Source organism: Leptinotarsa decemlineata, unplaced genomic scaffold (genome assembly GCF_025532065.1).
Source record: "Leptinotarsa decemlineata unplaced genomic scaffold, Ldec_3_MD MMD2_tig00001719_RagTag_RagTag, whole genome shotgun sequence".
Lineage (NCBI taxonomy): Eukaryota > Metazoa > Arthropoda > Insecta > Coleoptera > Chrysomelidae > Leptinotarsa > Leptinotarsa decemlineata.
In genome coordinates, this window is record NW_027412569.1 from 8984892 (window position 1) to 9472478 (window position 487587).

The window sequence follows — 487587 nt, forward strand, 5'->3', positions numbered from 1 at the left end:
GTCCTGTCCTTTTATGCTATGTCATGCCATTAACTCGCCATGTCCCTATCAAGTCTCCGACATGTCCCTGTCATGACCCAGTCATATCCCTATCATGTCCGTCAAGTCTCTGTCCTGTACTTGCCATGTATGTATATCTCATGTCTTGTCAGTTATGTCCCTGTCGTGTCATGTTCTGTCAAGTCCTTTCATGTCCTGTAATATCATGTCATGGCCTGTCATGTCCTGTCAAGTCTGTTCATCTCCTGTCATATCCCTATCATATTCCAGTCATGTACCCATCGTGTCCCGTCATATCCTTGTCCTGTACTTGTCATGTATATCTCATGTCCTTGTCATGTCTTGTTGAGCCCTTTCATTTCCTGTCATGTCCCGTCATGTCGCTGGTATGTACCTGTCATGTCATAGCATGTGCCTGTTGACCGTCATGTCACATCTCTTCCTCTAAGGAGGTAGTAACAGGGCGTATATGCCGTTTTGTAGTGTTCCTATAAATGGTATCCCTTTCATTTTCATGAGGAATGTTTTTAGCACAAATTGAATGGGAAAAAGTAAATCGAAAAGTAGTAAGCCTGAAAAGCTCGATTGAATGCTTCTACCCATTTCGGCAAATATCCGGCTCGAACGACCAAAAGCTCGCCCCCTCAAAACACATGAATTCTCGGTCCTTATAATGCGATAACTCTTTACGGAGCAGTTACCGGCCCGCGAAACGCACAAAACCTCATTCGCGTTTATGCTCCTCATCGAAAGAAGGTCCCATTAAAACGTCCACGACGATTCGGGAGAAAAATGAAAAAAGGCCATTTATCAGTGACATTTCCGCGAATAATAAAGTCATCTGAATGAGAGTAAAACCTGCGTCGGCCGAGCAGGGGATCTAATTTCCACAATATATCTTGAATACCTATAAAGTCGCCCCAACGTGCATTGTCCCTGCATTTCGAGCGGAACCGAACGGGACGGAGGGTTTAGTCGGAATGATCCGTGAGCTTGAGGGAATATGCAATCGACTGGAAGAATATTTTCGTACCCACCAGTTTTTTCGATATACCAACTGTCATGTCATGTTCTGTCATGTCGCTGTTATGTCCCAGTCATATCATATCATAGCATGTCCTATCCTGTCCATGCCATACCCTGTCATGTCCTGTTATGCCTTTTCATGTCTGTTATGTTCCAGTCATGTCATAGCATGTCCTGTCATTCAATTATCCCGTCATATCCTATCATGTCCATGTCATGCTCTGTCATTTCCTGTTAAGTATTTCATTCCTGGCATATCTTGTCATGTCAATGTTATGACCCAGTCATTACACAGCATGTCCTGCCATGTCTCGTCATGTCTTATTATGTCCTTGTCATGCCTTGTCATATTCCGACATGTCCTGTCAAGTCCTTTTATCTCCTGTTATGTCATGTCACTGTTATGTCCCTGTCATGCCATGTCCCGTCATGTCCTATCATGTCTTTGTCATGCCCTGTCATATTCCGACATGTCCTGTCAAGTCCTTTCATGTCGTGTTATATCATGTCACTGTTATGCCCCAGTCATGTCATATCATGCCCTGCCATGTCCTATCCGGTCCATGCCATACCCTTGTGACAAAACACATCTATTTGATTTATTTCCATTTTAACTTGTATCGTTTCGCCATTTGGTCAATTTTCTCGGTAACTTATCCGCCGCTGTGGAGGCCGATTCCTGTTGTTTACAGTTTTCTAGCGCCCTTAATCATAAGTAGCAACGGCTCTCATGCCCTTCGGGACAGGCAACCAATATTTCACTTTGACGGGTTTTTTTGCATTTACAAAGTATTTCTAGTGTCGGGCTTTTTATGAACGACTGTCAAGATTCTTTTTCGTCTCTAAAGACCTGAGTGAAAACGTGCGTCATATTTGCTCGATTGTTGGAAGATTTTTCTTGCTTGCTTTTTAAAGTGAACTTCGTTCTAAATTACCTTACTGTGGTCCTCAAGGACAAGATTCACCGTCGAGCCCCGTGCCTGTAATTATTTTAGGTGGGTAATGATTTGTATTACTATAAATGATGTAACACGTGTGTGAAGTTTTTATTAACTACTTTTAACAATTTTATTGAAACATTTGTAATTATTTTAGAACTAAGTCAACAACCAAATAAGTACTCTGTCTCCCCCTCGAACCGAAAATAGACTGTTGGATCAGCAGCAACCCCTTTTAAAAAACCCTGAGATTGAGCCATAGCATCCTGTCATGTTCTGACGTGTCATGTTCTGACGTGTCCTGTTATGTCCTTTCATGTCCTGTCATGTCACTGTTATGTTCCAGTCATATCATAGCATGTCCTGTTATTCCACGTCCCGTCATATCCTATCATGTCCATGTCATGCTCTGTCATTTCCTGTTATGTATTTCATTTCTGTCAATGTTATGACCCAGTCATGACAGTATATCCTGCCGTGTCTCGTCATGTCTTATCATGTCCTCATCAAGTCCTTTCATCTCCTGTTATGTCATGTCACGTATGTCCCAGTCATGTCATAGCATATCATGTCATGCCATGTCCCATCATGTCCTATCACGTCCTTGTCACGCCCAGACATATTCCGACATGTCCTGTCACGTCCTTTCATGTCCTATTATATCATGCCACTGTTATATCCCAGTCATGGCATAGCATGTCCTGTCATGTCATGTCTCGTCATGTCCTATAATGTCTATGACATGTTCTGACATGTCCTGTCAATTATTTCATGTCCTCGCATGTTCTGTCATGTCAATGTCATGTCCCAGTCAAGACAGCATGTCATGCCATGTCCCGTCATGTCCTATCATGTCTTTGTCATGCCCGACATGTCCTGTCAAGTCCTTTCAGGTCCTGTTATATAATGTCACTGTTATGTCCCGGTCATGTCATAGCATGTCCTATCATATCTATGTCATGTTCTGACATATCCTGTCAAGTATTCCTTGTCCTCGCATGTCCTGTCATGTCGATGATGATGAGACAGCACGTCCTGCCATGTCTCATCATGTCCTATCATGTCCTTGTCATGAACTGTCATATTCCGACATGTCCTGCCAAGTCCTTTCATGTCCTGTTAAGTCGTCACTGTTGTGTCCCAGTCATGTCATAGCATGTCTTGTCATGCCATGTCCCGACATGTCCTATCATGTCCATGTTATGCTCTGTCGTGCCCTTGTCATGCTCTGTCATGTTCTGTCAAGTCCTTTTATATCCTGCCATGCCACTTTTATGTCCCTGTCATGTTATAGCATGGCTTGTCATGTCATGCTTCTCATTCAATTAAATTTTTTCGTAGCAAATGATGAAGTAAGTTTTTATCAAGTCAAAAGAGTAGATACTATGCACATAGGAGTAGCTTCAACTGCAAGGATGGATAATATAAGGTAGAGCAAGTACGTGGTTTGGTTTGCTAAGTTACCACACCAGAACAAAAATACCTTCTCTGGACGCAAGTTTCGCTAACCTAGTTAGCGTCATAATGAGATGACAAAATAAATAATATTTTGTTAAAACTTTCTTGCACCCTTATTCTTGATCTTTAGTGTTAATCAAAATTTTAATTTGACAATTTACTTTGTCGGAAACGTTAGTTTTGTCTTAACTTGCATGAAGCACTACTTAACTTGTATGAAGCACTACTTAACTTTGCTTGAAGCACTACTAGCAGTTATCAGTTATATCACCTTATTTTTCAGTATATGCTTTAAACCTAAAATTTTCGTAGCAACTAGGCTTTTGACCAGACCAGGACAAGACAAGAGACCAGGAGGATGACTTCCATTCTCCTGGTCTCTTGTCTGTCACTGAATCAGTTCTTTAATGAATTTTTGTAATTGTGTAATTCTAGTAGGTATCAAATGAACCAAAACATGTTAACTAATATTTTTGAAGCATCAAGTATCAAATATTAGAAATAACAAATTTGTTCAACCGAATTATAATTTATTTGAATCAATAATTGTTAAATTCTGTGCAATTTTCTGAATCGCCACTCTGGCCCACTGACTATTTAGCGAAAAGGGTCGACCCCGAAAGGGTGTAATTTATACGGCGGGTAGAGTTTCCCCCGACCGCCACCATCAATCATTGTGGCGCTGCACCGGTCCTCCCACAGGAGGGTGTTCAACACCCCTAGTTTGCTGCAAGTGCAATATATGACGGGTCGTATGCTTCCCCTTTGTGCTCACATTCATTATCAATTTTTGTTTACCTGGGGTCATGTTTTTGTAGTCGATATTGTTTGGAAAGAGGGTCGGAATTTCCGTCTTGGAGGGTATCGAATTTCAAAATTTCGCTGCTTCTTAAATCTAACTCTGAAGTACATACCATTAGAATTTTTTCTCGAATTGAACCTCAAACATTTTGAAAAAGTACAAAAGAATATCTGTCAATTTTTATCTGTCTGTCTTCACAGTCATTTTTGAAAATTCAATTTTCTTTCGAGATGAAAAATTCTGGGTATTGCTTCCTGACGCATGAACCATTTTTCTAAGAACTAACGGATAACATTGGTTTTTATCATTTAAACATTTTGACAGGTACTAACTAACAGTACAAGTGTTAATATTGGTGTTATTTGAAGCACAAACCAACGCCAAAGTCCGATTTCATTTGAGTCTGACTAAAATTTGAGACTGATCAAAATTAGGCAGCTTCACCTGCTTGTTACAACTCACAAATTTATCTCTCAGAGGAAACCTAACTATTTATTTGAAAGATACGTAACATCTGAAACACAGAGTCACTCTAAAACCAGAAATTGTGGTAAATTTATCATCCCCAAACACTCCACCGCTTGTTTCACTCGAAGTTTCATATATAGGGTATTTTTTATAGAGGTATAGAACTTTTAAATGCAATAAAACAAAAATTAATTTTCAAATTGGCATGGAATTTACTTTATTCGAAAGATTATCTTCTGGTATTACAATTTAAATATGCCTTCTGGCATATGACAGCCACGGCTAATCTGGAGATCCAAATTTCGACTACTTTTTCCTACATTTGTGGCAGTATATCGGCAATAACGCGGCGAATGTTGTCCTTCAAGTGGTCAATCGTTTTGGGCTTATCGGCGAGACTAGCGACTCCACATACCCCCACAGAAAATAGTCTAGTGGCGTTAAATCGTACGATCTTGGGGGCCAATTCACGGCTCTGAAACGTGAAACAAACGTTTCCTTCAATAAATCAATTGTGGCACGAGCTGGGCGACATGTTGCGCCATTTTGTTGAAACCACAGCTCCTGCACATCAAATTTGTTCAACTGATGAACGAAAAAGCCAGTAATCATGGCTCTATAGCGGTTACCATTGACTGTAACGTTTTGACCAGCATCGTTTTTAAAGAAGTACGGACCACCAGCCCATAAAGCATACCAAACAGTCAGTTTTTCTGGATGTAACGGTGTCTCAACGTACACTTGAGGATTAACGTAACTACAAATACGGCAGTTTTGTTTATTGACGTATCCATTCAAACAAAAGTGAGCCTCATTGCTGAACAAAATTCGCCACCACAGAACTATGATTTTCAAAATAAAGTTGCACAATTTGGAAACGTTGTTCAGGTGTCAGTCTATTCATGTTGAAATGCCAAACTAAACTAAACATGAATTACTTTACAGCTGACAGCTGGATTCAGTTACAGCTGACAAAATGGCCGCCAGATAAAAAAGTGTTGCTAAAAGTTCTATATCTTTATAAAAGACACCCTTTATAATTCAGTTGTCCTCTATAATGCACTTCCCAGCTCAGTTGGATACCGTTAACGCCCTCTTTTGTGATACTACTATTTTAATTTTTTAAATTCCTGTTTAACTTTCGAATACTCTTTAATGAGTCAACTTTTTGAATGTCTTTGTATATCGGTAGGACGGTAGCTGGATGAGTTGACGTGGGTGGTTTGCTCTACTCATTCGATCGACCGCTGTACGAACCGGTGGTTCGAACCGCAAAGCCGGACGATCGATTTTAACTTCCTATGGTTCAACCCGTGTTAGAAATCACACGTTAAAATGTAAGACCTCGTTAGTCCTTAGCTCGCACAAGTTTCGACTTCTGAGGGTTGTTCGTAGGGGAGCGACAGCTTGGTAACGGAAACACAGATTTTAATAGATTATTTTAAACAGATTTGTGTCCTTTTAACTAGGTTGAGTTGATTTTTGCCTTTCATAATGAAATTGATGCATGAATACTTTATTTTGAAGTAAAATTGACAGATTGAACTTTCAAGATGGCGACTGGGCGCCATCTGGGGTTAAAAATTAAATGGAAAGGGGGGGTCTTGTGGCACAACTTTTTGAAGCTCCTGACAAATGCTTCACTACCCTAGAATATAATGTCAATACCTTCAACTACTAGAAAATGGCGGAACTTTCAATAATAGCCTGAATACACTGTCATTTAACTGCATAATATGAGTTAATAAGCTTGAGGTCAGTTCAGTCGCCATCTTGAAAGTTTCATCTGTCAATGTCACTCCAAAATAAAGTATTCATGCAATAATTTCATTTTTTTGAGTTGTCCCGTTCAAAAATAAAAGAGGGAAACATTAAAGAAATGCACTGTATGTTACCTACTTTAGTAGTATCACTGTGTGTCTGTACTTGGTAACAAAAGAACTCGTACGTGAACCGTCGAAAAAAAAACTAAAAAACGACGTCATTCGAAATGTATGTGCCCTTATTCTAATGAACACCTCTGTAAAGAAAGGCGCACGAGATCAGAGAGAGGGTGCACCATCTGGTTCCGGTTTTATACGCATTATCATACTGTCGTCGTCTCTCAAGTCGTCCGTCTCCTGGAACTCATCGTAACAGGACGCAGAACGGCAGGTGATTCTGAAACAACACCGGTTTTATGCGAGGAATACGATCAAAAGACGGGGCATTCTATTGGTAGCTAACAGGGTTCACGCGAGAGATTGATAATAATGAGATTCCCTATCGAGTTTTGTTTTCTATAACGAAAGACATACTTTGAAAAATAGCTCCCCTTAAAAAATAACGGGTCTCAATTTCATTGTGGGGAAAATATGTTTGAAAAAATATTTTTAAATCTCGTTGTTCAATCCACGAGTAGCGTACCCTTGGAATTTTAAATGGAAAGGGAACTCACCGTATATTTTCCTATAATGAATGACAAATGAATCAAAATGTGAATCTCTATCAAACTCTACAATCGTTACCTTCAAACCCACATCTTTATGCTGCCAACTTTTCCAAACACCAATCGACAATCATCAAATTACCGAATCTCTTGGAAATATTGGATAGAATGTCATGTCCACGACATGTCCTGATCTGTCATGTCATGTCCTATCAGTCATGCCCCGTCATGCTCATGTCATGTCTTGTCAACCATGTCCCAGACATGCGCCTATCATGTTCTGTTCCTGTCATGCCCATTTCATGTGTATGTCATGCCCTACCTGCCATGTCTTTGTTATGTCTTTGTCATGTCCTTGACATGTCCCTATCATGGTCCTAAATGAACTGTCACGTTCATTTCCTGTCATGCCTCTGTCATGTCTCTGTTATATCCCTGCCATGTCCTGCATCCTGTTTTGGTAATGTCATTTCCCTGTTTTGTCTTCGTCATGCCCATTCCATGTCCTTGTTATGTCCCATCATGTCCCTGCCACGTTCTATCACGTCTCTTCCATATCATGTCTTGTCCTACCATGACCTGCCAAGTCCCTATTATGCTCAGTCATGTCCTTTGTCGTGCCCAGGACATATCCCTGTCATGTATACGTTATGTTTCTGCCATGTTCTGTCCTAGTCATGTTCCTGCCATGCCCTGTCCCAGTCAAGTCTCTGCCATGGCCTTATCACGCCCCTGTCATGTCCTGTCCGTGTCATACTCCTGTAATGTCCTAGCATGTCCCTGCCATGCCATGTTCTATCATTATTCCTGTCATATCGCTGTCATGTCATGTCATGCCCTGTTATATCTCTGTCATATCCTTGTCATGTTCCTGACGACTCTTTCATGTCCTCGCCATGTCACTGACATGTTCCTGTTATATAATGTAAGGTACTGTCATGTCCTGCCATGACCCATCATGTCCCTGTCATGGCAGGTCCTTGTTATGTTTCTGTCATGAAGTTATCATGTTCAAGTCTTGTCATGTCCCTGCCATGTCCTGTTTTAGTAATGTCCGTGTTATGACTTTATTATGTCCGTGTTATGACTTTATTATGTCCCTGTCATGTCCCTGTTATGTCTCTGTCATGCTCCTGATATGTTCCTTCCATGTCCAGTCATGTTCTTATCATGTCTCTGTCATGACCCTATCATGGCCCTATCATGTCCCTGTCGTGTCCCTGTCATGTCATGTCCCTGACGTGTCATCTCATGTCCCTGACGTGTCATGCCACATTCCTGTCATGTCATTTCCTGATATATAATGTTCCTATCATATCCCTGTCATGTCTTATCATGCCCCAGTCATGTTCTTGTCATGTCATACCTCTGTCATGTTCCTGTTATGCTCTTGTCATGTCCTGTCATACCCTGGTTATGTCCCTGGCATGTCGTTGTCAATGCCATTACCCTGTCATGTCATGTCCTGCCATTCTTCATAATAATTTTATTCACTTCCTCAATATTTTCATCGGTTGTTGATGTGTCGAGGATGAGCGTTGTCATTTACATCTTCTCGACCTTCTGTAAAAAACTTGTACCACTTATAAACATTATCAATTCTGATATTGTCTTGCTTATTATTAGTCATACTTTTATAAAAGTGGCTTCCCTTCAACCAAAAAACTGTATTATTTCATCATTATCCTTTCATTTTTTATATCGTGACCCAGTCAATCATCTAAATCGTTCCAGCAATCTAAAGCGGATGAGGGTCAGCAGAATCAAAGCGAAACCTCTATAATTTGCGGAAATTTTCTAAAACACACCACGGTCTTTCAAACTATCACGGCTACGGGACCAAAACAAAGGAAGGGGCAGTCGAATTTAATTGCATACAATCTCGTCTTTTGTTACATATATTTCTAAGCCTACCTGGTGATTACAGTGGTAAACGTTGGTATTATGTTCGTTCGAAACTGTTATTTTTGCAATATCATGTGGAAATTTCTGAAGGGGCGGGGTATGTATAACTGTTCGGGGAACTCTTAAGTAATGTGTTTAGGAATTTGATGAGATGTTCCGCGAGGATTCTTCATGCCCCGGGTTCTTCTAATTGGAAGAGTATTCATTTATTATTGGCTAGATAGATGTCGAAGAGTTATTTGGTGGTTTCATGTCAAAACTATATCTTTTGTTGAGCATTTATGAACTTCTATGCCTATGAAATTGAAAATGGAGGCATGGGTGAAATAATTTTCGAGGAAAATCCAGTAATTTGTAATCATGTCAAATTTTTTGTGACCTAAAGAAAGCACAGCCTCATGGGCTTGTTGTGTTTTCCCCCGAGCTTTCCATCATACTCATTCCAGCAGGATTTTGAACTATCTCAAGAGGCATACCTCCTGATGATACTATTACTCTAGTAGAAGAATTATTAGATAAAAATAGAGTGTACCCAGTTATAAAGTTATGTCTCAAACAAAATTATTTTCAATTTAACAGCAATATTTATTCTTCTTCAAAAGGTTTGATTATGGGAAATCCTTTAGGCCCCCTACTTTCGAAAATTTTCATGGATAATCTAGAGAACTCGATTTTCAGACATACTTTGATTAAGAATTTGTTGTATTGGCATAGATATGTGGATTAGGTTTTGGTATGTTTTACAGCTACTAAGAGGGAATCAGATACTGTTCATAGGAATATTAACAAAATTCATGTAAACACTGAATTCACTATTGAAGTAGAAGTAGACAAGTAGACAACTCAATCAATTTCTTGGACTTAACAATCAGTAAGATGAACAACAAACATGATTTTTCAATTTATCACAAACCATCTTATACATTATGATTCTACCCATCCATATCAACACAAAGTAGCAGCTTATAATAGCATGATTCACAGATTAGTCAATGTTCCTCTTTCAATAGATAATTTTAATGAAGAACTCAATATCATCAAGCAATGCAGTAAACAATGGGTTTAAAGCCGAGTTCATAAACAAAATATTTTCCAAAGATGTTTTTTCTATTGATAAGTTCGATAATCAAAATAAAAATTATAGAGCTTTACCGTATTTTGGACAAACAACAGAAAAAGTGGCTTCATTTTTGAGGAAACGAGACATTAAAATTGCATATAGAACAAGTAATACGTTGGAAAAGTTAGTTAAAATAATAAAGACAAAACATCCAAATTCAAAAAATAAGTAGTATATAAATTAAAGTGTGGAACGTGTCCTAAGATATATATTGGTCAAACTGGCAGAACATTTAGGAATCGAATCCAGGAACATCATATGAGCTATGTAAAAAGGAAACAAGTTCAACATATTCAAATCATCTTTTAGAAGAAAATGATATCTTTAACGAAGACTTCGAAATTTCACACATAGAAAATGAAAGTTTGAAACTGAATTATTTGGAAGCAATGGAAATTAATAAACTTAAAAATTCACACATTCTAATGAATGACCAACTGGATTTGAATAGATCACCATTGTTGAACTTTGTTTTCTTAAAAAATCGAGAAAATATTATTATTTATGTAGAAGTGAGGTAATATTCTTTAGGTAATCATAATTGAAAAGGTACCTCAGGTGTATAAGTATTGTAGAGGTAATTTGATGGAGGTAATCCCAATTGAAATTTCCTGTGGTATATAAATATTAGCGTAAGAAGCAACTTGTAGTATTCAAATCACTGTTGAAGATGCTACTGTTTTGCGAAACATGTCATGATATATTTCTCAAATGGAATTCGTGAAGAAGTAGTTTATGAAATGATAGAACATAGTATGTTGCATATAGAAGCCTCAGTTCCAACCATTATCTAGCTACCCCCAAGGATCCAATCTTGGCTGCCTTTTTGTTTCTTAAATTATCTCTTCTACTGCACTCCGATTATCTTCTATTTGCAAATGTTCTGTTGCTCCAGATATTGTCCCGAACTCAATATATTCAAATGTGACGCAATGTCATTCACTCGAACACATAACCCAATAAGGTTGAGTGCCTTGAGATATAATCTTCCCCACACTGTTTCTGTGTGCAGTCCATCCCACTCACTTCCAAATGGTCCTCAACCTGCTGCTTGGCACTTCAGCTTGATTGAAATCTGACCTCTTAGTCTAATCAACGAGTTCAAAAACATGAAAAATAAAGATAAAGGTCCTAAAAATATGAGCGATAGCTCATTCGATTCGGAATCACCTCTAGAAAAATGTTTTTGAAGGATTTTGGTGCAGGTAAAAAATTGCAATTGTTATTAACAAAATAATATTAAAAAAATAGTATTTAGTTTTTCGTTAATAACTCAAAAAACAATAATATTTAAGCAATTTTGAAAAAAGCTCGTTGAAGAGGAGGAAATTTCCGATTAAAAAGTCCCGACTCACGAAACTTTATCTCCATTATTTATAATTTTAATTTGACGTTGAAAATAGGGTTCCGCGCGGCTGTTACGGCATGCCCGCGCTGCCGCTAAAGAGAGTTTATCAAAAGAAATAATTTTTTCATAACATAAAATGTCATTTTGAAATATATATATATATATATATATATATATATATATATATATATATATATATATATATATATATATATATATATAATATATATCAAATTTATTAATTTGTTAATTATGATTTTTTTATAACTATTGCAAAATGAAATATATAAAAATTGTTGATAAATTTTTGTTTCCAATTGATATTTAGCTATGTCTGTTTTCACATTAAACAATGGCAGTTATTAACATAGGATATGGATTTTTTATGTAATTTGTTTATCAAATAGTTTTAAACAAATAGAAAAATTCAATATTTTTGAAAAATTTTTTTTGCTATTTTGTTGTCTAGAGATAATTATGATTTTCAAAATGAAAATTTTTTTTCCTAATTTTAATTTTTAATTGTTTAAAATCTTTCTTGTATTTCAATTGTTTAAATAATTAGTTAGGAAATAATTTCGATTTTTAAAATCACTTTTAAATAGTTTGACAATTTTTTTTATTTATCATTTAATTGTTATTAGTTTAATCATTTTTTATAAACAAATATTGACCAACGTTATATTTTTTTCTGGAGAAGAAAAAATTGTAAAAATAGCTATGTATAAAAAAAGGCCATCATTTTTTTAAATGTATTATAATTTTATAATTCAAATAATTATATAATTTTTTCATGGCACTTTTTCATATATAGCTGTTTTTTATATAATTATTAGAATTATAAAATTATAATAAATGAAAAAAAAATGTATGGCACTTTTTTGTAAATTATGATTTTCAAAAGCAAAATTATTTCTTAACTAGTTATTTCAACAATCAAAATATAAATATATATATATATATATATATATATATATATATATATATATATATATATATATATATATATATATATATATATATATATATATGTCAAAAGGGATCCATAAAGTTTAAAATTTATAGGCCAATTATTTATACCTTTTATCCCATTATTTATGCCAACGGAGATTGGGAAAAAATTTGTTAGTTAATAATTGAATAACTTTTTGAAAAATGGTGATAAAACTTTTTTTGCTACGGGACTCGATGCATTCAAGTGTTAAGAAGATACTAGATTTTTCAAATTTTTAAAATGACATTTTATGTTATACAAAAATTATTTCTTTCGATAAACTCTCTTTAGCGGCAGCGCGCGCATGCCGTAACAGCCGCGCGGAACCCTATTTTCAACGTAAAATTATAAATAATGGAGGTAGAGTTTCGGGAATCGGGATTTTTTTATCGGAAATTTCCTTCTCTTTAACGAGCTTTTTTCAAAATTGCTTAAATATTAATATTTTTTGAGTTATCAACGAAAAACTAAATACCATTTTTTTAAATCTTATTTTGTTAATAACAATTGCAATTTTTTACCTGCACCAAAATCCTTCAAAAACATTTCTCTAGAGGTGATTCCGAATCGAATGAGCTACCGCTCATATTTTCAGGACCTTCATCTCTATTTTTCATGTTTTTGAACTTGTTGATTAGACTATCTTTTGGTTGGAGTTCTGCCTCTAGTGCTTTTACTTCATTATCTGATTATTTGGCAAACCTGACTACTGTCTGTAGTGTGCGCATAGTGGTCCCCCGAATCTAGGTGGATAAGAGTGTTTTCGGCATGGTTCCTCATGAGTGCATCCACGTACTGGGTGCTAAGATCCAGGTTTCGATAGATTAATCGGTTGGGTAAGTAATGTATCTGAGAGCTTTTATGGCCGCCCGCAAGCAGGGGTCCATGAACGTTTGGATTTGGCATTTGTATGTTTCTGCACACAGGCCCCAGACAGTGGAAGCATACAGGAGGATGGGGAGACTCCCAGGTATCTTGTCCACGAAACCTCCTATCTGTTGAAGATAACGCGGCCTTCTGGATGTACCTCCCTCCAGGTGAATATTATCGTCTTACTCTTGTCAGGGTTAATACTAATTTTCCAAAGGTTGACCTATTCCTAAAGTCTGTCCGCTTGTTGTTGAAGGTACTCTGTAACTAAAGCGTGGTTGGTGGATACATATGCATTGCAGGACTCAACGGGTTGCTATTTTCAATTATGGTAAACATTTCGAAAAACAAACACCAGAAACTTATTCACCGATATTGAGCGTAAAAAAGCTAACCTACATCAATATGTTAACCCAAATCCTATGTCGATCAGTACGATCAATTTCTCTGTCTCAAAGTAATCAAGGAGGCGGTGCAAGTTGCAACAGGTTCGTTAAACTCCGCCCCAGTCGTTGGACTCTGTACACCTTGAAACAACGCGAAGTTGGAGAATCCTCAAAGAGAGTGCACTTGTAGAAATTATGAATTTACATTTCTGGAAAGGCTTAATTTCCTCGAGATGATTGCTGCTCTCGACAATATTGGAGAGTACACATTTCCAGAATGAAATTACGAAATGGATTACGTACCGAACTAGACAGAAATAAATGGAGAAATAATATGGAGAGAAAATGCAAAAGTGACTCGATAGTCAATTCCGATTCAAGACTACTGAAGCTCATAGTGGAAATTGATCTATATGGAAAACTGTTTCGATGTTCTGGTTCTTACTGGTTTTCAAGCCTAACGGCTCGTCTACAACAGCGGTAGACTATATCAAACGGACGAGACTCCGGACAAGGTGCTCTAGTGGTCCTCTACATCGTTCGGGCTTGAGTGGATATTCATGGATATAATACAAGAAATAAACATTCCATGTATATTCCATTTGCGAAAGTGAATACTGCATATTTTGCTCCCAGAAATAATTGAACAGCATAAAAATGTGAGACATTTCAAGAAAGACTTGAAAAATTTTTATTGGAGAAATGTTTTTATTCGCTTTCCGAATTTTCAATTAAAAATTAATGTATATGACTACCTCATCTTGAAGTCATATTTTATTTTTTAAATACTTTTAATAACCTTAGAATTAGGCTTGAGAATTCCCATACATGTAACTGTCAACGGGAAATAATTTTTTTTCCACCGTAGTGTGCGCTGGTCAGGCCCTATCCCCCGAAGCCCCGATACATTCGGGAGGGCGCGCCAGCATAATCAACCAATGACCACTCCCCACACCGTGGGGTAAGTGATCATTGGGTCCGAGAATCATGTGCCCTGAGCAAACGCAGTGAGCCAAAAATGACAGCCTTCTGCATCTGTGCGGCTAAGATTTCTGCCTTAGTGCGGCAAGCCGGTATGATTTTGACATTCGAGAGTAGAGAAGACATCATTCCACCAAGGACTCCAATAATCAGAACGACCATCTTGACAGAGTGATCTGGATAGAGTCTGCGGAGTTCGAAGAGAAAATCTCGATATTTTATCCGTTTTTCCTCATCTTTTCTGACGATATTCGTCTCGCCAGGTGCTGAAAACTCCACGACAAATATCGTTTTGGTTTGGTGGTCGAGAAGGACTACATCAGGCTTATTAGCTTGTATGAGCCTGAGGGTGGGGAACGAATAGTTCCACTAAATTCGGCACTTCTCGTTCCCCACAACGGATTCAATATCCCCCGGAGCATAGGGCAACACCGGTGTCTCGTCAATACCGTAAGAGTGCCGTAGATGGTAATATAGCACTCTTAGGGCCGCGATATGTCGATGGATATAGGCCGAGACCGCATATGCTGGACATGCTGATAGCAAGTGCATTAGGGTCTCGGGCGCCTTGCGGCAGGCCCTGCACCTTGTGTGCAGGGCCTCTATACCCATCACGCGACTGCGGTAGACTAAGGTGTTGAAGACACCATCCTGGCAAGCCCACTCGACCTGAGAAAAGCGAAGGTCAGGCGCTTTGATAAGCCAAGGTCTCCAATGTTATTGAAGAAGACCCCATGTATTGGCTTATCCTTGTGTCTCCGCAGAAGTAAGGTGATCTCTGCGGCTTTTATCTGAGCTTTTTGCTGAACGGGTTCCAACTCGGTGACAGAATTATAGTCATCTCGTTCAGAGTCGAAAACTATACCGAGTTCATCAGCTGCTCGAGCAGCTGCCCTAAAGAGAAATGCTCCGATTCCTGCTCTCTCATGGTCACGGACCATGCAGAGAAGGGGATCCGAACTCCTGAAGACTTTACAGGCTGTATCCAGTACCATTCTGTCATGTAGACACTCCAAACTCAAAAGTCCACGGCCTCCCTGTTGTCGGAGGAAGTACAATCGTGGAACGGACGATTTGGGATGCAAACTCCTATAGAGATGCATCATTTTTCGGGTCTTTACGTCGAGGTGATACAGCTCCTCCCGAGTCCACTTCACTACTCCAAACGAGTAGAGTAAGATTGGAACGGCAAGCATATTTGTTGCAGCAACTTTGTTCTTTCCCGACAGTTCCGATGACCAGATCTGTCGAAGTTTGTGCTGATACTTGCCGCGGAGAGAGTTTTTCACTGCAGTTACCTCTTGTGAGTGGCGTTGTTCCACCCCGAGGTAAGTATACGTCTCTCCGGCATCCAGATGGTGTAGGATGCTCCCATCTACGAGCTGCACATCCTCTCCATAGTCCTCGCATCGTCCTCTTTTGAGATGAACCATTGCACATTTGTCTATCCCGAATTTCACACAGATAGCATGCGTGTACTCTTCCACCACCCTCAAGGACTGATGGAGATCCTTCTCTCCAGAGGCATAAAGTTTAAGATCATCCATATAAAACAGATGGGTGACCTTGTGTCTCCGGTTTCCGGGGGTGCCACAGTTATACCCTCGAGTATTTCTGAGCGCAACGGATAATGGCAATAGTGAGATGCAGAATAGAAGGGGACTGAAGGAATCACCCTGAAATACACCCCTTCTGAAAGTGACCCAGCCTGTTTGGACTCTTGCTTGACCAGATGTTATTGTGAAGCGAGTTCGCCGAAGTGGTATCAGTTGTTCAATGCATCTCACTATGTTATCGGGTACCGCAAGGCATCTGAGCAAATGCAAGATGAGCACATGCGAAATTGTATCAAATGCCTTACGGTATTCGATCCAGGCCATAGAGAGGTTACGCTTATATTGTATCGAGTCCTGCGTTACACATCTATCGATGAGCAGGTTCTCTTTACATCCAGCGACTCCTCTCTTCGACCCTCTCTGCTTATATATCCGTTCGAACACTCGATCAACTGCGGTGAGTATTCGTGTGTATAAGATGCTTGTAAACAACTTATAACACGAATTCAAGCATGTTATCGGTCTGTAATTCTTAGGAATCGACAAATCTCCGCTTTTGGGGATGAGAACGGTCCGCCCCTCGACAAACCAATCCGGAATCGGCTGCTCTCCGTCCAGCCATGAGTTGAAAACTCTGGCCAGATGGCGGTGGGTACTTGGTAGTTTTTTCCACCAATAAGTGTTCAGCCCATCTGGGCCTGGAGCAGCAAAGTTCTTGGAACCAACAAGGGCTCTTTGAACGTCATCCGGGGTTATCGGGTTGCGCAGTTCATTGAGCTCAGGCTGTCGAAGCTCTCTGTTGAAAGCTTCGAACTGCGCTAGGACTGGAGTGTCTAAGTTGACTGGCTGCGGGTGTTCATAGATATCCTTCCAGAAGGATTCCACCTGATCAGCGGTCGGCGGATTATCCACAACACGTGGAGGCTCTTGGAATAAGCGAGAAGGTTTCTTGCGGAACCTTAGGTCTTCCGCGATACTTCTCGCTCGCCTCACTAGTGACTTCTTAGCAGCCACTTGACCTCCAGAGGTCAGAGCAGTGACTTTTTAGCAGCTTCTTATTATTATTATTGAGTCTCTAGTTTATTCCCACTAGTGGTGGATGTTCCCATTGGTTGAAATTATAATTATAATATTATAATAATGATCATAATCTTAATCTTAATGAAAAAATTCAAATAAGCATATCATAGAAACATAATACTGAATAATGGGGAATGTTCCTCCTGACGAAAATCAAGTAGTTTTCATGAAAGAGCTCTAAAACAACGCATTTTAAACTTATCATTTCAACCTTTTTCTTTAAAAAAACATTTAAATACTTAAAAAAGAGGAATGGAATAATGCATTCAACATTTAAAGGGATTCGTTTCTATTTCACCATTTGGCAACATCGGTTATAGCTAATAAAGGACCTGCTGTATGAGACAAACAAAGATGACATATTTCAGAGGCGTGCTGTTCTGTATACTTATGTTCCGAGTTCCGAGACATTCTGTGACATATGACACTTTGTGCACCTAACCTATCTTCCTCTATATAAATAAATAACAAAACAACTGTTGTTGATGTGGCTTGTGGAGGTGGTATTGAACTATAACTTATATTTTGCCTCAATTGTTGATTTATAAAAATAATTTTCCTTTTTTTAAAGTAGAATATCTAGGTATTGGCGCTGTTGCCAATATGTGAATTAGAAACAAATCCCTTTGAAAATTAAAACCCAACTTTTGAAAAATCAATTCAAATACTTTTCGAAGTGAATTTGAAAAACTCATGAATTAAACTCAACTTTATTTCATTCAAACTTGTATTTGCCGTAATAACCCAAACTGAGGAACATTCCCCATTGTAACAGAGAACAAGGCATTACCCAATAACAGAAACACCTACAGAATATATAAAGATTCAATAATTGACATACAGAAGGTAGAGGAGAAAGAAAAATATATAAATACATGTATCATAGGTTTCCTTGTAAATATTTTATGGAATTCAGGTTATCAAAACGAGTATACCTCGTGGTATAAAAGATATTGCACATTTTGTAATTGGTGACCTGATAAGTACATTAGTGCGACTGGTTGGATTATATATTATCGTTTGTTGATGTGAGACTCACCTAGTCAAGCTGTCGATTCCATACATGGAGTTTTCTTAACTTAAGCTTATCCTTCAAAACCGTTTAATATATGGTAGTATGGAAACCACATACAAATCAGCAGAATTCTCCACCACCAATATATAGGTATTTAGAAAAAGGAAAATCATCTCTAACACCGCATCACAGAAGGCCCCTTCTTCTGTATAGACTACTTAAGATTCAGAAGAAGGATATTCTGCCTAGACCGATCATTAGTTCCAGATGTTTATCCTCCTCACGTGTTCTACTGTTACAAGGAAATGCCTCCTCTTTTGTGAAGAATTCAAGTCACTTTGTTGAGTTACAAGTTCATCCAGAACGGGATTGCTATTTCCAACTAAGAAATGCATTAGTCACGCAAAATGATGGACAGCTAGTGGAATCGCTTGCATATAAATAGAATGGTTGGAAACTTTGGTAATTGTCTGAGCTTGATTGAGATACGTTGATGATACCTCATTATATGGAAGTATGGAGACTTAGAAATTGCCCACTTTCTGTAGCACCTCAACAGCGTGGAACCTTCCATGAAATTCACAACAGAGAAATAATCTGAAAAGGAACCCTGATTGGTTGTGAATTCATTAATGAAGTTTCGTTAAGCAACTGGAAAGATCTGCAACAGAATGGTTAGTCCACAAATTTGGCAGTACAGACATGATTAGAAGAAAGCAGTCACAACCAGTATTGTATCTTCTTTACCTCGGATGATTGTTAGATAAGATAAGAAAAATTGGGTCTTAGCAAACGTTACAAACGTTTGCAAATTCTGATTATTGTCCTGGTATCTATTATGAAGTTACAGAAGAAGCTGTTCAATTAATAAGACTTTTCATGAGTACTATGGTGAGTATTTTGTTCTGTGGTATTTGATTGAGCCAATAGGTATTTCACAGAAAAACATTTTCCTCAAGTATTCTCAATTTGACTACATTTTTTTAATCTTCCCTGATTTGTATAAAAAATATAGTGAAACGTGAATTTGTGATATGTATAGAAGAAAAAGAACTGTGAAACAAAACATAAAATTATGTCTACAACTTGTACATTGAAACTACAATTGAGTCCAATATTTTAGTATTTTTTGTTCTTGTTTTCCTCACATCTGATCCCTGAATGGAATATTCTCGAAAGAAATTATTTATTTCATCATTTCTGCATACGTGTCGAAATTACCAAAATAAATGTCACAAAAAATTTGTGCAAACTGTTCAATTTGCAAGTAAAATCTGTTTTTTGTCTTTGAGATTTATTAGATACTATTTCTGTCATTCTGGAATCTTCCACATTGAAAGCAATTATGTTCCGTATAATAATTAAATAAATTCACAGATGACAGTTATATTTTCCCCGAACCGTTAGTATAATTTTCCGAATTCTTTATCCGCTGTATTCCCGGAATTCGGGATTTTCTTAAACCGACCGATATTCTCTATGTATAAGTTTTTCTTCTTCTACCCTTTCGCTCCATAATATAAATCTAACTTTGTCGGTCTTATGGGGTTGTTACATAAAATTTATTTCTGTTTAATACGTTGCAGGGTGGAAAAGGGCGTCTCTCTCTCTCGCTATTTCCAACCCTATTTCCATTTTGCATAGTCCGGGAAACGTTATTCCAACTTTCCTGGATGCATGACCAGCCAACGTGAGGAAATGTAGGAAATTTCTTATTGTGAGTTGATAACAAATTAAAAAAACAGCATTTTTAGCCTATATCTGTTGAAAATTTCTCACTCAACACACTAGAACTGCAAACTTGTTTTGCGATGCATCTTACAGCAACGTAGTTGGTGTAATCAGAAAGTAACTTCCCAGAATATTCCTATCGGCTTCCGAAGACTTCCATTGACATATATAAGCACTACCAACAGGCAGAGGACGCTAGTCTAGTTGAAAGTGCGGTACGAATTGAGCTATTGAGGTGATAGAAATTTGAAAATTAGTCTGAAGTTCAGTTAAAGTTTGTAAGTTGTTTTGGCAGCGTAGTAAAGAAATAAAGTTGAGTTTAATTGTATAATATGTACAATGTATTAAATTAGCTGAATACTTTGCGACAAAAAAGAGGAGGAGAACGAAGGCATTCATAACTAGACGGGAATTTCAGCCTACTTTTTTCTACTATTTGGGAATGAATGAATGGTGTATTGAGTAGGAAATGTTTCGAATATACAATGAAAAACTTATTGACATCATAATTCATCAGTTAACATGTGTAAGAAATTCCATACATGAATTGCATACTTGATATAACTTTACAAAAAGTATAGGACTATTCATCCAGATCTAATATGATCATAACTTTGGTTCTGAATTCATCTAGTGTATTGGATTGTTCAATAAATGTTGGTAGTTTGTTGTAATCATTCAAATCTTTATGGTACCTGACTTATTGACCTTAGTAGAAATGATTACTAGTGGCCCAAGAATGAATACCTACGCGATTTGAAAACAATGGAGTAATCAAATTATTCGGGTGTTAAGTTATTCAGAACTTTATTATGAATACGAGTCGATTTTCTGAGGCAAATCAGTTCAGATCGTAGATCAGTTCGGAGTTCAAATGAGCGACAATGTTATAAGCGACAGAGAACAAGTGACATAAGTGTGATAATTATAAAATGTAAATTGAGTAAGATGAGTTGAATTGTGATTTGCGCTATTAAGTTAAGTTTGAATTGAAAAGAACCTATTTAGATGTCACAAATCCTGTATGTAACTGATTGTCTAATCAACTGCTTACTCTAATTGAATCGTATCGTAACAGAAAACAATTCGTCGAATATGACTCTTTCAAATCGACTCAGTACGTAGTTATATCTGGGGTACTACAAGGTTCTAATCTTGGACCTCATTCATTTTTAATTTTTATTAATGACTTGACAACCTCTTTGAATATACCTAGCCTACTATTTGCAGACGACCTGAAACTATATCATAAAATCGACGACAATACTGACTACCAACGTGTACAACATGAATTAGATGTAATCAAACTTTGGTGTAATGATAATCGTCTACAATTGAAAGTATCTAAATGTATAATAATATCATTTACAACAAAAAAACGAACTTTAATGTACGATTATTCAATCAACAATACTACAATCAACTGTGTACATGAGAAAAAAGATCTTGGTATTACATACGATAGTAAATTAACATTTACAACACATATAGGGAATATGACCTCCTGTTGGAAATAAATCGTTTTTTTTTTGATAGTCGAAATTGGAGAAAGCTCTTAGGGAAGATACTTTTCCAACAGAGAATTAGGGATGTTAAGATCCTTTTATTGGTTTTGTCTAAAAATCCAGATTGGTTGGTTAACAAAATTAAGCATTGCGGTAAATTTCTCTTAGTTCAGTTCGGATGAAACAACAAGAAACGTTGAGTTCGACATTTTACAGGATTGTATTGGTTATTATTTTCAATTCTTTTATTTTTACCGCGAAATGGTTTCATTTGGTTTTTTGTATCAACTTATTTCTCACTATAACATCGTCCTCGCTATTTGTCTGATAATTATTGAAAATACCTCGCTGCACTAGCGGACTTTTTTTATATAATTAAATCATGCTGCAACTGACATTGAAATATCTAGCCACAAGGAGATTGTTTCGAATTTTGTCGCCCAAGGTCAACGGAATATATGACGAGGCCATTTTTTTTCTTGGGGACTGGGATATTATCTTGGTGCACATTTCTAGGAAAACTATGAGTGTCAAGTTTGAAATAATCGCAGCTAGATACTAACGATTAGATTCGCGAGTTTTCACATATATATGCATCATACTTCATTCTCGTGTGTATCTGAATAGTTTTTGAATTGATTAATAACATACTTCTTACATATAAGAAGTACAGGGTCTTTCATTAAGCGCTTAAAATCTTTAAACTTAAATGAAACAAAGTGTGTGAGTGAGGTATCATCGGAATTTTGTATTCGTTTGAAAGACCCATTGCTGTCATTATGTGTGGAATATAACATCGTTCAAATGTCTGCCACGGCTTCTCTGGATGAAGCGCATCCGAAACGTCCAATTTTAATGACTTTGGCGCATAAATAAGGCTGAATTTGATCGATGGCATGGGTTATGTTGTCTTCGAGGTCAGCTTTGGTTTGTGGCTTATACACCGACGACTTACGAAACCCCCACAAGAAAAAGTCTAGTGGGTTCAAATCGCACCATCTCGGTGGCCAGTTCACACCACCTCCACATGCCCTCATGTCGTTGGTATCCAGATCATTCAATTCAGGCCAAAAGAAGTTGGTAATCAATGATCTATAGTGCCGTTGACAGTGATGGACTGGCCAACGTCGTTCTCAAAGAAATATGAACCGATGTAGACTCATGTGGTATTGTCATATCGATAATAATTATATATGAATAAATAGACGTAGTCATTAGTTTTAACAGGTATAGAAAACTCCATATAGAGATACAGATGCACGCCACTGCAGGTAGCAAACGATCCGAACGCTCATAAAACGTTTTGTTCGCGACCCGTTTGCAATACAAAAATGGGGCGGACCCGGTAAAGTACTATAAACCCACCTATACTAGCTGGGATAAATCATAACGATTTATTAGATTTTGTTTGAGAACTCTATTAGCTTTTTGCATTTGTAATAAGCCTTTTTTACTTTTTACTATCAGAAAACAGGGTATTATAAATAGTATTATTTCAAAAAGGGGGTTTTATTTATAATTTGAAAGTTCTATTCGAATAACTCATTTTAAGAAGTATTTCATTTTAAAAACGGTGTCTTTCTAGAATCAAGCATCAGCATCTCATTAACTTTGGAATTCCTTTTTTCTGCTATATTTAATATCAGCACGGGCCAAGAAAAAAAAAAGCGAATAATTTCCAACAGGAGTACCCAGTTACTGGAAATGCTATTATTACGGAGTATATATGGAATGAAATATTTAAAAAATGGAATATAGAAATGTATAAAAGTAAATGCTAAAACAAAGTATATATAAAATATTCGTATAAGTAGAATTTCAAAAGAGGAATGAAAAATTGAGTATATAATCATGCAATTTAACAGTACTGACACAAAAATTGTTTATAGTATTATTAAAAGTGATTGTGGATACAATATACCAACAGAGAGTCGAAATGAATATCGTAGTGTTCACAGATTTTATTGAAGCTACTGCACATAAAATGCAATGGTGATCGTAGCATAACTTTGTGCGTAATGCTTCGCAATAGAATTACACATTGTGTCGACCTTCACTGCTTGGAACTAAGCAATTGATCTCGGGTAAAAGAACCGTACTGTCAATATTGTTGTTCAGTAATTTATGCAGGAATTTTATACCAAGGATAACTCTCTTATTTTCCAAAGAAGTCATATCAAATCGTGTAAACAAAATGTTATGATCGATGCCTCTCGTGGAGTATTGACCATCAACTTTTAGACATAAGTATTTTAGGAACTTCCTTTGCACGCTCTCAATTGATGTGTTTTGGTAGTGTTAAACTAGATTCCATAACACAGAGCCATACTCTAACTTAGATCTGGCATACGTAAATAATAGCAATTTTAACGTGGAAATATTTTTGAAGATTTTGCCATTTCTGTAAATGAATCCAAGCATCCTATTTGCATCAGCAGTCATATTCCTTATACCTATGTGTTGTAAATGTTAATTTACTGTCGTATGTTATACCAAGATCTTTTATCTTGTTTACGCGGTTGATTGTAGTTTTGTTGATTGGATAATCGTACATTAAAGTTCGCTTTTTTGTTGTAAATGATATTATTTTACATTTGGATATGTTCAGTTGTAGACGATTATTATTATACCAAAGTTTGATAACATCTAATTCATGTTGTGCACCTCGGCAGTCAGTAATGTCTTCGATTTTATAATATAATTTCAGGTCGCCTGCAAATAGTAGGCTAGGAATATTCAAAGAGGTTTCCAAGTCATTAATAAAAATTAAAAATAAAAGAGGTCCAAGATTAAAACCTTGTGGTACCTCCTACGTACTGGGCCGATTTGAAATATTCATATTCGACGAATTGTTTTCTGTTAACTAGATATGATTCAATTAGAGTAAGCAGATGTTTAGAGAGTCCCAATTTTGTCAATTTGCTGAGAAGAACGTAATGGACTATTTGATCGAAGGCTTTTTGAAAGTCTAAATAAACAACATCGACTTGTTTTTGCTTGTCCAGGTACGTACAGAGATATTGATTTAAAAATGTAAGATTTGTCATACATGATCTTTGTTGTACGAAACCATGCTGAGTAGGGGAAATAACTTTTTGAAAATGGGAGTACATAACATTTTGCACACATATCTCGAAGAGTTTAGAAAAGTTACATAAAATTGAAATTGCCCTGTTGTTTGTAATATCGCTAGAGTCGCTTTTTTTTAATAACGGACAAATTCGTGCCGTTTTCCACTGCTCAGGAAAGGCGCAAATTGTTAAAATTAAGTTGAATATGCCTCGTGGAACACCAAAATGTACTAAATACTTGAACCTCAATTTTGAAACGAAAACAACTATTTTGAACAATCCCCAAAAAGGAAGTAACTATTTCTGTCATCTCTTTCCCGGACTAACCTCCATCCTTTCTTTCTCCTCTCCGTCTCTCCCCGTCCTTTTTCCTCGGTTTTTCGCACGGGCTCTCTCTCGCTCCCGTTATTAAAGGGGATATGTCCTTTCGCCCCGAAATGTGGATGTTCCCGTTCGAGGATGGCTCCGGACGCCGTATGTTAATATCGGCATTTCCCACTTTTTCAGGCCGTTTTTCAGCAGTAAAAGTGTTGTTTTGATTTTGTTTTTTATTGTGTCACCGTACGTCATTTGTTCGTTCCATGCTACGCGGGGTTTCTCAATGGAAAGTGGAAAGGTCGGTTCAGGTTTCGGGCGGGTTTGGAACTGACGTGGCGGAAGTGGGAGGAGGGGTCGGGTGGTTTTGGGGATGCAGTGGAGACTTATATGAGCAAAGTCTGATGGGGGGGTCCATGTTGGAAAGTGACCGAAAAGAATATAGACGCGATGAAGGAAATGTTCGCCTTGGATCCTGAAAACATGCAATTTTGAATTTTAATTAGTTTCACTTCAAACAATCATATGATTGAACTTGTTAATATGACAGAAATTTTACTCTAAAGTTGAATTTGATTCAAATTTACAATTTCAATTCTATGCTTTCAGTTATTTACTTTCGATTTTATACTAAACAGGGTGTAACATACCTAAGTACTTTAAAATATTCGAGTGACGTATTCCTCTGACATTTGTAAGAAAACAAGTCTTTATAAATTTGTGTCTGGAAATTCTTCGTTTCTGAGATACAGAGTGTTGAAATGGATTTTTTATTCGTTTTTTAAAAAGAGCTTTTGTGAAAAATAATGTATCTGCACGAAATTTGGTACCTGGGGATTTCTTGACGTGGAAAATCATAATTTCGTATTCATTTTCACGTAACATCTAAGGGGCGTTGCGTACGCTGCCATCATTTATTTCAGAATGCCCCAACTTTCTTGACAGTGAACTTTTGGTAGTTTTCACGAAAAAACCTAACTCCCTCACCTTTTCCAAGTAAAAAAGGTATACTTCCTCAACAACGCTGGAGGTGATAGTTTTCGAGATTTTTACAGTTTTCTTTATCGATGCCGTATTACTTAGCTCGTAGGGCGAAGTGAAGTTGCTGAGAACATTACAAAAACTATAGTCCGTTCAAAATTTGTTGATAGCTCACTGCAAGTTTGACCCTCATTAGAGAACTGAAATACAGAGAGGACAGCTAATATGATATAATAACAAAAACCAAACTAAAACTGGCAGTTTAAGATGTTTTCGACTAACCCACCTTGTATCTGAAGAAATACAATACAGCTATAAAACTTTTAATCCGATTATGTAGGTATTTTGAGTGGAAATGAGTGACCAGTGTCGTAGAGTATATGATTAAAACATTAGTTACTTTAAATAAATAAATATATTAATATTCTTAAACTGTAGGTACTGTAAACTGTATTTTTATTTTAAAAAAATTTCTTTATTTTATTCAAAAATAATAAGTTACTTGCAATTTGTAAAAGATACATTTATTTAATTAATACCTATTTTTGAATGATAAACTACGATTACTTACAAAACTATTCAAATTCAAAATAAACAGGATCATCTTCGGAATCCGAATCGTCTTGCAGGTTAATAATTAGCGGTTGTGTCTCTACAGTCGCATCAATTATATTGTCAAGATCCCACATTTTTTGTTCTTCTTCTATTGCATGTCTTACTGCATCTCGCCAATTTTGTTCTGTAATATGTTGTAAAGACTCATATAACAATTCACGTACAGCTTGTATTTTATATGACGTATTTTTTCTAGCAACATAGCTTTTCATTTGTGCCCAAATGAGTTCAATTGGATTTAATTCGCAGTGGTAGGGTGGAAGTCTAAGGACTGTGATGTTTCGTCTTTCCGCCATTTTGTCAACTACGTATTTCTTGAACTTAGATTTGTGTTGCCGGGCAATTTTTAAAAGTTCTGCTTTAACCATTCCATCTTCGTAAGGCAGGGACTTATTCCGCAGCCAGTCAATGATATCCTGTTTCTTCCACGCAGTCGTTGGAAGTCTTTCAACTAGTCGTGAATGATAAGGTGCATTATCTAATACTATAATTGAGTTTGGTGGTATATGTTCAATCATCTGCTCAAAATACTCTTCGAAAACATCAGCTGTCATCTCCTCGTGATAGTCTTTTGTGCTTTTGGATTCAAATTCCAACAAACCATGCTTAGCAAATCCTTTTTCACTGCCAATGTGAGAAACTATTAATCTACTGCCTTTACCAGAGGGTGGAGAAATACCAGTAGACCAACCTTCCATAAAGGCTTGCCTGGAGCTTGATATATTTTTATCTGTCCAAATTTTTGTGAGAGTATGACCTGCGTTTACCCACGTTTCGTCCTGATAGTAAATTGGCCTTCCTTCAGCCCGAAATTTTTGTATAGATCTTAGATACTTTCTTCTCCAACATATTATCTCTTCCCGGTCAATCAAAAGTGATTTTCGGTCTGATTTCTCCCACCGGAAATTTAATTCTTTTAAAACTTGCCACAATTTGGTTCGTCGGACATGAGGCAAATCCGGGTCGTCTCTAACTTCTTGTAAAATTTGAAATTTAAAGTTGGGTATTTCTTTTTTGTAAAAAAAATCGTGAATATTCCTTCGAATACCATTTTTGGCAAATTCATCAATTTCAATAGGTTTTCTCCCCCTCTTTAAGTATTCGTTTGTATTTGGGTTAGCTATACCTTTTTTTTTTCTTTCTGATAGGAACATATATATTGTTGACTCCCCTACGCCCGTCATGTTGGCACAACTCTTGATTATGTTCTGAACAGTGTTTGTGGGATTCTGAGAAACCAGAGCATCGTAAACGTTCAAAACAATAGTCTTCTCTCTTGGTGAATAGACAGACTTACTGACTGTACGCAACAGTACCGGTGTAAAACTTGATGATGTTGATGATGATGACGAAGCCATCGCAAGCAATCAAACAAAACAAGCAGGAACGAAAGGTACGTATATGTTTGTAGGAATATGAAAAAAGTTACTCACGCACTGCACAAAATTCGCAAAATAAATATTAGAGACGTTAAATACTGCCGTAGACGCCGAAACACCAACGAGCCGTAAATTAAATGCGATTAAAAAATGTACTAAACCAAAAATTATTTTCGTTCGTAACAACTTCACCCTTTCAAGGCAAGTTTCGAATATAAACTGAAGCTTTATATTTAATGAATAAACACCTCAGGAACCTCCGCCTATGATTTTACGAGTTTTACGACCGTTTTATGACTTGGGCCCTCATTTTGTGCTATCGACAAATTATGAACGGACTATAAGTATGTGGTGGATCTCGTGGAAATGAACAGCTTTTTTCTATGAAATGTTTGATGAAAATAACTAAAATTACAAAGAACTTATGACAAATAACAACCATGTCTTGAAAAATTTCAACAAAATTTGTAACACGTATGTGGTGGATCTCGCCAAAAAGAACAACTTTTTCCTATAAAATGTTTGATGAAAATAACAAAAATTACAAAGAACTTATAACAAAAACCAACCATGTTTTGAAAAATTTCGACAATTTGTATCTCGAAAACGAATAATATTTTGATCGGGAATCGCTGAGGTCGACGAAGGTCGTTTTTGTCTGATCCTGATTGGCGGTGAGATACTTGAAATACATGAAAAAATAGTAGTCGATTGGCGATAGGTCGAGAGTATGGTGGATGAAGCAGAATTTCGAAGCTCAATTCGTTTAATTTTTGGAGGGTGATTTGTGCGGACGGACGTTGTCTTGGAGAAGGATCGGACCTCTTCTATTGACCAGTGACGGCTGCTGCTGACGCAGTTTCCGGTACATTCCGTCACGATAGGACTCTACTGTGTTGGTTTGGCCCCTTTGCAGAAAGCAGTTAACCACCATACAGTAACCATGGTCTTTTTTTGGTGTGTTTTGTTTTTGGGAAGTGCTTGGGTGGCTCAACCACTGTCCTGGACGTCTCCTGTTGCCGTAAACGATCCACTTTTCATCACACGTGACGATCCGAACCAAAAAAAGGATCGTTCAAATCGTAGGGCAGTCACTTTTCGAGCTTTTGAACTGAGCTGAACCATCAAATACCGCTTGGGAGCTGACTTCCAGTTTTTTCGCCATACCACGCACTGTTTAGATCAGTCTCCACTAGGGACCTCGAATCCTCGTCCTGGATTAGGTTAGGTCCAAAGTGAGTGGGTCTATTCGACCCTCCACCGCAACCCGCAAGGGTTTATTGTGGCTCACACCTATTCACACTCAGCCAAATAAACCCAGCTTCTTAACGAAGCCGATTAGTTTGTATGGTGAGTGGTCTTTCAGCTCAAATGGTAAGAGTATGGCTTTGCCGAACTCTATGAACCTGATTTGATCACCAGCGGAGCAGGCACAAAGTATATGCTCTACTGTTTCATCGTTAATGAGGTAGTCCGATAGGCAAGGTACAAGATTTCCACCTTGATACCCGCGACAACCTTCCCATAAGAGAGTTTTTGCTAGTCAGCTATACCTGATGATGCCTTAGATTCAACCGAAAACATTGCCCACAGACATGGTGAGTAATAAGCTAAAAAGAGGCAGAAAATGAAAACTTGGAAAGAAATCAATAGCAACAGTGTATAGAATACAGAATTCTCCATTGATCAGTATATACGAAGACACCGTAGAACAAATATTAATTGAGATATGAAGCTACAAAAACACATGACATTGAAACGGACAAAACTTTTGAATCAAGCTAATAATTTCTTGAAATCATATCTCCATCGTTCATTGTCACGTTTTCACATGAAAAACTAGTGAAACTCATTTTTCGCTTTCTAATTCAATCGAACAAAACAATCCATCATGCAATTTGAGTTGATTAAAACCACAGCCATGCGGGAAGAACCGTTTCGGGAAATGCCGTTCCGCATGTGCCCCCAGAAACATGAAAACGAGAGGCATAAATAACAGCCCCGGGCAAGGGTTGGTCTTTTCAAACATCCTGGCGGTGTCGTTTGCCGTTCTATTCTGAGAAAACTTGGAGGGAAATATGAGGTTCCGAAATTTTCTGGATTTCTAGCAGAGACGTTTATGTAGCATACATTTCACTTGGTTCTTCAACTATGCGAAACCAGGAAATGTCCAAATTATCACATTCTGGAATATTTTGAATACACGTTATTAATTAGGGACTATTCATGATGATAAATATACAAATTTTCCACCAAATTTTACTATTTTATTTAAAACGCGTTTTGCAACACGGAAGCTTCATCAGCTCCATTAAACTCTTAATGTTAACTCCTCGTTCCTTCCTAGTTTAGTTAAATTTTTTCTTCTTTTAGGTTGAGCATTTAATTATTATATATTATGTTACTTCATTTTCAAAACCCATTACTCGGTCATTCAACAGAAATATTTGAGATTCTCTATGAAATTATTTGTCCCTCACTTTTTGTATGTCAGTTGTCACCGAGAAGCTCGTTCTAGCAATAACTCCAAGTCGTATCGCAATCTCGAAAACCCGAGAAACGTGACACGGAAAAGTGACTTTTTTTCGATAAGTCCATACCAAGAATACAGTCCATTTTGTGAGGTGAGGTGAGTTGACTTTCCTTTCTTCGGCTGGCAGAACCCTAACTCTCTCAAACATCAACACTTAAGTTAAACTCTTAAAGTTGGCGGCACTCTCAAAGGCCAAAAAAAACAATACATAGAAATGAACCGGCTGAGAACTAGTCCACGTGGACAGTAGACTTGGCGATTCGTATTGGATAATTTTTAATAACCGAATTTTATGATTGCCTGAAGAGTCATAAAATTAAATTAAAAGTCATGTAACGGTGACGAATAGAAATCGGGAATGCGGAGAAGGTTATCGCCGTCGGGTTCAGTTCAGGAACTGAATGGATGTTTCGAGTAGGATGTTTCGAGTAGGTACTCATTGTTAACACTTTTATGGGTTGAGACAAGGGCTCAAGTGGTTGATCCTTCTTGACTATATTCATGACTCGACTATTGTCACTGAGAAAGTTACTTCGAACACGTTTCTAAGCCAAGGCATTTTGTTCAGGGATTTCGGCCGGAAACTAATCCTAATTCTGTTTCTCCTCGCCACGAGGTTGAACTGTCATTTTCGTTTGTCGTTTTTGTTGGTGTTATTAATAAAATTTATTCCTGTGTCCATCTGATTAATAATTCACCTATCACCAGTCTCGATAGCTGATATCTTCCTGCTGTTTTTCTTGATACAGTCATTTCTGGAGATCCGGTAGCAAATGCATCCACTGTACTTGTGTGTACACACAATGAGCAAATTGCTTTGTTTATCTCTTAGTTTCTCTTCCTCGATCTCACACTGTCGACCACCTGCCGTTGCATACATGAATAGCAATCTTATTGTTGTTCTGAGAAAAATATTACCGAGATTTCTATAAATAAAATTGTTTGAATGCAAATCTGCTTACCGTGGAACATACGTATTTTCATGGTAATTGCCCTACAAGAGATTTATTTATTTGCTGTACCAGCATCGCGTTCCGGTTATTCTGAAGAAATCTAGTTTTTGATTGAACTTGTTTTGTATATTTCCTCATCTACCGGGGTAATTGACGTTTCCTACCTCTTCTTTTATCGATTTCATCCCAAAATTCTGATATTCCATAAGTCACCACAATTTGTGGTTAACCATTATACTCTACAAATATTAATAAATGAGATTTTTAATTTTTCTCGAAAGCTTTTTCTTCCACTTATTCCATCATTTGCCCTGGAGCCAAGCTGTGTATACAGGGTGTAACTAAATAAGTGTAAAACATTCAAGGAGGTGATTCCTCATAGAAAAAAAGATAGGATCTTTCATATAAAGAAATTTCATTGGAGCATCCCTTGTTAAGATACCCCTTAAAGGGGTACATGAAATTTGCATGAAATTTGCAAATTTATTTGGTTTACCCCATGGTTGTAAGGGGTGGAAAACTCAACCCCTAAAATTTATTTCCAATGTAACTTTTTATCTTATTATTTGTTTACCGTTTAAAAATCTATTTTCGATAGCCTGTCTCTTAGTTTTTTTGCCCAAAATAAACCAGTTCGCAGCAAAAAATTATTTTACGAACAACTACAGAGATACATCGTCATAAATGCGAAAATACGAAACTAATCTATCTAGTAGGTCGCTATTAGCGATTGTGACAATTAAATTGGTATGACGCTGTCAGTTTGTGAATTTTCGAAATTGAATTAATACTAATTGTGTGTTGTTGTTCTGTTCTTAATTTGTTACTTTAATAATTCACTTGTTATTAAAATGGCATACACACATGAGGAAATGACTGATATACATTACGTTTACGGTCTGTCGCAGGGGAATGGGTTAATAATAGTAATAATAATAATATCGTCTTTATTATCTTCTAATACATTCAAATCAAATGACTCATGTACAGTTAATTTATTATAAGAAGAAAAAAGGCGAAGTTCAATTTACATGATGAAAAGTCATCATTCAAGAAGCTTCTAGGAGATATGCTGAAATGTATACTCAACGGCGGCTTCCTTCACTTAGAATATTTGCTCGACTTCATCAACGATTACAAGAATATGGTTCATTCGACAAAAGAACGCAGGATTGTGGTCGCCATCGAGAAGTACGAACACCACAGCTTGAGGAAGCAGTACTTAATTTGATTGAAGTACCAGTACTAGAAAGATTGCTTTCCAGCTAAATGTTGATCATATGACGGTATTTCGAATTTTAAAGGAACAACTGTTATACCCTTACCATCTGCAACGAGTACAGGCACTGTTACCGCGAGACTTTCCGAACCATCTTGAATTTTGCAATTGGATGCTGGAAATGATTAGAAGAAATTGTGACTTTCTGAAGACGATAGAATTCACAGACAAATGTAGTATTTCTCGGGACAAGATTATTAATTTTCATAATTACCACATATGGACTGATGAAAACTTTCACGCTATTGTCGAAACTAACCATCAAGAACAGTTTTCTGTTAACGTATGGCTCGGAGTTATTGGGGATGATTTAATTGGGTCTCATTTTCTTCCTCCTCGATTAAATGGTGAGGCATACGTTCAATTTTTGAGAGAAGTGCATCCAGTACTGCTGGAGGGAGTTCTTTTGGTCGTCAGAAGGGATATGTTTTTTATGCATCATGAGGCTCCCGCATATTTCAGTCAAGTAGCACTGAAACATATGCAAATCAGTGGATAGGTCGAGGAGGACTACAGAACTGGCTCGCTCGATCCCCGGATCTCAATGCTCTCGATTTCTCTATTTGGGGCCATTTACAGCATTGGGTTTATCGTACTCCTGTTCGCGATGTAGAGGACTTAAGAAACCGCATCATCGATGCGTGCAGGGTAATCAGAGATACTCCAGGAATATTTGAGCGAATACGTAGCTAAATGCGCCGACGTCCAGACGCATGCGTAATGTCTGAAGGTAGACTTATTGAACATTTACTATGATTTCTACATTTTGTGCGATTTGTTATTAATGAATTAGTTTTGTTTATTACCCTTCAATCGTTTAATGCAGGTATTAACTACAAAATAACAATAATTCCAATTCGCATTTATGACGATCTCTGTAGTAAAATAATTTTTTGCTGCGAACTGTTTTTTTTTGGGCAAAAAACCCAAAATACATTTTTTGTTTAGAATGAAACATGCTATCGAAAATAAATTTTCAAATGGTAAACATATAATAAGACAAAAAGTTACATTGGAAATAAATTTTAGGGGTTGCGTTTTCCAGCCCTTACAACCATAGGTTTAACCAAATGAATTACTGGATAAGCGTCTTTTTGGTAGTACAAAACGTCAGGTTAATTTCAATATTGTAACTTTTTCAGGGCTTGTGAAAAAATTGTTATACAAATTTTATGTACCCCCTTTAAGGGGCTGTATCTTAACAAGGGATGCTCCAATGAAGTTTCTTTATATGAAAAATGCTATCTTTTTTTCGATGAGGAACCACCTCCTTAAACGTTTTACACTTATTCAGTTACACTCTGTATATCTCATTATTAATTTTGTAAACCTCACATTGGCAGAATTATCCATAAATCACCACAATTTGTGGTCAACTATTAAACTCTACAAATATTAGTAAATGAGCTTTTCCATTTACCTAGAAAGCTATTCCTTCCACTTGTCCAATCATTTGCTCTGGAGCCAAACTCAATTTCTTCCAATATACTACTTATCGTTTTCCTGGAACCTTTCCTGAAATGTTACTTCTGTAGTAATCATGTTTATTCTTCTACAATTACTACAGTCATTTAGAGCTTTCTTTTAGAACTTCATTGCAAATTCTTATATTTCCATTTCTTCTTAATAATTTTCGTAAGAAATTGGTCCATTTCCTTGTATGTCTTTCTCTTTCCATCATTCTTGAAAATTGTTCTTTTTTAGTTACATTTTTTTTGATACCAGGGTAGGTCTAGACCAACTGTTAGTTTTCCATTAAACTTTTTGATTTATTGAAACTTATCAATAATGTATTCTGTGAAGTTTAGACAATAGTTCTTTCAACATACCCGAATATTATTACAAATGTCTAAAGTTGTAAAAAACGTAGTGTGTTTCTGTTAAGAATAGAGATACATTCATTGGCTAATAGCTATACCCTCGTATAGTAAATTGTTACAATTTCGCGGAGCTGTATTGTAGTTTTCCAATTAAGCATAGCCTCGTGAAAAATTGACCCGTAGAATTCACGGCAGATGCTAGTATTGTTTTGAAATGGGAGTATTTCGAGATTCAGTTTCATCAGACGTGTTTACAACATTGTTATCTTTGTAGACCAGATGTAGCAATTAACAACAATATTTTAATTGAGAAATTGAAACAGCATCGTTTTCAGATGCACACGCATTGTTTGAATTATTATAAATAATGAGTTTGTGCAACGAGATGAGGACATTCAACTGGATTGTTGACCTTTTTAACTGGGCGAGAGAAAAATCAGGTCAGTCTATTTTCACACCAGTTCAAATTGAATTATTTATATTCATTTATTTCCTCAGGTCACCATATCACAGTATACAGTAAATCATAACTTATGACCTCTTCCAGAATGAAAAAGCTTCATCTTTTAAAGAAGATTAATAACGATGACGGACCTATACCATACTATATAGCTTGTTAAAATAAAATAATGTTGTTGGCTTTACTGATTACTACATAAGGACATATTGCAAAAATTAATTTACAATATAGGTTTTATATAAACATATATTGTAAAATAATAGATAAGGCAATAGATAAGGTTGGTATACCTATATGGGTGGTACGCCTGGATGGTTTACCTGTATGGGATACCTATTAGCATAAATAGGGTTAGCTCGCATTAGTTTCTAGTTTTAACCTTCTTCTTTGAAGATGATCACTTGGTGATCGAAACACGTGTCGAGGTGTTAAAAATAACGATTTGGTGTTGGGAAAAAACTCCAGTAATATTCATTACTACACCAAAGGTTCCAAACAGTGCATCATAAGAATCTTTTTATTATTATAGTATATTCTTATTCTTATTATTATTCTTTCTTTCAACTTTCTTCATATAAAATCATATCTTCAAAAGCCATGCTGAAAGTGTCCATCACAAGTAAACATAGTTTGAAGGTTCATAAAGAAAACAAGTTCTGTGTCACTTCTAATTCAACTTCTTTGTCAAACTTTGATCATTTTCCGTTGTCAAAATCAACCGTAACATTTCCCCACGTCAGATACGCGGATTCCAGCGCTGACCTGACTGACCAACACTTCCGAAATCCCGCCTCTTTTATAAATAACAAGCAAAAAGACCGATAAGGCCCTCATGAAGTATATCTCCGTAGCCGGAATATATATAGCACCATACGAGGGTGGGGGCGCGGATTTGCCACCCCCGACAGTACTCCGGACGGCATGATAAGACTCCGGGGGCTACGATCGACCGGATAAATATTGCTCGTCTTTCTGTGCTCCGAAGGAATTAGGCTTTCTGACGAAATCAGACATGTATATCGAAATAAAATATGGGTCTTCCAAATTCCTGTCGAAACATATGCAAGAATTTCCTCTTAGAGGAAACTTGAACAGGTGTATGTCGGACATAATTCAATGTCGTAGTATTAGACGGGGAAGTAGTAGTTATTTTCCGTCAGGCATTTGTCAGATCTGACTGTGGGAAAAGTTAATGTTTCGAATGTTTCTTTCTTTACGTACACTCGAACTCAAAAGTCCCGGGCTTGAGAAAGAAAACGCTTTTTCTTTGTTCAAAATTGGCTCTGTTCAAATGGGGCCTTTTTTCCATGAGTTAGTCCTTCAAACCATACCATAACATTATGTAATTAGTGGTGGTTTTTCCCTTCTCAAGATAGTCGTTGCCTCATACCATGCGCATCCCAAAAATACTGATATCATAACATTTCCAGCCGATTGTTGTACTCCTCCGGAGCGGTCCTCAACTCACTGTGGGCACTTCAGCAAGATTGACATCTGACCTCTTTTAGTCGAAAGTGATCCTTTAGGTGCTTTTACTTCTTAATCTAATGTTTGCTTTAATCGTGGCTTTCCTAACTGAATTTTTGCAAGGGGTTCCTAAAAACTAACCGGAGACAATTGTCTTTTGTCGCGAGCTAGTGTTGTTTCTCAGTGAATCTGGAGCCGCCTGATAGTGACTCTTGGTGGTGGTCTCTGATTCTGCTTCACTGGCCTCCTGTATTTGTCCCTCTCTCGGAATCTGAGGTCATCCCAGTTTAGTGCATTGTGTAGATCGCTTAACGCTGGATAGTCGTGCGCTCGAATTATGTCAAATGTGTCCTCTGCGTGTTGCCTCATATATGCGTCTACGTAGTGTTCAGGTCTAGATCCCGGAATATGTACCTGTTCGGTACATATCTTGGAGTGTTTACGGCTTCTGTATGACGCTACGCACTGGCCCCAGGCAGAGCAGGCATACAGGATTATAGCTAATATTACGGTCTTCATCATCAGCAGCTTCACTTTCAGTCCCATGTTGCTTCTTCGACCTATTATTGGTAATAGGTTTTGTCGATGAAATTTCGCCATTTCTAACGTTAATTTTTTTTGTCTAGGTTGACTCCCAGGTATCTAGCTTCGTGCGCTTGGCTTGTTGATCTCGCCAGCAGAGCTGTGTCGTCCGCGTAGAGCGCCAAATTGTTAAAGTTGTTCTTCGGCTTAGACACGTCTGCTGTGTATACCAAGAAGAGGTGTGGTGCAAGGACTGCACCTTGTGGGTCTCCTGCTTCGAGTAATAGCATAGTTAAGAGTTCTTATTCCTCTCTGCAGCGGCATCGCCTGTCAGCTAGAAAAGACTCGATTAATCTTACCATTGGTTTCGTGGTGCCAAAGTTGCTCATTTTGGCCGTCACGCCAAACTCTGTCGAACGCCTTGGAGACGTCTAAGAAAATCGTTCCGGTGTTGTATCCTTTGCCGAGGTTGAAGCCTTCCGTCGCAAAGTCTGCTACCCTCAGGACTTGCAGATCTGTAGATTGTTCTGATCTGAAACCGAACTGTTCATCTGGTAGGATTCCTAGTTCGCTGGTTTGGTTCTCTAATCTTTTCAGGATGACACGTTCTGCCACTTTGCTCAAGGAAGGGGTTAAGCTGATTGGCCTGTGGTTATCTGGGAATAACACTTTTCAAGCCACTGCTTCGCTTAGACGGTATTTTTCCTTTCAAGAAGCAGTGTGAAATGTAAATAAGAAATTTTTTTTGATACATTGTTTCCAGAATAACAAAAGTAGTGTCACTCTTAGTACAATAACTCACAAAAGTAGCATGAAATTTCAACAGCTTACTTTTGAAGGTTAGTACTTATTAAAAAAGCAGTTAATGCAATGAAACTAGCGCTATCTATGTGTTAGACCCAAAACTTATCAGCCAATGTAGTATAAACCTCACCTCGATACAGTCATCAGACTTATTTGATTTATGAAATTGAAGTAAGTTGGTATATTAAACCGTTCTGAAATAACTTTTCGGTTGTTTCGACTCCTTGACATAAACAAAATTGTCCCTAGTATTTTTTTTTTCATTTTGCATCATTACTGCCTAAAATTGCAATGAGCTTCTTTTGGAGCTCACATAGAAGTTTATATTGTAACGAATCCCTGATCCATACGCCAGCCGATTCATCGAATAAATACATGACTCACCGCGAAAGAATGCAGTCTGAAATCGCCGGGAAAATTCTAGGGTACCGAACAGACTACAGAATTATAAAATGGATATCTACCGATATATAAGGCCGGTTCTCGTCCAGAGAGGGCAGTTGAATTCAGAAAGTGAATCGAGCGTTTAAACAAGGAATTCAAATAGTGGAAATAAATTAGGCGTTAGTTGCTAAGCGTTGAATATAAATTAGTTCGTGATAGTGAAATATTGTTAGAAATAAATTTGTTTGAGACAGTTAATTTTTTAATTTGTTACAGTATGAACATTTTCGAAAATTCGCGCTTGTTTCACTATTCCAAGGACATAATTGAAAACAAAATATATTTTTGTGAAGCAGAGTACCTACATCATCGTATGTTTTCAATGTGTGTTCACTTACTCCTATGTACTTTTTTGTATTTGTATTTTTTGTTTTGTGTAATTGTATTTGTTCGCGTTTTCCTTTTTTTATCTTCCTTAATTTTGTTTTTTATGTTTTGAGTTTTTTGTATTTTGAGAGGGTTTTTTGTGAATCTGCTTTCAGCTCTCCTATTATTTTATGTTTTCTGAGTTTTTGTGTAGTGTATGCGCATTGTAAGTTTTATAAATTAAAAAAAATTTTTTTTTTCGTTTCTAAATTTCAGGTGTGATTAATATACTGCAATAATAATATATAATAATGAATTCTTCAAGAGTTCCAACACTACTGTCTTCCAAACATTTATTGATTTCGTATAAATTACCGTTCAAATTATCGACATAAATTACCTACTGTCGTTTATGTCGATAATTTCAAAATAAATGTTATGAATACTTGAAACACTCGGTTGAGGTATCCCAATTTCATATAGGTTTTCCACCGAATGATAATGTTGAATTTTTAGGAATTATTGTTGAGAGCATTTGGAATACAGAAGCCATAGTCAATATGTTTTCAACTGAATACGTGCGGCAGAAAGTAAATATTGTTTTAGACGTGCAATTTTACATTTTCCTCCGCTATGCGCAAATAGAAACATGTCTGTTTGTCAACATGTTCAAAAAAGCTATACGGACAATTTCAATTGTATCTGGTATTCATTCTCGTGTGGATTTTTAATTTTGATTTGTAAAATTAAATATTTAGGTCAAATCATCTAAAGGAACAATTCTTTCAGGCCAGTCTCCACTCCCTACGCTGTAGATTAGTGGACTGACACCTATCAGAAAACAACTACTCCCCTGGCTAATACCACGAAGGGCGTTGGATTATATACGAACAGGTGTCAGTGGAGGATTCTTCACAAAAGCCCTTCCTGCATATGCTGTGGCGATACAACTGCCGCAATAGATTTTCAATTATGGACCAGTTTCGGGCTGTTTGGCCACTCGTCAGTGCAAGGTAGTGTCAATCATCAACATAAAGTCGATGAGGTTTCTCTCTACAAGCCTAACGTAGCTGGACTATTCACATTTCCTTCCGTACTAGCAGATTTCTTGGGCCGCTGGTATCTTAAAGCGATAGACCGTGACGGGATTAAATTTCCTTTGCTGGGATGCAGTGGATTCGATTTTAATTTTACTTTGTTCCAGTTTATGTCCTACCTATGAGGAAATGCTTTTCTTAGGCCCATGAGGAATTATCCTCTGAATATCGGATAGCAGCAACACAAAACCGGATTTTGTTTTTCATTATTAAATGATGAAATGAGTTTTTGATATAGTTATTCTGAAACTGGCTTGGGGATGAGAACACTACAGTATTTTATGTTTCAAGCATGTTCAAACATGTTTTTTGATGGTTCGAAAACAGAAAACGGAACTGCCGTAGCTTTTACCACTACGTCTGGATATAACTAGTGCCACAAGCTCGCTAAGGCCTGAATCACCCACCACACTCCCCAGATTTCTCGCCAGCCGACTACCATATTGAATTGAATACGTATTCACTGAGCTATTGCAGTTTGAAGTGGATTCATAAATACGGACAATTTTTTTGAAACAATCGATATTTCCTGCTAATTTTTCATATTTTTTTCCGGGAGGAAGGTATTTATGTGTAAAGTTTTCAAGTCTATACCCTGTATTTTATGTACCTAACTCAAGTTTTAAATTATTCGGGTAGTACCTTGAAAAACAAGCAAATGCATGTATTTCTGTCCAACAACAATATACTTCATTTATAACCAATTTTCTCCTACTCATTAGAAAACTCCCATACCAACAAAGAGTCGGTCCATCAGAAGGCCATGAATTAATTTAGACTAAGCACCAACTGCTATTCATTCCTCGATTTAACCCCGGTTTACGATTCTAACCTCTTAAGCATCCATTTACACAACGGACATGTACATACATTCGAATTCATCTTTTAAAATAGATCGTATTAACAATGAACTCTTTTGAACCGATTCCATTAGATGAAAGAAGCCAGTGGTGTGACGTGCAACTTGAATTGTGGTCTGTTCTTTTTAATTTCTAACGCTAACAGTACGTCACAGCATCCTTAGAACTCTCGTTAACGCCAGTCTAGCGGTGTTAACTACTAAATTAGCCATGAGATAGGCTTTGTACGCATGGTTTTAGATGGATTGTTTCTTCATTTCCACGACTGCATATCAGGATAATGGCTATATACGGTGTTCAAATGAAGACTTTAGGTTAAGGTACATATTTTAACAAAATCCCGAAAAACCTATAATTTAAATTATAATTTGATATACTTCAAGGGAAAAATGATACACCTGCCTTCAACCCGCGTTGAATGACAGGTACAACCCCCAATTTTTTAAATGGGAAGTATATAATATAGTAATATAGGCTTGTGATATATCGTTTGAAAGATACCTTAATTCTCTTTTCAAAAATGTTATCGCGACTGTCTCTTTTGTAATTCCACAAACAAGTATGTTTGATACTTCTGTGGATATTATTATGTTTATTCATTTTTATACACAACTCTTATATTATTGTATGGATTTTATTTTATCACGAATAAACGTCATTATTATTATTATATTATTACAAATATATTGCAACAATTAAGATGAAATAAATTAAAATCATGTGGTTACCTAAATTCGATAAAATACACTGAAAACTTATTTCAATATACTAAAAACTTATTTCACATTGAGGTATTGATAATAGGACAGTAAGCAAAAACCATAGCAATGTTGTTTTCAGATCGTATCATTTAAAGAACTGTAAATAATTTCCGTGTAAATAATTTCTGTTAGTTCAAAATGCCTTGCCAACTTGTTTTGTATGTTACAACATTAGTTTTCAGTATTTTAATTTAGGTTTAAAGTACGTTAACTTCAAGTCTGACAAATGGTTAGATTAACGAAAATGCATAAAATAACAGTTTTACAAATGATTGGTTACAGAGAAAAAAACCCTAACACAACAGGAAGTAGCTTGCCTATTTCATGAGAAATTTTTTGATTTACCCTCCATATGTCATGGAACAATAAGCAAAATAGAGAAACTGTTTCGCGAACATAGTCATGTGGGGCAGATAAAAAAATAGCTGCCAATGCAATGAGTGATGAACTCAAATTAGATGTGATGCTTGAGTTTGAGGAAAACCCACATACATCGATTAGATAGGCATCCACTACATTCAATGTTAGCCATTCATCGATAGTAAACATATTGAAAGAAATTATACTTGAGTATAAAATTTATACTTAAAGTATAAATCACTTGAGAAAGCTACTGTGCTAGCGAAACATGTTGTGATATATTTTTCAAAATAAAGTTTGTGAAGATCAAATCGTGAGGTGTAGTTTTTGAAATTACTATGGATCTTCATCAAAAACGGCCGAATCAATCAGAATATGAAAATAAGTTAAAATGCATCCCTATAAAATGATACCTACTCAGGAGCTCATGGAAGATGATTTTGATAGAAGAGCTTATTTATGTGAGCAAATGATGGACATGTTGGATAACAATATCATCCAATTAGAAGACGTTATGTTTTCTGATGCGTGTACTTTGTATCTTAACAGTCATGGTAATCGGCAAAACTACTACTACTGGTCAACGGAAAATCCTCACTGAATGAGAGAAGAACACATGCAATATCCTCAAAAGGTTAGTGTTTGGACAGGGATTGTAGAAAACCATATCATTGGTCCCTTTTTCATTGAGGTCAACTTGAATGGCGATAATTATTTGGCACTACTTCAAAATTATGTTATTTCAAGTTTAACAAATGTATATCCTGATCCAGGAAACCCTCAAGTTCTAGTGAATACGATATGGTTGCATCAAGATGGAGCACCACCACATTACCAAGTGGCACTACCTCGATACAACATTTCCCAATCGGTGGATAGCGAGGCGAGGATCGATTGAATGGCCAGCGCGTTCACCCGATCTTTCATCATTAGATTTTTTTCATGGGGATATGAAAGAGCAATGTGTACAAAACTAAACCTTCAGATTTGAATGACTCAATGCGTTCCCATCCATAAAGAGGGAAATCGGGACGTAATTTGTATCTATAGGCCGATAACCATACCAACCATATTTTCAAAAATTTTTGAATACTCATTTTTAGATCGTTCTTGGTGCTAATGGAATAATCTCGGGAAATCAGCATGCGTCAGACCTGGACATCTGCAGTACACAACTTCTATAGCGAAATAACGGGCCTTATTGATACTGGCGAGTACCCTGTTGGGATATTTTGGGGTCTCAGCAGGGTATTCGACTGTGTGAATCATGATACTTTGATAAAGAGGTTATACCATTATGGTGTAAAAAATAATGCACTAACATGGCTTACAAGCTTTCTACAAAATCGCAAAGGGTATGCATGTTTGAGAAATGAACAATGCAATGAGTTGAGGGTTACAAATTCTACATTAGTTGATACCAAAATAGGTGTTCCACAGGGTTTTTCTTTGGGTCCTTTGTTATTCCTGCTATATACTGATAATATTGAGAAACTATGTGAAATAGTTCATTTTACAATGTATGCAGATGATATATCTGTACTTGTGTCAGACTTTTTTGATAAAATGCTTGGAATACGTCGTAATGAGCTAATCCGATCTTCAGCAACGCAGACATATAACAACTCACTATTTTTCAATGTGGATAAGATATAATAGCTTCGGTTTCACAACAAAAATTGTACAAAACCCGATCTCATCGTAAATGATATACCAGTTTGCAAATCTGCCACCCATGTCAAATTTTTGGGAATGTGCATTGATGAAAGAACCTTGTTCGAGTCTGATATCAGCGCTCCATTCACAATGCTATCGTTTAAAAAATTTGAGACCGGTAGTTTGAAGGTGATTGACAATGTTTCGTGATGAATTTCACTAGTTCGGACTTCCATTGTCTATTATATAAAATGATTTGAAATCCCTGAAACAAGTTAAAAAGAATAATTAAAAAAGAAGAATAGTTGAAAATAACAATTATATTAAGCAACAATAAACCTGAAATGAAATGATAGTAAAATAGCCTACAAGTAAAAATATAATAATTGAATAAATAAAAATTAAAGGAATGCAAAAAGAAAATAATAAAAATAAAAAAGTGTAGAGATTCCAAGTCACGTTAGTTCACGACGTTTCGATTGTTGGTATCTACAATCGTCTTCGGGTGATGACTGGACTGATTCCTCCGAGAGGAATGGTTGTGACGGCTTCTCTTCCTTGCGAGGCTCTTGCTGTCACCAGTGCTTGCACTTCCCTACATCAGAGGATTATCGGAGAGGATAAGAAGAATTGGTTCCAAGTACAACATTAGAACCTGTTTTAGATCCGGTAACACTATCCGTAGCAACCTCACGAAAACCAGGCCCCCAAACGCGGACTGCGATTCCAAGAATTGCATTTACCGGATACCCTGTGAGTGCGGAAAATCCTATATTGGTGAAACTAAGAGGCCATTGAATATTCGCATTGCCGAGCACAAGAAGCACACACAGCGAGGAGAAACCAGCAAATCAGGAATAGCAGACCATGTTTGGACCCATCAACACAACATCGAGTGGTCCCAAGCTGAGATCTTGCACAGCGAGGAACATTGGTTCAGGAGAAAATTTAAGGAAGCCGCATACATGTTGTCCAACAACGTATTCAGCCAGGCCAGCGTAGATATACGAAACATATGGAAACCCATCATCAAACGAGAAATGACCAACTCCCGCCAAATCGGTCATCTCTCACGAAATCAGTGAGGCGGAAAATGGAAAGTAGAGAAAGTGAAAGTATTTCAACGACCTATAAAATAGTCATCTCTCGGAGGAATCAGTCCAGTCATCACCCGAAGACGATTGTAGATACCAACAATCGAAACGTCGTGAACTAACGTGACTTGGAATCTCTACACTTTTTTATTTTTATTATTTTCTTTTTGCATTCCTTTAATTTGTATTTATTCAATTATTATATTTTTACTTGTAGGCTATTTTACTATCATTTCATTTCAGGTTTATTGTTGCTTAATATAATTGTTATTTTCAACTATTCTTCTTTTTTAATTATTCTTTTTAACTTGTTTCAGGGATTTCAAATCATTTTATATAATAGACAATGGAAGTCCGAACTAGTGAAATTCATCACGAAACATTGTCAATCACCTTCAAATATATTTCAGAATATATTTCAATGCCCTTCGTGGTATCAGCCGGTTGAGACTGGCCGAACGAATTGTTCCTTTGGATGATTTGATTTATAGCCAGTCTTCAAGTTTGCCCACTGACTATATGTGAAAAATATAACATTTCTAACATGTTTCATGATTTTTAACGGCGAGTCTTTGTATTCCAAAGCTCTGAATTTGAAATTGTTAAATCTACATTGTAAGCTTATTTTTTGTCTTTTGGAAAATACCTACTAATAAATTCAAGTTCCCGGGATACTGAAGTTTGAAATTTAATTACCTACAATTTTGGTTCCCATCAATTTTTTTCTAGAATCGATATTTTTCGATTCATACCCGAAAAGGGGGGATGAATTTTTTCATCGAACAACTCGATTATTTTTAATTTTAAGAAACAAATTGTCATTAAATACGGGTATATTGGTATGTGTACAGGGTGTTCCTTAAACACATGGTAATATTCAAGGAGGTTATTCTTAGACCCATTTTAAGGAAAAAACGTCCTATGGACGTATGCCCAAAACGCCTTAACTTTTGAGATACAGGGTGGCAAAGTTTTCAAAAATAATCAGTTTTTTAATAATAACTGAGATAATTTTTTAGACATCTTTGGCATATTTGGTACATATGTTCCATGCCTCAAGGCGCATTTTCTGATGTACAACTTTCTTAATTTTCTCGGCCAGTGGCGTACGTACGAGTTTTGAAATGTATATTTTTGGCGAAAAAAATACTACGCCACTGCTTCATCTTGAATTAAAAATTATTTTTAAAATCTCCATACATTTTTGAGCACATTTGATTTGCTGGGTTTTCTTTGTCCGACGCATGGTTTTCGCTCAAAAAATTAAAAATCGCTTTATTTAAGGATAAATTCCCTAAAAATCTGATGCGGTATCGTGCATCGACTGAAAGCAAACTAAGAGATCAGATTTGTTGCAAAATAATTGAGGATCTAAAAGGTATTTGTTTGTTGTCAGGTGCACTGTTCTCAATTAAAATTACGTCATAACGCAGCACCGCTTAATAATTTTTGAAAACATAAATTTAGTTATCCTGGAATAAATGACGTTTTGCAGAATTCATTTACTGCACCTCTTGGAAATATGGAGTTTATCGATATGTGATTTCTTTTAAAGATTAAAAGCAGAAAAAACAGCGTACCCACCATAGCAATAAAAAACGAATTCTCTGTATGTACAAACGTCAGTAGCTAATATTGATGTTGGTTTAAAGTAAGGTGTTGGTATTTAAAACTGTCACAGCGCGTTTTGATTGATTTTGAAGTGTTATTGAAGTTATTTTGGTGTTCCGCTGTTTTTCTGAATATCAGTAAATATGGTAAATTATACGAATGCGGAAATGGCGCAAATGCATTACGTATATGGCTTTGCCGATGGTAATGCAACAGAAGCCAGGCGCATTTATCAGGAAAGATATCCTAATCGTGCCTTACCAGATAGCCGAACCTTTTCAAATATTCATTGTCAACTTGGGGAAACTGGTAGTTTCAAGAAAGGGACTCCGGAAGGTAGACCTCGTGTAGTAAGAACTCCTGAAATTGAGGAAGCGGTGCTGCAAGAAATTGAGAAACATCCTGAGACGAGTACGAGGAAGATCGCTAGAACTCTGGATATTTGTCATCAAATTGTTTGGCGTATTTTGGTTGATTTTTTGTTATACCCATACCATATTTCAAGAGTGCAGGCATTACTCCACAGAGATTTTCCACAGCGTGTGAACTTCAGTCAGTGGTATCTACAAAGTATTGCACTAAATCCGCAGTTTGAGACACAAATTTTGTTCACAGACGAAGCAATCATAACAATCATGCAATAACCGAAACCCATTTCCAACACCAATTTTCGGTTAATGTATGGGCAGGAATTATAGGCGATCATCTAATTGGCCCATTTTTTCTACCATGACGCCTTGATGGTCGTTCTAATTTACACTTTTTCGAAGAAGACTTACCTGGGTTATTGGAAGATGTGCCACTTGCGTTAAGGAATCGAATATGGTACATGCACGATGGCGCCCCTGCTCATTTCAGTGTAATTGTCCGAAACCATTTAATTACAGTTTATCCTAATCTTTGGATAGGTCGCGGAGGACCTCAGCAATGGCCAGCAAGATTCCCTGATCTCAACAGTTTAGATTTTTTTTATGGGGTCACCTTAAAACTCTTGTGTATAAAACTCCCGTTAATACTTTAGAAGATTTAAGAGAGCGAATAGTTGCCTTGTGTGGAACTATACGAAATACGTCGGGAATATTTGAAAGGGTGCGTAATTCCATGCATAGAAGGGCGAAAGCATGCATACTATGTGCAGGTGGCCACTTCCAACAATTTTTATAATCAGTTTTGGTATTATTACTAATTAACAAATTTGTGCTATTCGTTTAGACTTACTGTCACAAAATAAAATAAAACTCGTTTTTGTGAAAAATTTATTTTTTTGCAGATTATGTTTTCAAATATTATTAGGGAATTGGTACTGCGTTATGAAGCAATTTTCAGATTCTCATTCATTTTAGAATTGATCTAATTTCTTAATTTGCTTTCTGACAAAGAAATACCAAGAGATTAAATTTTCTCAAAAATAAATGAGGATTTTAAAAATGATTTTATTTTGAAAAGAAAGCATTGGCGTAGTACTTTTTCCCCAAAAATATTCAATGCGAAACCCGTAGGGATGCCACTGTTTGAAAAAATACAAATTTGTGTACATCAGAAAATGCGCCTTGAGGCATGGAACATATGTACCAAATATGCCAAAGATGTCTACAAAATTATCTCAGTTATTATTAAAAAACTGATTATTTTTAAAAATTTTGCCACCCTGTATCTCAAAAGTTAACGCGTTTAGGACATACGTCCATAGGAAGTTTTTTTCTTAAAATGGGTCTAAGAATTACCTCCTTAAATATTAGCATGTGTTCAAGGGACATCCTGTATACGTATTTACTGTGATTACTGTGTGAATCGACATCCGTAGAAATATTCCAGAAATTAGTTGTTTAAGATGACCTCTTTCGAATGTTATGAATTTTTTTTTCTCAAATTTCAAGGGGATTGCATCTCTAAGAGAATGCCTTCTTAGAGATTTACTTTTTATCGACATAAATAATTTTGAACAATAAAATAATTTTAATTTAACAGAGCTGAGCATTTCCGAAGCGAAACTTTGAATACGCCATCATATTTGGACTCCCACATTGAAGATATTGAATAATTTAAATTTTAAATCTAAAAATGTATGTAAATTGAATGATTAATGAGTGCAGTTGGTAGGTTATATATGTAGGGGTGACGTCAATACATAATAGGGGCACATTATCAAATTCACAGTGAATTGCAATACATTAACGAGGTCAAAAACCTTCAGTTACAGAGGATATGGAAATACTGTGCATTCCATTTGAAACGAGCCCTGAATAACTTTTGGTCACCATTTTGAGCAGATTTCAACAAAGTATAAAACATATGGTCTGAAGCTTATGGTTCGGGAGCTACAAATTATTTGAGTTGAAAACGAGAACCCTGAATAACTTTTGAAACAATGATTTGCAGGAAAAAAAAAACAGGTCAACAATTATACTGAAGATCACATTTTGGAATATTCGTTCTAGAGGCAAATATGGAAGTAATAAATCGGGAAAAGAGATTTTTTATTAAGTCTTGAATTGAAATCTGATGACTGGACAAAGAGAAGAAAAAAAGTCCTATGGTGAATGTTCAAAAAAGTTTCCACCAACTTCCATGCAATGGTACAAACGAGCTTCCATTGCCGCTCTCACATGTTTGAGAATCTCGCGAGTTATTTATCTGTAATGCCCCTTGATATTCTCTCTAAAATCTTCTAATGTTGTTGATTCTATCTCATACACTTCAGACTTCGAATGACCCCATAGAAATAAATCTACAGGAGTGAGATCCGGAGACCTGGGTGGCCATTCTGTAGGACCTCTTCTGCCAGTCCAGCGACCAGAAAAATAATCACTCAAAGCTGCATAATGAGGAGCTGCACCATCCTGCTGAAAAACTATTTCGTTTTCGAATAAATTTATATCCTCCTCAATTGCCCTATTGATGCACGGTATTATTCGATTCTCCAACAGATCCAAATATTTTTCACTAGTCAAGTCAAGAGCGCGTAAAGATGTTTAACTTCAAAAAAGTTGTGGTCCGCTGCTGCACTCTCTAAAAAATTTAAACAAAAACACCAAAATCGCAGCAGTTTCTGAGTATTTCCAAGGAAAAAAATTTCGACGATACTACATTCCAAACCAACCAGCAGCACCGCCGTTTCGTAGAAAATTGTAATTTCTTCGAGAAATCCAGCCTCAGCCTTCATTGTGCTCCAGTTCCGAAGCAGCCCCCTGAGCGGGCGGCAGAGAAAGAGCCCGTAGCGTTCGGAGGGCCCAGTGACAAGTGCGGCCTCTCCCGCCCCCCGGCTGCGCCCCGATCCCGGCGCCGCCCGCCTCCACCCGACGGACAACTTTTTATGTTGTGTATACTAAAGGGGATGGAGCGGAGCGCAGCTCGCTTTAAGGGATAGCTCGGAACGGGGTGCGAGGTCTGGCGGAGTTGGTTTAAGTAAACAATATGGAACTAGAAAACCTTGGTCCTTCGAGCCGGATGTCATCTATTGCCAATGACCTAACTGAGCAAGTAAAATATGGAGATGCCCTTCCATTCTTTTTCATGTATAGTCTGTTCAGAAATGAGAGAAACTACTACACATACTTTACATGAAAACAAGAATGTAAGAGCGGGAAATTCAAAATTCAAATGTGTGTCTAAAAATTTATAATTTTCACAAAATAGACAACCGGCAGAGGATGTTAATCAATTTCAAATGAAAATAATAGGATATTTGTTAAATAAAATTGGAAGAGACATCATAAAATTGTTTTAAATATTTAGAAATAATGAAAAGTTTGAAAATTATTGTTGTAAATCGTTTTCCTAGTTACGGATATTAAATGATGCTAACGAAAAATTCATATGTTTAGACATAAGTGAGGTTAAATATGTATTTACACAAATATTAAGGAAAGATGTATCTAAATTTAGAAATGAGTAGCAAACTTGTAGAGGAAATAGTTTTTAAGATATCAAAATTAAAAATTTGAAGTTACAGAAATTTATGGTTAGTAACTAGGGAAAGTAGATGATTCTTCTCAAGGCTACTAAACTAGACGCCACGCCAAATCTTTTGCTCCCAGAATTTAATTAAAATTAATAGAAAAGTTAGTAGATATTGAATAATTATATTGAAAAATAATACTTGCGGAAGAAGTTTTAAATAATACTAACCTGAGTAAGCCAATTCCAACCAAAGAACTTATCAAGAAATGTATTACTTGGAGAATTTCCAGCAAACGAGAGGAGAATCCAGTGGAGATACGATTTTCACTGCACAAAACACACAGAAGGAAAACCAGGTATTTACCTCTTTCCATAACGAATATAAAAAAAAATATGCATATATTAATTTGTCCAAGAGGAAACATTGGACAATTGAACATAGATTAAAATTCATGAATTTCCATCGAGCATAAAACCACAAAGTGTCCAGGATAGATTAACTGACATTTCATAAACTGATAGTGCGTTCCAAAATTCATATTACATAGTTCGGTTTAGCATAGAACACTATCTAGCGTAATTTGCTGTCCACACTCGTTAATTTATATTTAGAATTTAGATTTTACATTTTATTAAACTGTTTCATTTTTCTATTGTCGTCTTTCCATGTTATTCAGATTGTTTTTTGGTAAGTAATATTTGTGTTTGAGCTTGAATCCACCTGAGGTGTTGAGAAAAATCTTTATACATTGAGTTATAGGGATTTCAACTCAACAAAAGGGTCTCAACAAAAGGGTCTATATATATATATATATATATATATATATATATATATATATATATATATATATATATATATATATATATATATATATTCTTGAATAATCTCCTTCGTAACAAACAAAATAACACATCAACTATAATCTGTTCAGAGATGACAGAGACTACAGCAGTATATCTATATATATTTTAGTGCCATAGGCGTACTGCGTTCAAATTATTTACTCTCAACGAATTGAATAAATTAATTCATACGACGAAGATACAATATTTATTCTTGAAAAACATCATTCTTAACAAACAAAATAACAAATCTACTATGACAAATGTTAAAATATTTCCATCAGTAACCAAAACATTCTCCAACAAATAGGTATTTAGTTGGTAGGGATAGAAAAAACATTGTTTTTTTGAAGGCGGTATAAATAGATATTCCTTTGAATTACACTGTCAACAGACACCTCGCACCCATCAATAAGACCGACTTGGCTTTTTAGCGGGGTTATTCGTGATATTCTTCAGTTTACTTCGAGAGTGCGTTGAATAAACAGCTATACAACATGGAAGCTAGTTGTTCGGGAATCGTGAAGCGTCCGAAATTGTCATCATTAAATTTAAATGAAAAAACAATTATTACGAATGTATATAATTCTTTAAGAATACAATATCCGCCCGAAATAAAAAGTAAGGAGGAAGTAGTGTAAAAATGCACGAGTATGACCGGTGTCAATAGATAGACAATTTTTAGAATTCTTAAGGAACTCAAGGAAAACAACAACTTTTTCGAGCCGAAAGTATCCACTGATAGAAAGTGTTTGGTTAGCGATGCAATATGATAAACAGCGTCGGCCGCCTCTTTTGAAGTTGTTTGTTGGAAGTCACTATTTTAATGGCTCCTTAGCGGCGTCCTCAAGAGGCATAGCGGGTAGAAATATCTCAGTGACTTTGTGGATGAATTGCAATGCCACTTGCTCAAAACGACTGTTTCTTTCTTTGATGTACTGTCATTCTTGAAATTCTTTCACATCGAATGGACTAGAGCCAAAATATCAGCGAAAAGTTATCATCTTATTCTGTATAGCTTGTCAAAGTAGGAATAGCTTTTTAAATTTCAATATAGCCCCGCCCACTTGATGCGCTTTCTAAGAAGATGGTGAAAGCGAGAGAGAGATACAGAGAGATAGAGAGAGAATTATCAGGTTGCTTCCTAGATTTGACAATTTTTTAAGTTTTTGCCATGATTTTAGGACAAATTGACTGATGTTTCAAAAAGTTAAAAAGCTGAGGATTTTCTGAAGTCAAGAATTCATTTGATGTTAGTTCCTTGTGTGTTTGCATATTAACTACCGATGTTTGTAGCGATATCAAAAGCGATATTATCTTTTTAATATAAAATATAGCAACGATGTCGCAGGCTTTACAAACATTTTGAAGCCCCTCCCACCTCTCTTCGGCATTTGCAGAGAGAAACGTTCGACAGATAACAGAACAAACATATTTTATAAGCAGCGGCAACTTCAAAGGGTACCATCTATCCAAATGGGGACCCCGTATTCTCAGTCAACGGTAGGCATACAAGCAATAAGATCGAGAATCGAAATGAAGGTTCCTTTGGTTCAAAATCCGTATCGTAAACAGTTGACCTTTTCTGGAATTTACGCCATAAACTTAATATTGTAGTGGTGCTGGAAGGTATTTTATATTGGGAAAGAAAATTTTTGGCTTTCAACTACTCCATCTTGATACAAAAAAAGGGATGAGGGAATCTTCCAAACAAAGGAAGAAAGTAATCAATTTGAAAATAAGTAAATCTATACATGGATGTGTAGATCATGCAAAGAAGTAACTTTCAGACACAAACTGAAAGAAAGTCCTCCTTAAACAGCTACTTTCATATAAACATTGAATTACACGAAAGAAAAAAATTCTTTCGAAACAAATACTTCTATATTGAACACTGAATTATACAGAAGATACTTTTCTCTACTCAGTTTGTATTTTAAACATTCGTTGTGGAATAAAAATCAGATATCATCCACATGAGTTTTACTTTGAATGAATGGTAATAAATTGCACTTACATGGAACACTGTCACCCTCACTGGTATACACCGATATTTCTCCTTAAGACACTTGCCTCAAGGCTCTTCTCTACCAAATTGGATAACATTATAGAAAATACACACAATTCATTCACGAATTACAATTTTTTAATGTCACGGAATAAGCTTGATCTGCTTATGTCATCGATGACATCGTAATGACATTCATTCATTTATTTGATTTAATCCCAGCCAAGAGGAATCTTATTTGAATTGAAGGGGTTATATTTTTAGGAGTGATTAATTTTTGGAAAAGTTTTTGGCTTTCTACTACTCCATGTTGATAGAAAAAAAAAGGATGAGGGAATCTTCTAAAGAAAGGAAGAAAGTAATCAATTTGGAAATAAGTAACTTTATACATTGATGTGTAGATCATGCAAAGAAGTAACTTTCAGACACAAACTGAAAGAAAGTCCTCCTGAAACAGCTACTTTCCTGTCCTCCTGAAAGAAGAAAATCCCGAAGAAAATCCCACCCCTTTTATTTTACTTTCATTCAATTTAGATATTTCAATGGCAACCCCCCGATTTCCAGTAATATTGAATATTATCATTGTCATTAATGCTCAAAATACAAAGTTTTATTCACGAAACTTACGCAAATGAATTCAAAAGCAATACTGATGTATTAAAAGAAACCATTCAAAACATTGCATACACACCCTATTCTGCAAAAAATATTCAATTTGTTTATATTATGATCAAAATGTTGAAAATAATGTATTTTGAATTCCGATGAAATTACCTTCAACATTGCCAAAAATTATCACGTGACCTTTATGACGCCATATGTTCCTAAACGTTGGTAATCTGAAACGATATACAGTGCATTTCTTTAATGCCCCCCCTTTTATTTTTTGAACAGGTCAACTCAAAAAATTGAAATTTGGGATAATGAAATCAATGCATGAATACTTTATTTTGAAGTGAAATTGACAGATGAATTTCAGTTTTTTGAGTTGACTTGTTCGAAAAATAAAAAGAGGGGGGACATTAAAGAAATGCACTGTATGAACTTCTTTAGGAATGTTTTCGATGAAAAATCAGTTACAGTTTTATAGACGTTTTGTGGTATCTGAGTGTGCAGATATAATACACGTACGTAAATCTGGCCCATTACAGTCCTCTCCAAATTATTAATGGAAAAAGGAGAGCCAAAACCAAGGAAAATCAAATTGATCGAGAGCCAAGTTTTGAATATAGATCAGCTTTGGCCTGCTAGATCTTCAGATTTGTCTACTTTATATTTTTCTTTTATGATTATCTGAAATAAAAGTATGTTGTTATCGCGTATTTTATCGTTGACGCATGTGTATTCTTTCGTCGTCCTAACTTTATGTGAAATTGCTGCATTGGGAATTAGTTTAAGTTGCCTGCAAACATTTTTTTTCTCTACGTTGTGAAGGCAATGACAAAATTCACTGATATTCCAACTGTCGAGCTTCTCTGTTACTTTTTCAAAAAAATCAATTCACTCTTAAGCTTGAACTTAGCGATAGGCTTCACGAGAAAATTTCTGGGTCCGCCGATGTACGTGAAAGCCGAAACATTTTCCATTTCTTTCAAAATAAGTCGGCAAAGGTGAACATTGGAAACGTAAGTGATACAGCCACAATAGTTGGAACATAATATTTTACTTTATGCTGAGAGCATTCTTAATTAAAATATCGTGTAACAGCCGACAGGTTTTCATTTCTATGTTTTAGGCGTTCCATTGTGTTTCATATCTAAGTGCTCTAAGGGACCTAATGGTTTCATTTGCCATTTTGTTCGCACTTTTTCTTTTTGCTAAAAACGTAGTTGAGACGAATGTACGAACAGGCGTAGTCATTCGGTTTTTAAAGAATTAGTAGCTTTTCTGTATTCATGTTAAACATATAACAGAATTGACCGATACTTGATGAAAATCCATTATGAGGTATTCAAAAAGCGCTTTACAAAACAGCGACAAATGTTTCGCTATGACGCTGTGTATTGTGACGCCTGAAGATGCGTCACAATACACTTTCAATACTGTGTATTGTGATGCCCGAAGGTGCGTGACAATACTGAGTATTGTGATGCCCGAAGATGCGTCACATTACTGTGCATTGTGATGTCGGAAGATGCATCACAATACTGTGTAGTTTGACACTCGAAGATTTGTCACAATACTGTGCACTTTTATGTCAGAAAATGCGTCAGAATACTGAGTAGTATGATGCCCGAAGATGCAGGAGAATACTGAGTATTGTGAAGCCCCAATATGCATCACAATACTATGTGTTGTGATGCCCGAAGATGCGTCACAATACTGTCTATTGTTATGCCCAAAGATGCGTCAGAATACTGTCCATTGTGATGTCCGAAGATGCATCACAATATCGTGTATTTTGACGCCCGAAGATGCGTCACGATACCGTGTATTGTGATGCCCGTAGATACGTCAAAATACTGTGTATTGTGATGCCCGGAGATGCGTCACAATACTGAGTATTGTGATGTCCGAAGATGCGTCACAATACTGTGCATTGTGATGCCCAAAGATTGTCACAATACTGTGCACTGTGATGCCCAAAGATTGTCACAATACTGTCCATTGTGATGCCCAAAGATATGTCAGAATACTGTTCATTATGATGTCCGAAGATGCATCACAATACTGTGTATTTTATCGCCTGAAGATGCGTCACAATACCGTGTATTGTGATGCCCGTAGATGCGTCAAAATACTGCGTATTGTGGTGCCCGAAGATGCGTCACAATACTGAGTATTGTGATGTCCGAAGATGCGTCACAATACTGTTAATTTTGTCGCCTGAAGATGCGTCAAAATACTGTGCATTGTGATGTCAGAATACTGTGTATTGTAACGTCCGAAGATGCCACTGTATAGCGAAACACGTGTCGTGGTTTTGTAAATGGAAATTTCATATTGAAGTGTGTTTTCTAAATAGGTTCGTGGTAAACGTTCGGTTCGGTTCACTGAAAACGAAACAAGGCTTTTAAGAAAATAACACTCAGTACATTTGATCTGAGAAAAAACCTTCTACGCATTTTTCCAATACTCTAGAAAATTTTTGAATTTGATGCTTGTAATAAAGAAATAATCACAGTTGTTGCTGTCTTCTGTTGAAATTAAATGTGATTACTAGAACCTCATACTCTCCTCGGAGCACGTTTCATCAACCCAGTATGCGTCTTCGGCAGATGAAGAAAAACTGTTTTCTTCAGATCCTGGTGATTGCGAAAAGTGCTTGTTTGAGATTCATTCTACACTACAGATTCCAGTTGTACCTTTTAATGCCCACTAAGCCTTGTTAAGCTTCATTATGAAAACGGTAGTTACGCTGATATTACAGCACAGTTATCAAATAACCAAAATCTGGATGTTCATATTAACCAGAAAAACGATATTGAACTGAATTGCTACGAAACTGTCGGTAAAGTATATGGATCTAACAATCAAGGTATCGGGTTAAAAATTGTGTGCTCGAGATTCGATGGAGTCACTGAAGGCCGTTTTTGCCTGGTCTTGATTGGCGAAGGTTCTACTGGTGACACAGTTATCGAAGCTCCTGAATCACCTCAGTGTCGAAAACTACAACGAGTTCATCAGCTGCTTGGGCAGCTGCCCTAAAGAGAACTGCTTCAATTCCTGATCTTTCATGGTCATGGATCATGCAGAAAAGGGGATCTGAACCCCTGAAGACTTTACATGCTACATCCAGTACCATTCTGTCATGTAGACACTCCAAACTCAAAATTCCTTGGCCTCCCTGTTATTATTATTATTTTTTTTTCACTGTAGTATGATCACTTACCCCACGCCGTGGGGTAAGTGATCATTGGGTCCGAGAATCATGTGCCCTGAGCAAGCGCAGTGAGCCAAGAATGACAGCCTTCTGCATCTGTGCGGATAAGATTTCTGCCTTAGTGCGGCACGCCGGTATCATTTTAAAATTCGAGAGTAGAGAGGACATCACTCCACCAAGGACTCCAATAATCAGAACAACCATCTTGGCAGAGTGATCTGGATAGAGCCTGCGGAGTTTGAAGAGAAAATCTTGATATTTTATCCGTTTTTCCTACTCTTTTCTGACGATATTCGTCCCGCCAGGAGCTGAAAACTCCACCCTCCCACCCTCCCATCATCCACGAATAGTTCCAATAAATTCAGCACTTTTCGTACCCACAACGGATTCAATATCCCCTGGAGCGTAGGGCAACACCGGTGTCTCGTCAATACCGTACGAGTGCTTTAGATGGTAATATAGATCTTTCCAGGCCGCGTTTTGTCGATGGATATAGGCCGAGACCGCATATGCTGGACATGCTGATAGCAAGTGCATTAGGGTCTCGGGCGCCTCGCGGCAGGCTCTGCACCTTATGTCAGGAACTTCTATACCCATCACGCGACTGCGGTAGACTAAGGTATTTAAGGCACCATCCTGGCAAGTCATGATGAACACCTCAGTTTCCGACTTCAACCCACTCGACCTGAGAAAATCGAAGGTAAGGCGCTTTGATAAGCCAAGGTCTCCAATGTTATTGAAGAAGACCCCATGGCTTATCCTTGTGTTTCCGCAGAAGTGAGGTAATCTCTGCGGCTTTCATCTGAGCTTTTTGCTGAATAGGTTCCAACTCGGTGACAGAGTTATGGTCACCTTGTTCAGTGTCAAAAACTATACTGAGTTTATCAGCTGCTCGGGCAGCTGCCCTAAAGAGAAATGCTCCTTCTCTGCATGATCACGGACCATGCAGAGAAGGGGATCTGAACTCCTGACGACTTTACAGGCTGTATCTAGCACCATTCTGTCATGTAGACACTCCAAACTCAAAAGTCCACGGCCTCCCTGTTGTCGGGGGAAGTACAAGCGTGGAACGGACGATTTGGGATGCAAACTCCTACAGAGATGCATCATTTTTCGGGTCTTTACGTCGAGTTGATACAGCTGCTCCCGATTCTACTTCACTACTCCAAACGAGTAGAGTAAGATTGGAACGGCAAGCATATTTGTTGCAGCAACTTTGTTCTTCCCCGACAGTTCCGATGACCAGATCTGTCGAAGTTTTTCACTACTGTTACCTCTTGTGAGTGGCGTTGTTTCACCCGAGGTAAGAATACGTCTCTCCGGCATCCAGATGGTGTAAGATGCTTCCATCTACTATTCCATCCATTATTATTATTATAATTATAATTATAATTATTATTATTCATTAAAGAAGTCTGAGTATTTTTGTCGAATGTCAGCTATGAGAAATCAGCCTCATTCTGTTTTGAGCCATTCCGTGAAAAATAACGAGAAAGAAAGAAATTCCTGTTATTTATTAAAATACACAAAATATGGAAATAGAAAGCATGTCATTATGATTGCGTGTGCGAGTCCCCTTTCCTTTTACCCTCACCTGCTTTACCTGTTTTTGCCCCTTCATAAAAAGACCCTACAGCGATAGTTCGTGCTTTGTCATGAATATTTTTTTCTAAGAAATAGAAGTATGGCTTTATTGCCCGCTCGCTATAAAAACTTTTAAGGGATTACGCCTGGTCAGTTCGTATTCAACTTTGGAGAAGTTAACAATGACTCAGTCGTTGCTGAGACTTCGAGATATATCCTTCGTCCTCGCAGTCAAGACACATACCACTGATGATGTATTCCGCTGTAGTGGACGAAACGTTTCGTACATCTGGTGCCATTCTAGCACGGCCTACTAACCCGGAATTCGTGAAAGCCTATGTTCTTGTATCAAAGTATATTGTTCTTCTTTTATAGGTCTACAAAAAAGAGAGCGATAGCATATGTCTATCTTTTAAGGATGGTTTACTCTTCACATTTCAATGTTTGAAATAATGGTCACATATAATGTGGCAATGGTAAAGCTATAGTATATTTCCTTACGCTACGGAGTGAAAAATAATTTTCAGAAACCTATTGTATGAATACTGAGTCAGGTAAACGTGAGAAATATAATATTTATTTCAACCATTCAATGTTATTGTATTATTTCTATATAACGAATCTCAAAAGTTGTTTCATAGTTGTATGTTTACGGTAAATAACAAATTGATAGTATTTTTTTAATCTAGCACCCAAAATTGATATAGCAATTTTAAGGTGGCAAAACTTTTGAAATTTTTGCCATTTCTGTAAATGAATCCAAACATCCTATTTGAATCAGCATTCATATTCCTTATATGTGTTGTAAATGTTAATTTACTGTCGTATGTTATACCAAGATCTTTTATCTCATGTACGCGGTTGATTGTAGTTTTTTTTATTGAATAATCCTACATTAAAGTTCACTTTTTTGTTGTAAATGATATTATTTCACATTTCCATACGTTCAGTTGTAGACGATTATTATTACACCAAAGTTTGATTACATCTAATTCATGTTGTACACGTGGCAGTCAGTAATGTCGTCGATTTTATAATATAGTTTCAGGTCGTCTGCAAATTGTAGGCTAGGAATATTCGAAGAGGTTGCCAAGTCTTTAATAAAAATTAAAAATAAAAGAGGTCCAAAATTAGAACCTTGTGGTACCCCAGATGTAACTACGTACTGAGCCGATTTGAAAGATTCTTATTCGACGAATCGTTTCTGTTAACTAGAAGAAAAACTGTACCTGTTGATGAAAACTATAAACAAACTTGCAATTAGAAGAACGGTGCAATCATATTATTTCAAGAGAAAAAAATACCGAATAATGAGAGCCTTTGAAGAAAACCAAAGACCAAATTTTTGATAACCTTCGAAGGAATATAATTTCAGGACACATGGAAAACAGACACGTTATATCTCTGTATTCCAAAAATCAGACGTAGACATGAATTTTGAACTTTCTGAATTTTGTTTTTATATTGTACAGTTAAATTAGGTCCTTACAGAGCATCCGCGTAATTAAATAATGACAAAACTCTGTGAAACACTGGGATAGTTATCAGTATTTCTTGTTTTTTTTTTTGTATATATTTATTTGAAAATAATAAAGACGATTATTATTATCATTATTAGAGTTCCAATGTGAAAATAGGAAGATTTATTATCTGGACGAAAAGTGGCTTTATGAATCATATACTGTTGAAATGATGTAGCAAGACAAAAAAATACCATCTGAAGTAAGTATTTATGAAGGAAAACGACTGAATTAGTCGTAAATACAAGTTGAAATCAATAAATAGTAATTATTCTAGGGGGATTGAGAATGATTATCTAGCACGAACAAATTCAGCAAATCAATGTTATCAGAGTTGCCCGATTTATAAAAAATCCTATATTGTCTTGAAGATCAGCCTCTTATAAGTCGATAAAATTGCAATTGTCAAATGTTAACTTTCCACAAATATATCAGTCATTCCATAAATAATCTATTTGATTTGCGGTCCTAAATAAAATTATTCACATGAAGCAACTGATAATCTAACCTCATTTAAATAATAGAAGCAATAATAGAAGCACTACCATGCATTATTATTGTTTTAGTAATTACGTAATGACTGATTATATAACGAACATATCGAATGTTGACATTGTGGTTGATTTCTCGCAAACCTTGTCATTTTTATGATATATAGGTATTATATGTAGATTACAATAGAATGAAGAAAAATAATTATTATACAGGGTGATCAACGACATTTTGAGTTTTAAATTGAGATTAATGAGTTTTTTTTTAGTTATTGCCCTCTTACAAACGACAACTCTGAGAAGTAAAACTTATGCGGGGTAGGGAGTAAAGGGGTCTTACCTTTTATCGTGCGATTCCTAGAACAATTCGAACGATACGCAATGAACATCGATTGATTTACTGTTGGAAACGAACCAACTTTCACATAGCGATTGACTGAATGAGTAGAACTAACCATTCACGTTATTCAACAGACGCTACTGGCTGGCTAAAAGATAATAACCCTAATTGAGCATGAAATTGTAAGTAACAGAAACCTACGTACTGCAGTGAGCAGTGAAGTTGAATAAATAGAAAAGAGTTTTCCATTACTAAAAAAATTAAACTTTAAAAATCAGTGAAAAAACATTGTCTTTATTCAGCGGGAGAATATACTAATTTCACAATTCGCTAGTCAATTGCTTCTAACAACAACAAAAATACAATAACCCATGTTTCGGCACATTTTTATATTGAATATTCATTTTTACAAAGAAGTTCTTACTGTTATTTACAGTTTGTAACCGTTCCTGAACTGGTCTGCTCCAAGTGTACTTTGTTTTTAATGTAGTCAATAAATTTCTTTTAATTCAATCTTCTCTTCAATCATCCACTCCCTTCCTTCCTCTCCTCGCCCCTGACTCTCATCCCATTTTTTCACCTCTACACCCTCCAAATCTCTCATCCCTTCTTCTACACTACCTTTCTCCTAATCTCTTCCAATATAAACAAAACCAAATCAATGATCATAACCACTCAATATAAATATAATCTAATCGACAAAAAATCCATAAACATAAAAATATATAGTGAAACAATTGAATTGGTTGAGGAATTCAAATACCTCGGATTTATGATAGACAACACTCTGAGCCTAAAAAAACATTTTAATTACATTCCTATTTTTCCATGATATTTATTTTCAAAATTATTACTGGAAAATTTCCTACCTATTTCAACCAGTTCATAACTTATCAAAATGAAATCCATGATTACCCTACACGAGGGAATAAGAACTTATATGTTACCCGAACAAAATATACCATGACAATGAATTCTCTTTTCCACAAGGGTCTCTTGGACTACAATAAACTTCCCAATGATATTAAATGTAGTGACTCCATTTTAATTTTTAAAAACCGTCTAACTAAATATCTGAAAGAAAAATTCCACATTTATATCAGCTTTTCATTTCATTGGTCTATCGGGAGTTGTACACTCCAACCTCTATTTATTTTTATTATTCTTGTTACACTTTTGCTTTTATTTTCAAAATGTGATCGTTATAACAGTATTATATATATTAGGATTCCTATATTAATAAATGCTCTCTCTCTCTCTCACTACCTTTCTCCTAATCTCTTCCATCTTCTGCTTCACTCTCCTCCAATCTATAATCTACTCAACTTGACTTCCACTCCCTTCTTTTCAACTCCACACTGCTCCACTCTACTCCCCTCCCCTCCTCTCTACTCCACTGTACTCAAGTTTACTAAATTCTACTTTAGTCCTCTCCATTTTTTTCCGCTCTGCTCCACTCAACTCTAATCCAACACTCAACACTCCAACCCACTATACTTTACTCCTCTTCTCTCCCTACTCTACTATATTCTATTCTACTCTACAGCGCTCCACTCTACTCAACTTTACTCCACTCCACCTTACTGAACTCCACTCAACTCTATTCCGCTTCATTATACTCTCCTCCACTTTACACTACTATACTCCACCCACTCATCTTCTCTTTCTACTCGAATTTATTCTATTCCATTCTACAGTACTCCACTTTACACCACTCCACTCTGCTGTATTCCACTCAACTATATTCCGCTTCATTATACTTTCCTCCACTTTACAATACTATACTCCACCCACTCATCTTCTCTTCCTACTCGAATTTATTCTGTTCCATTCTACAGTACTCCACTCTACTCAACTTTACACCACTCCACTCTGCTGTATTCCACTCAACTCTATTCCGCTTCATTATACTCTCATCTATACTACACTCTTCTTCCCTTTCTACTCCACTCCACTATTGATAATTTTCCCTACTCATCCAACTTGAAATGATCACCATTAGAAACTTTTTTCAATAGTCATAGACAAATAAAGCTTTTCTATGACAGTAGGAAGAATAGGGGGACTAAGGACTCAAATTCTGGGGTTTTTGGTATACAAATTGTGGAGTTCTGAACCAAGAGCAACTTTCGAGGCGCTAGGTAAATATTTTGGCATCGTAGCTCGTTATCGGAGAATTCTTCATGTCGAATGGTGTATGTGTGTGTGAGAGATAGAACTGTTTCCTCGCCATAATATTGTGTTTATACAGGGTGTGCCATCGAAAACTTGACATGAAGGTTTTGGGTACTAATCTTGAAAATCCGAAAAAACGCTCAGACAGGTCGATTTTTATTGGGAGGGGGACATGTTTTTCCCATTTACAGCGTCGTCACTTCAACCTCGGAGCAGAGGGGTGAACAACCATTGGAATTTAAATAGGGAATAGGGGGTGAGTCGCACATCGTTTGAAAGATCTTGGATTTCTCTAAACAATTGTGTACATTTTTTAAAATTTGGACGTATTCAAAAGAGTTCTTTCCATTAATTAACTTTTTCAATATTGTTGATAGCAACAAATTGTTGTACGCCACTGCTCAGTTGGAGTGTATTTGGAACTCTTTTTTTTGTTTCTTACGCTACTTTTCTGTTGATTTTTTAATTCTTCTCTGATAAGAGGACTATTACAATTGAGAAATGGTTAAAAATGCTGTTTCTATTTCTCATTTTGATGTTAAAAGTGATATTTACATTATTACTAGTAGTGAGTGCCGTAAAGTGTTGCTGAAGAAACAATGGTTTATACAACTGCAGAGAGGGTTGAGTTGATTGAACTGTACTATGGAAATAGACGTTGTGCTGCGAGAGCCGCTGAACTGTTCAATCAACAACATGGAAAGAATGTATCGCGACAGTATGTTTTCGATTTAATTGCAAAATTTCGCGCAACTGGATCTGTAGCGAATAAAAACGGCAAATCGAACCACCATTAACAAATGAGGCGACACAAGTGGCAATTCTGGGCCATGTTGAGCTTGACCATACTTTGAGCACAAGAAAGTTAGCATTTGTTTCCGGGGTGTCACGAACTAGCATTTGGCGTATTTTAAAAATCCACAAAATACATCCTTACAAGATTAAATTAACGCAAGAACTGAATGAAGATGATTTCGATCGACGCTTGCAATTTTGCGAGTTGATTAGTGAAGGAGCGATGGAAAGTCCACATTTTGTTTCAACATTTGCTTCAGTGATGAATGTTCCTTTTTTCTAAATGGCAGAGTTAATCTCCATAATTTTCGCTATTGGTCTGATTCAAATCCTCACATTTTTCATGAAGTGCATACTCAACGTCCACAAAAATTAAATGTATGGGATGGAATTTTTGGTGACCATATTGTTGGCCCATTGCTTTTAGAAGGCAATTTAACCGGACACATGTATCTGGAGCTTCTGGAAGATACTATTAATCCTCTTCTCACTGATATTATTGAAAATGACCACAATTATCTAGGGGATCTGTTAATATTTCAACAAGATGGGGCTCATCCGCACTATGTTCTGCCTGTTTAGCAGTATTTAGATCAGACTCTTCCGGATCACTTGATTGGGAGGCGGGGCGCTATCGAATGGCCACCACGATCACCAGACCTTTCGCCGTTAGATTTATTTCTGTGGGGTCATTTGAAAAGCATCACTCGAAGATTTACGGCAACGAATCACAAATGAATGTGGGCAAATCACTCCAGAAATGCTCCACAATGTTCGAGAACTTTTCCAGCAGAATCTCTATTATTGCATGGAAGCTGGAGGTGCCCATTTTGAGCATATGCTAACATGAGAATAAAGTAAGTAACTTCAACTCGAAATTTAATATGGTTCGTTGTTTAGAGAATGCCAAGATCTTTTAAACGATGTGCGACTCGCCTCCAGTTCCCTATTAAAATTCCAAGGGTTGTTCGCCCCTCTGCTCCGGGGTTGAAGTGACGACGCTGTAAATGGGAAGAAAAAACTGCACCCCTCCCAATAAAAAACGACCTGTCTGAGCGTTTTTTAGGATTTGCAAGATTAGTACCCAAAACCTCCAAGTCAAGTTTTCGATGGCCCACCATGTATATTGTTTTGAATGCAGAATGCAGGGGATGAAGACATTTGGTGAAATACCACTAAACAGGCAATTGATAGTAATTGAAAAAAAACATCCTTTATTTCACCGTTTCCTGTTGATTAAGTAGGAAACTCCATAACTCACACATTACTCGCTGGAATGATCCACGGAAAACTTCATTCTCACCTGTAATGGACACATTTCTTGCTTGTTGAATAATATATTACTTTTTCCCTTCAATTATTCAATCACCCTCGCCCTTGAATTCTTACTAACCCTGTACGCCTCGAGCGGACCGTCAAAAAAACTCCGTAGTTATTTTAATCATAAGCGACAAACTGTGTTTCGTGTTCCTTCCCCGTTTTAATCAAAACCTGATTGGAGAAGTCCCTAGGCGCTTCCACATTATTTTTGAGAAAAACTAGAACTGCTGCAGCGTGATTCGAATACGGAAAAGGTATTGTGTTGTTATGGAAACAGGACGAAGAATACGGCTCGAGTATCGTGGAGTTATCCTGGTGGAGACGGTCTCCAGAGAGAAGCAGACGTATTCGGAGACGGTTGTAAATAAACACAAAATATGTTTTTAACGAGACCTCTCAGGATTCAACAGAGACTTTGGTAAAAGCAAAATCAGTACGAATATACGAGGTATTTTTGGACAGCAGTGATGCAATTGAACCCAGGTTTGTGTTTAATAAACGTCTACCGCAGTTGTAGACGAAAAGTCGGGCATAAAAACTTACAGACCACGGCCTGAAAACCCGGCAATACCATTCACACAGCTATCTCCGGCCGTGAAAGGTTACATTCTTCTATCGACCTGAAGACATGTTAGAGATAGTGCCAAAAGACCTGAATTTTTGCAACCCGTTTCATGCATTGAAGACCGTCTTAAATGGTACGAACAAATAACGAAATATAGACAAGAACAACAGCAAATATTCTATTTGGACGAAACTTGGTATGACACTCACGACAAAGTTACGAAAGGGTGGACTGATGGTTCGAGAATGTGTACGCCAAACATGCCTGCAAACAAAGAATCGCGACTGATCATTGTGCATTGCGGAGGAAGTAAAGGATGGGTTCCGAATTATTTGAAATTATGTGGAAAAAACTTGAGGACTGTAATGTTGACTATCATAATAACATGGATGCAGTCAAGCTGCTGGAAAATAATTCCATGAATATCAAAAGATAAATATATAAGTACTTTCTGATAATTCCCATATTGATTTCAATCTAAGAGCGCCACCGGTAGATAGCTGTTTCAGCCTATTGGGCATCGTCAGTACCAGGCAGCTGGTCCTCGATTGAAGACAAAATGTGAAAAACCAGAAAATTACTTAATAATAATACTATAACCTAGTACCTATTCGTCTACCTAAGTACTAAAACTACCTGAAAAATACCTGCAAAAGTTAGGTATCAATACATTTTTCGAAAGTCTACCTGTAAATATACCTAATTATTTTTACCTGCGAATGAACAGATTCATGACTTCCCCATTTTGTGTATTTTAGAACTTGGATTCTAAATCATATCAATGTATGACCATCAGTTCCCTCACACCTCCATACCACTGAGAGGAATGATATTTGAACTGGCTAACCCAATAACCATTGAAGGTTATCCGGATATATATCCAGGAGGGTCCAATGACTAATGGACCATTGGGATATGCATCCAGTGGGGTCCAATGACTAATGGACCATTGGCATATACATCCAGAGGGGTCCAATGACTAATGGACCATTGGGATATACATCCAGTGGGTCCAATGACTAATGGACCATTGGGATATACATCCAGTGGGGTCCAATGACTAATGGACCCCCCTGGATGTGTATCCGGATAACCTTCAATGGTTATTGGGTTAGCCAGTTCAAATATCATTCCTCTCAGTCGTATGGGGGTGTGAGGAAACTGATGGTAATACATTTGGAAAAATAAGAACGCCATGATGATTCCCAGTAGTGTTTGTCCATGTTCAAACATAACAAATCGGAATTTTGTATCAATATGTGACAATGGATTAAACATGAAATCATCACTTCACTCCGGAATCAAAACGGTCGTCATCCGAGTGGAAAGCAACTGGTATCACAAGTCAATCAAAATAATGGCAATAATGGCAAAACTACGTGAATTGAACTTCAAATTGCTCTCACAGCTACCGAATTCGCCAGATTTAGCTCCCAGTGATTACTGACTTCACAGGCTTCAAAAAAACAGCTAACCGGTAAGAAATTTCGCTCAAGTGGTATTCAAATGTAACAACAAAAAACGCGTTTTCTTTCTTCGGGTCAGGACTTTCCAGCCCATGTATTACAACTTGTAGCTCAGTGACATTCCCCGCAACCGCCCATTCTGCAGATCCCTTCTTCGTCGCGACCAACAAGTGAGTTCTGGAAGTTCCTGCGTACAGAAACTGCAGGAATATTCCAAGTTTCGCAGTCGACCGCATAATTTTCCGCTTTCCATTAGCGAGGCTCTCCCATCAACAAAATGAATGGTCTAATAGACGCGGGTAGAGCTCTGTAGTAATTTCGTTATATTGATGGCACTAGATTAATATTAATGGTAGCTGAAATGAAATTCCCTCGTCAAGTGTACGTCGCGATTCGCAATATGGCGCGGTTAGGAAGGGTTTGCGATTGTTGGGCCGATAGACGAGGAATCGCTGTCAAAATTTTGGGGAGTGGGTAGTCGAGGAAAGTTTCCAAATATACACCATCACGCTGAAAGGTTAGACCTTCACATTCTTTCAGTTCGTAGAAGTTTTCCGGATTGTATATAGTCTTGCAGCTAAAATAAGTGAATAAACGACATACGGTACGATCGATTTTTTCACAAACGTTATTAATTTGGGATAATTTGAATATAACAATCTTTGTCTCAATTTTAGTTTCTGCCGTAGTCTTATCAAATTTTTAACTGAGCACAATTGAAATACTGAAGATTGTTGATAATAATTTGCAGCCATTCAAACGTTGGTGTCAATTATTTTCATTCTCGTATTTTATGAATTTGTTTTTTTATTACTTTCATGCATGTATGTGTGGAAGAACAGTTTAGCAGTTATTTGTATAGCTGCGAAAATTGAACGTAGCCTTTTACTATGTAACTGTAGTTAGAACTTAATATTGTGAGTTTTCTGTGGTTGTAGTAATAAAGACGTTTATTATTATTATTATATATGTGTGTGCGTGTATATGTATGTGTATATATCCATTCATTTAAAATGTTGTATATTGAAACAAGTATGTACTTATCAATCGAGTATCTCATTATTTATTTTTACTTATAATTTGTACTTATATTTTGTGTTTGGATATTTGACTTACAACAAATAGCAGCGTACGCTTTTGTTGATAATAATTTGCAGCCATTTCAAAAAATTGATTCTTCTTCTTGAATGTTATTTCCATTATCGTATTCCATGAATTTGTTTTTATTACTTTCATGCATGTATGTGTATATACAGTGTGGTCCAACGAAAACTTAACACCTCGATTTTCCGGCGTTAACATGAAAATGTGGAAAATCGCTCGAACCCGTCAATTGCTGATTCGAGGGGGAACAACTTTTCCGCTGTTTTCATCCCCGTGACTTCAACCCCCTAACGGGGGTGAGCACAACCCCTTGATTTTGAATAGGGATGAGGGGTGTTGAGATACCTCATTTTGAAGATCTTATCGTGTACTATCTGCCCGTAAAATTTCACTTCAAAATATCCATCGATAATGAAATAACAGCGAAAATAGTGAAAGAGGCAATATGGAATTTATCTCGAGAATATTATTCGTATCCGACGCATTTCAAAGGTATTGAGTGGTTAATTTTTTGTCCAAAAAAGTAGACGGACCTTGTTTTTGTACCTTAGTCTATCGTGAATTGTTAAGAACGGTACAAGTGTGTACAAGCGATTGTAAATTTGTAGTGGAATTAAAATGGTGTATTCCGTAGAAGAAAGGGTGGAAATGATAAAATTATTTTTCCGAAATAACGACTCTGCACGCACAACAGCGGCTTTATTTAACGAACGACATCCTGGAAAAAATGTATCCGCTGCTTACGTTGTGCAACTGGTTGCCAAATTTGACGCTACTGGGTCAGTTGGAAACAAAAAGAGGGTGCATGAAAGAGACGAAGCGAGGGACGTGGCTGTCTTAGGTCATATAGCAATGGATCCGACCGTTAGTACTAGGAAATTGTCCGAGGTATCTGGTGTTTCACGCACAACAATCATGAGAATCCTGAAACAACATAAATTCCATCCGTATAAGATACGATTGGTTCAGGAACTGAATGAGGATGATCCCGATCGCCGACTCCAGTTCTGTGAAGTGATCAGTGAAATAATTAACTGCAATCAAAACTACATGTTCGATATCTGTTTTTCGGACGAGTGTTCATTTTACCTTAACGGCATTGTAAACCGGCATAACTGTCGGTATTGGTCAGATGAAAATCCACGATTATTTCGTGAGGTGTATACACAGCGCCCCCAAAAATTAAATGTTTGGGCGGGTATTTATGGAAATCACATAATCGGCCCTTTTTTTCTACCCGGTAATCTCACAGGCCAACTTTATCTCGATCTATTGGAGAACGCTATTTATCCAGCCCTCGTGCAAGTATTGGAGAATGCAGAAGACCATCAAACGATCATTTTCCAACAAGATGGCGCACCACCTCACTTTGTTCAACCGGTGCGTCAGTTTTTAGATGACAATTTTCCTCACGCCTGGATTGGAAGAAGGGGACATATTGAGTGGCCACCCAGATCACCGGATCTGGCTCCACTGGACTTTTTTCTATGGGGTCACCTGAAATCCAAGATTTACGCTACCCAGCCTGAGTCACTGGATGATTTGCGAACTCGGATCATTAATGAATGCCGTCAAATTACACCAGACATCTTGAGTAATGTACGTGAACGTTTTCAGCAAAACTTATATTACTGCATGGAAGTGGATGGTGCCCATTTCGAACATTTAATAAAGTAATCACAAAAGTACGTACTCTTCCACTCTTTTACCTGTCATGTCGTTATCGATGGATATTTTGGAGCGAAATTTTACGGTCAGATAGTACACGATAAGATCTTCAAAATGAGGTATCTCAACACCCCTCATCCCTATTCAAAATCAAGGGGTTGTGCTCACCCCCGTTAGGGGGTTGAAGTCACGGGGATGAAAACAGTGGAACAGTTGTTCCCCCTCGAATCAGAAATTGACGGGTTCGAGCGATTTTCCACATTTTCATGTTAACGCCGGAAACTCGAGGTGTTAAGTTTTCGTTGGACCACACTGTATGTGAATGTGTATGTATATATTGGTATGCATGTGTATGTGTGTATATGTATATAACCACTCATTTCAAATATTGTATCATGAAACAAGTAGTTACTTACCTATCGAGTATCTCGTTATTCATTTTCAATTACAATTTGTACTTTTATTTTATATTTAGACATTTGACTTACAACAAACAGCAGCGTAAGCTTTTGTTGATAATAATTTGCAGCCATTTCAAAAAGTTGATTCTTCTTCGTGAATGTTATTTCCATTATCGTATTCCATGAATTTGTATTTTGTTACTTTCATGCATATATGTGTATATATGTAAATGTGTATGTATATATTCGTATGCATGTGTATGTGTATATATGTGAATGTGTATGTATATATTCCTATATACAGGGTGTTCATTTGAAAACTTCCCACCACGGATTTATCGAAAACTACTGATTGAAAGAAAAAACGCCGAGACACGTCAGAAGATACATCAAAGGGGACAACTTTTTAACCAATAACTACTTCACCCCCTTTCACCCTCTGCACCCCAGGATCATTTCCTTGAAAATTTTAAATGACAAGGGGTATCGAGTGATAGCTTGTTTGAAAAGTCTTCCGAAGTCCTTCATTATGACGTTTATTTTTTTCAAATCGGTCGATTCGTTTTCCAGAAAATTAGAAAAATATTATTGATCCTAATTTGGGAATTTTCGAAACAATACATACAAAAATATTACATTTTATTTCAATAATTGTTCAAAATGTTGCCCGTTGGTGGCCAAACAATGATATAGGCGATGTTCAAATTCCTGACGGACATTTTCAAATACATGTTGTTGGATATCATGGCAGCTGTCGATAATGCGTTGACGAAGTTCATTCAAATTTGCAGGTTGGGGAGTGAACACAATGGACTTCAAATGGCCCCATAGAAAAAAGTCTAATGGCGTCAAATCCGGGGACCTAGCAGGCCATTCTATAGGCCCTCTTCGCCCTATCCATTTATCGGGAAACTCGTTGTCTAGCCATTGTCGAACCGGAAGAACATAGTGAGGAGGAGCACCGTCTTGCTGGAAATATATCTGAGCCTCATCAAGTGTAGGGTTTCCATCCTCTTCGATTTGGTTTTCAATGGTTTCAGTGATAAGCGGATTGATAGTAGTTTCCAACATATCCAAATAAATGTCTCCATTTAAATTTCTATCAATGAACAATGGCCCAAGCACTTTGTTTCCTAAAATGCCTGCCCATACATTAATTTTTTGAGGGTACTGGGTGTGCCCTTCCACAAAAGCATGCGGATTTTCATTGCTCCAATACCTACAGTTATGCTTATTAACAAATCCATTTAGATAAAATGTGCATTCATCAGTGAAGCAGACATTCTTCACACGAATGGTATTATCATTAATCGCTGCAGTCATTATTTCACAAAACTCCACTCGCCTATCAAAATCATCTTCGGTTAACTCTTGCAATATTTTCATTTTGAATGGATGAAATTTATGGAGTTTAGTAACTGTGTGTACAGAGCCTAATGAAATATGAGTCGCAGCAACAATTTTGCGTAACGAAGTATTAGGATTTATTCCAAAATGACCTAAAACTTCAATTTGAGCGGCTTCATCCAAAACTCTTCTATTATCACGTTTTTTATTTGCAACCGATCCAGTTTGAGTAAATTTAGTAACTAGGTCCAAAACATACCTATGCGAAGTTAACTTATCTGGATGTCTGGCATTAAACGTGACGGCAGTTTGCCGAGCACATTGATTTTGGGCACCATAAATCAGAATAATTTCCACTCTTTTTCGAAATAGATTCTGAATCAATGATTTACTTTTCACGATCTGAAAACTGTGACAGAGGTAACTGACAGGAAATTCAATTCCTTCTTTCACCTAGCAACTGAGAATAACTACACATGTAAACAATAAAAACAGTTCGCCTAGGATATCTGTGTTGATGAAAAAATCGCGGAAAAAATTGGGATTGGTATTTGGTTATTGCCACGTCTAGTCATTCGAACTGCTGTTTATGTTGGTAGTTTTCGTTTTGAATTATAAACGAATTGTGGATTTGGCAAACCTTAAATGTAATAGAAATGAAAAGTGATATTTTCGTGTGTTTTTGTTTTCTATCGGAACAAATAAAAATTAATGCAGATTTTTCTAATTTTCTGGAAAACGAATCGACCGATTTGAAAAAAATAAACGTCAAAATGAAGGACTTCGGAAGACTTTTTAAACAAGCTATCACTCGATACCCCTTGTCATTTAAAATTTTCAAGGAAATGATCCTGGGGTGCAGAGGGTGAAAGGGGGTGAAGTAGTTATTGGTTTAAAAGTTGTCCCCTTTGATGTATCTTCTGACGTGTCTCGGCGTTTTTTCTTTCAATCAGTAGTTTTCGATAAATCCGTGATGGGAAGTTTTCAAATGAACACCCTGTATGTGTATGTATATACCCACTCATTTCAAATATTGTATCATGAAACAAGTAGTTACTTACCTATCGAGTGGCTCGTTATTCATTTTCACTTACAATTTGTATTTTATTTTGTATTTGGACATTTGACTTACAGCAAATAGCAGCGTTGTTGATAATAATTTGCAGCCATTTCAAAAAGTTGATTATTCTTCGTGAATATTATTTCCATTATGGTATTCCATGAATTTGTTTTTATTACTTTCATGCATGTATGCATGTGAATGTATATGTATATATGTGTATGCGTGTGTATGTGTATATAACCACTCATTTCAAATTTTGTATCATGAAATAAATGTTTACTTACCTATCGATTATCTTGTACTTGGACATTTGACTTACAACAAACAGCTTCAAGATTTTGTTGATATTTGTTGCACCCATATCAAAAAGTTGATTCTTCTTCGTAAATCTTATTTTCATTATCGTATTTTACGAATTTGTGTTTTAATTACTTTCATGCATGTATATGTATAATATGTGAATGTATATGTATATATGCGTGTGTATGTGTATATAACCATTCCTTTCAAATATTGTATCATTAAACAAGTATTTACTTACCCATTGAATATCTCGTTGTTCATTTTTCATAATTTGTACTTTCATTTTGCTTTTGTTGATAATAATTTACGCATATGAATTTGTTTTCTTATTACTTTTAGGCATCTATGTGTATATATGTGTATAGGTGTGTATGTGTATTTACTCATTCTGTTTTAAAATTCATTTCAAATCCTGCATTATAAAACAAGTATTCACTTACCTATCGAGTATCTCATTATTATTTGTACTCTTATTTTGTAATTGAACATTTTAATGAATAATATAATTATTATTAGAATTATTCCTAAACCATTTATGGAATTGAAATTAATATTAGATGATTTCAGACCGGTTCTGCACATTGTATATACATTAGAAATTATTTAAAGTTATACACTACACTAAAATATATAGTGTATGTTTCAGAAGGTTGGAACCTTATGGAAAACTATTTTATTAATAATTTTGTAAAAAAAGCTATTTTTTTTTTAAATCTGCAACCATCAGAAATCAAATTGTTTTAGTCGAACACGATAATGAAAAAATATGGATTTTACTCAAGAGGAAAGCACTTGATATACATAAATCCTTTCGAATACAAAAAAGCATACATGATCTTGAAAAAATTCAAAAATAACGTGAAAAATTATACTTGTTGTCCAAAAAAGAGTCTACATACATCACTCTAATGTTGGTATATGAAACGAAAAAAAAATTATAATAGCATAACTACCTTAATTTATTTATTTATTTATTTCATACACTTGCCTTCATGTAACATTTTATTTCCGATTTCATTCGTATGTTTTGACTTGTTAATGAATGACCAAAACTTATTGGGGTTATGGATAAGCTCGCTCTCAGTTTTCTGAATGAATTTTTTATAAGCTATTCTAATGGCTGCTTTGATTTCTGCCCGAAGACGTTTGAATTCGCGAAAAGCGTGAATGTCGCCGTTTATTTTGTATTTACACCAAAATTTTGTTTTAGTTCGAATTTTCTTTATCAATGCACCATCAAAGTAGGCTGGATAATTATTTTTAGATTTTATCGAGAATTTTGGCACGCAGCGATCAAATACACTGTATAATTTTTCATAAAAGTTAAGACAAGCATCATCTGCATTGCGGAATGCGTTTAGAAACGTCCAATCGAGATTGAGGATCAGCTCATACATGAGCGGAAAGTTAGATTTTTTAAAATTGAATTTATCAAGTTATCACATGCGAAATGAAACCAATCGTTATAAAATAACTCCAGTTTATTTACCATATCAAATTACACTCACAATATACATACAGACAACCATTTTGATAACAAGAAAAGATTTATACAAAATTTACGAAATATTATAATTCTCTATAAATGCATTTGATGCGTTACAAAAAACGTTACATACGCCCTTTTAGCAGTCTTATCGATGGTAAAAATTACCATCTACGTTTTAATGACGCTTCAAAATGAATCCGGTGAACAGCTTTTGGTTCCGTAGGCAGTGGGCTATTAGGAATTTTTCAATAATTCGTTTAAAATTGTAAAAGGATAACAGTGGCATAAGATCTATACTCCAGTCTTGAAGAAATACAACGGAGTAACAATAGATTTATTCGTTAGTTTCTTTCTTCAATGGTGCTATTGTTGAAGAAATTCTTCAAGAATGGAGTATAAACCAATAGTAGTGTATAAAGTCTCTACACACTAAATTACTTGAAAATAATTCAGAAAAAACAGTTCCTACTTTACTCGTGAACAAAATAGATAATAAATTCTTCGACATATTTACAAATTATCTTTCTATATCTCAAATTACAATCTGGCATAATTTTTGAATACTTACAATAAAGTGAAAAATTTATATAAAAATCGCCCCCTACAACACAACTAATATAATATCAAATTATATTACACTTAACAACGACGGAAGAATAACTTCCTAGTTGATTTTCCCAATTTGATTTACGATTAATATACAGTGGTGAGGTATTTGTGGATGGTATATGTAGGATTATTTCAATTGATACCAAATTAAGTGGATTATTTAAAACTTTCTTCGTGATGAGCGAAATATATCGCTTTTCATGTTGGAAACTGAAAATGATGCACTCCAATTGATATAAACGATGTACGAGTTTTATAGAAAGTGAAGAAACCTGATTTGCAGACACAGAATTACAGAAAATATTTTGGAAAAAGTATTCATTTCATATTTAGTTTATCGTAAATATTATCGTACTTTCAAATGTTTTCATGGATGAACTTAAAAATAATAAAATCCATTGAAACAAACGTGTCTCAGTCCACTTAGGTGGACTGAGACACGTTTGCTACTTAATTGAACTATTATATAAAGAAATACACTGATATATTTGTAATTCGACGAGATTACTTAATTTTATAAACCTTTCATTATTTTCTTTAATTTTCCACCAGCAATCAGTGTTTTTTTTTAGTCAAAATAACCAACACGTAGGTATTTAAAATGTGATTTTTCGTATCAACCCCCTTTGTTCTTGTCACAAAATCACAACCGTGTCTTCTTAAGAAATTTTAAGACTGATCAATTTATACAGCATAATATTAATTTCAAGACTTGTGACTAGTGACATCTGACATACAGTGTTACCAATCGGAACGGTATAATTTGCACATAATTTCAGCAGAAATGACTTTTTGCATAATAATAAAAAACTCTACTACCATGAAAATCACATTCATCAAAAATCACAGCTATCAAAAATCGACCGACTTGAATCAACCTAACAAACAGTATTTGTAGAAGAATCTGTAGACATTTGTACTAGGTATTGATATTGTCTTACTAGTCTCAGACTTTCAAGGTCACAATTTGAGAACAAAGACTAAGACAAAGACCCGTTATGTAAATGCTTTCATAGAAACATACACATCGTACTTTTTTCTTGAGACTAGTGTTAACACAGAGATAACGACTAAGATGTCTATCTTTCATGGAACAATACAAATGGGAGACCAGCAGAAAATACTTATATTCAACAGGTAAATGTAAGAGAGAAGGGACAATTTCGTCACCAGAATGTCATCGACAACATATGAAACATTCAACAATAGATTGTACTATTATTTAGCAGTGAATAACTTGCCTTGGATATTGCTAAAGTGTGCCAAACGAGAATTATATTGAAATTTGATGTGAATTATTTTACAAAAAAGTATATGAGTTAGCAAATAGTTCAATTAGGTTTCGAATATGATTCGAAAACAAATAAAATGTTAATCTAGGTGTTAATGTTATTCTGAAATCATGTGCATTCAAAATGGTTCATCTTAACCAATCCACCCGTGTACGAACAAAATTCACAATTACAGGTATTCTTTTCTTTTGAAAGTTCAATGATTTCTATGAAACTCTTGAAAAAGTTTTTCGTTTCGGACAACAGTCTTTTTTCATTCGAACAAAATCAATGCTAAACTCATCGACGTTCGTGAATTCCCGGCCGTTCAAAATATTCGAAGATATATTGTTCAACAACCAACTCAACAACAATTAATACCCTGTGAATCAGCTTCAAAACATTCCTTTCCGTGTATTGCACGAATTGAGGGAAATTCTTCGAATAAACTTCATTTCAAAGCCATTAAGAATGTTGAAGGTAACAATTGAAAACTAAATTCTTTTCAGGTATAGGATACGATTGAACCCCCAGTGAAATTTGGGTCTACATCTCTTATACCTGGCTACCTGTTCGTCAATTGAAATAATTCACGAAAACCGAGTTGGTATAAACAGAATCCAAAACATTTTCACTACTAGAATTTAACAGTTTCCTTAGTGACGGCAGGTTCCTTCAGAATCTCAGATGATTTTGTTAATATCATTAGGACCTTCAGTAAACAGTGTATTTAATCAAAAACTTCCATTACCTTCTGAAACAAACTCGAAATTCACCAAACAGACAAAAACTAGTCAGAGAGTCGCGCGTTTTGTTGTCAACTGTTTCTATGTACACGAACAGCAATTAAATTGTTGCATTCTTCAACTGTCCGTTACTTTTTTTCGCTCATGTTCTACAAAGGAAAATCAAATCTCATTCTTGTTTGAAATTAACAACAAATCAATAAAAACAGCCTGCTTAGTGGCGATAATCAAAATTTATACCAACCACAGATTAAGTAACACTTTGAATAAAGTAATAATGTCGCCGAAACACAGACAAAACACCGAAACCTTTTGATCATTCCGTCTGCTAACGGGACATTTCATTGTTGACATCTTCAAGAGGAAGTTCAAAATTCCTCTTGAAGATGATCACTTGGTGACCGAAACACGTGTCGAGGTGTTAAAAATAACGATTTGGTGTTGGGATCAAACTACAGTAGTATTCATTACTTCACCAAAGGTTCCAAACAATGCATCACAAAAACAAGTGTTTGTTTTGCGACATAGAAACAGTTGCTGTTTTGTTGTGGTTTTCTATTTCCTCCATTTTGTTTTAGCCTATGCCCTATCAACAGTCCTACAAAAACGAGCACAAAAATGACACGGTTTAAAAGACTAAGAGTATGAATTAAGTATGCCTAGGAAGTTGGCCAAAACTCAACTGAGAGCTTAGGTTTGTTAATATGGAATTGCCTCCAGTAATATTTAAATATCAAATGAAGAATAATTGTGGTTATGTTAACATGTGCATAAACTGGACACTTTTCTCAAGTATAGTCTTAGTTACTAGTTTATTAGCTTCGGTTCTCAAGTAATGCTGCATAAATCCCCCATAAATGTAGTGACACAAAATGGAAAAGTCGATTATAAAACACAAAATGTTACAAAAAGTTTAATATTGGTAAATTTTCGTTTTGAGGACACCCGGCGATTTTGAAAAAATGTTTGCGTGTACTTACGTATTTTGATGCGTAGATTACGAATCCGAAAGAAAAAAGCGGCGCTCTCCCTTATTTACAAAGTCACGGCCCTTCAAAGTTCTGAAAAAGGCAACTTTTCAACTTTCTTTTTCACAAAATAAACTATTTAAAAACACAAGGATCTATTCACTAGTTCACCTTTACACCTTATTCCTCCTTCTTTGACACTTTTCACTTCAATAATGAACATTTGTCTTATAAAAAACTTAATTTAAAAACTAATGCTTCTCCTGGCGACATTATTCTATTTTTAGGTTAGTTACTAGTAACACTTCAGAAAAAAGCGGTTGGTATTTGCCGTCGCCTACTATTTCAAATTCGTAATATATCACCAAAAACCAATTTACGATCTAAAGAATGAAGGTAAAAAACATTTGAATTACTTTAGGCATATGGACTGCATCAGTCGTATCAACCATGCCATTAACCTTAAAAACGTAAAATACAGAGATATGTAACCAAAAAGCAGCTCCGTACATTTTTTAACATTTTTATTGGAAAAACGTTGATTATTGAAGTGAAAAGTGTCAAAGAAGGAGGAATAAGGTGTAAAGGTGACCTAGTAAATGAATGCTTGTGTTTTTAAATAGTTTATTTTGTGAAAAAGAAGGCTGAAAAAGTTGCCCTTTTCAGAACTTTGAAGGGCCGTAACTTTGTAAATAAGGGAGAGAACCGCTTTTTTCTTTCGGATTCGTAATCTACGCATCAAAATACGTAAGTACGAGCAAAATTTTAATCAAAATCGCCGGGTGTCCTTAAAACGAAAATTTACCATCAAATTTAACACATCCATTTCATTCGGTATAGTGCATCAATATTCCTACAAATCCCCCACATACCTCCACGTCTCCATCGAATAAATTTGTACAAACGAAATAAATTACAAAAAGTCATCACCATACGCATACCTGACGTCACAGAGTCATTGCCCTCCTTCTCAGTCACTGACATCACCGATGCACGCCACTGGTTTTCGGGATATTCATCTGGCATCCATGCTGGACTCCGATTGGGACCCGTGGTCGGAAGAACTACTGCTGGATATCGCCTCGGACGACTTGATTTTCGGTTTGTACTCTGTTATCACTACGGTGACACTGTTCACGGTGACTTCCCTGGTCTGGGCACTGCTTCTATCGACGTTTTTCAGCCGAGGAGGATGCCGCCGCTTTTTCATCGATTTCTTATCCTTTTTCTCCTTTTTTTGGTTGCTGGTGGCCGGTAAGAACTGGCTAGCTACCTGCTGGGCCACTAACTGGGGGTTTATGCGAGGTTTCCTGGTGGAAGTGCCTTTACGAACGTCACACATCAGGCATTTGAACGCTTCCGCCGTGTTTCTGAACGTGCACACACTGCAATCCCAGAAATTGTCCTCCAACACTTTGGCAGCACGCTTGGCCCTCCGAATCGGACTCTTTTTGTTGTCCATTTTGGTCGCGGACACCGTTTTAAGGATTATTTTGACTCGGACTGACAACTGCTGGCCAACTGCGACGCCATGTTTACTTTCATAGCTAGCCCGAGGCAGTGTTGCCAGCTCGAATGCGAGAATTTCTTTGGTAAGGAGGAAATTTCATGAATTTTGTTTTTCTCTTTCACTTTTAATTGACACTCCAAAGCCAGCGTTCATAAATAAGTGTACAACGATGGGGTCATAAAATAAATAATTTAAATGCGAGTCGCTATAAAAAAGAACATATAAATTCGTTCTCCAGTCTTACTGAAAAAGGTAGAGCGACATTTTTTGCAATGCATCTCCTATTCACATGTTTTCCAATTTGAATCAGTTTTGTTCTAATCACCTACAAAGGAAGCACATAGGTATGTTGATTTCTTTCTTCACATATCCAAATTAACGTGTCTCCAGTTATCTACTTATTAGTAGCTAGAAAGATACAACAAGAAAGTCTGTTGTAGAATGGATCAGATGAAATTGTTTTCCCTAAAGAGTGAAACTTTGAAAACTATTGCTTGAAATTTATATCAGTTGTAGGCAGTAGCCAGTTTTCTTGTGTCATTTGGCAACTATGTGGATGCCACTGTCGCTCTTGTGTGTTCGTGACTAAGTGAGATGGCAGCACCGTGATTTTCTGTGACTACTGGCTCATAGCCGTACTAACTTTATTCTTAAAGGGATATCCAGTACCTTATTGATTTGAGTTTCGTTTAAAATTAAGACAGAGAGAGATAGATACTGTTGGTTTTGAAGAGGCTCAACATATAATAATAATAATAGTATCGCTTTTATTATTTCATAACCAAAACAAAAAACACAACATAATTTGTATATTCAACTTACAATTGAAATAAAGGGCGAAGTTCTTCGTCCGTTATGAAATACATCACGGAAAACGTTCTTCCACTTAACCCTGAAAAGGGAACAAATAAAAAGAAAAAGGAAAGAAAAACAAAAATGAAACTGTGATTGTTATATATAATGATATTATAATATAAATATGAATAAACACCTCACAAGATAACAATAATTTGATTTAATTTCAGTCTAACAAATAGTCTTTACTTTTCAATTTTGTGAAATTTAATTTTTGAGGGGGTCGAGGACAGAATTATACTTTGGTACCTGAAAGTCCGCCTCAACACTTCTGTTTTGAATTTTGGCTTTGCATTTTATATCGAATATTCAGGTTATTGATGTCCGTACGATATATGATTTTCCTATAAACATTTGAAGGTTTTTTAGTTACAATTATTTTATGGAAAAAACAGACAGCGTGAAGACACTTTCTTTTCTCCATGTTCAGAATAACTATAATCGATGTATCAATCAGCTGGCGTAGCTGAACTTTTGATAGCTTTGTTAGTTGTCATATGAATGTCAACAACCATAATATATTATATATTATAGATAATGAATATTCTGTTGGTGTCAAGCAAAAGGTAGTTATAGTAAAATGAGTTGACAAGGAATATTGTCAACTTTTCTTCTCCCAACGAACTTTTTAAAGTATTATTCGATATGTGTCAAAAATCATACTGGAAATACTCGAAAACATATCAACTGAGAAAGCAAATATTCAAATGTTGAGCAAATATATCATTCAACACTGAGATAATGTATTATGACTGTGAATTATTTAATTTAAGATGGAAGTGATCAGACAAATGTCAATAATTGTATCCAAAGAATACAAGAAAAGAATTTGACATGCAGCATTTTCGAATGTGGAGTAAACTAATTCAAAGTAATAGTCGAATTTGGGACAATACCAATTCACATGAAATCCGAAAGCGCCCAATGCATCCCGAAAAAGTTACTGTTTGGTGTGGATTTTGGACTGGCGGCGTCATCGGTCATTTACATGTCGCTCATGGAAAATATCGAGGGTTTCATAAATCAACCCACCGTGACGGCGGGGTTGATTGTTATAAACCCTAATTGCTGTGATACTACTAGTCAGCGGACTTTTCGGAAGGAACCACTTGTTGAAGTGTTTGTAAAGCAAGCCTTCGGATCAAATCCGTAATCGGCTCGACCTTCGCTATGTCTCGTAAACGCTTCAATGAAATCTATCGATCATTATCAGCCACGATAGCACCCTTAATGAAAGACCCTGTATTACTTCAGTTTGGAGATTATTACTGTGAATATTGACAAGTGGGGATGGATGGCCAAAGTGAATATACCAAGAGATGGATCAGTTGGTCAGTTTGTCAAAATATTATTCATTTCCAGTAGCATAGCTAACCCGGCGTGTGCAAGCTCTCCAAAAAGAAAACAACAACAAAAAACCGACCTGCTGATATCGTGAAGCAATCGGGCAACATTGTCTGGCTCCAGCGTCGGTCGGCCAAATAAGCAAAGCTGGCTCTGTTCTTGCTGCATTGCGTGCAGAACACGTTTGTACCGAACGAACTGGCGGCGTCTTTCTTATTTCGAATCGGAGCCGACTATGCAACTGCACGCTCTGACAGACACGAGAAAAATTTGAATAACGCTACCTACATAGAAACTCTCGCTCGAATGGAGTAGATGTGGGGCAGCGTTATGCGATTACAGAGTTCAGCCTGGAGCTAAGTGGCTTTTTTGCGCCTATAAAAAAATGGAAGGGTTTACCAGTATTCTGTGGCGTATACAGGGAGAAGGTGCACGGACCTGAGCTCATAGAAATGTATAGCGTAGCTATAGGGTCTTCCAACAGAGACTTTCGAACTTTGGTGGTGAAGAGGACCGACACTAAATGGGGAACATATGTATACCGAAAACCCACTCATACGGGACAGTATCTGAATCAGGACTCCGTCCATAATCAATCAACTAAGAGAGGAATCATGAAGACTCTGGTAGACCGTGCTTTCAGGCTCTGTAATACAAAGGAAGGTATGCAAAAGAAACTAGGCATCATTACAAAGGACCTTCAATGGAATGGTTACTCCAAAGTGAAGGTGGAACAGACTTTGGCTAGAAGACAGCAAGAGCCTCACAGGGAAGAGAAGCCACTACAACCAGTACTTGTACTTCCCTACATCAGAGGATTGTCGGAAAGGATAAGAGAATTGGGTCCAAGTATAACATCAGAACCTGCTTCAGTTCTGGGAACACTATCCGTAGCAGCCTCACGAAAACCAGGCCACCGAACGCGGACTATGATACCAAGAATTGCATTTACCGGATACCCTGCTAGTGCAGATAATCATACATCGGTGAAACTAAGAAGCCATTGAAAGTTGGCCTTGCCGAGCATCAGAAACACACACAGCGAGGAGAAATCAGCAAATCAGGAATAGCAGAGCATGTTTGGACTAATCAACATAACATCAAGTGGTCTGAAGCTGAATTCATCCACATTGAGGAACACTGGTTCAGGAGAAAATTCAAAGAAGCCGCATATACGTTGTCCAACAACGTATTTAGCCAAGCTAGCATAGAGATACGTAACATATGGAAACCTATAATCGAGCGGAACACGACCAACTTCCGCCAAACGGTCAGTTTCCGCTAAAACCGATAAAAAAAACGATTTATTTCCAACAGGAGTACCCAGTTACAAAAAATGTTATTATTACGGGGTATATATGAAATAAATATTAAAGATAATGGAATGTAGAAATGTATAAAAGTAAATGCTAAAACAAAGTATATGTAAAATATTCGTCTAAGTAGAATTTCAAAAGAGGAATGAAAAATTGAGTAATTAACACAAAAAGTTACAAATCATGCAATGGAGCAGTACTAACACAAATTTTATTTATAGTATTATTAAAAGTGATTGTGGATACATGATACCAAGGCGTTCAGAGAGTCGAAATGAATATCGCAGTTAACACAGATTTTATTGAAGGTACTGCACATGAAATTCAATGGTGATCGTAGCATAAACATTTGTGCGTGATGCTTCCCAATAAAGTTTCAGATTGTGTCGACATTCACTTCTTGGTACTAATAAATTGATCTCGGGTAAAAGAACGGTACTGTCAATATTGTTGTTTAGTAATTTATGCAGGGATCTTATACCAAGAATAACACTCCTATTTTCCAAGGATGTCATATCAAATTGTGTCAACAAAATGTTATGATCGATGCCTCTCGTGGAGTATTGACCATCAACTTTTAGACATAAGTATTTTAGGAACTTCCTTTGCACGCTCTCAATTGATGTTATTTGGTAGTCGTAAACTGGATTCCATAACACAGAGCCGTACTCTTAGATCTGACATACGCAAAATATAGCAAGTTTAAAGTGGCAATACTTTTGAAGTTTTTGCCATTTCTGTAAATGAATCCAAGCATCCTATTTGCATCAGCAGTCATATTCCTCATATGTGTTGTAAATGTTAATTTACTGCCGTATATTATACCAAGATCTTGAATCTCATGTACGCGGTTGATTGTAGTTTTGTTGATTGAATAATCGTACATTAAAGTTTGCTTTTTTGTTGTAAATGATATTATTTTACATTTGGATACGTTCAGTTGTAGACGATTATTATTACACCAAAGTTTGATTACATCTAATTCATGTTGTATACGTTGGCAGTCAGTAATGTCCTCGATTTTCTAATATAGTCTCAGGTCGTCTGCAAATAGTAGGCTAGGAATATTCGAAGAGGTTGTCAAGTTATTAACAAAAATAAAAAATTAAAGAGGCCCAAGATTAGAACCTTGTGGTACCCCAGATGTAACTACGTACTGAGTCGATTTGAAAGATTCATATTCGACAAATTGTTTTCTGTTAACTAGATATGATTCAATTAGAGTAAGCAGTTGGTTAGAGAGTCCCAATTTTGTCAATTTGCTGAGAAGAACGTAATGGTCTATTTGAACGAAGGCTTTTTGAAAGTCTAAATAAACAACATCGACTTGTTTTTACTTGTTCAAGATTTGTCATACATGATCTTTGTTGTACCATGCTGAGTAGGAGAAATAACTTTTTGAATATGGGAGTACATAACATTTTGCACACATATCTCGAAGAGTTTAGAAGCGGAAAGAGGGAAGAGGGGATAGGTGAAAGCACTCAAATGACCTATAAATAGTCAGATTTCGGAGGAACAAGTCCAGTTATCACCTGAAGACGATTGTGGATACTAACAATCGAAACGTCGTAAAGTAACTTGGTTTGAAATCTTTTGATTTTATATTTTTAATTTTCATTTCTTGTTAATAATTTTTAAATTTTTCAGCTCGTGTTAATAGTTCAATTTTTTTGTTTTTTTTGTTGTTGCTTGTATGTTATTTCATTGTAATTTCAGGAATGCTACGAGGAATGATGAATTAAAAACTGTTCATTCTAAAAAAAAAAACGAAGCACTACGAAGCATTACAAAATGCTTGGAGAATATTTAATATTCCACAGATATTTATTTTAGAGACAAACTTGGCTACAGAGTCCAACTGAAACAACAACGTCTTTTTCGCCGCTCGGTAGTCATCTGACCTGTATATTTTTTCAAGTCTCCGGAAAGCACTGCAGCCACACGTTCATATTCCGTTTTTTCGATCATCTTTTCATGACACCAAACGCAACATTTCCAGGACAATCCTCGTCCGTCCTGTGCTAATTCGGAGCCGTCTAACTTGTCCATTTATTCAATCATTTATTCAAACTCAGCAAAACGCGCGTCAAAAAACAGTATTTTTGTTCTGGTATGAGAAAACGTGTTTTCAATGGATCAATTTTGGGCCAGAGGTTCCAAATGCTGCACTCATAGTCCTATTGTATTTTCCTCCCATTCCAACAATCTCGTACCTTGAACTATTTGTCATACTCTTTTGGTTATATTTTGGGCTATCTATAGTGCCTTGATGTGGCTTTGATGTGCCTTGTTGTGGCTCTGTACTTCGGTCTAGAAGTATATGCCATTGCATATCGCCACTTCGAAGTTTTGTAGGTTGTAGCCTCTCTATTTCAAAATAATTCGATTTTTCCAGGTTTAGAAATGAAGATGGCCCCAATTTTGTTTCTTAGACTATGAGTTTCTGCGTGGGAGAAATACCAAACTCCTCCATAATCTTGCGTAGGTGTAGGCTAGATTGTAATTCTCTACCTACGAATCAGAAGAATTGCTCATAGAGTTTTTCCTTGGACTTGTGCCGGCTGCTGCTGAGGCAATTTTCTGTACCATTTCACACAGTAGGACTCTGCTGTGATGGTTTGGTCCAGTTGCAGAAGGTTATAATGGCCACCATACAGTGACCATGGTCTTTTTTGTTGGGTTTTTGCCTTTGGGAAGGGTCTGGGCGGCTCACCGATGTCCAACCACTGTTCCAAACGTCTCCTGTTGAAGTAAAGGATCCACTTTTCATCACACGTGAAGGATCATTTTGGTAGCGCAAATGCAAAGAACAGACATCGAAACATGACAAATTTTGTCGATCGTTCAAATCGTGGAGCAGTTACTTTTTGAGCTTTCTGACCTTTCCAATACGTTTTACGCCATCAACAACCGCTTGGGGGCCGACATCCAGTTCCAGTTCCTCAAATCCTTGTCCTGGTTTACTATAGACCGAGACCCTGAGGTGGGTTAAAGGGCACGACAGCAGTAAAGTTGATTGGCACCTACGGCCACTGGGTCCTAAATGTTACACCCATGCTCAATCCCTAAACAGATGGGATAGAATCAAAGGATGCGGTCTTGCCAGGATCACCTTGGGCGACCCTGGGAAGCTGGCGCTGAAGAAATATCTGGCGATGACCAGGAAAAATCCACACTTAACAGTAGGATTTCTGACTGGCCACTGTCAACTGAGGAAACACCTCCATAATATGGGGCTAGTGGACACATCTGTATGCAGAATGTGTGAACAGGAAGATGAAACTGTCAGGCATGTCCTATGCGAGTGCCCGGAATTTTCGTGTGTGTTCGGCGAGTCTTGGCCTACACCTGCCGATATAAAGGAGATGTTTCCCAGTGACCTGTCCACCTTCCTGGAAAAGACAGGATGCAGACTGACCTAGGAGGACAACTCCTCGGGAGGGTGTACAATGGGTCACATCTGGCGTAAGTGCTGTGGGCTTACTCTCACCCTCCCTACTTTATAGATACAGGGGCTCATCTTCGAGGCTAAACTCTCCGGAACTATCTTTTGCAAACCAACGACGAACAGTGCGTTAATCAACATCATCATTGCCAAGTGCCTGGTTAACTTTTGGAGCAAAACTTTAGAAACAGCCATACCAGAATTTTCTTGTCCTAGTTATGCAAATATCAATTTCGCTTTCCTACTCATAATTTTCAAGTTGGTTCAATTGTTGGTTCAATTTTTTCTATTTCGCTTCCTAGAAACTAACTGTCACATACGATAACAAGTTTCAGGGAAGTCCCCCGTATCAATAATGTCTACAATTATCGGTAATTATTCCAATTAGCGTAATTGCCGCTGTGAGTGTGGCGATTGCTGAAGAAATTATTCTAAGTACTTTATTTTTAATGGGGAAAAGAACTACTGCTCGATATTTCATATGAAGTATTCAATTATCCGACCAATTAATTTATAACCTAAAAGTTGGAGCCTGGTAATTAACGGGGCTTCCTATATAGGCCACTGAATAATTGATCGCCCGACTGGCAGTATATAAGTTTTCCTGTCTCGATAAAAGCTGTTTTTTAATTAATCAAAGACTCACAAGTAATATCAAAGATTGTCATATACATGAAAGTAGTGGAGATGGTTAGTAGATATCTTGATCTCATCAAATATTTTGCAGCAGGTGTAAAACATTATTAAAAAATCGCCGGGTTTCTAATGATACAATCCATGTTTTTCAACTTTCGAAGTCACCTATCTGTGTTGATTCTAAAAATTCATCAACAATATTAAAGTTGTAGGTTCTCAGCTTTACGTCAATGTTTTTAGTCTAATCAACAAGTTCAAAAACATGAAAAATAGAGATAAAGGTCCTAAAAATATGAGCGACAGCTCATTCGATTCGGAATCACCTCTAGAAAAAATGTTTTTGAAGGATTTTGGTGCAGGTGAAAAATTTTAATTGTTATAAGAATAAAAAAATGGTATTTAGTTTTTCGTTAATAACTCAAAAAATCTTAATATTCAACAATTGAAAAAAAAGCTCGTTAAAGAGAAGGACATTTCCGATAAAAAAGTCCCGACTCCGAAACTCTATCTCCATTATTTATAATTTTAATTTGACGTTGAAAATAGGGTTCCGCGCGGCTGTTACGGCATGCGCGCGCTGCCGCTAAATAGAGTTTATCAAAAGACATAATTTTTTTATAATATAAAATGTCATTTTAAGAATTTGAAAAAATCTAGTATCTTCTTGAGACTTGAATGCATCGAGTCCCGTAGAAAAAAAAGTTTTATCACAATTTTTCAAAAAGTTATTCAATTATTAACTAACAAATGTTTTCCCAATCTCCGTTGGCATAAATAATGGGATAAAAGATATAAATAATTGGCCTATGAATTTTAAACTTTGTGGAGCTCTTTTGATATATATACTTCATAGGATCCTGCGATAAAAGTTCATAAAAATTTATTAATTATGATTTTTTATAACAATTGCAAAATGAAATATCTAAAAAATGTTGATAAACATTTTTTTTCAATTGATATTTAGCTATGTCTGTTTTCACATTAAACAATGGCAGTTATTAACATAGGATATGATTTTTTTACCTAATTTGTTTATTAAATTGTTTAAAACAAATAGAGAAATTCAATATTTTTGAAAAAAAATTATTTGCTATTTTGTTGTCTAGAGATAATTATGATTTTCAAAACAAATTTTTTTCCCAATTTTAATTTCTAATTGTTTAAAATCGATTTTTTTATATTTCGATTGTTTAAATAATTAGTTAAGAAATAATTTTTAAAAATCATAATTTACACTTTTAAATAGTTCGTCAAAACATTTTTTTTATTTATTATTTAATTGTTTATTAGTTTAACATACGACTTCGTATGTTCTAATAATTATTCTGCGGCATTCAGTCCAGCCGTTTTCAAGATATAAATGTTGTAACTAACACGATTTTGCGACTTTGTTTCAAAAATGAGAAAAAAAATTTGACAGGAGCGCTACATTGGTTTTTCTTACAAATAGATTAGATAATTCATGATTTAACCCAGTGTATTTCTGATATTCAAATAACCTCAAATTGAGTATCACGAGGATGAAAAGAAACAATAAAAATAAAAAGAACTAGTTCAAAACGGCTGGTCATTTCAAGTTACGCACAAATGAATCACTGTTCCCTCATTTCCTATATAACCCCAAACCGGTACTCGAACCCCACACCTACGCACCTGCTCCAAGCTACCAAACCGCCACGACAGAAACAGGCGTAAAACGCCGGCCGCTGCGCCTTTGTTCTCGCCACGTCAGTGGCCATCCGAACAGCAGCGTTTCACGGCAGCCGCACAACGTTTGCCGTCATTCAAAAACTGCGACGTAAACGCGTTGTGAATCATGGAAACGACCAGAGTTATCAACCCGGCTTTGCTGATCGAGGAAGTGAAGAAGTACCCGATCCTGTACGATATAAGGAACTCGCATTCGTCGTCGAATTTGGAACAGAAAAGGAGATCTTGGGAAATGGTCGCTGCAACTCTGTGCGGATCACGCTGGCACGGCTACGACGACATGGAGAAGGAGAGCATAGGTAAGAGCGTTCAGGTTCGGTTGCCTCCGGATACGATCGGATTCGCGGGAAGTTTGAATTTATTAAAGGAGGTTGAATTTATGAAATTATTATTGAAAATTGTTTGATGTATTGTTCGGCATAGCAACTGTGAATGTGAATGATTTTGGTTTTGCATTATCTGTTTATAGCAAACAAAAAGCAGAATAAGTAATCAATATTTATCTCGGAAACCGTCGCTTATAACAAAAACTAACAACTTTCAGGTATTTTGGTGATAAGCATCTTGATTGGAAAGTCCATTGAGCTGGAATTGTCTTAAAGTTGGATCATTTTTTGTTTTGGATCTAAATGCCTACGTAGTTCATGATAAGATAAGGCAGAGTAAGATATGCATAACAGTTAGGCTGAAAGTTGGTAGGCTAAGATAGAAAAAAATGTTCGATAAAATATCTTTTTATTGCTCAATATAGTTGCTTTCCAGGGCGGCACAACTATTATAGCGGTCATATAATTTTTCGATGCCGTTTTTTCAGTCTTTAGCCTCAAAATAGGTCATAGGTTCGAGAATTACCTCTTTATCAGCGCAAATTTTCTTTCCAGCAACGTTCTCTTAAGGTTTGAGAATAGGCATAAGTCAATGTGGGCCAGATCTGGAGAATTTGGTGGACCCCAAACAATTCGAAGCCCAATTTATGCAATTTTATCATCGTTTTCATTGATTTGTGACACTGTGCATTGTTTGATGGAACAGAACTTTATTTTTCTGCAAATGGGACAGTTTTTTCGTGATTTTGTCATTCAAATGCTTCAATAACGCTATGTAATATGAACAAATTTTAAAAAATGGGTAATCAAATATACGAGGAATGTACGAGACGTATATCTTTTAGTTGCGAACGAATTATCAAATATCGACACATCAATCAAAACTTTCATGAATGTTGTATTTTTTCTGAGGACAATATTGTCTCAAGCCTAAGACTGAAATGTATACGTAAAAATAATACTTGATAACAATTTTTTTGTTGCAGCTAAAGAAATTCAATTGAAATGGAAAAACCTCCGAGACAATTTCACCAGGATCCTGAGGAAGGAAAAAGAAGATGAACTATCGGGATCGACGGTCAAGAGAAAGAAGTATGTTTACTACGATCAGCTGACGTTTCTGACTCCTTTTACCTCTTTCAGAAAGTAAGTAGGTGGTTCAGATCTATGCAATATATCCTGTTTAGTATTTTGTTAAACTATTTCGAAATATTTGAGTTTCAGAATGGCTCCAACGACAACTGAAGAAATAAAAATCATCAAGGAAGAGTGTGATCTAAGCGAAGGAAAGTAAGTTAATGATAGATAGTGGGGGGTCGAATTATGGAACCAATTAATTATTTTGGGTCACATTTTTTATATTTTCATTTTGAAATGTAACATGTTTGCAGGACAAAATGTCTTTGAACATAATCACCATACCAATTCCTCAACATCTAATGATACTTTTCCGAAACTCTCTCTCCCTCTCAATATAACGCTATTTCTTGCTTCAACAAGATATGGGATGTCAGAAGTGACACAAATTTCATAACAATTTATGCGGTGAAATTAGACAAAAAAATTAGGAGTAGTTACAAAAATTCGCACCCGCCTTAAACTTGGTAGGATTGTTCAAAGCGCCATCATAAATGAAATCTAAAAAATCCTCATCGATCCGATACCTGAAAAAAAATTTACTCGGAGTCAAATGTCACAAAAAAGAGTTTTTCATGATTTTCAGCAAAACGGTCAGTTTAATCATGAAATTAGTTCAAACAAAAATTGTAGATCAGACAATTATCTATAAAAAATGTCCGAATATTTTTTTTCTAAGAGCCACCGTTTCCGAGATATAATGATGCAAAACGATGGAAGAGTTGTAATCGTCATAATATGCACACGTTTGCACATCTTTGAGGTAGTGTAGTTGTTTTTTTTTTAAACCTTGTTTTATCCGGTAGGCCTATTCCACGGATCTGTTGTGATTCTGTTTAATTTGTAATAATAGGGAATGTTCCTCCTGACGAAAAGTAGTTTTCATAAAAGAGTTCTAAAACAACGCATTTTAAACTTATCATTTCAACCTTTTTCTTTAAAAATTTATTGAAATACTTAAAAAAGAAGAATGAAATAATGCATTCAACATTTAAAGGGATTCGTTTCTATTTCACCATTTGGCAACATCGGTTATAGCTAATAAAGGACAATGAATCTTTTACCTGTATGAGACAAGCAAAGATGACATATTTCAGAGGCGTGCTGTTCTGTTTACTTATGTTCCGAGTTCCGAGACATTCTGTGACATATGACATTTTGTGCACCTAACCTATCTTCCTCTATATAAATAAATAACAAAACAACTGTTATTTATGTGACTTGTGGAGGTGGTATTGAACTATAATTTATATTTTGCCTTAATTGTTGATTTATAAAGATAATTTTCTTTTTTTAAAGTAGAATATCTAGGTACGTATAAATTATTTCAACTTGATATAGGCGCTATTGCCAATATGTGAATTAGAAACAAGTCCCTTTAAAAATTAAAACCCAACATTTGAAACATCAATTTGAATACTTTTCGAAGTGAATTTGAAAAACTCATGGATTAAACTCAACTTTATTTTGTTCAAAGTTGGATTTGCTGTAATCTCCCAAATTGAGGAACATTCCCCATTGAACAATGAAAGATACTGGCAAGGGTGTGATTCATAATAATAATAATAATAATAACCAAATACTATATAAATAATAAATACCATTTTCTTACACATGTTGAAGGAAACATAACTAATTGAATAGAACTGGCCGATACTTGATGAAAATCCATGTTAAAAAACTAATCAATACAGTTTATTGAATGATTTTCACTATAAAAGGGTTTTACAAAAACCGCGACATGTGTTTCGCTATACATGTATTGATTGGTTTTTTTTCTATGTTTTTTACCACTTTTAATTTCTTTGTTTTCTACCACTTTTAATTAAAAGTGGTAAAAACATAGAAATTTTCATTTCTCTTTTCATTATGATCTCCTACCACGTAGTAACGGTTAAATCCATCAATTTATTGATTACTTTTTTCTTTAAATATAGGTAGTTTAGATCAACTGATCATTCGTACATTCAATACTACACAAATATAATACAGACAGTACAGAGAACAAAACTGATATACAGTTACCTGATTCTATTTGAACAGATCCAGCCTAGCATTCTATTAATGAGAGATTTTTTTGCTGGTATCTTTTTGGCAACACCTTTTTTGACAGATCACGCGTGAATCGTGTCTTTTGTCATTTTGTCAAACTTGTTCAATTTGGTCTATAATTTACCCATGAATCGACTTACGAATGAACGACGCTTGCAAATTATTGAATTTCATTATCAAAATTCATTCTCGGTGAAGAAAGTGCATTGTGCACTTCTTCCAATTTATGGGCAGTTTCGTCGGTCTACTGAGGAAGCTATTCGGAAACATGTGACTAAATTTCGAACCCAGTTTACATTATTGGACATTAAACCACCAACACGCATACGTAGAGTGAGGACCGAAGAAAATATTGCGGCGGTATCCGCCAGTATTCGTGATGACCGTGAAATGTCGATTCGCCGCCGTTCGCAGCAATTGGGCCTGTTACTCCACTACGTGGAAAATTTTGCGAAAGAATTTGGGTGGGAAACCTTATAACGTCTAACAGTTAGTGAATGGACGCTGGCAAAGTTGGGGAAGATCCACATTTTTATCGAAAAATGGTGTCCAGCGACAAGGCTCATTTCTGGTTGAATGGATACGTTATCAAGCAAAATTGCCGCATCTGGAGTGAAGAGCAGCCACAAGCATTGCAAGAACCGATACATCCCGAAAAAGTCACTGTTTGGTGTGGATTATGGGTCGATGGCATCATCGGGCCGCACTTCTTCAAAGACGACAATGGTCGGAACGTTACTGTGAATGGCGAGCGCTACCGTGTGATGATTGACGATTTTTTGTTGCCCAAAATAGAAGAATTGGACATGCCTGATATGTGGCTTCAACAAGACGGTGCCACATGTCACACGGCACGCGAAACAATGGCCCAATTAACAGCCGCCTTCGGTGAACAGTTCATCTCACGTTTGGGACCCGTCAATTGGCCGCCTAGATCGAGTGATTTAACGCCTTTGGATTATTTCTTGTGGGGTCATGTTAAGGCTCATGTCTAAAGGGATAAACCAGTAACGACTGACGTTCTGGAAACCAATATTGAAGCATTTATACGTGAAATACGTCGATATGTTAGAGAGAGTGTGCCAAAATTGGACCTTGCGTGCATGAAATCATCTTCAAATATTAAATTATATTGATCGTTCTATCGATTCCAATAAAGATTTCATCAATGTTCTCAAATTTTTTGTGTTGTTTTGGAAATCAAATCTTATAAATCTTAAAAAATCACCCAGTAAGCACACAAATATAAGGAAAATATTGAATCTTAATGAATTTGATGAATTGTTAGAAACTTTGGCGAATTGAAGTAATTATCTTGATGGAAATCTTGATGAATGTCAATAATACCACAATGATTTTTTTCTAGTTTGTCCTTTGTTAATGTTGTCTTTTTTCTACCAAATTTTGAGTATATAAATGTTTCAGTTCATTGAAAGGTAAATATCTTTTCAGTACCCGAAATCTGTAGAGGATGTTTGAAGCTTTTTTATTATGTATCTCATGTGGTGACCCCATTTTAGGTTTTTGTCAATATTTCGATTGTTTAACAGATTGAATTGTTAATGTATGGTTTTGTGTAGTCACAATATTGAGGTTGTCATAAGGACAGGCATTATCTGTATTGCCGCTGAAAATTAGAAATTTTGTTTTCTCCACACTTACTTGGATGAGTCTGTTATCAAGCCTCAATTTCAATAATTGATAACCTGCCTTTGCCTTTTCTTTCAATTCGTGCCAACTATCCGTGGTATCATCTGCATATCCTATTTTGGTGCCTTCACTATTTATTTCAAATATATTATTTATATATAGGTTGAATAATGAGGGACCTAACACTGTGCCCTGAGGAATTCCACATTTAATTTTCAACTCCTCACTGCTATTCTAACTATATGTTTTCTGTTTTGTAGATAGTTTTCAAACATATTTTTCTGACTCCTCTATCCTCTAATACTTCTGCTTCGTCTTCTTCTTGTTCATCTACTTCTCCTTGTTCTTTTTCTTAATCCTGGGTGCAAGTCAATTGCCTCAATAGTGACACATCGCATGTCTCCTAGTTGGTATCAAACGAATCCTCAACTGTTGTTGTTTCAACATTGGAGCACGACCGGCCTTGATAATTTGTAAAGTTCAAGTAAACGATATAGTGTAACCTACCTTCCAAAGAATTCGGAAGCCATCCTTTACTTCATCCGCAATGCACAATGATTAGTAGCGATCCTTTGTTTGCCGGCATGTTAGGCGTACGCAAACCGGAGTTTACTGGAGTTCGGACCGATCATCAGCTCCAGAGATTCGGCTACTCAAAACTTGTCTAGATTTTTACTTCTCTTAATACAACCATTACAAGGAAAAACATCGTCTTTTGTGAAGAATTCAAGGCATTTTGGCATCATACAGAGAAAGCTATCCGAAGACGATAACCTGAAAGAGAGAACGAACCTACCTATAGAAGTAATTATGGAATTACTAGGATGCTGTGTACGAAACTGTTATTTCCAACTGAAAGACGAATTCTTTACACAAGATGAGGGACTGCCAATGGGATCGTCACTTTCACCAGTTACAGCCAACGTATATATGGAGTGGTTTGAAACTCTGGCCATTGAAGAAGCCCACAGGAAACCTCGAGTCTGGTTGAGATATGTTGACGACATCTTCATAATATGAACCATGGGAATTCTGAACTAGATGCCTTCCTGAAACACATCAACAGCGTGAGACCTTCCATCACTTTCACAATGGAGAAGGAAATCCACAACGAATTGTCATTCTTAGACGTTTTGGTGAAGAGGACCGACACTAAGTGGGAAACATCTGTATACCGAAAACCCACTCATACGGGACAGTATCTGAACCACGAATCCAACCACCATCAATCGACTGGAAGAGGAATCATCAAGACTCTATTAGACCGTGCTTTTGGGCTCTGTAATACGAAGGAAGGTCTCGAGAAGGAACTAGACATCATCAAAAATGATCTTCAACGGAATGGCTACTCCAAAGCGATGGTAGAAAAGACTTTGGCTAAAAGACAGGAGGAGCCTCGCAAGGAAGAGAAGCCGTCACAACCAGTGCTTGCACTTTTCTACATCGGAGGATTATCGGAGAGGATAAGAAGAATTGGTTCCAAGTACAACATCAGATCCGGTAACACAAGAAGCAGCCTCACGAAAACCAGGCCACCAAACGCGGACTGCGATTCCAAGAATTGCATTTACCGGATACCCTGTGAGTGCGGAAAATCCTATATTGGTGAAACTAAGAGGCTATTGAATGTTCGCATTGCCGAGCACAAGAAACATACAGCGAGGGGACCCATCAACACAACATCGAGTGGCCCCAAGCTGAGATCTTGCACAGAGAGGAACATTGGTTTAGGAGAAAATTCAAGGAAGGCGCATACATGTTGTCCAACAACGTATTCAGATAAGCTAGCGTAGAAATACGCAACATATGGAAACCGATCATCAAGCAAAAAATGGCCAACTCCCGCCAAACGGTCATCTCCCACGGAACCAGTGAAGCGGAAAATGGAAAGCGGGGATAAGAGAAAGTACTCGAACGACCTATAAATAGTCATTTCTCGGAGGAATCAATCCAGTCATCACCCGAAGACGATTGTAGATACTAACAATCGAAACGTCGTGAACTAACTTGACTTGGAATCTCTCCACTTTTTATTTTTATATTTTTTTTCAGTTCTTTATTTTTATTTATTCAATTGTTCTATTTTTACTTGTATTTTATTTCACTATTATTTCATTTCAGGTTTATTTTGCTTAATATACTTGTTATTTTCAGCTATTCATTTTTAATTCTTCTTTTTTAGTTGTTTCAGGGATTTCAAATCATTTTATATAGGAGACAATGGAAGTCCGAACTAGTGAAATTCATCATGAAACATTGTCAATCACCTTCAAACAAACATTGCTTGTAATAGTTTGTTTCCCTCGAAACCAAATTTGAGATGTAGATTCTTATATACATTGAAACATACTCTCTGTGTTTCAATATTCAAATGCATCCGAATCTTACTCACTAGTATCTCTTTTTCGCATTGTTCACCATCACTATTGGAAAAAGTGTGCGTTGTTATCACACTCGTTATTACTATTAGCACTTGTCCAAGGACACCACATTTTGAACAGATAACAAGAATTTTAAGTAATCATAACTGCACCAATATCGAATTTCAACATTCAAATCGCGATCAGTTCCTGAACTGAACATTGATGACACAACGGCGATACTCATCCCCACATTATATTCGTCACCGTAACATGACTTCAAATTTAATTTTATGACTCTTCAGCCAATCATAAAACTCGGTTAGTAAAAAGGATCCAATACGAACCGACAATTCTTCAGTTCACGTGGACTGTATTGGTTTTTTTGGCCTTTGAGATGCCGATAGCTTTAACTATTCACAATACAGGTTCCTTTGACTATACATGCTAAAGAACAAAACAGTCCAACTTTTTGCTACTACATTTCGCAGTATATCCCTTTGCACAGTTGCAAAAATTGTATGTAGCAGCTTTTCCGACGCAGGTGGGAGTAAAGTTTGAACTGGTTCTTTTGTATTGTCGACCAATCTTCAACCCCAGTCTTTTGGGTCTACCTGATAACCAAGCCATATTTGGACTTGGTGATGTACCCGTAAAAGATGTTGATGGGCAGCAGAAGGCAAGCTAATTTCATTTCGAGTTTTTTTAAACGAAACATGCATATCAAAACTTATCTAAACATGTAGTTTTTTCAGGAGCTCCACATACATAGAGAGAAGAGAGCGAATTTCTCTGGTGATATCTTCTTCAGGAGTTGAATAATTACTCTTTTTGAAAACTTCACCTCACTGAACTAAATCTTGTGCATATTACGACTACAACTTTTCCAACTTTTTCAGTTATTTATTGAATATTACATAATTATTCTTTCTCCAGAAATGCTGCCAATATTATCTACATCAACGAAACTCGAGACGAAGAATCAGAGGAAGAAACCGGCTACCAGCTGACAACAACCACCCCCACCGGGACCAGCGCAACATCTATCCCAACCCCCACCCTCACCCCCATCAGCAACGTTCCCTTCCAGCTGATCCAAATCCAACCTAGCACCAGCGGTCCCTCCAACTCCAATGCCGCTTCTGAAGACCTCGGCTTTGCTTCCGGAGGAAGGACCGCCAAGGTTCTGGAGCAGTTGTTGAAGGAGCAGCAGGAAGAGAGAAAGGACGATTCCATGGGCAACAGGAAGTTCCTGCTGTCACTACAGCCGTTCCTGCAGAAGCTGCCTGATGACTTGAATTTGGAGGTTAGGTTGCAAATCATGAGCGTTTTACAGAATTATTCCGGGAGGAGTTGAATTTAATGTTAATATTTATTGAGTTTTAATTATTACTGTTTTATATTTTTGAGAGGCTGCGTCTTCAAAACATTGACTGAATTAAACAAAATGTTGAAATAGTTGGTATATTTTATTTCATACAGCCCTACTTATCGATATATATATATATATATATATATATATATATATTGAGACGCTCTGACCGTATAAAGAGGCAGACGACAGGATGACAAGTTCAGTTTGAGGAGTGCCTAGAAGATGACAGTACTACCAACTGTCGAAAGCGCTCGCAGATAATTAATAGAAGATATAAAGCTTCAAATCCTTTTTGTAAAATTTGATATTGGAATATATATATATATATATATATATATATATATATATATATATATATATATATATATATATATATATATATATATATATATATATATTAGTGTACTGCATTCAAAATATTTACTCTCAACGAATTGAATAAATGAATGTATACGACGAAAATACAATATTTATTCCTAAAAAATATCATTCATAACAAACAAAATAACAAATCTATCACGACAAATGTTAAAAGATGTCCACTAGTAACCAAGACATTCTCCAACAAATAGGTATTTAGTTGAAGGGGACTGAAAAACATTGTTTTTTTGAAGGCGGAATCAATAGATATTCCTTTGAATTATACTGTCAACAGACACATCGCACTCATCAATAAAACCGATTAGGCTTTTTAGTGGGGTTATTCGTGATATTCTTCAGTTTACTTCGAGAGCGCGTTGAATAAACAGCTACACAACATGGAAGCTAGTTGTTCGGGAATCGTGAAGCGTCCGAAATTGTCACCATTAATTATAAATGAAAAAACAATTGTTATTAATGTATATGATGTAAGAATACAATATCCGCCCGAAATAAAAAGTAAGAAGGAAGTAGTGCAAAAATGTGCGAGTATGACCGATGTCAATAGATCGACAATTTTTAGAATTCTCAAGAAACTCAAGGAAAATAACTTTTCGAGCCGAAAGTATCCACTGGTAGAAAGAAGTCAAGAATTCTATTAGGAGAACAGTACACTCATTACATAAATAACGAAATACCTACATCAAATGAAGTTTTGTCAGTTATTCGTGATGACAGTTTTTTCCTGATATAAGAAGAACTCGATTATGGAAGATATTACATGAGTTGAATTTCACTTTTGGAAAGCAAGATAGAAAGAGCATGTTAATAGAAAAATCAGAGACTATATAATGGAGAAGAAACTATTTCAGAGAAATAAAGAAAGCCAGACCACTAGGTAAATCTATTTTTTATTTGGATGAAACATGGGTCAATGAGGGTCATACCGTCTCGAAGGTTTGGCAATATACCAACTGATCAGTTGGTAATCTATTACTGACATCACCCTGTATCACCGACATAATTCCCGATAAAAATTACTTTCTAACGCTTTGTTCATTGAATCAAGCTCCGGCGATCGACGCCGACATGAAAAAATAATAGTATGCAAACCTTGAGAATATTCATTCGCTAGTTTCGAAAATATTTTCCCAACATTGTTGCGTGGCGGCATTCTGTTATTTTCTAGGCATACTCGAGACGAGTTCTCGCTGTTCGTTCATTATGCGGGATTTTTTCGATGCCTGAATATTCAAAAACGTTCGGAATTATTCCAGACATGAGATGCGTAACCGACATTCCATAGCGAAGAAGGACACGAAAGAACAGTTATAGAGTGGCTTAAATATATCTGGATTTGGGAAACTAAATACACTTATTGTAATTAATGAATAGAAGAATTTCGTATAAAAGTGTATAATTGTAAAATCTTATTGTAAAGCGGTTTCGATTTTCTTCATCATCAGTGCTCACCTGGAAGTAAATACTCTCATTGAAAAGAAAGTTTTGTGGAAATCTCAATTTGAATTTTGAGGTTATGAAATTTGGAAATTGTTACTCGCCAGGCAACATACTTCTATACTTCTTGTTGCCTGACGAGTAAGTATTCATTGTGTGATGTTCCACGAGGATCAGTTTTAGGACCCATCTTATTCTTATTATATGTCAATGACATTGCAAATTTGAGCATTTCTGGAAATTTCACTCTTTTCTCTGATGATACGACGATATTGTGGAACAACAAAAACTCAAATGATTTACACAATGCAATATCTACTGATATGAAAAAAATCAAAGAGTGGTGTGATGCTGATTTGCTATCTTTCAATATCACTAAAACAAACTTTTTATCATTCAGATGTGCTCTTGATGACCTGTCATTTGGGGATAACTTACGGCCGATTTCATAATCAATGTCTAAAGTTCACTTTACCGAAAGGCGACTTTACACTAAAGTCCCCTTTATAGTAGCTGTTGCCGTCATTTGGTTTCATAATTAATATTAATGTGCCCTTTCCATAAAGTATCTTTTAAGTAATTTTTAAGATGTTGGTTAACCTGGATTTCATGAATTTTGACAAGATTTGTCATATTTGGCGAGTATTTAAGTTCCGTGTTTAAATAAATATGGTTAAGAGTTGTGGCTTGTTGTAGTGTTTGGTGTTTTTCTTATTTGTGAGGACGATTTATTTGGACAGAAATGGAAATGTTGAAAAATAATAAGAAAGTTCGCTCGTCAAATTTTTCTCGAGAGGAAGAAATGAATTTAATACAAGAAATTGAAAAATTCAAGCATATTTCAGAATGCAAAACTACTAATAACCAACCAAAATAAACACAGTATATAATGCAAAAGAAGAATATTATAAAAAGAAAAAGGAGCTTCTTGAAATAACGGTAGAAGCAGAGGAGAAGGAGAGATCAAGGAGAAGAGAGAGAGAAGAAGAACATTAAAAAAAAATGATTTTATTGGATTTAGAAATAAAATTACAAGAAAAACAATTGAATGAATTAAATGTTTCATAAAACTGTGATTTTTAATTATTATTTGTATTTACAATCTAGCAAAATGTTCATTAATTATCAAATTCTTTATGTTTTCTGCAATATTTGGATTATTTTCCATCGAGGTAATACATTCTCATTGCCTTCCTCTATCTTCTTCAGTAAAGTTATTATTCATATCAATGGCAATGTTATGCAGAACTGCAGTTGCTACTATTACTGCCATTGTGGTTTCTAGTTTTAGTCTCATACCAAACCTCAAAACGGGAAATCGTCTTTTCCATAAACCGTATTGACGCTCTACTACATTTCAAGTCCTTATTATAGACTCATTGTATAAATTTTCAGCAGGTGTCCTAGTTTGTTGTAACTTAGTCATAAGATATGGCTTTAGAGAATATCCACTGTCACCAATTAGCATATACCTACTGACCAAATACACCATTTTAAAATTTTTGCTTTAAACTGCTATTATTAAAAATTGTTAGGTCATGCACCGATCCTGACTATCTCACAACAATATATCTTATTTTCAATTTAGCATCGCTTACTGTCTGAACATTTAATGCAAAATGAGATTTTATATTTGGGAAAGAACGATTTTGGCTTTCTACTACTCCATCTTGATACAAAAAAAAGAGATGTGGGAATCTTCCAAAAAAAGGAAGGGAGTAATCAATTTTAAAATAAGTAACTCTATACATGGATGTGTAAATCATCCAAAGAAGTAACTTTCAGACACAAACTGGAAAAAAGTCCTCCTGAAGAAGATACTTTTCTCTACTCAGTTTGTAGTCCAAACATTCGTTATGGAATAAAATCAGATATCATTCACATGAGTTCTACTTTAAATGAATGGTAACAGATTGCACTTACATGGAACACTGTCATCCTCACTGGTATACATCGATGTTTTGCCGTAAGACACTTGCCTCAAGGCTCTTCAGTACCAAAATTGGATAACATTATAGAAAATACACAGAATTCATTCATGATCCAATGGTCTTGGAAAATGAAGCTATTTCATAAAATTTTTCAACTGCTTCTTCCATTTCTCGATTATTTTCATACATGCGAATATGTTATCGGGCTAGTGAGGCAATAGCAATAGACACCTTTTTGATAATCCTGCTAGCTGAACTTCTAGACATTCCCATAAAATCTGAAACTATTATTTGCATATTTCCTGATGCGTAGAATCTTAAAGTCAAAAATAACTGTTGTAATGCTGTAATGCACCTACCTCTAAAAATTATATGAGAGTTTTTGATAATTTTATTATTAATAAAAATTTTACAACTTACTTATTAGTAGGTAATTCAATTTGCTCTTTTATTTCATCTAGTAGATACAAGATAGTTTGTTCTTTTAAGCGAAAACGTTGGTAAAAGTCAAGCTCATTATCATTTTCAAAACAGTCTGTTCTTTTCCTATACACTTTTGGTCTTCTAGTATAAGTAAATTCTTCATCAGATGAACTTGAGCGCTAGACGTTTTAAAATTATTCATATCATTGTAATCAATGCTAAACGAACACAAAACTAGCAAACGCAGCGAGTAGAACAATAAATTACAATTATAAAAATTGAGGTTATGTTGTAGTTAAATGACACTTTATCGAGTTAAAGTAGAGAAATCGACACTTTAACCTTGAAGGACGTTTTTGGCTTAAAGAATACTTTAACTTGGTTATGAAATCAAAAATGTTTATTAAAGTATCCTTTAAAGTTAAAGTAACCTTTATGTTTCTTTATGAAATCGGCCGTTAGTTATCAAGAATGAGATTCAATCTAAATTTCTAGGTATTCACATTGACAATAAGCTCAAATTTATTGCACATATCGAAAAACTTAAAAGTAAAATTTGTTTTGGATGTTATGCAGTAAGAGTAACTTCAATAAATTTGGGAATCAAAACTGCCAGAACGGTGTATTACGCCCTCGTTGAATCCCACCTACGTTATGGAATATCGTTTTGGGGAGTATGCAATTCATCAGCCCTTCTGTCTGTATTAGTACTGCAGAAACGGGCTATCAGGTATAAGTGTAACATTAAACCTCGTGATTCGTGCAGACACAAATTCGTTGAGCAAAATATTTTAACAGTGATTGCTTTGTTCATTTTGGAATCGGTTTGCCTCATTTACAAGAATATGTCCCTATTTGAGGCTTTATACAATTCTTATGGAACCCGTTCCACCGCGTTGAAATTGCCAATTCCTTTAATCAATTTGGTCAGGAATTCTAATAATTACAATGAGGTCAAGATGTTTAATCACTTGCCCTCAGATATAAGACAGGCAAATTTGACCAACAAAATGTTTAGAATAAGAGTAAAAACATTTCTGGCTGATAGACCCCTGTTATAATTTGCAAGAGGTAAGAGTTCTATAATGATAAATTTACGTGACAAAATGTGCATATTTGAATTTAGGTTATATAAGATTTTTGTTTATATTCTTGTTTGAATATAAACGTTTGATTGTCTGGTGTAATGGATGTGTGTATTTATGTAATATCATATCATCATCTAATATATAATTAAATAACTTGCTTCGGAAATAAACTTTTTAAAAAAAATTTATTTCGTGACAATACAGTTTGGTACATTCACTAGTTTAAAAACCAAGATGAATAATGAACATTGAGGCGTTGCAGTGTCAAGTATTTATAGTGCTAATCTAAATCGATTCTTGATGGTTAGTAAATATTTTGGAAAGTTCGAAAGTCTATTTAGGAGATAATCAACCATAATGGCATATTTGTGCGATATAAAGGTCGTTAACTGCGTGACATAACTATATAAAAATGTATGTTCGTTGGTTGGTTGGTTGGTAAGTGATAAAATTCCACATCGCTCAACCGATCCTGATGAAACTTGACATGTATAAGTGATTTTTCATAGAGAAGGTTTTTAGGCCATCAATTTTTCTATAACTCGCCACTAGATGGCGCTTTAGAACAATTTTTTAAAAGCACTGTTCTATAACGCTGCGTTGATTCTGATTCTGTCAAAATATTGGAACAGCAGGGATACAGCAGAATAGTACTAGTTATATGTAAGTATATATGTTAATATATACAGAACGACGGCAGTGACTCATCACAGGATACAAAGGAGAATATTACATTGAAATTTTACTAAAAATCGTTAATTGTTTCAAAATTATGGATTACCGGTAAAAGCCATGAGGTTGAAGAACAAACAGAGAGACACAAAACAATTGAGACTGTCAGCTGTCATGTAATTCAGTTTAAAAAGGTGTGTTTCTTTGTAGATGATAAGCCATGGAACAAAAGAGAACTAATTATAGTGCAAGTGTGATCAGAGACATCTGCTGTTCTGTGGGTAACTCAAGGAGAAAACCCAAAAATCAAATATGTTAATTGATTGAACAACATCCTCATTAGTCTTTAGGAGAAAACAAGTGAAGAGGAGTTGTTAAATGAAAATAAAACCGTGCCTTAGGGAGTGTTGAAGTAAATCTGCACACAACCATGTCGATACAAAATTTCGACTATACTATGAACTATAGTGTATGTTCTAACTTTATTTTATTGTAGGTGTTTTTATTTTTACATTTTATATTTCCATACTTGAATTTATATTTATTTTTCACAAGCTTTCTCCACAAGATTTATTCTTAATGACAATAAAGTATATTATTATTATCAACAATTTCCAAATTTCATAACCTCAAAATTCAAATTTAAATTTTCCCAAAACTTTCTTTTCAATTACATAACTTACTTCCAGGTGAGCACTGATGTTGACGAAAGTCGAAAAAGCTTTGTAATAAGATTTTACAATCATACACTTCTATACAAAATTCTTCGATTCATTTAAAATATGTCCGTTTTTGTGAAAAAAATTCTTCCCGTGATTATTTTATTAGATATACTGTAGTTAATTAAAAAATTTTTACAAGTTTAAAATTTACATAAGTAGTGTAACAAAGAGACTTCTGGCGCAAAATCCCATGTATTTTCTTATGGAGCTAAACTTTCTGCAATTTTTGGTTCAAACAGGAGTGGGGGAAACGTGTGACGTCATCGACGCAGGATGGAACGAGTTTCGTAGCGATTCAAGCATTCACGGCCCCCTTAGTACTCCACATCACCGCTCATGCCCTCTTGCGACTCTTCCTCACCCCTCGGCCCCCTTGGTACTCCACCTAACCTATCAGCTCCCTCGGCCCCTTCAGTCACGTGATTTTAAATAAAAAAAGTTTATAGTTATGAGATTCGAACCTGGGTCGTCCGCGCCGTAGACATTGTCCTTAGCCTCTACACCATCGTAAGATATTGAAGTTAACTGCGAATGTTGGGTATTTATAGCGTTAGTTTTGTCAGGACCGAAATTGACTCATTCATTATACTTGACAGCATTATTTTTGATTTCCGTAGAATGTAATCGTCATTATCATATTGAAGATAGGAAAATATACTTAGATTTGGGAAAATAATTAATATTTCATGTAAAGATGTGTATGTGTGTGTAAGAGCGAGAGGCGCGTGTGACGTAATCGATGCAAAGAGAGATGGAGATTGAGGTTTTACCGGTTGCTAGTGCAAGCAGGTGTTGCCAGTTGTACAATAAATCAATGTTTATGGAGTAATGTAGCGTTGCCGGTTTGAAAATTAAGTTATAGAATACACAGAGTCATCTATGAGTCACTAGCTGAACTATCTATTGGTTGAAGAAGGACACTGTAAACACTAGACTCATAGGACTGCATCTGTCAAATGTGAATACATGCCAGCATGGCAGGTTCGGCGTTGCCAGTTGTACAATAAATCAATGTTTATGGAGTAATGTAGCGTTGCCGGTTTTGGAATTAATCGTGAACTACTCGACGAAAATTGGAAGCGCGAAAGTGATATATTTTTTAATAATGAATCAGATTTAAGGAAAAATATGACAACCTGCGATCTGTCATTGTATACGGGGTATCTCAAAATACATCATTGGAAACAAACATGACGTTTATGTGTACAGGGTGCGTCAAAATATACCATTTAAAAAAAAACATGTCGGTTCAACAGAAGTCCAGCATTCCAACATGCCAAAAGGGCACTACGTCTCGTATCTTTGTTAACCAAGTTAGCATCGTTAGGAGAAAGAGGAGATTCAAAAGTGTCGAGAGGTTAAGCGTTGTGGACTTAACGTGAGGACAATGGGAGAGCGAAGTATTCGACAATGACATTTTATTACTAATGTTTGTTTACCAACGACGTACGAAACATCGTTTCGTACGTCGTTGGTAAACAAACATTAGTAATAAAATGGCATTCAGAGAATACAGACGTAAAGTAGAGGAATTTGAGAGACGTGTCCAACAAATAAGTAAAGATATTCAATTATATGAGGAAAAGAAAATGGTTCTCAAGCAGTTGAATAATTTACGCATTCAAGACAAAGTGTTCCAGCCTCAGAGTGTAGAATATGTCGTCAACGATGCTGAAAAACAAATTTTGTACTTCCGACTACAATAATTTCTGTTCAATATGTAAACGAATGTGGGTGAAATTCCAAGGAAATATGCGTGAAGGCTAGTGTAAATAATGGAAATCGGTTCGTTCGACCAGTCAATGAGGGTATTTGCGCAGGCGCAATTCCAAAGAATACACCATTCAAATGTGAATTGAAAAAGATATTTCAAGATCTTCGTCATTTAAAAAAAAACTGTTGAATTTGTTCTAGAATACGCAACAAGATTAGAGTTGTACAACAATTATGAAATTTAATAAAGAAAATGAATATTTTTATTGAGTAAATGTTGTTTCATTTCAAGTTGGTAAAAATATATAATATAGGTGTGCAGAATTATCGCTATCACTTATCGATAAAGCCAGGCACGTGGCTCAAAGTGACGAAACAAAGTCTCTTTGTTTGATTGCATAATATGTCATCACCTATTTTCCTATTCGTATCCAAGGTGACATTGATCACTGTCAATGCCGAATCTGCACCCAGAGATATGCAGTTCTCAAAGCGACGGAACAAAGGCTCTTTGTTTGATTTTGAAATATGTCATCACTTATTTTCCTATAAATACCTCCTGCGAGGTGAAGTGATGAGTTAGTTGTATCAGTGATACTAGTGACAAGTGTAACGATTTTATCTGAAAGTAAGTGTTTTTCATGTTCACTTTATGAATTTTTATTGCAAGATTTTTTAAACGTCTTTGACTGTTTCACAAAAAAAAATTATTAAAATTTAATGTAATTCAAAGGTGGTGAGAGTTGTTGTTGAATTATCATCAATTTGCCAAAATTTTTCTCAGATTAATATACTTGAGTGTTTTTCTAAACATACTTTTTGACGGTTAACGTTTTTTTCAATTATTTTGTAATACAAAACGGTTCAGCGGTATTTACGTATTCCTTAAGCCAACCCTGGGCAACTATTTTTATCCTACATACATCAGAAGATAAGGAATAACAAATACTGATATTTCTCAATCTTTAATAATGAATAAAAGATAAGAACCGGTAATTGCTGACATTCATTTTTCTCGAATACTATCTCTTACAGTAATTATTGTACCGCACAATTTGTTTTGATGTTAGATGGCAGCCTCATAACCGGGAAACGTGATTATGAATTTTACTCGAGAATCATCCAAGCTGAATAAGAGTTTTTCTCGTATTTTATCTATTTGCCTTTGACAATGCCATATCTTGTCTATATACACATTTATTATGTAGTAAACAGAAGCTCATTTTGTGAGCAGCTTTCTAGTTGAATAAAACGCATAGTGAGTTACGAATAACTTTCATTCATGTTGTCGTTTATTGAGAGAGTGTTCGTATAATTTGAAACATTGTTTTTTTATTTTTGGTTTCTCGCAGGTGGATTTCCTAAAATTCAAATTAAGTCGTGAAGAGGGAACCAATTAACAACAACAACAATTTGTTACCACACCGAGTGACGGAGGAGTATCACCCCCATTTAGAAGAATTTTTATCAGGAAAATACGCTGTCGTGTTGTTTCATTTGAAATTGTACGAAATTAAGGTTAGTACTGTTTTTTTTCTCTGTTCAATATATGTATAGAGTTTGTGGTTGTATACTATATTTTTTATTCGACTCAATTTTTTTTTCATTCATAGATATGATCCGCATAAAGAAGTGTTTTCAATATTTTTTATGTGTTTAGTACTTGCAGAATATGTGTTTTAAATTCGTTGTTTTGAATGACAGTTGATTTTTTCAATTATAACTGTAGCTCGTTCATTTTTCACAATCACTCCATGAAACACATTACCCCCACTCTTGAATTTTATTTTTCTCTGGTGTATATTTGCATTGAAAATCAAATTTATTTCAGAACACTACATCAACGTGTGCAGTATAACTTCAGAGTCATCTCAACAACCACATCCAAATCCAACTTAGCAAAATTTCCAGAACCATCTCAACAGTGTCCACAGAACGAAATTCAATTATCTGCAGCTTCCAAAACCGACTCATAACACCTAGAATTTCATTTGTGAACAAAATATCGGTGAGTCATGTCAATAAATAAAATCCAAATGGTCGATTTTCCAAAAATCAAGTCGGTAATTGATAAATACATTTTACACATCAGAGATGATTATTCGGATCATATTGTCAAACAAGCTATACAATTTATTAATAAACATATAAGGAAATGCATTTTAGCTATGAAAAAAATTAAATTTTCGGTTGGGGAAAAAAAGAAAATAATTACACAAGTTGGGGAATTGAAACGCTTCAAAGTGATTATAAAAATGATGAATAATAAACATACAGGCTCGGGTTTGAAGCGACGAAGCTCCAGGGTAAAGTGGCAAAATGTTAACAATGTTTTCAATAGTAGAGTAACAACGGGGGTAATCATCAATTTAACTCATAAAGATCCTAAAAAGTTTCTAGACGATGCTTTTCCATTATTCAAACGTGAGATTTCCAAAATTTTGAAACAAATGTCATGCCTCAAAGTTAATTTTACTTTATCAGGGGATTTTATTAAAAAATCAAATGATGGGGAAATTGTTGATCGCAAATATTTCAGTACGCCAAATAAAGTTATCGATTCAAGTACGGACTTGGCTTCTTGGTACAATGAGAACGCTGTGGATGTTATATTGAATAAATTAGGCGAATTTGAAGAACAACAGTCGGGGTGGGCTTTGAGTAAAATTCTTTTGTTGGAGGTAGCAGTTAATGAATATGTGATTGGTAATGGTTCTTCTTTCATTCCACTGCCGCAAGAAATCGCAAGGAAGAAGGCATGCATTAATGTACAAAACAATGACGAAATGTGCTTCTTTTGGAGTATTATTAGCGCCTTGTATCCTGTAGCAAAAGATCCACAAAGGGTGTCAAAATATCCACACTATTCTACAGTTTTGAATACTACAGGGCTAAATACTCCAATGGATTTACATCAAATTTCCAAATTTGAAAAACTTAATAATATTTCTATTAATGTTTACACTTTGGAATTGAATCAAGCAAAGGAAAAATCATTCTTTGTAGTAGTACCTGCCAGACTCACGACAACAAAACGAGACAGACATGTTAATTTGTTATTGATTCAAGACAAATATTTTCCAAAATTGAACGATTATGAGGCTCCACCCATTAATGACGATGACGAGACTGAAATTAAATTCCATTATTGTTGGATCAAAGACATGTCTAGACTATTTTCAAAACAAATGAGTAATCATAGAGGTCAAAAGTTTTTTTGTGATAGATGCCTGAATTATTTTTCAAGTCAGCAAAAATTAAATGATCATACTGTTTTGTGCGAAAAAGTGAATGATTGTAAAATTTCCTTTCCTACATACGATTATGTGGAATTTCGAAATTATGTTTATAAACAAAAATGCCCATTTATAATTTTTGCTGATTTCGAGTCACTGTTGGAAAAATGTAACGAAAGCATATCTAACAAAACTACAAAATACCAAAAACATATACCTTTCAGTGCAGGCTACTACTTCAAGTGTTCCTATGACGACAGTCTCTCTCATTTCAAAAGCTATCGAGGTGAAGACTGTATGAAATGGTTTGCCAATGAGTTGTCTGATATTGCAAAATTTGTTGAATCTAAAATTAAGAATATTGAGCCGATGACAGTGCCTTTAAATAATATCGGTGCTGCAACGACTTGTCATATTTGCGAAAAACCGTTCGCCCCCAAAGATGTTATTGTGTACGATCACAATCATTATACGGGGGCGTTCCGCGGTTTTGCCCACCAAGCCCCCTGTAATGTCAACTTTCGAAAATTATTCGTGGTACCCATTACTTTTCATAATCTTTCAGGATACGACAGTCACTTCATTATCAGAGATATCGCAAAAAAAGGCTGTGTGAGCATACTTCCCTCAAATAAAGAAAAATACATTTCCTTTACACAGAAGGATGCTGAAACTAAAATTAAATTTCGATTTATAGATTCTTTTCGATTCATGGGAACATCGTTGGATGAATTAGTATCCACATTGGATCAAAATGATTTGGAAATTTTAAAAAAAGAATTTAGTCATTTAGATGAGGAGAAATTCGCTCTTCTCACCAGGAAGGGAGTATTTCCGTATGATTATATAGATAGCATGGAAAAATTGAACATCACCGAGTTACCATCACGAGAAGAATTCTATAATAAATTAAATGATGAACACATAACAGAAGAGAAATATGTTCACGCACAAAATGTTTGGGAATCATTCGAAATTACAAATTTGGGATCGTATGCGGACCTATATTTGAAAACAGATATTTTATTACTGGCAGACGTTTTTGAAAATTTTCGTCAAAAAAGCATGGCAACTTATGGGTTGGACCCCGCATGGTATTATACTATGCCTGGGTACACGTGGGATGCCATGTTGAAGTATACAAAGTGTAAATTACAAATTTTAAAAGACATTGACATGATTATGTTTGTAGAAAAGGGGATAAGGGGCGGAATATCGGTTTGTTCAAATAGATATTCTGAAGCAAATAATAAATATATGGAAGCATACAATCCCGAAAAACCTTCAAAATATCTTTTATATTTAGACGTCAATAATTTATATGGGTGGGCAATGTCAGAATTTTTACCTTACGACGGTTTTCAGTGGGTGGAAAATTTTGACAAAGATATAACTGAAATTCCTGACAATGCTTCAGAAGGCTACATATTGGAAGTTGATTTGGAATACCCTGAGAGATTACATGATTCACATAAAGATTTTCCGTTTTGTCCAGAGCATCAAGCACCACCAAATTCCAAACAAAAAAAATTAATGGGTACCCTGTATCATAAAGACAAATATATTTTGCATTATCGCAACTTGAAACAAGCATTGAAAAACGGTTTGATTCTAACCAAAATTCATCGGGTTGTGAAATTCAAACAATCTGCATGGCTGCGTCCCTACATCGAGTTGAATACTCGTCTAAGGGCTGCAGCCACCAGTTCTTTTGGCAAAAATCTATATAAACTAATGGTAAATGCTATTTTTGGGAAAACGATGGAAAACATTCGATTACACAGGGTGGTCAAACTTGTGAATTCCTGGAACGGTCGTTATGGCGCCAAAAATTTAATTGCGAGCCCTCGATTTCAGAGTCGAACCGTTTTCGATACAGACTTGGTGGCTATTGAATTGAAAAAGACTGAACTTGTTTTCAATAAACCTCTGTACATCGGAATGGCAATTTTAGATATTTCAAAAACATGCATGTTTGATTTCCATTACGATTTCATGGTGCCCACTCTAGGTATAGAAAATTGCAAGTTAATGTATACAGATACAGATAGCTTCATCTACGAAATAACGTGTGAAGATGTCTATTCAGAACTCATCAAAAATAACCTATCAAAATTTGATACTTCCGATTATTCGCCCGATAATAAATTTCAAATTCCACTTGTGAATAAAAAAATTCCTGGGTTAATGAAAGATGAAGCAAATGGTAAAATCATCACGCACTTTGCAGGGTTACGTTCCAAAATGTACACCTACAAAGTGCAGGGTGGAAAAGTTATCAAAAAATCAAAGGGAATTCGATATAATGTAGTCAGAAATAAAATTGATTTCAAAGATTATATGGATTGTCTCAGAAATTTTAAAGAAAAAATATGTGAGCAGTTCACTATTCGATCATACGCTCACAGCGTTTTCAGTATCAAGCAGGTGAAAATAGGCTTGAGTCCACACGACGATAAACGAAAATTAATCCCCAAATCATCTGACACTTTACCTTGGGGGCACTATAGCTTGAAATGAGGTTATCATTTGGATTTTATTTCTATTGATGTGATTGATTGATATATTTTGTCCTTGTTTGAATATGACGAATAGGTGTGTGTTACTCTGAGAATTTTCAACAGCGGTAGGAGACCACCAACTTTTCAAGAATTGACTGCAAACAGAAATATGTTTGAGTATTTCAGTTTTTGCATACTATTTATTATTGTACATGTACACGTTGATATAATTTGAATGAAATATATTGAAATTTTGCATACTATTTATTATTGTACATGTACACGTTGATATAATTTGAATGAAATATATTGAAATTTTGTATACTTATTTATTGTTGTACACACACGTTGATAAAATTTGAATAAAATATATATTGAAATTTTGGTGTTTTTTTTTTCCATCAAATAACTTTTTAAAGCTGTTGTTTTCACCTTATACATTAAATGAAACAAATGTTACAACGTTTTCTCATTTATTACATAAATCATACACTATTTTTTGTTTATAATAAAATAAATATTCACGTAAAGCATTAGCATACAGACTATCTAGAGCTGAGGCTTGACAAAAACCTTCTATGATTTCTTCCAAAGTTAAATTAGTTTTATTCTCACGTAACCATGATTTTATTATATTGAAAACACCTCGATAATAATCACAAAAGTTCAAAGCATCCAGCATAGCGATACGGTCAGAGAGCACACCAAGGTGAGTATTCAGGATATCGTTTACATCTCGTTGAAACAGCTCCATGTTCGTGGTGTCCTTGGAAATGGAAACTTGTTTGGTATTACTTTCGATGTACTGTGTGACGTAAATGTAATCCCCGCAACGTGTTGTAATTGGATCATATTCGTCTAGATATCCATCGATTTGTGATTCGAAGAAATTTTCCTTTATTTGTTGCAGGATGTCAATGAGGGTCGCCCATTCATAACTTGTTAAATTGATGGAACGAATGGAGAACTGCTGCTTCAAAATTATGCATGGGCTGAAGTCTCTGCATGGACTTAGGCCACATCGAATTTCATAAGATGACATGGGGAATGCCATCAACAGCAATTGATGTTCGTTTCGAGCAGCCATTTCGTATTGCTCCAACGCTCTGTCTATTGCATTTAGAGTTCCATTATAATCTTCACCATCACTGTCGAATATTACTTCAACTTCACTACCGTAACCACTATCGAGAGACATTTTCAAACTGAATGTCCATCTGTGTTTGCTTGCGCTCTTATAGCTTCAGATCACGTGGTCCGTTTCAGATATTGTGCGTTTGTTAAACACACAAATATTTCTTCACAAAAGGCCCTCCCAATACATTGTCAGTGTGCTTGTTTTCCATAAGATTCTATACAAAATCGACATTTTCGATCCAACTGTTGTGTTTGTTATCCAAACCCAGCCATTTTACGTACATTTTTTTATCTTTCTTCCTCAAGACTTTTTCAACGAGATATATATCAGGATTTGCAGTTTTTTGTAATTCTTCTCCATAAAAAGCACCCCTAATAGGTGCACCCTGCATATCTTCTAGCATGAAGGTGGCGGGGTTGGTAATATTGACTTTGACAATTTTGAATAATTCCGTAGTCCAATTGGGCGTATAGCCTTTTTCAAAAACGTGTTTCGCCTTACTGATTCGTACAACATCACCGACTTTGAATTTTCTCGGTCCAGCTATTTTCACATGGGTGTATGTTGATTTGAGAATTTGTTTTTCGTTAGTTTTGGTAATTTTCGAAGGTTGTATGCCCGTCTTCGAGTGTCGCGTATCATTGTAGGATTTTGTGATTTCAGGCAAGACATTCAACCATTTGTAGGTGCCATTCAGACTAAAATATTTGAAAAGTCTTTCTTTTAACGTTCTAATGATACGTTCAGCCATAGAAGCCTTCGTGATACTGTACGTATTGTAGTGATTTATTCCATGTTTTTTCATCAAAGTTTGAAACTTATTGTTGTAAAATTCTTTACCTTGATCGGTTTGTAAATTTTTTGGACAACGTTTCGTATGTGTCAAGATATCTGCAAACGTTTTCGTAATTTCCTCTCCCGTTTTTGATTTCAGTGGTCGAGTCCACACAAATTTCGAAAAACAATCTATGACGACTAGAATCAGTTTGAAATTTCGATTTTGGTGAGCGAACGATCTCATCTCAGCCAAGTCCATCTGCCATAAGTCATCTATTCCTTTGATAACTGTACGGCGTCGAGGATAATTTTTTCTAATTGGTTTATGTAGTTCGTTGACAAGTTGAATCTTGTCTTTGGAAGTCATGACGACTGATGGAGAAGATGTGTGAACCCCGCTCTTTTATTATGGTTTTGCTTGAACTTTATTTTGTATCTTTTTGATTTCCTTGATAGTAGAATTTATTTCGGTAATTTGTTTGGAGATGTCACCTTGAAATTTGGTTAGTTTTTCATTTACTTGGATCATTTGTTTTTCGTGTTTCTTAGCTAGTTGATATATAAATGAAGCAAGTTCATTATCGGTTCCATCCACATACTTTTTATTAGCAACATCGTAATCAGTGGTGGGGCTCTTCACATGACACAATTTCACATCACCACAATGAATATTACCATCTGAGGTATAATGCAACAAACATCCTCCAGAGGGCGTTGGCAATTTTCGCTTTCTGTTGCTGTCGCTACGTCCAAACTTATCGATAACCATTTTGAAAATGATAATGTATTGGGGAACGTAGTGTATCTTATAGAATTATTTTTGCCTCTTTGAGTTCATTCAAAATGGCAATGATTTCATTGTTGTGCGAAGTATTTCCTGCATCTCGAGAGGCTAGCAATAATTTGAGACGTTCGCATAGCTCGTTGGGATCGTCCCAATAAATGTATTCAATGGGTTTCGTATTGAATGTCATTGCAAGAGGTGACGTTTTGGGTAGACATGATGTCATCGCAGTAGTAGTAGTGAGAGGTGTTTTAGGTTGAAAAAACCCAGTACCAGTTTTACGACGATTTCCTGCTGTAGGAAACAACGGTTTGATTATGTTGGTGTACTTGTATCTCTGTGTGCCTTTTAGATGCCCAGCCGAATTCTTGTGAGCGCTCGATAAATTCAAAATCTTTTTGTATACATTCAAATCCTCAGTGTTATAATTTTCAGGCATGTCGAGAAATAACAGTTCATATATACCGGGTGTTCCTTTCCAGTGATACCCAGCCAATTTTATGTTTCCGCTACGCTTGTCAAAATCGATTTCCTTTTGGCCTAGGAACCATTTTGAAGATACCCCATCATATATGGGACCGTATACTTTGTCGATTTCCTTGTCATTTCCCCAATGTTTTTTAATGTACGGTTGAGACATTATCGGATATTGATCGATATATTCTTCTAAAACTTGTTCATTTATGCCTGACGCAACGTTGTCGTCTTGTTCGTCTTCTGCATACCCACTAAAGACGTTTTCATCATCATCATCGTCATCCTCATCTGTACCTGCAACATGTACGAGGGATTGGAATGGAGTCGTTTCAGGCTCTTCCACTGTCTCTTGTTTGACTTCGGTTTTTGCCTCAGTTTTCAATGGGGTACTAGCTGACTGTGTTGCTGTTTTATTAGCTATTTTCCTCAATGGAATAGACAGAGGTTTGAAAAATCTTTGCAATGACTCATCTTCTTCGGATTTGCCCAATTTCAGAGCCAAATATTTTTTTCGAATGATGCGTGCAATTTCGTTGATCTTATTCTTTCGAATAACATCAACTTCTTTGCTCAACGGTTTCATGATGGTGAATGATACTACATCACGCACTGTGTATACTTATATATTTGTCGAATCCTTGACGATAACGTCCACCATTCTTATCGAAATCTTTCATTATTACAACGGTTCCATATCGATGTTGCCAACATTCGGCACACATTCTCTTGAATTCATCGAAAGACATGTCGGGAGAGACGTGTTCATCGAATACATGTTTCAAATTCATTTCATCCTGTTTGAAAAGTACAATCATATTGCTATTGTCTCGTATCAATTGTTTGGGGATTTTTGAATATGTCTGACAAAGATAGGCGGCGTCAATGTTCTTATGCCTACATACAGAATAATATTCGCGAATTTTCTGTTGGCCATCACATGCGACATCGTCGAAAATGAATATGGAATTTGATTTGGCTTCGTGAGGGCTTATGATATCCTCATTTTCCCTGAACGGATAATATCCCAACCCCTTGACTTTACTGAAAATTTCTTGAATCACTTGATATTTAGGTTGATACAATGATTTTGAATATACGTAGATATTTTCAAATTTGGCGCCATTCTGGTGGAATAGCAATGTTAAGATAGCGTTTGTCTTTCCACAACCACTCGGCCCACAAATTATTGCACGAAACGAATTGGGTAATAATATACCATGCTTCCCAACTACACTACTATTGTTGGCTTCATTCAAAAAGTCTAAATTTTCAATAGGTAATGTCTTGTCTTGTTGAACGACTTTCATGATGTGATGCTGGATAATGAGTGCGCTACGCTTATAAATAAAAACATCACAGTCATCACCCAATCATTCTCAATGTTGACTTACTCCGGTGCAGGTGTCGTCAATTCGATTATCAATAAGCTCCCGTTCGAATTACATCTACCTGGTTATCAGTTTTGCGGACCAGGCACCAAATTGAAAAAGAGATTGGAACGCGGTGACACCGGTGTAAATCCTTTGGACGAATATTGTAAAGATCACGATATCGCGTACTCTCAAAGCGACTCATTAGAAGACCGTCATAAAGCAGATCAAGTGTTGGAAAATAGAGCTTGGGAACGCGTTAAATCGAAAGACGCTAGATTTGGTGAAAAAGCTGCAGCTTGGCTCGTTACTACAACAATGAAAGCGAAACGTAAGTTCGGCATGGGGTTGTCCTTTCGACGTAATATGCTTCAAAAAATTACTAAAAATTGGAAGCCACATCCTACCAATATTAAGAAATCTAGTGCTTCGGCTTTGCGAGCTGCTAAAATGGCATTGAGTCAAGCTGGAGGACGTAAAAACATACGGATACCTAGGATAATACCATTTGAAGCAAAATCTGGAGGAATTCTTCCCCTCATCCCTATATTCGCTGCCCTTTCAGCTTTGGGTTCGTTGGCAGGTGGAGCAGGCGCTATCGCAAAAACCGTAATAGATGCTAAAAATGCCAAAAAGAAACTTGAAGAAGATCAACGTCACAATAAAGCTATGGAACATTTAGGTTCCGGTTTGTACCTACGCAAAACACCTCGAGGATTTGGTCTGTTCCTAAAGAAACAACAGCAACGCAAAGGGCGAGGTCTTTACTTGAAAAAGCAAAAAAACTCCTACTGAAGCTACCCCATAGAGCATTATACGATTCGGAAATTCAAAAATGTGCCCGTCAAATGAGAATTCCACATTTTCGTGGAGTCTTTATGCGCGACACGTTGCCAACTCGTGGTCCTCGACTGCGAGAATGTGCTGTATTGAACTTGGATTCTCGATTGAATAAAGGCACTCATTGGGTAGCTTACATTAAAAACGGCAATGCTGTACAATACTTTGATAGTTTCGGTAATCTCAAACCTCCAATGGAATTGGTCAGATATTTTGGAGGGGGTATAACGATTACATATAACAATGATCAGTATCAAAATTTTGACCAGAGTAATTGCGGACATCTGTGCCTACAGTTTCTGCTCCATAATGTCTGCAAAAATGGTTGGAGATAAATCTTTGCGAGATTTAACCGATGCTGAATTGAAAACTTTATCGATCGACTATTTGATTGAGAATGCTCAACCTTGGGAATTATTGGATGTTTGGCATAGATTACCAAAGGACTACCAACATCGATTCGCTTTGCAGATTCGTTTACCATGTTTCATCCATTACCGACATGAGGTACCACCACCTACATCAGCTGCGTCATCGCTACAAAAAGCAATGTATTATGGTCCTGTGAGTTCGCAAATAGAATGTTATTATTGTAGAAATAAATGATTTTTATGCAAAATGTTGTTGTTATTGTTTCAATCATTATTTAAGGAGATGTCATACTGACATTATATCAGTCATGTCTATGATATTAACGCTAACGAGTCGTTCTTCGACGCTCTCCATCGATTTCAATCCACCCATTCGATTAGATTCTGATTCTGAATATACTTTGGCTTTGCTCAGTTTCCATTCGTACAACAGTATACCCAACATTGAAGAAGGTACGAAATTCTACTACTATGAAAACGCTGACAAAACTAAACAGAAAAGCATCGATATACCTCTTGGATCTTACGAAATTGGTGACATTGAAGAATTAATAAACAAATACATCACGCCTAAAACGTTCAAGGAAAACCCTGAGGATTTTTTCTATCTGAAACCGAATAATAATACCCTGAAAAGTGAAATATTCTGTCTGAAGCACTCGATTGATTTCCGACCTGCAAATAGCTTGGCTCACATACTGGGGTTTTCATCTACTGTTCTCAAACCAAACTTACATCACGAATCCGATCTACCTGTGGATATCATTAAAGTACGCACCATACACATAGATAGCAACATTACGTTTGGAGCCTTCTACAACGACACACCGACTCATACGATATACGAATTTGCTGTTGGTGTTGATCCGGGGTATGCAATTGACGAAATACCTAATCACCCCATTTACCTACCTATTGCACATAGAGACGAAATAAACAATATCACGCTGCGAGTGCTCGACCAACATTCTAGGCTCATTGATTTCCGAAACGAAGAAATAATAATTCGTTTGGAATTGAAGCGGAAGTATGGTGCTGACTATCTATAAAAATAATACACCTCCATACCCCAAATCAGTCTTCACCAAGACCTTCACTAGTCGACAACTATTGACAACGGAAAATAAATTGTTTCTGGAATCTCTTGGTTATCATGTTGTCCAATCAAGTGTTCAACATTTTCCGAAAACCGCAAATCGATGAGTCCATACAAAAGATAGAATGGCGGACCTACTATCCATATGTCAAATCTTTTCGCAACAACGATGTTATTGAAATTAACATCAATCAATCTGATGCCTACGATGCTTTGTACGATAGTCTGCTGTTCATTAGTGGAAAAGTTGAGAAAACTAAAGGGGACGGTAAGGTGTCATTCGTAAACAATGCTGGTGCTTTCATGTTTCAATCTGCTAGTTATGAGCAGAGTGGTAAGGAATTGGAAGCAGTTCGTGAACTTGGAATTGTTAGTACTGTTAGAGGCTTTCTCATCTACACCGACGAAGATATCAAACACTTGGCCACCTCCGGTTGGACTTTTCCCAACAATACAGGCGCCATCAACACAACTCATCTAACATTCAACATGCTCATACCCATCAAGCATTTTTTGAATATCTTCAACGATTATCAGTGTGTTTCCTACGGTAAACATACCATTCGATTAGTACGAGCTGGAGATGATAGCAACTGTTTCAAAATAGAAGAGACTCCTGCTGCACTAACACCGAAAACGGAAGTTAAATTGGAAATTGAAAATATCGAACTGAAAGTTAAACGACTCTTTCCGCATGATCAAATTAAATTGCAACTTTTGAAAGCTATCCAAGCAGACACTCCTATTCTCATACCGTTCAGAAAATGGGAACTTCATATGCTGCCAGCTCTCACACAAGGTGCAAAAAATGAAATATGGGCCGTCAAGACTTCTTCGTTCCTCGAAAGCCCTCGCTATGTAATTGTATGTTTCCAAAAAAATCGTGACTACACTAAAGTCAACAATGATCCAACAATATTCAATCATTTGAATATTACCAATATAACGCTCACTCTTAACGGTGAGAATTACCCCAAGGAAAATATGCATTTGAATTTTGCAAAGGGGAATTTTTCGCAAGCTTATTTCAACTACTCACAATTTGGTCTCAGCTACAAAATAACCAATCAACATAATCCTCTTCTTACTTCCACCGTCTTCACGGACAAAGCTCTCTTTGTCATCGATTGTTCCAGAAGGGATGAGAGCATCAAAAGTTCCAGTGTTGATGTAAAACTTGAAATCGAAGCATCCGAGGGATTTCCTCAAAATACTAGAGCCTATTGCATAATTGTGCACGACACTGTCATAGAACACCTCCCACTCAGCGAAATTATTAAAAAATGGAACTGAACATGTTATTTTGCTTCAGTATCAATCGAAGAGTCAACATGAGAATAGCTGTTGTAGATATTCAAGGCTTCACCGTCGAGCAAAAATTCCATCCTAAAGAAATAGCCATTAGGATTGGAATTCAGTGTAGTAACTTTTTACTGCTGCCAAACACACCATTTTCCAGTTTGAGTAAAGAAGATCGTCGTACCGCCTGTTACTTGGAGCGAAACATTCACGGATTGAGGTATTCCTCTGGCTTTGTGGAATATAATCAATTGGATGCCATCCTCATGGAGAATCTACAAGGTGTCGATGTCATTTATGTGCGAGGACATCAAAAATATGACTTTCTAACTGAAAAATTTCACGAGTTGAATATACCGACACGCGTTGTGAATTTGGAGGGCTATGACAATACAACATGGTTGGTTCCCACATTCGACAACAACGAAGGTACCTCACCCTGTATGCATCACATTCGCAAGCGAACCAACTACAATTGCAGTCTCCGAAACGTAGATATTTTATACAAATGGCTTTGTGATATATTACCAAAATAAAAATGTATAATAAATTTCCAAATCATTTATCTAACCTCACCGCCTTATGATACCCTCAACAAAAAATAGAAAACGTATGCAAAACGTTCGAAAGCGCACGAAAAACGATCGAAAGCGCACGAAAAACGACCGTAAACGCACGTAAAACGGTCGAAAACGCACGAAAAACGATCGTCAACGCACGAAAAACGATCGAAAACGCACGGAAAACCACGTATTTTGAAATGTCATTGTCGAATACTTCGCTCTCCCATTGCCCTCACGTTAAGTCCACAACGCTTAACCTCTCGACACTTTTGAATCTCCTCTTTCTCCTGATGATGCTAACTTGGTTAACAAAGATACGAAACATAGTGCCCTTTTGGCATGTTGGAATGCTGGACTTCTGTTGAACCGACATGTTTTTTTTTAAATGGTATATTTTGACGCACCCTGTACACATAAACGTCATGTTTGTTTCCAATGATGTATTTTGAGATACCCCGTATACAATGACAGATCGCAGGTTGTCATATTTTTCCTTAAATCTGATTCATTATTAAAAAATATATCACTTTCGCGCTTCCAATTTTCGTCGAGTAGTTCACGATTAATTCCAAAACCGGCAACGCTACATTACTCCATAAACATTGATTTATTGTACAACTGGCAACGCCGAACCTGCCATGCTGGCATGTATTCACATTTGACAGATGCAGTCCTATGAGTCTAGTGTTTACAGTGTCCTTCTTCAACCAATAGATAGTTCAGCTAGTGACTCATAGATGACTCTGTGTATTCTATAACTTAATTTTCAAACCGGCAACGCTACATTACTCCATAAACATTGATTTATTGTACAACTGGCAACACCTGCTTGCACTAGCAACCGGTAAAACCTCAATCTCCATCTCTCTTTGCATCGATTACGTCACACGCGCCTCTCGCTCTTACACACACATACACATCTTTACATGAAATATTAATTATTTTCCCAAATCTAAGTATATTTTCCTATCTTCAATATGATAATGACGATTACATTCTACGGAAATCAAAAATAATGCTGTCAAGTATAATGAATGAGTCAATTTCGGTCCTGACAAAACTAACGCTATAAATACCCAACATTCGCAGTTAACTTCAATATCTTACGATGGTGTAGAGGCTAAGGACAATGTCTACGGCGCGGACGACCCAGGTTCGAATCTCATAACTATAAACTTTTTTTATTTAAAATCACGTGACTGAAGGGGCCGAGGGAGCTGATAGGTTAGGTGGAGTACCAAGGGGGCCGAGGGGTGAGGAAGAGTCGCAAGAGGGCATGAGCGGTGATGTGGAGTACTAAGGGGGCCGTGAATGCTTGAATCGCTACGAAACTCGTTCCATCCTGCGTCGATGACGTCACACGTTTCCCCCACTCCTGTTTGAACCAAAAATTGCAGAAAGTTTAGCTCCATAAGAAAATACATGGGATTTTGCGCCAGAAGTCTCTTTGTTACACTACTTACATAAAAACCCTAATAATTTTAAAACTAAAAAACTGAAATTTTGTTCACTTTTTGGAGCTTTTTTTGAAATTCTTCAAAAAATATTCCGTTGGAAAAATTAAAAAAAATTGATTTTTCACCTTGTCGTTAATAAATAATCAAAGACGTTAAAAAGTGAAAAATTCAATTAAAGCAATGAAAACTTTTTAAATGTTTTTAATATTCAAATTTATTCTTATTCTTAATATTTAAAGCTACATAAAAATTATTTTTTATAATTTTTAGATCTATTTGTTTAAAAAATTGTTATAAACAAATGTATTGTTTATAAGATGTTTCAATTTTTTTGGGGGGATTTTAGTCACTGATTAATATATCTAATGATTTTTAAAAACAAAATTTTTTATCAAAAATGTTTTTATTGCTTCAAAACGTTTTTGTTGATTGACTATTTTTTTGCTACTGAATATGAATATTACGGAACGATTTTTCAAAATCATAATTTCTATTTCTCTTTGATATTCTGAACAAAAAACTTTTTTGATTTATGCTTTCTTTGTTTATTTAATGAACAATCCGTTTTAAACAAATCAATTTTTAAGATATAAATTAAGATAATTTAGGAAACACTTGCTACATGAATAGCATTTTACAAGTGTTGTTCATGACGAAGAATTTCAAGAACGAAGTTTTAATGATGAACAAGAACGGGAATGTTTCCTACTTATTCATCAAACTCAAACACATGTTCATGCAGCTGCAGTTTCGTAAGAAGGTATCATCTTTCCCTCCAACCGATTTCCTGGAGTCTTTGAAGTCCACTAGATACTCGTTAGGACAACAAGAGGATTGTTCCGAATTCTTGGGGTTCTTGTTGAATTCTCTTCGTGAGCAAAACAATAGCAAAATCAATACTCCTGACCACTCTGGTTTGAATGATTCCGTACAGCCCATCTCGTCTTGTGTTTGTAAATCTTTTGCTGGAAAAATCCTCACTTGTTTACTTTGTGGTAAATGTTCAAGAAGTACCGAAAACTTATGTGAATTTCTGGAACTTCATCTAGCTTTTCCTAATATGACTAATAACCAGTCCGTGCAAAGCTTATTGTTAAATCATCTGAAAATGGAATTTTTAACAGGTGATGATCGACTGTATTGTCAAACATGCGCCAAACTAACTGACTGCTTTAAGGAAACAAGTATATAGCTGAGGCACCAGTCAATCTAATAATAACACTGATGATTTTCAAACAAGACTCAATAACGGGAGCAAGAAACTCTTTGGAAGGTTCGAAATAGATGAACATTTCAACCTAGCACACCACTATTATAATATTCATGCAGTAATTGTTCACTGTGGTTCTGGCGTTGAATTTGGTCATTATTACGCCTTGGTCAAAGAAGAAACGGACTGGTTTAAGTTTGACGATAGTCGTGTCACGAAGTGTTCTGGCGATGCATTGAATTTATTGGAGCCTCTGGAGACACCCTACATTTTGTTTTATAAGAAAGAGGACATTGTTAGATCAAGATCTTCAGATGATGTGGTGCTGCAGGTTTTTCCGGGTTTTCCTGCAGCTGAAAAAGCAAATGCGCCACTGGAATCAATGAAGTCGCCCCGGAGCGCCAATTAATTTTTATTGTTGTTTTTATTTTATTTTTATCGTTGTTTTATTAATAAAAAAGAGATATATATATATATATATATATATATATATATATATATATATATATATATATATATATATATAAATATATTTACATATCACAAAAAAAAACAAAAACAACCATGTGTCACTTTTTAGATAAAAAAGAAAAAATATTTAAATAGTTGTAAAAAATAGAAGACGATAGAGATAGTATTTTATAAATACCGGGATTTTTTAAACGCCCTGTGTCTGAGAAACGAGACAACTCCGGACATATGTTCAGAGGAACTGTTTTTCTCAAAACAACCTAACGAATCACCCTCCGAAGTTTCGTACCGTAGTTAGGAAACACCCTGTATATAAATCATACAGTGGACCAAGTAACCAGTACAACAAAGAATTTCAGCCATTCTCAAAATCTTGCAACACACACATTTTTGTGAAAAGACATTTTGACACCCACCCACCTTCTTTGTGCAAACAACTCGATTTCGATTATTAAAAACCCATACTGCCGACGAGTACAAAAAGGACCTCAATTTTTTGGACACATCTGACAACCATAATCCTAACTTTTTTGAAAAAGGTGGGTATCCGTATTCCACTTCTTGTCTTTTGATTGTGTAAGAAAACTGTGACATACAATGCAGACCAGTCGGACATCCAAAATATCGTGCTTTTTCTTTTAATAAAGTTGTAACTGCTTATCTGGTCTATAATATCTTGTTGGAGCCTTGTAAAAAGGACCAAATCAGGTTTGCGCGGGTTTTTCATTCATGGATGATCAGGATTTGGAGTGGGCAGCTGTAGAATAATATATGCTACAGGCAAGAAGAGCGTTTAACGATGTTGCCAGGCCGTTTCTGTGTGAGAAATTTTGAATGTTTTATAACAGAGGAGATACATGTATAGGAATTTGAAGTGGGGAGAGCGGTTGCTTTTTCGACATTGCTGGGTTGGGTTATACATGGAAATGTTTGTTCTAGACCAGGTACTCACAATTCAAAAAAAAATTGACTTTGCTTGTTATACTCATGGAAAACAGAGGGATGATTTAGACCAGGGGTCTCCAAACTACGGCCCGCGGGCCAAATCCGGCCCGGCAGTGTCATCAATCCGGCCCGCGACAACCAATGATTTACTGTTATCAATCTGGCCCGCGACAGCCAATGATTACCTAATTGTTGTTACTATTGCTGTGATAAGTTGAAGAAGAAAACATAGAATGATAATTACTCGGTTTTATTTACTTGCAAGGTAAAACTTAACGACCGAAATGATGACAAAGAAAACTTAACTTGAGTATCTAAGTTTAAGCATATTATATAATAACTAACAAATAATTGAAATGAATCACAGTAAAACAAAAACACCAATGAGATTTATGTAATTGTGATTTTCCACCGACAATACTTTGTAGTTGTGGGTCAATTTTACTTGTACCAATTATCAAAAGAGATTTAAGATGCTCATCGGTTAATTGAGATCTGGAAACATTCTTTGTGTACTTCATCTTGGAAAACGTTTTCTCACACAAGTAAGTAGTACCAAAAACAGAAAACAACCCACGAACAAATTTATGCAAATTATCAAATTGTTCCAGTGGAAGACTCTTATAAAATTCCAACAAAGATGAATTTTGATATTTGTTCTTAAGCATATCACTGCACCGTAAATCAATAATTTCCATTTTGACTTCCGGAGCCAGGGTTTCAATGTCAGAATCGAAAGGATTTTGAAAAAGCTTAATTTCATTCGCAATGACATTAAAATCTGAAAAACGAGTATCAAAATTTATCTTCAAAGCACTCAAAGTTTCGATTGCAAAATTGACGGGAAATTCAGTCTCTGTAGTGTGGCTGAATATTCCACATGTTTCAACATTTTTTACGTAATTGCGATTAAAATATTATCATTTTCTGCCTGAAGGATTTGATATTGGTGTATAAATCAGGGAGAAGCTGATTTTCTCCTTGCAATCTCAAATTCAGTTCGTTCATATGATTTGTCAAATCGACATAGAAGGCTAACTTCCACATCCATTCACTATTTTCTAAATCGACAAAAGGGCGCTGCTTCTCATTTAAAAAAATTTCCCGCAACTAAGCCAGCGTACGGCAGTATGATATGGTAAATCATTTTCTCCAATCTGTTGAAATAAACTCGCGGAATTGTCAGTGATTCAGCCCAGTGGATCTGATGAAGTTAACAACTGATATGACTGGTTTTAGAACTTTAGACATATCCAAACATTTTCCGCACAAGGACTGTTGATGAATGATACAATGTAAGACTAATGTTTTTGAACCACCATCATTTTCTACAGCCTTTGACACAAGTGCAACCACTCCTTTATTTTTATCATACATATTTTTGCCTTCATCAGTTGTTATAGATTTCAAATTTCTCCATCGAAGGTTCTTTTTGTTAATGGCATTTTCAACTCCCTTAAAAATATCTGCCCCAGTTGTCGTGCCGTGAATACTATCAATATCAAGAAGTTCTTCATACACTTCATAGCTTTTATCCACTCCGCGAATATAAATCAACACCTGAGCAGTATCTGACACATCCGTTGACTCATCCAATGCTAGAGAAATCCACTCATGATGTCCATTTTTGTCAGACAGTTGAGATGATATATTTTCTGCGATGTCTTGCACCCTCCGAGCCACGGTGTTTGCTGACAAACTGACACTTTTAAATAAATATACCTTTTCGGGGCATATTTCTTCGGCTACTGCAATCAAGCATTCTTTTATCATCTCTCCATCGGTGAATGGTTTGCCACGTTTTCCGATTTCAAGAGCCACACGAAAGCTGGCGCGAGTTGCAGACTCTTGTTCAGTATTCGCTTTGGTAAACAAAGATTGCTGCGATTTGAGTCCGCGTTTCAAAGCTTCAAATTTTTCCTTCTGCAAACTTCCTGTATACTTGGAGTAACTTTGAAGATGTTTCGATTCATAGTGTAGTTTAATGTTAGCTTTAATTGTTAGCTTTTAGAACAGCTATGGTTTCATTACAAATTAAACATAGTGCCTTATTACTGGACACAATCACAAAATACTGAAAGTTCCATTTTTCTTGGAACGTTCTGTCGACTTGCAAGAACAATACGACCATTCATCAGGACAGGGGTAGATTATTTTAGGCCTATAATGGTAACTGTCAAGAGAAGTCATGAAAAACGATATGGTGTAATTTTTACCTGCATGGCCACCAGAACTGTACATTTAGAAATTGCTCATGATTTTTCCACTGATAGTTTCATAAATGTTTTGAGATAATTCGGGTGTAGAAGAGGATGTCCAGAAGAACTCTACAGTAATAATGGATCCAACTTCAGATCAGTACAACGTGAACTCCAAGAATCGTTAAACAGTCTGAACCAGAGAGAGATAGAAACATTTTGCTCACTGAAGAGTATATCTTGGAAATTTAATCATCCATGCAGTCCAAATATGGGAGGTGCCTGGGAATGTCTCATCCAGATTGTAAAACAATCTTGAAGGAGATGTTACAAACCAAATATCCTCAAGAATATGTTCTACGAACTGTTCTAGCAGAAATAGAGAATATAGTGAACTCACGACCTCTGACACACATTTCTCTGGACTCTAGCGACTCTGAACCACTCACCAAATAATTTTCTAATTGGACCTTCTTATGCTGCAATGTCTTGCGTTGAGTTGCATGAAGAAAATTTCAACCTACTCTCAAAATGGAAAGCAGTCCAAAAACTAGCAGATATATTTTGGAAGAGCTGGAGATATGAATACCTCACATATCTGGCAACAAGAAACATCAAGTATTCGAAAGAACGATGTTGTTCTCATAGTTGACCCCAATGGTCCAAGAAATCATTGGCTCAAAGGAAGTTTTGAATTTGTATCCTGCGAAAGACAACTGAATCAGAATAGTCGACGTTCAGTTAGACTGAGAAATCGTTATTTTATGTCCTATAGAAAAATTACTGGGAGAAGCATGTTACTGTTTGAATTCCTGTACTAACTTATATTGACGTTGATTTGTATTGTATGTATAAAGTATTGTTTTTGACTCTCTGAAAACAGGCATCATCATACGGGGTATTTCATAAAAACAATACTTAAATTGTTATATGCTCTTGCTTCCAAGGGTTCGTCAGTAGTTTTCCAAACCAATAATTGGTCTGGAGATCCAACAAATGGCAACGCCGATTCATGCACCGTGCAAATACAGGAGGCTCCGAAACCACGGCTGCGGATGAAGGCGATAATCGCCGCGTGGAAAATCGCACCGCAATAAAAAATAATCGCACGCATTTTATTCGTTAATAATCTCGAATAAGCGCGAATAATTCTCGCTCTAGAACTGTTACTTCATTATCGGCGGCTAATTACCAGTAATTGGCAACGGATCATTTCACGGTTTCAGTGGAGCGCTGAAAGTAACAATTTCGAGAGCGGCGAGCTTTCCCGTGAAACGCGATTTTACGCGTTACGTAATTTTTAACGCGATTCGCCTTTTCTGTTGGTCATTCTGCTGCCGAGGTGGACTTTCTTGGACGCGGATGCAGGAAGCTGATCAAAAAACTGCTTTTTTAACGGTTTACTTGCACTTTTTGCTTGCCAAACGTGCTTCAGCTCTCTTTTGTCGTAGGTGTAGGGTTACTCAAATATTTCAAAAAATCGAAAAATTAGAATTAAGGTGCTTGACATACAAATCAAATCAAAAGATTGACTTAAAAAATGAAATTATTCACTGAAAAAATATTTTTAGTCCATTGATATTTTGAATGAAACTTCAAATGAAAACATCAAGACTGAATTGTTTTTTGAAATTATTACTGCAAATTTTCTCTTTACTTCGAAACAAATTTTACAACTGTCCGCCCTCTGTTGGAGACTTACTGCATCTCAGTATTACTATAGAATTTGAGACTTCAAACTTTATTATGTTGTTTGAGAGGAATTTTACATTCGTGCGCGGTCTTTTAAATATTTATAAAACTAGTGACTTGAACTTAAAAAAAATATTTTTGACAGTAAATCGGACTAAAAAGTGAAAAATAAATATAGTTTAAAAACTAAAAAATACGCTTTTAAAGAACATCGAATTAAAAAATTAAAAATAATGTTTTTAAATAAGCTTCAAACAATAACGAACGAACAAAACAAGTACCATTGTGAGAAAAGCGTGGGCGCTTTTTGTGCCATAACTTTTTTATATCAAGCACCCCTCATTTTTTTCACAATAATATTAGTATTTTTCACTCGCTATTGTTTTAGGCTTATTTAAAAACATTATTTTTAACTTTTAAATTCGATGTTCTTTAAAAGCGCGTTTTTAAAATTTTTAAAACTATATTTATTATGTTAATTGATGACTGTCAGATTAAAGTTCACATATATTATTTTAATATGTTCAATATAACGTGATTACATTATTGTAATTACACTTTTGCACCGCCCTCACTGCATTTCCAACATTTTTTCGTAAGACGACATATGAAAAACCCTTTTGGCGAAATCAATCGGAGGCCTCATCTCATGAAAACTTTTCCAAAAGCGTGATCTCAGCCACCCTACTTTCGAACATCCCTCAAATAAACCACCAGCAGGCTATCATCCTTCCAGCCAGTATTTCACCAAACTTACTACGTGCTGTATATAATTTAATTCATCTCAGAATTGAAACTCGTTTTCTCCGTTAATGCATAGAAGTCTTGCAGCTATATTTGTAGCCATAAATAATGCGATAACATAGAGATAACAGAATAACTGGAAACGCTGGAAATTTTTATAATTAATGAATGTAGTTAAGAAAATTAGTGGGGTTTCTGAGAAACGCTGTTTCTTGCTTTATACCGTTTCCTAATAGTAAAAAGCAATGAATCCTCTAGAAATGTAAAACGCTCAAAAAATTTTGTTATTTCGTTCTGATTTGCCACAGATGTTTTAGTCGGGTTTATGATACTTTACCGGGTCTACCCCATTTTTGTATGGCAATGCAAACAAAATATTTTAAGGGCGTTTGGGTCGTTTTCTTACCTGCAGTGGCGTGCGTTTAGGTATTCAGTCAAAAATACTTGTTAAAACTAATAATTATGTTCAATATGAATCAAAAAATTTTGTTTTGAAATATTCACGTAATTTTTATTTCTTTTCCCCAGCTGAAATTCGATTCCTTTACACGTTCTGTCTATCGTTGGACACATACTTTGGCCTTCTATCAAATCTCCCATCGGAATTGGAGCATTTCTCTGTAGGGCAGCTGCCCCAGCAGCTGGTGCCAGTTTTCTTCGGTAATATTAGATACTTCTTCTTTAATTAGCTCTATTCCCTTCTTATCAAATTTTGGAAAATTATTTTTACGCCTGATGCTTTGTTTCAATTTTCCCCAAATCAACTCGATGGGATTGAAAACACAAAAATTGGGGGGAAGGCTCAGTATGATGTGTCCATACTTTTCAGCAATACTCTCAAGGGCATACACTTTTTCAAATGTTTTTGTCTGTAATACTTCACGTAGTAGGTAGGTTTTCGGTATAGTAATCTTCAAAATACAAATTGTTCTCCAGTGAAAAACTTTGTATTTCATCTTTCCCCAACATTTTATTTCGGTACTTTGATGAGCTGTCGCGAATGATAGGAAGCGTTGTCAAGAACTATTACACTATTCGCATCCTTTGAGATCAATGTGTTTAAATCAATTCCTCAAAAATATTAGTTCCATGTTCTTATGATAGTCAACATTGCAGTCCTCAAGTTTTTTCCACATAATTTCAAAGAATTCGGAACCCATCCTTTACTTCTTCCGCAATGCACAATGATTAGTCGCGATCCTTTGTTTGCAGGCATGTTAGGCGTACACATTTTCGAACCATCTGTCCACCCTTTCGTAACTGTGTCGTGAGTGTCATACCAAGTTTCGTCCAAATGAAAAATTTGCCGTTGTTCTTGTCTATATTTAGTTATATTTTATAAGTATTTGTTACGCAATTCCACTATTAATTTGAACAAACTGCAACAAATACAGAAACTACAAAATCGAGGAATGAGAATAATTTTAAAATGTAATAGGTATACACCAATTTGTACCATGTTATCTGCTGTACAACGGCTCTCAGTATCCAAAATATTATTTTATTGTTCCTTGGTTTTCATTTATAAAATATTAAATAAAATGACCCCACCATACTCGCTATCATTAATAACTTTCAATAAGGACATTCATCACCATTCTACTAGGCCCAACAGTCACATTCATATAAATAGAACAAATACAATAAATAGTATGAGCAGTTTATTTTTTAAAGGTTTTGTCCAATTCAATGATTTACCTGATTCAAGTAAATCTACTCTATCATTAAAGATTTTCAAGAGCGAATTGTTGAAATATATTCATGATGCCAGAATGTCATCGTCAATTCTTCCAGGTTTGGAGACCAGCTCCCCTACCCTTTTGGCTGATTGTTGGTCTTGAGAGGGACCAATGGGTTCATGACTGATTGATATTCATGATGGAAATTGAAAAATTCCTTTTTGTTCAGTTCAAATTATGTATGCATATAAAGTTGTGATATTTATATAAATTTTGTTGATTATATTATATTTTAAGTTAGCTAACCTGTATATTAGAGAATCCTAATTCAATAAATAAATTCAAAAAATTATTCTGCTTTCCATAACTGCTTGACATTTGTTTGTTATTTTTAATGAGCTGATTTCGATCGGGTTGATTTCGAATAATATTTAATCTGCGCTCGCGCTGCCCTCTATCTCAAAAACGATTCAACGTATGAAAAAATGTTTGAAACAAAAGTTGAAGAGAATTTAATTCTCTACAAAACTGATAGTAAATACAATTAGCATAAAACTCATTGGAAACGAGATATTGGCAAAAAACGTGCAAAAAGTCGGATTTTTTTGACTTTTGACCCCCAATTTTTGAAGTTGCGGCAGTCGAATCATATGTGAATTTTGAGAATACTTTTATGATGCCAAAATACAAAGTTTATACAGATTTACAGCTGGGTTTGTCCACTTTCCTAGGCAAACCCCCTAAAATGACTGGACTATCAGCTTATTTGCTTGAATACCAATTCGTTTCGTATGCTGAAACGTTTCACATCTATCACGCTACTGCGATTAAAGTATGGTTACGGTTGGTAAAGCTCGTCCTCGTCAAAAGTCTCTCTCGTGGAGCTCTGCCCACCGAAAGACAACCTGAAATTAAACATTTTACGAAGACTGTAATTTAAAAAATGCCGCCGAAACACGAAAGCGTTTATACCATTTACATAATTAAATACAATTTTCTACTATTCAGTAACATGACACTTGCCTAACAACCTTGCGAATTCTGCTAATTCTGTGCGAGAGCTACAGTTTTTCAGGCGACTTTCCACTGATTAAAACAACTAATTCGCTCGTCGGTTGTGGATATAACGGTAGCGATAATTAAGTAATTTTAATTATTTCGCAACAAAGGTATGAGCCAACATATTATATACAGTGTTTATTCTGTTCAAAACACGTTTCCAGCACCAGAACAAAAATTCTGTTTCTTGACGCGCGTTCGCCAATCAAAAGTAGCATTTAATTTTAATTCTCCGGATGAAATTACAGAATTAATTACCTCAATAACGATGCGTTACATATGATGGTGGTCTAGGAAGTTGTCGACCTCAGCATTAAGATAGCAGCACTAGTAAATAAAAACTAGTGAATTTCGTTGTTGATCTGTTGACAATTATAGTTCAAGTAATGTAAACGATATAGTGCTCCTTACCTTCCAGCAATTCCTCTTTAATGAAATAGTTAGGAGCTAAACACTATTGTTATTCAATAATCATACTTCTGAATACTACTTACTCACACTTGAATAGGTGTGAAACACAATAAACCCTTGCGGGTTGCGGTGGAGGGTCGAATAGACCCACTCACTTGTGACCTAACCTAACCTAACTACTTACTCACTCACTACTTACTCATACATACATATATATATATATATATATATATATATATATATATATATATATATATATATATATATATATATATATATATATATATATTTATCGGGTATTTGATCCGTGTATGTGATATTATCTCTAATTTCACCGACGTTTCGACAAAATCTCATTTGTCATTATCTAGGTGTGCTGTTACGTGTCAACTAAGAAGAAGAAGAACTTAGGTAAAACTCAACAACATTTAAGTAGTAGGTAGTAGAGAGTTTATGGACACTCTAAATCTGAACACGTAACGAATACCGTTTTACCAGTATAGTAACAAGAGAGTTGACCAGGGTCAACAAAACTTCTGAACACGTAACAGCACACCTAGATAATGACAAATAAGATTTTGTCGAAACGTCTGTGAAATTAGAGATAATATCACATACACCTGACACCTGTCGGATATAATCCAACGCCCTTCGTGGTATTAGCCAGGGGAATAGTTGTTTTCTGATAGGTGTCAGTCCATTAACCTACAATGTGAAATTATTTAGATGAACATATCGTGAAAAATTTTTTAGGTAATTGTCAACTGATAGTAATGAAATATGACGACAGTAATGAGGTAGATTGTCTATTGTTTTTTTATTGGAAGGTTGAACCACCCAAAAAGAAGTAAGAAACGTCAATACTTTTGAAAATGTTACTGTGTTAAACATCCGCAAGCCTTTCATCAATACCGAACGTTATTTGAAGTGATATCATAAAATAATTGTATGGGTTTTTCTTCAATTGATTACTTCACGGAAAAGTTGGGCATCGGAGGTTTTCGTGGAACGACAAACCACAAAAGCATGAGGCGATTGTCTAAGTTATTTTTAAACATCATTTTCAAACGTTATTCAAGAAACCGAAGCAGCAATAAGGTTATAGTAAACAGTATGAATGTAAATTAGATGTATTTCTAAATATGAAAATAAAAATCCGTGACACTTTTAATTTCTTCAAAATCAACGCTGATCCTCCTCAAAATATCTAGTTGTCGTTATTATTAAATCAAACGTGACTCTGAGGCGCCAGTTATGCGTCATTGTCACAATTTCAATCACTGTCTCTGTCCTACTCGAATATTCGATTATGATTGTGACTAAATATCAAAACTTTGCATGCATTTTTCTACCGAAATTCAAAGGTTTAATTTAATATTTTGATTATGACAGTGATTATATCCTAATTCTAATGAGACAATTGAAATAAATATGTAAATCAACTAAAACTAACAACGAACAACTACAAGAGACTAAAATCGATACCGAAATGACACATTTCACTGATTCAGATAACCTCACTGAAATAAAACAACATTCTTTTCGGTGATTTCAATAAAATTGAAAAGAATTCGCGACGTAGGTACTCGTGATGTATATAGCCGAGTCAAGAAAGTCGGGTAACTCGGGTGCCTGCTCTGCGATCTCAAGTTAAGTCACGATAGATATCAAATCTCTTCTAAATTTCGAGATTAACGCCATAATTTCGAAGATTCAAGTCGAAATTGGAGTTGAAATTTTGAGTTTAAAGTGGAAGTTTCGAGATTGAAGTCGAAATTTCAAGATTAAAGCAGAAATTTCAAATTTAAAGTCGTAATTTCGGAAATAAAGTAGTAATAACGAGTTTGAAGTCGAAATTTTTAGATCAAAGCAGAAAATTCAAATTTAAAGGTGATAATTTCAAAAATTTAACTCGTAATTTCTAGATTCACGTCAAAACTTCGAAGGTTCAAGTTGAAATTTCGGAATTCAAGTTGTAATTAGGAGTTTGAAGTCGACATTTCAAGATCAAAGCAGGAATTTCAAATTTAAAGTCCAAATTTCGAGAATAACGTCGTAATTTCGGAGGTTTGAGTCGAATTTTAGAAATTGAAGTTGAAATTTTGGGATTAAAGTCGAAATTTCAAGATTAAAGCAGAAATCTCAAATTCAAAGTCTAAATTTCGGAATTAAAGTCATAATTTCAATTTTAAAGTAGAAATTTCGAGAATAACGTCGTGATATCGTAGGTTTGAGTCGAGTATAACGTCGTAATTTCGAAGATTTACGCGGAAATTTCGAGATTGAAGTCAAAATTTCAAGATTAAAGCAGAAATTTCAAATTTAAAGTCGTAATTTCGGAAATAAAGTCGTAATTCCGAGTTTGATGTCGAAATTTCAAGATCAAAGCAGGAATTTCAAATTTTAAGTCCAAATTTCGAGAATAACGTCGTAATTTCGGAAGTTTGAGTCGAAGTTTCGAGATTTAAGTTGAAATTCTGAGATTTAAGTCGAAATTTCAAGATTAAAGCAAACATTTTAAATTCAAAGTCGTAATTTCGAAATTAAAGTCGTAATTTCAATTTTAAAGTAGAAATTTCAAGATTAAAGCAGAAATCTCAAATTCAAAGTCAAAATTTCGAAATTAAATTCATAATTTCAATTTTAAAGTAGAAATTTCGAGAATAACGTCGTAATATCGCAGATTTGAGTCGAAATTGAAGTTGAAATTTTGAGATTAAAGTCGAAATTTCGAGTATAACGTCGTAATTTCGAAGATTTACGCGGAAATTTCGAGATTGAAGTCAAAATTTCAAGATTAAAGCAGAAATCTCAAATTTAAAGTCGTAATTTCGAAATCAAAGTTGTTATTTCAAGTTCAAAGTCAAAATTTCGAGTTTGAAGTCGAAATTTCTAGATTAATGTCTAAATTTCGACGGCCAAGTCGAAATTTTGACGTTCAAATTTAAATTCTAAGATCAAAGTCGAAAGAGCTTTGAATTTTCAATTCCCACTTCCGTAACAAACATATTCAGTGTTTTTTGTGTTTTCCAACCGGACATTTCTTGATCCAGTTCAACCCACGTGTACTCCCTGCCAAGTTTTCTATAGAAAAAAACTCAAATAGATACGCCGACGACTATTTTTTACCAGCAGTTCATTTCCCTTTAACGACCAATAAATAAATACAATACCTTCGTAAAATTCTGTATCATGCACGAGCGGACGTGTCCATCCTCTTCAACATCTCCTTTGGAACGGTACATCGGCTTTAATGTGGGATAGCAGCAAATATGAGCAGTGCTGTGTTGCCACATTTCGCAGGCATCTGGAAATTTTCAAGAAGTGTGATTCGATAGTAGTTTTTTGCTTCAAGAATGAATCTCCAGCGATTCAAATCCAATGTGAATCGTTACTTTCGCACAGGCACCGCTCTGAGAGCGCCTTAAGGATATTCCTGTAGTGCTTGTGATTGTCCTTGAAAAAACAACAATAGTTCAAATAAACACGCCTTGATAGAAACACAAACTAAAAAATAAAAAATTATTCGTAACTAATTTAAGATTGTGTTCAATATCGTGGGATGATTTAAAATATTTTTATTATGGCAATCTGGCAAACAGCTCCTAATCAAGTATTTATAATTATGATAATAATGTTCATTTGCATAATAAAATAAAATCTTACAAAACAATGTAACACATGTAAAAAAAAATAAACAGAAAAATCACAGAAGCAGTTCAAAGTGCTTGTACGTGATATAATGGCACATCCAGGTAAAGTCATATTTGGGTTTTCTGATTGGTTACATGTAGAATAAATTTCACACATAATCAGGAGGTACCCTTTTCTTTTTCTTCCAAATACTCACTTAAAATTTATCATATTACTAAAAATATTACGTCCCGTCTTGAGAATCAGTAAAAGAAGAATTTGCTAAATTTTTCAATATTCTGAATCTAATGAGGTATTTGCTTATATATTCTTGGTGCCAAGTAATTGACACTTCGTTCTCCATTCGTTTTGTCACATCGCGGTAAAAATATAGAATCATTCTTTCGTGTATTAGGACCATGTTCTTAAACTTGAGATATAATTTTTTATTTTTAATGAGTAATAATATTTTCATGCAGAAAAGTTGTCTGATATCCATGATTTGAGCTTCTTGATAAAAGAGATCACTGCTATAGCCACGTGTCTTGGCAAATATTAGTTTTAGAATCCATTTTTGAACCACATTTAGGTTTTCTGTAAAACAATCACTAACACCCGCCATCCTAAAATTCCGTATGTAAGATGCGATTGTACTAGCGAGAAATAAATCATTTTTAATAGTATTAATGTCCATAAATTCATTGAGATATCTAAATTTCGGAAGAAACCTTCTTAATTTTTTGAGAAGTTGTTGCATATTTTAGATCCCACTTTATATGTCTATCTATCGTGACACCAAGATATTTCACCGTTGCTGAAGGGATTTGTTTGTTCAAGCCTACATTAAGGGGACCTAAGTTCGGTATTCCGCTAATATAAGATGTAATTTGTAAGTACCAAGTTTTTTGGTTAACAGTTAATTTACAATGGGCATTTAGCACCCCACGCCATTATTCAACAAAAATATTTTTTTTTGAATAATGTGATTTACTTTGAAAGTCATTAGTTACATCAAGCCATAGGACTTATTATCGATGCTGAACACAATCTTAAATCAGTTTCGAATTATTTTTTTAGTTTGTGTTGCTATTAAAGCGTGTTTTTTTTAGTTATTTTAAACTATTATTTATTTTCCACTTTTTAGTTTGGCTTGCTATTCAAAGCCCATTTGTTTCAATAAATCCGTCCGTTTAAAGTTACTCAAAATCAAGTCCAAAGGTTAGGTTAGGTTAGGTCCAAATAAACCCAGCTTCTTAACGAAGCCGATTAGTTTGTATGGTGAGTGGTCTTTCAGGTCTTTCAGGTGTTCGGCAATTTTCCGCCATTGAAAAAATGGATCAAAGAATTTGCATCAAATTTCATGTAAAAAATGAAATTGGGTGTTCAAAACACTTGGAATGTTGACAGTGGCATACGGCGATGGTACTCCGAGTCAAAAAAATGATTGGTACAACCACATCAGAAGGTCGAGAAAATATGAATGATTAAACTCGCTTTGGACACCCCAGCACATCAACAACCTATGAAAATGTTGAGAAAAATGAAGAAAATTGTTATGGACAATCGTCGAATTGCTATTAGAGAAGTTGCTGAAAATGTCGGCATATCGGTTGGCTCATGCCATGTATTTTTTTCGGAAATTTCGGGCATGAAGCTTGTGGCAGCGAAGTTCTTTCCAAAATTGACGAATTTTGACCGAAAAAACTATCGAATCGCTAAGGAACTGTTGAATGACGTCGACGGCGATCTAAATTTGCTCAAAACCGCCATAACTGTGACGAATCATGGGTATACGGCTATGACATCGAAACCAAAGTCCTATCGTCCCAATCGATGAGCACAGGAGAGCCAAGACCAAAGAAGTAAGACAAGTTCGATGAAATGTCAAGGTTTTGCTTGCTGTATTATTTAATTGTTCGTAATTTTTGGCCAAAAACAACACTGTAATCATGCCTCAGCCACCGTATTTACCAGATTGGGACCCCTGCGAGTTTTTCCTGTTACCAAGATTGGATAGATCCATGAAAGGGCGTTTTGCGATGGTTGAGAAGATAAAAACCAAATTGCTGTAAGATCTTTTGAGGACATACCAAAAAGTGCATAACAGAACTGCTTAAAGGATTGAAAAAACTCTGGCACAAGTGTATTATATCTGAGGGGGACTACTTTGAAGGGGGCAGAATAGATATTGAAACAATATTGAATACAGGTTTTTTCTCCTCATCTACTTCCACATGTATGTTTTAACATTACTCTTATTTCAATTTTGAACTTTCTCTATATGTAATCATGGCGTAGCTATATATCTGGAAGATGTGATCATGGAATTCTTGTAGAACAGTTAGTCAGAAATGTTTCATATTCTCTAAAAGATTTTCATCATCCATTTTTGAACAGTTCTTCAAAATTCAATTTGATAACTTTCATTTCATGATAAGGCAACAGTTGGATGTATAGATATTTTCCACGATTTTCTTGAATTTTCATTTCCACGCCTTGTTCCTTGAATAGTTTTTATAACTTCTCAAATTATGTTTTATTGAAACAAATTGTCAAACGTCATGTCTTTTAGAACATGACATTTGTCAAACCATAAAAATCCTATTCATGTTTAACTTTCTTCCATCAATTTATATGTTCAATTCATTGTTTTTCACTCAGTTTTACTGCCCTGAAGGAGCTTTCCATTAGAAGCGAAAGCTTGGCAAAGTAGAGCAGAGTTTTGATTTTTTGACTGAGAGACCTCAAATTTTACTATACATACAAATCCCACTACTAATGATGAATGTGTAAAAATTGTCAAAAGTATAGTATATGTAAATACATACATTACTATAGTTACTACTAATAAAATAAAAATAGATAAAAACAATTTTTTTTATCAATGTTAAAAATATTTAAAAAAAAATAAGTGTATAAACAAGTACTGATTAACGGAAAAACAGATTTTAAACAGATTTTTTTTTAAATGTGCGTATATGAATTTAAAAGTAATTTAAAAGGAAAAAAGAAAATAAAGTTAAAAGAACGAAAAAATCAAGTATTCAGTGACCTTATATGTTTTTGCAGCTATATTTTGAAACTACCGAGCATTTAATGTTTTGAGGGACGTCTTTTCCAAAACATTAAATGGTTAAAATATATTTTTTAGTTTTCAATCGATTCAGTTATGTGCGCCAATGTGTGCGCCAATGGAACAGCTACCCGAAAAGTATTCATTACACCGCTGCTTAAGTGTTGAAAGTTCAAAAAGTCGCTTCCTGTGGACTTAATGCAAAATTGTGTGAGAAATATGCAGATTTTCTGAAATCCGGCAGATCTGGCAGCACCGCGAACGACCGCCTCTGCTAGCCTAGACTGAAATCTCAAAAAGCAACTTGTCAAGTGTCAGAGGGAAGAGAGAGAGAAGTTGGCGATCGGAGGCTGAATTCAGGTAAGTACCGCGAGAAGCCAGGTAGGCTCTGGACCAAATAAGAAATGGGTTTCAGAATGCGGCTAGTGCAGTTTTGTTTTATATTCATGGGATGCTGCGGAGTTTATGAAATTCCGAGATGAGGATGCTGGGGAATGGATGAAAGGCGACTGCCAGAAGATGTAGTTTGTTTTTGTTTATGTCTGAAGGAAACGCAATTATACACACATACCTACGCAATCACTTTTAAATATTTACAATTTTTAAATATTTAAAATGTTTCTTTCACTCTCAGGTGTGCAAACAAACTCATATTTTAGAACGTTAACATATTTGGGACAACCTATTTTGAAGGTTTCCAATTTCCTTACTCATAAAGGTATAAATATACCGTTCAAAACCAATAATAACTTGAGCATGCATTTCAAAAATAGCAAAGACAGAAGTTTGGTGTCAGATAGATCAGGAGTGTACAAATTGTCCAGTGGTTCATGTCCAATCTTTCACTACATGGGTCAAACTGAAAAAACATTTGAACCACGCATGAAAGAACATAGAAACAGTTTCTTGAAATTATATAACAAATTCAACATATGCGCTACTCCTTCTAACAGACGGATATGAGTTAAATCATCAATTCAAAGCTCTTCATTTCCAGAAGGAAAGTATGGAAAGTATGCAAATCAATAAATACAAAAATTCCAATAAATGATCAAAGTAGGTTGAATAGCGCCTCGTTACTTAGTATGTTTTTACCAGATAATCAGTTGTATTATTGACTTGTTTTTCATACCGTGCTTTTCTTTGATGTCCCCCCCCTCTTTATTTTTTAACGGGTCAACTCAAAAAATTGGAATTAGGGATAATGAAATTAATGCCTGAATACTTTATTTTGAAGTGAGATTCACAGACGAAACTTTCAAGATGGCGACTGGGCGTCTTCTGGGAAAAACAATTGAATGAAAAGGGTGGTTTTGTGACACATCTTTTTGAAGCTCCTGACAAATGCTTCACAACCCTAGAATATAATGTCAATATCTTCAACTACTACAAAATGGCGGAACTTTAAATAATTGCCTGAAATTTGCACCAAAATTCATTTTTTTTTCACAATGCCGGAAATTACTTTTCAACAGCGTCTAGTGAGGCGAATTTTGAAACAGCTCAATATCAACAAGGCGTCTGGTCCTGATGAAATGTTGTCCAGTCATCATAAAAGTATTCTCAAAATTCATGATTCGACGGCCGCAACTTCAAAAATTGGGGGTCAAAAGTAAAAAAAGACCTTTTGCAAGTTTTTTGCCAATATCTCGTTTCCAATGGGTTTTATGCTAATTGTATTCATTACCAATATTGTAGAGAATTACATTCTCTACAACTTTTGTTTCAAACATGTTTTCATACGTTGAATCGTTTTCAAGATAGAGGGCAGCGCGAGCGCAGATTGAATATTATTTGAAATCAACTGGTTGTCCCGATCGAAATCAGCTCATTTAAGGTTTATAAATTATTACTCAATAAATAATTATGAATAATTTTCTTTTTTTATTAACAAATACATTATATTTAAATATTTTTTTCGTTATGAATTCAAAAAGTCATTAAGGGATATACTTCAATCACATTTTAATTGTATTCTCTTTTCGGTAATTGCATTTTAAGTAGAAAATAATTTAGTAAATCTTGTTTAAAATTTCTAAACTCTGAAACTCTTTCATAACTTTAAAATTAATATCTGGCAGCCAAGAAATTTTCTTTGAAAAAGTTGGCAAAGCAAATGTGAAAACGGAAAATATACTCCTCTAAGAGTTTCGACAAATATTCAAGTTCTAAAAAACACATTTTGTTCCTTCACGCTTTAAGCGGCTGTGATACGACTTCTGCGCTCTTTAAAAAAGGAAAAATAAACATTTTAAGAACATTCGAGAAACTATCTGATTTGTATCAACATTTGAAGAAGAAAACTGCCCGGTGCAAAGATTTTTTGATAGTGGATTGCAAACTTTATTAGTTGTTTATAATGCTCCAAAGTCTGTAGATACTATCGAACATCTTCGTTATTTATTTATTTATTTATTTGTAATACAATACTCTACAGGACATAGCTCAATTACAGAGCAGGAAATAACAGAGTATAATAAATACATCACAAACAAGTGATTGCAAAGTCTACAAACACTACAAACAATACAAACAAGTGACTATAAAGACTACACATTTTATATTTATTATAGGTGACAAAACAATTATTTTAGGAAGTGGGATTTTATATTTGACAATTTGCAACTAAATATATCTAAATTATCGCTAACAGAATTCGTCACTTTACACATGGTATGGATCGGAGAATTCTCCAGAACATTTGTGCGAGATGTTTTCATATAGAAAGTACTCGGGTGTCTGGAACACATTCTAGGAATGCAAATATTAAACTTTTCCAGTAATGTTGGACACTCAACTATGCTTTTGATATATTTATAGGTTAGTGCAACACTATAATATTCACGCCTTTTTTCGAGACTGCAAAAGTTTTGCTTTTGTAGCAATTCAGAGTGGGTTGTTCCTATTGGAAGATAAATGCCATCGGTTTTTAGGCTTAGCAGTTTTAAAAATCGTCTTTGAATTGCTTCTATTATATCAATGTGACATTGATAAAAGGGGCTCCACACAACTGACGCGTATTCTAACTTTAATCTTATGAAAGCATAGAATAAAGTTTTTAAGGTCGAAGTTTCTTTGAAATCACGACTGTTACGTGCAATTAATCCGTACAAACGACAGGAGGAGGTTACAACATTATCGATATGCCTATTAAATGATAGTGCAGTGTCAAATGTGACGCCATGATCAGTAAATGTTTCTAGTCTCACCAGGAAAACATTTTCTATTGAATAATCAAAGATCAAGATATTCGTTTTCAAACTGTAGGAGATGACCTTACATTTATCCGGGTTCAGTGACAAGTTATTTCGATAACACCATCCTACAACCCGTCCTACGTTTGCTGAGAGGTTCACACAATCATCTATGTTCTCAACGAGGCAGTATAGTTTTAGATCATCGGCATTAAAAGGAAATACACATCATACATGTCAAGCCAACAAAGTTGAACAAACCTGTGCAGTTATCAAATATCCCACCAACAAGTGGAGCAGCTCATCAACATTTTAATTACTACCAAGTTCAAAGTTGGTTAGGACATGATTTGGAACCCCAGGAATGTGGTTGGACAATGTAGCAATGTAACGTATTGCTAGAACCTATCGTGACCATTTTACCACCTGCTCCAGATGAGTTACTCAATACGATATTCTGTAACTGCAAAAGTGGTTGTGGTTCAAGATGTGGATGCAGGAAAGCGGGGTTGCAATGCTCTTTAGCTTGTGGCCAGTGTAATGGGCAAGCTTGTCTCAATGCTGTACCATATGAGACCGATGTTAACGAAGATAGGTCCTTTGATCCAGAAATCATGGAATAATTGGAAACGAACCTGGGTGAAGGTGACAATGAAGATGATAACGCCCTTGAATTTTTACAGCTGCGAGAAGACGACGACGATGAAGAAGAAAATTAAAATTAAAACTCATTATTCTTTTGATTATTTTATCTATTTTTTTAACTTTGCATCACAAATGTATCAAATGAGATTTTTTAATAAAAATATTATTTAAAAGTTTATTTCTTTTCTATTCATTTTTATTTATTCAAGAATAATTACTATAGATTAGATTTAAATTATAATGTAATATATATTTTTACCTCTACAAATTTATAGCTACACGGGCAGGTAAGTGTTATTAAATAAATTGATACTTAATTGAAAATAAATAAATAATGAAAAAAATATTTAAACATAATATAATAATTTATAAACCTTAATGAGCTGATTTCGATCGGGACAACCAGTTGATTTGAAATAATATTTAATCTGTGCTCGCGTTGCCCTCTATCTCAAAAAAGATTCAACGTATGAAAAAATGTTTGAAACAAAAGTTGTAGAGAATGTAATTCTCTATAATATTGATAATATATACAATTAGCATAAAACCCATTGGAAACGAGATATTGACAAAAAACGTGCAAAAAGTCGTTTTTTTTTACTTTCGACCACCAATTTTTGAAGTTGCGGCCGTCGAATCATATGAATATTTGGACAGCTTCAATATCTTGAGCGATCATCAATATAGCTTTCGAAAACAAAGATCAACAGGAGACCTTCTATCGTATGTTTTCCATATTTTGAATAACGCAATCGAGAAACATGGAGAGTCATGGATGATGGGATCATTTCTGTGTACGGTTTTCCTGAAAGAACGTTTCCTTCAAGCGGCCGTCGAATACTTTCACCATCAATGCTGATGTTTCCCAGGGATCCATATTATCTCCAACCCTCTTATTATTGTATATCAACGACTAATTGGATAATCCAATAGTCCAATATATTGCTTTGCTGACGATAGCACACTTGTGTTGTCTTCTTTAAAAATGTGCTCAAAAACAAAAACCTTACCTCTGTAAACCTTACAATCTCTCATTACATCGTATTTCCCCCAAATTTACCTGAGTTTCTCAGTTGCCTTATAAAACAGCATCATAAGAATCCAAAACCCGTCCGTACCCTTGTTAACATATAAAATATCATAAAAAGTATCAGATTCCAATTCGTAGAGTCGCACCGAGTTCCACGCAAAGCTCATAAATTTTAATAGGGGCCGAATAAAGGGCTCCTGAGGTATTTCGGCCGGTACAAAAGATGCGAAAAACGGCCGATCTCGAATATTCAAAAATAACTGGTTTCACACGATCTGTCTTAGATTCGCAGAAGACGGCCAGTATTTTCAACCTGCCTATCTTGAAGGCCCATCGAAAATGTAAGCTCCACTTGTAGGGGTCTGGAACCTGTTACAGTTTTAGGGGGAAGCGGTCAGTGGCGCGCCGAGAGGAGACTGAAACGGGGCTAGGAAACTTACAGATGAACAGTAACATTTTATTTTCTAAAATTCACCTCAGTGCAGCTTGTCTAAAATATATATTGTAGTAACATTTGAAGGAGTGTTTATACACGTCTGAACACGTTTGAACACGCCTGAAGAAGATGGGTTCAACTAAAACAAAATCGAAATTCCAGAGCTTTTCCAACAAGATGGTGCGCCCCCACATTTTTGCAGGTTGTTTTTCAAGGAATTAGTTAGGTCAGACATACGCAGGCTTGTGAATTGGTAGTCGCGAATCGTTGGAAGGCCTGCTCGTTCACCGGATTTGACTCCTCTCGTTGCGAAGAGTCAAATCTGAGATTATGTTACGCAACCTGGGACAATACGGGAACTAGAAACAAAATGACCGTGAACATTCCAAAATGTAAGAAATAAGTTCGAAAATAGGTTATTTTACTAACGTGGGTTTCAAGAAGAACATTTTCAACATTTCCTCGAATAATTTTTTATGTATGAAATAAATTAAAACAAGGCTTGAATGAAACGCTATCCTTTTATGCCCTTGGAATCAATACTTATCTATTCATTTATTACTACTATTTATTTATTTACTTATTTATTTCATACACTATTCTACAGGATGAACCCAATTACAGGGAGTAACAGTGGCATTTACAAATATGAACTTACATAATACAATTTGTGAATCTAAATAAAAAAAAGTTAAGAACAGAACTGTCAGTTAGCTAAAAAATGTCTTTTGATTTGTATAATCTGGTAGTTGAATATGTCTAGGACATGACTAACAGAAAAAGAGGTATCGCACATTGTATAAATTGGAGATTTTTTCATTATATTTGTACGCGGAGTGTTGAGATAAAATGTAACACTATTCCTAGATCTAGGAACCCAACAATTCAACATATGTAATAATATTTACGCCTTACCTCGAGACTACAAACATTGTGAGTTAGAAGCAATGGGCAATGTTCCTCAATTTGGGTTATTACAGCAAATGCAAGTTTGAACAAAATAAAGTTGAGTTTAATTCATGAGTTTTTTAAATTCACTTCGAAAACTATTCAAATTGATGTTTCAAATGTTGGGTTTCAATTTTTAAAGGGATTTGTTTCTAATTCACATATTGGCAACAGCGCCTATATCAAGTTGAAATAATTTATGCGTACCTAGATATTTTACTTTAAAAAAAGGAAAATTATCTTCATAAATCGACAATTAAGGCAAAATATAAATTATAGTTCAATACCACCTCCACAACCCACATAAACAACAGTTGTTTTGTTATTTATTTATATAGAGGAAGATAGGTTAGGTGCATAATATGTCATATATCACAGAATGTCTCGGAATTCGGAACATAAGTAAACAGAACAGCACGCCATCTTTGTTTGTCTCATACAGGTAACAGATTCATTGTCCTTTATTAGCTATAAACAATGTTGCCAAATGGTGAAATAGAAACGAATGTTGAATGCATTTTTTCATTCCTCTTTTTAAAGTATTCAAATAATTTTTTAAAGAAAAAGGTTGAAATGATAAGTTTGAAATGCGTTGTTTTAGAGCTCTTTATGAAAACTACTTGATTTTCGTCAGGAGGAACATTTCCCATTCATAATTGGGTATTCCTACAGTAGAAGACGTGCCTTTAAGTTCAAAAGACATATATTTTAGGAAGCGCTTCTGTAGAGCCTTTAGTTGATTTACATGAACCTGATAGTAGGATCTCCACACGACAGATACATATTCCAGCCTAAATCGAACAAAAGTGAAATAAAGTAATTTCAATGTTGAAGCTTTTTCGAAGTCTTTTGTATTTCTAACTAAGAATCCATACATGCGATGAGCTGCTGTTAGAATAGTATCAATATGTTTATTGAAAGAGAAGGATGAATCAAAAGTAACACCAAGATCAGTGAATGTGTCAGGACGCTCCAGAACTTGATTGTTTATGACGTAGTTGTGTAAATTCTAGTTCGTTTTCAGTGAGTAAGACATATGGATATGTTGAGAGATAGATTATTCTTCCGACACCACGTAGCAACGCGATTAAAATTCAGGGCGAGACGTTCGCAATCATTAGAACATGTTATATTTAGATAGAGTTTCGAGTCATCTGCTTATAGAAGGAAATTGACATCAATCTCAGCTCCGATATCATTAATAAATATATTGAACAGTAGGGGTCCTAGATTTGATCCTTGTGGTACACTTGATGTGGCTATATATTCGATAGACTTTGTGATGAGTTGCATGCACCACTCTGATCAATCTAATTCATTTCTCTTTCCAATGAACATTCATTTCAAACAATCTGACAAAAGGTGGCGGAAACGCGAAATTTTCAGTCTCAAATTCAAACATCAATAGCTCCGTAACCAGCTTTTTCATTTGAAAGTACTAAATAGGATTCCTTCTTACAAGAATTTTGTCCCACTTTCTTGCCCCGTTCGCCCCTATTTACTCTATTCACTACCGCACTGTATAAATCAACAGATTGAATAATATGACATTCTACCTATTTAATGACTACTAATTTCATTTATGTTTACGTTCACATTAATCAGAAATTTGAACATTAGGAAAGGAATTTCACAAAGTCATTTAAATGGACATGTCATAAAAAATGAATCTGTTTCTCAAATGAATTTCCTAATGTTTAAATTCCTAATTAGTTTATACCCAAACAGAGCTAAAATTATTATTCCTTAAATAGGTAGAAATTCTTATTATTCCAATTGGTTTATATGTAGCATTAATTTTCCGTTTTAATGAGTCTACTTGAAACTGTAATTTCTCAGTGAATGCTTATTCAATTCAATCGAAATAAGCACCATTTGAATTAGTGCATTTTTGCCAACCTAACACAAGTCGATTAATTTTGTCAGCATGAAAATTGTGTTCTCGGAATTCGACGAAGTCGACGAAGGCCGTTTTTGCCTGGTCCTGTTTGGCGCAAGTTCTACCGGTGAGAAAGTTATCGAAGTGCTTGAAAACATGATAGTCGGTTGGCGAGAGGTCTGTGGAGTATGGTGGATGAGACAGAAACTCTACGCTCGACTCGTTTAATTTTCAGAGGGTCATTTGTGAAACGCGCGGACGAGCGTTGTCGTGAAGCAGGATCGGACCTCTTCTATTGACCAGTGACGGTACATTTGGACCGGTTGCAGAAAGTTATATGAATGACGCCAGCCGCTGACCATCATGCACTAACCATGGTCTTTTTTATGGGTTGTCGTTTTTGAGAAGTGCCTGGGTAACTCATCGGTGTCCAACTTCTGTCCTGGACGTCTCCTGTTGTAGAGAATACACTTTCAACCACCCTGTGAAAACTTTTGCAGATACATTTTCTTCATTGTATTACATGATGTAGGTATATGACAAGAGCATTTTTACTAATGAGTTTGATTATAAATATATCAAGGTTTTAATATGAATATAGTTCTTACCTCGCCTCTTACTTGTTCGTGTATACCTAACTAACCTCAAACCGACGTCAAAGTAAATAAGCTCCAAATTCAGGCTACCAGTGGGCCATCTATTCAATATTTCTTATTCTTGCCGTCTACATTCTAGAATGCCGAGGAAAAAACCCAAGTACACTCCTAAGAATAAAAGGAAGACATGGAATGAAGTGGGCATAGAAAAGACAATTCGTACCGTCTGGCTTTGTTTATGTTTTCTCAGTATATTACTTCTAAATTTGGGCCTAGCCCAAATTTAGACACACTTCAAAAATATGAGGTTTTGGCATATAATTTGTTTTGATGAAAATCTTCAAAATAGGTTTATTTTGTCATTTTTTAATATAATGAACTAACATAAAACCTTTTAAACGTGCAATTTATTCCTAGTTGAAGTTAATTATATTTATTTTAAAAAAGTTATGTTTAAGAAAGTAAACGGTAGCCCGAATTTGGACCAACTCCTCTACCTATAGTTTATATCTAGTTAATTGTGGAATGTCTTCCTCGAAAATAAGTTAGTATTATACTTTTGCATATTGTTAGATTTTCTATAGGGGTCAAAACATAGAAAATAGAAAGTTTTCGAATTGGCACCCTGTATATTGAGATAAAGTGGAACTTCCATGAGTTGTCCCACCTACATTTCTACTTTCACGTTCTGCCAAACCCACTGTATACATCTCTCACCTCAGTATTTCTCGTATATCACCCTGTACATTTGTAACCCGAATAAAAGTTAAACTTGAGCCACCCTGTACGCTGCGCGATTTCCTCCATCCTCCACAAAGCGCGACAATTGCTCTACTTAGCTAATTGGAAAAAATTGCCTTTTGCAGTTCTTTCAAAGACGCCGAAAGACATTTTTTCTCCCACACTGGTTGCACCACGACACAGAGTGTTGCGCATATCCATGTCCGAATCTAATCTAAATCGCATTACGTGGTTTCACAAACGTGCGAGAATACAGACCAAGGTTACAAAATAACCGAATCAAAATTTCCAAACCGAGTTTTAGAAATTTCGTCGGTAAAAGTTGTTTACGGATCGGGATTTCGTAGTTCTTAGATTTATTGCGCCCGTTTCGATAATTGATAGATTCCACAGGTGCTCGATATGCAAATTAGGCCCGAGGTGTTTGGCCTCTGGTGGATTAGTTTTTGAGGAAAATTCCACTTCCGAATTTTTTAAAGAGGTATGAAACCAAGAGAAGGAAAAAACGCGGCAAAATTGATGGCGATCACAATTACGAGGGATTCACATAAAGTATTATCAAAAGCTTTGTCTACCTCTAACAACTTTTGAAAAATTTCAAGAGGGGCTCGAAAAAATCATATTTTGCAACAAAACCATTCCATAGACTTCAGTTCTTTAAGATTAGTTAGACAAGTTAATAACAACAGGCAACTAGATGCCTATGAGAGTGTGGAAATAAGTAAACATTATGAATAACGACAACGGACCAATACCAAATAGCATACTATATAGCTTGTTGAAATAATATTGTTGGGTTTACTGATTACTGCAAAAAGACACATTGTAAATATATTTAGATAGGCAATATTGTGAAACTAATTTTATATAGCTGAAATTTGTTCTATATATAGCTGTAACATTCAAACATACATAAGGACATATTGTAAATAATAGAAAGGCCAATTGTAAAATTAATTTAGGGTGGTACACTTGTATGGGTGGTATTACTGATTACCTACCTGTATGATGTACCTGATTAGTATAAGTAGCTTTAGTTATTAGTAGTTATTAGTTTTATCTTCCTCTTGAAGATGATCACTTGGTGATCGAAACACGTGTCGAGGTGTAAAAATAACGATATGGTGTTGGGAAAAAACTCCAGTAATATTCATTACTACACCAAAGGTTCCAAACAATATCACAAGTATAAATAATGTAGTAAAAAAAGGGAGGTTTCGTTTTTTGCAAATATCTCCGAAAATATTAAAGATATCCGAAATTTGAAAAAAGATCCTTAAAAAGAAGGAATCTCTATCACCAATATTTATAATTTTAATTTAGGGGCGAAAATAGCGCCCCTAAATTAACACTTGAATATTAGATATAGTTTTGTTAATTAATTGATTTTCACAATATTTAAATTAACATCAAAACCCTAATGATTTTTAAACTAAAAGCCTAAAATTTTGTTCACTTTTTAGAGCTTATGTTGAAAATCTTCAAAAAATATTTCCTTTGGTAAAACTAAATTTGGTTTTCCACTTTGTTATTAGTAATCAAAGAAGTTAAAAAGAGAAAAATTCAATCAAAGCAATGAAATTTTTTTTTTAATATTCGAATTCATTCGTTTCTTATCATTTAAAGTTACGTAAAAATTGTTTTTCATATTTTTTATCTGTGTTTGTTTCAAAAATTGTTATAAACAAATGTATTGTTTATAAGATATTTGAAATATCAGTGATAAATATTATGATTTTGAAAACAAAATCGTTTCTTAAATTTTGTTTTGCCTAAAAACGTATTTGTTGATGTTTTTGCTAGTAAATATGAATATTAAGGAACGAATTCGTTTTAAATCATAATTTTTATTTCTCTGTGATATTCTGTAAAAAAAATTTCATTTATATTTTATTTATTTATTTTATAAATAATTTGTTTCAAACAAATTGATTCTTACGATTTTTTTCAATACTCAAAAAAAAACAAAAACAAACATGTGTCACTTTTTGTGTGAACATTTTTTTTTTCTAATTTTTACAAGTTATTTAATATTTTTCTTTTTTACACAAAAAGTGACACACGATTGTTTTTGTTTCTTTCAGTAGTGAAAAAAAATTAATCGTAAAAATTAATTTGTTTAAAACAAATTTTTTATTGAATGAATAAAGAAAATATAAATAAAAAAAAAGGTTTTTTCAGAATATCAAAAAGAAATCGAAATTATGAATGAAAAAACTGTTCCACAATTTTCATATTTAGTAGTAAAACAAATTGTTAATCAACACATGCGTTTTTAAGCAATAACATTTTTTTCAAGAAACGATTTTGTTTTTAAAAATCATAATATTCATCACTGATAAAAATCCCCCCAAAAAAATTTCAAATATCTTATAAACAATACATTTGTATATCAATTTTTTAAACAAATAGAGCTAAACATATGGAAAAAAATATTTATGTAACTTCAAATAATAAGAATACGAATAAATTTGAATAGTGAAAACAACATTTTTTTATTGCTTTTATTGAATTTTTCACTTTTTAACGTCTCGTCTTTAATTATATTGATAACAAGTGGAAAATCAAAATTTTTTTATTTCTCCAACAGGAACTTTTAGAAAGCTTTCAAAGAAAGCTTCAAGAAGTAAACCAAACTGTAAAAACTAGTTGGTATATCTAATGAAATAATCACGGAAAAAAAATCCATGGATTTTCGTTTATTCAAGTGTCTAGAAGATATGTGATTTTTTTTCTCAATAATGATTTTATCAATAATGATGTATCGTTGTTTATACTGATAGATAGATAATTATTTTGTTCTCTATACATTAATGGTGTTAATTTTTTTCAAATTATAATTTTTTGTCTTTTTTCAGCTCATTATATGATGTCGTTGAGCGAATTTATATTTACTACCAGCATTGCACCCGTGCAGAACCGGGGCGGGTCGCTAGTTAATGTATAAAAGTTTACCTATACGACTCTCAGTCAACTTTCTCAAGGTTTGTGGAAAATCTAGAGAAGTAAACTAAGCAATATCTATTTCAATTCCAATTTCCTACAACAACATTGTGCATAGAACTAATTTTCCACGGTATGTTTGGGTAAACACTGTAAACAGCCCCAAATACGTCTCTTCTAGTATTTTGGCCTCATCCACACGTCTGTGAAGTTCAACTCTCTGCCTTTGATCAAAGTACGCATCAACTAACAACAACTCGAGTGCTAATACTTCCATGAAAACCGATATTTTTTCCGCACCAACAGGTGTTTGCAGTCGGAAAAGTAGGCATAGTTCATAAAGTATGCAGGATGCGACGCTTCGAGTGTACACGGACATTGTAGACACACAATGAAAACCGACGACCAGCATGGCCATAGCGACAACAGGACCTGCTACCATAGGCGGTATTACGGGGGTTGAAGGGGGTAGCTGCAAGGATTGAGACGATGAAAACACGTAACAACAAGCAGGGCTGTGAAATATTTAGAAATATGAATCTCTGGTAGAAGTCCATTATATTTCAAAGTGGAGTGTAGTAGATTTGCGAAGAATAAAAACATAAAAGTCGTTTCCACAATTTAATAAGTGTTTTTTTGCTGGTATCTTTTTGGCAACACTGTTGAGATATCACGCTCGAATCGTCTCTTGTGTCATTGTCAAACTTGTTCAGTTTGGTCTATAATTCAACCATGAATCAACTTACGAATGAACGACGCTTGCAAATTATTGAATTTTATTATCAAAATTCATGTTCGGTGAAGAAAGTGCATCGTGCACTTCTTCCAATTTATGGGCAGTTTCGTCGGCCTACTGAGGGAGCTATTCGGAAGCTTGTGACTAAATTTCGAACCCAGTTTACATTATTGGACATTAAACCATCAACACGCATACGTAGAGTGAGGACCGATGAAAATATCTCGGCTATATCCGCCAGTGTTCGTGGTGACCGTGAAATGTCGATTCGCCGCCGTTCGCAGCAATTGGGCCTCTGGAGCCACACGACTTCCCACAACGTCTAACATTTGGTGAATGGGCGCTGGCAAAGTTGGAGGAAGATCCACATTTTTATCGAAAAATTGTGTTCGGCGACGAGGCTCATTTCTGGTTGAATGGATACGTTAACAAGCAAAATTGCCGCATCTGTAGTGAAGTCCACCCACAAGCATTGCAAGAGCTACCGATCCATCCCAAAAAAGTCACTGTTTGGTGTGGATTATGGGTTGGTGACATCATCGGGCCGTACTTTTTCAAATACGACAATGGCCGGAACGTTATTGTGAATGGCGAGCGCTACCGTGTGATGATTGACGACTTTCTGTTGCCCAAAGTGGAAGAATTGGACATGCCTGACATGTGGTTTCAACAAGACGGTGCCACCAGCCACACGGCACGAGAAACAATGGCCCAATTAAGAGCCGCCTTCGTTGAGCAGTTTATCTCACGTTTGGGGCTCATCAATTGGCCGCCTAGATCGTGTGATTTAACGCCTTTGGAATATTTCTTGTAGAGTCATGTTAAGGCTCATGTCTACAGGGATAAACCAACAACGACTGACGCTTTGGAAGCCAATATTGAAGCCAGTATTTATACGTGAAATGCCGGTCGATATGTTAGAGAGAGTGTGCCAAAAGCGGAGCCGAGGACAACATTTACAACGTTTTTAATGCAACGAACATGATGACGTCCGTCATCTCAGGAGAAAAAGGATGGCGAGTAGCCATAAAACCATAAGACACATCATAGAAACCAAACCATCATAGAAACCAAACCATCATAGAAACCAAAAATTTGGAAGAGTAATACCAATTGTACGGGTAACAATGTGAGTTAGCAGACGAGAGAAGAGATTGCCACTTCAGATGACAGTAACCTGTGAAAAGGCCTGTTAGACATCGTAGTTCATCCCTACTGTAGTCCAACAACTGTTTGGTATTAGGCGTCGAAGGGTGAATGAACGTCTTGGAGTGAGCCAATCCTGGAAGATTTTAGCAGAAGTCCATAAATCTTATTGCCGTCCTGGTATTCAATGTTTGTTTGGCAAAGCCAAAACGATGCCAATGACAGATTCTGGTTCGATAAAGCTGCTTGCAGCACCCTCCTTTGGGACGGATTCAGCAGCTTCATTGCCTTCCAGACCAGTATGGCCAGGAATCCAGACCAGTGACAATTTGTTAAGTCTTCCTATTGAGGAAAGTCGTTTTGGCAATTTGCTACCAATTTAGACGTTGCTTGGTAGGAGTCAATAGCTTCCAACGCCGCTTGGCTGACCGAGAATATTTTTAAACACCGGGCCTGGGTGTCCTCGGACTGTCGAGTGAGGAAAGAAAGAGATTTTCTCTCTGAGCCAAAAGCCAGCTATCCCTGAAGCAATGTCTAACGGCGGTACCGGCGAATAGCACAAGAAGCGGTTAAGGAAAAAAGTATTGAGAGAAAGAGGTGGTCGACATTAATTTTACTCTTTGGTATAACCTATGCTGCGAGTGTCAGTGTCACATAATAATAATACAACACCGCTTGAGCTTATCTTGCATTCGGTCAGATGCCTTGCGGTACCTGATAGAATAGTAAGATGCCTTGAACAATTGATACCACTCTAGAGGACTCACCATACCATCTGGTCAAGCTAGAGTCCAAAAAGAATGGGTGTATTTCAGAATGATTCCTTCAGGCCCCTTCTTCAGGGCTATTGCATACGTTGTGCTCAGTACCCGAAAGTATAACTATGACACCCTCTGAGACCTATGTGGCATACTGCTTTGAATGGATGATCTTGAAGTTTATGCCTCAGGGGAGTATGATCTCCAGCAGCCTTCAAGTGTGGTGGAAGAGTACACGCATGCCATCGATTTGAAATTCGGAACAGACAAATGTGCAACGGTCCATCTCAAAAGAGAACGATGCGAGGATTACGGAGAGGATGTGCAGCTTGTAAATGGTAGCCCCATCTGGATGCGCCATCTGGATGCATCTGGATGTACTCTGTAACATCTGGATGCTGGACAGACGTATATTCATGCAACAACGCCACTCTCAGGTGGTAACAGCGATGAAGAACTGTCTCCATGGCAAATATCAGCATAAACTCTGACAGATCTGGTCATCGGAACTGTCGGTACAGCATAACGTTGCTGCTACAAACATGTTTGCCGTTTCAATCTTACTGTTCTCCTTTGGAGTAGTGAAGTAGACTCGGAAAAATCTGTATCAACTCGACGTAAAGACTCCATAGGAGTTTGCATCCCAAATGGTCCGTTTCACGATCATTCTTCTTCGCACAACAGGGAGGCCGTGGACTTTTGAATGTCTATATAACATAATGGTACTAGATGAAGACTGTAAAGTCATCTGGCGTTTGTACTCCCTTCTCTAAGGGAGCAGGAATCAGAGCATTTTTCTTTAAGGCAGTCGAAAGACTGATGAACTGTTCCCGAGTTGAAACCCTTTCAGCAAAATACCTACATAAAACCAGCAGGTAACACAAGGATAAGCCAATACATGGGGTCATCTTCAACAACATTGTACACCACGGCTCATCAAGGCACTTGACTTTTACTTGACTTTCACTTTCCTGGGGTCTAATGGTCTGAGGTCGGGATTGACCATGGCCTGCCAGGCCAGAAGCTTGATGGCACTTGCTGTCGACATCTCCAGCATATGCGGAGATGTCGACAACATAACGCGGCCCTAAGAGTGCTACCTACGACACTTTTATGGTATTGACGTGATATCGCTTTTGCTCTATGCTCCGGAGGACATTGAATCTATTATGGGAAACTATATCATCCCTTCCTCAGCTTCATACAAGCTAATAAGCCTGATATAGTACTTCTAGACTAGACCATCAGAGCAAGACGAAGTTCAATGAAGTCTGTGTTTGCCGTATGTGAGACGGTTGTTGGATATTTAAGGAATTCAGAAAATAATAATGGACGACACCAACCTTATTTGTTTCCGGAAAATCTCCTTGCTCCCTGGTTCTACATTTTAATATTGAAGGGATCTTGAAGGATGCTGTTTTGGTGGTAGATATATATCATTTTCACTTCTCAAAACATTTAGTGGAACACACCCGTTAGCGGAACACACCACTTTCCTCTGTCTTTTTCATTCACGACTGTCCGTCCGGCCTCCGCGCGTGCGTATAAGGCCGGTGTCACCAAAGATGAAATGTTAACAATAATAATAATAATAATAATAACCATATCTGAACCCACATACAAGAACAGGTGAATACCGAATATTCGTGGTGTAGTCAGTCATATAAAGGTAAACAATGGGCTATTTGGAACCGAGTTTTCATTTTTTGCGAATGAATTAATAATGAATACATGAATAAATGAAAGTTGTCCAAGGCGTGTAGATTTTTCTGTTCTCCAGTATATGATATGTGTTTCGTGTTCTTTGAAACGAGTCGTGAGAACTGGCTTAGTCTGTCCTATGTACATTTTGTCACAGTTTTCACAGCTTGTTTAATATAACCACGACTCATTACATTGATGAGGTATTCTGCGAAAAAATGGAACACTTGTATAAAATATACGCGTCAACTCAAAAGAAATATTCCTTCATCAGTTCTCCAACGCCACCGACAACATTTCCTCTCGCCGTGTTACCTTGAATATTCCTCTTTAGAGCCGCCAATGTATATCCAACAACAAAGTAGGATTTATAAATAATTCACACGCACTTCCTGCGTTTCACAAGTGCGTGAATGCGATATCAAATTACCTCACAGTACCGGCCAGCACTTTATCTCTTTGGCGGGTCTTGGGGTGCTTGTAACGTATGAAATTTCTGCTGAATACAGAATGGTCCACTTCCGCTGCTGAGACGGTTAAAAAAATAAGAATAATAGTAAACTTTGGGTGAAAAACGGGCGTTCATTGAAGAACTGATGGAAAAATGATAAAGAGACTTGCTTCTGTCGAAGAAGTTGGAAAAAAACTAACAACAAATCCAACTAGATTGAAGAAAGTTTTTTTTTCATTTAACGCGTTTTTATTGCTGCAAGCCCTGAAAATATACAACATTTGTGTCAATGAAGGGGCGTATCTACGAAACTATGTAAAACTAATTATTTTGACCACATATTCGATGACAATAAACCTTGGAAAACTTTTTTTACAGTCTAATATTCCATTTCAGCTGATTAACGGAAACACAGATTTTTAAACACAGATTAATGTGGGCAACTACCAGAAAAATTTAAAAAGGTCACCAAGGTAACACTGAAACTGTCAAAAGTGGAGGCAAAATCAATAAAGAGAAAAAATGATTTGTGCAATTCATTATTTGTAGGAAAAAGTAGTTGTTTCAGATGGTTTCTTTGAGGTTATTCTTTGGATTGTACCTGGAGAAGAAAGCCAAAAAAGGTTTTTCTCATATTTCAATAGTTTATTTGAAAATTAGTTTCTTCAATCAAGGAACCAAAAAAATGGATTTTTCATATCAAATTATTAAAGTCAATTTGCTTCTAAAATTATAGATGTATTACCGTAATTTGTTGAACATTTACTTACCTTTTTTTATGTGAACTTTTCTACTTGTAGAAAAAAAAACATTTAATCAATTCACAGAAAAAAAACTGATGATTAAAACAGTGAAGCTCATAGAAGTTATACTTATTTATAATACAACAGGGAGGGAATTAGTATATAAAAAAATACAAAAAGCACGAACAAACTCAACAGCCTAACTGATGGTAGAATTCAAAATCGGATCTAACCACCTCTGCGGGAGAAGGAAAAAGAAGAGCAGATAGTTTTTGGTTCACAGATGGATCAAGAACACCTTCAGCTTCTGGTGCAGGTGTTTTCAGTCGCAGACCCAGGACAAAGATATCAATTTGTCTAGGAACATATGCGACTGTATTTCAAGCGAAAATTTACGCTATTGAATTGTGTGCGGGGAAATTGGAAGATTCCAACCTCAAACACAAGTCATTAAAAATATTTTCGGGCAGTCAAGCGGCGTTGGAAGCTCTTGGCGCCAATCAAGCAACGTCTAAATTGGTAGCAAATTTCCAAAAAAGACTCTCCTCGATAGGAAGACTTAACAGATTGACTCTGGTCTGAATTCCTGGCCATACTAGCCTGGAAGGGAATGAGGCTGCTGACTCTCTTGCAAAGGAGGGTGTTACAAACAGCTTCATCGGACCAGAACCTGTCATTGGCATCGCTTTAAGCTTTGGCAAACAAAGATTGAACATCTGGATGACAAGAAGATTTATGGACATCTTGATTTTTCTAGAAATTTCAGATAACAATTTCCTTTTATTGAGTTTTTGTACGACATTACTCTCCCAGTGCTGCAGAGAAAATTGTCAGTTTCTTGCGAACGGATTTTTGACTTTGTTTAGTTTATAATCTGAACAAGAACCGTTGGAATAGTACAATTTTTACTATTACAGTATTTGGTAGTCGATTACGTTGAAAACTTCAGATAGCTCAATAAAACATTCATTCATCCAAGTCCGTAAATTGAACAACAATCCATTCATAACCTAATAACGTACTTCCGGTCCCAAGAACGTTATTTGCCAATAATATTTCAACAGAACCCACTGTTATCATTTTTCGATATTCAGCAATCGAAATAAAATATCTTCATTGTGTGCTAAAATTGTTTAACAATGCTATCCTCTGTCTACCTATGTGTGTCACATCCTGCACACTTCAACAACAAACACGGTTTTGACTTAGCACAGTCATACAGGTAAAATATTTGATCTAGAACAGTGGTCGCCAACCACTTCAATGTGTTGAGCTACTCTGTTAATTTTGGAATAAACAGCGAGCTACCCACACGGAAGCCACATAACGCAACGTAAATGAAATAATCCACAGTTAATTTATCATTATATGTATTTATTTTACTATTTAACTGGTAATACATAATACATAGGTACTAATAATAAACTAATAACAAAATAACTAATATTACTAGTACGTACTTCCTACCTATCAAACGAAGGTGTTTGAAAAATAAACACAAACTTTTATCCAGCCACAACGGCATGTCACGTATGATTTAAAAATAGTTAATAATAACAACAAAAAAGTAACGCACTATGATGAACATAAACAGTGACAAATAAAAAAGCACGTTCAATGAGAAGGCTGACACTCAGACTCGTCGATAATTTTTTTAATGTTTGCAGTATAATTTGATGCAGCCATTCGAATACAATTATCCAAATGTTCATCTGTAAGTCGATTGCGATATTTGTTCTTGATAAACTTCATATTGGAAAAAGAAGATTCACACAAATAGGTTGAACTGAATAATGCTTTCACTTTCAAGGCAACACGGCATAGAACTGAATATTTGTCTTTACTTACAATACATTCAGTACTTGAGACTAACGATTTAAGGCTAAATCATTTTGAAACTCAATGACTTCCATTTCTGTTGCAGCGATGTCTTCGCCAAAGTTCTGCATAACACAAGTTGCAAACTGTTGGATATCAATTTCCATAAAGGGTGAAACAACAAACTGCGCTACTAAAGCCATTTCATTGAAATCCTTAAAACGATTTTTAAAGTTATTCTTCAGGGTAGAAATTATTTCTACATGATATTTGTTGTCATAGGGTTCTAATGGATTTTGAGATATTTTTTCTGAAAGAATAGGAAAATGCTTGGCATCGCTGTTAATTAGGTTTTGTTCCCAAAACTCCAGCTTTTTGATAAATGCTTTTATATCAGAAATCATTTCCGCTAGTTCTCTGTCTCTCCCCTGAAGCTGCAAATTAAGTTCGTTTAATTTCTCTGTAATGTCCACGAGAAAACCAAAATCTCTAAGCCAGATTGAATTTTCTAGTTCCGGAGTCGGTTCATCGCGTTATTTGAAAAATTGAACTATGCCAGATAGGACATTATTAAAACGTTTCAGCACCCGTCCTCTACTTAACCATCGGACTTCAGAGTGAAGGAGTAGATCTCCGTATTGACAGTCAACTTCATCGGCCAAGGTTCTGAATAATCTTCTTTGTAACGCTTGAGCTCTAATCTTATTCACAATTTTTACCACCAGTTTCATAACGTTGTTTAGTTTCAGGAACTTTCCACATCATGCTTGCTGATGGATAATGCAGTGGTAACAGATAAATTGCGGAAAAGTTTCATCTTTACGACATAACGCCACCAGACCCTTATCACAACCCACCATAACTGGAACGCCATCGGTTGTCAAGCCTACCATTTTCCATATTGGAATTTTCTCGGAAGAAATAATATTTTTCAAATAGAAAACAACTCATGTCCAGTAGTGTGTCCTTTCAGTGGAATGAACTTCAAAAGATCTTCTTTAATCGTAAAATCACTAAAAACCATCCTGACGAACACGGCCATCTGGGCAGTGTCAACGACATCTGTTGATTCATCCAGTTGAAGTGAAAAATAAACACAGTTATCAAAGTCAGTTCTTAACTGTAAAAAAATATCATTGCTCATTACTTCTACACGTCTCATCACTGTATTAGCAGAAAGTTGCATAGATTTTATAGCTGAAACTATCTCGTCTTTATTTCTAAAGTTGGCAAATAACGAATCAGCAGTTTCTAAAAACGCCTGTTTTATCATTTCCCCGACTTCATAAGGTTTCTTTTTTTGTGCAATTATCTGGGACACACGGTACGATGCTTCAATTGCAGCCTTATTTTTGTCAACTGTTCTTAAAAATATTGATTGTTGTCCAATTAACTGCTTTTTTAACTGTTTCAGTTTCTCCTTTCTGGCGGCAGAATGTAGTGGGAATGATTTTTCAAAATTAGAATGTACAGTTTTATGATGTCTCTCAATAGCAACGGAGACCGAAGTATTACATAACAAACACACATTTTTATTTTTAACTTCTGTAAAAAAGTATTGTTCTTCCCATTCCGAATGAAAGTAGTATGTCTTTACCTTCTTACAACTGCTTGCCATATTATTTTTGTTGTTCTCTACTAACCCAACCGCTGGAAGTTGGTTACGCGTTCAGTTTTAAACTAAGCGCAAAGTCGCCGCGCCGTGCGTATTTGTCCCGTTCAAAGCAATCCAGATCGTTCTCGAACACTAACGCGCTGGTCCGGCTGGTCGGTTCTAGCCGATTCTAGCTTGATGGCGTCAGCGGCAGATCACTCACCGCAACGTTGCAGCTGTTTATGTTTAATATTATGACAATTGGATTTTTTTGTGGAATTTTCGGAAGCTTCTCTGATTTTTGTAGTTTGTATTTTTTAAATTAAAATCGTTGTGACAGCTACCAGAATTGCCTCCGCGAGCTACCGGTAGCTCGTGATCGACAGGTTGGCGACCACTGATCTAGAAGCACGCTGAAACTACATGAGTTTTTGGATTACCGTGAAATTTTCTGAATCTCGAGGAAAAGTCAGTTTCTGATGAGTAGAAAAAAAAGTTTACGGAATGTGTAGCTCAAAAATGAACTGGTGAGCTACAGAAGCTCAAAGTTGGGGATTTCAAACGTAAAACATTGGGATCAATCTATATTCGGTTTCCTACAACTGTTATTATGGGTTACTAGATTCATAATCCGACCTCAGATTCGTAATCGCCGCTCTCAAAAACCCCACAGATAAAAGTTCAAACCGTTTTTCAGGAATAGTCGAAAATTTACCCATTTTCGGAGATCCTTGGCCGGTATTGAGAGATCCATGACTCATTATGAGTAACAAACCTTACGATATCTCAGGGAATTACTAGAGAAAATAATAATTTCAATGATAACAAAATTGATGAATTCGTTTCTCTCACTAGTTTGTGTATGAACAAAACCGTTTCCAGGTAGGAGGTTGCTTTTATGAACAATAGAAGGGAACGGCTATGGGTAACCCCCTATTCCCCTACCTGGCTAACTTGTTCATGAGCAGATTCGAAATGGAAACCAATGAAAAGTCCAAAGTATTTTCCTAGGATATGGCGATGTTCGATAACAAAAAATCGAATATTGAGGACTTTGTTTCCTTTATGAATTGATTGAACTCAAAACTACCTGGCAAACCTGTTTATGAGCAGATTCGAAATGGAAACCAAAGAAAAGTCAAAGTATTTTCCTAGGATATGGCGATGTTCGATAACAAAAAATCGAGGACTTTGTTTTCTTTTTAAATAACTGATTTTCATTAATAAAATTCACGTATGAGTTAGAGAATGAAGGACAACTTCCATTCCTTGACGTTTTGGTAATGAGGAGCTAATATGGAGGGCTAGAATACGATTTATTTAGGAAGAAAATGAGCACGTACAGGTATATTCCTGACAGTTCACATCACTGTGGACAGTACAAACGTGCTGAGCTGAATTTTCTAGTGATTTTTGACTTTTCCTCTCACACATGAGAGGTTCACAAAAGAAAAACGTACAATACAAGAAATAGCAGCCAGTAACGGTTTCTCGAGGGGTATTGTATAGATGATATAATAAGGAAGAGAAAGTTTAGGTTAAGAATGAACCAAATTCTGATGAAAACGACAAAAACCAAGATGAATATATCTCAGTTCCATACGACCAATACACGAAGAACTTTGGAAAGATTTTCAAAGGACTATGTATGAAGGTGCTTTTTAAAAAAAGTCATACACGACAGAGCCGTTTAAGAAATCAAAAAGACAAAGTCGAGAATTCGGAAAAGTCTGGAATTTACGAAATTAAATGTGAGGACTGCGATGCAAAATATTATGGACAGACAAAAAGATCTATCAAAGTAAGATATAAGGAACATATGCACATTTAAAATATGGAAGACCTGAAAAATCAGCAGTCGCCCATCATATTTTGCAACAAAACCATTCCATAGACTTCAGTTCGTTAAGATTAGTTAGACAAGTTAACAACAACAGGCATCTAGATGTCTATGAGAGTGTAGAAATAATTAAACATAATATTATGAATAACGATGGTGGTCAAATACCTAATAGTGAACTATATAGCTTGTTAAAATAATATTTCAATTATTAGATTACCAGACTATTACATAAGGACACATTGAAAAATTAATTTAATACTAGCAGATAAGGCAATATTGTGAGATTAGTTTAAGACATTTAAGACGCAGGTACCTAGAAGAGGTATCTATGGCATAAATGAGGATAACAATGTAAGGATATTTAGTTTTATCTTCCTCTTGAAGATGATCACTTGATGATCGAAACACGGGTCGAGGTGTTAGAATAACGGTTTGGTGTTGGGAATAAAACTCGAGTAATATTCATGACTAACGATGACAATGGTCTGACCGGATATTCGTGTTTAACCATCTGAGAAACTTGTTTGGAATTTTAATGGTGAAAATATACAAATATTTACAGTTTTATATGAATATAAGACTGATCGTACTGCGGAAGCTCGAACTTCAAACTGATGTAGCTCAAAGCTTGTTCATTTTTGAGCTGCACACTTATCAAACTGTTTATTCTACTTTTTAGCTTCTACCCCGAGTTTCAGAAAATTTGGCAGGTGTCCAAAACTCAAGTAGTGTATGTGTGGTCTTTTGTCGTTGACGATATGGTGAAATAAAGATTTCAAAATATCGGGTAAGCCAATAATGTTTGCCCACTGTGCGAATATAATTGAATCGTGATTTAAAATCTACAGAGAGTAGATCACAACCTGAAGTAAAACACCAAAGACCTTTGCATTCTCTAGAAGTGACGCTTAGGCGATATCTTCCAATAACATGATCTATCCAAACATTTTAAGGGTTATAATGATATGAGTGTAGCATTTGGATGCAGCAGAGAGGAAAAGAATATTGTATGGCCGTCTCACAGTACGGATTTAACTCCAGGTGATTTCTTCTTAAGGAGTTTCCTCAAAGTCGAGTCTAGTATTTTTTCTTCTTATGAAAAAATCATAAATAGTTAGGAAGTATATGCAAATGAATTCAAAACAATAGAAAAATTTCAGTGGTGTTTTTCAATTTCTACAAACGTTTTTAGTGAAAACACTACGAGGTGTGTTCAAAAAATGAGGGCTATTTTCATATTTTTCATAAAATGTTTATTTAATTATCAACACCAACAAACTTAACACGTTACACAGCTGAAAATGTGAATATGTGTCCAAGACGAGTGTACCAACAAAAAAAATCGAATGTACCTACCTTACTTTTTGAACTCATCTCGTATATGTCTCCAAATTTTCATATTGCCATATAAACGACAGATGAAACTTATATTGTCTGTGCTGACTAGTTTTTATGATTCGTCCAAGCACCTGTTTCCACAAAAAATATCTTGGAAAGTTGGAACATAATTCAAAATATCGATTGAAATGGTGTTCTGTTCCATTGATTTATTTCACCGGAGATATTTCATCTATTGGATCGTCAGATGGTCAGTTTCGTTTTGAAATTTATCGCTCATATCGATTTTTGCTCGTTTTCGTTCGACGTACAGGAAATCGCAATTTTGAATCAGGTTTGTGAAGTATCCGCTATATCCCGATGAGCGTTTTTTGATAGGAATATAATGATCTCCGCCTCTCTTCATGTTGAGGTTGGGTTTTTCATTATTACGTTGTTTTAAAAGTTTTTTCCTTTTTCATGTGTCTTCTTCAAACTGTAATATATCATTGATAACTTTCAATTGAGATAAGCTCCATCTATGTATTTTCATCTTCGTTTCACTTTAGTTTTTGAAAATTAAGTGATCCAATGAGGAAACTGATGTGTAAGATAAAAATACCCAAAAAAAAGTCGATAAAAAAACTGTGAATCTCCTCACAAAAATTACTACCCTTCAATGTTTGATTCTTGCAGTATCCAATAAATTGAACTGGCAATACCCTGTTTTTTTGCTCCATATTTTGGTATTCCTGAGAGAAACGATACTTCTCGAAGTGAAGCTGATTGACATTTATGATGTCTCTTCAGAAAAAATCTAAAGCAGGAAATCTGGAGATCTTGGAGGCCATCAGATAGGTTCTCTTCTGCTTTTCATGATCCTTCAGCAAACCAGTAATATAATGGAGCTTTGTTCTTGGTAACAAAGTATGTTTGAAAGGTCTTTATAATTTCCTGATGATTATAACTTGGTTAGCAAAATGCGCATAGAGTTATAGTGGGCAAGTGGTTTTTTCAGAACAGATCTGTTCTTTAGTCAAGGCTCAATTTCATTTCCAGCTAATCCACAGTTGACGGCTCTTTTGATGTTTTCAAGGTACAGAGATGTTACATAACATCTATATTATTATCACTAGAAGAAGGTCCTATTTATATAAATTTCAGTGTACATTCAAGGAAGTTGAGTAAGCTCTTTTCTAAAAAGTTACAGATTTCCATCAATAAAAACTGTTTTAAATGGTTACTCTTTTATCAATAAGTTAATGAAAAAAATTTCATCTCACACATTTGTTACTATTAGGTTGTTTAAGTTTTGTCGTTTTAATGTCATGTGAAACTTTCGAAACAAGCTGATGTTTTATAAAATGATCTCAACACTGTAATGTAGTGAATTTTATCTCTTAGATGTAACTTTTTCACCATTAGTTTTCGCAGTGAAATGAAATTATCACAAACCCTCACTTCCTATTTAGAAAATTAGTGATAACATTTTTACGTTGTTGTAATATAAACAAGTGTTTTGGGAATTTGACTGTTCGACACTGTAGAATATATGATGGTGTGATAAAGACATATTGTTCATATTTTGCACGAAATTCCAAAAACTGGCTTTATTTCTTTAACAATCGTGAGAAGAAGTTATGAGTTATTATTCCTATTTTTGTATTTCTTCGGACAACCTCCATAGGATCTATAAAGGAAAGAAATTGTCCCTCAAAGCCCTCACATTATTGGGGTAATATAATAATAAAGCGACATTTCTCTGTTATATACAAATTTTACAGCGTTCTAAGTCCTTTCTTTTTGCAACCCACTGAATTCTGAGAATTCACCACACGAATTTATGCAATGCCCCACTCGAAGCATTTACCAACATCAGTGGCTCACGATGAGAGTCAACAATCATTTTCCAGGGAAAAACTACACCCATTATTTTCGGTTTTTGATCCAGAATACCAGAAATTACTTTATAACAAAGTCTAGATGAATTCTGAACCATCAACAAGATCCTGAACCCGGCAACGTTTTTGAAAATGGACTAACGAATATCATTCTTAAGTATTCGCGAACGCGAATATCTGCAACTGATATTCGTGAAACTATACGCGAAACTATATGCAGAACTGTCATTGTACCTATCATTGATATTATTAATAAGAAGATGCGATTTTCTGTGTATACAAAAGAGTATTGTTGATCATAATTTTGATACAGTATAGTGAGTGGAAATCTAACTAAGTTCAGGTAGCGATACTTTTTTCTCTTACATAACAGCGACAAAGTCACATAACCAATACAAAAGTCAACCCAAATCTCCTTTGAAACCGCCTCAATACAGTTTTGGTCTGAATAGGCGTTTTGGAAAAAACGTCATGGCGTAGATGATTCAACTTCTTTGTTCCTTTGTTACCTTGGCCCCCACACGCTGGTACCACACTGTCCGGTCCTTGCGGCGTTGCCAACCCAATGAAGTTGTTTGCAGGACGCAAAGTTATAACCTCAAAAAGTATTCTGTACCTCAAATTTCACAAAAAATGACGATAAATGATCAGAAGGCGCAATAATAGGCCAAACAACAAATTGAATGCGATTCATCTCCGTATTTTCATTATTTAACAAGTTATACGTCATTAAAGTCATGAAAATGTCGAAAAGGTCTCAAATTTTCATAAACAGATGCGTATTATAAATGATGAATCAGTCAATGAAGATACTGAAAATACGCAGATCTACGTATTTAGCGCTTTATTGGCAACGCTGAAAAGCCAGTTGCGTGGGCCTACTTTGGTCCTTTGTTTCGGTGGACCTGCACGTTGGTACTGCACTGGTCGGTTCTGACATCCTTACCATGTGGTAGACACGTTTAGATGAAACCCAGGTAGTTTTACAGTTTCTCAGAATTTCTCTCGGTTTGTCTCTTTGTGCTTGTCTCTCTGAATAGAATTATGGCCTACTAGAACCCTAGATGACGGTTTTCAATATTACGTTGGCGGTCTCAACCGTCAGGTATCTAACAAGTTTGGATTTGATGATGATAAAGGAGGTTTACTCACAAAAAATTCGAAATATTATGCAAAAAAATGTTCCACAAAATCATAATTACCGAAAAAACCTCTCATTTGCATCGTAGAATCACATTTCGCTTTGATATTCATAATGAAAATGTAAGATTCAAAGGTACCTACATTAACGCCATCAAAGTTCAAAACTGAATTTTTCAAACGTTGTTTTTCACATCAATCATGCACCATATTCAACTCTCTACTTCTTATTTTTTCACTTTTTTTGTCTTTTTTCGTTGCTCTTTCTTCTCTATAAACTTAAAACATTCAATCATGGAAGATGTGCATTGATGTTCATGTTCAATGATGCTAATACTTCGATAATGTTGAGTGGTGTTGAGTGAAACAACATTTCAGTGGAAGTTTTGTTTCTAAATGAAATGAACTCCGCCCTTTTCTTCTGTTTGTCAACTCATGATCACAAATATGAGCTAATAAACAGCTTATACCTATGTGCTAGTAATCACAAACATGAGTAATAAACACAATTGTATTATTATTATTATTAGCATTATAATTATTATTATAGAATATTTGAACCAAAGATCACATGCAGATATTTTTAGGTGGGAAATAACTCTTTATATTTGATTATCGCGGATTCCGAAAATTTCCCGAAGAAGCGACATTCAAAAAGAGAACCTCACGCGCAAAAAACACATGTCCGAATTCAATGACGTCATAAATATCTAGGTTTGGCGTCTTTCGAATTCGAAAGTGACGGTAAAAAAATAAAAAAAATACCAAAATTTTTATTAAACAACTGATATTATATTCGTATTACCTACTTGAAGAAACATACGCAAATGAGAAGGAAATTTATATTTGCAGTAGAATTTGAGTTTTTAAACAGGTATTGTTTTTAATAGTTGCTTCTAGTGATGAAAAATCATTCTCAAAGTTGGAAATAATTTGAAACTATTCGAGGTCTAGCATGCTCCACGAAAGATTATCTGGCTAATATCGTCATTAGCTAAGAAGCGAAAGATTCTCGATGAAATTGATTCTGAAAATATCATAAAAGGATTTGCAGGGACAAAATTAAAAAAAAAACACAAATTTTCAATGTGATTAGTTAATTTAATGTTTTATATTTTATTTGGTTTAATTTTTCCTTTATGACTATGACTGATCCCAAAAAGAATGAAATGTTGTTTCCTTAAATTGTTGTATTACAAATTGACAAGGAATTAAAGGGAAATATACACTGTCTGTTCAATAAGGTGGCTTAGGTATAGATCAGATCCTTAAAAAATGGTAAAAAGTGAAAAAAAAATAATAGTAGGATAAAACCCATTTTGAAAAGGAGAGGAATGTGATAAAAATGAAAGCAAAACTAAATTACGGGCGATTTGAGTTCGGGAAGTGGGGGAGGCGAGTTTTAAAGGGTAAAAAATGATTTATCTCGATTTTCGGCAAAACTTAAGTCCTATGAAAAAAAAAATTAAACGGCAGAGTTGTAGGTGATAAAAAGATCTAAAACTTTTGTGCTTATAACTTTTTCACATAACCTCAAAATTTATGTTAAACATTCAAATAACCAAGTTTTTGGTTTTTTATTTTTATTTATTTTTTAAAAAAATTTTCTACGAAATTAATAAAAACTACCTTTTTATGTCCCAAATACACTGTAATTTATTTGATTTGAAATATTTATTTTTTCACCTTATTTTGACAATATCAAAAAAGCACCCTAATTTTTGTTCGTTGGAATATCTACTTTCTGAGAGTGTAAAAAAATACAATATAGTAAATGCTCTCAGAAAATGTAAAAAATTGAAAAAAACTTGAATTCGAATTTTTTTATCATTATGTACAATTTTATAGGAAAAATGTGATCGCTGCAATTTTATTCAGTTAAAAGGTTTATTTATTAAATTCTTATTACATTTATTCGTAGAAAATCTCATAAAATATAAATATACATGTAAATAGTACAATTGAATTTAGATACTTCATTCTGATTACGTTATTGATTATAATATTCTTAAAAACGTTAATCTTGTTATTTATAAATACCTTATCTTCAATTTTAATCACTTATCCATTAGTTTTTGTCTCTTTGATGGCATTACTTCATCGTTAGATTCGACAAACCTTTCCAATTCTCGTTGATCTTTAAGACCATCACCTTCTCCGTGTCCAATATTATTTTCAGTCTGAATTGGTTTTTCAGCCACTATTTCATCTGAATAATTAACTTCCTCGTAGGTTTCTCTTCCATATTGGAGCAATTTTCAGAACCATGACAATTTGAGCATAAATTTGTGCAATTGAAACCATGTTTTTGACAGCCACATTTTGAACTGTTACATCCAGTTTGACAGCTGCAACAAATAGTTTTAAGCAATACTTAATTAATTCCTTTTCTGTAAATTTGGGCATAATGCTACATTGATGTTGCTTCCAGCCCCAATCTGTTGCTGTCAGTTCGTTACCCATCCAAGTTTGAAGCTGATATGCCTTGTAACAGTGTTATGATATTTTTGAAATCTCAATTGATTCAGTGTTATTTTTTCATTTTTACATTCATAAATAGATTTGACAAATTGTAATCCATTTTTTATATCTTCTCTATTCACATCTTTCTTATAAAAAACATTGGCCAAATTTGACAATTTTTTAACATCTGATAACTGTTATTAATCGAAGATGCCAACAATCGAAACGTCGTGAAATAACTTGGTTTGGAACCTTTTAATTTTTAATTTTCATTTCTTGTTAATATTGTTTTTAATTTTCATCTCATGTTAATAGTTCAATTATTTTGTTTTTTGGTTATTGCTTGTATTTTATTTCATTGTAATTTTGGTTTTTTATGCTCAATATAATTGTTATTTTTTCAGATATTTTTCAATTTTTCACAGATTCTTTCAGGGATTTCAAATCAATTTATATCATTTTAGACGATGGAAGTCCGAACTATTGAATTGCACCACGAAACATCGTAAACCATCTTCAAATGAACTATATTTTTTTTACATTAACTGTTTCCCTTCTCAAGACCTTACTTGATTGAAGTACATTTAATCTAATATGTTGTTTATCAGTGGTGCCACATTGTCTGTATTTACCTACTTAGTTGTAAACACTTTTTCACAAGCACAGTTAAAAGATAGTCATCACATTCAAGATAAGATATTTGGAGTGTCTGGTATTCAATGCAACAATTTATAGAAGGCAAATGAGAGTTGTTCAAATAAAAAAAATGCGAAATGATCACATACAGTGAGCAGAGACAGATGTAATAATGAGAAAACATTAATAAATTAGAACGAATTGATACAGTTTATTGTGTGATTTTCACTATAAAGGGTTTTACAAAAACCGCGACACGTGTTTCGTTATACAGTAGCTTCCTCAAGCGTAAACTGAAAGTTACTTCTAAATTACAACCATTTTATACATATTACCTACTCGTATGCTTACTTTCTCATGAATGAATCTACTTGAAAAAGTCAATTATGAATTCATTAACTATTTGAATAAATTTTTCGAAAGTAGGTACCGTAAATATAACTACTTTTACCTGGAAATGAACAGATTGAATAATGGCGAATTACCCAATTCAGTTTGATCGTTCATAAGATATTCAGAGTTTTTGACTTTGTTTATTTCCATACTCTCCAACACATTAGGTTTCGAACCTTTCTTCTGGAAACGGAGGGGCTTGTATTCATGGTTGAACTCATCCCTCTGTGATTAAATGAGTGGCATATGAGGAATTTATTTTTCCATTCTGGAAACTACTTTTGTGTTCCTTCATGCGGGCTTTGAACGTTCTCCCAGTTTGACCTTATCATGTGGGATATAACCCACATGATAAGTTGTACACTTCCGACTTTTCTGAAACTGAACTTTTATCTTGTTATCCAATGTGCATGCCTGAGTTGTTGGTTTTAAAAGCAATATTTACACCTTTGTGGTGCAGAAAATCTGAAATATTTGTGGGTTGGCCTAAGTAGGTTAAGGTTTTATACTACCAGACCTCTCGCCAACCGACTTTTCAAACACATTCTCAGGACCCTCGACAATCAGGACCAGGCCAAAACGGCTTTCGCCGACTTCATCAAATCCCAAGCACTCAGTGCTCATGCTGAAGAAATTAATCATATGTGTTACGTTGGAAAATGTGCGCTTGTTTCGATTCAATTGGATAAGCATCCACTGAGATATTACAGTTGAAATTAGACTCATGAAACGGACAAAACTTAATGAAACTAATTAGCTCTCTCTGATTTCAAAAGTATATAAAAATTTTCATCGATATCAGAACATTTACGATCAAACAAAGCAAAGTTTAATTTTCAACTTTGAATTGAAAACGTTAATAAATATCATGTATTTTCTACGTAATTTTAAAAACTTTGCGAAACTTTGACATATGCTGAAATCGGCATATTCATATTGAAATCAACCATAATTCAACAAAATCGCAAATGATTAATCATTCTTCTGTGAGATACTAGTCGATAGTTATTATATTTTAGATAATATTACAGAAACTGTCAGTAACAAATTAAATAATTTTAGTTTCTTACATCACAATTTTGATAACATTAGTTTTTTAAGTTATTTGAAATGAGGTTTAATCATTTCGTGAAGTTAAAGTATAAATTTTACTTATTATTTACTACTTATTCACAAACTCAAGTCACTTAGAAGTTTAATGTGAAGTTATGAAACATAAAAATCAGTCCTGCCATGATTAACTCAAAACTACTTGATTTTTTTCAAGTCAAGTTAAAGCATAAGTTTTACTTATTATTTACTACTTATTCACAAACTCAGTCACTTCGAAGTTCAATAAGAAGTTATCGAAAATAAAAATCAGTCCTTCCAAGTGATTTAGGTTTCTCACCATTAACTCAAAACTACTTGATTTTTCAAGTCAAGTTGGAGCATAAGTTTTACTTATTATTTACTACTTATTCACAAACTTAGTCACTTCGAAGTTCAATGTGAAGTTATCAAAAATAAAAATCAGTCCTTCCAAGTGATTTAGGTTTCTCACCATTAACTCAAAACTACTTGATTTTTTAAGTCAAGTTAAAGCATAAATTTTACTTATTTTTTACTACTTATTCACAAACTCAGTCACTTAGAAGTTTAATGTGGAGTTATCAAAAATAAAAATCACGTCCTTCCAAGTGATTTAGGTTTCTGTCCATTAACTCAAAACTACTTGATTCTTCAAGTCAAGTTAAAGCATAAGTTTTACTTATTATTTACTACTTATTCACAAACTTAGGTACTTAGACGTTTAATGTGAAGTTATCAAAAATAAAAATCAGTATTTCCAAGTGATTTAGGTTCCTGTCCATTAACTCAAAACTACTTGATTATTCAAGTCAAGTTAAAGCATAAGTTTTACATATTATTAACTACTTATTCACAAACTCAGTTACTTAGAAGTTTAATGTGAAGTTATCAAAAATAAAAATCAGCCCTTCCAAGTGATTTAGGTTTCTCACCATTAACTCAAAACTACTTCAGTCTTCAAGTCAAGTTAAAGCATAATTTTTACTTATTATTTAATACTTATTCACAAACTCAGGCACTTAGAAGTTCAATGTGAAGTTATCAAAAATAAAAATCAGTCCTTCCAAGTGATTTAGGTTTCTCACCATCAACTCAAAACTACTTAATTTTTCAAATTTGAATTGAAGTTATGTCATTTCTTGAATTCGACGCAAACGTGTACTTGTTATGGAACTTTTACAAACACAGGCAATTGGGAGTTTCAACTATCAAAGTTAGTAACTACAATACGTACCATTTGATTTTGTGATGGAAGCCTGGAAACTATTTTAATACGTTCTTGTTCTGCAAGAGGAAAAATTATCCCTTAAGAAATCCAGTTAGTTTCTCTATAATCCTTTATATTTGGGTACGTGATGATATAGGTAATAAAACACAAGCAATATCAATAAAAATTGTATTATGTGTAAATTTGTTCAATTTATAAAAACAATAACGTAATAGTAACAAATATTGATAACTTCACGTTTATATACATATTAATATCACTGTACAATTTTTTACATAACTTAATTGAATTCTACAGTAATCAATTTCGAAATTTGCGCCTAAAAGTAATAACATGGCTTGAGAAAATAACATAGTCCAAAAATAAGGGTATAAGATTGCAATTCGTAGTTATTAAAGCAAAAAAATTGCTGGCAATTCGAATGTCATATTACAAAGATCAATTCCCAGAAAATCCACAAGAACAAAAAAATATTTTGGGGTAATAATTTTCCTGGAGAGGTCTAGAGATTCGAAACAAATCAAAAACTCCAGTGACAAAAGTATTGGTCAGGTTAGGTTAGAGTTCTTTTTTAGTTCATTAGACTTATACATAGTCCAAGTTGTCCGAAATGAATTTGAAAAGAAAATTGTTAAACGAAACACCGCCTGAACTTATTTATCTAACTAATTTGGGTATTTCAATTTTTACCAAGGAAACATGAAAAACTACTGGCAAACTTTATAAAGGTGTACGCAAATTAATTCACCCCCAACAAGATAATCAAAAATGCAATATATAAAACAACAGAAATATTCTGTTTGCCAATAACATGGCTTACTGTCACCAGTCAAAAAAAGCTAAATAATTTGAGATAACTGATCAAGACGTAACAGAGACTATCGTCTCCGTCATTAGTACTGAAAAAAATAATTATAGACGGAATGTGCTTGGAATTGATCAAAGAAATATGCCATTCGAGGCATTTGTTAAACATAACCTCAAAAAACACAACTAACAAAAATTGCAACTCAACAGCCAACTTCTCCACAAATAATAAAGATTCCACTGTCTTAGTTCAGTGTGAAATCTAACAAATGATTGTAAAACGCCATATCACATTATCAGTGAAACATTTTAACACAAATTTCCTTGAAATTCGATACTTGTCCACAGTCTCAAATATGAACAGATAATTTTGTCTCTAATTTATTATATTTACAAAAAAAACTTCAAAACCTCAATAGGAATATCTTCATCTAAATCATGCCAACAGTGAGACTAAAGACTATACCTAAATAAGTTAATTTAAAAGCGAGCATCAAAGGAGACTATGATATAAGGTTACCACAGGATTTTGTCCAGAATCAATTACATTGTTCGGTTGAATCTGACGAAGGACTTCGAAAAATCACTTCAGTTTTAGTACAATGTTTCAAAAATATGTTAGGTACTCTTTCTACCGACAAATATGGCCAATTTCTTCAATAATCTCCAAACCTTCTTATTCGATATCGTTTTTCAAATTCGTTTGCTTCTGTCACAAGATTCTGCAACACCCTATATAACAACTTTCAAATAAGCTGTACCGAGTACGATTTTTTCAAAAGTCGGTCTCCTTCTCTGCTTCCTTTGTTGCCTTTGGTCAAATATTTAGGTTGGTTATAGTATATAAGGTTATATAGTGGCATTGACTATGCTAATGCAATGTTTTCGCGCAATAATGCGCATAATCATACCTTCTTAGCGCTAATGCAGTTTTGAAATCTAAAATATGTGTCGAGGTTGGTTACATATATCTGAAACTCACTTCGTGTAATTTCAACCAAAATACTATTCAGTGCTAAATCTACATAACTTAGTATGGTCCTTCGAGCCGGATTTGAGCTTTTCAACTGATCCGAGTATACTGTGAAGATGTTTGAACTACTCTTCCACAGGAGGATAAACAAAAAAGGTCTACAGCTATTTACTATCAAATTTGTCAAAGATACGTCTCTAAAACGTATGATATTGCTATGCTATGATATGCTACTAAGGCAAACTTGAGCCCCGCCCTCTCGTGTACCGGTAAAAACACTTTGGTACACAAATTTGTAAGTTTGCGAATTGATAACATAAAATCGATCAGGAATATCAAGAGCATGAGAGCATCGATGAGTCAATAATACCAAAGCAGTGAGGAATAGAGGATTTGACAACTGTGCGTAGTGGAGTTGTTGCAGACATTTTCAGCCAGAAAAAATATATAGATTCATATGAACATATGAGTGAAAAGCCAGACAGAAATATTTGTGTTCAGTAACTGCCAGACGAGATTGAAAATTACAAATGACAGCGGATGAAAAACGTCATGTGAGAATGTAAATGCGGCAGTTGCTAGGATCTCAGCAGGCTTTACAGTGATTGGTTCTGAAGAGATCACGTGACTTGGTGAATATGTTGTCTCTCTGCACCTTGGAGTATTCATTCTGAGGGTCCAATTCAAACCCTTCTTAAAAATCATTTTGGTGATAATTATAATTGTTTTATTCAGCTCTCGAAAATTTCTATTATTGTGTTTTGTTATAAAAATTTTGACAGAAACTGACTTGAAAATTTTATCATAAGTAAATAAATTCTAGAAAGGTTTGTTGGGTAACAGGATCAGGTTATCTTAGAAAGACAATTGTTTTCTTGTTGTTCAGGTAACATGATCAAGTTATCTTAGAAAATCAACCGTTTTCTTGTTTTTCAGATAACATGATCAAATTATCGTAAAAAAACATTGTTTTTCAGGTAATAGGATCAACTTGTCTCAGAAAAGCGTTTGATTTATTGTTTTTCAGGTAACATGATCAAATTATCTTGGAAAAACAATTGTTTTCTTGTTCTTCTGGTAACAGGATCAAATTATCGTAAAAAACGCATTGTTTCTTGTTTTTCATGTAACATGATCTTATAAAAACAATTGTTTTCTTGTTTTTTAAATTAACAGGATAACATGATAGAATTATCTCAGAAAAACAACAGTTCTCTTGTTTTTTAGGTGACGTGGTCAAGTTATCTTAAAAAGACAATTGTTTTTTTGTTGTTCAGGTAATATAATCAAATTATCTTAGAAAATCAACAGTTTTCTTGTATCAGTATCAACTTATCTTGAAAAAGAATTGTTTTCTTATTTTTCAGGTAAACGAGATAAACTCATCTTAGAAAAGCGGTTGATTTCTTGTTTTACAGATAACATGATCAAATTATCTTGGAAAAACAGTCGTTTTCTTGTTCTTCTGGTAACAGAATCAAATTATCGCAAAAAACCCATTGTTTTCTAGTTTTTCAGGTAACATGATCTCATAAAAATAATTGTTTTCTTGTTTTTTGAGTTAACAGGATCAAATTATATCAGAAAAACGACTGCTTTATTGTTTTCAGATAACATGATGAAATTATCTCAGAAAAACAATAGTTCTCTTGTTTTTTGGGTGACGTGATCAAGTTATCTTAAAAAGACAATTGTTTTCTTGTTGTTCAGGTAACATGATCAAATTATCTTAGAAAATCAACCGTTTTCTTGTTTTTCATGTATCAGTATCAACTTATCTGGAAAATAATTATTTTCTTGTTTTTCAGGTAACATGATCTTAGAAAAACAATTGTTTTCTTGTTATTCTGGTAACAGGGTCAAATTATCGCAAAAAACCCATTGTTTTCTTGTTTTTCAGGTAACATGATCTTATAAAAATAATTGTTTTCTTGGTTTTCAAGATAACAGAATTGAATTATATCAGAAAAACAACTGTTTTATTGTTTTCAGGTAACATGTTAAAATTATCTTGGAAAAACAACAGTTCTCTTGTTTTTCAGGTGACGTGATCAAGTTATTTTAGAAAAACAATTGTTTCGATAGCCATCCTTCAACATTTTGTGTGTAATGAAAGCAACAGTGGTCACAAAATTTTTGTTTCAACTGAAACTGTTTTAAAAAATGCAAAAGAAATGTTAGTCACAAGAGAAACGCATAATTTGAGGTTGAAATACATTGTTCTACAAGTTGGGAAAGTTTTGGCATAATGTTAAACAAATAGGAATGTCTAGATTCGATTCTCTGGCGTTTTACGGTTTGGAAAAATACACTCGACGAATTTATTGTATTCAATTTTTGTTCTCTAATTAGAACTGTTGATTTTTTACATCTGAGGATACTCATTTTATATTTTCCAAGATTTCTTGTTCGCCGACGACACAAAATTCGTGGAAAAATATAAGAATTCGATTTGGAATAAACATTATACACACACCGTTAAAATTCCATGGCCGACTCAAAGCCAGATGTGCACTTGAATAAATTAATGAATATTCAAGACAGAGTAGCGTCACTATTTCATTATAGAAATTGAAGAGTTCGTGTAAGGTCTCCACAGCAGATTCTTTATTAGAAAAGATTGGCCTTCGGTATGATGAATATATTTTCGTTTTACCATGTTTCTTGTGACGTAATTTGACATTCAAAGCTGTAGGTCACCTTGGATGACATGCTAATTTCTCCGTCGCTAAAAGATTGAGAATTCTGCTGGTATGAAAAGCAGTGACTAAGTTTCCGGTAACGGTACATACCAATCTGACACAATGTAACATTCAGAGATGTAAAATCTTGTGTATAGAAGGACACACGTTTTTCAAACTGGATTCAAAGAATATATGCAACCACCTCTATCACACCGACCCAATAATTCTTTGCTCTTCTTGTTCACCCAAAAAAATTGCAATCAGCATAATCAAATATTTGGAAATATTGGTAGGTTACAATTTTCATCTGATAACCTACGAGTACTCGTCATAATATTAAATTTACGTCATTCGTTTTTACATGTATCACAGCTCAACTGGTGTGTCAATCGGAAGTGCAGGTCTGCCCTAAAAATTAGTGGAATATTCATTTCTGAGTCTATATCAACAGACAAAATTTTTGATGACGGCGAGTTTCATTCTCAAAAGATAACATATAATTATCCAGTATGAATGTTGGACATTTGCCTATAATGAATGCGAATTTCTAATGAAAAGGGTGTAGTTTTGAGAAATACACAAACACATAGATAATAGCTAGATTTTGTTGGTGATTATACAAGGTATACCGAAAGTTGACAAAATTCTAGGACTTAAAGTCATGGTACCGGAATATCTGTAAACTTTCAGTGCTGTTGGAGATATGTGTGATTATTGTGAAAATCTATCTCTCAGATCACTTTATCATTTGGGGAAAATTTTACTTTATGGGATACTCACGGATTTTCGCGATTTTTTATATGGTGGTAGAAATTCAAAACACTTTTTATTTTTTGTCGGACTCAATTAGTTTTAGAGATATAGCCTTTCAAAGTTTGTATGATGTCATACTGTACTTTTTTTAAGCAATAAACGATTGCAATTCACATATTTTTTTTTCAAGACATCTTTTTCCATATCATCGCACTTTTTCTATCCCTTTTCATTCATTTAATGCCAAGTTTCTTGAAATTAGATTGAAATTCCATAATTTGTCACATGCTAACTCAACCTAAACTAACCCGACCTAACCTAACTCAGTCTAACCTTACTTTAGAATTTTAAAAAACTGCATCCTCAATATCTAACCTGACCTCTAAATTCTAAAAGGAATGTATTTTCGAATATTTACTTTTGTAAAAACTATCTTTCTTCAACATCTAACCTGACCTCCGAATTATAAAAGGGAACGTAGTTTCTTTCAATAGTGAAACTTAATGCAATTTATAAAAAGTGATTTTGGTGCACCTGACAAATTATGGATTTTCATTCTAATTTCAGGAAGCTCGGCAATAAGTGATTAAAAAGGGATAGGAAAAGGTGCGATGATATGGAAAAAGTTGTGTTAAATAAAAAAATATGTGAATTGCAATCGTTTATTGCTTTTAAAAGAAGGTAAAATATGACGTCATAGAAACTTTGACAGACTATATCTCGAAAACTAATTGAGTCTGACAAAAAATAAAAGTGTTCTGGATTCCTACCATCCCTGAAAAAATCGCGAAAATCCGTGAGTAGGTATCCCATAAAGTATAATTTAGCCATCAATTTATACTCTGGAACCGATAAACCGCCATTTTGTGAAGCCCGCCACATTTAAAATGACGGCTCAAGCGGCAACAGAAATTAACAGAGGATTCACCTTTTTCGGATTTTGTTCGTTTATAATTTTTGATAAATTAGATTTTTGGCTGTCTAGTTCTCAATTTCAGTGGCAAGGAATTTTGATTGATTACTATGGTATGTCACAGAGACAGGTTTGTCTAGCTATCTGTGGTGCCATCAGTACCACACTGTCAGCGGCCATGGATATCCTTCTAGATCTGGTTCCCTAGAACTAGATCCTTCTAAATCTGGTTCCCAAGAAGAGAGGACTGGATTCTTCGGGAAAAGGAAATATAAAGAGCAGATAGTTGTTGTTTCACAAATGGATCAAAAACACCTTCCAGTTCTGGTGCTGGTGTTTTCAGTCGCAGACCCAGGACAGAGATATCAACCTGCCTAGGGACCTATGCGACTGTATTTCAAGTGGAAATCTATGCTACTGAATTATGTTCGGAGAGATTGGTAATCCAACCGCATACACAAGTCAGTAAAAATATTCTCGGGCAGCCAAGCGGCGTTGAAAGACTTAACAAATTGTCTCTTGTCTGGATTCCTGGCCATACTTGCCTGGAAGACAATGAGGCTGCCGACTCCCTTTCAAAGGAAGGTCCTGCAAGCTGCTTTATTGGACCAGAACCTGTCATTGGCATCGCTTTAGGCTTTGAACATTGAACATATGGATGGCAACAAGATTTATGGACTTCTGGTGAACTCTTCCATGATTGGCTCACTTCAAGGCGTACATTCACCCTTTCGAAGGTTGAAACCAGTTGTTGGATTACAGTAGGGGTAAACTACGATGTCTAACAGGCTTCTTCACAGATTACTATCGTCTGAACCATCATATGCAGAGACTCTGCAGCATATGCAGAGCACACACTTTGTGTCTGCCCCGCTGCAGACAGAATCAGGTTTTTAGAGTTTGACATAGCCGCACTGTCACTATCTGACCTGGAAGATCATTAACCATATGAACGAATAGGCTTCGTTAAGAAGCTGGGTTTATTTGGTCGAGTGGGAATAGATATGAGCCACAATAAACCCTCGCGAGTTGCGGTGGAGGGGCGAATAGACCCAGTCACTTTTAACCTAACCTAACTATGTTATTTTAATTTTTTTACAGTTTGACGTTAGTGCAGTAACTATACTGAATGTTTTCAAAATCCCCTTTTTTAATTTTTCTTAGATAGAGAAATACAACTGATACAAATGAGTAGAGTTAATGACTTCTTTCAGAATTTGAAGAGATATATTTTAAAATACTCATAAACATAAATACCGAATCAAATATTATAAGTTTTGGTCTTTAAAGGTGTAATTGCCGTTACTTTTGAGATGATTTGCACCTTGCTTTGCACAATCTCTAGCCAAAATGTCAACTCCGTATATCTCTCAAAACACCACTCATTGCATTCTCAACTAAAGCATTCATTTCTACATATTACCACGCATTTTTATTTTTGGCGCAGTGCGTACATGAGACTTCCTCCTGGGTGCAGCGCTAAGGCCTACCCTCACCTTTCTGGAGTAAAGCGAGCGAGAAATGCAACTTCCAACCGACACACATTTCATAAAAAACTCTATCTACAATCCCTCGTTTCACCTGACGTGCCACAAGCCCCGATTCAGGGTCTCGAGCTGGGGAAGTTTCTTGATCTTCTCTCGTCCCACCGTAGTGGTCCTCGTGCACCCGTACAAATCGATACACTTCAGTCTACTTAGCGATTCCGACAGAACTATCAGCGACTTGTCCGAGATATTGCTGCATTGACCGATATTGAGAGTCTCCAAATCATGCAACGTATCCGCGATTTTCACTAACCCCTCGTCCGATATTTGGCACGCACTCAGGCTCAGGCTGCGCAGGTTGAACAGTCCTTGGGAGATGTGCACCAGAGCCTGGTCGCCGATCTTGTCGCAGAAGGAGACGTCCAGAGAGCTTATCCTGGAACCGCCTTCTGCTAGGTAGGCCATGCCGATGTCGGAAATGTTGTCGCACGACCTCAGGTTCAGCTCGCGCAGGTTCGGCATCTTAGCGAGGTGTTTCAGTCCGCTGTCCGTTATGCTGATGCAGAAGCTCAGGTTAATGGATTTGAGGGACGGCAGGCCAGTTGCGTGCCTGAGGGCTTCATCGGAGAGCCTTTGACAGTCCTGCAGACCTGCAACAAGGAGAAAGATTGGGTTAGTTCCGTTTGAATGAGTGGTATCCAGAAAGTTATTCAAAGAACCATCAGACACTTACCTAAATACTCTATCGGCTGATTCCCCAGCGCTAAGTGACTGATACCCTGATCACTAATGTTCCAGCACGATCTCAGGTTCAGCCTTTTGAGCTTCTTGAGCCCCCAAGCGATCAACACGAGGCCTGTGTTGGTTACTCTGCAGCAACCTCCCAGCTCCAACACTTCCAGGTTCTTCAGAAACTGGGCTATCCTGCTGAGTGAGTTGTCCGAGACTTGCTTGCAAAGAGAGAGATCCAGCTCTGTCAGAGAGGGGAATTCGTGTATGAACGCTTGGGAGATGTTGGTGTCTGTTACATTGAAGCAGCCGCTTAGGTTGAGTGAGACTAAGTTGGGGATGCCTGAAACAAAAGAGAGATGTTTCAGAAAGGGGTCCAGCTGGTTATGGTTCTCCTGTACAACTAGGGAATACACGATGGAAAGTAACAGGGCTTATAACTGTTCCTTGTAGTGTTCCATACATAGAACCTCTTATCAAGGTACAGGGAAAAATACATTTTGAAATAAATTTTGGTAATTTCCGTCATAATTGTTGATACTCATGCTATGGATTCATATGATTAATAATATTATTTTATCAACTGAATTATATAAAGAAACTAAAAGTAACTAATATTGACGAAGACAATTATTGATAGAAATATGTATTATTTATTCATTTTACGTGATGAATGAAGCAGAGGAAAGTGCATTTAAAATTAAACAGTTTAAACAGATCGAAGAATACATCGAGCTTTATTTTAAAATGCATATGACAGGGTATATGTTTTAGGCATTGTATATAATTGACTCATTTTATGGATTATACAGATATTTCACAAAATACAAATGCAAATCAGTGGCAAAATATTTTGCATAATAAACAATGGTTTGCAAACATTCCTTGGTTCAACTTTAGGGTCTCATGACCCTCATTTGAAGAACAAATGTAGAGTTTAGAACATTTTTCGAACTACTGTATGAACTGTATTATCCATTCAGAATCAAAACAACCCCATGCCAGTTTTTTATAGAAATTCTACGGTAACAGACGGTAGATCAAAAACAGAAGATGACCTGAACCCTGAAGAATACTGTGAGTATTTCTCACCAGAGATACATCTCATCAGTGGTGCTATGCTGAACTACGAGTGCATTGCTAAAACGACAAGGCTGAGGAAAAAATAAGTTATATAATTTTTATTTACTTATTTATTTGTAATACAATACTCTACAGAACATAGCCCAATTACAGAGCAGGAAATAACAGAGTATAATGAATACATCACAAAACAGGTGACTATAAAAACTACACATTCTATATTTATAATAGGTGACAACACAATTATTTTAGGAAGTGGGATTTTATATCTGACAATTTGCAACTAAATATATCTGAATTATCGCTAACAGAGAATTCTCCAGAACATTTGTGCGAGATGTTTTCATATAGAAAGTACTCGGGTGTCTGGAACACATTCTAGGAATGCAAATATTAAACTTTTCCAGTAATGTTGGGCAGTCAACTATGCTTTTGATAATTTTATAGGTTAGTACAACACTATAATATTCACGCCTTTTTTCGAGACTGAAAAAGTTATGCTTTTGTAGCAATTCAGAGTGGGTTGTTCCTATTGGAGGATTAATACCATCAGTTTTTAGGCTTAGCAGTTTTAAAAATCGGCGTTGGATTGCTTCTATTCTATCTATATGATATTGATAAAAGAGGCTCCACATAACTGACGCGTATTCTAACTTTGATCTAATGAAAGCATAGAATAGAGTTTTTGAGGTCGAAGTTTGTTTGAAATCACGACTGTTACGTGCAATTAATCCGTACAAACGACAGGAGGAGGTTACAACATTATCGATATGCCTAATAAATGATAGTGCAGTGTCAAATGTGACGCCAAGATCAGTATATGTTTCTGGTCTCTCTAGGAAAACGTTTTCTATTGAATAATCAAAGATCAAGATGTTCGTTTTTAAACTGTAGGACATGACCTTACATTTATCTAAGTTTGCCTCGTCCTAAGTTTGCTAAGAGGTTCACACAATCATCTATGTTCTCAACGAGGCAGTATAGTTTTAGATCATCAGCATACAAAAGGAAATATACATCTATAACATCTGCAATATCGCTAATGAAGATATTGAAGAGCAGCGGTTCCAGAGTTGACCCTTGTGGAAGAAGCACTATATTCGGTAGATTTGACTGATCGATAGGACTGAAAAAGTGCAATTGAGGAAAGGATAGTAGATTTCTTGCGATGAAGCCATGTAGTTCAGGAATTATTACGAATTCCTTAACTTCTCTAGGATTCCCTAAATGAATGTGTGAGGAATGAAGCAATTTATTATTATTATTATCATTAAAAATCGTCCAGACTCCCGCTGAGTTCCTTAAAGTTTAATTAAATTTATCAGGGTACAATCTGAATAATAACTGAAGCAACACCTAGCACCAAGGTTTCTCGATAAAATATCGAATTACCAGCTGCCTCCCGTAGGGCCTGACAAAAAAAAGCTTTAGCCAAGACCAGAACATATGCACATCACACACCTAGTGTCTGAGAACGGCCATCGAACAGCTGTTGGCCACGTCAAAGATGGAAGACAGAAAACAGTCGCCTCGGATATAGTCGGCAGGGTTGCCAATCCAGATTCATCAAAATCACTAGTAAACAAATATGTGAAATCTCCACTTTCGGAGTCCTCACCTTAATGTTGGGTTAGGATTTCATTTGGAGCATATGTATTTTTTTCTGTGTTGGCTACTCTCTTCAATTTGTCATTAGTTTCAGTTGTACTACATTTTTTGAGTGTTATTTGTTGTTTGAAAGTTGTTTTCATTGTATCCACATCAAAAAAGATTTTGTTTAGAGCATATTTATTTTTTCTGGGTTGGCTATTGTGTGCCTGTGTCATTACTGTCAGTTATCATACGTTTGTATTGTTCATTTTAGAGATTCATGTGCTGTTGGGAAACTACCGTATAAATTGTTCGTTTGAAGAATTGATTCATATAAATAATCATTTGTGAAAAATTGAAAACACAATCAATAACTTATGGATCAAGATCAACCTTGTTGTGACCTGAACACAAAAAAATCACCCTGTATAATAATAAAATGATAATGAATACTTATCAAATAGTAAAAACATTGTTTCGAATCCTGACACAAATCCCCAACAAACACTACAGACAATAATTACACATCGGCAACCCTGATAAACAAAGAACCATGTGGTTATTTGCTGAGGCCTTCTTAAACTTTTCATTCGTCACTTTGCTGTCCCGAAAGGAAACCAGTAAATGAAGAATTGTTTATTTTTCGAGAGGAATGTCACAAGAGAGTCGTTGGGAAATTATACGGGGTGGTCAAAATGTTTTGTGAAGCATATTTGTCATATTTTTGAAGCATATTCTTTGTGGAGGAGTCGCCTCTTCTTACTGTTTTTTGGGTTCAATACAAGCCAGTGGACTAGAATAGAGGTCTCTAAACTTTGAAGCCTTCGGGCCATAATGATTTTTTCAGTTTGTTCCAAGGGCCAATTTTTGCCTTTAACTATATTTCTAGACTAGGATAGTCGCAAAGTGCGTGACCTAAGCAAACTTACGGTTTCTACATTTCAATTAATATTGTGTATTGTGACACTTAACGACATCTAGTGGCGAGTAGTGGTACTATTTACTATATTTTTCAGCTACTCGCTAGGTGGCATTATGCGTAATTAAATATTTGGAATTACCGCGTTAGTTCGAGAAAGTTCTGGTTCTAGCTAGTGTATTCCGATCACCTCGAGATGGCAGTAATAATTGCATATAAAAAGACTAGCGGCGCAACTGCGAGTTAGTCTGCGTAGGAAAGGCGAAGGAAGCGAAACTGTCTATTGTGAAATAGAGTAACACCAGTCAATAACAGTATTTTCATTTGACTTAATGTTTATATGTGTGATTTGTTAGTATGGAAAAGAAGCGAAAAATCGACAGAGAATACAGAATGTTCCAAGAAAAATGGAACTCTTAGTATTTTGTGATTGAGTCCAGTAATAAGGCGCTATGTTTAATTTGTAATGAAACCATAGCTGTTCTCAAAGACTATAACATTAAACGACAATATGAATCGAAACATCTTCAAAGTTACTCCAAGTATACAGGAAGTTTGCGGAAGGAAAAATTTGAAGCTTTGAAACGCGGACTCGAACGCAGCAATCTTTGTTTACCAAAGCGAATACTGAACAAGAGAATGCAACTCGCGCCAGCTTTCGTGTGGCTCTTGAAATCGGAAAACGTGGCAAACCGTTCACCGATGGAGAAATGCTAAAAGAATGCTTGATTGCAGTAGCCGAAGAAATATGCCCCGAAAAGGTAAATTTATTTAAAAGTATCAGTTTGTCAGCAAACACCGTAGCTCGGGGGGTGCAAGACATCGCAGAAAATATATTTCAACTGTCTGACAAAAATGGACATCATGAGTGGTTTTCTCTAGCATTGGATGAGTCAACGGATGTGTCAGATACTGCTCAGATGTTGATTTTTATTCGCGGAGTAGATAAAAGCTATGAAGTGTATGAAGAACTTCTTGATATTGATAGTATTCACGGCACGACAACTGGGGCAGATATTTTTAAGGGAGTTGAAAATGCCATTAACAAAAAGATCCTTCGATGGAGAAATTTGAAATCTATAACAACTGATGGAGGCAAAAATATGTATGGTAAAAATAAAGGAGTGGTTGCACTTGTGTCAAAGGCTGTAGAAAATGATGGTGGTTCAAAACCATCAGTCTTACATTGTATCGTTCATCAACAGTCCTTGTGCGGAAAATGTTTGGATATGTCTGAAGTTCTAAAACCAGTCATATCAGTTGTTAACTTCATCAGATCCACTGGGCTGAGTCACCGACAATTCCGCGAGTTTATTCAACAGATTGGAGAAAATAATTTACCATATCATATTGCCGTACGCTGGCTTAGTTGCGGAAAAGTCCTTAAGTGCTTTTTTGAACTTCGAGCAGAGATCGAAATTTTTTTGAATGAGAAGCAGCGCCCTTTTGTCGATTTAGAAAATAGTGAATGGATGTGGAAGTTAGCCTTCTATGTCGATTTGACAAATCATATGAACGAACTGAATTTGAGATTGCAAGGAGAAAATCAGCTTGTCCCTGATTTATACACCAATATCAAATTCTTCAGGCAGAAAATAATACTATTTCAATCGCAATTACGTAAAAAATGTTTCACACATTTTGAAACATGTGAAATATTCAGCCACACTACAGAGACTGAATTTCCCGTCAATTTGCATACATTTGCTCGTGGGTTGTTTTCTGTTTTTGGTACTACTTACTTGTGTGAGAAAACGTTTTCCAAGATGAAGTACACAAAGAATGTTTACAGATCTCAATTAACCGATGAGCATCTTAAATCTCTTTTGATAATTGGTACAAGTAAAATTGATCCACAACTAAAAAGTATTGTCGGTGGAAAATCACAATTACATAAATCTCATTAGTGTTTTTGTTTTACTGTGATTCATTTCAATTATTTGTTAGTTATTAATATGCTCAAACTTAGATACTTAAGTTTAGTTTTCTTTGTCATCATTTCTGTCGTTAAGTTTTACCTTGTAAGTAAATAAAACCGAGTAATTATCATTCTGTGTTTTCTTCTTCAACTTATCACAGCAATAGTAACAACAATTAGGTAATCATTGGCTGTCGCGGGCCAGATTGATGACAGTAAATCATTGGCTGTCGCGGGCCGGATTTGGCCCGCGGGCCGTAGTTTGGAGACCCCTGGATTAGAACAAAGCCTTGGCAACCTCCTTACTCTCATAAGTATTGGAGAGACTTTTTGCTTTGTAACTATAACGTTGGTCAATATTAGGTAATCATCTGGGTTACCCAGCGACTATTCGATAATTTCGTAAGTACTCCACTAATTATAATAATTATAAAGAGATTAGAATCGTCTGGGATTTGTCTTTATTCAGATTTAGCTCGTTACGTGACAACAAGCTCTCTAATTTCACTTGTTTCGTCTACGTATTCCTGTGTGTTAAAAATATTTACTTCGACGTTTGCTACAACTTTCGGCAGAGATGTTTGTGTTAGATTGAGGACGATGTGATGACATTTTAGGAATGACAAAGAAAGTGTACACTTTCTGTTTCAACTAGATACATTTGGTAAAAATTACATTGTTAATTTTAAAATTAATTAGTTCAAACAGGTACGAGGGTGATAAATGTTTTCGACCTAACAAAAAAACATGCCATTTTTTCAGTTTTTTTAAAATTTTTCAAAATAGCTTCTTTTAAACTTTACACACTTCTTCCAGCGACGCTCCCATCTCTGTAACCCGCCCAAATAGTTCTCCGCGTTTTCTCTGCAAAATAATTGTTAACGAATTTGTTTGCCTCTTCATTTGACGAAAATCGCAATTTTTAGATGAGGGAACAAAAAGTCACTTGGGGCTAGATTTGGTGAGTAAGGCGGATGGTCGAGCAGTTCGAACCGTAATTCGTGGATTTTCGCCATGGCAACCACTGAGGTGTGAGACAGGATTTTTTCTCTGCAAATGTAACGGTTTTCCCCAAGTGCTCCCTTCAGATTGTCAAATAATTATGCGTAGTATGCTCCTTTGACGGTTTTTCAGTTTTGAAGATAATCAAATAGAATAACTCCATGACTATCCCAAAAAACAGGTTTGGGTGTATATAGTGTAAGTTTCATCCACAGTAAATAATTGGCGCCAAAACTCGGATTTATTGCGTCTAAACTACGCCTCAACTTCGCCAACAGCTTTCTTATGCCTAAATATTGATTTAATGTGTGACAAACACATTCCTTTGACATGTTGATAACCTCTGCTCCCTCTCACTTTGATTTCCCGACCGTCTAGCACCATTTGCGCACTTTGGCGATATTTGAATCATTTAATAGATGTCGTTCTTAGTATGTGACTGTGAAACATCATCAAAATAATATAATTTGTAATGGTACATCTGCCAATACCGATATTAATATAGGATCAATTTTGGGCCCAGTTCTTTTTATTTTATACCTGTGAAACTGCTCTATGCCAACTAACTTCTTGGTTCAATCAAATCACTCTTTATTTCAATGCAGACAAAACTAACCTTGTGAAATTCCATAGTCATCAGAAGGAATTGGTAGATGTAGATATAATTTTAAATAATACAACTCTGCCTATAAATAACAGCTGTAAATTCTTAGGACTATTCGTTGACTCAATTTTAGATCTCATCTCTCCACTATATATTCAGAAATCTCAAAGTTGTTTTGACACAGCAACAATTAATAAACTTATAATACGCACAAGTGGAAAGTCGACTGAGGTATGGTATTTGCCTATGGGGACGTCCTCTTATCACAAAAAAAAATCATTAGGTGCATTGCTGGTGTAGAAAAAGACTATTCTTGTCGAGAACTCTTCAAGAGACTTGAAATTCTGACCTGTACAGGCCTCTGGGGCCTGACCTGTACAGGGATTTGTTTTTCATAAATAATGAGTTCCACGAATACAACACACGTTGTGTGTTGGTCTAAAATTCCTCAGTGAATACCGTTTTAGACATTTGCAAAGACATCTTCATGCAAATCAATTATCTCTATTTGAAGTGATGGCTTTGGTTTGGTTTGGCTGGTTTTATAACCCCACAACTTTGCAGACACATCTGTCGATTCTGCCGCTACATCAATTTCAAATGGCGATCTAAGAAATGGACATAGTTTGCTTATCTCTGTGAAGTCTTGGAATCATTTCATAAATACTGCAATATTTTCTTCAAAGTTTTTTTATATTATTATTTTATAAAAATCCTCATTACATTTATTCACTCTCACGACTTACTACATACCTTATGAGTAATTTCCAGGGCATTTTAGTCAAGATTCAAGCAGTTTCAACTTTTCACACTATCACTGACTTGACTTGATATCTTTTCTAGAGGTCAGTTCGAGGGTCATATGCCGTATATCTAATCCGCCAACAGTTCAACTCACTTCCTGTAATTATTACCCAGTCAGGCAGTGTAGTTCTGTAGCTTGAATATAAAAGAAATATCCAATGAAATATTCGTAGTGGCAAATACATGCTCGATTCTGATTTGAAATTCATTCCCCATCTTAGTCATTTACTCACGAAATCCTACAATAGACATTGCTTGAATCGATCAATACGGGATTTAGTTATGGAGATGTTGTCCATGGAAACCTACAAAATTTGAGCATAATCGCATTCAGAAAGTACAAAATTTCTGTTGTCGATTTATATTTTGAATTGAAATGGTAGACAATGTCTAACCGTAGACAGTATAATTTTTGTTTATTACTGTGTAAAATGAGGAAATTCAAAATTCCTCCGACTCTCTACAGAAAACTACACAGTAAAAAATATTTGAGTGTAATTTTAATAAACGAGTTTTCACAATTAACTCCGATTGAATATAACACCAAAATATTATAGATCTGCCATATTTATCAAGATGATGATAATATGGTGTAACTTGTGTTCCATTATGTAGTGATTAATCCAATAGCGGTGTTTTGTACAGTTTGTGAAAGAAACATTCACAAACTTTCACATATTTTAGTGTTACCTTAAACGTGGTATCAAAAAGTACACCAAAGTCATTAAGTTACACTAATTTTATTATATTATGACAATTAGGAGTAAATATCATACGCGAATGTGACATAATCTTGATCACTAAAATGTTAATTTGTAAGAAACACCATATTTTTGCAGAAATAAACATTTCTAGGTGTTATTTTTATAAGGACTTTATATATGTGTTACATTTAGTTTGGGAAAAAAATCTGATCAAATTAATTAGTGGGCAGTTGGAGAGTAATTAATATCTCTCAAAATATGATGCAAAAATTGTGTGCATTTCATCCATTAGGTACCTACTAGTGGCACAGAGTGGTACTTCAATTCACTCATTTGGTTTATTATTTATTGACTGACAGCGGTGCCATACCTTATTTGGCCAATATTTTTCAAATAGCTCTATGGAGTTGAGGCCACAGAGCTACACAGGCCAATGCATGGTGTCTTCCTTAACAAAATTGAAGACCTTGGCTAACCGAAGCACCTGACCTTTGCTTCTCTCAGGTCGAGTGCTCCAGGGTATATTGAATTCGTTTTGGGAAATGAGAAGTGCCGAATTCATTGAACTATCCATCTTTACCCCCTCACGCTGACACAAGCAAATAAGCTTGATGTAATTCTTCTCGACCATCAAAGTGAAACGATATTAGTCGAGTCGTGAAATATCGAAATTTACTCTTCGTACTTCACGGACTCTACCCAGATCACTCCGTTAAAATTATTGTTCTGATTATTGGAGTCTTCTTGGTGGAACGATGCCCTCCCTAATCTCAAATCTTAAGATCATATCTGCTTGCCGCAATACGGCAGAAATCTTGACTGGACAAATGCAGAAGGCTGTCATTCTTGGCTGAGGGCACATGATTTTCGGATCCAGTGATCACTTACCCCAAGCTGTGCGAAGTGGTCATTTTCCGGCGCTCCGAATGGGTCGGAGCTTCGTGGAAAGGATCCCACCGGCACAACCTTTTCGGTATTAAAAAAATTATGTAAATTATGTTTTTCTTGAATTGATGGCTATAAAACAAATAAAAAATATGTGAACCCTTATTATATAAACCAATCAATACTATGACTAAGTTCAAAAATCTTGTTCATAGAACAATTTTTTGCTCTTCCAGTCAACCATAGATTTATAAAATTAATAAGCAACGAAGCATTCCATCCATAATCCAATATCAGACAGAGGTGTTTCGATCCATCACAGGTTTCATCATGGACATCATCATCATCATGGACACTAGGAAAAAGTTTTGGCTCAGGTTATAAAATTACCAAGTGGTATCTATCGAACAGTTCACATGTTTCCTTTGAGAAAAATGTTTCCTGAATTTGAAACCTTCAGGATTTCTGTGGAATTACTATTTGATAGAAGAAATTATCATTCAATTAATTTTTCTGAGGCTGGAATACAAAGTGAACAAACACTTAATTTATATAGGTACCAAAACATTTATTGAACTTTGTTTGACTGAGGTCTTATTATTTTCCTATTTTACTGGCAACACTGTAATAGCGGCACTGTTAGGATCGTATCAAATCAGTCAGACAGCCGTGGACTTCACAGAGTTATACTAAATTCTACACTCGGACGTCTGTTTGTAAAAAATTCGCTATTGCAAACCAAATATTGTCTGTGCTTGGTTGGCGTTATTGTGTATAGTGAAGTAGGATACTGGCTATCAGACATCTTGAAACTTAAAACTTCTGGAAGACATTTCAGTAGTGTATATAGAAAACGCTATCAATTCCTATAAAATTTATCCTACAACACATTCAGTCGGTAGTCGTGTTTTACATCGCAGTGGTGCATTGCATTAGGTAGGTATTCAGTTTCTGTGGCAATAATTGTTCCTCTGGTGGAAATTCGAACAATGAAGTGCATTAAAATCAATTTTAGGGGGTTGAAAAGTGGATAGTTATCGATTTGGTTCCAGAAGAAATCAAATCTGCAAGTAAGTGTTTCTTAAATTATATTTTACATGCTTAAGTCTACTCTCTCAGCGAATTATGGTTGGTATAATATTGATTTCAAAGATGTACTCGAGTCAACTTCTAGGTTTTGTAGGTGATTTCAAAGAACATGTGCCTAATTTCAAATTTTTCCGTTAATATTCCGTTAATATTTTGCCTAAAATGAAAAATGTTTGACTAACAACCAGTTTGTACCTGCATAAAATCCGATTCAGTGTCAACCAACACTCCTAGGCGTGGTTTAACACCCCCTGGTGTAGGAAAGCAAAATGCCGATTCAGAAAATACACTATCATTTACTAGAGTACACCAACTATATTTTATTTTTATATTATGGCAGTTTTCTGCAAGTTTTTGTCTTTGTTTCAGTAAAAAAAAGATGGGTATTCAAAGTGAAATAAAAATTTTAATGAAAGATAAAGACTTCACTGAAATTGATGACGATGTATTGAAATTTTTCTGTAAATCTAAAGAAGAACCTTATTTGAGAATATTTTTAGATTCTGATCCAATTTCCGAGACCTTAGCTCCTTTGGACATATTGTCAGGTGAATAATACATTTTTGTTCCAATATATTTTCCCACAAAATATAATTTAGATATTTCGTTTGAATTCGATATTTTCAAAAATTTACTGTGACTTTTTAAATAAAAAAATGAATTACAAATACGGATGTCTTGGTTTTGTAGATTCGACTATAAAGGCAATATGTGATAATGATATATTTGATGGAACTAATAGCTCTACATCTACGTTATCAATTAGCTCCAGAATGGAAAATATTTCAGATGTAGATGTAAGTACTTTCTAAGTATAATTAGGCTTTCTTTGCCATAACTCAGTGTTCACATCATTGTTATAATTATTATTTTGTAGGATCTACAGACACAAATTATTCGTGGTGGCGGGCAGTACATAATAGACCAGTACCAGAAGAATAAAATGTTGACTGACAGAAGCAGAATACAGTTAGTAAACATAGTTGCAAATGTGTTTTATGAAAAATATGGGAGTGCAGTACCCAAGAGCGTAAAAATGGAGTGCGCAAAAAAACTAGTTGAAATTTTCCCAATGTACAAAAATTTGGAAAGTTCTACGAGGGGTTACGTGAGTTCATAATTGATGACTTTTGTGTCTAGATATAAAATGAAAATGTAATATTTTAGGAAATTTTTTTCAACCCTAGCACAAATGGAGGGTATCTTGCAAATCGGCTGAGAACTCTAAATAGAATATAAGAAATAGAGAGAAACAATCCTCCTGTCAAACACCTTCATGACCAGAATGTTTCGATAACTTCAGAGGAAATGAATCTTACTGAAGAACTCCAAGAAAACTTAGATATTCTAAAAGCAATTCCATCCTCGGAGACGAACAAAATAAAAAGTTTATTCTTTGAAACATTTGAATACTGTAAAAGTTTAATAAATAAAGGTTCTGCAATGGAAATATTTCCAAAATTTCATGAAACAGTTGGTTTGGTAAGTATACTTTTGGTTTTAACAAAAACTGTATAAGTACAATCATGTTTAGATTAGTTTATCGGTACTTTCATCCAGAACTTTCTTGTTCATTCCCAAATCAAATTCAATTAACAAAAAATTGTTTTCTTTTGCAAAATTTATGTTTTGAATAAATTTTCAAGTAATTCATATTTCAATTTTCAGATTGAACAAGAATTTCTGCTAATGTTCCCCTCGTACATTGCCAGTTTTAAGGCAAACTATTTAGATGCTATAGAAAAAATTCTGAAAATATTTGAGAATACCTCTAGAAGTCGTTTGCGGTTTCAATCGTACTATACAGTCGTTTTTTGCCCTCTTGAAAATGCTCCCACCATCACCCAAGGGCAAGCGAAAGAAGGATATTGCACCAACCACGAAGGCTTTTGAAAAAGTATTAATATTTCATCAGATAAATTATTTTTTTTTTATTTTCTAACCAATTCATAGTACAGAGAGAGTAGATAGTTTTGTGATGGATCAGCGATAAAAATAATTCCCCGTAGAAATAATTTTACTTAATATATGTTGATAATAGCACCCACCATCTCATTTATTTTGAATATACTTAATGTTAAGAGTTACAATAACATTATTGAAATTGATCACGCCAATTCAAGGTGATACAATTATAATAAAAACTATGTATACAACTGTATTTTTCTCAAATAGAACTTATTTTATTTCAGATCTCCTTGCCGTTAATGGAAACAATTGAGAAAACCTCAAACACTCAACCTTACATTATTGCAAAGGGCAAGTCAAAACTTTTACTAGAAGAATTTCTAATTGCATTGGATGGGAAACTTTTACCAGATGTGTTCACAACATTCGAAGATTCTGTTAACTATTTGATGAAGGTACATTTTGTTTTCCAAGTGAAATACGACTCAAGTTTGGAAAATTTATATAAATTTATTCAAGTTTACTTTTATAACATAGACACTGAAAATGTTTTATTCAACTCAGCTATACTGAAGCTAAAATGTCAGAGGTTTGAATTATTGATATTTTGATTTGAAATCATGTTCAGTTAGGTTTTCTAAAGACCTATTTGTAAACTATGAAAACGTTATTTTATTTGAGGAAAATATGTTTCCCACAGATACATATTTATGATAATAAATGGAATTTATACATGATTTATGTTTGTTTTTCTTTTTTCTTTTTCAGGCGAATTTAATTTCTTGAGTAATTCTTTCGAATTCATACCACAACCAGCGTTTTTCTAATATTTATCATTTTAATGTATTTCACAAGTACATTAAATTAAGTTGAGAATAACACCAAATATTTTTACAGAAACACTGGTGCTGGTATGAATTCGAAATAAAAAAGATGAATTTTGCACCAGAAGAATATGATATAATACCATCTAGTGCAAATATACACCCAAAATATTCAAAGAGAGAGACGTGATTCACTCCAGAATAGTGCTTTTTTACACTGAGAAAGTGCTATAAACCACTGTGAGGAATAACATTTTTGAAGCTGAATTTAAAAAAAAAACACTTGAATATTAAAAATATTACCATAAAATGAAAAAAACATCACCAGCTGATGTAAATTCACACCAGATGTAATGTAGATTCACACCATTGTTTTGTAACATTTCACCAGAATTGAGTTTTATCGCACTACAAAAATGTTGAATGGAACTTTTTTGTAGTTTATACACACCAAAAATTGTTGAATTTTACACCGAAATTTTTTGTAATATTCACCATAAAAATTTGAAAAAACACTGAGTGAACACAAAATCAATAAAAGAAATATTAATTTAAAATAAAATATGTGTTGTGAATAACACCATAGTTGGTGTGCCCTGTGATCTTTTCAGTAGTGTAAAATATGTCAGTGTTATTTGTCACTAAAAAAATGAGGACCTATATGGACACCAGTCGGTGTCAGCTGGTGTTAGATGGTGTAAAATATTTTTTACAGTGTAATACCTAGGTCGATTCTTCATTCATCAGATGTAAGAAACAAATATCATTTGCATGTATAGTCGAAGTAAACGATATTGTGCATATTTAAAGTGATGGTACTCTCAAAGGCCAAAAAAACGAATACACAGAAAGCCGAACTAGTCCACATGACGGTTCGTATTGGATAATTTTTACTAAACGAGTTTTATGATTGGCTGAAGAGTCATAAAATTTAATTTAAAGTCATGTTACGGTGACGAATAGAAATTGGGGATGGTTATCGCCGTCGTGTTCAGTTCAGGAACTGATCGCGATTTGAATGTTGAAATCCGATATTGGTGCAGTTATAATTACTCGAAATGTTTGTTATCTGTTTAAAATGTGGCGTCTTTGGACAAGTACTAATAATAATAACGAGTGTGATAACAATGCAGACTTTTTTCAGTATAGTGATTCCAATAGCGATGGTAAACAATGCGAACAAGAGATACCAGTGAATAAGATTCGGATGCATTTGAATATTGAAACACAGAGAGTATGTTTCATTGTATATAAGAATCTACATCTCAAGTTTCGTTTCGAGGAAAAAACCTATTACAAGCAATACCAGATTTGACCGAAATTCAATTCTCAACTGTACGTAAAATAGTCGAAAACAAACCTTATGAACTTAAGACGCGATATGACAGGGGATTACCTAAACCTTCAGATGTTCATCTGATAAAATCATTAAAAAAAAACGATATATGACTGTTACAAAAGCAATGAGATTTCTACAACCGAAATCATAAGAAAGAAATTGAATACTTCCGGCCATAACGTGAGTTGCTGTGACACACTAGTTCCTAAGTACGACCTAGACATCATTGAAATTGATGGTATTGAGGAACAAGAGGTTGAAAATACTATTAAGACACTGAAACCTAAAGTAGCCATTGGAATCGATGACATTCCAGACTACTTTTTCAAGGTTTACTGTGACTTGTTAAAGCAACCACTGACATTGATATTCAATCTTTCTCTGAAAGAAAATCATTTTCCAAGCTTTCTCAAAATTGGCAAGGTTACCCCCATACACAAAAACGGGAATAAGAACAATGTAAGAAACTACAGACCTATAACAGTCTTACCAGCTTTGTCGAAGATATTTGAACGGGTAATATATAATCGAGTATACAATCATGTGGACTCAGAAATAATCGACCAACAGCACGGCTTTATTCGTAATAAATCTACCATTACCAATGTATGCGCATTTAGTAACTTTGTTATACGGATGGAATAAAAAATGGCTATCAAATAAATGTTATATACACTGACCTGGCCAAGGCATTCGACAGAGTTAACCACGATGTTTTGATCCTGAAATTAAAAGCATTCGGTTTCACAAACAACTCACTTGATTTCTTTCACTGCTATCTATCCAACAGAATAAAGTTCGTACTGTTTAACAACGTATCTTCCTTCAAATTCACAGCTACTTCGGGAGTTCCGCAGGGCTCGATTTTGGGACCTCTCCTTTTCGTGTTATTTATTAATGACATTTCTCAGTATATCGGGTATTCTCAATTTCTCGTATATGCCGATGATCTCAAGCTCAAGAATTGAAAGCGAAAACGATTCTGATATGATTCAAGATGATCTCAATAATCTATCTACTTACTTTTCAGTATCTGACCTATCTCTCAACGAAGCTAAATGCAAAATAATGAGTTTCACACGAAAGAAGTCACCCACTACCAAGGACTATTTCATTAATAATACCAATTTACAGAGAATTAATGAGATGAAAGATCTCGGGATCATTTTTACTGGTGTGTTCAGTTTCTCTGGGCACATTGAATACTTAATATCTGAATATTATAGAAAAATGAGATTTATTTCAAGATCTAGCCGTGAATTCAATCACGATACTTGTTTGTTACTCTTTAACTCCATTGTTCGTTCTAAGCTGGAATATGGTTATGTCGTTTGGAAAATCCAAAGATCTTTTTATGTTCTGAAACTATAGAAAAAGTCCAGAAACGATTATTAAGAACACTCTTTTTCAGAAAACACAATGTTTGGCCTTTATTTTTATCATATTCTAGCCAATTACAAGAATTTAACATGCCACCTTTGAAAGACCTTCGTGAGTCCTCGGAAGTAATTTTTGTTTTTAACATTCTCAGAAAACTGAAAGTACCTGAAATTCTCCATAATATTGAGTTTATTGTACCTGACGTAAGACTAAGAAGAAGACTATTTCGTATCTCAAACAATTTGTCTCTTCTGTCTCGAAACAGTTAACAAAATGGCGAGGAACTGTGAACTGGATATATTCAGTATTACAGAGGGACAAATCCTCCGAATGCTCAAATGTGTCTGAATATTTCTACGGCCATTTTATTATTTACTGTTTTATATTGTAATATTTTATATAGATTTTAACTGTATCAATGGTGTTCAATGAATACTATATGTAAGTAAGGAACTTTCGATGAAACTGTACATCATGTAAGTGGAAACCATTCTGTTTGTTGTTCAGTATAAATAAATTTATATTCTATTCTATAATCAGAAATGATTATTGAGTGAAGAAATTAGTTAGCTCCCTAACTAAATTATTAAAGGAAGTTGTTGTTTGTTGTTTACTATACCTTTTTCAGAAATCTTTCACCTACTTATCCTTCAAAATGCACAATTCATTCCTTATCAATTGGCTCCATTTTTCTGAATATCAGTTTAATCACTATTTGAAAATCAATTTTCTACAACAGCCAGGATAAATTATAAAATAAACACGTTATTACAGATTACTACTTTTGTATTTTGATAAGAATGTTTTTGTAAAACATTACTTTTCAACAACCCTTCCTATTAAAACTCTACAAATAGTCAATAGTATTTTGAGAATTTTTGTTTGCGTGCTAGGCGACATTTTTGAGGTCAAGTGGAAGAGCAATTGAATGATGACTTGTCATCATGCAAATTAAACTTCGCCTTTTGTCTTGATATAACAGTCAAATTGTACTTCAACTAATAACTTTTCATATCAAAGAAAAAAATACGAGAAATCCTGACATTTTTCATATACAGTTTTCCTTGTAGTTCCTCGAACTTTGTTAATATGTTTTTGAAAATTGGATTTGGCGTTGAATAAATATATAAATAAATAGATAAGTAATTTGCTTGAAAATGCATTTGAAGATAATAAAGACGATATTATTATCATTATTATTATTAACTGTAAACTTAGCTCAAGTGCAGGAAAAAACAGATTCAAACAGGAAGCTTAGGCTAAACTTCGCCTATTTGATGTACGAAAAGGAAATTAGGACGATTTATTATTATTTCTGCAATATGCGATTTTTTTCTCGTAAAGTCAAAAAATTTACTGAAGATTTACAATTTTAGCACATGGGCTATAAGCAGGTTTAATTAATTTTACATTTGTTATTTATGTACCTTATACTTTTTTTATGTGAAAGTTAAGGAATTCATAAGTGTTTTGTCACACTGGTCCGTTATTCCTTTTACAGTATTAGTGAGTATAAACATATTTCAAACATTTCGGAAAATCACTTTGGTTTCAACATTTTTATTTTTATGAAAGTAATATTTTGGCTGTCCACTTTTCCATCTTTATACAAAAAATATGGGAAACTTCCCTAAAGAAGGAAGAAAGCATATTATAAAAAAATCGGCCGTTCCTTAGTGCGACTCTGTACAAGCAGCCTTGTCTGGGAGATCGCGTGCACTATGCATGATAATGTTTTGGAGCACTCTTTTGCTTAGATGGACAGAGGATAATCTCTCCGACAGAAATATATCCCTTTCTATTTTCATTTCATAATTAGCTTGTATTTTTACTAAAACATGGCTGTTTCTATTTGTCGAAGAAACAAATAAGCTAGCCCGGTGAACTCAAAATACAAAATGCAGGAAAGTTTTGAAGTGGTTGATATGATTTTATTATGATTCGAAAGAAACAATGAAAGAACAAATGAAATTGAAATGAATAGCTAAAATATCAATAATATTAAACAATAGATAAAACGTGAGAGAAAATATAATCAAAGGAATAAAATAATCAAAATAGAAAGTAAAGATGAAGACAGAGTAAAAAATAACTGAAAAGTTAAAATAGTTAAAATAAAATAAGCAAAAAATTTGAAAATAAATTAAAAATGATTTCAAACAAAGTTACTTCACGACGTTTCGATTGTTAGTATCTGCAATCATCTTCAGCGCATCACCAAACTTGGTTTGAAATCTTTTTCAATTTATTTTCTAATTTTCTCCATATTTTCATTTTATTCTTTTCATTTTTCAGTTATTTTTTACTCTGTGGTCATTTTCATTCTGTATTTTATTTTATTCGTTTTACTGTATTATGTTTTATTGCTTGTAATGCACTGTTGGGAACCTTTGGTGTAGTAATGAATATTCATGTTTTAATGTTTAATATAATTGATATCTAAGCTCATTTTTGTCTCGTTTATTAACCCTGTTGAAAATTTTTTTGCTCCACGATTAAACTGAATATTTTTATTTATTATTTATAATTCATGCACACGTGGCACAAAAAAAAATTATGTAAACATTCTTTATGTGTGGGAGGGATGAAAATATTTTGAGAATTAAATTTCAACTAAGACCTATTTTTTATTTACTGTTTTTTATCGATGATTTTTACCAAATTTACCGTCGATAATCTCAAATGGATAGAGAGAATAAGAGCCTGAAATGAGGCTGATAGTCTGATTAAACAAAATGATTTTTTCTGTGATATCTTCATCAAATCAAGAGTAAAACATTTGGGAGTAAGTACAAAGTAATCTTGAAATTATGACCTGAAAACAAGTGTGAAAATTTTAAGTGATTTTGATAATTTGACCCTGGTAAACGAGATTGTAAATTATTAAAGATTTGAAAGATTATGGAAAACTCTTTCAAACTCTATTTTCACCGTTCAGGTAAAAATAATTCGAAGAAAAAGAAATAAATAATCTAAAAACTATAGCTCAACCTTCAGTCTAGTAAAATCTTCGGAAACATACCTATCTATGAATAAGTGGAAAAATAAAGTTGCTGAACATTAACTTTAAATTTGAAGTTCGTCTTTTGGTAAAAGACTCATTTTTGTCAAAAATTACTATAATATATACAGAATAACAAATACCTACGAATTTTGTTCTTGCTTATCTAGTTCGATAAAATGGTCCTATCTACAATTAAACAATTGAGAAATATCCACTCTTTTCTGGAACGAAATATTTTTAGGCTGAAGATTGCAACTACAGGTACAGGGTGATTAAACCCTAATTTGTAAATGCTAGGTAGGATCGAGGATACTATAAATCCCGGTAATGCAATTGAAAACACAAAAGGAACAATCACATAAGCGCCTTATCCATCTCTTTCAGATTATAATTAGAATTCACATATATGAAAGTTTCGGGTCATTAAATGGTCCCTTTTACACTTAGGTACTTCTGGACTGCCATTGTTGTTGTTTCATTGTAAAACGATTGAAACAATCAATCGATTTGGCAAAATAAACAGAAATTTGACGAGAATAGATTTTTTTTGATATTCAAAGAGATGTTTTCTACTATCATAAAAAATTTCAGCTGCGGGGATCGACGTTATTTTCTGGTTTCAGTCTATAAAAGGCTTCGCCATAAAAGCGTCAGGTATTTATTTGTATATTGGATTGAAAACTTCCAAAGAAAAGAAGGAAACATAGTTTTTGTATACCCACACCGGAAAAGCTGACAGAAAAGTCAGTGATTTCTTAGTAAATTGCCATAGGGAGAGTAGTTGTTCCTTGAACATAGTAACTTATTCTTTAATTTCTTTACATTGTAGACTGAATTGTGTACTGTCGCCTGTTTAAATGTGAAATTACTATTTCGATTTCTATTCAAGAAAATCTTTGATATTAAAAGTCGGGAAGAAAGTCTTCTTTAAATTTCCTATGGTAATGACGTGTTTTTCCAAATATCTTCTTATAACCTATATTTTCAGAATTCTTCCAATATTGAAGGAAACTTGATTGTGATTTTTTTAAAATAGGAATCTAATTAGGAATGGTTTGAAGGTTTTTGAATTCGAAGTGAAATGATTTCCCCCGTGATTTTCCCTACCAATACGCCAATTGGGTGAAGGATCGATAGTTTCATGGTTGATTTTTAAGTAGTATTTGCTGCCTCAATATAAAAAAATAGTTATGCAAATGCACCTTGCCAGATATTTTGTCATTCTTCAATGATAGATTAATGAAGATTTCACTCAAAATAGTAATATTTATGTGTTCAATTGTTACTTTTATTTTCGGTACAATAATCGTACCAATTCAGAGACCATATGCCTCAAAATAAATGAAAAAAGGTATACAATCAACAGGAATTTCAACCAAAACAATCGCTTTTAAACCACTTCTTTAAAAAGTAAGCAATCACGGATTATCATAAAAAGTAGCTGTCAGCGGTTTGTCACTTTTGGGAGGGGGGAGTCCTATTACTCAATTGACGTTAGCGCCTGTCAAAAATTTTGAGTTGACTGCGTTTGTCTCACTCTTTTTTCTTTTTCTTCTCTACATTGAGGAACGAAATACTTAATTGGCAAAAAACATGATGATTTTTTTTTCTAGAATTAGGAGCTAGTGCAATACTGAATACCGTTTCGTTTTATTCAACGAAAGTCATTTTTTGTGGAGGAAAAAATCAGTTTTTATCGACCTTTTTTTTTTGGGTAATTGTTACCTTCCACAATCTGAAAAAATATAAAAATTATAATGGAGAACTTTATACAAGTGTAGAAGGGCAAACTTTTTAGTTTACCCCGATAAGTTACTGCGTAAAAATCAAAGTATTTTTCACAAAGAAAAATCTTCTATTTATCAGTAACTTGTATTTCACAATTTTGCCTATCAAAAAAAATTATTAAGAAATTATACTTATCTTTTACGTTTTGGAGGCCAAAATCTGCCTCCGTCTTCAGAAATGGATAAAAATTCGAATATATACACAGTTATTCCTTTTTTTGAGAGCTTATTTCTTTACTTCTTCGACAGATGTCAAAGAAGTTTTGAAATATGAAATTATGTCAGTGTTGTTGATTGACAACTGAAATATTCGATGTAATACAAGGTACTCTCCGATATCAGTTTGTTGCCATTTCGCCACTATCCAAAGTTTTCTTCAAGATGGTTAGCCAAGTACGGTCTATTTCTAAGGAGCTATTCGAGATACAGTTCTCTCCAGACATGAGAATATACGCTGATTCTTTTAGCTTACGTCTCTTAGAATGAGGCTCATTGGTAATCTTTCTTGTCCTATTCCATTCCACCCGGTGTTCACCGTCTGATTATAAAATGTGTTGTGATAATTTTGATCCTGTCAATTGTCTATTTTTTATAGAATCTCGATGTTCATTCTCACGCACTTTCAATGGTCTTGAGGTTTCACCAATGTAACTTTTACCACAAGAACAAGGTATTTTATAAATACAATTTTTTGTTTTTTCTTCAGTGTTGTTGGGTTTTGTATGTGTGAGTATAGATTATAATTTTTATATTTTTTTAGATTGTGGAAGGTAACAATTACCCAAAAAAAAAGGTCGATAAAAACTGTTTCGTTTTATAATAACAAAAAAGATTTTCATCTTTGATGCGGGATTGAAATGAATTAAACTTTTTGATTGAAACGGGCTTTCGTTATTTTTTTCCAGAATGAATATAGAAACTATAGTTTCGATGAAATACCGAGTTTTACTTTCAAAATATGGTGTGAAATAAGTGAGTTTATGATTTTAAACGTACAGAACAGAGTAGTAGTTACTGCGTGTGTCAAATCCTCCCACAAATTGTGTCCCAACCTACTCAGTATTCGGAAAACCTGGACATTCCCCTCCCCATCCTTCCTCACTCAAAAAAACTTCCACAAAACATTCAAAACAAAGTAAAAACTCGTCCCAACCTTGTATGACGTCCCTCAACGACCTCCTCATCGACAGCACCTGAACCCTCTTGATCCCGCGTCGCACCAGCGACGAAAACAGCGCGGGGTTCGCCCTCCGCAGGTGCAACTTGGCTTCCACACCCCGCCACACCGACTTGTTGTACGCTGCTTCCCTCCAGGAGGTACACACCTGAGCAGCCCTGCCCTTGTCCCTCACGCTGAGGTTGCTGAAGATGATCGCCAAGATTTCGGGGTACAGACACGAGATGTGGTTCTTCCCCCGAGCTCCGGTTCCGGCTCAGGGGGCTCTTCTACGGGCTCCTCTACGCGCTCCCTCTGCCAAATGAAGTCCTGGACATGGAACCTGCTGGTCGGGTGGTGCGGAAGATGGTACGGCTGGTACCTGGTTCGTTGGTGTTGTCTGAACAGCACCGCCGTCGTCAGCAGCGGCACCGGCAACTCGGTGAACATCACTTGCGTGGGGTCCTCCATCACTATCACACTAACCGTAGCGTCTACGTAACGATCGCCATGGTAACTGAGCGAAGTTTCTCTCACGAACACTCGGAGTATACTGGTTAATCGAGAGCGGCGTGCTGGTTGCCAGAGCAGAGACTGTCGCTTGCGGGGCAGGATTGGCTGGCGCGCGCACCACGTGATAGAAGAGGCACCTAATCGGGTGGAGAGGTGGGCGGGTCGGAAAGGGTAGCGCCATGGATTGAGGGGTGGGGATTGGGGTGGTGGGGAGAAATATTTGGTTTGGATATTTGTGTGTACCGGGTGTTTCGTGATTGGGGTGAATGAGTACTGTTTCGGACGAAGCATATACAGTGTCATCCCCAAAGTATGCACCATATGGGAAACTCATTTATTAAGGGTTTTTCGACATACCTGTGGTATGGGACTTTACTTGCGTCGACACGGTCGCGGCTTCCCATCTAGCCGAAAGTTCCAAGTCTGCTGGAACTGCAGCATTGCCTGGCGAGAAATTGAAAAGGAAAAAATACCAAAATCTTGGAAACAACTATCTGTTTCATCCAGTAGCGGTTGAAACTTTTGGTGTTTATGGCCCGGAGTCTCTGTTATTCGTTCATTAACTCGGAAGGAGAATAGGCCAAGCAACGAAAGATCACCGTTCTACCTCTTTTTTGATAGAAAGAATTAGTATTGCTATTCAACGTGGCAATGCTGCTTCAGTACTTGGAACTATTCCTCCTTCACATAATTTTGATGAGATCATGCATTGCCCTAATTTCAGTACGGAACTGAAACCTTTTCGAAACAAGCCGAGATATGTGGATATTTATCAGTCTCCTATCAAGGTTAATTCACAAGTGATTGATCCACCTTCTTCTTTTTCAGTGCGGTAAGTGGACTCAGGTCATTCTTGGCCCCAAAAAATGAGTTGCATTCCTCGTAGAACTGGTACCATTTCAGTGGAAGCGCTTCTTGAAGCAAGAGCCGAATCGATCCCTCTACGAAACCCTTTTTCACTTGGAAGGATCGATCGCAGCTTGAGAAATGGTTCTTATGGAGATTCTGTGAAACGTGTTCTTCCTTACGAATCAGTAGAGAGTTGTCCTGAAAATCTAGAGAAGAAAATTGGATTGGATAATTAAGGAAACACTTGCTACATGAATAGCATTTTACAAGTGTTGTTCATGACGAAGAATTTCAAGAACGAAGTTTCAATGATGAACGAGAACGGGAATGTATCCTGCTTATTCATCAAACTCAAACAACTGTTCATGCAGCTGCAGTTTCGTAAGAAGGTATCATCTTTCCCTCCAACCGAGCCTCTGGAGACACCCTACATTTTGTTTTATGAGAGAGAGGACATTGTTAGATCAAGATCTTCAGATGATGTGGTGCTACAGGGTTTTCCGGGTTTTCCTGCAGCTGAAAAAGCAAATGCGCCACTGGAATCAATGAAGTCGCCCCGGAGCGCCAATTAATTTTTATTGTTGTATTTATTTTACAAAAAGTTATTCTTGATAAAAGTTTGGGCATCCCCTGAAACTAAACACGCACCAACAAAATACAGTAAATCACACGTAATATACGAGGAGCCTTCAAATATTTGATTTTGAGACAGGAGTAAAGTACTCTTATTTTGAAAAATTTCAGGAAATGTTATTCAGAAAAGTTGTTCAGTATTGAAAAATACATCTAGAGTCGAAGTCATGGCCATCTAAGTGGAGTTTTATTTTTTACCGATTTTTTTAAAATGGGGACTACGAAAAAAATTGCTGAAACGATAGCAATTCTGTATACGAAGGTTTATTTTGAAAGCCTGCAATATTATAAATTACACAACTATGGTGTTAACCTCGGTCAATTTTTTGAAGAGTAAAATAATTTTCAAAGTTTTTGTTGCAGTTATTTTTATTTTTTGTTAACACCGAAAATAAATTACTCAGAATTATACAATATTGTAACAAGAACTTAATATTCAATAAAATCAAATCAAAAACATCAAAATAAAATGGGTATTTTGGAACATACTGAAGATTATTTTGGAGAATCATTTTGGACAAAAAAATTTCCAGGAAATCAATGAGTTTGTTCCGAAATACTTATTTTATTTTGATGTTTTGTTATTTGATATTATTGAATATCAAGTTCTTGTTACAATGATACAGTATAATTTTGAGTAATTTTCGGTGTTAACAAAAAATAAAAATAACTCATTATTATTTACTCTTATTTTACTCTTCAAAAAAATTAACCGTGGTTAACATCATAGTTGTGTAATTTGTAATATTACAGGCTCGTAAAATAAACTGTCCTACACAGGATTTATCGTTTTAGCAAATTTTTTTTTCATTAGTCTCCATTTAAAAAATGGGTAAAAAATAGAACTTCGCTTGGATGGCCATGACTTCAAATCTAGATTAATTTTTTTATGCTGAACAACTTTTCTAAATGATATTTCCCAAAATTTTTCAAAATAAGAGTTTTGTCTCAAAATCAAATATTTGAAGGCCCCTCGTATATTACGTGTTTTTTAAAGTATTTTGTTGGTGCATGTTTAGTTTTAGGGGATGCACAAACTTTTATCAGGAATAATATTTTGTCGAAAAACCCTTAATAAATAAGTTTTCCATATGGTGCATACTTTGGGGATGACACTGTACATATGACGGGTTCTGATTAGACGTTTAAGAAATTGTAAAAGTGTGGAGAGTTTGGTGCTGGGCCATAGTTCAGATGGGGGTCAAACTCGAAAAAAAATCCGTATGGTTCGTAGAAATAGCCAGTGCAGGATTTGGAAGACTGAAGGCCTTGGGGCAACGAAGGAATGGAGATCCTTTGAAAAAATTTTCCCGCTAGGAAAATTGAAAATTTTCAAAAGAGGAAAAGGGAGCGAAAATCGACGCGTTCAGTAGACAATTTTCTGACCGGACATTTGAAGTTAATATCAATGTTTTTATCAAATGAATATTTTGGATGTTGTCTAACTTAGATCCCAAGAAGGTCTAACTAGGATCATTTCAAAGGAGCCAGCATATATTACAATCCCAGATAATTATTTATTTACTATGAAGAAATATCAATACTCGACTTCTTTCGTTTTTTAAAATATAATGAGCTATCTAATTCACAAAGTTCTGTGAAAAAAATCGTTTAGGGACTTCTGCAATGTTTTATTTTAGGCCATCGGGAAGCAGTAGTTGCAATTTTTGAACATAGTAAGGATGAAGTAGACTATTCAACAAGATCCTTCGGATACTTTGATGGTTAACGTTCAGATTTCAAATTTCAAGCAACTTTTCCACTACTTCTTTCTGCTTGCCCGCTTGGAGGTGTTCTAACAGTACTAGATTGTCCAGTTCCGTCGGCATTTTCAGAAAAGAACTGATTTCATAAAGGTGGTGATGAATTTTCGGATTTACGACTATCATGTATCGAATGATTTGCATATCTTACTATATCAAGAAGTAGGCTTAGTATCGAGAGATTGAAACAATGATATACCCAGAAAATTTAATATTTGTTCATGTAAAAAAACTTTGTTTGAAATCTGCTTGTTCGTTAAACACCTGTCGCCACCTTACCCTCAAAAGTCAAAACTTATGCGAGCTTATTAACAGGGTATTACGTTTTAACGTGTAAATTACTCAACTGACTCAAAACAAAGTTAGGGAAGAACAATAATAAACAAATGCAAATTCCATGACCACAACAAGTTATTCATAGCAAACTTGACATGAGGTGAATTGAAGGACCATTTTTGAATCAACGGATACTACTTTGGAAACCAATTTTTACCCGTATTAGTTTTTATCAGAAATGTTGCGATATGATTTAAATGGAGGTTCAGATATGTTTATCTAGGACTATTGAAAAAGGCGTTATGTATCGTTTCCTCATCTTCCAACAAAATACATAATTGTCCAAATTCATAACTGACACCTTCGATGCAAATCACAGATAAGGAAATTCATAACTTCATAATTAGTTCCTATCGCGAGTAAACCATGATAATTTTTTACTTCAGAATATGTTTCCAGATGTCAAACTTAAATATTGAGTACAAGCCTTATCAACGTTAGTTTATTTTGACCATTCAGCATTCAAACTACTCAAAATTGAATACTTATTGCTTTAAAGGTTTCAAATCTTGAAACCAAACGCCATTCGACCGATAAATAATAGAAAAAGAGAAACTGAGTTAAGAGTTGTTTACCTTACCTTTTTTCTGGGCGTATCCCTGGGCGACGATGAATTGAAGAAAATATTCTTGAATACCCTTTAAGGTTGCTTGTTGTAACGACTTTCCATGGTATTTCTCATACTCGAGATATTCTTCACAAAAGACTCTTATTTTCAAATGTTCCCGTTGCAAGTCATAGAATAAGTATAGTATTCTATACGCGAAAAATGGCCACTATCTGCTCGAATGAAAAACTTCAATTTCACGAGTAATGGTGTAAAATATCGAAATCAAGAAACAAGCATATTTGAACACAGAATTGGTGATTTTTAGTGACGGGGAGGAAAAAAAGTAAGACGCTCTAGATTGTTCAATAGTATTCTTTTATAGTTATTTCATAGGCATTTATAATGGAAGATTGTGCAGCAAGTTTGAATTTGATAGTTTTGAAAAATTGATGACCAGTTATATCATAAACGAAGCCTTTGAGGTTATGGATTTATAAGAGTCCGAATCATCAATAACATCACCCACTACATTTTTGAAACAACCTGTATATCGGTGGACTATTAGAAAACACAAGAAGTTTTTTTATCAAAATCTAATTTCTTCTAAAAAAATATCCTCTTTTCAGTAACTCAATTTTAGCGTTACCTTTATTTATCATCATTCCGCCTTCGCGATCCTGTGACCGTCCGTGATTCGCCAGAATCGTATCGATTCGGCTCCTCACGGCGGCATTTTTAAGTTCCACGAGGCTACTTCGCCCCTCCATCTAAGGGCGGCCGGTCGCTGATTCTGGCGGAGGCACAGCATGCCGGATGGATGTAGTGGATGCCAGTGTATTTTTCATCGAGACGAAAATTCAGGTTATCGCGGCTGGCTGTGTCCGCGTGGAGAATTGACATCGACTGATGTTGGGAAGAAAACGCAGCATATTTTCTGTTTCTTCAATGATTCGGACGTTGAGAGTCGAAATTTCAATATAATGGGTTTTATTATATACAGTTTCACGTAGTAATCCACTTTGGAGGTTAAGGTTGCTTTTTGTTCTGTGTTTTCTTCAGAAGGTATTAGGTCATAACCTATTTCAAGATTGAAATTGATAGTTATCGAAATATTTAGAGAATAGAGAAATATTTTAGAGACTTTTATTAGAGGTCATTATTATTAGTTACAATCTGATGTGACACTATGGCAGAAAAAATAAAGATAATATATGTTCTGTCGCTCGTTTTCAATATTCACCGTATAAATTCCAAGCAGAAATGAGGCCTCAGAACGTAAACATTTTTAACATCGTGCTGGCGTGCGACTCGTGTATTTTCTCACAATTTCTCCTCGATTTTGCGTGAAAAATATCCATAGCGATATCGATATAATAAATTATTGTGAAATAATTTATTTCTTGCTGGAGGTCGAACCAAATAGAACATGACTTGTGAAACGCGTACTCTTCGAATAGATGCTCATAGTTGCGATCCATGAAATAAGTGTACGTGGGGTGTTCAAAAATTAATTACCGCAGTGGAATTAGAAACATTTCTGAAATGTAGAAGAATCACGAGAGAGAACAACCATCGGAGATAATTCAAAAACCTAATGCCCTAACGTAACGTAACGTAACCTAACTTAAATCCTAATTCTTTTTTAGATGAGCAGTGGAAGAATTTGAATATCAAAATCTGTAGTGGTTGAATTTTTCCGTCCGAATTGAGCTGTGAGAATAAAAAACGCTCAGAAAAGAATCTAACGTAACCTAAGCTGAATTCTACTCAAACCCAACGTAACCTAAATGTAAACTCTTATCATTCTTATAACTTTGAAACGCGTATAAATTTATAATGTTCCTCGTCAGGAACTGATACAATATATTTTCTGTTTTATTTTTAGATGAGTAATTAAAAAACGTAACGTTGAAAAATTCTCAGAAAAGAAAACCTAACTTGACCTAACCTAACGTAACCTAACATAACCTAAGCTGACCTAACCTTACTTAAATCCTAATAATTTCCACAGTTGAAATTTTCTTCCATAGACTTAAAATATAACCTCAAAACTCGTATAACTTTTTCATATTCGTCATCAGAGATTATCTGAACAGACACATCTCATTTTTTAGATGAGCAGTTGAAGGATTTGAATATCAAAATCGGTAGTGGGTAAATTTGTCCATCCGAATTGACTTGTGAGAATAAAAAACGCTCAGAAAAAATCTAACCTAACCTAAGCTGAATTCTACTCAAACCTAACGTAACCGTATGTAAACTGTTCTTTCAGCAATTGCTCGAAAGCGGTCGAAAAGCTGAATTCAATCATAATCTATTTTAATTTCACCTGAACCCTAAACATTCGTCTCATTTTCTTCCATAAAAACCTATACCCTTGAAACACGTATACATTTGTAGAGTTCGTCCTCAGGAACTGTCATAATATATTTTTTGTTTTATTTTTAGAAGTAATTCAAAAACGTGAGGTTGAAAAATTGTCAGAAAAGAAAACCTAACCCAACCTAACCTAACCTTACATAACCTAACTTTTTTTTTTTGGTGGGTGGAAATGCATCATGCAGACTGCCCGCTTGTTTTCACATCACGTGCCAGTACTGCCGGACTCCTACCGGCTAAAACCACCCCTCGCCCTCTCCTGAACCTGGAACCGCCGTACTGGCATTACCTCAGGTATACATAATAACCAACAACATAACCTAACCTAACCTAACCTAACTTAACCTAACTTAACCTAACCTAACATGACCTAACCTGATATGACCTAACCTAACTTAACCTAACCTAACCTAACATAACCTACCCTAATCTAACCTAAATCAACCCAGCCCAACCCAACCAACATAAAAAATGAAAAACATCGCGTAATTCGCGATATTTGAACATTATTTGTTGAACACTCCACTATTTTGTTAGATTCTTCAAATTGAGGTACATTTATGTCATTAGAACGAATTGTATTCGTTTCTTTCTGCTTTTTTTCGATTCCCATGAATTGCTTCTGTTTTTATATATGATGGAATCGGCCGATACTTGATGAAAATCCATAACTGAACTTTGGTGTCGGATAGATCAGGAGTATATAAGCTGACTTGTGGCTCTTGTCCAAAACTGTATATTGGCCAAACAGGAAGAACATTTTTCCAACGAATTAAAGAACATAGGAGTAGTTTTGTAAATAGAAAGACCAATTCCACATTTGCAAACCATCTTTTAGCAGAAGGACATGAGTTCAATCATGAGTACGAGGTGTTACATTTAGAAGAAAAGAGTTTGTAACTTAATCTTCTAGAATGTTTAGAAATCAATAGATTCAGGAATTCGGGTAATTTACTGAATGATCAATTAGAACTCAATAGCTCTCCGTTACTGAATATATTTTTTCAAATGTGAAAATGGAACATAAGTGCAGGTAATTTAATTCGTTAGAAACTCAGGTAAAATATCAGCTACTTAAAATCCAGGTACTTCGTTTACAGGTACTTTGATTTCAGGTACTCCATAAACTATATATATATTTAGTATGGAATGTGTAGAATTAGTTGAAAGACACGCCAGATGAAGCCATTGTATGGCGAAACACGTGTTGCGTTTTTGTAAAACAATTTAGTGAAAATCTCACAACAAAGTGTTTTTGGAATACGTTAGCTTCTGTTTTTTATGTGTCGTTAGGAAAAATTAATGCTCATTGAATTTTATTTTCTGAATAAACTTACTTTACTGTGAAGTTGAACATCCATTCCTTTTGAATCCACCTCGACAAGTCTTGATCCTCACAGTATGAACTAAGCTTTATCTACGTACCACCTACAGAGCCAACGTGCACCTACCGATGAAGTAATAATAATAATGTTCGATAAATATTTGCATTTATATACCAGAATATAGAAAAATTCAACTTTCCATTTAATGTTTTATATCTTTCAAGCACTTAAAGTCCAGACGTTGATGATGTAACTTTATGCATTTCTATATAGCATATCTTAGAGCAGTTAAAGAATCATGTTATGATAATAATAAATGGATGGAATCATGAAAATATCGTTACGAGTTAATTCCAGTTGAACAATTTTATCATAATACTGAATTTTCAATTGGAATGGATCCCATATACGGGAAGTTTTATTATCTATTTATTATTTTCATGTATATTGGGCTATCAGAAGGGATTTATTGAAATATGTGGTCTTGCAACTGGGATTTCAGAAATTTGACAATTGATAGCAGCCACATTCAATCCAGAGCGGTCAGGAGTATTGATTCTGCTATTTCTTTGCACGAAGAGTATTCAACAGGAATCCCAAGAATCCGAAACAATCCTCTGGTTGTCCCAACGAGTATCTAGTGGACTTCAAAGACTCCAGGAAATCGGTTGGTGGAAAAGATGCATTCTTGCGAAACTGCAACTGCATGAACAACTGTTTGAGTTTGGTAAATAAGTAGGAAATATTCTCGTTCTTCGTAGGAACCTCTTTCTTGAAATTCTTTATCCTGAATTATCTAATCCAATTTTCTTCTCAAGATTTTCAAGACAACTCTCTACTGATTCGTAGGGAAGAATATGTTTCTCAGAATCTGCATCAGCACCATTTCTCAAGCTGCGAACGATCCTTCCAAGCGATGAAGGGTTTCGTAGAGGGATCAATTCGGCTTTTGCTTCATGAAGCTCTTCCACTTTAAGGTAACCAGAACCACGAGGACTGAAGCTCATATTTGGGGGTCCATTGACCAAGAAAAACAAGAAAATTGATCACTTGCGAATTAACCTTGATAGGAGACTGATGAATATCCATATATCTCGGCATGTTTCGAAGAGATTTTAGTTCCGTACTGGAATGCGGGCAATGCATGATCTCATCAAAATTATGTGAATGAGGAATAGTTCCAAGGACCGAAGCAGTATTACCACTAATTATTTCTATCAAAAAAGAAGTAGAACGGTAACGTTAAGGATAAAATGTATGGAAGCGAAAAGTATTATTTAGTTATTTTGAACTTATTTTTTTCAGACAGGAAACATTTTTGAATACGATCTTACTGAAAACAATGAATAATATTTTCAAGACAACAGTCGTTTGAAAGCGATAACTTATCGGGACAAAAAACCACGTATTGAAAGTATTTGTTTTTAATATATTTCAAACGATGTAAATTCACATTCACAGTTGTACAAAAAAATGTTTGTATTTTATGTATAAAATTCATTGCAAATTCGAGAGAATTTGCAATGAAAACAATATTTATTCTTGAAAAATATCATTCATAACAAAGAAAATAACAAATCTATTAGGAAAAATGTTAAAATATGTCCAGTATTAACCAATACATTCTCCAACAAATAGGTATTTACTTGAAGGGGATTGAAAAAACATCAATAAGACCGACTTGGCTTTTTAGCGGGGTTATTCGTGATATTCTTTAGTTTACTTCGAGAGCGCGTTGAATAAACAGCTACACAACATGGAAGCTAGTTGTTCGGGAATCGTGAAGCGTATGAAATTGTCACCATTAAATATAAATGAAAAAACAATTGTTATGAAAGGGGGACACCTTTCAGACTAATCAGATTTTTTGTAGAACGCACCCCCTCGGAGGGGTGCGTCCGACGACCCTTATTTAGGTAGGGAAAGTAGGTCGAGTGTCATCTTGCTTTAAAGGTCTTTCGAATACCTTTACGACTCTGTTAAAAAAAATTTGTAACGATTAGTTTTCGAGATAATTTGAAGTTAAAATTGTCATGTTAATAATACATCAGACAGACCATTCGGTAACTTGTATGTATGCCTAAATAAAAAAGTTGTCGAGCAGTTCTTCTTATCAGTTTTTTGTTAAATAAAATCCCTTTTTCAAAATCAATACCCACTCCTCTTCTTCCTGTTTTCATTAGTACATCGTTCGATTGTTTTGTTTAAACGGGTCGTGTATTGTTATTTGTTTAAAAATGCCTTACACTATTGCTGATGAAAGGGTTTTAGTTGCTTTATTTTTTGGCAACGACCCAAATGCTAATAGAACATCAACTTTATTTAACGAGCAAACCCCCGGTAAACACCTAAGCAGAAATCACGTTCTGGATTTGGTCACAAAATTCAGGGAGACAGGTTCGGTTTTAAATAAGAAAAGAAATGTTAAGAGAAGGGTAGTGAATGACGATAATGCGATTGGTGTGATTGGTCAAGTCATCGCCAATCCCAGGTTAAGTACCAGAGGTTTATCAGCAATGACCGGAATAAGCCATATGAGCGCATGGAGAATCCTTAAAAACCACAAATTCCATCCTTCCTGAAAATGTCAAAGTCGAGTAAGAAACGTCGAGAAACGCAAAATTTTGAACGCGGTTCAATCAGATGTGCAAATTTCTAACCGCGGAAATCTATTTATATGTATACTTATCTGGTGATGTTTCGAATACTTTATCCATTTTCATTATCATACCGACGATCAATTTGATATTATCAGTGCCAATGATAATAATAATATCAATTTTTTTTTACATCAGAAGACGAATGATAACTATAAATTATAATGTTTTGATTAAAATAGGTTGGATAAAGAAAATGGATATAGTCTTTAAAACGTCACCAGATGATACATATTTCTTTTAGTATGCAAAATTTTTTAAATTCAAATTAACGACAAATTTGATTTTTTTTTCCAAAAAGCTAATTTATCGAATGCAGAAACTTTTTGCCCTTTCTGCATTTGTTTTTATTTGTAAATTTAATATTCTGATTATTTTATAGATCTATAGAAGGTAACAATTCTAAATAATAAAAATTATTTCAAATGTGAACTGTCCATCCCAAAATAAAATATTTAAACAACATTAGTTTTCACCATATTTTATTCATCTTCTCATCATACAGAATATATCAATGGAAAATTTATGTTAATACCCCCAGTCCGACTCCTATTAATATTATCTTAAACGTAATATCATCGAGCGGTTCTTTTGGCGGTATTTTCGCTTTCTTTGTTGGTGTTTTCCTGGTCCTCAAGGAATATAGAGGGTAGACATATTTCAATGATTTTGTGAGTGAATTGCAGTGATATTTGCTTGTGACGACTATGTTGCTTTCTTCGATGTAGCGACATGTTTGCATTTTTGAAATTCTTTTACTCTCAGACAATACTGAACAAACTATAACAGACCTCATATATGAAAATTAAAACACACGTGAACTTCAAAGAGTTCTACAGTCCTATTTCTGTTTATAATTATTCCAATTTTCCATTTCGAAACTACCGATAATTGCATTTCCCCGAAATAGTAATCAGTAGGCCAAAAAGCGTACCAGAAATTTGAAATGATATTTTTCGAATATCAATTAGACGCATGTCATGCCGTTTTCCGAATATGGGGCTATTATTCCCGAACTGAAAACGGGAATATTTTTCAATAAAGACCGCCGCTAAAAAACAGGTTTCCCTTAGGAACTATCCTCTTGAATTTTCAAGGCGATATCCCAGAGCCAAGCGCCAGGCAATCTGTCTCTGTCTAGTGTGGAGCGGTTGATATTTCCATTTCAGTCTTCGGTTTTTGTTGAAAGTTTGCCGAGAAACACGTCTAGAAAAACTGCACAATCGGGAGATTGTTTACCAGAGGGGTTTTTTTTCGGAAAATTGTGGAAAAAGAAAAGAGTGTCAGTTCATCGAAAGAAATATTTACAAAACACTTAAAAGGGTTCGGACCGACTGTACTTTTGTCGCTGTTTCTTGCTTTTATATTGTAGTTTTTACTGAAACGTCAACAAATAAGTGTAGAGTAATGATTGTAGACTCAACAACCAACAAAACCTTTCACAACTAACGTTATATCTCACATTCCAGGACTATTTGGAGAGATAAGACGAATTGGAAATACCTAGATATGATGTTATAACTTCTAACAAAGCAACAAATCCACTGAGATCCATACTCACACATACAAACATTTAAATGATAGGTACCTTGATCTTGTGGTAGAAGTTATATTGGTGAAGCTTCAAGACCATTAAAAATGTGTGAGAGTGAACATCGAGATTACATCAGGAATAGACAATTTCCAGGATTAAAATTGTAAAAATTGGTATCATTTTGGAATGATATGACTTCATTAAATTACTGATTGTGAATTGTTGTATATGCATAGTACTTAAATTGGTTCAAATTCATAAAAGTTTTATATACCTACTTTACTTATATGTCCAATGAATTAACATTACAACCTCCTTTTAAATATTTCTCTTTTTGTTATCTTTGTGAATAAATAAAAATGAAATTTTAATTTTTTTCATTTCAGAAAGTTTAGTGCCATCTGTGATTGAGAAGTTATATTACCGCAGCTGTTGCATTTACTTTTATTAAATTGAGACTGGCACTTTGGCCACTGGAATCAAGATGGCGCTGAAATAACCAATCAATAATTGATATTTATTTTCTAGTTTTTTATTCAATCTCTTATCACTTTACCTGCTAAAGAGAAATATTTTCAAATGATACAACATACACATTTCGACCCGTTGTGAAATATAGAAAATGAGTTCTATCCATATTTGCCTGATTATAAGTGTGAATTTCTACAGTGTGCTATATTTACAACAGAAAATTTGGTTTCATCGACTTTTTGGATGATAATCAGTAACTGACCGATGTGTGGTCGTTTTATATTACATTTATTAGTATAGAAACATTTCAAGTGAAAATCCGTAGGTTGACTCTGCCATCTATTGAGTACTAGCTACACTAATTGTCAGATATTATATGAAGTGTTACAGAAATCTGTAACATAGGCAGAATCAGAAACTTTTTATTTTCAAGTGGAGGTCCTCCTTCACAGATGTCGTCTCTAACCCACTAATAAAGATTGAAACGACAAATCAACGAAATAGACTGAATAGGTAATATTTTGGTAATATATATACGTTTGAAATAATGATTTACATTGATCAAGGTGATTATTGTTGTTAGTACTGTTAGTGCTGTGGTAAATAGGCTATGGAGAACTTTGAAATTGTATATTCAACCCAAATGTGCTTTGAATATTCTTTAGTTTCTTTGCTATTTGTACCTTTTGCACCAAATATTTATCTTGGTTTACTTGATAACGAAGATAGCATAATAAGGAACTTTCATCTTTTATATTTAAAGTAATGAAAGTTGGATTTTTCCATTATTAAACTCTGAAGTATATTCTCGGTTGACACACAGCGATGTTGCATGTCAAACTCAAAAATGTCATATATCACAGGACATGAGAAATGAATTTAAATGGAAAGAGAGAAAGCGAGCTGTAAACTCCCCTTTCCTAATTCAACACGAAAAATGGTGACCAATCATGGGTATATGGTTATTAGATCGAAACCGAAGTCCAATCGTCTCAATGGTGGAGCCCAGAATACCCAAGACCAAAAAAGCATATCAAGTTCGTTCAAATGTCGTTTTTTCAATGTATTCTTCGATTACCGTGCCGTAGTCCACCAGGTGTTCTTTCCACATAGTCGAATGATCAATTGGAAGTATTATCTTGACGAGTTTCGTAATTTTTTGATCAAAAACAACACCGTAATCATGCCTTAACCACCGTATTCACCAGATTTGCCTCCCTGCGACTTTTTCCTTTTACCAAGATTGAAGAAACCCATGAAAGGACGGCGTTTTGTAACGATTGAGGAGATGAAAAGATGACATATCAAAAACTGCATATCAGAACTGCTTAGGGGGCCTATTTTGAAGGAAGTAAACTAGAAATTGATAAATAAATCAGCACGACCATCTTTACACGTTATTGTTATTATCACTTTTATTATTATTTGCCCGCATCGGAGGCATGGTCATCCACTCGCACCCCTGGCCAACGAGATATTTCATGGAAGATCAATCACCGCGTTGGGTAAGCCACATTAATCCAGCACCTTCATCATCTCTGCCTGAACAGCTGGGCCCGGTTCTGTGCGGTCGCGGAATTCGGGACCCAGGTGGCTCTTTGTCGGCATAATCCTCGAAAGGAGATTGCTCCATTTTCATGTTGTACCGCCAGTAAATACCTCGACACAGAATGCTCTTCCCGAACAACGAGTTGTAGATTTGGCGTTTAGTCCCTTTGTAGTTGGATATTGCAGTGAACGATATCAAATCACGAATTTGTCTTTCTTTATTTGAACAGGTGATGGTATTATAATTGAATTACGTGATAATTATTCTTTCACAAACTACACAGGAAACTATATTATCTTTACACATTTTATTTTAAAAATATGACATGTTTCCCTTTTTCATAGCGAATAACATATTGAAAACCTAATTATTCTCTCTAACTTTTATATACCCGACGTAATCACAAGTGAGAACTACCTGTTCAGGTGAATACTCAATCATAATTACCCAGAGCCTGAATTATTTCTACATCTACTCAACTTTCATATACCTCACATACATACTCAATTATGATTACTCAATCATACATTCTCATTCAAATCAATCAGAAAATTGATAGTTATACAAATCTTTGTTATCCACCATGGCTCAATAGCAACTATAAAAACTATAATAAGAGGTGAGGATTTTTGAAAACTATGAATCTCATTCAATTACCAACAAAAATTTTCTAGAGATATTTTTTTGAAAGAAAAAAAAACTATTGACGTTCTGTCTTTTTATCAATTCAAAAAGAGTAGAGAACTTTGAAAAGAAATTTGAAAATATAAACGAGAATTTTTCACAAAGATCTGTGGATTATGTACAAGAGTCCTTTCCTTTCTCATATACTACACAAATACGTTGTAACACGGACATTTCCCAAAAAATAACAATAATAAGAATAAAAATTCTCTACTAAGTGTATTTTGGGTGCAGCAATTCCTGCAACTGCCACTGCCGGATAATTCTCAGCGTTTCTTGGGTGCTTCACAGTTAATTGCTAACTGCGAATTCCTGCCTCTCTCCTTTTTATTCTTGTCTGTAAATTCGTGCAACTACCTGTTGCAGGAGTTTACAGATATACTGCTTCTGTCTATTGACTCCTTACGCTCCATATTGATTCCTTCCAAGGCCTGTTAATTCCTGCAATTTCTTGTCAATTTTCGCAACTGTTGGTTAATTCCTGTGACTATTACTTCCTGCCCGTCTACTGTTGATTTCTGCTTGTCCACTCGATAACTTATGTGGAGTAACACTTTATTCTGAGATTTTAACTGAACGGTTTTGAAAACTACAACTCGTAGCTTCCTCAGGTGTATTTTTAAACTCAGGCGTGTTTCTTCTCAGGCGTGAGTATAAACACGCCCAAGGGAAACATTCAGGCGTCTTTCATTCAGGTATGAGTATTAACACGCCTGAGGAAGCTTCTGTATAGTGAAACACCTATTTTTGTTTTGTGAACTGTTTAGTGGAAATCTCACAGTGGAGTGTTACTTGAAAAAAATCAAGTATCCGCCAATTTTATCACATAACCTCAATTATTCCTGCCTGCCTATTAATTTCTGCCACCGCCATGTAATTTTTGCTAGTGCTTGTTAGATCCTGTTGCGACCGGTTATTTTAGCGTATGAATTGGTAATCATTATTATTTTGATGTTCAACCTTTCTAAACGTTTTTTGGGTGCTTTACAGTTAATTGCTACCTGGTAATTCCTGCCTCTTTTCTGTTGATTATTGCCTGTCGATTCCTGCAGCTGCCTGTTAATTCCCGTCAATTGTTGCTTCTGTCTGATAATTCCTTCTACCATCCGTTAATTATTACTTTCAAATCCTGTTAATTCCTGCAATTTCGTGGCAATTTTCGCCACTGCCTCTTAATTCCTGCCACTGTTACTTCCTGCCAGTCTGTTGTTGATTTCTGACTGTCCATTTGGTAATGTTCAACTTATGTGGGTTCCGGATATTCATATATTCCTAAATCAAATATAACATTCACTGAAAAAACTTTTTGGTTCACACGCTACAGTTTCTCTGTTATCAAATGACACTTCGTTGTGGGATTTTCACTGAACGGTTTACAAAACTACAACACTTGTTTCAATATACAATAGCTCCCTTAGGCGTCTTAACTCAGGCGACTTTTATTGAGGTGTTAGTTTGAACACGCCTGAGGAAGCTATTGTATATTGTAACACGTTTTTCAGTTATGTAACTGGTTCTGCAATTCCTGCTACTTCCTGTAGCAGGCCAGGTAATTCCTGCTACTACCTGCTGATTCCTGCCATTGATAGGTGGTTCCTGCTACTGCCCAGGGAAGCTATGCAATAGCTTCCTCGGGCGTGTTAACTCAGGCATGTTAACTCAGGCGTGTTTATACTCAGGCGTGTTTATACCCATGCCTGAGGAAGGTATTGTATAATGAAACACGTATTGCGGTTTTGTGAACTGTTTGGTGAAAATTTCACAGTGTAGTGTTACTTGAATACCATCAAGTATCGGCCAATTCCATCACCTAACCTCAATTATTTCTCTGCGAGTATTCAGCCTATTCGAGAAACACTCATGAGCTTTCTAGGACTGCAATTTCTAGTAACTGGTTTACTTAAACTTTTTCCATAGCCGCGACTACATTGTTATCGTCACAGAGGTAGCGAACGCTAGTTAAACAATCAATAACAGCCCGGAGCCAAGAAGTTTCTCTTGCTGTTCGGATGCAAATTCTCAATCAGCCTCCGGCAACAATTCTCCGAGCACACATCAGATTATTGATTAAAATAAAAGAGAAAATTTATCGCCGCGCTAAGGGCTACGCAATGTTTATAAAACTCGACGGCAATTATTTGTTTTGCTTTACAGTTAATTCCTGCCTGTCCACTTGGTAACGTCCAACATACGTGGGGTCCGGATTTTTTGACGGAATCTAACGTCTTCTTCATAAACCGCTCCAACCATGAGTAGGCATCTTCGAGGCAACATGCGGTGGCTCGGCAAGTATATTTTATTCACATTGATTATTTTCATTGCTGGTTAATTAAAACTACATCTAAATCAAGCTATCAAAGTGTTTTTTTTTCAAAAATAACCCCTCCGTATTGACAATTCTTTTCATTATTCTGATTTTGATTCTTTCTCAGTGCTTTTTCGGTGTTGACTGTTGCCTGTTGATTCCTGCCTGTTCACTTTTTATTCCTGTGTGTTAGTTTATGTCATTTCCTGTCAATTCCTGTTAATTACAAACATGATAGATAATTTTGACAAAGGTTTAAATTGTGTGTTTCTATCCCTAGACTTAAGGAAGGCATTCGACACAGTGGATCATAGACTTCTGTTCGAAGTACTACAAATAGTCGATGTGCATGGTATTCCTCTGATATGGTTCAGCGACTATCTGGTGGGACGTACTCAAAATGTGGTGTTAACCAAACAACTGATATAACTTGTGGAGTTCCTCAGGGGTCCATCCTGGGGCCATCACTGTTCTTGATTTACATAAACTCACTGTCATGTCTCGCCTTGAGCGGCGAACTTCAACTGTATGCAGATGACACCGCAATTGTTTATTCTGGCACAGAGACAAACTCCAAATAAAACATCAAATAGAGGAAGATCTCTCCCACATCAAAAAATGGTTAATTTATCACAAATTAACTCTTAATGCCAACAAGTCAAACTATATGATAATAACAAGGATCCATCCATGGGATGATATGACAATTGAAATTGGAACAAGTCACCTGACCAGAACAACTTGTATCAAGTATCTTGGCCTTTATATTGATGACAAGCTGAAGTGGGACAAACATATACAGTAAATTTGTAAAAAAATAGCCCCTGCTATTGGTATCTTGGGAAGAATCTCAAAATTCACCTCTATAAGCCAGAGAAAATCAATATATTACTCCCTTGTGCATAGCCATATCACATACCTGATACTCATCTGGAGTTGTGCGACACAAAATCGAATAGATCAACTGAAAGTATTGCAAAACAAAGCTGTTAAGAGAGTATATAATCTTCCGTACAGATATCCAACAGCACAATTATATCTAACCAGACGAATCATGGACGTACACTCACTGTACATAATTCAAATCTGTACTTACATACATAGCACCCAGCTGAATAGTATCCATTCAAACATTCACTTCACATCGAATCTACAAGTCCATAACTACAGTACCAGAAATCGGCAACAATTACGAACAACTTCTGTGAAGACTTCCGCTGGTCAGCAGAGTATTACACATCAAGGCGTCAAATTCTACAACTCAATTCCCGATTATCTAAAGACTCTTGGAGTGTTCTCTTTTAAAAAGAAATTGAAGGACTTAATATTTAGTGGTTATTTCCAGACATAGCATTAGTATTAATAGTAATAACGATCCTATGAGATTGATGCTGTTATATAGATTTATGTATGTGTATATGTGTTAATATATGTGTATATATGAATGTATATATATATATATATATATATATATATATATATATATATATATATATATATGTATATATATATATATATATATATATATATATACAGGGTGTCCCTGGACTTCCTCTTTTCCTCTCGGGAATGTATAGATGGGGTCAAAATATCACCAGTACTTCATATAACTTTTTTTCCTAAAAGTCTTCGTAACCAAGTTACGGGCCCTCGAAGTTACAAAATGAAAAATGTTTTTCTTTGATAATTTTTCAAGTGAATATTCAAAATCATCCAAATTTTGGTAATTGACTAAACAAATGAATTCCGTCGATGAGCTTTCATGCAGGAGTCAGTTGTTTTGCTACAAAGTCAGGAACGGACTACCCCCGATGGTCCACACCCCAAAACTTTGAAATGACAGATATTTTTCAATATTTTTCAACAAAATAAGGTTACTTGGACAATTTTATGAATAAAAGTACTCGTGTGGAAAGTCGATCGGAGCAACGAGTCTTGATAAAAATGTAGTTCTACTCGACGACATCAAACCCGCTCGTCCACCATTATTTGAAATGAATAATTATCAAAGCAGAAATAACAATGATAACGTTAATTCAACAACATTTATCCTGAGATGTCTACCATTATTCGAAAATATTAGTTTTTAAGGAAAATGAAAATGATAGGTAAAATGTTCATAACGAATTTTTATAATGCAAACACGTTTAACTAACGAAACTCAAGAGCCTCAAGAGCAAACAGAAATGAAAAATCCGCTACAGAAACTGCTCGATATGACCACCTTCTCTCTCTATACATTTTATTCACATGGATTTTTTTTATTGATGGGTAAATAAAACTACATATGATTCAGGCTATCAAAGTGGTAGTTTCATAATTTTCAATATTTTCAGGTGTTTTTTGCTTGCTTCACATCAAATCCGCTTGTTGATTCCTGCATTTCCACGTGTCAATTACTGTCACTGTTAATTAATTCCTGTTAATTCTCTTTAATACCTGTTAATTACTACCACAGTCTGGTAATTCCACTGTTAATTCTTGCCAGCGTATGTATGGCAATTATTATTATTATGTTGATTTTTAATCTATTTAAGTTTTTTTTAGGTGTTGAGCAGTTTATTGCTACCATTCAATTCCTGCTTCTCCCCTGTCAATTCTTACCTGTTAATACCTGCAACTGCCTGCTCACAAACAAAAGTATTTTAATCAATAGGAAAATCGATAAAAATTTTCTTCAAGATGTTCATATCTGTTCTTGGCAAGGTTAAGTCGAATCCATCTACCATGTTGAATGTCTGTCTATTTAATGGTAAAATGTTTATTTTCAGTTTTATTGTTGTACTACCATTAACTTCATCTCGCGAAAACGTAGAAACTCTGGGTTATTAAGTACGATAATCTTTTTCAGTATTTGCCATCAAGGTTGAGTATAAATGGTACTGCTTCATTTTACTGCCTCGTGATTAAGTTTCATGAACACTTAACAAGATATAGGCAGTCATTATTCTTCCCGGATGATGTACTTTAAGTGCATTTATTAACTTCAGAAAGTTATTATATTTATATTTTTTAGAAAAACGTTTCTATGGAGGTTTTTTTGTTATGGAGATACAAAGATAAAGAGATTGAATAGAAGTTTTAAGAGATCAAAAACTTTTGTTGTGGTCCTGTGTAGCTATTTCAAATTCAATTTCACAATCTAGGTGATCTGTATGTATGCTGATACATACAGAGATGAGTGTAATTCATAAAGAGTACAACAATAATTGTATTTGTTTAATAATATACTATTGTTATTGTGAGAAATACAATAAAGGTTCACTCACAATAGTTGTTTATGAATTAAAAGTTCAGCTGAAATACAAAGTTATGGCCTCCAAATAAATTTTTTCATTACTTTTTTGATGGAACATAAAGTAAATTTTGATATTTAAAAAGGGAATTTTGTATCTCAAGTGAGATTCTACTAATTGACTGATTAGTAGTGGATTGTTTTAGCTACAAATTATCCTAATTTATAAAGTTTCATCCCATCGAATGATAACCAGGTGACAGTTCAAATTTCAAGTTGATTTCTATAAGAATTCGCACAAATTTAGTGGAAGAATCATTCACGATGACAATTTCGTGGCTCTCTACTTCTATATCATTAAACGAAAAATATGGGAAACTTCTAGAGAAAGGAAAGAAAATAACTATGTAGAGCATACACAAAGTTTATTTCAGGAACACTCTGCAAGAAACACCCTTAAAAAACAACTACTTTCACATGAATACTGAATAACATGATAAAAACAACTCCTTTCAAAAAACCACTCTCATATGAACATTGTCTCACACGAGAATCACTTATTTTTCCATCAGGTTGGAATATGAGCCTTTGTTATGGAATATAAACAGATATAAGGAAGGAGTATGGATATAAAATATTACTAACGTGGAACACGATCATCCTCAGGTGTTCTTCGAAGTTTCGGGACAAGACACTTGTCTTATCACCTAATCAAAACTGTTTTGGATGACACTATAAAACAGAGCACTCATTTCTTTCATAATATTACGATTATATATCAATAGAAGAGACTAATCTGCTCTGAGCACGATGAAAGTAGTGTAAGTAGTGGTTTTGAAAGGGTTTTTTCTTCCAGTTTTAATTGAAAGAAATGTCTGTGTGTCTTCTACATATGTTCATAAAGAGTTTTTATTGTTAATTAATTTCCATCTCTTTTTGCATAGAATTCTGAAGAACTCGATTTTACGTTGCGAATGCTGTTTTAAAAATTTGTAAAAGTCTTGTTTTTTCTAATGGATATAAAAAATAGTTGAATGTTCTTCAAACATTTTCCATATGAAGCTGAATATTTCAAAGCTATTGTATAGAAAAATTTTCTTAGCTTGCAGATAGCGGAGTTTAATCCCTGCATTTTCTTTTTCTTTGTCTGAACCAAGATATATCATACTTAGTAATAACATCTTCATTGTTGGGAATAATACAGTCTAATAAAAAACCAGTGAAAATTGTTCAAGTTATTCCTGTGGCATAAAAACAAACGTAGTTATGGCTGACCACCTTCATAAATTATTCATTGCTAATAACCCACTTTTTTGATTATTCAACAACATAGTGATTTTCAACGAATTCAAATTACATACATTTGATGCTGAATCGAATTGTATCCATTTATCAAATTTGTTCTGAGTCATTTGCTTTTATTTTATGTGCGACCAGACTTCCCAACGACTACTCAATAATGTAACATTAATAAGCACGGAAGAATATTGTAATAAATTCCAATTATCAATTAGAAACGAACGTCTTGTCTAGGAGAGAGATTTTAATAGTTGTTTTATTAACTCTTGGTATGAAATCAAATTTAGTAGCATCGTTAAAGTAGTTGTTACAAAGTGCAGGAATAAAGATCAGGTTTTACTGTTCAACAAAGTCAGATAGTCTGGGTCACAAGATCTTTTTTTTTGGAACTTCTGTCGAAGGGCACCGAAAATTATGATCCAGTGCTCATTTTGAAAAATTTCAAGAGGGGCTTGAAAAAATTGCAAAAGTTATATTTAAACCATTAAATATCATTATTAAGACAAAATTCACATACCTTCTAGACCTAGACACTTGAATGAATAAAAATCCATGGAAAAAATTCCTGTGATTATTTTCTTAGATATACTTTAGTTAATCAACTAATTTTTATAGGTTTTAAATTTACATAAAACTCCAAGAAGTTAACAAATATTGTTCACTTCTTGGAGTTTTCTTGAAAGCCTATTTAAAAGATTCTCGTTGGGAGAATTAATAATATTTGATTTTCCACTTTGTCATTAATAATCAAAGACGTTAAAAAGTAAAAAATTCAATTAAATTCGTATTTTTATTATTTAAAGTTAAATAAAAATGCTTTTTCATAATGTGTAGCTCTATTTGTTTAAAAATTTGTTTATTATAAACAAATGTGTTGTTTATAAGATATTTGAAATTTTTGTGGGGTGATTTTAATCAATTATGAATATCATAATTTTTAAAAACAAAATCGCTACTTGTAAGGGGCAACATGAAATTTGGGCATGACGGGGCTCCAGATTATTTTAGTGTTCTTTATGCAGAAACTCAAAATTAGCCAGCTTGCAGTCATGATATGAATCCTCTAGATTTCTATTTTATGGCGTAATCTGAAGGTTGTTGTTTATAAAACTCTTGTACTAGATGTGAATGATTTGAGGAATCGAATAATTGATAATTTCAATGTTATAAAGTATTTTTAACCGTATCAGATAATCAATTAAGTTTTCTACCGTAGTTAGGAAACACCCTGTGTTATGATCGATAGAGAATTTTGAACCGTATATATTGATGCTGTTCATTTTTTTCTAAATTTTGCTTTTTTGCCTCTCATTAACAATGACGTTTATCGATTTTTAGCCAATTTTTCCATACATGAATTCGAATTGAACCAAAGCACTATTGAAACAGCCAGAAAAATTAACCAGGCACCTGCCTAAACAGATTTCCAAAATATTTTTTGTGAGGTCCGAAAATCAAGAAAATATAGCAAAAGGGTGTTAAAAATATAGATGAAAAATCGAACCGAAGAACAAAAAATTGAGAGAGGATGAAGCAAATTTTATTGGAAATTTACAAAGATCTTGAAGTTTAAGAAGACATGAAAACGGATTCCAAAGAAATTTAGAGCAGATTTAGTGATTCATCAACCTAGCATGTATCAAAGCATCTGAGAAATTCTTGGAACTGAAAGATTGAAGTCATTTTTTTTACACGCTTTATATTAGCTTCACCTGTATGTATGTATGTATGTTTGTTTGTATGTATGATTGTTTGTAACTCTTAAGTTCGGGATTTGTATTGACAGAATTATCAGCATTATTGCTTGATCCATTCGCGGGCAGATGGCGCTCTACGTAACCTCAATGATATTTCTTGATCTATTCGCGGGCAGATGACGTAACTATCAATTATTGCTGTAGCTATTCACGGGCAGATGCCGCTATACGTAACTTTCTTGATAGGTTGTTCAAAAGAAAATCAAAATAAAAACATATTTTAAGAATTATAAGTTTTAACGGAATTTTGTACAACAGATGGAATATTTAAATATTTACAGTACAGTACAGAAAAAAGTTTTCAACGAAACGGAAAATACATTTTAAAATCTAATTCGATAATTTGAAAGCAAACCAGAATATGAATTTCAACAATGAAAATTCTATGGTAAATTGTACACCTAAAAAATTCAGTTAGTCAAATATTTCAAAAAAAAAAGAAAAATTATAATTAACGTGTTCGACATACATATTAAATCGAAAGATTGATTTGAAAAATGAAATTATTCACTGAAAAAATATTTTTAGTCCATTAAATTATTACAATGTGTTAAAACAACGATAAAAATAAAGTAAATACAACAATAAAAATTAATTGGCGCTCCGGGGCGACCTCATTGATTCCAGTGGCGCATTTGCTTATTCAGCTGCAGGAAAACCCGGAAAAACCTGCAGCACCACATCATCTGAAGATCTTGATCTAACAATGTCCTCTCTCTCATAAAACAAAATATAGGGTGTCTCCAGAGGCTCCAATAAATTCATTGCATCGCCAGAACACTTCGTGACACGACTATCGTCAAACTTAAACCAGTCCGTTTCTTCTTTGACCAAGGCGTAATAATGACCACATTCAACGCCAGAACCACAGTGAACAATGACTGCATGAATATTATAACAGTGGTCTGCTAGGTTGAAATGTTCATCTATTTCGAACCTTCCAAAGAGTTTCTTGCTTTCGTTAGAGGTTGAGTCTTGTTTGAAAATCATCAGTGTTATTATTAGATTGACTGGTGCCTCAGCTATACTTGTTTCCTTATAACAGTCAGTTAGTTTGGCGCATGTTTGACAATACAGTCGATCATCACCTGTCAAAAATTCCACTTTCAGATGATTTAACATTAATATTTTGAATTAAACTTCAGATGAAAACATCAAGAATTAATTGTTTTTTGAAATTATTACTGCAATTTTCTCTTTACTTCGAAACAAATTTTACAACTGTCCGCCCTCTGTTGGAGACTTAGTATTACTATAGAATTTGAGACCTCAAACTTTATTATGTTGTTTGAGAGGAATTTCACATTCGTACGCCGTCTGTTAAAGATTTACAATACTAGTGACTAGAACATAAAAAAAAAAAAAATTTGACAATAAATCGGACTAAAAAGTGAAAAATAAATATAGTTTAAAAAAACTAAAAAAAACACTTTTAAAGAACATCGAACTAAAAAGTTAAAAATATATTTTTCAAATAAGCTTGAAACAATAACGAACTAAAAATACTAATAGTATTGTGAAAAAAACCGTGGACGCTTTGTGTCATATTTTTGTATATCAGGCGCCCGTCGCTATTTATTATTTTTAACTTTTTAGTTCGATGTTCTTTAAAAGCGTGTTTTTTAGTTTTTTTAAACTATATTTATTGAAGATGAAGACAAAAAACCCTTTTGAAAGACAGGTTAAAAAAACTTACAGTTAGGGAGGGCAATTGGGGTCATCTCTGTAACGATGAATCAAAGAGAAGATGTCCATCTTTTGTGCTGAAGTTACAGAGTTGAAAGAAATTGACCAGTGTCCTCCGGGAGGACAGTGTAGGCTAATGTACCCTTACCTCCTATGTACAAAAAGACTCACCTGAGATCTATTATCGAATCGTATTAATCAAACTATTATAACATTCAGCCTCTAGAACAACGGAGAATCACTTCGGATCTAGTGTTTGGCTATAAAATTTTAACGAATCTTATTGACTCGCCTGAGTTGATAGCAATGATGTCCTTTCATGTACCCCAGAGAAACACAAGGAATAAATATTTATTAGCTACTTCCACATATAACACCAATGTGGGGAAAAACTCTCCAATAAATAGAATTACAGACTCATTCAACAGATACTGTTCCAATTTGGACGTTTTCTCCATGTCCTTACAAATGTATAAAAGTAACATAAGGAAAATATTCAATTTTTAATCATTTATGTTTTAGATTAAGCATTTAGATCATTTACCTGTTGAACGCCAGTTTTGTAAGCACAATCTGTATTTTAGTGGATACTTGTTTGGGTTCTTTTACCTGTATGTGTCCCGAATTTAGAATAAATAAATAAATAAATAAATGCCAGTATACATCCCGTTTCTTCATTATACTATTCATTTATAGTATTACTATAAATGAACTAACTGACGGCAACGTTCCCCAAAAAGGAGATGGAATGTGTAGGCAAAATGATTTTCTCGATCCGCCACTGATAATCCCTGTAAGGGAGGTTCTGGTTACCACATGGTCTATAAAGGTCTCGCAAGTATCTAGAGAATGAAGATCCGTAAGATTTCTCATTCCATTCGCAATATTTATTTCAAGCTACAATGTACCCTTTGTCTACGGCACTGACCCAGTCAAATTCCTTGTTTTGTGCGAACCGCTGCCTAATAATTTGTTGAGTAATTTGAACCCATGAATGGATATAATGAATTCACAACAATGGCTGTGTCATGTATGAGCTTCAAAGAAAAGGGTGTGATTCGAGGGAACAGACAGGATGATGTACGCATTCTGGGAAGTTGTCCGTATGAAAATCCCTGTACAAATTGTACATTATGGGCTACAAAACTTACAACGGCATTTTTCTTGGTCGCTTGGTTTTGAGTCTGAGACCACCTTGTCTGAATGGTCTGACAAATCGGTGATTTTAGACATAATTTGTTAACTGTTGTGTTGGATGCTGGATAGAGGCAATAAAGATGACACAAGTGATGAGTGCTCTCAGAGAAAAACATACAGGGTGTTTGTCTACGTTGTTGCACAAGAAAATCAAAAGAGTGCCAGTTGATTTCTTTGCTTTATAAGAGCTGCTTTGGATATTTCAACGGGTGTCCAATCCAGAAATTCCGCTCCGATTCTCCTCTGTTTTTTGTGAACTTTATTCCCGGAAATTGAGAAAGGTTTACATACAAATGATATATCAGTTATGCTTCACAAAAATCTACTTCCCCGCCTTTATACAAAAATGTGGAAATTTTACAAAGAAAAGAAGGAAGGAATTGATTTCAAAATGAACTATTTACAGAGATATGTGAATTATGCGTAGAAGTAATTTTCAGACACAAAACCGAAAGAAAAATCTTACATATAAACATTGAACAAATGTGAAATATTCAACACAAGACTCCAAAACGTAATCAATAAATTTCCAATTTCAACGAAAACTTTGACGTAGTATAGTTGCATATAAAAGCATCTCTAATTGAGGTAACTATTAAGGTTCTGAATTATTATCTACTATCAACAATTGGTGGTGATTTCATTTTTTCAAATAATGATCACACTCATTGAAAAACTTTTTTGTCACTTCCATTGCAAATCTTGGATGAGCCGTCTTCCAAGGTTGTCCAAGAAGGTGCTGATGAGGACTGAAGGAGTGTGAAACTTGACCAGACTTGACTAGAAACTTGAAGACATAATTTTTCCTTTAATCAAACTTTATGTTCATTATTGAGTGTAGTAACTATTCATGACGGAAAATATCATGGCTCATAAGAGATCTAGCTCGAAATCAAGAATCCCTTGAGGCAAATTGATATGTAAATATATATTGGAACACATATTTTTGATACTTTTATTCGTTTTTGTAGTTGTGTGTATGATACATAATATAATTATAGACAATTACAAAGTTTAACATAAAAATAAGAAGGAAAAGCAGCGAGAACAAGTTATATCAAGATATCCCTTTGCAGGAACTCATCTAAGCTATAATAACCCCCGTTCGTCAATAATTCTTTGATACAGTTCTTGAAACTTATTTAGTGTAGGTCCTTCTTCTTGACATCCTGTGGCAATGAATTGAAAAGTATAATGCCGTTATACCTAAGAGATTCCTTGAATCTTTGAATGTTTATAAATATAGATGCAGGGTAAAGTTAATATTTTATATTTTGAAAATAAAGCTCTACAGCTTTATCTCGGTGCAATGTCAAATATGATTCTCATGCCTTGCGTCTTGCGTCTTGCGCCAGTAGAAGTAGCCCACATTATAATCCGGTCAATCTAGACATTGGAAGGTACATAAATTTACAACAAGCTGCAAACGCCTGTAATTGTTCAAAACATAGTTAAAAATGATATTTTAAAATTTCGAATGATTGCGATGCCTGGAAAAAAATTTATTCGCGATTTTCAGGCAAACGGTAAGTTTTATCATAAAATAACTTTAGATAAAAATTGTTGATCATAAAATTCTCTACAAAAAATATATCAATACTTTTTTTTTCTTAGAGCCACCGTTTCTGAGATACGACGAATCAAAAATTTGTAAAAGTTGTAATCGTCATTATATGCACACGTTTCCACGCCACCTATGAGGTAGTGTACTTAGCGCGTTTTTTAACGTGGTTTCCCCAGTAGGCTTATTCCACATGTCTGTTGTGATTCTGTCAAATTGAAAACTTGCATAAAAAATACATTAGGGAGGGTTGGAAATTATAAAAGCGATTGAAATTAAAATAATGAAAAAATGTATTCATCTGAGTCATAACCTTCAAATACTTCTTCTTGTCGTTCTTCTTCTTGGTCTTCTTCTTTTTCTTGATCTTCTTCTTCTTCTTGATATTCATCCTGGGTGTAGGTAAACTGCGTCAAGAGTGATGTATCGCATGTTTCCTCGTTGGTATCAAATGAATACTCCACTATTAGTGATTCAGCATTAGAATATGACTGGCCTTGACAATGTGTACATGCCAGAGAACACAACAGTCCAACTGATAACCAAGCCACACTTGAACTTGGTAATATGTTGATGAGCAGCAACTGAGGTTGGAGGAAGACAAGCTAATTGTACCTGTTTCTTATTTTTAGTGTTTTTTACGAAACATGCATATCTATACTCATCTAAGCAGGTGGTTTTTTTCGGAGCTTTATACATAGAAAGAAGAAACTGAATCCCGTTGGTGATAATTTCTTGTTGAGTCGAATTACTTTTTTTGAAAACTGCAGCACATTGAACTAAATCTTGTTTTTCGAACATTTTAAAGACTGTTGCTTTACCCCTCCTGCAGACGTCGTATCACAGGCAGTTATTGCATGTGAAAATAGTACATGATTTTGACTCTTTGCAAAAGTAGATAAACTTTTTGACGAATATATTTCGGTTTGACTTTGAGCTTTTCCTGGCTTTAGAAAGAAAATAGTTTTTTCAGGTGGAGTTCGAGCAGTAAGAAGTACGAGTAGGTCTACATCTTCCCCAACAACAATAGTTGTATTTGTCAAATTAAACTGCTCTACAGCTGTTTCAATAATCAGTACGTCGGCATCGTTATTAGCCTGTTTAACCAATATATTTTCGCCAATAAACTTATCCTTCAACATTGAAATGAACCGAGGTTTGTTGTGAGTATTTACAAGAAATTTCTGTTGACTGGTAGGAACTGTCATAAGTTCATCAAAAAGAATATCGGAACATGAAGATGTTGCTAAAGATCGACGACGTTTTTCTGCAGCTGTAATATTTCTTGTGTAATCATCATAGCCATTAAATACGACCGTAATTCTGGCACCAAAATGTCTACGTACTTACTGAACGAATTTATCTAAAATAATGCTAAATGTTTCTTCACTATCCCACACAACACGATGTAGTAGGTATCCACCGTCAATGATGTATGTCGCATTAGTATTGTTAATTTCAATATTGATCTTTTGGAAACAATCGTAAAGGTTACACTAGCGTACAAATCAAGGGACTGGATTTCATTCTTCCTGATATTCTTATATTTATACTTATGTATACCAATAGAAAAATATTTTTACTTAAATTACAACTCCAGAGATGTACATACGTGGCATACTTATGCATATAATGACGATTACAACTTTTATAACTTTTTCAATGTCTTTCTCAAAGAGAAACCCAAGTGAATTATTTTATTTGCTTTCAGTTTCAGTTGGTTTCTATCAAATCAAGAAGACTGAGTTTATATTGAATTCTAACTCATCTATTGTGTTACCAGACACTGACCTGTATGAAGCTCTGCCCCCAAACATACCCTGAAGTTGCTGGATTCCATCCAGAAAAGAGCTATCCGCCTAATCGGAGACTTGTGCAACCTTGATAGCCTAGAACATCACAGAATGGTTGGAGATTTGTCTCTCTTCTATAGATACTTCCACATGAGATGTTCAAGTGACTTGGCACATCTGATTCTTCCAAGAGCGGTACATATCAGAAATACGCGACGGACTGTGGCTGCTTATAGTTTTGAGGTTCAACTCAGTACACCTCGAGTTTCACTGTTCAAGAACTCTTCCATCTGGAGAACTGTGTTTATGTGGAATAAACTTCTTGAGAACGTTTTTTTCTTAAAAAACTATAATCGAATAGAACAGGTACCAAAAAGCCATTCAGCACTTTCATCGGTCTGTGGCCATCAAAGACAAAAGTTGAAGAATGTCTCACAATATTACTCACCCACCATTATCTCCGATATCTCGAAGGAGATATTGACAGGCATATTGATGAACACCGTGAACATAAACACAGTCTCAGCATTCTGACTGGAGGAATTAACACCTCGCGTTGATTTCGTGATAAAAGCCCATAAAACGAACATATTTCAATAAAATATCCTATTAAGTCAATCTTCAGACTTGTTGACTGCTTTTCATTATGGTCTTCAAATTGAATAATGATACAATTATGGCGTGTTGACGGAAGGCCTTTGCCGTTAATTCTTTTGTTTCGTTTATCATCGATATTCGGGGTAGAATTGATTGATTTTGAAAATATAAACGGAATTCTCAATGTACTTTTTTATTTTTCATCTTTATTTTTCATCGAAGTAGAATTTTATATCTCTTATTATAAGTTGGATTCTTTCTTTCATTTTTTCTTCTAACCCTTCTTCTTATTTCCTCTTATTTTATTATATCTGTTGTTGAATTCATGCTTGATCTCTGGTAAGGCCGTTCCAAAAGTATATCCTTTTATTCGAATCTTCATATTGATTTATTTACCATGCTTGTTTTTTGTGTGGTATACTACAACTTCCCAGAAGTATTTGTCTCGTTAAAAAGAGTATTTGTTTTATTCTAGAGTTCTGTTAAATATCGTTGCAACAAATATGAAGTTGACGGTCACCTGAAAAAATACAAATCCAAGTAAATTTTACTTGGATTTGTATTTACTTGGATTTACTTGGAAAATACCCCAAACTAATTTCATTGTGGCTACTTCAAATACATATTGAATCAAAATAGTAAAAATATGTATCATACGGGGGTAATTCAAAATTTTCCAAAAGAAAAAATCGAATAGCAGGCCATGATTTCGTATCTGAAAATAACTTTTAATTCTAAGCAAATTTTCTTTTTAACATATTTCTATATTTTTTGAAATAAGGGTACTTTACTCTTGAAGGAATTTTATATTTTTTGGCTTATCCTGTATGGTGTTTGTCATAAAGCCATTTCAGGTACACTTGGTATACTTTTGAAACATGCACCAACTTTTGTCAGGAATAAAATTTTCTGAGAAATCGATAATAAAAAAGTTTCCCATTTGTTGCAGTTATACTGTGTATAATTTTCAATTTTATCGTGCATATGATCGGAGCATACAGGGTGTTTGTTAAACATCGGCAAAAATTCAAGGGTTTCATTCCTTGGACTATTCTAAGGATATTTTGTGCTTTGATGATTTCTGTTGGACCGCTTTGTTGGAGCGGAAAAGAAATTTCGACAATAACAATTCATTACCAAAATAAGCATGTAATGTTCCTTAATCTACAAAAACTGTTGAAATACTACCCCCGCTCAGATGCAAGAATCCAATCTTCTCCTTACCGACTCTCGAACTCTTTCAAAAGCACCAGGAACGTTTCTGATTCAAATTGAATGTCTGCAGCGGTTTGTAGTAATCGGAATGTTGTTGATAGGTATCAACGGAATTGTTAAGAAAATAAGAAAACTTTTTAGTAATCATAACTGCACCAATATGGAATTTCAACACTCAAACTGCTAACAGTTCCTGAAATGAACAGGACGGCGATAACCATCGCCGCATTCCCCTATTTCTATTCGTCACCGTAATATGACTTCAAATTTAATTTTAACCTCTTCAGCCAATTATAAAACTATGTTACTGAAAATTATCCAACGAACCGCCAATTCTACAGTCCACGTGGACAAGTTCACTGCCGGTTCATTTCTATGTATTGGTGTTCTTGGCCTTTGAGAGTTCCGCCAACTTAGTACATAATATTGTTTACTTCGACTATACTACAAGATAACTTTGTTATTTAACAATACCATGAAAGTGTTTTTATCTATTGCTGGTTGTTTAATTGGTATTCCTCAAAAATAACAAAGTTTGAGTTTGAAAAAATGGACATGGTTAGGTTAAGTTAGGTCCAAAGTGAGTGGGTCTATACGACCCTCCAACGCAACCCGCAAGGGTTTATTGTGGCTCACACCTATTCACACTCGACCAAATAAACCCAGCACCTTAACCAAGCCGAGTAGTTTGTAAGGTGAGTGGTCTTTCAGGTCAGATGGTTAGAGTCCGGCTCTGCCGGATAGTCAAGGTGCAAGATTACCACCTTGATACACGTGACAACCTGACGATGCCTTAGAATCAACCGTGCAGGGCTTTTTCGCCTCTGGTTTTGGTGAATTATCACTTGAGCGCAAACGTTTGCTAACCTTCTCATGGGAGGGTTTGTTCCTCCACCTGAGACATATTCGGCGTACACCGCTCAAGAATTTGGTGCATGGCGGTTTTTAAGGTACCCCGCTCTTGAGGAGACGACTCAGTCGTTTCCTGGCTGCACCACCAAACCTTTTTTTTAGCTTCAGTTATTGGATCAGGAGTTAGGGAGTTGAGAAGCTCTCGCCCCTGAACTAAATTTACAGGGAGGTTGGAGTCGTAAACTCGACATCCATATCCTCTGTAGACTCGTTCCTGAAATAAATGTACAGGGAGGTCAATTGGAGTCGTAAACTCGACATCTATCTCCTCTGTAGACTCGCTTCTGATCTAAATTTACAAGGTCAGTTGGAGTCGTAAGCTCGACATCCATCCTCACCTGAATAAAGAAACATTTCTACAAAAATTGTTGTTTGAAAGTACAATTGTTGAAGACACAATTCTCGAAAATATGAACTGCTACCTGATATTTTTTAACAATAGGATATCATTGTTAAAATCTATCGTACCTTGAAACACGAGCCTAGCCTTCAACTCCATATACATTATTTTGGAACATAACTATTTCGAGGTGTACATGATCAAACTGAAAAAATAGAAGGCGTAAGCAGTAAACAACTTGACTCGATGAAATCACCGATCGTTACCCTGAATATATTAACCATCCCTCGTAGATTTTATCTGCCGATATTCGCAACAGAGAATTTGATGCGTGCCTGACAATGCTACAAAGGATTTAATAATTAGGGCTTCTCGATGCCATAGCGCGGATAATTTGGAAATAAAATGTAGTGTATTACTTTTGCAACAATAGAAGAACGAGAGTTTCGGCCCCCCATTCGAATCTGAATAAATCTCGTAGAAAAGGGGTTGTGGAACAACCCCTGTGGTCCTTTGAACTAGAAACGAAGGGGTGTGAGGAAAGTTACTGGTTGAGGCTTAGTTACTGAACAAGTAATATGTTTGTTTTTACTAATAATCTGAACGACTGAAACGAGAAAGATGATTCAAAATCATTGACTTCGAATATATTCGATTGATGTTTCGGATTATTTCCGGATTTTGCCGTGGTCTTCTTCGGTTACAATCTCCAAACGTTTCAACTGCAGCTGAGGCAGTCATCATCAGTGGCGTGGTTGACGTACTCTCCATGACGTAACAACTGAAACTGAAGCTCTAATTTCTGCCATGTCATTTATAGTGCTGATTTTTCGCACAGTATAAATTCTTTGAGTAATTCCATTCGATTTCATTATTGATTGAACCGAAACAACTTTTCAGTTACTTAGTTAGATGGGCCTTATATGCCTTCTGTATAGTCGAAGTAAACGATATTGTGAACATTTAAAGTTGGCGGCACTCTCAAAGGCAAAAAAAACAATACATAGAAATGAACCGACTGCGAAATAGTCCACGTGGACTGCAGAATTTTTACTGACCAAGTTTTATGATTGGCTGAAGAGTAATGAAATTAAATTTGAAGTCATGGTACGGTGACGAATAGAAATCGGGAATCCGGGGACGGTTATCGCCGCCGTTTTCAGTTCAAGAACTGTTCGCGATTCCAGTGTTGAAATTCGATATTGGTACTTAAAATTTTTGTTATCTGTTTAAAATGTAGTGTCCTTGGACAAGTATTGATAGTAATGACGAGTGTGATAAAAACGTACTTTTTTCAGCGTAGTGATTTCAATAGCGATGGTGAACAATGCGAAAAAGAGATACCAGTGAAAAAGATTCGGATGCATTTGAATATTGAAACACAGAAAGTATGTTTCAATGTATATGAGAATCTAGATCTCAAGTTTGGTTTCTAGGGAAACAAACTATTACAAGCACCATCAGATTTGACCGAAATTCCCTTCTCAACTGTGATACAGGATTACCAAAACCTTTAGATGTTCATCTAATAAAATCATTGAAAAAAACAATGTACCACTGTTACAAAAGCAATGAGATTCCAACAACTGAAATTATATGGAAGAAATTGAATACTTCTGGCCATAACGTGAGCCGCTGTGACAAAATTAATAATAATAATAATTTATTACTTCTTTAGATTATGTCTAGCATAATATAGAACAAGTCAGCATAGTACAGTATAAGTATAAGTTAAATCAATATTGAAAACATTTTGCACAAATTGTAGTAAATATAATTGATATAGTTATTGATGTAACTAAATGCATGAAAGCATGTAAAAGGACTCAATATAATAATATTGGTAGTTAATTATTTGTAATTGGTTCTTATTACTATTTCATTCATAATACAGAACAAGTCAGGTATCAGGAACAGTTTGTCCACACGAGTTTTCAAAATTGCATAAAGAAACTACGATTTAGATTTAAAATAATAAACAAACTTCAAGCAGTTATGGAAAGCAGAAGAATAGTGGAATTGCGTAACAAGTACTTAGAATAACAACTAAATATAGATAAGAACAACGGAAAATTTTCTATTTGGACGAAACTTGGTATGACACTCACGACGTAGGTACGAAAGGGTGGACTGATGGTTCGATAATGTGTACGCCTAACATACCTGCAAACACAGGATCGCGACTGATCATTGTATATTGCGGAGGAAGTTTTCTGTTTTCTGTTTTTCCGTTAGCCAGCTGTCGCACCCATACGAACGACAACCCTCAGAAGTCGAAACTTGTGCGAGCTAAGGATTAACGAGGTCTTACCTTTTAACGTGTGATTCCTAACACGGGTTGGACGATAACAAGTGAAGATCGATCGTTCAGACTAGGGCTTGAACCACCTACCAACACGGCAGTCAATTCGAGTGAGTGAACAAAGCACCCACGCCGAACCGCTTGGCTACCGACCGACCGTCGGTCGGTAGCCAAGCGGATGCTTGGCAAATTTGGATGCGAATAGTGGAATAGTTCTTGACAACGCTTCGTATCATTCAGGACAATTCATCAAAGTAACGAATAAAAATTTGAGGAAAGATGAAATGGTTTTTTTAATGGATAACAATTTGTATTTCGGAGATAACTATACCAAAAACCAACTAGTCGAAGTTTTGCAGGCAAAAATATTTGAAAAAGTGTATGCCCTTGAGAGTATTGCTGAAAAGTATGGACACACCATACTGAGACTTCCCCCCTATTTTTGTGATTTCAATCCCATCGAGTTGATTTGGGGAAAATTGAAACAAAGCATCAGGCGTAAAAATAATTTTCCATAATTTGATAAGAAGGTAATAAAGCTAATTAAAGAAGAAGTATCTAATATTACCGAAGAAGACTGGCAGAAAAGGATTAAAAAAGTAATTTGAGTCGAAAAAGAGTGTATGGGGATTGGACACTTTCATATTAATGGTGGAAATAAATTCATCATCAATTCAAATGACGACAGTGATAGTGAAACAGATAATATGAAAGAGAAATTATCAGAGGCTTTCCAAGAATGTTAGTGAAGTGTTTTTGAAGCGATCGATTGTATATTATATGTGAATAAGTAGTACCTACCTAATATATATATATATATATATATATATATATATTATATATTATATAGTTATTGTGATTCAGAAATGATTATTGAATAAGAAATTACTTAGCTCCCTAACTATATTATTAAAAGGGAGCTGTTGGAGGTAGGTTGCACTATATCCTTTATACTCCCCATTTCAATCGTTTCAGTAGGAGTGCATTACGGTTAGTTAGCTTCTTCTCGAAAAGATTTTTTGCAATCATTTTTCAATTTTAGGGGAACTAACACCCATAGAACAGTCATCTATGGGTTTCCCCAACTGAAACGAATCCCTGCCATCCCGCCAGTAGAATTGACGAGCGGTCTTCCGAAAGCTCCTCTATGCAGCTCTCTTCCAACTTAAGCGCTCTTCCGATTTCCATTCACGTTCAGTCCGACGCGGTGTCTCATGCCTTTCAGCGGCTCGCGGACGGTTCCTTTGATCTCTCTCGCGACACGCAGATTCTTCACTCAGTGCCTCGCAGAGGATGGTGATCGACAGAGGGATGACTCTTTTCGGTGAAAATTGCCGACGTTTCGACGGATGAGTGCTTCATGGGTGTTTGTTGTGCGACAAGAGGAGACGATGTGAGTGCGATGTTTTTTGTTTGGAAGAACTACGACCAAAAATAGCTAGTTTTTGAGACAAGTTAGTATGGTATGGTATTCTCTAAGGTTCTGTCATTGGGCCGGTTTTGTCTGTATTTTGGCTGGCGATCGTTAGTGTATTGAAACCACAACTGAAAAAATGTAGATGACAATGTTTTGGTGTTAGCAGGTTCGGAATTTGAGAAATGAAACTCCAATATTATCTAAATATTTGAATGTGTCAGTTGAAAAATCAAATTGAATTAAAAGCGAGGAAGTAAACAACGAGTATGGAATTAGAACGTATAAAAATGGCAAAGCCTTTCTGTCTGTTGAAGTTGGGAGTGGATTTAAAGACTCGAAACGTCGCGTTGTAGCTTTTTTGATCAACATTTTTTATTTTTTGTCATTTCCTTCAATCTATATCTATATCCCTCTATATCTATATCCCTCCGCTTCGCGGAGGGAGACAAATAACCGAGAGCTAAAATCTAATATTTTTCCCGTGTATAATACACAATTTTTTCTGTGACGGGAAAAACGACGATTTAATATTGAAAAAAACATTATTACAATATGTTAAAGTCACAAAATTATCGATGTGAAATTTGAATTTTTAAACAGGTAGGCTGTTGTACTTTGCTAGGAAACCAATCAATAGAAGATCAAATATCTGTCAGTTTATTTGAATTGAAGGGGTTATATTTTTAGGAGTGATTAATTTTTGGGAAAGAAAATGTTTGGTTTTCTACTACACCATCTTGATACAAAAAAAGGATGAGGGAATCTTCCAAAGAAAGGAAGGAAGTAATCAATTTGAAAATAAGTAACTGTATACATGGATGTGTAGATCATGCAAACAAGTAACTTTCAGACACAAACTGAAAGAAAGTCTTCCTGAAACAGCTACTTTCATATAAACATTGAATTACACGAAAGAAAAAATTCTTTCGCAACGAATACTTTTATACGAACACTGAATTATAAAGAAGATACTTTTCTCTACTCACTTTGTATTTCAAACATTCGTTGTGGAATAAAAATCGGATATCATTCACATGAGTTCTACTTTAAATGAATGGTAATAAATTGCACTTACATTTACTTATTTTCGAATTAATTACTTCCTTCCTTTCTTTGGAAGATTCCCTCATCCTTTTTTTTTGTATTAAGATGGAGTAGTAGAAAGCCAAAAACTTTCTTTCCTGTCAATTTAATTATGTGATTTGATTCAAAAATTGCGAACTTAGTGGTCAGTAGTTATTTTGAAAAATGTCAAATTCCGAGTTTTCTCTGACTCCACCAGAGTTAGTAGAAGCAGCGAAAGGAGCGTCACAAAAATTATTGCCAGCTAAATCGCGGAAAATTTATGAAACCGCGTATTCAAGATTCATGGAATGGAAGATGAAAAAGACATACAGTTCTTTCTCGGAGACGGTGTTATTGGCTTATTTTTCGAAACTGGCACAACAACAAAAGCCATCAACAGTGTGGTCGAATTATTCAATGACTAAAAGTAGTGACACTCCAATAATAATGTCTACATTTCAAAATATTTCAAACTAATTACATTTATGAAACGAAATGGGAAAGGTTACACGCCCAAGAAAGCTGCGATATTTACGAGTACACATATTAGTGACTTTTTAAATAATGCTCCCGATGAAGTTTATTTAATGGCCAAGGTTGTTGTTGTATTTGGGATTGCAGGAGCTTGTCGAATTTGTGAAATCAGCCAGGCAACATTAGATGATATTGAAGATTCGGGAACGTTATTAATTGTGAAACTCAAGCAAACAAAGAATGATGTAAACAGGAGATTTGTAGTTACTGAAGAATATATTGAATTTCACCGAATGTACATAGCCCTTCGTAATGGAAAATGTATCAATCAGGTTGTGGGTAGCAATCAGTTTTATAAGGTACCTGAAGCAGTGGCTAATTTTCTTCGACTTAAAAATGCCAATTCATATACAGGTCATTCATTTCGAAGATCGTCTGCTACACCTTTAGTTGAATCTGAGAGAGACTTGATGACACTAAAGAAACATGGCGGTTGGAAGTCATCAACGGTCGCTGATGGGTATGTTGAAGAATCGGTTAGCACACAGGACAGAAATAGTTAATAAAGTGTTTAGAACGTTTGGCAGTGATGAAATAACACCCACACCCGATTTGCGACCAGGTACATCAACGGCAGTTGTGTCCATGGCGGAAAAAATTATAATTTCAACACAAGAAAATTCGATTGTTGTACCGAATAGTTCAAGGAACATATCATTCATTAAATATGCAATGCATATTTAATAACTGTACTTTTGATGTAAAAGAAATGTAACTTTTGTACAAAAAAATATTCTAAAATTAAATTTCTACCTTTAGTGAAAAAATTTCAGGCTATTCTTCTATTGTACATTTCGACTGATTAGTGATGATAATTCATTGATCTTTTGCAATTTTTGCAACATAAGCTGAAATTTTGAAGAATATACTCTCTATAAATTATAAACATTTAACTAGATAATACATAACATTAAAATGAACAGTTCAAAAATAACTTTACAAAACGCTCAAAGGTCCGAACTCGTTTCCTCCTTTTCAATCAATTAGATAGCATTCCACATCGGTTGCGAGATTGCGGAATTTCGAAAGATACATGGAAATGGTGTAAGGAAAAAATAAATAAGAATATTAGCCAGTGTAATAGTAGTGGTGATCCAAAAGAGATTTTTCAAACAGTAGTCAAAAATGAAAATGACGCAAATGTTTGGCAATGGATTTATTGTGGCTTATTGTATAACAACCTGGAGCAGCACAAAAATTTAACAGGGTTTGCAAACACACTTACAAGAAGTAGGTGGTTCACATAGATTAAAAAAAAGTTTCTTTTAGATACAGAACATTGTTTATACTATGTAGTTATTATCTAGGTAAATAAAGAGGTTCATTGTAAAAAAACTATTCAGGAACTTGCATATGATTCATACATTTTTTGTACAACTAGTGAAACACAGTTATTTTTTCGAAAATGTTTGACGTTTTCAAAAGCTATTTTTGTTCATTTTCAAAACTTGATTTTCCCATTGAACTCAGTTTCATTAAACTTTTTTTCAGTTTCTTTCTGTCGCTTATCAACATAAATTCATAATGTGCAGTTATTTTCAGAAAGAAACTATTTAATTAGCTTTTAATATATTGGAATAGATTTTGGAAATAAAAATTCCTTAAAGTCTAAGATACACTGAGTTCTTGAAAATCTTGCAAAAAATATATCACGTCTTATGGAGTCATATTTCACACAAAGGTTTTTTGTCCTGATATTGGATTTTAGTGAATGTTACAGCGTTATAAAAGTCTTCACCAATTACTGAAAATGAAGAAAAAACAGCATACCCACTTCAAAATAAAAAATAAAAACTTTCGAATATATTTTGAGGTTTTCTCAAACAGTTCTAACTTTGATATAATTGAATAAAGAGACGAATATTTGTAAAAAACTTTTCTATTACACCTGTTGTGCTAAGAAATGAATGAAGATGTTTATAATGAGTAGAAAATAATAGTTCAAAATACACGCAACTGAGATTCAAACAAGCCAGTTATTTTTAATGTTCATAATTCACATCCTAACAATAATGACGTCTGCTTACAAATTCATTTCTCGCATTATGGAATGCTCCTTTAGTAATTTCAATGCAAGCAACTCTTTTTGTATCCACGACTTCTGAAATAGACTGCGATTGTTTCTGTCACGAATCTTCTCAAGAAACTCCAAGAGGCGTCACATCAGGTGATCTAGCGGGACACTCTACAAGGCCTTGTTTACCTATTTAACAGCTTGAAAAATTGTCATATAGCCACTTCCAAACTAGCCCGTCATAATTTAGAAAAACTTCATCTTGTTGAAACGTATCCAGGTACACGTGGTCCTCTGGAAGAGCCCACTAGACCCCCTGAAATGACGACTCTAGATGTTTTTTCAGGATGCGTGACATCTAAGGACAGATTCAATCGCAGTCCATTCCAATTTCTTGGTAAGAAAAAGAGGTTCTTGTAACAAAGAGAGAATTGAAACCATTGAAAGGGGTATATTTTTGGGAGGAATCTTTTTTTTTGTATGAAGATGGAGAAGTAGAGAGCCAGAACTTTTTTTCCAAAAAATTATCTCTCCTAGAATATACTTCTTTTAATTGAAACTAGATTTCTTTGGCTGGGATTCAATAAAATTGAATGAATGAATGAATTAAAACTTGAAAATTAACATCTTGGTTTACTTTTCTCCAAACACTTCAAATAAAAATGAACTGTTAACCTCCAAGAGAATGTTTTCCACCTCTTTCCAACGAAGTAAAATGATTTACCAAAATACATTTCACTGAAGTAGTAGATAATACAAAGATACTTGATATTTTTATCAAATATGGTGAAATTTGGAAAAGTGTAGAAGTAGATATATTTTAAAATTCATCCTTGAATACCTCGTATATCTATTACTTTCATCTGCACAAATTATTACATAACATCTAAAATATGTGGTAGTAAACGTCTGACTTGGTATTAGTTAATCATTAGCATTTTTATTGAAATTTGGGTGGTATTGCCATAAGATAGATACGAAGACACTAAAAGTTCTAGATGAACTCAGTGCTAGCTCATCGTTGCATTTTATAGGGTACTACGTGTAATTTATTCTCAGAAAATGGTAATCGAAACTTTTTTGTTGCCACACATTTATTCGAGTTGAAGTAGGTCATTTGATATTTTTCCAAAGCACCTATAATACAGGGTGTCTATGTAAACACGTTAATTTTCGTTATTATTTTTATGAGTTTGGAAAGTATAACTTACTAATTTAACCGGAAAGGTGTTTTCGGATGTTTGTTTTTTAAAAAGGATTGAATGTTAAAAAGGTGAACCTTGTTCAAATATTGACCCCACAATGGGATCGTAATTGAATTATATTGTACATGAGTATCTTTGAATTTCATAGTGGAAAGATCATAGATCGAATTGAAAATATAACACATTCCGGTGAGATACAACAAATTTAGGAGAAAGAAAGTTTTTGGCTTTCAAGAACTCCATCTTGATACAAAAAAAAGGGATGAGAGAATCTTCCAAAGAGAGGAAGGATGTAATCAATTTGAAAATTAACTCTATACATGGATGTGTAGATCATGCAAAGAAGTAACTTTCAGACACAAACTGAAAGAAAGTCCTCCTGAAACAGCTACTTTCATATAAACATTGATTTACACGAAAGAAAAAAAATCTTTCGAAACAAATACTTCTACATGAACACTGAATTATACAGAAGATACTTTTCTCTACTCAGTTTGTATTCCAAACATTCGTTGTGGGATAAAAATCAGATATCATTCACATGAGTTCTACTTTGAATGAATGGTAATAAATTGCACTTACATGGAACACTGTCACCCTCACTGGTATACACCGATGTTTCGCCTTAAGACACTTGCCCCAAGGCTTTTCAGTACCAAATTGGATAACTTTATAAAAAATACACACAATTTATTTATGAATTACGATTTTTTATGTCACGGAATAAGCTTGATCTGCTTATGTCATCGATGACATCGTAATGACATTCATTCACCTATTCGATTTAATCCCAGCCAAGAGGAATCTTATTTGAATTGAAGGGGTTATATTTTTGGGAGTGATTAATTTTTGGGAAATGTCATGTGAATGAAGAGTTTTGGTTTCTTTTAATCTGTTATTAAATGAAGGTTACCCTTTTCTTATACTGACACATTTCTGAAAAACTCATTTTCATAAATATTCTTGTCATTATGTAGGTATATAACTTTTCATATTTTCATCATCGATTGGTATGTCTTTCAAGACATTCTAATTCCATATATACTTTGTATAAAAAATGAAAAAGATGTATCTTGAGTTCTGGTTGAAATTATCAGGTATTTTTTCGTCACTATTTCTATATTATCAATTTGAATAAAAAATTAATTACAGATGTAGAACACGAGATATCAGAAAAATAAGTGAAGAATATAAAGGGGAAAATAACTGTTTACTATGATATCTAGCTTCAAAATGTTAAAAAGAAATTTTTATCCACGTGTATACAACTCTGCGTTATATTTTATATGATTTTTAAAACTCAACTAGAGTTTACTCGAATGGAACATTTTCCACCAAAGACGCAATTGAATATTCAGAAAGAAACATTCATGTATCAACAAATAGTCACATATACAAAGAGAAAAGTGTATTTCCAATTAACTGTGACCCGTCTACTCCGCCACTGGCATTTCCAGCAATGATTGAGTAATTCCGGAGCAGTTTTAATTATTTTTATTCAAATTAGGTCTGGATTTATATCTGTATATGATTGGTAATTGGATACTGATTGTGCCTGTTAGTGAGTCCAAATATTTATGTAAGCAATCATTTCGAAGATGAAATTGTGATCAGTTTTGTGCGATTAGAATATATCTGATGGAAGCGGATGACTCAGTGAAATAACTTGTACAGTAGTAAACAAGACATTCTCCAACAAATAGGTATTTAGCTGAAGGGGATTGAAAAAACATCAATAAGACCGATTTGGCTTTTTAGCGGGGTTATTCGTGATATTCTTTAGTTTGCTTCGAGAGCGCGTTGAATAAACAGCTATACAACATGGAAGCTAGTTGTTCGGGAATCGTGAAGCGTCCGAAATTGTCACCATTGAATATAAATGAAAAAACGGAAACGGAAATAAAAAGTGAGGAGGAAGTAGTGAAAAAATGCGCGAATATGACTGGTGTCAATAGACAATTTTTAGAATTCTCAAGAAACTCGAGGAAAACAATAACTTTTTCTAGCCGAAAGTATCCACTAGTAGGAAGTGTTTGGTTATCGATGAAGAAGTCAAGAATTCTATTAGGAGAACAGTACACTCTTTTTACATAAAAAACTAAATACCTACATTAAATAAAGTTTTGTCAGTCATTCGTGAAGACAGTTTTTTTTCCTGATATAGATAAGAAGAACTCGATTATGGAAGATATTTCATGAGCTGAATTTCACTTTTGGAAAGCAAGATAGAAGAGCATGTTAATAGAAATATCAGAGATTGTAGAATGGAGAAGAAACTATTTAAAAGAAACAAAGAAAGCCACAGCACTAGGTGAATCTATTTTTTATTTGGATGAAACATGGGTCAATGAGGGTCATACTGTCTCGAAGGTATCATCAAGAAATGTATGCCACAGTATTCGAAAAATGGTTTAAAAACATACTTGTAAAACTTCCGCAGGGATCGGTAATAGTAGGTAATGGATAACGCAAGTTACCACAGTAGACGAGTCGAGAAGCTGCCGACGTCGTGTTGGAAGAAAGCAGATATTACTGAGTGGTTACGAATGAAAGCTATTCCTTTTGAATCGATCATGTTAAAAGCGGCGCTCCTCAACTTGGCTAAACGTGATAAGTCAAAATTCGTCAGGTATGCCACCGATGAGATGGCGAAGATAAAGGAATGTCGGTTCTTCGGTTGCCTCCTTATCACTGTGAATTGAATCCAATAGAGTTGTTTTGGGCTCAAGTCAAAGGAGTCATCGCAAGAAATAATAAGGCCTTTGAGCTGTGTGAAGTGAAGAAATACCTCTACAGTGCTCTGGAAACAGTCGACCAAAAAGCTTGGGAAAAATGTATCCACAAAACAATCAGAATCGAAGCAGAGATGTGGGATCTGGATGATCGCATAGACTCATTATCAGAAAAAATTATTCCAGTTGTCATCAATCCTAATGAAACTGATTCATCCAGTGAAGAATCACCCAACGAATCCCTGTAGACTTTTTTCAGATTAAAATTATCGCAATGTCTCATTTGAAGTAAGTATTCCCATTAAATCTATAAAATTGTTTCTGAATCGTCGAAGCCGAAACGTAGAACAACGCAAAATTTTGAATGTGGTTCAACTCGAAATCAGATGTTCAAATTTCTAACTGCGAAAATATATTCTATTTGTATACTTATCTAGTGACGTTTCAAATACTTTATCCATCTTCATTATCATACCGACGATCAATTTGATATTATCAGTGCCAAGGATAATAATAATATAAAATTTATTTACATCAGAAGACGAATTATAACTATTAATTATAATGTTTTGATTTGAATAGGTTGGAAAAAGAAAATTGATAGAAGAGTCTTTAAAACGTCACCAGATAATACATATTTCTTTTGATATGCAAAAATTTTTAAATTCATATAATAACAAATTTGATTTTTTTCCCAAAAAGCTAATTTATCAAATGCAGTAACTTTTTGCCCTTTCTACATTTGTATTTTTTTGTAAATTTTATATTCTGGTTATTTTATAGATCTATTGAAGGTAACAATTCTAAATAATAAAAAACTATATCAAATATAAATTGTCCTTCCCAAAATAAAATATTTAAACAAAATTAACTTTCACCATATTTTAATTATCTTCTCATCATACAGAATATATCAATGGAAAATTTATTTTATTACCCCCAGTCCGACGCCTATTAATATTATCTTAAACGTAATATCAGAAAAAACATCGAGCGGTTCTTTTGTCGATATTTTTGCATTCTTTATCGGTGTTTTTTTCGCGTTCTTTGTCGCATATCCCTGTTTTAATAGCTCGTTAGCGGCGTCCTCAAGAGATATAGAGAGTAGACATATCTCAATGATTTTGTGGGTGAATTGCAATGCTATTTGCTTGAGACAACTATGTTGCTCTCTTTGATGTAGCGACATGTTTGCATTCTTGAAATTCTTTTACTCTCAGACAATACTGAACGAACTATAATTATGAATAACTTTCATCTGATGAATATGTTTTCTCTATTTTCTGTTGACAATAACTTTGCGTAGGGCGGTCATAAAGTAACGCATAACGTATTCATTTCCGAAGTAGGTCTATTTTTGAATTAGATTAACTGCTTTCTAAAAAATATTCAATTATAAAGGGTGACAAAATTTCGATTTCAGTTTCTGGAGTTATAATACAAATACAAATACAAAATACCTTCATCTTCGACAAATGCCTATTTACAAATCCGGGGATAAAAACGATATCACTAATTTTAAGGGAATTTCCATAATATGCGCACCGGCATAATTGTTTGAGCAAATCCTATACAAAAAAATTTATTTTCATGCAAAAAATACTATTAATGAGTGGCAACATGGCTTTGTTAACAAAAAATCTATAAATATCAATTTATTCCTATCCTCCAATGATGTTTACAAAACTTTTGAGAATAAACAGCAACTTGATACGATTTATACAGATTTCTCGAAAGCTTTCGATAAAGTTGGTCATGACATATTGCTTTTAAAACTCAACAAATTTGGTATCAATCATGGTTCAATCAATAAATAATTATCTCCAGAATCGTAACTTTGTAGTCAGATATAATGGTATTTACTCTGATCCCTATAAAATCAACTCGGGGGTCCCACAGGGATCAAACTTGAGGCCTTTGCTGTTTGTTTTATTTATCAATGATCTAACATCATGTTTACATTTTTCCAAAGGGCTCCTTTCCGCAGATGATTTCAAATGCTTTAAAGAAATTCAAACCGTCAGAGATTGTGTTGCACTACAAAAAGACATTGATAGAATATTTAATTAGACCATTGAAAATAAATTATACTTTGATATTGATAAACATAATATCGTTACCTTTTCTTTGCGAAAAAACATACTCGAACTCATAGATTTTTAATGTTCCTCCTATAAGAAGTCCAATCCTTTTAGTAGTAGGTAGTTTAAACTACCCAAGGCAAGTAAAAAAATAACTGCTCTGAGTCCTCTCCCAACCATGCTTCGTTAAGCAAATGAAATTAATGTTTGAAAAAATTTAGATTTCAGTAATTATTTCTCAGATTTCAGATATGATGTTATTAATTATTTGTTAGAAATATAACTGTGATCGTAGAGAATAAAATGAATCTTTCAGAGTAAGCTCACACAATTAATTTGTAATAAGAATTTCTCATGTAATTAGGCTCTTAAGTCTGTATGGAAAATAAAATGAAATAAAACCATGTAATGTTCGAAGACAATAGTTTTCATTTAACTTCAAAAACTGCCAATAACATGAAATTTCAGTTCTGAATTGTTAATCACAAGAAATTTAATTGAACCGGTGCAAATAATACTACGAGGTTGTTTGAAAAGTTTTGTCCGTTTTTATGAGTCTACTTTAAACTGGTCGTATGTTTTTGAATTTTTCAGGAAATTTTAATTTAAGCACATAGGCACGCTTAGGCCGTTTTCCACTGTTGTGGAGAAACTTCTGAGAGGATCGGGCAATATGAGTTAGATATTTTTCAATTAGTTGAGATCATATCTGTATTTATATATTTTTCGAACGGATGTTCTTTTATAGCTACCTCGTAACAGTCGTGAATAGCAATTTGTTTAATGAAATTCATTCGCCTTGGAAAATTACTGCCTGAAAATAGAATATTTTGTGATGCGTACTATTATTTCATGATAGATAACATTTTTTGCGGTTTGAGAATACAGATAACAGTAAACTTGTAGGTAAACAGTTATTCACAATGAGAAAGAATGGCTTGGCAAGTTTTACTTATAGACTAGGTATTCACCTACCAAGATTTCTCATACTTATGTTGAAACTGTAACTGAAAATTGATTCTAAGGATTAATTACATCAAAGTTAACATGTACTATATTGAAGTTACGAAGTTTCCAGTTACGAGGTATTGCTACCTCGTAACTGGAAACTTTTCACGTCAACGTCACTTTTTTATTTCAGTGGAAACCTAATTTTTTCACATGAGGAGAATAGATATCGAAATTTGAAACTAAACAAGCTGTCAATTTTTTCGAGTACTTCATACAAAATATCACCCAGTTATGTTTTGTTGAAACAATAACTCAAATGTGAAAAATATTGAAGAGATCCGTATCAACTACTGCTTGAAATCGAATGGAAGTAGGGTTATTATATCGAGTGGTCCAACGAAAAGTATGTACCTTGCTTTTCTTCTTTTTTTGTAACTTAACGCAAAAATGCTCGGACAGGTCAATTTTGCTTTTGAGGGGGACACATTTTAGATGTATTTTTCTACCTTTGCCTTCAATCCCCTAGCGAGGGAGAGTAACAACCCTCAAATTTTAAATGGAAAGTGAGGTCGAGTGATATATCATTTGAAAGGGCACAAAATTCTCTTTGTAGGACCTCTATTTATTGATCAGAATTTACCAGGAGAACTGTATTTGAAAATTCTGGAAACTACTGTTGACCTTCTCATCACTGAAATCGTCGTGTAGAGATATTGACGTTACTGTGTTCGAAAATATTCAGCGTGAAATATCGGATAGGCTGTTAATCTGTCAAAAATTTCGAGCATCTTCTGAACTGACCTCAAGCTCATTACTTTATATTATGTAGTTAAATGTCAATGTATTCAGGCAATTATTAAGAGTTCGGCCATTTTGTAGTAGTTGAAGATATTGACATTATATTCTAGGGTTGTGAAGCATTTGTCAGGAGCTTCAAAACCCCCTTTTCCATTTATTTTTTTTCCCAGATAGCGCTTAGTCGCCATCCTGAAAGTTTCATCTATCAATTTCACTTCAAAATAAAGTATTCATGCATTAATTTCATTATCCCAAATTTCAACTTTTTCATTTGACCCGTTCAAATAATAAAAGGGGGGGACATTAAAGAAATACACTGTATAGAACAGTGCGAAATATATATAGGATTATTAGAATTTATATTGAAAGTTGTTTTCTTTTTCCTCTTTTTGTTTATTTTAATTGTACTTTTATGATGAATGTAATACGTTTTATCATTATTATTATTATTATTACAGGTTTGAGCCCAGCCAGTCATTTAATTTGAAATAAATAATTCATCATGAACAAGATACTCTTTATGGATTGTATCTGAGATCAAAAATAAAAATGAAATACATACGAACACTTACCGTCAAGATAAATGATCTTATAATTGAAAATCCAAACAGCTTCCATTGCTTTCGTAAGATATATTTGAACAAAACGATCCTGACCTCAATTCTGTAAGACTTTTGTTGTCCCACAGTAACTGAACAATAATAACAAAACTGAAAAATTGACACGCCCCTTTTGATGAAATGCCAATGTTTAATCTGAAAATAGCTCTTTCTTGCTAACATAATCATTGATATATTTGATTACTATAAAATTTTCATGGCGTGTTTGCAAACAACAAATCAGAACCAGAAACGTAATTTCTATATTCAAAAAATTAGGTGAATTTTCATTTTTCAAAAAATATCTTTTTTTTCAAATTTATCATTCAATTTCTATTATTTTCAACTTTCTTCATTTTCTCAACATTTTCATCTGTTGCTGATGTACTAGTGCGTCCAGGGCGTGTTGTCAATCACATCTTTTTTACTTTCTGTGAAAATCTTTTGTCATTTGTAAACATTATTCTGGAGCAGAGTACAATCAACGTATGCCACTGTCAACATTTTAACTGTTTCTGAGCACTTTATTCCATTTTTTACATAAAATTTCATGCTAATTCTTCGATCCATCACCGAACAAGCAGAACAGATCTAACTTTCATATCTCTCAACAACAAACTAAACATGTTTAACAGTTGAAACTTTTTACATATGTTCGAGACGAATGTACTAACATTAAAACTGAAAAAATCGCTAATCGAATACATGCAGCCCGCGAAATTGAAACATTCACCCTATTTTTCACAGTCTACTATACTCTATTCATTTGTTAATCAACATTTCACTCTAACCCAAAAGAAATATTGATTTTTGACAAAAAAGTTACTAATAGAGCAATTCTATTGATGATGTTTTCATTTTATTCAATAACCGGCTGCGTAGAAATGGGTGTACTACAGGGGTCTATGCTAGGCCCTATTTTGTACTCATTATACTACCTTTACTGATAGTTTTCGGTTGTTTCGGTACAATACGAGTTAGTAGAGAGGACTGGATCCTCCCGGAGAAGGAAATGTTAAAAGCAGATAGTTGTTGGTAAATGTTAAGAGCAGATAGTTGTTGGTTCACAGATGGATCCAAAACGTCTTCCAGTTCTGGTGCAGCTGTTTTCAGTCGCAGACCTAGAACAGAGATATAAACCTGCCTGGGTTTATACAGTTGTTGGACTACAGTAGGGATGAACTACGATGTCTAACAGGCCTTTTTACAGGTCACTGTCATTTGAATCATCATATGCAGAGGAAAATGGAGGAAACAGCAGAGTGTGTACTTTGTGCTTGCCCCGCTGGGGATCGAATCATATTTTTAAAGTTCGGCAGAGCCCTACTCTTACCATCTGACCTGAAAGACCACACACCTTACAAACGAATCGGCTTCGTTAAGAAGCTGGGTTTATTTGGTCGAGAGTGAATAGTTCTGAGCCACAATAAAACCAGGTTGCGGTGGAGTGTCGTATATACCCACTCACTTTGAACTGAACCTAACCTAACCTAGCCTAACCTAACCTAACCCAACCTAACGTAACCCAACCTAACCTAACTTAACCTAACCTAACCTAACCTAACCTAACCTAACTTAACCGAACCTAACCTTGTTGGTGATTGTGAGTTGTTCTAAAATTTCTAAAATACACGAAGAACTCATGAATTAGACTAGGCATTGTCAACAATGAAATCTAAACTTGATATCTGAGGGGTTTTTCATTTGAGGTCGGAAGTAACTAGAACTTAGATATGCAATAGATGTCAGGAAAGTTCTAGGATTGATATCTTTCTTGAAGAAAGTCGATGTCAACATAAAATGAACTTTTTGGACACGTTTGATGCTAGATAAATATTTTCGTAGGAGAACCTTCATAAATTGTTTATTGACTATACTATTTTAGCCTTTTTGTACGTTTGAAATGTTTATATAAGTGTTCAAAAACGAGCCAAATTCCATGTTGAATTGGGGTATTCATTCTTCACTATATTCAAGAATTGAAACAAATTCATTGTGGAATTTAAAGTGAGGCAGATTGGTCCAAAAACTTTCAACAACTTTCCTGAGGATCTTTAGATTTTTGAGTAATTATAAATTTGATTTCAAAGCCTTCTATTGCATAGTACTGTTTATCAACTTTCAAATTGTTTTCCTGGAAATAAAATAAAACGAGGCAAGTGAGAACACGAAGTATTCTGGCGATGTATTGAATCTATTGGAGTCTCCGGAGACACCCTACATTTTGTTTTATGAGAGAGAGGACACTGGCAGGTCAAGATCTTCAGATGATGTGGTGCTGCAGGTTTTTCCGGGTTTTCCTGCAGCTGAAAAAGCAAATGAGCCACTGGAATCAATGAAGTCGCCCCGGAGCGCCAATTAATTTTTATTGTTGTTTTAAATTTTATCGTTGTTTTTTCTTAAATAGAAGGACCATATGGAATATATTCTTATTGAAACTCTTTTGATATCATTCACTCTATTGTTTTCGATTGATTTGATCACATAGGAAATGTGGTTTAATCATTATTTTCTGTGAAATTTTGTGAACTGCACGATTTTCCATTTGATCATTCTCGAATGTATTCATGACACAGTGTCGTAGTTACTGTCACAAAAAAACGATCACCTTGTATGCCAGCAATTTCTAAAAATGATCAAGAACGCCTGAAGAAGAGTATGTTAATATCCCTGGTAAAGACTAAGCGGTGAGATCGTTAGTGAGAATCGTGTGCATTATCACATTGTGGTACACAGTTTACGTCTAAATTGAGAAGAAGGCATGTACGAAATGCACATAAAAATAAGTAAGGAGAAATGGTTAATAGAAATCGCATGACTTCCCGTAGCTTTGGAACTGTACTGCTCAGGTGTCATTTTGTTTTTGTTCAAAAGGGTTGAAACGACTCAACTGAGGACGGGCTTATTTACTCGATTGAAAGATGTATTGACTTGTATAGCCCTGAGAATGTGGCCGAAAATTCATCAATTTGAAATACTGTTCACTTTTTAATTTTTATCATTTCCTTGCCAATTGAAATTTCGATAATTTTGTGCATTTATTCAAGTGCATCAAGTTTTGAGACACTATTATCAAAAGTCAAGAAGTGTATTACAAAGTACATTTAATAGGCTATTTGACTAATTTTTGGAAATCATTATAAATGAATCTTTACTACGTAAGAAATCTCCTCCATTAATATTTAGGAGATTTAAAATGTATTTTTCAGTAAAAATGCTTTTTAAAATTCAAATTTCTAAATCTGCGCCAAAAACACTGTTTCTGTAATGGCTGCCGTCAAGTGACATTGTGACGTTTCTAGCAAGTAAACCGTTATCAAAACAACTAAAACCAGTCCGTCTGATATGTATTTTATTACTTTGATCTATTTATCAGATAAAATGTTTTATAAATAGTGTGTAGTGCCACAATGTACAAGTACATCTATACATACTACACAAAAAGTGTTGGTTCCGTTCCAATAAATCCCAAAAGACGTAGAAAATGGTTATAGTTAGCTCGAAGAGATCCCAACAGCATTTTATCGCACACAAATGTTTTTATGTGTGAAGAACACTTTGGTGTAAGTAATATTTCATTTTTGTTTTTCATATTTTCCTTAGTTTCAAGTAGTGTATGTCCATCCTTTACGAATGGTGATTTTATTTTAACATGATTTATAACTAGTGATACAGTATAATATTTTATGTGTAGATGTGAAACATATAACTTATCTCCTTAATATTGAATACTTCACATGCTAAGTAAACCTGTGATATAAAACAATGACAATAATTATCTTATTATCTAGTATATATCAACATAACCTAAAATATTTATGTATATGATCCTTCATATATTTATGAAAATAAACAATTCCCACATGGTACTTACACTGCTGTTTTTACATTTTTAAGCTCCGCAGCATAGTAATCGGTATTATTTTGAAAAAAAAGTGCAACCATAAATGCATCTATCCTAGGTAGATTACTGCTATCTGCTTGCACGAAACTAGGCTCCATTTTAAAATTTAACAAATGTCAATTGGAATGTTCAAAACAACTATAGCAAAAGTTACGTAAAACCCTTCAGAAAACAGTCACAAAATAAACGACGTGTATTACAATATTTACAATCAGCCAGGAAGTGGTTAATTGCGTGTGACGTCACCCGAAAAATTGACCAATGATAGTGTTTCCGTCACAGACTGAATTTCAAAAATGTATTGCATATTTTTCTGTTTATTTCTCAATTAATAAACTAAAAATGATATAGATGAAAATGAAATATGGTTTATTATGCTATTAGCTGATAGGATGACCACAATTTTCAGTGTATTTTCAATACTGTCAAATAGCCTATTTGGTTACGTAACCAACGCAAATTGGCTGAATTTAATGTTAACTGAACAAGAAAAAAATACAAACGAAAAGTAGTGCATAATAAATTGATTACCAGAATCCGAAATGTACAAGAAATCCATTTTAGAGCGAAATCAATAATGCATTATTATTCGGTGTGTCCTTCCCTGTTCTGTAGTAAGGTGTTAGCTAGCCTGTGCATGAAAACAATTAGGTTTTGGAGCGTTCTGACACACTCAGTGATCTAGGTGTTACTTTTGATTCATCACTCTCTTTTAATAAACATATTGACACTATTCTAACAGCAGCTTATCGTATGTATGGATTCTTAGTTAGAAATACAAAAGACTTTGAAAAAGCTTCAACATTGAAATTACTTTATTTCACTTTTGTTCGATCTAGGCTGGAATATGCATCTGTCTTGTGGAGTCCCTACTATCAGGTTCATATAAATCAACTAGAAGCCCTATTATAGAGGCGCTTCCTAAAATATAGGTCTTTTAAACTTGAAGGCACGTATCCTACTGTAGGAATACCCTATTATGAATTGCTTATAACTCACAATTTTTGTAGTCTCGAGGTAAGGCGTGAATATTATTCATTTCTTTTTTTATTCAAGGTCATAAACAATATCATCATTTACTCTCAACTGCTACATATGTTGAATTTTTGGGTTCCTAGACGGTCATCTAGAAATAGTGTCACATTTTATCTCAACACTCCGCGTACAAATATAATGAAAAAATCTCCAATTTATACAATGTGCGATACCTCTAATTCTGTTAGTCATGTCCTATATATATTCAACTGCCAGATTATACGAATCAAAATACATTTCTTAGCTAACTGGTAGTTCTCTTTTTATTTTTTTTTCACGAATTATATTATGTAAGTACATATTTGTAAATGCCACTGTTACTCCCTATTTTGTAATTGGGTTCATCATGTAGAATAGTGTATGAAATAAATTAATAAATAAATAAATACATAAGGGCGTTAAAGGTAACCATTGAGATGAATATTTCAGTTTGAGATTGCTCGTTTAATGAAATCCCACATGTGCTCAATGGGATTCATGTCTGATGAATTTGCTGGCCACGGTAATCTATGAATATTTTTGGATCCAATGGTATTTGTGAAGATTATTCCTTGAAATCACAGAATAGACAGATTTTCACAGGAATATGAAAGGAATAAACCGCTTTCTGTTTGCACCCATACATTCAGCAGGTATAAAATTTTTTTTCTGCATTGTAACATTATATAGGGTCTTCCGACAGATACTTCCGAACTTTGACATTCGATAACGGCCATCTTGTTGGAGCCACATCTGTTAATTCAGTTGTCCATGATAATTTTTTGCAGAAAGATTTGTACTGGAGGTTTAGAATTGGAAAAAATTACGATGAAATACGAACCTTCGTTTCTCCATCTAGATTGATTACGAACCCAATATGTCATATTAATTGTATAAAAAATCTGGCCTGATTCATTTGCGGCCTTAAAAAGACAACAGACTTCAACGGGAAACATTAATTTCCCTTCATTATATCATTATCGTCATCTATTATATCGATATAGAATATATTGCAATACATATTTTTATTATGAGGCATTACAAGTAGCACTTCCTTTGCGAAACTGTTTTCTACAAGGCAATAAATCAATATTCTCTACAATCAAGTTAGTCAAGTTTTAATGTCACATAAACTTATCAGAGCATGATCATTTTAATCCGGATCGCTCATGAACGTATTTTAGCACCATCAGAGTATGTTTCGGTAACATGAAGTTAGTTGGGACAGGAACCCGCTCCCCAAAATAGGGATCACAGTTGCACCCCCTTAAGACACTACCCCCGAAAATGAAAATATCTTAAAATGTTGCTCGCTACACGCTGCATTGTGTTGGAAAGTATAACTTTCAGTCAGCAAAACTTTCCAAAAAGCAACATATTTGATCGGCTAAAAAGTTCGTAGGCCAACCCACAGATGACGCTACTGGTTTGAATCCATATGATTTTTTAGGTAACCATAACCTTCATAAAACACGAGTACAAATCTCACAGCTGTCGGAGTATTAGTTTGTAGGATGGAACATTTTGGGGGAGCAACTTTTGTTAGTTTGAAGGAAATGGATAGAAAGAAATTTTGTGTGTTAATAAAACACTGATTTTTGGCATAAACGCACTATTACTTCTTCTTCTCCTTTTCACTTTTGCTCTTGGATGTATTTGAAAAATTAAACATAACATAACCACACTGTTTCTTATTCTTCTTTTTTTATTCCTTTTTTTCTGATGGCTTCAGACATGAGGGCTCTCAGAAACCATTATCTATCCTTCAAGCGGCTCAGACGAACTTACGGAAAGATATGGGAGCTAAAACCAGATATGATGAATTGGTTCTACACCAAGATTGTTAAAATCCATGGTTACATGGAGGTGGTTTGTTTGGGAATCACGGGTGCAGTAATAACCATACCAACAGTTGCATTAGAAACCTCATTCTTTCTTCCATATATTTTGTATAATCCATACAGGGCCAGATTTGGAAATCTGGAGGACCTGGGGCCATTGATACAAATCAGACATTGGAAAAGTATTGCTACTGAGAAGCTTGATCAAATAAAAAATTGATAGCAAATGGAAACCTGCAACCAGGGCTTTTTGATATATCGATGACAATGTTATTATGTTTGTGCAAGTATTCTCAGTGAAAATGTAAAATGTTTGGGGTGGAAAACGTTGAAGTTGCTGACCCGTCAAAATTGATATTTTTTTATCTTCATTGTGGGGTCCCCTCTCCCGTGGAGGCCCCTTCCCTCCCCCGTTAAGGCCCTGCGGCAGTAGTCCCGCCTGTCATCTCCTAAATCCGGCCTTGAACCCATAACATGGTTTCAAATAAAACTTGCTCTGTGGTTTTTGGAAACGAAAGGCGGAACGATGAGAGATCGTTATCGAGCAACCCACTATTTACATTACAAAACAAAATTTTATTCTTCTTCCTGAAATTGTATCTTTGGCATTTCAAAATATTGTCGAATAATATATACTTCATTGTCTTGTGAAAAATAAATATAAATGTAAGTATATAAATATAAAATGTGAATATAAAAGAACATATAAAAAAGTAAAGTTAGAACATTCAACGTCGAAATTTTGTATCAACATGGTTGTGTACAGGTTTATATAATACACATATAAACATATATACTTATATATAATATTACATAATTAAACACACCCATTACACTAGACAATCAATGGACAATGGTCAATGGACAATATACACAAAAATCGTATATAACCTAAATTCAAATATGTACATTTTGTCAGATACATTTATCATTATAGAACTCTTGGAAATTATAATAGCCAAAAATGTTTTTACTTTCATTCTAAACATTTTTTTGGTCAAATTTGCCTGTCTTATATCTGAGAGCAACATCTTGACCCCGTTGTAATAAATAGACAAAATTTGTTAAAGGAATTGGCAATTTCAACGCGGTGAAACGGGTGCTATAAGAATGACATGACGCCTCAAATAGGGATATATTTTTGTAAATGAGGCAAACCGATTTCAAAATGAACAAAGCAATCCCCTTAGGATCTATTGCTCAACGAATTTGTGTCTGCATGAATCACGAGGTTTATTCTTACACATATACCCGGTAGCCCGTTTCTGTAGTACTAATACCTACCGAAGTGCTGATAAATTGCATACTCCCCAAAACGGTATTCCATAACGTAGGTGGGATTCAACGGGGGCGTAATACACCATTCTCGCAGTTTCATTCCCAAATTTATTGAAGTTACTATCACTGCATAACATCCAGAATAAATTTTACTTTTAAGTTATTTGATATGTTCAATAAATTTGAGCTTATTGTCAATATGAATACCTAGAAATTTAGATAGAGTCTCGTTCTTGATCACTAAGTTATCACCAAATGATAGGTCATCAAGAGCACATCTGAAAGATGAAATATTTGTTTTAGTGATATTGAAGGATAGAATTTTTTTTATATCAGTAGATATGGCATTGTGTGAATCATTTGAGTATTTGTTGTTCCACAATAACGTTGTGTCATCAGCGAAAAGAGTGAAATTTCCAGAAATGCTCAAATTTGCAATGTCATTGACATATAATAAGAATAAGATGGGTCCTAAAACCGATCCTTGTGGAACACTACACAAAATTTCCTTTTGTTTCTGTCCTGTTGTTCTTACCATTTGCTTCTGTCCTGAAAGGTAAGAGCGTCATTTCTCTGCAGCCTCATTGGTGAATTTTTCTTAGCAAAATCTTATGATCAATGCAATCAAACACCTTACAAAGATCACAAAAGATCGCAGCTGCTACATTACCAGAATTTAACTTTGAATAAATATCATAAAAAAATGAAAAGATGGCAAATGGGTAGAACGATTTTGAACAGCGGAGTTTTTGCACTAAAATCACTCCGATAATTTTCAATATTAACACAGAAATTCGGTATACAAATCGGCTAATATCTTTGCGTTTTAATCAATTAATCACAATTGGAACCGTCAAAACGAAACTTGCCAACCGTACCGGCCTGTTGAACTATTTCAAAACAGAAGTGAATGTTGTTCCAGTTCACAATCTCTCGCAGCCATTGTTCCACGAAGAACCAACAAAAATCCATGGGAAAGTTCATGTTGCTCGTAAAAACTTTACGTCTCACAGCCCAGCCATGAGGATGACATTACAGATAATAATAATTAACGGGCCCGAGTTGCGTGGAAATTAAATATACATTTCCATTCAATGACATACCTATTAAACGGAAGGATTTTGGTTACGTCCTGGTGAACTGGGTCGAGACGAAAGATTTCAATGCTCGTCGAGACGGGAAACCCTTTGTGAGAAGTTGAGACGGGCTTTCTATAACGGCGAAAACGAATAATTATTTTTGTTAATTGATCTGTTGAAATTGTGCGCCTCTGCTTTGACAAAATATGTGATTGTTTTTCGATCTTGATATGAATTGGATTTATATTTGTGAATTAGTTGAGATTTCATTACAAGAAGAATCTTTTATAATTTTCGGGTATGCAGTCAATAAGGGGATGGTAAAATAAGTAAACTCTTTTTTCTGTTCTAGCTTTCGAGTTTTTATTGGCTCTTGATCAGGAACTTTATAATGAATTGATAATTGATTTTAATATTAATTTGACAAATTGTGAAATGTGTGAAAGTGAGGTTAGTAAACCCTTTCACTTGCCGCGATTTGTAAACGTAACATTTCCCAAACGACAACACTTTTGGTAGAAAACAACGTGAAAATAAAAACTTTACATTAAGTAATGATTGATTAGATTATTTGAAATACACTCAGTATTTATTAAATCATATGGTCTCCCATGGAGACTATGATGGAGTCACAGAGGAAGTGACAGGTTTTTTAATAGTTATTTATGTATCAAGGGAATTAGGAGGGCCTTAATTACCGATGGCAAAGTTTGCGTCCCGAGGGCCTCTGGCCCGAGGGACAGCAATTGCCTGAGGTTATTAAGGCTCATTAATTCCCGTGGTACATAGATAATTTTATTTCTGACCGATTTCAATAAAATTTTGTTCATTTTTGAAACGGAAAAATGTACCAATTCATTACCTTCCCGGTATATTTGAATCAGGTACCGTTGATTATAGTAGAGTTTTCTTGTTGCTAGGTTGTTGCTATGTTACTTGTTTATAAACAGAACTTTGTTATCAAGCTGTGTTTGCGGTGAAAACGTGTTTTCTACCCCAAATATAATGGAGGATATTTTGAAAAAAGCTGAACAAGCAAGACAATCATTAATTCCATCGAAAAGTGAAGCCGTATACCAAAAAGAATACAAGATATATCTGGACTGGCTGACACGGAAAAATGTTATGCCAAAAGATGTCACTGAAACTGTATTTCTGGCATATTTTCAAGAACTGGTAAGGAATTTTCTATGTTTTTCGGTAGATTTGGTAGTAATTGTGTTTATTCGTTTCAGTCAGAAACGTATAGTCCGAATTCTTTATAGACTAAATGGTCAATGCTAAAATCGATGGTGACTATACATGAGAAACGAGATATCACCAAGTTCAATGAACTACAGGCTTTTTTGAAACGGAAGAGTAAGAGTTATAAGCCGAAAAAGTCTGCTGTTTTATCTCCTAAAGGTGTTATCAGATTCCTAAAGGACGCTCCTAATGATATTCATTTATTGCATAAGGTAATTTTTTTCTTATTTTCCTTTTTGTGTGTATTTATTTCCTTTTTTTTGTTATAGGTTGTTTTGATTATGGGTTATTTTGGAGGATGCAGAAGTCAGGAACTTTTGAATATGAAGATATCGGATATAGAGGACCGGGATTCCGTTATGGTAGTGAACGTACCGGAAAGTAAAACTGGTGTATCGAAGAAATTTACAGTTGTGGATGAAAAAGAGTTCTTCGCTTTGCCTTTATTAAGACTTTATATGTCTTTGCGTCCTAAAGGTATTGAACGATTTTTTTTGAGCTTCCGACAAAATAAATGTACATCTCAGCCAATTGGAAAAAAACATGTTTGGGAAAATCCCCAGCAAAATCGCAATGTATTTAGGATTGCCAAACTCATCTTCCTATACGGGACATTGCCTTCGTCGCACTTCTTCTACTGCTCTAGCCAATGCAGGAGCAACTATGACTAACTTAAGAAGACACGGAGGTTGGAAAAGTTCCACGGTGGCGGAGGGGTATTTGGAGGATAGCATCGAATTGAGAAATAAAACGGCGCGTATGTTGTCTACTTTGTCATCAGAAGAGGCAGGTACCTCGACTGTAGTGAACAGAAGCTCCAACCATACAAAAGAAGAAATTGTTTCCAGTGGCGGAAGTAATTTTCAGGGAACATTTCAAAATTGTACATTTATTATTTGTAATGACGTGAATAAATAAAATATGGTTCAGTTTTCATTTCTATTTATTTTTACTTGTGAAAGGTAGAGGGAATTATAAAATCTATAATGTCCCAAGGGAGTTATGACCCTCTTTATTGATAGCGTAACTATGACGATATAAGCTTATAATATCCCGGTCAGAAAAAAAATTTCAAATCAAATGCATGGATGTGAAGTTGACAGTAATGAAATTATTGACAGTGATGACAGTAATGACGACAGTAATGACATTATTGACAATAAAAGATTCTTCTTTAACTTGGACAGTCGTCGAACCGTCACTCAATTTCATTACAAATTTAGGAATATAATACGATTTTTCAGTTGAAAACTAAACTGAATTGAAAATGGAATATTTCTAGGGGATGACAGTAATTCGGAAAAAAACAAGCTTTCTGGTTTACCACTCCTCCAATGAAAAAACGTGAAAATTTTCCAAAGGAAAGAAGAAAGAAAATAACTACACTAATCTCTTTGTAAAAATATGTGGACTGAATAGATACAAACTAAGAGAAACCTTTTTGAAACAACTACTCTCACACGGACGTTGAATTATACGAAAATAACTTTTTCCCATTCAGTTTGTAATGCAAACAATAATTATGGAATTAAAATAAATGTCATTCATGAAAACGCTACACAATATAGTATATTGTGTAGCGCTTGCTTTTCTAGTTTGTATCTGAGAAAATCGTGTTGCAGCAGACGCACCAGGTAACCATTCGTCGTGATACTGTCAGAAATCGACTGCATGAAGCAGATCTCCACAACAGAAGGCCACTTAGATGTCCACCTTTGTCGAGAGGCAATCGCGGTAGAAGATTAGAGTGGTGTCAAGAACATCAAAACTGGGATGCAAATGATTGGGCCACAGTTTTGTTTACAGACGAATCCAGATTTGGATTTCATCCAGATTCTCGTCGAGTAAGACTGTGGAGACGACCTGGAAATAATGAACGTTTGAGACACGTCCAGGAAGTCCACACAGATGGTACAGTAATGCTATGGGGCGGAATCATGATCGGCGGCAGAACCGATCTCGTTTTTCCAAATCGCTCCCTCACAGCTCGACAGTACCTCGACACCATTCTTCTACCTATCGTCCGTCCGTTTGCTGGTGCTGTTGGTGAAAACTTCCACCTGATGCACGATAATGCTCGTCCACATGTCGCGCGTCTAGTGACTGACTGGCTCACCAACGAAGGAGTTGATGTATTGCCATGGCCAGCACAACCACCGGACCTGAATCCCATCGAGCATGTGTGGGACATGTTCCAACGAAGAATTACTCCGCATATGGGGAACATTCACACAACGTTTCAATTGAGAGAGCTTTTAATCGCTGAATGGGCAAATGTACCTCAACAAGATATTGACAATCTCATTTTGTCGATGCACGATAGATGTAGGGCCGTAATAAACCAGCGTGGAGGCCATACTTTGTACTGATTCCAATTTTTTTTGTATTATGATTTTTTTTTCGGGGTGCCAAAGAAGAGCCATATTTTTTTTAGTTTTGCTTATATGCGCACTCAGTATTTTTGACCATTTGATAAATTTTGTTGTAAGTTATATTCGTTTAATAATCACCCGTCAACTTTTTTTTTCCTAAAGCGATCTAAAAAAAATTATTGCCATTTTTAAAAATATCCCTGGACTTTTCCGATGTGTGTATATAATATTAGACAATGGAAGTCCGAACTGACGAAATACTGTGGATACTTCCTACCTACTTCTGAAGTTACCAACTTGTGATAACTACATCTCCATTTTTCTGTTGGGCAAACATGATTTCCCAATTCGTATTCGAATTAGACTGTAGATCATCCTTCCTAACCGTGAGCTGGGGCCATTTAACGGCACTGCTGCCAACTGTGATAAATAAAAAACCGACGTATCGTATTAAGTTTCCGTGGCGTTTCAGTGGGAGTAATAGCTACTGAGTAGGAAGGTGAGAAATACTACCGCAGGAACAAAACTACACGCAATGCTTCGAATATATTGATTGTTTTCGTTGATTAAACGTGATTTATCCGCAACGAGAAGACCGAACAAAGAAGGATTTTTTCAGTGCCTTATTGGTGGTGACCCAGATGACAGAGGAGAACAACGTGACTCGTTGTAGATTGACACGAGTTATATTTTTTTACTGTTCCACAGTTCTGGAATGATTTGATGATTGTCAGATCAAATATCAATTCCTTTGTAGCCGGAAGTTTTACAGCAACTTGATCAAAGTAGAAGTATGTGATGATGATTCCCCTCAAGAAGATGTAATTTTTCGGATCGATAAAAAACTTTCATTCATCGATAATAAAAGTGGGTTCCGTTTTAAAGCTGAGATGCGACATCAACTGCAGAAAGAGAAACTGCTTACTGCCTCTCTGTAGCTTTCACTGGAAGTAGACAAACTCAGTATCTTGCCCAGTATTTTGAACAGCACGACATGAAGAACCTTCGAATGCAACCTACTCTTTCCAGCAGAAATCGGCAATACATCTCGAACGATTTCCATTTATTTGCGGTAACAAATCAATATAATTGTCGATATACCTCCCTTTTAGGCGAGCTGGCTTTATATTTAATTATTTCGTTCAACCCGATTTGGTCAAACTACATTTCTTGAATACAATCCATCCGACCAATAAGCAGAAATAGAGACAACCACTGCGAAGCGATCATGCTATACAGGGAGTGACAAAGGTTGTGCGTCGATAACAAAGTGACGTTTGATTGAAAGGAAACGGTTCGATCTTTATATCTTTTTGACAAGTTTGGTTTTTCCTGAAGCTAAATTTGGTCGACTGGTGGTTTCACTTGATGAGGCTGTTGAGAGTTATTGCATTATGTTGCTTCACGTTAAAGCGTCAGACGTTAGTTTGTCAGGACAGTAGTTAATTGGACCTTATTTATTGATGTTGCACAAATAAATCTGGAAATCGAATTTTCTCATAAAAGCAATATATTTAACTTTCTGGAAGCAGATTTCTTCAATTTTACTTTTCTATTTATCGTTTTTCCCAGCCATATCAGATGAATATTTTCACCAAATTATCTAGAAGAACAATTCATTTAGGCCACTCTCAACTCACTCGTACTGTGGGTTAATGGACTGATACCTGTCAGAAAACAACTGCTCCCACTCGTCAGTACAAGGCCTGAAGGAATTGTTCTTGTAGATAATTTGTGGAGTGTTTTCCTGCTACTCTGAAAATAATTTGGTCTTTGATTTTGAGAATTCATCGACACTTCATGTTGAATATAGACACTACCTTGCACTGACGAGTGACCAAATAGCCCGAAACTGGGTTGCAAGTGTGTTCCAATAATTGAAAATATATTGCGGCAGTTGTATCGCCAACAGCATAAGCAGGAATAACTTCAGTGAAGAATCCTGCATTGACACCTGTCGGATATAATTCAACGCCTTTCGTGGTATTAGCCAGGGAAGTAGTTGTATTTCGATAGGTGTCAGTCCATTAACCTACTGGCTGTAAATCAAATTATCTTTCAGATAATAGATTAGATAATACTGGCTGTAAATCAAATTATCTTTTAGATGCCTCCCGCGGTGATTTCTTAAGAGGTATAGGATTTGATTTTCGAAACAACACAAAATATTTGAAAAAATCGATGAAATCTTTTCTGGAATCGATAGGACGATCAATATTATTTAATATTTGAAGATGATTTCATGCAAATGTTGTCCGCGGCTCCGCTTTAGATGGCCCATGCGCAAGGTCTAATTTTGACACACTCTCTCTAACATATCGACCGGTATTTCACGTATAAATGCTTCAATATTGGCTTCCAGAGCGTCACAAGAAATTATCCAAAGGCGTTAAATCACACAATCTAGGCGGCCAATTGACGGGCCTCAAAAGTGAGATAAACTGTTCACCGAAGGCGGCTCTTAATTGGGCCATTGTTTCGCGTGCTGTGTGGCATATGGCACCGTCTTGTTGAAACCACATGTGGCATGTCCAATTCTTCCATTTTGGACAACAAAAAGTCGTCAATCATCACACGGTAGCGCTCGCCATTCACAGTAATGTTCCGGTCATTGTCGTATTTGAAGAAGTACGGCCTGATGATGCCACCGACCCATAAGACACACTAAACAGTTACTTTTTCGGGATGCATCGGTAGCTCTTGCAATGCTTGTGTCTGGTCTTCACTCCAGATGTGGCAATTTTGCTTGTTAACGTATCCATTCAACCAGAAATGAGTCTTGTCGCGGAATACAATTTTTCGATGAAAATATGGATCTTCCTCCAACTTTGCCAGCGCCCATTCACCAAATAATAGACGTTGTGAGAGGTCGTGCGGCTTCAATTCTTGCACCAGCTGTATCTCATAAGGTTTCACACCCAAATCCTTTCGCAAAATTATCAACGTAGTGGAGTAACAGAGGCCCAATTGCTGCGAACGGCGGCGAATCGACATTTCACGATCATCACGAACACTGGTGGATACAGCCGCAATATTTTCTTCTGTCCCCACTCTACGTATGCGTGTTGGTGGTTTAATGTCCAATAATGTAAACTGGGTTCGAAATTCAGTCACAAGCTTCCGAATAGCTCCCTCAGTATGCCGACGAAACTGCCCATAAAATGGAAGAAGTGCAAGATGCACTTTCTTCACCGAGCATGAATTTTGGTAATAAATTCAATAATTTTCAAGCGTTGTTTATTCTTAAGTCGATTCATGGTTAAATTATAGACCAAACAGAGCAAGTTTGACAATGACACAAGGCATGATTCACGCGTGATCTGTCAAAAACAGTATTGCCAAAAAGATACTAGCAAAAAATCACTCTTCATATGTGAATATCTTCATGTCAGAATCTTTCATTTCCCTTCTGAGTACTCTTCACCTTTTACTCTATCTGACTTGATTTCCATAGTATCTCAGTATTTCTCTTCAAATATTTTATTCTTCTCAATATTTTTAACATTGAAATAACCGCATGAACCACGAAGGATCATTAGCGTAGGTACATCACAAGTTTATCAAATTTTATCAAAAATATCTTCAGCTTCCAAATATTGAAATAAAGACTTCAGTTAAAAGAAATCTGCAAAACCATCAAGAATATCTGAAGGATTATCGAGTAGCTTTCCTTCATGTAACATTTCATTTCCGATTCCATTTCTATATTTTGACTTGTTAATGAATGACCAAAACTTATTGAGGGGTTATGGATAATCTCGCTCTCAGTTTTCTGAATGAATTTTTTATAAGCTATTCTAATGGCTGCTTTGATTTCTGCCCGATGACGTTTATACTGTTTCACCCCAAAGCACCTATTTGCCACTCCAGCACCCAGACGATGCGGGACGCTTCAGTTTGCGACCTGCATACCCTCTTCGTAGTCTCGTCCTTCTTCTGAGATGGACCTTTGCACATTTGTCTATCCTGAATTCCGATAGAATGCGTGAATTCTTTCACCATCCTTGACGACAAATTGAGATCATTTCATCCAGAGGCACGAAGTTTGAAGTCATTCATATGAAACAAGTGGGTGACCTTATGCCCTCGGTTTCTGAGGGTGCTACAGTTGTACCCTCGATCATTTATGAACTCAATGGATAATGGCAATAGACTTGGGAGGTCGGTAGCCTGGTGGGTTGACGTGGTGGGTTAGCTCCATTCACTTAATCGACTGCTGGGTGAACCGTTGGTTAGAACCGCAAGACCGGACAATCGATTTTCACTTCCTATCGTCCAACCCGTGTTAGGAATCACACGTTGAAAGGTAAGACCTCGTTGGTCCTTAGCTCGCACAAGACTTGACTTTTGAGAGTTGTGGTTCCTTGGGGGCGGCAGCTGGTTGACGGAATCGCACTGCAATACACCTCTTCTGAAAATTACTATCATTATTATTATAATTGAAGCATTGTGCTCTTTTGAATCGACTTCTAGCATTTGATATAGTTCATTTTCGCTAAAAATCTATTAATTTTTATAAGAAACACATTGAAGTATGAGTCTCATTATAGAATTTGTTTTACTGGGCATTATTAATACAAAGTACAAGTACTTTCCTGGGCGATAACCTGCAAAATAAGACGTAGTGAACCTTATTCATACTCAGTAAAACACCGAGCAACAGGTGGTCAATAAACTACTGGATTTAATGGTTTTACAAGTTACACATGTTCTTAAAACCAAAGCCCAAGATTAACGTATCAATAAATTTCGAATTAACAACGTCTTACTGACTTCCCTAGTGATTTATTTCTGTTCACTGGTGTTTTTTCTGTGTTTGATCTCAAAATATCAACGGTGAAGGCAATTAGCTACTCCAAATATTTTTGTTGGAGATTTGTCTCTCTTTCATAGATACTTTCACGGAAAGTATTCAAGTGCCTTGGCATATTTGATTCCACCAAAAGCGGTACACATGAAAAATGAAAAAATTGTAAACCTGATTGAGGCAGGCGAGAGCTCTGTTGGGGTTTTTTGCAACCTCAGTAGGGCTTTCGATTGTGTCAATCATAATAAATTATTAATGAAATTAGAGACATATGGAGATCTTTATGTCTCTTAATGAAACTAGAGATAGGTTATGATGTATGTGTATTATATCTCTGTGACACCTGCATCTCTTCCTCATACTCATGACAGATCTTATGTTTGACATTTGAAATGGTTAACAAAGTTGGCTAGTTGCTTAGTGGTGGAATTCATCTTAGAAATCCATACGTAAATACCACAGAAGAGCACTCCAGTTTTTTTGTGTGCTAACAAACACTCGTTTTACGATCACCCAAGTATTTATCTTGAAATATGTACCGCAACCTTCTCCAAAAAACATTCTCGTTACATTTCCGCAGCAACCAAAGCCACCGTCGCGAATAATCGATTTATGGTAATCCCCGAGGAATCACAAAGATGCTAGAAACGTGGTTACGAGAATGATTTAATGTTCCCGGTCACACTCGGACGGCAATATGCCGATTCGCGAAAGAACCATTACTTGGTATTGCGACCGCGGAAAGCTGCATCTCTTCGATGACATTGATTGTTACAAACGATGCTGATTATCGGCGATTAGCAGTGGCGGAGCGGAGAAAAAATTAGCTTGATATTTATTCGTTGGAAAAATCGTTGAAATCAGCTTCTTACCTACGAGCAACCCTCAGATGTCTCCGAGGTATAATTCAAGTAAACGATAAATTGTAACCTACTTTCCAACAGCTCCCCTTTAATAATATAGTTAGGGAGCTAACGAATTTCGTTATTCAATAATTAATTCTGATTATACACTTTGTTCGAAAGCTACTGATAATTTCTCTTCCATATTCTCTGTTTCACTATCACTGTCGTCATTTAAATCAGTAATGGATTTATTACCACCAGTAATATGGAAGTGTCCAATCTCCATAATATAGTCTTTTTCAACTAAAACAACTTTTTTATTCCTTTTCTGCCAGTCTTCTTCGGTAATATTAGATACTTCTTCTTTAATTAGTTCTATTACCTTCTTATAAAATTTTGGAAAATTATGCTTTGTTTCAATTTTTCCCAAATCAAGTCGATGGGATTGAAAACACAAAAATAGGGGGGAAGTCTCAGTATGGTGTGTCCATACTTTTCAGTAATACTCTCAAGGGCATACACTTTTTCAAATGTTTTTGTTTGTTAAACTCCAAGTAGTTGATTTTTGGTATAGTAATCTTCAAAATGCAAATTGTTATCCATTGAAAAAGTTTGTATTTCATCTTTCCTCGAATTTTTATTCGGCACTTTGATGAGCTTTCACGAATGATAGGAAGTGTTGTGAAGAACTATTATACTATTCGCATCCAAATTTGGGATCAATGTGTTTTCAAACCATTGCTCAAAAATATCAGCTCCCATGTTCTTATGATAGTCAACATTGCAGTCCTTAAGTTTTTTGCCACATAATTTCAAAGAATTCGGAACCCATCATTTACTTCCTCCGCAATGCACAATGATTAGTCGCGATCCTTTGTTTGCAGGCATGTTGGGCGTACATATTCTTGAACCATCAGTCCACCCTTTCGTAACTGTGTCGTGAGGGTCATACCGAGGTTCGTCCAAATAGAAAATTTGCCGTTATTCTTGTCTATATTTAGTTATTTGTCCTGAGTATTTGTTATGCAATTCTACTATTCTTCTGCTTTCCAGAACTGATTGACGTTTATCTATTATTTTAAATCTTAATCCTAGTTTCTTTATCCAATTCTGAAGAGTATTGTCACAGCAGCTCACGTTATGGCCGGAAGTATTCAATTTCTTCATTATGATTTCAATTGTAGGAATCTCATTGCTTCGTAACAGTCGTATATTGTTTTCTCAATGATTTTACTAGATAAGCATCTAAAGTTTTTGGTAATCCTATATAACATCGCGTCTTGCGTTCAAAAGGTTTGTTTTTGTCTATTTTACGTATAGTTGAGAAAGGAATTTCGGCCAAATCTGATGTTGCTTGTAATAGTTTTTCTCCCTCGAAATCAAACTTGAGATGTAGAATCTTATATACATTGGAACATACTCTCTGTGTTTCAATATTCAAATTCATCTCTTGTTCGCATTGTTCACCATCGCTATTGAAATCACTATACTGAAAAAAGTCTGCGTTGTTATCACACTCGTTATTACTATTAGCACTTGTCCAAGGACGCCACATCATAAACAGATGTCAAAAATTTTATTTCATTATAGCTGTACAAATATCGATTTTCCTCGTGCAAATTCCGAATAATGTTTATTGAGCCAAGCCATCGTCTCAACAGTTTTTTTACCCCAAAAAGCAATGCTTCATTAATAAATGATTTTTTTATCCATCCACTTCAAAATAACAAAACTATTCCACAAATTGATAGTCCGATAGCTGTGAAATTTGTACACGTGTCTTTTGAAGGTTAGGGTTGACTAAAAACCTTGTGAAGTCAATACTTGTAGTACCATCTGTGTATTCTTCGAAAATTCCAGCCCATCTAATATTCCAGAAGTTGTCCAATCTCTGCAATTTTCCACCATCATCTTGATGTTTCAAACCTGACTTATCCGATTTCAAGTGATACAGAAGACCTAAGCTATAAATTAAATAGGTAATTACCGCTGAACTGTCAGTCAAAGCTCATAAATTTGTGACTAAACCACTGTTTGAAACAATGGACGGACCCTGAGAAGAATCCTTAACAGAAAATAAATCACTGTTACAGTTCCCACAATCCTTTTTGTTAATATTTGGCCCCAAAGAGTTTCAGAGTTGTTTTTTTTATTCCGTTATAGAATTTGCTAGATATTTGAAAAGCATTTTCTTATTAGGATTTCATTATCTAGCAATTCAAGAAGTTTCAACAGTCTCTGTTACATGTTTCAAATAATTTGAGTTCTGTGTAGGTCAGTTCACAATCTTTCAGGTTTTACATTGATTGGATTTATTTGATGAATATTTTCATCAAAAGTGAAGTAATATTTTGAAATATGAAGGAAGGCAAGGTAAACTAACCAACGAGGAATTTTTTTATGCCATCCAGCAGTATTGCCATGCAAAATTATTGAAATCTTCAGACTTTTTTTATTTATGTACTATCTTGAGGAATAATTAGGCGAATACACACCAGATGGTAAGATATATTCAATTAATAACAGGATGCAGACAATAATTAGAAAGGAAGCAAAAATTGTGTGAAGGATTAGCTGCTGTAACGGTATAAAATCAATTTAGGAAGATGATACGTGAGTAGTGCTAATGAAATTTGCATAGAAATTGTAATTCCAACTCCAGAAATTTATGTGACTCAAGATTAACGAAATGAGAGTGACACTTTTATAGGATCGTATTGTATATTATCAAGAACCTTCACTAATGGAACCCAAATAAAAACCCTCATCACTGATAACAATACAAAATAATTTTTGTGAGATGCTTCACTTGTATATTTGTATTATTATACAATACCTGTTAATAAATTTGTTGTTTCACCCGTAAATATCTCCAATTGATTTTCTAGGTGAGGTTTTATTCATGTGGTGGTTCAATCTAAAACAATAAAATAGTATTAATGAATGAATACATTTTCTGAAAAGACTTGGTGTTTAAAATTCAAGTCATAACATTTTATTCGCTTGCTTTCAAAATACTTCTTGTTTGAAATGAAGGAATTGAAATTAGATACTCACATATATTCATTTGGCCAAAAATAGGCTCAAACATTCAGATCTGGCTTTCAAAATTGATATATTCTCTGATGTGTGAATTTATGTGAACGATGTTGATAATCTTTTTTCAGGCACTCAAAGTATATTCAATTATCTTTTTTTTTTAGTTTCCGTTCTGTTTTTTTGTTGTTACTTAGTTATATTTTAGTTATGAGTTATTGTTCTCTTCCCTACTATGAACAGGTATGAAGTATGTTCAAAAAATACGGAAAAGTTTTATTTGATTTTAATATTTATTTATTGATCAATTTTCAATTTGTCGCCTTCGAAGTTGACGCCCTCAGATATGGTTCACTCGTGTCAGCGTTATTTGCAATTCTCAAAGCAGTTCTGATATGCACTTTTTGGTATGTCCCTGAGCTCTTCTCAATCGTCGCAAAACGCCGCCCTTTCATGGGTCTCTTCAATCTTGGGGATAGAAAAAAGTCACAGGGGGTCAAATCTGATAAATACCGTGACTGATGCATGATTATGGTGTTGTTTTTTACCATAAACAAGCAATGACGAGTGAGCAGATGCATTATCGTGATGCCAAAGCCATGAATTCTTTTCCCACAATACTGGACGGTTTCTTTGTATTGCAAGCGGCGAGATAATACTCCTTATTGACCATGCGACCATGTGGAAATAACTCCTGATGCACTACGCCGCAGTAATCGAAGAAAACAGTGAGCAAAACATTGACATTCGATCGAACTTGGCGTGCTTTTTTTGTCTTGACTCTTCAATTGGGAAGTTTGGAGTTTCGTTTCGAAATCTGGATCGCTGTTGACGTCATCCAACAATTCCTGAGCGATGCTCATGCAACGGGTTTTTTTGGTCAAAATTCAGCAATTTTGGAAAAAACTTCGCTGCCACACGCATGACATGAACCGACCTACATGCCGACATCCTCAGCAACTTCTCTGATGGTGATTCGCCGATTCTCCATGACAATTTTCTTCACTTTATCAATATTATCATCAGTTGTTGATGTGCTGGGGCACCCAGAGTGAGCGTCGTCATTCACATCTTTTTGATCTTCTGTCTTAACCCCCGCTTTGTGATGGTATTGTTTCGATTGATGGAATTCGAAGTCTTCGACTGCGTGTTTCCATTTCTCATACGGAACTGTCACAAGAGATTTTGAAGCTTGATTGTCCCCTTTTCCAACAGTGTGATGTGAAAAAATTACACAATATTTGCACAAAGCGCCACGGGTACCTATCTGTTTAAAAAATCTGTTTTTCCGTTAACCAGCTGTCGCACCCCTACGAACGACAACTCTCAGAAGTTGAGAAACTTGTGTGAGCTAAGGATTAACGAGGTCTTACCTTTTAACGTGTGATTCCTAACAAGCCACTGCCTTTGAAATCGAAGGTTTTCTTTTCCACTTACGCTTACTGGAAATCTGAAACCTTTCCCTGCCATCCACGGAGTACCCAGCAACTTAAATTTTTAGTCATCATCTGATTTGTTGCATACATAGTTTCTCAAATCAAAGTGGTGGATTAGTAAGTTGCTTTCTTCATGTCTAACATCGCTGATCTCAGTAGACGTAGAAAAAGAAGACGATGGCTTGCCTCAGAGACAATAGGTCTAGCAGATGTATATATGAGTCACTCGCAGTGTTTGTCTTTTGAGCCTCTGTACACTAAATAAAAATAACGCTTGCGAATTAGTTCGTTTAGACATCTTGACTTGATGCTCAATGATCTAAAAAAATAGTACTAGAATAATATATTATATTGGAACAGGTAGGCGGGGGCGTTTATTGTTATCAATACGGTAAACAGGAACAATAATATTTTATCTACACATATAATACACAATGAACTACTATAAAAAATGGCTGTACAGTTAGAGTTTGAGAGAAATGTTTTGAATATTGGCAAGAATGAACTCTGACTGATTGGTATTTTTTCTTAAATAGGTGATTCTATGTAGATTTACTGTGGCCAACTATGCCGTACCAGTGCGACCAACTGTGAAGTTGGTGAAGAAGAATAATGATATTCTTCGAGTAGAAATCGAGTAGAATAAGAAACAAGTGGACGGAAAGCCAATAGACCAGTAACGAATGAACTAATGGCCAATGGAAATTGATGTAGGACAGAAGCCCTACAAATACATACTAGAAGACTTGTGTCGATTTCTTTTTAATTTTCCCATAACTAAAAATAAGTTGTTTTCGATTCGACCCCCCTTGAAACGGCCTTGAAACTTCTACCACTTGTAAACATTTTTCTGACTCAGAGTACAATCATCATATGCCACTGTCAACATTTCAAGTGTTTTTGAGCACTCATTTCAATTTTTACACAAAATTTGATGCAAATTCTTCGATCAATTTTTTTCGATAGCAAATAATTGCCGAACACGCAAAAAGTTTCCTAATTTTATGCCTCTCAATAACAAACTAAACATGCTAAACAGCTGAATCTTTGCACATATGTTTGAGACAAGCCTTCGTAATTTGAACATTTGCCTTATTTTTTTAACATACCCGGTACGTTTCTTGGGAAGACCAGTTGTTATTGTTGCCGTTAGCAACTTAGAAAAATAATTACAGTTCCAAATAGTGAAAAAAGATTTGTAATGGCGACAAAAAAAAATTCCGTATGTCCCATACAATTTCTCCCAAAAACTAACCATCTTACATCCACCGTACCATGTCACTGTCCACACAACAAATACACCCAATTATCTCCCTATCGTAACCGTTTTTTGATCTTCGCCATATTCGCTGATACGACGAACTTAACGAGCTCTCGTTTTTGTTTCAGAAAAATGCAGTTGCCTGAGAAATTCAGGAGGAAATCTAGTGCAGCAGCCGCGATGCAGTTTTTCTACTACGTCGTGCTGAGTCTCTTCTCCATAAATTCTACGGGAGCTGCTCGCAGACCGCCTCTCAACGGCACTTGGATGTGAGTGACGTTTATTGAGAGATTTAATGACGGGTTCTCAAGTTGGTTTCTCACAAGATGCATGCTTTTATTTGGAAGGCAGTAGTTAGCGATATTTAATTGTTACTTAATTTTGGTATGTACTCGTAGTATGGCAAGAACCACCTTTTGGATAAAAATCCCTACACCTACAGATAAAATTTGATCAAGATTCTTTTGATTCAAAATGCGGCTAAGAAACTTTCTTGAAAAACATCAAGTGACGTTGGAAACTGTTGTAACAATTCAATGCATCACTATGAAAATTATAAGTGTAAATTTACAATACAAATTTGAATGCCATTATAAATTTTCCTGAAATGTATTTTCACATTCATTCACATGTGAATTTACAGAAGTATTACGGTTATTTACATAAAAAATAATGGTAAATTTTGGTGTTATAACCCTTTACATGATTTCTTATGTGAATATAAAGTTCACATACAGAAACACATATTTGATATATAGGCTGTTGAATCTTATTTAATTGATATATAAGATGTTGAAGCTATATCTGTCAAATTAGTTGTCATTTATTCAGTCTGTTTTGACAAATCAACAATACGTGCAACTGGGCGCCATCTTGAAAAATAATCGAATGGAAAGAGGGGTCGTGTGACATATCTTTTTGAAGCTCCTCACAAATGCCTCACAACTCTAGAATATAATGTCAATATCTTCAACTAACTAAATAATTGAATACATTGACATTTAACTACATAATATACGGTAATAAGCTTGAGGTCAGTTCAGAAGATGCTCGAAATAGTTGTCTTGAACTTCTTGGTATATGAATAGCTTATCCGATATTTCACGCCGAACATTTTCGATCACAGTAACGTCAATATCTCTACAAATATTCATTATTCTCTGCCGAATATCCAATATTGAAGCAGGTTCAGTTTCGTACAGCTTTAGCTTCAAATATCCCCATAAAAAACTCTAAAGGGGTCAAATCTGGCGAGCGGACTGGTCATTCTGTAGGACCTCGAGAGGGTCAACAGTAGTTGCCAGCATATTCAAATACAGTTCCCCTGGTAACTTTTAATCAATAAATAGAGGTCCTACAGTTTGGTTTCCCAATATTTCTGCCAAACGTTAATTTTTTCTGGATATTGGGTATATGTTTCGCGGAAACCGTGAGGGTTAGTGTCACTCCAATAACATTACCGTTTGAAGCAAATGTACATTCGTCACTAAAACAAATATTGTGGTTCCGTCATGATTTCGCAGAATTCTGTTCTTCAATCAGGGTCATCTTCAGTTAATTGGTGTACCATTTTAATTATGTATGGATGATAACTATTCCTCTTCAAAAGTATTCACATCTTAAAGGAGACACCTTAAAACATTCGCTACGGAATAAGTAATCTGTTCAGGATTTACTACCATCTCACCAATTATATGCACTTGCTGTTCTTCCGGAATGGACGGATGACCTTGGGGCTTTTTGTTATGTACACTACCGGTAGTTTCGAAAGTTTCCTCAAATATTTTCTACGTATAGGACGATTCGGAAAATCATTTCGGTCTCGTGAAAGTTACGCGTCGCTCCGTAAATAAAAATCGCTTAAATTTTTTCTTCTAATGGACGAGAAATGACCATTTTAGAAATTGTTGACGTGGCACCTTTCTACTAGTAAAGCCGAAAACTAAATGAGAATATTCTAACTGAACAATGATGCTCATTGTCATACTGATATTTTTTGTCGTTTTTCATAAACAAAAAATAACTTAGCAAACCTTATCGGGTTGTTGGAATTGCCATATGGCAGATAAAAAGGAATATTTCTAGAAATATCGATATTAATGTATTTGTCTTCAGGAAATTATTGAATATTCCGCCATTTTGTAGTAGGTGAAGATATTGACTTCATATTCTAGGGTTGTGAAGTATTCGTCAGGAGCTTCAAAATGATGTGTCACAAAACCCCCTTTTCATTTAATTTTTTTCCAGATGGCGCCCAGTTGCCCTCTGACCCAGTCGCCATCTTGAAAGATGCATTATCAATTTCACAATAAAAGGGGGGGACAATAAAGAAATGCACTGTATGAGAAACTTCTCAGATAATTTATGAATTTTCTAATTTTCAGATAGTTTGTGGTTTCACACAAGATATCTCATGCGGGTGTTTGTGATAAAATACTTCAGGTGATTTATATCTTTCTTTATAATCTTCAGTGTGACTTTTTTACGCTGATTCGCGAAAAAATACATATTGGATGTAGTTTATAATTTTCGAACATAATACGGGAAATTTAAGAATTCTCAAGATAAGTTTTCAGTGATGATACACTGAATTTTCCCTATTTTCCTTTTTCAATTATATAACTACTTCGCTTCACGCTTCAATAGCAACACAAACTAAAAAATAATTCGAAACTAATTTAAGATTGTATTCAATATCGATAATATGTCCTTTTCCTGATCCTGATTTCAGACTTTAAATAAGTCAAGTCCATTTGTTTCAATATAAAATATATACGCATCCACAGACAGTGTGGTTGTCTAACTTGCACACAGAGACTGTGTGAGGAAATTATTCAATCCTGGCGATCCTGATGAGGATAATGAGATGAGTTTAAAATACCTCTGTCCGGTTGAAATTAGTCAGAATCGAGTCCAAAGGAGTCGGTTACAAACAAGCACACAGGTGAAGCTGATAAAAGCGTGTTGATGGTAATAAAAGAAAATGTCAATTACCAAATAACTATTTTTCAAGATAGTCACATCGTTTTCTAATCCAAAAACTTTATCTCCTTGTTTTCTCAACTGCAAATTCAATTTTGCCCCCTTCACATCCCTAAGTTTGTTTAGTTTTATTCTTTGTTCCACTATGACCTATCTCGTATACATAAAGCTCATCCTAGGACGCCCTGTTCTGATTAACGTCTAATAAATCTGTTCTACGAGCTCGCTCGACGTTTAAAAACCGCATCCGCAGATGCAACGAACAGCTTTCTAATTCTTCTTATCTCTGCGGAATCTCTCCTCATGGGAAGTGAGCTACGATGATGGTTAATTCGATGAAAGGTTCGCTAGCGAGTTTCCAGCGGCTTCTTTGTGGAAAGCAGCAGTGCTAAATGGACCATCCGCTAATGAGTTGCTTTTTTGTCGGGTGGCTAGAACTCGGCTTTATGGTTATGAGACCGTTGACCACGGTGAAGATGCATTATCGGACACGGGAATTTTCTGGGTTATCTTATGATGGGAGAGTGCATTAGTTGCGGAATGAGAGAAGATTGTTGTGATATACAATGTCGAAGTACAATAAAGTTTTACAGATGCACAAATTTTTCAAAACAACTATTTTGAGATAGGATCAGTTAGATTTTGTAAAGAAACCTGTTTCTTTATTGATGACGTTTCGAACTTCAATAAGTTCTTCCATCCTGAGGGCTCTGCAACGAGAAAAAAAGGTTATACTTGCCACTTTTTATGGCATGACTTTATTTGCAGTATAAATAGTTTTTTGATCCATACATTGTCAATTACACACCAACACATCTGACTCTCCATAAGGAAGAGTCAGATGTGTCAAATTATACGACCCGCGATCGCAATGTGTCACAGAAAGAAGCGCGTTCCTAAACAAGCGAGAGAGTGTTAGTTAGGTTAGGTTAGTTAGTTCTAGAAAACAACTCAATCATAGACAGTAACGCCATCTCTTAGCAACAAGCGGATATAAAAGGAGGGCGTCGGCGTGACGTGAGTCTCCTCGACATCTCCCGAGGAAGTGAAAGACATACTAAGACGTCTATCCACTCGGAAAGCACCAGGCCTGGAAAACATAACAAACCGGGCACTGAAAGTACTACCGCGCAAAGGTATAACAGCCATAGCTAACATTATAAACGCTATACACAGATTGCAGCACTTCCCGTACCAGTTCAAAGAGGCAACGGTTATCCACATCCCGAAGCCCAAGAAGAACCACCTGTTCCCTTACAATCACAGGCCAATTAGCTTACTTCCTTCCATAAGCAAAGTGGCGGAGCGTGTCATCTTGAAGAGACTCGAAAACCAAACCAGAGAACTAGGAATCCTCCCGTATGAGCAATTCGGTTTTAGATCGGAACACTCGACAGAGCTACAAGTCCTGATGGTAGTAGACCTTGCGACCGAGGGCTTCAACTTCGGCAGAAAAGGACACAACACCGGAGCTATCTTCTTAGACGTCTCCAAGGCGTTCGACAGAGTTTGGCATGACGGACTACTGACCAAAATGAGCGATTTCGGATATTCAAAACCAATGGTAAGATTAATTCAGTCTTTTCTAGCTGACAGACGATGCCGTTGCAGAGTAGGAGACGAATTATCAACAGTTCGACTACTGGAAGCAGGAGTCCCGCAAGGAGCAGTCCTTTCACCACACCTCTTCTCCATATACACAGCGGACGTGCCCAAGCCAGAGAACAACTTTAACAAGTTGGCGCTATACGCGGACGACACGGCCCTGCTGGCGAGATCCACGAGCCAAGTACATGTCACAAGGTACTTGCAACAACAGGCAGATTAAAGGAGTGGGCCAACCTGTGAAAGATCAGAATAAACCCTGACAAGAGTCAGGCGATACTGTTCACTCGCAGGTTTGTACAACCGGAAGGCAAAGTCACCTTCAACGGACAAGAGATTCCGTGGACCGACAAAGCTACATACCTGGGGGTCACTTTAGACAGGAGATTAACATTTCAGTCTAATGTACGGCAGAGAATTGGAATGGCCAGACACGCCAGACAACGGCTGGCACCAATCATAGGACGCAGAAGCAACATGGGGTTGAAAGTGAAGTTGCTGATGATCAAAACCGTTCTCATGCCCATAATACTCTACGCATGCACTACCTGGGGCCAGTGCGCATAGACATACAGGAAGAGGATACAGTCGTTCATGAACGCGAGCGTAAGGGCCGCCGTGAACGCACCGTACTACATCTCCAATAGATTTATATACAGAGACTCAGACCTGGACACGCAATATGTGGACGTGTATATGAGAGAACACGCAGAAAGCGTGTTCGATAGAATCAGATCGCACAACAACCCAGCGCTACGCGATCTACAGGATGCGTTGAACATGGATGACCCCAGGTTCCGAGAAAGGGACAAACACCCAAGGCCGACGAAACAGAATCTACGACAACCCCCACGTCAGATGTCAATCTTGCTGAAGTGCCCATCAGTAAGTTGAGGACCGCTCGGAGAGCGGGGGTGGATGGAGTGAGGTAGTAGGTTCTGGGGGGGGAAGCTTCTACTTCAGGGCACTCAACCCGGGAGGGGGCATGAGGGGGACCTGAGTCTGTTGAGTCGAGTAATCGAAGCGATACGGTCGGAAAAGGTTTCTAGTTGTACTGCGAAGTAGTGATTGTGAAGATATTGTGCATTCGTTTGTATCGTGCGCGTGTGATATCCATAATTGTTGGGCCGAGCTCAAAATAATTACCCTCTTTTATAACTTTGAGATAATTTTCAACAACCGTATATTATATACCATATAATTGAATAAGTATAATATAAGTGAAATAAGTAAAATCTGGCCCGCCTACACATTCTATATTTAATATATGACCCTCTGCAAAATTGAGTTTGACACCTCTGGGTTAGAAGATCTCAAGAAATATCAAGAAAAAGAAACAAAAATTCAGCAAACGAAACAAACAATAATCAATTGGGTGGTGAATGACAAATTGCAACCAGAAACATTTATAAGCGGAGCGCTATTAATTTTTTACTTTCAGATAGAAAAATTAGCCTTGTGATACCTCATTTGATGCGTTCTCAATTCCTCTATCCAGCACTTTTTTTTTAATCGGATTAGAATTTCCTAAATACACTCCTCAAAACAATTAAAGACTCACATCTTTGTGAGCTTGTAATTTTTTTTGCTGGGGCATGGTTCTAATGAGCCTCCTGACATTTTCTTGAGACAATCGCTCCTACTTTTCTCAAAGAGCGATTTCCAGCTCATCCAAAGTGGTGTTTTGGTTGGTTCCACTTGATCCAAAACATGTTCGATGGGATTCAGGTCCAGGCTGCAAGTGGGCCTCCCCAAAGTGGTGATATTTTGGGCCTGTAGGTAGTGATGCAAGATACTTGTAGTATTAAAACGGGTTCCGTTGTGCATAAAAATGAAATTGTGCCGTTCTGCTTCTGCTCTGTGACATATCTGGGCATCCAATGCCCATGAACAAGGTATGTACGACCATTGGGTGACATTCCACCCCACACCATTATTGATCCACCTCCAAATAGGGCCCCTGAAGATAAACAGTGGGGAACAAATCGTTCATTCCTTTTTCTGTATACTCTAGCCCGACCATCGTTACCAAAAAGAGTGAATTTAGACTCATTAGAAAAAAATACTTAGCTGCCAACGTCTGTGTGTCCAAGCCAACTGATTTTTTCTCTGTTATGGCGTGCTGTAAGCAGAGGTACTTAGACTGGTCGTTTAGATTTCAATATACTTTCTCGAAGTTGATTTCGTAAAGTTTGGTCGGAAATTTGGTCCTCGTTGCTCAACTCAGCTCATTTTGTAGCTCCCTGGTTATTGAAAATCTGCATCTGGGGGCACTTAGACGTAAATACCAGTCCTTTTGGTGTGAAGTAAACCTCAGCTGCCTTTGACTTGGCCTCCTATGTACAGTCTTTAGTTGTTGGTAGTGGTTTCAAAGTTTTCAAACCACTGATTGATCTTTGACCCACCTGACGTTGTGAAACACCACCTTCAATACTGGAAAAAATGAAGCCTGTTTCTAAATTCATTTCTCACATTATGGAATGTTTTTGAGGTAATTTCGTTCGAACGCCTCTAATTCTATCCACGAGCTCTGGAATGGATTGGGGTTATGAAGTGTATGCTCCAGATTTCACGATTTTCCAAATAATTCAAGGGAGTTATATCAGGTGATCTAGTGGGCCATTCTAAAGAAACACGTCAGTTCATCCGCCTGTTTCAATAATTGTCATCAAGCTAAACTTGAAGCAGCTTATCATAGTGAGTAGGTACCCCATTTTACTCAAAAGTACTTTACTTTCCACTATACACAAAATTTATGGTGGTAAATATTGTGATGACACACGGGATGGAAGAAACTATCTGAAATCCCGCTTAGTTATGCAGAGTAGTTTAAAGAACAAACATCTTGATGTTTCTGCATCAGTCAAACATTCACTTGGGAATTCCGATCAGTTTGACTTTCAAAATACTATAGCTATGGTTCATTGATAAGATTATCAGAACAGAATATTATTTGAAATATTCATGATTAGAAACGATCCCAATTCTGTTAAAAGTCGAACTAGAGTTCAAAATTTAATTTATATCTCCAAAAATTCAATAAACTCAGCCTAACTTCCCTCATTTTGCCTTCGTACAAAATGTGTTTGCAGCGTACCCTCGTCATCTATGATCGAACACCAAACAGCACAATTTCATCTGTGCAGAGTACTGCATACTGTACAGTTACTTGGGAACGAGTAACTTGAAGACGAAGGTAATGTTAGGCCATGGACGTGGCATACGCCACTGGCAAGTTCTACAACGAGAGACTACATATAACCTAAACACATTATTTTCGTTAGAAATGAGACTGGACGAATTATATATTTATACCAGAAGAGGCAGTAAAATAAGTATGAAAATTACCATTAACTGAAATTAAGTATATTGTTTGAAGTTCTTAATTGTTCAATAAGCATAACAATTATACATTTATTCACTAATTAATAGAGAACATATACAAAAAAGTAACTTTGATGGTAGGAAATGGTTAGTAACAGTCATCATACAATCTCAATACTATCACAAATACTTTTCTTGCCTTTTATAGTAGGACCTATATTTCTCTGTAAGATCGATTGACAGTTCGACACCATCTTGGTTATAATTGTACTGTATCTGTAAAGTGAAACCTTCGATTTCATCACCCCCTACGAACGGATTCCCTTCTTCAGGTTCATCGATATTCACCAAATAAAAAAGAAGAAGAAGAAGTGGAAGTCTTCGTTCAGAAAGAGGTTATGCTCAATATACAATGAGTGCAAAAAGTATACAATAATTATACAAATGATATTTATTAGTTCTGATGTTATATCTGGCAGTTATTTGAAAGTCTTTGGACCATTTTCATTAGATATCAAGCATTGTTTCAGGAAACCGCGTGATATTATATAAACAGTTATGATAATGATAGGTAATAGTGAATCGTGAATGCAGCTGCCCACTTTCAGATGCATACTTCCACACAAATTAGCTGGTAGATACAATAAGTCGAAGTAAATTTGTATTTGTGCAATGAATAATCAAAAATGTGCCAGGCTGGAGCTGAGAAACGTGGAATTAAAGAAGATTAGAGGAACACCTGAAATGCAACTAAAGTAATGGCTTGAGATTATTAGCGACACGAAGAGTTATTAGGAAGTGAAACATTTCATTCAACTCTCTCTAAATTTCACAATTTGTTGACCAGGACCAGGTCTACCCAAATTCAAGATGCGATAACGTCAGTTATAGGACTTTGTCATATTTGGGTGAAACCATCAATAATACTGCACGTTTTTTTGAAGAAAGAATGTGTAAGCGTAGTTTACAGAACGGATAAAAGTCTAAGTTAAGTTATTAAAAACAATAAAGACAAAACTTCGATGTAGAATTGATCAAGATAATATAAGCTGACTTGTGGCTCTTGCCCAAAACTGTATATTGGCCAAACAGGAAGAACATTTTTCCAATGAATTTAAGACCATAGACGTAGTTTTGTGAATAGAAAAACCAATTACACATTCCAGATTTGCAAACCACCTTTCAGCAGAAGGATATGAGTTCAATCATGAAAACGACGTATTACATTTAGAAACTCAATGTTCTAGAATGTTCAGAAATCAATAGATTCAAGAATTCAGATAATTTTTACTGAATGACCGATTGGAATTGAATAACTCCCCGTTACTGAATATTTTTTTTAAATGTGGAAACTGGGACATACGCTCAGGTGATTTAACTCAGTACAAACTCGGGTAAAACTCAGATACTTGAAATGTAGGTACTTTAAATTGAAAAAAGACTGCTGCAGGTCAAGATAAAAATATAAACCAATACAGAGCAGTGAGTTTTTCATGATATGTGTCTGAGTAGGGGGGTTAAAATATGGCTATCAAGTTATTTGTCCAAGCAAATTTTTTGTGACATCTGGAGTTCCACAAGGCTCACACGTGGGCACGCTGTTATTTAACATTTATATGAAAGACGTTGCCGACAAATACGTATTGTTTACCAATAATTAACTACACTGCACAATTGAACCTGACTTCACTGCTACACTGCTACACTGATAATACAACCAACACTTTAACTGACACTCCAAATTACCACCTCATTAGATCACTTCGCACCGCACTGTTTTTGTTTCCGGGTCTTGCCGTGGTCTTCTTCGGTTATAATCTTCAAACGTTTCAACTGCAACTGCGGCATTCACCTTCAGTGGCTTGGTAGAAGTACTCTGCTTGACATGACAACTGAAACAGTTATTCAATTTGAACGAATACATTGAAGGATTCAAAATTAAATCATGGTGAATTGTTAAGTGATTTATTCGAAATAAATTCAAATGATGATAATAATGAACAACTTTATTCATTTGTTGGAAATGAGAAGTTAAGTTGAGTAACAGTTCTCGTTGTTTTTCAACTTGAACAACTTGAATAAGAAAAAAATTGTATGCAAAAAGTATCTTATTTATTTTCATGACCGTACCGCGGTTTTCAGCAAATAAATCAACAAAAAGTAACGGCAATCGGTCGTGAATGTAGCCAATAAATAACGAAATGAAATGGGGTCGATTGCCAACTCGTTCTTTATAGACTGAAACGTTCAATTCGTTTTTTAACTAGAGATTTACGCTATTACAGACCATGAGAATTCGATAAAATTACCTGATTATTTCGTTCCCCGGTAATAAATTCGACACGGCATGGGCGTGCACCTCAGGAAAAGGTTCAAAGGTTGGTACTTTATAAAAAAACGCGAAAAATTAATAAGTTCATGACACTAACTCTTTCACAAACAATCGAAAATCGATTCTTTCACATATATTGAATGAAACTGGCCGATACTTCATGAAAATCCATATTAAAAATGATAAAATTCCTTTTTGGTGTTCAATATGAAAGGTTTACAAAACCGCAACAGGTATTATGGCTATAACATAGCTTTCTCAAGCAGGATTTGATTGACTACTTTCAGATTGGAACAATTTATATTCCAGAATTTGTACCCCAGTATTTCTCCGATTGAAACTGTCGGTGTGGTGAAAAATCTATTCAGCAAAAGATCAATCAATATGTAGATTTGCTAAAGCTTCTGAGGTGTGTTATATTTGAGCAACCTATCCTTCAAATAACGAATGAAAATATATATATATATATATATATATATATATATATATATATATATATATATATATATATATATATATATATATATACGCCCAAAGAAGCTATTGTATAGCGAAGCACTCATGTCCGAAGGAGCTATTGTATACGGAAACATGAACGCTCGAAGAAGCTATTATACAGCGAAACACGTTGGAAAACTGTTAAAAAAAATGCAATACGCGTTTCGCTATATGATAGCTTCTTCGAGCGTGCGTGTTTCGCTATACAATAGCTTCTTCGGGTGTGTCTATATGTATATAGTATATACACGCCCAAAGAAGCTATTATATAGCGAAGCACTCACGCCTGAAGAAGCTATTGTACAGTGAAACACGTATTGTATTTTTGAAAAACTGTTTTACAGAAACGCTATATGATAGCTTCTTCGAGCGTGCGTGATTCGCTATGAAATAGTTTTTTAAGCGTCAGTGTTTCGCTATGGAAATCTTCTTTAGGCATGTCTATATTATACATACAGACACGCCCGAAAAAGCTATGTATAGCGAAGCACTCACGCCCGAAGAAGCTATTGTACAGTGAAACACACGCTCGAAGAAGCTATTTTACAGTGAAACCCGTTTTGCTTTTTTGGAAAACTCTTTTACAGAAAGGCATCACGATTTTCGCTATATGATAACTTCTTCGAGCGTGCGTGTTTCGCTATAAAATAGCTTATTTGGGCTTATCTATATGTATATAGTATAGACATGTCCAAAGAAGCTATTGTATAGCGAAGCACTCACGCCCGAAGAAGCTATTGTACAGTGAAACACACGCTCGAAGAAGCTATTTTACAGTGAAACCCGTTTTGCTTTTTTGGAAAACTCTTTTACAGAAAGGCATCACGATTTTCGCTATATGATAACTTCTTCGAGCGTGCGTGTTTCGCTATAAAATAGCTTATTTGGGCTTATCTATATTTATATAGTATAGACATGTCCAAAGAAGCTATTGTATAGCGAAGCACTCACGCCTGAAGAAGCTATTGTATACCGAAACACGTGTTGCGTTTTTGGAAAACTGTTTAGTGGAAAATCACAAAAAAAAAATTTCTTGAATATTTTATGGACACTCTTCAAGTATCGGCTGATTCCATCATATAAAATTAAAATTGTGATGGTTAACTTTTAGTTCATCCCAACAGGAGCAATTTTTACAAAAATTGCGCTCTCAGTAATTTGTGTTTGATACTTTTCCTTCCAAAAAACGTTAATTTTGTTTCGCTATTTGCCAATACGATTCAAGACAGGTGCGCTATAATGAAAATCCACCAAACCGTGTAACCAAATCAAAAACTTGTCTCAGCCGCACGACTGCACAAAAAGTGAAAAATTGATGGTTCTTTGTCTTCTCTGACACTGTTCCGTTCTGGTCGAGCACGCTGAAAACCATCAACAGAGATGCATAAGATATACGAGAGAAGTTCGAAACACAAATAATCCTTTGGTTGAGATTTTAATTGATAGTTGTATGAATGATTTTTACATACTTTCACCGTGATGAAGCAATTTTGTCTCTTCCAGTGTGTAGTAATCGTGAAGTTTTTCAGAGGATTTGAGCGGTTTGTCTTTCATAGATATGCTGATGCGGCATTGAAGTGGTATTTTTTGCTCAAAACACTCAAAAACCCAAGTAAGCAGCTATCCTTCAGTTATAACATATATAGTTTGTACAATGATATTTCACAAAAATATAAAGTTAGTGAAGTTTTCTTATTTGAGTGCTGTTACAAAAAATATCTCATCGCTGCTCAATCAGAAAGTCATTGATTTTATAGATTTTATACTTCTGAAAAATTTCCATTATGAACATTCAACATGTTTTCTCTTCCTCTTTTGCTCCTTCCTTTGTTCTCTTCTTTTTTATGTTTTTGGTCTAGTTTCTTTTCTTCCAGGCTAGAACTAAGATCAACAGTACCCTTTCGGTACTTATTATTTATAGATTGAATAATTCTTGTATTTATTGTATTGTATACAAATAAATATTATTATTATTATTATATTATTATTTCTTGAGTTGAATTTTTTCTCAAAACTCTTCTCAAAGCGTTTTTGTCAATAATCTTTATTTCAGTTCTATGGTAAATGTTTAGTGAAAAATTGAATAAAAAAAAAGGATTCACATATAATTCAATGTTCGTAATTGAAGAACTTTTTTCCTATAAATTTCTTTTTTTGATTTGTATCTGAAAAAATTCTTTGCTTGATCTTCATCTACATCTAAAAAACTAAGAGGGATTTCTCCACAAATCATGGTGAAGAAAATTAACTGTTCATAACTGCATTTTCGAGCAGTCGTCCAAAATATCCATCTGCTGGGGTTTTTATGTTAATTCTTTTATTTTGATTTTTACTTATCATCTTCGTATTTTCTCATCGCATATCTTTGAAATGCTCTTTTCCTCGAAACGAAACTTCATTGACGAAAAACAGATGAATATTTAGAACGACAGACACCCCTTGGGATGTTTCGAGTAGGTACTCATTGTTAACACTTTTATAGATTAAGACAAGGAATTCGGGTCCAAGTGGTTGACCTTTCTTGACTATATTTATGACTCCGACCATTGTCAGTGAGAGAGTTACTTCTAACACATTTTTTAGCCGATGCTTTCATTCATTCTGTTCTGAGATTTCAGCCGAGAACTATTTCTTATTCAGGGGTTTCCGCCGATAACTAAACCCGCTCTACAGTCTCCTTGCTGATCGAGAAAAGACTTATAGTTCCTCGAGGTTACCCTTCAACTTTCTTTTTCGTGTTTCGTTGTTGTTAATGAATTGTGTTATTGATAAACGCTGTGTTAGTCTAAATAATAATTCATCTATCACCAGTCGGCATATCGCTTGCCTTATACCATGCAATTTTTCGGATATTTTGGACATGAAGCTTTTGGTAGCTAAGTTGTTCCAAAATTGCTGAATTTTGACCAAAAAACCGTCCAATCAGCATCTCTCAGGAATAGTTGAATGACGTCAACGGTGATCCAGATTTGCTTAAAAGAGTCATAACTGGTGACGAATCATGGGTAAATGATTATGACATCGAAACCAGAGTCCAATAGTCCCACTAGACGAGCCCAGGAGAGCCAAGAACAAAAAAACACGTCAAATTCGATTACCGTAGCGAAGCGTATCAGAAGTACTTGCCACATGGTCGCACAGTCAATAAGGAGTATTATCTTGAAGTTCGGTATTGTTAAAAAACAATTCATGGCTTTTACATCATGGTAATGCACCTGCTACTTCGTCATTGGGTCACCATAATCATGCTTCAGCCACCGTATTCACCAGATTTGGTCACCCTACGACTTTTTTCTGCTCCCAAGATCGAAGAGACCCATAAAAAGATGGTGTTTCACGGTGATTGGGGAAATATAAACTGAACAGCAGAGAGAACCTAAGGACATTCAAAAAGTACATATCAGAACTTCTTTGAGGATTGGAAAAAACGCCGACGCCTCATGTTTTTAACAGACAACAATGAATCAAACTGGAGAAGTTGTGACTTTGGCATTGCCTACTAGCTATTTATCCATCCTCAGTAGACAGCAATTCAAAAAGGATATCTGAGTTGATGCACCCGATGATGACTGAATTTACGATCGAAACGTCGAGTGGTATCGAAATTTGTGGCGCACTTTGATCTCTGGAAACTAAACCACCCGGCTCTTTGATATATAAATATAAAATCACGACGATTAGAATTCTCTAGTGTGGGAAGTAGAGAAATTCCGATAATTTCTAACACCTAGATAATTGCCTTGCAACATTTCATGAAGAAACAGCTTTTAGCGTCTCGATGATGGCCGTTTCACATTTTATGTAGTAAAACGTGCTGGCTATAATTAAAAGTTCATAAAATATCTTCCAGCCAATATGTCTAGAAATAGATAGGTATAAAAGCGTTTCAGCCTTTTTAGATTGAGGTGGTGAAATTTTCCTTCATCGTCTGCAGATCAATTATGGATTTTCTGTTACTTTGAACTGAGAATTACAATAATAATTATAAATGGTCTCTATTTTCCTCCACAAAAAATTATTTTCGTTCGTATTATTCTCTTGTTGAGATTCATTTGAGATACGCCATTACGGTTTGGAGAAATACATCTAGGATATATTTGAATCCTTTGGAAATAATACAAAAAAGATTCTCCATAAACCCCTCAGATGTTTTTCCGAAATCCTGTAGAAAGATTACAATTTTATTGATATTGGTCAGCTATATTTCCTATGTGTAAACGTCAGATTTCATTTCTGACCCCATAGATAGAAATCTACAGTGGTGAGATCAGGAGACCTTGGTGGCCATTCTGTAAGACCTCTTCTGCCAATCTAGTGACTAGGAAAATGATCATCCAAAAATTGTCGCACTGGAGCTGCATAATGGGGAGTTGCACCATCCTGCTGAAAAACTATTTCGTTTATTTCGTTTTCGAATAAATTTATATCCTCCTCAATTGCACGGTGTTATTATATTCTAGAACATATACAAATATTCATCACTACTCAAATTATCATCGATTAAAAATGGTCCTGAATGAATGAATGAATGAATGCTTTATTTATCATCGGATAATTACAATCGTATAATCGTACAATTTTTCAATTGAAAATACTTTTTCCATCAGGAGATGAAATTTGCCCAAGAAAAATCAATAGGTAATCATTTTCATCGAAACATCTCGTAGAAAACTACTAGTTCATGGATTGAAACTATTATGCTTGTCATCATAACTCAGTTCTTTCAGTAATCTCGATCTCAGCCTCTCTCAAATGCCATAAAAATTAAAAAGAAAAATGGCAGTCTGTTTTTGGTGTGTATCTTTCGAATCTTTCATAATCATTACTTTCTATTGTATCAAAACAATTGAAGAGACAAACAAACGCCACATCAGTTATCGAAGCACACTAGTCTAACAAATATTAACCTAAACATCTTCATTCATAACCTCCAACAATTCCCGGTTTGCCGAGGAGATTACTAATTAAACAAATCCCCACAAAAGAATCACCGACGACGACTAACAATTGACAAATAAAAGCATCCGCTGAAAGGAACGCAGTGAAAAAGTTGACATCTGCTTGAAATTTCGTTCGGTGACTTTGATGGGGCCATCAAGAGATCCATGAGAGATATTACGGGATTCTAACTTTGGTTTTACGATGGCGTTTATGATAGTGTTTTTATAGTGTTATTAGAAATAATAATCAAAACTGATAATTATTTGGAGGGCAGGAAATGTAGTGTGGATTGTTTTGGAAACAGCTAGAAAGGAATTCTCAGTTGTTGAGTTTCCATAAAATAGTTCCACGTTGATTTTTAGATACAGTTTCATTCATTGGTTGTTGATGAGTTTTGCTGTTCATTTCTGATATTTTTTGCCATTATTTCTGTGTCAACTAAGTCAAATCATAATAAAGGATGGTTGATTGTTCTGTAGCATTTTAAAAAATTTCAACATTAGATTAACTTTTTCATTTCATCTATTCTCCACAAATTTTGATTTGCTAACACAAAATGGAATTTCGAACCCATAACATTTTATGAATTCACTTCAAAAGTACATTTGTCCCTCTAATACAACTATTTTGAGAATAGGAGATAAGAGTGTGTACGTTGAACAAAGGCATATCCAGTGCATAACACTGCAGTCAGTAGTTCCACAAAGATCCATTCTGGGACCACATTCGTTCGCCATATATACATATTCCCTTGTAATGTGGCTTGAAAAATATCATACCTACCTTGACACCGGCCTAACATAATGAACTGAACGCAATTGTTAATAAATAGTACTAAAATTGATTCCTTTTCATACAAATTTTGTCCGACTTTGATATTTTGCCCCGTTCAAAAGTTGAGAGGTGGAGGCTATTCACGTTCTTACTGTAATTTTCAACGCTGGGAATTGAATGGAAGAACTAATTTTGTGGCTTTCTATCTACTAAAATTCAATTCCGCCTTTTACCTCTAGAGTTATATATTGCTCAAAAATGTTGCTTTCATTCTTGAAATTCGAGAGTCATGAAAACTTTAACAATAACAATCGACACTTGCATTACCTTTCAATGATTTGCTATGTAAAGACTCTGACTTACCCTGTATACGGAATCCACAAGGCCGAAAATTTGACATTTTTATTTGCATAATAAATAAAACAAGTGTTGTGTCACTTGTTCCTAGAGCACTTGGAGTGCTTCTAAACATGCTGTTAAACAGTGGGAAATGCTCTTGTGATTGACCAATAGCAATAACAAACAAAACAGTTTTTAATCGGAGAAAGTCTGTTATTTATTTTAGAATACGATGGAACTTCATATGCAGAGAAGGCAAGTGGGAGTTATACTATTCATAACGAATATGAAGACTGTAATACCGAAATTTCGACTTTGAACTCGAAATTTCCAAGAAAGTAATGAAAATATGTGGCCCTGATGCGCTTTCTTAATCCTGTATATCAGGGGTTCCCAACCTTTTTGCACCTGCGTACCATGCACTTGACTTTTTGAGAAATATTGGCGTACCACCAAACCTAAATATTTTGATAAACGTACAATATTCAATCTTCTAAAAGTGTTCAAAGGCTTTTTTAATTAAATTCCTGAGAAAACTTCATATTTAATGGTTAGATATTTGTTTATTTATAACATGCTTATAATGAAGGCGGAATAAAAAGATTAAAATGGTATTAATTTACAGTTTTATTTATTACCCATAGGTCTAAAAACATTCAAATGAAAAATGATTAAAAAGTCAGCCAAAAAATTAGTCATCATACAAAATATACTTTTATAGTCTTCAGTGCGAAACTTGATGTAAGGTCGATAAAACTTTCTTTTAGTTCCAATTCATTTGGTGAGGTTCCCGAAAAAAGATTACTGATCCAGTCCACTTATGAATAATCTTCAGAGAAATACTTCTTGAAGCTTTTTTGAAGGCCTCCCAAGGCCTTTATTTTCTACAAAAAATTATGATAGAGTGGGGAATGCAGATGAATTCTCCTCCTGTATTTGTGAACAAAACAGGACCAACTTTCTCTTGAAGGAGTTTATTTTGTCACTGGCTGTAAAGGCTGTTGTGTTTGGTCCCTGAAGTCCCAAGTTCAGTTTGTTGAGTTTGTCAAAAATACCGGCTAAGTAACACAATCTTGATAACCATTTTTCATCAGTAAACAATTTTTTCATGTCATGATTTTTTTCACTTGAAAACATGGAAAGAATTCAATCGATAATATCTACCTCGTAATCGTTGTTGACAGCAATATGGTTAATAAACTTCATATAAAATTGTTTGCGAAAAATTGCAAAATCCATTTCAGTGATGAATTCAATTGGTGGTGAATGGAATTGTCAATTTGGACAAACTTGTCCAACTGTCTCTGTATACCAGTAAAGCAGACTAAGTTCTACAGATTTCACCATCTTCAGCTCTCTATCGGCATTGTTTTTATTAGTTCACATATTTTTAATGTACTTGAATGTATGTATTGAATGTTTTCAATACTATAAGAATATAGTTTTTCAGGGCCGGAGTCTTGATCAAAGAGAATGGAATCTGAAGAACCAAATGTTTTGCCTGCTACTGCATCAGACATCATCAGTTGTATCTGGTAGATGTCAGTTACGAACATGTCTGTCTTCAAAATCTGTTTAAAATCTGTTTTCCCGTTAACCAGCTGTCGCACCCCTAAGAACGACCATCCTCAGAAGTCGAAACTTGTGCGAGCTAAGGACTAACGAGGTCTTACCTTTTAACGTGTGATTCCTAACAAGGCTATCAGGATAAAATAATGCATTCAATTCGTATTGTCACTCTTGAGCAAAATTTGAGAAACTATATTCCGCTCATCCTGTACCAATAATCTATTATCGTTAAAATTCTATGATTCGTAGGTGCAGAGAAACGTCGAGCAACAAGAATCGATCACCAGGTGGTCTTCACCTTACGGAGATGCGCCCCAGGAGTCTCCTAATGTATGTACACTACAGCGGTCGATAATTCATAGGCTATTGCCACAAATCAAAGTGAGATTCAATGTGTTCGTGGTGTTTATGCAAAGAAAGGAGTTTATATAATTGCCGACAGGATATTCCCCAGTTGATACGTCACAGGAAAAGAAATATTATATCACAGATAATTTTTTTCTTTGCTTTCAATTTTTTAGGTACTTTTTTTATACTTGGTCAACGACTCAAGAAATGTCTGTATTCTTCCAGTATTTTTTTCAACCCGACCGTTCAGACGTGATTGCTTACGTCCCGATTTGATTTTTTCTGGATTCATTTTTTCTAGAAATTCACCCAACTATTGTTTTATGAATGGAATTCTTCGTGATTGAAAAGTGGGTCAGATTTCAAAAGAGACTGGTTTTCGTGTAAAAAAATCCCTTGGAAGAGTACCTGCAGATTTAAAGTGAAATTTTAAATCAATTATGTAATTTTGATATCATTAAATTCAAATTGAAATATGCAAATTGCAGAAAATGACAAATATACTGAAATACAAGTATATTTCCTAATCGAAGTACTAAACCAGCGTGTGATAATTATCAAAAAAACAGTTATAGGTACCTAATGAGTGATATTTTTGCTAGTATCTTTTTGGTAACACTGTTTTTGACAGATCACGCGTGAATCGTGTCTTATGTCATTGTCAAACTTGTTCAGTTTGGTCTATAATTTAACCATGAATCGACTTACGAATGAACAACGCTTGCAAAGTATTGAATTTTATTATCAAAATTCATGCTCGGTGAAGAAAGTGCATCATGCACTTCTTCCAGGCAGTTTCGTCGGCCTACTGAGGGAGCTATTCGAAAGCTTGTGACTGAATTTCGAACCCAGTTTACATTATTGGACATTAAACCACCAACACGCATACGTAGAGTGAGGGCCGAAGAAAATATTGCGGCTGTATCCGCCAGTGTTCGTGATTACCGTGAAATGTCGATTCGCCGCCGTTCGCAGCAATTAGGCCTCTGTTACTCCACTACGTAGAGAATTTTGCGAAAGAATTTGGGTGTAAAACCTTATAAGATACAGTTGGTGCAAGAATTGAAGCCACACGAGCTCCAACAACGTCTAACATTTGGTGAATGGGCGCTGGCAAAGTTAGAGGAAGGTCCACATTTTTGTCGAAGAGAAGTGGAGTGAAGACCAGCCACAATAATTGCAAGAGCTACCGATGCATCCCGAAAAAGTCACTGTTTGATGTGGATTATGGGTTGATGGCATCATCGAGCCGTATTTCTTCAAAGACGACAATGGCCGGAACGTTACTGTGAATGGCGAGCGCTACCGTGTGATGATTGATGACTTTTTGTTGCCCAAAATGGAAGAATTGGACATGCCTGACATGTTGTTTCAACAAGACGGTGCCACATGCCACACGGCACGCGAAACAATAGCCCAATTAAGATCCGCCTTCGGTGAACAGTTTATCTCACGTGTGAGGCCCTTCAATTGGCTACCTAGATCGTGTGATTTAACGCCGTTGGATTATTTCTTGTGGGGTTATGTTAAGGCTCATGTCTACAGCAACGACGCTCTAGAAGCCAATATTGAAGCATTTATAACTGAAATATCGGTCGATATGTTAGAGAGAGTGTGATAAAATTGGACCTTGCGCATGGGCCATCTAAAGCGGAGCCGCGGACAATATTTGCATGGAATCATCTTCAAACATTAAATTATATTGATCCTTCTATCGATTCCAATAAAGATTTCATTAATGTTTTCAAATTTTTTGTGTTTGTTTGGAAATAAAATCCTATACCTCTTAAAAAATCATCCGTTATAATTGATGACTTTTTCGATAGTTGTATATTTCTCTCCATTTTCCTGTCTTCCTTATTAGTTATTCTAAAAGTCATAAAACTTGAATATTTCTACGATATCCACCTCATTAGAAGAGTTGAAAATTCACTTCACCAAAGTTGAGTGTTCTCCAAGAGAAAAACTCCACCCACTTGACAGGCGGGAATTTCTGCAAATTCAGCGACATCCTGCTTTGTTTCCTGGAGGAGACGGAGATTATACAAGAATCTCGTACACTTTTAAGGTGTTGGAGAGAGAACACTTGACATGTTTTCTTGGTGCTTTGTTGTCACGATAATTTCATATCCAAAATAAAGAGAGTTGTTTGGTGTAATACTTCTTATCTTCACAAACAGGGTGTCACTGATATTAGTTGGCTAGCAAAATTTCTGTTAGAGAAGGTAGAGAAGGAATATAAGGATTTGAAGATTATATCAAAGACGAATGAATGTATTTCACTAGTTCGGACTTCCATTGTCTATTATATAAAATGATTTGAAATCCCTGAAACAAGTAAAAAAGAATAATTAAAAAAAGAATAGTTGAAAATAACAATTATATTAAGCAACAATAAACCTGAAATGAAATGATAGTAAAATAACCTACAAGTAAAAATATAATAATTGAATAAATAAAAATTAAAGGAATGCAAAAAGAAAATAATAAAAATAAAAAAGTGTAGAGATTCCAAGTCACGTTAGTTCACGACGTTTCGATTGTTGGTATCTACAATCGTCTTCGGGTGATGACTGGACTGATTCCTCCGAGAGATGACTATTTTATAGGTCGTTGAAATACTTTCACTTTCTCTACTTTCCATTTTCCGCTTCACTGATTCCGTGAGAGATGACCGATTTGGCGGGAGTTGGTCATTTCTCGTTTGATGATGGGTTTCCATATGTTTCGTATATCTACGCTGGCCTGGCTGAATACGTTGTTGGACAACATGTATGCGGCTTCCTTAAATTTTCTCCTGAACCAATGTTCCTCTCTGTGCAAGATCTCAGCTTGGGACCACTCGATGTTGTGTTGATGGGTCCAAACATGGTCTGCTATTCCTGATTTGCTGGTTTCTCCTCGCTGTGTGTGCTTCTTGTGCTCGGCAATGCGAATATTCAATGGCCTCTTAGTTTCACCAATATAGGATTTTCCGCACTCACAGGGTATCCGGTAAATGCAATTCTTGGAATCGCAGTCCGCGTTTGGGGGCCTGGTTTTCGTGAGGCTGCTACGGATAGTGTTACCGGATCTAAAACAGGTTCTAATGTTGTACTTGGAACCAATTCTTCTTATCCTCTCCGATAATCCTCTGATGTAGGGAAGTGAAAGCACTGGTTGTGACGGCTTCTCTTCCTTGCGAGACTCCTGCTGTCTTTTGGCCAAAGTCTTTTCTACCATCGCTTTGGAGTATCCATTCCGCTGAAGATCACTTTTGATGATGTCTAGTTCCTTCTCGAGACCTTCCTTTGTATTACAAAGCCCAAAAGCACGGTCTAATAGAGTCTTGATGATTCCTCTTTTTGTCGATTGATGGTGGTTGGATTCGTGGTTCAGATACTGTCCCGTATGAGTGGGTTTTCGGTATACAGATGTTTCCCACTTAGTGTCGGTCCTCTTCACCAAAACGTCTAAGAATGGCAATTCATTGTGGATTTCCTTCTCCATTGTGAAAGTGATGGAAGGTCTCACGCTGTTGATGTGTTTCAGAAAGGCGTCTAGTTCAGTATTCCCATGGTTCCATATTATGAAGGTGTCGTCAACATATCTCAACCAGACTCGAGGTTTCTTGTGGGCTTCTTCAATGGCCAGAGTTTCAAACCACTCCATATATATGTTGGCTATGACTGGTGAAAGTGGCGATCCCATTGGCAGTCCCTCATCTTGTGTAAAGAATTCGTCCTTCAGTTGGAAATAACAGTTTCGTACACAGCATCCTAGTAATTCCATAATTACTTCTATAGGTAGATTCGTTCTCTCCTTCAGGTTCCCGTCTTCGGATAGCTTCCTCTGTATGATTTGGAGTGCTTCTTCGACCGGAACGTTGGTGTAAAGGCTTTCCACGTCGAAACTAATTAGTTGATCTTCCTGTGTGACTTCAATTGACCCTAGTAGTTCGACAAAATGTCTTGAATTCTTCACAAAAGACGATGTTTTCCCTTGTAATGGTTGTATTAAGGGAAGTAAAAATCTAGACAAGTTTTGAGTAGCCGAATCTCTGGAGCTGATGATCGGTCTAAGCGGAACGTCCTTCTTGTGGATTTTGGGTAGACCATACAAGTGAGGGGGCTTACTGTGGTGCGGTGTTAGGCATGATCTTTCCTTGTCCGAAGACGATTGTAGATACCAACAATCGAAACGTCGTGAACTAACGTGACTTGGAATCTCTACACTTTTTTATTTTTATTATTTTCTTTTTGCATTCCTTTAATTTTTATTTATTCAATTATTATATTTTTACTTGTAGGTTATTTTACTATCATTTCATTTCAGGTTTATTGTTGCTTAATATAATTGTTATTTTCAACTATTCTTTTTTTAATTATTCTTTTTTACTTGTTTCAGGGATTTCAAATCATTTTATATAATAGACAATGGAAGTCCGAACTAGTGAAATTCATCACGAAACATTGTCAATCACCTTCAAACAAACACGAATGAATGTACACTCATATTTTGTATAAAAAAATGTATGAATACCCAACCCAACCAACCTTTTTTTAGATGTATGAATAATGTCTATATTTTTAAAGAATAAATATACATCTACCTATATTCAGTGTGTCAATTTTAAAACTTACAATGGGCTATATCTCACAACAAAAGCTGATAACGATGAATCCGTTTTTAGGATAGTAAGGGGGAACTAAAGTGACATGAAAGAGAACTCACCCCCATCAACCCCCTAGGCCCCACCTACCAAAACACAAAAAGTTTAAATAGCAAACCCCTACTTGTGATACATCATTGAAAAGACTATAAAAAATGCTATCCAATGATATGAATAATAATTGTACAGGGTGAAGCAATAATTGTGAAACTTTGGCTTAAATGGAATATTTAATGAGGTATTTGTTGAAGTGCAAATTTATTAAAAATGTCAATTAAGTAAATGTTCAAAGTGGGTTCCGCTGTTTTGTAAACAATAATACAGTCTATTTTCAAATTCTGCATGAACTTTGGCAAATGTTGTTCTAGTAATGGCACGACATGCTTGCGTAATTCTTTCTCGCAATTCCCCAAGTGACGCAGGTTGAGCTTTATAAACAACTGACTTGAGGTGACCCCATTGAAAAAGTCAGGTGGCGCCAAGTCTGGTGACCTCGGTGGCCACTCAATGGGACCTCTCCTTCCAATCCATTTGTTCGGATAATTAGTATCCAACCAGTACCAGTGCCATGTTAAAATTTGTATAGCAAATTTTTAATTTCTCTCTAAAAATGTCCGTATGAGTAAAAATTCATCAGAAAAGTTAAACTCCATGATGAGTTTGTTATGTATACATAAATTGATGACAATTAACCGAACTTGTTTTTTAAAATAAAGGGGATATCTGTCAAAAATAAGCAAAACGTTAATGTTATCCTAGTTGCATAAAATTTGGCATATGGATATAAAATTGCCGTAGACACAATTTTTTCAACTAACTATTTGTTAAATTCAATCTAGAAATGCACTTTTTCAATTTTTTTCAAAAAACAAGTTGAATTTGACAAACACTGAACGTCAGTGGGTCGCAGTTGGTCGCATTATTTTTAAGTTAAATTTAAAGCACAAACAAGTGCCGAAGTTAAACTTCATTGAAACTTTTCGAAAAAAAAGTTTCCCATATGGTGCGCACTTTAATGGTGACACTGTATGTATGACACTGTATAATAAACATGGCTTTCAAAACTCATGAAAATACATTGGAAATGTGTATTCCCATCTCATGCTGAACACATCCATAGTAGACAGTTTTTAGAGCACCTATATGTCTTCTGAAAACTCTGATTGAATTACATTTACTCGCAATTTTTTGGTGAGATGTTCTATATGCACTTCATACTCCAATCCAGGGGTTCCCAACCTTTTTGCACCTGCATACCATGCACTTGACTTTTTGAGTAATATTGGCGTACCACCAGACCTAAATATTTCAATAAACGTATAATATTTACTCTTCGAAAAGTGTTCAAAGGCTTCTTTAATTAAATTCCTGAGAAAACTTCATAATAATTGATTAGATATTGATATATTATGATATTTGTTAGATATTTATGATATTGATTAGATATTTGTTTATTTATAACATGCTTGTAATAAAGGAGGATTAAAAATATTAAAATGGTATTAATTTACAATTTTATTTATTACCCATAGGTCTTAAAACATACAAATGAAAAATTATCGAAAAGTCAGCAAAAAAATAATCATCATACAAAATATACTTTTATAGTCTTTAGTGCAAAACTTGTTGTTGTTTGCAGATTTAAGGTTAATCTGTCAACAATATGTGCCCAGCATTACTGTATTTGACTAAAAATACAGATTTTATAACATAGTGTACTTGTTTTGCTGTTGCTTGTCTCAAGTATCATAGGGTTAGTTTTAGCGCAATTAAGAAAAGAGTATTTACTAAGTAAACATTGTATAAGTTTCAAAACGTACGTATAGGACGAAAGTGCAGTGACGTTAGTTACAAATAAAAGTGGTAAAAAACATAGAAAGTTTCAATTCTCTTTTCTTTATTATGATTTCCTACCATGTAGTAACGGCTACATCCATCAATTTATTAAGAAATATACCTTTTTTTAATGAAGATGCAGTGCATCAAATGGCAAAAGGAGACTTGGATTGTCAGCATTACCTACTCACAACAGATGTGCTCGTTTCTATAAAGGCTTCCGATGAGTCATTTATATAAATAATAAAAATAAAGGGCCTACTACACTTCCTTGTGGCACACCTTTTCAGTAACTGCTTGTTTAGAAAAATACTCCGTGTCATTTATCTTCATAGCTTGGCGGAAATATTACAAAAAATCAGCCATTGTACCATCCTTTTCTGATATGAGTAGATCTGTGGATTTGGTGTTGTTTATAATCTTATAGAAGTATCTGGAATCGGTTAGCAAGTAGTTCATCTTCAAGTTCCTCATTTCCGTCCATGCTAAGTTTACATTCACTGTGAACATTAACAAATCCGGTACAATCTTCAGAGATGAAATTTTTACCTTTCTATTGATGTTGAGCTTCTAACATTTTTTGGGTCAAAGATTTAATGTTAGAAGATCCACTGAGACGAGAATATTAGGACAATAACTATGAATGTGACTGCTGATTTTAGAGAACAACTCATGAAAAATGATTGTAATCTATAGAATTTTACTTCGTAGAGTAAACAATCAAACATATCTTTGGTGACAACAGTCTGATGTGATTATTATGGTGAGGAAGAATCAACACGACATATTCAGAGACCTAACAATTATTATTTATTTTCTAATAGCTTTTTGTCCACTTCTACGTGTACTTCCTACTTTTTCACAAAGTAAACCACTTTTTATCAGTTATATTTATCGTAACGTTATGAAAGATAACAGGTACTAAACCTTATAGCGGATTTCTTGGCTTCACACCGTTTCAAATTACATCAACAGACACATTTGCGCTTTGACTTTTTCTTTTAGCCAAGTCACAATCGTAGAGGCATATTAACGACCTGTTTATGGAGCGAATCCGGACTCTACTAGACCGTGAAATGTTTTGTTCTCTGTTTTTGAATGACTGAGAATGCATTCAGACCAGTGTTTTGTATTTCTTCGTTTATTTTCTTCCAGTACTATCAAGGAGGTACACATGCGTTCTTCTTAAGAGATGTTAACATTTCTAAAACCGATATTCTGATCACTTGTGCGGGTCCACGGTTGGAATTTTGAGTGGAGGTCAAAAAGAAGGGTTGCTTAAGGAAAAAATGATCCCCTGATTGTTCTTGTACTTATTGCCCTTCAGAAGAAAAAAATATGTTCAAAACGTCTTTAAAAAATAGCTCTTTCATTTTCAGATTTCCCTGAAGTTCAATGAGATTCTTCGTAGGAAGTAAACGTTAAAACAGACAGCTTTTCTTGTTCGACTGATACAGTATGCCAAATGCATGCAGTTAGATGAAAGATATAATGGAACTGAAACACTAATAGTAATTTACTGTAACTTTTAAATAGACTCAATGTAATTATCAATCAATTTTGCTGCTGTATCAGTCAATTCTGCTTCTTTTTAAGTACCATTATGTGTCTTCATATACATTTTGATATCTTCAATATGAAAAACATTTTGTCAAAAGTGCTCCACCACCATATTTGTAGTTGCGCTGGAGGTCGAATAGATCCACTTTTGACCTAACCTAAGTCTATTCGTAACGAGTCTGAGGAATAATCGACATATTGTATGGTTGGGATTAAATTATCTATCCATATGAACATTATAAATTCTTTATGGTATGACATAAATGAGTGGGAATCTCACGTTAGTGTTTGTTTTTTCGATACGAAATGAACGCGTGTTTGTACTGATGAGGTGAAAATATATGCCTTTTCAAGAAACTTCCATGTTTCATGTAAGTGACATTTGATATTTATGTTCTTGTATGAGCCACATATCTTTAAGAAAAATGTTATTGTACTTAGTTTCTTTAGTCCTTTCTGTTATGTATTCAAAGACCAGATTCAAATCCACTTCAATATTTTCAATGCATGAATACAACTGATCATCAAATAGATTTTGAAAAGCATTCTTATGCTTACTTTTCAAAATTACCAATAGTAAATTCACAGTCTCTGACTCTGTTTTAACAAAAACATTTGCTTCACCAACTGTACTGACACCTTGACAGTAAGGACTCTTAGATCAATAATTGACTGAATTTACATCTAAATTTGACAAATTATTGCTGAAATCTTCTATATGCATTACGATTCTGCATGCTCCACTATCGATTTCTAAGTTAACAATTTTACCTTCCACCTCTAAGGTTACTTTATTTCGATCCATCTACCCTGACTCAAGCGATGATAAAAAACCCAATACCAATGAGTTTTCCTCCTCTGCCGACTGATTCTCCTCATCCATGACATTGATGTTAGTGTTTCTGCATGCACGACCTGTATGGCCAATCTTTTTGCATCTAAAACACTCCCAACTTATTGCAGGACATCTCTGGGGATCATGTTTTCTAGTACATCGAAAACATGGTTTCCATTCATTCGTCTGGGAACTTGGCAATTTCTTTCTGTGATTTAGCCTGCTATTTCCTGGACTGTGTTCCTTGTTTACAAACTTATTCTTCAATGACAATTTATCTAAACCTTCAGATATACAGGACATACTGCTTTCTGCTCCCACGAACTTCACTTGACCTTCTGACAATTCCATTGACAATGCAGTGTCATAAGCTTGTTGGAAGGTTGAAGTGTCTTTGGACAAAAGCTTCCGTTTCAGTGCAACAGACTTAGCACCACAAACTACCCTATCTCGTAGACATTCATTGGGAAATTGACCAAAATTGAAGTCTCTGGATAGATTTTTGAGTTTTGCGACTTCATTGGGCTCTTCATTGGGCTCTTGAACTGCATTATAAAATTTGTACCGTTCAGCTATGACTAGTTTCTCAGGGCTGTAATGTCTAACTAGAGCTGCTTTTAGTTCATTGAATGATTTGGTTTGGTTCCACCAAATCTTTCAGTTCGTTATAGGCTTCACCACCTATCAGTGTAAGTAAGAGTGGAACTTTCATACCATCATCCACGACATTATATATTTGCCCAATCTCTCAAAATATGATCGGATGTCGGTCTCCCTGGGATTAAACTGCTCGATGGCTCCAATCAACGACATATTCTGGATTTGTGTACACCTCCAGACGACAATCCTTCAGTTTAAGAGTTACATTCATAACACGCAGCGCAGCAGCTTGACCATTAATTTGTATTCACAATTTTTGAGTGCATTCGGCTAGGTTCGGATCTGTTTTCGTCGCCAAATTATGTGTTATGTATTCTAAGACCAGATGGCTTCCTGATAATTCTTTATTTTATAATTCCACAAGATATCCTTCACCATTTACTCTCGACAACTACCAACTACTCTCTAGCTACCATAATATCTCATTTATCTATGTCAAATGTCTCTTACGAAAATTTACTGGGTTTTTGGGATCGAATAGATAGATAGATAGATAGATATATATTTCACTACGGTATATAAAGGTATATTAGTAGCAAGTCGGTGGTACAGCATGTAGATGAACATCATAACTGAACATAAAACATTAACAGTAACAGAGTAGAGTTCCATAGCTGACGTGAGAATGAAAAAATGCATAATACGCTGAAATAAAAATCCCTATGTTAATAAAGTTTCTCAATTGTCGAAGTAGAAATAAATATTTCGAGAGCTTCTGGCTTAATACTTCTATATGAGGTGACCAGTTCATAGCATCGTCAAGAGTGATTCCCAGTAAATTGACAGTTTTGCCCACAGAAATATTATTATTAGTCGAGAAATAATTATTTGTTTTTTTTCCTCATTGAGTTTCAGTAAGTTTGAATTGAACCACAATTCAGCTTGTATTTCTGCCAGTTTCATGGCTGCGAGCAGATTCTGACAGTTGTTGTCAGAGCACAGGATCGATGTGTCATCTGCATAAATAACACATGTGTAAGGTAATAATTCATAGAACAGATCGTTGATATAAATTATGAATAGAAGAGGCCCCAGCACAGACCCTTGAGGAACTCCGAGCTCAATCGGCTGTACATCAGATGTTCTGTTATTGTCTAGATCAAAGAGCTGTTTTCTATTCATTGAATACGATGAAAAAAGTGAAAGTGCTACCCCTCTGACTCCATATTTTTCCAGTTTATGTAACAAATTTGTATGAGAAACGCAGTCGAATGCTTTACTCAAATCACAAAGTGCCACAGCACTGTGATGACCCTTTTCAAAACCATCAACTATATCCCTCACAACCCGAGTTACTGCTTGAACAGTCGAGCCGGACTTTCTGAAACCGTATTGGTTAGTGTCCAGAAGATTGTTTCCTTCAAAATAGAGGTTAACCTTTTTTTTTAGGATTATCTCGAAAATTTTTCCAAAAATGGAAACGATGGAAATGGGACGGTAGTTCTCAGTAAGATTTTCATCACCTTTTTTGAAAACTGAAATGACTTTACTGATTTTGAATTTGTCTGGGAAACATCCTTCGCTAATACAAGAATTGTAAATAAACGTAAGAGGTTCCATCAAATATGTGCATGTTTCCTTTATGATGTTACTATTAAGGTTGTACACATCAAGGCAATTGGAATTTTTCAACTCATTTACAGCATTGAAAACTTCAGATGAAGTTATAGGTTCGAAAAAAAAAAGGATCCAGATAAGGTAAGTTCAAGACAAGTGATCTCAAAGAGTTTTCGTTAACTTTGTGTGGTAGTTGACTTACTATGGTTTCGGCAATGGTAGTAAAATATGAATTGAATTTGTGCGGTGACATCACGTCAGTTGCTACTTGAGATGCTGCTTTGCCTTTTTCAAAATTAATCAGCCTCCAGCTATCTCTGATTTTATTGTCGGATTCCTTAATGAATTTATCGTATGCCATTTTTTTTCGACTCGGTAATGGCTTTTTGATATATACTGTTGATCAATTTGAATGCTTGCTTATGAACAGGATCATTTCTCGTGTCGTATATTATCTTAACTGCGGGAACTGTGTCCCTTAATTTTCTCAGTCCGTCATTAAACCACCTGAGAGGGTTTTTATGTGACGCTTCACAGGGCATTCTTTTAAGAGGAAAATGTTCCTCAACTAGACGACAATATAGGTTTAACAGAAACTCTACCATGGTTTTCGAGGAGTTTAAAGCGTATAATTTGTTCCAATTTACTGTATGTAATGACGCTCGAAATGCAAGTTTTCCATTTGTAGTTATTTGCCTCCTAAAAGTCGGGGTACTAGTCTGTGTCTCAAAATTTTTAAGATTCAATATCTGTGCGTAATGGTCGGAGAGACAGGGGTCAATATCGCCAGTTTGATAGTATGATTCATCTAGACTAGTCAAAATATTATCAATGCAACTGCGAGAGCCATTTTCAGTCCTAGTATACTCAGCAATAGTTGCCTGAAGGCCAAAAGAGTTTGTTAGGCAGATTAAATCACTGAAATTAGAAGATGGTTTCAGAAAATTGATATTAAAATCACCCAGCAGAATGAACTGGAAAGTTTGACGTATGCCGAAAGAATTGAAGCTATTTACAATTTGAGGTGGAAGTTTTAAAGTGAATTTTAGATTTTGAATACGGAAAAAAATGACAAAATATAGTTGTGTAATTCTATATAATATTACTATTATCGCATTGAGAAACTTTTATATTGTACAGCTCAGTAAGGTGAGATATACGTTCTGATGCAACCTGTAAAAACACAATCCCAACCATCCAGTCTTTGCACAAAAAGATATCAATCTCGATGAGCTCATTCCATCATTGAAATAATCCCAATCAACCCAACTCAAGCGTTTGAAACTTTTCTTCATCTCAAATTAACCTATTTGAATTCATCGCGCTAGACTCAATTTCTTCTGCAAAGCCTTTGCAATGGTTCTTGATGACTTTTTCTTCGCATGAGTGCCCTAAGAAAGTCAGCTAACCGGTGACACTTATCAATTTACAACCTTCCATTCTGTACGACTAATTGGAATATTTACTGCCTGATGCATATCTTGAGTAGAATCGCATCATGATCAATCTGATGTGTTGTGGCTTCTTATGAGTGGAATAGAAAACTGCTTCTATTGTGTTGTCAATTATTTATTAGCAATGATTATTGAAATATGTTCAGCTGTCGGTTTCACGTTTATTGAAAACGAATTGATTTTTGCCGTGGAATTAACAGTCCTTTAATATTGTTACAAAAAACCATATCATCTTGCTGAGAAAAAGAAGGCAAAAGATGTTTTCCCTATTACGTAGTATGTAATTTTGGTGTCTGGGTGAAGAAGTTTTTTTCCATCAGTCTGGAGGCAAGCAACTCGGAAGAATCCTTTGCAAGGTTCAAATCTCTAATAAGATCGCTTAGCTCTTCCTGAGTAAAGCGCTCAGGACGTGTTGAATCCCCTTCAAAATCATAGTCGTCTTCCTCAAATCTATTAGTCTGTATGTAGTTCGTCAGATAAAGTTTCGACATTATCCTCTGGTAACGTAGGTAGGCTGCTAAATATTGGAATGTGTATCTGCTCAAGCTGATGTGGGATTGATCTTATTGCTGAATCCAGGTTAGGATATGTCCACGTATGTCGATTGTTACGATTAATGCCCTTTATATTCACGAAACAGAAATAGTGTACCAAAACTTTGAATATTTTCGTTGTCCTTTTCGTCCACTGTCACAAGTTTTCAAGACAAGTTTTGCACACTACATGTGGAGCCCAGGACTTATCTTGATCTCCCAAATGAAGACCAAAATAGGCTTGATATGCCCTTTTTATAAAATCACAAACTGGTTTTCTACTTTCCTTTACAATGTACTCGCTACATATGTAGCAAAAACGTTCGGGTTATTCACACTGTTATTCACCTGCTTGTAGAAGCCATGGTTTTCAGTTGTCAAAAACAAACTTTTGCAACAAATCTCAAGTTCAGACTAAATTTTACAATGGAATGCAGTCGACTTTATAGGAATTTATTAAGGCCATTTCCGAGAAAATACTATTTACTTATCGGACAATTGGTAAGAAGAAATTAGCGCTAATTTCATGTTATGGGCATTTCCATTAAGTACAGAAGTCATTAGTATGCATTTGTCTTAGAATTTGTATTCCCTAAGTTACAGAATACAAAATTATAACTTGAAAGTTACAGAGTCTGAACGTGAATATAACTGATTCATTTCGTCACGCAGGACGGTGTTTTTAGTAAAATAGGTGATGACATAGTTTGAAAATGAACAAAGAAAATAAAAAGTCTTTGTGTCGTTTTTTTTTCAGAACTGCGTATCACAGGATGTCGATTCAGCAAGTCAGCATTGACATTGTCACCTTATGTGTGAATAGAGAAGGTCAATACACAACATATAACAAATGTACCAGTAAATACTTTACCAAATGTGTGGTTTACTGCTTTTTTCTCACAAAGATAATGTAGCTATTACTAAATCGTTCATAAAATGACACCTAATAGTGGTATAGACAGTTCTCCGGACTTTTCTAATATATACTGGTCTTGGTGGAATCAAATGTGTCCGAGAAAGTATCTATAGATGAGAGACAAATCTCCAACCTTCCAAATTCACTAGGATAAACCTCTTCTGGGATGTGTCAAGGACGTCAATTTCAACGATACATACATGAAAGAAAATCTTTTTTACTACGAATTGTTTTCGTAAGTGAGAGCACTGATAGACGTTTGACAAACTTCAATCATATAGGTGCGATTCAGGCGAAATGAAAATTACTAGAAATTTTCGCCTTTTTCAATTTTTTCAAGTTTGTTTGAAAGCTTTGTCCGTTTCAAAATTATGTTTCTTTGTAGCTCCACAACATCTCAATAAATATTCAGTCTACTGTGTCGAATTCAAATTGAACCAAAGCTGAAATAGTCCGAAAAATTAACCAGGCAATTGACAATGATAGTGTTAATGAAGGCACTGATCGACATTGGACTGACTTGCTTTCATACTACCAAAACGATTTTTTTTTATCGGATCGTCAGGTGTGATGAAAAGTGGATCCTCTAGAACCTTCACCAATCAGGATCAGGCAAAAACGACCTTTCTTAACTCGAGTCCTGGATGTCATATTGAAACTAAGAAGAAACTGAAAGAAAGAGCAGCCACATGCTGCATGGAATGATAACGTTGGACTGTTTCCCCCAAACAACAGATTCACTAGGAGTCAGGTTTCCACTTTCACTTCAATCTACATGTTGCTTTTTCCTTTCATCGTTTAATTTTTCAGTTTCTTTCATAGTCCCATTGTTTGCTGTTAGTTGTCTAATGCGTATCCTTATATGGAGACATCTTTGATGCCCTGCCAGTTGTCCATTTTCCACGTTACCGCTCTGGTGTACCGAGAAATATGCAGTAGCCGCCATATTCCACATTTAATGATGATTACAGCGAAACAGATACTACTCGCTATTCCATGAACGTTTGTCTTGTCATACAAGAACTAAAAATGTCTTCTTACGCTATTCTGGCGTTCGAAACGCGTCAGAACCTTCGAGAATTCCGAACGATATCGGACAAGGGATAATTGGAGCAATTTCTATTTATCGGAAATGCGTGATACTGACTTGTCTAGTAGTATAGTTCACAAGTATCATTTCACATAATTTCAGTTCGTCTTCGTCGAAAATTACGATTGAGATGTCACTGGATTCGTAAATTAACACAGAGCGTTCAAAGAAGAGTTGTTCGTTTTTTAGAAATATGTCAAAAACCATTGAAGATATTTGAAATTTGAAAAAAGATCGGTTGAGATGGAAAATTTACAGCGTGACGTGGTAGGTTTGACGTTTCCGGAAAACCCAACACAGGATTTTTCTGAAACTTTCTTATCTATTCTATCGATTTAAAATATTTTCAGCACTGTGGCATTGCCACTTCCGTTAAAAAGTCCTAGCATTTTTTTTCAATATAACACCCCGTATATTGATACATTTTTGAAATCGCTCTTTCTATTATAATACCTTTTTGTTAATAAGGACATTATTAATCTACCTATTTCTATCGGTTTTCGAGGTGAAAAATAATTTGTCCCAAATATGGTCCAAAACATAGATCTACTTGAACATACAGGGCGTGCTGAAATTACTATTATTTCCATTACACATAAATGTGGTCAAAAGTTCATTTTTTCAAATGAAAACCTTTGTATATTACTCCATAAATTGAAACATGAAAAATGCTACAAGATGATAATGTTCCAATACCTAAATCATAAAGTTTTTTTAATAAAGTCACTTCTTCTGGAAACATCTTTTTTTTTAAGGTAGCAGTTGAATTATCAAGTTTATGACAGTTTGGTGACTTTCATAAGTAGATGATTAATGGTTATTGACGGTGTTTCAAAAAATCGCCAAAAATGAATGCAAATATTAATTATTCAAACGAAGTTCTTATTAAATTATTTATTATACACTCAAGATGCTCTCTAGTAGAGCAATAAGTATCAATGTAGAAGACATTGGACAGTGAGAGGGGATGTCCACAGGGAGAAGTCTTATCACCCCTTTTCTAAAACATAGTTCTAGATACCCTGATTAATCATCTCAACAATAATGGATTCTACACAATTGCATATGCAATTGCAAGAGCGGCAAATTTGTGAACACACTGTGCGATAGAGTGCAGGATGGAATCAAATTAATAGAAACATGGTGCTAGCGCTTTCGACAGCTGGTCGTGCTGTCATCTTCTAGGCACTCTTCTATCTGAACGTGTTATCCTGTTGTGTGTCTTTTTATACGTTCCGAACGCCTCAATACAGGTACTTCTGTTGCTTTAGGTAAATTTGCCTGTATTTGGATTACATCAGGTACTATTCTTTGTGTTAAATCTTCTCCAGCTTCATTGCTTCTAGAAGTGTATATTGATTTGTTTAATATACTGAATGTTAGGTCCTGTTGTGTATAGATTTGTACTTGTTCCGCGATAAGTGATTTTTGACTGTTGAATATATGGATGTTTAAGTTTTCCAAAATGTCCATGCGGTTTCCGCGGCAGGATGGGCTCAAAATGGTGTAAGGAACACTCACTGTCGATCAATCCTAAGAAGACTGAGATGGTCCTTTTCACCAGGAAAAGAAGTTTATCGGGCTTATAACCTCCCGAAATCTTCAAAGGCAAACTAAACTTCTCTGAAGAGGTGAAATACCTTGGTACTAACCTCGACAGGAAGCTAACATGGACTTCTCACCTGCAAAGTAGAGCAAAAATAGCATATGTGGGTTATGAGCAATGTCGGAGGACAGTGGGACGCGCATGGGGTCTTTCACCCCGTGTGGTCACCTGGATCTACACTGCAATAATAATACCTATGTTAACGTACAGAGCCATTGCATGGGAACTGATAGTTCTACAAGCAACGGTCATCCAAAAATTATATCACATACAGCGACTGGCTTGTTAAACGCCTTCAACATTACCAAAATCTGTTACTTTGAATGTTAACGTTTTGGCATATTTTCATGCATACCCAAAAGCTTCCACTCGCCATGTAGTAGAAGATTTGGGTGTATCACATGCTTCAGGACAACGAATTTTGAAAAATCACGAAATGCATCCGAATAAATTTACAAAGATTCAAGCTCTTGCGAATCTCTTTCAAAAATAATCTGGAGCGACGTATCAAAATTTACGAGGAATGTTATTTTTAATAAAAGGAATAAAAATTTTTGGGCTGAACATAATCCTTATGTGACAAAAGAAATGGATTTACAAGAAAAATGATACCTGAATGTTTTCTTTATTAAAATATTAAAGACGACTGTTACCGATTTCCTCGAAAATTCGCCTTTAGGGGAATATAGGAATTCGTGGATTCAACTGAAAGGAGCGGCGTCTCATTCCACCCTGGAAGTTTCCAGGAAACTTTACGAAATGTTTGAGGATCGTTGGTTCAGGTTTACGGCCGTGGGATTGGCCACCGAGTTCACCCGATCTGATGCCACTTGACTTTTTCATAAGGTGTTTCAAAAGAAAAGGGTGTACAGTATTCTTGTGCCTACCAAAGAAGAACTGCGATGGCGTATAGTGAGGTGTATTGAAGATCTGGATCCCCATGAAATCATACTTTAACCATCATTTCCGTTAAAAAATAATTTTAAGTGGCTATTTCCTCGAGAAGATCAGTGGAAGAGCATTTCTACACATTAACTACATTATTATCATTCTTTATGCTTTCATATATTCCAAAGTTGATAATTTATTACCTAACGCCTCTTACTGACTTGTTCAATGTTCAAACACCAACACAGAACTTTGACGACTGTGTGTACCTAGTATACGTCAAACTATTATCTCTATTCTTCTCTTGTTTACATGAAACAATAAAAGATCGAAGACGGCGACGAGTAATTTCATAGGTTATATCTAGGGTTATCTGTCCATGTCCGGAACTACCTTGATTTGTTTGGAGTGGTTGACAATAGATAAAGGCGTGGAGATTAAAAATACAATAACATTGTCGGTGCAGCGTACATTTTTGAAATTATTAAGATTCGAAGATTGTGGAGAAGCAATAAAACAAAGGAGTAATCTTTGCTTGGGAAAACATAATTCTCAACACCAGTAAATATGTAAAAAATCAAAACTTTGCTCTACTTTGCCAAGCTTTCGCTTCTAATGGAAAGCTTCTTCGGGGCCTATAATTAATTGACTTGTGGATTATTTTGCCATCGAATAACGTTACAAATCATACTTGCTGTAAAAATGAGTGGAAAACAACGAGTTGAACATATAAAGTGACGAAAGAAAGTTTGACAAATATCATACCTTCACATAAATGTCATTTTTCAATTGACATGATGATTTGATAATCTTTTACTTTTAAAAGAGAGTTGATTGATACAATTTTCATTATTATTATTATTATGTTTTCTGGTGTAGTTCCAGTAAGTTACTGTATATATTGCTGAGATTGTCAATGTCGGTTTTCTTATTCATGCAAACAGATGCCTTATTAATCTTAACCATTTCAAGAAAAAGGCGTTTGGAAATATTTTTTTCTGTATGTAAAACTTTGATATTGGAATAATTTGGTGTATGTCCTGTTTCTAGCGCCCCAGTTGGAATATTTAAAAATCTTCATTTGTTGTGCATCTAACACTTAACAAGTACCTATACATATAAGATATACCAAATTTTAGCTTTCTAGGATTCACCAGTACCAAGAAACAGAGATGAATGAGTGTTAAGTGGCTTTCTCATTTATAGGTGCAGATGATTGTTACTTATTTTGCAATAGAGGCACAATGGTACAAAAAGTAGTACAAAATATAATAAAAAAATGAAATCATCTCATGCAGCTGAAATAAAAATTGTATTTAGAGAAACTTTATTCGGAAAAACCATTTTTTGTAATTTTCCCAAATTTTCTGAATGAACTGAACTTATGGAAATTGACAGTTGAAACGAATCAGGTGACTATCATTTTCTGGTCATTTTCAACTGGAGTCGAAATGAATTACAAAATTGAATTCCGATGTGGGCTATTGATAAAGATATAGATACGATGTAGATTTTACTGATCACATTGTATATAGGGATATTTTTTAATTTCAAAATAAAAACTGTTCTCCATTAAAAAACTTTGTATTAAATCTTTCCCACAATTTTTATTCGGTACTTTGATGAGCTATCGCGAATGATAGGAAGCGTTGTCAAGAACTATTACACTTTTCGCATCCGAATTTGGGATCGAAGTGTTTTCAAACCATTCCTCGAGAATATTAGCTTCCATGTTCTTATGATGGTCAACATTACCGTTCTCAAGCTTTTTTCCTCATAATTTCAAAGAATTCGGAACTCCTTTAGTTCTTCCGCAATGCAGAAAAATTAGTCGCGATTGTTTGTTTGCAGGCATGTTAGGCGTACACATTCTCGAACCATCAGTCCACCCTTTCGTGACTGTGTCGTGAGTGTCATACCAAGTTTCGTCCAAATAGAAAATTTGCCGTTCTTGTCTATATTTAGTTATTTCTTCTGAGTATTTGTTACGCAATTCCACTATTCTTCTGCTTCTTATAACTGCTTGACGTTTGTTTATCATTTTGAATATAAATCCTAGTTTCTCTATCCAATTATAAAGAATTTTGTCACAGCAGCTCACGTTATGGCCGGAAGTATTCAAATTCTTCCTTCTGATTTTAGTTGTAGGAATATCATTGCTTTTGTAACAGTCGTATACTGTTTTTTTTCATGATTTTATCAGATGAACATCTAAAGGCTTTGGTAATCCTGTATCACATCCGTCTTGCGTTCATAAGGTTTGTTTTTGACTATTTTACGTACAGTTGGGAAAGGAATTTCAGTCAAATCTGATGTTGCTTGTAATAGTTTTTTTCCCTCGAAACCAAACTTGAGATGTAGATTCTTATATACATTGAAACATACTCTCTGTGTTTCAATATTTAAATGCATCCGATACTTATTCACTGGTATCTCTTTTTCGCATTGTTCACCATCACTATTGGAATCACTACATGGGAAAAAGTATGCGTTGTTATCACACTCGTTATTTCTATTACTATTTGTCCAAGGACGCCACATTTTAAACAGATAACGAAAATTTCAAGAAATTATAACTGCACCAATATCGAATTTCAACACTCAAATCGCGATCAGTTCCTGAACTGAACACGACGGCGATAACCATCCCCGCATTCCCCAATTTCTATTTGTCACCGTAACATGACTTCTAAATTATTTTATGACTCTTCAGCCAATCATAAAACTCGACTAGTAAAAATTATCCAATACGAACCGCCAAATATACAGTCCACGTGGACTAGTTCGCAGCCGGTTTATTTCTATGTATTGGTTTTTTCGGCCTTTGAGAGTGCCGCTTACTTTAAAAGTGCACAATATCGTTTACTTCGACTATAACTCGAAGGACTCCATGATAACTTCACATATCAAATGACACAACTAATATAATCATTCCGATTTCGAATTTGACAGTAACTAAAGAAACTTCATATAATACATATGTAATTTGATAGAAAAACAAATTTTGTAAAGAGATTGACCTTTAGAAAATACCCTATTCAGGATTTTTCCTCTTTAATCTACATTATATTCTAGGAGTATTGAAATCAACTAAATTTGTGCCTAGCTTATTATTTTGAAGCACAGAGAAATGTACATTTTTGAGTTTTCCTGTATCGGTGGATTGCAAAAATTTTCTGTAGTAAATGGTCCTGTCAATTATGTTCTAATAAAGCACCCCTTTCATAAAATCACGACTATATGTATATCAGGAATGAGTTTAATCTACTCGTGTCATCGATGACAATACGCAATGACATTCATCCGCTTATTTGATTTAATCCCAACTATAGGAAGGGGTATATTTTTCAGAGAATAAAAAAGAAGATTAAGGATAGTTCAAGTACAAGAAATGAGTTTCACCTATAGATGAGTGGAAAGATGTTCACTTTAATCTCATGCTTAATTTTCACGGTGAAACTCACTGACAAGTCACGACATGATAAACCAATAATAAATCACTTCTGACACGAACTCTGAGATTATGGAGGAACAACAAACAAAAGAACACTTAACCTACAAATGAACAATATTAGCTGTCGAACAATTTTGAGTTATTATCTATCAGTCGACTAATTTATTTCACTTTTCATTCCGTTCTAGTATAATTAGGAATGGAATCATGAAGTTTTCGAGAGCCATGAAAACCACACCTGCTGATATTAACTGAATTAATGTTATTTGTAATTTACGGTTTGTTAGTCCGGGCAAATCTGAATCTGAATTGGATTTTATTTTGAATGAATTGAGGTTAGATCTTTTATGGTACTTGGTAGTGTTGAATTTGTGATATATATTACTAGTATTTGATATCGTTTGGCAAGAAGTTACTTTTATGATTAATTTTTCCGAATATCAATTATAAAATTTAGTTTCACTCTAGTCAGTGCTTCAGTTGTTGTGTTCACTGGGTAAAAATGTCACTCTCTAGGGTAATCAAACAAATGAATTCAATTATGCATTTACGATCCTTATGATAAACTTCAAACTCTTTGATTAATGTTTGTCAGCAAATACACACCTTTGTCTTTGAACAATTGTTTTATGGTGCAAGAGGGTGATTAATTTTTAGGGCCTCTTTCCTGACACTCTGAATCTTCAGTAAATTGACACTGCGAGATATCATATATTTTTTAAAACAAACGTCATTATTATTGAATGAAAATTAGGGTATTTTATTTCTTACTTTTTCAGGCGAAATCAACAAAAAGTGAACAAAGGTATCTATTAGGAAGTCAATCATTTCAATAAAGTTGTTGTAGTGATCAACAGTGACTACTACACCATATACAATCTCCAATATATACTATACTCTAACTTTTTTTAGTCAATTTCATAGTACTCAGATAATGAACAAGTTGGAACAAGGTGAATTTGATTTATTTCAATGAACCTCAGAAGAATCTGAAGGTGTCATATTAGGCAAACTAGCTGGACAATCCAAAGGTCCTCTTCTTTCAGTACATTCATGGGGTGGAAAAAGTTTGAAAACATACAATTCACAAAAATGAACTTCATCTTGTTTCATAATTCCATCGCCCATCAAAGATAAGCCAACTTGAATTTGAAACCATTTTCCACCACTGTCACCTGAGCTCAAGCTTCAACGGTAATTAGTTTCTTTGTTACAGACGAATGGGAATGCTATTTGATGACAAGATGCAGAACGACCAAGGGATCCCGTCGTGCAAAGCCCTTCCAGGGCTCAGTTCTGGCCAAAAGAGGCTTTGCCAGCTCTACATGGACCACATGAACGCTGTAGCCTTGGGAGCTAATCAGGCCCTCTCCGAATGTAAATACCAGTTCCACAATAGGCGATGGAACTGTTCTTTGCTGGATGACGTTAACGTCTTTGGGCCCGTCATCACAATAGGTAAGGACTGACGGTCATAATTTTATGTATTTATGAGAGGATGTTGAGGAGTTTCTGCTAATTAGGAATCCGTGATGGTGAGATGCTCATCCTATTGGATGTTGGTTGTTGGGACATCGTTTAATGTAACAACAGATCTGAAATAACGTCTGTTTAAAATCTGTTTTTCCGTTAACTAGCTGTTGCACCCCTATGAACGACAACCCTCAGAAGTCGAAACTTGTGTGAGCTAAGGATTAACGAGGTCTTACCTTTCAACGTGCGATTCCTATTGATAACCATGATCATTCTGAACAGATGACTGACTAATTCTGAAATTATTTATTGGTCGACTTTGGGGAGTTTTTTTGTTCGGTGAACTATAAGAGGCTTTTCTTTATGACTGAAAAATCCAGCACTGGGCTGATAACTTCTACTCTTATTCTCTTATACTGTTGCGCTTGATATTTCTAAGGCCTTTGACCGTGTGTGGCATGAGGTTATGCTGGCCAAACTTCGATGCTATGTTTTGTCGCATCATTTCTGTGTCTGGCTCTTCATATCTGAAACTGTCATTTGGTTAAATCCTTTATATAAAAATTTTGAAAGACCGAAACAGACCGCCAGCAAGGTTTATGTATTTTGTATAGTAACTTTGAGTTAATAGACCGCATGTATATTTTCATTTTCGTTTTGTGTAGGTATAGAGTGGAAAAGTGCAGTGAAAAGTGGACATTTCATTACGTTGGTCCTTTCGGGTGTATAATATAGATCCAGTTGAATTGAGTTTAAAATCTGTTTAAAATCTGTTTTTCCGCAAACAAAATGGCAAAAATGCCATTTTTGGAGGCCTGCAAAAATGCATTTTTGGAGACACTGCTCTCAAAAAGTTCGAAAAACTTTCCTGCAGTGCAATCATTACAATCATGGTTACAAACACAAACGAACAAACCGATCACAAGTTTAGGGAAAATACGCATGCCATTCTCAGCCTTTGCCCAGTCCAGAGTTGCCTTTTTGCGAGTATTTATCCTTATGGTGGGTTTTCAGAAGAGACACTACTTTTAATGATTCACAGATGACAGTAATGACATTCATGAAAATTAGGTGTTCTGTGACTGTGATATAGAATGAATGATGAACATGTGACGAGTGTATAGTGTATTGCGATCTTTGAACTTGGCTTCCGTGGACAGGAGGGGAAAAATCTTAACCTCACTTTCTATAACGTTAGTTGAATTTTTCAAGTTAAATGTCGTAAAATCATAAATGAAATTGGAAATATCGATTGAATAATTCATGTGGCATTCGTACAAGTGTTCAATATATTCGGAAACAATTTGAAACAGCAAATGAGCTGTAGATAACGAGAGAGTTCGCCAAACCGTCCAAATGAATGCAACTGACATGAAAACATTATAACCAATGAACATGAGAATACTGAACTGCAGTATCAGAAAGCAGAGAGCGTTTTTTCATCCAGTGGTGATGGCGGGTAATTTCTCTCTGCTCATTGGACTTTAGAGGAAGATCGAAACGGCAACACTGTACCAGTTTGCCAGTTTGTGCGGACGGACCGACGGATGACAGGAGCGAAGCGGGTAATCGCATCAAGGCGGCGTACAAATCACAGCCCACTGGATGATCGGTTATGCGTCATTATGCAAATCGGCGGCAGGCCCTCCGTGATCGTTCTTTCATCCGCGCCGATTATGCCGTGCTTTTCTTCTTCTTCTAGTTCTGTTCGACATGCGTTTTTGGTTACGAGCTATGAATCTAAGGTTCGGGTAACGCGCTTGATGCTCTGAACGGCTTAATTAGTCTTCTGGACGAAACTGAATCTTGGGTCGGATGGAATTCATTGAGTCTGCGATAAATGGACATACTAGTAGCACCTACTGAGATATCGATTCTTTTCTTCTGATATCTTGTTCTGAATTTGATCTAATTAGTAACTGCTCAGATATACAAGCTAATGAGATAAGATATTCATTAGTTGGATGCAAGTGTGTCATCGCTTCTAATGTATTGAAATCCCTTCCACTTTGGGCGTCGACTTTTTCGAATTGTTTTAAAAACGTGTGCGTTTTATCTTTCGACTGATCGTGTTGACTGATAGCATGAATCGCTGAATTGAAACACTTTGTAATGTACATAGATACAGGCAAGGGCGGCCCCAGCTTATGACTAAGGGGGGGGCAATGGGGCAATATTATGGAGGATAAAAAATATGAACGCCTGATACAGTCGAAAGCATGAAGCGTTACATTTTGGAAGTCTTTGCCTCGATGACGATTGTAATAAGAACGGTTCTGATATCAATGTATAAAACTTCGCAAGCCCTTGACAGCACAATAATTGAATCAAACTTTTAAACACAGTAATAATTATTTATTTTAACAAAAATAATATTTAATTCAAACATAACCTTCGGGGATTTTTTGCAAAACTTTCAACCACTTTATCATTAAAATTATTTAGGTTTTTATTTATTATAGCTCTGTGTGTCATGGTGCTTTTTAGCCATGTTTTCAATCTTCTAAGGCTGCTAAAGGATCGCTCTACTGTATAGGTCGTGCATGGTGAAGCGATCAAAATTTTCAATGCTTTTTCCGTTTCAGGAAAGAAGGAATTTGATTCTTTTAGGACATCAACAATCTAACATGTGTTTAATCTAACACATGTTAGATTAAACCTATCGTGCCACAATTGCTGCCAAAGTTCGATTTCATTCTTCATGTTCGGTAAACCAGAAAACCGAGCAATAGATTCACAAGTTGGTTTCAGAGTTTCAGTTGTCATCTTTTGCATATGCGCCGGGTGTAACTTAGATAATGCGAATGATGGCATGTTTTTTTCAGCAAAACGTACTTCAAGGAAGGTGATAATTGAATCCAAGTATAGTTTTACTAAAGACCTTTTCCAGCTTTCTGCTGGATGACTGCTTGTATGACGTTGTTTTCCCGTAATACGCGGCATTTATGTAATGTCCTCCTCCAGTCCGACTTTCTCCGCAATAGCAGTAGCTTCCTTTATAATTTCGTCTGTCACTTTTTCCGGATTTTCACGGTGGTTTTTAATTGAAAGTAAAATCCTTTTAACGTGTTCCGATGCTTTGATCACGTCCAAAGCTACAGATTGGAGTTCGTTGACAACCGGTTGCATCAAAGCCGAGTATTTGACTACCAACATAATCCCGAGAATGAAAGAAATTCTGGAAGTAGCCGCATGCAGTTGAAAGACACTTTTCCGAGTTGCGCTATTTCCTTCCTGAGATAATGTTTGTAAGGCTTCCAGAATTATTGGAAGATTTTCTTTAAAAACTCTGATGGTTTTGTGTTCCTCACTCCATCTTGTCTCGCAAAATCTGGAAATATTAGATATCAACTTCCTTCTCGAAACTGATTCCCGAAAAAAGTTTATAGTATATTTGGTGGTTCCCATGGCATTTCTAATTTCAGGAAGTGAATTTAGATCATTGATAACTAGATTCAGTTTGGGGGACGAGCAATGAAAGTAGAGGGCTTTGGTGTACTTTTTTAAGACTCTATATAAATTAGCTACCTATATCACCTTCTCAAATTGTGGCCATGCGTAACGTAACTATCCTTTGATTCGACCACTAAAAACCCCTAAAGGGCAGTTGGACTTTAACAGTTACGTGTAACGGTAACGCTTACGGCACGGTTACGTGTGTCAAATCAGTTGCAGATGACATGCAAACGTGCGTACACATTTAAGGAAATAGTTCGTAATGTAATATAGACCATTTTCGGCTTCTTGCAAGATAATATGCCTCCCTTTGAGTTTTGACTGTACCAATTATACCGTAAACTGAATGAACTGGGTTCAAAACAACTAGCAAGGATACGTTAAACATGTATAATTGCTCCAACTTGTCGCCATACGTAACGTAACAATTCTTTGATGCGTTGTCTATAGCACTGGTTTGGTTACTATTTCATTACGTTACGTTTGGTTACGATTACGTGTTACGGACAATACGTAAAGGCGCGTAGGTACCCATATACGCCAATAGCCTGTAATGTAACACCCAACACGTTTGATTCATTACAAGATGAAACGGTTGGCTTACATGCGACGGATTAAAACAGCCAGTGGTGGTTCGGTTTTTGACAGTTATGTGTGTGGTAACGTTAACGGTTACGTCAAGTGTGGCTTTAGCCTTACTTAATGAACGAACAATTCACAGGAGGCGATTCACTCCGATTTCATTCTCTCTTCCCACCTCTTTGTCAGAAACTGAAATTGTTATTTCACGATTCAGTGATGCGGAACCATCGCCAAGAATGGGTCGTCACCGGGTAGTGATAGATCGGAGTCTAATATGAATTTCATTGCCCTTCTGGATATCAACTTATATCGAATTTGTATGCATACATTAGATGTGCTCAGATGGAGCGGGAACTCGTAGAAAATTGACGCAATAATCGGCTGTCAGAAGTGATTGATTTACGGGTGGATTTTCTTCACGCATGAAGAAAATTGTTTCATGCTCAATGGATGACTTTTTATGCCTTGAAATATTCAAATCAGCTATTAGCATACATTCAGCTTAATGGCATTTTTATTTTACATTGTGTTGCCAATATCTTCTGGTATTATTTATCTCATTACAAAATGCCTCAATGTGAATCACCTAGACTTGCTGGTTGAGTTTCATAAATCATAGTTCTGAAATAACTTCATAAAAAATTCAAGAGTCCCAAATCAGGTAACCTTGTAGGCCAATCCACTGGTCAAATGTCTACTATTCTCATATGAAAAGTATGTTTTTTCATGAGGATTTTTCAAACGTCTTTCTTATTATTGATCAACAATAGTTCAATGACAATTATTTACTGTGATACTGGGTGGATCAATACTCGAAAACAATTTTTTTTGACTCTTCTCACATTGCGTTGGTGAACTCCCCATTTTTTCAGAATATAGAGTGATATGGGTAGGTATATACAAGGCAGTCTCCCAGATATAACAAGATAAATGTCAAAAATATTCTATTTTTAGCAAAAATGTCAAAGTGTCTTGTCCGTCCCCGACCTTGCCAATACAAAAAGGAATTTTCTACAGCGGTGATAACTAATTTTCTGATCTTGTCATCAAAATATCACTGTTGATTCTACTTTCATTGTTATTGTTATTTCCAGGTTGAGTTGAAAAACAGCCTTGGCTGATATTCCGCCTACTCATCTTTATACTGAAAAGTTGTTTCCTCGTTTTTCGGCAGTATAGTCGAAGTAAACGAGATCAAATCGCCAAAAAAACCAATACATAGAAATGAACCGGCAGTGAACTAGTCCATGTGGACTGCAGGCTCAGCGGTTCGTGTTGAATTATTTTTTCTAACCGAGTTTAATGATTGGCTGAAGAGTCATAAAATTAAATTTGAAGTCATGTTACAGTGACGAATAGAAATCGGGAATCCAGGGATGGTTATCGCCGTCATGTTCAGTTCAGGAACTGTTCGTGATGTGAGTGTTGAAGTTCGACATTAATACTTAAAATTTTTGTAATAGTAATAACGAGTGTGATAACAACGCAGACTTTTTCCAGTGTAGTGATTCCAATAGCGATGATGAACAATGCGAAAAAGAGATACCTGTGAATAAGATTCGGATGAATTATAAAATTGAAACACACAGAGTATATTTCAATGTATATAAGAATCTACATCTCAAGTTTGGTTTCGAGGGAGACAAACTATTACAAGCAGCATCAGCTTTGACCGAAATTCCTCCCCTAATTGTACGTAAAATAGTCAAAAACCAACCTTATGCAAGCAAGAAGTGATGTGATACAGGATTAGCAAAACATTTAGATGTTATTCTAATGAAATCATAAAAAAACCACTGTCAAAAAATCAATGAGATTCCTACAACTGAAGTCATTAGGAAGAAACTGAATACTTCCGGCCATAACGTGAGCTGCTGTGACAATTGGATAAAGAAACTAGGATTTAGATTTGAAATAATAAACAAACGTCAAGCAGTTATGGAAAGCACAACAACGGTAAATTTTCTATTTGGACGAAACTTGATATGATACTCACGACACAGTTACGAAAGGGTGGACTGATGGTTCGAGAATGTGTACGCCTAACATGCCTGCAAACAAAGGATCACGACTAATCATTGTGCATTGCGGAAGAAGTAAAGGACTGCAATGTTGACTCTCATAAGAACATGGAAGCTAATATTTTCGGGGAATGGTTTGAAAACATATTGATCCCAAATTTGGAATTTGGAAAAATTGAAACAAAGCATCAGGCGTAAACATAATTTTCCAAATTTGATAAAAAGGTTATAGAGCGTATTAAAGAAGAAGTATCTAATATAACCGAAAAAGACTGTCAGAAAAGGATTAAAAAAGTAAATTTAGTTGAAAAAGACTATATGGAGATTGGACACTTCCATATTAATGGTGGGAATGAATTCTTTTTTGTTTTGAATGACGATAGTGATAGTGAAACAAATAATATGGAAAAGGAATTATCAGAAGCTTTCGAAGAAAGTTAGTGAAGTGTTTTTGAAGCTATATGTGAAGCTATATGTGAATAAGTAGTATTCAGAAGTATTTTCAATTATCACCCTGTTATTTGAATCCCTATTTTCCCACTCACCTACATAAACGAGTAATTTATTATATCATTGTATACATTCTATATAGTTACTGTGGTTCTTATATAATCAGAAATGATTATTGAATAACGAAATCAGTTAGCTCCCTAACTATATTATTAAAGAGGAGCTGTTGGAAGTTAGATTGCACTATATCGTTTACTTGAACTATACCAAAAAATTTCAGAAACAATAAAGCAAGTTTTTTACTGCCCTAGTATCTGTCGAATTATTGACAATAAAAAAACTTTTATGTCGGTCATATTGATTTCACATCGTATGCTTCTACCAAATACACACAGCTAAATATTTCTTCTGTTCCTCTTTGAATATATTTGTTGAATTTCAGTTGGTCGTTGAGTTTTTCATTTTAATTCGACAATAATTTGTTATTAACAGTTGACAATATATAGTTAATCTATTGAATATATATAGTTAATCTTTGGAAGATTCACAATTCTACCGTCATAATTTTCCAAACCACTTGCCGTTACCGAACACTCATCGATCTCGAATCGCACATCTGCTAAAATATCACCGCCAAACACACCTCTGAACCTATCCCTGAGGCACCATCGACAGATTATAAGCCAGGACTGCTCGCCAAACTGCGAGACTTGTAATCAGAGCGATGTATCTCCTCGTAGATCTGATCAAGAACGTTTTGAGGAATGCTCCTTGAGCTACGAGCCCACCACAATGCAATCAGGGCATTTTGTGTCGACCAGGTGTGCGCTCGAAAATTAGAAGAGATACAATCTATCTGCGATTTGCTGTTGATGAAAGGGTATTGTCGGAAGAGATCTGACAAGAATGTGAGGCTAGTTACAGTATGGGCAATGGATCTTTACACATACGTCATCAACTTGTGCATCCGAGAAAGTCGACAAATTCATGAACAGTAGAATAAACATTCATCGAGATATAGAGCTATTAAATCACATGACATTGAAACGAATGAAACTTTCGAAACATTCTATTGCATATTCAAATTGTGTACTATCCCAAAATCTAATTCTGTTATATTGCTATATATATATATATATTATTTTCACAACGTTTCGGCAAAGTCTCATTTGCCATCTTCTGGTGATGTCTGGTTTTTTTCAACTAGACTGATTAATTCGAACTCTGTGTCTCAATTTATAGGGATGGATGTTTCCCTTTACCTGCGTTGCTGCCACTACCTGTGTTTGCTCGACTACCTGTTTTGGTCTTATTACCTGAGCTGCCTCTCCTGTCTCAGTTATTGTACCTGTATTGTCATGTACCGAGTTTTGCCTCTGGAGTTGAGCAGTCTGATTGCTTGTGCGAAGTGATAAAACGGATCTCCATGTTGATGGTAATCTTTGCGCATCATCCCTCTTGTTCATATTATTAGGTCGTTTTTCAATTTCGATTGCCTCTCTGATTGTTCGTGAGTAAAAGTTTTCGTTGCTTGCTAGCATTTTTGTGTTGTCGAAATTGATGTTATGTCCTGTTTGAAGTACGTGTTGGAAGAGAGAAGACGTGGTGACTTTTCCCTTCGCTGCTAGTTTGTGTTCATCTTTGCGAATGTTGATTCGTCTGTTGGTCTGGCCGATGTAAGTCCTGTCACAATCATGGCATGGTACTTCATACACTCCTTGTGATTCCAGTGGTATCTGATCCTTGGGATTACGAAGCATGGACCTTATTGTTCGTTCTGGTACGAACGAAGTTGATATGTTATGTCGGTGAAGAATTCTGCTGATTTTATCTGTTGTTCCTGCAATATATGGTAGTGTGGTTGTTATGACCGGTGTATCTCGAGTTTTTTGTTGTTTCCGTGTGGTCTTGGCAGCCGCTTTTATACTTCTTTCTGAGTAGTTATTCATTTGTAGCGTTGTTTCGATGGTGTTCAACTCTTGTTGTCTGTGATCGTTGTCTGCCAGCCTCCTCGAACGTGTAATGAATGTTTTTGCCACCGCGTGAATTTGTTTTGGGTGGTGGTGTGAATTTGCGTTTAGGTACCTGTTCGTGTGTGTTGCCTTTCGATATACCGTGTGACCTAATGTTCCGTCTGGCTTTTTCATAATCAGTACATCGAGAAATGCGAGCTGGTTGCCTTCTTCAACTTCTTTCGTAAATTTAATGCGTGGATGGATTTCATTCAAATGATTAAAAAACCTGGAAAGTTCCTGAGTGTTTTTGCCACGCGGTGGCAAAAACACTCATGATTGTGACATGATTGTGACAGGACTTACATCGGCCAGACCAACAGACGAATCACCATTCGCAAAGATGAACACAAACTAGCAGTGAAGAGAAAAGTCACCACGTCTTCTCTCTTCCAACACGTACTTCAAACAGGACATAACATCAATTTCGACAACACAAAAATGCTAGCAAGCAACGAAAACTTTTACTCACGAACAATCAGAGAGGCAATCGAAATTGAAAAACGACCTAATAATATGAACAAGAGGGATGATGCGCAAAGATTACCATCAATATGGAGATCCGTTTTATCACTTCGCACAAGCAATCAGACTGCTCAACTCCAGAGGCAAAACTCGGTACATGACAATACAGGTACAATAACTGAGACAGGAGAGGCAGCTCAGGTAATAAGACCAAAACAGGTAGTCGAGCAAACACAGGTAGTCGCAGCAACGCAGGTAAAGGGAAACATCCATCCCTATAAATTGAGACACAGAGTTCGAATTAATCAGTCTAGTTGAAAAAAACCAGACATCACCAGAAGATGGCAAATGAGACTTTGCCGAAAAGTTGTGAAAATAATCCTTATGGGGAGAAAATACACAGAACACGGAGCGAAACCCGAGAAAACAGCTCATCATACTTTATCCGTGAGAATCTTCGAGTGAACATATATATATATATATATATATATATATATATATATATATATATATATATATATATATATATATATATATATATATATACAGGGTCCTGCAACAGTGGCGCGGTGTTCCATATCTCTATATAGGAAGCAGATAGGAATCTAATTTTCTATAATATTACCTTATTGCTCGAGCTCGACAAAATAAAAATATTGGCGGTCACACAGGGTGTTCGATTTTTTCTGGGCGGATCCCAACTGTGTCTTTTTAAATGGCAACCTATATTTTTTATCGCTTTTTCGGTTTCTTCATAGAAAATAAAATAAACTTTATGTATATCTGCACTTCGAAAATATTGACGGTTTTCGAGATATCTAGCATGACAGGTTTTTTTTTCCAATATTCGTCACTCAGAATATTTGAAATTATAAAGTGGTGCCAAGTCCAGTTGAAATTTTTTTTGGTCGAATATTCTACATTGGTAACTCTCTCAAACGATATATCTGAAATCGACCTGTGATATACAGGGTATGAAAAACCGCTTGCCAAATATTGTAAATGAAAATTTGCAAAATCTTCCTTATATTGAATGGAACACCCTGTATATTATTGATCCATAAGAAGCGCCAACGAAACCTCTACAAATTTCATTAAGTATTCCCCCTATGGCTAAGTTCAATAGTTTTTCTTAAATGAGCATTTCTTTCGAAAAATGGTCATTTTTTCAAAGCGAAATCCATTTGACGACTGATAAAAATATACGAAAGATATCTTGTTTCAATTTTGTACATTAGAAGGTGTCCAAACAAATATTTTTTAACGAAATAAATGTATGTACCTATCACTTTTTGCTAAATGGAAAATTATTTTTTCATTGGATGCAGAATTTCACTCATAAATCGTGCAATATCAAACCAAACAAGTTAAAAGAAAGAAACATTATAAATAACTATTTTTTTCATGTTATTATATTCATTCAGAGCTTGAGTTCTAGATATTCAAATTTGTCAACTGGCAAATTACAAAACTACAAAAGGGAGAGTTTAATTAAGGTTGATAATGAAACTTTTATAAAATATGTTCAACATGTCTTCCATTTTCTTGAATGCAGAGCTGAAATCTATGTTTGAAAGACTGTTCTACCCTGCGCAAGACAGCTGGTGTAATGCTGCGAAAAGCATTCGTTATTCTAAGTCGCATATTTTCGGGAGAAGTTGGTGGCTCAACGTAAACCATATTTTTTATGTATCCCCATAAGAAAAAATTTAGTTTCGTCAAATCTGGTGATCTAGCGGGCCACCGTACAGGCCCATTCCGTCCTATCCATTTATTGGGAAATACTTCATTTAGATGATCTCTCACTTCTGCCGAATAGTGAGCAGGTGCACCATCATGTTGTAACCACATTCTATTGCGGAGGTCAAGAGGAATATCATCTAACAAACCTGGTAAATCATTTCGTAAGAAATTGAGATACATTGCACCATTCATATGTCCCTCAAAAAAGTATGGACCAATTGCATATTCTCCAATGATGCCTCCCCAGACATTTATCGACCACCTATGTTGATAATCCACCTGTCTCAATAAGTGAGGATTTTCTGTCGCATAATAATGGTAATTATGTCGATTTACAAATCCATTTTTATGGAATGTCGATTCATCCGACCATAAAATATTATTGAAAAAATATTCGTTTCGACGAATTTTGTTCATGGCCCAATTGCAAAATCTCACTCTTTTCTCGAAATCAGCATACAGTAGTTCTTGATGTAACTGAACGTGGTATGGATGCAAGCGATGTTTCTTCAATACTCGTTGCACTGATCTCTCACTTATATCCACTATTTCCCCAATTTGTCGTTGACTCCTACTAGGATCTTCTTCAACAGCAAGAAGAACTTGCAATTCATTATCTTCATTAGTAGCTGGCTTGATGCGCTCATGTTTGGAATAATTAATAGATCCAGTTTCAACGAATCGTCCCAAGACCTTTCGGAAAGATCTTTCATCTGGATGCCTTCTATCTGGATACCGTTGAGAATAAATTCTACTTGCCAATAAACAATTCCTGTCTGATTCACCTAATATGAAAATCATATCAATCAAATCACTTTTTGATAACAACATTCTGATGAAATTATACCGACAGTTCAACTTCACGATTGACTAAAAATTTCAATATTCATTTGCAGCCAAATATTTTGTTCTGTCATTTGCCAGACTACTTGATTTCCAATAAATATTTCATTCGCTGAAAGGTTGTTTTAGACCGAAAGAATATGGCACAAATTCCGAGATTTTTGAAATTATTGTAACTATTCAAGAACGTCCATTTTGTGGTGTAATTCGCAACTTGTTTATCTAGCAACAGGTAATTTTAGGAATGGGCGATATTTTAAGGAAAGGGTATTTTTTGTATATTCTTATCAGTCGTCAAATGGATTTCGCTTTGAAAAAATGACCATTTTTCGAAAGAAATGCTCATTTAAGAAAAACTATTGAACTTAGCCATAGGGAATACTTAATGAAATTTGTAGAGGTTTCGTTGGCGCTTCTTATGGATCAATAATATACAGGGTGTTCCATTTAATATAAGGAAGATTTTGCAAATTTTCATTTACAATATTTGGCAAGCGGTTTTTCATACCCTGTATATCACAGGTCGATTTCAGATATATCGTTTGAGAGAGTTACCAATGTAGAATATTCGACCAAAAAAAAATTTCAACTGGACTTGGCACCACTTTATAATTTCAAATATTCTGAGTGACGAATATTGGAAAAAAAAAAACTGTCATGCTAGATATCTCGAAAACCATCAATATTTTCGAAGTGCAGATATACATAAAGTTTATTTTATTTTCTATGAAGAAACCGAAAAAGCGATAAAAAATATAGGTTGCCATTTAAAAAGACACAGTTGGGATCCGCCCAGAAAAAATCGAACACCCTGTGTGACCGCCAATATTTTTATTTTGTCGAGCTCGAGCAATAAGGTAATATTATAGAAAATTTGATTCCTATCTGCTTCCTATATAGAGATATGGAACACCGCGCCACTGTTGCAGGACCCTGTATATATATATATATATATATATAAAGCGATGGGTAGTCTTGACTGACTAGTTAAGGAGAAATACGGAATAATGTTGGGGATGCAGTCAAAATTGCTGGGCTGTTGTTTAAAGAATACTTTTTGTTATATGGTCGAGCTTTCGAGAATGTTTATTCCCTTTATCAAGACATTAACTTGAGGTTATAGTAAAAAGTCGAAAATTTCACCGAGAAACACAAAATTAGTCCTTTTCATTATGTAGAAAAGTGTCACACATTAAATTTTTATGGTTTAAAGAAAATATATATATAAAACTTATTCAGAAGTAACATTTAGAGGATTTGAAATTTTAAATTTTATTTTAACGGCCATGCATGGCAATTACTAGTGGCCACTAGTATATATATATATATATATATATATATATATATATATATATATATATATATATATATACATATATATATATATATATACATATATATATATATATATATATATATATATATATATATATATATATATATATATATATATATATATATATATATATGTGTGTGTGTGTATATAGGTGCTTCTTAGGTCTTAGATGCTCACTGAGGAAGGATTTTTGAATATTCCAACTAGGGCGGCCCCCGTGGGGGTAAAAAGGGTGCGTTTACATATGAAAATTAACTTTCCACTGTTTCTCCGTACCGCTATATTTTCGGAGGCCGAATTTCTGTATATGTGTTCGTTTTATGTTGTAGATGTGCAATAAGAAAGGATTTTTAAATATTCCAACTGGGGCGCCAGCCGTGGAGGGAAAGTCGCGTTCACAAAATAAAGTTACGTTTACATCACTCTTTCTTCGTACCGCTATATTTTCGGAGGTTGAAATTCTGTATGTAGATTCGTTTTATGTTGTTGAAGTGCAATGAGGAAGAATTTTTGAATATTCCAACTGGAGAGCCCCACTGAGAATAAAAGGGGCGTGTTTACATTTGAAAATTAACTTTTCATCACTGTTTCTTCGTACTGCTATATTTTTGTAGGCTGAATTTCTGTATGTAGGTTCGTTTTGTTTTGTAGATGTGCAATGGAAAACAATTCTTGAATATTCCAACTGGGGAGCCAGCCGCAGGGAAAAAAAGGGGGTCCATAAAATAAAGTTACCTTTCCGTCACTGTTTCCCCATGGCCTTAAATTTCCGGTGGGTGAATTTATATTTAGTATCAGTATTGAACCCGTGCGGAGCTGGGGTGGCTGTCTAGTTCCGTATAATGAGCCAATAATTCTCTGACCGCTTTATTAAGATTCTGTGAACTGATAAGAAGCAAATCTATAGAAATGAACTTCAAATGTTCAAGCCCGTCTTGGATATACCTACACAGTATGGTAAATGGACTGACGCCTATCAGAAAACAACTACTCCACTGGCTAATACCAGTGGAGTAGTTGTTTTCTGAAAACAATCACTCCAGTGGAGTTATTGTTTTCAGAAAACAATCCAACGGTGTTGGATTGTTTTCTGATAGGCGTCTGTCCATTTAACCTACTGTGTAGGTATATCCGAGATGGGCTTGAACATTTAAAGTTCATTTCTTTAGATTTGTTTACTGTCTGTCTTCAAGCATATCCCACTGATTAATAAGACCGAATCAGAAGCTGCAAGAGTTTAGATGAAAAGGCTTGGTCCATAGACGAAGTTCGAAGATACGAGATTAAGTAATATTTTTTATATTCTTAGTAATATTACTATAGAAATATCATAGAATCGACTGATACTTGATGAAAATCCATAATAACGTATTCAAAAAACACACGTTATTGTGAGATTTCGGCTTAAACGGTTACAAAACCGCGGTTTTTAATTTTTTGGAATCGTCTTTAGTACTCGACTGAAAACGTGTGCCTCAAAGTGGTAATTTGAGTTTTGGAAAATTGAAGGAAATCGGCCGGAGCCATATTAGGTGGATACGGAGATATCTCAGACTCAAACGACGTTTTTCAGTCACTATCTCCCCTACTTTCGGCCCACGAAATGCCATCTGCAATGCAAAATATGCAAAATTCATATCCATATCCAATTTAAAAATCGCAAAACACGTCTGAGGTTAACAAATTGTGTACAGTGAACAAAATAAATGATGGATGGTGATCAAATAAATGTGTCAACATAGCTGAAAAATTATTTTGACAATTCCTTTACGCGGGCTTTTCAAATGTTCTATTTCTGGTACTTCCTCCACAGAATGTAAATGTTAGATATAAGACAACATGCACTTTCCTATTTGAATATAAAAATTGAAAGCAAAGAATACACAAACGAAATTATCACGTGACAATATCTAATTTTTGAAAAGAAATAATCGTGCAATTTACAGATAATGAAAGATTCCCCGAAATAATCTAACTCTCACAAAAACGCCCCAAACGAACTAGTGGAGAATGAAACAAAACTACCAATTGCTCTTAACGCGCTTCTTGTCGTAATGACAGAGTACGGTGAAGCTACAGTGTCATTAGGAAAGTGAGGACCGGTACAGAAAGGGTTATTACGATATTAGTGGTATAGAGGATTGACTGGAGTAATGATTTCACTTGTTAAAAAAATATTTTTCAGAAGAGAATTATTTTAATTTTTACAGAATGATTCAGATTGAGTGTAAGCATTGTTATTATAATAACAATATTGATCATAGAAATGGACAATATAGGAACGTGAACAATTTTGGAGAACATTCTTGTCACTGTTGTTTTGAATGAAGGGCAAAGTGAAGAGTTTTTCCCACTAAACTACTACTACTACTACTGAAGAGTCCAATCATTCAGTAAATTGTCGTTTTGAAAATTGAAAAAAAATCTACTTAGCTTTCTTCAGTGGACCAGGTTTTGGGAAACAATCTTTTCACGTCTTCAAAACCCAAAATTCACTTGAAACTTTGGCCTCGAATTATACCTTTGCCTTGCTTTGACATAAGTCAAGAGAATGAAATGTCCAGATGTCAGATTCCACAGAGCTAATTTAAATACCCTTGTTACCTGATAAAAGAATGTATATGCGGATTCCTTGAGTCTACTTTTTTCATGTGTTTCTTTGGTGATAATTATGTTTCAGTCTATTTTATGATCATCAGATGATTTTAGAATATGCTGCTCTATCCCCGATCCTGTTACCTGTCTTCTCTTGACTTGAGCTTTCACCAGTACAACTTATTTTATGTTTATATATGTATAATTATATATAATTATAGTTACATGAATGAAAATGATTGTTGATAATTTTAATTCGTCGCTAGCGTCGAGCGGATTATTGCAGAAGCTGAATTTTTAAATCTGGCAACATGATAGTCTAGCGATGGTAACACAATATTCCGTCCGACCGCAGCGCCGAATAAAAATGATCAACAATCAATTTAATTCATGTATCACCAAAAAGCAACAATCAAAACAATTCATTTTCACAAAATACTAATAGAAAATGAAACGGCGTGCCACGCCGTTTTACTTTTTATTTATATTCCTTTGAAAAGAATTGAATTATTTTGTTTGTTGGATTACAGTGATACTTGAGTTGAATTGTTTGTTGATAATTTTTATGCGGCGCTGTAAGCTTGGTACCAAACAGTTGTTGTTCTACACTAGGGATGAACTACCTTCTTACAGGTCAATGTCATTTGAATCATCTTATGGAGAGACTTGGACTGTCGAAGGACAGTGTGTGTCGCCTCTGTTTGAAAAATGATGAAACAGCAGAGCACATACTTTGTACCTGCCCCGCTGGGGACCGAATCAGGTTTTTAGAGGTCAGCAAAGCCGTACATTACCATCTGACCTGAAAGACCACTCACCATACAAACTAATCAGCTTCGTTAAGAAACTGGATTTATTTGGTCGAGTGTTAATAGGTGTGAGACACAATAAACCCTTGCGGGTTGCGGTGGAGAGTTCAATAGACCCACTCACGTTGGGCCTAACCTAGCCTAACCTAACCTAATCCTCCTATGGTTATTGACTGTTTATAATAGTTAAACACATGCTTTTTTTGTTTCAGCTAGTAGAGAAACAGCTTTTGCTCTCGCATTGGCAGCAGCTGGTGTCGTACATTCCGTTGCAAGAGCTTGCCGAGACGGGCAACTAACGTCGTGTGGGTGTTCCAGGATGGGTCGGCCGAAAGACCTCAAAAGAGACTGGGTATGGGGCGGATGTGGGGACAACTTGGAGTATGGATACAAGTGAGTAAATCAACGTGAAATGTTCTGTATCTAGTAATTAGATTTGTGTTAATGAACGGTTGATGTTTTTAAAGAAGTGGAAGTCGAGAGTTTTTGAAGGAATTGGAACAATAGTTTTTAGGAAAGAAGCTCAATATAATATGAGTTGACTTGTGGTCAAAAGTGTTTTCCCAAAAACTAATTTCTCCCCAAAATATACCCCTTTCAATTGAAACAATATGTATTTGAATAACACTGGCCACTGAGTTGAAGCAGTCATGATAAATCTTCATATTAGAAAGTTAAGGAAATGGTGAAAGAAGTTATGACCTCTGTTAACACCTTTTGGAATGTACGAGCACATATCTTCTTTCTTAGACTCGGGGGGCTGCTTGGTTGAGTCGGAATCTTCAATTCTAATCCGATTATTGAACTCCAATGAATGGTAACCTCAGCTTGAATGTTAATGACTCGAATGAATCAGTATCCCTTGCATTTTTATGCTACAGTAGTAGAATGTCACTTCGAGCATTTATCCCTTTGCATTTCGTTATGAACTTCCCCCTAAAATTTGAAGCTGTAAACCGATTTTAATAATTTTTTTCTCATTTCAAGTACTAGAAGGTCTACCTTGGGACAAAATTTGAAACGTTTATAAAAGTTTCAGGGCATATTACGATATTTTTTCTTAGTTGAAAATCGCGATTTTTTATCAGCGACATTTTTATTGAAAAAATCACTATGCCACTGGATTCAGAGTGCCTCTTAACAGGTGTGACCGAAATTTCATGAAAAAATATTCATTATTAACAAAGTTATGACAACTCAACTAACATTCACAAAAAACACCCTATATTAACGGATATAGCCACGAGAATATTTTTTTATGATTTCAACAATAAAGTGCCGCCAGATGAAAAAAAAACAAATAACGTGAATATTTTTAATGAAAATAACGGAATTACATTCAAGTTTTCACGCAAATTAACTAAAACTAAGACCTAATATTTCAATTTAAATCTTAGTTGCAATGGAAATGATATTACAGTTCAACACTTGTGAAAGATTTAAGTGTACTATTGTCAACAATATTCACCTTACAGTTCTTCGAATTATTTTGTGTCATGGCTGCAAGATTGAGCGTAAGAGAGAAAATTGAAATTGTACGCCTTTCGGGAGATGACGTTAGAAGTGCTAAAGAGGTTTGTAGAGTATTTAATGAGAGACATCCAGATCGTCCTCGTATTAGCTGCGGTACGGTAAATGAAATAAATAAAATATTCGATGAAACTGATGCAGTATCAAAAATGATGTTCAAAAGTAATCCTGTACAAAGACGAAACAGGATTATTTCGGAAATAATCCTAATGCCAGTATAAGGAATGCCACTTTAGATTTGAATATTCCACGAGAAACTACTCGGAGATGTCTCAAGGCGAAGAATATTAAACCTTTCAAGCCAAAATTTTCACACACACACTTCAAGAAGGCGACGAAGCAAGACGCCTGGAATCTTGTTTATGGGCCCAAGGGGAATATATATATAAACAATAAAAAATTCCTAAAAAATATTTTATATACCGACGGAGCCACTTTCACTACAAATGGAGTAGTGTCATCACATAATTGTCGCTATTGGGCAGCGGATGATTCTAACTGGGTAATAAACTGTAAAAGCGAGTATTCCCAAAAAATCAACATCTGATGTGGGATATTGAATGAACGAATTATTGGTCCTTCCTTTTTTGAGAAAAACATTGATGCGCAGAGGTTTCTAGAATTTTTAAACACAGAGTTTTGGGATGCGAGCTGCCAATCAATGATCGATCAAATTCAATTGTCCAGTTAGATGTGTGTTCAGTTCATTATGCCAGAGCTGTGAGGCAATGGCTTAACGAACATTTTCCAAAGCGATGGATAGGCCGTGGTAGTCCGTTTATAGAGTGGCCACCCAGATCTCCAGACCTCACAGTTTTGGACATTTTCTCTGGGGACTTCTCACACAAAAGGTTTACAAAAACCGCTCAAGAGATAGAAATGAACTTTGTGCAAGAATTCGACAGGTATGTGCAGATATTAGCCCTCAAGAACTACGGAACGTAATCAGAAATACGTGGTGGATTAGTAGAGGCTATTAGAATATGAGTTATAATTAATTGTTGCACCGAATCGAAACATTTCAATAACAAATAAGATTTGAAATCGAATAACTTTCGTGTATGAAATGTTTTAACACTATGATGTGATTTTAACACGGGTTTATTGGATCCTCATTAAGTGGGTCACATCAAATTATTGGTTACCGGTTTTCTCTCGATAAATGTCAGTGTCAAATGATTCATCATTATCTGGATAGAGTATTTCGCAATCACTTCCTGGTTCTAAAGTTCAAATTTTATAATTTTGTATTGGATATTGCTGAAATCTCTATTGAAACTTCTTTATTTGAAAGCAAGAAGCTTTTCTAGAACGAAAGAATAAAATCCTATGCTGACTAGTCGTTTCCCAGTGAAGCTCAGCAAATCAGTTTTGCGGCATCAATTCAGATATGAATCAAGTCGAATCACACGGCAGATAAGTTTTCTCGATTTGTTCCGGATGGAACGACCCCTATCATAAACGTCACAACCACCCCAACCGATCCGTCTTTTCTACCGGAACAAATCAGTAATCTGTGGGATAGATGATTGTGTTTGAAATATGGGATTGACGACGCTAGCAATTCATAATATTCAATTCCCTACTGTGTTACCATATCTTTAGCTATCGGTCTCTTCCGCTCAGCATTTGTTTGCTATGATACGAGTATATACCTAAATAGAAAAAAATATCCTCACCCCCATTGATATGAAAAAATGATACACAGTTGTTTTAGGAACCGTTTGTTGAGACAATATTTTTTGAGCAAATATGCCACAATAATCAATCCCTGATGATGTCAACTTGTTTGGCGAAACCGGAAACATGATCTGAGAGCTGAGAATATTCACTCTGAATATCTGAGAATGTCCACATCGGACTGATGCAAATGCAGAAACAAAACATCTGGATTTATCGACACAGAACTGTGTAATATATTCTCAAGGAACTGTTCAACAGACAGATGTTGATGAAAAATTTCGCACAAAATAGCTGGATATTAAATGCGTTTGCAAAAAACATCTAGAGTTATCTGCATAGAACTTATTCATACAGTGTGTTAAAGTCAAATGGCATCAATTCATTATTTTGGTTACAGTAAATATATCAACAAAATCCCGAAACACGTCAAATTTAAATTATAATTTGACATACTTTAACGGAAAAATGCTACCTCTACCCTCAACCGCCGTCGAATGACAGGTAAAACCCCTGATTTTTAAAATGGGAAGTATAGACTTGTGATATATCGTTTGAAATGTCTCTTCATAATCTATTAAAAAATGTTATCGCTTTCGAATTTATTGCAACAATTAAGATAAAATAAATTAAAACCATGTGGTTACCGGAATTCGATAAAATACACTCAAAACTTATTTCATGTTGAGGTATTGATAATAAAAAAGTAAGCAAAACCATAGCAATGTTCTTTTCAGATGGTATCCTTTAAAAAACTGTAAATAGCTTTCCCTTGTCAATTCGTTTTTTATGTTAAAACATTAGTTGTCAACATTTTATTTTAATTTAAAGTTCGTTAACTTCAAGTCTGATAAATGGTTAGACTAACGGAAATGCATGAAACAATAGTTTTACAAATGATTGGTTACGGAGATAAAACCTGAAAAACAGGAAGTAGCTCCTGAAAAAGTTCCTGAAAAAGTAACCCAAAAGAGTCACCAAACGGCATTTTACCATCTATATCGAAAATCCCCAAAAAGTAGTGTAAAATCAATTGAAGAAAATACTGGAACCTAAAAATATATCATCTTTTGTTCAGTCAGGATTCCACTCTGACTATAGTACAACAACTGCCTTAGCTAAAGCTAACTAATGATATATTTAATTCATGAGATTAAAAACAGTGCAATATTTTGATTCTCCTAGATTTTAGCTAAACATTTGAGACCGTCTATCATGAACTCTTGTTTGCAAAGTTGGAGTATTATGGTCTGGGAGAATCTTTTTTACGTTTCATCCAAAGCTACCTGTCCAGTCGGAGTCAACAAACTATAAGTGATGGAAATATTTTTAATTGTAGACTTCAACTCAAGGGGTGCCTCAAGGTAGCAAATTATGTTCACCATTATTTTCTTTGTATACTCTCTCTTCCAAATATCTGGAGTTTTGTAGCATTGACCAATATGCGGATGATACACAACTATATTAGCAACTGTGACAGGGTCACATAGGCGACTCGTTCAATGAATTCAAATGGTTTACTTCACAAAAAAGATTTATGATTCATGTGTTTTTCAAAGTGAACTAAGAGAAGAGTTGATATCGTCCAAACATGTGCTTCTACATATAAAGACAATAAAAAAAAGCATATTTTTTATTTTGAATTTTGCATTCATCTTTTTGTTCGACTCACACATCTGTCATTCAGTGTGGAAAAATGGGCTTTGAATCAACTCGTAATTCGTACGTACACCCCTGGTTCAACACGACTGGCACAGTTATCATTCTTAACCAGGAATAAATAGGAGTGTTGGACGCCATTAATTTACCAGGATTTATGTAAAAATGTTTCAGATGTGATAGCGATGATTGACAGTTTAATTTCAAAAGCAGACAAAAACATCAAAGCCGGTCGTATATTATTTTAAGAAAAACTAAGCCCAATGAATCAAATGCCCAGACGTCTGCACAGATGTTTGGAATAGTACACCTGGTGATCGCTATTAACTACGAATATAAATCACTTTCTTTCGCCGCTCAGTGTACGGGGTAAATCAGCAGTGTTGATTTTAATATTAGATAAGATTGGATGTAATTCATACTTGTGGGATTGTGTTTTAACTTTGGGGTATATATATATATATATATATATATATATATATATATATATATATATATATATATATATATATATATATATATATATATATATCTGAGAGATAATAAATTATAAGTAGAGAGTTGGTGGATGGATATATTTGGTGAAATTTTTCATTTTAAGGTTGAAGTTAAGAGAAATAGTCAACAATTAAAGGTTATTCTTTGACAAAAGTGATATGAAATTAAATAAAACCTCCTGTGCTTATGATTGCACACTTTGGTGTAGTAATGAATATTACTGGAGTTCTTTCCCAACACTAAATCGTTATTTTTAACACCTCGACACGTGTTTCGATCACCAAGTGATCATCTTCAGGAGGACGATTAAACTGCGAGTTTAATTTTATATTGTGAAAGGTATTTTCCGGTTTTTACCGGGGTCTGCAAGTGTCATGCCTGTCGTTTCGTCTAGTACTGCGGCAGACCTTAGTGGGCCTTAGAAAACTTCCACTCCTCCATGTGAAACTTCTAACGGAAGCCTGATGTGGCACACACTCTATATCATATTATTACATTGTAAAAAAATCCATATTGAAAAAAACATTGAAATTCATATATTTGAAAAGAGTACAGTTTTATTGGCGGTAGTAATGAGAATAATCCCTGAAGGAATATTTGAACAATCTTTTGTTTTGTTGTTGCAGGTTCGCACAAAGCTTTGTTGACGTTAGAGAAAGAGAAAGGAAGTTCAAAAGAGGCACTAGAGAACAAGGCAGGGTACTTATGAATTTGCATAACAACGAAGCAGGAAGAAGGGTGAGTACTTTCCATCATCATTCCGTAATACAAGTGCATCAAAATACTTCTAACAATTTTTTTACATGATGAATTTTATGTCAGTAACTAACGAAACAAAAAACCAGCTTGCTGAAGTTTTGAAATTTCTTTTTGGATGATTTGATGTCTTTCAACAACAAGAATACTAACCACTATTATTTTTGTACAGTCCACAACGTAAGATAATATTTTGACAGGGTGAAAGCACTGAATATCTGGAAATCTCTCGAATCATTATTATCCTTCTGAAAAATCTGTCTTCCTGAAAAAGACAGTAATAATTTTGATGATAATGATAGTTGCACAAAGAAAAACTTTGTTTGAGAAACGAAAACCGAAGCTTTTCTGGCATAGTTGAAAGGAAAATACGTCGAAAAGAAGAAAATCATAACAAATCGTACTGAAGATTTTCTCACAGTAAATATCTGTAAGCAATTCCTCATTCAGGATAAAAATGTCAGAAACTTATGCTGAACCACAATTATTTTGAATTTTAGTAAATATAAAAAAAATCATTCTGGGCTCCAACAATTTTATTCTTTATCTCGGCGAACTTCAATTTATTTTATCGAAAAAAAGCTTCGGTAAAAATTGTAGGTATAGTACAATTCCAGAAATACTATTACATTTAAACGAAAACATCGTTGTCAAAGTTGTGATTCTATCTATTCTATCATCATTTTTCCTCATCTGTTTAGTATAATTTCCCAACGCCACTGCAAGAAGCAGATAAAGGCAAAAACGTCAGTCATTTCTGAGAGTTCAGTGCCTACTATTCAGCAATTATAGTACAAGTATGTTTTCAAAATAAGTATTTTATTTGATTTTTGTCCTACATGAAATTTTATAACATCCTTCGGCTATCCAAACCTGTTCGACGACCGGAGAGGAATCTTCGGTTTACTAACCGTGGGCAGTTCGTCAAGAAAAGTGGTTTACCGAACGCAAATAATGACTTTATCAATAGCTGACAAATTATGCGGCGTGTGTATAGACTCACAGCCATAATCCTTGCCTCAAGAGGAATGCAGAATGCAAATACTGCAGATGATTCTTGTATAAGTCATGGATAATATGGTGGAAAATATGTTGGTCAAACATACCCATATATCTGAAATAGATTTGAAAATAACATTTCACTTATCATACCATACATGTCAGAATAAAAATGACTCGTATGTATATGGTTTTGAGCAATGACATACCCCTATACCAATGATTGACTAAGATGAATTTTGGTATTGAAGACACCATCCTGGAACGACATAACGATTGTTGCTGTGAACCAACATCATAATATAACACAGAAGTGAAATTAAGTTTTCTGACATTCAGGCCAGCATAATCGCTGAACGAACTTAGGGTATAAATTCCCATGAATCAGTTTTTGAGTATTTTCATCGACTTGGTGTAGGCTCCTCCCAAATTTACTCACCTACTTCAGAGCAAAGATCGGAAAGGCAAGCATATTCCTAGCAGCTGCCCTTCCACCTTTCCATAGTTCTACTTGTATCTTCGGTGTTCATAAAAAAGTTATCGAATGTTTCCGTATATGCATCTTCTTTTTTTTCACATTTTCCACAAGTCTTTACCGACAGTGCCACTCTTGGGAACTGATGAATTTTCTTTCCCTTGTGGTTCAAAGTTTGAGAGTAGTAGATAATGAGTACTTGGTGGATACTTTGTGGTAGAGGGAATGTTTGCTTTCAGTGTCGTTGACAAAACGTCTAGAAAACTGTCAATGAGCTTTTTGACGTTTCATTGACGCTTTTTTAAGGTTCTTGACGTTTTTATAGGAGTTTCTTTGAAATTTCCAAGCAAAACATAGTAGACGTTATTGAACGTTTCGTTGACGCTTTTTGAAGGTCCTTAGATGCTTCTTGACATTTTCTAGATTCTTTTTGAAGGTTCCAAGATGCTTTTTGATGGTTTCCATATTTTTTCTGGTGGCTGGATATTCTGAGCGATGCGCTGTTGCTAATAAATTTTTTGAGATTTTGGAGCTTTTTGAAGTTTTCCAGAGGCTTCGCTAATAACGCTGACAGCTGACACTGCTGCACTCCAAAGTTTCTCTGGGAGTATTATTTCAGGTTAGGTTAGGTAGGTCAAACTCGACCTACCTAACCTAACCTGAAACCCAGCTTCTTGACAAAGTCTATTAGTTTATATGGTAAGTGATGTTTTAGGTCAGTTGGTAGAAGCGCGGTTCTACCAAACTCTGAAAACCTGAATTGGTCCGCAGCAGGGTAAGCACAAAGTATATGCTCTGCTGTTTCGTTATTTTCCAAACAGACACACACTGTCTTTTGACAGTCCAAGTCTTTACATATGATGATTCAGAGAAGAGTGACCTGTAAGGAGGCCTGTTAGACATCGTAGTTCATCCCTAATGTAGTCCAACAACTGTTTGGTATCAAGTTTCGAAGGGTGAATAAACGCCTAGGAGTGAGCCATTCCTAGTAGATTTTGCCAGAAGTCTTTAAATCTTGCCATCCAGGTGTTCAATGTTTGTTTGGCAAAACCTAAAGCAAAGCCAATGGACAGATTCTGGTCTGATGAGGCTACTTGCAGCACCATCATTACAAGGGAGTCAGCAGCCTCATTGCCAATTTGTTAAGTATTTCTATAGAGGAGAGTCGGTTGTGGCAATTTGCTACCAACTTAGACGTTACTCGGTAGGAGCCAAGAGTTTCCAAGCCGCTTAACTGCGAGAAGGAAAGTCAATGGCCGATGCACTAGAAAATTCAGCCCAGCACGTTTGTGCTGTCCACAGTAATCATAGGGGAGCCCAAGCAGGGATTTCAGGATTTACTAAAGCGCGGCAGATTGATATACAGGGGGATACCTTGTACTCGGTTAAGTATCTCCACCAAATATGAGCCTCATATATAAGGCCGCCCGTGAAGGATAAAGGATCAGATTAGTAAAAAAAAATTGATCATCAGAAATTCTCGAGCGCGTCAGATTAAGGTAGGTTGAGTTGATTCCATGCTAAAAAGTATATATTCCAGTAATCTGACAATTTGAGAGTGACGTAAAGAAAGGGGAGGGCAGCAAAGTTGTAAAAAAATTATTGTCATTTCGACATTCTCGAGCATAGCTGTGCATCTGTGTGATACATATATTTTCCCTCTCCGTGTTTCTATTATTCTTTCACTTTTTCTCTATCTATTACTCTCTCACTCCGTCCCCACTCTGAATTCTGTTGCCATGACGCCATCACAGCTGATCACAGAGTTTCGTTCGTGATGAAGATGACGGTGATGATTAATTAATCAATTGATTACAAAAATATTGATTTTTAGAGCATATTTTTTTAATTATTTTTTTATAAATACAAGTATTCTATTTAAAAACATATACTTATTTAATCGCATGCTATTTCCTGAACTTTTCAATTAATTAAGTTCATCCATTCAAAAATATTTAAAAAAATTATTTTCTTTTGTCAGATTAGGCGAATCCCTCTAGATAATCGTCAGATTATGATACAGCACGTCTAGAACATAGAGATGAACCATATATGTCTCAATCTGACGCGCTTGAGTATTTCGAATTGGCGAATTTTTTTTGCACATTTTAATGATGGCCGCGAGTTTGCGTGAGATCGAAATCGTCAGATTATCGAATATGAGGTTTTTTTGGGTGCACTCAATACTCTCTTTGAAAATCTGACGCACTCGATTGATTTTTTTTTCTTTTCACTTTAAACCCTTACGTACAACCACCCGCATCATGCAAACGGTCAGATTAACATACGAACATTATCAAAAATACGTGGGACATTGATGCTATCAATATCTGACGCGCTCGAGTATGTCTATGCAACAGTATTATTTTACATATTTAAAAATCTATAGCCGCTTCCCCCACCGATGGAAAGGTATATATTATATAACATTTCTTCTTATCATCTAAGCTTTGCAACCTAATATGTCTCTATGACGCTCTAGTAAATCCCCATTTTGCATCGTGGGCTCCCCTACTATAATGTGAACTGTCGGGAATATACCTGTACGTGCTTGTTTTCTTTCTAAATACATCGTTTTCCAGTCCTCCATATTGGCTTCTCATAACCAAAACGTCAATTATCACTTGATCTACCAAAGCCATATTTACATGAATACAAATAATTTATAGACACAAAATTAGTTATCAATATATTAATCATGACCTTTTCAATAATTTTTGACGAAACTTTTGAATCAAACTACGGGTTGATTGTCGAATGTGGTAGCATAATTTCATTCACCTGATAGTTACAATACAAGTCTTTGTGGTATTAAACCAAGAACCACAAATCTACTTTCAACTACTCGTCGAATATGCATGATTTGTACAGATCTCACGAGTACAACCTTTGTCTGAAGAAATCTTCGCAATTTACCATGAGAGGCAGGTGCACTCGTGTAATAGCTGCTTGCTCAATTACAATCGAAAGTAAATAATCTCTTCGATAAATTAAAGCATTCACTGAACTTGTAAGATGTCAGATAAATTCCGACCAGAATGCAGTTTCTGATTTTCTTTACCGCAATAATAATGACTATCGGCTCAGAGATGCAATCCAACGATTCCAAGTAATTTTTAATTCGAATATTGTTTATTTCCATTCGGCAGAAATGAGAAGATAAGTTCTTCGAGAAGTTTGAGTTATGCTAAAAGAATCTTTGGTTGCCTTGAGACAATCTGCAATCCCTGCAGGATCTTCAGTTACTCTCAGTTAGTGAAAAAATATTAAAACACCTGTAGAGACAGGTAAATATTTATAGATGGATCCCATCAGCTCACAAAGAAAAATATGAAGATGCTGAAGTTGATGCCAGTGGCTATGTTTTGTGTGTTACACGAAATAAAAGAAAGTACTCTTGGAATTGTGCAAAAAGCCAATGATATATCTGTTCAATTTGTTTACATTCACTCGTTTTGAAAACAGTCTTCATGAATGTGGTAGATTTTGTTGTTTTACGTTTCAGAAGATGTTATTATATCTATACTGGTTTGATGAGTACGATTAAAAACATCAACGTCGGTTTTGGATTTGCTTAGATTCCTTCAAGTTCGATGCTGTACTAACATACGAGGGTAGTTTCTGAAGTACCCGGCCTGCCCTAGAGATGGCGGTAGTTGTTTGAAAAATAACACGGTATTAGAAGGTACAGAATCTATACTTATACAAATAATATCCAAAACGGGATTGAAACGTGTACCAAAAAGTTCTGGAAATATGTAACTTCATGTAAAAATGATGTAGGTATTCCTAAAAAAGCTACAGCTACAACGATACGTTTGCTGAAAATGGTGAAAGTATATGCGACCTATTTGCTACATATTTTCGCAGCGTTTACGAGTCCTATTAGCAAACATATCATGTTCCTATTCAGTTCAGCAATAATAATCTGTTAAATTCAATAGAGTTCACTCCAGAAATCATATTAGAGAAAATAAAGTCACTCGATGTAAATAAGGGTGCTAGGATCGATGGTTACCCTACATATTTTGTTAAAAACTGTGCTTCTGGTCTATGCTGTGCCTTGAGCATCTTATTCAACATATCTATGCAGTCTGGTGCTTTCCTAGAGGTATGGAAAACTGCTCTACTAGTCCCGATCTATATAAACTCTGGTAATAGAAACTCAGTAATAAATTATCGACGTATCAGTAAACTGTCCATGTTCAGCAAATTGTTCGAAAGCATCGTTTATGACTCTATGTTTCACTATATCAAGTCATCAATCATAGAATGCCAGCATGGTTTTTTCTCCAAGAGGGCCATAGAAACAAAAATTATTAATATATGCCGACTATATTTCAACTGCATTAGACAATCGAGCACAGGTGGACTCACTGTTTACTGACTTCAGTAAGGCATTTGATAAATTCTCATATCAAAACTTGCTGGAATCGGTATACAGGGAGATCTCCTTAGATGGCTTTCATCTTACCTTCACAATCGCAGTCAGCTAGTGAGCGTAAATTGATACAGATCTGCTCCATTTGTGGTAACCTCGGGAGTCCCTCAACGTTCACATCTGCGTCCATTAATGTTTCTAGTATTTATAAATGATTTGAAAGATTGCTTCAAGCATTCACAAGTACTACTATATGCTGATGACTTGAAAATCTTCAGAAAAGTAACGACGATTAGAGATTGCTCAAAGATTCAGGAAGACCTCAATGCTTTTTTAGAATACTGTTGCCTCAATAAATTAAAACTTATATGTATATCTTTTTGCAGAAACAACATACCGATACATTTTCAATACTGCCTGGGCAATAATATTATTAACAGAGTAGAACAAATTAAAGATCTTGGAATCTATTTTGATACAAAAATGACTTTCAATCCCCATTTGGATTATATAATGAATCCCTGTAGCAAAACCTTGGGATTTTTCTGCAGAATATGGAAAGATTTCAACAACGAGGCAGCAATCACATCTATTTACTATGCATTAGTTTATAGTAAACTTAATTTCGGAAGTGTCATATGGAGCCCACATTATAATACACAAGTTACGATTGGAAAGACCCCAAAACAGATTTGTAAGGTTCTTACATTTCAAAATAACGAAGACTTATGTAACACTTTGCATTAGCGAAATTCGATCTCACTACAAAATACAGCTTCTAGAACAACGAATAATAATAACCGACTTAGTTTTTATGTAAAAACTTATAACAAACTGTTAAAAGTCATCCAATTTAGTATCAATGATTTTTTTATCACGTTCCTTAAAGGAACACAAGATACAGAAAATGTCTTGCCAGTCCGAATTTCAACACAAATTTGGGCAAAAACTCCTCAATTACTAGAATGTGTGATTCTTTCAACAAATATTGTAGTAATGTAAATGTTTTCTCTATTCCGTTGAATTCCTTTAAAATAACGATGAAAAGAATATTCAACACATAGCAAAAATAATTTTAGTATGTATGAAATTTATTAATTCAATAATTTTTATTTTTTCTTGTATCTGTTGACACCATGTATCTCTGTAACCACTATCAGTGGACGCTTCTATGGGTATTTGCCTCTTTGTATCCCAAATTTTGAATAAATAAATAAATAAATATAAAGCATATGTTTCGAGTTGGAAGACGCTGCGTTGTTTGGTATTTGTTTGGCAGCCATCAAAAGCGAACGTTTTCGATTATTTGTTATAATGAAGGAAATTGGCCATCGTTATGTGGTACAATACTCTAATTTGAAAGGTCTCAACTCAACCACTATAAAAACTGGACTAGATTCTACTCTGGGTGAGTTTGCTCCTTCGTTTACAACAGAAAACGGTATCGAATTTGTTGAAAGACGCTGGGAAAAGTGTATAGAGCTGCAAGGAAATTATGGAGATAATAATAATAGTAATAAACGTGTTTATTACAACAACCACAAAAAAAATCACAATCACAATATTAAGTTCTAACTACATATATAAAGTTATAGTAAAAGGCGAAGTTCAATTTTCGTATCTATGCAAATAACTGCTACTCTACTCCACTCGACCTAAAAAAGCCTCTGCATGGGTGGCAACTTTTTTAAAAGTTGAAGAATAGCATTTTATACTTTAGCTATCTGGTGACTGAAAGAGCGTTTGAATAACTGGGTTGTGAAAGTGAGAGGTGTTAAAGAGCCTTTGAATCTGATGTTAATATTATTAACATCGCATCGGTTCGAAAAATTACATTCTTATGCAGCTGCGAAGGTTTTCACCTATTCTCCATATTTAGCCATCCATAGGCAGTACCTATTATAATATATCAGTTTGAGGAAGGCATAGGCTGGTTGAATGAGTTTCTGGTGTGTTTTCCAAACCTCATATGGGAATCAAATAAAACTCCAACATTTCTGGCTCCATCAACAACATGAAGTTCATCTGCATTTATGTGATTTCCAACTGAACTGATGATTTTACTACTATTCATTTTTGTCCGAAAATGATAACTTTAGATTTTCCTGTGTTAATAAAAGGGAGTGAATAAGTTGCTAGTTCAATAAAGTGTCTAATATCAGAGTCTTTGATTCCGCAGGCTTCTTTGACATCTTCTGGATAAAAACTGTGATAAAATTGAGTGTCGTCCGCATAAAGATGTACATTACAGGTTTCAAGTTTTCTTAGCAAGGTTGACGAGTAAATAGTGACGAGCAATGGACCCAAAACTAATCCTTGTGGTACTCCTGCCTTTAGTTCCAGATTATTCCAAACGTGCTGCTTTCTACCTTCCAGATAATTACCAATAAGTTTGACAGCTTTAACAGATATCCCCATATAATGTAATCTATTTAGTAGGAGTTTATGATTCAAGGTATTGAATGCTCTGCTGAAATCGAGGAGAACCAATATCGTGCACTTACCATTGGCACCAATGAGTTTCTCTCAAGATATTCCCTTAACTGTAATTTCATTGCTTTTTCTAAAACTTTTGATAATGTTGGCAAAATACTGATTCCACGCAAGTCTCTAAACTCAGAAATATTACTTTTTTTCGGCAAAAACCTTAACCACTACACTCTTCCACATAGAGGGATAAACGTTTTCAGAAAGACAGATATTTATTATATGGATTATATGAGTTATTATATGAGAGCAGCATAATTTAATTGATCACAGTCCCAGAGCATTTGTACTGATCTCACAAATAGTTGTGTAAACAAATACGTCATTACCTTCTAGAAACTCAAAATTTGAATCGTTTAATCGGTTTTCCTTATAGAAGTCTAAAAGTGCATCTGAAGGTTCAGAAAACGAGAAAGTATTCACCAAAAATCATTAATTTTTTCTGGATCATTCAGATGTTCAGGAATATCTGTCGATATTACATTAACGATTTTGTTGTATTTCAGTGATTTCCAGAGCTCTTTTCTACTAAAATTTTTGAACTTATACCAGGGGAGATTATGAAAATAGATACATCCTTTTCCAAGATTTTTGTGTTTCCTTTGTTGGGCTGGGAACTTCTGGGACCAGCTACTTATGAACAATAACACATTTTTTATGTAAGGTTGTTTCAAAACTACAAAAACACATGTCATTGAAACAGAAACAACTTATGAAGCAACCTAATCATTTGAACAGAATTTTCAGAAAACGAACTGTTAGCATTCACAACCCCCCTAATCCAAATCCCTTTTCAATAAGGTATACTCGAATCCCATTCCTACTCGAAAAAAATTTGATTTTTCCAAGAAGTTCCTTCCATGACAGCTCTGCACCACGCTAGCCACTTCAACCCTCTCATTCATTTTTGTTTCAAAAATATACTTGATGTTCACATTTTGTTCACTGTCTCTCTTCAGCGAAACGCAATCCAACTGCAATCTTTTTTCAGGCGGTCATAAAGAAGGCGAAAGTGACCTGTAAATGCCACGGTGTCTCAGGATCCTGCTCTTTGATAACTTGCTGGCAACAACTGGCGACCTTCAGAGAAGTCGGTAAGTACTTTAAGACGATAAATTTTTAATGGGTATTTCGTCCTTAGTACGCATCTCAACAAGTAATTGGGAACGAGCTTTATCTGGTTAGAATTATCCTTCGATCTAATGGAACACGTCGATAAAGCGTACGAACTCGCTTTGTTTCATTTCAGCAATCAAGTTAGAGAGAAAGAAATAGTGGCAAATGAATAAACAGTAAAATAAAACGTCGAGAGCAAGTACAGGGACTTCAATAACGAGAAAAATATCGATACTATAAAAATTTCATAGATTATTTATTATTTTTCGCCCTGACGTTTTTTCTGCAACTGCGGAGGCAATATCAATGGCCGTAGTTATCTACCGTACTGACATACGCAAACTGATGGAAGTTCGTTTGTTTTCGTAACTTCTCTGTCCACTGTTCTTGAATTATGGTAGAATATGTGTGTTCTGTGTCTTTTGTCGATGGTTTTATCTAGCGTTCGTTCAAAAGCTACAAAAATCCAAACTTCATCATGAAGTCGGCGCAATATTCCACTAGCTATGTTGGTCAATTTGCTGAATACAAATGTATCTTGGCATGACCACGTTATTGGAATATCTTAGTTAGCTTCTAGAAAACTTGCCACACAGTTTAGAACTAAAAAGTTGTATACAGTCTTCAACCTGCAGCGAGGAGAAAGTTAGTTCTCCAGCTATTGAGCTGAGTTTACAGAGAAGATGAACTGGATCAAGTGACACAAACTGTCCCCCCGTAACATCGAATGAGGACCAGGAGCTTCCCAGTGCTCCAACCCTTGAGCGAACCTAGAAGGTCCCCACTACATCGAGAAAAATGTACCACGGCCTGAAACCTTGATGGAGATCGTGAGGAAATGCTAATTCCGATAGCAAAGCATGAAAGATCACCTTTTTGATTCTCCAGCTTCCGAACTGAGTTCACAAAGATGACCCAAACCTCAGAAGTTCTGTCTAGATTGAGAAAAATTTACCGCGGTCTGAAACCTTGAAGGAGATTTTTTCCTCCACCAGAAAATTCAAGCCCTGATGGCAATCATAAAGTCAGGGCAAGATTCCACTAGCTATGTCGGTCAATTTGTTGTATAAATGACATGATCATGTTACTGGCATATCTGAGTCCCCTTCTGGGAAACTTGCAATACTGTTTGGAACTAAAAAATTGTATATACCTCAGTCTTCAACTTGCAGCAGGGGAAAGCTAGTTCTCCAGCTTTTGAGCTGAGTTTACAAAGTAGATGGAGTAGATGAAACCACCCAAACTGCCCCCTCATAACATCGGATGAGAAATGAGATCTTAAAGTTTTCCAACTCTTGAGCGAACCTAGAAGGTCTCCACTACATCGAGGAAAAAACGCGGCTTTCAACCTCGAAGGAGATCATTATTCACGGGGAAATGCAAGCAATGAACACATTTGCAGCATCTGGCAGAGAAATCATTCTTCACGAGGAAATGCAGGTATGTACAGGAACATATTTGCAGCATCTGGAAGAGTTTTGTTCTTGCCAGCTGACCTAAAAGATGACTCATCAAATGAAGTAATTTGCTTCCTGATTCTCCAGCTTCTGACCTGAGTTCACAGAGAAGATTGAGGTTGGTCATACCACCCAAACTGTTTTCCATGTAACATCATACCAAGAAAGGAAGATTTCCAATTCTCCATCTCTTGAACAAACCTAGAAGGTTTCCACTACATTGAGGTAAATGTACCACAGCCTAAAACCTTGAACGAGAATGGTACACGTTTGCAGCATTTGGCAGTCTCAATCTTGCCAGCTGACCTGAAAGATAACTCGTCGAATGTAGTGATTTTCTTCATAATTCTCCAGCTTTTGAGCTAAGTTCACAGAAGAAATGGAGGTTGATCAAAAGACCAAGAGAGGAAGCTCCGCGGTTATCCATCTTTTGAACAAACCTAGGAACTTTCCACTACATTGAGGAAAATGTACCACAGCCTGAAACCTCGAAGGAGTATAACCTTCACGAGACAATGCAAGCCCCGATAGCAGAGCATGTACAGGAACACATTTGCAGTAATTGGCTTCATTAAGAAGCTGGATTTGTTTGGTCTAGTACTTGTAACTCAATAACTTTTGATAGGTACTCAAAAAAATACCTTCTCTGGCATATTGCTCACATTTATGGGTCTTCGCCTCTGATGTTGTTAGATTCTCTTCAGGAAAGAGTTACCCTTCTCGTAAATATTTTCGTGGGCAGTGTTCGATTGACTTAGCCCCATTGATTCCACCAAGAACTAAGTTTACGACAAAAGTATACGGCAAACTATAGCTGCTTTCGTTTCGGGGTTGAACTCATTACACCTCGAACTATATTGTTTGAGAATCCTTCCTCTTAGCGATTGTCGACTGTATGAAAAATATGTTTAAAGTTGTTTTTCGAAATGAATATAAAATGCAGCTCTTTGATTTGAACTCAAGTCGCCATTATCGGACAGGAATTATTCCCAGCTGGCCCCCTAGCATATAATAGTTTGAGTAATTTGATGATTAAGTTTTTCAATAATGTGTGTGCCGAAACTATTCTAATGCAAAAAATTTAAATTATCCTCTTCGGGCCCCAAAGTTTCGTTTTTCGGAAAAAAAAGTGCACTTTACACCTGATTTTAAGTAAGGCGGTAATTATAGAGCCCACCTGTGGAATGCACCACGTCCATTTACGCCGTTCCACCTCACAGAGCTTAAAGTAACGTTTTTTATTGTTGATTTTATAGCGCAATGAGACAGCAATAAAATGACGAGTGACAGGTGAGTTTCCGAATACAAGACACCTCATGGAAGGGTCGGGCAATGGTGAATTGCTCTTGATGGGACAGGTGAAAAAAAGATACGGAGCTTGGTATAAGGATTTTAGACGTATCTGAGTTGCAGGTCCCAGAAATGTGAAACAGAAACTGTGTTGAAGTTTCTCAGGAGTCGTTATCTATTGTCTCTCGATGAGTATTCCACAAACCAAGTTAACATCATCAAAAGATGATGCTGACTGTCACCTCCTGATGAAGATAATTGGTTAGCGAAACAAGTGTCAAGGGACAGCTCTCATGTGAGAAAATTATTTGCAATGGAAGGTTTCAAAGAAACGACTCCTAACTTTCGATATTGAAAGTTCAAAATCCCAGTGATACCTCAAAATGTTAGGTTATCAGAAGTCATCAGCAGTCATTTTACTGTCTACAGGAAAACCCAATGATCTTCAGGAAATCTTAAGGATATCAAGGATATCAACACAACTTCCCAATTCATGATTATCTTACAATATAGTTGAGTTCAATGAGCCTTTGATGTTTACTTTCGACGAACAAAGACGAACATGACAGTGGCGAGCTTTTAGGCGCTAATTTTAAACTTCAAATTGAAATAACAGTTATTGTCTAGCAAACCTGCCTTATGTAGTCCTTCTCGACCACCAGAGCAAAACGCTATTTGTCGTGGAGTTTTCAGCTCCTGGCGAGACGAATATCGTCAGAAAAGAGGAGGAAAAACGGATAAAATATCGAGGTTTTCTCTTCGAACTCCGCAGACTCTATCCAGATCACTCTGTCAAGATAGTTGTTCTGATTATTGGAGTCCTTGGTGAAATGATGTCCTCTGTACTCTCGAATCCTAAAACCATACCGGCTTGCCGCACTAAGGCAGATATCTTAGCCGCACAGTTTTCATTATTGGCTCACTGTGCTTGCGCAGGGCACATGATTCTCGTACCCAATGATCACTTACCCCACGGTGTGGGGAGTGGTCATTGGTTGATAATGCTGGCGCGCCCTCCCGAATGTATCGGGGCTTCGGGGGATAGGGCCTGACCAGCGCACACTACGGTGGACAAAAATAATAGTAGTAATAATATTCCTTTATTTTATCATTTGAATGCCTAAAGGTTACATACATATTTAAAAACGTCAAATTTCACTTACATCGTTACATTAAATATATAGTTTAAAAATAAAAAACTATCATCATAAAAATAAATCGTTTATGGAATAACAACACTTACGAAGTAGGATCTTTTTCAGTCTTGATTTAAAAATATGAACATTGGGGGATGATTTTATATGCTCATCAACAATATTATAGACCTTACAACCAATACAATAAACATTTTTTTGATACAGAGATGTGCGATGAAAATCAGGCTGCAAGAGATTTCTATGATGGGTGTTATATAGCAATGATTGTTATCTATTGCAAACTTATTTTTATTCTCATAGATATTATTATTATTATTTATTATTATTTATTAACTTCAGGTACAATATAAAATATAGAATATAGACATAGTAAAAACAAGTTAAGTTAATAAACTAAGAAGTCACATAAACTGTTTCCAGTTTGTGTGTGACTGTGAAAATTACAATCAAAGTTAAAATCACTTAAAGAAAACTAATAATATAATAAAAATACAACATTCATATTCACATATAAGCGCAAGCTTCCAGTATATATAAACTGTAAACTGTTAATACACCAAGAGATATAAAGTATTGACGACAACTGGTTCTCATATTAATACTTTCCATAATTCGAATTGCGTATTTTTGAAGAATGAAAATCCAATTCAAACTGGCACTGTTTCCCCAATTCAGTATAGCATACTTCATGTGGGAGTAAAATTGTGCAAAGAACAGCATAAGCGAGATATTTTTGCTGCAGTGGTCTTTCATATACTTTATGCTGTAGCAACTACTTCTCAGTTTATTAAACAATAGTTGTATATGACTTGCCATTGCATATGTTTGACGAAAATTACTCCCAAAATTTCACCATATCCCTACAAGTTATTTGTATTTCTGTATTTTTGAATAATACAAGTGATCTTTGGTTGGAGCGCCCAAAAAATACTGTGACTGTTTTGTTATGATTTAGTAACAGAAAATTCTTTTCAGACCAACGAATGATATCTTCATAAATCCTCTCAGTTTTACTTAGTAGCATGTCTATGCTTTTTTCAAAAATTAGTAAATTGGTATCGTCTGCATAACACACATTAGAGGGTTGAAGACAATATGGCTCTCTGGGAAACACTAGCGATGATGGTAAACGTATTTGAGAGATATCCATTGGTGGCCACTTGCAGAAAACGATCTTTCAGGAAGCTGGAGAGCCATACACAAGAATGATCTGACAAGCCATACCATCGACCATGTGTGGCAGACCCTCATGCCACACATGGTCAGGAGCCTTAGAAATATCAAGCGCAACAGCTCTTGACTCTCCATGTTTCTCGATTGCGTTATTACAAAGGTCGTCTGTTGATCTCTGTTTCCGAAAGCCATATTGATGATCGCTCAAGATGTTGAAGACAACCATAATTTTTATGTTACTGATAGCAAAGCCACTGGTCTATAGTTATTTGTCCGAGTACATCAGACCCACAAAAAATCATTATTGTAATCGTGAACAGTTAACTCTTGCCCTACGATGAAACACCACAGTCTCTGGTTCTTTTGTTTGGTAGAGCATCGAAAGTTTGCCTGAGGAAATACCCAGCTTCGTTTATAGTCACGCTCACTTCCTTATTAGGCGCAATTTACCTCTGCCGCGAAAAAACAAACCAAACGCAATTGAACATTCACGATCACTTGTTCTCCCGTGTAGATTTAGACAGCTGAATGTGGACAGGTCGCGGGTTATGCCTCTCCTACGAGCCAAGCACGGTTATTTCCCCATAAATAATGCCACTCACTGGAGGCATTTATGTCGGCGGATATTCTTCAATTAAATATCTTTCATTGACTATCAATTATGTTTGAGGGTCGCAGTGTGCATAAAATAAGCATCAAGTATTGTCACTGTGATATCAAAGTTGTACCCAAGCTTTATTATACTATTAATCTCTATTATCGAACACTAATTGTCTTCTGAGCAGTAGCGGTTGATTACCAACTCTGTTCTGTTGCTCAATGGAAAAACACTTTCCAGAAGCGTTTAAGAACGTTTTTGCCAATCAGCTTGAACATCCACATTTATCGACCATACCTCAAGTGAATCTAGCATAGATCAGGCAGGCGAAACATATACGACCCAACAGTGTACTAAGAAATCAGCGAGGTTTTCGTAGAACTCATGCAAAACGGCATCAACCTCAATACAAAGTGAGACTGCAGTAATCCCCTCGCTGTCAACCCAAGCTAGAAAATTTTGGTTGCCTTTACCAACAAGCCCCAATTACGAATGGTGATTGTGTTTTATAACGAAGTTGTAGTAGCGCTACTTCGGAAATGTTATAGAGTATAGAGCAAGAACTTCTGGCTATACCAAACGATGGCCAAAGCTAGTACACAGTACTAGTACTGCGGATAGTACACAGTTCAGTGGGTTCGTTGATGTATATAATGAACAAAAGTGGACCTAATACCGATCCCTGTGGTACACCATGTTTTACTTTTGAGCATATTGAAGAAGCTTCTTTTAAAAAGACTGATTGTGATCTGTTAGAGAGGTAGGATTTGAAAATTTCATTTGCTACGCTCTTGATGCCATAATATTCGAGTTTGTCAAGAAGGATACTGTGTGATACACAGTTGAAGGCCTTGCTCAGGTTTCACATGGTTACTGCCGTGTGCTTACCCTGTTCAAGACCCTCGACTATTTCATAAATTAATTTGGCAGTGGCTTGAACTGTGGAACGATTCTTCCTGAACCCAAATGTATAACTATGAAGTAGGTTGAATTTCTCAAAGTTGGATAATGATTTTTTCGACTATTGTTTTCACAATTATAACAACTGTCGGGATAATGGAGAAGGTTTTGAGGAAGATTCACATTGCCTTTCTTGAAAATCGGGATCATCTTCATTTAACATCTGAACCAACTGAACTTTGTGAGGGTGGTATTTTTCTTTATGCAAAACTCTCAAAATAGATGATTTACTTACATCATTGTCGGCGGCAAGTTCTCGAGTTGTCTTATGCGGATTTTCCTCAATCTCTAGAAGTACATCTAACTTTTTTCATCAGTAAATTGAACATTTCTACCTGGTTTTCCAATATTTTTTACATGTTCAGTTCCACGAATTTTTTCTTCAATTTTACTAACTGTAGACTGCGTCACGTGTTGACCAAGGTTTTTATTATTAAAAATTTCACAAACCTCCTTTTGAGTTCTTGTTTTATTACCACAACCAATCATAATTAAAACATCTATTCTTTGAGTCTCGGACAAATGAGCCATAATTGAATTTAATACGCCCACAAATATTATATTGACGTCTTTTAGTAACTTTAAATACCTAAATGACAGCAGCCTACTAGATTCATATCAATTGTTCATTTGGCTTTTTGTCTAATATTTTAGTATCTTCAAAGATTTTTTCCAGGATTCAAGGTTAGTAAGGAGCGTGTTACAGGGATTGTCTGTTTAATAGATCAGGTTATTGTCAAGAAGTGAATAATGGTGGTCATTTTGAACATTTAATTCAATTGTAAAAATTAATCTTTTTAGTTATGATTGCACCAAATTCAAAAAACTTCATATTGCTGAACAGAGGACTAAAATCCCTTTCCAACAAGGTGCCACCCGACCCCCTTTGCTATTTGAAATTTTCGAGGGGGTGCTTATAATTCAGAAGGGGTGTTGGAGGGGGATAATATTTTCATACTGTAAATTGTCAATTTAAGAATAAAAATCGACCTATTTCAGGTTTTTTTCACATAGCACATAATAACGCTAAAAATGAATTTATTCCATACATATGGACCGCACTGTATATGGAAAAAATTGAAGGCCTCAAGATTGGCCCCTGAGGAATACCAATATCTATATTCTCTCAACAGTATTGATATGTCCAATTAGCAAATATTTTTCTTTTTCCATGAATGCCAACACACAATCGGAGATTTTTTTCTCATACCAATTGTGAATGTATCTTTGGCCAACTTTATCAAAATTCAAAGAGTTAAAATTGAGAAGAATCCTGCGCCATGTGGAACTGGATTATTTCCCGTCCAATAAATGAATACTAAGCGTTTATGCAAAACCTGACTGTGATTTAAACGCAGTGCTTAATATTCCTTGAAGGCTGCAATTCCACTCGATCTAGACAACTCTCAAATTAAACGTTCATAATCATGCAAACAAACACAAATTATGTAAATGTATGTAGTACGCACGCCTCTTAATCAGCTGTTGGAGCGAGAAAAACGGGGTGGGGACAAATTGATTTATATTCTAATAATCCCAGAAAGCATTCAATGCTAATGACGTGCAATGCGATTTCTTTGAAGTCTATGACACTCGGCGGTCGTTAAATCTAAGGTAACTGACCTAAGTGTGTCGTTTTGGTCTGCGAAATTTAAATGTAACATTGTTTCAATCTATATTATTTGACTCCAAGAAGGTTCAGGAAGAATAGAAAAAGAACTTCTTTCTTTTAAAGTTCATACCACCCATTCCAATAATCGTATTCCTTGTAGAAATTTTCACAGGAAACGGAGTAAACAAAGAGTCCTAGAGTCTACAGAGAAGACCGCAACTGCTCTTTAACTCTAGATCCTGTTAACAAACCTAGAAGACTAGGAGAAGCGACCAGAAGAAAACTTATCACCTCCTCAAAAAGCAAGATAACTTCTCAATCTGCCTCACATTAATTTCTTGAGCAGTAGATGCAGTATCTGAATCAAGAGAAGAAAAATATCTCCTCTCTGAACAGATCAGAAAGAGCACCCAATCGGAATGGAGTAACCAAATAAGTCTACAGAGAAGATTCCATCTGCTCTTCAGCTCTAGATCCTGTTAACAAACCTAGAAGACTAGGAGAAGCGACCAGAAGAAAACTTATCACCTCCTCAAAAAGCAAGATAACTTCTCAATCTGCCTCACATTAATTTCTTGAGCAGTAGATGCAGTATCTGAATCAAGTGAAGAAAAATATCTCCTCTCTGAACAGATCAGAAAGAGCACCCAATCGGAATGGAGTAACCAAATAAGTCTACAGAGAAGATTCCATCTGCTCTTCAGCTCTAGATCCTGCTAACAAATCTAGAAGGCTAGGAGAAGCTACCGGAAGAAAACTTATCACCTCCTCAAAAAGCAAGATAACTTCTTAATCTGCCTTACAATAAATTCTTGAGCACTAGAAGCAGTATGTGAATCAAGAATGATCTCTTTCTGATCAGGTCAGCAAGAGTACCCAATGAGCCAGCCGAACCAGAGGCAAAAATTCCTGAATGGCTGAATCTAATATGTCGTCGGGTGGTGCTTACTAGATTTCCGCATAGGAGAAGGTTGCTACGATCATTAAGGAAGGTACGCTGAACATCCAAGAGACTCATAATCGAATAGTCAACTGGAATCTCTTCAGTATGTCATTATGACTGTCACAGATGATATTCCAAAAGATAGTTTATCGATACGTTTCCAGAACTGCACATTTCAGTCTGGATGACTAAACGTTTCCTCAGAGGATTGATTGATATGACAAAATATTGTGGTGGAGAATATTGAATGAATAGATGAGTAGGCAAATTTGAACAGAAGTCCAAATAGGTGTGATGATGTCCAAGAGAGCTAGATACGCAAATTCCCATTGAGGCCTTGCTCTACTCAAGAAATGAGAAGTATCTGTAAGATGCGTTTACCAGACACTACTCTGTACAGTTTGGAGAGATGGATGTTTCGAATTGTATTCGAAATATTTACTTTCTTGGTGATCAAACATGAGATGAGTCCTGAATTGATCTTCTGGAACAGACATCTTCATACATCCCCAGACTCATCAGTTCTGGATTACCATTATCACCGAATGCTGACAAATTTTAGTAGTTTGGTTTTTATCAAATCAGATTTCGAAGAGGTTTTATTTTTCTGCAACTCTTCTCATCCTTCTTCGCTTTTGTAAATGAATTGTTTCCTTCTAGCCAAAATCGATTTCTATATCCATCATTGTGAATGATGTTCATGTGCTCTTAACCTGTTGGGAAAAACCAGTTACTTGAGTCACGACACAGATATAGTATAGATGGGGTACTACTGAAATGGATTAGTAGTTATCTTACGAATAGGACTCAAATGGTTAAAGCAAATTATCACTACTCCACGTTCATCGAAGTAACTTCTGGTGTTCCTCAGGGGTCACACCTCGATACCTTATTATTCAGTTCATTCATCAACGACATTATTCATTGCTTCCGGCACGCCGGAATTGCAGATGATTTAAAACTTTTCCTGATTATTAAAACCTCATTCAGTCTGCTTCAGTCTAACCTTGACAATCTATCAAACTGGTGGTCCCTAAATGGCATGAACTTGAATGCCACAAAGTTTCATGTCATGCGCTTTCATCGATCCCATGTACCTTCTACCACTTTTGATTACACTTTAAATGGTCGTGTCTTGGAGTCTGTTAATCAAATAAAAGACCTTGGGGTTGTTCTTGATCCCACCTTGAACCGTGAGTATACCCACGGCTGTCCATAAAGCCATGAAAATGCTAGAAATGCATTTAGAAAAAATGTATCTACATATTCAAAACCGCTCAACTCGACAGCAACAAACATTTTATGTACCATTTTATCGTTTGAACAACACATTCAAGAATCTTACGATTAGCCAATAGTAACGTTGATCTTGAGATGTTTAACATTTCCTTGCATCATTTTAAAACTCAATCACGGAATACTGTGCTTTAATGTTTTAGTGTATAGTTTAAGGTAGTATAGATATATGTTTCATTGTCGCTCATTGTTTTTTTTGTCGTTTTACACTCTAAAATTGACCCCTTATAGGCTATTTTTAGTTGCAATTTGTAATTCTGTACCTTATCTGATTTTATTTTAATTATAATATAACATTTTATTTATACTTTAAATGGACTTGCCCGTAAATGAATAAATAAATAAATATTTGCGGGTTTACACTAGAGCAGTGCAGCATTATTCTGTCTTCATTTTGTTTGACTGAAATGATCTTTTCAGATTGCAAAATTGAAAGAAAAAGTTGTTAACCTGCAGAACTTGATAGAGAAAGGAAAATAGGCAATTGGAACCCATAGTCATCGATTGTCTGAAGTAGAATATCACAAGAGTAATCATATAATGTCCCAAATGGCTTCGTTCTAAATATCCATCTGTTTTTTTGGCAATAAACTTTCTTTTCGAGAGAAGAGGGCATTTCAATGATATGCGATGAAAAAATACAAAAATGCTAAGCAAAAATTAAAATAAAATAATCAACTGTGTTAGCAATCACACGTAAAAAAGTAAGACCTCGTTAGTCCTAAGCTCGCACAAGTTTCTCAACTTCTGAGAGTTGTCGTTCGTATGGGGGCGAGAACTGATTAACGAAAAAACAGATTTTAAAACAGATTTTTTTTAACATAAAGACCCACCAAGCAGATGGATATTTTGAACGACTGTTCGATAATAGAGTTATGAAAAGTTAATTTCCTAATTCAGAATCAATAAAGAAATAAAATGTATCTAAACTAGGTAGTTGTAGGAAAAACCCTACAAGTACATCAAGTTTTTGATCAACTACTATTAGAAAACAATTCAAAAACTTCAAATTTTTGTATGAAATTCTTCCTATCAATTTATTTATAAATTGCCTGTAAATGCTACTACGAAGCTTCGAGTCACGATGCACTTATGGCTCCTTCAAATGGTTTTTATTGCCTGTTTTTTATTGAAGTCAGTCAGTGAGAGTGGCTTAAAGATAATAAACATTTTTGTTTATTATAAACAAATATCTCCTTCAGCGGTGATTGCACTTTCCTCTCTTCAATGGCGCCGTAAAATTCGACATTTTACGCCTAACAGTTCTGACTGATGGCTATAAAATCTTTCTATATACGAGTGGTTGAGATCTACCCACCACTAGGCCAGTACCGTTTCAAGAATAAAACATCGAATTTAAAAGTATTTTTGCTTAGAATTCAGTTGAAACTCGTTTTATTTTCAATTTCGATGACTTTCAAAAATTATATCAAATCCTCCTTAAAATTCCGAAAAAAAAGTCAATTCCTTGGTCGTCTTAAAAGAAAACTGTGCTAGGAATTGCACGTTAAAAGTTTAGACCTCGTCAGTCCTCAGTTCGCACAAGTTTCGACTTTTGAGGGTTGTCGTTGATGAGATAATTTTTGAACTTTTATGAACCATTTCAAAAAAAAATCTTTCTATCCATTTCAAAACAGATCATCTGAAACGAAACGAAGCAAAGCAAACAGTAAAAATTAACCATTGCTCATTAGCGCCGAGGAAATTCCAGTGACGGGCACTAAATTACCGAAGAATTGCCTCTGAGCCACAATTTACTGTGGCTGATAATAATGATTTCCTGAAAACAGTAATTTGTACCGAGTATGATATGCAAAGAAACGATGACAGGAAATCTGAACAAATTACATTGTCAGAAGACGAAGCTCTAATGTCTCTAATTCTATATCTCTGAAACAATCCTTTAAATGTACGACGAGTGCGATTAGAGTGTCTTCGTTGAATGCGTTCGAATATACACTCAGGATAACCAGGATTAATGTTCATTTGAAATTTCAATAATGTTAGATGTAACGTCAATAAAAAAAAACAGTTAGGTATTGAAAAAATATACAGCGTGACTCACGGTCGATGGTAGGTTAGACGTTTCTGGAAAACGCAAAACATGATTTTTCTGAAAATTTCACCTTTCATATTTCCTTACCTGGTCTATCGATCTAAAATGTTTTCAGCATTGCGGCATTGCCACTTCCATCAAAAAGTCCTAGCAACTTTTTTTTTTAAATAGAACACCCCGTATATTAATACATTTTTAGAATCGCTCTAGTATTTCAATACTCATTTGTTGATAACGTCCTATACCTATCTCTATCTGTTTTCGAGATAAAAAATGAATTGTGCTAAATATGGTCCAAAACATAGCCTTAATTGAAATTAAGTACATCAGTACTCTCAATTCATGAAAAGTTGATATTTTGATGATAGTTTAGACAAACTCGAAATATTCAAATAACACCAAGAAATAGACTCCATATCATACAGGGCGAGCTAAAATTACTATTATTTCCATTGTGCATAAAAGTAGTCGAAAGGTCATTTTTTCAAATGAAACCCCCTGTATATTACTCGATAAATTGGAAGATGATGAAAAATGATTCAAGATGATAAACATGTCCCTATACCTAAATCGTCAAGTTTTCTTAATAAAGCCGTTTTTGTGGAAAAATAGTTATTCATGTTTTACCTACAAGTGTTGAAAGTGGCATTTTATTTTGTGAGTGGGGATTATTGCAAAACGAGCGTCAGCAAGTGGAGCAAACTCACGAGCAAAATAAAATCACTTTTAACAAATGTATCATACAATTTTTTTTGTATAACGTTACTGCTGATAATAAAAAAAAATTATAGGGGGATTTGAACACACGATCTTTGGATTACAAGGCATATGTTACAACTACATACGCCAACTCACGTTATTTTAGGGAGGATTATTGGTTAGTCATGAAGGACTTTCTACAGTTGGACTGAATACTACTTCGTCATCGTCAGTAACTTCACAGGGATTTAATATTACCAATAGCACGAACTGCATGTGTGAACTTTTCTAAATGATTTTTTGGTAGGTGTTCTGATTGAAGTGTTTCTATCAAAGAGATTTTCAATAACAGTTGTACAAAAAATAATTTTTAAAGAATTTGATTTCTAGGTAGCCGTGGAAATATCAAGCTTATGACAGTTTGGTGACTTTTATAAGTAATTGATAAACGGTTATTGACGGTGTTTCAAAAAATCTCCAAAAATGAATGCAAATATTGATTATTCAAACGAAGTTCTTATGAAATTATTTATTATACACGGAATTTGTGATCAAATCATTGCCAGAACTTGTTGAAAATTCAACCAAATGTATCCTGAATTAACATCAATGAACGAGAGGAAGTTTGTGAGATTACAAAACAATTTCCTTAAATATTGGTCCATGTTAAAAGCGCCTTCAACATCACCAAAACCTGTTACTTCAAATGAAGACAATACTGTTAACGTTTTGGCATATTTTTATGCATATCCAGAAGCTTCCGTTCGCAGTGCAGAAAAAGATTTAGGTGTATCACATGCTTCAGTACAACAAATTTTGAAAAATCCAAAATGCATCCATATAAATTTACCAAAGTTCAAGCTCTAAAAGCAGAAGACTTCGAACGTAGAATGCATTTTTGTGAATCTCTTTCGATTCATACACAGGAAGATCGGGAATTTTTGTCAAAAATAATTTAGAGCGACGAATCAAAATTTACGAGGGATGGTATTTTCAATAGAAGGAATAAACATTTTTGGGCTGATCACAATCCTCATGTCACAAAAGAAATGGGGTTTCAAGAAAAATTTGACCTGAATGTTTTCTGTATTCTGAAGAACAATAAAATTAGCTTTTTTATTTATGAAGACACACTGAATGCAGAGAGATATCTCCAAATATTAAGGACGACTGTAACCGATTTTCTTGAAAATTTGCCTTTAGGGGAATATAGGAATTCGTGGTTTCAACTGGACGGGCCAGCTCATACCACTCAGGAAGTTTCCAGGAAGCTTGACGAACTCTTCGACGATCGTTGGTTTAAGCGTTTAGAGCCGTGGGATTGGCCACCGAGATCACCCGATCTAACGCCACTTGACTGTTTTTATGGGGTGTTTTAAAAGGAAGGGTATACAGTACTCCAGTGCCCACCAAAGAAGAATTGCGACGGCGAATAGTGCGGAGTATTGAAGATCTGGATCCCCAGGAAATTGAAAAAGCAACCACAAGTCGCGTACAAAAAAACATTTCAAAGTGTTTAGAATGTAATGGACAACATTTTCAGCATTTATTGTGAAAATGTGATATTTTGTTTACAATTTTGTTATTTTGAATCATCTTATTCTGTTAGTGTCTGTACTTTTACATGTTTTAGCCCACTTACTTACTTTTTACCTAGAAATGATTGATTTTTGGTATAGTTGTTCCCTGGAAACTTTGAGCCATAGTTAAGGAAATTATTTTGTAACCTTACAAACTTCCTCTCGTTCATTGGTGTTAATTCAGGATACATTTAGTTGAATTTTTTACACGTTCTGACAATGATTTGATCACTTTGTTCATGTGTATAATAAATAATTTCATAAGATCTTCGTTTGAAAAATCGATATTTGCATTCATTTTGGAAGATGATTCGAAATAATGTAATATAACAGAGAAACTATTAGAGAAATGACAGAGAATGCTCTATGTAATGAGCAATGAGTTTTATGAGAGATAGAGAACAGTAAAAGGAATTATAAAACAGAATAATGGGACAGGATCCAGAAAAACGTGAACCAATAAAATTAAAAATTATGAAGAGGAATATCTGTTGTTTCTTTTAGATTATCTAGTGACGGATTGTGACATCTATCAATTCTACTTTTTGTGAATTGAATGCACTTAGGCCAATGATTTATTTACTATTCTCTGTGGTTTTGTAGATTGATGTTTTCCTATTGTTTCTTTTTTTTTCATTTCATCGCCTAGTAATTCGTCTAAATTTATGAAGTGACCAATCAGATTCAAGACTTCTTCAGATAAATGTTGTATTCACGAGATCTGCGTTATATATTAGCTTCTGTCAGTCGGTAGCCAAGCGGTTCGGTGTGGGTGCTTTGTTCACTCACTCGAATTGACTGCCGTGCTGGTCGGTGGTTCAAGCCCTAGTCTGAACGATCGATCTTCACTTGCTACCGACAACCCGTGTTAGGAATCACACGTTTAAAGGTAAGACCTCGTTAATCTTGGCTCGCACAAGTTTCGACTTCTGAGGGTTGTCGTTCGTAGGGGTGCGACAGCTGGTTAACGGAAAAACAGATTTTTAAACAGATTTTTTTTCTTTTTGAGAAACTAAAGTATCTCTTTGAATGAAATATTTGTAAATATGTTCCTGGTATCCTTTTCTTCAAGATTACAAAAAATTTACATGGAAAAAAATAATTTTTTACTTGCAAGAATTGCAGGGTTGAAATTTTCAATCTTCGCAGATTCATGGACGTCTGAATTTATATTACTGGTAAGTCTGTGATATTGTGTAATTTCAAAGTACATGAAGTTGATGTTTCTCCAGGTATAAATATGGCTTTCATTCTACAGAGACAGTGTTTCTATTTTTATTTTTCTACTTCCTAGAAAGGTGAATCTGAAAATATATCAAATGATCACACGAAAGATTTCATACCAAAAACTTAGGTAAGAACTGATATTATGTTGAAGCAAAAAGCAAGAATCAGCTTCAATAGTTCAAAGGTTTTACCATATAGCTCCTCTTCAACGTGAACTAAAATCACTGTCTTAATGCAAAAAATATATAGGCATAAAAGTAACATGAAACATATCAGGAAAACTCTGGAAAAATCACAATTAAGGTTGGGTATTCAAGCCAACGAAAATCATCAGAGAGACTATATATGGTGGTATTAGAAATTCACCAACACTAACAAAATGTTGATAGAGAAGATAAGTAAAATGAGTATTTTTTCTTACTCAAGCTTAGCAACTCATAGGTCTGGCCATAGATAGAAGGACACCAAGCATCCAAACTTCAAAGTATTGTATAATGTTGTATCAAACGCTCATCAATTCCTGGAATGAAGAATTTATGTTTTGTATCTCTGATGATAACATTAATAAAAGTCGAAACGTTGACAATACCATTCTGTTATGCAATTCGACCCTATTCCAACCATTCTCATTTGAATAACCAAACTACTCAGAAAGGAAAATCATACTCTCAGAGGTGTATATTCGAACGAATTTTTGCTCGATCAGTTGACTTCGGAGCAACTCCATGAATGGACTGATCAAATGCTGGACCTGGACGGCAATATTGATAAACTGTCTTTGTCATTTATTTCTGAGGGCCTCACACGAAGAAGGCGGGTTTTGCTTGTATGTTCCGACATTCGTCGTTTATAGCCGGCTCATATGACTCCGGGATATTACAAATGATCGTTATGATTGACGCTGCAGTTTTCGAGATAGACACGCACAATTGGTTACAGCTGTCAACGACGAAAAAATTTTCATAAATCGGTATTCAGAGTGGTGTAACGGGTCATTCTCAAATGACAGCTTTCAGAAGAGTTAAAAATATTCATGTATTTCTGACTTGATCAAAATGGTACGTACTGACTGATCACTATTCACCCTTAATCAATTATCCATGAAGAGAAAATAATTCTTACGCCTTAAACTCTACTATAGTTCGTTAAGTATTGTCTGAGAGTAAAAGAATTCAAAGAATGCAAACATGTCGCACAAAATTATTGAGATATGTCTACCCTCTATATTCCTTGAAGACGCCGCTAACGAGCCATTAAAATAGGGATATGCGACAAAGAACGCGAAAACCCCGACAAAAGAACCGTTTGGTTATGGATAAGTTTCACAAGGAGTGTCTTCGAGTTGAAATTTTCTTTTGGTATTTTCTGTTTGATTTTAATTGTCAGCTGTTTGATGATATTTCGACTGTCAACTGTTTCATTTTTCGTCAGTGTAGCCAATTTAGTTTTAGGGGGTGTCTGATACAACCAAACATATCATTACTCTATTCTGTTCAGATTGGTCCTTTATGCATGGAACGTGCAAATATTGATAGGTCAAAACGCTAGTACCGTATCTTCCGAAAAGAAGAAGAAGAAGAAATTGAATTCTTTTCTAATCACTTAGGATGGTAGATTTAGCGAAAACGACAGGTGTCTGCCCTACAGGTGTTTCTGGTTTTGTTCGGCTGACGAATCCTGAATTTGTTAAATAATCCTTAGTGGATATTTCGTTCTACCCATCTTATTATCAACCACAACCACATAATATGATATCCATTTCTTGATGATAATCCTCTTTTTTTTTCGATTCAAACACCATCAATCCAATTTCGGTAACCACATGATTTTGAGACAACTATCAGGATGTCAAAATACAAATTTATACGACTTGATACCTGGGTATCTCAAATTCCGAGGTAAACTTACAAACTGACTGGACTATGTACACAAACCGCCATCGCCAAACTCATGAGCATCTTATCATCATCCCGCCCGTACGAGGACATTTAAATACAAATTGTGCACTTTTGTAACATTCAAATTAGCGCAGCTTGTCTCGTCCCATAAATTTTCCAAAATTACCATAATTGCGCTCCGTTAATAAAGAACGCAGCAATAATTCGACTGGATGGCAATTTATAAAACAAATGAACGCGCCGCTATGCAAAGAGATCTTCATGTAATTGCGAGGCGGGTACAATAACGTAATTGATGAATGCTCATTACCCAGCGACACAGTTCGAGGGGGGTACTTTTGTGTCGGGCGATGGTGTGTTAAGAGATATCCAGATTAATTTTTGCCGGGTGAGAGATGAATGAGACAAGCTAGAAGCAGGAGGAACAAAATATGGAACATTCATTTTCAACAACATTCAGAGCTTCCCAATGTCATAAGTCAAATGTCACTGAATTCTTCTTCCTAAAAATTCCCGGGCTCATTTGTTATGAATGAATTCTAATCGAACATTCTTTATATCGGACCTCACAAACCGTACCGGTTGTTTATCAAATCTGAGAATAAATCACAAATCTCTTCATCTGATTTTATGAAGCAAAGTTCATTACTTTGGAAATTGACATTTATCATTGCTATTAATTAGTTCAAATGAAATGATTTAATTTCAACCCAGTAAACCACGCACTTTATTATAAAGCCATACATAAATAAAAATCTAGTAGGTGGTAGAAAAACTGGCATCATTTCCATAATCATTAATAATAAATCAGATTTTCTGTAGGAACTATTTTAACAGATTACATTTTCACCTGAAATGATTTATTTTATAAATATATAATATCCCTCCGATTATCAACTAAACCAACCGCCACTGTTTTTGAGTCCAACTTATTTCCCGTAAACAAACAAAGTTATGGTGCCTTCAATATAAGGATGGAAAATGCCTCTCTATTGTCTTTTGTTACGGTAAGGGCTGAACAGTCTCGAGCCTGTCACGTAGATGGCACTAGTCTTATTGCATAACCTAAGCTTCCAAAGAAAGCTCATGATATTCTACTCATAATTTTGTGAGTTATTGTACTAAGAGTGACACTACTTTTGTTATTTTCAAAGCAATGGATGAAAAACAATTTCGTGTTTTGATTTAACTCTGTTTCTTGAAAAGTGTTATAAGAACTTCGATCCATCAGAAACAAGAATGAAATGATGGTTTGCTGACTTCAAACTTGGTCGTAGAGACATAAATAATGCAGAACGCCGTGGACGTCCAAATAAGACAGTAACACCAGAAAACAAAAAAAACCACAAAACAGTTTTGAATGATAGAAAAGTGAAGTTGCATCAGTTAGCTGACGTAATATATTTGACTATCTGAGTTGACAATTTCATGGGCATTAACATTTAATTTTTGAAGTGAAGAGGAAGATGCTGTAACGCTGGAGCTAGCTGTTGGAATTATTCTTTAACCCTCAGCTACTGTTCTTAACTTTCATCTTCCGTGCTTCTTAGGGCCGGTTTATCAATATGTAGTTAAATGCTCCTGTTAGCTACCTCGAAGCTAAGCTTAGCTGATAGTCAATGTTGCAGTTACTATTCAAATCGTTTATCATACCCTGACTGATGCTAATGTTTAATAACTGTTAGTTAACTAAGGTTGGCATAAGTGACTATTTCAGGGGCTTGTTTTTATTGGAGGATTGATTTTCAAAAATGACAACTGCTAACAAAAATTTCATGAGTTATACATAATAACCTATATGAGTTGAGAGGGCATATGAAAAACGAAAATGAGCAATAAAAGAACATCCAATTTTACCGAAACAGACAGATCACTCCTAATAAAAATTGCCAATTCCTATAAATTATCATTGAGAACAAAAAAAACTGATGCTATCACATGGAAGAAGAAAGAAGAGGCCTGGAAAAGAGTTGAATTTGATTTTAATTCCTCTACATCAGGACCTGTAAGTCTCTACCTCATCTAATTCTTTGAAAGCATCATTACGTTCATTAGCAATGTAAGGTCTTCTTTGAACTCCAATATATCCTCATCTTCGTCATTCAACAAATGGAAAACTTATTTAATCAAACAATTATAGTAATTACCCCTTTACTTGCAATAAGCATTTCTCAAATTATCATAAAAAACATAAATAACCTAATTTCGCATGCGCGACCACATAACCACAGAATATCGGAACTGATATTCTGTGACATAACTGTCAGCTTAAATAAAAAACTATCACTTTCTAGCGACTGTTACGGTCACTGAGACTTCAGCTACCAGTTGATGGTAACATGATAACGAAAAACAGTTTGACTAGGAGCTAAGACAAAACCATTAGTCAAATGAGGTTAGCTGGCGATTGATAAACCGGCCCTTAATATCCTTTACATTTGCTCCTGATTCTGCTAGCAAAGAAGCAAAAGACCTGAAACAGTGACCTGTATATTCCTTTGGTTCCGGGAGGTTCAGAAACTCAGCAATGGTAGAGGGCATTTTCCCAAATATGTTTATACCAACTGGGTTGGCACTACATTTATAATCTGAGTATTTCAGAAAAAAAAACGTTCATAATTAATAACAGAAGGGCGTAATGCAATGTATTTATTAAAATAGTCAATGTTTTTTCAACAATGCAGAAAAAACGACCTATTTCCGTTTTTGTATTTGTAATTTGAACAATCATTGATTTATCCATTGATTTAATGTCTTCTATTAATAAATGGCACAGCTCTTCATGCCGGCAGGCTCCATATTTTTGGTAACCATTCAATTGAAGCTCTTTTTACAGCCTCTTCAATATCGTCAGGAACACACAATTCCTCAATGTGTTTTTATAGAAATTTTAAATTCATATATTTTATTATAAAAGAGGACAGTTGTACAAAAAACTGTGTATAATATGTGTGTTAGAAGTAAGTTTTATTTTGTTAGTAAAATTGCTCAACTCGCTACGCTCGTTTCGAAAACTTTTTCACTCACAAAATAAAACCTTAGATACTTTCCCCACTCATATCAGCTATTATCCAGTAATATCCAGTCATCCGGGATAACTCGGGAGCTACCAACTCACACCAGGAAGAAATTACAAAAATCGACGGCATTCATACCCAAAAAATAGTGAGACTAAAAACCGCGGCCGCGAAAGCCGTTAACAATTTTGTTAGTTGATCGTTTCGTGAGCGCATTCTAACACAAATAAAAATGGGATTATTCTTAGTCAACAATTATATTGTCAACTCGATAAATATTGGTTTTAGTTCATCAAACGTCGGCTTGAAAAACTGTTTAACCGTTAAATCGATTATCACCATCATCTGTCAATATTCCTTAAAAGACCTTTGTGAAAATTAACTAGCTTTGACCCTTCGAAAAGTCAATATTTGAAATATAAATAATGTGGTGAGTTGAGCAAATGAATCTTAATGGACAGAGTTTTTTGAAGTTATACTTCTTTTGGCGCGTTAGGGAAAAATGATGAGAGTAAATTTCTACGATTCGCGCACACCGAAAAACCGACACCCTGAAGTTAGCTTCTTCTTCTTCTTTAATTTATATGGCCGTTGCATCTCCGTCGAGCGCATTTGGCCAGACTCTTCCTGTCATTCTCGAGGTAATGCTGCCACCCTAAGTTTTCTCATTCACTTTTTCTTTAAACACTTCATTTTTTCACTCAATGTGTCTGCAGCTTCAATATTCATTCAAAATTGACTTGATTTTTTTTTTAAATACCTCACTTTAGGACTTTCCAAAAAAAAGTTTCTAATAATATATCGTGGTGACTGATATTTACTAACAATTTATTGATTTAAAGATAATTGACTGTGAAGTTTTTAAAAGTGGTTTTAAATTTGTAGAATTTGAGGTTAGTTGACGGTTTATATTATTTATTCACACCATAAACTAAAATACATTTTTACATTATTATTTATTACGTAATGAGTGTACAAATGAATTAAAAAATTAATAATAGATACAAATAATTCTATGATATTTAAATGAACTTTATTTATCTACTTCTTTCGTATTATTAATGTCGTTTCTTCTACAAAGGTAGGATAACACAAAGATAAAATTTTTGGAAAGAGTTTCATCTTGTTATGCCAAAAAAGTATAACTTCTTACGTGCACAAACATTTTTTTTCTGGGCTTACGTTTGCTCAGGAATTGAATAGTATGATTATTGGAAACATAGTTTCCTGAAACCAATACATAAACTAGGAGATAAGAAAAATATTAAGAATTATGGAGCAGTTTGCAATCAGTCAGAGATGGCTAAGATGTTTAATTCTATGCTTAGAAAGAAAATCTCCTGGGACTGAAAGTCTTTACTCAATCCCCAACAACAGGGTTTTTCAGAGGGAAAATCCACTTGTACCAACCTTGCTCTTTACACAAACTACTCAACTGAAAGAATTGAAAGGAGGGTACAGGTTGACTCTGTCTATACTGACTTTTTCAAAGCCTTTGACAGAGTCCACCACGGAATACTTGAATCTAAAATTCAAGCGCTTGGTATAGGCGGGAATATTTTGCAAGTAATCAATAGCTTCTTAACTGGTAGAAATGTGTCTATAAAATACGGAGATACATCATCTACGCCCATTCAGGTACCGCAGGGATCCCATATGGGCCCACTACTATTCAACTTATTTGTATCGGACATAGTATTCAGAATTTCTTATGTTTGCGGATGATCTCAAACTTTATCGAGCAATTACTTGCCGGGAAGATGCTGAATTAGTTCAAAAGGATCTCGAAGCTTTTCCACGAGGTGTAGAAATAATTTGTTAGAGGTAAACAGCAATAAGTGTCATATCATTACGTTCGCTATAATTGAAAGTCCAAAATTCTTTGAAAATAAATTGAATAATATAGATCTTAAAAGAGAAACATTTATTAGCGATCTGGGAGTTAAATTTGATAGCGAAATTAACTTAAACCTTCAAGTAGGTATCAGAAATTGTGACAAAAAGTCTCAAAATTCTAGGTTTTGTGTTGAGAATTTTTACTGATTTACAATTAAAACAAAAAAGATTTTATATTGTGCTTTTGTATGTAGTTTGTATTTCACTTCGCTAAATTTTTTGTAGAATTGTAAATTGTAATGTAGACATTCGCATTCGAAAATACTTTGTAGTTCTTCACACTTTGTTGAATGAATAACTAAATAAGAAGAAAGCCAAAAATATACCCCTTTCAATTCAAACAGTGAAATTCAAAACGAAGAAAAGTTTAATGTATAAGTTTGAAAATGTCCTTATGGGACGAAACTGCAGTAACGTTAGTTACAAATAAAAGTGTTAAAAAACAGAAAGTTTCAATTCTCTTTTCTTCATTAAAATTCCCTACCACGTTGTTAACGGCTACATCCATCAATTTATTGAAATTCAAAACAAATTTTCGATCATTTATGTTGGTTTCCTGCTAAGCACAATTCGGAAATCCAACCAAAACCTCCCATTCCGAAATTTTCAAAATTAATCTTTCGCATCAATCACACCATTCACAGACAAAATACAATCGTGACAGTCGAAGGCATTGCCCAACGAACCCGGCATATGAATATCAATGGGACAATCGAAGCCGCCTCGATTCGCGTAGGAAGAAGAGTTATTGAATGTGGGATGGGGACACTAAATCAAAACAAAAGGTACACGATCGGCGTACCTGCTTGTAATGTTAGTTATTTCGACGTTATCACGACCGTTTGTCATTCCAAAGAGAGATTAGGCTAATGAAAATGTTGTACAGGCCGGATGGAAAAATTATTTGCGAACGGCCATATTTGGCGCAGTGCGTTCAATGTATAAGGTGAGGGAGTGATAGAAATGAAAAATGTGAATGTATTGCGCGCCCAGAAAGATTGAATCGGGTCGCATTCATATACGGTAGTAATGAATGGTATTATTAACATGAAACGGTTTGTACAGCCAATCTCTTTCTAATCTAGAATTACAAAACTGTTCAGCTTGAGGTTGTGGTTAGACTTCATTATGTTTCATTTAATGTAAGCACGTTGAACTCCCAGTGTTACTATCTTCATTCGGATTTGAAGGGGGTCGTAGTTTGTAACTGTATACTAACGTTTCGTCAGCACGAGTGGCTGGCTTCTTCAGAGGTTTATTCATCTTGATGATTTATCGATGACTGTTTCAAAAAATATTTGAAAATTTTCCTAATCTGAAAATACGACTTCGTATTATTTCAAAGGAATTGAAACAATCCATCAAAAAATATTCTTCAGGACTTATAAAGAAAGAAAAAATTAATCAACTATCATATCATTTTCCCACGAGTAGCTAGGAAAATAAAATCAATCACAGTAGAGCCCCGCATTACCGTGACAAAACTTTTATAATAAGTACGAATGTATAAAATAACTTTTGATTCACGATAGATAATAATAAGTATACTGGAGAATAAGTATGCAAAGAGTTTGATATACTAGTGGATATTATTCGTGTATTCAAGACAGATTCAGAATAAATTGAGAGAAAATCATGTTCCAACATTTACTATTAGCAACTAGTGTCCACAAAAATCATCTCGACTGTTTCGAGAAGGGAACTACCATCAACAGTGAATGTTATATAGCGTTATTTGAGCGTTCTAAGGCCGAAATTGCAAAGAAACAACCTCATGTGGCAAAGAATAAAAAGTGTTTCATCAAGACAACACAACGTGTCACAAGTTAATCAAAACAATGATAAAACTACATGAATTGAACCTCAAATTGCTCCAATATCCACCGTATTCGCCAGATTTGGCTCCCAGCGACTACTGGCTGTTCACAGACCTTAAAAAATGCTCGCTGGTAAGAAATTTCGCTCGAACGATGAGGTTATTGTTGAAACTGAGGCCTTATACTTTCCTGGTATCATGTTCATCATGTGTTTTTTTTTATTCCAGGTGACTATCTTCGTGACAAGTATGATGGAGCAACAGAGGTGCGGGTCAACAGACGGGGTCGTCTCCAAATCCGCGATCCCCGAGTCACCATCCCCACAGCATCCGATTTGGTATACATGGAGGATTCCCCGAATTACTGCGTCAAAGACGACAAAATTGGATCTTTAGGCACGCAAGGACGACAGTGTAACAGGACGTCTCAGGATATCGATGGTAAGAGAGATTAGTTTTTGGTGTTTGTTGGTTGGTGAGTGATAAACTTCTACATCGCTCAACCGATCGTAATGAAACCTGACATGTATAAGTAATTTTTCATAGAGAAGGTTATTAGGGTATCAATTTTTCTGTAACTCGCCAGTAGATGGCGCTGTAGAACAATTTTTGAAAGCACTGTTTAGTTCGACTTCTTTAAAAGCGTGTTTTTTAGTTTTTTTAACTATATTTATTCTCTCTTTCAGGTTCTCTCTGTATTTCTTGAAAAAGAGTATATCGATACACTTTTTTCATTTCAGGTTGCAACCTGTTGTGTTGTGGAAGGGGTTACAACACGCTGAAGAGTACCATTCGAGAGAGGTGTCAGTGCCAATTCAAGTGGTGTTGTCAGGTGGAATGCAAAACGTGCATAAGATCGATGGACGTGCATACGTGCAAGTGATTTATCGCTATATAGTGTACAGGGTGTGACAAGTATCGAATTTTTTGAATTATGGCCTGTGGAACTGTGTTCGTACGAAATTTTTCCGATAATGCCCGAAAATCTCAGTTCACTTTCACGGGATAAAATATCAGCGATGTCGATCTTGAAGACGTAACATATACAGGGAGATTCGAAGTTGAGACGAATCAACTGAAACTTTTTTGAATGAAATTTTCAGAGTTTTCAGAAACATTTTTTGTTAAATCAAGAAACAACCAATCATTTCTCGCCCGAGAGGAATGTCAAAGTACTCTTCTTTCATTGGAATAATTTATTTCAAATTTGTATAATTCAATAATATGTATAGGGTCTTTCATTGAGCCCTTATCGTAGGCAACATGATAAAACGGCTAGGATCTTCCGTATATCTAAAATATAAAAAACTCTCGTTCAAAAAACAAACATATTCAATTTCTGCTTCCTATTTCAACAACATTTATATTTCTTATATTTCAGGTGTGAAATAATGTTTAGTAAAGAATCTGATGCTCCAATTAGTTGTATGAAGGCTATTTTTCGGGTTTTCTGGCCGTGGCCTTGTTCCTGTTGTATCCAACGCGTTGCATAGTTCTTTTGTATCCAATGCAATGCGTTGGAAACGAACAAGAACTAGAGCACCATTTCGGGTATTGTGATCGTTACCATATCACCTTTGATAATGTCTACCGCAGAAGTAGACGAAACGTCATTCATAAAACAGCAGACCACTGCCAGAAAATTCGGGAAAAAACCTTCATACAGTTACCTCCGGCCGTGAAAATTTATATTCTAGTGTGTTGTTGTTTAGCGATAGTGTTGTTTAGCGATAGTGTTGGTTTGATATTTTCAAAAATTTCAATATGATTTCAAGGTTATGTTATATACGTTCTAACCTACAAAAAATTTGATTCAAAAAATATTGTTTCGTTTGAAGGCCGTGAAAAACACTTCGATTTCCCTTATAGAGTTTTTAGCCATTTCTCACCTACAAAAAATTTGCTACAGAAAAACATGTTTCGTTTGAATGTCATAATAAACACCTCAATTGCCCTTATAGGGTTTTTAGCCACTTCTCACCTACAAAAAATTTGCTACAGAAAACATGTTTCGTTTGAATGTCATAACAAACACCTCAATTGCCCTTAAGGGTTTCTAGCCACTTCTCACCTACAAAAAATTTGCTAGAGAAAAACATGTTTCGTTTGAATGTCATAACAAACACCTCAGTCGCCCTTATAGGGTTTCTAGCCACTTCTCACCTACAAAAATTTCGGTAGAAAAAAACATGTTTCGTTCAAACGCCATAACAAACACCTGAATAGCTCTTTTAGGGTTTCTAGCCACTTGGGTGTCAACAAAAACTTCTGTTTTCTGGTTAGATCCTTTGAAAAGATCAGAAAGCATCTTTAACATTTCAAACTTCGTCTCAAAACTATTTTCCGAGTTTTTCGGCCATGATCAGCAAGTTTATATGCTTGTCGTTTCGTGTTCTACTGCAGTAGACATTAGCAAAGGCGATTAGGTAACGAAGTGCTCGAGTTGTTATCTCGACCGTTACCTCGTCGCCGCAGTATTAGACGAAATAACAGGTATAAAAACCTGCAGAACATGGCCAAAAAAACTGTAAAATAACGTTCACACATTCATCTCTGGCCGTGCAAGTTTTCACTCTTATTTCAAACTTCAATTGGTCATAGCCTGTATATTATTGAGCTTTTTCAAGTACAAGGAAATATAATATGTTTTCTAGAGTATTTGCTGTCTCGGTAGTGAAAAAACTATTGAAAAAAATCACGTAAGATTTACGTTATATAAGGACCATTTTTGTAACGATTGTAAAATTAGGTAGCGACTAAGGATGTGTATTATTTTTTATTTATTTATTTGTTACAATAAGTAATATATTTGTTTATATTTGATGTTGTTTCATTTGTGATGAATCGTAAGTAAGATGTAACATGTGGTGGATTTCAACCGCAATTGCAACAATTAATTGTTGTTTGAAGGTGGTTGACTAATGAAATGCATTAATTGTTGTGATTCATTTCGGGGCTGTTAGTGAGCAGAGTTAGATAAGAATATGAAGTCTTCACAATCTGAAAAAATACTCAGTATATAGTTGAAACTTTAAGTTTCCACCACATATAATTTTACTAATACTTATGTTGATATTTTTATGAAGTTGTTTAGGGATACATACTTACCAGCCACATTATAAGTTCAAAATTCTGATTAAGCGAACAGAAAGTTTGCCCTCATTAACTATTGATATCCTAGCAGTCCCGGTCCGTCACGGCATCCCGCCCGAATAATTAAATAAAAAACAAAGGCAGTCGTACACTAACGGAGACCAACTGGAGGCTAGCCTCTCTCTAACGCTATAATTTCTGCAACTGAAATTACAAACCGGGACGTATGTCTCTGATTGGATCGGTCTCGCGAAGCTTGTGTTTCTTAAAGCGGTCGGAGGCTTGACTCTCTTGCAACGTACGGCATTTATTATTTCGGGTTGATGGTTTCTTCGTTATTCGTTCATGGACGGTACGTTTGAGGTTTGTTGATGTAAGATACAGCGTGGTACGTACTACGTAGTGAGTGATAGTATGTTTTCGGGCATATTATGTATTATATTAAAAATTAATAGTAAAGTAATGATACCCAAGCATTTTTAGAAAAAAAATCATAATTATTTGTCAATATCTTTCAATTTACTGCGATGAATAGCCTGAAATTGTATGGGGAGGCGAAGCCTTCCATGCCTCCTCTGACGAGCCGCCGCTGTATCCTAGTTGTTAAGTGTACCTAATGAAAAGTATGGAAAATACGTAATATTCTCAAAACTGATATCTTCAACTTCTGAATTGAAAAATCTTATATTTTTGAAATGATTATGAAAGATGATAAAAACACACTTGCTGTCCAAAGACAGAGGTTCTGCAAAACAAGAGAATTATAGAAAAATAAATCGTATACTTGCTTACAAACTTACATTTACTGAGAACTTTTAACTCAAGAGAAAGACGATTCTACAACTTATAGTCCAGGCTATTTTTTGGGATTTTGTTAAACGAAATCATTCTGTTCAAACTGAATTGGCTTTTCGTTCATTATAGTTACGTACATCAGACTGTCTGATCAAGGAACTGGACTTCAACTATTACTGCAAATATGTATAATGTTTTGCATTAACCTCCGGAAAAAAAATTACGCTAGCTATCGCTGGTTTCATTCGATAGACTACGACTTGGTCTCAAGGCCGTACTTGGCCCCACTTATGTAGTTCAGATCGCAAGTTTTTTGTTCTGATGTGGGAAGAATGGATTCATCAGAATTGTCACTTTTATTCACTAAAGATTGTACCAAAACATAATATGAATCAGATGAAACCAGATAGATCACGTTAATTTGATTGTTTATTGATCAATATATGAAGTATAAATATTTTTCGTCATTTTAGTTATGTGAATCAGACGGTGAATTATTAGTGAAAATAATATTTCACGGCATTCAGCTTTTTTGAATATTACAATTTCTCATACATCTCTGAACATTTTTATAGCTGGAAAATCTATGAAATTGTTTATTATTCCAAGAAATTCGAGGCATTTGATACAAAATAACGATAAACTTTTTTTTTACGTTGAACTAACTAAATTCTAGTGGTATTTTCACAAAAAAACTTGATTTGATAATTTGGCGAAGGAACTGGGAATTGTCATTTAATATTATGGCGAAAGCTCGGGGGTTGGGCTTCTAGTAAAACTCATGTTGACGTCATTATATTCATTTACAGAAATACAACAGAAGTCTTACATACAAATTATTGTATCTGAAAATTATTCATGAACAACTCAACTTATATCTCAGTCTCCCAGATTAAGTTATTTAAGTGAGATTTGTGAAAAAAAATATAATTCAATGGGTTCCATTCTGCACTTAGCAGGATGAAACCTGCAATAAAAGATGTTTGGAAAAATTAAACACTGAATGGATTTGGGGAAATTTTCCTGTAACGTTTGCAAACCATTCGATAGTTCATTATGTGGTGTGGGTGAGCCAAGTTACGTATGAATATGAAGTTTTCACGATCTGAAAAAAAAAGTATAACAGCATTTGGCCCGTTCTTGCTGTTTGACGGTATTTACTTCAAATAATTGTAATGAAATGTATATTCGTATCTTCACGAGTTGATGAGTGATATAATTATTTTTTTTTACAAATGTGAGTGGAACTGAATATTGTATCATTTGAAATTTTCATTATCATCATTTTCAAAGAATCTCATTTCATTTTGAATTCCTACTCATCTAATTGAATCGTATCCATTTATATTATAGAATTATAGAAATTGTTAAATCATTTAGTTTTTCACAATAAGTTGAAAATTGTTTAAATTGAGAGGAGTACCTAGATTCTTGGAGGTTTTTGGAAAAGCAACTTGTTGGCTTTTTACTTCTCCATCTTTATCCAAAAAAATTAAAAACTTCCATACAAAGGACGATATCAATTAAGTTTCCAATGAACTCTTTATAAAGATGTGTCAATTATGTGTAGAATTTACTCTCAGTTACAAACTGAAACAAAAACCCATCTCGAAATTCAATGCTACCAAAAAAGTTGGTGATGAGGTAGTAAAACAGGTGTCTCATTTCGAAACATCGAAATATGCCGTCAAGAATGATGATGTTCCATGTGAGTAAAATTTCATATTGTAACTCCTTGATATATTATATTGTGCAGCGTTTCTATGAATGATATCCTTTTCTATTCCATGAAAAATGTTTGGAAAACAAACTGAACAGAAAAAATTGATTTTCATGTAATTCAATCTCCATATAAAAGTAACTGTTTCTTTCGTGTGATAGAAAAGTAAAGAGCGAAAAAGCTTTTCTCCCTAGCAGAAATTGTCTCTCTTCTATAACCTTTTATATATGAAAACCAAAAAATTATTTGAAGTTGAAACTGTTAATTGGAAGACAACCAAGAGATCAAAAAGTCAATGACAAATATTTTTGAAACAATGCACTTGTGGAATTTTTTTTTCTTGTTATTTTGCAATCGTGCATAAGTTTCCAAAATTCCTGTCATTACCATCAATTACCGTCAGATACAAGGCATAATTCAAGGTTCCCAGTGGCAGGGCATCCAGTTCCATAGATTTCTGAGTACGTCTTAATATGAAGAAAAGGTCTTTTCTGGTTTGAATATCTGTCTTATACCATTTCATCGCATATATGGCTTCACCTATAGATTCTGTCTGGAATAGTATCGGTAAATATCAATCAATGTGTAGGTAAGAAATCAGTAATAATCATATCTTTCTGAGAAACATTCAATATCAACCCAAGTTGAATTTTGATCTGTTAAGGTGCGTTTTGTACTAACTAATCTAATTCCCGATTCAATAATTCCAGCTAAAAGCTCGTCATAACATATATTAGTGTCAACAAAACGTACCTACAGTTAAAGAGGTTAAAATTTTTTGAAAATTATTTCAAAAAACCTGGAACGGACATTTTTTTGATCGAAATTATGTGGGTACTTGTTGATTGGCAGTTGTATTTGAAATTCTATGTACGTTAAGTTTAGACGTTACTGCATTTTTAGAGTCTGGAAATGGATTGAATTAAAAAACCGTTTTGGCTTTCTACTTCTCCATCAATATATGAAGACTACTTAACTTCTAAAAAAAGGAAGAACAAAATTGAATATATCAATAAAAAGTCTTATTTAAATTGTAAATCATCATACATTCATTACATACTTTAAACATGCAGGAATGCTACACAATGTAATATACAGTTAGGTTAGGTTACGTCAAAAGTGAGTGGGTCTATTTGACATTCAACCGCAACCCGCAAGGGATTATTGTGTCTCATACCTATTCACACTCGACCAAATGAACTCAGCTTCTTAACGAAGCCGATTAGTTTGTATGTTGAGTGGTCTTTCAGGTCAGATGGTGATAACTTCTTAGGCAGGTTAATATATATGTTTTGAGTCTGCGACTAAAAATACCTGCACCAGAACCAGAAAGTGTTCTTATAATAATAATAATAATATTTATTTTCCTTTTGGCATCTAGAACGTATAGGAATAGTCATTAATAAAATACAATAAAATAAACTGGTTAGAAAACGAAACAAAATACCACAAAAACTGGGTGTCACAGTAAAAGTGCATGAAAATACATTAAATAAGCACAAGTTAATATCAAAAATTTTCTTTAAAATACTCATCTAGTCGGTAAGAAAATTTCTCCAATAGGAAGCCATTTAAAGCTTTTTTGAAGCAAAATAATGTCTTTGTTGCTTTCATAATTTCAGGAAGATGGTTATATATTCTAGGTCCAATACAATTGGGAGAATTTGAAGTAATATTGAGTCTCGCATATGGAACGTGAATATCATTTTTTTGCCTTGTGTTCAATGCATGAATGTTGGAATTTTTATAAAATTTGTCAATATTCATAAATATGTAGACGCATACTTCAAGAATATATAAGCTTGCTAGAGGTAAAATTTTATAAGAAGGGAAAATATTTCTACATGAATGATCATCGGAAACTCCTGCCATTAGTCTCAAAATTTTCTTTTGGCTGGCATAAATCCAGCCAGTTATGGTCGATTCTATACTTTTCTTAGCCAGGAATGATCCTATAGATTTAGGTAGTGCAATATCAAATGCTCCTTCAATATCGAGAAATACAGCAATGGCAATCTTCTTGTGTATGCCACAAGGAAAGCTTTCGAATTCTACAAACAACTTCCAAAAGTTCAAGGTAAAAACAATAGTCTTCTACAGAACCATCTTGGACATCACTAAAAGAGGAAAATTTGCTGCATCACAACGACACTTGATAACAATTAATCATACAGCGAGATATCAAAAAATACTGATGATGAATTAAAAATTAGTGTTTCCACTTGACACTTTGGAAGTGCACCTTGAGTTTGAGGTCTTTCATTTGTAGAGAATGGATTACTATTTCCACTTTTTCTGTGGGTGGTCAAAAAATCAGACTGCTGCTTATATGATATTAGAACCTTCACTGATTCGTGACAAATGATGGATCCAAACGCGTTGAATCGTTCAAACTGCGGTACAATCCAATCATTGAAGGTAAAATATGGCGACACAGTACAAAACGATTCGCACAAACATTTTGATTTAGGTTCTACTGCAATCGAAAGTAGTTGTTTCCAAATGATTTTAATTTTTTTTCTGTTGTTTCTCACTGAAAGAAATGTATGTGTATGAGCTACACATCTTTTGGAAAAGTTTCTATTGATGAATATGTTTTTTTACTGCTTCTTTGAATGTTTCCCACTTTTCTTATATTAATAAGGAGACGCAGTAAGCAAAAAAGGTTTTCTCACAAAAAATAATGCCTCATGAGAGTAATCCATTTTCAATAAATGATTGGAACAATTTAATTGTTGTTCAATACGTTTATGAAAAATTTACGTTATCAGTTATCTTCTGGCCAGCATCGCATAGGAAAAATAAACAGCACATCCAGCCTGAGATTTCACAGAGAGCTCCCCAAGTATTCGTCTGGAAACGAAAAAAAATTATACATAGGCAACAAAAGTTTCGATATTCTTAGAAAATTTTGAAAGAATTAATTTTCAGTTGTAATGTTCAGATGTTATTCGTGTAATTTTGTGGAGTATGACACTTAACCGAGAGTTGAAATTATGAATAATTGACGAATTCGAACAATGAATATTTTTGGCGAAACATTTTGTTTCAACGATTCCTTTCTGTAATACTGATTGCTGAAATGTGTTTCCAAAAAACTGTCGAAAAAATTCGAAAAGCTAGAATTTAAATTGGCCGCGTGTCTGTTGACCAATGAAATTGATTGTGTCTAGAGCAGAGTTGCCAAGTGTATTGGTTTTTGATATCCAATCACAGATCTGATGATCCAATTTGACAGGCGCCATTTTTGTTGTTATTGTTGTCAACTCGGTTGAATACAACTGCTACAATTATCTATTTGAAGAACGTTTTTTGTAAAAGGTAGGTCTCGGCGGGTGTCTGTTTTGCTGCATATTCCGTGTCATTAGTTTACATTCCAAAAAATATTTTTTCAGGTTATTTTTGGATTGATGTTCTGAGATAAAATGAAAATTAAATCAAAACTTTCCATCCTACGATAAAAGACAAAGTCTGAAATGAATGTCATATAAATAAAAAGGACCTACTAAATATATCACCTACCGTTTCAATTTTTCATTCTTCATTTCGGTACCAATTGCAAATTTTTCAAGTAAAATTAATTTATCATTTCAAAATCGACTCTTGGTAAGTTGTCGGGAGTCAGCTTCAACAAAACTAGGCTCAACATTCATTTTGAAATTATTTTAACAAAAATATGAAGTTTGTGGAAACCGTTGACATTAGAAAGAGCACATTGTCGCATTCACTACAGCGCTGGCTGACTGGATGACAATATGGCTAATACACCAGTTACGTTGAATTTCGTATTTTTTGGTGGATGGCATAAATGCATAACTGATTTATTTTATTAGGGTTCATGAGCATTCGAAAACCATTTGAAAATACAGCTCGTTTAATTCTATTTAGAATTATATTTAGATATAATTGTACTATATCATTTATCAAGACAAATATTATTGTCCATTTTTATGCTTAATTCGTGGATTCGAACGATCTTATTATTGTATATTTATTTGTTTGCTGGCTTCATTCTTAAAAAAATGAATGAATAATTACAGAAAATTTCAATTGATCGTTCATTTTCTCATGAAAATGGAGTACCCATATCACAATTTATTGGTTTATTCGGATCCATTCTGCTTATTTTTGCAACATTGAGTTTCAACTTTCTCTTAGCTGACAGCTCACGTAGGAACAATTCATTTTTTTCATCGAGAAGAAAGAACTACAATCCTTCTATTCTTCCAAAACTTTATAGAAATCGTTTAAAAAGTGACTAGAAATGAAAGGGAGACGAAAATATTAAATTCAATGACAGTTTTTTATTTCAACTTCAAGTATTCTCCACAGAAAGTATTATCTGGAGTTAATACTGTCGTTAAAAGTATGATACACTTTACTTCATTAAATTTTATCATATGATCAATGGTATTACCTCGGAAGCTTTTGTTAGTTCAGTTTGAGTACAATCAGTTCTGTCTATATTTGACTTCATTCAACCTTCCTCTCAAGTTTTGGAAGATTCAACAGATTACCCAAGCGAGCCTATAACGCTTGAATTTAGTAGCTATATCAGAAAGAGGTATGTATGTAGGAATCGTTTTATTTTTTTTTTAATGAATTGCAGTTGTACGGATTGAGGATTGTACAATAAATTGAATATTTGAAATGATTCTTTAATCCAGTTTGGTATATTTTTTGATTTTCATAACTGTATATTATTAAATAATGCATAAAATCATAGTTTAGGTAAATAATTTGTAATCTATCGACTTTGTTAACTGATTTTAGATATAGAACTTATTTCCAAACATGATGAATTTTTCATTAATTGAAACGTTAACGGGTTCATATACACTTCCATAATTAAATTGACAATTATAGGCTCCATAAATTTTAGAATTTGGCAATGTTGATTATTTCTATTGTTTCTATTGGTCAATTGAACAAGAAGCGGTAATAGGTTCGTGACGTCACCACCCTACAACATTCGATTTTTAATAATTAATAACGGCAAAACTACGCTATTTAGAGAGATGAAACAAAGTGCACAGTTTTTCAATTTAAAATTTCTATCATGTGAACTATAAACCAAAAATCATGAAACAAGCTCATTATGTATGTATGTATGAAGGGAGTTATGTGTATGAATAATGAGTAAATAATATGAAATATGCTTACATTGAATGCTTGATTGATTAGACAGCCGATGGCTAGTGCCGCAATGAGAGAAACATGTCCCAAACAGAATTTTGCTTCGTAGTTTTGCTCTTCCAAGATTCTGAAGTCAAATAACAAGTTATCTGATGAAGTTGGCCGGTAATTCATAGAAATTCACGAACAATTTATATATTCAATAACTAAACAATTTACAGTTGCTACCTCAATAGTGCTTACTTTATTATGTTCAGTATTGAAACAGTTTGGGGTGCTAGTGTGTAGTATTATTAAACATGTTGATGTTTGAACTTCATTTTATAAGTCATAGAAAAAGTATAGTACTCTACTCGCAAAATATTGCCATTACTCGCCTTCGTCGACAAACTTCACTCTTACGAGTAATGTCCATATTTCTAGCTCATTGAATAATGTTAGTGCGTGAAAACGTGAAATTAAATCTTGAGGAACACTGGTTGAATGAAGTGGATATATTTGCTGATGTTTAGTTTCTTTTCAACATATATAAGATTTAAATGACTGTTTAAATTTAATTTCTCATATTTTGAATATGACAGAGTTTGATAAACATATAAACATGAGTTTTTTACATATTTAAGATTGCGATAATTGCAAAATGTATTTGTGTCTTCAAATTTTTGTTGAAGCTTCACATAACATTTACTGTTCGACTTACTCGAGTCGATTCATGAATGAGAAAGTTATGTCGATTCAAAAATCACGTTAAACGTTCGTTGAAAAAAATACTAGCTAGTTATCATTATTAGTCAACAACTCAAGTACTGTCTGCTTATGCTCACTCCAAAATCTTTTGATGATAGCCAATCCAGCTTCTCATTTTTGGTCCCACTTTTCCAGGCTGCTTTTCTCTTAATACGATTTGCGAAAGCTCTTTCAGATGATAAATTCTTTCACAAACGAGTTGAGCTGCTTCCCAGTTCAAGAAAGGTATGAGAAGACCTAAAATGAATGAAAAAAACTCGATTCAACAACAGCAGAAATAATTTCATCGACAAAATATTTCTTTAAAGAAATAAAGTTTTGTGTGATCAATGATTAATGAGTTGAATTTTTCCATGTCGAAACCTCTGTACTGTAGATGTACACAAGTCCAACAACAAAAATGTCTCCAGTAACTATTGAATTCACTGAGTCTGTTCTTTGTGGTGGTACATTCTGTCAATAAAGAACCGGGAATCGGCTATTTAAAAAGCCCGCGTAAATGAATTGTTGAAATTATTTTTGTAACTGTTGGCGCGCCTGTCCTCTAACACACGCGGAGTTTGAGCGCTATCTGTCATTTAGTTTGTTTACAGTACTAAATTTATGAATTTACCTCAAATGTGTTTTGCGATTTGTGCAATGGATAAACATGGAACAAAAAATGTGTCCTAAATTTTGCGTGGCAAATTGAATTTCGTGTGCCGAAGCGCTAAATGTGTTGTATAAGACTAACGGTGAATCAGATGTGGTGGAAGATTTGCCTCGCTTTGGTCGGCCATCAACACCTTCAACTGGACTCAATCAACATCGCAGAAGTAATGGAAATGATAACTGGAAATCGTCGTTTAAATCTGAGAGAGATAGTCGCAGAAATTTCTACGTCTCACGAATCAGTTCGTACCATTTCAAACGGTGCCATTTTGAACGGGTGATACAAACAATGTGGATCAATAAAACGTAATTTGCGTTTCATTGACTAACTTCCGGTACATCTCCTAACTTACCAGGCACTGTTGCAAAGCAAGAGGCCAATGCTTGTAGGGCAAATAATAGCACTTCTCCCTTAGTACTGAGATCAAAAGGTAGCCATGCCGACATCATAACAAAGCAAATCTCATTCAGTCCTTTTTCCTCATTTCTCTGGATACAGTTGAAAGACTCGTAGTAAGCTTTGAGGATATAGATGAAAGTACCAAGAAAGCAGAGACCGGTGCAGAGTTTAGAGAGTATGTTGCAACGTCTGACAGTTTGCTTCAATTCCGTAGTGATTCCGTATTCGGATAAGGCGATAATTTTTCTCAGTAGCAAAGCCCATTGGTTGCTCCTGAAAGCAAATATAATACTTATCAGGGCAAGTCCAGTTCCTGCTACGACTAATGACATGTCTTCGGTAATATCTAGATCGTCTCTTTCTGAAAATGAAAAGGGTACATTTTTGAGAAAGAAACCTTTCGGCTTGTGGTTGATAACCACATTTATATATATATATATATATATATATATATATATATATATATATATATATATATATATATATATATATATATATATATATATATATATATATATATATATATATATATATATATATATATATATAACTCACCTTTCCTTGTCATAATTAGATGAAGAAAACTCAAAAAGCAGCAAAATACGAAAAACGACATCCTCAGTAATGTACTTACTACCAAAAAGAGAGTCGTATGACCGTTTTGGAAATTATAATGGTACACCTTACACCAAATTAGTATCCCAATAGTGAAAGAAAATGCCTTATTCATATCAGACTTGAATATATCTGAAATGACAGTATCTTTTTGAATAACCTGAAGTAAATGAGGTTTTGAATTTGACCTGGTACGCGAAATTATATTTTATAAGAAAGAGAATTTTTTATTGGCAAATTCATCCAGAAAAAAAGGAATTGGTGATCATAGAAAAAAACTTTTACATATTTCATTACCGTGTTCAGTTGTTTCGATAAATGTAATAATAGGTACATACGTCTTTATAGTATGCAGATTGATAGAAAGGGGTAGATCTAAAAGTCTTTATTCGAAATGGTGAATTATTTATTAATGCTCGGTCAAGGATGGAAAATATCACGTGGTCGATGTAAGCATGAACTGGATAATTGTTTATGATATTCAAAAAATTTCATATATCTGACCGGTAGTGTACCCATAAGCAAAAAACCAAAAACGACAAATCATGAAACGAATACTATAGTTATTTGTGATGATAATGACCAAAACCTGATAAAAATCCATAACATATATTCAGGACCGTAGCAAAAAGAAAAACCAGCGGGGAAGGGAATCCAAATGTTCCCAATCCCACCAGCAAAATTTTCCAGCTTTCGAAAAACCGATGGATGGTTAGATATAGTTACTACTATAATATATAGTAGTAACTATCTTTGGATAGCTTACTTAGCTATCCAAAGATTGGCTGAATGCCGATGCCCGTTAGGGTATGCACAAACAAAAATAAATTTTGGTGATTATAAAAATAAAAATGGGAATTATTCTACTTTGGTCCAAGGTTCTTGGCCTTACACCATATCCACCATGTATAGGAATATTCAATACAAATGAAAGGAAACAACACTTAAATAATATTGTGCTCATTGTTTTCTACTATTATTTTTTCTATCTTCACGACCCGAAATTTCCCAACTTTTCCAAGTCGAAAAAACAGCGAAAAGTTGGGAATTTTGTAAAATTGTCACTTCAAAATTTGTGGACTGTTCAGGACTGGTTTCTTACTTGGTAGAAATTAAATTTTTTTGAAGATTTCAACCAACTCAGAATTCTCTTCAAGTTATGCATGTTGGGAAATCCCAACCTTCTCCTGGTTCTTTCCCTCTTCTTATTACCTCTCCTTTTCTTTTCTCTCATTTTTATTTTTTAATTTTTATTCATTTTTTTACAATTATTTTTTTCTATCTTCACGGCCCAAAATTTCCCAACTTTTCCCAAGTCGAAAAAGCAGGGGGGGAGGCTCCCCCCATGGCGACGGCCCTGCATATATTCAAGTAACACTTTGCTGTGAGATGTTCTCGGAAAAGTTCTCCAAATCGCAACACGTGTTTTGCTATACAATGACTTATTCAGGCATGCACATACTGACTAACTGTTAGTGAAAATTCCACAACAAAGCTTTGTTTGATTAATAATGTTACGTTGGATGCAAGTGTAAGAAGATGGAACTGTATTCCATGCTTATGAATAATACAAAACGCATTGCTTTTCACTAATTACTTGTAACTTTAGCATTCTGTCAAGGCCTTTAAGACGATTCGATCTTAAATTCACCTTTGGCCTATTTGACACGAAAAATTTTTTTCAGTTCTGTTAGGCGAAGCCAATTTGATTCAGAACTTCCTCGCGATCAGGGCGTCGCATTTGACAACAAAACTGAGATGCTTTAACGCGTCCAACAAGCCAATGGCTTGATCTACGATGTATTTATCAATACAGTCTATTCAACATGGCCGAAAAGGAGGGTTGCGACAGTTTAGTTTTTTAGGGTTCTGACCGAAAAGGTGACCACGGTGGCACAGTACTATGTTGAGTACTGAAATGAACCGTCTCAATCTATGCGACGGAGACATTTTTTTGCAAATATCTAAGGAAAAATAAGGAATTTTGAAAAAGCTGTGATCAATATGTACCGTGACCTGACGGAAAAAACTTTAACCCATGTGGCAGAACCACTTATTCCACCGCTAAGCTAAGTTCAAACTGTTCTATCGTTAGGTTATGAGAATATACTTTAGATAGTCAATCTACAAAAAAATTAAGATTAGGGTTGGTTATTCAAAATTCGAATAAAATTTCAACACATGTCACACGTCAAACCAAAGAATAGTATACAATTTCTGTGCTCACAAATTGTCAAAAATGTCAAAATCATATGTGATTCTGTGAAATGTCAGTGATTTGTAAGTAATGAGCTCATTTTTTTCAGATTATTTAGGAAATACATCGATTCTGGATGTAATCCAATTATATTGGAACTCCGCTATAACCTATTTAACGAACGCTGTCACCTCGATCCGCAAAACAGAGAGTGGCACTTTAAAAAACATAATCGAAAATATCCCTGAACTTGTCCACTTCAACGAATTCCAGTGGAAATTATTGACAATTTTCTCGGGTCTGTTGTTGTTCAACATAATATCGATTATTATCCTGTGGAAAATACATGGAAAAGTGGTTAGTGAAAGGTTTATGAAAACTTGTGAGTATAGCTGACAATCTGTTGACATTATTACTCATTTTTTTACGTTTGACAGCTACCCTGAGGGAAATTGAGGAACTGAAAGCGAGCGTAGCCAAGCTGAAACTGCCTAAAGAGCACTCCCCTAGAGTTTAATTCCCTAGTAGTAGTAATGGCGGAGAAAATTAAAAAATTCTTCGCTAAGAAAAAAGCAGATGCCAAATTCAGAGCAGCTGGTCCCGGGCACAAACTCAACGACTCATCCACCACCGTGGTAGTGGGCCCAACTAAAAAAAAGCCCGCCTACGTCCCTTCCAAAGTTGAACCCAGCGAGGCAGCTAGACAGGCCGCCGAAGCTGCAATGGTGAGGGTTTCTTCCCAGAAGAAAGATACCGCTTTCAACACTTCTCTAGCTGCCATTCAAGCTAAAGTTCGTAGGGAACTAGAGGCAGAGAATAAATGTAACCCGGAAGCCGTCTCACCTATAAGGCCTCAGGAAACAGAGCTGGAAGTTTCGTCTCATCTGATGGTGAAAGGTATCATTTATAAAGAGATTTTTGTAAAAACTGCACGTTTTCATTTGTAGGTGTATATTTCAGGTGCCCCTTGATTAGTGACGAAGTTTTGACAAAGGATGAATGGAAGGTCAAAATAAAAGAGTTCTTATTCAATACGCTGGAGGAGGAGCGAGGAATGACTGCTTGCTTGATTATATATTCCTGTAATTATAATAGATCTAAGGTGAGGTGAACCTTCTGTAAGCAATGATCAACAAATCAGCTTTTACGTTTGTATCTATATTATTTTCTATTCTGCAGGTAACTGAATGTGTGAACGTCCTGTGCAGATACGTGGATAACATTATGGCAAATCCTGATGAGCCTAAATTCCATAAAATTAGATGTTCAAATGCCATGTACAATGAGAAAGTAGTTCCTATACTAGGAGCAACAGATTTTCTTTTTGCTGCAGGTTTTCGGCAACAAAAGCTGGAAAATAATGGATCCGAGGAAGATTACTGGGTGTGGTCCATTGAAAACATTGATGGAATTGAAACTTTACAGGTAAGGTGGGTTTTTTTCTTAGAAGTTTTTTTTATATACAAACACTTGTCAATTCTACAGATTACACTAAAAAATCAGCAGCTGTGTGATGATGTTTGTATAGTCTGTTTTCTAGTTTTATTTCATATCTGAATTGAATTCATTTTAGCGTCCATATCAATAAGAATATTGTTTGCAGCACATTTTTTTTGGGAGTTGGCTATTCTGTATATTTGTCAGTAGTGTCAGTTGTCACTGGTAGTTGTTGACAGCTGACACTAATGACATAAACAGGGTAGCCAACCCAGAAAAGATACATTTGCACCAACTGAAAACCTAATCTGATTTGGTCTATTGGAGAGAAAATATCACCAAACTATGTGGAGAGTATATGCTTCAAGCAATGTTTTTATTCATTGATGTTCTATTTTCTAATTAATCTCGATGTAGTCACCAATTCATGATGCATAATTTCAACTATAGTTCCTCAGAGACACCCTGAAAGCAGAGGAAAGGGTCGAACTTGAAATCGATAGAAACATCCAAGTTCTGTCGCCAGCTCAGATTGCACAAAGATTTGAATTACCCCAAGATTTCTATGCTATATCTGTGGAGGAACTGAAGAGAGAGAGGCAGCAAAGGTAAGGTTACATGAAATAACCTACATTTTTATGTATTTACTGTTCAATGTTCTCATGTTGGCAAAATGATTAAAGATCTGAAATGTTGGAGAAACAACTGCAGTTGAGGACGAAGGCTATGCGAGAAAAGGACGAGATCCGGGAGATTAGGAAATATAAGTTTTGCTTGATTCGAATTAGATTTCCTGATGGCTTATATCTACAGGTGAGATCTGTCTTCAATTCTTTGACTAAACACTTCTTTTTTTCCTTGTTAAACCTATTTCACTGTATTTATTAGTATAAGCAAGATGAGCGATAGAAAAGCCTGTATCATAGATTCTTCAAGTTTTTTTTAACCATATCGACATGACTTCACCTTCTTTTATTCTGAAATAGAACAGTTGATATTACCACAATGGTCTGGGCACCGCAGGGTTCTATTTTGGAGCTTCTTTTTTTAATCTTCTTTCTAAGTGACGTGAATCTGCACTATATCCATCTGGTGTACCGCAGGGTTCTCATTTAGGACCATTACTTTTCAACCTATTTGTAAATGACTTGAATGATGTTATATTCTCTATAGGAATTTGTATGATTGCTGATGATCCGAAGATGTTCGGTCAATCATTCATAATAATTCATTTAATAAATAATTCATTTAATACTGAATTAATCCAGTACAATTTATCTGACTTTGCACGCTGGTGTGATATAAACTTATTGCAATTAAAAATATACAAATGTCATAAACTAACTTTTTTCAGGATCAAAAATCCCACATATAGTCAAGTAATCAGAACTGAAAACAACAAATACAATCAAAGATTTAGGAATCACTCTTGAGTCACTTCTGGAGTACTAAAAATGTTAGGTTTCACTTTTAGATATGCGGTGGAATTATCTCTCTTGAAAATCATATATTGCTCAATTGTTAGATCAATTATCGAATATAACTCCACAATTTGGTGCCCTTCATATAATGTGGATGTTGATTTGCTTGAAAGTGTTCAAAAACAAGTTATGAAGGTTCTCTGCATACAAGCTGGAATATCATATTGGTGAATATAACTACAAAATTATATGCGACATTCTTAACATGAAAAGTCCTGCTCAAGAAGACTATTTACGTCTGCACTGTATATTACATATAAACTCATTGTTCCCAGGGAACATTTTCCGTCTACGAAAAATTCTGTGAGGTGATGGACTTCGTTAAAGACAACCTTGAGCACGAAGGCCTCCCTTTCATTCTGTCTGCTCCGACGGGCCACAAATTAGAAGACAACGACAAAGACAGCACCCTTGCAGATCTGCGGCTTGTACCCGCCGCAATTCTGACGTTCCAGTGGGATCCTTCGGTGGAGGAAGACCTCAAAGCAGCTGGCGGTGTGGCTTATCTCAAACCTGAAGTGATGCTACTTGTGCAATCTCTGTGAATGGTGTTTTTTTAATAGAGAGCGGTGATATTTAGGTTCAATTTCTGTTCTGGTGATTCATTTATTTTTCAGTGCTGGAACCCTTGAAGTATGTTGGAGTTTGAAGTTTCTGAGCTGATTTTAGGTTATTCGGGTTCCTCAAAACCAATTCATTAATTAGTATTGATTTCATTACAAAACTTACCGTTATAATCTTCCCTCAAAAAAGTTATGAATAGCCCCTTCAAAAATATTTTTGCGTAAGCCTATGCCTTTGAAAGAATGGTAACTTTGGTTGTATTTTAGAAAAATCCTTCATGTATTTCGAATATATAATTTTTTTATTGCAATGTGCTCAGGGTGTATAGAATGATAATTGAAAGATACTTATTTATGAGGGTGAATCATTTTATTTCTATTGGACAAATTCATATTTTTTTTAATTATTCCCCAAATTAACAGTCTCTTCATCTTTTTAAGAAAAATGTATGTTTTTGCCTGAAATTAACTTCCAGAATGAGTTTTTTTGTCATTTGATATGTGTAAAATCTTAAGAATACTAACGTGGAAACATTTTTGGAAAACTTCGAAAGATTGGATTCATTTTGTACAAATTGTCATTACTCTAGTGCTGTGAAAGTTAGGAAAAGAATTTAATGAAGTGTCATGCATGAAACAAAAACATTTCCTAGATATTTCTAGAATTTTTTGGTTTATTGTCAACTGATTGGCAAATAAATACCCCATCGTAACTTTTTTTAAATTTCTATTATATTCTTTACATTGTATAGTTTATGATATTACTTTTTAGGGTTTTCCATGAAGAAATATTGTTCATGTGCCATATCTAAATAAATTTCTTCAATTATTCAAAGAAATGAAGCCTATTTTGATTTGATTTGATAAAACAAAAACGACCATAAGAAGTTATTATAATTTGTTTTCAAGGATAATACCTTATATTGAAAAAACTTCAACGAAATCAGTCCTGCCATAACTTTGTTATATTATATCCCTTAAAAATTAGTTTAGTGCACGCCTATGACATTCAACGATCAATCCCTCATTTATCTAGGTTCTAAAGCACCGTTATGGCATCATTTACTTTTTGTTTCTTGGTGAATAGACAACATTGCAAAGCCAGTATTTTAGCATAGGCGTACAATCAATATTTTCAAAAGGTAGAGAAATAAATTTAATTTTTAGGATGTAAAATATTCATTAAAAGCTTCAGGGTTATGATTTAGGAAACCTATAGGGATCCAGAGGGTGATTTTGAAAGGTGGTATAACTGTGAATTGGTTTCACTTACCCAATATTAAATTATGAAGGACTCGTACACTAGAGGAAATTTTTTTTACCTGTCAATGACCCGTTCTGAAATAAAATTGATACACGTTTGTATTATTTTAATCCGAAATTACTTGACAACTTTCTCTGTCACATACTTCGAACAATCAGAACAGAAATTGAACCCCCTCTCCCGTAACGCCCGTCTGTTGATCTACATAATTTATTGTATAGTTATAACTATCAAAAAAATATTTTATATTGAGTTGAATATTTTATTACTACACAATTTAAATCTGTTATTCAATTTTTATTGCTAGGTTCACGATGCAAACTACAAATAAATATCGTGTTCTTTGAGAAATCTTTATTTCTATTAGGGTAATCATTTTGAAGCAACATCAGACCCATTAAACTGTCAAACTTCGCCAACAAAATTGTTTTTTCCGCAAATCAGTTGCCGTTAATAGGCAAAAGTCGAAACTTCTAAAGGATTAATGCGACCTTACCTTTCAACGTGAGATTCCTATACACCATAAAGATAAAGATACAGTTGTATGAATTGATACTATCCCCAAACACCAGAATTGGCAACACTCTTCTCAACGCGCCTTTCACCAGCCAAGTTAACGTCATCAAAAAATGGAGTATACTTATTCTCAGCTCTAAAGCTGGTCTCTGTTTATATCTAACACTTCCAAAATCAATGATTTTGGGTAGAAATTAGCGAGAAAATATTTTCCACTATCAGGGTATTTGAAATTGTTCCGTCCTTACCTCTATTCGATTTGTTATCATTTTTCTCTCACCCCGATCATTTCCGAAAGATTTTCTTTGGATTCGACTTCGGACCGCGATATTACTGTGCTTGCCTCCAATTGTGACTAAAACGCGCACCCTGCGTTGCCCACCCGGAAATGAAATCAAAACACCCACTTTATTCAATATGAGTCGCTGAAAATCCCAAGCAGAGCTCAGTTAAATTTAGAAAAATTAGCTCCCCCTACCAAAATCACGCGAAACTACAACATTCATATCACAGGAAATACAGTCCACGTACACATACACTGATATTCAACAGAGATTAAATTATTAATTGGTCAGTCGGTAGCCGGGCAGTTCGACGTGGGTGCTTTGTTCACTCAGTCAATCGGCCGATGTGCGAGTCGATGGTTCAAGCCGCAGGCAGAACGCTCGATTTTCACTCGCTATCGTCCAACCCGTGTTAAGAATCACACCTTAAAAGGTAAGACCTCGTTAGTCCGTAGCTCGTACAAGTTTCGACTTTTGAGGGTTGTAGTTCGTAGGGGTGCCATAGCTGGTTAACAGAAAAAACATATTTTTATTTTAAACATATTTTCATCATCTGGGTTTAAGACAACGTGTGGTGAAATTCAGCTTTTTGGTGACATCCTTTATTAAATTCAAGAAATGCTATATCTTTCTTCGTGGTGTACAGTTTTGTAATCACTAATCACTACATAGTAAAAAACAAAGTCGCTATGTCTGTCGTTACGTATGCTTAGGTCTTTAAAACTACGCAACGGATTTTGATGCGGGTTTTTTTAATAGAAAAACACTGAGAATTTTGAAGGTTTCTAATGTGATTGTATCGCCAACAACATATGCAGTAATAACTTCAACGAAGAATCCTGTACTGACACCTGTCTGATATAATCCAACGCCCTTCGTGTTATTACCTACCCAAGGGAATAGTTTCATGACAGGTGTCAATCCATTAACCTACAATGTAGGGAGTTGAGACTAGCCTAAACGAATTGTTCCTTTAGAGGATTTGATGTATATCCAATCTTCAAGTATGCCCCAATGTGAACATTTTTTGCACTTACATTGCAAACGCTGGCTGAATCCTACGAGATAGAAAAAATACAGATTCAAAATGCAGGGACAGAGCGGTTGCGGCGGTACATGCCTAAAATATCGCGTCAAAGGCCCCGCTTCGCCCTATAGCACTTTATTATTAGCAGCGATTGCATGTTTATATGTATATGTAGTATCAGCATTACACCCGTGCGGAGTCTGGGCGTGTCGCTAGATAGCAATAAATGTGATTCAAGAGGTCATTTATAAATGGGACCATCAAGTACCATAATTTTGAACGGAAAAAAAACTTTGTCCTCATATCTACTTCAGAAAGTTTCTAATAGGACCTGGATTAGAAAGTTTATTTCAAGGACGTTTTTTTTTTCATATTTTTTCAAGCAGAAAGAAGCAAATCAAAATTCTGTATTTCCTTCTCTGGTGTCAAACTGGGCAATTTTTTCTGTTCCTACTTCAAACTGTCGCCGGGAGGTAAATATGTACTGTTTAGACCTTCCTCATATAGTCTATCTCTGATGACGCCAATGGGGTTGGTGAAACGCATGTCAATAAGAGTGTTCTGGAGAAATATTTTTTATCTGTTTCACAGGAAGACAGTAAAATAAAAAAAATGCTAGATTAGCATCGGTAAAATGTTTTCTGAAAGTTCAGTTGGTACAAGTTGATCCGAATCAAAATGCTGTATGTTATTATTGAACCTGTTTATTATATCCTTGAGTATGAGAACCTTTCTAAGGAACGAATGTAATGAGGTTCAGCTTTCATTGATTACAATAATGAAATCTAAAGCAAATATTAATATTTCAAGTGCTAAAAATACCAAGACTGAATTATTCAGAGGAATTAGTTGAAAAATGAAAATGATATCAAAAAAATTTGAAAAGCAAGGAGTATAAATTTCGAAAATATAAGAACGCTAATTTATAAAGAAAACAAATTATTGTGACCGGAAATGTAAATCAATCAATATATATAGTAAAACCAATAATGATTGAGAGTAAAGCGCGTTGTCATATCTAAATTTTACGTTACCAGTTTATAGCAGAATCAAAATATAGTAAGCAGTAGAGTTGTAGGTTGGGGCAAATTATAGATAATACACAATACTAATACGATTAAAAGGTATTATTTATGACAAAAATCAGTAGTGAGCTTGTAATGAGTAATACTTATACATTTCCTGATTACTGATCAGTTAAAATTCATTATTTTCTGTATAGTGTTAGATATTTATTACAACTAGTGGCAACGCTGTACGCAACGATATTTCTGTCTTTGTCACTTTACCGTAACTTCCATCTCATCGTTGCAGTCCTCACTAATGTACTTGCAGCCATGAGCGTATCATTGGTTTGTGAATTATACAGCGTAAATTGTACGTTTTACAGTTAAGTTAGTCAGCAATCGACGTGTTGTGGTTGACAGTGTTACTTGGTGTATTTCATCAGTTCGGACTTACATTGTCTAATGTAATATAAATTGATTTAAAAACCCTGAAAAAACAATTAAAAAATTAATGAGATTACCCGAAAATAACAATTTCATTAAACGAAAAACAAATTAAGAAGAAATAACAACCAAACAAATAAAAATTGAAATATTAATGAAAGCTGAAAAATAAAAAAATCATTATTATTAACAAAAAATGAAAAATTAAAAGATTTCAAATCAAGTTATGTCACGACGTTTCAATTGTTAGTATCCACAATCGTCTTCGGGTGATAACTGGACTTATTCCTCCGAGATCTGACTATTTATAGGTCGCTCGAGTGCTTTCACTTATCCCCTCTTCTCTCTTTCCGCTTCATTGGTTTTGGCGGGAGATGACCGTTTGGCGGGAGTTGGTCGTTTTTCGCTTGATTATAGGTTTCCATATGTTACGTATCTCTACGCTAGCTTGACTAAATGCGTTTTAGAACAAAATATACGCGGCTTCTTTAAATTGTCTCCTAGAAGACAGCAAGAACTCCACAAGGAAGAGAAGCCGCCACAACCAGTACTTGTACTTCCCTACATCAGAGGATTATCGGAAAGGATAAGAAGGATTGGGTCCAAGTACAACATCAGGACCTGCTTCAGATCTGGGAACACTATCCGTAGCAGTCTTACAAAAATCAGGCCACCAAATGCGGACTGCGATTCCAAGAATTGCATTTACCGGGTACCCTGCGAATGCGGAGAATCATACATCGGTGAAACTAAGAGGCCATTGAAAGTTCGCATTGCTGAGCACAAGAAACACACACAGCGAGGAGAAACCAGCAAATCCGGAATAGCAGAGCATGTTTGGACTCATCAACATAACATCAAGTGGGCTCAAGCTGAAATCATCCACAAAGAGGAACACTGGTTCAGGAGGAAATTCAAAGAAGCCGCGTATATTTTGTCCAACAACGCATTTAGTCAAGCTAGCGATATGTAACATATGGAAACCTCTAATCAAGCGAAAAATGACCAATTCCCGCCAAACGGCCATCTCCCGCTAAGAACCAATGAAGCGGAAAAAGTGAAGAGGGGATAGGTGAAAGCACTTGAGCGACCTATAAATAATCAGATCTCGGAAAGTCCAGTTATCACCCGAAGACGATTGTGGATACTAACAATCGAAACGTCGTGATATAACTTGGTTTGAAATCTTTTTATTTTTCATTTTTTGTTAATAATAATGTTTAATTTTTATTTTTCAGTTTTCATTAAATTTCAATTTTTATTTGTTTGGTTGTTGCTTGTATGTTATTTCTTCGTAATTTCAGTTTTTCGTTTAATAAAATTGTTATTTTAGGTAAATCTTATTAATTTTTCAATTGTTTTTTCATGGTTGTCAAATCAATTTATATTATATTAGACAATGAAAGTCCGAACTGATGAGATATTTCATATGTTGTTCAACCCATTTATCCAATCAATTTCCATTTCAGGTCAGTGTTCACAATTTTTTATTCAACAACTTATTATTCTTATATTTCTGGATTTCATATTCATTGTTCAGTTCTACTCATTCAATTTTTTTCAACTAACTGGTTCAAATATTATGATCGCGGTATTTTCAATTTTTCGTTCATTTTTGATGCATTTCAAATCTCGGCATCTCTCAACGTAAGTATTGAAAAAAATGGTGGAGATATTTCGGATGATGTCCTTAACTACAAAAACAACTGTAGATAATGAACATGATTTCCCAGAGAATACACATGGATTGGAAGTTATCTGTTTTTCACAGGGTGTTTCCGATTGTTTGTCCCACCCATTTTATTATTCGACTAGCAACTTGAAAACCTTGAAATAAAAAAAAAGGTTAGTGGTCCCCTTGAGAGTAAAAGGGATGGTTTTAGACAGTTTTATAATGTGGAATTTAAAGTAATGTAATTCATTATTTAAATTGTTTTTCAGCAACTCTGTCTTGTCAAATCTTCAAAGTCAGTTTGCAAGGGATAATCAAGTTCGATGTGTACAAAATTCTAACACGTAATGATTTTAAAATAATTTGAAATATAAACTATTAGTCATTTCATTATCTTTATTGACGTCAATCAGATACAATCTCACTTTAATACTAGTTCGGAATTCCATTGTCTAGTATGATTCGAAATCTATGAAAGAACAAGCTGAAATATCAATTATATATGAGCAATAAAACGTGAAATGATAATACCATGAAAGGAATGAAATAATCAAGATAAAAAATGAAAATGACCACAGAGTAAAAAGAAATTTTGAAAAATCGAAAGATTACAAACCAAGTTCCTTCACGACGCCACATACAAACTTCAGCGGTCAGCACTGTGGTCCCAATTTCCCTGCTCCTCAGGTAACGGACTGGGGAGTAGTCATATCGAGAACGTGGCGTCAAGTCATAAAACCCTTACAGCGTGTAACTACCTGAAGAGTAGGCAGACTGAGACCTCAGTGGACTCGTACTTTCTTGGAAGTAGCTTCAAAGTCGAAGCCGAAAAACTTTCAAAGTATTAGAGGCAGTTCAACCCGGACTTTTTAGTTTTCCAACGTTTCAGCTTCGACTCTGAAGCCATTTTCAAGAAAGAACGAGTCCACAGAGGTCTCAATCTGCCTACTCTTCAGCTAGTGACACGCTGTAAGGGTTTTGTGGCTTGACGCCGGGTTCTCGATCTGCCTACTCGCCAGGCCAAGTCACTGGTCTCCGCAATAGAGACAATCTGCCTACGAAGCTTGAAAATAACGAGTTTCAAGTTCAGCTACCGAGCTGCAAGTTCAGCAGATGCTAGTATGTCGATTGCGAAACATTTATTTTGCTTCCTGATAGAGGTGACAGAAGGTCCAGAAGCGTTGCAGGTTCGCTATAAAACGTATCCAATTGAGAGGAGGTTATATTCGATTATAATTTTGGCTGTCAAATTCTATTGGCTTCTATAGTAGGCTAAGAATTATTCAATGCATCCTAGTATTTGAAATCATGATGAGTTTTCTCAATAACACCAACCTGAAAAAGTTATTTGTTGTATCTCTTGATTGAGCACCTGAAAAATTCACACCATTTTTTGAACAGTCCAAATAAATGACTTGGTAATGCTTGCTGAACACAATGAAGTTATCAATTCTGCAGATGACGGTGCCATATTTGTCTCAGCCAATTTTCATGAGCTAACAGCAATCGCTGGCTAGTCTATGATTTCAATCCAGAACTGGTTTACCAATTCATAAACAAATTACTGGTTATACAAAATGTCTGGATCCTCCGGGAGAAGGAAATATTAAGAGCAGATAGTTGTTGGTTCAAAGATGGATTAAAAACAGCTTCCGGTTCTGGTGCAGGTGTGTTTTCAGTCACAGACCCAGGACAGAGATATCAACCTGCCTGTATTTCAAGCGGAAATTTACCGTATTGAATTGCGTACGGAAAGATTAAAAGAATCCAACCGCATACACAAGTCAATAAAAATATTCTCGGACAGTCAAGCGGCGTTGGCAACTCTTGGTTCCTACCGAGCAACATCTAAATTGGTAGCAAATTGACAAAAAAGATTCTCCTCAATAGGAAGACTTAACAGATTGTCTCTGGTCTGGATTCCTGGCCAGGAATGAACTACGATGTCTAACAGGCCTTCTTACAGGTCACCGTCATTTGAATCATCATATGCAGAGACTCGGACTGTCGGAAGATAGTGTGTGTCGCCTCTGTTTGGAAAATGATGAAACAGCAGAGCACATACGTTGTGCCTGCCCCGCTGGGGACCGAATCAGGTTTTTAGAGGCGTGAGCCACAATAAACCCTTACGGGTTGCGATGGTGGGTCGAATAGATCCACTCAATTTGGACCTACACAGAATGTCACAATTATGAAAGTCATATTGAATATGTTTTGGTCTCAGGATCCTATACATGAACTTTTATCATAAATATGACTGGAACATTTAAATTCTGTAATTTCTATAGTCGTGCCAGATATAGTATTATACGTTGAGGTGGCAGTACCTAGACTGAATGGATTTTTAAAATACAGAAAAGAGAATTCGTATCATAAATTATTTAAACTTTTCATAATTAATGTAGAGGTTGGATGGAACTTCTGACGACACCGGCCCTATATATTTGAGAGTCCATAAAATTTTTATATAAAAAAACCAGCAATGTTATGTGGCTTTCGTAAAATACACATATGGCATAAGGCATGTATCTAATTATAATAGACCTCTAGTACTGAAAAAAGGTGCTTTATAATCCTGCATAAAATTTCATTTTCATCCACCAATAATTATTGAGAAAAATAGTGATTCTCTTCTAGGCTAGCCATACACTATTGAGGATTACCTCCAATTTGTATTTTGTATTATTGTTTTTGTATTTAGTAAAATGAGTTTTGAACCTGTGAATAAATAAATAATTATTAATTCAGTTCAGGTTCTCTACTTAGTCAATTTTTGTTGATACATCTCTTTAACATGTTTTTCACTGCAATTAAGTTATCATTATTACTAAGTTAGCAGTGTTAACAAAATTAGGCATTCTGAACATTTTTTGATCATTTTATTTTAAATATGCTTCAGAATGCGTATTTATTTAATAAACTATCTGTATTTTTTCTAGTAGGGGTCTTTGATGGTTTCAAGTGTTTCAATTGATGTAGACAAGGATATTTGGGCTATAATGATGGTGAATATGATTGGTATGAAAACCTAAATCAATATGATTTTTATTACTGAAATTTTGAAAGAATACGAGAAAACAGCTTGATGTATTTTGTGCCTCTTTTTATGTGCAAATACACATGTAAAAGTGAAATAAAAAAAAATGAAAATGAGTAACTTCAAGAAGCTTCCCTGTTTTTTATATGTTCGGAACACACAGAAAACTTACCCCGACCCTAGATCATTCATAGCTCAACTGTAAAAAAAATTACAGACTATAGCCATCCTCTATTATCTTCCAGTACCACAAACTTTTCGATTTCACCACTTTGCCAATTGTCACAGAAAAATTAAAATGATCTGAAAGTTTACTGATCACTAAAAAAAACTTTCACCTGATGTTCTTAAACATTACCACATTTTTTTTATTGGACCACTTCAAAAGGAAACTTAGAAAAAGAAAAAACTCACTTTCACCTCGACAAAGAAAAATTATAAAAAAATACACTCTCACCCACACAAAAAACAACACCATTTCTTAAAGAACTTTTCTATTTCACAAGCACAGTAATACATGGTACAGAGACATATCATGTCGTCCGTAAAGTACGGACTCGACCATGCGAGAACACCGAAAACTTAACACTACCATCACAAAATGTCAATTGAAAGAATCCAAAGTACAAGTTTTCAATATTATCGACTACACTACACTTATACACCGTGATCGATGAAATTTACAGTTCTTTCACATACTAAAACGATTTTTTTACACTGAACAAGAAATTAAATATCGTAATGGGAAAGAACTGCAGGCCACTAAAAATATCCCACTTCACAAGATACAGAGCGTTGATTCGTTAGTGTACACTTTGAGTAAAATTGAATACATGGAATTTTAACACAGCTTTCGTGGCGTTTTTAACGCTGATCACCAATTTCCTGAAATAAACTGCCGTTAGAAATATATTTGGAACCCTCAGTAAGGCCCTGGCTCTGATGTGTGGTTCGAATGTGAGTGTGTGGGCAAAAAAACAGTGTATCAATTATATAACTAGTGATATAAAGGTAGTTCTTCAAAGTATAGTTAAAATATTGCTATAGTAAGTGTAAAGCATGAACCGAAGGTAAAAGTCAAAAAACGTGGCAACATTAGAAGATCACAGGTATTCCAACTGTTTTCATCATTTTAAACAAGCCTGAAGAAACTACTGTATAGCGAAACACGTGTTGCTTTTATGTAAAACTGTGTATTGAAAATCTCACCATTCTATTCTATTCTGACCACTCCAGGATCAGTTTATAAAATATGAGGGATGTTCGAAAAGTTTTAGGAATTCACATTGTAACATAAGTAGACCAACGTAGAATTCTGGTTAAATCTTTTAATTGGCTCACTACAGCACTTTCTAATAACTGAAAAAAAAAAACTAGAAACTCATAAGAGTGTTCTTTATTGCAATAGAACTTTGTAAAACCTCGTACTGCACACAGAACAAAAACTTTTCTGAACAACCTGCACTGGGAATTGCTTCCAATGAGTTGGCAAGAATCTCCCCAATCTATAAAAAAAGATTCTCAGAACTCCCTCAAAACTTCAGGCAAATATCAATCTTGCCTTGCTTTTCAAAAATATTAGAAACTATTCTGTATAATCAACTAGTTAATTACTTCGATAAGAACAAAATCCTGAGTCCTCAGAAGTATGGTTCTAGGAAAAGTATGTCCACTTTGGATGCTATCAAGTCATTAACTTGTGCTATAAAAACCAGTTTCGAAAGAAACGAAAAATTTTTGGGAATCTTCACAGACCTAAGTGCAGCTTTTGGTTGTGCTTTTGATTTCAAGTAGTTTGTATTAAAAATCAGAGAAGCAATCCTCAGACAATAAGTAGAGGAGTTCCTCAAGGATCAATATTGGGCCCCCTTCTCATTATTATCTATATTAATGATTTGCCAAATACATTCACCTCAAATATCGAGACAATTATGTATGCTGATGACACCACATTTGGCATCAGTATCAATAAACGGGAGTGTCCGGCTACAATCCTTGGGGAAGTTATGGAACAAGCAAATATATATATATATATATATATATATATATATATATATATATATATATATATATATATATATATATGTTAATTTCATTGTATTTTGTGACATGTTCTGAAGCTGTTGCTTTGTTATGAAATACATAAAAATTTGAATTTGAATACGCCTAACTCACCAGATCTGGCTCCTAGTGATCATAATATTTTCTCGCATATGAAGAACTGCAGGTTATTGGATTTGAGAGCACACAATGAAGCAATAAGTGAATTCAATTATTTGAAGGTTATTCTGAGAAACTATTTCAAACTTCTGATGAAAATCAACAATATACTTAAATCAACAGCCAAATTCCTAGACCTTTCAAGCATCCCCTGCGCATCTCTCAAACTGCAAGATGAATTCAATTGGAAAATAAGCTTTGTCTCAAACATGGAGATGAAAATGGTCAAAAATTTGAAAAATATTCCGATAAAACATTGTACTTTGAACAGTATGACAATAAATTATTACTTATAATGCCAGAAAACACCCGCCTCAACTCCTGATGTTACCACACTTCCGCCTAAACAAAAAAATAATCGACCATACTTTTCGAACCATCTCAAGTCAAAACAATGATAAAACTACCCCTTATATAACATTAAAAAAAATTATGCTGTACCCCCACGTACCACTACAATGATCAAATGATCTTCCTTGATGGCTTCTTCCGACAAGTTGGGGCACGATCTCTTCAGTAGCTCAGTGGAGAAAGGACAAGGGGGGAAAGAGTACAGGACGCCTGTCGCTTCAGTTTCTTTGTTCAGCAGCGAAATAACTCCGGCGGCTTCCTTCTGCTTGAGATACGACACCAAATTCCTTAGAGGCCGAGTTTGGACGGTTGCGTCGTCATTAGTTACGGACGCTGTCGAACCGGCCAGCCCCAGGAAGATAGCGTGCGAACTGGCACTAGAAATGCGCTTCTGCACATCTTCCAATTTGGGCTGGTCCAGTCTGAGACGTTGCGTTATCCTCAACTGGTGCTTGCCGTCTTCGTCTTTCATCAATCCGTCAACAATATCAGTGTCCCCATCCATCAGGTGGAACTTGGCAGGAAAGAGGGAGTTTTTGAGGATCAGGGCCCCCTGCCAGACGGTGTTGCACTTCCTGGCGACCTCGGGCAGGGTACGACTGGAGGCTAAAAGGCCAGCTCTACGAGAACCACTGTCAGAATCAGAATCGGGCGAGCGCCTAGGCGATCGTGACCTGGATCTGTCCACGCCCCTGGATCCGGAGCGCCTGCGGTCATACTCTGGATCCCTGATTCTGCCAAATTCGTCCTCGACCCCATCGGGATAGCGGTACGGCCCTCTGCTGCTCCCTCTGCCTCTATCGGGGAATCCTCTTCTGTATGCTGCGTTGTAGTCAAAATCTCCTTCAGGGTCCCTTCTGTAATCATCAGCATAAGGGGCCTTGGGTCTGAAGTTCACTCCAGGAGTGACATCAGCAAAGTCAGTCCTGAGCCGCCTCTCAGGTCCTCCCAAGGGAAAACCCCTCATTTCCTTCACAGCAGCTTGAGCAGCATCGATGCTGTCATAGAGTATTAAAGCCTGATTGTCGCCTTTGTCATAGTCGATTTTTTTTATGGCTCCAAACCTGTCAAACTCCCTCTCGAGCTGCGGTACCGAAGTCCACGGGCCGAGGCCTCCCACCCAGATTCTGGTTGTGGGGGTGGCTTTGCCGTACCCAATTTTGCACTGGAACTTTCCGATGTACTGTCCTGACAGCTCGACCTTGGCCCTGTGGGCCATGTCCAGCGTGTTGAAACGGACAAAAGCAAAAGCGTTACCTGTTCCAGGAGGAGGTCTCTTGATATCGATGTCTTCAACGATGCCATACCTGTAGCAAAATGAAGGTTCATTTGTGAATTCATGCAAAATAATAGAAAACTATATATTTACAAGACAAGCGGTGAATGAATAAAAAAGATCAATTACAAATTATTGTTGTAACCATAGTTGGTATTGTAATAGAATTTTATGCTTCTAATTGATAATAATTGATTATTGTGCTAGTCTTTTATGATATTTATTTTCAAGACTATTAATAATATGTTACTATCTTATTTTGATGAATTCATTACTTATCGTGATAGTACTCACAACTACGAGACAAGACAAAGTTATCATTTTCACTTGCCAAGAAGGTTTAAAACATTTTAATGAGCTGCCAAGAGACATAAAACAAAGCGAAAGTATTTATATATTTAAATCTAAACAACTATATTAAAACAAACACAATTTTGTAAAAAAAGATTGAATGATGCAGAACATCAGTAGTCTTAAATCTTAACATTTATTATCATGTATCAGTATGTTTTAAATTGTTAATATAGTCTTATCTAGGTTAGTTAACTTTGAATTTTGTTTCCTTTTCCATTTTATTTCTCAACATTGTTAGGTTACAGTCATATGTATGACTCTAGTTATTAGTTATTATTATTGTTGTTTATGGACATATTATTATTGTTTAGTGATTTATTATTATTATTGTATATTATTATATTTGTATGTATATTAGGATTTCCTAAATAAACGTATTCGTACATTTTATACTCATTTGACCAAAATTAGGTATCGGCTTTACAAAAGTTACAGAATCGTGGAATGAGGATAATTTTACGAGTGAATAGGTATAGCAGTATATCAAACATGTTAAATACATTGCAGTGGCTGTCTGTTTCCCAGAGACTATACAAGTTAGTAATTATATTCATTTTCAAACTAACACATAACTTGCTTCCAACTCATTTTGAAGAATTCTGTATATACAAATCTCAAATCCATAACCACTTAACAAGAACAAATAGCTCCCAAAAATTCCACCTTCCTCAAACTAATTCGACTAGTACGATGAAGTCTTCATTTTATAAAAATTTGAATGAGTTTAACAAACTCCCATTTTCTTCTCCCAGGCATAAATATATTCTTCAAATTTTAGTTTACTATCGATATGTACTCCTAAAAATTTTAAGCTACTTTTGTTCTCAATGATGTTACTCCCAATGGGTATATTGTCAAGTTCGCATCTGAAAGTTACTATATCAGTTTTCAAAATATTTAGAGAAAGACGATTTGAATCACACCAATTTTTCACTGTCATCATATCGTTGGATATGATTTTAGTTAAATCGTTTGCATTGTCCAACTGCCAAAAAATAGTAGTATCATCTGAAAATAGTGTGAATTTACTTGTCAAATCGAAGTAGATGAGGAACAATATTGATCCTAGTATTGAACCCTTAGGTACACCCTTATGTATTTCTCCAATTTCTGAGCGGTGGTTTGTTTCCACCATCTGGCTACGACCTGACAAATATGAGCTGAACCAGCTCAGTATCACTCCTCTGAAACCGTAATAAGGAAGCTTTCTCAGCAGTATTTCGTGGTCCACACAGTCGAAAGCCTTCGAGAAATCACAAAATACTGCAGCAGCAACCTCGCCACTACTGATTCCAGTATAAATTTTTTCCATGACTGAGAAAATTGCATCATTATGTTATTATGTTATTCATTTATATATTTTTAAAATAATGTATGTATATTAGGATGTCCATCTGTTAAATTGGTCTACAACTTTCATAATATCCATTACTACACCAAAGGTTCCAAACAGTACATCATAAGTATCATTCTTAGCAGTCATTTCTGAGAGATGAAAACTCCAGAGAATTCCTTGGCACATCTCCAAGCCAGTATGTTCAAACTGATGTGTTTTCATCAATACAGACTTAGATTTATTTAAAATCAGTTTGTAAGTTGACTGAATTTATCAATAACTAAATTTATTTTGATTGATAACTCATTTTTGTTTTGTCCAGCATGAGTGATGGCAGGTTTGTCAGCATGTATTTACATTTATGTGACAATCTGATATGAATTCAGGCAAGTCATTGATAAAAATCAAGAATAACAATGGACCCAGAACAAATCCTTGTGGAACACCTAATTGCACTTCATAAGGAACTGATGTAATTCCATTAAGGCAAAAAACAATCATCACCTCAAATTTATTTCCAAAAGAAAATTGATGATGGGAGTATGTATATGCCCGAAACATGTATTGTCCAGTTTTTGAAAAAAAAAATTGTGGATATATCTTTGTTTTTTCAGCTTCGACAAGAAATATCAGAAATTGTGCTTTCATAAGATCCATTCTTGAATATTTTTCGGTTATATGGGACCCATACTATAATGTAAATATCGATTTGATTGAGAATGTTCAAAAGAAATTCTTAAGGAATTGTGCTTTTCACTTTGGTATTCAACGAAATGAATATGAATGAGTACAGTTAATTCTTAACCAAGTTCAATATAAAATCATTGGAAGATAGGAGAATTTCTATGAACTTGAGTTTCCTCTTCAAATTAATAAATAGTGAGATAAACTGCTCAGAACTAGTTCAACTAAACTTTTCATATCAAACAAAAAGATACGAGAAACCCTGACATGTTTTGAACAGTCCGATGTCTCGTATTTGGAAGCTGAGAAATCAATATCATAATAACTTAGATCTGTTCGAAGTATCACTTCAGGTCTTTAAAAAATCAATTGAAAATGCTATAGCTTTTTCGAAGCTTTTCTTTACCTTACAAATTTCTTTGTAAGTACTAGATTTGCTACATCTTCTTTCTTGTAAGTACCAGAATTGTTTCATCTTTTAGTAATATAGTCACTAGACAGAAGTATTTATTAATATTTTGTATTAGTCACTTTGCTAAATGTTTTGTAAAATTGTAAATTGTAATGTAGACATCAGACATGAGCATTCAAAAGTACTTTGTTGTAGTTCCTCACACGTTGTTAAATATGTTTTTGTAAATTGGCTTTGCCGTTGAATAAATAAATAAATAAACATTATGGTTGTATTACAGAAGTATATTTACTCCTGGATTCCATAAACGAATAAATATTTACATTACCTGCTAAATATCCTTCTGAGCTCCTCTTCCGTTATGTTTATTTCCAAGTTGCCAGCAAAGAGTGTTCGGGTAGCCAAAGGGTCGTCTTCAGGTTGAACATGGTGCAAGTAGTTCGGAAACTTGTCTTTTTTGTTTTCCTGCTTCTCGAAGGGGGAACGCGGGACGTGTTGCCTCGGCGGACCATACCCATGCACCGGAGCCATATGGGCGGGGTGGTGCATAGGGGGCCTGGCAAGATAATCATGATGGGGTGCCGGCAGAGCCTCTCGTCTATACTCGCGGTGCACAGGGACACCAGGAGGCACGGCATAGGCCCTATCATAGCGCTCGACGGGGCGCAGACGGTCGGGGGACCTCGCGTAGTAATGTCTGTCATAATCAGGACTGATAGAGCGGGGCCTGCTGCGGTATGCTTCGCTTGCACGAGGCACTTCATACACCGCCTCGACCAGAGCTACCTTGTCATAGATAATAACCCGTGGTTTGCCATGCTTGGCATCCCTTGCGTCTTCTGGGTTCCTGAAACAGACATAGGCCACACGTTCGTCCAGATCATGCGTGACCCTGATGCTCAGGTCGCCGTACTTTTTGTATTCTCTGTACAGGGTATCCTTAATAACTTCATCACTTGCCTTCGGGTGCAGGGCGCTCACGCACAGGACTTTGTAGTGGTATGAGCGCTCCGGGGGGCGCATGTAGTCGTCGCGGTGGGGCGAAACGTACCGAGCCCTAGGGCTGGGAGAACGAGCGCGGCTGCCGCGGCGGCGGATCCTATCGGGGGTGATTCTCTCGTCGGAACTGTCGTCGTACCGCCCCATGCTCGATCTGGATCTTTTGCTACGTGGCGGAGTGTCCCTATCACTACTTCTTTTCATATTATGAATCCTAACTGTTATTTTGTCCTTTCCAGGGGCTATCATACGCACTGCACACACCAGTTACAGACACTTGGCACTCCTCTCCTAAAAACACAAGCAAAACACTCATTTTCGAACGCATTCACTAAAAATAACTACTTATTAGTTAAGGAAAAATGATAAGACATACTTCAAACTACACAGCACTGTGTATACAATAATTTCCACTTCGCTTTAGGCAAAAATTAGTAGGTACCTTCCTTAAACGCCAACACGTACAACAAAATGGCAGAAATGTAATTGAAAATGATGCACAAAGTCATAGAAGGCGGCCACAGAATCACAAAACACAAACAGAGATTTTTCTTTCTTATTTCTTATCTTTATTTTGGCCACAGTATACTTATATTGAGTATACTGTGTTTTGGCCTTAACTCCTAGGGAGACCTAGACACGTTTCGTTAACAACATCGTAGAATCACAATCTCACCAGATAAATTTTCAATATGAATAATTATTGATATTATATCATTATTGACACGAGTCTACATTCGTTTGTGCATTTAGAAATTCCAACTCCCAGTTGGAAACGTAATAATTAATATATTGAACATTTTTGATGCAACGAATCAAGAATCCCAAGAATCCTCATATTGGGGAGAATAACGAAATGAAGACATTCATAATCAACAGTTAACTCAGGTACAACATCAATTATGATCATAAGGAATCGCAATTATGAGCTATCTGACTCCAATTGTTTCATTCACTTATAACACAAAGTTGTTGTAGAACAGTAAAAGAATAATGAAAACTGAACAATTGACCTTATTAAGTGATGCGACCTCATGATTGCTAACTGCGGTAAAATAATGACATTTGACAATTTGACATTTGCTAATAAATAAATAACCTATCTTTCTGAGTTCCTTCTGCATTTTCCTTTTTGGTAAATGAGAAACTGATTTCTAGAATATGGCCGAAAAGAGATTTCCAGTCGTCCTATATGAAGTTGGGGCTCCAGAATGAAGAATCAGCTATGAAGAAATATGTCCCAAAAATGAAAATGCAGAAGGAACTCAGAAAAATAGGTTATTTATTCATTAGCAAATGTCAAATTGTCTAATGTCATTATTTTACCGCAGTTGGCAACCATGGGGTCGCATCACTTAATAAGTAGTGATGTGCATAATCGAAATATTTTGGTAATCGAATTATTAGTAATCGAATTGTATGAATAATCGAATTATCATTCGAATTATAAATCACTCGCAATGCGCAGGAGAATCACTCAATAGACATTGTTAATTTACGCATTTTAATTGCCTTAGACTGTTTTATTTTATTTTTATATTGAGAATGTATTTAATTTGATAAGTTTTATTTGTTAATTCATTGTTGATTCTTTTCATTCTGTTTTATGTTTGAACTTTTTATTAAAGTTAATTTTCAATATTTTTGAAAATATCTTAATGCCGACCCTGTTCATCCTTCCTGAATTATTATTCATATATGTCTCTATCCATCCTCGATTGGCTCTGGAACTATCAGTGGTTGACTTATATATATGATAAATAACCAAAGAAGTTGCAGTTCTAATACCATTTACAATTCGTACTTGCAAACATAACCGCTTCAAAAATTACTGTCATTTTTACGTCAGCCGCCATAGTATCAAACGTGTGATCTGTGATTGCGAATAATATAAAAATTAATTCGAATTATCGTGATAATCGATTCGATATCTCGAATTATTTTGATAATCGAATTATCGATTATTTTTAATTCGAATTAGCCCATCACTATTAATAAGGTCAATTTAATAATTCTATCGGTCCATATTCGAAGACGGTCTTTCTAATGTTGAACCAGTTCAAAATAAATAGCCGAATGAAGAATTATTTATATATTTGATATGCATATATATGCATGATAATGCGGAAAATACAATAGGGCGTATAAATTTCAAAGGATTATTTTTCTCATGTGTTAAAACACAAGGACTTTTTTTCTGTTCGTAGGGCAACAAATAGTGAGGCCAACATATGCATGCCAACGAACATACCAAAAATTCTTAGGTTAGGTATAATTTTTAGGTTAGATTTGTATTTCATATTTTAATTTTCAAATATTATTGAAAAACATGGAATTGTTTGTAGTTAACAGGTAAATACAATTTGAAAAAAAAAACATTTGATACTAACGTGTAATTTTAACAGGCATGAGGGTGACGAACCCAAGGAAACCATTGAAGATGACGAGAAAGCAAAACTTGATAGAATCCTCAAAAAAATCGACAGGAATAAAAAACTTCGTCAGAGACAAAAAGAAAAACAAAACTTCATCGCTGCTAAACAAAGAGAAACGGCAGAATCGAGACAAATTAGAAGACAAATAAAGGCTTCCATAGTACCAGTACCTGAAAACAAAAACGAAGAATTCATCGATGAAGACGTTAAGGAACACATTGAAGAAGGTAACGAAGAAATTGAAGGAGATGCAGATAAATCACCCAAGAAGAAACCTAAATTAGACCTCAAAGACTTGGAAGGTTTCACAATATTGGGCGCCGACAGCTTTGCTAGGAAAAGTAAGGTAAGGAAATGAAAACTGGAAAAATGTATAGTAATTACATAATATAAAAATAGTTTCCAATACTTGATTTTGGATATAAAATTGTTATAAAGCAACATAAACCACTATTATGAAGTAGGAAAAGTTTGTACAAAATCTTAAGGCCTACAGCTTTTGATTATGTTCAACACAAATTCTTTCTCTACCAGCTCTATAAATCTGAAGTGTAATTCATACTCGTGTCCATGAAATTAATATTTATGGCGATACATTTGTTTCATTATCTATGTTGAGGTAGATAGAATTGGAACCTAGTATATAAAATTATTCTAAAGTACATTTGCTGATGTTCATGTGTAAATTGTTTTCAATACACCACCTATTCAAGCTATTTCAATCGTGTTTATAACATTTTCAGGTTAAAAGAATATTGCCAAATTGGCTAGCGAATCCCACAGTCATCTCAGTTAACCTCCAAAATCTGCAGACGAAAGTATCTGACATCAAATTACTCGATAAGGGAATTAGGAAACTCCTCAAAGCCAATGGCGTTGAATACTTCTTTCCCGTCCAAGCAGAGGTGATTCCTTGGTTGCTGACAAGCATAAAAAATACTGATGTGATGTTTCCGAGAGATATTTGTGTATCGGCACCCACAGGAAGCGGAAAGACACTAGCCTTCGCTTTACCCGTGATACAAGCATTGAAGAAGTATACAGTGAAAAAAATCAGAGCTTTGGTTATTTTACCCACACAAGATTTAGCTCTGCAGGTCTTCAAGACTTTCAAGATATATTCTCAGAATACAAGTATTGATATTTGTCTTGTAACAGGAAGCAATTCGTTTGCTGTTGAGCAGTCGCAGTTGATATCAGACAGTAAGTGGATCAAGCGCAGGGTGTATCAATAATTCATGGTTGACAATAGCTGTGTTCCTAGTTGAGAAAGGGTGAAACAGGAAGCCATGAAAGCTTGATTACAAATATAACTATGATTCAGTTGCTAAACATATTACTAAAGTTTCATTTTTTAAAATGATTATCTTCAAAAGAGTTTGTTTGGGTTTATACCGAGTGGTTCGGAAGTTATGGTGGGAGATCTACAGAGGAAAAATTCATAGTATGTTCCAATAAAAAACCCACACATTCATCACATACCCTGTATATAAGTGATAAGTTTCAAAACATATTTTTCATCCACGTGTTGATACACCTGTATACAGAATATAAAAGTTTCTGGTTCCAAAATAGTTCTCTCATGTTCAAATTTAATTTTCAGACAAAGCTTTCGGCTCCTTGACCAAAGCAGACATTTTGGTTTGCACCGCAGGTCGGTTGGTGGATCACTTGAAGTTGACCAAAGGATTCAGTCTTGCTAATTTGGAGTTTATCATCATCGACGAGGCAGATCGAGTGTTGGAGAATGTTCAGAATGATTGGTTGTACCATTTGGAGAAACATATCCATCAAGAAGGTGAGTGAACAATAGTTTGGTTTGGTTAGGATTGGTTTTTCTGGCACTGATGAGCTTTTTTATTAAATTCCAGAGTCTAATTCGCAAACCGGAAGATTATTGAATTTGTCGACCTTACAAAAGCCAAGACCACCTCAAAAACTATTGTTTTCTGCCACCCTATCACAGGACCCGGAGAAGCTCCAGAAATTGTCTCTTTTCCAACCCAAACTGTTCACGTCTGTTGTGGAAAATGTAGAAGACAGTATAAGCACCGATAAACCTTCTATGGATACATTTATAGGGAAATACACCACACCCAGCGAACTCACAGAGAAATACATCGCTACATCTTTAGAGCTCAAGCCGTTGTTCTTGTACAAGTTCATAAAGTTGGAAAAACTGACGAAGTCTTTAGTTTTTACCCACTCTGTTGATAGTGCTCATAGACTGGCAATACTCTTGAGGGCTCTGTTTGGAAACGACTTGAAAGTTGAGGAAACATCTTCAAATTTGCAGGGAAAGAGCAGGAAGCAGCTCATAGAGAAGTTTTGTAGCGGAAAAATCGATATGTAAGTAGTTTTTATCATATTTCAACTCTGAATTTCAAAAGCCATAACAGTAAGAAATTGCCCAAATGGCGCTGGTACCTCAGGCTAACAAATTTTAGAAGAAGATTGTCTTACATCCTCTTCTATTTTGTATATTGTGGCCAAAGTGGCAAAAGCAATTCAGTCATTGGCAAATTTCCTATTGAAAATCAATTGAAAAAATTAATTGTTTTTCATTTTCAGATTAGTTTGTACAGATGCCCTAGCTAGAGGAATCGATCTTCCTGGTGTTCAATGTGTAATTTCTTATTCAGCTCCTAGATACCTCAAAACTTACATTCACAGGGCTGGTAGGACAGCCAGAGCTGGTGAACCAGGGTTGGCTGTTACACTTCTCAACAAGACGCAAATATCAAAGTTCAAAGGAATGCTGTCTCAAGCAAATAAAAGCAATATCGAGGAGGTGAGGAATTCTATTTAGTATAACGGCAAAATTTTCAGCCCTTTTGATGGTGAACAAATATACAATAACTATTGCTCTTTTTTTGCAGCTTACCATTCCTGAAGATGATTTAGAACCTCTTGGTGAAAAATATAAAGAATCGTTGCAGGAATTGAAAAAGATTGTTGATAAAGAAGAAAAATTAGATTTGGAACGAACATTATCTGCAAAAGGATCTAAGAAAAGGAAAAGAAAAAATTCTATCAGCAGTAGTATTAGTAAATAAATCTGTATAAAATATATCCACTTATTATTTTACTTTTTTTTGGCATTATTCTGTTGGACTGTAAACAGTGTTCTTGAGGGCGATAAGAAATTGGCATTTTGGCTTTTTCTGCAAGGCTCTTACTTGAATTCATCTACATGTAGGACTGAAGGTGCGGCACGTTTTTTGGCGGCAGATGTACAGAAGTAATCTGTCGACAAATCAATAAAAATATTACATAACTGCATTCAGTGGAAATGTTCGGAAAACCAACGGAGATGACGACATCTAGACTTTGAAATATGAACAACAAATTCTAGGAAAACCTATATTATAGTCATGAATAACCATAATGATTTTTCTGATTCAATTATGTCTCTGCCACTTTGAGCGGTTAGCTAATCTTTGGTGATACGACAATCATCCTTCGTGTGATATTCAGAATGTCTCACTCAAGTGGCACTAATTATCTCAAATGCACCCGTTTAATTTAATCGTATCACGGCGGACAACAATATGAGATTATGATGTACGTAGTTCGAATGGCAGAAATTCACACCATAAAAACAAAAAAAACGTATATAGAATATACTTTGCCTCCCTTGTCGATCATCCGAATATTAGTTGTTACGCCTATGGTAATGTTTTTTTTAATAAGTATAAAAATCAGCCCGTCACAATGTTCAGTGAACTGAAAATTTCTGTTCAGTAATTCAATGTGATGATTATATTTTAGAAAATATGTAACATCATTGTGACATTTTTTGTTTTCCCAGAGTTCTGAATCGCAACCTTGCGGCAATGACACTCTAGAATAATAAATATACTATATTTTGCTGAATAACTTTATCGAAGTAATGTTATTTAATGAAATACTCTATGTTGAAACTCTGCTAAAAATTATTAAGTTGATGTCCAATAAGGAGTTATATATTGTATCTACCCACATTCGTTTCAGTTAATTCCGTAGCCGGAATAGAGCCACGGTTACGAATGACATTCCAACTGGGACCCTAAATTTTAGGGATATTTTATTGGTGACAGAGGTCAAATTCTCGAATAGTTGGCAATCGATAATGAAATTTGTTGCATAAGTTTAATACTTTTCGTGTCACACCTTTTCTTTTTGCATTAAATTTGAAAAAAAATCAAATTTTCTTAATTAAAATGAACAAATCCGTGGTGAGTACTGAACAGTTTCAAAAATATATTTTGTCCGCCTAGGAGCAGTATAATACTAATGTTTGGAAAATCCACAACTACATCTCTCAATTCTAGTCGACCTTTTTTTTTCAGATGATGCTTCATTTGGCCAGGGCTTGCCAAAGACAGTTCGCAAGACCAGCCTCTACTGATGTAATCATTGGTAAATCAAACCAAATCCAATCTATGCAAAAGCATTTTCAGGTTAGTATTCAGAAGTGTCCAATTAATCAGTAAACTGCAGTAAGATGCCCCCCTGTCTCTGCAAGATCTTTATTTAATAATAATTTAGCTTATAGTTTTTCCGAACCATATGCACTGAATGGAGAACAAGTAAAAATTACAGATTTTGTAAATTAGTAATAATTGAAGTCAGGTATAATAATTTAACCTTTGGATACTCTTCAGTGGTCAACTTTGGTCCCTCTGTAGTTTCTTTTTTTTATTACTGGCCCATAGTGCAGTGAGTTGAAGGAAGATGTTTGCGAATAAATCAAAATTATATAATCACATAAGTGAATATGATGTGAGTGACAATAGATCACTTAAAAGTCTTTCAAAATTGGCTTTTTTTTCAAGAGACATTTATGTAATAAATCATTTTTCTGAAATAATTAGTGAGAAAGATGCATCCCTATAACAGATCAATTAACAGAGTTGATTGAATAAAAAATTGGGGTATACAGAGTGTTTATTAAACATGCAGCAAAAATTCAAGGGACTATTCTAAGGATATTTTGTCCTTTGATCTGTGAATAGTTCAACAAATATCAAGGTATTCTCCATGTTTTTTCCATGTCTCAATGTGGTTTATAAAGAAGTTCTAAAATGTATCTTCATCATTGAATTTTTAAAATTATAATCATCAGTAGGTGAACGTTAGTGTGGACACTTGGTTCTCCATCCTCGGTATTCCTTTGGGTAACAAGTTTTTTTTTTTTAATGTATGGGGGTTTCATCTGTTTGTCTCCCAAATTGGAAATTAATTGATTATGACCTGCAATATAAGTGTAATTATTTATTAGTTTCCCCACTGTAATAATAATATTACTGTAATTTCAGATGGACAACGGAGAGCCTGTTTTCCTTAAAAAAGGTTTTGGTGACAAGGCACTTTACCAAGTAACGATAGCTTTGACAATAATTGGTCTCGGTATGTCTGGTCATACACTCTATCAGCTGACATTCAAGGATTGAATATACATCTGTCTAGTATTTTAAGTAGAAATAATTTCATGTTTCCATAGGAACTGATCAGTTATTTACAATAACAACTCTGTTAAAAATAAACTTTCGTTTGTTTCATATGATTTTCCAAACATATTTCATCTCGACTACTAACAAATTGAATATATCCATTCATCGTAGATACTGAATCAAGTCAAAAAGATAGTCAAATTCTCAAGAAAAATATTTTCACTTGGACTCCAATTACTCTTCTCAATTGGTTGATATATTCAAATGGCCTCCGAAGCAGATCTCTTAAAATGAAAAAAAATACCATGGAAAGAGGTCTGGAAACATACGGGGTTGAAGAATCTCAAAATATTTTCTATAGAAGTGAATAATGTCTCAAGTGACTGAGGGGGTCATGAGATGAATTGGTTCTCACATATCTTGAAAGCTATGTATCATTTATAATTTTTGACAGCCCTTTTTTAAGTAATCAAATAAAAAGATCACTAGAATATAAGTAGTACTAACCTGTACATTATTTTACGTTGGGAGTATAAGCCTAGTATAGGCTCTTGAAAACTATAAAGAGCCCAAAAACAGCACAACTAGTTGCCTTGCAGTAAAAGCTGCAGTCTCCTGTCAATCACATAGATAGTATCCCCGTAAAGGCTGTTCATGCTGACTTATATATAAGTTATTGGTTTCAAAATAAATTGTTCACTTCCAAAAATTAATACAGTCGCATACAAAATACTCGGTATGTTATATAATTGTCTACTTTTCTTAAAATTTATAATGGAAATACTGTATACAGGACCATTAAAAAGACCATTCAAAATAAATTGTTCACTTCCAAAAATTAATACAGTCGCATACAAAATACTCGGTATGTTATATAATTGTCTACTTTTCTTAAAATTTATAATGGAAATACTGTATACAGGACCATTAAAAAGTTTTGTTCAATATGAAATCTATTAATTTAGCACCCCATATAGAAATTTGCAACATATAAACATTCATATTGTAAATATACAATAGTCTCATGATACACATAGAATATCGTATATTGTTGAAAAGTTTGCATTTTCTAATCAGATGAACATATAATTATGTTTATTGTTTGGAGGTTTGCTGTTATTCGAAATGTGAGGTGACGAACTTCACTATCTCTGCTCTAAGGTTGTACGGTTCTCAATTCTCATATTTCCCCCCTGCTCTATAAAAAAAACAGTTTTCATTATATATGATGGAATCGGCCGATACTTGATGAAAATCCATAACTAACGTATTCCAAAAACACTTTATTGTGAGATTTTCACTAAATTGTTTTACAGAAACGCAACACGTGTTTCGCCATACAATGGCTTCATCTGGCGTGTCTTTCAACTTTGAAAGACACGCCAGATGTATGGCGAATTAGTTCATTTGGAATAATTTAATTTCAACCCAGTAAACCATGCGCTTTATTATAAAGCCATACATAAAGAAAAATCTAGTAGGTGGTAGAAAAACTGGCTTCATTTCCATAATCATTAATAAATAATAAGTAAAATTTCATCTAGGAATTATTTGAACAGAATATGTTTTCACCTGAAATAATTTATTTTATAAATATATAATATCCCTCCGATTATCAACTATGGTCCCACTTACTTCAAATGTAAATAAACTCTCCATAACTTCTCATTACCCTCCGCGCTGTAAGTTGTACAGAAAAGGATAGTACGATACTCGTTTCAAAACACATGTATTGTATTGGTATAGGCACCGTATAGGCATGATAACTCTATGTCTTATTATTACTCCATATAGAGTCGGTTTGCTTGATTTATTTCGATCAAGTAGACATAGCAAATTTCATTTGGTGGTAATGACCTGTGTGGAAAAAGATTTTCGACAAATCACAGAAACCCGTCATGGCCGTCATCGAACTATCAACTGTCGTCGTCTGAGAACATCCAATGGAAGAAGAAGAAGAATTGGCATTAGACTTGTGCCACTTGTGTTTAGACGTTAGTTAGGTTTCAAATTCTGTAAAAGAAAGCGAGAACCACGTGGGAAACGAGGTGAATTTAAAAGTTAGTGTGGAAATTGGTGTTTTTTATCAATCACTAAGCTAATTTTGTGTGAGTGCGACCCTACAAAACATTAGTGAGTCAAACTTTCTATATTAATTCTATTGGTGCTTTAAGTTGCAAAACTTTCACTTGCTTAGCTGTGTGTAGTCTTAACAGTCGATGGGGGACGAATCCCCCGGTCCCCCTGGGGGCCATTCCTCAGATGCAAACATGACAATAGATAATACAAACCTAATATTAAATAATCTTCTATCCCCTTCCTCTCAAACATTTATTAAATCCTTGCACCAAATGTCCCCTGCACAGTCCCAGGCAATAGAAAAATTATACTCCGAACTCAGTATTCTATCAGAACAATTTAAAAATGACCAAACTATGCTTACCCAAATTAATGAATTGTATCGAAAGCTACAAAGGAAGATTACCTACACCAACACTGATTTTGGACCTTTCCTGGTTATGGTTGAGAAAAAGCAAGGAACCTCATTACATCCCATGGATTTGGGCAAAATATTTCACCAAGCGAATATTAAAAATATAATAAGCTTTACCAAAAAGGGTAATAACCGAATTGGAGTACAGTTTTCTAATCCACAAGATGCAAATGAATTGTTAACCAATTCAACGATTCTTTCGAAAGGCTATGCAGCATACATACCTCAACGCTTCATAACAATTAAGGGTATCATTCGAGACGTGGGCCTATCAATTGATGCAGAAGATGTTATTGAATTTGGTAAATCCTCCCTAAAAATCATTGAGGCTCATCGATTCAATAGGAAAATTACAATTGATGGAGAAGTATCATATGTGCCATCCACAACTATGCTAGTTACTTTTCAAGGTAACACACTGCCACATGATGTAAATATTTTTAAATATTCTACACGAGTCGAGGCATACATACCGCCTATCCGTCAATGTCAAAACTGCCTTCGTTTTGGCCACCCAGCCAAGAACTGCCGAAGTGCAGCACGATGTCTTCGTTGCGGAGAGAACCATAACAGTAATTGTTCGGCTCCTATCAAATGCATCTTTTGTGATGGACAACATTTAGCCAACGACAAGAAAAATTGTAAGGAATTTGAAAGGCAGGGTTTAATTAATGAACTAATGGCACATAAGAATATGTCTTACTATGAAGCAGCACAAGTATATCCTCCATTGAAACGAAGAGAAGGTCCACGATCCTTCCAGCGTAGTAGTCATAACTTTCCTTCTATAGCCCATAAAAACAACAGTGAAAACTCTTACGCCAGAATAACAACACAGACAAAACGCAGGAGACCGTCTCCAATAGAAAAGCCAGGATATGACGAAGTAGCTCATCGAAACCTATTACTTCCTCAATCACATCATACGCCTGTAAATTCTCAAATCTACAATAGTTCCTTTTATCACAATACCACTCCCTTGGAAACTACATCCCCACTTGGGGTTAATACCTCAGATTCCTCCAATGGAACTGCCAGTATTTCTGTGATACCAAACATCCCTTCTGAGATTAGAGACGAATCAAATCACACTTTTCAACAAAATCAAGTTATCAAAGATTTTTTTGGGAAGCTTACATACAATAACAAAACGTACAAATAGTAATTATGAACACAGTACTTATATTATGTTAATTTATTATAATTATTATAAAAACAAAACAAATATTACAACCATAACTGCCGCTGTCAACATTGGTGATATTTCAACATTTTCAATATATATTAGGGTTAAGGAGAGGAAAACATTCTCGTCTTCTTCTTGTTTTTTTAACTCAGATTCGATGGCAACGTTAGAAAGTTATAAATGCCACGATTCGCGACACTTGAGGGATTTAATTCCCTGGCTGATCAAACCTAAAGAATGGGATTTCTACCCCTGTGTTGGACATACCCTTCAATCGACAGATATCCTACCAGGGTATTACATAATTCACAAGTTAATATTTTTAGCGATCGCTTTATATTTGATATTATGTATAAATAATCAGTTGTCGGAAGCGTCCGATTGGGGAGTGCATGGCACTCTGATCTCTAACACTCATATAACTAATATCAACGTTAGGTTTTTTCCAAACCACAAATACTTGACGCACTTATTGAGCAGCTGGATTGTGATACCAATAAAACGCTATTTCAAAACCTATCTCAATAAACAATTGTTAATTAATGGCTTTAAAGATTCTTCATTGGAACATACGTAGTTATTACCAAAATCATGACTTATTGGTGTCATACATTCGTGATCACGCGGTGGATATCATAGCACTCAATGAAACTTTCCTACAACCACACTACTGCACCAAATTGAGGGGTTTCAATCACATAAGATGGGACAGAGAGGACGGACGAGGCGGAGTCGCAATTTTTATTAAAAACCACATCCCTTGTAACAGTATCGACTTCAGCAATATTCCGATGCATGATAATATACAAGTAGTAGGTATTGAAATGAAACATATGATGCTTATTAGCATATATGTTCCGAGAGAAACCCCATACTTTTCACATACTCTAAACAACCTTGTGAACACATATCCAGGACCACTACTGATCATTGGGGATATGAATACACAACACCCAGCATGGGGCTCTGGCATCTCAAACAGACAAGGTTCCCAGTTGCTGGAACTTGTTGAGGAACATGGCTTAGTCATACTAAACGATGGTACCCCTACACGACTGACTGCTCCAGGTATTAATGCAAGTGCTCCCGACATTGCCATGTGTTCACCACAACTATCACACAGTATAGACTGGATCGTACTCCCTTTTTTATGTTGTCTGAATGATCCAAGAAACTCACAATCAAATACAACTCAACACCGGCAAACGTTCAACACTAAGAAAGCTGATTGGTTTCGATATGAGCAACAGCTACTCAACCAAATACATAGTGGGGATATACCTTACGAAGATCTGGCTGCCATGGTTTTAGACGCTGCTGATTCAGCAATACCAAAAAAATCTCCGGCTATAGGAAAAAAACCTCAACATCACTGGTGGGACGCTGATTGCACAGCAGCAATTACAGCAAGGAAACTCGCATTTCGAGAATACAAAGACCATCCTCATATGCAAAATTATATCAATGTACGTAAGGTAAGAGCATCCACTAGAAAGCTGTTACGAGAGAAAAAGAAACAAAACTTTCAAATGTTTTGTACACAACTTTCACCTGATACTCCTATTTCTAGGGTATGGTCTTCAGTTCGAAAATTTGCCAATTCCAGACAGCCATCCCGACGAAATCCTCCACTAAACAACGACATTGCTGAAGTTATGCTCCAATCTTTAACCCAACCACTCCTTTACAGCATTACTCCCATGGAAAACCCTCATATCCAACCTAGTATACCATTCAACATAGATGAATTGCATGCCGCCCTTCGGTACAAACGGGACACCGCACCGGGTCTGGATCTCATAACTTACAGTATGTTGCAGCATTTACCGCAGAACGGATTTGCGAGTCTTCTGAATATTTTCAACAAACTCCTGAATGGTTCCATTACCATCCCAATGGAGTGGAAACGGCAATTACTCTGCCTTATTCCAAAACCTGGCAAGGATATATCGACAGAGTCGGGTTGGAGACCCATTACCCTCACATCTTGTCCTGGTAAACTTTTAGAACTCATGATAAAAAACAGATTGGATTGGCACATGGAACATCTCAATTTGCTAAATCCGCTACAGTCAGGCTTTCGACGAGGTAGAGGCACTACTGAGAATCTCATTGGAATTTACTCTATCATTGCATCAAATTTAGCATCAGGTAATAACGTGGTAATGGTCTTGCTAGACATCAAGGCAGCTTACGATCACGTTCTCATACCCAAACTGTTGGAACGATTGGCTCAGTGTACAATTCCACATGATCTCGCTACATTGATCGGGCATATCTTTACTAATCGACAAATTAGCATCCAAGATCCAATCACAGGGCGCATAATAGGGCCTGAATCTGCTAACCGAGGTCTCCCACAAGGATCGCCAATCAGTCCTATCCTTTTCAATATTTATAGCGATCCCATGAAACATTTAGTAGAAGACCAGGTATCTTTATTTGGGTATGCTGATGATCTAGCATTGATAAACGTCGGTACAGATACTCGAAAACTTATACATGATCTCAATGTGTCTCTGGAGAGAATTCATAACTTTCTGGAAGATTATGGGCTATATCTTTCCATCAATAAGTGCCAAGCAATTTCTTTCATCAATAAACACATGCCCGATGTCCGCTATCATATACTCATCAACAACAAACCTATTCCGTGGTCACAAGAGGTAAAATACCTAGGCATAATTTTTCATCATCAGTTATCATGGCGCCCACATATTAATATGATTTGTGCAAAAGCACAAAATGGAATAAATCTAATGAGAACTCTATGTCGGACGTGGTGGGGGGCCGCTCCTTCTACCTTGATCCTACTATATAAAGCTCTAGTTCGCCCACATCTTGACAGCGGCAGCATATTTTTTGGCAGATGCTCAAAAACAGTTTTGTACCAGCTCGATAAAGTACAATATCAAGCATTACGCGTAGCCTTGGGTTTAATGAGATCAACACCCACTACAATACTACTATCGGAAAGCTCAGAGATGCCTCTTGCTCACAGGCGAAATTGGTTGGGAGTGAGATTCATTTCTAAATTGTTATCTTACGTGAATCCTAATATTCATTCCGTTATGGAGTTGCATGATACATATATTCAATATCCTACATATTGGCGGCTCAATTGTCTTCCCCCCATCCTTACTGCATATATCAGATTAATACCCCACATCCCAGATATTATGTTGCTTCCCAATTTTCCTTGTTACCGTTATAGTTTACATGGTCAAATATTCCCAATTCCCCACCATGAAATGAACCTCTCCAAAGAGAATGACAACCACCAGGATTTTCTCAGACTCGCCCAGCAACAATTTGCCAATCACACATATTTTTTCACCGATGGATCTAAAGACGAACGCGGTAATGTTGGCATTGGAGTTTTTTCACACAACCTAAACCATTCTGGACGATTACCCTCTTTCTTTTCAATATGCTCAGCTGAAATAACAGCCATCCAAGAAGCAATACAATATATTGTGGACAACGATCTCAAACACGCAGTCATTTTTAGCGACTCAAAAAGCGCCCTGGCAAAAATCTCCCGGTCAACTATATCGGCAAACAGTGATTACCTTTCATTACGTACAAGACAACTGATATACAGAGCCGTCGCAAAGGGATTCAGCATACATTTGGCATGGATTCCTAGTCATTCCAACATCAAGGGTAATGATATAGCCGATACTTTAGCCAATATTGGAAGAAATCATCCACTCTCTAATCACCCTCAAGCAGACTATAGAGAGTTTCAAGCATTATTGAAACATAATATTTGGATAGACTGGATCAATCAATATAGCGAGGACGGACAATTCAAAGCCAAACTTTACTTTTCCTCCGTACCACAACCTTACAAAACTCCATGGTTCAAGGATCTGGCTACTTGTTCTCGTAAAGAAATCGTCAATATGTGCAGAATTAGGAGCACTCATTCCCTCAATAAAGCGCATCTCCACAAAATTAAGATAGTTGATGACGACCGCTGCGAATGTGGGGAAATACAGACTCTCCTACATATATTCTTTGCCTGCCCTAATAATTCTCATAATATACAAATACTGCATGCCTCTCTTAGCATCCCTCCTTCAACCATTCAGCCTCTTACCTTCCACGATATATTTTTCAAACATATATCACCATCTAACATACAAACCATATCCAAATTCCTGATTGCATCCAACATAAAGCTGTAGTGATCAAGACAGAACTAATACTTGTGTGCATGCAGTGCTTCGCCAATCAAGACCTGATCGTAGTGTCCATACACGTAACCGTAGTGTCCATACACGTAACCGTAGTGCATCACCTCACATTAGTGCTTACACTCTAATGCAGACGGACATTGCTTGTTAACTGACCTCAAACTACAGTCGAACTTTGTTATAGCGCAAAACCAAGTGGGGTTTGGGTCCAACTCAGATCCACTTTAGTGTGGGCTCCACTTGTAGTAGCAACATGATCCTGGAACCCCTGGCTGGATAGCCCTGGCAGCTGAAGCCATTAATGGAAAAAGAAGAAGAAGAAGTTAGTTAGGTTATAAAGTTATTGTTTCAAAATCAAAATCAGATCCACCGTGCCCAACGATTATGGACATAATCGTTGCACCGTGCCCTCATATTCTCATATATATCTTGAAAATTGATAATGGCCACCAGTGACTGTGGATATGGAAGACCAATTAAAGAGGAGGGGAAAGATGAAACTCTCCAAGTAAATCTCTCGAAAAATGAGTTTGGGCCAGAGAAAATCAAAGATGAAGATGAAATGAGTATTGTTCAGCATGACCTGAAATCTGAACAGTGTGCCGAAGATGTAAAAGAAGGTTTTTATTGTGAGGGGTGTGGGGGTGATTTGCTCAGTCTAGAGAATTTCTTCAACCCTGACAGTGTGAAATCCTGTTGTAATTGTCAATACCAGAACGATGCTAATCATGGAGAAGGTGTGACTAATGATTTGAAACCACCTAACTTTACCTCAGGTAACATTTATTTTGATAGAGGCCGATTTTGACATTCTAGTCCTTGTCTCAATTTTAGTATCTGTAGTTGTCTTGAGAATTTTTGATACTGATTGATGCTGGCAGAAGACTAGTGACATAACATACATACACATTTGTGTGATTTGTATACAATTATAACAAACTAACTATTACCTACGGCATCGCCTGCGTAGGATTTGGTTTGTCACATTGAGTTTCGTGACAGACCATTTCACACTGAAAGTTACAATATTTTTTATTAACAAGTATTAAATATAATTTTTTTCAATAAATAATACTTCTAATACCACCAAGAACGTGTACAAAATTTCATGATGATCGGTCGAGTAGATGTTGAGTGAAACCATATCAAACAAACTTACGTTTGCATTTATGATATTAGTAGGGATGTGGCTTCCCGTAGTCTCATTTTGTGTGACTACTACTCTAGGTATTGTCGATTGGTCGATCACATAGATGTTGCACCATCAGTGTTGATATAAAACTCACTGCGATTAGTAGAGTCGTTGCGTTTAATCTGTAAAAAGAACAAACTGTTATACTACTATTTGTACCAAAAACACAACCTCTTCACGAATTGCTCTTATTTTAATGTCAACCACCCAATGCTAATCGAGAACGCCTCATACGAATTATATTTATTCCAAACCACCAGCAATTATTCGGGAACTTTCAAGGTAACAATTCAGGGCGTACGATAAAACAATGATGATAAACCCCACATAATTTTTTTTATGAAAACATAGGCACTGAACTTTTTTGAAACTAAAATTAAGACAGACACTATATTGGCCAAATGGGTAGAACTTTTTTTAATATTCACAAATCTGTTGTAAAATACCTGCATCTTTCTCATGCATACATAATTAGATGAAAAGCTAAGATCACCGAATAGCTTACAATACAATATACAAATAAATGTTGAATAATGAGTCATATTCCAAAGTCATGATTAAATTCCACCTGTGTAAAATTATTTATCCATATCCACATAGTATACTGAGAGAAAAGTATTTACATGTTCATAAATTAAAAATAGTAGTTTTAAGGCTATGAGGAAGTGGAAATAATGTGAAAGTAGTGATAAAATCAATGTTGTATACTTACCTACCAGTTTGAGTCATATAATTGTTTTTGCAAATAATTGATGTACCAATATCATTTACTATATACAATAAAATACAATAATTTATTCATCCTGTAAGATCACGTGTGATATAGAACAAGTCAATAAAAGCAGTAAAAATATCTTACATTTACAAATATTATCAGTCACAAAAACATACAAACATACAATTAAAATTCCATATGATGATCTATACTATGACACATCATTCTTGGTTGTATTGAATAAAGTTGAACTCTTACCGAAGAAAAGTTTGAATAAGTACTTGCTAATTTATCATAGACAAATTGTGACAAATACACAATCTGTACTTTTGAAAATTGATGTTGAATTCTGAGGGATTTCAAGTGATGAATTTAATTTTGTTTCTTTGTTTTGTTTTCATGACTCATCATGAATGTAATTTCAAAATGAAACTATTTTTTACAGATTGTGGAATCTTTTCTTCAAAACCCCCGGAAGAAACAATAGTTATTAAGAAAGAGGTTACCAGTGAAAACACGTCATCAACGTCATGTGAAAAAGCATTTGCCGTTGAAATATTCAGTTCTGGATACTATTCGAATTCATTTGGAGAGAGTAGAATTCATGAAAAAAATGAAGTTTTTTCAAAAAATTCTAATGAAAGAATTGATGAGGAATGTGTTGAAAACAAGACTACAGAAGAATACCCAGTTCATCATAAAGTTTGCACAAAATTGTTCATTGGAAGTAGTGATTTGAATAATCATATTGACTCAAAACCATTTCAGTCTAGAATCTGCACAGATTCATTCAATCTATTAGGTAATTTGAAAGTACATGAGAAAATTCGTACTGGCAAAAAGCGATTTCAGTGTAAAATTTGCTCAAAGTCATTCAATCATTGTAGTAATTTAAAAAATCATGAGAGAATTCATACTGGTGAAAAACCATTTCAATGTAAAATATGTTTAAAGTCATTCAATGATTGTAGTAATTTGAGAAATCATGAGAGAATTCATACTGGTGAAAAACCATTTCAATGTAAAATATGTTCGAAGTCATTCAATCAATCTAGTTCTTTGAGAATGCATGAAATGATTCATACTGGCGTAAAGCCATTTCAGTGTAAAATCTGTTCTAAATCTTTTATTCAAAAAATTTATTTGAAAAATCATGAAAAGACTCATACTGGCGAGAAACCATTTCAATGTAAAAATTGTCTAAAGTCATTTAATCAAGTTAGCAATTTGAAAAAACATGAAAAAATTCATACTGGCGAAAAGCCATTTCAATGTGAATTCTGCTTAAAGTCATTCAATCAATCGAGTAATATGAAAATACATGAAAAGATTCATACTGGCAAGAAGCCATTTCAGTGACAAATTTGATCTAAGTCATTCATTAAATGAGGAAATAATTCAAATATGTATTTTTTATATCATGGGCATGGAGTAGCATATTTGGATAACTACCGATTGCACTGCCTTTGTGGTATATATTGAAATATTTTCTCCAAGGTGATAAAGTTGAAAACAGCACAACTAGTTGCTTTGCAGTGAAAGCTGCAGAGTCTCCTGTCGATCACATAAATAGTATCCTTGTAAAGGCTGTTGTTCATGCTGACTTATATAGATTATTGGGCTCAAAATAAATGAATCAATTCCAAAAATCAATAAATTAGAGTCGCATTCAAAACACCCAGTATGTTATATAATTTTTAATACAATCCACCGTATACTTTTCATAAAATTTGGAAATGAAATACTGCATACAAGGCGATAGATAAGTTATGTTCACTATCAATATGAATTCAGCACCCTACGTAGGAATTTGGAACAAATAAACATTCATACTGTGGATGTTTAGTAGTCTCAAGATGAATATAAAATATCCCTGGTGTGATTACTTGGACCCCTTTATTGTTGAAAAGTTTCTTTATACCTGGCTGAAACATCGGTGAATTTCGAAAATTTGTCTACTGATGAGTGGAAAATACAAGGAAAAAGCATTGAATTGCTGAAGCCATTTGATGAAAAACAACAACCATGGAAATGAAAGGTCTGCTTGAAAATTATTTGAAGAGTAGGTTTGATGTGGAGCATAAAAAAGTCTTTACCCTGGCTACTTTTTTGGCAAAGATTAGCCACAGAGTCCCTTCTTCGACGATGATAATATAGAAACAGCAACAGACAGGCATTTTTGGTGAAGCTACCAAAAATTTGCATCTAGAAAAATAGCAGAGCATCAAGACGGCAAGTCAAGAGCGGCTCATGAACTGCAGTCTTATTGTGCTATACCGGTGATTAAGCGAAATGATGACCCATTTCAGTGGTGGAGCAGCAATAGTTCAAGGTATCCTGAAATGTCCGCATCGCCAAAGTGTACCTTTGTCAACAGCCATCTTGATTTTAAACAGGTTGGAGCCTGGCTCTCTTCCCCTTAGGATTGATGCTGGTCAGAAGGACGAGTAGGTCAATGTACCTCTGTTGCTACGCAAGTTCTTTTTATAGTGAGCAGCTACCCTCAGAGGCTGGTAAAATATACGAAACAAAAAGAAATCAATTGCTGCCAGATAGGGCAGACACTCAAGTATTTTCATATCATAATTTACCTACAATTAACAAATATAAGTTATAAAAATATAACAAAATGACATTTGTTTGTAACAATTATCACTTTGGTTTGATAAGGTTATGTATGGTTATAAAAAATCATATATGCACGTTACTGTCTTTTTGGTTTGATTTTATTAGGCAGTTAATGTTGAGAATTTTTTTAACTATAAGGACAACATGGACACGCCATCTTATTTCAATATTACTCAGTTTGTTAATTAAATTCGGACGAAAAGGTTTTTCAAATTCGGCACAAATCCACAGAAAATTTACATGTTTCCAACTACTATATTGAAACAGCAGAAATAATCAACCAATTCATGATAACCCCATGATGGAATTCCTCTGCAATTTAAAAAAAAATGCATATTCACTCTAGAAAAACCCTTACAAACATTATTTAATCTTTCTTTATCTATGGGAATCTTCCCTGAATTCTGGAAGCAAAGTTTTTTAACTCTAATCCACAACTCTGGCGATAGAGAAAATATTAAAAACTACCGTCCAGTGAGCAAGCAATCGAAGATTCCGAAGTTGCTGGATTGTTTGATAACTAAAAAAACTGACATTCGATACAAAAAACATAATAAATGAACACCAACATGGCTTTATATCTGGTAGATCCACCACTACGAATTTATTGCTTTTATCAACACTTTCTTTTGAATAACCTCTAGAGGAAAAACACCAAGTTGACTCTATTTATACTGATTTCTCTAAAGCCTTTGACATGGTAAATCATGATCTTCTCAGGTCTAAGCTCCTAGCTTTAGTCATGAATGCTAACGTGTCAAAATGGATAAAGAATTATTTGGGTAATAAAATTCAGTATGTTAAATATGCTGGTTCCATAACATCACACCTGTAACATCTGGTGTCCCTCAAGGAACGCATATAGGTCCAATACTCTTCATTCTTTTTGTATCAAATAACATTTACAAGAGCTGTGAAACCTATTGTATATCCATATAAAATCAAAATCATTAATCTAACATTGACTAACAGCGTTCGTGACTTGGGAGTGTTGTTCGATTGCAAAGTAACCTTTAAAGGTCATATTGATCACATTACTTCTAAATCAATCAAATTAATGGGATTTGTTCAACTTTCCAACTCCTGATCCAATAACTGAACCTAAAAAAAAAAGGTTTGGTGGTGCAGCTAGGAAACGACTGAGTTGTCTCCTCAAGAGCGTGGTACCGCATGGAACGACCAAATTCTTGAGCGGTGTACGCAGAATCTGTCTCAGGTGGAGGAACAAACCCCCCATGAGCAGGTTAGCAAACGTTTGCGCTCAACTGAAGATTTACCAAATCCAGAGGCGAAAAGCCCTGCACGGTTGAATCTAAGACATCGTCAGGTGTAGCTGACTTCCAAAAACCCTCATATAGGAATGTTGTCGCGGGTATCAAGTTGAGAATCTTGTACCTTGACTATCCGACTACCTCATTAACGATGAAACAGCAGAGCATATACTTTGTGCCTGCCCTGCTGGGGACCGAATCAGATTTTTAGAGTTCGGCAGAGCCGTACTCTATCTGACCTGAAAGACCACTCACCATACTATACAAACTAATCGGGTTCGTTAAGAAGCTGGATTTATTTGGTCGAGTGTGAAAAGGTGCAGTAGAGAGTCGAACAGACCCTCTCACTTTGGACCTGACCTAACCACTGTAAATATTTTATTGATAAAAGACATATAAAGTAGGAAGCCCGATAGTCGGCGCCCTTTGCCGATTAGTCGCCGACTATGATATAGTGACCAGATAGTTGGCTTTGCCGACTAGTCGGTACATCTCTACTTATTTCTAATATTTCCGATAGACGTATCTAGACAATGAACCTTATTATCTCTGCTCTGCGGTTCTCACATCTTTTCTCTATCAAATGACAGTTAATTAGGACCAGTGTTGCCACAAGCTATTTTTTCATCGAGGTATACTTTAGGAAGGGAGCGGAGTAGAACCGGGGTGGATCCACATTCACATAATGTAACTCGGTCATAGAATATCGGAACTAACGTTGTAAAACACAACCCAAGGATCCACCACCAGCGGCGTCAGACACTCAGTCTACCCAACGTTGCCAAGGGTACTCGGCTGGTGTATCGCGCAAGATTCGAAATCAAACCTCAAATATTTGTCAATTTTTTTCAATTTTCATTTCACATTCTTTAGCGTGGTAGATTTATTTGAGAGAGCGCGAGGGTGAAATTGAGTTCAAGAGGGGTAAAACTACCCGTACGGGGAGCTGTGGCAACATTGTTTATGACAACACACAGATACTCGAATTCCAGCTGCCTTTTGTCACCTGTCACCGTTGTCATGTCCTTTATCGTTTCGTTGAGACCATCTAAGTTATACAGTTATTTCTTCAAAAACAGAATCACGGTGCCCCCATATATTTCTTGAAAATTGATAATGGCCACTGATAACTGTGGATATGGAAGACCAATCAAAGAGGAGGGGGAAGATGAAACACTCCAAGTAAATCTCTCGAAACAGGAGTTTGTGCCAGAAAAAATCAAAGGTGAAGATGAAATAACTATTGTTCATCATGACCTGAAATCTGAACAGTGTGCAGAAGAAGTAAAAGAAGGCTCTTATTGTGAGGTGTGCGGGGAGTTTTGCCTAGTCTAGAGAATTTCTTCAACACTGAAAGTTTGAAATCCTGTTGTTACTGTCTGTACCAGAAGGATGCTAATATGCATGGAGAAGATATGCCTTATGATTTGAAACCACTTAACTTTGGCTCAGGTAACTTTCATTTTAGTAGAGGCCAATTTGGACATCCTAGTCCTTGTCTCATTTTTAATTTCTGTAGTTGTCTTGAGAATTTTTGATACTGGTCAATGCAGGCAGAAGACTAGTGACGTGACACATATTTGTGTGATTTGCATACACTCATAACAAATGTGGCATTCCGTAGGCTCATTTTATGTAACTTGGTACTATTCTAGGCATTCTCAAGTGGTCAATCACATAGATGTTGTTACCGTCAGTGTTGATAAAAAATTTGTAGAGTGGTTGTGGTTCTGGGTGTAGTTGGTGCACTAATAATCATTAAAAGAAACATACTGTTGTACTAAGACTTTTTGTACCAAAAACACAACCCTTTCACAAATTGCCCTTAGTTTTATGTCAACTGCTGTTGAATTATCCTTATGTTCTATTCACTATTCACTTATACCTGAATCAAAACGATTTTCATTCACATAACACCAGACAAGCACAACAGATTAAAATTGAATTCACAAGACTAAATCACTGCCGTTTTTCGAAAAATTATTTTGGTCCTATTTTATTTAACAAACTACCAGAAGATATAAAAAACTTAAATACAGCCTCGTTTACAAATTATATGAAAAATATCTGCCTGGAAAACGTTTCAAGTTAATTTGTGTTTTGTCATATTTCAATAGATGTGAAGAAGCAGAGAAATAAGTTTTTGTTTTTGAGCACTGTGGCAACATGGATACAGAAATATGAAGTTGTATTGTATGGCCGACAGTCAAGGTTTGATTGCTTATTCTGTTTCATTTCATTTTTAATAAAACCAATCACATTTTGAAGTTGTGTCTATTCAAAAGTTAAAACCAAACCGGTTATGGGCCCAGACACCCTTCAGTTAAAAGCAGAAAGTAAAAAAAGTAAGCAATCATAAAAATAAAAAACAGTGACCACTAAAAACACAATGGCTACTGCAGCTCAGGACGACGCTATAACTTCGAAAAACTAATATATAATGAATCTTACCAGATATGGAAGTTTCAATTAACAATTATTCTCAAAGCTTATGCTTTATGGGACATATAAAAAAAGTTAAAAGACTGGCATACAGACTAAAAAGTTTGTGCCAAGATAATAATGAAGAAATTATTCTTCAAGATCATTTCAACGTTACCAGAAAGTTATAAATACTTCGACTCAGCCTGGGATACAACACCCAAAAGTGAAAAGACATTAACTAAACTCACCTCAAGGCTACTAATAATGGTCAGATTCAAAGAAGTTACAGAAGAGAATGCAGTAGCATTTGTGTCAACAAAAAGTGGAAAGAAGGGTTCCAAATCATGAGGTGTAGTTTTTGAAAGTAACTAATATACTTCTTTGTATAATTTTCACTATACAGGGTTTCATAAAAACCGCGACACGTGTTTCACTATACAATAGCTTTCTCTAGCGTCAAATAATTTTACGCTGATACATAAGCTCAGGTAATTTCATTCATTACATGATTATTCAAATGAGTTAGTGCACTTTCTTTTCTGGTGTTAATGTTAATTGATTTATTCTCAAACTCAGGTATACATTTTCAAAATTAATCAGGTACTTGAAATTCAGGTAATACAAATTGTAAAAATATATGTAAAGCATTCATTATGTAGATTTTGTTAGTATATACACGCCTGAAGAATCTATTGTATAGCGAAACATGTGTTGCATTTTGTGAAACAGTTTGGTGAAAATCTCATAATAAAATGCTAACAAAAAAAAAGTTCCAAAGTTTTGCGGAAAGTTGTATCTGAGCTGTTGAATTAAGCTACAATAACTGATAATATCATTGATTAATATTAAACTACTAATCAAGAATCACAAATATGTTGTGAAATACTTGCACCTTTTCCATACATCCATAATTAGATGAAAAACTAGTGTCACCAAATAACTTACAATATTCGTGTATATAAATTGCCCAGAAAAATATGGAACGAGTGTCGAAGATAGGACTAAATAACAGTAAGTGAAAAAAAATAAGCAAAATCGTTGCACATCGGAAATCATCATACAGGAATACATCACAACTATAGTAACATTTTTGCAAGAGCAATAAAACATGTTATCAGAGCTAATTTGTTTGATCTACTCTGGTAAAGGAGACTTTTTATATTTCGTTGTTTTATGACTTGGAATACGCAAAACAACAACTGTACACTGTTGCATTTGTTTCTAGTTCATGGATGTTAGATCTAGCAAATCCAATACATCTGAGAATGTATATGGATGAATACTGGTTTACAGCTGTCTCGGTGTTCAATGCTGAAAATTAGTCTAACTATGCGCTTTTGCGCTACGAATATTTTGATGAATTCATTACTGCAACCCCATGGTATGATATTGAGCGATATATGTGAATATGTCATAGCAAAATAGATTTCTAGTAGACCTGCTGTATTCATGCATGATTTCATTTGCCTTAAAGCAAAGAATGCCTTGTTTAATTTCTTGCAGTCATCTTTTATTTGCAGATCCCATGAAAAGCTTTCATCCAAGTAAGTTCCTAAAAATTTTACTTCACTACTAATCTTTATTTCCTCAATAACTTGTAGGTCATCTGGAACATTATTTTTCCTGTTATAGAAATTTAGTATTACAGTTTTTGTGGAGTTAAATATTAATCTGTTTCGCTGACATCAGGAGCTAAAAATTGATTATGCATTTTACTTTACTAAGCTGTATATCAATATTTCCGCCTGTAACTGTGATAGTGGTATCATCCGCAAATGTAGTAAGGTGGAAATCATTCAGATATTCTGACAAATCATTTGCATACAACAAAAAAAGCACTCCAAGCTTAACATCATTGCACCTTGATCTAACATTTTCACATTTTACAGACATGGTACGCCCTTTGAGGTAAGATTCAATCCATTTCAACAAGTTATTCGGGAAACTACGTTGGGTTACTTTTGTGATTAGAAATTCAGGAGACACTGTGTCAAACGTTTTTGTTAGATGAAAAAAATGAAGACATTACAAAATTATTCGAATCCACTTCTTTGTAGATATAATTCAGTAAGTGATATGTTGCAATTTCAATTGATTTACTCTTTCTGAATCCATGTTCATCTTCGCACAGTATATTATTTTCCTCCAAATAATTAGTAATACTGTTTGCAACTAATTTTTCAAATAATTTAGCCAGTGAGCATGGCAAAGAGATTTGCCTATAATTTTCTTCTACCGAGCGATCACCTTTTTTGAAACTGGTTATTACTAATGCCTTTTTCAATTCTTCGGGAAAGTATCCTTGCAAAAAAGACTGATTAAATAAATAAGTCAAAGGGGTAGGTAATCACTACATCGATTTTTTTTATTGTTCCTATTGACAACCCCTCCAATCCAGTAGACTTTTGATTTTTTAATATTTTTAGTGTGCTTTGCACCTCTGATTCATTTAAAGGATAATTTTGTAAAGAATGAATTACATCGTGATTCCCTGAGACAATATTTATTTCTTGAAAAACATCATTTGACAGTGTTACTAGTTTTCTTAGCTATGTGAAGGAGTGGAAATAATGTGAAAGTAGTGAAAAAATCAATTTGAGTTATATAATTGTTTTTGACCTTGCTAAATTTTTGTTCCATCCAGAAAAGAGCCATACGCCTCATTGGAGACGAGAATATCACTTGCAACCTTAATAGTCTGGAACATCCAAAAAAGACTGGGGAATTGTCTCTCTTAGATACCTTTACGGGAGATGTTAAAGTGACTTGACACATTTAATTCTAATTCTACCAGAAATACGCGACGACTTCTTTCATTTGGAGAACTGCTTTGATGTGGAATAATTTTCCTGCGAAGGATTTCCCAAATGTATTTAATCTCCAGCGATTGAAATCCAACGCAAATCACTACTTTTGCACAGGCACTGCTCTTAGAGCGCCTTAGGCATTTTCCCGTAGTGTTCGTGTTTGTCCTTGAAAAAAAAAGACGAATTCTGATGAGTACACAAAGTCTACCATTGAAAATTGATGTTTATTTTTGAGGCATTTCAAATAATTTATTTAATTTTGCTTCGCTGTTTTGTTTTCGTGACCCATCATATATGTAATTATGTAATGTAACTATTTTTTACAGATTGTGGAATCCTTTTTACAAAACCCCTGGAAGAAACTATTGCTAGTAAGAAAGAGGTTATCAGTGAAAACACGTCATCAGCGTCATGTGAAAAAGAATTATCCATTGAAGTATTTAGGTCTGGATACTATTTGAATTCATTTGGAGAAAGTATAATTCATGGGGAAAATGAAGTTTTCTCAAAAAAATTGAATGAAAGAACTATTGTGAAATCTGTTGTAAAGAAGTCTACAGAAAAACCCCCAGTTCATCATGAAATTTGCACAAAATCTTTTATTGGAAGGAATGATTCAAAAAATAATATTGCCTCAAGAAAATTTCAGTGTAAAATCTGCTCAAAGTCATTCAATCTATCTGGTAATTTGAAAATACATGAAAAGATTTATACTGGCGAGAAACTATTTCAATGTAGATTTTGCTCGAAGTCATTCAATCAATGTAGTAGTTTGAAAAAACACACAAGGATTCATACCGGTGGAAAACCATTTCAATGTAAAATCTGTTCGAAGTCATTCAATCAAAGTAATTGTTTGAAAAAACACGAAATGATTCATACCGGTGAAAAACCATTTAAATGTCAAATCTGTTCAAAATCATTCAATCAGTGTAGTCATTTGAAACAACATGAAAGAATTCATACCGGTGAAAAACCATTTCAATGTAAAATCTGTTTGAAGTCATTCAGTCAAAGTAGTATTTTGAGAAATCACGAATTGATTCATACTGGTGAAAAATCATTCAAATGTGAAATCTGTTCGAAGTCATTCTATCAAAATAGTAGTTTGAAAATACACGAAATGATTCATACCAGTGAAAAACCATTTAAATGTAAAATCTGTTCGAAGTCATTCAATCAAAATAATTCTTTGAAAAAACACGAAATTATTCATACCAGTGAAAAACCATTTAAATGTAAAATCTGTTCGAAGTCATACAATCGTCGTAGTGTTTTGAGAATTCACGAAATTATTCATACTGGTGAAAAATTCAAATGTAAAATATGTTTGAAGTCATTCAGCCATCGTAGTAGTTTGAGAAATCACGGCATGATTCATACTGGTGAAAAACCATTTAAATGTAAAATCTGTTCGAAGTCATTTAATCGAAGTAATTGTTTGAAAAAACACGAAATGGTTCATACCGGTGAAAAACCATTTAAATGTAAATTCTGTTCGAAGTCTTTCATTGATTGTAGTAATTTGAAAAAACACGAATGGATTCATACTGGTGAAAAACCATTTCAATGTAAAATCTGTTCGAAGTCATTCAGTGCTTGTAGTAGTTTGAAAACACATGAAAGGATTCATACCGGTGAAAAACCATTTCAATGTAAAATCTGTTCAAAGTCATTCAATCAACGTTGTAGTTTGAAAAAACACGTAAGGATTCATACCGGTGAAAAACCATTCAAATGTAAAAACTGTTCGAAGTCATTCAATCAATGTAGTAGTTTGAAAACTCACACAATAATTCATACTGGTGAAAAACCATTTAAATGTAAAATCTGTTCGAAGTCATTCAATCGAAGTAGTGGTTTGGAAAAACACGAAATGATTCATACCGGTGAAAAACCATTTCAATGTAAAATCTGTTTGAAGTCATTCAATCAATGTGGTAGTTTGAAAAAACACGAAAGGATTCATTCCGGTGAAAAACCATTTCAATGCAAAATATGTTCGCAGTCATTCAGTCAAAGTAGTAGTTTGAAAAAACACGAAGTGATTCATACCAGTGAAAAACCATTTGAATGTAAAATCTGTTCGAAGTCATTCAATCAACGTTGTAGTTTGAGAAATCATGTAATGATTCATACCGGTAAAAAACCATTTCAATGTAAAACCTGTTTGAAGTCATTCAATCATTGTAGTATTTTGAAAAAACACGAAATGATTCATACTGGTGAAAAACCATTTCAATGTAAAATCTGTTTGAAATCATTCAATCAATGTAGTAGTTTGAAAAGACACCAAAAGACTCATTCCGGTGAATAACCATTTCAATGTAAAATCTGTTCGAAGTCATTCAATCAAATTAGTATTTTGAAAAGGCATGACAAATACTCATCCTGGCAAAAAACCATTTCAATATAAAATTTGTTCAAAGTCGGTCAATCAATGTTCTATTTTGAAAAATCACGAAAAAATTCTTACTGAAGAAAAACCATTTAAGTCATTCAATCAATTTGGTAATATATGAAAATATTTGAATAGAATTGGCCGATACTTGATGAAAATCCATATTGAAACTAATTAATACTAATTAATTGATACTGTATGATTTTCACTAAGGGTTTTACAAAAACCCCGACACATGTTTCGCTATACAATAGCTTTCTCAAGCATAAATTGAACAGTTTTAATTTATGCTTGAGAAAGCATAACCGCGGTTTTTGTAAAACCCTTTATAGTGAAAATCATACAGTAAACTGTATCAATTAGTTTTAATATGAAAATACAAAAAGTCTCGTACTGGCGAAAAATCAAATGTAAAATCTACTCAAAGTCATTGAATCAAATTAGTTGTTTGAAAGTACATGAAAAGATTCATACTGGCGGCAAGCCTTTCTAATGTAAAATTCATACTGGTGAGAAACTATTTCAATGTAAAATTTGCTGAAAGTCACTGAGTCAATTGAATCATTTAAAAATTCATACAGGTGAAAAACCATTTGAATTAAATCAATATCATGAAAGAATTCACACGAAAAACCATTTCAATGTAAAATCTGTTCGAAGTCATTCAATCGAAGTAGTGGTTTGGAAAAACACGAAATGATTCATACCGGTGAAAAACCATTTCAATGTGGAAATTGCCTAAAGTAATATAGTCAAGTTAGCAAGTTGAAAAAACGTGAAAAAATTCATACTGTCGAAAAGCCATTTCAATGTGAATTCTGCTCAAAGTCATTCAATCAATTTGGTAATATGAAAATATATGAAGAGATTTATACTGGCAAGAATCCATTTCACTGACAAATTTGCTCTAAATAATTCATTAAACGAGGAAATGATTCAAATATATATTTTTTATATTATGGGCACGGAGTAGGATATTTCTGGGAAACTACCGACTGGACTGCAATAAGTTATCATTCAATATCAATATAACTAGCATACTTACCTTCCACTGTAACTTACCTGAGATCTGCCTTGGTGACAAAATCTTAGACAGGGTACATAATTATAAATTTCTAGGGTTGAACATTGATGATAAACTGAAATTTAAAAATCACACAATAAACTTAAGCAAGAAGCTTGCCTCAGGTTGCTATGCACTAAGAGTGATTTCTAGAGAACTAGGCCACTCCCATTCAAGAACAGCTTATTTCGCTTTAATAGATCCCCATATTAAATATGTAATTGCCTTCTGGGGAGTCTGTTTTAGAGATTTATTTCAAATGATTTTTGTGCTCCAAAAAAGGGCTGTCTGATATATGTGCAAAGCAGCTCCCAGGGATCCATGCAAGCCTCTTTTCATAGCTCACGGTATTTTAACAGTAGCAGCCCTGTTTATCTTGGAATCAATATGCTTGATAAAAAAAAGTTATTCTTGTGCATCTCCCCCTTCCTCATATAATACTCGTAGCCACAATAGTAACATAGATCTGCCTATTCCTGCGAGTTCCCTTGTTAGGGATTCAGTTATATTCAACGGGATCAAACTGTTTAATCACTTACCAGCCCGAATTAAGGAAATTATAGTGCTTAACAAATTCAAAAAAGCAGTTAAAATGCTACTTGTTGATAGGGCCTATTATTCAGTTCAGGAGTATCTTGACGATTTACTTGAATCTTAACTTTTATTTCTGTCTTGTTATTTCCACCTGAATATCTCAGTGTATTTCACATTTTTAGCTTATGTTTATTGTATTTTGTTTAAACTGTTTGTTTTTTTATGTAGATTTTTGTATCTTATTATTTATGACTTTGTCTACAAGATGTAGTTTTTCAGACAATAAAGTATATTTGATTGATTGATTGATTGATAGTTGCCTTGCAGTGAAAGCTGCAGAGTCTCCTGTTGATCAAACTGTTTAATCACTTACCAGCCCGAATGAAAGAAATTATAGTGCTTAACAAATTCAAAAAAGCAGTTAGAATGCTACTTGTTGATAGGGCCTATTATTCAGTTCAGGAGTATCTTGACGATTCACTTGAATCTTAACTTTTATATCTGTCTTGTTATTTCCAGCTGAATATCTCAGTGTATTTCACATTTTTAGCTTATGTTTATTGTATTTTGTTTAAACTGTTTGTTTTTTTTATGTACATTTTTGTATCTTATTATTTATGACTTTGTCTACAAGATGTAGTTCTTCAGACAATAAAGTATATTTGATTGATTGATTGATAGTTGCCTTGCAGTGAAAGCTGCAGAGTCTCCTGTTGATCTCATAGATAGTATCCTCGTAAAGGTTGTTCATGCTGACATATAGGTTACTGGGCTCAAAATAAATGATTCAATTCCAAAATTCAATTAGAGTCGCATACAAAACACCCAGTATGTTATATAATTTTAAATACAATCCACTGTATACTTTTCATAAAATTTGGAAATATAATACTATATACAAGATGATAGATAAGTTATGTTCACTCTCAAATCAATATGAATTTAGCACCCTACGTAGAAATTTGGAACAAATAAATATTCATACTGTGGATGTTTAGTAGTCTCAAGATGCATATAGAATATCCCTGGTGTGATTACTTGGACCCTTTATTGTTAAAAAGTTTGCATTTTCCACTCTACACGAATAACATAGAAAGTTTTTTGAGTTTTACAACTCACTGGTTTGACAATAGTTTCAAATATCATCACGCAGATTTTCAAATGAAATATTTTCCTGAAACACACAGCAAATAACATAAAAATATGTCTAGAAGAAATCCCTACTTTGTGGAATATAGATACGACCCAAATTCAGGCTGTTGTACGAGACAAAGGCAGAAATATGACGAAAGCAATCGACGATTCAGTTTTTAAAGGAGTACCTTATTTCATACATACTATACAAATAACAATCAATACTACTTTGAAACATGATACCATGGTAGAAATAATTGTAGAGTCAAGACGAATCGTGACATGCTTCAACTATTCTAATCAAGCTCAGCAAGAACTTAATTTATCAGCCCATCAGCTGTCCAAGACGTATGTACCAAGTGAAATTCCTCATACTATAAGATATCTCGCTTTTTCAAACAAAACCGGATGTTTCTTTATACCTGGCTGAAACATCGGTGAATTTCGAAAATTTGTCTACTGATGAGTGGAAAATATAAAAAAAATCTGTTTAAAATCTGTTTTTCCGTTAATCAGCTGTCGCCACCATACGAACGTCAACTCTCAGAAGTTGAGAAATTTGTGCAAGCTAAGGACTAACGAGGTCTTACCTTTTAACGTGTGATTCCTAACACGGTTGCAGAATCATTCCAGCTTCAACCAGATGAAATCTCTCGAGAAAAATATCTGGTCGAAGCGGGAATCGAACACACGACCTTCCGATCGTGAGTCGGACGCACTACCACCGCGGCCAATTCCACAAGGAAAAAGCATTGAATTGCTGAAGCCATTTGATGAAAAACAACAACCATGGAAATGAAAGTGCTGCTTGAAAATTATTTGAAGAGTAGGTTCGATGTGGAGCATAAAAAAGTCTTTACCCTGGCTACTTTATTGGCAAAGATTAGCCACAGAGTCCCTTCTTCGATGATGATAATATAGAAACAGAGCAACAGACAGGCATTTTTGGTGATGCTACCAAAAATTTACATCTAGAAAAATAGCAGAGCATCAAGACGGCAAGTCAAGAGCAGCTCATGAACTGCAGTCTTATTGTGCGATACCGGTGATTAAGCGAAATGATGACCCATTTCAGTTGTGGAGCAGCAATAGTTCAAGGTATCCTGAAATGTCCGCATCGCCAAAGTGTACCTTTGTCAACAGCCATCTTGATTTTAAACAGGTTGGAGCCTGGCTCCCTTCCCCTTAGGATTGATGCTGGTCAGAAGAACGAGTGGGTCAATGTACCTCTGTTGCTACACAAGTTCTTTTTATAGTGAGCAGCTACCCTCAGAGGCTGGTAATATATACGAAACAAAAAGAAATAAATTGCTGCCAGATAGGGCAGACACTCAAGTATTTTCATATCAATTTACCTACAATTATATAAGTTATAAAAATATAACAAAATGACATTTGTTTGTAACAATTATCACTTTGGTTTGATAAGGTTATGTATGGTTATAAAAAATCATATAAGCACGTTACTGTCTTTTTGGTTTGATTTTATTAGGCAGTTAATGTTGAGAATTTTTTTTACTATAAGGACAACATGGACACGCCATCTTATTTCAATATTACTCAGTTTGTTAATTAAATTCGGACGAAAAGGTTTTTCAAATTCGGCACAAATCCACAGAAAATTTACATGTTTCCAACTACTATATTGAAACAGCACAAATAATCAATCAATTCATGATAACCCCATGATGGAATTCCTCTGCAATTTAAAAAAAAAATGCATATTCACTCTAGAAAAACCCTTACAAACATTATTTAATCTTTCTTTATCTATGGGAATCTTCCCTGAATTCTGGAAGCAAAGTTTTTTAACTCTAATCTACAAATCTGGTGATAGAGAAAATATTAAAAACTACCGTCCAGTGAGCAAGCAATCGAAGATTCCGAAGTTGCTGGATTGTTTGATAACTAAAAAAACTGACATTCGATACAAAAAACATAATAAATGAACACTAACATGGCTTTATATCTGGTAGATCCACCACTACGAATTTATTGCTTTATCAACATTTTCTTTTGCATAACCTCTAGAGGAAAAACACCAAGTTGACTCTATTTATACTGATTTCTCTAAAGCCTTTGACATGGTAAATCATGATCTTCTCAGGTTTAAGCTCCTAGCATTAGGCATAAATGGTAACGTCTCAAAATGGATAAAGAATTATTTGGGTAATAAAATTCAGTATGTTAAATATGCTGGTTCCATATCATCACACATGTAACATCTGGTGTCCCTCAAGGAACGCATATAGGTCCAATACTCCCCATTCTTTTTGTATCAAATAACATTTTCAAGAGCTGTGAAACCTATTGTATATCCATATAAAATCAAAATCATTAATCTAACATTGACTAACAACGTTCGTGACTTGGGAGTGTTGTTCGATTGCAAAGTAACCTTTAAAGGTCATATTGATCACATTACATCTAAATCAATCAAATTATTGGGATTTGTTCAACTTTCCAACTCCTGATCCAATAACTGAACCTAAAAAAAAGGTTTGGTGGTGCAGCTAGGAAACGACTGAGTTGTCTCCTCAAGAGCGGGGTACCTTATGGAACGACCAAATTCTTGAGCGGTGTACGCAGAATCTGCCTCAGGTGGAGGAACAAACCCCCCATGAGCAGGTTAGCAAACGTTTGCGCTCAACTGAAGATTTACCAAAACCAGAGGTGAAAAAACCCTGCACGATTGAATCTAAGACATCGTCAGGTGTAGCTGACTTCCAAAAATCCTCATATAGGAATGTTGTCGCGGTATCAAGGTGAGAATCTTGTACCTTGACTATCCGACTACCTCATTAACGATGAAACAGCAGAGCATATACTTTGTGCCTGCCCTGCTGGGGGCCGAATCAGATTTTTAGAGTTCGGCAGAGCCGTACTCCATCTGACCTGATAGACCACTCACCATACTATACAAACTAATCGGGTTCGTTAAGAAGCTGGATTTATTTGGTCGAGTGTGAAAAGGTGCAGTAGAGGGTCGAATAGACCCTCTCACTTTGGACCTGACCTAACCACTGTAACGGCCGATTGCACCGACTTTTTATTATGGGAGCGTTAAGCTAATGGGACATTAAAGGTCCGTTAACGCCCTTTAGCGTTTGCACCACAGTTTAAGAGACTATTAAATACCTATTAAGAAACCCTTACTTAACTCGCCAAATTTTCTCCTTTAAACATACGTTAGCGGTTCATTAACTTTGTAAGGTTAGGTTTCTTCATATTTACTCGCTTCTTTTAATATTGCCATTGTTTACCTTTCAAAAATAATGGATTATATTAATGTTTTGGAAAATGATTTAATTGAAGATATTTACGAAGATGACATAGAAGTTGTAGACTTCCAAGATTTTGGGTTTCCACGCAGGTTAAATGAGCGACCCAATTATTATGAGGAACTGAGTGACTTGGACTTTTTTAGAAGGTTCCGGCTAACAAAACCTACAGTAATGCAGCTTTTGGAGATGATTGAAAATGAACTGGAGTACCCTGATTATAAGTAAAAGATATTTTTCATTTATTTATTGCCTGTTGCTATTTATAAAAATGCCAACTTAAAATTAGGCTGTGATTTATATAATTTATTTGTAATATTGCTATTTTTTAGAAATAACAGTCTATCACCTATGAATCAGCTACTGCTTACATTAAGATTTTATGCTAGTAGTGGGCAGCTCATTCAAGTGGCTGATTTCATGAACGTGCACATTTCAACTGCATGCAGGATTGTGGCCTATGTAACTAGAACTATAGCATACCTTCGACCTCAAAAAGTCAAGATGCAAGAGCCACAAGAATCAGTTACTGCACAAAATAAATTTTATGGAATTGCTGGATTTCCTAAAGTTCAAGCTTTAATAGATTGTACTCACGTAAAGATCCAATCACCTGGTAATATATTGTTCCTATCTAAATTTAGGTATATAGGTATAGATTTGAGAGAAATAGCAATTAATAATTTTCAGGAGGCCAAAATGCTGAAATATACAGGAATCGAAAATCATTTTTCTCCATTAATGTGCAGTGTCTGACAGATGCAAACTTAAAATTTTTGGATGTGGTTGCACGATGGCCTGGTTCAACTCATGATGCCACAATTTTTGCAAATTCAGCCATCAGGGCAAGATTCGAAGCAGGACATTTCCCAGGATGTGTGATTTTAGGTAGATATCACTTGTACCATGTATCGCATGTACCAACTAAAAGTTTTGTAGCTCAACTATTTTTTATTTTTTTATTTCAGGGGATAGTGGTTATCCTTTAAAAAGTTACCTGCTTACACCATTAGCAAATCCTGCCACGCAAGGGGACCACTTGTACAATGAGGCGTTAATTAGAACAAGGAATGCCATAGAAAGGACCTTTGGGCTATGGAAACGTCGATTTCCAGTTCTTGCATATGGACTTCGCCTAAAAATTGAGACAGTTTTAGCCATTATAGTAGCTACTTCTGTTCTTCATAACATGGCAAGGGATATGAATGAACCTGAGCCACCAGTACCAGAAGATCTCAATGAGGATGAGTTAAACTATCTTATCAATACTCAACAAATTCAAATGGATAACCATGAAAATGTGGGTGTGAATTATACTCAAAATGAAATAATTCGTTATTTCAATATGTAAAAAATTTTAGTATTCAATAAAGGTTCTTTTTTAGTATTTCTTTGGTCATTTGACGAGATCTGTAATTATCTCACTTTGTCAGCAACATTTTTGTTAAAAATTCTTAGACTAGACATGGTCAATGTAAATGTTTTTGGTCATTCTTGTTTTAAACAAGTAATTGAAATTTGTAAGGTTTTCACTAAGAAAAGTTACACTTAAGTCATGCTCAGTGATTTTAAATCACATATTTATAAATAAAAGATGTATTTTGGTCATTTTTTTTTATTGAAATCAATAACAAAACGAACGTGTCAATCTTAAAACTATATTGACATTTTTCCTAATTGTTTTTCCTTAATTTTAATATCCAGTGCCAGACTTTTCATTTTTAAGTCATGTTCCTTTTCAGCATGCAATCTCTCCCTTTCTAATTTATGTATTACATGATTTGCTATAATATCTTTCTTATCTGCCAAGTCATTATATTTTTGGGCTAAGCTGGAGGATGCAAGGGATCTTACCACTGTTGCTGTTGGTCTTCTTCTATGTCCCTACGATTAAAAAGGTATTATAAACAAATAAAATTTAAAAAAACTATTGGTGTGAGAATATAACGAATCAAAAATAATATATTTTTAATACTGCCAGCCTTGTATGTTAAATGTAATTTCCATGTGGAAGGATTTCGAAAAGAATAACTTTGGAAAAAGTAATATTTATACTCACTCTCCTGTTCATCCCTCTTCCACGTTCAGCATCTATTCTTGATCTTACAGGCACATCTTTTTCATCTTCTTTACTCTCCATAACAATAATGTCTCTTCTAGGTTCATGTTTAGCCTTCTTCACTTCCATTTTTTCTAGTAATACTGGATTTAAGGGTCTTTTTAAATCATTAACATTGTAAGTTTCCCAGTTATACTTTATTGTTTCAATCTCCTCCGATTTTTGAGACTGATCTTGCTGAGAGTCTCTTATTTGGATTTTTTCATATTCCTGATCTTGAATTTCAACTTCAGATTCTTGTTCCTAAAAGTAATAGAAATGTAAATCAACAAATTATTTTACTTTAATCCCAATCCAATGTATTAGAACTAAGCATGTTTTAAAACGAAGAACATTATATTTCATTAACAGAAAGCACTGTAATATGAACTGTATTTACTAGGTACTAGCACAGAAATCAAGCACTAAAGTACAATCTTACGTCAGTTTATTCAGAAGTAAAACAAAATTTCTAATTCTAACATATGTAAGTCAAGCTTTTATGTAAAAATAACCAACTGGGTGGACTTGAGCTTTAAAATGTGTGCAGGTGAATAATGCAAAAAACTGTATTTCCTTACCAGATTTTCAAAAACATATTCTATTTGATTTTGCTTCCTTGGTGATCCAACACTTGTTACACTGTCAGAGTCAAACGGATTCAAATAACCATCCACTGTGAGTGGATCCATTGTGGCAAGCACCAACTTTTCTTCTATATCGGGTGGAGGTGGACCACCACCAGTTTTCAAACATTCCTGTCTGACTTCTGCTCTTCTTTTTCTTACATTCTGTCGTCTATTTTCATAACATCTTTTCAGTTGATCAACCGAACGGTTATTGAAGTCACCACTTGTAGAATTAAATTCTTGGCAAATTTTTGTCCATGTTTCATTTTTTTCTGAATTGACTACTGCGTTAGTTTCTTTATTTTCTATTACATTTTTATAATTTAGGCAAATAGAAAAAAGTAAATTTTGTTCCCTAGGTGTAAAATTTACTGCTCGAATCCGCTTTTTCTTTCCTTTGTCCGCCATCACACAACAAAGAACAAACTTTAAATCACAATATAAAAAATACTTTTGGAGTTTATGTTTATGATGAAGTAATCAACTGTCGATTTTCTCCAGAAATAACCAAACTCACAGAAAATCCCTACATATGCTCCACGTTGCCACATTGTACTGTTAATTAATGGTCCTTTAGTAAAATCTGGTTTGTAAATGTATGGTGCAACTCATTTGAAGTTAAGAGACCAATAAAAGTTAAGAGTCCCTTTGTTAATGGTGCCATAAGAAAAAGTTGGTGCAATCGGCTGTAAATATGTTATTGATAAAAGACATATAAAGTAGGAAGCCGGATAGTCGGCGCCCTTTGCCGATTAGTCGCCGACTATGATATAGTGACCAGATAGTTGGCTTTGCCGACTAGTCGGTACATCTCTACTTATTTCTAATATTTCCGATAGACGTATCTAGACAATGAACCTTATTATCTCTGCTCTACCATTCTCACATCTTTTCTCTATCAAATGACAGTGAATTAGGACCAGTGTTGCCACAAGCTATTTTTTCATCGAGGTATACTTTAGGAAGGGAGCGGAGTAGAACCGGGGTGGATCCACATTCACATAATGTAACTCGGTCATAGAATATCGGAACTAACGTTGTAAAACACAACCCAAGGATCCACCACCAGCAGCGTCAGACACTCAGTCTACCCAACGTTGCCAAGGGTACTCGGCTGGTGTATCGCGCAAGATTCGAAATCAAACCTCAAATATTTGTCAATTTTTTTCAATTTTCATTTCACATTCTTTAGCGTGGTAGATTTATTTGAGAGGGCGCGAGGGTGAAATTAAGTTCAAGAGGGGTAAAACTACCCGTACGGAGAGCTGTAACAACATTGTTTATGACAACACACAGATACTCGGATTCCAGCTGCCTTTTGTCACCTGTCACCGTTGTCATGTCCTTTGTCGTTTCGTTGTTGAGACCATCTAAGTTATACAGTTATTTCTTCAAAAACAGAATCACGGTGCCCCCATATATTTCTTGAAAATTAATAATGGCCACTGATAACTGTGGATATGGAAGACCAATCAAAGAGGAGGGGGAATGAAACACTCCAAGTAAATCTCTCGAAAAAGGAGTTTGTGCCAGAAAAAATCAAAGGTGAAGATGAAATAACTATTGTTCATCATGACCTGAAATCTGAACAGTGTGCAGAAGAAGTAAAAGAAGGCTCTTATTGTGAGGTGTGTGGGGGAGGTTTGCCTACTCTAGAGAATTTCTTCAACCCTGAAAGTTTGAAATCCTGTTGTTACTGTCAGTACCAGAAGGATGCTAATATGCATGGAGAAGATATGCCTTATGATTTGAAACCACTTAACTTTGGCTCAGGTAACTTTCATTTTAGTAGAGGCCAATTTGGACATCCTAGTCCTTGTCTCATTTTTAATTTCTGTAGTTGTCTTGAGAATTTTTGATACTGGTCAATGCAGGCAGAAGACTAGTGACGTGACACATATTTGTGTGATTTGCATACACTCATAACAAATGTGGCATTCCGTAGGCTCATTTTATGTAACTTGGTACTATTTTAGGCATTCTCAAGTAGTCAATCACATAGATGTTGTTACCGTCAGTGTTGATAAAAAATTTGTAGAGTGGTTGTGGTTTTGGGTGCAGTTGGTGCACTAATAATCATTAAAAGAAAAATACTGTTGTACTAAGACTTTTTGTACCAAAAACACAACCCTTTCACAAATTGCTCTTAGTTTTATGTCAACTGCTGTTGAATTCTCCTTATGTTCTATTGTAATTGTTGAATCTACTACATTTGCTGTCATCTGTTAATATAGCATGCAAATTGTTTCAAGTTAATTTGTGTTTTGTCATATTTCAATAGATGTGAAGAAGCAGAGAAATACGTTTTTGTTTTTGAGTACTGTGGCAACATGGATACAGAAATATAAAGTTGTATTTTATGGCCGACAGTCAAGGTTTGATTGCTTATTCTGTTTCATTTCATTTTTAATAAAACCAATCACATTTTGAAGTTGTGTCTATTCAAAAGTAAAAACCAAACCGGTTATGGGCCCAGACACCCTTCAGTTAAAAGCAGAAGGTAAAAAAAGTAAGCAATCATAAAAATAAAAAACAGTGACCACTAAAAACACGATGGCTACTGCAGCTCAGGACGTCACTATAACTTCGGTCGAAAAACTAATATATAATGAATCTTACCAGATATGGAAGTTTCAATTAACAATTATTCTCAAAGCTTATGCTTTATGGGACATATAAAAAAAGTTAAAAGACTGGCATACAGACTAAAAAGTTTGTGCCAAGATAATAATGAAGAAATTATTCTTCAAGATCATTTCTACGTTACCAGAAAGTTATAAATACTTCGACTCAGCCTGGGATTCAACACCCAAAAGTGAAAAAACATTAACTAAACTCACCTCAAGGCTACTGATAATGGTCAGATTCAAAGAAGTTACAGAAGAGAATACAGTAGCATTTGTGTCAACAGAAAGTGGAAAGAAGGGTTCCAAATCATGAGGTGTAGTTTTTGAAAGTAACTAATATACTTCTTTGTATAATTTTCACTATACAGGGTTTCATAAAAACCGCGACACGTGTTCCACTATACAATAGCTTTCTCTAGCGTCAAATAATTTTACGCTGATACATAAGCTCAGGTAATTTCATTCATTACATGATTATTCAAATGAGTTAGTGCACTTTCTTTTCTGGTGTTAATGTTAATTGATTTATTCTCAAACTCAGGTATACATTTTCAAAATTAATCAGATACTTAAAATTCGGGTGATACAAACTGTAAAAATATATGTAAAGCATTGATTATATAGATTTTGTTATTTTAGTCAAGCCTGGAAAAGCTATTGTATAGCAAAACATGTTTTGTGTTTTGTACAACTGTTTGGTGAAAATCTCACAATAAAATGCTAACAAAAGAAATGTTCCAAAGTTTTGTGGAAAGTTGTATCTGAGCTATTGAACTAAGCTACAATAACTGATAATATCATTGATTAATATTAAACTACTAATCAAGAATCACAAATATGTTGTGAAATACTTACACCTTTTCCATATATATCCATAATTAGATGAAAAACTAGTGTCACAAAATAACTTACAATATTCGTGTATATAAATTCCCCAGAAAAAATATGGAACGAGTGTCGAAGATAAGACTAAATAACAGTAAGTGAAAAAAAAATAAGCAAAATCGTTGCTTATCCGAAATCATCATCCAGGAATTCATCACAACTATAGTAACATTTTTGCAGGAGCAGTAAACTATGTTATCAGAGCTAATTTGTTTGATCTACTCTGGTAAAGGGGACTTTATATATTTCGTTGTCTTATGACTTGGAATGCGCAAAACAACAACTGTACACTGTTGCATTTGTTTCTAGTTCATGGATGTTAGATCTAGCAAATCCAATACATCTGAGAATGTATATGGATGAATACTGGTTTACAGCTGTCTCGCTGTTCAATGCTGAAAATTAGTCTAACTATGCGCTTTTGCGCTACGAATACTTTGATGAATTCATTACTGTAACCCCATGGTATGATATTGAGCGATATATGTGAATATGTCATAGCAAAATAGATTTCTAGTTGACCTGCTATGTTCATGCATGATTTCATTTGCCTTGAAGCAAAGAATGCCTTGTTTAATTTGTTGCAGACATCTTTTATTTGCAGATCCCATGATAAGCTTTCATCCAAGTGAGTTCCTAAAAATTTTACTCTGCTACTAATCTTTTTCCTGTTATAGAAATTTAGTATTACAGTTTTTGTGGAGTTAAATATTAATCTGTTTCGCTGACACCAGGAGCTAAAAATCGATTATGCATTTTACCTTACTAAGCAGTATATCAATATTTCCCTCTGTAACTGTGATAGTGGTATCATCCGAAAATGTAGTAAGGTGGCAATCTTTCAGATATTCTGACAAATCATTTGCATACAACAAAAAAGCAACGGTCCAAGCACTGACCCTTGTGGCACTCCAAGCTTAACGTCACTGCACCTTGATTTAACATTTTCACATTTTACAGTCATGGTACGCCCTTTGAGGTGAGGGAAAGTAAGTTGGGTTACTTTTGTGATTAGAAATTCAGGAGACACTGTGTCAAACGCTTTTGTTAGATGAAAAAAATAAAGACATTACAAAATTATTCGAATCCACTTCTTTGTAGATATAATTCAGTAAGTGATATGTTGCAATTTCAATTGATTTACTCTTTCTGAATCGATGTTCATCTTTGCACAGTATATTATTTTCCTCCAAATAATTAGTAATACTGTTTGCAACTATTTTTTCAAATAATTTAGCCAGTGAGCAGAGCAAAGAGATTTGCCTATAATTTTCTACTATCGAGCGATCACCTTTTTTGAAAAGGGGTATTACTAATGCCTTTTTGAATTCTTCGGGAAAGTATCCTTGCAAAAAAGACTGATTAAATAAATAAGACAAAGGGATAATCACTACATTGATTATTTTGAGGGATTTCAACAAATGAATTTAATTTTGATTTGGTGTTTTGTTTTCGTGACTCATCATGAATGTAATTTCGTAATGAAACTATTTGTTACAGATTGTGGAATCTTTTCTGCAAAACCCCCGGAAGAAACGATAGTTATTAAGAAAGAGGTTACCAGTGAAAACACGTCATCAACGTCATGTGAAAAAAAACTTGCCGTTGAAATATTCAGTTCTGGATACTATTCGAATTCATTTGGAGAGGGTAGAATTCATGAGAAAAATGAAGTTTTTTCAAAAAATTTGGATGAAAGAACTGATGGAAAATGTGTTGAAAACAAGACTACAGAAAAATCGCCAGTTCTTCATGAAGTTTGCACAAAATCGTTCATTGGAAGAAGTGATTTGAATAATCATATTGATTCAAAACCATTTCAGTCTAGAATCTGCACAAATTCATTCAATCTATTAGGTAATTTGAAAGTACATGAGAAAATTCGTACTGGCAAAAAGCGATTTCAGTGTAAAATTTGTTCAAAATCATTCAATCGAAGTAGTAGTTTGAAAAATCATGAGAGAATTCATACTGGTGAAAAACCATTTCAATGTAAAATCTGTTCAAAGTCATTCAATCAATGTAGTAGTTTGAAAAATCATGAGAGAATTCATTCTAGCGAGAAACCATTTCAATGTAAAGTTTGCTCAATCTCATTTAGTAGATGTAGTTATTTGAAAAGTCACGAAAAAATTCATACTGGCGAAAAACCATTCCCTTGTAAAATTTGCTCAAAGTCTTTCAGTCATTGTAGTAATTTGAGAACTCATGAGAGAATTCATACTGGCGAGAAACCATTTCAGTGTACATTCTGCTCAAAGTCATTCAATCAATCCATTCATTTGAAAATACATGAAACGACTCATACAGGCGAAAAATCATTCCAGTGTAAAATTTGTTCAAAGTCATTCAAGCAATGTAGTAGTTTGAAAAATCATGAGAGAATTCATACTGATGAAAAACCATTTCAATGTAAAATCTGTTCAAAGTCGTTCAATTATTGTAGTAATTTGAGAAATCATGAGAGAATTCATAATAGCGAGAAACCATTTCAATGTAAAGTTTGCTCAAATTCATTTAGTAGATGTAGTTATTTGAAAAGTCACGAAAAAATTCATACTGGCGAAAAACCATTCCCTTGTAAAATTTGTTCAAAGTCTTTCAATCATTGTAGTAATTTGGGAACTCATGAGAGAATTCATACTGGCGAGAAACCATTTCAATGTACATTCTGCTCAAAGTCATTCAATCAATCCATTCATTTGAAAATACATGAAACGACTCATACAGGCGAAAAATCATTCCAGTGTAAAATTTGTTCAAAGTCATTCAAGCAATGTAGTAGTTTGAAAAATCATGAGAGAATTCATACTGGTGAAAAACTATTTCAGTGTAAAATATGTTCAAAGTCATTCAATTATTGTAGTAATTTGAGAAATCATGAGAGAATTCATACTGGCGAGAAACCATTTCAATGTAATGTTTGCTCAAAGTCATTTAATCAATCTAGTTCTTTGAAAATGCATGAAACGATTCATACAGGCGAAAAACCATTCCAGTGTAAAATTTGTTCAAAGTCATTCAGTCAATGTAGTAGTATGAAAAATCATGAGAGAATTCATACTGGTGAAAAACCATTTCAATGTAAAATCTGTTCAAAGTCATTCAATCAATGTAGTAGTTTGAAAAATCATGAGAGAATTCATTCTAGCGAGAAACCATTTCAATGTAAAGTTTGCTCAAAGTCATTCAGTAGATGTAGTTATTTGAAAAGTCACGAAAAAATTCATACTGGCAAAAAACTATTCCAGTGTAAAATTTGTTCAAAGTCATGAAAAGACTCGTACTGGTGAGAAACCATTTCAATGTGAAAATTGCCTAAAGTCATTTAGTCAAGTTAGCAACTTAAAAAAACATGAAAAAATTCATACTGGTGAAAATCCATTCCCATGTGAATTCTGCTTAAAGTCATTCAATCAATTTGGTAATATGAAAATACATGAAAAGATTCATTCTGGCAAGAAGCCATTTCAGTGCCAAATTTGCTCTAAATCATTCATTGAACGAGGAAATAATTCAAATATATATTTTTTATATCATGGGCATGGCGTAGCACATTTCTGGGAAACTATCGACTGCACTGCCTTTATGGTATATATTGAAATATTTTCTCCAAGGTGGTATAGTTGAAAACAGCACAACTAGTTGCCTTGCAGTGAAAGCTGCAGAGTCTCCTGTCGATCACATAGATAGCATCCTCGTAAAGGCTGTTAATACTGACTTATATAGGTTATTGGGCTCAAAATAAATGATTCAATTCCAAAAATTAATAAATTAGAGTCTTGCATTTTCCACCCTACATGAATAACAACGAAAGATTTTTGAGTTTTACAGCTCACTGGTTTGACAATAGTTTCAAATATCACGCAGATTGAAAATGAAATATTTTCCTGAAACACACACCGCAAATAACATAAAAATATGTCTAGAAGAAATCCCAACTTTGACAACGGCAGAAATATGACGAAACCAATCGACGATTCAGTTTTTAAGGGAGTACCTTGTTTCATATATACTCTACAAATTACAATCAATTCTACTTTGAAACATGATACCATGGAACATATAATTGTAGAATCGTGACACGCTTCAACTATTCTAATCAAGCTCGGCAAGAACTGAATTCATCAGCCCATCAGCTCGTCTAAGACGTATGTACCAGATGGAATTCCACATACTATATGATATCTCGATGAATTTCGAAAATTGTCTACTGATGAGTGGAAAATACAAGCCATTTGAAACAATGATGAAAACAAAGTAACAATGAAAATAAAAGTGCTGCTGAAAAATTATTTGGAGAGTAGGTTCGAAGTGGAACATGAAAAAGTCTATAGCCTGGCTACTTTATAGGCAAAGATGAACCACAGAGTACCTTCTACCACAATATAGAAACAGCAACACACAGGCATTTCTGGCGATGCTACCAAAAATTTGCATCTAGAAAAATAGCAGAGAATCAAGAAGGCAAGTCAAGGACAGCTCATGAAGTGCAGCCTTATTGTGCGATACCGGTGATTAAGCGAAATGATGACCCATTTCATTGGTGGAGCAGCAATAGTTCAAGGTATCCTGAAATGTCCGCATTGCCAAAGTGTATCTTTGTTGTCCCGCAAGTTCCGTTTATAGTGAGCAGCTACCCTCAAAGGCTGGTAATATATATGAAATAAAAAATCGATTGCTGCCAGATAGGGCAGACACTCAAGTCTTTTTATATCATAATTTACCTTCAATTAACAAATATAAGTTATAAAAATATAACAAAATGTCATATATGTTTGTCACAATTATCTCTTTGGTTTGATTAGGTTATGTACGGTTATAAAAAATCATATAAGCACGTTACTGTCTTTTTGGTTTGATTTTATTAGGCAGTTAATGTTGAGAATTTTTTTTACTATAAGTACAACATGGACACGCGATCTTATTTCAATATTACTCAGTTTATTAATTAAATTCTGACGAAAAGGTTTTTCAAATTCCGCAATACAAATGCACAGAGAGTTTACATGTTTCCAACTACTATATTGAAACAGCAGAAATACTCAATCAATTCATGATAATAATAGTAATAATAATAATAATCTTTATTAATCCCAAGAAACAAGAATGTTTATAACGGGTATAAAATTTAAAATAATGATTAAATACATTATTTCAATATTAAATATCAGTTAGATATACAGCACATAAATACAAACACAAATATACATATATACATACATACACACATCGGAAAAGTCTAGGGATATTTTTATAACATACTAAATATCATAAAAATAAATGCATGAGGTCGTTTAATTTCGATTAAATTGGTACACTCGACCACCCTGTAGATTTCTATGGGTTGAACAAAGCCTGCAAAAACGGTAACTAATCTTTTATCAAGTTTTTTACAAACTGTAGGTTTTTGGCTAAAATGAATAATCTGAAAGTGTCGAGTTTGTACATTCTATGCAGTTCTTGCTCAGCAATAAAACTGGGTATATTGTGCTTTAACATGGAACGCCATCACTTACCATTGGCTGAGATGAATAGAGCTGTAGGGCTTCTTCAAGGTGGCATGCGACAAAATGATGTAGCTCTTCGTTTGGGGGTCTCCCAAAGTGTTATCAGTCGATTGTGGCGGCGTTTCCGTGAAACTGGCAGTCCAGCCGAACAACATCCAGGGCGAGGACGCGCTACAACTGCAATTCAAGACCGATTTTTGGTCTTAACCGCAAGAAGACAACCGACAATCACAGCACCTGAATTGGTTAACGTGTTGCAGCAGACGCACCAGGTAACCATTGGTCGTGATACTGTCAGAAATCGACTGCATGAAGCAGATCTCCACAACAGAAGGCCACTTAGATGTCCACCTTTGTCGAGAGGCAATCGCGGTAGAAGATTAGAGTGGTGTCAAGAACATCAAAACTGGGATGCAAATGATTGGGCCACAGTTTTGTTTACAGACGAATCCAGATTTGGATTTCATCCAGATTCTCGTCGAGTAAGACTGTGGAGACGACCTGGAAATAATGAACGTTTGAGACACGTCCAGGAAGTCCACACATACAGAGGTGGTCCAGTAATGCTATGGGGCGGAATCATGATCGGCGGCAGAACCGATCTCGTTTTTCCAAATCGCTCCCTCACAGCTAGACAGTACCTCGACATCATTCTTCTACCGATCGTCCGTCCGTTTGCTGGTGCTGTTGGTGAAAACTTCCACCTAATGCACGATAATGCTCGTCCACATGTCGCGCGTCTAGTGACTGACTGGCTCACCAACGAAGGAGTTGATATATTGCCATGGCCAGCACAATCACCGGACCTGAATCCCATCGAGCATGTGTGGGACATGCTTCAAGGAAGAATTACTCCGCATATGGGGAACATTCACACAACATTTCAATTGAGAAAGCTTTCAATCGCTGAATGGGCAAATGTACCTCAACAAGACATTGACAATCTCATTTTGTCGATGCACGATAGATGTAGGGCCGTAATAAACCAGCGTGGAGGCCATACTTTGTACTGATTCCAATTTTTTTTGTATTATGATTTTTTTTCGGGGTGCCAAAGAAGAGCCATATTTTTTTTTAGTTTTGCTTATATGCGCACTCAGTATTTTTGACCATTTAATAAATTTTGTTGTAAGTTACATTCGTTTAATAATCACCCGTCAACTTTTTTTTCCCTAAAGCGATCTAAAAAAAAATTATTGCCATTTTTAAAAATATCCCTAGACTTTTCCGATGTGTGTATTTACATATACACACACATACATATATAAATATATACATTTTTGAATTATAATGGTAATTAAAAACAACAAAATGTAATATGGAGATCAGAATTTCAATTAGAGGAAGAAAGCAGAAACTTTTTCAATTCCGATTTGAATTTTGTACTTTGATTCATTTTTAGTTTCTCTGAAAGATTATTATATATTTTAACTCCTAAATGAAATATTGACTTCTCCCCAAATTTTGAGCGATATGATTCAACTAGTAGTTTTTTTGCTTGTCTTGTATTATAGTCATGGATAGTATTTATTTGATTGAATTCCAAATTCGAATGTTTGTGTTTTTTCTAATAGAATGAATGAAAGAACAAATTTTCAATTGAAAAATAGACTGAATGTGTAAAAGATAACGTGGTATATATAAATTTGACGTAGGTTCAAGATATGGTAATTTGAATATACATTTTATTATTTTATTTTGCAGTCTCTTGAGAGGATTTATTATTGATAAATTAGCTGTTCCCCAAATTGAAATTGAATATTGTAGATTTGAATATACCAAACAGAAATATATACATTTAAGATATTTTAATCGAATAAAACTTCTAATCCTAAATAATATTCCTAAAATTGGTCCGATTTTCGTTTTTAACATCTCAATATGAGTATTCCAACAGAGACTTTCATCAATGTATAGTCCTAAAAATTTTGTGTTTTGACAATATTTAATCATTTTGTTGTTAACACTCAAATTCTCTTTGGTTGTGATTTTGTTCTTAGTTATCAACATTAAAGAAGACTTTTCATAATTCAAACTTAATTTATGACAATTTAACCAAGAGGTTAGCAGTATAATGTCATTTTTCATGTTATTGTAAACTTCTTTAGTATCACTAGAAAAGTAAAGCATCCGCGTATAACTTAATATTTCCTTTCAACAATAATTTTGAAACGGAATTTATGTAAATCAAAAATAAAACTGGGCCCGAAATAGACCCTTGTGGAACACCACACGTGATAGTTTTCAATGAACTGGCATTTTTTCTTAGACACACAAACTGTTTTCTGTCAGATAAATAATTTTCAAACCATCTATGAATAATTCTTCGAATACCAATACTATATAAAAGTTTGTTAATGGATCTCCACATTGATTTGGGAGCTGCATTCTCAAATTCTTTGTCGTAAAATGTTATTTTTGCGTCTTTAATAGTTTTTTTTAAGTAACTTGTAGTAGTTACACATTTCAATGAAATACTCGTTTTGTGGACTCTTTTTCTTCTTATAGTGGAATTTATCTCTTGTTTTTATCATTCCACTTATTTCTTCTGTGAACCATGGTTTTGAATCTTCAAAAATCTTGATATTTTTTGAAAACGAACATTTTTTGAATATCTCCAGAAGATTGTCATAAAATCCATCAACACAATCTGGAGTGTATTAGATATTTCTGGAAAAATTTTTACTTCTATTTTAAGTTTCTGCAAATCAAATCTATGTACATTTTCAATTCTATACTTCATTTTCTTGCGATTTATAGGAATTGTTTCAATAATTTGTAGATGGTGGTCACTTATATTCGAATTGATTATTGAAATACTGATACTTTGTTCAGAATTTGTTAAGACGTAATCTAGAAGTGTTTTTGTTGTATCAGTTTCTCGAGTTGGAATCGTATTGTTACGTATGATGAAATTATTTACACAACATAATTCATCAAGTTTCTTGACTGCAGAGTTTTTCTTGAGGTTATCAATGTTGAAATCACCAAATACATAAACATTGTTATTGTTCTCATTGAAATTTTGAAATTCAATATTCATAAAAGTCAGAAAGTCATTAATTTTAGTTTTTTCAGATCGGTAAACTCCACAAATAGTCATATTGGGTGATTTTAGTTTTATAGCGACAAATGATATATCTAAGCTTTCTACAGTCAGTTTGGTCACAGTGATCTAAAGGGTGATTTTCAGCACAAAAGGGGCACCTTGTGCTATTTCTACAATTTTTCGAAGAATGGTTGAACTCGAAACATTAATAATAATAATAATAATATTTATTCACCATTTGTGATACATTGCGTATATATGGTAGGTCAATGATTATTTACAAAAAACAGTACGTCACTTATGAATAAAATTATGGGATCAAAGCTTGAATAAAAATTAATATTTGCATATACAAAGGTATAGGTACATATAGATATATAAAATGCTAATTAAAAAATGAATAAAAAAATGTGGCAATTTTGCTTGCCGTAGTCAAATAAATATACATATGTATATATTTACATATATACATATATTTACAAACATGTACACACATATTTAAAAAAAAAAGATAAAATCGCCAGTCAGAATACTGAAACTAAAGCAAAACAGCAAGTGAAAATTTAGAACGATTATATATCTTATTATCCTTCTGTGAAAGAATCCTCTAAATATTCCTTATGACTGTAGTAACATTTGTCCAGTAATAAGTTTTTAACTTTCTTACTGAACAAAGTTGAAGAATTCAATTTTCCGCACTGAGTTATACGATAATCTATAACCCCCCAGGAAAACTTCCCCGATGGAATTCCTTTGCAATTTTTAAAAAACTGCATATTCACTTTAGCAAAACCCTTACAAATATTATTTAATCTTTCTTTATCTATGGGAATCTTTCCTGAATTCTGGAAGCTAAGTTTTTTAACTCCAATCCACAAATCTAGTGATGGAGAAAATATTAAAAACTACCGTCCAGTAAGCAAGCAATCAGAAATTCTCAAGTTACTGAATTGTTTGATAACTAAAAAACTGATATTCGATACAAAAAAAACATAATAAATGAACACCAACATGGCTTTATATCTGGTAGATTCACCACTACGAATTTATTGCTTTATCAACATTTTCTTTTGAATAACCTAGAGGGAAAACACCAAATTGACTCTAATTATACTGATTTCTCTAAAGCCTTTGACAGGGTAAATCATGATTTTCTCATGGCTAAGCTCCTAGCATTAGGCATAAATGGTAACATGTCAAAATGGATAAAGATTTATTTGGATAAAAGAATTCAGTATATTAAATATGTTGGTTCCATATCATCACAAATTACTGTAACGTCTGGTGTCCCTCAGGGATCGCATATAGGTCCAATACTCTTCATTCTTTTTGTAAACGATACGTCGGATGTCATACGTCACAGCTATTATTCAATGTTTGCAGATGATCTCAAACTTTACAGGGTTGTAGATAACTTTTATGCTGCAGATAGATTTAAATAACTTATCTCGTTGGTGTGATGAAAACATGCTTTATTTAAATACAAATAAATGTTATCAAATAACATTTTCAAGAGCTGTGAAACCTATTGTATATCCATATAAAAACAAAAACATTAATCTAACATTGATTAACAGCGTTCTGGACTTGGGACCTTTGAAATATTGTACTGTTTCTTGGTACGCTCGGTCTTGGAAAATAATTGTGTGATATGGAATCCTCTATATCAGACAGATATATCTATGATTGAGAAAGTACAAAACTAATTTCTGAGATCATGTGCATTTGAGCTCGGTTGTCTGAGGTCTGGTTATGAGTACTCAGACATTCTGGTTCTTTTGAATTTGTCTACTTTGGAGCACCGCCGAGCTGAAATTAATCTAAGACTTCTTCACAAAGTTACAAATGGTGATATGAACTGTTCATTCGTATCACAAATGATTAACTTCAATGTAAATTCAAGAAGAACCAGAGTGTCGGAGTTGTTTAAAGTTCCTTACCATTCTACTAGCTATGGGTTGAATGAAACCATCACTAAAATGCTTAGGTTAGCAAATAAGAATAGCAGCTAAATTGATTTGTTTGACTCATCCTTGTACTCTTTTAAAAATCAGGATAAACGTATTGACCTACTAAGAAGGAACTGCTGATTATTATCATTAATAATTAATTGATATTTGTTTTTTTTTTTTCTTTTTTGTATTCTATATTATTATTCAATTGTTTTTTTTTCAATCACACTATTTATGTGTTCATTGTATAATGGCAAGTCCGTAAATGAATAAATAAATAAAAACAACTTTTTTATATAAATAAAAAGAAATGATTATGCATTGATATGATTACCAAAGAAAAGGTTGCTCTGCTTATGATTTCTAAATGTGTAAGACTGATTAATGAATGAAAGAACTTTTTAATGAATAAAAAATAGAAATAAAAAAAAAATTGTTTAATCTAGGTTTTTATTTGATGTCAGTCCACTTCGAGTTGGCTGTCCTTCATCATCTTTCACTGCCTGAACCACTGTGCATGCACTTGTGGTTCTGTTAACCCCTAACTGAATGACATCCCAACGATGGTTTAATCCTAAGATGTGTGTGTGTGCCAAGAGGATGAAAAATTGAATGAAAAATATATCTGGGTATCGTCAGCGTAAAAATGGTAGTTACAGTATTTCAAAACGTTCATAAAATTAGAAGTATATAGTGTGAATAATAGAGGGCCAAGAATAATACCTTGAGGTACTCCACAACGCAACTTCATGGGAGTGGATTTCTCATCATTGATTTTTACAATTTGTGTTCTATTGTGCAGATACGAAGCCATCAGGGAGCGTGCTGAATTGCTGAATCTAAAGTAATGTAATGTAATGTCCAAAACATCGGCAAGGGCAGTTGCGCAACTATAAACTTTTCTGAATAGCGATTGTTTGTGTGGTAGCATACTGGTGGTAGATAAAAAGCTACGAATTTGTGTTTCCATTATTCTTTCAATAATTTCCGACCAAGTTGGTAAAATACTAATCGAACGAAGATCACTGTATTCCATTGGTTGACTTATTTTTGGAATTGGGACGATTTTAGCAAATTTACATGAGTTGGGAAAATAGTTTTCTGATAGACATTGATTTATTATATGGGTGATGATGGGTATTATAAGAGGGCAGCAGAGTTCAATGATTGTTATATTTATGTCATCATTGCCATATGCATAGGATTTTATATTTGATATTATGTCACGTACAGCTTCTTCAGAAACTTGTGTAAAAACAAAATCGCTTTCAATTTCATTTTTGATATTATCGTTATAATAATAAATCAATTCGTTGTTAATGGGCATGCAATTTTTTGTAGACTCAATAAAGTATTTATTCAAGTTCTCTGCATTGCTCAAAAAGTCTGGGATTTCATAGTTTTTATTTTTTGTGACATTCAATTTTTTCAGTTCACGCCATTTTTCTTTGACTGTACCTTTACGGAATTTCGAATTCAAATAATATATATTCCAAAACAGCAACAATCGTTAACTGTCAACAATCAACTGAATTCAATTAACCCAGTATTTGTAGTTGTAGGCAATCAATTAGATGAGTTGAAGAAGTACCTGTTTATGAACATGCACATTATTGATGTTGTCTAACTTGTCTTAATCATCCAAAAAGTTGAAATTCGGGAACATTCAAGGTAACAATTCAAGGCCAATCTTTAAGACACAGGCATTGAACTTCTTTTAACCAAAGTTAGAACTGAAATCAAGACAGGCTAGAACTAGGATGTCTCAATCAGTCTGAAGTTTTACTAGAAATGATATACTTTAATAGATACTTAAAATATAACTACTTATTTATATTGGCCAAACAGGAATAACGTTTTTCCACAGAAATAGAGTTTCTCTAATGGAAAGACCAATTCCACATTTGCAAACCCTCTGGTAGCAGAAGGACACAAGTTGAATCACGACTATGTTGTGTTACATTTAGACGAGAAAAGTTTGAAACTAATTCTTTGAGAATGTTTAGAAATGAATAGATTTAGGAATTCGTGTCATTTACTGAATGACCAAATAGAATAAACTGGTAATTAACTGATACATAAGCTGAGGTAATTTCATTCATTACATGTTTATTCAAATGAGTTTGAACACTTTCTTTTCTTATGTTGTTGCTGGTTGATTCATTTTCAAATTCGGGTACATATTTTTAACATTAATTGGGTATGTGAAATTCAGGTAATTCAAATAGTAAAAATAAAGCTTTGATTAGTAAATTTTAGTTAGTATAGACACGCCTGGAGAAGCTATTGTATAGCTAAACATGTTTTGCGTTTTGTAAAACTGTTTGGTGAAAATTTCACAATAAAGTGCTAAAAAAATGTTCTAAAGCTTTGTGGAAAGTTGTATCTGAGCTATTGAACTGAAGTACAATAACTGAGAATATCATTGAATAATATATAAGTACTAATCAAGTAAATAATTAGATGAAAAGCTAGGATCACCAAATAGCTTACAGTACAAAATTTATTCCTTGAAAAAATCATTTGACAGTGATATAGAAATTACCAATAGAATATTGAAACAAATGTTGAATAATGTCATATTTTTAAGTCATGATGAAATACCACCTGTGTAAAATTATTTATCCATATCCAGAGTATACTGAGAGAAAAATATTTATTGTTCATAAATAATAAATACTAGTTTTCAGGCTATACGAAGAAGTGGAAATAATGTGAAAGTAGTGAAAAAAATCAATGTTGTATACTTACCTACCAGTTTGAGATATATAATTGTTTTTGTAAATAAATGATGTACCAATATCATTTACTATATACAATACAATAATTTATTTATCCTTTAGGATCACATGTGATATAGGACAAGTCGATATAAGCACTAAAAAGATATTTTACAAATATTATCAGTCATAAAAACACACAAATATACAATTAAAATTCCGTATGATAATCTACACTCGGATACATCATTATTGGTTATATTGAATAAAGTTGAACTCTCACTGAAGAAAAGTTGTGGGTCAACAACAAAAAGTATGAATAATTACTTGCTAATTTATCATAGAGGAATTGTTACAAATACACAATCTGTAATTTTGAAAATTGATGTTGAATTCTGAGGGATTTCAACTAATGAATTTAATTTTGTTTTGTTGTTTTGTTTTCGTGACCCATCATAAATGTAATTGCGTAATGAAACTATTTTTTACAGATTGTGGAATCTTTTCTTCAAAACCCCAGAAGAAACAATTGTTATTAAGAAAGAGGTTACCAGTGAAAACATGTCATCAACGTCATGTGAAAAAGAATTTGCCGTTGAAATATTTAATTCTGGATACTATTCGAATTCATTCGGAGAGAGAAAAATTCATGAGGAAAATGAAGTTTTTTCAAAAAATTTGAATGAAACTGATGGAAAATGTGTTGAAAACAAGACTACAGAAAAATCCCCAGTTCATCATGAAGTTTGCACAAAATCGTTCATTGGAAGAAGTGATTTGAAAGTACATGAAAATATTCGTACTGGCAAAAAGCGATTTCAATGTAAATTTTGCTTGAAGTCATTCAATCATTGTACTGATTTTAAAAATCATGAGAGAATTCATACTGGTGAAAAACCATATCAATGTAAATTTTGTTCAAAGTCATTCAGTCAGTGTAGTAGTTTGAAAAATCATGAGAGAATTCATACTGGCGAGAAACCATTTCAATGTAAATTCTGCTCAAAGTCATTCAATCAAATCAGTCATTTGAAAATACATGAAACGTTTCATACTGGCGAAAAACCATTCCAGTGTAAAATTTGTTCAAAGTCATTCAATCAATGTAGTACTTTGAAAAAACACGAAAAAATTCATACTGGTGAAAAACCATTTCAATGTAAAATCTGTTCGAAGTTATTCAATCAATCTAGTTCTGTGAGAATGCACGAAAAGATTCATACTGGCGTAAAGCCATTTCAGTGTAAAACTTGCTCTAAATCTTTCATTCAAAAAATTCATTTGAGAAATCATGAAAAGACCCATGCTGGCGAGAAACCATTTCAATGTGAAAATTGCCTAAAGTCATTTAGTCAAGTTAGGTATTTGAAAAAACATGAAAAAATTCATACTGGCAATGAGCCATTTCAGTGACAAAATTGCTGGCGAGAAACCATTTCAATGTAAAATTTGCTAAAAGTTATTCAGTCGATTTAGTCATTTGAAAATTCTTGAAAAAATTCATACTGGTGAAATACTATTTCAATGTAACATCCCTTCTCTCATTCAATCGATTTGCTCTGGTACCACCGAGAGCTCATATGAGGTTGCTAGTTAATAAAAATTTTGATAACCTTTCCAACAAATAGTGAAGCTCATTTATTCAGTAGGTAAAAATTTGAATAAAACCATTTGGAGGTTTCATTTAAATTTAATTTGGATGAATTTCGACTCGCTTCACACTAAGAATTATGCTAAATGTTTCTTCCAGGCACGTTTCATATATTTTCTTGTCTTTCAGTTGTAGAAAAAAACAAATTGAAATCGAGTTTGAAAATTTCAAACATTTGATGTTGAAATTGAAGTGAAAAAACCTAAAATGGTTTGGATTTGTAACTAGGAAATAATTCGAATATATATTTCTGGGAAACTATCCTGCCTTTATGGTATATGTTGAAATATTTTCTCTAAGGTGGTATAGAGAATCTTAATTATCACTGAATGTGTGGAATCCACATTAGAGATCTTCGGGACCTGGGAAAAGAAAATTAGGAACTTGCAAGACATATAAGACTTTTTGTTCTGGAAAACATTTAATATGTGGAACAGATGTATTGTTTTTTCTAGAATTAATTAGTAAGAGTGATGAAGCACCTTTTGTGTATTTTGGGAATTGAATGTTTTGATTTGATATATCATTCAATATTTCTAAAAAAAAGTATATTATTGAAGACTACAACCTCTCCGTTGAATCGTTGAAATATAATTTGAAGTTGTGTATATATTTGTTTGTATTTTTGAGAACTCTTTTTCCAGCATAATACGGAAATCTTTCTACAGAGACTAACCTGAGGATAAGTTTCTAGAAACCTATGCAGTAGATGGCGTCCAAAATAAAATCTTTCTAAATAAAACTTATTCTTAGTGTCACATATTACTTTTCTGCGAACCTCCACAACATAACGACCCACGTCCTTGCCTCCCTGAAAAGTTAACCTGTTGCCGCATTTGTGGCCTTTCAGCGATCCTCATCATCTTCATTAAAGAAGGTTCTAGCTAAAATAACTAACATATGGTTAGCGCAGAGGTTTTCAATCTTTGGTTTGCTGCTCCTCAAATAATGTTTTTTTACGTGGCGCCCTTATTTCATCAAATTTTTTTTCTAAATTTTTGACTTGAAAAAAATGGAAAGCTTTCGGGTGCGGATTGAAAAGAAAACAATTAAAGACCCGATTGTTGGCGTGAAAGTTTGAGAATTGGAAATCCCAAGAGAATTGCCGAATGGTTTAATTGGATATTTCGCGGCGCCCATAACTGAATCTCGACTCCCCCGGGTGCCGCGGCAAACACTTTGGGAATCACTAGGTTGGCATGTTCATTATTATTTGGAACATTGTAATCCCTAGGAATATCATTTGAGAGTCTATCTTTAGGACCATATATTGTTCAGCTTCTTAAAGTTAAGTTGTCAGAACACAACCTGTCCCTGGTCATCTTCTGCTTCTCGTATTCCTTACATTTCCAGTCTTATGTCTTACACCTGTGCAAGCCTAAGGATTGAGTGGGAATGGGAAAAATACCAGTGCGACCAAGATTTAGCAAAAGCCTCGGTAGATAATAAAATTATCCTGAGGTGGGTTAAAGGGCACGACAGGAGTAAAGGTAATCGCATTGCCGACTCTTTAGTCAAGGAAGCGGCTGGACTGAGAATTTTAGGTCTCAGTGCGACAATTGCGGAACTAGCCAAACGTCACACCCATGCTCAATCTCAAAGAGATGAGATGAAATCAAAGGATGCAATCTTGCCAGAATCATCTTGGGCGACCCTGGGAAGCTGACGCCGAAGAAATTTCTGGCGATGACCAGGAAAAATCAACGCTCAACAGTAGTATTTCTTATTGGCCACTGTCAACTGAGGAAATATGAGGCTAGTGGACACACCTCTATGCAGGGTGTGTGGTCAGGGAGACGAAACTGTCAGGCATGTCTGGTGTGAATGCTCTATGAAATGACAGTTTTGCATTGTTGATACTCATAGAGTTTGATGTATTTCGATTGAGTAGGCAGAGCAAACCACTTTCCGCGGTAATGAATAATGTGGAATAATATTTATGACAACACACTTACATACCCAAGCTGCCAGAATGAAAATGCAATGATGTACTGAATCATGAAACAAAAAGTACTAAATCCGGAGAAAATGTACTAAAAAGAATAAATATCAATATGTACCAAAACGGACTACAAAACACCAACACCGAACACAAAAAGTACTGAATAAATGACGGAAACTTTAAATATATGGTGGGAATTTTAAATAAATGATTTATTTATAATAACAAAGGAAGAAAACTTCACATCGTTACTGTAGACCTATATAAATAAAGAAATTAATATATACGTGTTCTGGCGATGTATTGAATTTATTGGAACCTCTGGAGACACCGTACATTTTGTTTTATGAGAGAGAGGACATTGGCAGATTAAGATCTTCAGAAGATGTGGTGCTGCAGGTTTTTCCAGGTTTTCCTGCAGCTGAAAAAGCAAATGCGCCACTGGAATCAATGAAGTCGCCCCGGAGCGCCAATTAATTTTTATTGTTGTTTTATAATTTAATGTTTCTCATTAAATAAATAAAAATTAGTTATGAAATACATACAGATATAAATATTAAAAACAATAATAACACTAAAACTCATTCGATATTGCCTATATCACTTGTACAGCAACTAAAAAATAATTCGTAAACAGATAAAAATGTCAACAAAACAAATGAATCTATACTATACCTTTTGTGTAGAAATTAACTGTTCCATATTATCCTTGTTATTGTTAAAATAAGTATCTCCAATCTCTAATTCTGCTTGGCTAATATCACTGTCAATTTCTAAAACAATACTTTGAACAATACATTGACCGGTTCTAGTTCTAAAGCAACCTGCTTTTTTTCTCATATAACAAGCCTTTAAAAATAATACGTATTGATACAAGATTTTTAATTATAATTTACAATTCACAACTTACTTGTCCATTATTATAATTTATATTACCAATATGGCAAACACTTTTTACCGTGGTTTACATTTGTTTACAATTCAAATATGGCAATTGACGATTTTGACAAGAGCTTCTCATTTGTACTGAAAATTGTACTAAATATAAATTATTTGCTAAAATATACTAGATACATTAAATGTAACACTAACGTACTGAACATTGGCCGAAATCACTAGATCTAATACGAACACACTAGTTCTGTTACATACACCCGTAATCCAGCCGTCATCTGTCACCGTCCTGACTGTTGTCTTCCACAAAACAGTTTGTGGTTGTCTTCTGAGGCAATCCAAAGAGTAAACCGATGTACTCTTTGCTAGCAAAGAGATAATCTTTGCTTGTTAGTTGATGTACTCATTGGATTTGAGTCCCATATCACAGCATAGGTAACAATTGGTGAGTCCTTGCCTCAGGCGTTAGTACGGTGGTAAGGTTATAAAGCTATTGTCTTCAAAAACAGATCCACGGTGCCCTCATATTTCTTGAAAATTGATAATGGCCACCGGTGACTGTGGATATGGAAGACCAATTAAAGAGGAGGGCGAAGATGAAATTCTCCAAGTAAATCTCTCGAAAAATGAGTTTGTGCCAGAAAAAATCAAAAGTGAAGATGAAATGATTATTGTTCATCATGACCTGAAATCTGAACAGCGTGCTGAAGATGTAAAAGAAGGTTTTTATTGTGAGGGGTGTGGGGGTGGTTTGCTCAGTTTAGAGAATTTCTTCAACCCTGACAGTGTGAAATCCTGTTGTAATTGTCAATACCAGAACGATGCTAATATGCATGGAGAAGATGTGACTAATGATTTTAAACCACCTCGGTTTAGCACAGGTAACATTTATTTCGATAGGGGCCGATTTTGACATTCTAGTCCTTGTCTCAATTTTAGTATCTGTAGTTGTCTTGAGAATTTTTGATACTGATTAACGCAGGCAGAAGACAAGTGACATAACATACATACATATTTGCGTGATTTGTATACAATTATAACAAACTAGCTATTACCCATGGCTTCGCCTGCGTAGGATTTGGTTTGTCACATTGAGTTTCGTGACAGACCATTTCACACAAACAGTTACAATATTTTTTATTAACAAGTATTAAATATAATTTTTTTCAATAAATATTATCAGTCACAAAAACATACAAACATACAATTAAAATTCCATATGATAATCTATACTGTGATACCTCATTCTTGGTTATATTGAATAAAGTTGAACTCTTACCGAAGAAAAGTTGTGGGTCAACAACAAAAAGTTTGAATAAGTACTTGCTAATTTATCGTAGAGGAATTCTGACAAATACACAATGCGTACTTTTGAAAATTGATGTTGAATTTTGAGGGATTTCAACTAATAAATTTAATTTTGTTTTGGTGTTTTGTTTACATGACCCATCATGAATGTAATTTCGTAATGAAACTATTTTTTACAGATTGTGGAGTCTTTTCTTCAAAACCCCCGGAAGAAACAATTGCTAGTAAGAAAGAGGTTATCAGTGAAAACACGTCATCAGCGTCATGTGAAAATGAATTTGCCGTTGAAATATTTAGTTCGGGATACTATTTGAATTCATTTGGAGAGAGTAGAATTCATGAGGAAAATGAAGTTTCCTCAAAAAAATTTAATGAAAGAACTGATGACAAATCTGTTGTAATCAAATCTTCAGAAAAACTACTAGTTTATCATAAAATTTGCGCAAAATCGTTTATTGGAAGGAGTGATTCAAAAAGTAATATTGCCTCAAAACGATTTCAGTGTAAAATTTGCTCAAAGTTATTCAATCTATCTGGTAGTTTGAAAGTACACGAAAATATTCATACTGGCGAGAAACTATTTCAATGTAAAAATTGCTCAAAGTCATTCAGTCATTTGAAAACGCATGAAAACATTCATACTGGTGGAAAACCATTTCAATGTAGATTTTGTTCGAAGTCATTCACTCGAAGAAGTTGTTTGAAAAAACACAAAAGGATTCATACCCGTGAAAAACCATTTCAATGTAAAATCTGTTCAAAGTCGTTCAATCAATGTAGTAATTTTAAAAAACACGAAAGAATTCATACTGGTGAAAAACCATTTCAATGTAAAATCTGTTCAAAGTCATTCAATCAATGTAGTAATCTGAAAAAACACAAAAGAATTCATACTGGTGAAAAACCATTTCAATGTGAAATCTGTTCGAAATCATTCAATCAAAGTAGTTGTTTGAAAAAACACGAAATGATTCATACTGGTGAAAAACCATTTCAATGTAAAATCTGTTCAAAGTCATTCAATGCTTGTAGTAATTTGAAAAAACACGAAAGAATTCATACTGGTGAAAAACCATTTCAATGTAAAATCTGTTCAAAGTCGTTCAATCAATGTAGTAATTTTAAAAAACACGAAAGAATTCATACTGGTGAAAAACCATTTCAATGTAAAATCTGTTCAAAGTCATTCAATCAATGTAGTAATCTGAAAAAACACAAAAGAATTCATACTGGTGAAAAACCATTTCAATGTGAAATCTGTTCGAAATCATTCAATCAAAGTAGTTGTTTGAAAAAACACGAAATGATTCATACTGGTGAAAAACCATTTCAATGTAAAATCTGTTCAAAGTCATTCAATGCTTGTAGTAATTTGAAAAAACACGAAAGAATTCATACTGGTGAAAAACCATTTCAATGTAAAATCTGTTCAAAGTCATTCAATCAATGTATTAATTTGAAAAAACACGAGAGAATTCATACCGGTGAAAAACCATTTCAATGTAAAATCTGTTTGAAGTCATTCAATCAATGTGTTAATTTGAAAAAACACGAAAGAATTCATACCGGTGAAAAACTATTTCAATGTAAAATCTGTTTGAAATCATTCAATCAAAGTAGCTGTTTGAAAAAACACGAAATGATTCATTCCGGTGAAAAACCATTTCAATGTAAAATCTGTTCAAAGTCATTCAATCAGTGTATTAATTTGAAAAAACACGAAATGATTCATTCCGGTGAAAAACCATTTCAATGTAAAATCTGTTTGAAGTCATTCAATCAAAGTGTTAGTTTGAAAAATCACGAAATAATTCATACTGGTGAAAAACCATTTAAATGTAAAAGCTGTTCGAAGTCATTCAATCATAGTAGTAGTTTAAAAAAACACGAAATGATTCATACCGGTGAAAAACCATTTCAATGTAAAGTCTGTTCAAAGTCATTCAATCAATGTATTAATTTGAAAAAACACGAAAGAATTCATACCGGTGAAGAACCATTCAGTCATTGTAGTAATTTTAGACATCATGAAAAAAATCATACTGATAAGAAACCATTTCAATGTAAAGTTTGCTCAAAGTCATTCAGTAGATGTAGTTATTTGAAAAGTCACGAAAAAATGCATACTGGTGAAAAACCATTTCAATGTAAAATCTGTTCTAAGTCATTCATTAAATCTAGTAATTTGAAAAGGCATGAAAAAATTCATTCTGGCGAAAAGCCATTTCAATGTGAATTCTGCTTAAAGTCATTCAGTCAATTTGGTCATATGAAAATACATGAAAATATTCATACTGGCAATAAACCATTTCAGTGACAAATTTGCTTTAAATCATTCCTTACACGAGGTAGCTTGAAATAACTCACACAGGCGAGAAACCATTTCAATGTAGAATTTGCAAAAAGTTATTCAGTCGATTTAGTCATTTGAAAATACTTGGAAAAATTCATACTGGTGAAAAACCATTCAATCAATTTACTCTGGCACCACAGAGAGCTCGACAGAGGTTGTTAGTTAATACAAATTTTTATAACCTCTCCAACAGATAGTGAAGCCCATTTACTCAGGAGGTAAAACTTTGAATAAAACTATTTGGAAGTTTCATTTAAATTTAATTTGGAGGAATTTCAACTCTCTTTACTCTAAGAATTATGGTAAATGTTTCTTTCAGACATGTTTCAAATATTTTCTTGTCTTTTAGTTGTACAAAAAAAAAACAAATAGAATTCAAATTGAAATTGAGTTTGGAAATTTGAAACATTTGATGTTGAAATTGAAGTGAAAAAACCTAAAATGGTTTGGATTTGTAACTAGGAAATGATTCGAATATGCAGGGTATATCTTGACGAGTTAATGCAATCTATATATAGAAAACCGAGAGTACGGCAATTCTGAAAATTGGTAGGATGGGTGAAGAACTTATGAAGAATTCAACTGAAATATTATCGTTGAGGTGACGTTCGGGTTTCACCAGAAGTGACGTCGTCTTGGTTATTTTTAAGTGCACACCCTGTATTTCACCTCATTTTTGAATTCTTCCCATGATTTAGATTCTAACTCGTGTAGCTACCTCATAAAGTTGTTTATTGTCAGATTCGTGCTCTCAGAAGGTACAATATGGCTCGTGCTGGTTATAATTATCACGATTTCTTCAACTTATTGGTGATTTATGGCGAATGCTGCAAGGTATCCAGAAAAACCGAAACCATCTCCAGATGTCATTAGAAGATTAATCTTCAATCTTACGAACTTTGGATTATTCGCAAGGAAAATTATCAAAACTAAAACGGTTGTTGACAATGAAGATAATGCGATTACAGTGCTTGGGTACTTCACTGCTTTTCCAGAAGTATCTTTGAAAGATGCGGCACGAGATTTGGGATTGAATAAAATGTCCATGCAGAGAATATTAGCAAAATATAAATGGCATCCGTATTCTCGTATTTTAGTCCATGGCCTGAAGCTATCCGATTATGAGAGAAGAATTAAGTTTGCGGAGTTCTTCATTATGAAAAATCAAGAAAACGACAAACTTTTGAGGAATATTATATGGATCAACGAAGCCAAATTTACCAAAAATGGGATAGTCAACAAGCGGAATTCTCACTGGTGAAGCGATACAAACCCGCATTCAGTTCAATCAATCAATCAATTAAAATATACTTTATTGTCGAAAAAACTCTTGTTTTGTTGACAAAGTAGAATATACACGTACAGAAAAAAATTTAGGCAAAATACACATAATTTTGTAAAATATAAATAAAATAGAATAAAAATAAAATTGTTATATAAACAAGCGGTATATAAACATATTCATTTATCAATTATACATTTAATTCAATAGAATAAGTGTCAATGAATAAATAAAATATCAATCATGAAATGTTATTTGAACATTTTGTCAATTTTACGACTTATAATTTAACAGTCTAATCGAGTATGCTATACAGTACCCTTAATAAATTACAATTTTACTGGAAGTTGTCATTGTAAAATTCTTGCAAACTATAATAGGGTCTGCTTGCGAGAAGTTTTTTTGTGTATTTTCTGAAGTTGTCAATACTATCGTAGCTATTTCTAAAATGAGACGGTAAGTGATTATACATTTTAACACCGTTATAGAAAATTGAGTCCTTTACTAGGGATGAAGAAGGCAATGGTAATTTAAAATTATTTTTAGATTTTAGGCGAGTGCTACGTTCGGGAACGTTAATTTCAAGACCGTTGGAATTTCAATGTTTACTGTGCTGTTAAAGTGATGCTTCACTTCTATGACAAAAATTCAAATGGTTAGTTGAAAAGTATCTGAATTGTATTGTTTAATTGATTAAAAAAAAATTAAAATACATCACTCAAGAAAATGGCATCAAGGTAGCTATGTAATAAACATTCATAGCATCTAGAAAATAAATAACAATCCAACAGATATTTTTATTTTCAGGTGAACGATACCTAGATATTTTAAAAAATCTCGATACAGATCATTTGGAAAAACTGACGCTCGCTGACCATCGAAAAATTTGGTATCAACATGATGGAGCACCTCCACATAATCATCAGATGGCGAAGATGTATTTAGAAGAAATTAATTACGACCAGTGGTTTGGAACCGACGGTCCTCAAATACGGCCACCGCGGTCGCCCGACTTAACTCCTATGGATTTTTTTATTTTGGGTTATATAAAGAACGAAGTGTATTCTAACACGCCAACAAGAGAGTTCGTACTGCTTTCAACTCTATTCCACCGGACATGATAAGACGAGCTGTAGGAGACGTCATACGGAGAAGTGTAAAATGCTTAGAAGTTGGAGGCAATGTATTTGAACATTTGTTGCAATAAAAAAAGGAGTTGACAAAAGTGTCACATGTTCTTGTTTAGCATTGAAACTAAATTTGAAATTGTTTTTAATTCTTATCATGATTTTTGTCTTGAATATGGGATTATTTCATGAGATATTCAATGGAAACTAGGCAACAAAGAAATTTTATCGGACAAAATTAGGGGATAAAAACGTAAATCCTCGCGTGATAATAACTTCTATTGCGGAATATCACCAGAATTATAAGTTTTGGGTATAGGGAAGTGTATGATAACTAGGGCTTATTTACATAATAGAATTGGTGTTCCCATTTGAATAAGTTGAGATTTTTAATTTTTCTCATTCACTTATTGGACCCTAATTTTTGCGCACCCTGTGGATTATTTAGTGAACGTGAAAATGATACGTGACCCGTTCAACCTTCAATTATCACGATTCACTTGCTGCATATTTTTAAAAATGTTAATTTACATGAAAATGACGTATGTTCGAGAGGCTGCATCTGTCACTTTTTCTAAAAAAACTCAAAAACGGTTCATTTTGGGTATAGGGTATGATACATGAGTTAGAATCTAAATCATGGGAAGAATTCAATAATGAGGTGAAATACAGGGTGTGCCATTAAAAATAACAAAGATGACGTCACTTCCAGTGAAACCCGAAACTTTACTCCAACGAAAATATTTCAGTTGAATTCTCCATTAATTCTTCATCCATCCTATCAATTTCCAGAAACGCCCTACTTTCAGTTTTCTATATATAGATCGCGTTAACTCGTCAAGATATACCCTGCATATTTCTGGAAAACTACCGACTACCCTGCCTTTATGATATATATTGAAATATTTTCTTCAAGGTGGTATAGTTGATTCGAATCGAACCGAGAATCGTAATTATCATTGAATGTATGGAATCCACATTAGAGATCTTCGGGACCTGGGAAAAGAAAATTAGGAACTTGCAAGACATAGAAAACTTTTTGTTTTGGAAAACATTCAAAATGTGGGACAGATGTATTGTTTTTTATAGACTTAATCAATAAGAGGGATGAATGGGAATTGAATGTTTTGATTTGATGTATTATTCAATATTTGTAAAAAAAGTATATTATTGAAGACTACAACCTATCCATTGAATCTTTAAATAAAATTTGAAGTTGTGTATATATTTGTTTGTATTTTTGAGAACTCTATTTCCAGCATAACACGGAAGTCTTTCTACAGAAACTGACCTGGGGATAAGTTTGTAGAAATCTATGCAGTGGATGGAGTCCAAAATAAAATCTTTCTAAATAAAACTTATTCTTAGTGTCACATATTACTTTTCTGCGAACCTCCACACCATAAAGAGCCACGTCCTTGCCACCCTGAAAAGTTAGCCTATCGCCGCATTTGTGGCCTTTCAGCGATCCTCATCATCTATTCATTAAAGAAGGTTCTAGCTGAAATAACTAACATATGGTTAGCGCAGAGGTTTTCAATCTTTGGTTTGCTGCTCCTCAAATGACGTTTTTTTTTCGTGGCGCCCTTATTTCATCCAATTTTTTTTCTACATTTTTGACTTTCTTGAAAAAATGGAAAGCTATCGGGTGCGGATTGGAAAGAAAACAATTAAAAACCCGATTGTTGGCGTAAAAGTTTGAGAATTGGAAATCCCAAGAGAATTGCCGAATGGTTTAATTGGATATTTCGCGGCGCCCATAACGGAATCTCGACTCCCCCGGGCGCCGCGGCAAACACTTTGGGAATCACTAGGTTGGCATGTTCATTATTATTTGGAACATTATAATCTCTAGGAATATCATTTCAGAGTCTATCTTTAGGACGATATATTGTTCAGCTTTTTAAAGTTAAGTTGTCAGAACACAACCTGTCCCTGGTCATCTTCTGCTTCTCGTATTCCTTACATTTCTTGCCGCCCCGTCTTATGTCTTACGCCTGTGCAAGCCTAAGGATTAAGTGGGAATGGGAAAAAATACCAGCGTGGTTCAAACAGAACTAGCTGGTATCTCAATCGCCACAAAAGAAATAACCAGGAAAGGAATTTCTGGCAAAAACATAACAATTTGCACTGACAGCAGACAAGCCCTATTAGCCTTGAACAGACAACGTGTTACCTCAGGGCCAGTACTAGAGTGCCACCAAGATTTAGCCAAATCCTCGGTAGATAATGAAATTATCCTGAGGTGGGTTGAAGGGCACGACAGGAGTAAAGGTAATCGCATTGCCGACTCTTTAGTCAAGGAAGCGGCTGGACTGAGAATTTTAGGTCTCAGTGCGACAATTGCGGAACTAGCCAAACGTCACACCCATGCTCAATCTCAAAGAGATGGGATGAAATCAAAGGATGCAATCTTACCAGGATCACCTTGGGCGACCTTGGGAAGCTGACTCCGAAGAAATATCTGACGATGACCAGGAAAAATCAACGCTTAACAGTAGTATTTCTTACTGGCCACTGTCAACTAAGGAAACACATGGGGCTAGTGGACACACCTCCATGCAGGATGTGTGAACAGGAAGACGAAACTGTCCGGAGTTATCGTTAATAAGAGAATGTGTATTAGGCGAGTCTTCGTGGGCTCGACAATAAGTGACCACACCGTACAATTAAACTCAACTTTACTACTCTGCCGATATAACATAAAAGCTTCAACTGGACTTCAGAACAATACTTGACTGTCTATCGCCTTGTTAGCTCACTTCGTACCGCACTATTAACTAGACTTGCCCGATCTCCTGTCGGTAGTATTTCTATTTCCTACTGGAAGTCGACAGGGATCTTTTCGAATCGGTGCGACGCCTAGAACGATTGACGAATACCAGCAGCGGCGGGCGTTATTTTTTTTCAAGGGATAATTCACAACAATATGTAACATTGATGATTCCGGGTAGAAATTTGCGGGAAGTTTTCTCGGGAAAGTCCCCGCAAACTTAAAGTATTTTTTCGCCAAAAAACAATGCTTTTTTGACACACGATAGTATATTGTACAAGAAAAACGACATATTTTTCACGAGAGAATCGCAAATCAAGCGAGTGAGAAATATGTCATTTTCTCACGCATTGTACACTGTACTTTTTCTACGGTTGCGTTGTTTTCAAGTACTGAAAATTAAAATACGTATATAATAATGCTTGCATGTCAATAACTCATTTTTATATTTTGTTTAAAATAGTAATTAAAGGTTATATTTGAACAATTTTGTTAAGTGAGGAATCTTTCGTTTTGAACGTATGAAAACAATGAGAGAAGTGGCACATTGTATAGCATCCGTAGGAAAAATACTTTTCATCCTTTTTCTTCAAATTACCAAAAATTGTTACGCAAACTGATTGTCCGACAACAAAAAAAAGACAACTATTAACTGACATAATTTTTTTTATATTACACACAATGTCAGGCATAAAACAATACTGAAAAAAATGTATACAACTTATAACTGGACAACGAGCTTCGGCTTAGTCCATCCGAGAGGGTCATCAACCAAATCCTCCCTCTTGAGCTTCTTACCTTGCGCTAGCAGCTCCCCGAACTTGGATACAATCGGATCCATGCCACACGAACTTGCAGAGACGACCTCGTCACTTTTAAGGTAAAACGCCACGAACTTCAAAGCTTCCACGTCTCCAACGTAGATTATATCGTCGAAATGTCCGAAACCGCAGTATCTGCAAAATTATAATTTTTCTGTAATTTAAGACACAGTAGGTTTGTTCTGGTTCTAACATTCGAAACTGTATGGAAACTGCGCATGACATGACAAACAAACTTACAGTCCTAAATAGTCTCGGACACTTTAGGTTTGCAGGATGGTTTGAATACCTTCTTTCACGAGTCGAGCCAAATTCGGTAATAGTAATGGATAACGCTTCTCATCACATTCGATTAGTAGAACAGCTGCCAACTATGACCACCAGAAAAGCAGACATGCAGAGTTGGTTAGGACAAAAAGGAATTCCATTTTCTGAGGACATGGTTAGGTTAATGAGCGTCATTAAACAGCATCGTGACAAATATTTCCAGCATGTGGTGGATACAATAGCTCGTGCTGAAGGCGTCACCATTTTGAGACTTCATCCTTACCATTGCGAGTTAAACCCGATAGAATTAACCTGGGCTCAAATTAAGGATTACATAGCTCGTGAAAACGTGACATAAAATTTCTGGATGTCCAACGTTTATTAGAACTCGCAATGGAACGGATACGGAAAGAAGATTGGGCTAATGCTGTAGCCCATGTGATCAAGGAAGAAGAGAAAATGTGGAGATTGGACGGGATGGTAGATTTAAGTGTGATTGGGGATTTCTCTTCGGACGAGTCAGTGGATTCTGAAACTTCTTAAGCATAACATAGGTAATTATTTCTTTGCTTTGTAGTTCTCTTTCTATATGAAAGGAATATAATTATTATTTTGTAAATTTTTCTGTTTTTTGAAGTACTGTATTAGGCATAATAAGAAAATGTAATCAGTTTTACCATTAACACCAGGTAGCGCCACCTACTATAACAATTTTTACGTAATTACCTATGTGTTTCAATAAATGAAAATATTATTTTGGTACGTCTCTGCAGAGTTGGTAAGAGGATTATCCGTTGGTCACTTCAAGTGCGACGTTGCTAATGAATCACCTTCAATTGAAAATTGTTATAGTACATAAAAAAATTTACCATCCACCTCACCTTATAGACAACCCGAACAGCCTCGTCCAAAAATACGGAACGCTCCTGAGCTCCTTCTGCTTCCCTATCATATTCAAGGCGGCAGTCTTGCCGTGGTAGTGGGCTAGCCCAAAGTGGCCTATGGAAGCCTTTTGGTTGCCGGCGCACCAAACAGGGGCCCAAGCTACATCTCCGCCGGCATACACTTCCGGTATGTTGGTTCGCAGGTACTGGTCCGTTTCGATGGATCCGTTCTGTTGGATTTCGATGCCGGAATCTTTCAGAAAGGTCGTATTGAGGGTGATCCCGATGCCCACTATCAGGAGGTCCGCAGGGATGGAAGTGCCTGGAGGAGGAATGAGTTCAATGTTGCAGTTATAACAGGACTACCAAAAGGGAAAGTTGTGCAGGTAATAATAGACCAAGCGTAGGGTTTATATCGCAGAAATGTTGTTACTATCAGTTACTCGTCGTAACTTTTAAATGACAGGTCGTATACTAGGGGTCGGTAGGTAGTTTAAGGTGGGGTCCGGTAACTGTGGGAACATTTTTACGAGGTCTGATAAAAATTAAGTCTACTTATGTATTATTTTGGTTTCAAATCAAATTCTGAATTATAAAACGTAAGACCTAAAATTAATGTGAGAAATTACACCGACGGTCTTTAGCCAGTTTTTTTATAGTTTGCTTCTCGAGAGGAACAGCAAATTCAAAGTGTGTCTTCTAGGTGGGCGTTCGTTAATCTCGAACGATATTTGTTTTTCAAAAAATTAATCTTTGAGAAAGATGTTTCACATACATATGTCGAGCCAAACATAGTGGCCAAATTTATTGCTAGTTTCTTGCAATTTTCTTATTTTTCTGGAACATGTTTGATCCACACTTCTTTAGTGGATACCGTTTTACATATTCGCAAAGACACATCTTCTTACAAATTATCTCTATTTGAAGTGATACCTTTGGCAGCCACATCTGTCCATTCTTCTGCTACATCAACTTTAAATGACGATTTAAGAAACGGAGATAGCTTGCCCATCTCTGCAAAGTCTTGGAATCTTGTAACAAATTCGTTCCTAAGATCGGCCAGAAATTTTACAAACACTACAATGTCTTCTTCATAGTTCTTTTTATATTAAAGAATTGTCGAAATATGAATAAATTCTTATCTTGCAATATCTTTTTCGAAGATATCCAGCTTGCGATGAAAAGTAGACACGTTTTGTATCAGATCACATATTCATTTTCCATTTCCTTGTGATTCTGTGTTGAGCGCATTTGAATATTTCAAAACAACTTTTTAAAAAGCCACGACCAGCATATTACGCTTGTTTGTGCTTTCTAGCTACCTCCATCTCTAAGTTTCACAAGAAGGAGGTTACTTCTTCTTTTATCAGCCAAAAAATTTCAATAACTTGACTTTTACTTAGCCAACGAATATTTTGTCGTGTTACAGTTAAGTATGAATATTCTGTTAGAGAAAAACTCCTTTATGTCGGTGCTGAAGGGCAGAATGAGAACTCATAAAATTAATCAACTTGACCAAGCTCTCCATAGCATTAAATTTTCCACAAAGGGCTACCTGGTGAATTATGCACTGGTACGTTATTAGATCTGAGTTTTTATCCCTGATTCTCTTTACTATACCTTTTTCTTTGGCAATCATTGCTGGAGCCCCGTCAGTTAAAAGCGACACCATTTTATCCTAACTAATGTTAGATTTAGTAATACATTCATCAATGACCTTCTCCTCGAGTGTAACCTTTCAACAGCAATATTGCAAGCAACTCTTCCCTAAAAAACTGACACTCAGTATCAAGAAATCTTACGAAAATAGACATTTGTTCATCACCAACAATGTCACATGATTCATCAAGTGCTATGGCGTAGCAAGGTGCCTTTTACCGAAGTTCAAGAAAAGTGTTTTTATTACCAGCAGCAAAAATTTCTGTTTTTCATGTATTACTTCTCGCTGATAATGAAATACTTTGAAATGCAGCGACAACATATTTTTTCTTCAAAAAGTGCCGTGACTACTTCTAACATACATTTTTTTACCTTCTCAGAATCTGAAAATGGTTTCTGTGGATTTTTCTTTCTCGCTTATGCAACGAACTAGTAATTTTGTGCTTTTTTTTGTGAGAACTGAGATTGAAGTTTTTCTTTATGAGTGAAATTGCTGATGAACTGTTTCGTAATGTCGCTTTAAATTACCACTTTTAACAATAGCGACAGTTTTATTGCACATTGCACACTGGAACCGCTAGAGGCCTATTAGGCAGCATAAAACAATATTGTTCAGTCCATTTTGTCAGAAACCTCCTATTTTCACTGTACACTTCAAGATTTTCAGAATGCATATTAGCATAGGTACGAAAATATTATGAAAACACGATAAATCACAAAACAAATGAATGGTTGCTCCGCGGTTTGCGCTGCGAATGACAGTCTGTTTCCCCCGCACCCCCAATTTTGATACTCGCTCGCGCTTGTTTCAACAAAACAAAATAGTGGCAAGCGCGCACAAACACATATACACGCAGGGTAGATAGGAAAATAATATTATAATCAGTTGTAGGTACTTGTTAAAGAGGTTGACTAAGCAACTTGAAATAAACTAAGTACATACATAGTTAAATTCTATGTGGCTTAAAAATATTACTTCAATTAATAAAGGTATAGTATACCTTATCTACGTATTAATTTTTATACTTGGTATATAACACATTATAATATTTGGCGGTTCTATGTTCGACTTTCCGCGGTCCGCCTGTTGCCGACCGTTGTCCTATACCATCAACTCTCCTTCAAACGAATCTGAAGATACTTCAACCCTGAATGTCAGTCACTTAGGAGCAGGAAAGGAATAAGAAAAAAAGAATCATCAGTTTACCCTCTACTGTTGAAGCACTGGGGTTGTAACTGGATGAACAGCGTCACCCGCATGATAAGGTAATCACTGAAGTACTGAAGGTTGATACGACAGTATTTGATAAAAAGGAAGCTGTTATGGCACCTTTATACTACTATGTCAAAAAAGTATCGGGAATTGAGTCAATGAAACGTATCGTCTATTGTGTTGAGCCAACCAATATGTGACAGTTTCAGTCAAAATGTGAAGTGGGTGCTGTTGTACGTTGTATCATGTATTTCGTGCTCCATGTTCTATGTTTTTTGACAGTAGATTGTCATCTTTTGATTGAGAGTTGAGAGTCCATTCCGCTCGACAATCTTGATACGCAATGTTGTGTCCTGATTGATTCATCAAACTCACGCCGGTATCCAGGCCGGAGTGGTTCGGATAACCACGCAAAGGGGACCATGTATTTGGAAGTGAAAATCCGAAGTTCTCCCAAGGAGGAGACGAATAATAAAAAAACGGAGTGTTTTAAAACATTTTTTAAACGAATTTCTTTGGACTGACATTTTTTGCTGCGAATTCTCTTTTTTTTGTCATCCATCGACTGAAAACGGGTGCCGCAAAGCGGTGATTTGAGTTTTGATGATATCAGATGAAAATGGCGGTATGACTTAGTGTCTTAATATTGAACTAAAAATAGAGAGGAGCTTGAATAACGCTTTCATCAACCTAGCTTCGATAAAATACCAATTTGAATGAGATATTAGTCACAAAAAAGAAGGTTATGTATTTTTACATACCATCAACAAGCTCCACACTTTGCACATTTCCACCATTTCCATTGATCCGACGAAGGCCACACTGAGTAACAAAATTGACTCCGTTTCTTCTGAACAGCTCGAAAACAGCTCGTCCAATCCTCGGACCAAGGACATGAGAGAACGGAACCTGTCCCTTCATGAGAACAGTCACTTTTTTTACTCTGCTGCTGCAGTAGTCAGCAGCCTCCAAGGCTATGAAGCTATCTCCCAAAATTACTACCTCTTTGTCTTTTGAGAGTTGAGAATTGGTGTACCTTGGAAAAATATTCAAAGATTAGTTTTTTGTTTGTATATGTTTATTGTCGTATAAAATGATTCTTGTTGATGGACACGTTACTAATTTTTATGTGATTATTAATAATTTTAGCATTCCCAATGAACACATTTGTAAAAATACTCAGGATAATAGAACAATTGGTAATATTTGAAGGTACAAATAATACTGTCAATCTATTTTGAAATATATTATTTCAGTTGTGTCTTCAATTTTGTGTAATTCGGGTTTTTAATACTAGTAGTTTGAGAAAATACTTGTTTATTTATGAACATAGTGAATATCTGTACGTGGATTGTTAAAAATTATGTAAACGTTCAAATTTCGCGGGCTAAGTACATTTGATTAGCGGTTTTTAATTTTTTTATGTTGGTAACCAATGTGACTACACGTGGTAGATTTCTACTTTTTGGTAGATTTTGAACACAAATTGAAAAATTGCAGTAGATGAATTTCCACCGGTAGATATGGCGATAGAATGTTCATTTCAATGTGAGTGGCGGTATCTACGGCAAGTGTTTCTAGGTTCTGCCCGCTTCGATACACAGAACACAAAATGGATACATATCATCAAACATCCAATTCCCGATTGCTTGTTACTGTTTTCTGACACAGAACACAAAACACCCATTTCTCGATTGCTTGTTACTGTTTTCTGAATATCTCCGACTTCCGAATAATGGAAGAAGAAGATAATAATACATAACTTTTCGTTTTCAAACTTCCAAAGAATTCAAAGTTTCATTTCAAACATGGGAACATTTTTGTTTTTGAATCCTCAAATCTAATCAATACCTAACCAGCAACAAAGAACCAACTAGAAAGCAACACGCCCATTGGCGATACCCGCAAGAAGGCCACACGCCACACAGTATAGAAGTAAACCTATACGGTGGCCAAGGCTTTCTAGATTCAGTCATGCTATTCAAATGTCTCCAAAAGCGCCACCTAGTGGTCAAAAACTTTCACTTTGTTGGTGATCTTCAAATATATTGCAGTAGATTTCAGTAGATTTTCAATGACACTGTAGGTGGATTTCTTAAGTAAACATGGTTATGACATTGAAACCAACGCCCAATCGTGCAAATGGCAAATATTTCGAAAACAATCACTGATATTGTCGATCTGAAAAGAGATTATTCTAGTTCCCCAAAATAGGAAATTTTTGTCCAATGTATCCGATCTTATAGGTCTTACCGTTTCAGAGAAAACACTAGTAGGATCGGCTGAAAAAACGGCCTGTATATTGTATTTTCTATTTGAATGAACAATGATGTTCGATTTTCATGTAGTACAGCGATTTCAAGACATTGAAAAACTCACTTTGCGTTCTCATAGTTTCTCAAAACTATAACATTTCCTAAGTCGCACCCTGGAATGTCAACTTTCCTAGGGCTGCTACCAGTGGCAATGAAAAGTTTGTGGTAGCTGAGAGCAGTGCTATTACTGAGAGACACCTTTTTGTTCTTCGTATCAACTGATAGAGCTTCTACTCCTTTGATAACAGAGATTCCGAACTTTTGATAAAAATCATCATTGCGAAACTCGGCATTTTTTATATCGAAGTTCATTTCTTTCGTAACCAAAACCTATAAAAGAACAAATAATTATTTACAGTAAGTCAGTATTTATTCATCCATAAAGTCTCTGGATTGTAATATTGTAACGTAACTGAAGCCGCCCCTGACCGATATGTCGGTAAACGAACAAACACATGAAATCACCGCAAAATGAATGCAGTCGGCAATCGCCGATAAAACTCTAGTTGAGTACCGAAACACCTACAGAGTTCTGGAAAGAACCATTACACTTCGCTTCTCGACCCAAGAGGGCAGTTGAGTTCAGAAAGTGAATCGAACAATTAAACAAGGAATTCAAATTGTGAAAATAAACTAAGCGTTAGTTGCTAAGTGTTGTAAATAAATTAATTTAAGAGTAGTGAAATATTATTGGAAATAAATTAGTTTAAGACTGTCAATTCTTTAAATGGTTACAATATAAAGCCTTTTGGACTAGTTTTAAAAAATCTGTTATTAGAAACGAGGTGTTACTAAAATTATTATCACAATAGGTACATGAAATGAAGTGAAACCAAGGGAGATGAAACTATTATTTATAGTAATATTCACAAATCGGCAAAATTATATTTATCTTTTCCAATCACAAATAAAAATTTGAAATCAAGAAATTCGTCTAATGACCTATGTTTAACTTTGATTTCAGAATACTCCTAAAATTCGTAATATTATTCAATTTCTTATATTCTGTATTCAGAATGCTACTGAACACAGTGTGCTTATACATTTGCTTGGATATTGAACAATTGTTATACGATCTTTTGGATTCCTTTATGCCAGAAAATATACCTAACATAGAACATATAAGACTTGATAGAATACAATAAAGGTTCTGCTGCTTTCAAAACTTTGCCATTAATTTCATTAGTACCTTCGGCAGGTTTGAAAGGAGTTTCATTGATGGTGAAAATTACTTTTTCAGGAATTGTTGGTCACAAATAGAAAATCTCGTATAAAATTAAAAAAAGTTAACTCACCCTATCGTAGGGCAGGCAGTTTTCCTTGCACACCATAACAATTTGCCCCTTGTAGCCCTCCTGTCTCAGAGTTTCAACACAAGTTGCTGCCGCTGGCCCCCCTCCTATAACGACAATACCGTGTCTTTCCCCTTGACACTGACCCACCATATTCTTCACTCGCTTATTAGAAACCAGTTGCCCTTTATCGGCCCTCACTACGACATTACTACCATCGATGGTTACTTGGTAGTTTGGAAGGGAATCGAGACCTGGAAAATCTTCGATGTCTCCGGTGGCGAGGTTGAAGCAGGCTCCGTGCCAGGGACAACGGATCCTGCCTTCGCCCAAAGCACCGTTGGCCAGTGGGGCTCCGTAATGAGTGCATTTCGAGCCCAAGGCACTGATCTTTCCATTTTGTTTCACGAGCAAGACTTCACCATCTCCTAACTGGAATGTTTTTAGTTCATTTTCTTGTAGTTCGGAAACTTGGCACACTGTTTCTTCTATGTAGTTATCAGAGGCTGCAGATATTGAAGAGTATTGAGCAGTTTTTTCGATAATAATAATAGTATCAATTTCTCTTTTTAATAAACATACTTTTTCACTTACAAAATTTTCAGGTTGTTTCAAAAGTGTTCTGTATTTTTTGAACTGTATTTTCTAATATACAGGAAAAGTTATTTGGAGTTTGCAATATAAATTTATCGATACTGTTTTATTCACCATGAGTGACAAGTGATTTTTTTGTAGCCCATGTAAAATTGGTTTTTCTAGTAGACATTTTCAGTTGTTTCTGTAAGTAGCATCATACTGTCTATTTGTAGCATCTGCATTTGCAATTATATATACTATTGTGAAGTCATGGAGATATTGATGGAATGGTTTATCCGAAAAAGCAGTAGTTTCAGCAGACTGTTATATATTGACTTTATGTAGCTTGGATAACATTTTTTCTCTTCCCAAGATATGATTGTATCAAGAGTTGAATATTGATTCACTCCATATGAAAGGCGCCGAAAAATCTATAAATTATCTGCGAACTAGAACTTTGCAGTCGAGAGCAGTAACTTCACTCATTGAAATTATATAGAGCTGTTCAGTACTCTGATCATTTTTCAAAGCCATGCTGGTTTGATGGAAGGAGCTGATTTACTTATAATTTACTATATACTTTTATGAGTAGTTACTAATCAATACACTTTCAGGTGAGAATCTATGTTGAACTTCTCCCGTTTTACCCTCATACGTATCGAAATAAGAATTTTATGCAATAAATAATGGCTACTAATTTTTTATATTTAGCTCAATATATTAATAAAATTCAAAGTATACTTCTTCCTCTATAACTGCATATGTATATTTGCTACCCCTTTTTAAAAGTTGTCCAAACCAATACAACATATAAATTAATTGAAAAGAATATTAAATTATTTTACTTACAGCTCATGTTAAATTCTTCTTAAGCAACTATTTGAATAAAACTAGTTCTCTTGACTGTTTTTCTAATAATATTTTGGGGAAACTAACATTAGATAGACATCAGAGAAATCGACCACATCCTACCTAATGAAAGTAAATATCCACAAGGTTAACTTGTGGTCGATATTTGACATAGTTGGGCCATGGGAAATTAAAAGACTTCAATGGAAGTTTGTTTTGGAAAACTATCGTTGTTCATAATATGAAAAAATGTATCTTAATGTATTTTCGAATTCAAAACAAATCTTAGGAACACTTTGAAAATTGTTTATTTTGTTGAAATTCTGACATATCGGATATTGTAGTCATCCGTAATATTTCTCTACCTACTCGAACATAAAAGTATTCTGTAATTATGCTGTTATTTCTTTTTAGGTTTTTAATGCGATAGTTTTCCTACCGTGAGGCAGATGTCCGTACCTACACCATTTCTAGGAGCGTAATTTGATAATATCACAATATTCAGTACACAATTTCACGATGAGAAAAATTGTCAAATAAGATCGAATACCACTCATAGTCAAAGGACTTCGAAAGGTGACAAATCTTTGTTGTGAATTTTTTTCGCTTCTTGAAGAATTCCACTTGCCAGATTCAAATTA

At 35.1% G+C, this 487587-nt stretch overlaps 16 protein-coding genes and 4 long non-coding RNA genes across 37 annotated transcripts; 12 read left to right on the plus strand and 8 right to left on the minus strand.

Moving 5' to 3' along the window:
- Window positions 1–34806: 34806 nt before the first annotated feature.
- LOC111513936 (uncharacterized) lies at window positions 34807–35201 on the plus strand. The gene is made up of 2 exons (XR_002723285.2): window positions 34807–34997; window positions 35056–35201. It is a non-coding gene; the product is annotated as an uncharacterized lncRNA (long non-coding RNA).
- Window positions 35202–78090: 42889 nt separating this feature from the next.
- On the minus strand, window positions 78091–79358 carry RYBP (Ring and YY1 Binding Protein). Its single transcript, XM_023170156.2, has one exon. It carries the CDS (start codon window positions 79258–79260, stop codon window positions 78814–78816), a length of 447 nt encoding a protein of 148 aa, XP_023025924.1. The 5' UTR covers window positions 79261–79358; the 3' UTR covers window positions 78091–78813.
- A 9256-nt stretch (window positions 79359–88614) lies between these two features.
- LOC141482724 (uncharacterized) lies at window positions 88615–97600 on the plus strand. 2 transcript variants are annotated; one of them, XM_074176429.1, is made up of 4 exons: window positions 88615–88916; window positions 89930–90089; window positions 90162–90233; window positions 97079–97600. In XM_074176429.1, exons 1-4 carry the CDS (start codon window positions 88724–88726, stop codon window positions 97497–97499), a joined length of 846 nt encoding a protein of 281 aa, XP_074032530.1. In that variant the 5' UTR covers window positions 88615–88723; the 3' UTR covers window positions 97500–97600. The 2 variants fall into 2 exon arrangements, with proteins under 2 accessions (XP_074032530.1, XP_074032531.1); XM_074176430.1 differs by having other exon boundaries at window positions 90168–90233.
- Window positions 97601–139145: 41545 nt separating this feature from the next.
- Window positions 139146–139487, plus strand: LOC141482637 (uncharacterized). Its single transcript, XR_012465630.1, has 2 exons — window positions 139146–139268; window positions 139324–139487. It is a non-coding gene; the product is annotated as an uncharacterized lncRNA (long non-coding RNA).
- Window positions 139488–179156: 39669 nt separating this feature from the next.
- Window positions 179157–203188, minus strand: Ppa (F-box and leucine rich repeat protein partner of paired). The gene is given in 4 exon segments (XM_023170173.2): window positions 179157–180526; window positions 180610–180948; window positions 202599–202857; window positions 202860–203188. Coding segments are annotated over 4 exon segments (1371 nt in total). The 5' UTR covers window positions 203073–203188; the 3' UTR covers window positions 179157–179966.
- Window positions 189702–193694, plus strand: LOC141482725 (uncharacterized). 4 transcript variants are annotated; one of them, XM_074176434.1, is made up of 6 exons: window positions 189702–191184; window positions 191573–191751; window positions 191894–192000; window positions 192081–192311; window positions 192371–192685; window positions 193396–193694. In XM_074176434.1, exons 2-5 carry the CDS (start codon window positions 191583–191585, stop codon window positions 192440–192442), a joined length of 579 nt encoding a protein of 192 aa, XP_074032535.1. In that variant the 5' UTR covers window positions 189702–191184; window positions 191573–191582; the 3' UTR covers window positions 192443–192685; window positions 193396–193694. The 4 variants fall into 4 exon arrangements, 3 of the variants coding, with proteins under 3 accessions (XP_074032535.1, XP_074032533.1, XP_074032534.1); XM_074176432.1 differs by lacking the exon at window positions 193396–193694 and adding an exon at window positions 192872–193375; XR_012465685.1 differs by lacking the exon at window positions 193396–193694 and adding an exon at window positions 192872–193376 and having other exon boundaries at window positions 191131–191184; window positions 191704–191751.
- A 36036-nt stretch (window positions 203189–239224) lies between the features above and the next one.
- Window positions 239225–376171, plus strand: LOC111513953 (protein Wnt-5b). 4 transcript variants are annotated; one of them, XM_074176436.1, is made up of 8 exons: window positions 239225–239436; window positions 275686–275826; window positions 316526–316767; window positions 333307–333487; window positions 339088–339199; window positions 348551–348653; window positions 373579–373791; window positions 374091–376171. In XM_074176436.1, the coding sequence occupies exons 1-8, from the start codon at window positions 239393–239395 to the stop codon at window positions 374231–374233; spliced, it is 1179 nt and encodes a 392-aa protein (XP_074032537.1). In that variant the 5' UTR covers window positions 239225–239392; the 3' UTR covers window positions 374234–376171. The 4 variants fall into 4 exon arrangements, with proteins under 4 accessions (XP_074032537.1, XP_074032540.1, XP_074032539.1 ...); XM_074176439.1 differs by having other exon boundaries at window positions 239242–239506; XM_074176438.1 differs by having other exon boundaries at window positions 239243–239497.
- Window positions 261213–262736, plus strand: LOC141482726 (uncharacterized). The gene is made up of 3 exons (XM_074176435.1): window positions 261213–261731; window positions 261791–262012; window positions 262070–262736. The coding sequence occupies exons 2-3, from the start codon at window positions 261833–261835 to the stop codon at window positions 262469–262471; spliced, it is 582 nt and encodes a 193-aa protein (XP_074032536.1). The 5' UTR covers window positions 261213–261731; window positions 261791–261832; the 3' UTR covers window positions 262472–262736.
- A 1841-nt stretch (window positions 376172–378012) lies between the features above and the next one.
- On the minus strand, window positions 378013–404250 carry LOC111513935 (uncharacterized). 2 transcript variants are annotated; one of them, XM_074176441.1, is made up of 7 exons: window positions 404108–404250; window positions 385846–386253; window positions 384919–385078; window positions 384122–384221; window positions 381722–381811; window positions 379346–379511; window positions 378013–378343 (listed from the first exon to the last, which is right to left on the minus strand). In XM_074176441.1, exons 2-7 carry the CDS (start codon window positions 386222–386224, stop codon window positions 378231–378233), a joined length of 1008 nt encoding a protein of 335 aa, XP_074032542.1. In that variant the 5' UTR covers window positions 386225–386253; window positions 404108–404250; the 3' UTR covers window positions 378013–378230. The 2 variants fall into 2 exon arrangements, with proteins under 2 accessions (XP_074032542.1, XP_074032543.1); XM_074176442.1 differs by having other exon boundaries at window positions 378016–378343; window positions 379356–379511.
- Window positions 388943–393800, plus strand: Gint3 (GDI interacting protein 3). Its single transcript, XM_023170184.2, has 7 exons — window positions 388943–389086; window positions 389142–389601; window positions 389652–389806; window positions 389884–390129; window positions 390592–390749; window positions 390825–390954; window positions 391898–393800. Exons 2-7 carry the CDS (start codon window positions 389238–389240, stop codon window positions 392165–392167), a joined length of 1323 nt encoding a protein of 440 aa, XP_023025952.2. The 5' UTR covers window positions 388943–389086; window positions 389142–389237; the 3' UTR covers window positions 392168–393800.
- Window positions 401914–409602, minus strand: nito (RNA-binding protein spenito). The gene is made up of 3 exons (XM_023170159.2): window positions 409445–409602; window positions 408398–409359; window positions 401914–405314 (listed from the first exon to the last, which is right to left on the minus strand). Exons 2-3 carry the CDS (start codon window positions 409315–409317, stop codon window positions 404087–404089), a joined length of 2148 nt encoding a protein of 715 aa, XP_023025927.2. The 5' UTR covers window positions 409318–409359; window positions 409445–409602; the 3' UTR covers window positions 401914–404086.
- A 1659-nt stretch (window positions 409603–411261) lies between these two features.
- On the plus strand, window positions 411262–414591 carry Dbp73D (putative ATP-dependent RNA helicase Dbp73D). Its single transcript, XM_023170155.2, has 7 exons — window positions 411262–411420; window positions 411474–411849; window positions 412247–412706; window positions 413107–413301; window positions 413375–413852; window positions 414075–414294; window positions 414383–414591. The coding sequence occupies exons 1-7, from the start codon at window positions 411398–411400 to the stop codon at window positions 414557–414559; spliced, it is 1929 nt and encodes a 642-aa protein (XP_023025923.1). The 5' UTR covers window positions 411262–411397; the 3' UTR covers window positions 414560–414591.
- Window positions 414592–415560: 969 nt separating this feature from the next.
- Window positions 415561–417046, plus strand: LOC111513944 (Cytochrome c oxidase subunit 7A-like). The gene is made up of 3 exons (XM_023170169.2): window positions 415561–415720; window positions 415835–415945; window positions 416804–417046. The coding sequence occupies exons 1-3, from the start codon at window positions 415706–415708 to the stop codon at window positions 416936–416938; spliced, it is 261 nt and encodes an 86-aa protein (XP_023025937.1). The 5' UTR covers window positions 415561–415705; the 3' UTR covers window positions 416939–417046.
- Window positions 416421–418868, minus strand: LOC111513946 (uncharacterized). The gene is made up of 3 exons (XR_002723286.2): window positions 418574–418868; window positions 417446–418136; window positions 416421–416738 (listed from the first exon to the last, which is right to left on the minus strand). It is a non-coding gene; the product is annotated as an uncharacterized lncRNA (long non-coding RNA).
- A 45-nt stretch (window positions 418869–418913) lies between these two features.
- Window positions 418914–438806, plus strand: LOC111513955 (uncharacterized). Of its 3 annotated transcripts, none has more exons than XM_074176443.1 (4): window positions 418914–419071; window positions 425005–425596; window positions 427173–427529; window positions 436184–438806. In XM_074176443.1, the coding sequence occupies exons 2-4, from the start codon at window positions 425263–425265 to the stop codon at window positions 438172–438174; spliced, it is 2682 nt and encodes an 893-aa protein (XP_074032544.1). In that variant the 5' UTR covers window positions 418914–419071; window positions 425005–425262; the 3' UTR covers window positions 438175–438806. The 3 variants fall into 3 exon arrangements, with proteins under 3 accessions (XP_074032544.1, XP_074032546.1, XP_074032545.1); XM_074176445.1 differs by lacking the exon at window positions 418914–419071 and adding an exon at window positions 434940–435117 and having other exon boundaries at window positions 425247–425596; window positions 436184–436320; XM_074176444.1 differs by lacking the exon at window positions 418914–419071 and having other exon boundaries at window positions 425254–425557.
- A 6989-nt stretch (window positions 438807–445795) lies between these two features.
- On the minus strand, window positions 445796–447690 carry LOC141482730 (uncharacterized). Its single transcript, XM_074176450.1, has 3 exons — window positions 446950–447690; window positions 446330–446632; window positions 445796–446154 (listed from the first exon to the last, which is right to left on the minus strand). Exons 1-3 carry the CDS (start codon window positions 447403–447405, stop codon window positions 445927–445929), a joined length of 987 nt encoding a protein of 328 aa, XP_074032551.1. The 5' UTR covers window positions 447406–447690; the 3' UTR covers window positions 445796–445926.
- A 400-nt stretch (window positions 447691–448090) lies between these two features.
- On the plus strand, window positions 448091–466149 carry LOC141482728 (uncharacterized). 4 transcript variants are annotated; one of them, XM_074176447.1, is made up of 4 exons: window positions 448096–448770; window positions 452010–452366; window positions 454863–455076; window positions 464232–466001. In XM_074176447.1, the coding sequence occupies exons 1-4, from the start codon at window positions 448458–448460 to the stop codon at window positions 465151–465153; spliced, it is 1806 nt and encodes a 601-aa protein (XP_074032548.1). In that variant the 5' UTR covers window positions 448096–448457; the 3' UTR covers window positions 465154–466001. The 4 variants fall into 4 exon arrangements, with proteins under 4 accessions (XP_074032547.1, XP_074032548.1, XP_074032549.1 ...); XM_074176448.1 differs by lacking the exon at window positions 464232–466001 and having other exon boundaries at window positions 448111–448770; window positions 454344–455161; XM_074176449.1 differs by lacking the exons at window positions 454863–455076; window positions 464232–466001 and adding an exon at window positions 466036–466149 and having other exon boundaries at window positions 448113–448770.
- Window positions 466150–467745: 1596 nt separating this feature from the next.
- On the minus strand, window positions 467746–468455 carry LOC141482638 (uncharacterized). The gene is made up of 3 exons (XR_012465631.1): window positions 468244–468455; window positions 468009–468182; window positions 467746–467948 (listed from the first exon to the last, which is right to left on the minus strand). It is a non-coding gene; the product is annotated as an uncharacterized lncRNA (long non-coding RNA).
- A 71-nt stretch (window positions 468456–468526) lies between these two features.
- LOC111517065 (uncharacterized) lies at window positions 468527–475670 on the plus strand. Of its 5 annotated transcripts, none has more exons than XM_074176451.1 (3): window positions 468527–468672; window positions 468737–469108; window positions 469715–475654. In XM_074176451.1, the coding sequence occupies exons 2-3, from the start codon at window positions 468772–468774 to the stop codon at window positions 471850–471852; spliced, it is 2475 nt and encodes an 824-aa protein (XP_074032552.1). In that variant the 5' UTR covers window positions 468527–468672; window positions 468737–468771; the 3' UTR covers window positions 471853–475654. The 5 variants fall into 5 exon arrangements, with proteins under 5 accessions (XP_074032552.1, XP_074032556.1, XP_074032555.1 ...); XM_074176455.1 differs by having other exon boundaries at window positions 468534–469108; window positions 469715–469759; window positions 475557–475670; XM_074176454.1 differs by having other exon boundaries at window positions 468534–469108; window positions 469715–469759; window positions 475214–475654.
- Window positions 475671–477718: 2048 nt separating this feature from the next.
- LOC111506990 (apoptosis-inducing factor 3) lies at window positions 477719–487265 on the minus strand. Its single transcript, XM_023162205.2, has 6 exons — window positions 486947–487265; window positions 485525–486027; window positions 484294–484559; window positions 482676–482950; window positions 479040–479364; window positions 477719–478026 (listed from the first exon to the last, which is right to left on the minus strand). Exons 1-6 carry the CDS (start codon window positions 486951–486953, stop codon window positions 477792–477794), a joined length of 1611 nt encoding a protein of 536 aa, XP_023017973.2. The 5' UTR covers window positions 486954–487265; the 3' UTR covers window positions 477719–477791.
- Window positions 487266–487587: the final 322 nt, after the last annotated feature.

Excerpts from the sequence above, each read along its gene's own strand:
- Gint3 (XM_023170184.2), top strand. The coding sequence starts at position 389,238 with ATGGCGGAGAAAATTAAAAAATTCTTCGCTAAGAAAAAAGCAGATGCC. Across the intron at positions 389,602-389,651 it reads GTCTCATCTGATGGTGAAAG|GTGTATATTTCAGGTGCCCC; the intron begins GTATCATTTATA and ends TTTCATTTGTAG. Across the intron at positions 390,955-391,897 it reads CTGATGGCTTATATCTACAG|GGAACATTTTCCGTCTACGA; the intron begins GTGAGATCTGTC and ends CATTGTTCCCAG.
- LOC141482725 (XM_074176434.1), top strand. The coding sequence starts at position 191,583 with ATGGGTATTCAAAGTGAAATAAAAATTTTAATGAAAGATAAAGACTTC. Across the intron at positions 191,752-191,893 it reads TCCTTTGGACATATTGTCAG|ATTCGACTATAAAGGCAATA; the intron begins GTGAATAATACA and ends TTGGTTTTGTAG. Across the intron at positions 192,312-192,370 it reads AAAGTTCTACGAGGGGTTAC|GAAATTTTTTTCAACCCTAG; the intron begins GTGAGTTCATAA and ends GTAATATTTTAG.
- LOC111513953 (XM_074176436.1), top strand. The coding sequence starts at position 239,393 with ATGAGTGCTTCATGGGTGTTTGTTGTGCGACAAGAGGAGACGAT. Across the intron at positions 339,200-348,550 it reads ACAACGAAGCAGGAAGAAGG|GCGGTCATAAAGAAGGCGAA; the intron begins GTGAGTACTTTC and ends ATCTTTTTTCAG. Across the intron at positions 373,792-374,090 it reads GACGTCTCAGGATATCGATG|GTTGCAACCTGTTGTGTTGT; the intron begins GTAAGAGAGATT and ends TTTTCATTTCAG.
- LOC111513955 (XM_074176443.1), top strand. The coding sequence starts at position 425,263 with ATGGCCACCAGTGACTGTGGATATGGAAGACCAATTAAAGAGGAGGGG. Across the intron at positions 425,597-427,172 it reads ACCACCTAACTTTACCTCAG|ATTGTGGAATCTTTTCTTCA; the intron begins GTAACATTTATT and ends TATTTTTTACAG. Across the intron at positions 427,530-436,183 it reads AGATTCATTCAATCTATTAG|ATTGTGGAATCCTTTTTACA; the intron begins GTAATTTGAAAG and ends TATTTTTTACAG.
- LOC111513935 (XM_074176441.1), bottom strand. The coding sequence starts at position 386,224 with ATGTCATTAGTCGTAGCAGGAACTGGACTTGCCCTGATAAGTATTATA. Across the intron at positions 384,222-384,918 it reads TATCATCAAAAGATTTTGGA|AATCTTGGAAGAGCAAAACT; the intron begins GTGAGCATAAGC and ends ATTTGACTTCAG. Across the intron at positions 379,512-381,721 it reads GCCAGAAGATAACTGATAAC|ACAGAATCTATAGGTGAAGC; the intron begins GTAAATTTTTCA and ends ATACTATTCCAG.
- LOC111513944 (XM_023170169.2), top strand. Across the intron at positions 415,946-416,803 it reads CTATGCAAAAGCATTTTCAG|ATGGACAACGGAGAGCCTGT; the intron begins GTTAGTATTCAG and ends CTGTAATTTCAG.
- Dbp73D (XM_023170155.2), top strand. The coding sequence starts at position 411,398 with ATGGAATTGTTTGTAGTTAACAG. Across the intron at positions 411,421-411,473 it reads GAATTGTTTGTAGTTAACAG|GCATGAGGGTGACGAACCCA; the intron begins GTAAATACAATT and ends TAATTTTAACAG. Across the intron at positions 411,850-412,246 it reads GCTTTGCTAGGAAAAGTAAG|GTTAAAAGAATATTGCCAAA; the intron begins GTAAGGAAATGA and ends TAACATTTTCAG.
- LOC111506990 (XM_023162205.2), bottom strand. Across the intron at positions 479,365-482,675 it reads AAGTGTGGAGCTTGTTGATG|GCACTTCCATCCCTGCGGAC; the intron begins GTATGTAAAAAT and ends TTCCTCCTCCAG. Across the intron at positions 478,027-479,039 it reads CTGTTCGGGTTGTCTATAAG|ATACTGCGGTTTCGGACATT; the intron begins GTGAGGTGGATG and ends ATAATTTTGCAG.
- LOC141482728 (XM_074176446.1), top strand. The coding sequence starts at position 448,458 with ATGGAAGACCAATCAAAGAGGAGGGGGAATGAAACACTCCAAGTAAAT. Across the intron at positions 448,771-452,009 it reads ACCACTTAACTTTGGCTCAG|ATTGTGGAATCTTTTCTGCA; the intron begins GTAACTTTCATT and ends TATTTGTTACAG.
- LOC141482730 (XM_074176450.1), bottom strand. The coding sequence starts at position 447,405 with ATGGCGGACAAAGGAAAGAAAAAGCGGATTCGAGCAGTAAATTTTACA. Across the intron at positions 446,633-446,949 it reads AATATGTTTTTGAAAATCTG|GAACAAGAATCTGAAGTTGA; the intron begins GTAAGGAAATAC and ends TATTACTTTTAG. Across the intron at positions 446,155-446,329 it reads GAAGAGGGATGAACAGGAGA|GGACATAGAAGAAGACCAAC; the intron begins GTGAGTATAAAT and ends TTTTAATCGTAG.
- RYBP (XM_023170156.2), bottom strand. The coding sequence starts at position 79,260 with ATGGACAACAAAAAGAGTCCGATTCGGAGGGCCAAGCGTGCTGCCAAA.
- LOC111517065 (XM_074176451.1), top strand. The coding sequence starts at position 468,772 with ATGGCCACCGGTGACTGTGGATATGGAAGACCAATTAAAGAGGAGGGC. Across the intron at positions 469,109-469,714 it reads ACCACCTCGGTTTAGCACAG|ATTGTGGAGTCTTTTCTTCA; the intron begins GTAACATTTATT and ends TATTTTTTACAG.
- nito (XM_023170159.2), bottom strand. The coding sequence starts at position 409,317 with ATGATAGCCCCTGGAAAGGACAAAATAACAGTTAGGATTCATAATATG. Across the intron at positions 405,315-408,397 it reads CTCAGAAGGATATTTAGCAG|GTATGGCATCGTTGAAGACA; the intron begins GTAATGTAAATA and ends ATTTTGCTACAG.
- LOC141482724 (XM_074176429.1), top strand. The coding sequence starts at position 88,724 with ATGGAAACGACCAGAGTTATCAACCCGGCTTTGCTGATCGAGGAAGTG. Across the intron at positions 88,917-89,929 it reads CATGGAGAAGGAGAGCATAG|CTAAAGAAATTCAATTGAAA; the intron begins GTAAGAGCGTTC and ends TTTTTGTTGCAG. Across the intron at positions 90,090-90,161 it reads CCTTTTACCTCTTTCAGAAA|TTTCAGAATGGCTCCAACGA; the intron begins GTAAGTAGGTGG and ends GAAATATTTGAG.
- LOC141482726 (XM_074176435.1), top strand. The coding sequence starts at position 261,833 with ATGCTAAAATCGATGGTGACTATACATGAGAAACGAGATATCACCAAG. Across the intron at positions 262,013-262,069 it reads ATATTCATTTATTGCATAAG|GTTGTTTTGATTATGGGTTA; the intron begins GTAATTTTTTTC and ends TTTTTGTTATAG.